Source organism: Toxotes jaculatrix, chromosome 15, assembly GCF_017976425.1.
Source record: "Toxotes jaculatrix isolate fToxJac2 chromosome 15, fToxJac2.pri, whole genome shotgun sequence".
In the NCBI taxonomy this organism is placed as follows: Eukaryota; Metazoa; Chordata; class Actinopteri; family Toxotidae; genus Toxotes; species Toxotes jaculatrix.
In genome coordinates this window covers 6,523,106-7,097,512 of record NC_054408.1, presented here as the reverse complement: position 1 = coordinate 7,097,512, position 574,407 = coordinate 6,523,106, and the positions used below count along the sequence as shown (strand labels likewise).

Here is a 574,407-nt window from a genome sequence, read left to right as displayed (position 1 = left end):
ACTTATGATGTGAGAGTTGATACGAAAATGTTGCATTTTTCAAATTATTGTTTTGTTTATTTTTTTCCAAATGTGACATTGTTACCGTGGCACTTCATACAGATTTCCTCCTCTCTTGTAATGATCATTTGTAGTGACTGTTCTGACTGTAGTGACTGTCCTGACATAATTTATTTTGCTCTCAAGACACAGCAGTTATCCACAGGGATCATTTCAGAACAACTGTAACAGGTACAGCTCTTAAAACACATAAAGAACATGAAATCGACATTGAGAGACAAATTTCTCTCGTAAGCAGTTCTGAGTGAAATGTGTTGACACAGCATGCTTGGCCCATTCCCATTTTGCATGCTTTTTAATGCGTGGCCATAACATAGCCACAGAGATGAATAATTGACTGATTGCTGCATAATTCAATGCTGCATTGTAAAAATTCAAGGCCTGAAATATTTCAAGCTTTTCTTCTTTTTATTAAAAATGAGGTTAAAGTTTCAATCAACCTTGAAGGAACAATATGACACACAATGGGCAATCAATCATCAAACCGTGCTCCTCGTTGAGTTCGGACTCGCACTGACTGTCTCAGCTCCTCTCGAAACTTAAGCTCACTCTGGAGTGAAAGAAACTCCGACATCACGTCCACTTTATCCATGTAATGACTCAATCGTTCCTCCTTTTTACTGCAGTGAAAGATTCGCTCTCCTCCAATGAGCTTGTGAGACGTGGGCTGTTCACAGCCATTACTCAGATATTCTGTTTATTTCTCTATCTGATGCCTATTTTTCCTGCACTGGCATCTGAGAGAAAAAGGCCCTGGAGCTACATGTTTCATATCACTGCACATTTTGTAATAAATTCAATTCAGTACAAATATGACCATGAGGCACAAAGACTTTAAATACCAAATGTGCATTATAGCTGTGTTGTTGCGTTTCACTTCACTGTAGTGTGGAAAGCACAGTGCTGATTGCATATTCAAAGCATTGAAAGCCATGTGAGCTGTGTGCTTTATTTACTTGGCTTGACATGGAGATGTGTTCATGAAGACATCATCCAGACATGATTATTCCACATGATCCCGTCTCTTCTTTCACTGTTTGCCTAATGTCACATTGTGCAATTTGTTGTTTTTGTTTTTTTTTATTTGCTTGACCAGCTGAAGAAAAGTGTTTATTCTGACACTTGACAGATTTATTTTTACGCTTTAAGGATAAAAATAAAAGTTTCACTCGAGAGAGATGAAGTTGTATTTATGCTCCAGCATAGTCTCGACTTCAGTGTTAACCCTGACCGAGCTAATTCTTTGCTCATCATCACGAACCAGGAGATGGCCATTTAGTGAAAGCAGTAATTTCGCATGTCTCTTGATAACTCAGTGGTGCCCTGAGTCTGTGGAGAGACATTAGAAAGGTGCAGGCTGATTGTCTGAAAGATAGGACTAATGTCACCTAATCAGATAGACCATTATGTATTAGCGAAACTACAAAACAGTTTTATCTGACAAGGGCCAGGACACATTACCTAAATTAACATTTTGCAAGCGTGAACATGAAAGACCACAGAGGCAAGGGGAGGGCTATAGGACTGCGGCCTGCGCTTAGACATTCGGCAGTAATTATTAATTTATGATTGTCTCTGGTCTTAATGAAAATGAAAGCCAGGAAAGAGAACAGGGAGGGATAATGTGGCGTGAAATTGAGTTTCATTTGTACAGGGGCCACCTTTTAACTCTGCGCTTCTTAGGCGGAAATGGAGCCGAGCGCTTCCCTCTCTCTCTCTAGAGAATGTATCTCAGTGTTTTGTTTTTCTTTTTTTTTTCCTTTTTTTTTATCATGTTCTTTCTGCTTTCAGTCTTTCAGTCAAAGCGTGTTCATATCCTCTCATCCTTTTGTGATATTTGGGGCCAACACGCCCTTTAACATCTCCATTACTTGTGTAAGGCCTTTTCAAAATGACACAAGGCTCTTTGATGTCTGATAACTATGTCAACAAGTTTCTTGAATGGAAATGTCTCAGCACAGTGCTTCTTTAATGTCAACAAGACACCACAGAAAGGTCTCAGACCAGGTTGGCGTGAGAGTGGCCAGAAGAAAGGTAGATTACATTACACAAGATTGTATGGACTTTAATACCCTGTTGACACAATATGAGGCAGAATTAAGTTTTAAGTGATTAGTTTTTTGTTTTGTTTTTTCTTTTTAATGGAGGCATATGCTGGTAGTGCTGATCCCTGTGGAGGGCGACATGCTAGTTCAAGGCTTACACTTACACTAAAGCGATAATGGTTTAACAGCAGGAGTGATGGAGGTGATAAGGGTCTTTGCACAAACATATGCATTCATAATAGGTATTAAGAGTAATTTATGCATTATTTTGTAATTATTTAAACAACATCCTAAATATTGTAAAATCACTGCACAGGAACAGCTACTGAAGTCCAGCTTGTTTAACTCATGACACACTGCTTCTGTTATTTATTTACTTACTTATTTATTTATTTATTCATTCATTCATTCATTCATTCATTCATTTATTTAAATATGTCACTCTACTATGCTGGATAATCACTTATGGCTACAAGCAATAGCAATGTGCATAGTGTTAAAATAGCATTAGTAGTGTTTTTTGGGCCACTTGGGGGCAGCAAAAACAACATTAACACAGTACTATCAGCTTTGAAGATGATACTGAAAATGTACTACCAAGCTGTTGGATATTTACGCATCCAATAGGAGCAGAGTTAAATTAACACTGAATTTCAGTTGTGTTTCTGGCTTCCTGTCAAATACGTCTTTTAGCTCTGAATTTGGTCTCTACCATCTACCGAGGAAAATATCTGGCTCTCAAGTTGCTAAATGCTCCACTGTGTTCACCAGCAGCTGTACAGCAGTGTACAGTGGGTTTTTAGAGGTCTTTTGCTGAAAATACCTCCCTGCTACAGCTGAAAATGATGCTGTGAGAGCGGTGAGAATGAACCATAACAGTAACATTGCAGGCCATAAAACCCAAACACTGAGTGGAAGATGTTCTCATCTTTGTCAGCAGAACTGAGGGGAGGTGCCAAGTCAGATGATGGCTCAGTGTGAGTTCATTACTACAAGATGGTAGTACCAGTCGTCTTATGCTCCATTGTTAATAGAAAAATTGATTAAAGCTGCTTTAAATAGTTCCTTTCATCCATAACAATATTCATTTTGTAAAATTACCATTCGTTTGAATAATATCCGTATCACAATAAACATCAGAAAAGGGAGTAAATTCACAGAATAAATCCCAACAAAAGTTATTGTTTCAATTACTGACATTACTCTTGCAATATTTTTTCTGTCATTTTTTTTTTTTAAATGAGCTGCAACCACAAAACTTACTTTACAATTTTTAATTATAATGTCATGTTACATCAGTACAATATTAGACTTTGAAGCTGCTTCAAATATGAAGTGGCATCTGCAAGCTTTCGCAAAATTACCCACAGCCAGAATATCCAAATCACCAGGGTTGGTAATATTAAGTCAATTACATTTTTACAATTGTGAGCGAGGGATGGTTAATTTAGTTTGACCCAAGAGCCCCCGACACTCCCCCAGATAGCAGATGGATGAGACGAGTGACCACAGGTGTGAGGGAGTGTGTGCGTCTGACTGTGTGTGTGAGCCCACTGGATTAGTCTTCATTTGGTGCCTCTGTTATAAGGGAGGGGAGGGCTGAACACTGTGTGGCAGAGCAAAGAAAACACACAGGGTCAGGCAAACACACACAAACACAAGCGCGCGCTATTAAGCCCCCCCACCCCAACCCCAGCTCATCAACTTTATTTTGCAATCTTCCCTCAGAACCATTAGAATACCCTGAAGAAATGACTTTCCAATTAAAGGGGATCTAGAAGAAGGAGAAGGTTTTTTGTCTTTTTTCTTCTTTTTTTTTTATCTCTGACTCCTGGAGTTCTTTATTCCAATAATTTAAATTGGAATTGATTTTTCAATTTACCCGCTGACTGCTATGGACACAGAGCACAGGGCCAAATAGAGCTACGTTCCTAGAATATTTGTCATGACAGCGCGCTACATGTAAATTTGCGCAGGACTCTTAAACAGTGATATGTTTCATCCTGTGAGAACAATCAGGCAGGACAACAAATTTAGTCCTTGTGTTTATACAGTGATTGTATAGCTGCATCAGTTATTTATCTCTCACTTTGTGTGGCGTTACTGATCTTCCCTTAATAGGTCTGCACTAATTATACAAAGGAACCATTTTTTTTCCATTTTTGGGAGCAAACAAACATAAACAAACCTGATCTATCAGATTAAAAAGTTCAGATGTATAATCTTAGCAGTTTGTTCAATAGACACACTACTTGTAGATTTAGTGTTTATGAGGTTCTCTGCTCTCAAAGCCATCAGTCAGGCCAAACTTTATTACTATTACGCAGCATTTCCCACATGTTCTAAGGAAGGAGGAAACAGTAGTCTGTCCCAGGCAGGGAGGTAGAGCCTCACATGCTTAAGTTTGACAAACTGTACCTATGAACTCCGCAACAACAGCAGTTCCAGCTGCGTTCTAATGAGCATTTATTGCGTCTCTACTACAGCGAGTGCTTTGCAGAGCCTGCTTCAAAGCCAACCGGATTCTACTCGGGCTGTTTTACAGATGCGTCTAGAAATCCGAGGCCGTTCTTCTGTGGACGAATGGTTCTGTCTTTTGCTCCTGACAGCTGTGCAGGCTTGTTGTTCGCTCTCTCCTGAGTTGTTTTAATAAAGTTGTGCTGCAGGAGTAGTGAGAGAAGATTAATGGACGCACAGGAAGTGTGGCAGTTGTGAGAGGATGCAGGACAGAGCGGGCCAGCAGCCATCTGTTCCCTCTCCTTTACAGCTCTCTTAATGGAGAAGCAAACCAAACAACATGGATCTGAGCCCTGCAGACAGACACACACACACAGACACACACACGCACGCACACCTCAGTTGCACACAGCTAAACACAAAACATCACTTTATGTGACAGAGATGAGAGCTAGGCTTTTGTCATTGTATTCCCCCTTGTTGGATGTGTGTGTGCTGGTGTGTGTGTGCATGTGCGTGCGTGTGTGTGTGTGTGTGTGTGTGTGTGTGCGTGTGTGCTTTTTTCTACCTTTCAGCGAAATAAAGTTGGGTGTGAGCCACGGCTGTGAGATTTAGATGAAAGACACAGCCTGGATGGAACGTGATTAAGAGATATGTTCTTGAGGCAAAACAGGACTTGGCATTTGCTGAGACAAAACCTAATCAAATTAAAGCAAAACATGGCCATTGTTGTGGAGTGTGTTCTCTGCTTGTGTCACGTTTGAAATGAAACACTGTAAAATAGATATGGGCTTGTGTCTGCACAGCATCACCAACACAGTTGTTTTATTCAGATTTACACACAGACACTGACTAATGATGGTTGTGCTCAATGATGCCTAAAGCACTTTATAGAGCTGTCTGGGTTATAAAAAATGTTTACTATGATAGAGCTGAATGGCTCACTGAAAGAGTAGTATTGTTTACAAGTTATTGTTTTAGATTAATTCACTCAGCAGAATTATTACATTCTCTATCCAACAGTCATGGCCACTACCAGTTCATTCTTCTGTCAGTAAGGATTTGCCGTGAGTTCCCACTCTTTGCTGGTGCTCCATATTTATTATTAGCCTATAATGAAATCTATAGTCCAACTGTTTCTCATTTTGTTTGTTTTGAATGAACGCAGACCATGTCACGTTAAATGACAAGATGCATCGTCTCCCTCTTTCTCCCAGTGAAGACATCTGTACGACATGATGAAGTTTCCTCTCTGAGTATCAATCCTGTAATTGAGCTCAGGGAGAGGAGACGTGATGTGCACACAGAGGACGTGAAAGGCCTCTCTCTCGCTCTTCCCTCCGTCCCTCCCTCTCTCAGTCTTTCCCTCCCGTCTTCCCTCCCTGTCTCTCCTGCACACAGACTAACGCGGTGCCCTCCTTTTTTTCCCCCCATCCACACACAACTCTTCCGCTCTTCCCCTCTACCTGCTTTTACATTAAATTTGTCAGTCAGCTCTCTTTAGATGCACATCAGCTGAAATGAGTGCATTAGCATTAGCTGCCATAACATTACTACAGCCCAGGCCTCAGCAGAGAAGAGAGACACAAGTGGAATCTCATAATAGTGTCTTCACAAGCTTTTCACAGCACTACATCCTGAGTGAGACAGCGGCCTGGAGCTACAATGTCTTTACTCATGTCTCTTTATCTGTCTTGTAATGTTGCTTTCTTATTCTGCTCTTACGATACTGTGGATCATGAGGAACCTGAAGTGAGACCGGATTAAATATTAACACAACCTGACACAGTCCCCACCAGAGCTCCTATTCCACTTCACATGATACAATTAAAAACATTCCCACATGCATTGAGCGGAGCACTTGTCAAGAACATACTGCTTTACAGACTTAAAATAAATCTTATACTAATCTATGGAGAACCTGACAAGGAGGAGGCCAAGGTTTCCATGCAGCCACTTAGCTGAGTAGAGAGTTGGAAAGAAAAAAAAAAAAGGGGGAGAAAGATGAGGGCCTTACATTATTTATATGCGCTAATGGTGGCTGGCTGTGTGTGTGTGAATCAGCAACAGGACAATCTGCTAAAATAGACACACAGCTGTAATCAAGGCCATACATTTCCTCTCCTTCTCCTGTTCTCTGCTAACTGCAGGGTCAATTGGAGCCAGTTTAGTAGCATTTGAAACTCTTGCAGTAGATTATCTCCTTTTAATGGAGACGAAAGACAAAGCAGGAGTAGATTGCCATTGCCAAAGGAAAAGATTACCTCTGTAAAGCTATCCTGGCTAAATATGTGTACAAAGGGAATACCCCACACAGTTCCTACTGTACATAAGATATCATTGTACATCTACCACAGATAAGAACAATAGCTCATGTGCTTAATCTAGTTTTGTCCACAAAAGGAATCCATTAGTCTCATTGTGCAGCCCTAAAGCTCAGCATCACAGGGGGGAACCCACTGCTACATCCACGCACATGTGCCTCTCATTTCCTATGGCAGTCCAGGAGTATCCTTCAACATCCTATTGTAAAGTTTACCAGGGGAGAGGTTCAGTGTATTAAAGTGCCCAGAGAGAAACGCTAAATGATGTAAATGCAGGCAGCTGCTTGTTGCTAATGCCGTACAGTAGAAGAGGCCCAGGCGAGGCTGGATGTGTACAGTGTCTATATAACATTATAGGCTCTCTTTCATGTCCTCGTGCTCTCTAATGGGAACAATATGAAGAGTAACGGTATAGTAAAAGCGCAGGGAACTTTCCTACAAACCAAACTGAGACATTTTCTCCGTCTGCTTTTGTGTCAAACACAACAACACATTTGGGCGGCAGAAACTGCTTCAGGTGTGTGTTTACGAGGTTACAGAATAAACGTGTGGACCATCTATCTATCTATCTATCTGTCTGTCTGTCTGTCTGTCTGTGTATCTATCATAGAAATATGTGTGTATGTGTGTATATTACATATTCGGAGGGGTAATTTGTCCCGTGTTTATAACAACATGAAACATAAATGATAACATACGAAACAAACTCTTAAGGAACACTTTTAATCATGATAAAGATAAATAGTGCAACAAAACACTATTTAGAAAAACAAATACAGCAACACTGTCTCTGATCATCATTTGATACTGTGCTGACATGCAAACTCTATTAAGCTGTCTCAAATATGCAAAAATGATATGATTTTACAATGATTACATATTCACTTCCCCAGCTGGCTGGCTCCAAGCGTCTCCATTTGTCATCGACTATTGTGTCCAATTATATGATTAGCTTTGAACACTCCAGCACTTCGAGAGCTCTCGTGTGTTCTGCCGTGCAGAGTGATTCACAAACAAAGTCATTACAACATGTATTCACACATATCAAATAACAAAACAGATGGCCACTGCGCTCACCGCCTGATTTGTTTTCCACACGAGTGGTAGAAAAAAAAAAGTATTTTGTGTGAGCTGTGTTTAATGCTGACTGTTTTTATTCCCAAAGAAGAGCAGCTGGCTGTCGCGCTGTTAGATCAGCTCCTATGAAAGACAATCTTGTTTTCATTAATTTCTCTACAACAAAGGCACTTGTTGGGAAGATTTAGAATTACAGCCGGTAAAGCTTCCGGATAATTCATCACAGGGACTTGACAGGAAACTTAATTGTTTTAAATGCCAGTTGCTGTGAGCAGCGTGCCTGGTTTTTCTTTGATGTCTAACAGGTGGGACAGATAGATGACCCTCTGATGTTTCATTTGACCTTTGACCTCTTGGTTATAAATCCGCTTGTAGTCCACCGGCCAATAAAGCTATCATCATGTGATGAACTGCAGTTCCCAGAGTTCCATGTGAGATGGAAATCTTGTAGTCTGCCTTCCCTTATTAAACACAGTGTAAATCTACCTCTTCTATTTGTCAGTCTGGCCATTTCTTGACTGTGTGCATTGCACAAACCAACCAAGAACCATATGGACTCTTGGTGCAGTTTATCCTTTTACTACTGCGGTACACTAACTTGACTCACTGGGAATTTGACTGGACTTGCTTGACTAAAACCAGAATCTCTTTAAAGAATCAAAGTGTATTTAGCCGTATTTTCATTGATCTGTCATACGATAACCATTCCAAGAATAACTATGGTAGATGTTGTCACACCACAGGGCGCATTGCCTGTCTAATTGTATGAGGCACTACACAGTTACTCTGCTACACTGACTCACTGTCTAATCCAGTTAAGACTGTGTTGGCGTGACAGACACACTAACTTGATTATTTTAGCAACTGGTACCATCAAATCAATTCTTAGCTTTAGTGACGTTTGTGCAGGACACCTATCAAAACCGTCACATTCAAATCTGTTTTTTTTCCCCCCTTCATTTAAATTAAACAGTCTCTTCGCAGAGATAGAACTGTCACACGTTCTGTACCTTCTTACTCATCACTTGTCTGTCATAAATTGTGGATAAATTGCGGGGTCTCGCAACACAGTGCTTATAGTCGCAGCAGAGACCTAAAGGTTTTCTCTTTTAAGGTTAAGGTTGCTTTAAATCTAGTAAATAGCCTCCCTGACGTCTCTTGAGGATGTTACTGTAAATGCACTTCAAGTGACTGAATCATTTAATGTCTAATCAATATGATTCGCATTGCACCATAAACACACTTCAGTCTCGTTCCTGGTTGAGAAAGCTGTTATGATTGTAGTTCACAACTTCTCTGTGAGGTGAAATGGTTATTTCACAGAATAAAAAATTGGAATATTTGCTTTTATATAGCCAGTTGAAATGTAATAATAAGCAGGGAAAAAAAGGAACTTCACAAGAGAGGAACAAAAATTCAGCACTTTCCACTCGAAAAGTAAAGAAAGCTCTGTTTTGTCTTGCTCTGGCAGGTGGATGTGATCTAGCTGTGCCATGCTGCCATCACCTGGTCAGTAAATTTTCAGCAACTGCTATGATGTTTATGGTGTGTGTGTGTGTAATTATATATTTTATGTATTATTTACTTAGTTGTGATGCTGCACTGAGCTGCTGCAGAGGCAAGGTATTATGTAGCGATCAAACTAATTTAACATCCTTTAAGAACCCACCATCATTTCCTGTTGGCTTCCCCACATGGTGGCTGTCGGGCTTTTTATAGTTGCTGGGTGGCGTCGTGAGAAAGCTGAGAAGAGTTTCAATATTTATACATAATAACAGACCAAACACTGAGATACCGTGGGCTACGTTTTAAATTATTATCAGTTCTATTTTCGCCTGCGTGTATTACACCTGAGCCACAGACACCCTTGCTACGTCTGCCAGAGCAAAGATGCACAGAAAACATCTCAAGTCTCATGGGTGAGTCAATCAGCTCTGAACACAGATGTTTTTGCCACAACAGCAGCACTCCCATACTGTGAGTGTAAATTACACCTTGGAAATTAATTGCAAGTTTTGATCCTTTTGATAATGAACCATGTACACACTGATGCATTCAGTGTTACATTGTGCCGAAAGCGTGCACAGTACATACAGGTGTGAAGTTTGACATGAAAGTTTGATGGGTGTATCATATCATTGCACTGGTCAGGTTGCTCATCGATCGAACGCTGCCCGTGTGCGTGTGCCTGCTCTTTCGCCTTACACTTCGCAGGTAGTTCCTGTACAGAATCACACTGATCACCCTGTCCTGGAACTGTTTGGAAACTATGTAGTACAGAATAATGTCTAACACTGTGCTCATGTTCATCAGGAATGTGGTAAAGACTGCCCATGTGCTAAACCCCCTATCTTTCCCCAGCAAACGGAGCACTAGACACACATGAAAAGGCACAAAACACACCAAGACTTGGATAATGAGTGTGATGATAATCCGGATAGACTTCTGCTTCACTTTAGGTTTGAGTTTCGAGGTGCGGCCGTGGATCAGATTATCCACTATGACGACATAGCAGCCAATCATTATACATATGGGAACCAGGAAAAAGAAGATGAGGCGCACAAAGTTGACAAGGTTGTCATAGCGCAAGTAGATGATATCTTGCATCTTGATGCAAGTGGTGAAATTGGAGATGCGATCGGGGTCATGTTCAGAGAAGAGCAGGGGTACAGTGCTGCCCATAGTCATGATCCACACCCCAAAACTCGCCACCACGGCCTTGGGCACATTCCTAAGCTCCTTGCCATGCTTTGGCTGGACAATAGCCATGTAGCGGTCAGCACTGATCAGTGCAAACAGCCACAGAGCTATGCAGGGATAGAAAATGGTGAGAGCACCACTGATCCGGCAGAATAGGTCTCCAAAGGGCCAGTAGTCCTGGTGGTGGTAAGCCATCCTGAAGGGAAGCAGCAAGATGAAGGTAAGGTCTACCACTGCCACGTTTATCATGTAGACAGTGACTGAGTTCCTCTTCTTGGTGGTGAGAGCAAACACCCACAGAGCGGTGACATTGACTATGACTCCTACGATGAAGACGAAGCAGTAGAAGATCAGGCCTGCCATGCGGTACTCCACTGGTCCCTGCTCTGGCCTGACAGTGCTGGACTCCACAGACATGTTGGAGTTGTTCAGATCCAGTCTCATACTGAAACTTGGAGAATTCAGCAGGAAGAACATTGTTTAGTGAATTAAATTGTAAAAAGACACTGCTGTTTGTATCCATGGAACCATTTTTTAAATTTCAATTTCTGCTTCCTAAAGGCCATTTGATTTCCCATTTCCCTTTTGATAGGTTAAAGGCTTGTCAGTTCACTTATGTGAAGAGGTCATGTACTTCTGGTAAGGTTTTAGAAAGAAAAAGGGGTATTTGGTTTGCGGTGTCTCTCTGGAAGACAAATAATAAAACCTGAGTGGAGCAATTCTGTATCTTAATATCAGCTGCAAAAACAGTCCCGAAAAGTTTAAAATTTCTTCTTGGATTAGATTTCGAATGAAATAGCTTTTAAGACTTCAACTTTCAAGTTCAAGATGATCTAACGAGCAAGACAAGGCAATGTAACTTACTTTTAAACATTATGTGAAATAATCCCTCATTAGTCCATGCGAGTTTCAAATCTTAGAAAAAACAAACAACAAAAAATATGAAACAAAGTGATTTTCTTTTCAGCAAAAGTACTATGCAAGCACAGCTCTGTGCTTCTGGGTTTCCAGAAGTTACACTGGAGTTGAAATAGCCAGAGGCTGCTTCTAAATATGGACATGTCTGTGTTTTACAGTTTGCAGAACCTGCTGCTTGATAATTTGAATAATTATTTTTAAAAGCTGTGCAGCTGCATAGTGAAAAACAGAGGAAGACAAATAGTGTGTGTCTATGTGTCATTCTCTTATAAGCAAATGTGTAACTATTTATATATAAACATTCAGATATAAATATATAGGTAGATATATGTATTCAAAAATTTACACATTTGTATATGCGTATATATGACAATGTAAAAATTAAATTAATTAAAAAATAATTTTATCTCTTGTGGGGATAAACAGGTGGAAGTGAGAGTGTTATTCCTGATGAAAATGATGCTGTCTTGATGAGAAATCATGTGACCTCTGTGCTTCACACTTCTGACTTCTTTTTTTTTCTTTAGTACTGTACTGTCTGTGCTTTCTATTGTATATAATGTCATTTGTGGATGATCATTAAGATAAAGAAACATAATTACTGTGAAGCTGAGGACGAGCGGAGGAAATGACGAAAAAAGAGATTTAAATCAGCTTGTCTGAAAACACAGCACCAATATACACATACAGCAAGAAGCTATAATACAACAGCCAAAATTACTTTTTGTTTCCATCTTAAAGGTCAAACTGATCAGGTAGACATGGACATTAAAAGACTGCACTTACCACAGAATTCAAACAACCATCTTGTCAAGCTTGCACCAACAGGTTTATGAAGCGGCACAGCGATTTATCTGAGCACTTTGCTCAAACGGCCAAAACAAGGAAGTGAATGCTTTCTCAAAGGGCAATGCGGTGGAAATGGTGGCGAGAATGAACATGGTGTAAAGCCCCCATCACTTCCTGTGTCGACCGTGGGCTGCAGTTTCTGTACTTTAGATTCCTTTACAGTATCTGCGTAGTTGGAACACAAAGGGCTACAGCTTTCCACAGTCTGCAATTACACCCCCTTAAAGAAAATGATGTGCCATTAGAAGTGGGAGTGTGTTTGGCAGGCAGAGAGATGGCAGATTTAGGGCGAGTTATTGATTGGAAAAGTGGGGTCTGTCACAGCACATTAGTTCTCAGGGGAGTAATCCACAGCAGGTTGCTGTGAGAAGCATCTGCTGCTGGAGAGAAGTAATTAAAAACAGGATGTTGAGGCAGTTGCCATATAAACAGGAAATAAGATGGTGGTAATAGACACTTCACGCTGATGCTGTGAGATGGTTTTACACCACGTCGACTTAATGGATGCAAAGCGCATACCTCAGGTGAAATGCTCAAGGTCAGTCTGGACCTGGATTGAATACAGATGAATATGTGTGATTAATGTGTGTGTGAGCTGGTAACAACTATGAATTAGGACATTTGGCTCAAAGAACATAGTGCAATCAAAACTTCTTCCCCTGCTCTCTTAAGTTGAGGTTTTCATTCCCATAATACATCATATGAAAGAAGAAGTAAATCATACTTTCCCACGACGTACAGCATTTCCCCTTTGCGCCTTCTGACCACTTGCCACTGTCTGTTTGACAGTGGCATAAAAGGTTTCATCCATGTGTCACATATTTGTCACGTATTTTGTTTTGAGGATGCAGATTTGCCGTTTGCTCAGTTCTGATGCTGAACCTTTTTCCATGGTCGCTGCATTATTTTTACCCCTGTATTTTCAGCACAGTGAAGCTGCTCGTTCAGTCGAAATTCTTATTCCTGGGAAATAATTATCTATCGGCTTGTCCTCTCGATGTGTCTTAAAAATCTCATAACAGATGGTACTTTGTGTTCATCGCAATATGTTGTTATGACAACAGTCTGTGTGATGTTTTCCTCTCCTTGATACTTGTCATGTGGTTGCCTCAGTAAGTTCCCTGCTCCATATTAAATTCTTTATTATTCACTTGCATTATGAAGAATATAAGACCAATTTTACCTACAGATATGTAGATAACACCGGGTTGCTGGGTTGTCTCTTCCCTTAAAACATTTATTTTATACTCTGCCATTTTTGGTTAATGTCAAACAGACAAAAGAACAGTTTCAACAAAAGGATTTATTGATCCTCTATTGTCAGGTCTGTCAATATTGAGATTAGGTCGATGAAGACTGTGAGAAACCCATTTACTTCCTTCCCCGTCACCTCTTTACCCTGTTTTACACTGTCCTCTAGAGGTTGAAACTAAGTACTACAAAACTCAGTGCCCACTACCCGCTTTTGTCTTTGGAATAATGAATTTCTTGTTTCTGCATATAATACTAGGATAATATAAACCTTTGAATTTATTGCATAACATTTTATCTAGTTGTATCTAGTAGTAGCTGCTGCAGAAAAATAACAGGCTTGTAAGCTGCAAAGTCTTACTGGGGTCATTTCACATTTAAGGCTTTTCCAAACTCAGTTTACAGATTTGGAAAATAGAATAGCATAGAATCATATTGTTAGATTAAAAGTTAAAGATTCCCTCCTGATTTAAGGTACATAAAAATGTGCTTTGAATAATAAACAGTGTCTGATATGTGTTCACAAGGAGGTTCAATTACCTATTTTAAAATTCTTAAACTTACATCTTTTCCCTCCTCCTAATTAAAAAATACAGAATATATGAAATTGCAAAAATTGTTCATTTCAGCAGTTGTACACAAGCTCTGAACTGGACACAAGATCTCCCACCTTACTGAAATCCTGTGCTGTGTGAATACATTGTGTTGAACTCTTTCATGCTTCCAGCCCATCCCTTTAAAACAAGCACTTTTCTTTAATTCACCAAGAAATTGGGTGATGGAAGCAATGTCATGATAAAGCAGATGACAATTATGTGTGTGTGAAATACAGTGTTCATAGCAATATAAGTGACTGGACCCTCAGCAAGGGACATGTTTCAGTGAAATAAAATGGAAACAATATGGTCGAGATGCTAATAAACATCTAATAATAGCTTGTGGTGAGTTATTCTTGAGTGCTGAATAGTACATCTCAGTGAAAGCTGCATTAATTTGCCACCTGGGCCAAAAAAGATATCGAAGGTTTAAAAGAGAGTGAGACTGTGTGTGGTTATATGGAGATATTTCTGATGTCATGGATCAGACTTACAGAAACAAATTCAAATTCAATTTTCAATTTATCTGTTGTGTATATAAATGGTATGGTATGGTAAAATGGAAAATGACAAACAGCTGACTCACTGTCAAAGAGCTGACGGTAGATGATCAACTGAATAGTTTCAGCTCAAATTCCCAGTATTTATACGCTTTTGCTACAGTTGTTTTACTTCTGTTCTAATATTTCCACAAATGTCATATCAACAAAGTTGAGGACTTACATTAATCTTGATTAATAACCCTCTTATCACAAGATTGTTATGTAACAAAAAACCCCCCAATAAGCATTGAGAAAAATAACTATTGTCACTGTGAGCATGTTTTTCTCAAGTCTTGGCAGTGGTTATGCTGATGAACTTTGTAACACAATGAAATGAATGCTGATGAACTTTTCTCCAGTGCTTTGTCTGGCTGCCTTGTACCTTCAGTTGTATCTTATTTCTGTGCCATCTATTACTGACGCCTGCCCGATGTGTGAAGGAGATAATGCGTGAGGACTGGTTAAAAGTACTATTGTTTGTATTTTGCTTGCCAATGCAAGTAATTTTTTTTCTTACAAGGGCTTCTCAAATAAATAAATAAATAAATAAATACATTACTGAATTCCTCAGACAAACAAACATAATATCAAGACATAATATCAGGAGGACTCACCACATGCACCACCCAAATGTAAAGACCGATGTCAAAAATAAAAATGTACAGATTATTTCTGCAGGCAGTCAGACTTTATAGGCAGTTCTGTTCATACTGGATGATTCTGCAGAGCACAGTTTACATCTGGTGCCAGTATTCAATGACAGTGTTCTAAGCGGTGTGTCCTTTCTTAACAAAGTAAATAAAGTTGTGGAGTTTGGGGTGGTGATTGGATGGATGTGACATGTCTTGCTATCATGACAGGCATTGAAGTTTGCACTCTGCCACTGAAAAACATGCCTTGTTTTTTAAACCATAACCACATACATCCGCTAACCTCAAACCGAGTTTTTGGTTTCTGTAACCATGCCTAAACTAGTTTTCACAAGCTTAACTGTGGCTATGGCTGCATTGCTATATTGCCTTAAAAATTGTTGGAAGCATCCAATGTTCTGTCTGCCAATAGTTTTGTTTGTTCTTTTATATTATGTATCTAATGTGGACCAGTAGTGTGTTTTCATTAACGTTATGCATTAAAATTTCTGCTGGCATAGCTGATGGTGTCATATTACCAAACTTTATTTGTGCAAAAGGTGCACCCAGTGTAATAAAAACCAGGCCTAGAAATTGGATAAACTCAAAGCCTAAAGTTAAGAAATTCAGCTAAATTACCTATCTTAAATCTTAAATCTTAAATCTTAAGATTTTGCGGAAGTATGTTGCTGAAGTTTGTTTCCCTCTTTTCTCTCACTTTTTTTCTTTACAGTGTATATCATTAGTGTCTGAGGGTAAAGTAAAAAAAACAAGTGGCTGTTTTCTTTGTTTTTTTATTTCAGACATTTTTAAAATGTGTTCAAATTGTAGGGAATGAGGAAGCAAAACTCTTTTTTCAATAATCACTGCATCATTCAAATGTGGACAAAACAAATTTACAGTTTCACTTACAGTGTCCATTAATGTTTAGACATTTAGAATATATTTAATTCTTTAACTTCTGTACAAACAGAAACTATTAAATATGTCAAGAGATCCAGCATTTTTTCACAAATGAAATGGCGCCTAATTTTAATATGTCAATCTGTAAGCTAATAAATAAAGGTATAATATTACTCATGTCCAGTTTTGACATGAGTAAATGAATGCTAAAGCGGCTGAGATAGTGAGTGTACAGCTTAGCAGTTTTCCTAAGATATTACAACTGTGTGCTAAACTGAAAGTTAAGATTGTGAGTCTTATTTCATTTTGGAATGAAACTTATCCATCTACTTCCACCTTAACATCTCAGTTCCTGATTGTAACACTGTGAGACCTGGATCAGTTGTGAACTCACTTTCTGACAGCTGGTATTCAGTTGCAGGCTTCCAAAAATGTTTTTTGTTTTCAGATGAGTATATTGCTTTAAGGATTTAACTCTTCGCGTGTCAAGCAGCAGATGCTCATCGATGTCAGCTCTTTATCAGTTGACTGTTCTCTTCCAACATGCTCTGCTTTGAGGTCTGCCTCATCCGTTCACTGACAGGTCCCTTGCATGCTATGCTGAAAAAAGTATCCTCCTTTCTTTTGTTAGCTGCAATCGTTTCAGCTTTTCTGACCAATTCAAACAATAAGAAGAGCATATGTAAACAGAAGAGGTACTGTGTTTTTCTTATTAAAATTTTGTTGAAGTTCTTCTCTTATGTAAACTAATCCGCTCCAACACTTCTGGATTCCTACGGATCCAGATGTTGAGAAGCTGCTCGGAGTCAATGATGACACGACTGAGTCTGTCTCCATGTTCAGATCAGTTTGTCTGAGACATTGTCCTGATTGAAGTACACCCACTGAGACATGAGAGATGCTCATAACTTAGGCGACTCTTGGTGCCTCAGCTCTTCACCTCACTCACACCTGTTTGATCTCTTTTCTGTGAGTCTATCATTGGTTCCGCCTACAGTAGTACTGTTTAGTGGGATCCTGTTGCCATCGATAATATCCTTGGAGGAGCCTTCAGGTGACGTCCTCACTGCGCTGGAGAAGGACATGCTGACATGCATCTTCAGCAGCTTCCTAAGTTTCCTTTTGTAACCCTTGCAGGCAAAGAAGTAGATGAATGGATCCAAGCAGGCGTTGAAGTTCATCAGGCACACCGTGATGTGCAGCGACACCTGAAAGGCTGTGAGATCAGTGCAGTCAGGGCTTGACACCAGCTTGCGGATCATGTACTGTAGAAGGTCAATGTGATAGGGGCTATAACAGACAACAAACACCAGGGACACACAGCAGATCACACCGATGGCCTTACGGCTGCGACCGGATTTCTCTGTCAAATGGTTGCTCTTGGCTGTTAAGTGGAGTTTGGAGCATAAGACAGAGTAGCACACCAGGATGGTGATCACAGGGAAGACAAAACCCAGTGTAACAGCCCCAATCAATATAGGGGCAATATGGTCGACCTTCTCAAAGTTTGGGTATTCCATACAGGTGGTGTAGTTATCTTTTTCCTTGTGGACCATAGTCATGTTGAGGAGGGGGAGAGTCTGTGCCAGGACCAGCATCCAAACACCCACACAAATGTAGCGCACGTTACTGACCTTCCTGAGTCGGGCAAAGCGCAGAGGCAAGACCACAGCAATGAAACGGTCTACACTGAGGCAGGTCATGAAATTGACCCCTGCATAAGTGTTGATATAGAAGATGAGGCCGGAAACCTTACACAGCGACTCGCCCAGAGGCCAGTGGAAGCCCAGAGCATAGTAGACAATCCTCACGGGCAGAGACAGGGTGAAGAGGATGTCAGAAATGACCAGGTTGAGAGAGTACAGGGTGGTGGAGTTGATCTTCTTCAGATTGGGACGGATTACATGGAGGGCGAGGCAGTTACCAAGCAGCCCCACAACAAACACAGTACAATAGAAAATAGGCATGAGGACCCTGGCATAGACCCGGTGGTCATATAGGGTGTCACAGGTTGAGTCATTGTTGGCGGTTGAGTTGGTCACAGGCACAGTGGAAGAAGCCATCTTGATATATCAGGAACCAGTTACTACAAAAAGGAAAATAAATAAAGAGTGTCAATGTATTGGTCAGACTTTTTTTTGTATGCATCATGTTAAAGGGAACAGAAATCAGACATGTTTTGATGCAAAAAAAAAAAAATATATATATATACTGAATCTGTGCCTATGTTGAAATGAAACTTTTGTCCATTACAACCCTGGCACAGGAGCACAGGCAGGTTTACAACTTTGCTTTCAAAAAGGAAGTAAAAGAAGTTGCAGTATTTCTCATTATTTCCTTCAAGGCAACTTGTAATATTAAACTGAAATCATTTACTGTGCTCCTGTGCACTCAAGTTTGACAGTTTAATAATTAAAAAAAGACAAACATTATGAACATGATTTTTAAAACAAACAAACAAACAAATAAAAACATAATTGTGATGCCTTTACCATATATCAAAACCTCTGATAAAAGATGAAGAATGCAGTTGGTGTTATTTAACTTGTTTTACCCTCAGTTAAGCAAAACTAGCCTGTGTTTCAAGCAGGTGAACTCTGAGTTAATTTGTGATGAGTACTGTGACACAGCCTATCCTATCGAACTTAAGTTGCTTTTGTGGTGCATAGTGCCACCCTGTGGTTGTCTGTGAGCAAAGCCCAGCAGAGACCAAACTCCGTCTTCATCTTTGCCTTTATTTCACTATCCAAAGTTTACAGACTCAAGCTTTATGATTTCAGAGAAACAAATATTAAAGTGAAGTTTAAAAATCATCTGAGTTGGACTGCTGCCTGACTGCAGCTGTATTAACTCATCCCTGGGCAATACGACCTAGCTCTTTTCGTTCTGTAGTTTGACGTATGAAGACAGAGAACATCATAGTACAATGATCATGATTTTAATCACTTTGAGTAAATATCCAACTTGACTACACATGAAGATAAAATAAAGAGTTGACGTGTTTGGGAAAATAGAGTCACCCTCAACCAAAATTTACAAACTATTAGCATTCATTAACCCACTCATACATATACGACTCACAGGACTTAGATGTTTTTTCATGTTCTTTCATTTTTTTTCTTAAATGATGTGTACACCTAAAAGTAAATGGAGGAAGTCTGTGAACAATGCCATAGCTTTGCTGTGATTCTGAATGCAGCTGCAACACTCTCACACTTGTACATAAAAAAAAAAACTTGGTGTTGAGAGAAGGCCTTGCAAATGAGGAAGTCTGCTTCCCCAGGGTACTCTGCCTGAGAATGGTAGGCAGTTGGAAAGTCATATTGTTTGAGCCAAAATTATAACCTGCTCCTGCTCCGGCTATCTCCTCATGGAGTGGAGAAACACATTTCCTGGCTCACTGACACAAGCGAAGGGGGAATTTGGGGAAAACATGCAACAACACTATTTTCTCATATGCCTCTCTTGTTAAAAAGCTGTTACATACATACATTTAGTTATTTGAAAACAAATATCAGATTTATATATCAATGATATCCTATGTAGTTTTTTTTAATGAGATTTAAACAGTTGTCGATTGTGGTTTCCATCAAACTGTAGGTGTCATAACTGTGATTGATTGCTTTCACTCTTGTATAAAGTTTTAGCACTGACAGTACCTTGTAAAACAGCATTGTTACTTGATAATACAGTCTTCATTATTTTGAAATTACAGATAAGATAGTTTGTGAAGGGATGATGGTAGTTTAGACATAGTTTAAATTTAACAGTTTTTTGCAAGGGTTTCAGAAGTTTGAACGTAGTAGATCTTTGACATTACAAGCTAAACTAGAAAATTTAACCGTTCTCTTCTTGTTACGAGTCAAAGAACACACACATGTATACATATATTCATTATCCAAACACATTTTCCAAGTGATATCTTGCGATACAGTTTGGAAGAGAAACTTACCTCACAGATGGACAATGTTTTTCCTCAGATTTACTGAAGCGGCATTGATCCAGAAGGCATGAAACGTCTTGTGCAAAGTTTATCTCAGTTGTGAGCGCTGTCCTGATAGCACTACAACCACACAGAGCTGAGTGAGAACAGCATGACACACAGAAATCAAGATCCGTATCTGCTGCCAGTAACCATGGTGACAAAATATCCTGTTGTAGCTCTCTCTCTCTCTCTCTTTCTTACACGTTCTCTTTCTTTCTCTCAGCCCATGTATGTGTTTGAGTCTCTCTGCCTCTCTCGCTTTTGCTAAACCTTTCAAACACTCTGTCTATCACCATTCAATTTTGAAACACTTACTGGTTACACTCAAAAAGTGGAGGCAGTACTGTGACATCAAACTGAGGTATCTAATATTTCATGTGGCCTTTTGTGATTGATAAAACTGTGGGGGTTGGGTCTGTGACATATTTCAGGACAGGAAGTTCTAGGTTTCATACAACCGTGCCATGCCATGTCATGCCATGTGCGTACCAATGGGAGGGTGTAACTTCAGCTGACACCTAACACACAATTGCTCCTTTTTACACAGCAATCATATCCCTATTTCTCACAGACAATCCCCGTCTCCAATTCTTCCCTTTTTCATTTTCAGAAATTTCCCCTCAGACCAGGCAAATGATTGACAGACGAGGACAAAATGAGGAACTCCCCCTTTGCTCCAGAATTACCATTGTTTTGAGCTCAGGCTGACTTTCAGAGAACCAGAGCCACAGTTATGACTAATTTTTCTCCAAAGATTTGTTTTTTTTTTTTTTCTTTTGGTAATTTATTCTCATATTCTGAGTGTTATGTATGTCACAGCTGTATCAGGAGTGACTACAGGTGTGATAAGTTTTGTCTACCCAAAATCACCAATGACTTCCTGTGGTAAGAGTATCAAAGTCAAAAAGCCTCAGTAAGCATACAGTATATGGGCAATGGTTTAAACTGTAGGAGTGGAAAAACACAAATATACTTTGGAGTGAGAGATCAGAGACAAGATGAAAAGTAAAATGTGGTCAAGCCATGATATTACATGCAAGAAAAAGAAAAAGGCAATGTGATTGCAAAAGTGACTAGTTACACTCATTCATGTTTCATCATATTAAGTAAAAAAAAAAGCAACAAAAAAAAGCAACAAAAAAAAAAGCAACAAAAAAAAAAAAAAGCAGCCTGTGTACCCAAAAGCAGCTTGTTCATAACATTGAATCAGGGGTTGCTATTCACATACAAACATAGAGTGCACTAACTGCTATCCTGTGGTTTTCACACCTTATCATCACTCCCGCCCTTTTGAGTGCTGTTCTCTACTCTCTCAGCTATGGGATATACACTATAATAACACATGCATGATGGTATGTATAAACATTTACCTGCATATTTTGTGTTTCCAGCCAATCTACTGATTTATCTAAAGTAATGTATATGCTCAGTACTGACAGCTTTTTTTCTCTTTTCAGGTGCATGCGCAGAACATAAAATGCCGCTCAATTCAAATGAAATATTTCTACAAGAATCATATTCAGTTTTTTTTTTAATTATTTTCACAACCCTCCTTTGTTCAAAACAAGCAGAGGAAGCGGTGTAACTTCCCCATGGCTGGCCATGTGGGTCTGACTCACTGGGCTTCAGAAGCCAGATCACACCCGTCGCTGACAGACAACAGGCATGGTACTCTGCCTTGGCTATTCATAGAACACAATGGGGCTGAATACCAAAGAAAAGACACTGTCTTTACACTGTACTCTTCTAGTTTTAAGCAGGGACGTGAAGCAATCAAAACAAAAATAACAATAATGATAAGCACAGTAATGTTAATAATAATAATAACAAAGATGATTGCATAAACTGAAGATCATGGGTTGGACTGTGAGACACCTGCATTTCTCAGCAAAACATTTGTTACTTATCAGTGTCTTGTACATCCTGTACATAGATGTTCTGAGAGAGAAACTTCAAAGAGGAAATCCTCTTTAACTGTTTCTGTTGAAATTAAGTATTAGGCTATTGTAGCCTTTAACGGATGATGACATTTATGTGTTGCTTGACAGGAGTTTATATAGAGGCTGGATGAATGTAAGAGATCAGGTCTGATGTGCTGTTGTAGTAGTGGTTTTATATAGCTCTAATGTGTCATACTCTGCTTTTATTTTCAGTGTTTTTACAAGTTCCATCATATGATTTTACAGCTGTAATATGTATTCCCAGTTTGATCACTGTGTCACGCTCTATCTGGCTTGAGTGAATGAATCTCAGCAATGTCACTGCAGACTCCTTGACATAAAATGAAAACAGTGATATTATTTACAGTATGATATTTTTTCAAGTCAAAAAACACAAAACCAGCTCTAGTCTCACAGTCTGTCAGCTATATTTCATGAATGCAGTTTAACAGTTTCTGTAGCCACAGTGTACCACAAGTACCAAACATGGTACAAAATACTGAGTCGTGTGAGGAGATGAAAAAATAGATAGCAGTCCCTTCCAGTGTTTTTCAACATGTGGTTAAGATAAGATTGCAACAGTGGCACAGGAAACTTCTGTGGCTCTTCTTCTAACAAAAAAAAAAAAAAAATGTTGGGTAACAAGCTGCACTTCAGACTGCTGGCTTACAGACTTACAATACTTGATTTTTTTGAATATGAAAGTAGAATTTGGAACTAACAGGAGTCAATTATAGACTCGGACTCTTTTTTTTTTTAAATTAAGGATTGTTTTCACAAAAAAAATCTAACAGGAAACCAATCAATTGTCACCTCTTTCACACATTCACTCGAATACTTGAATACTACTCTACTACTACTGTAATGTTTTTTTATGTTTCCTGTTTATATTTTACTTCATTTTTCAATTTCAGCATTGTAAGCAGCAGGTTTAGACCATTCTGATGCATTCTGATGATGATTGTTTGTATAATGCACAGCGTCAGAATGTATAGCACAGTGATGTGTTTTTGTTGTGCTGCCTCTGCAGCACTTGCAACATGTGCACCACTTTTTATTAAAAAAAAAAGTCTTTATGCAAAGAGGTCACCCAAGGGTTAAAATAGCTATGAAATTCACCACTGACACGCTGAGGGTGTTCACCCAAAATTGATGTGAAATCTAAAAACCTTTATGAGTTAAAGTCAGCTCTGTAACCCCACTGATGATGGGTTATTGACTTAATGTAACTACCTTATGTTTGGTGGGAACCGGCTCCACTTACGACAGAGAATGTGTTGTAACGATTATGTAGCCATTATTCCACTCATTGCAGCTCTGTCATGACACACGAATTTGGTTTTCACAATCATATATAATTTCTTATAATAAGCCCCCCAGCAGTTTTAAGGATGTAACATGGAGTGCCTTTAAAGCATTACATTTCCAAAAATGTTCCTTTTTCCTCTGTTCACTATGCACAGCATTTTAAGTCATTAACCTCTGAAACCATGTACCTCTTCTCAGATGAACAGTTCTCTCTTCTGGCAAAAAAGGGTACTGCAGCTGTTGTTGAGAACAGTACAGAGGTTTGCTTTTTTCACCTGTTTACAGTACACACATAAAAAAAAGTTGTGTTGTAACTTAAGAAAGTCACAGGATGGCAGCAATGTCTTAACTGCACTGTCTGAGGCAAATTCTCCTCTGAAAACATTCAGAATATTGTTGCAGACAAAAGTTAAAGCTTGGCAGATTTTCTGTTACTGCTACACAGCTATAACTATTGCCAGCTACATGTAACTCAATCAGATACTACAGATTGCAAGTCCCTTGTTATCATCTGAAATAAAATTTACATGATTTGAAATCATAGCAAATATGTAAATCTAATCTAAAACGTTTAACTTCTTCTTACGAAACTGTAGATATAAGAAAAAGAAAGAACAGAACAGTGTATTGTATGTATAGTAGTGTGTGTGCAACTGCCTGGCAAAGACTCTGTGCGGCAGCTACGCTGTTTGCCTCACAGAGTCTTTTGGTTAGCTTGGTTTATTAAACGTAAGTGACAAACCAAAACCCACAAAAAGGAGTACTCTTCATGCTCTTTTCATCCATACATCAGTGCCTTCTGTTCTGTGCACCACTTAATGGAAACATTTTCCACAATCTCCTTCTCCGGTAACTAGTCTAAAATCCAGTGTAGAAAGAGAAACCGTAGGACAGAATGAACCCACACAAACATGGCCCTTCTTTGAACAAGAACATTGTCCCTGCCCCACCACAACACCCCTGTCCCAGTCGACACTTGTATTCGGTCTCACCGTCAACCAGCCACCTAAGAAGAGATCTGTTTTGCGCTGGGTTTATTTATCTTGTACTTTTAACACCATCCTTGATTGAAAAAAACAAAAATGACAAAATCTCTAATGTTTCATGAATACATTATGTCAAAGGTTAAATGTGGTTGCTTAATAAATGTCAGACATTCTGTTTCCTGTTGGAAACCAAATTACTTTTCTCTGAACAAAGTACAAATAAAATAATCAATGTGTTTCTCAACCACACAGTTAAAGTAGGTTTAGATAGTCTTACCAATGTGTACCCTGTCGTTGATGTCATGTTTCTACCCTTTCAAGGGGAGTTTTTCTTTGCCACTGTTGCCAAGTTGGTCTCTGTAAGTAATATTATAAAGAGTACTATGAAAACAGTGCTATGAAAACAAAATTGATTTGGCTTGACCAGATATGCGGTTATTGAAAAGTGAGTAAATTAAAAATTGTTGGCATTAAGCAATAAAAAACATTGACACTGATATTTGGGGTCATTAGGGTTAGTGCAGAAAAGTAGAGGAGGATTTGGCCAGGAAATGCAAAGACCATAATGCAGCTGATTGTCAGCATGAACAAGGAGGTCATAAGTGAATAACAAAATGAGAGTCCACAAACTGACTCTGTCCACTTTGAGGAAGTGTAAATGTAGCAGTCAAACAAGACAACCTATGATCATGCATCTACAACAGAGTTGATCCTTATCAAAAGGGCATTGACAAGAGACGGCAGTCACAGTTAAATGCTCTGTCTAATCAAACAGAACGTCTCTGGAGTGAACTTTGATGTCTTGCACAGACGTTTCGTCTATGTAAAGGAAACAATTCATTTGTGGCTGTTTGTTTGATTTAACTGATACTATTTGAGGTTGGGGTTGTTTTGCACCATTTTACTTGTAATGGAAAAACGTGCTGTTTCCCCAGCAGCTTGCCCATTTGAGAAGATGAAATTTCACCATTCTGAACTGCCCCACTCTGTAAGGTATTAAAGGAAAACCATCACTTTTCAATGTCTTAACTTTTCTGATCCAGGGACCAGGACTGAATCAGGTTAATATACTTGTATATGTACAAGTATCTCTAGATGTGATACGCCAGGACTGGGGCTAAATACAACAATGTTACTCAATGTGAAAACACGTTAGTATCATCTATGTCTGTTCAGTTATGAACTCTATAAGGTGACTATACACTCAGTTGGCAGTTTATCAGGTACACCTGCCTAATATATGGTACACTTCAACTTTACCACAAGCTCCACTCTCCTCTTGAAAAAATTGTGCAGTCCAACCTAATATTAATTCTCACTGAAGACAGTGAAGGAAACGCTATTTGGAGATTTTATCAGGCAGAGCAAAGTGCCATCTCAAACTGTTAAAATCTCTACACTTTGTCAGCGGTTTTCCACTTGTGACGCCATTTGATCCACATCTCAGGCAGATCATTTATTAAACCAATATTTATTGTATGTGACGTAAATCAGTGGTTCCAGCATCAACTCTTCCAAGCCGCTCTGCATGTTCAGATGAGACGATGCCCTTCTTTTTCTCCTTTTGGTTTTACCCTTGTCATCTGATGCATATTGTTTCTATTATCTTTCAATAACTGACTTTTCAATGACCCTGCATAATTCATTTAAGTTGTTGTGTTTACTTGTTTTTCTAGTCTTTTGTAAGTCTTGACAATGAAATAAATTGCACAAGGATATGTCATTTCAGCTCTTCATGACACAATTTGTGCACATTGCTTTCTATGCAAACCTCACAGGGCAGGTTTTCCAAAAACCCAGGAAATGTTAAAGGTTAAATTTAAATATGGGACTCTGTGCTATAAACAGACAAGTGCACCTGCTCAGATGTGTAAGACACACACACACACAGCAGCTCTACCACAAGATGTGGGACCCAAGAGGAATGAGGCCTGTGAGGGGGAGCAGGAAAGGTGGGTGAGGAAGTGGTGTTGGTATTTTTCTACGCACTCCCACACAGAAGACAGATGTGGGTATGAAAGGAAGATGCGTGACATGTTTTCAATTTGGCAAAGTTCTTGCAAAATGTAAAATGTGTAAAACTGTTGTCATCTTAAGAGTAATGTCTCTCTGTGATAGTAGGAGAGTAGACCACAGCTTCTATTAGTAATAGTTCAATATAATAGTTCAATATTAAACTATTTGCATTCACCTATACATTCAGTTTAACATTTTTGCCACATGACTTGATCCACATGTTTCTCGACATGAAGGAAGTGAAAGTTGTGCTGCATTAAAAAACTACACCATTTTTTACAGAGAGAAAAATCAAACTTGTCTTATTTAGGGTAGGACATTTAGAATAAGAAAGGCAATAAGATGCAACACTGTGGAAAAAGAAAAATATAATAGAGATGGACAGTTTATACAGTGTTCTCTAACAAATATCAGTATGCACAACATTTTAAAATGGTTAAGAGTTAATTGTCAATAATTTTAGTGAAAGAAACAAAAACAGGGCTTTTCGAGTACAGAATAACAAAGTAGATTAGATCCTCACAGAATAGTTGTTGGCATAACTATTGTGAGCTCAGCTGTGGTTTCTTTCAGGTGTTGCTGCTACTGTTCTCAGCTGTCATTTTGGAGGAGGCACCAGAAGTATACAGATAGTCCTTAAAGAGGCTCATCACACGTTTCTTGTAGGTTTTAATGGCAAAGAAGTAGATGACTGGATCCAAGCAGCAGTTGAAGTTCATTAGTGAAACTGTAATCTGCAGGGAGAGGATGGATTATGAAAAGGAAAACTGAAGGAGAATGTTTGAAATCAGAGTAAAAACTACAGATCCTACCTGCAAGGACATCTTAAAGGCCCTCAGTTCCTCACAGGATGGCTGGTGGTGTATCTTTCTGGACATAAACTGCATAACGTTGAGGTGGTAAGGGCTGAAGCATACCATAAAGGTGAGGAGGATGAGGAGGATAATGGTGTTGGCCCTGTGATTCCTCCTTGATCGGCCAGTCACAGAGTTCTGCTTGGCTGCAGCTCGCAGCTTCAGGTTGATTTTGGCATAGCAGCCTATGATGATGATGAGCGGACAGCAGAAGGAGATGGCACAGGCCAAAATCAGGAGATAAGGGGTGAAGCTGGAGCCCTCAAAGTTGAAGTACTCCATACAGGTTCGTCTTTCCTGGTTCTCATGCAGCATGCTGCGAAACAGGAGGGGAGCTATCTGCAGAGATACGAGAGCCCAGACCAGGCAGCAGACTCTGCGAACAACCCTTGCACTCCTTAAACACTGCAGCTGGTGTGGATGCACCATGGCGAGATATCTGTCCAAGCTGATACAGGTCATGAACCCAATACCTGGTGGAAATATAATGGATATGATGCACAGTTTATGCTTAACACATGTAAAACAGACTGAAAAGACAAACAAATAATTTCACAGATAACAACAATAAAGGTGAAGATCATGACTTTAAGCCAAATGGACCAGAAGAAGGTTTATTCACCATCCCAGTCCCATTCTAATACTCTGAAAATTTCTGGTCTACAAACTTTTGGTATTTAATTTGCTAATAAATAATTGTATGTATAACATAGTTTTGATACAAGTTTATACAAACTCTTAAGCTTATTTCTGTTCTCTTTTCCTCAAAATGGAAAAATTAAGTTGTCTGAACTTGATGTATAGAGTGTATTGACAACAAAAGCACTGATATTACCTGCATAGGTATTTGCAAAGAAGAGAAGCGTGGTCAGTCTGCAGAGAAAGTCACCAAAGGGCCAGTCAAAGTGGCGGATGTAGTACGTAATTCTGCCTGGCAATGCCAATGTGAACAGGGTGTCAGACAGTGCAAGGTTGACCAGATAGATGGAGGTGGAGTTGAACTTCTGCTTCCTCTGGCAGATCACGTAGAGAACCAAGCTGTTGCCACAAGCACTGATTATGAAAACCAGAGAGTAGAAAATAGGGAAAAGGACCACTGCAGCTCTTTGGTAGACAAACACATCACAGCTGCTCTGGTTTGGAGAATTTTCAGCTGAGTCCAGGGTGACGTTATTCACAGCCATCCCACCTGTCAAACTGCGAAAAAGACCACACTGAAAATCATTGAATCATTACAGACATGAAAGAAGTGGGCACAAGCAAGGAAACAAGAGCCCAGTGAGCTATAGACAAGGATCATTATAGTATAGAGTACTTACAATTAGAGATTCAATAGCCAAGTTAATTTACTGTTACTGCTACTGAGTCTTCTGGTTGTGATTGTAAACTGAGCTGTGATACTTGAAATCCCTCTGAAAAAGTTGTATGCAGTGCTGAAATCCCACCTCTCCTTTTTGACATCATATTTCAGAAAGGAGCCACGGGTGTTGAACTGTAACCTTAGTAGTTGCACTGAGCCCAGTAGGCTCTTCTTGAACTTTTACCATTGACAATTTTGAAACATATGTGATTTATAGCCCCCTCAATAGTTTATGGTATATCATGTTTCATGAAATAGTATTAGGTATTGTTTTATTGTCTTTTTTCTGTTTTACTCTTTTTATTGTTTCACTTTTATCACTTTAACATTTTAATCTTACATCTCTCTGTATCATCTCTTTGCTCTGTCTTATTATTAGCTTTTCAGTCACTTGTAAAGTTCAATGAATTGCACTAACCTGCATGAAAGCTCCTGTACAAACTGTTTTGCACAGTTTCATTATATGTCCACATTGTGTACATTTACATGCTGACAACTTCTTTGCAATAAGAACAACTGACTCACACACACACACACACACACACACACACACACACACACACACACACACACACACACACACACACACACACACACACACACACACACACACACTCTGACCTACTGTTTTTATTACTTGGGAGGACACTGGACAACACTAACCACGACTCAGACACGAAACCATGCCTTTATACCAAATATTAATGGTTAATCTTCTGGGGACCAACTCCTTATTTCCACAAATTTTATTTCCTAAGATGTGACTGTCAGAACAAACTCTTGTTCCAACAATGTGGTTATTACAAGACCTCTAGAGAGTGCTTGTGTTTGAGTGTGTGGGAGGGTGCTGGACTGTGATTGAGTTTCTTTTCTGCATTCACGAAGAATCCATTTCAGTGGGCTTGCTGTCTACCACATGCCCATGCATGGTGATATCTGACTATTAACGATGTGACATCTAACTATTGCTCCTATAGAGGCTGAATGCGTGTGTACGTAAATGCAAGTTGCTTTTGACAAAAGCATTTGTATTGTTGTATTACAGTAGGTACAGTTCAATAAAATAGTACATGTATTTGCACTGCTGCTTGTAGTGGGTGCAGCATGTTCTTGTGAAAGGTTAGATGGTGTGATAGGCTGTGAGGTTTTATATTATGTTCCTGCCTCTGAGGTTTCTCAAGTTTGTGCTCTATGTAGCTGAGGTGAAGGCAGGCAGGCCTGAGGTGGAGCTGATGGAAGATATAGGAGGAAGCTGAAGTATTGCTGGCGCTTGTAAAGAAAAAAAACTGTCATAATGCTGTGATGTGTGGATGAATCACTAACAGTCTGATGAGTGTCACTTCTACATACATCTCAACCACTAAAAAAGATCCAAAACGAGTTGAGAGCAATCTCAACTGAAAAAAACAGATGGTGTCAAATTCTGAGAATAGTCATGGTGGTAAAACTGTGGCAACATAAATCTGCTTCAAGCAAAGGAACCTACTTTCACTTCAGCAAATAAAACAAACTCAATTTGAGTTGCATTTTGCAAAAATGCTTTAGATGACAGCCTGCAAATTACAGTGAATATAACTACCAGGTACCAGGTAAAGTATTAACTGGATACTCTCTGGTGGGACAAGGACAAGGACAGAAAAACATGGAGTGAGGGCATAACAGATATGTGTTTAGGGGGGGACCTGAAAATGAAACATTCTGTAAATATTCTCTTACATGTGCATGTTAAATAATTACAGGGTACATTCGGGGGACCAACAGGATGCTTTCATAATACGTACTTCATAACGAAGGAAATCAACTTCATGTGGCACATTCACTTAGTAAAACAAACTAGTGACTGGCAGAATTTCAGTACTGATACTGTGTGCATGAAGGAATTAGTCCATAAGTTCAAGTGATATGAAATAAAAGCATGTTTATGTCTTTCCCTGGCAAGAGTTTTTTTTTTTTTTTTTTTTTTAGATTTTAGATTGTAAATACGCTATTTTCTGCACATTTTTTGTACTTGAATTGTATCCATACTTACACTGTAATGTTTTGGGCTCTAATCTAAAGCATCACAGTTCTCACCGCTTATTTGTTATTTTGATGATAGCCACCGTGGACAAAGAAACAACTCAAGAGTTCAAGACAATAAAAAAGGATAACCGTACAGTAGAAGTGCACTGGCAACAGTATCTCATCTTTATTACCCACCAAAGCCCTCCAGGTTGGTGTAATTGAAATGGATGGCTGCTGGATAGGCAAAAGGTCACTAATTGTCACCAGTCAAATGCGGTTATAATACAACTCGCTTAGGTCACAATAAGGGGTTCATGTAGACAATGTCACCTGCAGGTTAGGAGCCTGCTGCACTTCAGGCCTACATTTCATGCTCCATTAATTTTGTGCACAGAGTTAAACATCTCGTACCATCTGAACGGTGTGCGGGAAAAGGAAAAGACAGTCGTTTTTTGAGTGCTCACTGGGTGTCCTGAGGGTCTCTCGGTGTTAAATACTGCAGGAGCACGGGAGGACATGGAAAGAAGGAGATGATCACTTCTGCTCATGCATGCCCACTACTAGCCCCCCCCTCCCAAATCTGCTTCAGCAGCATCCACCCGTGTAGTGATTGTACTTCTAGGATTCGTGAAAGGATTCAAGATACGTGAAAGAGCTACATCATTGACCTTCACTTTTCTATTGACCTCAAACATAAAACATGTATCTGTTTGGTATTTTGCACTCTGCCTTAAACAAGTCTAAACAATAGCTAAACAATTTTTAAAAATCTTTTACAGTATTCTAGTTCATTTATTGTACCAGCACCATGAAAAGATGGCGCACATGGTAGTGTGTAGTAGTGTGTTTGTAGTTTTCTGGGTTGATGGGTGTGTGACATGAAAGGTCTTAGGAAATTGAAAGTGACGACCCAGCATGGAACATGCATGGAAGTCACTTCTCAGAAATGTGACCTTTTTCTGGTTGTTAAGTCAGGGGTGGGCTAAAAAAGGGGGGAGGAGGGGGGAACAAACTGATTTGAAGAGAATTATACAATCGTCAATGGTGCAACTGCAGCCCATAAAAGAACACCCCAGAAGGCATATCGTTTTAAAGGCACCCTCATGGTGGAGGGGGACCAGTGGTGTGTTGGTGAGGCAAACTGGGAATGACTTCTGGTGTCCACAACATGTGTGGAATAACCAGCATGGTTCCATGAATGGTGCCTAACCAAATTTGGGATGTTTTTTGCTGCCAAAGTGAATTGTGTATGAAACTTCTCCCACACAGTTTAAATCTAAGTCTGGTTTATCAAGCCAACTTCACTGTGTTGCTGACGACCCATTCAGCACCTAAACAAAAGCATTGATGGTGTGCACTGATGTGCCATGACCTTTTAGTGATATTTTTACAAATACATAGATAAAAAATAGATAAATAAACAAAAAAAGTATATGCATGTATATAGTTGCAATGCAGGCTCACAGAGTTAGTTGCTATAAAACATGACACCACAAGAGGGTGTACAATCATTACAAATCAGGAACAGAAAATAATCCAGTAGTGATAATAGTAAAATACAAAATTTATTTGAGCAAACTGTTTCAGGGTTTAAACAGTTTTTCATTATAATTTTACATTTATTTGTTATATTTTTAGCATCATACTATTTTTATTAAGTCGGTGTAGCAGTGTTAAAATTGCGTGCTTGTGTGCACGCATGTGTTCATGCATCTTTATGTGTGTGTCCGTGTGTGTGTAGGTGTGTGTGTGTGTGTAAAAGTAGACTGCTGGACATACCGCAGGGGACTCCTGCATTGTCAGGGGGCCTCATGTGGCTCGTGTCTGTTCTCATCATCACCATCTCCCACCATGCATCAGCCGCTGCCTGCCCTGCTCAGGGCCTGTCCCTTGCTCCACCACGCTCGCGTGAAGACTGTTGGTTCACACTTTGCTTCACGCTTGTCACCTTTATTACTGATGAGCTACTTGTTGTTTTTCAGCTAACACCTTTAAACCCTTTGCTGCACAGAGGTCAGTATACTGCTCCACCCTGCATGCCTCATTTGGTATATGAAAGTACAAAACGAGAGCAACGAGATGAAGAAAGGAAGTGCTGTTGCACCGACTGAGGCTGTATGAGTGTGAAGAACCATCATTATATGCTGTCATAGCTTCCTATGGACAGTGCACACTCCCTTTCATTTCATAGTGAGGCTTTCTTAATATAGCATGTCTAATGTAGCTGGTTGTGAAAACCACACACCAGCTGACCGGGCCTGGTGTCCTTTTGAACTATTCTTGACTTCACACCCATCACCATGCTGTCCCATCCTTCACCTACATTTAAGAAAGTCTCATGGCACAAAAAGCTGTGATTGATCTGTGTTTTCCTGATTGCTAAAACTTAAAATTAATTGTGTTCAGTGACTCTTAGTAGTCCGATCACTGGTACCAGAGACATCATTTTTAGTATCTCAGAAGATGCTCCTGGGTTTGGGGAATTTTGTCAAAAACACTGGGACAGAAAAAGCTTTGTTGTAACTTCAGACAAAAAAAACCATGCAGCACAATGAAACACACATCAAGATTTGATGCTCCCAATTCTTAACAGAAAGCATTTAAGGTTACACCTCTGCAAAACCAAAACATGGTGTTGCTGTCATTAAACAATAAAGCGCTGCAGCAAAAAAAAAGAGCTTTAAAGTACAATGAAACCATAAACAGCAGCATATATCAAAAACAGTGCTTCTTAAAGCCTTCAGTACTGCTTTTACAAATTGTGCCATTTTCTTATGTAAGTGTTGTGCCTCTGAAAAATAATTTTGCTTTTGCTTTCCAAGGAATTTGCGAGTAGGTGTACTGAAATTTATCGAAAAGGAAAAAGATTAATCCAAGGGTTGCTTCAACACAACAAAACGTGGGCCATACCGTTTTAAATCAGACATTTCTCATGACCTAATATTCAAAAACACCACTCTTGTTTTTGAACTCTACTACTTTAGGTGAAGTGTAAGCTAAGAACTTTTACTTGATTTACATAACACCCACAGTGCTACAGTAACTGGGATTTTTTGGGTGAAACAAAAATGTTCATTTTACAAAACAAAATAATTGTAATCCTACATGCACAGTTCATTTACAGTGTTTGCTAAACAAATGAACAAATATGATCCCATGCATATTCAGCACTGCATTTTGATTTGCTGAGTGCTGAATAATGAATATGGGGTTGAAATTGTACACAACACAAACAAGTCCTGGTAGTCATAATCATACGGAGAACAAAACACATACTGCAGATGCAGCCATGTGACTGTTTGTAGTGTGATCAACTTCATCAGTTTTAGATTGCTTTGTTATTAAAAATAACATGATAAATTATTGATCATCCTGTCAACTTCGCCCCCAGCCCTCCATAGGTGAATCAAAGATCAGAGGTCAGTACAGCACCCCTGGAGCTGTTAGTGGCTCTTTCAGGAACTTTAAAGCAGCATGAATACTTTGTTGTTACAGATTCTGAAACCAGTCCACAGGAGGTTTCACAAGACTGTCCTTTTGTTGTAGTTTGATTTTGGGTGTATACTTTTTCTGCTGAAACTGAATGAGGAAAAAATGAAAAATGCAAATCTGCATAAAAATAATCCTTTGTGTTCTGAGCTCTGACCTCTGGCCTTTTCTGCTTCTTTGTCTAAAAGAGACTTTTGTTTCAATGTTTGTATTGTCTTCAGTCTTTTTGTTAATAAATGTTTCACTGTATAGATATGAACTGGAATTGTTTTTATGCTTTTCTGCTTTCTGCTTTGAACTGGTGTTCAAGGCAATGTGTTTGACTTCAAAAAAGATATGGCAGATGTTTCAGTCTGTTTTCAGATTTATTGAAGCCTGATGTACAAGCTTAAAATGCAGCAAATTCCTAACACGTTGCTTTGTGACCACAGTGTGTAAAGATCAAAACTCACGAACATAAGGTCAAACAAAAAATGTCCCAACAACTGCTGTGTTTGGTCACTGTTCCTCTTCACTGATATTACTCCAATATGTACATACTACACTTAAACAAAGCTTGTATTCATCTGTGGCCAGTGACTCAGGCTGCGTTTGAAGATGTGGCCTTGTTCCACAGTCCGTGCCATGGCAGGTTTTCAGGTCATCTGAGGCGACGTGCATATTTTGAATGTCATCTCTGCTGTTGCATTATTGTTTTATTCACAGAGCATGGACTAATTATTTCAACAGCTCTCTTCATTGGGGAGTAGACTGACAGTTGCCATCATTGGAGTGATCAGTCTGTTTCTTGGACTCGGCTGAGGCTATTTGATGTATATTAACAATAATTGGTGCCACCGCCACAATGATGTTTAGTAAACCTTTGTGCTATTTTCCAGGAGGGTGCCCATGAGGAATTTATGCTCGGTCTAAAGAGACGCCCTCCGAGTCAGGACAGATGGGAGAACTGCTGTCCTCTGCAGATCAGAGACACCACGACCTAATCATCATTATCACCTTAAAGGACATACAGTCTTTCTCAATGTCTTGTTGTCTCTTCTGATCAACAGAAAGGCTAACTATCCACCTCATACACTCCATTTTCATTACTGTAACATTCCATCTATTCAATTACCCACGGTGAGTCAAAAACAGTGTGGCATTTGTTATCATAAACAAATGTAAGAAACCTACAGGATGTAATTTGAGTTAGAATTTGAGAAGAAGACGCATTGTGTAATTGTGACACGTAAGACAGTCATATTCATCAACATGTTAGATTTAATGACAATGATGATGATTATAAAAAAATTATGAATTAAAAAAACTATGTAGGGAAGTAGGGTGTTTAAGAGATGACATTTGTGGATTTGTTTGCAAATACAAGCAAACACGTCAGTAAATGCAAGTAAAATGCTTTAGAAAACAGAGAATTTTTGAATAACTTATTAGCAGCAATTTCAAAAGGAGTTTTCATTTTGTTAACAAACAAAATATTAAAATATGATTTTTTTAAAAATGCTGTTGTTCCTTAGTCATTCAAATTGTTTGTCATGCTTTGTCATTGTAAGCGGATGACAAGTCATGACTCACAATTTGTGTGTCTTTGTGGTTATGCTTGTTTCTGTGGTTAAGGAACAAGTTAGTTTGTTAGCTTTCTTGTAATCTGGCAACCAGGGCTGATGCAGTGAGGTGGTGGTGTCTCGAGTTCCAGCATCTAGCAGTGACTCCAGCAGGTTTTGAGTCTGCCAGATTCTACAAGTGAATGAGAGGCAGATGTGTGGTGACAGCACTACGCTCATTAGGCCGAATCAGTGTCACACTGTGACAACTGGCCAACTTGAGGCTTCTCTCGTCACTCAGTACTCAGTACTTGTGCCATTCAGCCAAGACCAGCTAGGACTCTCCCAGACCTCATTTGAAACTACTAATTGTTCTGGCTTCTCTCTTTTGCCTAAAACAGGACCTTTTAGGTTAGGTTAGGTTTCCTCTAACCTGATAAACTAATTATCTTGTTTTCCTTGAATACACTGTCTCCAGCCACAACAGTGCTTTAAATCTTTAACCAACTTTTCCCACACACCTATCTCCAGTCCCAGTGGTATCCCTAACTCTGACCACTGGTCAGTCCCTGCTCTTCAATCCCAGCTGTGTCAGCTGGGTCAGCTCTGGGTCAGCTCTGGGTCAGCTCTGGCCCTTCAGGGCCTCCGTCCCTGGGCTGAAGTTGTGATATCTATTTCAGTCCACTAGAGACCAGACAGCCGCCACTGTGGCTCCAGAGAATTCCCTGTCCAGCGATTACTGATGGTAGCACTCCGTTCATATGCTTTAGCATCTCCTGTGTCCAAACTGCTTAGCATCTGATGGGTCGCTCTAAGCCATTAAGGCCAGTTCGCAATTATAGATGTGTGGCTGCTGGACACAGAAACAGATGTGCTTTGATCTATTTACGGTAGGGTGGATAGGGGGCTCATAACAGCTTACTTTCATGCGTGGGTCAAATCACGCACCTCTGACATCCCTTGTCTTTCAGTTCACTTGACATGCACTTGTGTTTTTCAATCAGCAAAAAGTTTAGTGATGAATAGGCATGAAGAGAGAACAGAGGTTGCAGCTGCTAAGTGTGTGTACATGTACGTGTCAACACACACACACACAATCAAACATATGTGAAAGCTCTGCGTGGTTGTTTATGCCTTTAATCTGCATGTGCCAACCACCACCAACCATGTGTGGAGGTGAGAGCTTGTTGAATGGAAATTTGGACAATTCTGTTGCACTAAATAAAAGGGAACTAATTCAAGCCCCATCTGTTTAAGCAGCAAAATTCACCAAGGGGCAAAATAGTTAGTGTTGCAGTACATTTTTAACGCCTTGTCTCCTTTTTTCCCCCTCAGCTTGAAGTGCTTTGGGTGGTGAAAAATGGAAAACAAATGTTCTGTTGACAGCTTTCTTATGCCCAGGGTGTGTGAGTATTTATATCATAAAGGTGCCAACACATCCTGGTTTTACAGGCTGACCATCGCTGGGGGGAGAAAAGAGGGGGACAAAGGGGGGTTATCCTGTAGCTCATTCTGGTAATTACTAGATCAGTGATGAATAGGCCTTGATAAGCCTGTGACAAATTAGCTTACAACTACGTCTGCTGCGGTGTGAAATTCTTATTCACTGTAAAAGAGTTTAGCTTCATAATCAATGTAGGACATCTACAAATGGAGCCTGCTGATTGCATGTTGTGTCCTCCTGAGACAACAGCATACTTTGGACCTGGACTGCATTAAGGCTGAGGGCACAGCTGGATATACTGTAGCGCCTGTACAGCTTAAGACTCAATAATGACAGGACTCGATCCAAAGTTTTAAGCAGAGCATGCCTCAGTAACAGTCTGTTGCAAAGTCATTTTTCTTCCTTGTCACTTGCCTTATTGTCACCACTTTGCTTGTATTAAAAATTCACGGGTCACTTGTATGGCATTTAGTGCTTGTCTCCAGTGTACTGCATGCCAGTGCTAACTATTCAGTTGTGACCACTTTTCACAGCAGCAGCAATGCCTTGGGCGAACTGTGATTTCATAATGTTTATGGTGTCAGTGGCAAGCCTGATGGGGAAATGGTAATAACTCCACAACCAATATGAATAATGAATGAACTCGCATCATTTCATAAATCGGATGGGATGTACAACATATGGAAATAAGCAGGCACACTCTTGCTACAAAGCTTCAGTGTTGAAAACACTAGATTTTAAACAGCTTTTGCTGCTATAATACTGTATCCTGAATGACACAGCCTGCAGCATGCTATGAGAACACTGTCTGCTGTACCATCACAGAGGTGAATTCGACAGAGTGCACAGGGGGAGTCCACCATTGACATTGTGCTGTAAGCGGGTCTGTCCTGAGGTGAACCATGTGTACACAGCTTTAGGTCCTCTCTGATGTAGGTGTTTCTCGGTCTGCCAGAGTTGTGTTACGAGGCCACTTTCCCACTGTGTCTGTTCCGCGTCAGTGTGCTGAGAGGAGTTCCAAGGGAGAATTCATTCATAAACTTACATCCAGTAAACCACTCACACTGGATTCATAGATCTTGGAAATTAAAGTAATAGTGGTGTGTTGAGACGCTGAAGTCTTTGAGAGTGACATTCGTTTAAATGTAACCAAAGTAAACATGTTTATTTATTGTAAAAATTTCCCTTGATCACTGAACAACAAAAGCTAGGTCCCTCAAGAAAACAACAGATGCCCAAGATGTTAATATTCTGAGGGTCTGGCTGGACCTGCTCATTAATTCAGTTAAATGAAGTGAGAGAGGGGAATCAGAGTGAACCGAACGGGAAAAAAGCCCTTAAAACCATTTCCTGTGATTTGGGTAACATGCAGAAAAGTCAGGGGCTGAGTATTTGTCTTTTCTTTTCTTATTTCCTAGCTTTTCTCACATTATAAATGCATTTTTCTTACTTTGGTTTTCCCAAGCATATTTCTTTCCTTTATGGCCTTGCTGCTTTCCTTTCTCTTCCTCTGTTTCTCTCATGATTGCTGGGTCAGTAACTTGGCGGTGGATTGGGTCAGGGGGCACAGTCAGGTTTTGTCCACCAGCTTCAGGCTGTAAAGGCTAATGCCTCCTGACACTCTCAGCTCCATCAGTCCCGGACGCATCATTCTAGTAATGCAGAAGTCATCAGGGCCTGGGATTGCGTGAGGGCTCTCATCTGGAAACCCAAACAACCTTAACCTCATTGAATTCCTGTTGAAGAATGCAAAAATTAATTAATGGATTTAGTTGCTACTTTGTCTCATTGGATTACACCTTAATGTCTGGGACTGATGTGTTGTTGAAGAAATCTATCAAAAATGTTTTCGTTGCAGTGATGTGGTATAGCAAATGAGACAGAGAATATCTGAAAAAATGTGCTCATGTTAAAGTCCTTTAATAGACACTAGTGATCCAGTTGAGGGGATGTTGTAATTTCTATTCAAAGGCCAAAGTTTAATCTGGATTGTGTGGCCTCTTTAGCTGGTGTGCTGGTCTTTTCCAACCATACTCCACTTCCTTTACAGGCACTCAACTGAATTGTTGCTTAACCTGCGCAGTGACCCTGCCACATGCCATCTACATCCCTCTACCCCAGATCCACCACTGCACTATTCCCCTTGTGGGCACGGGTTTTGCTATGAGTCAACCAGAGCCACAGACTTGCGAAGAGAAATCCATAAACCCTGTGTTAGGGCAGAGAAAAAAAGTCAGCACCAGTGCTTACTCATCTGTTAAAAACGGAGTGATCTGCAAAGTTTGTATGAGAGGGTTTTTGACGGTGCCCTGCTGCTTTGTCAGTGCAGCACATGCTGCAGGCACTGGCATCCCCTATTGCCTTCCAGGTCATTGGCCAGGCTCAGCAGGAGGTGGGCTTCTAGCCCCATGACACGTCCCTGATTCACAGCTGGATCCGTAACAAGGTATCATAGCAAATGAGTCGGTAAAACATCACTGGTTTGAAGAGCGTGAAAAATTGTCATGATATCATTTGTAATTCCTGATCTGGACTGCCGTTGGTAGGAGAAAGAGAGATAGAGAGTGAGAGAGAGATCTGGTAATGAAGGGGTTTTATTCCTCTTCACCATCTCCACCAGTCTTGGCCCCCTCTCTTCCCCACCACCACATAACCTTACCCCCAAACTGATGCCTGAGGGGGGAGAGCCAAGCTAGAGCCAAGCTAATGTAAGGAGGCAATAATTAAACATCTCGTGATTCTCAGCCAAGTGGCTTATAGGTGTTGCACTCTTAACATGAGGGCTTTATGACACATTGTCCTGTTCTTGAATGTGGCTTTTGCTCCTCATTACACATGACTCATGAGTGGTTGTGACTTGTCAGATTGGGCCTGTCCTGGGGTGTTGTGGTGATAGTAATGATGTTTGGGGAGGTAATACAGGGTAAGTAAGGAGTTAGTCAAATGTTGTCAAGTTTCAGTATTATCACACTTGTGGTGACACAGGTGCTGAGCATGAAATAAAAAGCGGGATACTTTTAACAATTACAACAAAATAAGAGCCAAAATGTCAACATACAGTAAACTACATTAATTTTAATCTCATTATAAAAGGCAATATTTTTGCTTATATGCTGTACAAAAAACTGGTCATAATCTTTAGCTATTTTAACAATAAATTGCTTTAAAAGAAAAACTAAAACTAAAATAACTGTAGGTCAGTAGAAACATTTAATAAAATCAGTTGTTTTATTGCCAGTTGTTTTAACTGCTTATTTGTGTACAGTGCATTCATCATATTTCGGATTAAAGAAAAAAGTTAATAAATAATTAAAACATCAGATATTGTGTAATATTTTTCAAGAAATAAAATTAATTTGTGATCAAAAAATGTATACACACCACATTATGTATTACGCAATAAAATTAGATAGATAAACCCTTATGATCTTTAACCTTTCTCCGCTGAGAGTACAGTTAGCTGTGAGGTTGTGTGCAGGTTTGATGGATGCAAAGAATGGACAAACATCAGCTCCCTCTAAAACCACAATGGAGACCTTGGATCTAAATGTCATGGTTTCATAACGGATACACTGACATTTGTGTGATGGGATTTAGCCATGGGTTAATATAGCCATTGCTGGCACACTGCATTGATGTCCATCTCACTCGGGCTGTGAAGTCTATCTCACCATTTTTTTTTTTTTTTGGTGGCCTCATAGAAGTTTCTTTCAAAGGGATGAATTGGATTCTATGCTGGTTAAAGCCAATTATTTTATCAGAAAAAAACTGTTTGATATGTAGGTTTGTTTTATATGATGTTAATGTGCCTCAGGAGCTGTTCAGATCATTCTTTTTTGGTGAGTGTTGGGTTGGGGGTGGGGGCTGTTGAGGAAGGCAGGCGATCAGCATTAAAATCAGAGCCATGTAAATCTAATCAATTATACAGTTTTTCAGATAAAATGTTGGTAAATCAAAACACATTTTCCAAAAGTCACAGTATAATGAGAAATTTAAATTGGAAACAGAAACCATTTGTTTATTATAAATGCCAGGGTGAGGTGGTGACTTGCCATCCATAAATTTCGTTATCCTTTCATATTCCTTTTATCTATGACTACAGCTTTGGCACTCGTTCAAGATTTTAATGAACCCAGACTTCTGAGGCATCAAGGCCTAGTGATGCATTGTCCATTTGGATCAGGGAGTACAGAGGGGGGGACAAAGGCAAACAGCTTTTGGCTTTGACATAATATTTTATATTCTATTGCCTTACAGGGGGGTCATTAGGTGACTGCAACATTTAACAACATAACAGGTTGACAAGAATAAACACATATTCAGCATACATCTGGAATTAACAACCAGACTGATGATCTTGTATGTGTGCATGTTTGTGTGCGTGTGTGTGTGTGTGAGTGTGTGTGTGCATGTGGCAAGGGGCGACTTGAATCAAAAAATAATTTTCTGTGCTTTATGAGGACACAGAGAACCCCCCTGCTCTGGCGCGACCTGGTGTCGGCTGCTTTCTTGGGCTCAGAGGTTCCTAGGGGAGACCAGAATGGAAGTTGAGCATCTTGCTGTGATCCAAAGAAAGTGTGCCAAATGCTATCAAAACTGGATTAGTAGACAACAATTGTGTTCGATGAACGGAAGGGGGAGGGAAAGAAGTAGTTTCCAAGTAACCCATGGATGGAATTTTCCAACTCCATTGCATTTTTATCCCATGTAGGAATAGATGTACACATAAGCCCCCTTTGTTTAGGCGGAATATCTATATTTAAAACATCACAACAACTTTTTTCAAGTTTTCTTACCTGATCATGGATGTACCTGAGAAGCAGCAAGCTCACTGAGATGTGTTTCAGATCTATTGTCTAAAAACCAGTGACTGGTCATTTTTCTCCTTTTGCTTTGATATAATCTGTGATGTCAAAGCAGGAAGCTTCCTACTGAAGCATGAGCAAGAGGTGATAATCATGGACTTAACACTTTCCCTCTTTTTTATTCAAGGTCTGCCACCAAATACATTTGGCTCCGCAACCTTCATAAAGTACAGTAAGTCCAGCAGCACATTCACATTTAAATACACCCGCAGCCCAATGGCTGTCCTCTGAATGCTGACATTTGGAGCAAATCCCCTGCTGACTTAATCATGGCAAATATTGCGTGTCATTTGTGCACCACACTTGGACCTGGCTGATGGTAGTGGTAGTAATTCACCACTGCTGTGAGAGAGAACTCCTGGGGTGGCGTGCCTTGTGCTTAAATCTCTCCTCTCTCCTTTCCTTTTATTCCTCCCGTTTCTCTCCGTTGCAAGCTTCAGACTGCCTCTGTCCCTTCTGTCTCCTAGAGCAGAAGGACACCAGAGTCGTTGTAGACAGAGACCATCTGTGACGTAAAAAAAAAAAAGAAAAAGAAAATCAAGCGTATAAAGACATGACTTAAAGCAATCACACAGAATATAAGTGATAAATGTTTCCCAGCTGTATTTTTTCTTCTAAATCATTTAGATTACTTCTTTAGAATTAGCTTTTGAAATAACTGACTCTCTAATTCCCCTCTCAGAAAGTGTTTCACCACTTGCCGTCCCTCCACTCTCTACAGTAGTACCGCCCCACTACTTGCTCTCTGTTTACCTTCTCATGTGCTTTGCAGTCTTCTAGAGCCCGCCCCTCTCCATGATGTGGCCAATGACAGGAGTCGGCCTGCAAGCGGGAACTACTAATGCAGCCAATCGCTGCTCGCTCTTGTCGCGCGTCATCGGAGGAAACATGGCGGCGCACATAACCAGAGCGTTGAGACGACCTGTTCCACAGTAAGTCAGTTTATATTTCTTGTTTCTCCTTCTCTTAAACGCGGTATGTGTCTCGTAGAGGCACTCAGCTTGTGAAAATCATCGACGTGGCCCTCCATACCACGTTTGCAGCTGCTGGTCAAATGGTGGCGTGTTTTGTAGGCCGAGGAGAAGTAGCTACAGCAGTTGGCAGCGGTGTTGCCGGCATAATTTCTGTTTGCTTTCTCCACTTTATTTCCTAAATTGAGAAAGAATGTACTTTTTGTTAGAATTGATTTGTCTCTTAATTCTTGAATGAGTTTAAAAACCCTTAAAATGTGGAGGAAATAAACACTGCTGTGGTCCAATGTGCTTCAGTGGCTCTGAATTAGGCTGTGGCGGTATCAACATTTCATCGTGGTATAGACCACAAATCACTTGTACTCGCAAATACTCACTCTTCTTTTGACTAAGTTTCCTTTTCTAAACTAATTTGGTTTTCAGTTTTCGTTTTTCCGTTAATAAGAAATACCTGAAACTTTAATGTTTCGCATACCTTTTACCAAACCATACTCTGAGTTTTCAGTGCCGAACTCATGAAACAGAAATAATATCAGTCAAGTCAAGTCGAGATGATTTATTTTTAGAGCCCATTAATATAAGTAGTAAACTTGTCAGCTGCTTAGACCTATGATACCCTCTTTATAAAAAACAACAGTGCACACAAAATTTGAGATTTGGCAGAACAAGATAATATACAAGAGTATGTCTTTATTTTCACTGAATGTGTTTGGCATTGGGTATTTGTAACCAGTGTTCTGCAATAAAGTTTTGTGAAACAAGTTTCAAGTATTCCTTTACTGATGGAAAATTGAAAATGAAATTAATTTGTTACAGCACTGAACTCTGCCAATAGAAAAATAATTTGGAGTTAGAAATGAACAGTGATCTGGTCATTTTGTACTGTTATGAGCGTTTAACTTTATTCACAGACCTACAACATAATATAGTGCAGCAAGACTTGTGCAAGTAATTGGTATGAGACAGAACCGTAGTCTACTAAAACGGACGATCTGTGACAAGGAGGTCTTCTTTAGAAACTAATTAATTGTTTTTTGTTTTTTTTTTAACTAGTATCGTCATGTACCGTATAGCCCAGTAAACTGTTTCGAAAACGTTAAGGTAAGAAAAAATAGATACTGCCCAACCCTAATGGCAGTTTGTGGTTTTAGCGGTTTGTATTCTGTAACTATTTCCTTTCCATCTGCTCAGTACCTCTGGGCAGAGCATCTCTGGCTGTGGTTCTGGTTGCCTGGCAACCTCACTGTGATGGCAAGAGTTCAGGAAGACGCCGCACTCGGCTGTACTTTATTATATTTTCTGACTGCATGATTGCGATATCACGGAAGAAACTGGCGACACCTCATGGTAGCCTGTTACTCATTACAAGCATTTTCATAAGTTTTCAGTGTCTCAGAAACCTCTGTTGACTTCTGTATGACTTGCATCATGTCAGGGTCATAACGTTCAGTTTCGGTTGTGTATTCAACTTCATGGCCATTTTGGGGGTTGTAGTGTTGTATTGCTTTATGCTACTTTAAGTGATGTTTCTAACATTTAATCTACCCTCACTGATATAAATGGAGTGGTTCTCTTATTCTGAAGAATTGTACTGTGTTGACCTAGCCTCGGATAGCCTCAGTTAATTGGTATCTGTATCAGCTGTGAATTGGTTTAAACTGTACTTCAGAAAGTATTGTCAGTCTCTTATGGCAGCCATTTAGTACAGCCACAGGTTCTTTGCTCTGCTGGCTGCTCTTGTCAGTCAAGTCAGTCAAAGCAGTCAAGACCTCTTTTTCTACTATAGATCGCTTCTCATTCATTCTACACTCTATAAATTTCCAGCCATCTAAATTGGGAACATTGAAGTCACAACCTATCCTATCAACAGTATCTAAAGTTTGTGTAACTACGGCCCCCAAGGGACTTTTTAAATTACCAATTGTTCAAACTCTTAATGGAATCATGATAATGATAAGGTTATTAGTGCTGCTTACATCTGTGGGTTAAGCCCAAGCCAAGAGTAAGCCAAATGAAACAAACATATGTCCATTACATAAGTGAAATCTGTAATTTGAAGCAAAGGTCAGTCTACTTAACTGGAAAGTCAGGATTTAACCTTTGCTGTTGACCGTTCTTTTCAAAATCTGTTTCAGGTCCTCCAACTTGATGTAATGGCAATACTAAATTACAGGAGTTCTCATTTTAAGTGTACAAAGAAACAGAAATACTTTCATGCATATTTATCTTGTGTGCATTTCTTGAAGTTTAGGTCACAAGATTTAGTGTCAGTTGTCAGATCAAAGTTACTCTTCTACCTTGTGTCTGCTGTCTTGCAACTCTCATAGGTAGTATAATAAGAATCTTCAGATAGTCTGAATGCCACTTAAATGGCTTTAATATTCCTGTAATGTGTCTATAGTGGTCAACAACATTGTGACATGTGGCTCTAATTCAAGGCACATGAATTTCCAGAGGCACAAAGCTGATGATCCTGCCAAATTAGAGTGTGAAGTGCCTGTCACGCCAGTGTGTGAGTGCGTGTCTTTGTCTATTTGTGCTTGGGGTGATAGCCCAAACAGATTAGAAGCAAACTCTTTTCCCACCCTCAATAATCCCTCTTTCAATTTAGCATCTTACATTTTTCTTGTAGTATTTTAAATTGATTTTATAATATTTGGAAAAGATTTTTATGAAGTGTTATGTGTAGACTTGCACAGCATAGGAATATAAAAAGTCTACATTTTATACATTTTATTTGACTGGTGTTTCTGGGCAGCAGTACCTACATGGTTAAATGCAGCCCTCTCAGATGGCTGGAAGACGGAGAGGAATGTGTGAGCTTGTTTTATGGACAGCCTAGAGCCCTCGCCCTGGCATTGGCGGCAGACTGCTCTTTGTCACAAACACCCTCGTGTCAAAGATGCAACAGCATCCTGGAGGAAGCATTGACTGCTGCTATGAAGTCGACAAGTGATGAAAGTAGCCTAGAGGTTGTCAATTAAGACAGCCAAGGCCTGGACCTTATAAGTTAATGGGCAGTTTCCCCTCTCAGGGCCTGCTAGGGCTTTATAGCACAGCTTATAAAACCCCCAAGTGTAATGCACCCCTATAACGTTTTCAATTAAGAGAAAGGGCATAAAGCAGTGCAGACACTTGGCAGTCAAGCTAGAATGTTTATAAAGTGGCATTTGGCATAAATTGGCAGGGGAAATTTCGATTGCTCCAGTTGTTTTAAAGCAGCAGCTACTGTGCAGAATTTTATTTTGATGGCACTTCATGCTGACTGGAAGCATTACAGACTTCCTGGTGTCTTTCCATTACTAGTTCCTTTAGCTTGATCATATGGATGCACTGCCTGAAGTTTAAAAGCCCTGTCTTCTCAGTTGTAAAAGAGATTAGAACCAAGACAAGACAGAATTGTATTATACACTTATGCTGTCTTAATATTAGTACAAAGTGTCATTATAAATTCATTTGTCATTTCACAATAAATTGGCCAATTTTCATATCAAACTGTCCTATGGTACCAGGGGAATTTACATGCAGTGCAGTTAAAGAAAATGAAATAAACCTGAACAGATTATTATTTGTCAACATAATTGGCTCTTGTACGTCACAAATTACTTGTTTGTAATGCTGCTAGAAATAGGCGATGCTTAAAGAAAATCCCTTCATTCATCTGGTGTCTTCTGTGGTTGAACTGGCTTTGGCTTCTGGTAGAAAAATAAATGAGTGTTGAATAAACACCAGTGTGTTGACACCTCATTTCCTCATTGATTGGTGGTGGAAGCTGATCTTGAGGTGTGTGGCCATAATCCAATCAAGCAAAAAAACAATCATGGGGACTGTGTAACCAAATTCTGCCGCTATGGGAGGGCGAACTGGTTGGCCAAGTAACCTGAAACCCTAAGTTCTATGCCTTTCTTGAGCTACTGAACTAATGATTTATCTAATCCTTACTGGACACATTTTTGGCCATTGCCTTACAGTACCAAAGTTTTGAATTTATTTATGTATTTATTTATTTTTTGATACTTTCAGAAAAATATGTGAATCACTTCAAAAAATCTATCTTCCATTTTTTTCTATTATGTATGGGACATCTAGTCTCACAGACAACCAGGAGAAAATTTGGTTTGAGTAAAGTTCAGTCTACACCACAACATCGCTGTGGCGATGTTTACAAGTGCCTACTGAGGTCCTTTTTCTTTTTTTCCAAATTGCCTTTTTCTTTTTTTTTTTTTTTTTAGCCAATGAATCAATAAATTGCTCTATTACCTGTTGTTGACCCAGCTAATCTTGCCTTTGAAATCTGTTACAGAGCATTAAGTTAACACATGTTGCTGTGTGAAAACAAAACTCTGTGGTAACTGCCGTGGAGACCAGCTGAGTAAACGTGGTTGAGGGAGCAATGTGGGGTGGTTGAGAGGGGAGGCCTACACTTGTCCCAGTGCTGACCGAGGTGGATCCATACGGTCAGCAGATGGATATGTTACCCTGTATCCCCATAGAAGAAAAAACAACCAAAACAAGTGTCTCCGCTCTAGCACCGAATCCTTTGATCAACAGCAAGTCTTCAGCTTCAGAGTAGGACTTCTTAGGAACCCAGAGCGCACATGGAATCGCATCTGTATAAACACGGCCTGGGAGGAATGTGTGAACAATGCAACAAAAGAATTTTGTTCTAGAAACGTGGGGTGGACTTGGCTAATGGGTGGTTTATGTGGTTTAGAGTTTGAGCGTGGTGGTCGTATTGAATGAGAAGCTGGGGAAATATTCTCTGTTTTTAATGATAACACAAGTGGGAAACTTTCTGTTTTTTGCAGATGTAAGCCAATACAAGTGCTGTGATGAAATGATCCTTTTTGAGGCTAATGCATTGTGTTCAGACAAATTTGTCATTACAGTGCTTGGTAACTATAGATATTTTTGTTATAACCTTTGAAACTGCATTTTAATCAAAAGGCTATCTGCTGTTTTTTTTTTTTTAATGATCATAATCTATTTGGTCGATGAATCAGATTTTTTTAAATGTTACACACAGACGTCTCTAGAGACCACCCAGTATTCTCTTGGTTGCACAGGTTGTGTGTGGATCTATTTATTAAATTGTATTAGAGCATTTACTGTAAGAATAACTAACAATTTCTAATAAATAAAGAGTGTGTTGGTCTGGTACAGTTTAGCCCATGTAGCATTAATTAGGTAGCAGTCAGAGTTGTGTGTGTGGGCAGGATATTGCTTCCAGGTTTGGAGTCAGCACCTCTGTCAAAAGGCCAAAGGGGCTCTTTTGTTTGTAAAACATATATAGATTTAGGTTCAGTTTACGCCTTGGAAACCTGTAGGAGCACATCTGCATTACTGACATTGGACCAATTTTTTATCAGTTCTTAGGAGAAACTGTGTTGTCCTGTTCCCTTTTCCTCTGCCATGATGGTGCTTTGGTCTTCTCACGGCATTGAGGTTGGCTCATTGCCATGGTGATGGTCGGCTAGTTCCAGGGCGATGAGGTGTAATTTACCCAGCATTTCCTGTCTGATACACAGCATCCTAATGAGTAAGAGACCTGCTTTTATAGCAGAGTGTTTGTTAACCAGACACAGCAGGGATCTGTGTGTGTGTATGTGTGTGTGTGCGTGTGTGTATATGTATGTGTGTGTGTGTGTGTGTGTGTGATTCAACATGTTTGTTTTAAGTATATGTGCACCTATAGGTGGGACTATGTGCTGTATAATAGTACATGGGTCCATGCTGTGGCCACGTGGCTGCAGTTCTTGGTTTAACCCCTCGGTGTCAGTGTTTACAGTGTCCCTTGTGATGAGGTCTTTGAGAGCAGCTTAAGGAAAGGATGCTTTTTCTAATACCAGCTGAAGCTTCATCTTATGAATTTTCCTCATTGAATAGTTCCACACTGACACTTAGTGCCTGTCCAATAAACTTGGTTTGGAATATCAACAACTGTGTCTGCATAATGAAGTTGTGTTGCCCAGTGTTGCCCTGTTAATTAAATGTCTGAGTTAACTGCTGTGTAAGCAAGCAGTTATAAGACACAGACACTGTTAGTTTGACATTTTAATTACTTAATTATCAATATGTAAATTAGTATTCTTTAGCTTTAGCCCTTATCGGCTTAAGCTTAACTCAATAGATGCAAAGAACATTTTGTATCTTGTAATTATATAATTGCCACTGCTAAAAAAAGGGTTGAGGTTTGATGTATTTTACATACCCCTGAAGACCCTTTTTGTGTTTGTGTATGTGTGTGTTGGTTTATCAGCCCTGAGGATAAATCACTATAATATTCCTATAGTTTTATAGTGTAATTGATCTTGGCATTATATGTCTCCACTGACTTTGATTTGGAGCTCCTGTACAGTCAGAAAACTGGTCTCATTGACCAGTCCACTTTGGACAGCTAGATGACAATTAACACACAAAATCCTCCACTGAAAACAGGACAACTGTGATGTGACTTCTCTCTGAAAATCTAAAAATAAAGACAAATCATCGTTCTAATTTATCCAGGCTCGCAGTGAAGAGTTGGCTGGCTGCTTTTGGTGTTTTGCCATATTTGGAAGTGGCTTATAACTTCTCATCACATCACTGGCACAAGTTGCAGACAGGCAGCCTCCTGTTAGCGCTGCACTTCATTAGAACCAGGTTTCAGTAGTACCACACACATTCAAACAGCAGGGCCATCTCCCTAGCATCAAAGGAGATTTTATACAAAGGGTTGTCTCTGTGTCTGTCTTCTCATCAGTGTCTGCTAATGATGCATGCTGCACACGTTTGTAACATTGACACCCTCCTCTCCCTATCACTCATTCACACTCTCAATCACTGCTCGCTCTCTCTCTCCCTCTCCCTCTCTCTCTCTCCCTCCCTCTCTCTCTCACTCGCTCTCCCCTTCAGCCTTTCGTGGTGTTTGTTTGGCTGCTGGGTTTTGTTTGTTTATTGTTTCCAGATGGCAGATGCAGACTTCATTTGTGTGGCTTTCAAGTTCCCAGAGAGCTTTTTACTGCCTTGGCTCAAGCGCTTATCCTGTTTCCTCCAGCCAGGCTTTATGATGGGCCCTTTATACGTAGCAACTGGAAACAACTGTCACTACCAGTCTGCGTCGGGAAGAACAGGAGAAAGACTAGAGAACGTGTCTTTTTGTTTTTTGTCTGTGTCCATCTGAACATGTTCATTAGTGACAAAGCAGTCAATCCACATATAAGAACAATGTGTTTTTTTTCCCAAGGGTGAACTTTACTGGCTTCATAGAATAAGAGGGAATACCCTTGATCTTGTTCACTATTCTGCAGTTCAACTACATCATCAGCAATCCCACAGAGAAATGGGATGAAATGTGCAAAACTAATTCTTTGTTGACATGACGGTTAGGCAGCGTGCTCACAGTAGTGATGAAGCTGGTAGTATGTTGTTTTCAGGACCTTGCTGAGTCTAGTCTGGGCATCATTAAGCGCTGTGACATCACTTATTTACAGGAACCCAGGAGGGCGACTCACCCAGTAAATGTGGGGGAGGACCAGTGCATGTCTTTACTCATCGGATGCGGTTTTAAGACGGAGCAGTAATCAAAGCTCTCAGCTATATAAAACCCACCCCTTCTCCTTAAGGAGGCCTTTTCTTCTGGCTGCTGCTGAATGAGTGATTACCCTGGAATTCCAACCTGCCTAATCCCATTTCTACCACTGATTTAACACAGAAAAGCAGTGGCCAAGGCACTGCATTCACTGACCTATCCCAAATAACTAGTCATTGGAAGGAAGTGTCAACCTGTTTCGTGTCATATTTCACATATTAACAAAGAAGGCCCAAGCATACACATTTTCTTAGTTTAAAGCAATTTGGAGGATTCGGGGAAGCCAGCTGTGTCACTGTTCCATTCTTCGTGCACTGAACGTTATTGCATGTGTCTCAGATGACGTCAGTTGTAATCGCAGCATGCTTATTTGTTTGTTTACTATCTGTCAGGGTCCGTGGCTTGTGCCAAGATGGCGGTAGTACTGCCATATAAGTTGGGGATGGCGGCATAGTCATTACACTAACCCGATCTTGACCCTGCACAAGGGGATCCGAGCAGAAGTGTGAGGGGATCTGACTTTAATGTTCACGTAATCACTGGTGTTTGTGTTTTACCACCACTGAGCGACTGGCTGGCCAGCTAATCTCATCAGGGTTTGGGCTGTGGTGCTGGGGTGAGCGAGAGGACAGCCTAGAATGACCCATATCTCCATGCCAGGATGGCTACAACACTCCGGCTCTGCTGTGCAGTTCCATCAGAGTTTTACTACGAGGCCCTTTGCCAGGGTGTTTACTACTGAACTGTCTGGCACAACAAGATAAAGCCTGTACTAATGCCCTCTAAGGACATAGCCACTCTCACTATTGGAGAGCCTGCTCTTTTTCATCATACCAGACATTTTGCAACTATATAATAATATTGTGGTGCAAAAATGGGAAAATTGACTGGGTCTACATAGTAACAGCTGTCCTTCATGTTAATAGATAGTAATTTTTCCCCTAATGTATCTACATGGGTTGGACAAAATAAGTACTGTCATTTAACAAATGTTATTTGTATAGCTTTCCTCAAGACAGATGTTGCCATGTACTTTATAGGAAAGGAAAGAAGCAGGAGAAGGACTTCTGGTTGCTTGTGAACCAATCAGATAAAATATTTGGATTTTCTTACGTTTCATTCAGAAAATGGTGGATTTGTTTACTCAACATTACTCAGCTCTTTAGAAAGCCTCGCTGCCCTTGGAATTCTGTAAAAACTTTTGCCTGTTTGTGTAGTCATTTTCACAATAGCTTTTTACTATTTTGCCTTTTTCACTGAACAGCTATGTGCAGTGCAGTGACATCACTTGCATGCCCTACATATAACGCAGTTCAGTGCAAGAGTAACAGGAGCAAAGGGGCAGGTTAGGTGGCGTAGTGTATATAGTGTTTCTTGTGTGAAACTCGGTAAACATTTTTTTATCTATGACCATTCTACAACCCTGACTGTGGGTTTATTATTGCGACAATGACGATGGTCCTCTAACTTTAAGGAAGTAATTTTTTTTTTTTAACCTAAACCATTTCCTTTCCCTAAACTTAACCTAATTGTTTTTATGCCTAAACCTAACCACACCATTATGTTTCATAAGCTTAACCATGTGTTTATTATTGTAACTATGACAACAAAGCTCACTCCACGTGTTTAATATGGTAACCAGGATGACGAAGGTCTGTTACGACTGCCATAGGGGTGCTATTTCAGGAGACACTCACATGGGTTGGAGACCAGGGGCAAACAACTGCTTTCTTTTCTTTTTTTTTTTTTTTTTTTTAGGTTGGAGAACATGTTTGGTGTCTTATATATTACTGTTACACCTGAGTAAGTTAAATTTACCATTATCAGGCTGTATAAAAGGCTTGTTTGTGGTTCTCCATTTTGCAATACCCACTGCTTCACACATTGTTGTTTTAGTGAGCTGACACTGTGGCACTCACTCTGCTGCACCCATGGGAGGTCAGAGACCTGCTCAGTCCTCACACACACATATTCACAAGTCTAATTTAAACCAGTGGATATTTTTGAGCCATTTCAGTTCCCTGACGTCTGTGCGTGTGTGCATGTGCGGACACAGGGGCATAATAAAGGAAGTTCCATGCGAGGGATGGATAGTTTTCCTATTTTGCTGTTAAGATGTAATTCTAAATATTTAGTTTTCCATTTTATAACAAGGCTAGTCATTGATATGGATGCCAGGAATGACTGCACCACCCTTTTCTGAGTGCCTCTTGAGTAACAATTCACATTTACTAATGTTTCATCAGCCTTGATGGGCTCCAAGTAAAGCAAACAGTGAATATCTATTCACTCTAAAACTGGGATCCACCACAGTCATTAAACATAAAAGAATGTGTGTGCACCAGCCTATGACCTCTTACAATTCACCTTATGTTAATAAAATATGGTAACACATGTTCTGTAGATGGCAGATTAAGATGTGTCTGTAAGTACACCTTCCAAGTGCTATGCAGCATTAGTGTTTAGTCGGTGGTGTGGGGAAGTGCATAGTGAAGAATCAGATCCAGTTTTGCAAATGTTTGGTTGGCCTTTAATTTGAAAAAATAATGAATGCAGGATACATCCATCTGGGAACGTGTTCAGATCAAAGAGACCATTTGAAAGAGTTCAAATTCTCGCCTAGGCCTAATTATCACCTAATAACTGATTTGGCAACAAATGACTAATTATTATCTGTTTTGCTTCTATTAGCCTGGCCCATGTGTATGCTAATAAAGGGTTTGTGTTGATGAAAATTAGCACTGGGTGCTAAATTTTTGTAGACTTAATTTAGGTTTTAACTGGATCCTTCCTAACTTTAGAATTTTTGTCACTTGCTGTATTTTCTTTCCCATATTCACCACATTTGTGCCAGTGTTTGTTCGTGCAGTGCTTCAAATAAGAAATAATTAGAGAAAGAATTTGTGTTCATAAAAATGCGTCCGTTGCAGAGAAATGTGTACTTCACAGAGAGGAAGGCTATCCTCTGCACTGTAAATTTCATTAGCCATATTCCAAACAAATAAGGGGCAGCATACTACCAGGAAGTTGGGGGCTGAACTCACTGGCCACTCAAAACCATGTTTCAACCCTCACATTTACGAACTAATGTTAGTTTGAATAAATCCCCCCTCTAACCTCTGCATGGATTGGGAAATAATATTTCCCACACAGGTTTACCTTACAGTCTGTTTACGTATCTGGTAGGTTGTTGCTCTTCGTTTATCGTTAGACTGATGGTGACTATTTCAGTCACAGAGGACGAGCTACAAGAGGTTAAGGGAGAGAAGCTAGAGTGGCAGCATCAATAGCTGAGCTTGAGGAAAGAGTGGAGGAATGTTTCTGAGAAAGGATGGCTGCAACACAGGATTTTAGCCCTTTTGCAGTTACTACTCCTCACATACACTCATGTTGGACTGAGGGCAGACTGGACTGTGCAGGGACTCATTATTGCCTCTTGAGGTACAAAGTGGTATTAGGAGATCTCACAGGCTGGGGTTAGCTGGGTATGCTAATGAGTAGATATCTCTGCAACACAATATATAGACATCTTTGACGCTACATCAGAGCTGTTATTTCTTCACATTTTGTGAATAAAATTTAATACTTTTTGAATGTTTAAAACTAAAATACTTACCTAATGCGCCTTTAAATCAGTAGATTAAAAATATGCCTTACTGTGATGTTAAAGACTGGAATACAGACACAGACAGACACACAAACACAAGCAGCATGGTAAAGTTAGCTTATCTTTGATGTACACCGATTGACAAAGAGACTCCCAGCTATCAAAGGATTACAAATAAACTCCATTGAAAATACTGGTGCACAAAAGGCGGCCTGTGTTCTCTCTGTTTGTGTTTGTTTTTAAATAAAGAATGTTATGAATAAGTAGTTTATGTTTCTCCTTTTGATCTAAATGTACAACATGATGCCTGGTCCTTTTATAGTGGTATTTGTTTAAAGATGTCCTTCCAGTTTAAGCTCACATTACAAGGATAGTGTTTGCTCTTGGGCCATATTCACCATGAAAAGTGGACTATGCACCAAATCAGATGGTAGTATAGGCCAGACTACAACCAAACTGCCATGCCTTTTAGTCCCGTCTTCGATGATGCGGTACTTCCTCAGGCTTTTGTCTCCAGTTTGGGGCACAGCTGTCAGGCTAGGTGCTATCCACGCTCCCCTCCCAAAAACCTCAGGCCACGCGCCGCTGCACCCCAAACACTAAATAGGAGCATTAGACACACCATGTTAAGGGCTGCTGGTGTTTGAGCTGTGGCTGTGGGTGCGTGTCTTGTCCCATGGCCAGAGACATGCGTATTATCACACACACACACACACACACACACTCGCAGCTGCACATCACACTGCAAAAGGTATCCTCTTCTCCGCACACTTCTATAAGACAACAGATTTATTCTTTTGTGTTAAGTGTCCCATTGTCCTATTGCTGACTTCTATTTTGTCTGTTGGCCATTGACCCCTCTCTCTGCTTTTAATTCCCCCCACCCAGCTACAGATCTTAACTGTGAAAATACCCACAAGGCCTATCTTCCCATATGTAGTGTTGCAGATTTTGATTATGCACCACTGGCATCACACCTCAGCAGGGTATATCCAAACATGAAAATTAATTCACAGCTAAATGCTGCTATATGCAGTCCGAGAGGGAAAGGAGAGGAGAAATCAAACACAGGTTTACACTAGTGAACAGCCCCAGCATTAAGAAAGAGAGCCTAAAGGCAGGCAGAGAAGGCAGTGCTCATTAATGTGCAAAGTAAATGGAATAGTTACCCCACCCTGCCCCCACCCACACACACACACGCGCGCAGTGGTCATCTCAGTGCCCTTTGATTGTGGGGAATTTCAATGGGCAAACAAAATTGACCTAAATAAAATAGATGTAAAATATTCCTGGAGCTGCTTAAAAAACAAGTTAATGAAAAAGAAGAATAAAATCAGCATAATGAGTCGAAACTGTAAACAGAGCTGAGCACTCGACGGATAGTCACATTGATCAGTCTGAAATGAGAAAGTCTGGCCAAACTGCACGCCATGTCTGTAAATCAAACTTGTTACCTTAAGGCTATGAAATGTTCTCTACCAACTTACCTCAAAACTCTCAGATTTTCAGGTTCTCTAAGCATTTTTACCTCATGACATTTATAAAGGAAAAAAAAAACACCTTTTTCTCAGTTTGATATAATTTATCTGAGTATATTCTATAGTTGTGACTTTTTAGCTGTAGCTATAGTTTCCTTTTAGACTGTCTGCTATGAACTTTAGCATGAAAGTACTTGGGCATGACTTTGTCTCATAGCAATGCAAATGGAATTGCCCCCTGATGGTTTGGAATGCACCCAGCTGGCCTTTAAAAGGTGATAATTGGAAAATACAGGATGAAGCTGCAGTCAAAGTTGGGACCCTGTGTTAGACTAAGTTAGCAAAGATGGAGGAGAGAGAACAGCAGTGATGGAGAAGAAGAATCCAATAGATGAATCTAAAATGATTTTTATTTTATCTTTTCTCTTTGTATTTTGATTCCATTGTTTGCAATATGCAGAACAGAACAGAATCCAAGACATGTAAATACTATTTAGAGTTTCTAAATAACCCTAATAATGCTTCTTTGCCAAAGAGTCTAGTGTGGAAGTATTTCAGACAAACTGATGAAAAGGTTGAAAGCAGACTGTCCTGTTATAGGTGTCTACACAAGAAGTGTAACAGTAAGAAATAAGAGCTTAACATTTAAGTGGCATTGTCATAGTATGCATAAATGCTTCACGTGGCGGTTTTGCCTTATAGAATAACACTCAGGTTTGAAGTTCAGGTTTATTTATGTGACTCTTTAAGGACAAAACAAGTCTTTAGAGCGCCATGTCCTTGCTCTGCACTGGCAAAGATATTCAGTTTACTATGCGGTCAAATAAAGCAGCAAAGTCTCATATATGAGAACCTGTAACTATCATATTTTTGGGCTTTTTGACTGAAACAATTAATCGATTAACAAAATAGTTGCCAATTAATTTTTAGCCAGTTGACTTCTCAATGAACCGACCAATCATTGCAGGCCAAAAAATAAAATGTATAAAAACAGAATTCAGCATGGGAAAGCAGATGTGCCAGTTAAAATGAAAACTACCAGTTTTAACAAAACCACAACTGAATTATTATTGCTGATAAATGCTGACCTTAGATTGAGTTTAATATATTCTCTATTTTACAGACTATAACTTTAACTAACCTTAACTTCATGTATTACTTGTTTTCGATATCATGAAGCTAAAATGCACGTCCCTACTAATTTATAAAACCTGACACAGCATTCCTTTACTTCTTGGGAAGGAAGTGGAGTGGGAAGGTCAGGAGGCCTATATGGGAGCTCTTCCCTTTACAAGGCTACACTCAAAGCAATTCTCCACTCCTCTCCTTGTGTTAGTCTAACCTAGTGTAAGCCTGTGCATCCGGTCTCCATTACTGTGTTCTCTTTTAAGAAAATGTGACGGTGATAAGGTTCTTTTGAAGTCCAGCTTTACTACAGGCCCTCTGCAGAGGGACAAAGCCAGCGGCCAGCTGCTAGAGTGAAGAGACAACTTGCCAAGCTTTACTTCTCTGAGTTCCAAGTTTGAGTTTTAAGTGATCCACAATTCACAAATTTCTAGATATGTTCTGGAAATCCTTTCCACATGATTCAGAATCTCCTCCTCTGTGGTCAGTCTTATTTATAAAATAAAAATATATTTGTGCGGATTAAAAATTTCCATATCATAACATTTCATAAACACTTTGGTCATTAGGCTGCACTCCAGTCAAAACAGTCTGCAGCATGCCAACTGTAAGCCTGTGTCAATCAGCAGACGTTTCCACCAACAATATGCCAACACCCATTCTGCATTCTGTTCAGGAAGCCCCTTACTAACTGCAAATGGAATCTTCATAATGACTTCCTGTACCTGATGCTTGCTGTTGCTATCTGCATTTCAGCGATGGGCCAGTTTTGACTGTACTCCTGACTTTTGACCAACATTGCATTTCTGTTGCGTTCATGACCCCTGAGAATAATGTCAATGCCAGTGCTCAGGTCAGCTCAGTGCCTTGTGCATATTATGGGTGAGTGAACCCCCATTCAACTCACATTTGATTCTGCATACAACCAGCCACCTACCCAAGTTCGCTGTATGGTTTCTTTAATGATGACCATACAGCAAGCTTGGGTAGATGGCTGGTTGGGCCATAAGTTGATCCACATGCAGTCAGGTACAGGGTGCTAATGTACTGTAATTTATGTCTTTACTTTCATTTGGACTCAAAATGCGATCGCTTGAAATGGATTATGTAAAATATAAGTTTATATGGAAAGCTTTAGGAGTCTTGTGGTTACCTAGATGTACGTTCTTTTGCTGGAGTCATGTTTCACAAATCTCTACAACAGAGGTTGCGAATGCAAAGTTAACATGACCCATTAGTCTGAAAGGGCCACAATTATGAAAAAATCTGTATCTACCTGTGACCAGACCTGAGCTCAACAACCCAGGTAAAGGAATTTACACAGGTTTAACTGCTGTAGCATGTTCAGTAACATACAGTAGTTTGTTGCTGAATTTTTGTTTTTTTTTTCTTTACTCTTAAACCTCTTGATTGGCAGGCTAGATGCAATATATTGCAATTTTTAATAAATTATCTCAGGCTGGTCCTGAAATGAGCTGGTGCCTGATAAGTTGAAAATGTGACACAGAGTTTAGTTTCCATCATCCTCCCAGAAAGGGAAGGAAGGGGCAGTGGTCATTGCCCACCCCACCTCCACCACACCCAATATAGGCCAAGGTAGGGTCCTGCTCTTTCCCTGTCACTTTCCACCATGTGTCTGTGTCTGTGTTTATGTTTCGGCATGTTTAATCTACTAACACACCATCATTAGGTTTGCTGCATCAGCTGTTACAGCCAATATGACAGTTCTCTATTAGACCAACATTTGACAACCTGTGTCTAAATCTTGAACTGTCATACAGTAGTGCATGGAATTCAACTGTCACTGTCTGATGTGTAGAAACTTGAATAGCAAATTTGTTGCTATAGTTTATATATACTAAAGTGTTATTGGAGTAATTCTATGGTTGCTTTCACCGACTGACCCAGGAAAGAAACATGCTGTCTGTTGATATAAATGGGTCAAGACACTTTATTTGACCTCACTCCTCCCCTTGCACATGTCCAAGCATATGGAAATTTTAGACAAAATTTGCATCCACTTGGCATTCTGGCTATTTCTTAAAATCAGATATTGACAAAGAGGCAGGTGCCAGTGGTCCAACAAATCATTTTTTCAGCTTACAATAAGATTTCACTTAAACTTTTTTTCATCTACTAAGAAAATGAGTCACACATACTGGTTTTTATTTTGCGTACTGTATTTTTAGCATTGTATTAACATTCTTAAATGGTTCTGGTCCAGGGGAATCCTGGAACACCATGAAGCGGAGACTGTTTGTGAAGCTCTTGCACTTTCATGGGGCTCACTGACTCATCAGTGGCTGTGTTGCGGTGAAAGCTGGTACAAGAATTCTCTCCATGTGGTGCACAACACCCGCAGCACACAGAGCTCTGACAATCTGACAATCCCAGCTTCCTATTTGCATCACTGCTTTTGCTACAGGAAATGTGTTGTTGATTTAATGATGTGGTGTGTCTGCCTGTTGTTGTGGAGACGTTTTGCTGTATTTTTTTCCCAACATTTTTGACTTGACATAGCCATGCCAAAGTTTGATGTGAGCTGTGAAACTTAGATACAACTAACTTCACATGACTTTATTAATTTAATTACTTTCTTTTGGCCATTTTGTGGCGTAGGCTAAGTGCAAGCATAAAGTACTGACATTTTTTTCTGTCTTTTGTCAAAATGCAAATAGTAATTGCAAATAAATTCTGATAATTTATGTAGACAAGAGACTAGCCCGGTATAGTAGTTAGGGGTTAATGCAGAATGTGTAGGCATATTTCAGTCATGTAAGGTCCTGTAGACTGACTAGAAGGGCTTTCAGCTTACAGTCTTTTTTTTATGTGGGGTACGGGTAGGGGCTGTGGACTGCTAAGGGGGGTTGTGGCCTATATAATACTTCCATGGTCAGATATTCAAGAAACTTCCTGGTGTGTCAGGATCAATCGGGCCTAAGCCAGTCTTAATTAAAGGCTTGGGGCTGGGCAGAAGTCGAGGGCAAAAGGCATCCCTGTTGGTTAGAAGAATGAAGCATCTGTCATTAAAACACTATAGGGAGCTTTGGCTTTATTATTTAAAATTCCTCTTTAATAACTCCTATGATGTCACACACAAATGTCTTTGGTTTTCCCCAGTAGAAATTAAGAGGAAAAAGCTGCAAAAGTCACCTCATATCCTGATTTGTTTATGTGGTATGCCAGAATTGACAAAACAGAGGAACATCTGTAAACAGAAGAAAAATATATGCTGTAATATTATTAGCCTACCTATATATCACTCTGCCATATTGTAACTCACTAAAATTGACAGAGTTGATTTTTATGCCTTCTGGAGTATCTGTATATACACATATTGTGAGGAGGCTCGGCTGATCTCACCATGAGCAATGCTCTCCTCTGTGAAAAATCTCCATTTAGTTCTATTTGCAGTATTTTTTAAGTATACTCAAGTTTGTTATGTAAATATATTTGAGACCCAGAAGGATTTTGCTGCATATCATCTTGAAGCCTTCCCTCGTTTATAGTCACGTCTTCTCTGTGCTTCTTAAATTGTAGAATTGTAGAAGAGTGTTAGAAGCTTAAGCTTAAAAGTAAATTTTGCAGTAAATGAGTGAGTTTCCAATGGCCTTGGCTACTGAAGCACAGTTGTTTCACAAGTTTTAAACAGATGCATTTGTAAAACAGATGCAGTTATCATGTTCAGCCACTTGGGGGCACAGGCAACTTACAGGGAAGAGATCAGGAGCTATGAGCCAGGGTGTGAATGTTGTGTGTGGGGGGTTCATTAATTAAATGGAATATGATCCAAAAGACTCTGTGCTCACTCATGACACATCATGTCCCACAAGAGAGGAAATAAGACAAATGCCACAGATGTCCCTTTTTTCTCTGTCCTGTTTTTCTCTTGTTGTAGTTTTCCTCCAAATCCAAACGTTGGACAGACAGCGCCTTAGTATGTTTTGGTCTCCTGAGTGGATCTTTCCAGTACACCCATCTGTCAGACTTTTTTCTGAGATCCGAGGAGGGGTACAGGGCGTGTTTATGTCTGGGCCCGGGTGGGTGGGTGGATGGGTGGGGGCAGGAGACCAGACGCAGTACATATCACATCGTAGGCCAAAAAATCCTAATAGTCTGATCTACCGACTGATCTACTGTTCCAGTCACATCCATATCCAGGGCGCATTCAGACACACCCCAGCCCAGATTGTCCCATGTAGTGGATGTTATGAGACCTTTTTTTTTTTTTTTTGGCTTGCCTGTACAACCGCGCCTTTCCATTCCTTGTTTGCTTTGTTTTTTTTTTCCTACCCAAACTTAACCAGGGCTTTATCCTTTCTCACCCCCCCCCCCTTATTATGCTCCACCCCCTCTTTCCATTCATTTTATTTTCCCCATGAGAGGACCCTTGACACCTGTAGTGTCAATTATACGTCATCTCCTGCACTTCAACTCCAAATGGGCAAATATTTATTTTTGTGCATTCTGTTAAGATACTCTTCCTCGACAGTCAGTCAGCTTTGAGGGTATATCAGCAGTTGTTTTACGTCAGATAATTAACTTAGTGGAAGTTGGTTTGACATCCCGCAGCAACATCATCTATTATGTAAATGCAAGGCAGTATCATTTCTGAGCCGTGAGAAGTGTTCTCACCTGCAGAACTAATGCTGTTAATGCATTCATATCATGGAGGGTTATGTAACTGTGCTAACTGAGATGGAAAGTGCAGCCACCTTGCCAGTCTTAATGCATTCAGGCTCCACAGTGTCAGATGGCCCCAGTGATCCAGGGGGCTCAAGATGGCAATGCTGTTTTACAGTCCGGATATGTGTGTCTGTGTGCAGGCCAGAATATGTATGTGCGTGCTGCAGTGTTTGTTAGATTAGGTTTGGATGTGTGTATCCATATGGTTCGGTGGCGACACATTTGAATCCTTCTGGCCTTTTGCCAGTTGTGTGTAATGGATATTTTGTGTGTGTGTGTGTGAATGTCAGTGTCTTTACACTGAACGCTTCTCAACCTTGTATTTGTTTTTGATGTGGCATTTTTATCCAAGTAGGTCTGTTTCAACCATATGACCCGTGTATGACCAGAGTTTGTATCACCAGCCATAAAAGGAGGGGTGTTGATTAGTTAACCCATGACTGACTGTCAAGGGAAGATAGTCCCAGTACCTGCTGGTCTCTTTGCCTTGTCACTGGTTGAGAGACTGCTTAAAAGTAAACACCCATCAATTCTCTTTGGCTCCCTGTCTCTCTTCCTCTCTTTCTCCCTCTGCTGCCATTACAGACAGACCCAGTGACATGAGTTGTGGAGAAGGCTCCCCACCTCTCCTCCGCCTCTTTTCTCCCGTGCACTGTAATCCTGACACCAAAAACCGCCCCTCAGAGAACAAGTGTCAACCTCAGAATAGAGCTTGCAGTCAGCTCCCCCCTTTCCCCCCTCTGGTAAGCATGTTAGAGAGTGCTAATGTTGATGGAGGTGACAATTAACTATACAATGATCACAGTGATGGCGCTTGTACCGCTGCCTCACAGCCTTGCTAAAGAGATAAGTGACTGATCTCTCCATGACTGGAACTGGGCATATGACAGATAAGCACATAAAGGGACAGTTACTTTGGTGAACATAGTGGAAGCTTGCTTGCCAGATGTTCTGCAAGCTTTATGCTGCATATTTGACTTGCTAATATCGGAGCCTATTTATAGTTTTTGTTGAAGCTTTGAACCTTAATGGAGCCCTAGTCATTTTTTATGTAGGATAATAATTGCTCATAATATATGTACATAAGATGATTCTCTATGTTAAATGTTGCTCTTTGAAGACAACATTTAAGCTGTTACCGTGGGAAAGAGCGGAATTTCCATTTGATGAAAGTCCGTGGGGAAATACCATGAGTTGTGTTGGAAGGATAGGGACTTGCCTTATTTGTGCCACGGACTGGTAAGCACACAAGTGCTCACATTCGCTGCTGCTGCTGCTGCGTCTGCTGCTGCTGACTTCTTTGCCAGGCACCCGTGGCTGACTCTGAAAAACAGGGGAAATGTTTTGGAGACACAACCTGAGATAATGACCACCTTGCAGCCCCCACTGTCAGGTTGTGAAACGGCCCAAAGATATTTGCATGAAATAAAGGAGAATCTTTCTCACGTCCGGCCCTGCGTCGGCCAAAGGTTTACTGTCGCAGATGCATGCTCCATCTGGCCCTGCTCTCCTCATTTTTTTAACTGTTCGGATACACCATCACAGTTTGTTCTTGATTATGGATGATATTTGTTAGTGGGCTCAAATTTTAATCTTTTAACTTTAGCGTCTTGTGTTAAGTGTAGGAGGGCATAGATTCAAAGTCATTAGGGAGTTACAGAATGTCACATTACACTGAGCTGTCACAGTATCTCCAAAGTAAGTCATACCTCTTTGTCCTGCTTGGGATTTCGGGGAATAGAGGGTTGAAGGGGGTCAAGTGGTCCTCTATCCTGAGCAAACATGGACATGGTGACAGCCGCTGGGACAACAAACCTCCACGAGAACCAGGCTGTCCTGCCAACATTCTCCCCGCCTCTCCACTACCAGCACAACCCCCCTCACCCCTCAGCCCAGGGCTGTGATCCTGCATAGCCGGTATAATGAAGCCATATAAGCCTGTTATTTGCTGCTTTACGGCTTGTTTTATGAAGGTGAGCTGACAAGCAGCTCCCAGAATGGTTCCTGTCACTTTAACAGACAGCATTACCAAGAGAAAAGGAGCGTTGGGGAGGGAGGGCAGGGCAGGCTGGAGAATGGGCCGGGGCCTTTATGTTAGTCCTGCCAGGGCTTTGATGGGTAGAGGTCTGGCTGCAGGCTATCACTGGTACATTTTACGTCTTCCACCTTTTGTCAGGAGGACATTATTGACGTTTGACCTATGTTCTTATTCCCACCTCTTCTTCACTAATCAATTACCACATCGATCCATTAATCAGACAGGGTGATGGCCAGTGAAAGGGCCCGTGGGTATGTGTGAAGAATTGTGGGATCGGCCTCAGGCTATCGAGGAGGAGGGCCTTTACCTGTGGAGTGCACTGTTCAGCATGTAGCTTAACAACTATTCCTTGTCCTTACTTTAAAGGCATCTCAATGTTAATTATTCACGAGAAAAGATATTTTTTTCTTCTTCATATGAAATCCATGACATTTGTGTGAAAAATGATTTAGTAATGTAAGCAAAATAAAGCTGTTTTCTTAAATTGGGGTCTTTTCACACAAATTCCTCTCCTGGGTGCACTTAGCATTATGGATGGATTTAGTATTAAGACTAACCATTGATTTAAGGTATCACACTCACACACCCACATCGCTGTGTATGTGCTCCCTCATATTAAAAAATATCTTTATTTCCTACAATGGGAAATCAGAAACACACAGTTGTTCTCAGCCTAGAAGCCTACAGGGTGAAAACCGGCAGGAAGCGTTCTTATTAACGAAGCTTTATTTAGTATGACTTCTGAAACATTGGCTGAAATATCAGCAGCCATTACACTGTGTCACTAAAAACAAGGATGCTTTTTGAATGAGGGCAAACATGTTTTTGTTCGTCTGACTGTTTCCATGGAGGTTATGCAGTAGCATAATTGTGTTTAGGGCACAAACAGAAACAGATCAGACACACAGACAGCCAACAGATCAAAACGGAAGCTGCAGGAGCGGAACCCACCATGCTTTGATTAGGTTTGGTTTTGGTTTGGTGTGTGCAGACTAAAGCCATCACCCCAGTCCGTCTTTGCCCTTGCCAAGTTGTTTGCCAAAACAGGGAAAGATCTGGGAAAGAAAGTAAGAGGGAGAAAAGCTGTGGACTGTTATTGTCCACCCGCCTGAGGCTGACCAGGGTCCAGCCGACAGTCACCCAGTTCTTGTGGGTTTAGTGAATTGAGAAGACACTTCTTGTGTGGATTTTTCAATTCTTCAACATGTCATTTGGCCGGGAGTGCTATTGTCCCCTGCCCCTTTTCTCCCTGCTCCTTCTGCCGAGACGAGTCGTGTCATCCCCTCGTGATCAGCACTTTTGTTGCCTTTGTTTTTGGCCCTACCTCAGAAGTCCATCTTGTCTTTTATGTCCCTGCCTTTCATGCATAAGGGAACAGTTGTGGCCTGTTGTGGGGCTGTTCCACTGCATTTCCACCAGTGGGGTTTCCTTTCATTCTCTTCAAAGTACTACAATGGGGCTCTGAAGGCCTGAATGGCCAATGCAGAGTGCACAATCCTACAGAGCCCGCTCATTTTGTTTTGCCAGAGTCAATAAAAATGCTAAGTTAAAAGCTAACCCCCTTATGCCCTCCTCGAATAGAGTGACTTGTTTGAACTTTCTGTGTTCCCCTCTCAATTAACTTTTAAAGATAAATTGATTGACTTCATTTTTTAAGATGTCATGTAAATTATATAATTCTGCAAACATTTAACTTTCCATTCTGTCCTTCATTTATTTATTTCAAATTCATTTAGCCTGTACTGTATATACAGTGCAAGCTACACAAAAGTCAGGACTGACTTGAATGAATTTATCTCGTTTTCTGTGATAGAGAGAGGGAGAGAGCTGGAGTGACAACTGCCAGTCATCAAAACCAGCTTGTGATTTTTGCAAATCATAGCGCTTATGTCCTTTACATCCTTACTTCTCCCTGTCCTGAAACCTAGATAAAGACATCTCCATTCTTCTAAGAAGGAGTGGGATTTAACTAGTTTTATGTGAAGGGATGAGGGATGGGGAAAAAAAAGGAAAAAAAGAAAAAAGTCGTGCTGTCGTCTCTGGGCATTACGGCAGAGGCCTTGCATGAAGGCATTGTGTGCCGATTTGTGAGCTGGGAGAAAGCCGGGGACTTTGAAAAGGATTACAGGTAGACAGACATTGGCTGCTGAAGATAACCGCCATGACTTCATCCTCATTGTGTAGATTAAGGCATAAAACCCAAACTAATGAGACCAGAAAGGGGGAAAAGACATGGATGGGAGGATGAGTAAGGGGTTTTGTTGATGGTGAGAGACGCTGCCTCTGGAATTAGCTTTTTAAAACTAGTAAAGGAAGATGTAGGGTCAGTGGTGATATAATCTGGGGAAGTAAGTTAAAAAAAATTCCTGTGCCAAACATGAAATGCAAAATTTAGCAAAATGGCTGAAGAAAATCAATCAAATCAATCTTTTCTACATGTGGGAGCAGTCTATTGCATTATGATAAAGGAACACATGAACAACATGTGTTGCTACTGAGGTTAACAGGGTGTTGCTTTCTTAACTTCTCAGAGCAAATTGAATGAGCAGTCTTGGTTCTTTATATCAATTATTTTTTTGGCAACACAGTACAGTCAGTACAGTTATCATCAACAAAATGTTAGCAGGTCCAGTATGATATTGTCTGTCCTGTTCCTCATAGTAAAAGAGAGGCCAACCCGTAGTAAACTCTGCAGCCCCCTCTTGATCTAATCTGGAGGGGAACGGATTGCTCATCCCAAGCTACACTTTGCTGGAGGGCAACAATGAAAGCAGGGGTCAGAAAAGAGAAAAAGTAGAAAAAAAAGTCTTTGAATCTTTCCTTTCGCTGTCTTGGGTGTCTCTGCTTAATTTTTCAGCATTTCTCTGCCATCCAATTGTGTCCTCAGACCGGAGGCAGTGTGGAAAAAAAAAACATGCACATACAGGATCATGCTGTGAGGAAGACCGTGTGTGGGGAATGCTTCAGCTCTCTTTTTCATTCTAAAAAAAAAAACAAGAAGTGTCAGACAGGCAGGTGGACATGAAGCTAGGTAAATATTGATGACTTTTTGACCATTTTATTTCCCACCCGCAGACAACTTTTTGCAGACAAAGGACCTGCCAATACTTCAGAAATATTGATTTCCTCCCTACTCTTTATTCATCTTTATTTTCACCAAATTTAATCTGGAATCTTAAGCACCACAGACCTCAGAGTGTAGTTTGCATATTAAGAAGTAGCTGATTATAGTGGGGTAGAAACACAGATCTTTAATTTTGTGCATTTTAGACACAGCTTCTGCCTGCACCACCATGCCGGAGATAATTGTGGAAATCTACATATTGAGAGGGAGGCTGTTGTTAGGGCCTGTTATGGAGTGGGCCACTTGTTATCTACTGTAATTCATGTGGTAGGATGAATATTACCACCTGAATTAGGCTATTATGCTGCCAGGTGGAGGCCAGTAGAGTTACAGGAAATAGTGATCATCATTTCATGATAATGAAGCAATTACTACAGGCTATTTGTAATACAGTATTTACTGCCACACCGCAATCACTCATCTTAGTTATCAAAATTTAATATATTGTATGCTGCAGCTGAGGAGGCCTAGTCTTTTGCATTTGGTTTGGTTGTTAGTAATGTTGCTTATTGTGTCATTCACATACAAGCGCCCACCACTTAGGGACACTATTGACTTCATATAATGCCAAAAATACAGCCGCAGTGGTGAAACATAATATAACACTGAAAATAAAAAATTGAAAACAATGGGTTTATCTTCCAAACCAAGTTTGACAACTGAAAACACAACTCGTTTTTTTAGTATAATCATTTGATCATAATAATCCAGCTGCAGGAACATTTTAAGGACAAGTCTGTGTCTAAGTCAGGATCATCTCACATTTTTGTCTGGTTTGAAGGTACCATATCCCTTCGGATGGCCATAACTGGTGTAAACAACTCTATGATTAACTTATTTAACTTGCTTACAAAACCCCCAAGTGCGAGAAGCATAATCCCAAACAGGACACACACAAGTGTAAAGTTTTGTGCACATCTGTGGAATCCCAGATCTCTTTCATAGTTTGACATTTCTCAGTGACATGCTATTACCTGTTACCTTGAGAAATATTGGTGACCCTTTCTGGATTACATGACAGGGTATTTCAGAGATAAGGAGATGAAACTTGGGGAAAACAGGAGCTGAATATGGCAAAAAGTGTACATCAGTCACATGAGAGTGGTGAAGATAAGATGTGAAGTTCAAGGATATGTGGTTCAAGGTAGACTTATTGTAGTTAGGCACTACAGAGACACTGACAGAGAGTGTCAGATCATCAGAGGCTATTCTGTTGAATTGAAGATCAGTTGATAGTTCTATACCAGTGAACTTCTTTGTCCAAGACACTCTCTGGTGTTGGAGGAAGACAGACACAAATCTGCATGTAAAATGCTTCTCAGCCAGCACGGAGAAGTGCTGCACAGTTCGTGTGTTTTTTTTTTTTTTGGCTGTTCTCAATAATTACTTGTTAGACAGCATGTCTAAATTTGCCACACTGTACTGTTGGGTCTGAAAAACTAATGTACATGGCTCAGGAAGGCCCATGTCTAGTCTAACACAGCCAGAGCTCACCACATTAACCCCCCCGCCCACTGCCACTAGACCTGGGTCTGCTGCTGCCTCTTTGCTAATGAGAACCAGTCCCATCCAGCACCATATAAACCCCACTAACACACACTTACCTCTGATCTCAGACCAGTAAATGTTGTCACTGTGGCTAGGTCCCACCACTTTACAGCTGCTAATATAGCCACATAACCCTGTGTTATCATAACCTTTCATGTAAAAAAGAAAAAAAAAAGTGGAGAGGAGAGGAAAAGAAATAGGTAATGTAGGCGAATATGGTACTTTGGGGACTGTTAAATAGATGTAACACAAATATATTGTGATTTAATCATGGGAAAACGTCAACCAGATGTGGGAAGGTGTAAATAAAAATATCCAGATTGCATGTAGTAAATGGAAGTGATGTGTGCATTTGATGATGATCACGAGATCCACACTGGATTATGTTTATGGCTACCTGACCATACAAGCAGTTCTTTTGGGTTTTTATGAGAAAATTATTTTTTTAATACATCCACCAGATTAATCCATTTAAAAATAAACCAGTCAAAAAATGTCTTGTAGATGTGATCACTCTTGTGTAGTACTGACCAGACATATAGACCATCACTATAAAACTTTTTATTGTACTAATAGACTGTGATTTTTAAATAAAGTGTAACAATAATGGAAATCACTCACCAATCAAAATATAGTGTTGATAATTTTGGTACTCACTATTTACCATACTGTAAGTAATCCCTTTTTTCTTTCTTGTCCACACAATCAACTGTGAACAGGAAATATTGGAGTTTTTTCATGCTTCCTAGCTTTTTGCAACATTGGAATTTAGTGATTGCTGCTTTCATATCATTGTAGATGCAAATGGAAAAAATGAATTGCAGTGGAGCATTTAACGTTTTTATTTACTGGAGAATGAGAAAGATGTAGAGTAACTTTGATCTAATAACAGAGTCTACGCTCTTGTGGCTCTGTTTCTCGTTCATAGTTGTTGTTACTAATAATGTCAGTACCATTGACAGGCACAATTTTATTGTGGCTTTTGCTTCCTACTATTTCACATTTGGCTTACATGTAAAGCACCACAATGAAGCATTACATTCAGCAGACTATGTATCTGTAATGTATGGGGCTCAGTAAGCCTTGCTACTGCTTCCTGTAGATTGCCTACATATCATCATTTTAGATATGGTTTTATTTTTAAAGAGAATAGTGCATGTTTTTATTAGACTGTTGCCCCTTGTAGTTATTTCAATGCCAGGATGAGAAAAAATGCAACCCACAGGGCTTGACAGTGCAAGCGTTTCACTCGCATTTGCAACTGAAAGGAGATGTATGTGAACTGGAAAATGTGTTAAGCAGCATGTGTGTGTGTGAATAATTTTGTGAATACAAAATTCAACCCAAGCAGCATCTATTTTTTTTTTTTTTTTTTTTGATTGATAACACAACAGCAATGATGATGACACGGTCACTGTTTTCAGTCAATGTTGTCTGAAAAAGATCACGTGATCCTCTCATTAGGGCAAAGGGTCCTTTAGGTACCAGTTTTCCTGTCTAAACAGACTGAGCAGACTTTTTTGGCATTTAGAACTAAGAAGAACTAGTTTATTATAGAGGTGTTCATACTGTTTATACAGCTCAAAGATATTTAAAGTATAAACAATTACGTAATTGTTAAATGAACGCAGTTTGAAGCAAAAAAAGTTTAAACCTTTTGTACCTTTGTATTTAAATAAATCATCGTGCTTGTGTATGTTTCCTCATATCCCTTCACAAAGGAAAAACACAATATTTGATACATTTTCATTGCACCTCTTGATTTTGGCCACAGTTATTGACCTCTGCTTCTAGTGTACTTTCTCTAGCCAACATCAAAGCACCTTTACTCCCTCTCTCTGTTTCAGTTTTTTTTTCCTCTATGAAGGAAGCTACTATTAAATTACAGCCACCATCTTTTTGTACTTCAGTTATATTACATTGTATTTGCCTTTTAAGTGGGCACTTAGTATGGCTTTTTAACATTTTCCCATGAGCAGTATGCACAGAATAGACTGATGCCATTTAGATCTCAACAGCCTCCTCTTGCCCCCTACCAGACAGCACTCCTACTTCCATCCTTTTACCCTCTGTTTTCCTTTCTAATTTTTTTTGTTTGCTTTTTTTCACCTTTTCTCCATCAATTTAGACTGTGTAGCTTTTTGTCCCTATAATGACTGCAAGCTCTACCTACTTCCACTGGTCCAGAATTTGCATGGGGGTGTGCCGTAGTCCTCCCTCCGACCTTTGCCCGTATTTTCTCCATAAGCCTTTTGTGAATTCTGTCCTCAGCTTGAATAGACTCTGTGTACCTGGAAACACTAAAATGCTGGAAGCAACCTGAATTGGTTTTAACTGCCTGCTCCAACTGCAAAACATCTCAGTTTAGATTAGGCCTTATTGGGACTGGAGGGCATGTGGAAGCGTAGTTGACAGGATTAAGTGGCTATTGAAGTGACTTTAGCTCCTTTTAGAGAGCAAAAGACAAGAAAAGAGAATAATTAATAGAAGGAATACCCCCCTCTACCTTTCTTTCACTTGCCAATATGGTCCCCCGAAGGGCTTCTAATGCCCAGCGAGGGTTAGAGGTGGGAGAAGCTGTTTCTCGTTGTAATTACATATATCTGATCCTAAACATTCAGCTATTCATTAGGGCCAATTGTTTCAGAAGCCAGATTGATGGAACAAATAATTAAGACGCGTGTGCAATGATTGTGATTATTGGTGTGCACACTTGTGTGGGTGTGGATGGGAGGGGGTACACAGGCCAACATAGCTGCGTGTTTGTGATCTTGTGTGTGAACCTTAAACACATTTGAGTGTGCACATAGAGGTGGGAGCTGTGATGATGAGCGTGTCAAGTATTAGTCAGTGTGATATTTCAGAGTGTGGTAAATAACTTACATTTTTAGGTTGTTAAGGTGGAACAACTCTATGCGCATTTTTGCCTTCATTTTGCTTCAGCACGTAGAAGGTCAGTCAGTGTTGCATGAAAAATGAAGTGTTTCTAAAAATAAAATAGCCACCAAAAACAGTTTGTTGCAAGTTTTTCCAAACTTGTAAGAAGCATAATCTGAAGAGGAAAGATAGACACTACAGAAAAGCATTTAAAATGACAAATTATTGTGCATGCTCTTAAGTTATATAGTTAGGTATTGTTTTAACACATAAAAAATATTAGATAGCCCTCTTAATGAAATATGTTGGTAATCTCTTCTTGTTTAAAAACTACATTTACAAGGTTGTACTGTATTTACCCTTGAATATTTCAGTTTATTGCATGTGACTGGAAACTGTGAGTAACTTATTTACCTTTTGAACTGAAATCTAGTAAAACAGCTCTTAAATCAGCTCTTAAAATCTGAAGCCAATAATAAATGATTACCATTTTACTCATGTATGTACTCAAACATTACAATGCAGCATTTTGTTACTGGCATTTCAGATCACTATTACCATCTTAAATTGCCTGTATCTTTGATATATGTTTATCCATTTGGTAATTATGTATCTATAAGAGAATAACTGTCTATAAAGTAGTTTCTTTTAAAGTAACTGCAGTAACTCAGCTACACAGTCTTTCCCAAATTCTTCCATGACTCAGCTCCAACCATTCCTGACACCCCTACTCATTCACTTTCTACCCTGCCCAGATATTCAGCAGAGTGGCTACATTAGCATATGAGTGGCTCAGTGTTTGGGTGAGTTTGTTCTCACCAAAGAGTGCCAAAGCACAGGTCAACGTCTCTCATCCACTTCAATGAACAGCTGAAGGGCAAACAAAATGAAATGTTTCCAGACTTTCACTCTAGTCTGGAGGATGTGGCCTCCTCCTCCTCCTCCTGGATCGTCAGTAATATAAACACTGTTTATATTATGAAGATGAATGCAGCAGCAACCCTTAATTACTCGTTGCCCTTACTATTGATGTATATTGTATTTATGTGTAATGTGTGCACTACAGACATGTACATTCATGCTACTCCTGCCTGAATGCATATTTGTGTGGTGTACACAATCACATGTATGTGTCTGTGTGCCACCATGTACTTATGTGTGTATATGTTTGTGTTGACAGGGAGAGCGGTTGGCTCCTGCCCATAGCCTGGCAGTTGTATACCAAAGCATGGCGTCATCACCATCACTCTGCAGGCCCCTCGCTGCGCTACATACCCCGCAGGGCGGTTCTCTACTGCCCTGGCAACGATGAGCGAAAATTGAGGAAACTAGCCTCGCTGGATGTCGACTGTGCTGTCTTGGACTGCGAGGATGGTGTAGCCCTCAGCAAAAAGGTACATAAATACACAGATACACGTGTATAAGTGAAATGCGGCTTGGTTTAGACAGGTCAGCAAGGAGCACACAATCACACACACAGCTGTGTGATCCTGAATGATTTTAATTCCATCTCCCTCCTTCAGACAGGTGCTCGGTCTTAATTACTGCAAGGAAAACTACCTAAGTGACACGGTTAAAACAAGCACATTTCACCCCATTATGATGGTATAAAGGCAGTGGTTCCCCCCCTATCAGTCCTTTAAAACAAGGTGACCATGTCCCACTGGGCAAGCAGCGGGAAAGCACCAGATGCAGCAGGTTAAAAGCATTCTCCTCCCGCCCACACGACCTCCCCATTGGCCCTCCGGAACTGCCCATGAAATCGTGATTGGAGAGTGGGATAAAGAAGGGGCCTGGGTAAAAAGTTAACTAACAAAGGTTTTAAGTCATGATAATAAAGATGATTGATATGGCTGGAGGCTGTTCCTGTAGTAGACAAAGACAATAAGATGATCCCTGTGTGACTGACAGGCTGAAACTGTGACCCCGCAATGGAGTTGGTGGATGTCAGAGCTTCTGTCTTTATTACATTTTAGAGTGGAAATGTGGAGAGGAATGCAGCACTGAAGAAGCCATTCAGGCTTGAGGAGAATTCAGACGCCAGACTCTTGAGCTGTCAGCATGTGACAGGTTCATGTCTCTATCTTATTTCAACAAAAGCATTCTGCTCCAATCCACTTTTTTTTGTTCACCAACCCACTCATTTCACTTAAATCGTAAGACATTATTTCCAACTCTGAGTTTGCGATAAACAATTTAAAAATGTGAATATGATTTTTTTTTCTTTATCCTTTCCAAAAGCCTTTTATCTGCTAGCTATCTACCTTTATGTTAGCTAATGATAGCATTAGGCCTTGCATGTGCTATTAACAAGAAAGGATACATTAACATTAACTACAGGGCAGTTCAGTTTCCCGTAACATGCTGAATTATTCCCCTCAGCTGGCTCCCAATTTAAATCAAAATACCAACATTAAATTCTGGAAAACAGCGCTGTACCTCAACAGTTTCCTGCCTTAGAATCCTATTACTTTCTTCTTCTGTGAGCCAGCTACATCAATACTACACGCTACAAATCTTGGCATCACCTCGGATTTCGGCCGTTCACTGCCACCATAGAGTCTGACACAGTGTGCAAAAATCCTGTAACCTATTATGTGTTTGCTAGGCCAAACTGTGTAATATAAAAATTAGTTATTTACTCAGTAGCAAAATTCACCTTTCCTACCGGCATCCTCTCTTCACTTCCCACACTCTCAGCTTCTTCCTCCACTGTGGCAATTGGAAATCCATGGGGGTTGTTGTGTAGTTATACCTTGCCTTAAGATGATTTTTTTTTTTCCAGTTGGATAAACAGTACTTCTAGTGTGTGTGTGTGTGTGTGTGTGTGTGTGTGTGTGTGAGTGTGTGAGTGTGTGAGTGTGTGAGTGTGTGAGTGTGTGAGAGAGAGAGAGAGAGAGAGAGAGAGAGAGAGAGAGAGAGAGAGAGAGAGAGAGAGAGAATACCACCACCACAAGACATTTGTTTTACACATATTTGAAATCAATGTGGCATAATAATTGTTGTATAATCAAATATGTGTTTGTCTTATTTAGTACATACACAGGGGGTATTTACTAAGGATATGTGATATGTAGTTGTGATGAAGAATATTTCAACATATATATCATAGTATCATCTGCATATGATTGAACTTGATAATGAGAAAGAATCATGGTAGATCATTAATAAGAGCAGAACAAGTGACTCCAAAGTAGAACCATGAGGCACACCTTGTTGCTGAGTTAGCAAATCTGATTTACACACTTGTACAACAACACATTGCTTTTTATCATTAAGATACAAATTAAACCACAATGCATGTTGTGGAAAGCTAACAACATGGTACTTATCTTAAAGGAGATTGTAATCCACATGGTCAAAAGCTTCAGTGAGATCAGTAAATATGGCTCCTATGAGATTACCACAGTCAGATGCAGAGAAAACACCAATGCTGAATTTTAAGAGAATGGTCGTTGTGGAAAACTGCAGTTTTTATATTACAGTTTGTTTCACCGACAATTTCTACTCTGTATACAGTAGCTGCGATCATATTCACCATGACAACTGCACAGTTGGCCAAACCTCAACAATGGACTCTTAATGTATGTCTGATGCTTTCTAGGGAGAGGTAATGGTAGCAAAGCAGAGACTGAGCTTGCTAAAATGCCACCCTGAACCACTGTTTTGGTGGAGGTAACAATAGGTTAGGTGAAACGCGAGATTAGTTACTGGGTATGCATTAATAGGCCTTAAATAGGGCTACTGCCTAAAACCACCCTCCTGTTATGTGTTCATTAATGTATTCTTTTCATTATCTTTCACCTTCACCTTAAAACAGAGAAGGATATTCATGACAAAAAGGTATGTGATGAAGGTCAGTCCACCCCCCCCTCTTGAAAATTGAAATCCGGGAGTGCCCGCTTTAATTGCCTGCCGCTTTGACTCCAAAAATGTCTATGCTCCATCTTGGCAGTAATGCTGGCTGCTTAAGAGGCAGGGAGATGAGAAAGGGAGTAAAGGGTAGGAGCCACCCAGAGCTTGCTAACTGTCACCATGGACCCAGAGGGGAGAGAAGGAGGAGGAGAGAGGGGAGGGAAGACAAGGCTGACTGCTCTAACACTCTTACACATATCATCATATCTGTATGATCAGTGGGGTGGAGGAAGAGGGGAGGGCAGGTTGAAACCCCGGAGCGGAACTGACGGCTACACCTGTCCTCTCTCCTCCTCTCTCCCTCGCCGTCTTGTTCTTTCATTGTCCCTCTCTCTCGCTCGTCTCCCCTCTCCAGGGTCCTCAGGGTTAAGATTGTTTATCTCTCTCTCTCTCTCTCTCATGTTCTCTCTCTGTCTCTTGCTGCCCTGTGGTCCAGTATTCCTCCTGGCATTTCAGTCTCTCGCTCTCTTTTCCCCACATGGGTCCCTCCATCCTCCCTGACTCCCCCCTGCCTCCCTGCCGTAGAGATTCTCTCCTAATCCCTGGAAGTTTGGAACTAATGAACTAACTGCTGAGCCACTGCCACGGAGCTTGGTCCCAAACTATACTGTACTTCACACTCGATTTCCTCTCCAGATGGCATGGTGGCGCGGCCGACACGACGGGGAGCACCTTTCGCACACCAGCACGCGCCTGCAAATGCACACAAGACATGCAGAACACAAACATGCACACACCCTTAAGTGTGCACATGTAGACACATATGGGAAAAACATTCACACACGCACATAAGCAAGCAAGCACATACACAACAGTCGATAGCCTTTCCGTACATCACTCAAGTATGACACACCAGTGTCCTGGGTTCACTCTCAGTACATTACAGGGCCAATTGTTAGTGCTTAAAATAAGTTAATTCACTATTTGTTCATCTGAAGGTATAAACCATGTAAAATAAGCTTTGTTGACACTGATCAAAGCCCTCAGAAGCTTTTACTGGGCCCATGTAGAAACCAGTTACTTCTGGATTTGTACAGTTACACAGAGTATGTGGTTGTGATTACAACAACCCAACATACTTGATTTTGCCAGGTTTTACTGACAGAATTTGTGGAAAATTACCTTGTCTTATGTTTTGTTGTAGCACAAAAAACCGAAATAAGAGGACTGAATGACTGGTGTGAATTTCACTTGTATTTTTTTAATGTACTTTAACATTAATCCACTTTTGTATAGCTGGTACCTACAACAATAAGTATCCTGCGAGTCACAGAAGCTACTGAATGTACTAAATTACTAATTACAAAAATACCAATAATTACCCATATTGTACATAAAGCAGCACAATAAGAGCATACCACACAATAAATACAGAATGATCCAATACAGTAATACAAACTTAAGTCTTAAAAAATTAGCATAAAGCTGAGTTGACATCATTCTGTCAGGATATAGATAAACCTTAAAAAACTTCACAAAGGTAGTATTTATTGTCAGAACGTTGCATCGGGGTGGATTATAAGGTACAGGTATCGTGTATCTCCTGTAGTTTAACAGTAACTGTAAACTCTTATTCAAGAAAAGCTGATCATACACCAAAACCACATCTGGTCTATTGAGTTGACCATTTCACATAGTTAATATTACAACAGTTGAGTGAAAGTCTTGGGAGTAGTCAAATTCTGTCTGTTTTAATCAGTGACTCTGAAACTGTTTGTGACTTGTATATGTAGTAGTGGTTAATTCATAAACTAAACTGTTGTTTTTTTTTTCCTTTTCATGAGATTGTGCCCTGATAAAAATTTCTTACACTATTAGCCACTGGTCCAGAGATATACCTTTCTGGTTGCAGTGAGAGCAGCTGAGGCAAGAATAGAGGACTCATTGTAAAGTCGATGACATTACGGTCAATTACCTTTATTTGGATGTAGCGCAGTCAATATATGAGCTATGGTCTATGCATGAACTGTGTCTGACACCAGAGATTTTCAATTTAACATAAATTATGCAGCCAACTGTCAACTGATACACGACCTCAGTTCAATGCTCACTGTGTTATTCCAGAGGACACTGAAAGATCTTCTCTCCATTTAAGTGGATTCAAATGACTAAACTCTTGACAGAATGAACTCCTGGGAAATAATGTTAGCCAGTTGAATTATGAATACTGAACATTTGTATTTAGTGTGAGTCCGTATGTGCGTGTATTTACATCCCTGTATATATGTGCGTGTGTGTGTGTGTACTTGTGTGTGTACTTGTGTGCTCAACACCTCAGAGGACCCAGGAGAGTTGAGAGAAACTCCCAGTCAGACTGCCAAGACTCACAAATGGGATGTGAGCTGCTCAGCCAGAAAATAGACCCTGTTCCAGCCAGATCAGAAAGACCTTCCATTTCAGACTCTACTGTCTGTCACTGTTTGTGTGTGTGTGTGTGTGTGTGTTTAAGCAAGACTGTGTAACTTGAGCTATGCTGAGCAGCAGCAATAGCGGCCTCTGTGGTTGGTGCGTTAGATTCTGTTGGGCTGTGAGTCTCAGCGGTTTAGGGTACTGGAAGCAGCGTACCAATAGAAGCTAATAGCTCATGTGCAGAAAACAAAACCGCTCAGGCAACAAATACAACATCATCACCTTAGTACAAACCAGCATGGACACTGTCCACTCATGTCGAGTCAGTCTAGCTTCTCATAGCTAGCTGAATGCCCATAGTTAGTGGTGTGAGGTGTTATGCACTTCATGCGGGACATCGCATCCACTGAACCCAAGTTACATCGCACAAGAACAGGTATTCGGGGCACGATGTGGGAATGAAAGAGGCGCCATTCTCCTTATAATAAGTCAGTGTACCATCAAAATGATTTTGAAGCAGTTTCTCTGAGGTAAAATAGTTGCATAATGTTGCTTTAAGTGTCATGTGTCAGGTATCAATTGGAATCCTTCGGGAGGGTACCATAGGCAAACGAGAGGTCAGGGTGCACAGGAGAGTGATGACAGCACTGTGATTAGCATTCATTGCTTAGGAATGAAGAGGTCTTGTCTGGAGTTGGTGCACATAGAGACTGGAGGGATTTAAAGGAGTGAAAGTTTTGGAAAATATTTCTTGTGTGTGTCTTTTTAGATTCAATGTAAGTCATAGGTTTCACAGATTATATTTCAGCTTTCTCAGGTCTTTTGATTGTCTTTTGAAACGCACACTCTTGCAGCAGCTCCAGATACCGTGGGTTAAGGGTGAGGAATGAGGCCGAGTGAGGGATCAGAAAATGCTGAGACACAGAGAACAGAAGGGTCCTCTCTCCCTCTCTCATTATCCTGTTACACTTTTGTGTTTTCACTGGCAGAGGTGCAGCCCGCACTGCTCTGTGCTACGTGGGCTGCACATCGCACCCAACACTTGGAGAGTAACCCCAGTAGGAGGAGTGATGATGGAGAAGGCGACAAGGAGAGGAAAACATGAAAGAATGGGAGGAGGAGGAGAGGAATGGAGCAGATGTGGGTGCATGAAGGGGGGAATGTATTCGAAATGTATTCGATTTAAATTTTCTGTGTAAATGGCAGGGCATGTCAAGAAAACCAAACCCCAGCTAGCAGTCTGAAACCATTTTCAAATTATTTTCTACTACTAATACTAAATCATTATTTTAAAAAAACATATGAGTATGGAGAAGAGGGAAATTAAAAACAGAAAGTACCACATTTGGCATCGATTCAAACAGTGTATGCAGAGTTTTGGGATGTAAGCCAGATATTCTGCTAGTCTCGGTGCAGCATAAATTGGACAGAATTTGTTGGTGGAAAAAGCTGAGAATGACAGAAATTACAGACAGAAATGAAACAGAAATTGTTAGGGAAAAAAACCCTCAGCAAATAATGTTGATTATGCAGAGAATAGATGTTATGTATTGTAAAGATACTGAATGATGAGCCTTACCTCCTCATTTACCAGCAGAATGGATACAAAGCCTTGGGAATTTATTTCCTCAAAACATTGCAATGCAGCTTGTAATGAACTGTAACTAAAGAGCTCTAATGAGCTCTTTTCATGGCTAATTAAAGTGTATAAGTAGTGTGTAATAACTAGCTGTTTTTCCAGCTCAGACTGTCAGTTTTGACCAACTATGACAAGCAGGTTTCATGATTTACAAATTCTTCCTTTTCTGTGCTGCTAGTTATGTCTTGTTGTCTGCCCTGACAGGATAGCGGATTACACAGTGTGCTTCCAACTGACACAGTGAATGCCTGAATCTCCTTCTGCTACATCTCAGTTATCAGCATAGCCTGAATTAGTCAGTCATCTCACTCCAGCTTTCTGCAGTGCAGCGTGTCACTTGTCAAAACCCATCCACAATGACTTGAAGCTCGCTAACACACGCACATCCCGCCACACACACATACTGACAAAAACAGATGAACAAATGCATACACAGTCACACTTCAGGCAGGCAGCCTTCACCTGCGATAGTCTGCAGCTCATTTTAAATGGCATCGCAAGCTGCACAGCAGGGTGCAAAATGCCAGCTCTCAAAAGGTAAAAAAGAAAAGAAGGAAAAACAACTACGCTCATTCTGACTCATGATCTCCCACTCTTTACTCAAAACCATACGTGTGTGTACATTTGTATTTATGTACATACCCACATTTTGTTTTTTACTAGAAAAAAATTAATCTTTGCCATTTTTATGCCCTTTCAATAACACATCATGTCATGCACCCTTTTTTGTCTTCATTTCTATCCAGTATATACAGTAACTGCCACTTCACTGAGATATAATTCAAACTGAATGAAGGGACAGAGAGTGTGAGTCTACACCCAGAGTCTGTCCAGAGGCGATGTTTGACGTTGCTTGTTTCAAGCGGCATGACGGCCGGGCTGGACATCCATGATCTGATCGTGGAGAGCAAGGAGGTCCCGCTGTGGCCTGTACACACATCAGTTTGGACGCTGCAGTCTGATGTGGTGTCTACAAGGCAGTACACATGCTGGGTCACATATACACAGCACTCTGTAGGATCCTGAGCGTCACGTCTCAGGCTGTGTGTTAAGGAGCTGCCCTCACTCTCCTGGAAGGTCAGCCTCTCTGCACTTGAAAAGCTTCATGTGTGCATCTATGCGTTCAACGATCCTGCCTGCTTGGCCAACTGCTCGCCCGCCTGCCTGCCTGTGTGTCAGCCTCTAATGATGAGGATGATGCAGGGAATCAAAGAAGAGATGGAGCTGACGTTGGGGCGAGCTCTCCATGGGACACCAGGTGATTGGGGAGGGAGCTTTGAAGCAACTTGTTGGATGGCTGTCCATTAATGTAAAATATCTCCTTTTCAAAGGGCTTTATTCAAGCTCGGAGTAGCGGAGCCCATAGGGGTCAAGGTGTCTGGCAGAATAATCTCTCTCTCACTTTAGAGAGAAGGAGAGATAAAAGAAAGCATAGTGCATAGTGACCTGGCCATATCCTTAGCCATTCCTGGTGTCATGGTTTCAGAAATACCGTCGCAAAAGGAGAAAAGTGCAGGAGACAATCTTTGCAATGAGCGGTCTCTGGTTACATTAAAAGAATTTTATACATGCAGGCTGCCTATATATCTGGCTGAGTTTGGAGCCGGAGACTCAGCCCTCTGCAGTCTATTTGATCTGTGAATGTTAGAAACCATGCTTTTTGATCATTTGGATCACTATTTATTTAGTTTGGTCAGGGATCAATGTGACTCCTTGCACATGAAGCGGCCAGCAGTTCTCACATATCAATTTTCTCCAGTCACCATGAACTGCAGAGGGACAGACAGAATTTTATCCACCAAGTAGCAGGTTTATGAATAGTGAATTATGGCTGTGTAAATTGCTCCGTCCGTTTTAAGTTACCACGATACAGTTACGGGCCTGTCTTGGCTTATGAAAGCGACAGTAAGAGTGAGCAGCAGAGAGGTTACAGCAAAACTCGAGAAAGAGTCAGAGATCACAGTGCACTCATCATATGGTGTGACAATCCCTCTTGTCTCATTCAGTGAGGGAAATGGGAGACATAGATGACACACAGCAGTCCAGCCCGATCATGACCCCTATTAAATCCGGGCAAATCTCTGATATGTACTTTGATACCATATTTTATTGATACTGAAGGTGTGTTCATAATATCAAGTACAGTTCTGCATTCCAGGAGATCAGAGCGGCGGCTGTTTTGTCTCAAGCTGTCCCGTGACCTTTGAAGGGTCCCCATAAGATCTAATACAACTGAACCTAGGTCGACTCTCTCTAGGCCACTTTAGTTTTTACAAGAGATTGTGATGTATGGGCTCCCTATGTCATATCTGTCTACAGTTTCTCTCACATACACACACACACATATTACTCTGGTGATCACAATAATAATGATCAGTTAGCTTGGAAACCCGACTCAGATGTTGTTGGGAAACAAATGTACTTAAGTTCCCACCTAGCATGACGTTCCATTGCATGATCTCCCATTTGCCACCATCAGGTGCTGCAGCATTTTAACTAACCATGTTTCATTTTATGAATAAGCATCTTAGAAACCTTTGTGGTGCGCACAGTAACCGGTGTCAGTTAAAGAGTGTTTTTCCTTTCAAGATAACTGTTTAGTAGTATGAATGGGATCAGGAGAAAACTCCCAATCTGAGCATCTCCAAACTCACATATAAGCACTCAAAGGCTCCAGCTTCTGATCTGACCTGACAACTCCTAAGCTACCCATTTCCTCATGCTGCTTAACTCAGACCACATTTCTTCCAGAGAGCCCCTCTCCTCTCGCTTGCTAGACTCCTCTCCCCATTCCGTTCCCCTTTCTCTCCATTCCTGTAGCCCAGCATCTGGTTTGAATATGCCGGCGTGTGCTACTGTGTTACTGATAGAAGTTGGGAGTGTAGGCTTCTCTTTGATTTTTTTTCATCCTCATCGTCTCTCTTCCTGCTCAGCTCATACAATGCTTGCGTTGAGAGTACAAAGTTGAGTGTGGAGCCTCTGTTTTTTCTGATTTTTGGCATACTGTGGATAGATGGACTGCAGTCTAGAGAGACTGCAGTGTGCTGACTTATTTTGTACCTTTTTAATATGTTAATGTTTCATCTTGATGTTGTTTATTTCAGATTGATGTATGCTTTTTCAATTTCCCACTTTGATCACATAGTGTTTGTGTCTGTAGTGCAGTGTTTATTTTGCATTTATTGCATTTATGTAAAGACACTTCCTGAAAGGAAATGGCATTCTTTACCAATTTTTTTTTGTAAATGTACACACATAACACAAAGCATCAGCAGTGTATAGCCCCTCATGGTAGTTGTTTTGTCGCTATTAAACATTTTATGTAGTATATTCTGACTTAAGTAGTCACATGCTCTGACAGTAACTACACTTGCTTTTAAAATATACAGTTTTAGTCTTACAGCTTCACACATTTTGAAGTATTTTTCTTAATTATTTCAATATGAAATCTGACTAAATGTGGATATCTGTTTATGTTTTATGCTTCTGTGTTGCAGACAGAGGCCAGAGAGACCATTCCCAGGATGTTAGTGGAACTGGATCTGGGCCGGACAGAGAAGTGTGTGAGGGTGAACTCAGTGTCCAGTGGCTTAGCTGAAGCTGACCTGCAGGTCATCCTGCAGGCTGAGGTTCTCCCTCCTGCCATCATGTTACCCAAAGTAGAAGACACACAGGAGGTGCTATGGGTAAGGTGCTAGTCTTGGCTAAGTCAAAGTAGGCTGAATGGAGTAATTTAAAAGTGCATTTTTCAGGACCACATTTAACAGAAGAATAACAATGCAAAACAAAACAAAACAATGTTGGAATACTTTCTAAAGGACTAGAAATACCCAAGACATTTCTCTCTTTCACCACTGGATAAAAACACAGTGGTGCTCTTATACAAACTCATGAAGTAAGAGGAAACCACGGGAATCTTCAAAGAAATCATAACAAACTTTTCCATATATTTCCCAGTAAAAGTGGGAATCGATCCCTGTGGCAGGACTCAGGGACAGACAAAGTGTTTTTCTTGGCTGCGGCTCAAGAAACGGATGACATTTCTTCGGATTAGCTTCAGAAGCCTGATAGCTTTCTGTAACAACACAAAGGTGCCTTTTGCCACTGCTGAACTTTCTGGAGACTGCCTTGAACAGTGTCATGTTGTGGCTAAGAATTAATTTAATCAAAGTAGTCGGCCAGACAGGTATATTGAACAAATATGTGCTGCAAACATGCATGACATTCCATTCTTTATGCATTTCAACTGTCCACACCTTTTGGAAGTCAGTCAGTCATCTTACCAGTTACTGAGATTCTGCTGTATGACAAAGATCACAGATCTATCACAAACTGTATTGTTGCAGCAGTTATTGCTAACTGTATGCATGTATTAGCTGTTAAAGAAATGCGTTTGAAATGATTTCCTACTCATAGTCTTCCCATTTTTTGCTCTTATTAATTGCGGTTTGCAATTTGTCCATACTACCTCGGCCTGTGCCTGAGTTAAGAGGTGTTTTCTGGGCTTGGCCGTCCCTCTGGCTTTCAATAAAGGGGCGCTGTACGGATGTCAGGTCCTGAAAGGTCAGGAGACAGTGACATTATTAATGCAGGCCTTTCTGATCAGCTCCATATGGTTCACTTACCAAGAGGAACCAGGTTGCTGTCTGCCTCCTCTACTGTTTGTGTCTGAATACAGTTTTTGCTGATTAAACACAAGGAGAAATTAAGGTTTGTTTAGAGGTCAGAAGAGAGTGAGAGAAGATATCACTGGTGAGGGGAGGGTGTCTAGTGTAATCACACAAACAGACATATTTGTACACGTATACACATACACACATACATATATAAATTTATATATATATACATATACATATACACATATATACATATACACACACACCCACAAAACATGGTCTAGGGCAGGAGCAGGAAGTTTTTAACTAGTGGTTTTAATTAGAACATGTCTATTTCCTGCTGCCCTTTCTTTCTTCCAACTATAATTGGTGACAGGTGTTCACTAATTCTCTCCCTTAGCTCAGTCTTTTCTTCTTTTGCTGCTTTTCCTCACTTAAAAAAAGAACTTCTGTTGTGCATGAAATAAGCTTGGATACCACCTATTATTATTATTATTATTATTATTATTATTATTATTATTATTATTATTATACTGAAAATCACAGCAAGCACGTTTAGAGATCTAATATGTGTATTGGCTTATGTTTCTTTAAGTCAGCTCCTCATGTTGGTGCATTTCAGGAGAAATGCCTGTAAGTGCACTGTGCACTGTTTTCGCATTAGATTTAATGTGTGTTTTGCAGTGTATTTCTGCATTAGCAGGTGCATGTGTGCTGCTGAAACAAAGTCAAGTTTAGAGCTCTGGATGGGACCTTGATTCTTTCATGTATGCCCATTTAATCTTACCTTTGTCCCTCTCAGCTTTTGCTGTGTCTGCTTTGCACATGCTTTTCTTTGTGCATGTGTGTGTGTATTCATGTGTCAGTGTTGTAAGCATGTGTCTGATTTTTTTTTTTCCCCCCACACTAAGGCAGTGTAGTAAATCCCTGACTTGTTTATTTTTCTCCCTTTTTATTGATATTAGCACAGGAACCTCCAGACTGATTTGTCGCTAAAAGATGGACTTGCTTGTTTCCCTTTGTGCGGAAATCTTTAGCTCTGCCTTTCTCCTCTCCCCCAGCCCTTGTGTGACTGACAGGCCTTATTGGGCTATAACAGGCGTAACTCCCTCCTTTGTCTGAGGACAATTCTCACACAGATTCGGAGCCATGTGCATTCTTTGCCCACCACACTATTTGGTGTGCACTGGGACCAAAAGAATCGCACCCTGTCCTGCTCCTCCTCCTCTACTCCTCCTCCTGTCCCCTCCCCTCATCCCTTTCTCCGCTTCCCCTCTGTGAAATGAACACTTCAGCAGGCCGGAAACATTTAATCTGGCCCCCTTTTGAAGAAAATTAATTGAAACTTGTCCCACTATAGCCTCCTTTCACTAGCTCCATCTCTCCCTCCTTCTCTTTTCATGATTGGGTGGTGAAATTGTCAGAAGGCTTGTTTGTAGCGTGGCTTTGAATGGCAAGAAGAGGTGTTATTTCTTCTTTTTTCTTTTCCTTTTTTCAGTTCAGTAGTGAATAACATCTTAAAGGGTCCTAGTTTTGAGAGCCATTGACAGCTAATGGTTGCCGTATGCACCAGAAGAACAGTGACCAAGGACTGTAGTGCCTCTTATGCAGTGTAAATCAGGTCCTCAAAGTGTATAATAGCTGAAGAGGAGAATACAGCAGAAGGACAGAAACATGTAATCAAAGAACCTTGGAAGCTTTTTAGCCAGTGGTGGCGCATTGAGCTGTCATTTGTTTTCCTTTAGCAGAATCTAAACAGCCGACTGGCGGCAGCCTTGTTAGGGTTTGCGTGGCACAGTGTAGTAGTGGTAATCTCCGTGTGTAATATCAGCTAGGTTTCCCCGCAATGGGCCATATCTAGCTAGTTTCCTCTGTCACAGAAATAGGTTTATCTACACCCTCTTTTCACACTCCTTCTCGGACACCCCCCCCCCCCCCCTTCCTGTGTTTGCAAAGGAGGGGGGGATATTATGCTAAGCCCCCAGCGTTAGTTTTTATGTTGCCATAGCAGCCTTGCTCCCACAGGGTTGTGACCTCAGATGATTACAGTACAAAGCCTATTGGGTCTTGAAAACCTCTTTGAAGATGAAAAGTCTTTGATGGTTTGTATTTATGCAAATCTCTCAGATATGATTTATCCAACTGAGATTGAATGGAGAGATGATTAAAATTGCCCCTATTTTTGAAATCCTTCAATGGAGGCCCACTCTTTCAGTTTTGAGAACAAGAGTGGTGAGTACGAGCATGGGGGTTATTTTGCTCTTCATTTAGAAAAATAGCAGTGCTGTACCTGAGGTTATTTATATCTGTCTTTTTCCTGGTGTGTCAAAGAGGGAGCGAGAAAAAGGAGAAGAAGGGGGGGGGCATGGAGTTAGACATTTCTACTCTGAGCTTTTTTTAACACCTTTTTTTTTTTGGACTGGCTTTGAAAGGAAATATCTGACGAAGGGGGCTTTTGTGTGTTTCCAGATGATAGATTTAGGAATTTGGGCTACCCCACTGGCAGTCCAGGGCTAGCTGTGAACTGGTCTGTTGGAAAAAATTGGAATGCTTTGGTCTTCAAAGAATTAAACTTGGTTTTAAAGCCCTACTTAGGTGAGCTTGCATATTAGCAGGAGTCATGCAGAATAAAGGCCTCAGCAAAGTGTCACATCACACTCTGATTGTTGCTCCAGTCTCCCTGTTCCCTACCATGGAGGGGGGATGCAAAACAGAATAATGTAGGAGTAAAACACACTCACAGACATTCCAAATCTTGTTTCTTCTCCCCTTTTTGGTTTTTTGTTTCTTCTTTGGTTTTGGTGTGTGTATGCATGTGCTCATGCGTGCAAGTGCACATTTACATGTGTGCACACACTCTCAGGGGAGCACATGCTGTAGTTGTGCAGAGCCTCTGAAAGAAGGTAGAGCAGAAGACTTCAGACGATGGGGGAACCCTGGTGATAATGTAAAATATTTCATTTCACTCGCTTTTGTTGCTGCTCTCCTGTGCTCGCTTTTTCTGCTATTTGAACCCCCATAGATGTGTCTCTGAATAAGGAGTGCAATGGGAACAGTGTAGGTAATAAAGGTGTCAAGATTCTTATCAAAAGTGAGTTTTTGAACAATAAGATTTCTTTTTTCTCCGCTCTGTCTGTCTTACCCCACAGTGAATTTTGAAAGATGTGTCATATCGTTACTGCTGAACATTTTTTCTTCCAGTTTTAAATTCACTTTGACACAATAGCTCAGTATCTGAGTATGAGTTTCCAGTTTTTCTCATTCATATAAGTAATAAAGTGCTGATTAGGTCCACAGAGGGAGGCACCGACACTTAACCATTACAGAAGAGCAGGAACTTGAACAGAAATACAGTCCTCCAAGACATCATGTTTTCTTGAAGAACATTATCAACACTACTACAAATGGATTCAAGCTGATCATACGTCTGGCTAACTATTTTTGTAACAGCAAATGCCACAGAGAATATATGTGCTCCAACAACACACAAACATCTGATCAATGCAATGACAATGATTGTACTGAGTAGTAAGAACAAATTAATTCATTGTGATTATTTGGAGGTTTATTGTTTTCTATTCACAGAAACAGTGGGTGTTGTTAATGAGCTGCTCATGAGATTGTCCTTGTGTGTTAAGTTTGTTGACAGGTTTCAGCACAACTTGAAAGGACAGCCACTGACAGAACCCATTCGCCTGATCACCTTTGTGGAAACCGCTGTGGGCCTGCTCAATTTTAAGGTAAATTACAAACAAACCCCCCAAAAACTGCCTGCGTAAGACATTTTGCTGTTTCTCCATTGTTCATTTTAGATTAAAGACTGCATCAGCGAGTGGAGCACTCCACGTGTCCAAAATGAAAGGGATTCAAAGCTTTCGGACAGTCTCTCAAAATGAGCCTTTTGAGCCTTTTTTGCTTTTTTTTTGTTTCCTTTCTCTCTTTCTCTCTCTCTCGCTCTGTGTGTGTGTGTGTGTGTGTGTGTGGGTGTGTGTGTGTGTGTGTGTGTGTGTGTGTGTGTGTGTGTGTCTCTATCCCTTTCCAGACATGCTGACATTTTTTAATTAGAACTGTTTTAATATCATCATAGTGGAAAAGTTCTTAATGATATTTTGGCAAGCATCAAAGCAGTTCCTGTTATAGTACAGCACGACCTTCAGCTACATGGGGAAAAGGGCATGGTTTTGGGCATTTGGGGAGAAACAAGCTGTCCTTCTTTCTTTTGATATGTCTTTTAGTCCTCTACTCCAATTCTGTGACTGTGTTTGTGGTTGTGAGTGTGTGTTTTGATGACAGGGGGTGCCTCTGTGTGCTTTCTTGAGAACACCCTGTATCTTTGCCCAGACTGAACCCCAGGTTACAAGCATGAAAAAAATCGCTGTGGCACAGCTAGTGGTGAAATTAATTTGGAGGCCAACAAAAGCAGGAGACGTGTTCTTATTGTTTCACAGTCTTCACTACAGACTGTCACATTCCAGATTTATTTTTTTTATTTTTATTTTTTCTTCGACTTTGCTTATTTGATATTAACGGTGGCCAGTAGCTTATCTTAGCAATAAGACCTGTTATTGTTTAACATATTTCAGTACAAGGTAATACCAATACCAAACTTATATTTCTCTATCTGTTTATTGGCATATTTATTGAACAGAATTTAGTGTGATGATGGATGTTTTTCTGACTTCAGAGGAAACACAGAAGCGTATGCAGTTTGAACTACTGTAGGAATATTGTAGTATAATTAGATTTATTCAGCAGTATGTAAGCCAAGATGTCCAACATTTCTTCTTTCTCTCTTTGTGTCTGTGTCACTTTAGTCACCCTGTATTATGCTAATATACTTATATTCTCTCCAGGCGGTGTGTGAGGAAATCCGTCGCCTTGCTCCCAGGGTTGGCCTTCACCATGACGGTGTGGTGTTTGGCTCTGATGACTTCTGTGCCAGCATAGGTAGCTGTTACACTGTCTGATTAACATTCCCTCCCTTTGGTGGCTAGAACTGTGCTATTCTCTTTTTTTTGTCCCATGGGACTTAGAGCACTTTAAATACATGTGTCTCACAGATCACTCACTCTTTCCATACTTAGAATAAATTATTATAGACTTACAGGAAATGTGGTTACAAATACAGAATTTCTATATATGTGATGATTTCTGGATGTGAGAGATAGTACAAAATGAGATGTCCTGATACAAAAATAATAAAGGTGCATTTCCCCTACCAAGTCCATTATTTTCTATTTCAGTACACACTTACACTGATTACATGTAGCATGCAGTATGTAGTATTTCCTATTGTCCTGACATACAGTCAGCAGGATTTATCAGCAGAATCTAAAGATTTTTACTGATGGTCAGGAAGGTTTGCAAGTTTTCTGATAAAAGAAGAAATATTCAAATGCCAGACTTGACTATGTACTTTGACATGAAAAGAAGAGAGACTGACACACTGTTTATCACTGTAATTGCTGTTCTGGCTTCTCTCATTCTTTCATTCATCTGTTCATCACCTGTCAACATTTCACCTCTTCTGAACCTCTTATTTCCTTGAACATCACCTTGCGTCTTTGAGATCTTGACTGATGTGACCTATGCACATGCTGTGTGTAACTCCATACTTCTTCTTGAGGTGCCACACGGACTAAGGATGCCAGGGAGCTCCTCTACGCCAGGCAGAAGGTGGTTGTGACCACCAAAGCATTTGGACTGCAGGCTATTGACCTGGTCTACATTGACTACAAAGACGTGGAGGGGTTGAGGAGGCAGGCCAGAGAGGGAGCTCTCATGGGCTTTACAGGTAAAGTTCCTGCTCTGTGCATCTCAAATAGGCCCCTGTTCCATTAAGTAATGTCCCTTCAAGTCCTGATCTCAACACATCTGTCCTCCCCAGATACCTGTCATTTCTTCAGCTGCTTCACATCATTCCCATTTGTTGTTCTTTAATTGCATCCCATATATTCTTAACTTCTCCCTATGGCACAATGACAGACTTCCTTCAGCTTTCTGTTGCAAGCGTCACTCAGGCAATCCAACAGTTTTCATTCCTCCTTTCCTCTGTTACCACGTCTTGCTTAAAATGAGAACAGGAAATGCTTTAGTTAGATCAATTTTAAATGTTTTAAAATGTTGCTTAAAAAATGGGAAGATGAAGAACATCTCTTGGCTTTTCATTTGATATTTATATATTTGTATTGCACATTGTAATGAATATCTGACATTGTGCCTGTGATTTTAAAACTGGCTGCTTGCCTTTGCCTTTTTATCACTTTCAGTGCTGCTGAAGTGAATTGTGAACAGCACTACAGTCCTGACTTGACATTTCCGTTCTGCCTGCCATGAATAGTTTTGAGTCTGTATGAGCGCACTCAGGTGCATACCTGCACACAAAAAAAAAGTACGATTAAAGAGAGTTACAAGCAAAGTGTGGTGGTATCTACCAGGCATCGACCAATACGGTTTTACTGGGGCCCATACCAATTATTTGTAAACAAGGAGACTGATAACTGATATAAAGTAGCATTAGAAAAATCTTGGTATCAAAACTGAGATAACACAAAACGTTGATGAAATGCCCTTCAAGCATATGTTTAATTAAAGGAGTACTTTTCAACGTTACCTTTAAACCAAAAGTGCAGGGAGTTTCCAGCAGCATTTCTTTAAGTTGACTGAAAATTTTAATGAATAAATAAATATACACAATAGCTTTATGAATTGCAGACTGCCTTCCCTGGTGCTCTTTTGAGTGTAATGCTCCCATACTGCACTTTTGACCTTTTCTTTAATGCACTCATCTGCCGTGAGGGTTTAGAGAGAGAGAGTGATAGGGTTAAAAGTGGGGACGCAGGCTGACATATACTAAACGCACGATTATGGTTCGTTTATTGCAGCAAAACAGCTTTGGAAAGCCTTTAGTTGGTTTTAGTTATTTAAATGTTATACATTAACATGTGATAGGAGAGAACATGTCATTCAAAAGAAGGCTAATCATCACTTACAGCTGTACACCATATATGTTGTCCATGTATGGAATAACACAGGCCTCAGATGCAGTTCCATTACATCTAAAGTCTATGACAACAATATCCTGCACTTCCATAGAAGAAAAGGAGTCTGAGTGCTTCAGGACACACTTCAGTAATGTCACTAATGCCTGTGGGTTGAGACTAAGAGAGTGACTGGCCCTGGTAAGAGACGTGTAAGACAGAACTTTATAGCCCATATCATTTTTTTTGCTACTCAGCTGACTAAATAATTGATCAACAAGTGAACTTGTTGATATTCGCTATCGCATTCAAGTTAGCTCAATAAGACTCAACGTAAGTTTACGTTACTATGACCACTGTCTACCTATCATGTGTAAAAATAAAAAAAAAGTTCCTGTTGCACTGGCACCAACGTTACTGAAAGACTTAGCTATCACTAGATCTTGGTATAGTTAATTGTATACCACTGCAACAAAGTGCATTATTTGGTTATTTTAAGGGTAACTGGGAAACTGAAGATGTTTAGATGTGTCATCACAGAAATAGACCATAAGATTGTGATGGTTATTGCAATATCTGCTACCTTCCCTTCGAAACACATCTCCACTTGCAGAGATGCTTCAGTCTGTAAATACTTTCCTCTGTGCCTGTCTGTGGCACAGTAGCCTTCGTTGTTGATAGGTTGATACTTGCTATGTGGAACCAATCAGATAACGCTGTAGGCAGGACATTGCTCGAGACCCCAGAGTTGTGACTACAGATGGCAAGAGGCATTTTTAAATTCATTTATTTTATCTTCAATCGAGAAAAAAATTCCGATGATCGTAAAAATGCTGCATATCGGATCCAATAATCGGCCAGGCCGATAATCTGTCGACCCCTAGCGCCTACTTTAACAGCACTCTGCGTGTGTCTGTAGCCAGGCAACGCTTTCAGAATGTGTCTGTGTGTCTTTGCCCTGCACACTGCATGTAACAGACCACAGAAGGCAGGACAGCCTGTTCCAAAGTGGATATTTTTGTCATTTCTTCCTTCAGTGCAGAATATTTGTTGTATTTGTATTTTCATCCCTTGAAGACTGATTAATTCAAAATGAGACATACTGTAGAGTAAAATCACTTAAATTGTGAAAACAAATCATAAAATATTGTTTTGTTCACTGTGCTATAATCTTTAGATTTTCTTGTCTTCCATTGTGGGATTATTGAATTAACAGAACAGGGTCAGGCATTAGTCAGCTTCCAGACACGAAAGAAAAAGAGGCACCTGAAAATCCCAGAACACACTCTCCATGTTGCACTGGCCTAGACATACATTACCTGCACTTCACATCATCAAATCATCTTGGAGGTGAGCTTCTTGCTGTCTCATACAGAAGCTGATTTTCCAGGTGACCTCATTTGCCACCTCTGTTCTCTGGCGCTGCAGGCTTGCGTGAGTGTTTGTGTGATTATGTGCATTTCTGTGTGTTTATATCAGAATTGCTCACCTCTCGTCATGCAATTTAACATTTGTCTTTGTGCACTTATAATGATATACCTAAATAAATGCAATAGTTTGCGTACTCTTTATGAGTTCCTAAAATGTATGCAGATATTGCGTTCTGTTAATATTCGTTTGAATCAGAATGACTTGTACAAATAAATTCATTGAAGAAAGTGCAAGGTGTTGTTTACATGTGGTAAAAGGCATAAAAGCTCATCAACTGAAGCAGCCACTTGATGAAATAAATGGTGGAATATGGAAAGCACATTTGAAAGCACTGGATTAGTGGCTTACAAGCCATGGGCACTCTGTACAGTATAATCTTAGTAGCTATTACTGGCCCGAGTGTGCTTAAGCAATAATAAGGTGCAGCCAAAGGCTTCTACCTGTGCAGTAATTGACCTTGGCCCTACCTAAGCCGTACACAACACCCATTAGTTCTGAGTACAGAGCACACAGGTGAACCGCAAACATCCAGTGCTCCTTACTGGTAAACAGGAAAGTGTGAAGGCAAAATCCTTCAAAACCTTGACATCAAATCTGTGGAGGAGGAATGTAATTAATCAGAGGATTTAATAATGCAGCATCTTCACTTTATAAGCAATTTGTTTTATGAACTATGAACTTTTTTTGTTATGACTTAATGATCCTAGTAAATATGTTTACCTCCCAGAAATATAAAACGGTTCCACAAAATTCTCTGCTTTCAAGGACCACATTTCACTTCCATCCCCGGGACCCTGCCCATCATCCGCCTGAGAGCACTTTGCTAAATAGCAGTCCTCCAATGAGATGCCAGCACCACATGGCAGGCCAGGATTGGCTGGAGGGCATGAATGATGCATTTTAAGAGAACCAATGGGTTGTAACTGAGGGCACCTGAATCACCCTGTCTGTTTCTTCGCTCTGTCATTCTTCTGTTGTCCTACACAGACACACGCACACAACCCCACACACACACACACCTACACATACACATACACACAAAGAGACCTTCTTACAGTATTTTTAAGCCTGCCAATTTCTGTGTGGAAACATGCTCCTGTCCTCGGCCCAGAAGCAAAACAGGTGGCAGAGGAGGGAAGGCACACTCATCTTTCCTCTTTTCCATGCATGCAGTAGACACACACTTACACATGCACGCACACACTCGGGTTGTTGCACTGAAACAGATTCACAATATTCACACAGAAAAAGTAGGAGAACCAAAATAGTCTTGTTATTTAAATACTGCAGGCAAGGTGATGCACAGGCACGCTCACAAACACACATGCACTCACACTCATACACATCTCCAGTGTGGCCCTGGGGAGTCCTCAGGCTGTTTGTCCATCAGGAAATGTGCAGTTACAGTCTGGCTGCTTTGCACAAACAAATACACATCAGCAGCCATGCATTCACAATGACACACAAACACAAAATGGCTTTTGAACATATTTTGTAGTACGCACACGTCGCTTAAAGGTGTCTGTTTATGATAAATTGCACTTTATAAATGATGTTCTCTCGTCAGTAATTGCTCAAGCATTTAACTGCAGCGTGTTGATTGTGTAGCTGTGGTGAGTGTTTTTCTGAGGTTAACTGGGGTGAGCGGAGCTGGATGAAGGGTGTCAATTCTCTCCTCCCCTTTCCTCTCCTGTTACCCCCTCAAACACTCCTGTTCTCCTCCTCTCCCCTCCTCGCCTCGCCTCTCCTCCTCCTCTCCCCTCCTCGCCTCTCCTCTTCTCCTCTCTCCTGGGCTAAATTTTTTGCTCGTGCAGCCCGCCTGCTCAGCCACCTTGAAGGATTTGTTGTCAGCGACAGAGCTAAGCCCTAAAGTGTCGAGCCCCTGCTGGCTGCTGCTGAGCCGTCGTTCTCACCAGACGTTTCATAACCTTAACTTATCACTACAAGTTTGATCTGCAAATGTACATGGGATTATGTCTGTGGCGTTCGCCCACATTTAACTGAGAGGGAGTGGGAGCAGGAGGGTGGGGGTGGGGGGAGGGGGTGAAGATTGTGTCACAGCCTTAACTCTATGTTGAGCTTCTGTTTCAGTTGGATACAAGATGTAATTTCTGAAACTGTCAGAGTAAAGGTGTGCTTCTATTGAAAGATATATATTTTAAATGTAGGCCAACACAGAAATTGATTTATAGAAAACACAATGATTTCCTTCATATTTACTAGTTTAATTTTGGAATATTTTAGCAAAGATGCTTCAGAATAGTTTTTTCTTTTTTGAACATGTTATAAATATTACTTGAATCACTGGTTTTGTGTTATCTCCTTGGCTTTTTTTAATTATTTAACTCAACTGCTTGTGTGTATCTGTTTAGGTTCAGCCACACTTGCATAGGCTATTCTTTTCATCATCGCTGTGCTGTTCTAGTCGACTTCTGTCAAATATCGAAGTCTAACTAAGCGTTTTCAGCAAAGTGTCTCCTTGACAGCAGGGCTGCAAGGAGAGAGGAGACACTTGATATCCTTCACGATGTCACGATGTACCTCAGACTCACTTCAGTGGCACTGATCACACTGACACATACACACACACACACATATGGTTTAGGCTTTTGCATTTCCTGTTTCTCCTATCTCGTTCCTCTGTGTGTTGTCATTGCCCTCTCTCACAAGAAATGTACCAGCAGCAGTCCCTCCCAGTTCTCAGACTTTTTTTTTTCGTCCAGTTTTGTGCGGCAGTTTGCATAACTGTTGTCATAAAAAAGATTTTTTGTTAAAATAAGGGAGGCTCAATGGCACAAAGTGTGTTATTAATAGCTTGGTGCCAACAATTAAGAACATTGTTTTCTTAGGGCAAATGGCATTTGTATCTAATTTTATTTGAATTTTTCTTTGTGTGTGTGCATGCAGGTAAGCAGGTTATCCACCCAGGGCAAATCCAGGCTGTACAGGAAGAGTTCTCCCCCAGTCAGGAGAGGGTCCAGTGGGCCAAAGAACTCATTGCTGCTTTTGACCATCATCAGAAGGAAGGCAAGGTAATGTGAACATCTTCTGCCAAAAGTAAAATCATCTTATTTTATAATTTAAAAAATAATAATTTTAGTCTCTCTTTTATAGTTGTGTTTTGTACACAATAGCTGCCCATTTGCTCACTGCCGAGACAATTTATAAACAAACTAGACAATACAATGCAATAATACAAGAATTCTTTCCTAAAAAGGAGTTATTTATCAACATGTATACTTGAAATGTGAAAGAAGGTTGTATTATTTGCCTTTAATATAATTTTGGATGCAAATGCAGAATGTACAGATAACTAAAAAAAAACGACATACACCTGAACTGCTGTTGCTCGTTGTAGTTCATAATCGGTTGTTTGCTGGATATTTACTATATTTTAACCTGGGTTACAAACTGGTTTAAACATCACTTTAATTCTTAAACAGAACAGTGAATTTCTCCAAAATCACATAGAAGATATTCTGACTTCACAAAACATGTTTCTAAATCCTTTCACAAATCAAGGAGAGGAGAGAGATCCTGAATATGTATATATGTATACAGAACTTTCACAAATGTATTTCTCTGGCATTATACAATATCTGTGCTGTGAGTGTGTGTTGAGATGACAGGGGTCTCTCTCTCACTCTCTCTGCTCTGAGACTCAGACCGATCCTTTGTGTATCCTCTCACACACCTCTGTAGTTCCAGAGAATACATACTGTACACCCCTGGGTGACTCTCAGACACATCATAGGAGATAGGGGGGAGTTGGGCAAATTAAGTGTACAATATTATTGTTCCTAATTTAGTGCATGGTTGGATCCTGTGTGTTGAGCTCTGTGGGCTATCTGCTGAGGTAATACACAATCTGCCCACACCTCTCTCCCTGCCAGGGCTGCTCCTACTAAGCATCGCCCGAGGGATTCATATCCTACCCATCCCTCTGCCGCAGTTTGTTTGTGTGTGTGTGTGTGTGTGTGTGTGTGTGTGTGTGTGTGTGTGTGTGTGTGTGTGTGTGTGTGTGTGTGTGTGTGTGTGTGTGTGTGTGTGTGTGTGTGTGTGTGTGTGTGTGTGTGTGTGTGTGTGTAATTGTTTGAAGAGTGAGCAGGGTCAGTCTCTTTGTCTTACAGCACGACAGGTGCTTGCTTTTCATAATTCTCACTTCCAGCCATTGACTACATTTTTGACTTGAGGTTTCTGGTGATTCTTTTGTTTGTTTGTTGTGTATTGTTTTGTGTTTTTGCAAAACAAATAGATGCACTCATGGCACTGTCAAGTGACACTTAGCTTGATGTCTCGAAGTAGTATTTTATTCCAGAAGCTGTTATAATTCAAACATTTTCTTCTGCAGCATCCTGTTTGCTGTGACTAATGGCTTTGTTTTGTATAATTTATTACAAATGAAAAACAGTATTAATAGTCTGAAATTCATAAATTTTATGTGACATCCCCCTACACACAAAGTATGTATTCAGATTTTTCTGCCGTGTTGTGTTTTTTGCACAGTAATCTACTTCCTGTCTCTGCAAACATTCTCCTTAATCTGAGACCATTTAAAGTGCATTTACTGTCAGTGTCTGGTCTAATCTTTCTCTTTCTTCTCTCGGTTGTGTTGCAAACCTGTTCAGGGTGCATTCACCTTCCGCGGCAGCATGATTGACATGCCCTCACTGAAGCAGGCACAGAACATCTTAACACTCTCCACCGCGGTGCCAGAGAAATAACACGAATCAGGAGACAAAACGGGAGGAACCACGTGACAAAGGGAACTGAAAATGTTGCAGGTCTCATGACAAAAAGTAGGACTTCAAACTTCAAATTAACTTTTCTGCCTGACATAAGAGAACGGAGGAAATTTTGGTTTTAATTCAAGCTTTTAGTAATTGTCAAAGTGTTTTCATTAAATGCATTTTCATTATGGCAGTTTTACTTTTGCTGCTGAGGGCCAGTTTACATTATGACTGTACCCTGGGATGTGTTCAGCAACACAAACTGTGCACATAGTGAGTAACAGCAAACCTTTGGAGCCGGATGTCGAGGATTATTGGCCTGTGTGGGCACTTTCTTGGCACTCTCTGCAGTGTGTGTGCCATCGTGTCACTCTCCAGTGTGTCTGCCCATGCCTCCCATCTCTCCTAGGTCATGATGAATGCTCTCGCATCTCCACGGTCCAGGCAGCTGGGCGAAAGGGTAAACAAACACAACAAGCCACTGTTGTGGATCTATTCATTGGGCCCCAGTCTTCCAGTCAGGCCTCAGCCCCCTGCCCAGGGCCTGACTCACAAACATCAAAGTCCCGCTTGCTGAAAAAAAAAAAAACCCACAGATGGAAGTGCGTAAACTCACGATTTAGCTTTTTTGTGTGGGTTTCCTTAGTAAAGACACGCAGCTCACTCTGTGGCAGCTGTGAGCCTGTGGTCTTGACGGAGAAGGCGTGTGGCATCAGGCACACCATGACCTGTACAAAAAATAAACACTACATACATACACATGCTGCAGCAGTGTTCTTCACCTGATCTCTCATTTAACACGCAGAGTTTAACTTGGATTTTCAGCTGTTATTTCCAGACGAGTTCACCTGTTTTATGTCTGCATGTTCACAAGCAGCTCCGTTTTGTCGACAATGATAAATAGTCACATTTATAATAACGACCTCCCTTAACGAGTTCAGTAAAGTAGTTTGTTGTACTGTCACAAATTAAAGTACAATGGGGCTTTTGCACATCTGACTCCCAGAGACAGTGAAGTGGGTGTGATGTTCGAGTGAGACAGATTAGAGGCCATGTTGCTCCAGCAGACCAGGACAGAGGCTTTGTCTCTCTGACTGTGTATGGGAGGATAATTGGGGGGGTGTTGAATGGTTAATAGTGCCATTGGTGACCATGGTAATGAAAGGCACCATACCTCCCTTACCCACCTCATCCACTCATCTCTCTCTCTCTCTCCCTCTCTCTCCTACTGTATGATCTATTGTGTCTGGGGCAGGACTGTGGTCTGTGCCAGGCCAGGCCAGACAAAAAGATCGAAACCACTCCTGCACCCAGCCAAAGACCCGAACAGTAAGCTGCCTCTTTGGCATTTGGCCACATATTTCTCTCACCCCTGGCTCACTTTTTCTGTCATGAATTCACATTCGGCTTGTTTGTTTGTTTTCACCCAGTCTACTATTATACCCTGAGGTTGGTGGACAAAACTGCTATTATGTATGACTTCCATTAAATGAATCCACAAACATTATTTGGGTAGAGCCATTTTGTGAGGCTCTGCAGGTCTGCAGAATAGATTAGGACATGCTATGTCTTGATCATGGATGACTTCAATGGTAAAATATTTAAAAGATGTTCCTTCTAGTTGTCTCTTACAGAATTTGTAGATTGTGTGTAGTCCGTGCTGATGGCTTAAATCATAATATATATTGTTTTTTGTTTGTCATTAAACAAAGCTATGAAGATTTGGATTAAACTTGACTGTGGCGTTTTAAAATTCATCTATCATTTGTTGCAGCTACATCTTTTCGCAGTTCAATCTGAGATTAACAAAGAACAAGTTTCAGAATAAAAATCCACTTAAATTCTTGTGTAAATAACTTAAAGTACTGTCAGATTTGTATTTGATCAAACAAATATGAAATTAGAGCTATTCCTAAGTGAATGCATTTTAAAATTAAGGCAAAATTGCTGGTGCCTTAATGTTTTTTCATTATTTACTTTTATTTTTCTGATAAATTGCTACAGTTAATACGTTGGCATGATGTGATTTGTATTTTTAAAAGTCTGAACCTTGAAATGTTTAACAAAACAATTCTGACAGACCTTGTTGAGTCAGAGTACAGCAGAACGGGATTAAGGGCTGCAGAAAGTCACCGGTTTCACATGGTTGGGAACTTCCAGCACTCAAGAGTTCAACAGAGGCTCACCAGGTGACTATAGTGGGGAAAGGAGACCGTTCTGATGGGACAACTTGGCTTTTCCAAGCTGCTCTGTACCAACAGGTGCCCCCCCCCCCCCCCCCCCCCCCCCCCCCTCTCTCATACAGGAAGGAAGATCTCAAAGCAGAGGAAGCAGCTCAGGGCATCCTGCAGAGACCAAGCAAAAAGGACATCTCTTCTGAGGATGATTAGGAAATCATTTTGGCAAGTTTATATTTTAACACAACACAACATCCTGTGCGTGTTTATTTGCCGCTTACCTTATCATTTTTTTTTCGTTCCACCCAATAATCTTGCTCTTATTTGATATTTCCACTTACATCCACGCCTTTTTACCCCTACCCCTCTCTGGATAAAGGTGAAACAAACTATGTCCTTTGGTCTTCATAAAGCTCGTTTTGCTCAGCTTTCGTTGCACCTCGACGCTTTGCAATCCAGGAACATTTGGGAATTAAGAAAAAAAAGTAAAAGATTTCTGTGACATCTCTGTAGATTAGAGGAATGCATCCCTGTCTGCCTCCGCTGTGTAATTCTACATGACATTTCTATTATGTGTGGAACTGATATAATCTTCTCAGTCCGCTCGGCGGTTTTATTTAAATACTTCTCTCCGGTATTCCCTGAGAGAGTAAATTACAATTAACACGATTATAACCTCACAAAATTGTGACGGGAATCAATTAGGCTGCGAGCAGTACTTCATAGCCCGGTAATGTGTTGGTCGAGATTGCTTTCATAAATTATGAGGGACAGCGCAGGCGGAGAAAATGCATGTATGCAAAACACTGTCAGAGGAAAATTAAAACGAAATGTTTTACATATTTTTCCATTAATCTAAATGGGACCCGTGTGGCAAAGATGGTTTTATTCTAATTCCCCGCCCGGGGATTCCCAAATAATGACTTGATGTTTTAATAGACTTCTAATGACAATATATGATAAACTAATTGCAGCAAAAGATTATTCTAAAGCAATAATATACCTCGTTATTGTGGCTGCAGCACAGTTTGAGAAGTGTAAAGCTATTAGCAAAATGGCTTAAAATACAATGTGTGCTGAGCTGATCAACATAAAAGATTTAGTTTAATCTAATTAACTCTGTTTCAATGTTTAGGAATATTGTTTAAATAAATTAAAACATTTTCAGAGTGGCTAAAATAGGCTGTCTTCTGAGGAATAGTGTCAGAACTACAATAATCAGTTCTTAATTTTCCCTCAGGCATACAACCAAATGCTTTCTGCTTTATCAGTTATTGCTTTCGAAAATACACAATAAAGGCTTTACATTAAAAAGAAAAAATAGTTTGTTTATTTTCTTCAAAGATAAGTATTCTTCAGCTTCTGAATTTGAAGATAAATTTGAAATAATTTAGATACAATAAAACTGAAGGAACTTCTTCTAAAAATGTGATCTGAGAGTAAATTGTTCCATAAAAGATGGATTGATTTAAAAGCGTTATCTGCTCATAGAAATATTCTGCCTTTACTTTTATTCATAGATTTTACATAGATCAGCGGCAGGCGAGCGTTCACCTTTTTTATTCTGAGTGTGAACGCATGTCAGAGGAATATTTCTCTGATGTTTTCCTCAGAAACAACAGCGAGTCGTTTTTAACTCGGAGCCTTTTTATTTACCCGATGATGACAAGCGCATGTCCAGCCCTTCTTTTTTTTTTCAGTTCGTTTGCATGATATGAAATTCACCGCGGCCTGTCTGTACTGCATGAGTGATCTGGCACATGTGGACCATTACTAACTTCATTTGAGGAGACCTTTTGTCTGAGTGTCTCCGTCAGCAAAAGGCAGTCCGAAGGGACAGAGCTGCGTGGCGTGAATCGGGATCAGAGATCTTAAACCCCAACTTTTTCCCCCCACCTTTATATCCTGACATGAGTTTTTTTTTTTTTTTTTTTTTTTTTTTTTTTGTTTTGTGTGTTTTGATGCCGTACGTCTAACAACACTTGTGCTGGTCTGTGATCATAATGTAAAGCTAAATAACACTTTTCTGGACAAAATCCAATTTCTACAATTTTGTTCATATTGATGGATTCTGTTTTGTTTTGTTTTTTTCTTGGCCACTGCGATTTGGACAATATTTCATTCACAACACCAAACAGATTATACAAATACTGTAATGCAGTAGCTGCAGCCCACCTGCCATAGGCCTGTCCTATAAAGGTGGGAGGGGGAAGTGTCTGTCTGAATTTATTTTAAGATATGCTCCAAATTTCTTCAAGTTTCTATATTTGAAGGGTCTTGTGCTTCTTGCGCAGTTAAATTCTTGGAGGTCCGTGTCCCTCGAAGTCCAGTTGAGGGTGTGTTTAGTACCTGCCGGATTAATATGATGATCTGTAGTAGGTGCAGAAAAATTATGTAGCGCGTTAACGGGAATGAAACAGACTGACTGTTGGCTTGCAACATCTCACCCTCAGAGTTGCTTAGTTGTCGCCTGTTTGCAAATTAAGAATTATACTGTCTCATAAAAAGGGATGGCTAGTCACATTCATAGTCAGAGAATTTAGAAAAAAGTTGTATGTAAAATATTTTTAGGTGACTTTACCTTTCTCCACAGCCCTCCTCTTGGTCTGACTCCCCCCAGACTCCCTTCTCCTTAACGGGCCCAGATCAAAGGCTCACCGGCCCCGGCGGAGACCACTAAAACCCGCCCGCTTTGTCTGCTGTTGGCAGGAGTGAGGAAGGGTGTCGGGGGAGGTGGTGGGGGGGAGGGGTGGCATGATAATGAGACTCGTTACACAGCGACAAAAAGTCTCTGCAACTTTTTTTTTTTTTTTTTTTTTTTATCTCAAGTGTCCATCTGTCGTCAGACCTGACTCTTTTAAAGTTCCCCCTTTTCCACTTCACTGCAGCCCAAGTTTATTATTATATTTCAAGTCCACTTTCTAGTTTTACACCCAGCCCTTTGCATTTTATGGTCAGTATATAAACCATAATCATGTGTTTTTTTTTTTTTTCTTATCCACAGCTTCAGTGATATAAATGGTAGGTCTGAATCTCTGTCATATCTGTCATAATTACCGCAAACATTTGGCAGCATCCCACTTTAATTAAATGATGGACCTGTATCTACCGACACTGAAAAGCTCGGGTCTTATTTGTTTGTCCTTTGACGTCCCTGGACGCACCAGACAAGACAGACCGATAGAAAGTTTACGCGGCGGACACAGACAGTTTAAGGGAGAGGGGGAAAAAAAGTAACAGCACCTCGTAAAATGAACAGGTCTGCGGAGGTCTGCGGCCATACAGACGATGAACGGAGATCAAATCACACCTGCCTCAAGCAGCTAATTAGGCAGTAAAATGTAAATCCAGCGCCAAACGAATGGGCTGCATATTTTTCTTCTGTTGTAAATGTGATTACACATTCTGTGAAACAAATTCTCATACAGCAAGATATATTCGACTGAGTGAGGCTGTAACTTTTCAGGCAAATATTTGAAATGAATGTGTGTGTGTGTGTGTGTGTGTGTGTGTGTGTGTGTGTGTGTGTGTGTGTGTGTGTGTGTGTGTTTGTGCGTGTGCGTGTGTGCGCGCGCACTCATGCCCGTGTGCCCCCTTGATCCTGCTCTACTCCCTCCTCTCTTTGTTCTGCCATGTTTACCTGGATGGCATCAATATCTGAGCATCCTCTATAAACGCGTCCACAGTCGCATCGACCGTCAAAGTTTTCTGATTCATAGATGATGGTTTTGAGCAAAATTGCGCACAAAAAAAAACTCCAAATGACTTTGTTGGTGCATTCAGAACTTTTGATACAGCCCATTAACAGGGTGTGTCAACTTAAGGTTTCAGAATTCAAAGCTTAAAATCAAATATTAAATTTATGCCGTTCCTCTTAAACTTAAAACTCGCATCAACGTTTGACCTGTACTATATTTGATTCGATAAAAGCTGTCAACCTCCTTTTGTAAATTTAAAAACTGAACGACGCAGCGACGTGAATTCGGTGATAATTTCCCATTTCAGTGCACAATCGAAAACCAGGCTTTTGATGTGCACCGGCCTCCTTCTCTCTCTCTCTCTCTCTCTCTCTCTCTCTCTCTCTCTCTCTCTCTCTCTCTCTCTCTCTCTCTTCCTCCCCTTCCTCCCCCTTTCCCTCTCCCTCTCTGTGCCGTTGAGCAGGTGGAGGCCGCGCACCTGCACACACAGCTGCGCGCACCTTGTTATTGTTGCCGCTGCTGGACGCACAGATCAGCGCAGCACACAGCCAACAACACAATCCCGAAAACATAAACCTCTAAAGTACCACAGTTGTCAGGCTGAGCGTGTTTCACTTCTTTTTACGGAGGGACACCAAGACGTTAACCATTTCCATGAATGAGATATTGCCCCATCTCTATGAATGAGATATAAAAACAAATTTCTATCAACATTTTAAAAAAGAAAGAAAGAGAACAAAATACTGTTTAATATTTTGTTTCATGAAATCTTTTAGTTGGCTAAGGATGTATTTATCCTGCCTTGCCTTCTATCTCTTGTTTGTCATGCTCCGGACTTCAACATGACACCATCTAATCCAATTAAACACGATAACCCTGGACTCACGTATTATTCTCTTCCTTTTTCCTTCAAGTTGCTGACAAGCACTCTTGGTTTTTGTGTGAAAGAGAGAGTCAAGAGCCCTCTCTTAATCCCGGGCACGACTAAAAGTGATTGAAAAGTGAAAGAAACCCCTCATTGGTCCTCGAGCTGGATGGTGTTTTCTTTGTCCGGTGCTCTGGCTTTTTGTTTAGTACGGTCATCGTGCATAGAAGTCCATTAATTTAGGTCTTTGAAGAGGAATCACCTTTACTGAGCCGGTGACAGTTATTAGTTTGTGTTGGCAAGAAGACCTTATTGAAACAACATAAATAAACGGCATCTAGGCGTCTATTCATTATTTTGTTAAATAGTTAAAACTTCTTGTAATCCAAGAAGCAGCCTTGAATCCAGCCTTGAATCCAGCAGCCTGCTAAATGGGATTTGGGAAACAATTATACACAATTTTTGGACAGTTAAAGTGCGCCTAATTAGTCGTTTGTTTAAATGGTTTAAGCAGATTAGGCCCGCGCCCTTTATTAATAATGACAGATAACATTCTGTCCTCAGTTTTCCTCACCTCTTACCCCTCGCCCCTTATCCCCATTTTGTGACGGCACACCGCATTTCGAGAAGAAATTTTGTAGAAGTAGAAAACAGTTAAACAAAATCAACAATCATCCAGAAAATGCAACCGCACCTAAAGTTTTTTTTTTCTTTTCTTACAATACCCGAAAGTTCGGAATTGAAATAAAAATTTAAAAAATTCTCTTTTGAATCCGAGCCGACATAACATATTGTAGGTGTTGTAAAATGACAGGTAATTGACATTAATCCGCTCTCTCTGAGACTCGGGGGGGATCAAAAGTAAATGGGGATACGGTTAATGAAGCACCACTTGCCCTTTGAATCTCGGTCACAGTGTGCAGCGTGGAAGTTTGGAGAAACTTCATTGTTTAACATACTTTTCAGGCATTCATTATAAAATATGACGAGGGGATATGTAGCCAAGATGGTGTTAGAAAGGATTAAATGAGGAGAATCTGGGATTTTTTAAAACTCTTGTTGGAGCGGATTATGTTACAGTTGAACGGGGGAAAAAAAGCTCAGAGACGGATTAGACTTGTTTATTGTATAGCTTACTTTTAAAGTGATGACTCAGTTTATTGCACTCAGTGTAGCTGTGTGACATCTCAGAGGCGTTGGGAAATTGATGCTTGCCTATTTGGTTCTAATAATGCGCCATTTCCAATACCCTTTCAGTTTTTCAGCAACCACGGGGTTTGTTATTATGCTTATTATAATTCATATTGGGGGTCTTCCCTATAGCAGCTGTGACAGACAGTCGACAGAGGCCAGGTGGGAGAGGTAGACTTTGAGCGTGAGGAGTCGCACCTCTCCTCTCCATGCGCACGCCGCTCGGTGCTACAGGGGCCTGCGTAATGAGGGCACCTATGGGGCCCTCCTGGATGGAGAAGTGTCCTAACCTCGCCACGGCCGGTCAGAATTGAAGCACAGACACCTGCGCGTCACCCCTCCTCTTCCCTGACTCCCCCGCGGGCAGCGCCTGCCACAGCTCCCATCACCCAGAGTTCATACTCCACGCACAACTTTTGACAACGATAATGATGTGCATGGTGATGCTGAAAATCTAAGGAGGGGGCTGTAGTAGGGAAATAAGGAGTCTCCATGTCTGTTCCGGAGGTGGGGCCCTTGCATTGCTCCTCAGGACCAATTCACTTCTGTTAGAAAAGCACCACTCTGCAGCCTCCCACTGAAGTGATGAATACTTAATCTCCTGGCTGGCCTTCTCACAGTCCAGATGCTTACAGCTTACATTCAAATACCTGCTATAAAATATAAAATCAGACTTAAATAAAATAAGTAATTTTCCTGAAACTAAGAAAATTAGCCTATGTAAATAGCAGACATTTATAATGTCCGCACATTAGGTGATAAATACGCCTCTCTTGAGAGTTACAGCTTGTATTTTAGATTTTTGGTGAACTATCAGTCATGTTAATAAAATATGGCCATCTCTCAAGGTTTTAATGTCACTAAGATGGATAAGCTTTGATAGTTTGTGAGATATACTGTCATTTACCATGGCAAGTGTCTGCAAAGGGCCAAAAGGTGCCCGTCCCCAATGGAGCTGGCCTAATTATACAATTAGTCTTGTGATTGGGACAGTCCAGAGCTAAGTGTCCTGTGGGACAACCAGACACATTATGGCTGTCATCAGTATCTTCACAGCAAGTAAAAGAGCTCGGCTGCTTATGTCCTTAGGTGAAGTGGAGAGGTTGGGATTTCTTTGATTCAACACTTTTCATGTTATTGTTTCTTAAATATAATTTCATCAACACTAGGACCAAACACCTACTCTGTAGTACGAAGCAAAGTAAGGACTGGAAAAAGGGGATGAAGTGGTGTGTCCTGGACATTATTGATACCATAGGTCATCTTAGTATTCAATCATTTATGTCTTAAGCCTCATCTGGGGCCTCAGCAGACCAAAGCCACATCTCTTTGAAGCCATCGGTCAGATGGAGACCCCATATCTCAATCTCATTGCCTATCCAGCCATATTTCCTTTCTGGCTTATCCCTGGTCAGTTGGAAACATCAAGACACCACATTTTCTTCTGCTCATCCAGAGCCGTATCTGTCATTGCCAAACCCAAGTCTTGTTAAAGAGAATGGGTGTGAGGCTTGTGATGTTTGGGATCCACGCAGGCACCTCCATGAAGTCAGAGGGAGGTCTTGGCTCTACATGGTTGAGGAGGCAGTGGTGCCTCCACACTGGATACTTTGCTGCTAGTGCACTGGTTTATCACATTGGATTAGAGCTCCTACAGGGAGACTGGAAGCTGAGGATGATTGGTAACCAACTTCACCAGTTTGCTCATGATGAACGTACAGTGGCTCAGCTATGTGAATCCAGTCAGATGTTCATAGGCAGAGCAAGAGTAGCACCCTTATCTGCTGCTGGCACAGATGGCCCCTTGTCTTTCTTTTATTAACAAGACTGAATCTTGAGTTCACTCCGCTCGTGTTCCCTCTCTCCTTACCTGGACACAGCCCTCTTCCTTTTCTTCCACTTTCTTTTCCAAGGATGCCCCCTTCTCCCCAGCTGTGATAGAATGATTTCCCCCCACACTAAATGCTGACCTTTTCTGCAATAAAACCAGATGCATTCAGGGTCAGCCTTCTGATGTTGCAGACGCGATAGTTCTGCGCAAATCTGGTACTGATACAAATCTCTGGCCACAATGGAGAGAGTTATGGTAAGAAAGAAGAAGCAGAGTAGGGGTGGATTAGAATGGTGGACTGGCACTATGCTTTTGAAATCATTTTGATCAATCATAGATAGGTTTTTCAGATATGTTAGGTTGAAAAGGAAGGAGATACATGGATTTAAATTTAATCACCCAGGATTATGTTGGTGAAAGTAATCCCTTATATACAAAGAAATCAACAAAGGCCTCAATCTGGTATTTTGTCCCAGGGTAGTTTATAAGTATCACCCTATTTTCAATAACAACATGTGAAAGCTAGACTGTATTATGGAGCTGATATGTCTACTTATCATGAGAAATGCAATGCAGTATTTGGATCTCTGCCCATATACTTGAAAACAGCCTTTTACAAAACAACATGCTTATTTTAAACTACCTGAAACAGATTTAAAGTCATACAGGATGATCTTTGTGTGCCAGAGATGAAGCTGTTTCTTTTAGTTCAGTCTAAAGTACCTTGTAAGCAGAATCATCCCTGGCACAAGTCAAAATATCCTACACTACAAAGTCCATCTGGTCCCCTTCGATAGAGTATATAGTTCACCATTTCCCTCCACCCGCTCAGCCCCAGTTTCCAAGTACGCTGAAGCCTACATCCTGCATTTAGAGGCTTTTAGGAAAGCCCTGTCATTCAATAAGAGACTACTGGGGCAGCTTGCTCACGCTTATCTGCACTTTAGTTTCTACTTTCTAGCCGGTGGGCTATACGAGGGCCAGGTAGTAGGGCCTGGCTCATGCGGTTGTCCGTGGACGACCTTGCTCTCCTCACCTACTGCCTTGGAGTGGCTCCCAGTCCTGGGATGGGGCTTTGGATCGGCACCAAGTCTCTACCCCCACAGATGTTACTGAGCCACCAGATATTATGTCAGTTTCTGAGTGATGTATCATGCTCTTCTGAGTAGCTGTGCGTGGCTGTAAAGTAGCCGTGATACACGTGACAAGTTAGAAAATCAGTTAAGTAACCTGATCCCTAAATGATTTAGTTTGAATTTTGTAATTATGACTCTCTGGTGTTACACTAACCTGTCATGTCAGAGATCATCAACACATTATGGGACAATGTAAATAACAAAGTGCTTATTATGACAGTGAGGACCAATATAAAATAACAGATTACTATTCTATTGACGTGTTGAAAATATAAAATATATAATTCAAGTTGGCACATGAAATATTTTTTTAGTGCTAATATTGTAAATATGGACACATTTGTTGTCTTTAACAGAGACATACCTGTTGGCACCTTTATTGTAATTTTCCATAGCCTATTTTTCTTTAATCTCTTTCTCTTTATGAAGGTATTTTCTGTACTTCTACCTTTATTTTATTATTTTTATTTTTACATGAAAAACACTAATTCAAAGGATGCCAAATGAGTTCAAATGTTTTTGAAGATATTTTGAAGAAAAATATTTTAATCATGCCTTGGCTCATGTGAAACGCTCTAATATTGATTTTTATTAAATTTAATCAAATAAATTAAAGCAACACGTTTTGAATTTTCATACAGAAGGACGATGGTAAGCTGTGCTGACTGCTGGAATTCTATCTTACTGCCACTTAACTTTAGATAGAAAGTTAGAAAGGACACAGTGTAAATGTCAGAGCAAGAATAAACCATTTTTCTCCACAATAGACAGTGCTAGGCGGGTTATGATTACATTTAATTGTAGAAGCGCCTGAACCTGCAAGACACCATCATGTCCAAAGGCTGCTCGAATGGGCGAAACGTAAGAAGGAAAAACATATCTGAGTTATGAAAATACAAAAATCATGATGTGCTCACTGGGTAATTGATTTAATGAAGCTCCTATGAAACTAAACCCAAGTACAGGTCAGCCGAGTAACCCCACGGCGTGCCCATTGTCAGATGTTTAACTCCCGCACTCCTTTGGGAAAGACATCGGGGCTAATAGGTGAAACCACAGCTGCTGAAGTTGCGCTGGAGAGGAGCGACATTCCCCCTGCAGACGTCCGACAGCCCGAGTGTAAAACCGGACAAAGAATTTACAGTTCCCCAATCCCCTCAGCTTTCACCATCCGCGATACGGGGGGGTCGTTCTTCTCCTCGAAATACAGAAGTTTTGAGCCGCTCCTTTAACTTTCTGCTAAATTGTTCCCTGCGGGCTGGAGTACATGTAGTCTACTGCAAATCTGTGCTGCCTGTTCGCAGAGCAGAATAAAGTTCAGTCTATGCGCTTTGCTTGAAAGAAAAATCAGCTCCGAAGGCAGTCTTGGAGTTGAGAGTCTCGAGTTAACCGGGAGAGGTACAGCAGCAACTGGACCGCGTTGTTTTCCTGACTTGATCATGAAACTTAAGATTGTAGCCAGGTAGGGAGCTCGGAAAGGGTTGGCATAATGCCTGGATGGCAAATATGTGGCCGTTAAACTGGTGTGTTTGTAAGAAAAGGAGAATCTGAACAACGGAGCCTTCACACTGTGAGAAAGTTTAGACTTGGGCAGACAAACAGGTGTGTGCCCCTGTGGCAAAGACACGCTTTAATGTTAAACGTATTAGCAGTAATTATTTGGAATCAGCTCAGATCACTGTTTGGTTTCACGGTACAAGTTTGACAGTGTACAAATAATTTAGAGTCATTTTACCCAAACCGTGTTTTCTTAACTTGTCCATTATTCAGTGGATTCGGGGGGTAAAGTGAAAAGTAGCAGCAAAATCTTGACCAACATGGCAACATTAAAAAAACCAAGGAAACAGTTTCCCCCTTAAAAATGGGCCCCTGCTTGAGAACGGTGTTGATCATATCCTGCTGTAACTTCACTAGATGAGAATAAATTTGCTAAATATATTCTACTCTTCTCTAAAACACCAGCTGAACTAAAATATTTATTTACCCACACTTCGTGTTCTTATTTCTAAGAATCAGTCGATTCTTAGTTTTCGCGTGTCCTGTTTAGGAGGTTTGATTTAATGTTGCGACTGAGCGAAAAAGAGCCAAAGCTGTCACAAGGTGCTGCTGTTCTGCTGTACTTGATATCTGGGTGTGGGTGGGGGGGTGGGGGTCCGGTTGCTCCTCCACAACTGCTTTATTGTTCACAAAAATTAAAACTAAAGTTAAATAAAAAATACAAGATATGACCCCCCCCCTTTCCCCTATTCTTCCTATAACTGAACACCTCTCTGTTGGTGTCAAGGTGAGCCAAGCACGCTGCCATCTGAGGCGCAGGTGCTTGGATCAAACGATGCGCATTTTTAACAGAGACTCTTAACTTTTGTGACCGAAATGATCACTTCACGAGCCATTTTCGTGCGCATTGTGCCAACAGCATTCAGGAGATGGATAATGCTTGTAAAGTCTGACAAGACGGCATTTGTTTTGGTTCTACGCTCGTCTGAGAAATTATCATTCAACCCCTTTAAAGGGCGCAATTGAGAGGCAGCGGCGTTTTCACTGCGACTTTTTGCTTTGTCCTCTCCAAAGTGGCGTCTGCATGTCTGACTCTGCCAGTTACTGATTTGCAGGCAGTATGTTAAGGTGGCCCATGTAAGTGATTTCCACGGGCATCCCACTAAAGGAGAACAAATCGCTGACAAAGGAGTGCCTTTCCCATTCAGCAGCGTCGTTAGGACAACCAAAAAGTATTTCTCAGATAATAAGTTCTACTTCAAAGCGTTTCTCACTGAAGGGTGACTGCTTCACTCCTTTTATTAAGTCCCCCTCCTTTTAATGCCGAAGGAACTGTCTCTGGTTATTTTTCATCGTGTTTATTTTGCAACATTCATTGAGCACTTGTTTCCAAACAGGACCTACAAGAGCAGGCTACTCTTAAGGCCCTTTCTCCTATAAAAGTCCACGCACAAAATGAGAGGAGGACCGCACGTTCTCATACTTTGAATGAAGCAGCAGATTAAGTGGTTTTTGTTTTTTTTGTTTGTTTGTTTGTTTGTTTGTTTGTGTTTGTTTTTGTTTTGTTTTTTTTTTTGTTTTTTTAGAAATCCTTAGAAGGAGCTATAAAATTGATAAGTGCCCTATGTCAGAGTTGGACTTTTTTATTAAGTGAAGTGGTTCTTTTCTTAGGTTGTTAAATCTGGTTAATATTTGAGATTGTTTTCACTCCAGTGCTGATTAAGTGTGTGCGTTTTATAGCCACAATCCCAGCATCCTCCTGTTTGACCTGAGTCAAGTGTGTCTTAATTGATGCAGCGTGGAAGCTCAGAATAATCAGTGTGTGTTTTAGATTTTGTTACAAGGCATCAATTTGCAAAAACTTCCCCTTTTTTGTTTTTCTTTCTTTCTTTTTTTTTTTTCTCCAGTTCTCACTGGGCAAATGCAACTAGACTGTCTACAGCTTGTGTGTCATCTACCTGCCAAAAGGTGTATTTGTGGTAACACACATTTTCTGGAGAGGGTGCACCCTGTGCTTTGATTGTAGTTCATTTAGTGGCAGTTAGTGTTTTTCAACCAGACATATTCTGATGTGAGCGTCTCACTACCCAATTGCCATAGAAATCCTAACGCACCATGAAGACTGTCAAAGCGCCCAGCCTTCCTAGCAGAAGCTGCAGCCTTTGAAGTGGTGCAGGACTCGCGTTGGTCAATTTTAATTCTATAGACTGGACAGGCAACTCTTTGAAAGTGAGATTGTGCGTTTTAATGGAGGAAATAAGAGGGGGAACTTGTTTTATACACTCTATACAAGGCCTCGCTTATTGTCAGATATCTTTTATCTTTTATTTTTCCCATGAATGATTCATGCCTCGGCTGCTTTGTGCTGTCGCGCCTTTCAGAGGTAGCGCCATCAGGGGGCTATAAGTTTTCCCATTAGCTCAGTGATTAGTTTATACCAGCCTCCTTGGCCCGTTAGGCCCAATTCTGAGATAACAGTGGTTATTTTATAGAATTGTCGGGATAAGAAGTGAACAGAGCTACTTCTACTTTTTCATTTGAGGTGACACTGATATTGTTTTGTTCACTCTTATTTACAGTTCACATAAAAAAACGTAATCGTTTAACAGGCAAGGTACAGCTTCCTAAAATACATTTTACAAAAAGTAGTAGAGTCCAGCTGAATGTATGTATTAACAATCCATTTATATCTTGTAAAATTTTCTGATGTTCAAAACCCTCGTTAATCAAATTCAGTCACAGTCCATGATGATTTGACACTTGTCAATTATATACTGTATATGTCCTGATATTTTTTTAATTATTTTTTAGCAAGATGTTTATATTGTAAATATAATTTATAATTAAACATCAAGGGTCTGCACAATCATAGCTGATTCATCTATTTTTTTTTTATCCATCATGTCCAACGGCACCATGCACCTCAAAAAGACAGATCACTACAAAAGGCATGCGAGAAAAGGACTTTTCACATTACACAGCCTATTCAAGTAATTTTTTTTCTTCTTTTACAGAACACAATTATTAAAAACTGAAAAAAGTTGAACCAAAGTTTTCAAACTTCAAAAAAAAAACATCAGCAGGGTACTACACATCACCAAAACTGATATTATTATTCTTTGGTGTTTCTGTAATTCCAGTACAACATTGATACCAGCAAATAAATTACAATGTACAAAACAACATTTTTTTTTTTGTAATTAAAACTACACAACATTCACAAGCATCAGCACAGTTACATATATACAAATCCTACAGGGTCAAAGCCTGTCAGTGTAGACATTTAGGGTCTCAAGGGACTTACTCATACTCTTCAACGAGCATAACACTTGTATTTTGTGCATAAAATATAGTCTTAAATAGTTCTTAAATATTACAAAATTCCATCCAAACACATGTATTGTATAAATCTGAAAAGGTAAATGAGAACCCTTAAGACACCCAGATGTTTGCCTCTTCTTTTTTTCCTTATTGGTTTATCAAAGTTTGTACCACACCTTAGAGAAATCACGTGAAATAAAAAAGCCTCAACCCTAGCCACTACATTTAGTCCATTAGCTATTTGTTGCTGTTTATGGTGTTAGAAGCTGTACCATTTATTTACCTTGAATGTCTAGAATATGACAGTGATTGATAGCAGCCCAGTTATTAAACTGCAAGGGGATGATGGGAGGTCACATGAAAGATGTCACTTCAGGGCACCAGTTGAGTCTTTAGACATGCAGTTAATTAAACCCTGCATATTAGTTTTGTCAAAGAAAAAAAGAAAGAAAAAAGATTCATTGTAAAAAGTTCTGATCAGAAACTGGTTCACTTTAAAATTTTTGGTCCTCTCAACAAAGAAGCAGGGATTTTTAAATTTTAATTTCAGTTCTCATTGTTATAGTTGGATGTTTTATTTAGTCAATTATGATATACATTTTAGGAAAGAGAAAGGTCAAGGGTCATGTCACAGGCATTTCTTCCTCCTGTACTTAGCCCTGCGTTGCATCCACCATAAATGTGTATTAACTGCGTTTAGCGCAGTCGTTTAATAATACTACAGTGAAAATAATTGATCGATATCCCAAACGCACGGGCCAGCATGGATCTACGCACTTTAATGGGTCAACTAGATGACGAGTTTGACAGTCACGTGGTTGTAAACGGGGCATCAGAGCATTGTCCTCGGATCTGAATTTCTGAAAGAGTCCTCATCGTCTGAATCAGACGTTGGCACATCGCTGGAGGGGGTGTGGAGGTGGTTGGGTCCTCCGCTCCCCTGGCACACATACCACTCGTTGAGGTTGGTCACCTGAGGGGAGAGGTTCGCAGAGCGGTTCCTGTGCGGCTCGGAGTTGGGCGAAAGAGGGTCTCCAAGTGGGTTTGTGGAGGAAATGTAGGTGACGTTGGTGGAAGGGGGCGGCGGGGACTTGCAGTGCACTTTCATGTGCTTCCGCAGCGAGCTCGGATGTGTGTAGGATTTGTCACAGCCACGGACTTTGCAGTAGTAAGGCTTGTCACTGGTGTGGACGTGAGAGTGCTTCTTCCGGTCGCTGCTGTTGGCGAATTTTCTGTCACAACCGTCAAACTCGCACTTAAAAGGTTTCTCTCCTTGGGGAAAAAAAAGAAACAGATATTGTCAGTGCCATGTGCAATAATGTCACAGCCTCACCCACTGTTATGGAAAAGTCTCTACAATGGGATTTTACATTTTTACACACATCAGAAGATTAGAACTGAGAATTCATTTTCCATTTGGGTATACAGCCTCTTTACAGTCATGCCATATAACTTAATGAGCCACAGCTTCTCAGCATATCACCTTAAATAAATACATCATGAAGGCAATTTCTCATTAACTGCTCTGTGTAGCAGCCTGTGCTTTTCCTCTGGGGCTTTCTCTTCAGCACAGCTTTTTCACTAAGCATCTACTATAGAGACACAACTCCACACCCACTTGTCCAAAGCATTTTCCTGTGTGAACACGTGTAACATGCCTTTAGGCCTTCTGGTTACATGTATGTGTGTATGTGGGGGGTGGGGGGCACTCAGGAGACCACCAGGAGCCGTTTATGTACTATGCTGGACTCTGCTATAACTCATCACACGCACGCGGGCGCGCGCGGGCGCACACACACACACACACACACACAAATGAAAAACATGCTTCTTCAGATTTATAGCCTACCATGTGCATACATGTAAAAATTTTGGATTGGAGTGCAGTGTGCATTGTCAAAATCATAAACAGTAAGAAGGTGTAACCTGGACTCTCTGCTGACTTATGTTTTTGGTAGATTACTTATTTATTTCCCTCGGGATTTAACGTTATTCATTAAGGTGTAGAGGCCTATCTCTGCTGGTGGCACGAAGCCAAAATTAGGCGCTTTTTTTTTTGCCAAAACAGGACTCCTAGCCGGAATAAAAACACCAAAAAAAAGGGTCATTTTAACGTAGTGGAACGTTTTTCTATCCACTGTCTCACAGACTCACTATCTTGAATTTTAAGGTCTCTGTAACTCTGTCCCAACACTTCACCATGACGCAGTTGTTTTGTTTGGACAATATTCTCGGATAGGTTATATTTCTCTACTGACAGCAGCTCAGAGGTTGTAGCCTGTGGCTCATACTCCTGATGGTTAACGGAAAACCAGTGTTTAAACTCAACAAATCCGGCATATGTTAAGATATCGTGGACCATGTGCATAGACTGGTCGATATATAAACTAGGCTTCTGCGTAAACGTCCTACGCCTGAAGATAATTACATTTACGCGAGTTGTCCTGCATGTACGTAAGCACGTTTTACAAATCATATGCCCTAATCCTCTCACGCCTACTGCAGGCGTCTCGGTGAGTAAAAAAGTTTATATTTAAGACAGGAAATGAAACACATTTACTCACTATACAAATAAATCACTGAATAAATGTACCTTTTCTCGCTTGTGCGCGCAATTACGCACCATCGCACTGTCCATCCGTTTAGGATCTGAATAGTAAAACAAGGTCGCCACGGAGAGACGATCATGCTCTGCGATCAAGTGACATTTTTCAGATCGCCGAATGCAAGTTCTACACAATTACAATTACTGACCTGTGTGAGTCCTCTTGTGAATCTTTAAATTCTCCGATCGAGCGAACACTTTTCCACAACCCGGGAAAGGACACGGGAAGGGCTTTTCTCCCGTATGAACTCGGATGTGATTTATCAGTTTGTACTTCGCTTTGAAAGCCTTTCCTTCCCGTGGACATTCTTCCCAAAAACAGACGTGGGTGCTCTGCTCCGGTCCCCCGACATGCTCCACGGTGACGTGGTTGACCAGTTCGTGCATGGTGCTGTAAGTTTTAGAGCAGGGCTTTTTTTGACTTTGCTCCTGGTCAATCCATTTGCAGATTAGCTCTTGCTTTATGGGCTGCCGCATGTATCTTAAAAACGCCCCCGTCGCTCCGTGAGGAGCAGAAGCGATGTTCACATTGAGGTTCATGGAGTTGTAGCTGTGGAGAGAAGAGGGTCCATAGTGCTCTGGCCTGTGCCCGAAGTGCTCTGGCCTGCCGTAAATGTCCCCCGGTATACCCAGGCGCATCTGCCCATTGAGGGCATGGTGGTGGGCACCTGGGGACGCCTGGTCGTGAAGTCCAGTAAAAAGTGAATGGGCCCCACTTTCCGTGTGCCCATAAGCACCTGTTGGGGAGATGAACATGCCATGGTGATGAGGGGAGGAGGCGGAACTATGCTGGTCGCCAAGTGCATGCATAGCAGAGGCTGAGAGTTCTCTCCTGAGGATGAAGTCCCTGCTGCTTGAGTAGCCTGAGTGGGGGTGAGCCACGGGGAAACCAACTGTGGTCTGAGCAGAAGTGAAAGATGCCGCGGTCTGGGCTTCGGGATGGCTCTGAATGTGCTGAGATGGGCTAAGTTTGAGAGCATTTGTCTGTGCCATGTGCTCTGGTCCAAATGGAGTGAGTGCCACTCCGGGGTCGTTGCCCAGCTCCCCAGGGTGGAGGTGGGCATGTTGGGAGAGAGGGTGATGCCCCCCTAGCCCCGGGAAGCCTGTCATATTCTGATGAGGAAGGGGTTGAGTCGCTGCCAAATCCGCTAATCTTATCGCTGGATTCCTCTTGCTTAAAGGGGGTTCCATAACTACACTGACAAGTCCATCCGCACTCACCGCAATTGTTTTTCACCACACCACGCTCTCTAAAACATTAGGAAAATATGTATATAAGGGGTCTATAAGTTCTTTTGTCCGGCTTCTAACTCTGCTTGCTCCTTTTCCCACTCTGTCCTCAAGCGATTGGCAGAACATACAACAGTTGGAGGACACAGTGGGGAATACAGTTTAGAAATCGCACTGCGGGTATTGGACGGATTTCGGTGACTGGCAGTTAGGAGAACGAAGCGATTGGCTGTCGTTCAGCGCAGGGGCTCAGCAGGGTTCCGCCCCCTCACTCTCTTTATCGCTGTTGACTCCAAAAAGTTGTACTCACGGAGTTACCAGCAGTTCTGTTTGCGCGGCTTTCTGTTTACTGGTGCCGGCGCATGTGGTTGACCGAAATGTCAGTTTATGTGATAAGCGCAGCCTAGTTTATCCCTGGTTTGGTCTGTCCAAGTGTCTTATCACTGATTTCATGTCGCCATAGATGGAAAAAAAAATAAAGAAAGTAAAGCACGAGTCTAGTGCGTGGTTGTCTGTGACTTGTGTAAAGCATGTGACCACGTATAGATGTTTAATATAGACATCGTTGATCAGTCAAACTTTATGTATTTGGTATTTGGACATTCTGTAGTTACCGATGAGCATTTGGACAACATGCAGCTCCTAAGACATAACATGATTTGTCAGGAAACTGCAAGATGGCAAGGGCGCACCTGTGGAAAGGCATTGAATTGCTAAATTATGCAAAATATTTTACTGAAAAAATGTAATACAGTAACAAATAAATAAAACCAAGATAGCAACCGAGGAATAGCTCTACAGTTTTTTTAAGGTGTTTCTTTCTCTATTCTCCCGGTAGCGGTTATTAATCATCATTAGTATTATATGGATATGATTCATTCTCTTCGTATGTTGAATTGTATAGCCTAACATTACGTCTGCACTTGAATTAAAAAAAAAAAAAAGCTTTAAATGGGGTTTTGGGTTGTGCGGGCTGTCATCCCAATCATAATATAATGCTGAAGTTAGGAAAACCAATAAAATGTCTTACATGTTTACTTCTTCAGACATTTTTCATAAAGCCCCAATAAAAATTCCCATTAAAATAATTTGAATCGTGCTGACAGTCATTACAATTTAAGGCAGATCTTTGCGAGAGTTAAGAACCTTCAATAGTAAACTAAGACAAGAGTATTACAGCGTAATCTATCGTTTTATTTGAGTGAGTTCCTTGGCAGGTCCTGCAAAAGCTGTCATACATTTTTTTCAGCAAATAAACGAAACATTATTTATCAATGTTTGTGATCTTTGGTTATAATGAGTTTGGGACACACTTGTTAAACTCTGTTTAAGTTCACGTAATATGAGTAGTCCCTGTTGACAGCAGGACGTGTATCTGTCATTGATATGTCTTAATTCGGACACCTTTCCAATCGATGTTATAGCTAGACTCAAACTTCAAACCATCAGGTCATCTTGTAGTGCAAAGTTTTAGTAACTTGAACAGGAGCTGGACTTTAAAGAAAAAAAACTATATATATATATATATATATATATATATATATATATATATATATATATATATATATATATATATATATATATATATATATATATATATATATATATAATGGATTTGCATTGTGTAAGAGAGAGAGGGGGAGTTTACATGTTATGGGCCTGTTGCACGTGCTCCTCTGATGAAACTGATTTATGAACTTTTTTATGTCAGAAACTTCTAAATTTGACATATAAGACAACGTGGTCTCATAAAAAAAAAATATTTTAAAAAGAGTTGACAGTCAAACGAGATCGTTTCATTCGTCTTTCTGCACTGGTGTTGAGAGTATTTCTGCCTGCTCCTCTATTAATTAACAGCTGCTCATTTTTATTTATTTTTTTTTTAATTTACCTGCCCGACCGACATACCCGTGTCTTATTTGTATTTTTATCAGAATTTGAAATTTACTTAAAAAAAAAAATCACCACCCGTGACCGTATGTGTGTCCTGTCCCGTTGCCTTACAGATTTATTAAATTTTTATTTTTATTTTTTTTAATTTATTTTTTAATATAAATAAAATATGCCCTGCTCCAGTGAGAGCTTCTGGAAACCCATAAAACACAGAGGAGCAGTGGGTGCATTGTTTATGATTTGTTTAAAGGGCCCTGTTCCATTAAATGGGACCTAATCTATAAACCGACAAAATCAACAAGAATAACACGTTTGATGATATTTTTTCCTTCATTTTTCATGTTTTGAAATGTCATAAGCTTTGAAATGGATTTAAATTACATGCAATCTTAAAAATATCTAAAGTAAGAAAGAGAAACTCAAACTATGGACTTATGGTTTCCAAATTACCTAAAGCTGTCGTTGCCTGAGACAAAAGGGGGGGACGTCTTAAACCTCTCTCTCTCTCTCTCTCTCTCTCTCTCTCTCTCTCTCTCTCTCTCTCTCTCTCTCTCTCGCTCTCTCTAAAACAAAGACGCTTTGTCATAAACAGGGTTATTTTACCAAAAGGAGTCAAGAGGGCAGCATATGTGGTCTTAACGGGTCATAGGTCAAACATCCATGAAACACAAGGTCACGGAAGCCACACAAGTAACCTTCCAGTGTGTCAACATATTGATATTGTCAGATAACAGAGAGGAGAAATATGCCTTTGGCCCCCATTGTAATACACAGGCACAGCACCCTTATGTGATCATGAGTATTGACTTCATTGATAACCTTTGCTACATTTCCAGCGTACAAAAAAAAAAAAAAAAAAAAAAAAAAAACAGTTGGCTACTTGTCAGCTCTAACTTCAGATCACATTCTGAGTAATAATTCATGTGATTTATATTTTACATCTGTAGGACATGTTTCAGTGAGTATTGCTGCTCCTAAAACCTGTTGAAATACTGGTCTTTGGGGGATTTTCAATAGGCTAGACCCCCTTTCTTCTCCAAACAGAAGGGAATACCCGCAGCCATGTGCCTCTACCCGATTGATTTTTTTTTTCTTCTTTTTAATTCTCTTTTGCTTTTTTCCCTATCTGGGGAAGGTTTTGTGGTTTTCCCGAGAAATAAAGAACTTCTTATAGGGGTCGGCAGACGTGACTTTGAACTTGGATCAGCTCCTGCGTTTCCTGTGGTGCGGGTCGAAATAGACTTGGAAGAATGGCACACAACGCTCAGCCTGTCCCACTCTGAGCTAAGAGACACACAATTTCAAAAAGTTTTAAAACGTTTCCCTCGCCTTCATCATTATTTGTCGTTTACTGAGCTCCGGAGAGCTGAGAGAGGCAGAGAATTGTGTTGTGTATTGGAACCGGGGAGCTTGTGGGATTTTAGATTTAAAATGTAAGTAAACTTCCTTTGACTTGTACTTGAATGAGCAGCTGTGGTGTATGGCCTGTATATCCCCATTTGAACGCAGATTCAGTGCATGCTTGTAATGGAAAGTTGCCAGTAAATGAAGCGAATCCTTGTTTTTTTTTTTTTTTTTTTTTTTTTTTAAATAGACTTCCCTCCTTCAGTTATATTTGTGCTTGTATGGGAACCAAAAGAAGATATTCCCATGAAGAATATAAAGAAAATGTTAGTTAACATTGTAAATACAATACAAAACAAAACAAAAAAACTGTATGGATGTAGCCTATTGTTTACTTGAGGACATCGTTTTGGGTAATTAAACAAAACATTACACAGACCCACGCTCACAAAGAGCGCCATAACATCCTAACTCAATAGCAACTGAAGACATGACTTTTATTGCTAAAACTTTATTATTGTGAGTTCAGAAAAGGCTCGACCTTATAGGTCACTAGTGGTTTACTTGGATCTAAGCGCAGTTCACCACCATAACATGTAACTTAATTGGTGTGGTGAATGTGAGAACCACCGAGCAAGCAGAACCAGCAACATATGGAACCATTAAAAGAACCAACAACCACTGGTGGTTGCCAGTGTGAGCACTGGAGCACCACTAAAGGCCCAGTTGTGGTTCCACAACCAGTGAAAAACCACTGGACTCCATATGGAGCCACACATGCTTTTTCAGCTGTGAAGAATTAAGTGGCTCAAGAGCTTCGTCAGATTTGAATGATATAAGAAAAATCTTAATTCTTTAACAGATTATTATGATATGACAACATTTAAGATCTACGTGGCTTCAGATTTATGAATTTATTGTGATTTGTATTCATGTGTAAAACGGAGGTTTTGCTTGTTTCACTGAGTGTCTAAAAATAACCAAAAAAAAAATGTTTAGCTTTATTATATTCATCCAGTAACTGTTTACTATGCGTTTTTACCACAGAGATTTGATGCGCCCTCGGTGGACTTTTAAGTAAATAAATTAATTTAATATCCAAGCAGGGTATGATGCTTTATAGATGCAAGGATGCCTGCACATAATTAGAATCTTTTTCTGCAGTTATGCTGACATGCGTACTGAACATTTTGCCTTAGCAGATAGTGTAATTATAGTTATGATGGTGGTTAATTGTTGTATACTTAATAGTTTGGCTCCATGTAGGTTATAGTACGACAGCATGATGATTTCCATCATGCTGTCGTACTTTGTTTCCAAATCTAGAATAGATTAAGCTGTTGCGCTATATTTAGATGAAGTATCCTAAATAATAACAAATTATCATTTTCATAATCTATTATATATTTTTCCCTCCTGATCTAAATAGCTCTCTCTCTCTCCAATCTTATTTTGTCTCATCAAATGCCATATTTTAAAAATCTTTTATACATATTACAACTTGGCACCTACGAAACATAAACAACAAAACCATGTTCGCTCCTCTCTCTTGTCGCTTTCCTTTCGCCTGTACACCCCCCAAATGTTCTCCTAAAAGTAGGCGGTAATTATTAGCGGAAAATGGCGTTGCACTATTAAGTCGCCAAAGCGCTACCTGCTATTGGAGGGGCACCTGGGATTGATGAGGAGCAGTGGCCAATGAGGCTGCGAGGAATGAATGAACGGGCTCCAGTTAAAGGGGGCGGAAGAGGAGGTAGAGCCAGTCCACGGAGAAACAGGGACCCTCCGCGATAAACACAGGCAAGCCAGAGAAATAAATACAAACCCAATCGGAACAGCGATTTTTGAGATGCTCCAACTACTCTCGCTCTGTGTACGCAGAGGACACCTAGTAAGATAATTATTTAATTCTTCGAGTGCATTTTCACGCAACCAACTGTCGCATTCAAGAGGAGAGGACACGAGGAAACTCTTCACTTCGTCACGTTTGGATTTTTCAGTCCCAAGTTAACTAGAAGTAAATTCAGTGCTCGATAAGCCAAGCTGAATTTTTTTTCCCTCATGAACGGAGCAGCGTTTTGAATCACACCTGATATGGTGTTTTCAAGGTTGGAAGTTGAATCGTTGCGTGCCAGCATTAACATTTAATTTTTTTTTTTTTTCTTTAACTTATTCGCTGTAACTCTGAGTCCCGCGCTGATTTAAACAAAAAGAAATTTGTTTTCTGAAATAATGTTACTGGATGCTGGTCACCAGTTCCCCGGACTGGGAGTGGGCTCATTTGCTAGACATCACTCAGCGAGCGAGATGCAGGAGAGAGACTTGAGTTTGGCACAAAATAGCTTTGTAGACTCCGCACACATGGGTGCGTTTAAGCTGAACCATGATCTCTCTCCGGGACAGAGCTCTGCCTTCACCACCCAGGCGCCGGGCTACCCCGCTGCGGCTCTGGGGGCTCACGCCGCCCATGTCACATCGTATGCAAGCTCTCCTTTCAACTCCACCAGGGACTTTCTCTTTCGTAGTCGTGGCTTCGGAGAATCCTCTCCGGCGAGCAGCCAACATACTATTTTTGGCCCCACGGCGGGATCCCTTCATCACTCCCACACAGACACTCAGGGCCACATTCTGTTCCCCGGGATCCACGACCAACATGGGTCCCACGGATCCCCGAATGTCCTTAACGGACAAATGAGGCTCGGCCTACCCGGAGAAGTTTTCGGACGCTCCGACCAGTACCACCAGGTTTCCAGCCCGAGGACCGACCCGTACTCGGCCGCGCAGCTCCACAACCAGTACGGCTCCATGAATATGAACATGGGGATGAACATGGCAGCCCATCACCACCCCGGTGCCTTTTTCCGCTACATGAGGCAGCAGTGCATCAAACAGGAGCTCATCTGCAAGTGGATCGACCCCGAGCAGCTCAGCAACCCAAAAAAGTGTTGCAACAAAACTTTTAGCACCATGCATGAGTTGGTCACACACGTCTCGGTAGAGCATGTCGGTGGACCGGAGCAGACCAACCACGTCTGTTTCTGGGAGGATTGCTCCCGGGAGAGCAAACCGTTCAAGGCGAAATACAAACTGGTTAACCACATTCGGGTGCACACCGGGGAGAAGCCTTTTCCATGTCCCTTCCCCGGCTGTGGAAAGGTCTTCGCACGGTCGGAAAACTTGAAGATACACAAGAGAACACATACAGGTAATTATCACAACACAGTGAAATCTGTTTTTCTGATTTTATATATATATATATATAAATCTACATAGCTAGGTTAGTGTTACTAAGCGTTACTGTTGTTGTTAAGGGTGCATGTGTATTTATTTTGCTGTTGTAGATGTGTGCCTTTCCAAGACAAATTAAAATCTGATTATCAGCTGCTATTTTCGGCTGCTAAAGTAGATAGTAAGAGAGTAGAAACAGATTGAGTAGATTTAGGAGCACATCCAGGGGAAAGGAAATGAGTTTAGAATAGTGGTATAATTCCTTTCCTCAGTACACGGCTACACTGGGCATATTCAGTTCTTCTGGTGTAAAGCATTTTCCAAACGTGTAGAAAACAATTTAACTCTGTCAGTGTTTTATTGTTTGGAGGTAAACTTTAAAATGGGTCAAAGGGGAGTGTGGGAGCGCGTTGCGTGCATCGTAGAGCTGCACGGCTGATAGTAAATCAGATCAGTTGGTTTAATGTAGCCTGCTCACGATACTGCGCTTTATGGCTCACATCGCTTCCCTTTTCATATAGATTTTTTCTCACTGTGGCAATAGAGAAAATATTCCTGGTTAATTGTGATTTGTACTTGATGTGGTGTAGGAGTTGTGCATTGTGGTGGTGTAGATTTAGCCGAGCGCAGCAGCACCAGCACTACTGTTTATGTGCGAGGATTGCCTTTTGTTTTCTCATGCGCCCCTTTGACAGGAGCTAAGGTGCTAGACAGGGCCATTACCAGCCTTTCACATTTGGAGTTATTTTCTTGGGAAATACATGATGGTGCCGTGCCATGGAATTGGTCAGGTGCTAATTAGATTTTTATTGTCTCCCAGCAAATGGTACGCCTTCTGTGGGCCTACTGAGGACGGCCTTGTCCCCCTCTCCCACCCCCTCCAAATCACTATGCGCATTATTTAGGCTAAATAAGATGTAGCAACCCCCCCACCTCATTTAAAAAATCTAGTCTTCAAACTTTGAATATCACATTTGGTTGAGTTGTTTTAAAATTTGGATTGCTGAGATTTTAGGGAACACATTCAACTCTACACTCAACTTTTGCATTTGAATTTTACGCATTGAATGCTCAGCACAACTTTGGTTACACACTCGGCCCGAGGCTTTTCTTATCTGACTGTGTCTTCTTGTTTCTTGGTTTTTCCTGCAGGAGAGAAGCCGTTCCAGTGTGAGTTTGAAGGTTGCGACAGAAGGTTTGCAAACAGCAGCGACCGAAAGAAACACATGCATGTTCACACGTCGGACAAGCCTTATCTCTGCAAAATGTGTGACAAGTCCTATACACATCCCAGCTCCCTAAGAAAACACATGAAGGTAAATACCTCGTGTCAGGAAACATGATGTGCTGAATACCTATGTCTGAGACAGGCCTTCATAATGTTTGTTATTAACACATAAGTACAAATATGAATGGTTGTGGATTTGAAATAATTGATTCACATCTAAATTTACAAGCTTTTATATTTGTTACAAGTATATATTAGATTTTAAATACTAATTTGTATTTTTTTCCTCAGGTCCACGAATCCTCTCCATCAGCCTCAGACTCATCACCAGCAGCCAGCTCTGGGTATGAATCTTCCACACCTCCAGGTCTGGTGTCTCCCACCACTGAGACCCAAAGCAACACTACCCTGTCCCCAGCCTCAGCTGTCCACAACACCACCAGTCACAGTGGCCTATCCTCCAATTTCAGTGAATGGTATGTTTAGGACTAAGATGAAATGAAGCAACACACACTCATTTCACAGCACTGGAACATCCAGCAGGAGATTGGGACACGTGCACACAAGAGGCACACAAACATTTGTTTATTTTTTATTTTGCTATTTTTGATTCACCAGGGAAGATGACGATTACCAACAGAGGAAAATATGTATAATAGTCGAGGTGTATTTCATATTGTAAATAATTACTAAAAGCCCACTTTCCCATTGGTTGTGATAGTTTGTCAGTCTTTGGTGTATAGATGTTCCTTCAATGGTAGCTATTTCTCTAACTGGACTTTTAGTGCACATATTACGCTAAAATTGTACTATAATGTTGAATATTGTGATCTTAAGGCAAATTGATTGTACTATACTAAACACCTATAAACTGGAAAGAGTGCCAAAGTTAACATTTAACTCAAACAGACCACAATATTATGCTTGTGAATGTATATTTTAGTTTGCTGGGCTTAACTTGTGATGTTTTGTGCTTTGCAAGTTTGAATTGTGAAATACTATCTGGAAGATTGTGAGGAAAATAAACGTTGTGCCGTTCGATTTTCTGTAACTACACCCATCCTTTTGTAAATATCAACTGCCATATTTATCCATTTGTAATTAAATTATGGTATTTACTTGCTACAGATGAAACAGTATTTATAAAGAATGTTTCTTTACTATAAATATGTACAATTACGAGCTAAACATGGGCAGTTGTTTCGTTACGTGCTTTTGTTCAAAGTTTTAAGAGGTGTTTTCTTCCTTATTGTGATAAGAATTTTACTGCATACAAATATAATAAAAGGTGTTGCAAGTGCTAAATATTTTCTTTGCTTTTTGTTGCCGGTAGACTTTAGTAGAATTTAGTTTGTTTTGAAATTAGTCCAATACTCTCAGGAAAAAATTATTACATCTCAAACTTTATAACATAGTCGTCAACTCTTGATCTAAATGCTCATAATTATTCTCCTTAGCCTTCAGAACATTGTGGTGTTTTACCTCAAGCTTTGCAAAGCATGTTTACAGGCCCTTAACAATGTGGCTGTTGTGGTGCTGGAAGTAGACAAGAGGGTTGTGAATTTATTTGACCTGTGTGCACACAGTCAGAAGTTTATTAAAAAATAAACCATAAGAAGGACTTAAATTCTTAGCAGTCATAATCTGCTGTTTGGTTTTATTCATTCATTTATTTTGAAATCTGAATGAATAAACCCAAGCAAACTAGGCATTTTCACTTTGCACACTCAGCACACTCAGTGCTTGTGCGCATACCGGTATGTTCATAAAGGGAAAACAGCAAACAGGTTTTCCCTTCCATAAATCATATCTTGTCACTTTATATTTTCCCAGATCAGTTACTGAGTTTATTTGAAAACACTGCCCGTAAATGTAACCCCTCCCCTCGAGCTGGACACTTTACTGCACAGGAGTGGGTGCAGAAACAGCCGTGATCTTGAACTTGACTTGGCTCAGTCCTGTGGTCTATGAGAGTTTCTTCGTGCTCTGGTTGTATCCTGTTATGGGAGATGGCCATATGTTCCCGTAGTCCTGCTATTAATTTAGGTGGTTTGAATAACGCTTCAGATGTGTTTGTTTTACTTTGGCGTTTCGTGGTGCTGTGAGTAAAAGATAATGGCGTGGATTACTGTCAGTGAACTTTTATAGCACTTACAGATCTGAGGCTCTTTGAAGACTAAACATCACAGTCCGAGTGGGCCTGAATTAAGGCTGCAGCCTTTTAGATGTATTAAATAAGGTAGAGAAAAAATAACTTAAATGTTTGTCAGCTGGTTGTTTGTTGTTTTGTGAGACTCCGACCTCTCCTAACTGCGCATGCTTCTCTGTGAATAAGTTGCTGTCATTATTGTTCTATGAGTCATGCTTCATGGATGTTCAGAAACATAGCAAACACGTAGTGGGGACTTGTTAGTGATGAGGGATATCGCTGCAGGCCGACTCTCCGCTGCAGCAGCAAGTGGCTCTCTGTCCGTCTTATGGAGCTGCTGTCTCCTGTTGTACATGCTGCTCACATTACTTGGCTCACAGAATTATGAAGTAAATAAAAAGCTGGTAGGATCTCCAACGAAGCGATGCTGATTACAACCAGGCAGTGAGAACAATTAAAACCAGTCAGAATCCACTAAAATTATGTTTTTTTCCCTCTCTCCTTAAAAATACTTGAGTTTTGTTGATCTCCTCTCCCGTGGTAAACTTCACATATTTACATCATCAGCCAATTAAAAGAGGGTAAACTCTTTTTTTGGCAAAGGAAAAAAGAGTTTTTTGCTGAGACGAGTTTATCTCTGTCCCAGAAGTCGATGCGAAAAAAAATATTGGTTTATATGCAGCTTATTTAGCACTTGAAATCACCTCCTAATGGCCCCTTCAGTGGCTGGCCCGGTGACCTCTCCGGCGGAGGAAGGTATGACCTGTGGGAAGTGGGAAAGGTCAGCTCCACACAGTGTGTCGATGCCGGTTCCTGTTCGGCTCCTGCTGCGCTGATATTGATCCGCGGAGAAGGAAGCGCTCTTTTTTCTTCTCACAGCTCGTTGTACATTGTTGACTGTACTGTAAAGATACAGTGCTGTAAGAACACAGAACTCAACCTGTTTCACTGGGCCTGTAGTTTATTGGCGGTGTTTTGGGGGGTTTTTTTGTTGTTGTTTTTTTGTTTGTTTTTAGGTGTTATCTTTGAACTCAGGTCAAAGTTCAGAAGAAAATCTTTGAAACCTGCCTGTCCACATTTTTATTTGCGGAAAAAATAATTGGACGCCCATTTGAGGTTGATGTTTAATTTATGTCGTGTTCAGACTGGTACCTATGGAGTCAGGGCCTCTTTTTGCACAGTCCACTTTTGACTTGCCAGATCTTTGTCACTTTTTGTCTAACATCTAATCTCTTCAGCCGGTTGATTCAATTCATTTTCAAGTAAAAACTATTTTGTTGTTTTTGCTTGTACCTGAATTCACGTAGGCTACGTCTAACAACAACTTCTTGCAGCAAGGCTTGAATGACAAATATTTACTTGAATTACCCAGTGGATGTGTCATTGCAGACAACGTTATTTACCTCTACGTCAGTGAGGATGAATGTTACGCACCCGTTGGTGTGTGTGTGTGTGTGTGTGTGTGTGTGTGTGTGTGTGTGTGTGTGTGTGTGTGTGTGACAGAGACAGCAGGGTGGGCTGCCATAGGCCGTATTTGGGGACACATTTATGATCAACACCAGTTGACAGGGGCAACATGTCGATATTTGGGACAACATTGTTTAAATTTAGCTTCACTGCAGTTGCAGTTCACCATGTGAGCTGAAACGGTTTCTGTGTTAATTGGGGTTAGGTTAAAGTTTGAGTGAGAGGGTGAAGCGAGGAGCGGTTATGATTGCAGGCCTCCAGGGAATGAAATCAAGTCAGTGCGTTCAAGTGATGCCCTACAGCGCGCGCCTGAGTGTTTGCGTGTCCTAGGCTGTACTTGTTGGTGTGCAACCACAACAACATATCAGACCTGTCAGTCACTTCAGGTGAATTTATCTGCTGCTTTGGCATACTCACGCTCTCTCTCTCTCTCTCTCTCTCTCTCTCTCTCTCTCTCTCTCTTTCTCTATCACTCACACACAAAATCTACACTAATTGGACACCGTTAACTACTTGATTTTTTTTCTTTTTTTGCTCGTAACGAAAAGAAATCTGTGATGATGTGTTATTGAAATAAACTGTTTTGTTTTTTTTGTTTTTTGTAGCATTAATATCCCACATTTCAACGTAAGAGTTGGAAAAATAAAGCTGAAGCACCTGAAGAGCCTCGATTATTGGTCTTAGTTTTTCACAATGTAATTCATAAAATATAGCAGCGTATATATATATTTTGTCCACGTATTTGTTAAACACATTAAAGGGAAGCTTTTTTTTTTTTCTTATCAATAAAACCCATTGAAAGACCAACACCCATTTTACCTTTTCCTGATTGGACGGCCACATCAAGTCAAGTACAATTGACTTGATTTTCTTTAAGATATGAAGCCTCATAATGCAAAGTATGAAGGTCATAATAATTTCCGGCATTTAAGGATTATATACCCGGCTCTCTGGTCTTGTAAATGACCAACAGCTTTAATAGATCAACAGAGAGTTGTGTAAAATAAAAAAAAATACTTTAAATCAATTAACAAATAAATAAATAAATAAATGACCAACCGGTCCCATTGCATCATAACAGCAGTGCGCTGTGGTTATTATAATCATTTTGTCCCCTATTTTAAGCGAATGCAAGTCTATAATAGACAAAAAAATCTTTCCGAGTCAACAACAAATTTACTAAATAAATAAATAATAATAATAATATTGGAATAATTAAATGTAAACGTTTGCCTTGTTCTTCTGAACGCGCTTATGTTATTTATAGTTACACAAGTGACACTTCAAACAGCGGGCCTGCTTCCCCCACACCCGCCCCCCTCCCAAAAAAAAAAAAAAAAAACCTAAATTGTTGTAGGCACAATGCAGATTAATTTATTCATGTATTGGCAATACAATTTTCAAAGAAAATTTTTTATGGTCTGATTAGAATTAAAGTCGACAGAAATATTTGAATGTAATGCTTATGCCACTTGTTCATGCATGCCATGATATAAAAATAACTACTTTAGACTACCATAGACCTTTCATGGTGGTCCCTCATGGTGTCCCTTAATAGAGAGGTCAGTCCTTTATGCAGACCAGTGTTGCCCATATTATTAAGTGCAAAATATACATATTCTCAAACTAATTCTAACTCTTTGCTTTCTTTCTTTCTTTCTTTCTTTCTTTCTGTCCTCCCTTATCTCTTTCAGAATCTCTCTCCCTCTGTCTGTCTGTCTGTCTGTGACATGGCTTATGTTGTGTTTGTACTGAAGTCGATGTACAGTCTGCCTTCCTGTGCAACGCAGCCCCCATGGCCTTTCATCTGAGTTCAGCGGCCGCCTTTCTCACACAGATGAATGTGTTTCTGTGAAAGAGCCGGAATGGCTGTCACTTCTCCTGGCACGGCGGAGAAACAAACAAAACCCCCTACTCCTTTAAGGAAGCTGGCGCAGGCACCTCCCATCGGACACAAACACTACAGAGTCAGAAGCACAAATAGCCTCAAAAGCTAAACACTCTCCCTTTCATGCAGAACGCTTGGCATGACTGGTCCTCTCATGCACACAGAGAAACACAAAGTGGAGAGGTACAGAGTAAATGACATACTTGAGCTTAACTGAGGTGTTCTTATTGTTGTGGTCTCCCCCCAAAAAGTGTTAGAATTCAACTAATCCCTAACAAACTCAGCATTCTCCCCTGCTGTTGCCTTTGCAGTGAGGTTCTCAATATGGCTCCCACACAACACCTTGCCAGTTCTGTTTATTTGCCACAAGGGGTAATGTGCTGTTAATATGAAGCGTTTTCAGGTAACTCTTTTCTGCTGCAGCCGAGGCAGGAGCAGCTGTACCATCAAAGGCCAATTATCTGCAAGCAGAATACAAAACCAAGGCACACAGTGGCTAATATCCACCCCTCCCCACCACCCCCACACTTTTTTTTATGTGTTCACAGTTTATTCACATCTTTGGTTTATACATAGTGGATGTGGAATATGTAACAGGTTGACACAAGAGATCAGATGGTGAATTTTTTTTTTTTAAAAACTCATATAAGAAAACAGACTGTCATGACTCCCCCTCACACAGGCACCAACACACACATATGATTGTAGACTTCCTTTTCCATTCAAAACCACACTCGGCCAAGGAAATTTTCAATTTCCCAACACCTGTAAACATGCTGTTTTACCTCAGCTCCTTTGATCTTCAAACAGACCAGAGCTGTGCCCTGGGGGACACTGTGTAGAAAGGTGACTGGGTGGTGTGTGTTTTCTGTTTTATGGGAACGCCGGCAAGTAATGGAACATACCTTGTGGCCATTTTGCATTTCATATTTTAAGCTCATAATGGAAAAGTCTGCCATGCGTTCTTCCTCATTAAGACCACCTCAGATGAAGCTGAAACAAGACCACTGTCAGGCCCAGCTCATGGTCACATTTATCAACATGGACCAAACTAACACAGTTTAAAGTGGACAGTCAGTGAAAAATAAATTACAAAGAGCAGCTTTAGCTCCAAATCCATTATTTCACCATCAGAGGACAATTAGAAATTCCACTAAAAGACTAACAAGATCATAAAAATATATTTGATATATCAAAGTTTTGATTGCATAATTGTTTCTAGTGTTTCAAGTAGAAAAAGCAAAGTTTCAAAGCAAGAAAAGACTGAAACAAAAGTATGAGTCAGCGTGTGAGTGCAGGTTCTTTGTTTTGACACCAAATTGGCTCATTCTGTGTTGTGTGAAAATATGATCATGGTCACCAGCCTAACTTGATCATCTATGGACTGTGTTTGTTTAAAAAGACAGCACACATAGCTCATAAAATTAGCAAAGTTGTGATTTTTATTGCCCAAGTTGCAGCATTTGATTTGCTTTTACTGACAACAACAACAAACAGGTCATCGCTAAAAATGTATGAAGATGTTTGACATGTAATCTGTGAGTGATTATAAATCAGCTCGTTTTGTTGATCATTCTTTCTGAACATTCATTGTGACACATTAGAAATGTTTCTGAGGGACCAGTTTTTTTGTTGGAAAACAACTCATGGCAGTGAACCTGGCGCTGTGTTCGAGCCCCTTGCCGCTGTCACTCATGTTCGATTCAAGAGTGATCAGAATACGAACAAAAGTCATAGCTCATATTCAAACAGATTTATATGACATGACACAGGAATGAGTTGAATATGCCCCCTACTACTCCCCCGCCAACACACACACACTAGCCTCCCATCTGTCGCCTGCTCTGCTTTCTCTTCTTTTCAGGTATTTTGTGTGTGTGTGTGTGTTTTTCTTCTCAAATCTTACAAGACAACCCTTGACATGAGCTTAATCCAAAGGAAACAGTGAAGAGGTTTTTTTTTTTGGTAAATTCCCCTTCACTTTGAGATGATTTAATTTATGATGTGTTGTGACATGACTGTGTTGAATGTTTAATGTCTTAAAACACATCGGTGGTAAAAGGCTGTCAGGTTTATCTAATGAGACAGAAATGAAAGAGGACAGGGATCAAACCAGTTGCAGTCCCCATGATGCAGACTCTTATTCACTAAGTCATTATCACTCTGATCTTAACAGCATTTTCACTGTCTGCTTCTCTCCAGAGGGTTCCATTCACCAGAGGAGACAAACAAATAACACACTGGTGTTGGCTTTGTCACATGCAAATCAGCAGTTTTATTTTTCAGCATTTCAATCAAAACCAGCATTTGGCCACTAGACTGATATGTGCTATCGATTGTATTTTTTAAAATATATTTTCCTAAATATTCTATTCTATTTTATTGTATTCTATTTATAAATCTAAAGAACTTAGGCAATTCCTCAAGGTTTATCAGTGCTAGCCTTTCTCTGCAGGGTGCCGCTCAGTTTGCACCCCACAGACATTGTCAGTTCTCTCAGAAGAGGCTCTGGTTGCTTACCTCCAGTTCTTGAGTTTAGTGGGTTGGAAGGAGCTAATTTGATTGACTTTCACTTCCACTTTTTTCCCCCCTCTTTCCCTTATACCTCACAGTCCCTTGACAGTAAGAGACCTTTCTGGTCAGTGAGTGTATTGACAGGCAGTCAGTTAGCACTTGACATGTCAATGCCCAGTCTACTCTGGTCCTGTTACATTCTGGGTGTTTTTGTACATTTCTCATTGACAGGATTGATTTATTTGCCAGCAATCTAACAGATTGTGACTGTGTAATACACAGTGTAACGGTCTGCAAGATAGTATCCTTGTATAACTATACTAGGGGATAAATGTACTGTTTGTAGTTTTGTTTGTAGTTTGTAGGTTTTGTTCTCTTAGTTTTAATGCTTTCAACATGCATTTCTTTAAACGTATATCACAACAAAGTGCAGCAGGTTACATTACAAATGAGAACGCATGAAAGCATTTTGTTGAATTTCTCTACTCCTGCAACTGATTGCATATTCTTATGCAGAGCTGTTACTTTTCCTTCACCCACCTCCAATTGAATCCCCGTCATTTGGTCCTGAGATGTAAAACCAACCAAAGTTGGTCGACCACCTCTGGACCCTAAGGGGTAAACAGGGTCAGGTTGATAAAAGTTGTCTTATTCTTTCATTTTTTCTTAGAGGACTTTTAAAAATGTAATGTAACAAGTAATATTTTTCATGTACTCCTTTGTCTTTAGGAAGATGTTGTTAGGAAGTGAGTTTAAGCAAGTAACTTCAGTAACAGTATAAGTTGTGATTCTCAGTTTAGTTTTCAAACCTAGTAAATGTTCCGAGAGAAAGGGCCAATGGGCCAAAAAAATGAATGGCATCATACTGATGGATAGTGGTGTGTGTTGTGCTGTGTCTGCCTGCATGTTTGTGCAGAAGTGATAAGAAGTGTAAAAAGTGTCAGGGCACCACATGTTTGTCAGTGTGCTTTTACTCTTCTCAATGTCAGGTTTGCGCATATATTTTTGAAGAATCCACATTTGTCTTGCAGAACATGAATATAAACATGATTCCAAGAAATGCCTCACGTGCTGCTCTTTTCAGCGCTTCGCTGCAAACTGACATCCCCTCCTGTCTTCTGTTTTTCTCCCCTCACCTGCAAAGGAGGTGATGGGTGTACGGTGCCCTGTTTCCGGAGTATTTGCTAAGTTTACTTCCCACCTAGCGTCTCCCGAGCTGGGGGAACTGAGGCTTTGCCTGCCCCTCTGGAACTTCCTCCTTCTTGGTCCAGGAGTGCCATGCGGGAGCCCCTGTCCCACCAACACATGAGAAATAAATCAGACACACTGTTGACAGCAGCTTACACTGAAGCAGGAGGATGGGGAATTACATGAAAAGAGTGGCATTTATGACAGATATTTTCACGGCTGGTGGAAAAAAAAACAAAAACATAAGATTTGGAGGGGGGGGCTTTTTTTTTTTTTTTTTTTTAAGGGTAAACAGTTTGCAGTTTAAACGCACTCAGATTGAATGAGAAATTCCCCCAAGTGTTAAATATTTGGAAAGTGTCAGTGCTGGCTGTTGATAAAAGACAATCCTATGCTGCATCAGGGAGCACTGTAGATGACACACTGAGAAGCATCCTTGTTTTTGTCAGATGCACAAAGAGTTTCACTGAGAATAACAACCCCTCTCCCCTCCTTGTGCTTTCACACATGCCTTGCACGCGTGCATTTAACAGCGCCTAAGATATGACATATTTAATGGAAAAGCTATAGACAGGGTGGTGTGAAGCTAAGGGTGGAATTACTAAAGCTTTAACACTGATACCTTTGGGACTTAGACCCTAATCAGGTGACTAGGTGGCAGAGCACAGGGCAAGAGTAGAATTATGACGATTATGGCATGTTAGCACATGTCTGAGGGTGGAGTGGACAGACAGACAGATGAGTTCATCAGTGGCAGGATTAGATAGCTCCCATGCTGATCAGTAACTACCACCCGGCCCTCACTATGTCCTCATGCACAGTGGCCTCTCATTAACAGCGAGGGGAGAGTAATGGTCTATGTACATATAGGTTTTCTTGCAGAATAATTTTAAAGGCACTGAGGAGTGGTTAGTGAATGGTACATGACTATCACTGTTTTTCTTAAACTGACGTGAAGGATGTCATACACACGGAACTACAAACGTTCCAGAAAATAGGTAAGCATGTTATACTGTCATTTAAGGTCAAACGTCACAAGCGCGTAGTGAATAAAAATGCCTTTTCCACAATTTGATTTTGACTTTGTAACATGACTTTGTTATTAAAAAGCATATTACTATCAGATAACCTTTGGTGAGGGAGGCTCTTTAACATTGAGCATTTCACTTGTCTTTCAACATGTGTGTGAAAACATTTCATGCTTTCTGACTGTGTGTGACCCTGCATTGTCAGAGAAAAATGCACTGTAAGCTGGTAGGCATGTCAAGCCACAGTATGGGGTCCTTACTTGTGCTATAATCCCAGCCACGGCCTTTTAACCCTCTATGGCTCACCATTCTCTCCACTGCTCTCTCCTCTCTCTGCACCTGACAGTAGAACACGGAAAAACAAATGGAGACCTTGAAAACCATAAGGCACTGCTTGTTTGCCCTCTAAGTTCTGCTTTTTTTGTAGCCAGGTAGCTTCACAGTCTGTTTTTTTTTTTTTTTTTTTTGTAGATTTACTTGTGTTTTGTTCAGAAATATAATATCTTTGGTGGAGTTAGCCCTTCTAAATTCACATGCAGCCTGGGGATCATATTGATTTGCTGTTACAGAGTCTGTCTCATCTCTGATACAAGGGCTGCAGGTTTTATTCAGGTGAATGTTTTCCCTCCCGTCAGAAAGTCTGTGCATGATGAGATCCTGCGTCACATTAAAGTAAGTCTTTAGATACAGACTTGTCTTTTACAGTTTTATCTGACTTCTCTGAAAGATACCTCAGAGCTTATGTGTAAAATTTCTCCAAAAATCACAGTGAATGTGTTGGCGTGGGTGCCGTGTTATTAATTATGTTTTATTTTCTTATTTAAAGGTTGTATAAATTTATTCATTATTGATTATAAACTGGAAATTACTTAACCACCTGTCAGTTCACATTTGACACTGATATAATAATCAATTTTAGGATTGAGGTTTGTCATCACACTTTGTTGCCCTCCTACATAACAACTACAACTACAGTGTGAACTTGATTTCACTTTTTTCTCTTACCTCCCACCATCCCCCCTACTTTTACTAATAAAGCCACGTTCCCTGCTGATGGAAAATTGTCGGTTTACCTCGAGCTGCAGGGGGCCTGGCAATCAGTCCTTAGAAAAGCAGTGCCAGGTTAACCTGCTGTGATAGTGGACTCTAGGGACAGTGCCCCACCTCTGCTTGACATGCAGGGGCTCTGTTCACCAATAAGAGGCATGCCTAACGCACAATAGAGTTGTTCTGAGTCTCTTCAGTTTAACGTTATAAACAACAACCTTCTGGTCAGACCTGTGCATGCTTAAAATGGTTTCATTATTTTTCATACGCTGTCTGATTGAATTTCTGGTTTTGATTGTGATAAGGGTGATGCATTTGCTTCTTTTATCAAAGCTTTTTCTTCTACTTCCTAATTTCATGTGAATGGCTGATTGTTTTGATTGCCTTGCTGCCTTCTAGCTAAGCTTACAATGGTGCCATACATTAAAAACACAAAGGAAACCTTTTGAGAGTCAATCTCGCCCATCTCCTAGAGGAACTGTTAATGGGACACTTACAGTATGGGGGTTCACAAGTCTAGGAAGGAGATGCGCAATTGCAGGTCACATTTCTACACCTTTCTATTGAACTATAGGGCCAGGTTGAACATAGGGACTTGCGTGACTTAAACAATAGACAGTAACCCAGAAGTGCTTCAAGTGTTTCCTAACCTGAGCACGCCAAAGCATTTCTAATGCAGATGCTTTCAGAATCACGAGCTATGCAAAACTGTAAGAGCACTGGAATTGGACAATTTACTTGTTGTTGGATTTAGATTCATGTCTATGCAAAAGAGTATTTACATCACAATACAAAGGCATCATGGAGCCCACGTGCAAATGTATTTTCTTGTAGGGCATGGGGCATTAGAGTAGAGAAGGGGTCATTATCAATCAGACTCCAGAACATACTGCACTTTTGGGTCATTTTATCCAGCTATAGCTACTGTGAGGTTGAAGTCTGTACTTGGCATGGTATCAGGGATCGAGGTACCATCTGAAAGCTAATCACATTTTTCATGCGAATCCCTTCGTATTGACTTTACCACATTTGATTTAATGAAGTGAATTAATTAGGCTGAATTGAATTTAGGAACTCTTCAGATAGCAAAGAATTAGTGTGGAAGCCAGTTTGTTTTTGTCACATTAGAATTTGCTTCATGTTTCTGTCTTTGTCCCTCTCAACTGTAGCCTACTTTTCTATGCTACTGGCATTGATAAGTATGCTTATGCTACTAGCATACTTATCAATAGCCACTGGGTGGCATTTTTATCTTGCACTGATGTCAAAAGGGGTCAGTGAGGAATTTATTTCAAATCATTTCTATATTATATTTTCATTGAATGTTTATTTAAATTATAAAATGTAAATATCAATAATATATACTAAAGCAAGCTAATTCTAACTCAGGTGATCCAATCACAAGTGTACACTGAAAGTACCGACGTGAATGTACCCAAGATGCACTGAGGACACATTTGAGATCTGATCACTCAGACCACATTCAGCCTGGGCCTGGGTTGCTTATGATGTGATGTACATGTTTATCAGCATATAGAGAGGGAAAGTGAGCTCCAATCACAAGTGGTCACTGGAGATGTGGAGACGTATTCTAATGTCGGGTGTCAACTGACGTGCTTAGAGCTGTCCACTTGTGATCGGATCACTCAATACGCATGTTGATGCAAGGTTTAAACTGGGCCTAAGATGACAGCTAAACATCAACGTGTTAATAGTCATTTTAAGCATGACTAGGACCACCAGAAAGGCTGTAGATGCTTAGTCCAACCCTGCCTCCTAGACATCACATTCATATACTACTAAATTGCAGCATATTTGCTGGAGATAAACAAATACATTATCTGTGAACATTCTACTGATTTGTTCACTGTCACAATGTCTGTGACTTGCCGAATATGTATATTAACAACACATCCTCATTACATTCACCCTCCTGTTTAGGCTTATTGAGAAATAACGCTTATTTCTGAAAAATGAAGTTACATTTGTGGGTACAGTAAGTATTTAAAAAAGTAGTCTTCCTGACACCACTTACAAAGACAGCTGGCTGCACAGATTGATGATTAACTGAGGGATAGTAAATAACCATCATATTTTACACAGATCATTTTAGCCAAGACTGCCTGTTGTATTGCTTCCTTATCTGTATCTACAAGGACAACTTCATGTTTTAGTGCCTTATCCAAAGTAAATATGGAGTTAATGAAGAAGTACTTTTTTTTTTTTTTTAACATTATAGCACTTGGTGAAAAGACAAGTTGACAAGAAGTGGCTTATAAAGCTCCTATACTATATGCCGCTGCTGTTCTGGTGCAGTTGGTGATAGGATTCCCAGAATATGCCTCCCCTGTGTGTTGTTGTCTGTCACTTAATTAGCTTCCAGTTTTACCACCACATGCTCCTCAGGTATATTTGTTTGTGTTTGTGTGCATATGCAGTGGAGTATGCTGAGTATGCAGGTGTTGCTTCTTTTGTAAATTATAATAGTTGTGTTTATGTTTGTTTATGTAAAGCTTGGCATGTGAGAAAAGAGAGACTACAGAACATTGGTTACATGTTTCATCTTATTTAACCACACATATTGCGGTTGAATAAATACATTCATGTGTAAATTACTCTGAAAAAGATATTTTATGTCAAGAACATTGTGAAACATAGCAGATGCATATTTTGAGCTTAAATTGGAACAAAGACACAGGAGGCATGTTGTTGTCTGACAAACAAATCAAATCAAGTTATTCCATACCATACAAGAATAGACTATCATTAATGAAACATAGGCCAAGTCCTGAATGAATTCCTCTGCCTCCCCACTTCAGATAAACTCATGTTTGCCTTCTTTGGCCTCTGGCTTTAATTTGTGAGCAAGACTGACCTGACACTGTGTTGGGATATTTATCGCATCCCTTTTAGTCAATTCATTTAATTATACCATTCGGCCCAGGGTGCCAGCACAGAGCAGCATTTGAATGTTGCTTCTTCAATCTGCATGTATAAACAATGTTAGCAGCCAGGAGGAGCTAAGATGACCAACAGACACTTTCAGGCACATTAGATATACTTGCAGGGGTGTTTGTTAGACTCCATGGAAAAGCAGCCAAGTTTCTTGGAGAACTAAGTTGATCCATGTGTGGAGTAAATGTCAAGAGGCCTCCTCTGCACCACAAACTCTGTTAATTGGGAGGAAACAGCAGTTGAGATTAGTGTGGAGAGGAGATGAGTGTGTAACCATTAAAAGGCTCCCCTAGTTCTTTCTAGATGTAGTAAAACACATTGCTTTCACACTTATCAGCGACAAGAGTTTTTTTTATTCTCGTGTTAGCATCTTTTGTGACATATGTGATATCATACGGTCCTCCTCCTCTCTAGACTGTGTTGCACATCTGTGTGGTCCCGCTGTTCAGTTCAGTTCACACGTGTTCATGCTTACACCAAATTAAATTCCATGGAAAAAAAAAAAAAAAAAACATCAAATAGGTAATAAGTCATGACAGTAATTTTCAAACAGGTAACAGCAACCAGAATGCTTAATGTGGAGCAAGGTGGTTAAGTGAGTGAAAATGAGTGAGTTCAAGAGATCTTTTGCTTTTCACTTAAAAGCTGTTCTTTTTCTGCTCAGAAGTTCAGATCATGAACTGTGGTGAAACAAAGTTCTTGCCAAGTAGCGCGTCAATGTCAGCGTAGCCCTCTTCAGACACGGAATACGTTAACATTGCTGGCACCATCCACCTGTTAAAGTGATGGCTTTTTGTCATTCAGACATGGGTGACTTTTCCTTAGGCTTTATTCAGACATGACAGCACATTTACGGAAAGAGTTGCATGCTTGAACAAGTTTTGGCACCTAGTGCATGAGGGGAAGCAGGGAGCAGAGAGAGAGAACAGCGGGGAGTTAAAAATGTTTCGATAGGAAGGAGGAAGACTCTTCTCAGTTTTTACAAACTGCATCACTGATGAATTTTAAAACTTGTTTTGCTGTTGAGGCCTTGGTCAATGACCATTGTGAGGTTGAGGGGCACTTGCCCCCTCTACTCGCAGTGAATCTTCTTGAAGCTTTGTATCAATTGCACATATCTGTAAAATGTTCACAGAAACGTATTTATTTTCTACCAAAATATCTGCTTTTGTTGTACAATGTCAAATTTGTAGTGACTATAGCATTATTACTGTTATACGGTTATGTTTAGGCAATCGCTACACTTGGTTAAGGTTCAGGAAAGATTGGGGTCTGGCTTAGTATAGAAAAAAGTTCTCAGTCCTGTGTCCCGCAGACACAACATGTTTATTCACATTTAACCAAAACCACAGTCTTTCCCTAACCAAAGTTTTTTTTTTTTAGCCTACTCTTAACCACAGACAAGACTTTGGATGTGAACCCTGGTGTCTGGTGTGACAGCTGTGCACTTTCCCTAGCTAACATCCATTCCATGCACTTCATTCATTCAAAATACTGCATTGCTTCTGAACAACAACCAGCCAGCAATTACATTTCCTGCAAAACACATTTTCTGTGTATATGATTTCTGCAGAGATCAAGCATTGAACAAGAGGCTATGTTAATCTGACAGTGGTAATTTCAGATTTGCTCAGTGTGGAAAGTGATACGGAAATGTTGCTTGGTCCAATAGTGAAATTGCTGCCTTGATTTTTACTTGAAAATGACCAGGACCCTTATTCAGACAGGTGACCGACATGTTAAACTGTGATCAGTCTGACATAAATAGGTGCATGTTTGAAAAGGGTTTATCTGTGTATTGTCAGCAGTGTTGATATTAAACTGCCATGGAACTTTTTTGGCAGGGATTGATAAAATACTGGCCATCTTCCTCAACTAAAAGATGGATTACCTAAATATTACTCATGCAGAGATCAGATTATCTGTGCTGAAAACTACACAAGTAAAAGTACAATAGCTCTTGTGAGGACTAAACAGAATAACGTTTGATGTTATATACAATGTGGTCGACATGAAATGGTTTTGTAGCAAGATGACTAATCTTTTTTTTTACGCTTGCGAAGCCCTTGAAAAACGTGAATTAAATATATCTGATTATTTCAGCAGTATTGTTTCAAAAATATATGACAATGGACTCTCCAAAGATTCCTGATTACAGTAGGAAGTCAAAAATCAACTTAAGTGAAAACAGAACAATATGAATAACTGAAATGCATTAAAAAATATGGCAAGAATAGAGTTTTTATTTTACACCTATGCTGGCAGCTGTTTGCAACAGCTGCAGGTTTGGCAGTCAAAATTCAAAACAAGAGGTATCCACTTTTAGAGTTGCAATGGAAGTCAATATTTGAGAGACGAACATAATGTACGATGCACATTATGATCAGCGGTTAGGAAAATGGCGGCAATGGTTGCTCGGATTGGCCCACTCCCAAAAGCCTCTTGTTGCTGCCACAACATGGAAGCTGAGGAGAAGTAGGAGGCGGTGGGAGGAGGACGAGGCGAAGGAGGAGGTGGAGGAGGAGTATAGAGGCGAGCACAAGCTGTGAGTCTGAAAGAGGCCAGATTCAGCTCTCGGCCCGGGCAGCGGCTTAGACATACCCCAAACTCAAAACCCTGGAAACAGTCGAGAAACATGGCCGTGGCAAAAAAGGGAACAGTAGGGAAAGAGAAGGAGCACTGGAGTGACATGGGTGCATTTGCCTGTTGGAAGAAAAGTGGGCAGGGTTTTCTGCAGAAGGTGACAGAGTCACTATAATGCACGTTTTGATAACACAAGAGAAAAGGAGGATATGTGGGATAGGGGAGAGATATGATGAAGAACAGCAGATGGATTTGGTTGTGTAAGTTGTCCAGTGTGATTTAAGTGGGGCCAACAAATAGTGATGACTCAGAGGACCCATGTAGATCATGATCCATGTCACTGAATTCATTTTATTAAAAATCATGCTTCAATACTGACCACAGAACCTCGCATTAAGCGTACCACTGCCACCTACTCATTACAAAAGACTTATGAGCACATTTGCCGTCAGTCTTCTGCATGCAAAAAGGTATATATTGTGAGTGAGTGAATTTTAAAGGCAGAATAAATTATTTAACAAAACATGGGGAGATGGTGGGGGTACAACAAAACCACTGCGGGTGGTAATTCAAAGCAAAAGAGAACTGAGACCGGCTTGTATTAACTGAGATTATGCTCCGTGGCTGAAATACAGTGCAAAAATTCCACTGTCTCTGGCTTTCATATCGAGGATGAAAATGAGATGTGTTGAACCAAGACTTGCAGTGGTAACATGGTGATAAACAAACAAAACGCCACATGAATACCCAATTAGTGCTTTGAGTGAAAGCTTAATAGCATGTTTGGGTAGTTGGAGAAACCAAAACCAATGGTTGGCCCATCACAGTTCATCATACACTGTGGCTCCTGCACTGAAGAGATTCAACACCGCTCTACCATGATGAATGCTTCACGTGGAATTTTTTGCAAAGACAATTTTCATTTTCACAAGCTGTAAGATGTGTGTTTTGTCTAATGTGAGAAGTGAGATGAAAGAGCGTTCTCCCTCTGAGGAGGACATATTTGAATTGGTGGATTTGGGCTGTGTGTATTCTTTGGCTTTGTGAATATCTTTGTTGTGCTGAAATGGTCCCTAAGCTCTTTTTCCGGTCTGCAGTTTCCTGGTGATGACTCTGAGGAGCAAGTTATGTGTGTGGCTATGTTTGTGTGTGAGCGAGTGTTCTTAATTCTGCAGCTGATTTTGAGCCAAAATTGTAATAGGGGTCAGACATCTTTATTTATTTAATTTTTTTACTTGAGTAATTTGAATTTTGGAGTGCTCCATATACAGCTGCAGACCTCTTGTATTTCTGTGTATCTCTGTTGCACGTGCACAGCAACATCTTTTAAGAGAAAATGGAAAGAGGAACAAATAAGAAAGAATGAAAAATAATTAAGAATGCATTTCTGTTTATTGGTAGGCAAGCTCCTCATTGCTTCCCCTCTCATTTAGTCAGTGGTACATGTCAAGCTAGTGCCATCTCTGTTGTCATTGTCAGAAATGGGGAGATTCTTGTCAAATTGTTCGTCTTGCTTCTGTGATGATAACCTGTCTCTCCAGAGGTGTTCTAAAATGGCAGATGGTACTAATTATCAAGGGTCACACACATGCACACACACACACACACAAAGTGTTTAAGGATATTCATGGAGTGACAATACCTCTTAATATAGCTTCTAATATATTTTGTGAAAATCTTGAGTATTCCAGAGTTCACACGTAACAGAGGATGAAATTAGTTGATGATGCTATGGAAAGCATGCAAGCTAGAGAGTCTTTTTAATTTTACCGAACTGGAGAATTTTCCTCATCTACTTGCTCTTCATAGATTTAGCGTAGTTCTATTTCCGTGCAAAGGCTGTCAAGTTTCATTATGTTGCAATATCGGCGACTCTGCTTCTTGCACCTCCAATGGAAAATGAAGTGAATTTTTCTCTTTTTGAAATTTTCACCTTCTCTTCCATCTCTGATCTCACTCATATACTTGTACACATGCACACGCTCACACACTCACACACACAGACACACACACTCACACACACATTCACAGTGTGGGGCATATTCTCGGCTGTGTATAAATGTCCTCCACTTAACAGTGGCTGCAGTTCCTGGTTCTCTGCATTAACCTTTGCAGTGGTATTTAATTAAAGGTCCACACCTGTACCACCACCTTCTCAACCCCCATTCTTTGCCTCCTCCTCTTCTGCAGAGCCAGGGCTAACTGAAGGCATGCTATACATCCATGGCAATTAGCATGACCTTAAAAACACCATGAGAGCCTTGGCACTCACCCCCCGCACATTCCCCTTTGCCCTCTGGACCACTAGTTCTGCCTGTCCTTCTTTCTGACCCTGGTGTGCTGTGGCTATGCTCACACTCAGTGGGGTCCAACCGATTATTGTGGGTCTTCTGCTCCATGGGGCCCTGGAGGACCACATCAGGACACAAGTAGAGGTCACAGGTTCCCTAGGTTCCTTAAGGGAGTTTCCTTGCATCCTAACCCCAAATCATCATTACTCAAATGGGGAGCACAGGAAGTGACTGCTGTTTGATTCAAATTGTTCCCCTTAAGGGTGGTCCACTTTGAGGCATGCTAAGACATTTTGAATTTTATTTTCCCCAGCACCAAAGGGGTTCCTACAGCCCGATCCAATGTCCCTGAAATTACTTCTTAGCAATGAATGTATGCATCTTGCCTTACACCTTGCCTTTAGTACAGAAATAACAGTAATCTCATGTAACAGAATAATTTAAACTCAAGGCTCTGAAAAGATAAGTAGATCTTTGAGCTTGGATTATTTTTTTACACACAGTTTCCAAAGGTCAGGACAATGTGTTATTAATTTGTAAAAGCAAAGGAATCGTAAGAAACATAATGCCATCTGTATAACATTGCCATAATGACGACAAATTGTTAATTTACCAATCTCAAATCAGAAGTCAGAAAATGTTGATACTAAACATATTAGTGAATGTCCATTGACAGCATACATCTGCTCTTGCAATACAATATCAGGTAGCAGGAGCTAAAGCATGATAAAACTTTTTTTTATTGTTTTGTATGTGGCACCCACAGCGCTTGGTTGGAGAAAGATCATGGTCTTGGCTGAATATTTAAAAAAGTGACTTAAGAAAGTGACCTACTTTTAAAGAAAGTTCTTTTGCACCCAAATGTAGAACCTTATACACTAGTAAACCTTCATAAGTGACCACAGTCCAGGCAGCATCCTCACCTAAAACTGACAAAACCAATCATTGGTATATAAATGTAATTTATAGGAGACATAGCTGAACTTCTGTGCTCAAACGCTAGTCTCCTAAGTACTTGCAAAATCATGTGATCGTTGGATATAAATATATATACAAATAAACATGCCTGAAGCAGTCGTGACAATTGAGAAATCATTATAGTCTCCTCATATTATGCTACAGGCAGAAGTTGATAAGTGGTCATTCCTCCTGGAGTAAATCTATATTAGAGCCTTTTCAGAATTGCTTATAGTCCAGTGCAAGGGCTGCAATAACAGTGATAGTACTTATTGACCAGATAAATGTCTTGAATAGAGTCACAAGCCCACACATGATTAGCCACTCATATGGGCACCCATGCACATATGAATGTACGCATGTGTCCACACACATACATACACCTCTCTAGCCTCTGTGGACCCCCTGTGAGGTCAGGAGCACCAGTACCCCTGTGGTTTTCTGCCCTATGGTATCATGCTGGGCAGATATTTCTGTCTGCTTGGATGACTCCTTGACATGGTGTTTATTTGGATTGGCAACTTGTTTTCATTTGAATCGATATGTAGCGCAGAGGAAAGAATAGGTTGACTGAGGAGGGGAGTGGCCATCAGCAGCGAGTGCCGATCTGGCCCAACAAGAAAAACTTAGGGAAGGAGGGAGGAAAGTGCATTTGCTCACATCATGGGTGTCTTCATTTTAGAATGAAAATGAAAAAAAAGAGAACCATCGCTGCCATTAATGAATGAAAATGCTGTCCTGTAGATCCATTCCATTATTACTTGGAATTGTGTTTGCTTCCAACCAGTCACAAAAACACATGAAGTGAAAAACCAAAACTAACCAGGACAGAAGATTTGTTTGTTTTGTATTCACAATTTTTTTTTTTTTTTTTTTTTTTTTTTGTATTTGGATAGAATGAACAGTAGAAGTAATCTGTTTTCTGTGGATCGCTTACCCGCCAGCACTGCCAAGGGAAGGCTAATAAAATGTCATCAGAGTGAAATGAGAGTTAAGTGGAGGGGAAAAAGCTGAATATTCACACTCATTTGGCTGACACCTGGGGGACTGCAGTCACTCATGGCTGCATTGATATGCATTGTATTATGTGCTCCTCACCCGTTCAGATTGACAATCAACAGCTTTAACACCTTTGCTTTAATTTAATTAAAGCTGTGATTGTCAGGGTGAAAACTTGATTTGCACACATACATGCATTCGCGTGTGTGCTTGCCCACGCATATGCACAAAACACTAGGGTCATTGTACATGGAGGAGGGCCAATTATTTCTGTATGGATAATTAGACAACTTAAATGATTCTACAAGTGGAGCAGATACGGAGAGAAAAGTGGCAGGCCAACACATTTACCACTGAATCACAGACATTTTCCACATTAAAATTTTGAAAGTGCCCCTTTTCCTCAGGTTGACACCCTCAGGCTTTCTTTCCAAGTATGAACAGAAGCTGCCACGAGGCTCGTCGCTTGGATCAACATTTCTTTTTCCAAGTCCCTGTGGTGGGAAGATGAAAACTAAACCTATGTATATTCGTGTTGAGAGTCAGAACATTTTCCCATCCCATCCAGTGCCTCTGTGGATCAGTGTTAGTAGTGAGAGTGAATGGAGAAGGTGAATGGGTTTTACAGTGGAAATGTAGGATGAGAAAAAAAAAACAACAAACAAAAAAAACAAGGAGTAAATGCAGTAATACAAGTTTTCAATGGGTCAATACAAATTCCAAAAAAATGAAAATGCCAGTTTATCAAGACATGGAAAAAAAATTTTTTTGTATTTAAATTCAACCATGAACACAACATTTTTAACATTATAGTCTGTTTTCTTCCAGCCAAGTGAGAGCTCACATACTGAGCCCTATAAACAGATGCAAAACAAATAGAACAAAGCATCCAGCATTTCAAAAATCCTTGGTCATCTTTTAATCTTCGCTTAAATGATGGTCTTGGTGGCATTTGTGGAACATTCAAAGACCTGAAAAAGAAAAAGGCAGCGAGGTGATGAAAGTGTAGTCAGGTTTTTCTGAGCGAGTGGGATCACTAAGCTAGTTTCTTCACCCTCTTTCATTACAGACTGGTCTTCTTAATGACCACAGTGTTTTAAATGCTGATCTCTTGTCAGTTCACTACATGTCCATGTAGCTCAACTTAATTCAAACGAACAAATAAATCTCACAGGACCAGCTTTGCATTCATGATGCGATACTTCCACTTTCAAAATGCCCAGTCGAATGAGAGGTCGAAGGTGAAGTTATGTGGAAGTACAAGGGAAAACTTAAGCTTCATTTATTCTTCCGTGTTAAGGGTTACGCCACAGTGGCCATGTGTGTAGGCCTTGTATTATGTCGTAGCAGATATGTGTCTCCTCAAAAATGTAACTACAGGCGGCTATTTGGATACCATGTGGGGGATCACAAGCACTGTGACTGATCAGCATGGGTGGTTTCTGTTTTGTGTCCTAAAAGTTTCTGATGCCAGTTTAGATTGTTGAGAATAAAGACAACACAAAGCAAGTTGAAAAAAGGCACACTTGTCTTCTTCTTTAACCTTTAACCCTTAACCCAATCAACAGTATTTTACCTTATTTGACCTTAACCAGTGCTTTTGTTGCAAAGTGCAACTATAGGTGACCAAAGGATGTGTAACCCTTGTCTCTTTTTAAAAAAAAAAGGGGGGGGGAAATAAATTATATATATATATATATATATATATATATATATATATATATATATATATATATATATATATATATATACATACATACATACATACATACACACACACACACACACACACACACACACACCGAAAATTTTCGGCCGAAAATGGCCCAAAAGTTCATTTTCGGTTTTCGGCCGAAAGACTTTTATCACCGAAACAACATGGCCGAAACAGGATGTTGTGATGACGCAAGCGACAACCGCGGCCAGTACGAGCTTGTTTGGAAAGGCCAACATGTCCGCGGTGTGGACGGATTTCAGTAAATATGAGAAAGACACACGGAGGGGGCGCATCTGCAAAGAATTTCTCCACGTCGGGTTTAATTTACACCTGAAATCCAAACATCTCGATCGCTGTGCTGAATATGAGAGGAATGCAGCGCAGAAAAGGAAAATCCCTCCGAGCACGCCCACTCCGTCTGTGGCGGAGGGTTTTTTTTAAAGGCAAGGAAGTTTAAAACTTAACGTAAAGCGCTGCAAAACTTGGTGCATTTGTTGCTGTTAAAGGTCTACGGTTAACACATGGGCTATGGCAATCTTTGTTTTGATACACTATTATGTTGTAGGCCTACAGCGAAAATTTTAAAACGCACTTGACTTATATGCACTTTGTGTTTTTATGAGAGAACATTTAATTTTACAATCTTGTTTAAATTGATTTATTCCTATGAAACATTCATATTAATTTATGTAACCGCAGTGCCTTGCAATTTTAATGAGGTTAGTACACAGTCATAGCCATAAATGCAATGGTACTAATAATTGGCAAAATAATTTCTTTCGGTGTTTTGGTTTTCGGTTTTCGGCTTTGGTTTCCTCATTTTCTGTTTTCGGTTTTGGCCAAGAATTTTCATTTCGGCGCATCCCTAATATATACATGTTATTGTGTGTGTGCGTGTGTGTGTACGTGTCTACGTATGTATAAACACACACTCGCACACACATTCCCCAGGGAAGCCTTCCCTTCGCTTCCCAATTCTCACCTACTTCTGCTTTCTGTCATGTGTGTCTCATTTGTCACAACATTCACATGTTACACTTTACTTCAATTTGATGTGTGAGATGCAGTCAAACCTGCACACCAAACAAGCCCCCCCAAAAGCCAAAACCATCGTAAACATCTCCCCCACTGTACATTTCACCTCCCCCTCAAACTGATAGCCATTCTATAAGGAGAAAACAAACTCAAATAAGAGCTTTGTGTCTTGCTTTCGGCTCTCATCCCACGAGTTTCCTACTGGCAGCTTAATGATTACCTTTATGGAAATGGCAGGTTAATCTAAACGTTTTTTTTCTTTCTTTTCTCCTCCTCAGTCTCCTCCTCTTCCTTTCTCCTCCCTTCCCCTCCACACCAGGTGAGCAGTGCCCTTTGCCTACATCTTCTTATTGTAAGCATTAATCCCTTTTTAAAACTCTGTTCATCTCAGAAGACTGTGTAGTAGGTTTGAAAAAGCAGAGAGGTGTGCATGGAGTGAGGAACAATCCCTCTTCCTTCATGGCCTTCTGTACCCCCTGAAGGAGCCTTATCTTTGGGATTGTAATGTAATGAGTGGCCCCTTGAAACAAAAGACCTGACAGCTCTAGCAGCTCTGTGGCTCCCCGGGACCACAGCATTGTTATTAGAATCCCCAGGAGTGTTTGTGCACAGGCACACTCTACCCTTCTGCATCTTTGTGTCGACAAGATCTTACTAAAATAATACATCCATCAAATATCACCAAATATTGGCCAGAAATGCCATCAAAGTGTGTCTTTTAAAAGTCTTGTAAAATGCCATTACAGGAAGCATTTTTACGAGTGCAAAGTCAGTCTGAAGAGCAGTTTTACACATGGGCACATAAGTGAATTCATCATTTCCTGGGGAGCTGTTGCCCTATTTTAATGTGCCATTGCTGATGGATGACACAAGTCATATGGCTTAAACTTTAGCAGCAGACATCCCAGTGTTGACCTCTCATCTCCCATCCCATCTCCCCCTCATATTGTCCTTGTCCCTGGTGACAATAGGCCACCAGCGGCTCTGACATTCATCACCTGTTTGCTCCACTCATTCATATGAATATGCCACTCAGTTCTGTTCTCTGGCCTGCAGGATGATTTCAGGGCAGGGGGGGGGGGGGTGGTGGTTCAAGACAATGGTGGCATGTCAAGAAAAACATCCTCTGAGAAGCATTTGTATGAGATAACAAACCACATCCACGTGTTAGGATCAGTTAAAAACTGAAAGCGTTTTGTGATGTGCCAGTAAATCCCCACCAAAAAACCGCAAAGTGAATTTATTTGAAAGTACAGAGTTGTAGAGTAGATGGGAAAACAAAGATTTAAAATAAAAATTAAATGGTTCCTTGAAAACAAGTTGCCATAGATATCATTTTATAATGACTTTATCATAAAATAACAATTACAGACAGATATCAAAGATATTTTATAATTAGGAAAATGAAATGTAAAAATAGAAGGTCAGGGGCAACAAGACCTGCACCAAACTCAGCCAAACCAAACAAATAAAAAGCTCAGTCCATGCTATATGGCCATGCAGTTATTTTTATTCTTGTTTTCCCTGGTTTGGATAAACCAGGCTCTTACATTTAAGCCGAATGACTTTCTACCAAGGATGCAGTACTTCGTAGTTTAAAGAGGTAAAGGGGGGCACCGCATCTGGAAAGAGATGTTGCCTTTAACAAATGATTATTTAAATGCAATTTTCTGTTGTTTGACAACTGCAATAGGATGAAAAAACAATGACCTCTTCAATTGTGGATGGCAAGTATACAGAAACTGATCTGAAATCACTTGCATGGCTTGAACACAGTTTAACACAAACATGTTCACAGCTCCCTATTTTTGAGGACATGGCCATGAAACAGTGGTGAAGAAAGAAATCAGTTGTTTAAAGCTGTATGTCATGTGGTAAATATTTTATCTCTACAAGCCTCTATGTTTTGTGAGTGACATTCTTTATGAGCTACTGAGTCACTCACCAATTTGATTGTGTGTGTGTGTGTGTGTGCGTGTTAGGCCAGTATGTGTGTTGAGGGCTGCTTTGTTTTGCTAGCTGACAGCTCCCCTCCCCATGTTGGCCCTGGCAGATGTAGAGGTGTCACCATGTTGATTAATTGTTTACGGTCACCTGTCTGCGTTGCTGCCTGTCTGCCATGTCGCCGTGTGCTAGGGGGATTTAGGGTTGTGGGGTCGAAGTGAAAAGGGGGGAGGCATCAGAAAAGGTGAGGGAAGGGGAGATAACAGAGGGACGGTGTGCAGGACCTTGTGCTTGTGTAAATGATGCCGTGCTATCAACCCGGCGTCTTCAGCTGTGTCTGTCTAAACAGCAGTGTCGTCATGTCGAACACGAATCACAGCTAGCGGCGGCCTGGCAGGGCCCTGCGTTCTTATGCAGTTTCCTGCAGTTCATGGTGCTGCTCTCTGCAGAGGGAAAAGAGGAGAGGAGCAAAATCATAGAAAGAAAGGAAGAGAATGAGAGAGATGTAGAAGTTTTGGGGAGTTTGTCTTTTCAAATAGATGGTATTTAGCACAACTTCTCCTGCTGGGTAAATTAAAACCCCTGATGATTGTGTGTTTATCCAAAAAGAACTGGGGCCTCTCAAGTGTTGTGAAGAAATTTGTACTTAAGATTTTAAAAAGCCAAACAAAATAGCCAGCAGTCATTGCAGCTATCTAATAACTTATAGTAGTGACGTGAGCTCTGTGATACTTGCATTGGTTAACAGTTTGTGCAAAGAGGTTTAGTTCACTTAAATGAGATTGAGATTCATTCAGCAAAGATTTTTGATCTTTTTGATTTTCTCTTTTGCTGTTCTGTCTCTATTCTATGCTTTTTAGTTGGAGGATATTAGAGAGATGACATGAGGAGGCTTGACAGTGCTGTTCAGTACCAGGGTTTGCTGTGCCCTCATGTAGAGAGAAAGACGCACTGGACCTCTGCATCATTGAGAACGCATATCCTATTCAGTTTGAATGCCTTTTGATTTAGCCCATATTATCCATTACTTACTTATTCATAGGCCACTAGGTTTTCTTCCCTTCCATCCATTCAAATCAATATTGCACAACCCAGTTGTGAGTGTGGGTTGGGGTTTTCTTCAAAGTGGCAATTCTTCCAACCATCTGCGCCTCTCTCTCCCTCTCTCTCTCTCTCTCTCTGCACGTTTTAAACCCGCCCTTAGTAACAAGCCACGGAGCACCAATCTGTGCCGTGATTCGGCCAAGCCCTGCCTGCCGACTGGGAAGGAACATCATCAAAACTATTCTGTGTTGCCATGGAAATAGAGACCTCAATAAGTTCATCTTTTTCATGTGTGTTTTTTCGGGGCTTGCTTGGCATTTGGTTGGTTGGTTGGTTGGTTGGTTGGATGAGTGGCAGAGCTGCAAGCTGTTCCCCCAAAGTCTTTTCTCATCCCGCTTCTGCATGTAGTGTGTGTTTATTTATTTAGTCATCAAACATCAAGAATGATCATTTTTCCATCCTCACTCTTGTCGTATACCACCAAGATGTGTGCCAGTACGTGTGCATTTGTGTAGAGAATATACGTAAAGGTGTGCACATTACAGTGTGTGTATTGCTGCAGTGAAATATTTAGAAGCAGGTATATCAAACCGGCTGCTATTATGGGGCTCCTGCTAGTGAATGTGAATAAGAAGAGTAAAAATGCTCAGCCGGATGAATGGAAAGAAAATGGGTCAGCAGAATACATTTACTACAAACAATTTGTGTGATAGATGTTTCAACATATAGGTTATATTGCTCAATTTTGCCTGTACTGTGTGCATTTGAGTGCACCATGGCAGCAGCACTTGCATTCAGCATTGATGTCTTATCATTGTTGTATCAGTGAGTAGTAGTAGTAGTAGTAGTGGAAATGGGTCCTTTGAAGTAACTGGATCTCCCCCGTACACTAGGAGAATACCAATGTATGTTAGGTGTGTCAGTGTATACAGTGTGTGTGTGTGTGTGTGTGTGTGTGTGTGTGTGTAGGAGCGAAAGATGAGAGGAAAAAGAAAGAGAGGAGGGATGTGTTATAGGCATGTCACAGCAATGTATGATACAGCTTGATCAGATGAGTTCCAAGAAATTCTCTTTGATGTTAATATTATTCATGTGAACTCTGTGAGGTAGTGAACGCCAGCTCTCAGAGGGGGAAATGTGAGCAATGTCTCCCGTTCAAGCCTTAATTCACAGAAGAAAAAAAAAATCGCTGCAACAACCAAACTGATCTTTCGAAAAAACAGAATTTGGGGAGGAGTACCTAGTTCAGGGTGGGCTGGAATAACTATATTCCATGTAATTGGACAATTTAAGTGATATCTTGGCATCTCCTTCTGCCTGCTCTGAGGCAGAGACATGAGAGCTTCTAATGTATTCTGACCTTCATCTTGATACGACAGAGGAAAATAATGCTATGTAACTCTACGTGCCTGTGTGTGAGTTTACAGTATCTGTGTGTGGTAAAGCGAGTGTGTTTTACTGCCTCTGTGCTACTTAGCTCTGTTAATGTAATTCAGTTAGAGATGACAATCAGTGACGGGGTTCTGTGGGTTATTGCTGCAAAGAAATAGAGAGTGGCAGTGGTCAATTAGATTCTGTGGCATGTTGCACTCAAGATTTTTTATTTTTTTTAATTTTTTTGAATCCATGACACAAGGATACAGTACCGCTGCTTATTTATTTACTGGCTTGTTAAGATTATCAGATTAACAGAGCTTCAATTAAGATTTCACTTTTAGATGAAGTTTTGATTAAGATGCAATTAGTGACAATATGTCATTTCTTATCTTTCAGGTGCTGTTAATTAAAGGAAAGAGACACATCAGAATAAAAACCATGTTCAGCATCACTTTTAATCTGATCTGATGCACAATCCAGTCAAGGTGGAGTGAGGCTGGTGGGCTGCTTGTGAGTGTGTGTGTGTGTGTGTTCTTGCTTATCTGCTTGTAATCAGGAATCTACTTCCATTTCCAAAGCTGACCCTAACTAGATGTGGCTGATAAGGCGGGCTGCTCGATGCATCTGTATGCTAGGCCTATTGTACTGCAGAGGAGAAGGGATGAGAGGGGAAAAGAGAGAGGGTAGGCGAGAGGAGGGAGAGGGGTGAGTTTGCTTGAATCTCTGAGGGCTGGCTAACCCCCTGCTCCTTTCCTGAAATGGAGATGTTATTACATTAGCAGCTAAAAGGGTTTATTCACAGTTAGTGCAGTTTAGGCATGCAAATGGAGGATTTCAGTGTGCTGTGTTGCCTGGAGGTATAGGACAGAAAGCACAGGAGATTTGCAAGGATTAGTTCCACAGGTTCCTTTTATTATGGAAAGAACCCTTCCTGAATGAAAGGGGGAGGAAAGGTGAGTTGAGGAGAAAGCATAGAAGAGCGGCAGTGAGGGAATTTAGGAGGGATGTTTTTTTTTTCTTCACCACATTAGCCCAGTTGTGAGGTACGTGAAGGATTTTTGACATCTTGACTCTCACATGTTCTGAGGTTATGCACACAGAGCTGTTTTTTTTTCTGCCTCCGGCTGCCATAACAGTTGGTAAACAGTATGCAACCCCTTGCCTGCCCTCGTTGAAGGGTGTGTGTTTCAGTGCAAGCATGTGTACTGTGATATGTCTCACTAAACCCAATCCTGAAAGCCCACTCTGAAATAAGCGATGGTTATGATGATGAGGCCTTTTGGCAGATTTTACAGTGCACACTGCTCAGTGCACATGAAATGGAGGGTGGCGACCCATTCAGATCACTCATGTTGTGGGCGCGTGTCTGAGAGACTGTGGTGCTGCAATCTGATATGCTTGAGTTGTAAAGTTAAAGCCTTCATTATCTCGGCACGAGGCATAAGGTGTCACCTTCACTGGACCTGACACATGCACGCTCCCCTAGCCATGGGAGACTGCACATACACACACAAGCGTACACAAGTCAAACCATGGGAGACAATGTTGAGAGATGAAGGCTTTGAGGAAAAGATAGACAGAAAGACTCAGAATTAATCGTTGATGGAAAAGCCAAGGTCAGCCTGGTTTGGTTTGCTGTAGTGGACAAGGTGATGGGTCCTGTTGGAGGTAAAAGGACACACACATACAGAGGGCCAGTGGCAAATGACTCAGGTCTGTTGTGCAGCAGGGAGGAGAGAGCGATGGTAAAAATGAAAGAGGAGATTGATGGGACTATGTGTGTTTCAGTCTGACTCTATGTGATGTCATCTGCCATCTATTCTTCACTCTGATTATTTTCTCTTAACTTTTTTCCTCTCTGGTGTGTTCCACCTTCAACAAGTGTGGACAGTGAAAGTGGATACTTAATGAAGGGGAATGGAGGTCTTTTATTTTGAAAAATCCTGCCTACTCAAAAGATATTCTTTAAAAAAACAAAATTACAGAAAACACTCTATATACCTTTTCAAGCTGTAAAAATGTCTGACAGTGGCTGCATGTGTGTGTGTCTCTTTGTGTCCAAATGTATATGTGTGTCTTTAGTAAGCTGAGCAACAGCCCTTGAGGTGAAGTGGCCTGTTAAACTCTATTTTCAGCCCGAGACATTGCATAAGAAAAGAAAGTGTGAGCCATTGAATAAAAGCTCTCTCTTCTCTGTACCAATAGCAGTCATCCGTCTTTTCTGGCAGAGCAGCTCTTTAATTGTCCACATTTGGATGCTTTAACACTTGTGCTGTTAACAGCCATTAACCATGAGTGTCCTCACACAACTGTGAAGGAGATACAAAGACTACAAGCACACAAACCTGTGATGGTTGTGTGAGACACACACACATACGCAAACAGGAATTAGCGTAATCAAACACAGTAGATATCTTTCACAGGGCGTCTGTTAACAACACAAAGAGACACACAATGGGCAAAGTTGTCTTGTAGAAACATGGTGTTCGATCTCTAAATACGTCCAGTTTTCCATTCTTTTCCTATTCGGATCCTGTTTGAATATCTGTTTGATATTGTTCTGCAGAACAGTGCATAAGTTATTAAAAGATTGTTTTACCTGAATTACAGAACAACTTACCCCTAATCAAATCATTTTAATTTCATTTGACCAGGTTTAGAAATATCTGCCTTAGAATTTTCTGCTTCTGCTACTTTTTTTGATGGTGCTCACAGCATTAAAAAGTTTCTACTAAAATTCACCAGCAACACATCTTCTCATTACTCAAGTTTTTTTTTTGGAAATTCTGTCAGTGAGTGATTCCATTCATCAAAAAGGGTAATGCTAGTGTTATTTTATTTTATTTTATTATATTTATTTTATAATTATCAAAGAAATAAAATTAAAAGACAGATGAAGTTATCATCCTGACCAATATTGTCAGTGTTAGCAAAGCTGGATATATACACTTTAATGTATGTTTTGAATTTATGCTTTCATACCAAAGAACTACACTGTTGTCAAGAGGCCATTGTAAACACATAAAAGAGGCATGCAGTTGCACTGGGTGACATATTTCTTCACTACAATAATCAAAGCCAGTGTAGTTTATTCCTCTCAACACTGTAAACACACAACTGCATCCCTGAGCATGCTCAGTGACATCTGCCCAACAAGTAAGTACTCTCGAGATTAAAAAAAAAAAAAAAATGCAGTCACAGAGTAATTCAGAATAAATTACACTGGCCATGTTCATTGTAATGGAGAAATAAAGTGTTTTTAACCATTTTGGATTACTGTGGAGTTCTGTAGCACAAAAGCTGCTGCTGGACAGCAAATACTCGATTTCTGGATAACATCATTGTTGGTTTTGGTCTTTATTGTGAACATAAAAAGATAGAATCCTGCTAGCCTTATCCTTTATGGCATGCTTTCATTTATATACAATTTACAGTCCCTCTCTCAACCACTTGCAGTATGTCATTTGAGTTTAACAAGCACACCTTTTACCTCTTCTAGAAATCACAATCCAAGAAAAAGGCCCTTCTAGGTTTCAATTTTTTACGCTTCTATGTTCTCCTTTTACCCAAATTTCAGGTGCTATAAAAAGTGACAGTGAAGGACACTCAAGGAAACAGGATCTGTCAGTCACTGTGTAGTGTGTTAGTATTTTATTCTCATACCCATCTCTCCTTTCTACCCTTGAACATGCATGCACATAATTACAAGAACATCTACCCCTTCACAAACACAAGCAGTTTTTGAACACACACTCCCCAGCCCAGTGCCCTGGGTATGGATCCAGTCAGAACAATAGTGGAGCTGCTCCCCCTGCTGCTACTAGATGGAAACTGCCTCTGGGCCTCATATCATTCTCTGAGCTCTGTGTGTGCCTCTACATGTAAGGGGAGAGTTTGCGTGCTTGTTTGCATGTGGCAGCAAGCACGCACATGTTACCCAGCTCTCCATCCCATCACATTACACAGTAGGTCTATTCGGCTGCATCCTGCCACAAATATGTATGTGACCTCACCTTCCATTCTCTCACCCCTGTGCCGTTCTGTAACAACAGCTCCAGCATCTGCTAGCGATTGTTTGTGGTGGCTGACTGTTACTCTGTCTCCCTTCTTTCTTGTCAGCCCATCCCGCTATAAAAGTCTAATGATCTTGTGTTTTTTTGAGTGTGAGTATTGTTTGTGTGTTTGCCCACACTACACTGCACTTCTCAGGATGGTTTCCACAATTCACATAACTGGATGAGAATAGAAACAGATTATGAAGCAAAAACATTTTCACTACATAAAAAATAATCCCATTAACACTAAGGGCATGGAAAATCCAGCACTGAATGAAATGCTTTTATTAAAAGTCCTTTTCTTTTCCATTTCTTGTCGCAGTATACTTACAGAGAGTTTTAAGCACTGATTGTCATTTACATTTTATCAGCCATATGGTCACCTGTCATGTTCACATGACCAAGTGATCAAAGGCATGTCTTTGGTTTAATTGTTCCCCACTGTTAGGCCTCAGCCAGAAAGGACTCTCTCCATCTCTACTTCAGCAGGTGGCATGTACGTGTGTGTGTGTGTGTGCACACATGAGTGTGTGTTTGAAAGCATGCTTGCCAGTGCATAATTCTACAGTGCAGCCTGTAAATATTGGTACAGTATTGTTTGACTCTGTACTCCAGCACACTGGATCTGAAATGAGACCATGAGCGTTGAGAGTTTTCTTTTAGCTTTATTGGAAGCTGTTTACATCCACTTCAGACTAACAGCGTAGTAATGTAGCCTTTCTTTTAAATGCATTCCCCTGAAGGCAAAAAAAATGCCAATGAATGTGTTCACCCAATATCGATGTAAATATCCTCAAAGCTGAAAGCTTTATATTCATATGTTTTATTTTAAATTGCAAGAGCAGAACCCAGTGAACACAGTGAAAAAATCACTGACTGCACAGTACAGTATGATGCAGTGGTTGCAAAAAAAAAAAGGTTTTCCAGCCAGCCTCTTTACACATCCCAACACTGTCAATAAATACTAAATAAAACCTTTAAATGATTATAATCAGGTTAGTTTTTGCATGTTATTTTTCAGGGATTAATGCCCACTGTGTTGTAATTCTGAGCTGAGTCTGCTGTGGATACTTTGACTGGTGTGGGGTAGAGAAATAGAGGCCAGTGCCTAAAGTCAGTGCTCTGTGACAGTGCTGGGTGAGTGTGGGTCAGGGGGAGGGTGCGCAGGGCACTGGATTGGGTATCTGCGCTGGGGGTGGGGGTGACATCGAGGCTGACTGGAGAGGGTGATGAGGAGGGGGCTTGGGGAAAAGGCTTTAGTTGGAAAGGGGCTTTGACCGGGGCCAGAGAGAGATTCACATTGATTGGGTTTTAATTTGGTGAAGGGCCCCTTCAAAACCTGCACCAAGCTCCACCCATCCCCCCATCCATCCAAATCCCCTCACCCCCACCAACTGCCCTCCTCCCCTTCCTGTCCCGATATGAGAGTGAGGAGTGGAGGAGTTGGGGTGGTCTGCGTGGTTGGTCAGAGCCAGCTGATAGGAGTAAACTAAACTCAGCAGGCCTGTTGTTTGTGTTTACTCTGTGTGTGCGTCTGTGCGTGTGTGTTTTTCAGCTGAACAGAACAACCCCTATGTTGCTTCACACATTCAGGCACCTTTAAAGGGTTTCTATAAAAACACAATCAATCATGGTTTAATTTCACAGGTGGTCTAATCACATCATTCTCTTTGTGACCCCGCTTCTCTTTCCCCCCTCAAACTGTTGTTTTACATTTACCTTCACTCTTAATACTTCATCACATTTACCTGCTCTCCCTTCAGTGTATTTGGGGACTGTGAAAATTTGGTGTTGAAAGAGCACTACACAATTTAAGGGCATTTAAAGATGAAGTCTCCTCTCTAGTGTTTGTTTTAGCAATCTAATCTCAACCCTAATCTCTGACAAGTTTTCTTTTTCTTTTCTTAATTTCCAGGCTCAAAGAGGACAGAGGTAGAGGTCTAGTCTTAATTAGGTTAGTTATCTCTGCACCAAAAGGATAAAGTTCTCTCACCAGGACTGTTTCAAATTAACCTAATTGGATTTTTAGCAGAAACTCGGCAAATAGTCAGGGTTAAATAAAGAGTGGGACATAAAGGAGGGAATTCGCGTGAACTGTGTTGCGTGAACCGAGAATAAAAGCCCTTTGGAGGGTCATGTTCAAGGTGCTCCTTTCTACTTTCTCTCAACAAACAGCAAAGAAATGCTTCAGGCTTGCTTCAAGGACAGCTGGTCTGGGCAGGGGCACGGGAAGCCTGGGCTGGGGCCCCAGCTCAGGCTGAGCTAACAACAGGAGAGGGAGTAGACAGAGGGCTGAGGCCACACAGTTTAGAACATCCACACATATTTTTATATCATAAAAAAAAAAAAAGTCAGTCCATACTGAAATGCTGCAACAGTACAAAACCAGCTGAATGTCTTTTTCTACCTCTTCAGTTGCTTAGCAAACAACAAATCTGTGCATTACAGCTCTAATCTTGAAAGGTGTGGTTGCTCCGCTTGGTCCGCAGGTTAAACCTCTTGCCTGTAGCAAGCCAATCAAATTAGTGACTTTTGGTGTCCATTAAACAGACAATGCGTAAAGGTGTGGCATAGGCACACAGGTTAATTTGAGCATTCTGTTTATATATATATATATTTGAAAAAAAGATGTCCGTCAGTGCCTCTGTGGTTTTCAGCTAACTTATGTAAAATAACATGTTTACACTGAAAAGTCGAACAACAGGTAAACAGCTCAAAATATTTTTCTTTGTCTTTTTTCAGTTGGCACAGAAAATTAAGCCTGCATTCTGCAAAATCAGTTTTTTTTGTTTGTTTATTTTTTTACGTACAACAATTAAATGTTCTTCCATGCAAATGTTCAACAATTACACTTTTAATTGGTGGCAAACAAACAAAAACTGTATGTGAATAACCCTGCTGGAATTCAGATTTTTTTTCCTATATCAAAAGTCACAGGAATTATTAATAAGCTTTTTTCCCCTTTGATATTCGAATGTTATCAAATTAGCACTTCCTAAAGAAGCAGGGGCTGCATTAAGAATCCCAAGTTCCCCACCATACTGAAGTGTGAAAATATTCCAGGGGGCAGTTTGATTATTACTAGGGCTAGAGGATAAAACTATTCCCTTGTTCAAGCCTCTCAGGGTGAATTAATTAGGAAGAGGAGCAGAGACATGTGCAGCGATCTACAAGCCTGGTTAACATTAATCACAGGTGAAATGTATATCATTTACACCACACCTTCTACAAGATGAGTTGCAATTTGAAAAGAAGGAATATGAAATGAATCGTAATCAGTCTGATGAAATTGATAATGGCATAGACAGAGTATGAGCTGGAAATAAACATTATTTCTTCAAAATAGCACATGGAATGAATGTAACAAAAGTGAAAATAGTTAATTTTCCTGACTGGCTGAGTCCATTGTGTGCTGTGGTGATGTATAGATGAGTTAATCAAGACTATTGATTGCTGCAGCTATGATGCAGAGTGTAGATTTTTAATTAGCGCATGCTTGAGTGTGTTAAAACTCCTGCGCTCTGTCTGAGTGGAACCAAGTGGAACTGAGCACGTCAGCTGAGAACACAGCTCAATGTCCCCCCAACACGGCTCTCACCAGCACCATGGCTGCCTCCATTCCTTTTACAAACCATGGATTATCTCCCCATCTTCCACTCTCCGCCTCGAAAACTAGGCCGCCATTTTAGGCCTGCCTAGTCCCTCCTACCCTTCATTTTGAATTGGAATTGGGCCCACTGTAACCCACTGTGTTAAAGCGGTTGTCCTTCCCAGAAGGTCCCTTTAAAGGGAGCTCCTTCGGGCCCCCACAGATACTCATTCTCAGAGCTCATTTCATGTATCACATCTCTTCATAAATATTTCACAGTTCTGTGATCAAAGCCCACCTCTGTGAACCCCTGTTTGGCTAATTGCTTTGGCTGATATACAGTGTATTTTAGGCTTTGTGTGTCCTCTACTACAATAACCTAGCTCTGCCCAGAAATTATATTACAAAAAAAGTGGTTCTAATGCATTTGACCATTTCAGAACCAGAAGGTGCAATTGTGTGTTTATCTTAACAGAATTATAGCTTTTGTGTATTCTTTGGTAGGACTTAACTTAGACTTAAGGGCTTTTATCAAAAAGAGCAATTCTTTTCAGCAACGTGAAAAGGGTCTACCTCACAATCGTATATTTTGATAACGCTGCTAGTTCATTTCTGTGTGTGTTTCTGGTTCATATGCTGTCCACCTGTCTCAATAGTCCATTTGTCCAGCTGCAGATAGCAGACGACGGCTGTCGAACCACTGCTTATTTTCCCTCTTAGAGGCCCACCCTGGTCTGCATGGGATGGCCTGGAATTAACTAGAGTGCTCTGTCACACAAATCATCTTTGCTCCACAGGATAACAAGACCTGCATCACAGTAAATACTGTGGTGATGATCTGAAGACACAGGAGGAGGATCAGGGTAATGATATTGACGATGAAGATGTTGAGGACGATGCAGTGCAAAAAAAGTTTCAATTTTCACATGATGATTCTTCTCTCTCCTTTCTTCTTCTTCGCGGTTCTCCCTCTTCTCTCTGTGTGTGTCAGATAGTCAGCCGTCCAGGAATGCCCTCTCTCCCTGCTCCCATTGATTCCTCAGCCGGCAGAGCAATGAAACAGCCAGACCACCTCGCCAGGGCTTTGCTGCTTTTCATGTTCCCTAAGTGCTTGGCTCTGTTCACTAAACTCCCCAGCTCTGTTTATTTAGAATCACTCATCAATCCAGTCAGGCTTTGTAGTGAAAAAAAAATCCCCCTTTTATCAATCACTCAATCCTCCCTTTTATTTTTGCATATTTGGGTGTGTATGTGAAAAGTCCAGATTCTTGCCAATGTTTGCCCTGCCCTTTTGGCTCTGCAACTCTTCTGTCTCCATCTTCCCACAGTATCTTCCACCAGTGGATCCCTGTAGTCCAAAGACAGTCATTCCTCCTGATCAGGCCTTGTGTCAGTTTAACCATCCTTATCGGTGCAAATTTTCATTATGTAGATGAGGGAGGGCCAGTAGAGCATCACACACTAGGAGAGGGTTCATGCTGCTGTTGTGTACCACTCTGTTTGGCACCCTTGCAGCTCTCCACACACGCCACCTTCCCCGACACACATTTCCTCACTGCAGTCTGTCACTTTTTTTTGCTACAGAGGACACATGCATGATGAGATCACACACCAGGCCCCGGGGCCAGTGTTTATTATGTATGAGTGGGTTTATCCTCTAGGTGCCTGGTGTCCAGGTTGGGGAAACCATAGAACCAGGGAGAGGCCCAGCGTTTGTCAGCGGCTGACCGAGGGGTGGAAGTGGTAGGCGGGGCTGGGAGCTTCACTGCGCAGCAGAGCCCTGGTTCAGGCCTGGTTCATGTGCTCTGTGGGCTCCCAGGCTGGTATGCTAGCTCTCAATCTGGCTCTGCTTCAGACAAGCCTCCTGTGGAGGTCAGCTGTGCCTACAGTGAAACAGAGCAGAGAGGGGAGAAACGTGTTGAACAGCACACCTGTCCTCACCACTGAGCAGGCCCCTACAACACACCTATGGATAATGTGCTAGCTAGCTATTATCTTTTCTTTCTTTCTTTCTTTCTTTCTTTCTTTCTGTTGCTTGGTTTAAGACATCTGTTTTACATGCGTTTTCTATTTCAGTTTGCAGAGGAAAGATGAGTTTTGAGAGGCTGAGAATATAGCTGTGGTCAAATAAAATGTCTGTCTCCACAGAGTAGACAGCTGAAGCCCTGGTTTGAGCTGGTCTTTGCTCCCCTGCTGGGTGTATTGATAAGCAGCACTGAACCCTGCGGTCAGTGTTTAATTGCATTATTTGGAGTCCTCTAGTCACTCTCCTCTTTCCTCCTTGATGGAAGGGGAGAACAAGTGTTTACTGATACAGAGAACTAAGGATCAAAAAGATATGCTGAGGCAGGGAGAGCAGGCTAACACTTGGGAACTCTAAGTATGATGTTGATGGACAAGTGAAAGCTTCAAACCTATTGCGCCGGCTAATCTCGTAGCTGTCGCACTCATGTTATTACAACCGAGGGAAGGCGGATGGTCAGAGCATGATGGGGGCCTCAGCTTCATTCAGGTCTGACTTCACCGACCTCCCAGAAAATCTGTGGAAATCTATGACATCATTGTTCAAGCTGGCTTTTATCTCGTTGTGGCTTATCGTGCCCACTGTTCCAGACATTCACACATGCACACACATAAGCACGCCTACAGAGGAGACTTCCAGCAGAGTGGATTAAAACAGCCTGCACACTTTGACAGACCTCGATGGGCCCCAGCGTCTGTTCTGAGCTCTGATTAGAGACCTTGTTGCTTCTCTGGTAGGTGACACACATAAAGCAGAGCAACAACACCAAAACATCACAGTTTGAGCATCATGTGATTATCAGAAAAGATCAACAACCATGGAATCAATCAGAACTGTAAAAATTGCTGCTTTACAATTACTATATGTTGATGTTTCATTTACATCCAAAGCAGAATAGTGCATTGTGACTGAAACCCTCTTCACCCCCTGAGAGTCTTGTCTGTGTCCCATTGAGTGGGTGATGGGGCGAGACTGTTCCACACATAAAAAAGGAGGTTTGAACAAGTTGCCATGGTTGAGCAACGTTGTAAACCCCTTTCTCCTTCACCTCTGTACCCTTCCTCTCAAACTGATGATGTGTTTTTGTGGTGGCATCTGAAAGTTGCTTTGTCCACTCATTATGCCCTCCCACGCCCCCGGACCCTCCATCTATACACACACACAAATGTGCAGGCACTTACACCCCCCCCCCCCAACGCACAGGGGTCAGAGGGAAGACTATTCATTCAAGTCTAGCCAGCTGCACCCTCTTTCACCTGGTGCCCAATCATGAATGGTCCCTGGATCCAGGCATGGAACCTAAGCAAGGACCCAACCCAAGCATGACACACACTCAGACACACGGACACACACCAATCCACTTCTCAAAAATGCCTCCAGTGTTTGCAGCAGTTGCCTACCACACCTGTTCAAATTGTCAGATTGTGCGTTTGTGTGATGGCGTGGAAGAGTTCCTCATTATGGCGGTCATTGTGCATGTGCCTCCTTTCGGAGGAGCTGGGCTGGAAAGCCTGCTCACTGTGGCATAGAATAGGGTGGCCATCAAGTTCATTGTACAGTCTCCAGCGAATCTGAGGGCATAGTGTGCTCACACATGCACACATTCACACTCAAATGCTGCACATGACATGAAGCATGTCCCCACTTCCTGGGACCTGACATTTCAAGGATATCAGGGCTAATTACATCATCATTAACTCAAGCTGCATGTGTTTGCATGTGTGCCTATCTGCTCAGTATGACACGCACACATCTGTGTGTGTGTGTCTGACAAGTTTTAATGAGGCTCCTTAGACAGGGCTCATTGAACCTTTGGTCCACCACTGAACGCTTCACAGTTCTGACGAAGGCCAGTGTTGGTCACCCACGAGAGCCACACTGGGACCATAGACTGTATAGGGACAAACACTGCTTATCAGACGACAGGGACAGATGAACTCGCCTTCAAATAGATCAGAAACTGAAGACACAAAGTGATGAGCATTGATCCCAAATGATCTTGAAAGTGGCGTGCATGTGGTGTTTGGTTTGTGCCCATATCACTGTTTGTCCCTGTCGATCTTAGATGGTACGTATATTTGAGCAGATGTGTACGTGTCTATTATGTGTGTGTCTGTGCATGTAACTGTGTGTGTGAGAGAGAGAGAGAGAGCAAGAGAGTTGTGGGGTCAGCGAGGAGTTCAGTGTGTCAGAGGTCTCGGAGCCATGGCTCTTTGATTCCACTCCCTAGCGGCTCGGAGAATTTCCTCTCCAGTTTCCCAGTGCTGAGCCCATGCTGGGCAAGGAGAGCCGCGCCAGGAAAATTTATGTTGATGTCAGCAATGAAAACACCACCACCCCTCCACCACGTCTCACAATATTTGTCAAACAGCAGTCTGTCCATTCTTTCTCTCTCTCCCTTCGTTCTCTTCTTTCGCTCTGAATATTTCCATTCTTACTGATGTGCGTTTCTGAAATCTTAAATCCATGTTGGCGAGGGGTTTCACACTTCACATGGCTTGTTGTCTCTGCGGGGACTTCGGTAACACAGCTCTCTATTGGTCTCCTCAGGGGCTGGGCCAGTTTGGGGGTGTCTTTTAAGGTGTAATCCACACATAAGGCTCCCTAAGGCTCTGTGCATGGAAAGCAAAAACAAAATCACAAAAGAATTACAAATACAGTATTGTGTCTCCTCCATTTTTCAATAGCTTCACGTGCCTTGCCAGGTTAAAAATTTGCCCTTTAAGATAGATGCCTATGTTTTCTCATTGGAAGTGTTTTTCAGTTATGAATTTCTGACAAGTTTCTGAGAAGAGTTGCTGAATGCAACATTGTTCAGGAACAGACTCACATCACTGGAGCCTCCCAGACATTTTGGGAATTTTCAGTTCACTCTACATTGCTACAGATAATGTCAACAGCAGTGACAGCAGACGTAATGTTTACTGTGATCTCTCTATGCTGATTCTCATACCACTGATGGTAAAATCAATGGCTGCATGGGAGTTAGAAAAAGTCTGAGATCTAAAATAAAAAGAAATACCACACCTGAACATGGTTTCTCTATTCTGCAAGAAAATCATTAGATGTAAACTGATCTTCCAATAGGTTACATGATTTCATTTTGAGGCATCATATGTGTTTTTTTTTATCATCTATTTCTTTTACATAGTTTACACATGATCATTCACTTGAGAGCTAATTTTTCTACTAGCTGCTGTACGGGATCGCATACTGCTGGGTGGTTACTGTGTTTCACTGAATTTCCATGTGGTTGAAATGTGGAAAATCGTTACTGCATTTGTGCTGAATGGTTTTATTGCACCCAAGCTGATGTGGTATTCATCATGCTGTGTCCCATTTATGTTTATAGTTTCTTTGGTTACATCTGCAGAGTGCAGATCGCTGAACTGAAGTGTAAGAGGCAAATTGTTTCAGCAGGTGATTGAGTTTTATGATGATAAGCAGCCTCATATTTACAATATATGGATTACGTTGCATAACATATTTGCAAAACAACAGAACACATTCTCTACGTTTGTCACTCCTGTTAATGTGTTTGTGTGGTTGTGTTATTGTGTATCGTATGGGTATGGGAGCAAGAACAGTGTTTCTCTGGCATTTGAGATAATATAGTGCAGGTGCTCCCGCCCATGCAGAGACAGATTTGTAGACATGACACTCTCTTCAATGTGCTTTAAACACCTTCTTTCTCTGGTGTATTGTGTGTAACTTTCTCTGGAAGAAAGGTAAATCTTTTATCTTAGCTGAACTGTCAACTTAAGCAAAATGAAGGCAGTCAAAGGTACAGCACCCCCTTCCAAGCTCAGGAGTCTGGCTGTCAACCTACAAACCTACACACACACACACACACACACTCGCAGCTTGTCCAGTCAGTGTGGGTTTTTTAAAGTCCCATTGCCTGAGGGTCAGTGATAACACTCAGTGCTGATTCTTATTGGCTGAGAGATTGACAGCCTCTCATGACACAGAAAAGACAAGCAACATGTGGTGATCTGTGCATTCTTGTGTGTGTATGTATTCAATCGGGTTTAAAGTATTAGTGGCAAAGCTGGATGAAATATTTCCATGGGCTGTTGTGGTTGACCTTCTAGGTGCTGGCCCGTTGCTTTATGGGGGATCAGCATTTTTAGGCATGCAGAATCTTCCATCTTGGAGAAAAGAAGCTCAGTAGGAAAGAGGAGACAGGTGATGCTGAGAGATGTGTGTACGTGTGGGCACATGTGTGTTTTGGTCCAACATATACAGGATGGATTCAGTCCAGCAAGGCCCCTGCCTTGCTTCTCCCCATCTCTTCTGTTCCACACCAACACACACACACATACACACAACATTTCTTCGTAGTTGTTTACGCTGGGCCAGATTTGGACCTGGGCCATGCCTTCAGGCAGCCTCAGTCCCTTGATTCCCAGTCCTGTCCCAATGGCCCTCAACCCAGCCCCAGCCTCCCTCTACTGGGAGGCAGGCAAAATGGCTTGAGCTGTTATCTGGAGCTAAATCACCAGATTGCAGTCGCTTTTGCTGCTTCTGTATTGTTACTGTTACTGATGGAATGTAGAATTAGGTGGTTTGCATATTTCACATATAAAGGCACAAATAGGCTCCAAAGTTGTACCATCAATGACTGAATCTGTGTTTTTATCTGATGTATTTTGCATTTCTACATGCTTTGACTTTGAAGCTCCTTCTGTGCATGTTTCCTATCCATAATTCATGTCATCTGCAATCTTAAATCTGTAATCTGCACTGTTTTCTTTTGTAATCTTCAGAGTAGCCCCTGTGTTTGTCCTGTTTTTATAGATTAAAATATTATTGCCCCGCTTCTTAAAAATTTTATTATTATTCTAGCAATCATGAAAGCATAAATACATCTCTTTGCAGGAAAGCTGCTTGTTGCAGCTATGTGAAGATGCAATTTTTCCTTGACAGTAGACATAACAAGTGGGCATTCTAGTCACGTTTTCTCTTCACCTCCTGCATGGCATCTATCCATCATCTCATTGGTTGGCATGCCTGGCTCCTGCCATCATCACCATGGCAATGTGAGTGTCCTCCCGGTAGCCATCACCATGGCAATGGGAGTGTCCCCCAGCAACCATCAGCATGGGCCGAATGTAAGCCTCTTAACCAGGATCACCATGGCAATGTGTGCCTGCTGAAACACTGGGCCACGGTGTGTCTGTGGGCATGTATGCGTTAAAAAGAGAAAAAAAAAATTCAGTGATATGAGCTGTATCATCAGGCACTGGTGATGGATTTTTTTTTCTCTCGCCTCAGCCACTCTCTACCATGCATTCTTCCTCTGTCATTATCTTTCTCTGACACAATTTTTCGCATCTCACTGCATCAGCGTGGTGGGTGCTAGCTGTGATATGGCCCATGTCCTAAGTGGAGCCAGGCAGGAGGCTTACATGGCACCAGTGGAGCTGTAGTCCATCCTATCCCATTGCTGAATACTCTGGGCCCCTCTGGGAGTTCACCGGCCGCCCTGTCTGCTTGGGACATCATCTAGTGTCGGTGTCCTGACACACAATAGTGAAAGCTGACAAAACCACAGGGAGTAAATTTAGGAGGGGGCCTGTTGGAGAGAGGAGCATGCCACTGCCCTAGCAAGGACATGGATGCATGATACACACAGTGACACCCTCGTAAACAAACACTATCTCACACATACACACGTTTATACAGTGCACACACACTCATGTGCAAAATGTGCCGTTACACTTCTGTAAAGACATGCACACATGCACACACACAGACAGAGTTAATTGTGCATATTCATGAGCGTACATACAGGGTGTTCCGTTTCGCAAGGCTGACTTTTATTGTTTCCCTGGTGTGTACAGTGTATGTGTGTGCACTGACGCACATGGGCATGTTTATATAAGAGTGTATGTGCATGTGTGAGAGCGCATGTCTCTGCGTGTGTGTGTGTGTGTGCATTTAGCTAAAGAGCCTGGTGGGTATCAAGAAGCATAGCTTTAAGGTATGATATGTTAATAAAATGTGTCAAGATGTCTGGAACCCTTTCTCTCTTTATAAACAAACTTACAGCCTGAGCGCTGCTAATTAGCAAGCCCATCTGTTCAGTTTAGCAAAGTTGTTGAGATTTACCATGGAAACTGTAAAAAGATAAGCTCACTTCGACATGGCAGATGACAAGTGTTAGAAAAACCAAATTCAATTCCCCAGCCTGCACTCTTGTTTGGTCTCTTATTCAATTACTTGTCCATTAATATTTTTATTTATTTATTTATTTATTTGAAATTGAATGAATTTTTCTTATGTTAAAATAACCGCACTGGCACACTCACACGGTCCAGCAGGACCGCAGTGTTCGCTGAGGCACAGCATATGAAGATACAGGGTAACATTCCCCTAACTGCATCATCCAAAGCTGTGGCAATTTGCTGGGAGAACATTAATTGCTGTGGCTGGGGCCCAGGTTTTGCATGCTAAGCACTCTGCAGCTAAGTCGGCAATATGTGTGTATGAGTGTGTGTGTTTATGAGTGAGAGAGTTTGCATTTGCTTGTGTGCTTGCTTATGTCTGTGTGTGTCAGAGTGTGTGTGTCAGAGTGTGCTAGTGTGCTAGTGTTGGGTGGAGGGAAGGTGGGGGGCACAGGGGGTCCATCTGCTCTCTTCTGCTCCTCTGCACTGATATAAGATTACGTTAATCTGGGTACTTGTCAGGACAGGTTAGTGAAAGCAGACGACTGGGTGGGACTCATGCTAAACAGGTTGGCTAGAAAACGGCTGTTTTTGCCCTCAGACTGTGCGGTGTGGGTTTTGGCACAAGGTGGTGGATGGTGAGCAAATAGTCCCATAACTGCAGTGGATTTTCTGTGCTGCAGATTTACAGACGTTGCTATAATCTCTAGAAAATTATGAATTTATACAGCCCAACCTCTTCAGGTAATTGTGGGAAGTCAAAGTATTTGCAAAAGCCCCCTTTCCATATTCACATGGCTTTATTAATCATGCCAGATTTGGTGGTCTGTGTGTGATTAATACAGCTGTCCTGTTACTCTGTTTTGTGTGTGTGTGTGTGTGTGTGTGTGTGTGTGTGTGTGTGTGTGTGTGTGTGTGTGTGTGTGTGTGTGTGTGTGTGTGTGATTGTGTGTTTGTGTATCAGACATACTGGGGTCAGCCCTGTGGAGTCAGGCCCTCAGTTTGTGTCCCTGCCCTCCCCTTGCATCACCACTGTCTGTTGTGTTTAGCCCCTCTTCCCACCTCACCAAACATTTTTATTCAATTAAATAGCCCTCCTAAATCCCATCCTGCATCCTGTGCTCTTCTGATGTTGTTTTCTCTGTAAGCACTTTAAGGCCGTAATGATTTTGTAACTTGTTATGCTAATTAGAGTAGCCTTCTCAGACTGTGTAGCACCGAGAAGGATTTATTGCCCGTTTGCTTGGAGCTGAAGAAAAGAAAGAGAAGTTAGAGTAATTAATCCCGTTAACCAAGGATAATTGGGCAAAAAATAGCCCCTGCCACTGGCACTGACTGGGAGGAGTTGCAGTTAACCCTGTTTCCTGTGTTTTATTTCAAACTTAATGTTTCCTCTTGTTTAAACTTCCTCTCAGGATTCCTGCTAATCCGCTTGCCTGCGCCCCATTGGTGGATTGAGGCAGCATTGGGGGCCAGAGAGAGGAGGTGCCTGAATTCAATCAAACATCAGTAAGGATTTGCTTTCCTGTCCAGTGTGCCCACAGTCAGGGTTTAGTTTTCTTAGAGCAAATAAAATTTTAAAAAAGCTTTTGATAGAAGATACTGATAACTCATTAATTTAAAAATCTATTTCATTTTTTAGATTTCATGTTTTTTCTAAAGCTCACTTGTAAATTTCAAATTAAATCTGTTTTTTAGTGTATTTAGAAAAAATCTATTATTTTTCTAAGAAGCATGTTTAGAAATGCATTACATTAATTAACACACTGCGGACAATTAAATGTCCCTATTTTACAACCTTATTAACTGTGGTTAAGTTTAGTCTTTCACCTAACTGTTTTGCATTAACATGTTTTTATTGGAACAAACATTTTCCAGTTTTTACAGTGGAATTCCCATGCACATAGCCTTTTATGATCAGCTGCAATAACAGGCAGTGCTAACTGGTTCCATACCCACAATCCTCTCCCTCAGGAGAAACACTCATCTGTTTTTGTCAGTACCATGCCGGGACTGTAACCGGAATAGGCAGATCCTAATTTCATCCACTTTCAAGGAATTTACAGGCTTAAACAAGACCTCCTTGAAGACATATTTATGTTAGAATAGAAAAAAAAAGTAAAAGTAAAGGGGAAATACTGTTTCTGTTCTTCAAAATGGTTTGGTCAGTGTTAGAAAGTTATTCAGAGAATGTGGGAAGATAAGAATCTATATTCAAACATGACCTTTGATGTGATATTTTTATTTAATTCTTTTGTCAAAATCTAATTTTATTGCAAATGATAAAGGATTTTGCTCCTTTACTTTAAAGCCTTTACAGCTTATATATATATATTTTTTTTCTTTCTTCATTTCTTTCTTTCCTTGTGGGATTCCTGAGCTGTAAAACCAGCAATGCTCTTTGAATATGTCGTGTTCACATGCAGCAGATAATTTTGCTGCATTAATTTGAGAATTCATCATTTCGGGACTGTTCATGCTAATTGCTGTTTTGATTGTTTTCAAGTTTGGTTATTAGCCACATTAGGTCAGATTAAGGACAAGCATGCCGAGACAAAGCCAGGTAATTAAGAGAGGATATGGAAGCTGGAGTCAGCCCTGTCCAGTTACACTTGACTTCATTAATACGGCTAACTTAAATCAACCGTCACAATGCTAGCAGGAAGGCTATGTTTTTCTCAATGTGAACTTGTAGTTCTGCCTCCCAGACTTCACAATAGGCTGTTTAGCATCCACAGTATGGCTATTGTCACTGTCAGCCATGGGATAGGAGGCAAGGGCACGGCAGAGGAGAGGCTACCAGGAAGAGAAGTTAGTTAGAGGGACCGGGGGAGAGCACTTGACATACCCTCTTGGAAGCAAAACCCGTCATTAATTACACCCTAAAGATAATTATTTTCTTGATTTGTTTGCTCTCTGTGGCCGCATTTCCTATTGCGTTGCCTGTATTTCAGTCTCCTCTTATTTATTTACTTATTTATCTATTTTTGTGTTTACCCCCCTGCCTGCTTACACCATATGGTTGCAGATCAAATAATGTCAAACATTTTGCCCTTGCAAGTTTTTGCAATTTGCAGTTTCCAAATGTGAGACCTGTTGAAAGCAGGAGTGATAATGGACATGCTCTACCCCCCGTCGTTTTTGTCCCACCATATCTCTCTTCAATTAATGCTACAGCGGGAGTTTCATGTAATAACACTTGCACTTCTGAGCTGTCCGCATGAGAGAGAGAGAGAGAGAGGAGAAGGAGACAGGAGAACAGAGGAGGGAACATAGGGAGGAGGATGAGGCTGGGAAGAAAAGAAGAGGGAGAGAGAAACAATTAAAACTGGGCTGGGATGCCATGACGGGCCTGTGTTGTGTGGCCATGTGAATGTTGCATGTCAGCAAAATGGAGCAGAGAGGGGCATGATTGGCGGTGGGTAGAGTGCATGCTAAGCTTGTCTATCATTGTTGCCGAGCGCAATCAAACTGGTGCCAGCAGGATGGAGGATGTGTTGACAGCTGTAATTACCCATCGCCATGGTGATCACTTTTGGCCTGCAGTGGATGGCCGGCAGAGGCCCCTCCTCCAGTCAGCCTTTAATCAGATTGGGCTGTCAGTTGTCAGGTAGACATGGGTGGGCCGGACACTCTGTATGTGTACTGTCTTGGGTCCCTAAGTATTTTTAATTAGGTATTTCTAGCCAAACAGAAGTGACACTAAGAGGCCAAAAATACAGCACATACCTCACAGTTACATGATGAAGAGGAGCCACTCAAACGCTTGTCCACTTGTCTGTGTTTACAGAACTGGAGCGTAGGTGTTTTTGTATATGTGGTCATTTATAGGACATATTATTACAGCACACAGGATATGTCTTTGTGGCTCTTTATAGCATCTCTTTGAATCTCCATATAATAGCAAACATAATCATTGTCTCAGTGCTACCATGTTTGTTTTTGTCTTATCTATACTTTGTAGTTATATGTTTATTATGTAATTTAAGGTGTATAAACTTAAATCCAGGTGCGCAACTAAAAATGAAAATGATACACTCAAAGTTCCAATTAAATTTTATTAAGATCTTTTAATTATTGCCATATTTGGTTCACTTCCATGGTTTTAAATAGATTACTTCAATAGAGTCCTACATTACAATGTTTATAAAGCTGTGCTAAAGCCTCTACAATGAAAAGCTGTACAATAAAAGCCTATGAAAACCTATGAAAAGCAGAGAAAGTGAAAGTATGAACTTCATTTCTTTTAACTCGAGCAAACTCCTACTCCCCATCATGCTTATATACTCAGACCGCACATAGCTCATTGTCCTTTAATGTGATGCAATCGGAGAAGCCCATAATGGTGCAGTGCTTAAGGTAACGGAGAACGCCAGGTACAGCCTGATAATGTCAGTGTGATAATTAGTGCAGAGAGGCTTAAACCAGCAGCCCACAGGGAGACAGCCCCTGGTGTGGAGAGATGGCACGCAGCTGGATCATACTTAATTAACTAATTGAATATCATTTTGCCAGTTATCTGGGAATTAGCTCGAAATTAAAACATGGACAATCACGACACTGAATGGACATTATAAAATTAATTTGAGAGAATGCCTTTTTCTTGCAAAAGCTCATGCTCTGATGGTGAGAGTTGATTTTATTCCATTGTGCATAATGAATGTTCTTCATTGCCTGATGCTCATTTGTCATCTAAGCCACTGGTAAGTTTTAAGAGGCATCACTGTTTATTTCATTACCTGCCATCACTCCCATTTCTAGATTGTATAGTATTTGTGTGTGTGTGTACTGTATGTGTAAGTATGACTTTCATTAGTCCCATATGAGATAGCCAGAGTGAGCCTCTCGCTGTGAGGAAGGAGGAATATGGCTTAAGAAAGTACAAAAATATCTCTGGATGTAAAAAAAAAAAGGAGGTCAAGCTCATCCTGGGTGACACTGGGACCCAGATTATGCTCCACACTGATTTAGTAGGATTTATCTGCAATCCAACATTCTCTTCCACACATCTTCCTCATTTGAGAGTATTTTCTTATCACATAATTACATCTTTTATCATATCAAGACCAATACGAGTGTTTTGTATTGAAGCTGTAAATAAAATTGTTTTGTCTGTTTCTAAAATAGGATAACTCACCTCAGGGAATATTCTGCATACATAAGGTCATTAAAGTCATCTGACACATGCAGGTATTTTCACTTATTTGGCTGATAATACTTCTTCTTATCTTTCTTAATGAATAAAATAAAATAAACTTCATTGCCCCCTTGCGTAAATTTGTCTTGGGATCTGCACTGCAGTTTCAAATTTGATAGATATAAATTATACTACAAAAGACATTAACCCTAATGCTGTTCTCTTTAAGACATCAAAACATAATACTTAACATAGTTTTATCAGCTTGATACATCATTGCTTTTCCTAATTTATGTGAAGTGCCTGCTGACCTGTTTAAATAAGAAGAGATGAAAAATATTTGATGGAAAAATGTTGCAGACATCATTATTATTTGTGCACATTTGACAGTGGTCTCCATGGGGACTCCAAACTATGAGAAAGTAAAATCAATGTCAACAAGACATAAAAGTTAAAAAGTTAGAGAAAAAGCCGACAGTATGAAACATAGCCATATATATCTATTTTTGCACAAACTCTACAGGCCAACAGCACCTTGGACCTTCACTTTGAAGTACCTTCACACTTAGGTACTTAAGAGTGCGTTCAAAGTTCTGTCCAAATTCAACATTAACTTTGTGCGTAAATGGCATTTGAAATTGTCTGATGCAACCTTTTTTTTTTTTTTTTGGCAGCTATACACACAGTGAGAATTTTAAAATTGTGTTAGTATGTGTTTTATTGATGTGTGATCCGCAGCAATTCTAAAGCCATTGTGTGTGTTTAAATTAATTAGGTGCCCTTTTCCTACACTGAGACATTTTAGATTCAGGCATTCCAATGCTATACACTGTATATCACAGCAGATTCAGTCATCTTAATATAGAGATCAGCATGACACATTAGAAACCACAGGAGGGACCCACTCACTATTATATCCTGTTTGTTGTGCCACTGCTTCCCTAGTTGCTTTCCATACAGTTTAAAAATAAATAAATAAAGTGGGAGAAATTAATCCCTACGGTGCCATTGTGGGCATTTCACGTCACCCACCACCGTGCTCCCCAGCTGTTTCTGTGTGCACGTGTGTGTGAGAGAGCACATAAATTTAGGGGTGTGTGTTTATGCAGTGGCCTGCATGTGACACAAGGCCCATACTGGGAGAAGATGAGCCGACGATGTGTGTGTGATGAGTGGCTGAGCAGAGGTTGGTAAATAATATCGATATAAGAAAACTAACCTTTGATGAAGAGAGAAGTGCACATATTTACTTAACTACAATGACCAAGAACAACCTAAAAATATCTGTAACATTTAGAATATATTTTCTTTCACTCAGTGTGTGGATTGACTGACAACAACAGATCATCATGTCTGTAATTAGCTATAGTTTCTGTGTATTGATTTACACTTAGACAACACGCCTAAACACAATTACTGTAAATCTACATCTTCAGTGGCAAGGTAGTGAAATTTGTGTAAAACCATTGTGTGTCCGTGTTTTCCTTCCAGTCAATCACCCAGTCATACAATTCCAATAAATACAATGATTGCAAAGTATGAATTCATCTCAGTCACTCAAAGAGCAAATTGCTTGAACAGCTAAATGACCTCACATGGTGATATGTTTCAGGATGGCTGTGTTCGCCCAACGGTAAAGCCGACCACAGAGAATTTTTTCTTCCTCAGATCTTAACACACCCACACACAATAGGAGTTTAGTATGTGTGGGTCAGCACAACAAAGGGGCTTATGGCTTGTTGTTTCCTAATTAAGAATGTAAAAGGGGATTAGGCTTCAAACAGCACAGTTTTTGTAGTTTCCCTCTTCCCCCAGCCGTTGAGGTAGGCCTATGGGTTACCCCTAATGGCGGCATTAGCCCATTAACATTCTCTTGTGTTATTTTTCTGAGCACAGTTGTGGCTCTTCCTGTCCTCCTCACTGTCTACATCTTTCTCACATCCCTCTGTTTTTCATCCCCCCTCCTTTCCCTAGCGGCCAAAGTAGCACAAAATGTACCACTGGAACCCCCCCATGCCTCCGCAACTACCCCCCCACCCCCTTTCTGTTTCTCTGAAATAAGCAGTATTCTCTGGCCGTGTTTGATCCTTTGACTATGCAGGGGCTTCATGTCTGGCCAGTGTTTTTGGATCAGCAGGTAGTCGCAGGCAAGCTGTTAAAGGGGTCATCATTCTTCTCTTTCTCTGCTCCTCTCTGCTCCTCACACACAGATGGGGACCTGCTGAACTCTGCCAAAGGTCAGTGCTAAATTACATATTTTATGAATTCTTGCTTTAGTTCAGGCTTTTGAGAGGGGACACAGAATAATGAAACGCCGTGAGAAAAACAATTATCTGACATTTTCATTAATCACACTGATGACATTATTACATTGTTTTAGCTTAAGTATCTGTTAAGAATTTTTTTTGAAATGTTTCTTTAAATTTCCAGCCTCTTAACTCTTATTTCATGCTCATAAGAAATTGAATTATCTCCTATGTTTTTTTTTTTTCTCTCTGTGAATTCGGCCTTCCCGCCACCCTGTGGAAGTTGAAAGGGCCGTCTGAAATGTGTGATGTTTGGAGAGGAGACATTTTGGCTGGCATCCAGCTCATTGTACGCCAGTCTGGACTGGGCTGCCGTGGCAGCTTTAACTCGCTGTACACCAGACAGATGACAACTGCCGGCACGCCATTCAAGACCTCAGAAACAACATCTCCCCACCATGTCTGATGCATTAGGAATGGAAATCAGTGTTTCTGTTGGTTCTACTGCCCATCTTCTTTGTTGTAAAAGGATGGATTTGCCTTTGCTTGTTTCCATGCATGCAGAATTGGGTTTGAAATTTATTCAGTTTTTTGTTTAAAAGCTGTTTGGACAGTTTAATTTTAAAATGATGCTGAGGACGTGTGTGTGTGTTTGAGTGTGTACCAGTGAGCATATGTGCCTGCATGCACATGGACACCTGGATCTGTGTGTGTGTGTGTGTGTGTGTGTGTGTGTCTGTGTCTGTGTGTATGTGTATGCATTACTATGTGTGCACATACGCTGAGTTAGTTAGAGGTAATGGTTTGGTGTGTTTGGATAATTCAGTTGCCATCAGACTGCAGCATCTGCCATCAGGTGTGTTCTCAACGGGGATCCCGAATGGTGCTGGAGATGCGAGTATATCTGCTTTCACACTACTGAACATGACATTTGAACGTGCATGTACACGCAAAAAGGAAAAAAGGAAAACCTCTGAATGCACGCACGTACACAATCACACACACACACACACACTTCACAGAGGCTGTGTGAGAGCCAGAATGCAGAGCCTGAGGGCTGTTGTGTCTGTGATGTTTGTATTGTTTACTCTGTTGTCCCAGCGCATGTAGGAGATTGTTGCACACTTAGGCCTCACTCTAGCCTTGTATTATTTACTATGACTGGTGTGGACAGCAGGCTACTGTCCAGGAGAGCTGAAAGGCCAAGCAAAGAGAGGGGGGAAAAAAGGAGGCAGAGATCGAAGGAGACAGAGAGAGATCATTGACTATTTCTTTTCCCCTTATATTTGTTCACATACTGCTTCTCTCTCCTTTTCAGTTTGCCTTTGATCCCGTCTCCTCAAACCTCTGCCCCCATGGGTCACCAGCTGTCAGACAGCCAGAGGAGGGTGCCGCCTCTCTTCTTATCCTCTCTTCTCTCACTTTTTGCCGTTTGGGATACACACCGTTTTGCACCCGGGGAATCATTTGGGAACCCCAGGTAAGTGAACCGAAGCCACACAGATGTTAATCTCCCCTTGGCCCCCCTCAGACATGCACCACACTCCTCCACCTACTTCTAGGTCTCTTCCTTCCTTTTTTCACCCTTCTTGCCCTAAGTCTTTGAAATCTCATTGAAGACAGCAAAGTGGGAATAGAAGTCTCTTGATTAGGTTTCTTTTTTAATAGAAGAGGAGAGAGAAGGGGTGTCAGACAGGGGAGATGGATGTATCTCGCGGCTGGGAGTAAGGGCCTCACTTTGGGCACGCAGGCAGGTGAGCTGGTCCTCACCTCACTCTGCTCCCTCCTCCTCTAACAATCCGGTTATCTGTGTCTATTACAGAAGGGTGGCTGACGGCCTGGATAAATCCTCACTCTTCCAGACATGTTCTGGGGCCCTATCAGCTGGGGACAGCACCTTGAGCCCTGATGAGAAAACTGGTCCAGGGAAATTGAATTAGCTATTGTGTCTGGGACTTCATTGATTGCTATTAGAGTTGGCCTGGAGCTGGGTGAAGGAGCAACAAGGAGAATTAAGCCTGTCTGAGCAGGCTGCCCCAGTTGGGCTTTAGAAGGAGGACTTCACTTATATCAGATTCAAACACTTGTCATGTTACTCTCAAACCACAGTATCTAATCAACAGCAGTGGAAATAAGAAATGCAGGAATATCAAAGAAAATGGCAGAGCTTGAAAACATCGGCACAGGAGAAGGAGTTTATCATGGCGATGTTCATACTGCCATGAGCAATGGCGTGAGTCAGTCATGTTGGAAGTGGATAACAATGAGAGTCAAAAGTCTATAAATGTGACTGGTCTTTTGGCTGGAGATGATGGATGGAGTCTGTGATGCAGACACTTCCTGTTTCTCTGGGTGCAGAGCCGCAGATGAAAGAGCTGCGGTGTGTTTTCAAACTGAGGAAGAACAATAGGTCAGAGGAAGAAAGAGTTCCCCTGACCTGACCCCCCCTTCTGTTGAGGCTGGGGCCTGATAGTTCTGACACCACTGATCTCTGGCTGACTCACACAAAGAAAGAGACAGGAGATACCTGTGGGCATTGTGTGCTGCTGCTGCTGCATAGGCACCTGCCTCATTTAGGAATTTTGTTGGAATTTTAGCTTATTATGCATTTAAGAAATGCAGATCAGAGAAATGTGGTACCTCATGGCTATGTATAATCATGAGACTTTCCCTCCAATCTGAAATTATTACAATAATTTATGACAGTGATTAATATTTTTCTTATCATTATTAGTATAGCCACCATTGGGCTCAAGCCTACACTTCTACATTGTGTATTTTAAGTATGCTGGGGTGACATTTAATCCAACAACAAGTAAACATTTGAAGAATAAAAGACTTTGAACATTTGAGCCATTCGGTATTTAAAGGTACACAGCGTTATTTTGAAGTAGTGTGTATTACCATCTTATACATATAAATCGGGGAGTTTACATTCAGTGCTTGTGTCTAGGCGTCATCCTTGAGGTTTAAAATGATTGTTAATATTAAATTTAAAGTGACATTCCACCCAGTTTCACAGAAGACTAGACCATAACATGTTTATGTTTAAGTTTATATAGCCGTAATTTGGCATATTTGATTTAATCTGTTTTATTTAATTTTTGTTCAACCAGATAAATCCCACTGAGGTTAGCGAACCTCTTTCCCAAGGGAGACCTGGACAAGGCAGCAGCATCAGAAAGGACATGTCAACTACAGGCACATGAACAAACAATACTGAAAACCAGGTAAGAAAGTACAAACACTCAAACAGGCTAAGAACAAAACAATTGTCAATATTAAGAAAGCTAAAATAAGCTAAAAACACAGAGAGTTAGTAATGGAATCATTAGCCATAGAGTTTATAGTACCCTTGAATTTAGTCTGGAATACCAAGTTCTTTAAAATAATTTCCCTCTGCAAACTGTTCCAAGTTGCTGGAACATGAAAGCTATTTTTCCCATCTCTGTCTGCACGCCAGGGACAGACAGCAGATATGTGTCTTGTGATCTAAGATTACAAGTCTGGAAGATGAGCTCTGTGAAATAAGTTTGCAAAGATATGAGGTAAGTTTGTCCAGAATGGTTTTATGAATAAAAATATACCAACGACTCAAACGGGGCATAGAAATATTTGGCCAGCCAACATTTATTTCCTTCTCCAGAGCTGTCGCAATATCAACATTGTTTTAACAGGAATTAGAACATTTTGAAGATACTGATGGACAGTGGAGAGGTGTATTATGCTACAGGAGTGACCTGAAGTGTCCTTTCACATTTTGCTTGTGAAACTGTTTCATCATCAGAATCCATTGTAGCTGACATGAATCCAAGCTGACCGCAGCAACAATTCTCTGTCATGGAGCAAAGTATAATATATGCATTATACAGTAACATGTTCAACAGTATCATGCCAAGCTCTATACAGATCCGCTGGGGTGTTTGTGACAGCCACCTGTGCGAGTGTGTGCTTGCCATGTCTACAACACCACCCGATGTCGCTTCCTTCAGGAAACCAGCAGAAATGATTGCTTCATTGTTTTGTTCTCTGCTCTCATATTATGATTTTGATAACATTTTTAATTAACTGGTTTCATTGTAAAGACTTAATAGAAGTGTTTGGCTTGGATGATTTTGTTGCAGTCTAAGGCTAATTAGCCTAATATTATACACAATTGCACTATTATATAGCCGTGTTAAATCAGTGTTGAAATACCTACCGCCTTTACGAATTGAGAAAGCAGGTTATGAAATTTTAAAAATGCTGTTTCAAAATATGGAGACTGGAGGAAAAAGCAGTTTTTGTCTCAATAGCGAGACCATCAGCATATAGTGTCTGCAAACAGATGACATGCAAATTTGTGAAGATTCCTTGTTAGTAGTCTCTGATAAATGAAAATTCATGGCACACAGGAAGATTTGTTCCATGTATTGTCTGGATGCAGTGGATGACCCTTGTTCTCATTAGCATTTGTTGCTTGCAGTGGTGGCAATTAAAGAAAGGAAGCTTTTTCAGTTGTTGCACTTAATCCCTAAATGTCTAAAATGTAAATGAAAAACTGCATCACTGTGTTTTCGCTACAGAAAAATGTTAAAATAAAATAAAAGGTAAAGCAAATACCTTTATTAACTATCTGTGCAGCAGATTAATTATGAACTCACAAACCCAGCCTCTCAGTTCTCCAGTGGGTAACCTCAATTCACCCTACACATTCAGCAGCGGCTTTACACCCTCCATAGGTGTGGGCCCAGAAACATCCCACATGGTAGCTCACACTGTGATAGCCTCCAGCTCTTCGTATGAGGTATTCTGTGTCTGTGCACGCATCTGGTAGTGTGCGTGTATGTGTACACTGGCAGCCTTACTCTTTTATTCAGGGATAGCTCTTTCATCCTCTGTAAGAGGGCCGCAGGGTCTTGCCCTCTGAGCCCCAGAGATGAAGTCTAGTGTTTATGTGCGTTAGATTTCCATCCCACAGAGCAGGCCCTCCCCTTCTACTCACATTAAAGAGGAGATGTGGACAACAGACTAGTGGTTTACATTTTTGTAGTTGTCAGTTTCTAGAGGCAGAAAGGACTTAGGATAAATAGCTGCTGGTAGACTTATTACTAAACTATTGTTACCATTTCTGTTGTAATAGAGCAATATTCTTCATATCTATTTGAATTTTTTGCCTGTTTTAAAAGAAACTGATAGAATGGAGTGGGGGTTTTTTTTCAACTTGGTGTTTTGCCATATTCACCTATTTATAGCAGGGAAAAAAATATAACAAAATCCATGAATGTGGGAAAAAAAGTGAATGCACATCCACAAAAGCAAACATGCATACACACAAAATCACACTAATGTACATTCATGCTTTTATTCAGTTCTATTCATACACCCAAACGCAGGCGTGCATGTGTGCACACTGTAATACACACATGGTTGGCGGGTATGCACACACAGCCTGTGAGAGTGGTGGATCAGATCGGAAGCAGAGGCCGTAGCTGACCTCTAGTGAGTGTGTAGATTTATTCTAATCAGTACTCTGCTTGTGACAGGTTAACTGCTGCCCTCTGACCCGAGGAGCTCTCTGGGTGTCATCGTCCTTGTGTTCCCTGTCCGCTTTTATCGGCAGCAAAAAGAAAATGTAAATTAAATGCAGCATAAAATAGATGATGGGAGCTTGTTCCTCTCATCCTTTTATTCACCCCATCGTATCTCTCCCTCCTTCCTCCATTGCTTTTTTTTACAGCTACATGCTCAAAATGTAATGGAGGAAGTGTGGCTCACTATTTTTTTTTATATCTTGCAGTTGCACTCAACACATATACAGCTGGCATAATAAAAAGAGTGGCGGGGTGGTGAGCAGGTAGTTTTCTTGACAGGTGATGATCACTAGCGGAGTTATTTATTGGTGAAGGTTTTCTGCAAACATTAAGATGTAAAAAAAAACATTTATCGGTACATCACACAGGAGAAGAATAGAAAAAAACCCACCTCGATCTCACTTTGTGTCTTTCTGTACAACTGACTTTAGTGGTTGAACAATGTAGTGTTGCATCTGTTGTTGTGCCTTTTCAGAGCAGTAGAGAGGGCAGTCGAATTAGACAGCATTGTTATGCCTCCATCAGAGCAATTTTCCAGCAATGCCTCTAAAAGCCCTCACACACTTCATCAGTATTATTGTAATTCTTTAGCTCTAGGTTATTTGGCAGCTGCTGTGCCCCACTGGCAAATCCCATTCGTGATGCCGTCCCTTTCACCACAGCCGGAGATCCATTGATTTTTCTTTTCTCTCCTAGCCTCGCCCAATTCATTTCGTATTGCTCGATATGAAACATTTTAATTTCTGCTCGCACCTCCACTTGGACAACACTCAGAGGTTTCCCTTTTCTTTCTCTTTGTTGTTGAACATCTCTTTTTCCAGCTCTTTAACCAGTCAAGAGAGTAAATTGATTTACATCTTTCTTTTCAGTTTCCTATTTTTAAAATTTCATTGATTTAAATAAGTTTTCAAGCAGTGCAAGCTACTTTAATGTGAAGTGCAAGTGACAGATGTAAGAAAATGTTTTCTTTTTTCTTGTATACAGTGATGTATGTTTTGTATGTCATATGTCTTTCTTTATCCCGTGTTTCTAATGCATTGAACATGTTGATGACATAAGAATTTTCCTTTAGGATTAGTAAAGTTCTTTCTTATCTTAAAGTGCAGATTTTAAAGCTGGATCATTTTAGCATTGCATGCGTTTAAATGTGTGCATATGTGCAGGTGTGTAATCAGCAGTATTCCCTCTATGATTGGGCATGGATGTGCCATTATAGAAGCTATGTGCAGTCTAATGGAACCTATTGATGTCTGAGTACAGAGGCCCTACTTAATTAGTCCATCACACCCACTGCTTTGGTCTCTATAGGATCCCCGTAAGTGGTGCTCCTTTGCATATGCCATGCGATTTCATAGGCAAGCTTCTTTTTTTCCTTTTAAAATGATGGGAAGAAAAACAAACATTATATACGTCACAGGGGATAGGACTGTCTGGCTCAGTCAGAGCGTCTGTTTGACTGACTGTCTTCCTCTCTGTGTACGCCTAGCAGTATCGTTTCACGTGTGTCTGACAAAATTTGTGCCACTCGGCATTTTGCACACTAACCTGAGAACCTTGCACTTGGCAAGGCAGACATTTTGGACTGTGTCATTGATTTGGAATCGAGCGCTGCACTCCTTGTCCTTCACTTAGTGTTGAAATCAATGATGCCTGCTTCTGACCATGCATTAAAATCTACACACACACACACACACACACACACACACACACAAACTCCTCCACCCTTCCTCCCCAGGACTTTGACTCCTGCTTCTAATCTGCTCTGCAACCTGTGTTTCTCCTTCAGCACTGGACTTGGAAAAGTGCCATCCATGAATATTCAGATAAGATGTTGCTATAATATTGAATATTACCTGCCATATCATAACCAAGAGCAAGACTTCTGCACAAACAGGTGAAGGAGTGGATGGAAGAAAGGATTAAAATCTCTCTTTTCTTTGTTTTCCATTGATTGACTTCCTGACTGGTAGACACCAGCAGTCTGAGACAGCACCCTACTGCTCAAAAGGCGTGTGTGTGCGTCTTTGTGTGATGCCTGCGCAGTTGCATGTAATGTGGGTTTACATTATAGTGTATGCAAGCATGATATTTGAAGCCAAGTGTCCTGTCACCTTACCTGTCCCCTGCAGGTTGACCTTTAACCTCTTGAATTCTTGCACAAGGTTTGGGCTTTTCCCTGGTAACCACCTGGAGAGCAACTGGCCCCAAACCTCCATCTATTTTCCAACATCATCCATCACTTTGGAGCCTACTTGAATGGGTTGAGCCTCTTAGGTTGGCTGTCCTTACCATGGATATGTCATTTTTGTAAAATGTGCCATTTTTTACTTCTCTCCCTCAGTTTATAATTGTATTTTTAGAGACAGATATTAAAGATATTGCTGATATTTGTATCATAACAAAAATAAGTAACACAAAAACTTCTTCACTGTGTGACAAAAAAAAGAAAAGGACCAAACCAGGGCTGAGTGAAGAGAATACAAGTAAAAGAACTTAAAGAATAAGTGAAAAGTGAAAGAGATGTTTTGTTGTAAGTTATCACTATGATGATACAATGTGGCTCTGAAAGTCATGTCTCTCTACTGTCCCCTGTAGAGAGACATGTTTTCGCTGCCTTCTTGAAGAACTGCACCACAAGTGTCTTCAGCAAGAATCGCATAGTTTGTTTTGCTTTTGCACGTGTTGATCCTATTCTCTGTTCACTGACGATTTAGTTTGGGGCTTTTGAGGGTACAGTTACCAAGAAGAAAGCGCATTGGAAGAGACTACAGTTTATTTTGAAAGGCAGCTATTATTGCCAACGTATACTAGCAACCCAACATACAGAGAGAGGGTGACAATAGGTGGAAAAAAGCTCGAAGAGGTGAAATAGAGCAGTTAGACAGGCAGGTGGATGGAGACGGAGCAGGAACACATAAATGAAGAGGGCATCTCATGTGCGGCTCCCCTACGGTGCCCAGTTGAATAGAACCAGAACAGATGTCAAAGGAGAGGCCTCTCAGCCACATTGTGCACCTATCTGTCACCACACCACCCTGACAATAGGGTATCCCCTGTTGACAACTAGGTAAATATTGTGGATGGTAGGGGGTTAGAGGTGTATGCTGGACCTGTAAGACTTAAGTGAAAATCAATGCTGGTGAGCTGTTGAGGGACACTGATGTCTGTGGAGGGATCTGTGTGTGTGTCAGTAGTACAGTGTGTTCACTTGGAGTGTTTGCAGTAATGGCAGGCTATCATAATCACAGGACACTTAGAAAGGTCAGCGTGTTTCAATCTAAGTGAGCACTGTCCCCTCCTGTATAGATAAGAATAATACACACATTCACACACACAAACATACACAATGGTGTCTTCATAGTATTCATAAGAGGCTGCTTCTATTTTTCCCACTGTTTATGCTTTTTTCTTTCCTTCTTCTTGCTTTTGGGGTAACGTTGATGCACTAAGAAAACGAAACAAAAAACAAAATAAAACATTTTTGAGCTCATTGTATTCTATCAATTTTACACAGTTTCTTTTACATGTACATGTTATACAATATGACTGATGGTGATTCTAAATATTCTAAATGTTTAAAGTCCATCCTCTACCTTTTGATTTGATTTTTCTGACCGAGAAACACAAAATCTGATTAATCAAAATCCAGAAAACCCATTTTCTGAGGCATACCTCTTCGCTCCCTTCGTCGACCAAGCAGAACAGCTTTTGCTCAGTCACTCAGTAATGAGACCCTGAGCAGGGCAGACGGGCCTTTGGGCAAACATGCACGCACACACCCTCACGCAGACAGACCTCAGAGAGTTGCTTCAGAGGGGTTAATAAACACAGCTCAAATGTTGAGTTGAGACTGGAACACAGGCCCAGAATCAAGCTGTTTTGGGTTTCATCGCCATCCTAAATCTAATTCCATGTTCTAGAAGTAGAGTGGTTAACTGCTACTGCCGCAATGCTATGGTCATGTCATCTGAAAGAAATCCAAGCGTATGATTAGGCCTCGCCAGGTTTGGGTGAGGCCGAGGGGAGACTGTGGGTGGGATAGGCAGGTTGGTGCAGGGGGACTTTCTAATAGGCATTCAGTTGGTGAGAGCTCCCCCCTTCCACACACGCACTCAAACACACACCACACACACATACACACACACACACACACAGTATTTCCACACTGTTATTGCTCTTTCTCCTTCTTTCTCTCTCACTCATTTGGTGATCTCATGGAGTGAGCCTTTTCCATGGAGGACAATAGCAGTGGAAATGGATTATGATTATAAAGGATAGGTAGTGGGTTGGCAGCGTACCTACACTGTGCAGCATTAATATGGTGAAGCTCACCCCAGGAGGCTCTCTGTCCTTTCTGCCTTAACTGTAGCCTTGGTAATTTTCTTTATGCCTTTTTTCTGTACATACTATACTGTGCATGTGCCCTACACCTCATACCTTATTTGTGCCTCTATTCAAAGCCTTCAATAAGCCTCTGCTATGCAACTGAGAACCTCTGGCTTTTTTCCCTTATGAGGGAACTCGAGTGTGAAGGTTTGATATGGTCAAATAATCAGCATTAATTTGATGGAATCACAAAAGCGATACCTTTTTTTTTTTCTTCTGTCTTCCACGTCAAATAATTAGTTGCACATTTTAGATATTTCATAGCAGTTTGGCCATTAATAATTCATGCTCGCTAAATTCATAAAACATCATCTTGTCCCTAGCAAGTAACATTTGATATTACATCTAAGGCCCAGAGCAGAAATGTTTGCCAGAATCCCATCAAATGAAATTTCTAAAAATACTGACTAGCATGTTCTTCCTCAAAGGCTCTCAGTGGCCCTTTAAGAACGACTGGAGGAGGAGAGAAGTCCCCTGCTATCTATTTTCTTTGGCACCACAGCTCTTTTCTGAACGTCTTCCATTTGATTCCCTGCTTCTCTTTTTTTCCCTTCCCACTCCCTCTCTTCCAGCCCCGTCTCATGATGTCAATTTAATTCAATCTAAAGGATTTAAAGCAACCAGTATCGTTTAATGTCTGTTGGAAAGGCACTTGTAACACATCAAATTTACTCTCACCTTTCTGCTGGGATTTTGAGGGGGGAAATAAAGATCAATTATTTGCCAAATCTGAAGTTTCATTAAAACCACTTTTCTCTCTCTGTGTCCTTGCATCGTTTTAAGTGGGCCATCTGTCTAAACATCTCTCAGGGTTCTTTTCCCTTTTTTTCTGATCATTTCCTCGCCTTATTCATGAACCCTAGGAGTCCAGCTTTGTAGTAGTGTTGGAGCTGGAGCAGCCTACCCCCACTGAATACAGCTTTGGGCCTCAGCCTGCACAAGACTCCCCCTCTCTATCCTGTTACCTCTCCCCCAACTCTCCCAAATAGCCTTCCCCTCCCCTTTACCTCCCTCCACCTCTTCCTGACAAGGACCCACAGAATCTCTGAACTTGCTACACAGAAATGACCCGCCTTATTGAGATCAGTTATCCTCACCCTCTTTCTCTCTCTCTCTCTCTTCCACTCTCAAACCCACCCACTGTTTGAGACCCCCCCTGCCTAGTCCCCGGCCTTCCCTCCTTCCCCACGTCTCCTCCTTATTGCGGATTTGTATGCAGGCTGTGACCTGGGTGGCTACAAAGCACCGCACATTATTCTTGATCATTCCTCTGCCCCCCGCGAAGCCAGTTATGAGGAAAGATCCCTTAATGATGCTCTGACTATTAACAGTGTTTTATGTCCAAATGTCTCCCTCGTTCTTGTAACCAACTGGTCAAATATAGATACAAGAAACCAGGAAATCTATGCTGACAAGATTTCGGTAAAATATACATAAGCCTGTTTGATTATGACAATAATTGCCAAATAAAGGGTCCAGCAACATTGGCTTCCATTATTACTGAAGGGAGTTTTGACTGTGGCTGATTTTCTGACGACCTTCATATAGTGGACGTTTGGTCATTTTTCTTTCAAACAAATTCAGTGTTAGCATTTGCATTGCTCTTGCACATACTTACTGAACATGTCATGTTTTGCATGAATAACCTATTTAAGTTTTACTCCTCAAATCACTTGATGCTGTTCAAAATCATAATTCTTGCATGTCAAAAGCTCAGTTATTGAGGCATGCACAGTATGCAAAATTATGCTATAAAACATTTGTTAATGTTTTGGGTTATTGAACAGTACTTATATATATTATATATGTTTTTGTGGAAAGCATACAATTAACAGCTATATAGAATGTAGCGTCCATAAATATTGACTATTTATGAGTGTGCATATGAGTGTGTTTTATTTGGGAGTGTGAGATTAGTCTTGATCGGTGTCTGTTGTCACAGTGCCAGTATTGTGTCTGCAGCCAGTCCATCCAGGCCCCCACATCTCCCATCCTGTCCCAGGCTCATCCCTCTGTCTGTGGGAAGACAAGTCACAGCGCCAGCCTGGCTCAGAGCCAGTGTGGAAGCTCTGGTTAAGTCCCTCTGCCAAGCCTGGATTACACTGAGATGTTAATCATTGGAGAGAATATTAAAAACACTATCATATACTTTCAGGTTCCAAACTGGATCCACATTTCAATGATGGCAAATCTGCCACCTGCGAGCACTTTTGGATCTTTGCCTTTTACACATCTACAGTAAAACATGTCAAAATCTATGTCTTCTTGAGAATCTGTGGCGTTGTTTTGGATGGAGTTTGGTAAAAGGAATGCCCTTTAAATTCCTGTCTCTTTTGTTGCTTCATTGTTGCAGCTTATTGTGTCATAAGTAATTCTAGCTGACTTCAAAGGAGGTTGGGGCGCAACTGTAGGGTTGTGGGAAGCACTGTGAATGTCGAACAACGCAAACGACCTCTCTCAGATGGGAACGATACAGCTTGCCTCTTGTGAAAACAGTTTGTTTCTCATTTCTGTCTTCCTTCAGATTGATATGTGACCTAAATTTGCCAAATAGAAACTTATAAAGCAGGAACCTGATGCCAAACCTGACCTCCCTGAAGTTTCTGCATGTTTTTTGTTTTTTTGTGCAAGATGTGTGTAGATGTCTGTCTGTATGCATGCAGGTGTGTGTGTTTATGTACAAGGTTCATGTTTAATGGGTTTTGTAGAAGTGAGTGGGAGCTACCAAAATGGCAAAGGGAGCAACACAGAAATAGATCATATTTCTGGTTTCTGTGTTTTTTCCTAATGAACCAAAGCAATATATCAGAATTACGCATAATCAGGGCTTTTCAATATTGGCTAAGTTGATTTGTGTGAGATGCGTGTAGGAGCCAAGAGGCCTGTAACCAATTCACTTAGGGAGTATGTATGCATTTGTGCCCCTATAGTGAAGCAGACACATTCAAATTGGAATGATGAATTATTGTGATCTACTAAATCTATCTAGTCTGACTTTGGCAACAGATTTTTAGGAGACCTGTCACTCATCCAGTTTCTCCACTGGTTAATCCTGTTTGAGTTGCAGGAGGCTGGACCCATTTCTTCCACATGTACCTTATGTGGACAGAAGGGAAATACAGGTTGCCAGCCCTTGACAGAGCTGTCACTAAGTTTCTACTAATCTGTACATGTGTACATGTATGACTAAGAGAGTGAAAATAGCCATGTGTAAGAGAAAGACAGAAACATAGCAAGAGAGAGACAGACGCCAAGAGAAAGAGAGTGTGAGCATGGAGAATTAAGGCATTGTTTAGCAGAGTCGCCGGTAATCAGCAGGAGTTGGACATGTAGAGATTGTTGGCGGGGCTAGAGATCGGGGGTCCATACTATCACTGTCTGTGCCACTGGAGAGATCTCCACAGGGGGGAAAGAGTGCCCCCTGGCCCCCTACACTCCCAGCACATCCATCCACAGCCCTCACACCTCCTCACGCACATTCCTCACATACCCTCACTATTGGCCTGTCCATCTCCCTCTCAATCCGTCTCCATTTCAATCCTTCTTAAGATGATATCTTACTTAACATCACAGAAAAGGTCTGCATGCGCCTCTGTTTGCTGCTGTGTAGTGAATGTCATGGAAACATGTTGATAAGCACGGGGGGAAAAAATGCGAATGTGTTTGGCTGTTTGGACAAACACAACATACATAAAAGTAAACAGGAGTTCCACTGTCTGGCTTTTTCAGCAGTGCGATCATGCAGATTTGCATCTCTGCATGTTTCTGTCGAATTTACAGTATGGTGCAGTGTATGGGAGGATTTTTCTCTCCCATCAGCCGTGAAAGCATCTCACTGCTAGTGGTAACTGAAAGAAGTTACACCTGCACACTTGCAGCTGTCAAAACTTCCTGCTGATGCTCACATAAGGTTTTTAGAGAACACACACATACACTTACACATACAATGTGTCGCTCCAACAGAAGGAATATTCTTGGTACATGGTCACACTTAAACACACACACAGCATGTTTGTTGCTTCAGCTCTGCTCCAAATTTAGCACACATACACCGTCAGCTTTTGCACTGAACTTTTGCGCTCACACAGATTTAGCACATAACCTTTCAAAAAGGTGACAGATATTAGGCCTCGTTCTCAGAAGTCTCTATTTCTTTACCCGTGGAGGTCACTTTGTATCATAGCTTTAAAGTGTTGTGACATGGCATCTATATGTGTGTGTTATGTATTGATAACCTGTCTAAAACAAGCAGACATAGCACCAATGAGCTTTCATTGGTGGAGGTTTTGTTGTTCTTTTCTTTCAGGCAAGGAAGTTTCAGCTCAACAGTCATGTCCCTCAGTCTTAATGAACCCATCAGTCAATAACAGTCAATGACAGCAGTTTCCCGTGTTATCAGTATTCACGTGGGAAATCGTCAGCTTTCTAATTAAGTGGATTAGAATTAATCAAGCAGCTATTCACTGTGGCTGTGTGTCAAAGGAGGAAGCAAATATCACCCGACGAACACAAACTGCTGTCAAACACAGTTACACACAAACACACACGCACACACACATAATTAAAGCACATAGAGATATTCAACCTTGCAACAGCATCTATTTTACACAACTCATTATAAAATTCATTAAAACTTAGTTAATTAGTAAAAGCTATAATTGTACATTTTGTTTTCTTATAAGAACATCCCAGGTCATCTTGACTAAAGGCTTTTTTTTTGTCTCCACCATCTTAGATTAACCTTCTATGTGACTTCTTTACACTGATGGGAATCTAACTTTGTCTGCATCTGAAACTGTTTGGCATTTAAACTATGGTCTTGCTGATTTTTGGATTTCACTAACCTTTTGGAGGCGAGTCTGTGCGTCTTTGGTATTTGAACACGTGTTTGGGTACCTGTTCTGTGAGAGACAGACGGTGAGCACTGTGTGTGTGCGTGTGCGTGTGCCGTCGCTTACATGCACAGTATGTATGCATCTACCTACAGTATGCATGCTTGTGCTTGCGTTAAAAAAAAGACAAAGACAGACGATCTCTGTGTATTTGTGCATTTGTGCTTTTAATATTGTTGCTGCTCAGATGCCCTCTTCATCTTAAGCCACAGATTCAGCACGGTGCCCTCCCCCAGCTGACCTTTTAATGTAAACTGCTTGTTTTAAGATGCCATGTTGCATCAGAGCAGAGGGGCTGCTGAGACACGACTCCAGTGTTGCAGGGAATGAGGGAGACAATTCAGAGGTGGGGAGAATCCATCTAAGTGACCTCTCGATCCTTTGACCTTTTAATGAAGCTTTTATTACTGACATCCACGTTCACTTTGTTTTGTTTTGGACTTAACCCTCATTGAACCCTGGAGTTGATGTTCTTCCTTTGTGCCCTCCCTTTCACTTCTTCCTGCCTTCCTGTTTGTGACTTTTTTCTCTTCCCTCTCTTCATTGCTTTTTTTCTGTCTTCTTTCTTTGTCATTCTTTTCAACAACATGATGAAAGATGATTTTTTTTTTCCCTGGATCCCAAACTGCAGACAAGGGTTAGAAATGAACTGTAGGCCTGAATTGTTAAATGCATACAATAAATACATTCACAGAGCACTTTATTAGGAACATCAAACAATAAATACTGCGTAGCTCCTCCCTTTGCTCTCAAAACAGCCTCAGTTCTTTCTAACATGGATTCCACAAATTGTTTGAAACTTTCCTTTGAGATTCTGCTCCACGTTGACATGACTGCATCATATAATTTCTGTTTTTCTGGATTCAGATGTAGTGGCTGGGGAGGCCACTAAAGGACACTAAACTCATTGTCATGTTCATGAAACCATGTTGCTTTGTAACATGACACATTATACTGACACACTACTGTATTATACTGGAAGTAGCCTTTAAAAGATGGGTCTGGCCGTAAAGGGATGCACATGGTCAGAAGCAATGGCTGTGGAGTTCAAATGACAACTGATTGGTATTAATGGGCCCAAAGTGTGTCAAGAAAGCAATTCCCACGTCACAACACCACCACCAGCCTGGACTTTTAACACAAGACAGGTTGGGTCCATGGATTCATGCTGTTGATGCCAAAGTCTGACCCTACCATCTGCATGCATCAGCAAAAATTAAGATTTCATCAGGCCAGGCTACGTTTTTTTCAGTCTTTGGTGAGCCTGTATCCACTGCAGCCTTATATTTCTGTTCTTGGTTGGCAGGAATGGAACCTGATGGGGGTCTTCTGCTGTTGCACCCATCTGCCTCAAGGTTGAATGTGTTGTACATTGTGTGATGCTTTCTTGCTCACCACAGTTGTAAAGAGTGGTTATCTGAGTCACTGTAGCCTTTCTCTCAGCTCCAACCAGATAGGCCTTTCTACTCTGACCTTTCTTATCAACAAGGCATTTCCGTCTGCAGAACCTCCCCTCCCTGAATGTTTTTTTTTTGTTTTTTACACCATTCTGAGTTAAACTCTAGAGACTGTTGTGCGTGAAAATCTGAGGAGATCAGTAGTTTCAGAAATACTCAAACCAGCCCGTCTGGCACCAACAACCACGCCACAGTCAAAGTCACTCAGGTCACATTTTTACTTCATTGTGACATGTAAACGTTAACTGAAGCTCCTAACCTGTATCTGCACGATTTTATGTATTGCAATGCTGACATATGATTCGCACAGGCAGACATGGGTGACAGACTCACAAGGTGAAAAAAACACCAGCCACTCTTTCAAGGCTGGTAATAACTCTATTCATTTAGTATTCATTTAGAACAACTGTCGTAGAGGACAGATGGGAATTTGTATATTACATAATATTTATAACCTTTTCATTAAATGTATGTTCTTCTGCTTCATCTTTCATTTTTCAGAGGTTTATTTTTCGCCCATGGGTATCTTACTTATCTAGTGGGTAATATAATACCTGTCTGTGCACCATTCAGAAAGTGCACAATTGCTGTGACAGGCCTTTTGACATTGAGTTATGTTTTTTTGTGTGTGTTTTTTTTCTGTTCCCTTGAGCTCCAGTAGTTAGTAGATTGAGCAGAAAATAGCAATGAAACCCTCCATTTCCCCCTTTACCAGTGCTGTTCTCTCTACTGTCCCACAGTGCACTTTCACTATGAGCTGTCTGCTTAGCCTGTGGCAGTCTGGCACACTGACCCCCTTCAGAGGCCACATTGTGTGTGTGCATGCAAGTGTTTGTAAGACTGTGTTTGTTTGTAAGTGTGTGTGTGCCACAGCTCCTCTACCCTGACATCAACTCATGTCCTAGCTGTTATAAATAATTCATTGGCCATTTGAGGCCCCCAGTGCAGAAGAGCACTTGTGCGAGCCTTTAGTGACGGCCTTTAGTCCCTCCTTACAAACACACACTTAAACACTCCTCACACACAAGAATACACTCCTCTCATATCGCACTAAAGTAGCCACTTAAACTGTCACAGCAGATCAATAGGAAGTCCAAACTCAACATTATCCTCTTCTGCCAAAGATGAGATGATGAAGAAGATTTTTTTCCACCTGACAATGCTCAGAGCAAATAGATATGTTCTTTTTCCTGAGCATTCTTTTATCATGTGTCTCGTACTAGTATCTGTATCCAGAAACTCCAGTTAGGGTCAGGGTTGGTGTCCAGAGGGAGGAGGCAGACGTGGAGAAGGAGGGTGATGTGGGGTGGGGGTAAAGCACCTGGGTTTGTAGCTCCAATCTGCTATCTGCCTCTGGTTTGTGTATTTGATGTGGTGTGTGAGTGAAAGAATGGGGCACTGGGGAGAGAGCTAATCGAGAGAGGTGAGGGAGACATGGCATGAGCGAGACAGGGAGGAAGAGACGGACGATGAGGCGTTGGGAGGTCAGAGTTGCATCTCGACTCCCGAGGAGAGGAAGGGAAGTGTCCAGTAGCACCTGCCTCATTACCGTCCGCCCCCCCTCCGCCTGACGTAACCTCGCTAACCCTGAAGAATATACATTAGCTGCGGGCCATACCTATGGGCCATGCAAACACATTTGTACAAGTTTTTGTCGATTAACTAATTCAGAAGTGAGCTTCATTATTCCACTGCCCTTAATTGAGATAACAATGCAAATTCCCTTCATTAACTGTGACATGGACAATTTCTCCCGGGCTCCACAGGGACACCATTATATTCAGAGCCCATGGAGCAGGTTGCAAGGTGTCATCAGATATTCAAATGGCATGCTTGTTTAATTGCAGTAAATGTAGCATGTCCGGACGGGTTGGCGGAGGACATTTGGAGTGCGTGCCTGGCTTTTTTTGTGTCAGTATGCAAGTGTGTGTGTGTGTGTGAATGTTTGGTAATAGAGGCATTTGGACGGTAGTTAAGGTAGGAGTCAGTTCAAGGTGTGAGTGTGTGTGTCCATGCGTGAGTGTGCAGGGCCAATGGGCCCCCCCAGGCAGCTGTTTGCAGGCCTCTGTGCGATCCCGTGAGGCTCCTGAGGGAGTGTGTTGTTGGACTCTTGTCTTTTATGGCAGCAGCAGTAAACATGACAGGCTGTTTGGAGACCATCTGTTTCCAATGGCTGCCGCATGGTAACAGGGAGCTCAACCTGAGATCTGCTTGGTGTCTGTCTCAGAGGTAACAGTCCTGTCTCCTGGCTTCTACAAGGGGATTCTGACGGGGAGAGAGACGGGAGGCACATGAGAGAGAGGGGGAGAAAACAAGGGAGTCCAATGAGTTGAACTTGGCATCTGCAGGTGCTACCCAGCATCAAACAGCACCCTAAGGACCCACAGGTACACCCTCATCACCATATACAAACACACAGCAAACAGATACACGCACATGCTCACACAATTAGAAAAAGATAAATGTACACTCTCTTCAACACACGGTGCAGCCATACACACACCCCGGACCGTTAAGCTAAAGCAGTATTAAGAGAGGCGGTCCCAGAGCACAACAGATTGAGTCAAGTTCTTCTAACACTCTCTGGCTGCCGACATGGCACTATGTCAAAAGCCTGTTTCCCTCAACACCCTCTCTTGCCAAATTGAGCTGAAGAAAAGAAGAGACTGTCACACTCTTCTTAACACCTAAGTCATTAATATGTCTCTGATGCACTCATTTGTTCACCTCACTCATTAATTTGAGTCCTTTCTCGCGTAAACGGCATTTGAATCAAAACAGTGTGGATAGCTTTGAGGTGTGACTCGGACTGATTTGCAGGTCTTTTACCTTTGAGGCCATCTTGTTGTCATTACAGTATCAGAGATGCCTTTTTTTCCTCTGTTGTCCTTTGTTGAAATCAGAGTTTAGAAAACCACCAGTCACCCATGTCCTCCTAATGGTAGTAATGGCCTTCTTCTTATCTTGCCCTAATTATTCTTTTAAAGTCGTTTACTTTCCCATCATTACCCTGCTTAAACACCCCCATCCTGAAAGGCCTTGAACCCCTCTCTCTCTCTGTCTCTCTGTTTCTGCCTTGTCATTTCACTCTCCCTGGACATACTCACCCATTAAAGCTAATGCTGCAGTCCGCCACTCATTATTGCTCAGTACATTTACATTGAATAGGTCATTGGGACCCAACTAAGTGGAACTAATGTGGGGCAGAATAGTGGAGGGTTTGAGTTCAGTGTTACACAAACCCTCTGCTCTGTAATAAGGAATCTCTGATTGCTGTTAAGTAGGAGGGAGAGTGCCTCACTGAACCAAATCATGATTGAAAGAAATCTGGGGTTTGTTTGTTGTTTGGTTTACGGTTGCCTGTTGTGTTTTTTTTTTCTTTTCTTTATCATAATGGGCACAGAGCAGGTCCATTCAAATTATCAAACCATAATGGAAAGCTCATCCATGTTTAGGACATGCTCTTTTGAAGGTTCTACTGTTTTTTGTTTCTTGTTTTGTTTGTTTGTTTGTGTGTGTGTGTGTGTGTGTGTGTGTGTGTGCGTGCGTGCTTCAGTTGAATTGTTGCCCTGCATACAGTATTGGTTTTGTGATTATGCAGGGACAAGGATGCAGAAGGCTAGGCCATATGGTAGATGTCTCCTCCCCATCCTGACGAAGTGAAGACTTGGGAACGGGCCGCAGGGTCACTCTTTGACACTGACTACCGTGCACCATAAAGAGACAGCAATTATATACACACAGCCAGTCAACAGAAGACTGCAAACTGTATGATAGCATTGCACGCTTTCAGGATTTGGTCTGCTGTATTGTGAAACATCTGTTATGTTTATGGAAATACAGCCCCAGTTTTTTTTTTTTTCATGCTGACAACAAAGTCTATCTTCCTACACAACATGTGTCAGGTCTCCAGTTGAAGTAAACAGGCAGTAATTCTGTATCTTGTTTCTATTTCGTAGGCTCGTCAGTGGGTGCAGGCAGGGAGGAGATGAGAGTTGATACTTACACCTCTGGCTTAACGTGGTGGGTGGGAGCACAGCAGCTGGTTGACTTTTATTAAGACATAGCAATGTGTGTGTGAGTGAGAGAGAGATAGAGAGAGAGCTTATGTGCACGAGCGCAGCATGGATTTCAACCTGTTTACATATCCATCTAAGTGTATGATTCTATGTACTGTGTGTTGAGGCAGGCTCAATTGACTGTTCTATCAATTAACACTAATTTCAGCTCCATGTTTCATGGCAAAGAGTGATTTTCTGTAGTCAGTTAGATGGTCATTTTGTTGAACATGAGTGAGGGCAAGAAAGAGGAGGAAGAACTAGAAGAAGAGAGGGAGTACCCTGACTAGGTGAATCCACTTCAACTGGATTTAGCTGTATGAAGTGAGATAGATCAAATATTGAGTAAGTGAAGGAAGGGCATCACCACATCAAAGGCATGGACTGGGAGGCACAGGGAGAGATTAAAGGCAGCCTTGAAGAAGTGGGTGAAGGAGACCAAACTGTGGTAGTTGTAGCCATACTGGATGGGGCAGTCGATAACTCACCCACTGCACTTCTCCTACAAGTCGCTGCTATCTGAGCACATAGCTGCTTTTTCCTTTCTCGGGCTGCCAGATCTTAAGGACTCACACAATGACCTTGATGAGGAAAGGGTCATGAGAGCACAGGGAAGAATAATATCAGCAGGAAGGGGAAGGTACTTAGCAGTGAAATTATTCAAAGGATGAACACCTTCGAAATCCTCTGAAAAAAGTTCTCAGAGATCCTTCACCAACCCTTCTTCTTTCATCCTCCTCTTCCCTCTATGTCCACCCACCTTACACCCATTACATAAAGGTTGCAGGATTTGAGCTTTCATTTACATCTGTGATATTAATTTCTCAAAAATTTGCATATTTCTCCAGACAGGCAAATAACTGAAGCGGCAATGAAAGGAGAGGACACAATAGTATGTAAACAAAGTTGAGTGGAGACCCAAACCCCTGCCGATTCTGGCCCAATCAGCCTGCCCTGTTCTGGCCCAGCTTGTGTGCCTGCATGCCTGCCTGAGCTTGGCTGGGTTTGAAAAGTCAGGCTTGTGGGTGGATGCTACTCATAAATATGTATTTGGCTTAAGCCGTGTAGTCCCACTGCTCTCTGCTCTGCCTTGCTTGCCCAAACCTTATGCTCCTCTCACTCTCAGTCCTTCATAAGTTAGGGAAGCAACTTCCTGGGGTATATTCATTACACACTGGAGAGAGTCATGATTGATGCTAGAATTTCTGTTACAGGTTGCTGTTACGCTAGACTGACAGCAGGATGATTAAGCTTTGCAGAGATATAATCCAGGTAAATGCCATCATTGTGACAGAATATTCTGCCAAATAATACAGTGAAAGAGTCCAGTAGATCTCACCAGGGTTGATGCACTATTTCATTAGCAGTGAAGCAACACATGAATATCTAAGGGATTAAAAGACTTATGACAAGACTGTGAACCCTTGGGAGAATCTGGACCTTTCTGGGAAGAATGCCATTAGTGTTAAAGATGTAGCCCATAAACTCTATCCATGCATCCATCTAAACAAAGTATTACAGTAACCACACCTGCTAATGATAAAAGTATGTATAAGTCAGAGAGAAAATGTGCACCAGTCCAGTTGGTATGGAGTCCATCTGTCTTATAGAACTCACTACAGTTCCAAATGAGGACGAACTTGTCAATGAAATGGATTCCAGTGACTGTTCACTCTGCCTTGAGCCAGCTGTGGAGAGACGGGTTTGGTGAAGTGACTGTAGCCAATGCCAAAAGTTGGAATGGGACCAGAAATCAGGATCCCTTTACCTGTTCACAGGAGTGTTGCCAGGAGATGTCTGAAATCCTCCTTTAACATCTCTGACTGCTGTTTCCTGGTGTCATTCGATTAAACGTGCAATGATCCTGGTGCACTCTGGGAGGTGTTTTAGAGCTGTGGGTAACTGTTCAAGGATGTCTGACAGGGTTCAGGGAAGCATTAGGTATGGCCCTTTCTCACAATACCAACCCTCACAATGGAGCTCCTTAGGACAATGGTTGATGGTGGAGGTTGTTCCGGCTGAGATGAAGCAGGTGGGTTGAGGGATCTGGATCTGCTGTAGTGCGTGTGCCAGGATGTGGTTGTGTATGGCCTAGATGTAGCCACAGCTGGAGAAGCAGATGACAGGGGCTGCATTAGTAGGGCTGAGAGCAGCTGAGGCATCAGGAAAACCATCATGAGGTGCAGGTGTGGTGGGCTGGGGTATGTGTGACTGTTTTAGAACATGAAATCTATTGCTGATGTGAGGGACAATTATAGGAGCGAGAGACAATGACTGTTTACCTTTCCATTGTCCTCGTGAAGTGGTGTCCATGGCCCCAAAGTAACTTGCAGAAAATTGTAGGTCACAAGTTAATTAGTGAGGTGAATGGGTGCCATTAGTTAATGTGTCAGAGTTTTTGCATATCATTAGTTAACTAGCAAGACTTCCATGGTTACTAGCTCAGTCCAAAGGGCCATCGGTGCATCAAAAAACTGACTAGTTTGGACTTTGGTGCTACTTGTAAGGTGTCTGGATGAAGCAGTTACACAAAAGAGCCAGTATTTGCTGAAAAAGAGTGACTGGTATGAGTTTTTGTTCAAACTAACAGGACAAAATGGCAAGCTAGTGCAACCACATGTCTAACTAGTGCTGACAAAGAGTGAACTAGTGGAGGAAACTGACGTCTGACAACAAGAATATGGAATAAATGCTCAGTCGGCTTTCCATACACCACTCTGATTCGGTTCAAAGCTCACTAGTAAGGGAAGCTTCAAAGGAACCCCATTGGAATAAGTCCTTAAATATTACTTAAATCAGCCCTGAAGAAGATTTTTTTGCACATTCAAAATTGAGATATGTCCGACTGAGCACATAATCCTGATCCTGAATTTTGATTTGGGCTGCAGCTAGTGTTTGTGAGGGTGCACTCTTTCTGTATGCGCTTCAAGTCAAAAAGCACAGAAGCTAAGACCTAAGATCTCTGCATGTACAATCTGCTGGGAATCTGTCTTGTGACGATCTCTTTTTATCTACACAGTTGGTGTGTGTGTGTGTGTGTGTGTGTGTATGTGTGTTGGAGTGGGAGTAAGCGTTCATGTGTATGCACGTGTATGTGAGTTTCTGTGCATGTGTGTGTATCAGTGGTAACCTCATATAAGCAGTGAATCACCATCTCTCTCTCTCTCTCTCTCTCTCCTATCTTTGTGTTTCCTAGGTCGCAGGTTTGCAGTCAGCTTAGCAAAGACCTGCACATCCATATTCTGCAGTTAAAATCACATTAATCCTCATGATAACTGATTTTCTCTTAGATTTTACAACTGTATTTGAAGCAGTGTCTTAATCAGAAGCTCTGTCTTGTCATACCGTGTGCTGCTCCTTGCTTCCTTGCCTTTATTTATGCTTGTGACAGTTCCTGCCCTTTTTTCTAATAAAACTATTATTAGGAAACCTCAGACAGAGCAAGTGCTTATGTTCTCTGACAATTCTCAGAAACCTGAAAGCTCCCCCAGCAAACAAGAATTAATGCCTCCCTGAAAAAACATAGCTTTGGGTCTTGATCGAGGAAGCTTTGCTGTTCGCATTTTTAAATGCAAAGTGCAGCTGTTGGCATAGTTAGTTATTGAAAGATCAAAGGGCACAAAGATGGTTTCATCATTGTTGCTTCTAAGCAACTATAGTTCGTCTTATCTAACCTAAAATAATGACAGGATAACAGAATTTCTATTTCCCCTCTTGTTCTTATGTGAAGGGCTAGGAATCCCATTCAGGGAATGTAGCTTGGATATGCTGCTTATTTCCCTGCAGGGCTCAACATTTTTTCATTGTTTGATATTAAAGCAATGTGCAACCCAGCAAAAGATGAGACATTTTCAAATTGTAGTGAAAAGAAGAGTGTCTCCAACACAAAAGCAATTCTTACCACACAATCATGGTCTTTGTATGTATGGTCATCAAGATGTTCCGTTTTTATTACGTTTGTTATTATTTCCTCTGTTACTCAGTGCATGCATCCCTTGATTAAAAAATCACTTTAAAATCATCATTTTATGTGTGTGTGTGCTCTGCGCACATATGTGCTCAGTTCAAAGGCCAACAGCTAGAAAGGGAATCATCATCCACATGACAGAGAGACTTGGGAAGATGCAGTTATTGTTCTTATTTTTGGCTTGTCACCCATGTCCCACTTTTGAAACAAATGTATTATAATGTTCTATGCCTTTTTTTTCAATGAGGAATGATTCTCAAGCTGAGCCAAATTATTAAATATAAATGGGATGTCAACTATCTGTCAAAACACAACAAAAACATAATGCAACATGGAATTTTTGCTTTGAATGTGTGAGTAAGGGTTCCTTATGAAGGCTTGTCAGAGGAGAAGTAAAAGTAAAAGTAGTCTGCCTCTTATCTGAATTGTTGTAGAGGGGATAGAAGAATGACAGTCTCCCGGCTGCCGGCCAAACCGAACCTTTCAATCTTTGCTCTGCAGGGACTGACCGCTCAACTCCGCCAGCCAAGTACTATACACCAAATGCTGCAGTAACCTTGACAGGAGCTGACCTCTGCAATTATAATCCCTATTTTCTGATGTATTGGAGTAGTTGTTTTTTTTTCACTTCACTTGCATGCTGTAAAGTGAAAAACTAAACCAGCTTAAAGGAAGTTTCAAGACCAGGCTTCACATTCCCTTTTCACATGCTCAACCCTGCTCCTATCCTTAGCATTATGATAAGCCCTATCTTCTCTTCTGGTCCTGCCTTTGTAGTCATATTAACCCCTATCCACATCCCAAACTATATCCCTTCTCTACAGATATTACCATTCCCTCTTCCATCCTTACCCCAAGGCCCATCCTCTCCAGGCCCAACCCAGTGTAAACTCTTGCGTACAGTAGCCTGTCCACCCTATGCCCTGGCTGTCAGCTTTCCAGGCAGGCTGCGTTGACAAGGGGAGGCCACTAGGGCTGTCTGTCATGGGGTTATTCTCGGGGCGGAGACGGTTCAGCTGATTCGCTGACACCGGCTGGTGTGTGAGGGGGCTGGAAGGGCAGGCATTTGGCGGGGATTTACAACGTGTGTGTGTGTGTGAATGTGTACGTGTGTGCATTTGGCGGGGAGCTACCAGGGGTTAGCCTTGCCAGATGACAGGTATGAGGGAGGCGGGGAGAGAAACTTGTGAGGCAAAACGAAAGAAACACACCTAAACACACACATAGATGTGCTCACGCATACAGGTGAAGCCAGATGAAGGACAATGAATAGGGTTCCAGAACTCAGCAACACAAATGGGAATAAATGCCCTTAAGAGAAGTATGTTTTGCACTTTAAATTTACTTTTCTATAAGCTGTGATTCCGACAGCACCAGTTAACACTATAATCTCATTATTTCAGTTGCTTTGTAACTTCTCTGTCACAAGTCACAAGTAGTCCCTGCTGTTATTATTTGCTGCACCACATAGAGAGCACTCACACATCCTTTTCTCCAGATTTTGTATTAATGATTAGTGAGTCTTTGTAGGTTTCTCTTTATTCTGTGTTTGTTCAGATATGATAGCTGTTTCTGGTCATGCCATAACCAGCTACTCTTCTTTATAGTCCAGTGCATTCAGTAAATTCAGCTAATTGGCTTTGCTGCTTCTACAGTCAAAACATAAAACACAAGCAAACAAACTTAAGACATTTCATGTTTCATTGTACTGTAAATTTCTCACAATGTATGTGCCTGCCACTGTTATTTCACATATATTGAGATGGCAGCAAAACCTTGCAACACAAAACTTTTACTATCTTCTACTATACCTTTAGATACCACTAGAGGTACAGTAATTCCATTGTCCAGCAACAATGTTGATCCATGTGGAGAAGGCTGACAGAATCTGATATTTTAACAGATGTGATAAGAATGCAAGAATACATTTTCATTAACTTTATCTGTGATTAAAAAAAAAAAAAAAGTCACACACACACACTACAGTATGTGTGTATTTTGTGCACCTCTGTTGGTCTCTACGATCTGAATACTATCCCTTCAGAAAGACTGTACCTTACCCCCTGCTGTAGTTTTGTCTGGGGTCTGGGGATCTTCATGATATTTTAGCTATACTGTGTTTGTGCTGTCTTAGAGGGTCCCAGGCTCTGGCATCATCGCCTGCTTCTTAAGGAACCTGATGCCCCTGCTCAGATTGCTCTACTTTGGGGTCTGTTTGACTTGATGGTACAACAGGATGATAAGGTGCTATCAGGAGCACTGTGCCTGATCAACATACAAAAGTATGTATTGGTACATTTCAGTCTCTGTACTGGGGTACATATGAGTATAACTATAATGAATGTGAAGTGTGTGTGTTTGCATGTATGTGTGTGTGTGTGAGAGAGAGAGATTTGGATAATCCCTTGATCTCCATCAGAAGGTCTCAACGACATGCCAATGCTGACTTTGGCCACAGGAGCCAGGACAGCCGAGGCGCCAAGGCAGCCCCATTCCACTCATGTGGTGCCAGCGCTATGGGCCTTAAACAAACAGGGTCAGTTTACAAAGAAAAAGGAGGTGACATGGATCCACTGGACTCTCAGTCAAGTCCTCAGTCCTCTGTTCATAAATCTGTCATTCTCCCTGCACGTAGGCATATTCACAGCAGCTGGGGTGGGGTGGAGGGGATGGGTTATGATCCAAGCAGAAATGTGTAATGTATTCTGTTTATCTAAGCAATAACAATGCTTTGTTCGCTTTTTACAGCTGAGACGTGGCTCCAAGTCTCTTTCTTGTGATCACTTCTTGTTATACACACACACAAGACTGGTTGTCTTTGAAAGTGCATTATGCTTATGGAATTTATTTTGGCAAGATGTTAATTGGTACATATGTGGATATATACATACATACATACAAACACATATATATATGTATGTATGTATACACACACACATGCATAACATAAAACAATTACTGAGAAAGAGCTCAGATGATAACATCTACTCTGCTCATACCTTGGACCTCAATTATCATCTTGAGAGTTTCTAAATCCTACATTAGATAAATGGCAATTGACTCTTTTCTATTTCCTATTATAGAAGCAGCATCCTGACACTGCAAATGAGATGGAGTTCAGACATTAGTATTCTGTTAATTTGACCCTAGGCGCCTCTATGCAATCAGATCTGAAGCCAAAGCACTTAGCCTATGCTAAGGATTAATGACGGCCATCTAAAACAATTTGGGAGCCAATCAGTTGAACTGAGGAGGGTAAATCTAATATGATAATTTATCTACATCAATGCGACTCGCCTGGCAGGGAGGAGTATGCTAATTGCGCGACCCTTACCTAGTGACTGGATGCACACAGCTGGGTGTGCTTGCTCTAGCTCTGCTATTAGGGAACTTTGAGGGACTTTGGAGTTTGCTGAAGCGAGTTCTCCTTGGAGGGTGATGGGAAGTGAACCTCGCCGCTTCACACTGAGCTTAGTCCTGCTCCCCTCAACCCCTCCGTTTCAATTTCCATAATGTGCCCGCCTCCAATGACATGACAGCAAGGCGCAAATAAGTGTCTATATTGGTATCAGATGGAGATGTAGAGGATAGGGTTTTTAATATGGTTGGAAGACCTCCCCAAGGGACCATTTTTGCCACCACAGAACATCAGTTACACAGTTACAACAATAGTCTCCTAATTGATTCGTTTAATTAGCCAGAGATGGAGTTTGCGCTACAGCCTGTCATCCTGTATCATAGGGGGTCTCCTCAGCAGCCTGCATGGCCAGCCTCTTACCCTACACTAGTCAGACTTCCATTAAAGTGTAATTATATCTAAATGAAAACTACACAAAACCCTTTCTCATCTTGACCATTGAAACAATCCTGGCTTTCAGTGCCTCGATTTTTCCTTTCTTTTTTTACTTATGAAAAAGAGAGAAAAAGGCATTTTGAAAACACAGCAGCCAGACATTTTTATACTTTACATGGACACATTTGAAATCTTATGCCCTACTTAAGAAAGACAAGCAGTTAATCAGTGCTTTTGATGGAGAGGTAACTCTGTAAATCAGCTGCCAGCTTTGTATTGTAGAGAGTGAGTGCACTTGGGTGAGTTGGGGGTTGTAAAGGAGGGTGGGGATCAGGGGGCCTGTATGGGGGTATGTAAGAGTTTCTATTTAAACTGATGCCTCTCAACAAAAACAGCCACCCTTCCAAATCCTATACACCCACTCCCCCTCCTTTCGACTTGTTGTTTACTACAGGCCCAACTTCACAAGCCTTCTTGGTATGAAGTTAGAGCCACAGAGCTAAGAGCAGGGGAGTGATTACAACTTCCTTCAGTGTGAATGGTGCAGATGTCGGCCTGGCCTCAGTGAAGCAGAACAATGCCCTCAAAGGCGTCTGGACACAATGGGTCTTTCTCCTCTGCCGGAGATGTCTCTCTATAGCAGCTTGCAGCGCGGGGATGCTAAGCAGGTGGCGCACAGAGAGACAGAGACAGCCCCAGCCCTTTTAAGTTCCCTGAGCTGAAAAGCATCAGTGGGTACATGTGTGGAGGAGTCGCAGCGGATTGCTTCTGTGGTCAGTCTGGGCATTAGTGTCTGGAGGTGTCATTTAGCTGTGGATTAGCCAGGCTGCCTGTTCACTGGGGATTTTCTCCCATTGATGGGCCACTGAGAGAAGCTGGGATTGATGCTCTCTGGCGTCTTTTTCTCTGATCTGCCACGGCTTGGCTGAAGATTGAGAGCTCTTTCGCTCTTATATGAGGAAGTTACAAAGTACCCACCCTTTACTCTCCCTCTCTCTCATTCTTTCCTTTCTTTCAATATTCCTATATTTCTGACACTGCTTTTCTGTTTTTATATCTCAAAGATTTATTACTATTTATGCTGTTCTTTTAAACATCATAAGACTCACAGCATAAGAAGAAACAAAACAAAATCAGAAATAATATTTACCAGAAAGTGTATGTAATAAAACCAAATTTTGATTGATTGAATTTTTTTTAAGAATCTCATAAAGCAAAACTTGAGTCTTATGTCTCAGATGACATAATATGCTGGTATGTACAGTGTGCATGTTTGCATGTGCACTTGTAATATACTATATATAATGTTCAGTATATTATACATACTTATGTTTGTGTGTGGTTTTCAAATGTATTTACAGTGCTTGTTCAGGTCCTCTGCTTGATTGTGTTTACCACACCACACGTTTGTGTACTAAAATGGAAGCACCCTGGTCTTATGGATTTGCAGATTTAATTATGACAGCATGAGTGTCCCACCATGTGTTTACCACAGAGTCCCTGTCTACGGAGCTGAATAATTTGCTCTCCACTTCCCCAACTGTGTGGCATTACTGTGATTTTCCTGGGCCGAGTAGAGAGCAGTGGGGACCAAATGAAGAAGAGTCACCTGGAATCTCCTTCCAAGGTCTTGCAGAGTTAACATGTAATGAATAAATTAATATCTAATGAAGGAGAGGGCCACTATTACACTCACCCTGCACTCATGCCATCAGGGAACATAGAGGTTGAAGACACTAAATACTGCAGTGGATGCTGTGAATTGACAAACAACATCAAAAGACAGAAAGAATGGTGCTAAATACTTTGTGCTCTCCTACTGTGCTCATTTGAGCAGAAGTTAATGTCATCTGTACTTTCGTTCTTTTGTCTTATTTGTGTTTTCATCTAGTGGGGTTCACACTGGAGCCGGGCTTTCATCACAGTGAGGGCTGATTAAAGATTTTTGACTCTTGTAACTCTTGTAAGTAGTCCTTTTTTTTTTCTTTTTTTTTTTTTAATAATTGTTTTAAAATAGTGAGCAATATTTTCCTTCACTTTAATGGTTGTGGTTTGTGTTTCTCACACAGCAAAGAGTGATACCGAGGCCTGCTTCTAAAGCATGAACACATAATTTTCCACTTAATGTGTCTTTCTTGCTCTTTCCCACTCTATGCAATTACTAACCACCTCAACATCCCTCTGTGTTACTGGCGTGTGTACAGTATGGTGTCTGGTGTATGATGGTGACAAAACAATATGGCTACAGATTTACCTTTCTTGTATCTTTTGTCATTGAGGGATTTAATGCGTCATTGGCACACGTGCAAGCTGAGTCCTGCTGGGCTGTTGCTAATGTCGAGGCCCCCTTGTGCGAGTACATTATCTCTGAGCCTTCCTATTATTCTGGAACAGTCTTTGACTTCTAATGTGCCTATCTACACGTCCCCGGATATCTAGCGTCATTATGAAGCAAACTAACAATCCATTATCTTCATCTCTTGTCATTACTGCAAGCAATACTCCATTAGCTTAAGTTCTGTTGTTTAGTTCTCTTAATTTACATGAATGACAATTTTCTGTCCAACAAGTACTGACACAAAATGCATCTGCACAAAAGCTACGAGTCACATGATTACAGATTTTCTTCATTGTTCAGATGCATTGTTAGGAAAACAAAAAAGATCCAGTTTTGAGGACAAACACCAAAACTGTGCTTCAGTTTGCAGAACAGGAAATGAATTCCTCAAATTGTGATGTGTTCTCAAAAGTTACACATACATCACATACAATCACCACATAATGGTGTATAAAGAAGACAATGCTGTGACAGAAAAACAAAACAAAACAAAACAAACAAAAAACTCTTTATTCAAGACAGTTAAAACAGGAATACTTTTCAGTCAGATGCATAATTTTCATCAAATTATAAGTTCACATAAATAAACTAAATTGAACAGCTTTTTAAGGCAGTGTTTAGTGTTCCATTTTGTCTGACATTTACATCAGAACATAGATTTCCATGCACATGGCATGTAACCGTATTATTCTCGGTGGCAGAAACCTTGGATAAAAAAAGATTTCTGTTAAAAAAAAAAAAGAAAAAAGTGAAGAAGTGTTACTGTTATATGGTGAAAGACTGACTATTGCTATTCTTAGATGGACTATAACCTTCCTTGAACTGCAGTGGTACAGTATGACAGAACATACAGTATCATTGTCCAACGGGACACTGTGCGAAGTTGGGAAACTTTCCTACCTTACAATGATTCTACACAAAGCAGTTGCATTTCCTTCTCTCCTTCTTTACTTTAATGTTTTTATGTTGTTGTTTTTTTCCACAAACACCAGATACTCATCTTTTGGGATTAGACTGAGAACACTGTGAGCACAAAACTCTCAGGTAAAATCTTGTGTTTCCTCAAACTGTGTTTCTTATGTGATAGATATGAGGGGAAAAAACAGAAATTATTGAAAACTGAATGCATTTGATGTTTTGATTATTGTTTGAATGCATTTTGCAAGTGAACACTGTTCATAAACGTGCACTTGAACAATGGAGAAAACCTGGAGTAGTTTATATGAGTGGAAGGAGCTTTACAATTGAAGCAAGGGAAACTAATCAAATAGACCAATCAGTGTCTCTGTTGAATGTAAACAACACAGCTGCTAGAGGTGAGACATATTAACCTCTACCCTGAATCTAATATAATATTTTTGGCTCAAGTGAGCACTTTGATCCAGTGCCCATGCATAGAGAGAATCAGTGCTGACCTGCACGTTAGCTGACTCCTCAGAGGAAATACCAGAGCTTTCTCTGGCCATAGTGTACAACAATAAATGTAGAAAGATAAAGAGAGGAGGAGAGAGGATGAGGGCAATGCCTTGTGTAGTGGATCATTTTTAAGTGGCTACAATAATAAGTGAACGGTGACTGAAACCTCACTGCATAAAAAAACATTAACTGGATAAATTTAAATCAACAGTTAATGTGTCCACACTGTGCCGTACCGGGGACACAGATGTTAGTATTTGAGCCTTACAAAATTTCACAATTCATTGTTTGTTTAGAGCTCCCAAAATAATTTTCGTTATTCAGTGTCACTCACACGTCTTTAGTTGTGTTTGGGATCTGGTCTGAAGCTTCGGAGAGCAGAATCAGCTAATGATCAAAAAGTGAGAAACCAGCCTCTTTCTTATACGTCGTTATAATGTCAGCACAATAAAATCAAAAACAGAAGGACGAGAAAACTGACTAAGATAATTAGACTGGGAAACGGCTAAAACAGCATGTGACTGATTAACACAGCCTGACTGTTAAAATATGCAAATGTAAATTCTGATAATAAAAGAATATTAACACAAAACAAATAGTAGCGGTCAATGCTGTGAACTGGGAGAAACATAATGAATAAAAGTGGAAGTTGACTAAAACATAATTATATCAATTTTATCATGTTTTTACACAATTTTCAGTTTATCTAAAATCTTCCATTTCTGGGTTATGCTGTACATTCTGACCTCTCACAGGCAGTAAATCAGATTGTATATCATACTGCTGATGATGTATTTCTGAGCCTCTGAAATGGTGCCTGTAATGAGCCGGATAGGGCTGTGATATGACACTATTTGCCATAGACTTGTTCCAGAGACACAAGCCTAAAGGAGCGATTTGTAAGTGCAATTAGGTTCCCTGATATTGAGTGTTAAAGTGAGCTCTCCTCCTCCACAGGAGCCAGGGGTGGCACATGTACTGTACCTCTATCTTAGATTACACAGATAATACTCAATTCCAATCATATTGGCAGCCGAGGTGAAAACATTTTTCTTGATACATATATATATCATATTTTTGTAAAGCATGCAGCATCACCTCTACTATCTTCCCAAGCAGTATGGCATAGCTTAGTGGAGTGTAATAAAAGAAACACTTTATTTATATGTTTTTACATTTTAGGGCATATTCTAACAGGCAGTAAATCCAATATGTTGCCTCAGAGCCATGAATTATTTATGGAGTATTGCTTAAATTCAGGCATGATATTTTTATTTCACAATTACTTCCAAAAGTCTGAAAGTAATGCCTGTTTTTTTTTTCTTTGCACAGAGTGGCAGGTGCACGTTCCCTCACCATAAATCTGTAGTATTTCACGAGCAAAACCATCAGCAACACACCAAAAACAACAAAATATGTCACTGTTTTCCCTATTCTTGTGACATGTTTGTGCAATGACATCACTGACCACTGACTGATTAATTACTCTAATGGTCCATTCTTAGGCACGAGGGCATTGTAAGGTCACAACCTTGAGGATGGAGGAAATGGTTGCAATATGCGGGGGGTCATCCTTCTGCAGATTTTGCAGGGATAATCACCCCTGCATCACCTGTGACTAACTTACTGTCCTCCTTCACCAACAGGAGAACAGCAAGAGGTCCTCTCCCCTTGTGCTCCCCAAGACAACAGTTTGGCTCAGGAGAACAATAAAACAGTGTCAGTTTCTACAGGGAAACAGAGGCAAAGTGAAAGAGGAAACAATTCGTCCACAACAGGACACACGGCCGTGGAGGATAACCTGCCTTCAAAGATGCCGGGGTGATGTATCAGAATAGTTTAGAGGTGGCGCACTTCAAAAGGCTCGGTGCAGCTCCCATACCGAGTCGTTTTTCCTGCTATTCTTGTGGGTTGGTTTTGGGTTGCTATAAGTAGCCTGCATCCTGTCCCTCTGTGGTCTCAGGTGGATAGGTTTTGTTTTTGTAGCTGGGGCCAGGCCTTTAATGGCTCTCTGTGCTTCCACTGCTTCTGTTGGCAGGGCTGATTGGCTTGTTAGCAACGTACATATGCATCTTACAACAAAACTCCTGTGTAACCCACAGTGGTGGAGTGGCAGCAGCATAGTTCTAATTAGGGCAGGTCATTTTGTTATGTTACAGTACATCAGTGTTTTTGATGGCCAAAGTTAGACAGTCTGGCAAAGCAGCATTTTCGAGACAAAAAATATGCTACTGAACAGCTGATTGGCATCTCTACAAGCCATAACATGACATTATAATGTATGATTTAGATATTAGCAGTTAGCAGTGCAGTCACAACTTTCATATTCGATGATAAAGGTAGTCTTATTTAAGGCTGTCCAAAACGACAAAGAACTAGCCTTGATTTACTATTGAAATGCATTTCTTAAGTTTTACTTTATATATTTCTATATATCATTGAAATACAATACAGTGATGTGAGCAGTAACAGCAAATGAAAGTGAAAGGCCAACAACATTTTTATAAAGTGGATATCTGAGACTTGTGGTTTGTTAATGTCTTCAAATCCTCTTTGTCCTTGTGTGAGAAAGCATCTGTTCTGCGCTTGTCCTAAGTGTCACTGTATCCGCCTTTATCCTCTAGAACCTCCTGGATAAATACAGGTCTGCAGACGTGCCAGTCTGCAACTTCAGTGGACCCTTCCCCGTCCGTCTGTCTGCCTCTGGCCTCTCCTCATGTTCTTCCTTTTTCAGAGCTTTTGTGTCCTTTTGAAACATCTCGTCCATGTTGATCAGTGGTGGTCTGCTGGTTACCCCTGCTCCTCCCACAACATTCAGAGGCACACATGGTCCATTGTTTGGAGCACCAAGCCTGATTAGTGTGCACGCACCAACGGCACTGGTAGACGAGCCACTTAGTGAAGTAAATGACCTCTATGGTGTAATTACGTACAGTCTGTGGTAACCTGGTGGTCTAAATTCTGGCCAGAGTGCACCTCTGCTCCTCCTGGCACACCTGCACCTTTGTTAGCCACTCAGGGAGGACTGGGTGGCCAGCATAGTTCCCCATCCTTGTGTCTCTCTCTCTTCCCCTCAAACTCCCTTTCCTTTTAATGGCTTTCAACTTTGTCTGGCTGTCCTCTCCACTGCCCTGAACCATGGGTCAGCCTCCCAATTAATTACAGCTTCTGGTGATTACGGGGTGAGAGGGAAAGTGGCGGAGTTTGCCTACTGTGTGGCGGGTCTAACCAGGCTAGCTCAACTGTTTATTTAACCATGCTAGTATCTCAGGTTAAGAATGTTTATGCCATTGTTTCCTCATGACCCATGACCTCTGCTGCCTGAAATTAATCAAGCTATTCAGGTCTAAGAGTTCAAGGTATTTTTAGAGAGTTTTACTTTACAGTTTTTACATGTAACAGTACCTAGTTTTTATACTCATTGTTTTTCATGTAAGAGCCAAGCAGTCCCTAACCCAGAAAAGGGGGGAGGGAAGCACACCAGCAAACTCACAGATGCTAACGGGTGCAATCACAGTCTCATATCCTGATTGTGCAGTTGGTAGTGTGGACAATGAGGGCGGAGAGAGGGAAATGTGCACGGCAGCTTTCCATTATGAGATAGTGTGTATTACTGTAATCCAGAGGGCCTCCTGCTCGCTGTGGCGTGTGCCAGACTCCTGGGTGGGCAATCTCAGAGACAGTGGGGAGGCCCAGCTTATTTCTGGGCACATTTGGCATGGCCTATATGGCTGTTACAAGAACTAGAAGTGGAACAGAAGTCATAAAAAGACGTTCTGATATTTTGGGTGAAACTTTTTAAGTGCTAGAGGTTAAAGGTGTGCTTCATCTATTTTTTTTGCTTTAAATTTTTCCATAAATGTGGAAAACAGGAAGGTGGTTAAAACTCTAAAAATCTAAAATACATATAATCATCAGAATATGGTTTACACATTCTTCAGCAAATTAAGGTTGTCACTATGTTTATTGTACACCATACAATACTGGCTACCATCTCCCTCTCACTAAATGGTACTCTTGCTGTCATAAAAAGAAGGATCATGCCACACTTTGACCGTACAAAATACAAGACACTGGGAAAATTTTAAAGCTGCGTATACAACAAAGTTAATGTAGCTTTTGATACAGTTTGTAATTGGTCCTTGGGTCCTGTCACTTACTTTCTTGTGGTTCAGTTGGCAGAGACCCTCACAGTATGACACCTCATGCTGCCCTGAAGACCACTTGTTGGAAACCTGCTGATCCTCTCAAGGTCTGGAATGGCCTCAGGAGACTCTGAAAGCCTGTCGATGTTCTGTCAGAAAGCTTATCCCTGTGCTGATGGCACCAGGCTGGCACTGGAGCATTGCTCTCTGCTGAGATAGAAAGAGATGGTTGGTGTCCCACTGGAAATGTGTCTCATGCCTGTTAAGGTGTCTGCAGGAACACTGGCACAAAGCTTTTTGAAGGCGCTGCAGTGAATACCCCCCAGAACATAACATATTCAAACACACACACACATAACACACAAAATGCAAATGTGTGTGTGTTCAAATAATTACATATCCAGATAAGTAAAAACTAAGTTTGCATTATCTCTGGTGATGAGTTACTTGAAGAGATGATAATAAATGATTTACATTCTCAAAGGGAAATTAATCACTACAAACTGAATATATGTTTCTAAAGAGTATATATATCAAGATCTATATAAAGAGTGACATCCTCTCTGTCTGTGTGTAGCAGAGGGTGTGAATCTCAGATTAGTGAAGTGCTTGATTGCCATAGTAACTGAAACAACAATGATGATTGTCCAAAGGTCATAACCTTGTATGACCTGAGTTCAGGGGGAGGCTGTCTGGGGTTTCCTGAGCATAATAAGTGGGAAATCTTCACTTCCCAGACCTCCCAGTAACCCTACAAAGCGGGAGATTTATGAGGCCCGACGAGGACTCCCCTGATTGCCTTTATGACAGGACTTCCACTCTCTTCTCTACTACTGTCTTTAGGGGGTCCTCAGCTCTAAACTTAGACTGTTCTGGAAGGTGTAATGCTCAGAGAGTGGTTTGATACAGAGGTCTGGGAGTATTGGCACTGAATTGCTGCGAGGCTCAATTAGTTTGGGAACATAGTGCAGTATGCTGTACATTGTTAGTGTGGCCTGTAGCACTGTGCACATGCTGCTACTCCGTTGTGTACTGATTTACAGTTGCCTTCAAAACTTGTAAACTGAAATATACTATGCTCGCATGGATGACTAGCTGACTTTCACTCTGATAGACACATACACAGTCACAGGCATGCACAGGCACTAGTGGAGACATACATGGGTCACCTGTCAGGTCATGCCCCCCCACTGGTCAGCCCTGCTGTATGACTGCATTGATTATGTGCTTGTCTGCAAGCATGCACTCAAGCATGTTCATTTTAGCATCTGTACATACTCTCTATGAGCTCATGTTTAAAGATCTGTGTGTGTGTGTGTTGTGTTGTACTTGTATGTCCATGGACCAAAGTTATTCTATCAACATTTTCAGGAAAATTAGCAGGACAGTTTGACAGGATTATCTTGAAGAGGTAAGGCAGCTTTTGTTTTGCTGTTAGCTTAAGTATTAGACCTGCCTTTGTGAGGAAATAATCAGTCAGTTGTACGCACAGTATTTCTGAACCAAGACTGTCATAGGGAGACAAAGGAAGCTTTCTAGCCAACCATTTTTATGCCACTGTGAACCTCATTAACAGTCTCCTCATGCTTGGAATACAAATTAAGAACATGTCTGCGAAAAAGTTGCAACATGAACTGCAACATTTTGCTATGCTATGTTTTGCGCTGGTGTTGTCAACTCATTGTCTGTTACTTCTGCTGGTAAAAAGAAATGTTTGACGCAAAAAAAAGTAAGGGAAAACCACAGTAAAAAAAGTGAAATAATTAATTTTCTATAAGCTAAGGTCAAAGAGCTTTCTCACCGACTAGAGTCCAGCACAAATCAACTGAACGGAGGCTGAGAAGATCTGATTAGTGCCAAGGTTGTTGGACACACCACAAAAACTGCAGGGCCATGGACACTCAAGGCCAGGTTACCAGGATATTTCCTATCAGTGTCTTAAGGCCCACTCTGGACTTACAGAGAGAAAGAAAAAAGAGAGAGACAACTGTAATACATTCTGTGAAAGCCAGAGCTGCACCAAACATAAATGAATGTTCTTTGTGTTATGATGGCCTTTCAGATCTCATCTCATTTGTTACTTATCTCATTTGTTTTTACAGTGCGGGCCACAAGTGACCCACAAGTGCTTTAAATGAATATGGTCTGCTAATGGCTGTGAGAAGACACCCTGGGAGCAACCATGAAATATGTGCAAGGACCCATGACCACTGAGATAATAACCCCTGCCCAGACCGTGGACTCTCTCTCCCTCCTGTTTCCTCCCCTTCTTTCCCACCCAGGTTTGGAGTTGCTCACGTCTGGGACAGATGGTAAGATGAGGCCCATGTATCTCATGGCACAGCAGAGGGAAGTATGCTGTCTCATGGGTGATATAAGGAAGCATAAAATTTGTCATCCCTCCAGTTTAATTGTAGCTTCTTAGGATTATACTTGTGTGCATGCAAGTGTACCAGTGTGTCTATATATGAGCATATATTGGTTCATGTAATGTCAGTAAGGTGGAATTTAATGATTTGTGTCTGGTCATTTTTATTTATGGTACAAGAAACAAACCCCTTCTTGACCACAAAGGTTCATAGTGAAGACACAAAATACAAACTCCAATAGGCAAGTGTTGGCTGTTTCCTAGCAGGGAGTTTTGTGTGTAGGAGCTTTTTGTGTTCATGTGTCGAACCACATCCAGGGCAAGAAAGAAGAGAAGATGGGGGCAGCTCTAATTAAAGCCAAAGGAAGAGTGTCATCTGCTGTGAACTCGCGACTAGGGGCCACAGCAAATCAATGGACAGCCAGAACTGTCATCATCATCAACAGCTCCCGATCAGAGCAATTGGAGGGGAACAAAAAGGAATAAGAAAGACTCTACCAGGAAGCTCCTACCACCTGTGCAGAGCAAGAGAAAGCGGGGGAGAAGGAGAGACACACAGAGAGAACAAGATAGTGACGCCACGGTTTTAGCTATTGTGAGACGCTGGAGATTTATCGCCTCTTAGTTTAGGACAGACAATTTTGTCATCATCACCAAGGACATCTATTTTGATAAACAAGGGTGCAATTGTATTAACATTGGCTGTGATCAGAATGATCTAATGACCCTTTAAAAAATATAGATTTTTTGGCCTTTTGCTAGAAGATGAAACCGCTGTATCTGGTGAGTTCCAGTAGTAAATGTTCCTGGCAATATAACAAGTGTTCCCCCAGAGCAGATTTAGACCGCTGAACCCTGTAAGTGGTATCAGTGCTCCCCTGTCTATGTGAACTGCGCCTTTTGGCCAGCAAGCCAAGGGAGCGCTGGATCAGATTCTTACGCAAACACAAGCACATAAACGGCATGTTCTCATGGCATTAGCATTCCAAATGTTTTTCAAGACGAATGTGAATGCGACTATTTTTGTCTCATAACCCGCTCTCTCAGATAACTCCCTTTGAATAAATGAATTCTGACAAGGGGAATCTGCATACAAAAACACAGCGGGTTTAGAGGCAGCGGCTGGTCCACTGGTGAGGGCCTCTGAAGCTCTCTCTGAATCTCTTCATTCACTGCCTGCTCCTTATGGACTTATGGTTCTTTAAATGGCTGCCTCTGTTTATCCCCTGTTCACATTGGACGCTAGTAAGGCAATGAGGCATACATTAAATCCTCTGTGCTTCTTGCTGGCACCTGCACATCCTGTTTCCTGCAAAATCTCAGGCAGAAACTTTGGAAATTCTTGAATTTTGAAGATGTTCTGGAAAGGTTGCAGTCCAGATGAGTGAAGAAAGAGAAAAACAAGCACTTTTAGTGGGATCAAATTTAACGTGTTCATGATTCTACTAGAGTAATCTGCTAATGTGACATCCTCAACTTGGAAAGTAAAAAGTTTTTGATCGTTCTGTGCAGGGGAGTAGCACAGAAATCCCTGTGCATGCACATAAACAGTGCCCCCCTGTTGTGATTATTAGAGTAATTTGTAATAAACAATTAGTAAACAATAAAATATTTGTTAATATTTCTCAAAATTATTTATCACAGATATACTGAATTGGCTTTAGTCTGCATAGTTTGAAATCTCAATATTTTACAATGCAGTATATTACTATGAACATCAGAGAACGTTGTAGACTATTTCCCTCATGTTTTTTTAGGTCTTTATTATGCCTTAATGGTGATAATGGGGATGGTGACCTGCTTCTGATCCTCTCGCTGTAGCTGTTTCTGAAAATGAGGCCAAAGCTGCTTAATTTAACAAGCTACAGTTAGTACATGCCAATATCAAGCTATTCTAAAATAGTACAAGCAAATTGTGTTTTTTGATGGAGTGATTTTTTTTCTTTTCAAAAGATATTTTCCTTTTTTCACTCATCTTTAGAATTGAAAAAAAGGCTACATACATTTTTCTGTCATTATATATCATGTATTGTGTACATCATATACTTGACATCCCGTGATGAAAATACAACCTCAACAGTCCCATTTGAAGGCAGAATTGTATATTACATTGTTGCTCACTGGAGAATATTTTGCAGGATGGTAGTTATGTGTATTGTGCTCACCTGTTCAAAAGGGCACATGAGCACAGACTGTGTCTGTAATTCCATCCTCTAACATGATGAAGATCTAGCATATATTTTATAGTGTAAATTCAGTAATGGCAAGGTCAAGATTATCATGCTATAAAAGTCTCTCTGTTTACAGTAATTGATTGTCTTCTGCTAAACACACAGACAAGCCTACCAACATGCTTTGTTTCATTCTGCATAAATCTTGCATTAGGAGATTGTGCTGCTATTGGCACTCCACTCATCATCCCATGTGCTGCTGGTGGGCATATAGAGCAGACTTTCAAAGCAGTGCCATCTCCATATGTTTACTACGATAATCTTTTATCTGCCATCCCTGACTCTGGTTCACTCCCTTCCTCGCCTGTGGCAACAATTTTATTTCTGCATCAATTAGCACAGTGATTAATACAACAAGCAAACAGTTTAGAGGTAATGGCACACAATTAACATCTTTCCCCATCATAAAGGGTATGCTAAACACTCACACCACCGTTTTCTCTGCCTGGAATAGAGAGAAGTGTTTATTCCCTAATTCATATGCTCTGGGATGGAAGTGGAGTGGGCCTGGCTTTGTGCTATGCCATCACCACATTAATCTAATTATAGATAACTGAAAATGAGTCTTGCAAATCAGGACTGTGTGTGACACCCCCCCCACACACACACACACTCAAACACACACACACTGAAATTGTCCCCTAAATAGGAGAGTGAAAGAGAATGCCTTTGCTTTTCAATGCACTGCCACCATGCAAGTGCCAACCCACTCTTCAAATGCCAACATCGCTGGTGAAAAGGCACCATTCATTTGCTTTGTATCCAAACTTGTTACTCACTTACTTTTACCACCTACCCCCCGACTCTTTTCTCTTTTCCTGTTTTCTAATTACAAACCCATTGGCACCAGGAGGGTGTGCATGGGTAAATAGAGCTGTAGGGGCCTGTCATGTGTGTAGTAGTGGAGAGAAGTCCTCGCAGCGCTAAGGGATGAGATGATTTGTTGTGATTGACAGCTACCTTGAGACTGGCCTGATGGAGTTGTCAAAGCTGTATGCTAACAGCCTGTTTCCATGCTACTGCAGATGTACTCTGCTCCGCTGTACTGCACACACTCACACACACACACGCGCACACACACTCACACACGCAAACACATGCAGAGTGTTTTCTAGCATTAGGCACATCATGGGAACTCAAATATTTATTAGGACAATGGTTTTAAATGCAATATGAGACGAGACTGTCAGATTTCGAATCGAATTTTGCTTTAGGGGTTATTCTAGTATAAACAAGCATTTTGTACTGACAGCTTCACACTGCCACCTCTTCCATATCACAGTCTTGTTTTTTCTGCAAAGCCAAGACAGAGCTGTATTTGAGGGTGCCGTCTTGGGCTAACACCGGGTGTGTGAATACAATGGCAATCCTACATCTGGGAACTCAGTGGGAAAACTATCCCATTTCTCACTTGTGCTGTTAGAAGAGGGTGTTCATTTTTACAAGGTGGATAGTGTTACTACGAAATGAAGTTGTGCAAAATTCCCTGTGAAAATCTGTTTATGAGCGTTAGCTCATGATTTTGACTGGTACTATTCATCACATGGGTCCACAGAGAGTCAGCAGAGCAAGTTTGTTTATGGTGGGCAGAATCCCTTCCCACCCTTAGTAATGTAACGGGAGAGTTAGAAAATTATGTCATTAAAGACAATTAAAGCTTAAAAAAACTAACCAAACTTATTTGCTGTTTGTACAAATTTATTTTAATGTAGTCTATTTCTTTTTGTGAATGTACACAGTGAGCACTAGAATTTGATTGCGATATATCTTTACCTTAGAGGCAAAATGGGCATAAGTGCTCTGCTATGTCTTGATGTGGTGTGCAGGCATTGTGATGTAGTGTGAGTGTAAGTTTGTCAGTGGCTTCAAGGAATTGCAGCAAAGGGAAAGGTGTGTCACGGCTCAGAGACTCTTGTTCTGTATTATGGGCCCAGCAGGGAATAAAATGACCAACCTCACTCTGCACTTGGTCACCGGATTTCTCCTCTGGCCCCAAGTCTTTTTTTTCCTTCTCTATCTCGTTTTCCCTTGCACCCTGTTCTTCTTGCAGTTATTCATCTAAGGAACAAAAGCTAAGTGTTTTGCTGTGAGCCAGATCAAGGGCCTGCTTCTTCCTCCCAGGAAAAGGTGGAAAAACAAATATGGCCGACGTTGAAATCAGCCATACCTTCTGTTGGCTCCAGACTCCCACATCTGTGCCGCACCTCTCTCTGTCTCCCACACAGCTGCTGCCGAGGCTGGGGAGGCTTCAGCCCAGTGCCTCTCGGCTCCCATTGCATGGGAGTCCCTGGGGAAGCAGCTGACTGGCACCCAGACTGCCAGCCAGATGATGGATCCTACCAGGAGAATCAGACGTGACAGGGGGAGGTGAGGCTGCAGGAGTGGCCACCACTGAACCTGAGGACGAGGGGCAGATGTGGTCAGCTGCCTCAGCTCTGTGTGTGTATGTTTGTGTTTGTATGTGTGTGTGTGTGTGTGTGTGTGTGTGTGTGTGTGTGTGTGTGTGATTGTGTGTGTGTGTGTGATTGTGTGTCAGTCTTTGCATGCAGATATGTTATATTTTAGCATCAGTGTAAGTACATGCATTTCAATGCCCATGTCTGTGGGTGGTTACTTTGGCACATGTAGTCAAGTCTTTTTTTTTTTCCTCCTTTTTTTTCCACTTCAGTCACATTCTCCATCTGGACCTCAAGTATTTCGTTAGCTGTAGAATGTTACGTTTTATTTTGAAAGTTTTGAAAGCTGACAAAATATCAGCAGTGTTAGATTTTTAATGTTTGTCATGTCTGCTGTTGGACCTTCCCAAATCTGCGACAGATGCCAAACAGCACATGTTGAGGTTGAGCACACCAAATCAAGTTGAAAAGAAACAATTTAAATGAACAGAACAGAATTTTCACAGGTGATGTATCAGATTCTGAGATTAGATTCTTAATCTCTTTTCACATAACTGGTAACCAGTATAACTGGTAACCACAACGGAGTCGATTATAGCTCTAATTTGTAAGTTTCAATTATTAAACGAGAAATGAAAACAAGAAAAAAAAACATGTTTAAAACATTTGACTGTGCTCAGCATATTGTTTTGTCATTTCTGGCATGACCAGCTTGATCTTGTGATACCAGCTGGATGAAAGCTTCATTCTTGCCCTGCGGCGTCCTGCTGTGCCATTGCCTCAACCAGACACTGTGATGGTAAGTGACTGCTGTAATTGTTCTGCTCCCAGCTCTTACACTTCAGCCATCCAACTGGCTCCTTCCTCTTGGTCGTGCCACATTGCCCTCATGGGCCGTCTTGGCATGGACCCACGGCCCCCCAGCACAGAGATTTAATACGACTGTACAGTTTGATGTTGATGTGGAATTTCTCTCAGACGAATGCCTTTCGATGACTGTAGCACAGAGCACAGAACTCTCATCCCCCTATCAATACTATCAAGAAGCAAGAAATTCAAAAAGAAATCTGTACTTGCTGATGTGTTTGATGTTGTAAATAGATTCCAGTATTTTTGGCTTTCCAAAAATTTTGTGTAAAAAATTAAATTAATGATTCTATTCACTTACATAAAAAACATATTTTCACAATTACGTCTTGTGATATGTAACCATGCAGATTAAGATTTCTGCAGGCACACCAATACAATGAATGTAAATAGAATTTTTATTTTTGGTGCTCAAAGCATTGATTTTTTTTTAAAGCCTTGTTCCAGATACAATGTCCCCATTTTGATTTTTTTTTCCCCTTTTTACCCTACAAGAAATTGTTCAAGTGAAAGCCGTTGATGATAGAAGTCTATGCAGTGGATATTGTAAACCCTGGGCAGATAAAAACAAAACCACATAGACAGATAAAAGATGACATTTGGAAAATATGTTTGTTTTAAAGTGAAGTGATCCTTTAAAAAAAATTTTTCATGATCACTGTAGAAATATTTTTATAGAACTAAAAAAGAAAAGGCAGAGAAATAAATAAATAATGTTGGCAGCCATCATACATACAGTAAGTATGTATATCACTATATCAAAGTGTTCACTTAGCAGCCAGTATGTTTTCTTCATCGTCATCTCTCTCTGTGAGATTATGCATGCACTCAAATGCTCTCGTTGCCTCATGTAGCCTCGCTGACTATGCCAGCACACACACAGAAAGAAAACAGACAGAGGAGAGGGGTGAAAAAGATGAGGGGAGGGTTGCTCACTGTACTGTACATCAAATATTAAATTGTTTACCATGGCAAATAGACTCATCTTAGCCCAGTCTGTTTGAAGTGACAGTCATTGCTGTGAGTAGTGGGTAAAGTGGATCAGCCCTTGTCGTATAGTGGGGACCTACTACTGTAACTAAGGACTCACTTACCATTCACACTGTTGTGTCTCTTCTTCACACACTCTGGCTGGAAAGGCACCCGCTATGCGTTAGTCAGGACTGATGTTGTATCTTGGGTGTTAACGTTGGAACCCTGTAGTGGTCTCTGTCTGTTTGCTTATGTAATAAACGTCCTACAGTGAAGAGGAGGAGGAGGAGGAGAGGAAGAGAAAAAGAAAATCAGAGAGGAATAGTAAACTGTTCTTTAGAACTAAGGCTGTTTAAAAAACCTGCAGCTACAACATGTCCATTCATTACCAGTCAATCTCCCTTTACGGACAGGGTATGAATACACACAAAGACACACAAACTCGTACAGCACACACTCAAACCCAACCATCGAGATTTGTGTGTCTGGCTTTTATCTTGCCTAACCACCAGTAGTCAAGTCAGGAACCTAGTGAATAATTCACTATATTTACCTGCTCCTCTCTTCAGGACTTATAATGTTTGTATTGCAGAGCAAGTAAATGAACAAATAAATAAATAAATGAAGCACTAGGTGAACATGTGAATGCATAAATAACTAAAGGAGCAGCGAGGCAGGCCAGTGTCTCAGCCAGAGGTATGTTGCCATCTTCTGGTTTTGGAGTCAAACTTCAGGGGAAGAAACATTTTTGCACCTGACACCTTCAGTGCTCCATCTTTCATATTTGTGATTAGATGAAATTTGTCGCTTCATTGGCAGCACTGTCCCAGCTAAATGAAGCTTAAAAAGGTTTGTGGCACTGTTTACATTTTTTTATTTTAGAAAAAATCTGTTGACAGACTTGTCCCTTGTTACCACTGGTTTGGTTCACCGAGGGTTAACTTTCAAGGTCTTCATTCCTCATATTTGAATTTTGTCTACATGTACGTCATATCAACAGATCATAAATAAATGTTACCAATGAGATTATGGTAATCTTGTTATGCAAGAATATACATTTTGGATAGGTGATTCAAGGCTCTACTTTGAGGTGTTGTCATGAGTTGTTGCCAGAATTTAGATGCCTTTCTTGTTCATCTAATTTGCATGTATGATTATCCACATATGCCCTCCTGTTCCACTACTGCTCTGAATATGATCTGTGCTGTGGCAGGGTGTTAATTGGCTTGGCCCTGCAGTGTGTATGTGCACTGGTGTGTGTCTGTGTGCATGTCTGTACCGCCACACAAATGTTTGCGTATGTATATGTCAGCATGTTGACAGCGTGAGCAGTGTCGGAGTCTCTCTCCGCGGCCCGGCACATGTGGCTCTCCTCCAGTCCGAGTGGCTCTTTCCTCTGTTCCTAACATGCGCTTTGTGCCTCCCCATCCCTGTCCAGCCCTGCTTGGCTCTGTGAGGATCTGCCTGTAACGAACAGGGCCTTATCAGGGGGCCAGCAGTTTACTGTGGCTGTGATTCTAGATTAGATCTGTGGACATTCAAGTAGAGCTGTAGAGTGGTCTTTAGACAATATTATTTATTTATTTATTGTTAGTGGAACTGAATTGCGAGGATACGATTGAGTTATTGTTTTGTGAAATAGTGTTATCAAAATTATTTATTTCAAGCCATATAATGATATACTCTATATCTGTATTTAAAATTTTTTTAGTGATGCAGTGATACTTCCTTCTGATATATTGCTCAGCTATGGATGAAACATAAAAGCATTAAAATACAGCGGGGTTTGTTGTGTTAATTTCTTTTCCATTTATCTTTTTCTAAAATATCTGCAAACAAAAGTGTATCTACCTTAAATTAACATCTGACAGAGTATTTTAATCTTTGTACAGTTCAGTATATATACGCCTTGTTTCCCAGACTTTCTCTGCCAGGTCTTGTGGCATTTCTGCTCAATCCATTGTTTTGGGCAAGGATGTCCCATGGGATATTTGTGTGTCTTCCATTATGGCAGCTATATTTCACCATGTTGCTGTGTGGTGTTCAGGGCCAGTCCCTGTATTTGTGTGCCTTGGCGTTACCTGCCAAGTGTTCAAGTGAGTGTGTTTGCGTGCTCTATGTGGTGCGATGGTCAGCAACGTGAGGGGTGCTGTTTCCTTCTGTGTAACAAACGTTTGTGTGACTTTACTTTGTGTGGAGTTTTTCGTGGGGTCAGCGTGGGTTGCTGAAGAAGAGGAATGCCACGCTGAGTGGGCACATGCCCCAAAAAGTGCCAGAGGACGATCAACACTGCCACCAAACACACACACACACAAATACAATCGCTCACCCTCCCTCTCTCTCTTTCTCCATTTTCCTAGCTGTATCTTTTCCCACTATCCTTCCTTGTTCCTTTTTGCCTGCAGCAAGACAGCTGTGTCCATCAGGCCGTGAGGTCCATGACATGGGTCACACGCTAAGAACCCAGTAAGATCATGGCAGCAGAGCAGCTCTTCTAGCTGTTTGTGCAAGGAGGAGATGTGCAGAAACTCCCTCATACAAACAATGAAAAAGAAATCAGTTTTTCTCATTGATTAAAAAAAAAGAGAGAAATACACTTTCTAACTCCTTCAGTCATCATTTGTAATATAGTTCCAATATTTACAATGTTCAAAGTTTATTCAGATTGCACACATTGATTCGTACCACATCAAAAATATTTTGGCTACATAACAGATGAAAGACTTGTTTTCTCTGAAAAGGTCCAAGAGACACTTATTGGGACTGACACGGTGCATAATGTATTAATTTGAAAAGAGATAACAGATTGGTTAAAAAAAAAAAAAAACATTTAAGGATTAAAATGTAGAGCAGCAGTGAACTGTAATTATAATTAGACAGATAATTCAGTCAACAAAAAGACTGATAAAAGATTTCATTCGTTTTCAGTTTGCAGGCCTCACTTCACTCTATTAAAGCCTTTAATGTGGTGCTGGCAGCAATAGAAGTACCAATGTTTTGAATGGTTCCACAATAATGAGTGGACCTTCACAGTGGCCTCTGAATGAGATCCATTATGATTTCATGGCTAGTTGGGCAGATTTTTAACTGCGTGTTCTTTAAAAGGTGCTGTCGCTTCACTTAGAATTACCTGAATCTTTTGTTTTATTTTACTCATGATGAATGCTGAAAGAAGGAATTGCAGAAAAGATAAATCCATCATCTAATGTTACATCCAACTGTTTTTTTTTTTTCATGATAGGCAAAGATAAAAGAATTTTATGTCTTACTGATGCAAGTCAAATTGGTATTAATAAAATCATGGACTTCAAAGCTGGCAGAAAACTGAACATTTATTAATAAACATATAAATGAAGATTCAAGTTTTACAAAAAAAATAATAATGATATGAAAAAGAACAAAGCATAACTGATTTAAAGAGATCTGTATCTAAAATGTGTTACCATAACAGAATGGGCACTGCCACTGATTTGATTTAAATTTAATTTTGAATGTAGAAAATGAATCACTTATAAACTCAGTTGAATCTTATTGAAAATTCTCATTTCACATTCATAGGGTTATAGGAGTAAAAGCTCCAAGCAGAGACATCTTTCTCCAAAGCTGTAAAACATAAGTTGACTTTTTAGGCATGAAAAATTATGTTTCTGAATTAACAGTGTAGCTCTGTAACAGTACCACAGTGCACTGATAAACAGTGGGGCACTATTCACTGTAGGGCTTGAAAACATATATTTTTACTGAAGATTGTCACAGATTGGTGCTTGTCTGCTTGAACCTGTAATCAGTAATTAATGCATTGGATTACTTGGTATTTCAGATAGACTATTTTCTGAACCATTAAAAGACTCAATAATGGTAATTCATGTTACATTATTATATTTAATAACATTAATTGTTTTATAATCTTGTCTGCTTTTAAATTTTAAAAGGATATGTTTGTCATCTGTCTTTCTCAGTGTAACAATTTCTCTTCCTTTTTTTCCCAGAATGTTACTGTGAATTTTTCTTTCTCAATTAATGCATCTGGATTTTGTTTTTATTGCCGTCCCATTGCCATGTGGTGCTGTATTTAGAGAAAAAATATTGTCACACATTGCCACAGCTGCTCAAATTCACTTAATGTCGGGCTTTGAGGAGCAGCTAAAAGCTTTGCTCTAACAGCTCTGTGTCTTTGATGTCAGGGAACTGGATATCCCCCCAGATCTGGAACACAGTCCCAGAATAAACACTGCGGTCTGGAGGTTAACTTGCAGAGCACTATATAGCCTGAATGCTGAAATCCATACGGCTTCAATGAAGGTGCCTCTCTCACTCTTCTCCCCACCTCACCCTTCATTCATTCACTGCTTTCTTTCTCTCACCCTCTCTCTCTCTCTCTCTCTCTCTCTCTCACTCCAGCAGCTTTTGTAACTTTGTGTAGTGTGGCAGCGTGTGCTCTCTCTCCCTTTATCTTCTCCTCTTCCCTCATCTGTCTTTCTCTGGTCCTCTTTCTCTGTCCCTTTTCACTTGTGGAGATCCATTTGAACAGAGGAGCTGTGCTCTCTTTGACCTGTGCTTGTCAGTGTTAATTGTATGGGTTTAATTACAAAAACACATTTAGCACGTTGAAAGGGGTTTAAGTTAAATCCTTCCTCTTCAGACCAAACCTCTAGGATTTAGATGTGGCAGGGCTGTATCAGCTATCCGAGTCAGATTAGATGTTGCCTCTTATCTTACCACAGCCTGTCTTTTGAGCCGTCTTTTATTCAGCTGTCTGTCTGAGGCTTTTGCAGGCTGCTTAGATGCTCTTAGCAAGGCAGCTTGATTTGTATGATGCTCCCACTCACTGCCTCCTTAAAGAATGATTTAGAGCTCCGTTTTGCTCATTACTTATCAAATCACTGTAAAAACAAACCAAGAAGTTGCAAAAGTGGTCCTAATATTAAAAAAAAGAACAATAATTTCAAAATAAAACTAAAGGGATGCTGAAAGGATATCTGATATTTTATTAAACAGTATTTAGAGATTTTAATTTTGCCCAAATACAACAACAAATTCATTTTACTTTATTTCAATTTGCTTGTTTGTTCTTAGGCTTGTGCACACATAGCAGTTCTGTGAAACTCTACATTTGCATAAAGTATCCAAAAATTAAAAAAAAAAAAAGAAATTACACTCATACAAATGCAAACTAAGATTCTAACAAATTTTAAAATCTTGAAATAAAGATTTTATACTTCAATTTTTAATCTCCACATTGTACAAATAGCACAGGATATAGAAGTGTCTTTAAAAAAAAACATCATGACATAATTCTATGGCACAGACATGTCCAAACTTAATTCATTTGATTCCAGTCCATTGTGAAGCAGCCAGTGAAGCCCTGTTTAATCAGAAGGATTTGTCATGTGATTGACGGACTGTTGACAGCAGTATTGGGGCAGTATTTAGCAAGGTCTCAGGACCCCCGTGGCTAAAGTGAATTTTATGGAGACACTGGTGGGTCGCTGGCATAACAAGAAGTCAGGCAGTTTTTAAAGCTGATGCAAATGAAGGTATTTCATGTTGACATCTCACCGTCTGGGGTGTGATAGTTGATCACTTTGTGCATGGTGGGAAAACAAAAGTGCATGCAAAGCCAACCCTACAGCATAGTCTGTCTGTGTGTGTGTGTGTGTGTGTGTGTGTGTGTGTGTGTGTGTGTGTGTGTGTGTGTGTGTGTGTGTGTGTGTGTGTGTGTGTGTGTGAGTGTGTGTGAGCGTGAGTGTGTGGTTACACCCACCATTGTCCCTCTCTGAGTCTGGGAGCAGAGTAGAGTACATTAACAGACCTAATTTACAATGTATGGACTCTGCGGACTGGAACATTTGGAGTTATGAGATAGTTATGCGCTTGGTTAACAATGCTTGGATTGAAAATGGGGCCAATGGCTGGTGGTGATTTTGTGTCTCTAATTACAAGTTATTATCAAGAAGCTTTTTAAAAACTGTGAGAAAAACACTTACATGGCCTGAAAAAAAATTTAGGAAAATAATTAAAGGTAAGATTGTGATGAGCAATTATTAGTATGCACATAATGTAATTTTAAATACTGTAATGTGACAGAATGTTACATGAATTAGATTGTTTTGACGTTCTTAACCTCTGTCTGTTTATTTATTTAGTTTTAAATTGTTCTCTATTTTTAATTTTAGGTTTAGATTTTAATATGCGTACCTGGCTGTGATTTATCACTCAATACTGAGAGCACATATTATTTTCAATAATTAGCAATATTTAAGATTCACTCTTGTGTGCCCCTGTGTTTCACTTGTTTTTGTTTTGTTTTGTTTGTTTGTTTGCTTGCTTGCTTGCTTGTTTGTTTTGTCTCAACAAATTCCAGGAGAAAAAAAATTACCCCTAATAAATATAATTAATTCCTCTTTGATGCAGAAGCCCTTAGGATTTCTGTGATTAGTTTTCACAATTACAATATAGCAAGTAAACCTTTCAGGTTTCCCCAGGATTATAGGTTCTATAAAATATTTACTCAAATTGCATGTTTAAAGAAATTATTTCATTAGTTTGAAAGAGGGGAAACTTAAAGTTTTAAGTTGTTATTAGTTTGACAGTCCTCTAAAATATTGTATTTATTTACTAATTGTTTAATTTTTAGGTTTTTGTTTGAGTTTTTGTTGGTGTTTTATTTTTTTTTTTGTTCTTATTGTTTGTTTTTTCACAGATGATCTGGGATCATAATATACACCTATATAATACATTCATGGCAGGTCTTAAAACATGAACTGCAATGATGGCTCAGTCACTCACGCCATCAGAAACTGTTTTTCAGAAAAACTGTTACTTAGAGAGGTTGTACTTTCATAGAATCCATATCACTTGCTTTGATGTTTGATCTTTCACATCTAACCTGCTCACTGACAGGTACATACTTTCCCTTTACAGCCAAAATGAAAAATGTTTTTATAAATATTACACGCCTTGAATATATATATATATATATATATATATATATATATATATATATATATATATATATATTTATTTATTTATTTATTTTTTTTTGATTTACTTTCACTGAGGTCCTGAGGTGGTTTTGTGGGCAGCGCTGCCTCTAGATGTAACATTGAGAACTACAGTCCTAACACAATTTGTGTTATACTTTTTAAAGGTAAGGCTTATTTGTGAGAAATAATCTCCTTCAAATTATCACAGCTGCCCCTGTGATAATTTAGTGAAGAATCTTAATATTTTTGTAATTTCACTATTTTTCCATTTTTCTAAATATGTTACAGCGTCTTTTAAGCTGACAACTGGTATCCAAAAAAAAAACAAAAAAACATAAGTCTTGTCTCACATAAGTGATTTCAAATTTATCTCTTTCCAGTGAAAGGATAAAAATAAGAATGAATGAATTGCAGCTCTGAGGTTTAATTGCTTTTTCATGATCCAGCAATCCTGCAGGAAAATGCAGCGTAAAAAAGCCCAATTAGAGTCTTTTCACTTTGTGCTGGAGACAGCAGGGTTCAGGCTGATTGTCTTTCTCTGCTAGTTGCTCTGCTCCAGAAGGTGATACTGGGTTGGACCCCTGTTACCCTCCGAGCCTTCTGTTAAATTTGGCAGAAAAAACACCGGGGCTCAAGGAAGAACAAAGGCGCGCCAGTTTCACCATAGAACCAGAAAAAGAATCCCTGAAGAATGGATTAATTTGGTCTAATCGAGGAGACCCATTCCATGCTTACTCTAGCAATGAGAGCTATTGGACCAAGCAGGAAGCAGCTCTCCTTATTAAATTGCTTAAAATGGCTCGGAAGTTCTTTAGCATGCTCCCTCTATACAGCAGATGCTCTGCATTAATTGGTCTATGAAGGCCTGACCCAGGGTTCTGTGCAAGGGGTTTAAGAAGCATATTTATTATTTGCCATAACCTGGCGTACATGATGTGTGCTCACAAGGGTCGTATTTCATGATATTATACAGATCTTAATGTTGTGTGTGCTCCTGGGAGCTGGTGTTTGGGAGGTAATGTTTTAACAGCAGGTAAGTCCTAAACACCATTCATCAGAGGCCTGCTCTCTCCCCTCATCCGGCCACAGCCATGACTGATGGGCCTGTCTTTTGTATGAATGTTTAGCACAGTGGAAAGCCATATGCCACTGGCACCAACTCCTGCCCACCACCTCCTACTGTAGCAGTAGTGGAGAGAAGAAGGAGAAGAAGAAAGTCAGAGAGATAGCATTCAAAAGCAAGAAGACAAGAGAGAAGAAAATAAGCATAGAAAGAAAAAAAATGAAAAGAGAAATCTAACACAGTAGTCTTGCCCTGAAGTGGTCCTGTACCTACATGAACAAAAATTTAACGCAGTTTGTAAACACCTTCTCAGTTACTGTAACACTCACACACAACAAAAGTGCACATATACATACACTTTGCTTTACACATTAATAGCGGTAGAGATGTATTTTTAATAAGAGAAGCGGCGGTGGGAGGTGAGAGGGGAGGTGGTGCTGGGCTGGTCCATCTGTCCCAAGCAGCCTCTCTCCCAGTGCTGCTGCCGCCCCCTCGTGAGAGAAGCACAGCTGTTACTGGAAAGCCCTACTGTCCAGAAAGGGGCCTGCACTCCTCCCCTCCGTCCTCCATCCCTCTGTCCCTCCAGCCCTCCACCTCTCTGCCCAAACACCCCCGCAAGAGGATGAAACGAACCAGCAAGCCCAGCCACTGTGCAGTCAGCCTTCGCGTCTGCAATTTCAAACCTCTTTAGATCATTTTTCATGCTCACCAGAAATGAATAATGCACACATTAACTGGTGCCAGTTAATAAATTTCCGTCTCACTGCACTATATTTTTCAATAAGGGTCTAGCTGCTTCGTTTTGTTTTGCCAAACAGCCTCAGAGGGCTCCTGCTGCAAATCATCCCAAACGCCCCCCCCCCCCCCCCCCCCAAACCCACCCCCCTTCACAGGATGCCTTTCCTTTACTTAAGAAATGATACAATGATCATAAATCAGCTTAAATTTTCACTGTTGCATGCAAATGTCAATGAGTATATTTGCCATTATGTTATATCCATGATCATTCATAGCACTTTTCTCAGCTGAAGATAATACACGAAAACATTTTTCACAAGAGTACATCCTCAACATTCAGCCCCCAGGGCACTGCTACATAGAAAAAGAATCAATCTTGGGGAACTTCCAGCCTTTGTAAGGCAGCCAAATTGGCACACTAGGTCCATTATATCAGTTCAGCAAAGCCGTGGCTAGCATCTGGCCACGCTGGACATTTTATAGCCCATCTCTAACTATTAATCATTGGCCACGACGTCGTGGACTCTCAAGAGGGTGGCTGGATGCTCCGTTACAGAGAATACCACTGAAAATGCCAGGGCATGTAGACACGACGGTCCCAATACCCACTGACAGTAGCCCTCCTTAAAATGACAGAGTGCATCCAAGCCAGACAGACAGAGTGATGTGAGAGAAGCGCAGTGACAGGCGAGGGGACCCCTCTGAAAATGCCACCGTGCCCCAGTGGCCTACAGTGTTGTAGTGCACTGGTAGTATCTGTTCTGAGGTCGTGTCATGTAATATGATCTAGATGAAGAGGACAGAGTGGGTCCCTCTCCGGGATGCGGATGGAGTGTCAGACAAGCTGCTCCTCTAATAAGGACTGCCATTCTAATGATCACTCAGTCAGCCTAACCTCTGACCCCTACTGTTATAAGAAACAGAGGGAGGGGCAGGCTGGGATGGTGGGAAGAAATGTGGGTTCAAATGCACAGTATTTACATCAATTAGACAAGCAAGATGGAGGTGCCCATCAGAGCCCATTAGGATTGTTGTGGTTGGGGGGGTGAGGGGGAGGGACAGTGAGGGTCCTACAGAGGCCCAGCAGACACAGGACTGCCCTTGATCACATCCTGTCACATTGATGAGAACTCTGTCAAAGCTACTCGTACAGATGTACAGTATGTCCGTCACTGTGTGTTTGTGAGACCAAATACCACAAAATACAATATAACTATTCATGATGGATAAATCGATTTTGATTTTGAAGCCTTACTATACTATGGCGTTTTTTATTACATTTTGAAGCCATACTAAAGTATGACTTTTCGTGGCTGATTTTGAAACCTTACTATACTATGACGTTTTTTATGACATTTTGAGGGCTTACAAAAATTTGACTTTTTTGGCCGATTTTGACGCCTTACTATACTATGATGTTTTTTATGACATTTTGAGGTCAAAAAAAATTTTGACTTTTTTTGGCCGAAAAATACGCCTTACTATACTATGACGTTTTTTATGACATTTTGAGGTCAAAAAATGTTTTGACTTTTTTTGTCCGATTTTGACGCCTTACTATACTATGACGTTTTTTATGACATTTTGAGGTAAAAAAAAATGTTGACTTTTTTTGGCCGAAAAAAACGCCTTACTATGCTATGACGTTTTTTATGACATTTTGAGGTCAAAAATTTTTTTTAATTTTTTTGGCCGATTTTGACGCCTTACTATACTATGACGTTTTTTATGACATTTTGAGGTCAAAAAAAATTTTGACTTTTTTTGGCCAAAAAAAACGGCTTACTATAATATGATGTTTTTTATGACATTTTGAGACCGTTAAAAAAAATGACTTTTTTTAGCCGATTTTGACGCCTTACTATACTATGACGTTTTTTATGACATTTTGATGTCAAAAAAATTTTGACTTTTTTTGGCCGATTTTGATGCCTTACTATACTATGACGTTTTTTATGACATTTTGAGGTCAAAAAAAATTTTGAATTTTTTTGGCCGATTTTGACGCCTTACTATACTATGACGTTTTTTATGACATTTTGAGGTCAAAAAAAATTTTGACTTTTTTTGGCGGATTTTGACACCTTACTATACTATGACGTTTTTTATGACATTTTGAGGTCAAAAAAAATGTTGACTTTTTTTGGCCGATTTTGACGCCTTACTATATTATGACGTTTTTTATGACATTTTGAGGTCAAAAAAATTTTTGACTTTTTTTGCCTGAAAAAAACGCCTTACTATACTATGACGTTTTTTATGACATTTTGAGGTCAAAAGAAATTTTGACTTTTTTTGGCCGATTTTGACGCCTTACTATACTATGACGTTTTTTATGACATTTTGAGGCCAAAAAAAATTTTGACTTTTTTTGGCCGAAAAATAGGCCTTACTATACTATGACGTTTTTATGACATTTTGAGGTCAAAAAAAATTTTGACTTTTTTTGGCCGATTTTGATGCCTTACTATACTATGACGTTTTTTATGACATTTTGAGGTAAAAAAAAATGTTGACTTTTTTTGGCCGAAAAAAACGCCTTACTATACTATGACGTTTTTTATGACATTTTGAGGTCAAAAAATGTTTTGACTTTTTTTGGCTGAAAAAAAACGCCTTACTATACTATGACGTTTTTTATGACATTTTGAGGTCAAAAAAAATTTTGAATTTTTTTGGCCGATTTTGACACCTTACTATACTATGACATTTTTTATGACATTTTGAGGTCAAAAAAAATTTTGACTTTTTTTGGCCGATTTTGACGCCTTACTATACCATGACGTTTTTTATGACATTTTGAGACCGTTAAAAAAAATGACTTTTTTTGGCCGATTTTGATGCCTTACTATACTATGACGTTTTTTATGACATTTTGAGGCCAAAAAAAATGTTGACTTTTTTTGGCTGAAAAAAACGCCTTACTATACTATGACGTTTTTTATGACATTTTGAGATCAAAAAAAATTTTGACTTTTTTTGGCCGATTTTGATGCCTTACTATACTATGACGTTTTTTATGACATTTTGAGGTCAAAAAAATTTTTGACTTTTTTTGGCTGAAAAAAACGGCTTACTATACTATGATGTTTTTTATGACATTTTGAGGTAAAAAAAAAATTTGAATTTTTTTGGCCGATTTTGATGCCTTACTATACTATGACGTTTTTTATGACATTTTGAGGTAAAAAAAATTTTTGAATTTTTTTGGCCGATTTTGACACCTTACTATACTATGACGTTTTTTATGACATTTTGAGGTCAAAAAAAATGTTGACTTTTTTTGGCCGAAAAAAACGCCTTACTATACTATGACATTTTTTATGACATTTTGAGGTCAAAAATTTTTTTGACTTTTTTTGGCTGAAAAAAACGCCTTACTATACTATGACGTTTTTTATGACATTTTGAGGTCAAAAAAAATTTTGAATTTTTTTGGCCGATTTTGACACCTTACTATACTATGACGTTTTTTATGACATTTTGAGGTCAAAAAAAATTTTGACTTTTTTTTGGCCGATTTTGACGCCTTACTATACCATGACGTTTTTTATGACATTTTGAGACCGTTAAAAAAAATGACTTTTTTTGGCCGATTTTGATGCCTTACTATACTATGACGTTTTTTATGACATTTTGAGGCCAAAAAAAATTTTGACTTTTTTTGGCTGAAAAAAACGCCTTACTATACTATGACGTTTTTTATGACATTTTGAGGTCAAAAAAAATTTTGACTTTTTTTGGCCGAAAAAAACGCCTTACTATACTATGACGTTTTTTAAGACATTTTGAGGTCAAAAAAAATTTTGACTTTTTTTGGCCGATTTTGACGCCTTACTATACTATGACGTTTTTTATGACATTTTGAGACCGTAAAAAAAAATGACTTTTTTTGGCCGATTTTGACGCCTTACTATACTATGACGTTTTTTATGACATTTGGAGGTCAAAAAAAATGTTGACTTTTTTTGGCCGATTTTGACGCCTTACTATACTATGACGTTTTTTATGACATTTTGAGGTCAAAAAAAATTGTGAATTTTTTTGGCCGATTTTGACGCCTTACTATAATATGATGTTTTCTATGACATTTTGAGGTCAAAAAAAATTTTGACTTTTTTTGGCCGATTTTGACGCCTTACTATACTATGATGTTTTTTATGACATTTTGAGGTCAAAAAAAATTTTGACTTTTTTTGGCCGAAAAAACGCCTTACTATACTATGACGTTTTTTATGACATTTTGAGGTCAAAAATTTTTTTTAATTTTTTTGGCCGATTTTGACGCCTTACTATACTATGACGTTTTTTATGACATTTTGAGGTCAAAAAAAATTTTGACTTTTTTTGGCCAAAAAAAACGGCTTACTATAATATGATGTTTTTTATGACATTTTGAGACCGTTAAAAAAAATGACTTTTTTTAGCCGATTTTGACGCCTTACTATACTATGACGTTTTTTATGACATTTTGATGTCAAAAAAATTTTGACTTTTTTTGGCCGATTTTGACGCCTTACTATACTATGACGTTTTTTATGACATTTTGAGGTCAAAAAAAATTTTGACTTTTTTTGGCCGATTTTGACGCCTTACTATACTATGACGTTTTTTATGACATTTTGAGGTCAAAAAAAATTTTGACTTTTTTTGGCGGATTTTGACACCTTACTATACTATGACGTTTTTTATGACATTTTGAGGTCCAAAAAAATTTTGACTTTTTTTGGCCGATTTTGACGCCTTACTATACTATGACGTTTTTTATGACATTTTGAGGTCAAAAAAAATTTTGACTTTTTTTGGCGGATTTTGACACCTTACTATACTATGACGTTTTTTATGACATTTTGAGGTCAAAAAAAATTTTGACTTTTTTTGGCCGATTTTGACGCCTTACTATACTATGACGTTTTTTATGACATTTTGAGGTCCAAAAAAATTTTGACTTTTTTTGGCCGATTTTGATGCCTTACTATACTATGACGTTTTTTATGACATTTTGAGGTCAAAAAAATTTTTGACTTTTTTTGGCTGAAAAAAACGGCTTACTATACTATGATGTTTTTTATGACATTTTGAGGTAAAAAAAAAATTTGAATTTTTTTGGCCGATTTTGATGCCTTACTATACTATGACGTTTTTTATGACATTTTGAGGTAAAAAAAATTTTTGAATTTTTTTGGCCGATTTTGACACCTTACTATACTATGACGTTTTTTATGACATTTTGAGGTCAAAAAAAATGTTGACTTTTTTTGGCCGAAAAAAACGCCTTACTATACTATGACGTTTTTTATGACATTTTGAGGTCAAAAATTTTTTTGACTTTTTTTGGCTGAAAAAAACGCCTTACTATACTATGACGTTTTTTATGACATTTTGAGGTCAAAAAAAATTTTGAATTTTTTTGGCCGATTTTGACACCTTACTATACTATGACGTTTTTTATGACATTTTGAGGTCAAAAAAAATTTTGACTTTTTTTTGGCCGATTTTGACGCCTTACTATACCATGACGTTTTTTATGACATTTTGAGACCGTTAAAAAAAATGACTTTTTTTGGCCGATTTTGATGCCTTACTATACTATGACGTTTTTTATGACATTTTGAGGCCAAAAAAAATTTTGACTTTTTTTGGCTGAAAAAAACGCCTTACTATACTATGACGTTTTTTATGACATTTTGAGGTCAAAAAAAATTTTGACTTTTTTTGGCCGAAAAAAACGCCTTACTATACTATGACGTTTTTTAAGACATTTTGAGGTCAAAAAATTTTTTGACTTTTTTTGGCCGATTTTGACGCCTTACTATACTATGACGTTTTTTATGACATTTTGAGACCGTAAAAAAAAATGACTTTTTTTGGCCGATTTTGACGCCTTACTATACTATGACGTTTTTTATGACATTTGGAGGTCAAAAAAAATGTTGACTTTTTTTGGCCGATTTTGACGCCTTACTATACTATGACGTTTTTTATGACATTTTGAGGTCAAAAAAAATTGTGAATTTTTTTGGCCGATTTTGACGCCTTACTATAATATGATGTTTTCTATGACATTTTGAGGTCAAAAAAATTTTTGACTTTTTTTGGCCGATTTTGACGCCTTACTATACTATGATGTTTTTTATGACATTTTGAGGTCAAAAAAAATGTTGACTTTTTTTGGCCGAAAAAACGCCTTACTATACTATGACGTTTTTTATGACATTTTGAGGTCAAAAATTTTTTTGACTTTTTTTGTCCGATTTTGACGCCTTACTATACTATGACGTTTTTTTATGACATTTTGAGGTCAAAAAAAATGTTGACTTTTTTTGGCCGAAAAAAACGCCTTACTATACTATGACGTTTTTTATGACATTTTGAGGTCAAAAATTTTTTTTAATTTTTTTGGCCGATTTTGACGCCTTACTATACTATGACGTTTTTTATGACATTTTGAGGTCAAAAAAAATTTTGACTTTTTTTGGCCAAAAAAAACGGCTTACTATAATATGATGTTTTTTATGACATTTTGAGACCGTTAAAAAAAATGACTTTTTTTAGCCGATTTTGACGCCTTACTATACTATGACGTTTTTTATGACATTTTGATGTCAAAAAAATTTTGACTTTTTTTGGCCGATTTTGACGCCTTACTATACTATGACGTTTTTTATGACATTTTGAGGTCAAAAAAAATTTTGACTTTTTTTGGCCGATTTTGACGATACTATGACGTTTTTTATGACATTTTGAGGTCAAAAAAAATTTTGACTTTTTTTGGCGGATTTTGACACCTTACTATACTATGACGTTTTTTATGACATTTTGAGGTCCAAAAAAATTTTGACTTTTTTTGGCCGATTTTGACGCCTTACTATACTATGACGTTTTTTATGACATTTTGAGGTCAAAAAAAATTTTGACTTTTTTTGGCGGATTTTGACACCTTACTATACTATGACGTTTTTTATGACATTTTGAGGTCAAAAAAAATTTTGACTTTTTTTGGCCGATTTTGACGCCTTACTATACTATGACGTTTTTTATGACATTTTGAGGTCCAAAAAAATTTTGACTTTTTTTGGCCGATTTTGACGCCTTACTATACTATGACGTTTTTTATGACATTTTGAGGTCAAAAAAATTTTTGACTTATTTTGGCCGAAAAAAACGCCTTACTATACTATGACGTTTTTTATGACATTTTGAGGTCAAAAAAAATTTTGACTTTTTTTGGCCGAAAAAAACGCCTTACTATACTATGACGTTTTTTATGACATTTTGAGGTCAAAAAAAATTTTGACTTTTTTTGGCCGATTTTGACGCCTTACTATACTATGACGTTTTTTATGACATTTTGAGGTCAAAAAAATTTTTGACTTTTTTTGTCCGATTTTGACGCCTTACTATACTATGACGTTTTTTATGACATTGTGAGACCGTAAAAAAAAAAGACTTTTTTTGGCCGATTTTGACGCCTTACTATACTATGACGTTTTTTATGACATTTTGAGACCGTTAAAAAAAATGACTTTTTTTAGCCGAAAAAAACGCCTTACTATACTATGACGTTTTTTTATGACATTTTGAGGTCAAAAAAAATTTTGACTTTTTTTGGCCGATTTTGACGCCGTACTATACTATGACGTTTTTTATGACATTTTGAGGTCAAAAAATTTTTTGACTTTTTTTGTCCGATTTTGACGCCTTACTATACTATGACGTTTTTTATGACATTTTGAGGTCAAAAAAAATTTTGACTTTTTTTGGCCGAAAAAAACGCCTTACTATACTATGACGTTTTTTATGACATTTTGAGGTCCAAAAAAATTTTGACTTTTTTTGGCCGAAAAAAACGCCTTACTATACTATGACGTTTTTTAAGACATTTTGAGGTCAAAAAAAATTTTGACTTTTTTTGGCCGATTTTGACGCCTTACTATACTATGACGTTTTTCATGACCTTTTGAGGTCAAAAAAATTTTTGACTTTTTTTGGCCGAAAAAAACGCCTTACTATACTATGACGTTTTTTATGACATTTTGAGGTCAAAAAAATTTTTGACTAATTTTGGCGGAAAAAAACGCCTTACTATACTATGACGTTTTTTATGACATTTTGAGGTCAAAAAAAATTTTGACTTATTTTGGCCGAAAAAAACGCCTTACTATACTATGACGTTTTTTATGACATTTTGAGACCGTTAAAAAAAATGACTTTTTTTGGCCGATTTTGACGCCTTACTATACTATGACGTTTTTTATGACATTTTGAGACCGTTAAAAAAAATGACTTTTTTTAGCCGAAAAAAACGCCTTACTATACTATGACGTTTTTTATGACATTTTGAGGTCAAAAAAAATTTTGACTTTTTTTGTCCGATTTTGACGCCTTACTATACTATGACGTTTTTTATGACATTTTGAGGTCAAAAAAAATGTTGACTTTTTTTGTCCGATTTTGACGCCTTACTATACTATGACGTTTTTTATGACATTTTGAGGTCAAAAAATTTTTTGACTTTTTTTGGCTGAAAAAAACACCTTACTATACTATGACGTTTTTTATGACATTTTGAGGTCAAAAAATTTTTTGACTTTTTTGGCCGATTTTGACGCCTTACTATACTATGACGTTTTTTAAGACATTTTGAGGTCAAAAAAGTTTTTGACTTTTTTTGGCTGAAAAAAAGGCCTTACTATACTATGACGTTTTTTATGACATTTTGAGGTCAAAAAAAATTTTGACTTTTTTTGGCCGATTTTGACGCCGTACTATACTATGACGTTTTTTATGACATTTTGAGGTCCAAAAAAATTTTTGACTTTTTTTGTCCGATTTTGACGCCTTACTATACTATGACGTTTTTTATGACATTTTGAGGTCCAAAAAAATTTTGACTTTTTTTGTCCGATTTTGACGCCTTACTATACTATGACGTTTTTTATGACATTTTGAGGTCAAAAAAATTTTTGACTTTTTTTGGCCGAAAAAAACGCCTTACTATACTATGACATTTTTTATGACATTTTGAGGTCAAAAAAAATTGTGACTTTTTTTGGACGATTTTGACGCCTTACTATACTATGACGTTTTTTATGACATTTTGAGGTCAAAAAAAATTTTGACTTTTTTTGGCTGAAAAAAACGCCTTACTATACTATGACGTTTTTTATGACATTTTGAGGTCAAAAAAATTTTTGAATTTTTTTGGCCGATTTTGACGCCTTACTATACTATGACGTTTTTTATGACATTTTGAGGTCAAAAAAAATTTTGACTTTTTTTGGCCGAAAAAAACGCCTTACTATACTATGACGTTTTTTATGACATTTTGAGGTCAAAAAAAATTTTGACTTTTTTTGGCCGATTTTGACGCCTTACTATACTATGACATTTTTTATGACAATTTGAGGTCAAAAAAAATTTTGACTTTTTTTGGCCGATTTTGATGCCTTACTATACCTTACTATACTGTTGATACTATACTATCAACCTGAGCCTAAAGCTGAGGATGGTACCACAGCTATGGAAGACCTCCTGTGTGGTTCCAGTGCCTAAAACACCGCATGCTAGGGATCCTAGCAGCTTCAGGCCGGTTGCCCTCACATCACATCTGATGAAGACACTGGAGAGACTGGTCCTGGGTCACCTCCGGGCTGAGGTGAGCTCAGCGATGGACCCACTGCAGTTCGCCTACCGACCCGGGATCGGAGCGGAGGACGCTGTGATCTTCCTGCTGCACCGTGCTCTGACTCATCTGGAGAAACCTGGCAGCGCTGTGAGGATTCTATTCTTTGATTTCTCCAGCGCATTCAACACCATTCAGCCTGTGCTTCTGAGGGACAAGCTGGTGCAGTCTGGAGTGGACTCACAGCTGGCAGAGTGGGTCCTGGACTACTACTGCAGAGCAGCTCCACCCTCGGTGTGTGAAGGAGAGATTTTGAAGATCTTTCCTTCCTGCTGCTGTCAGACTCTATGATGAGCATTGACACACGAACATGATAACAATTCCGGGCAATTATCAGTGAAATATCAGTGCAATATCAATGTGCAAATTCAATTATTAGTGCAATATCAATGTGCAACATTAATCTTCATCTCATAACTATGCCCATCTCATATTTATGTATGTACATACTACAGATCTTTCTTAGTTTAGTTCTTAGTTATTCTGTTATTGGAATAGTGCCTATTTAATCTTGTTCCGGCCAAATTGGCCTCTTAAATTTACTTACTGTACTGTACCCCTGCTGTTGCTGAATGCAATTTCCCCACTGAGGGACTAATAAAGGATTTCTTATCTTATCTTTCTTATCTTACTATGACATTTTTATGACATTTTGAGGTCAAAAAAAATTTTGACTATTTTTGGCCGATTTTGACGCCTTACGATACTATGACGTTTTATATGACATTTTGAGGTCAAAAAAAATTTTGACTTATTTTGTCCGATTTTGACGCCTTACTATACTATGACGTTTTTTAAGACATTTTGAGGTCAAAAATTTTTTTGACTTTTTTTGGCCGATTTTGACGGCTTACTATACTATGACGTTTTTTATGACATTTTGAGGTCAAAAAAAATTTTGACTATTTTTGGCCGATTTTGACACCTTACTATACTATGACGTTTTTTATGACATTTTGAGGTCAAAAAAAATTTTGACTTATTTTGGCCGAAAAAAGGCCTTACTATACTATGACGTTTTTTAAGACATTTTGAGGTCAAAAAATTTTTTGACTTTTTTTGGCCGATTTTGACGCCTTACTATACTATGACGTTTTTTATGACATTTTGAGGTCAAAAAAAATTGTGACTTTTTTTGGCGGATTTTGACGCCTTACTATACTATGACGTTTTTTATGACATTTTGAGGTCCAAAAAAATTTTGACTTTTTTTGTCCGATTTTGACGCCTTACTATACTATGACGTTTTTTATGACATTTGGAGGTCAAAAAAAATGTTGACTTTTTTTGGCCGATTTTGACGCCTTACTATACTATGACGTTTTTTATGACATTTTGAGGTCAAAAAAAATTGTGAATTTTTTTGGCCGATTTTGACGCCTTACTATACTATGACGTTTTCTATGACATTTTGAGGTCAAAAAAAATTTTGACTTTTTTTGGCCGATTTTGACGCCTTACTATACTATGACGTTTTTTAAGACATTTTGAGGTCAAAAAAGTTTTTGACTTTTTTTGGCTGAAAAAAAGGCCTTACTATACTATGACGTTTTTTATGACATTTTGAGGTCAAAAAAAATTTTGACTTTTTTTGGCCGATTTTGACGCCGTACTATACTATGACGTTTTTTATGACATTTTGAGGTCCAAAAAAATTTTTGACTTTTTTTGTCCGATTTTGACGCCTTACTATACTATGACGTTTTTTATGACATTTTGAGGTCAAAAAAAATTTTGACTTATTTTGGCCGAAAAAAACGCCTTACTATACTATGACGTTTTTTATGACATTTTGAGGTCAAAAAAAATGTTGACTTTTTTTGGCCGATTTTGACGCCTTACTATACTATGACGTTTTTTATGACATTTTGAGGTCCAAAAAAATTTTGACTTTTTTTTGCCGAAAAAAACGCCTTACTATACTATGACGTTTTTTATGACATTTTGAGGTCCAAAAAAATTTTGACTTTTTTTGCCGAAAAAAACGCCTTACTATACTATGACGTTTTTTATGACATTTTGAGGTCCAAAAAAATTTTGACTTTTTTTGGCCGATTTTGACGCCTTACTATACTATGACGTTTTTTATGACATTTTGAGGTCAAAAAAAATGTTGACTTATTTTGGCCGAAAAAAACGCCTTACTATACTATGACGTTTTTTATGACATTTTGAGGTCAAAAAAAATTTGGACTTTTTTTGGCCGAAAAAAACGCCTTACTATACTATGACGTTTTTTATGACATTTTGAGGTCAAAAAAAATTTTTGACTTTTTTTGTCCGATTTTGACGCCTTACTATACTATGACGTTTTTTATGACATTTTGAGGTCAAAAAAATTTTTGACTTTTTTTGTCCGATTTTGACGCCTTACTATACTATGACGTTTTTTATGACATTTTGAGACGGTAAAAAAAAAAGACTTTTTTTGGCCGATTTTGACGCCTTACTATACTATGACGTTTTTTATGACATTTTGAGGTCCAAAAAAATTTTGACTTTTTTTCGCCGAAAAAAACGCCTTACTATACTATGACGTTTTTTATGACATTTTGAGGTCAAAAAAAGTTTTTGATTTTTTTTGGCCGATTTTGACGCCTTACTATACTATGACGTTTTTTATGACATTTTGAGACCGTTAAAAAAAATGACTTTTTTTAGCCGAAAAAAACGCCTTACTATACTATGACGTTTTTTATGACATTTTGAGGTCAAAAAAAATTTTGACTTTTTTTGGCCGATTTTGACGCCTTACTATACTATGACGTTTTTTATGACATTTTGAGGTCCAAAAAAATTTTGACTTTTTTTTGCCGAAAAAAACGCCTTACTATACTATGACGTTTTTTAAGACATTTTGAGGTCAAAAAATTTTTTGACTTTTTTTGGCTGAAAAAAACGCCTTACTATACTATGACGTTTTTTATGACATTTTGAGGTCAAAAAAAATTTTTGACTTTTTTTGGCCGATTTTGATGCCTTACTATACTATGACGTTTTTTATGACATTTTGAGGTCAAAAAAAATTTTGACTCATTTTGGCCGAAAAAAACGCCTTACTATACTATGACGTTTTTTATGACATTTTGAGGTCAAAAAAAATTTTGACTTATTTTGGCCGAAAAAAACGCCTTACTATACTATGACGTTTTTTATGACATTTTGAGGTCAAAAAAAATGTTGACTTTTTTTGGCCGATTTTGACGCCTTACTATACTATGACGTTTTTTATGACATTTTGAGGTCCAAAAAAATTTTAATTTTTTTTGGCCGATTTTGACGCCTTACTATACTATGACGTTTTTTATGACATTTTGAGGTCAAAAAAAATGTTGACTTATTTTGGCCGAAAAAAACGCCTTACTATACTATGACGTTTTTTAAGACATTTTGAGGTCAAAAAATTTTTTGACTTTTTTTGGCTGAAAAAAACGCCTTACTATACTATGACGTTTTTTATGACATTTTGAGGTAAAAAAAAATTTTGACTTTTTTTGGCCGATTTTGACGCCTTACTATACTATGACGTTTTTTATGACATTTTGAGGTCAAAAAAAATTTTGACTTATTTTGGCCGAAAAAAACGCCTTACTATACTATGACGTTTTTTATGACATTTTGAGGTCAAAAAAAATTTTGACTTTTTTTGGCCGAAAAAAACGCCTTACTATACTATGACGTTTTTTATGACATTTTGAGGTCAAAAAAAATTTTGACTTTTTTGGGCCGATTTTGACGCCTTACTATACTATGACGTTTTTTATGACATTTTGAGGTCAAAAAATTTTTTGACTTTTTGTCCGATTTTGACGCCTTACTATACTATGACGTTTTTTATGACATTTTGAGACCGTAAAAAAAAATGACTTTTTTTGGCCGATTTTGACGCCTTACTATACTATGACGTTTTTTATGACATTTTGAGGTCAAAAAAAATTTTGACTTTTTTTGGCCGAAAAAAACGCCTTACTATACTATGACGTTTTTTATGACATTTTGAGGTCAAAAAAAGTTTTTAATTTTTTTTTGCCGATTTTGACGCCTTACTATACTATGACGTTTTTTATGACATTTTGAGACCGTTAAAAAAAATGACTTTTTTTAGCCGAAAAAAACGCCTTACTATACTATGACGTTTTTTTATGACATTTTGAGGTCAAAAAAAATTTTGACTTTTTTTGGCCGATTTTGACGCCGTACTATACTATGACGTTTTTTATGACATTTTGAGGTCAAAAAATTTTTTGACTTTTTTTGTCCGATTTTGACGCCTTACTATACTATGACGTTTTTTATGACATTTTGAGGTCAAAAAAAATTTGGACTTTTTTTGGCCGAAAAAAACGCCTTACTATACTATGACGTTTTTTATGACATTTTGAGGTCCAAAAAAATTTTGACTTTTTTTGGCCGAAAAAAACGCCTTACTATACTATGACGTTTTTTAAGACATTTTGAGGTCAAAAAATTTTTTGACTTTTTTTGGCTGAAAAAAACGCCTTACTATACTATGACGTTTTTTATGACATTTTGAGGTCAAAAAAAGTTTTTAATTTTTTTTTGCCGATTTTCACGCCTTACTATACTATGACGTTTTTTATGACATTTTGAGACCGTTAAAAAAAATGACTTTTTTTAGCCGAAAAAAACGCCTTACTATACTATGACGTTTTTTTATGACATTTTGAGGTCAAAAAAAATTTTGACTTTTTTTGGCCGATTTTGACGCCGTACTATACTATGACGTTTTTTATGACATTTTGAGGTACAAAAATTTTTTGACTTTTTTTGTCCGATTTTGACGCCTTACTATACTATGACGTTTTTTATGACATTTTGAGGTCAAAAAAAATTTTGACTTTTTTTGGCCGAAAAAAACGCCTTACTATACTATGACGTTTTTTATGACATTTTGAGGTCCAAAAAAATTTTGACTTTTTTTGGCCGAAAAAAACGCCTTACTATACTATGACGTTTTTTAAGACATTTTGAGGTCAAAAAATTTTTTGACTTTTTTTGGCTGAAAAAAACGCCTTACTATACTATGACGTTTTTTATGACATTTTGAGGTCAAAAAAAATTTTGACTTTTTTTGGCCGAAAAAAACGCCTTACTATACTATGACGTTTTTTAAGACATTTTGAGGTCAAAAATTTTTTTAACTTTTCTTGGCTGAAAAAAACGCCTTACTATACTATGACGTTTTTTATGACATTTTGAGGTCAAAAAAAATTTTGACTTTTTTTGGACGATTTTGACGCCTTACTATACTATGACGTTTTTTATGACATTTTGAGGTCAAAAAATTTTTTGACTTTTTTTGGCCGATTTTGACGCCTTACTATACTATGACGTTTTTTAAGACATTTTGAGGTCAAAAAATTTTTTGACTTTTTTTGGCTGAAAAAAACGCCTTACTATACTATGACGTTTTTTATGACATTTTGAGGTCAAAAAAAATTTTGACTTTTTTTGGCCGAAAAAAACGCCTTACTATACTATGACGTTTTTTAAGACATTTTGAGGTCAAAAATTTTTTTGACTTTTTTTGGCTGAAAAAAACGCCTTACTATACTATGACGTTTTTTATGACATTTTGAGGTCAAAAAAAATTTTGACTTTTTTTGTCCGATTTTGACGCCTTACTATACTATGACGTTTTTTATGACATTTTGAGGTCAAAAAATTTTTTGACTTTTTTTGGCCGATTTTGACGCCTTACTATACTATGACGTTTTTTATGACATTTTGAGGTCAAAAAAAATTTTGACTTTTTTTGGCCGATTTTGACGCCTTACTATACTATGACGTTTTTTATGACATTTTGAGGTCAAAAAAATTTTTGACTTTTTTTGGCCGATTTTGACGCCTTACTATAGTATGACCATTTTTATGACATTTTGAGGTGAAAAATTTTTTTGACTTTTTTGGGCCGATTTTGACACCTTACTGTACTATGACGTTTTTTATGACATTTTGAGGTCAAAAAAAATTTCGACTTTTTTTGGCCGATTTTGACGCCTTACTATACTATGACGTTTTTTATGACATTTTGAGACCATTAAAAAAAATGACTTTTTTTAGCTGAAAAAAACGCCTTACTATACTATGACATTTTTTATGACATTTTGAGGTCAAAAAAATTTAGACTTTTTTTGGCCGAAAAAAACACCTTACTATACTATGACGTTTTCTATGACATTTTGAGGTCAAAAATTTTTTTGACTTTTTTTGGCCGATTTTGACGCCTTACTATAGTATGACCATTTTTATGACATTTTGAGGTGAAAAAATTTTTTGACTTTTTTTATCCGATTTTGACACCTTATTGTACTATGACGTTTTTTATGACGTTTTGAGGTCAAAAATTTTTTTGACTTTTTCTGGCCGATTTTGACGCCTTATTATACTATGACGTTTTTTATGACATTTTGAGGTCAAAAAAAATTTTGACTTTTTTTGGCCGATTTTGACGCCTTACTATACTATGACGTTTTTTATGACATTTTGAGGTCAAAAAAATTTTTGACTTTTTTTGGCCGATTTTGACGCCTTACTATAGTATGACCATTTTTATGACATTTTGAGGTGAAAAAATTTTTTGACTTTTTTTGGCCGATTTTGACACCTTACTATACTATGACGTTTTTTATGACATTTTGAGGTAAAAAAAAATGTTGACTTATTTTGGCCGAAAAAAACGCCTTACTATACTATGACGTTTTTTAAGACATTTTGAGGTCAAAAAATTTTTTGACTTTTTTTGGCTGAAAAAAACGCCTTACTATACTATGACGTTTTTTATGACATTTTGAGGTAAAAAAAAATTTTGACTTTTTTTGGCCGATTTTGACGCCTTACTATACTATGACGTTTTTTATGACATTTTGAGGTCAAAAAAAATTTTGACTTATTTTGGCCGAAAAAAACGCCTTACTATACTATGACGTTTTTTATGACATTTTGAGGTCAAAAAAATTTTTGACTTTTTTTGGCCGAAAAAAACGCCTTACTATACTATGACGTTTTTTATGACATTTTGAGGTCAAAAAAATTTTTGACTTTTTTGGGCCGATTTTGACGCCTTACTATACTATGACGTTTTTTATGACATTTTGAGGTCAAAAAATTTTTTGACTTTTTGTCCGATTTTGACGCCTTACTATACTATGACGTTTTTTATGACATTTTGAGGTCAAAAAAAATTTTGACTTTTTTTGGCCGAAAAAAACGCCTTACTATACTATGACGTTTTTTATGACATTTTGAGGTCAAAAAAAGTTTTTAATTTTTTTTTTGCCGATTTTGATGCCTTACTATACTATGACGTTTTTTATGACATTTTGAGACCGTTAAAAAAAATGACTTTTTTTAGCCGAAAAAAACGCCTTACTATACTATGACGTTTTTTATGACATTTTGAGGTCCAAAAAAATTTTGACTTTTTTTTGCCGAAAAAAACGCCTTACTATACTATGACGTTTTTTAAGACATTTTGAGGTCAAAAAATTTTTTGACTTTTTTTGGCTGAAAAAAACGCCTTACTATACTATGACGTTTTTTATGACATTTTGAGGTCAAAAAAAATTTTGACTTTTTTTGGCCGAAAAAAACGCCTTACTATACTATGACGTTTTTTAAGACATTTTGAGGTCAAAAATTTTTTTGACTTTTTTTGGCTGAAAAAAACGCCTTACTATACTATGACGTTTTTTATGACATTTTGAGGTCAAAAAAAATTTTGACTTTTTTTGTCCGATTTTGACGCCTTACTATACTATGACGTTTTTTATGACATTTTGAGGTCAAAAAATTTTTTGACTTTTTTTGGCCGATTTTGACGCCTTACTATACTATGACGTTTTTTATGACATTTTGAGGTCAAAAAAAATTTTGACTTTTTTTGGCCGATTTTGACGCCTTACTATACTATGACGTTTTTTATGACATTTTGAGGTCAAAAAAATTTTTGACTTTTTTTGGCCGATTTTGACGCCTTACTATAGTATGACCATTTTTATGACATTTTGAGGTGAAAAATTTTTTTGACTTTTTTTGGCCGATTTTGACACCTTACTGTACTATGACGTTTTTTATGACATTTTGAGGTCAAAAAAAATTTCGACTTTTTTTGGCCGATTTTGACGCCTTACTATACTATGACATTTTTTATGACATTTTGAGGTCAAAAAAAATTTTGACTTTTTTTGGCCGAAAAAAACGCCTTACTATACTATGACGTTATTTATGACATTTTGAGACCGTTAAAAAAAATGACTTTTTTTAGCCGAAAAAAAAAAAACGCCTTACTATACTATGACGTTTTTTAAGACATTTTGAGGTCAAAAAAATTTTTGACTTTTTTTAGCCGAAAAAAACGCCTTACTATACTATGACGTTTTTTATGACATTTTGAGGTCAAAAATTTTTTTTGATTTTTTTTGGCCGATATTGACGCCTTACTATACTATGACGTTTTTTATGACATTTTGAGACCATTAAAAAAAATGACTTTTTTTAGCCGAAAAAAACGCCTTACTATACTATGACGTTTTTTAAGACATTTTCGGGTCAAAAAAATTTTTGAATTTTTTTAGCCGAAAAAAACGCCTTACTATACTATGACGTTTTTTATGACATTTTGAGGTCAAAAATTTTTTTTGATTTTTTTTGGCCGATTTTGACGCCTTACTATACTATGACGTTTTTTATGACATTTTGAGACCATTAAAAAAAATGACTTTTTAGCCGAAAAAAACGCCTTACTATACTATGACATTTTTTATGACATTTTGAGGTCAAAAAAATTTAGAGTTTTTTTGGCCGAAAAAAACACCTTACTATACTATGACGTTTTCTATGACATTTTGAGGTCAAAAATTTTTTTGACTTTTTTTGGCCGATTTTGACGCCTTACTATAGTATGACCATTTTTATGACATTTTGAGGTGAAAAATTTTTTTGACTTTTTTTATCCGATTTTGACACCTTATTGTACTATGACGTTTTTTATGACGTTTTGAGGTCAAAAAATTTTTTGACTTTTTCTGGCCGATTTTGACGCCTTATTATACTATGACGTTTTTTATGACATTTTGAGGTCAAAAAAAATTTTGACTTTTTTTGGCCGAAAAAAACGCCTTACTGTACTATGACGTTTTTTATGACATTTTGAGGTCAAAAATTTTTTTTGACTTTTTTTGGCCGATTTTGACGCCTTACTATACTATGACGTTTTTTATGACATTTTGAGGTAAAAAAAAATTTTGACTTTTCTTGGCTGAAAAAAACGCCTTACTGTACTATGACGTTTTTTATGACATTTTGAGGTCAAAAAAAATTTTGACTTTTCTTGGCTGAAAAAAACGCCTTACTGTACTATGACGTTTTTTATGACATTTTGAGGTCAAAAAATTTTTTGACTTTTTTTGGCCGATTTTGACGCCTTACTATACTATGACGTTTTTTATGACATTTTGAGGTGAAAAAATTTTTTGAATTTTTTTGGCCGATTTTGACGCCTTACTATACTATGACGTTTTTTATGAGATTTTGAGGTCCAAAAAAAGTTTGACTTTTTTTTGCCGAAAAAAACGCCTTACTATACTATGACGTTTTTTAAGACATTTTGAGGTCAAAAAAAATTTTGACTCATTTTGGCCGAAAAAAACGCCTTACTATACTATGACGTTTTTTATGACATTTTGAGGTCAAAAAAATTTTTGAATTTTTTTGGCCGATTTTGACGCCTTACTATACTATGACGTTTTTTATGACATTTTGAGGTCAAAAAAAATTTTGACTTTTTTTGGCCGAAAAAAACGCCTTACTATACTATGACGTTTTTTATGACATTTTGAGGTCAAAAAAAATTTTGACTTTTTTGGGCCGATTTTGACGCCTTACTATACTATGACGTTTTTTATGACATTTTGAGGTCAAAAAATTTTTTGACTTTTTGTCCGATTTTGACGCCTTACTATACTATGACGTTTTTTATGACATTTTGAGACCGTAAAAAAAAATGACTTTTTTTGGCCGATTTTGACGCCTTACTATACTATGACGTTTTTTATGACATTTTGAGGTCAAAAAAAATTTTGACTTTTTTTGGCCGAAAAAAACGCCTTACTATACTATGACGTTTTTTATGACATTTTGAGGTCAAAAAAAGTTTTTAATTTTTTTTTGCCGATTTTGACGCCTTACTATACTATGACGTTTTTTATGACATTTTGAGACCGTAAAAAAAAATGACTTTTTTTGGCCGATTTTGACGCCTTACTATACTATGACGTTTTTTATGACATTTTGAGGTCCAAAAAAATTTTGACTTTTTTTTGCCGAAAAAAACGCCTTACTATACTATGACGTTTTTTAAGACATTTTGAGGTCAAAAAATTTTTTGACTTTTTTTGGCTGAAAAAAACGCCTTACTATACTATGACGTTTTTTATGACATTTTGAGGTCAAAAAAAATTTTGACTTTTTTTGGCCGAAAAAAACGCCTTACTATACTATGACGTTTTTTAAGACATTTTGAGGTCAAAAATTTTTTTGACTTTTTTTGGCTGAAAAAAACGCCTTACTATACTATGACGTTTTTTATGACATTTTGAGGTCAAAAAAAATTTTGACTTTTTTTGTCCGATTTTGACGCCTTACTATACTATGACGTTTTTTATGACATTTTGAGGTCAAAAAATTTTTTGACTTTTTTTGGCCGATTTTGACGCCTTACTATACTATGACGTTTTTTATGACATTTTGAGGTCAAAAAAAATTTTGACTTTTTTTGGCCGATTTTGACGCCTTACTATACTATGACGTTTTTTATGACATTTTGAGGTCAAAAAAATTTTTGACTTTTTTTGGCCGATTTTGACGCCTTACTATAGTATGACCATTTTTATGACATTTTGAGGTGAAAAATTTTTTTGACTTTTTTTGGCCGATTTTGACACCTTACTGTACTATGACGTTTTTTATGACATTTTGAGGTCAAAAAAAATTTCGACTTTTTTTGGCCGATTTTGACGCCTTACTATACTATGACGTTTTTTATGACATTTTGAGGTCAAAAAAAATTTTGACTTTTTTTGGCCGAAAAAGACGCCTTACTATACTATGACGTTATTTATGACATTTTGAGACCGTTAAAAAAAATGACTTTTTTTAGCCGAAAAAAAAACGCCTTACTATACTATGACGTTTTTTATGACATTTTGAGGTGAAAAAAATTTTTGAATTTTTTTGGCCGATTTTGACGCCTTACTATACTATGACGTTTTTTATGACATTTTGAGGTCAAAAATTTTTTTGACTTTTTTTGGCCGATTTTGACGCCTTACTATACTATGACGTTTTTTATGACATTTTGAGGTCAAAAAAATTTTTGACTTTTTTTGGCCGATTTTGACGCCTTACTATACTATGACGTTTTTTATGACATTTTGAGGTCAAAAAAAATTTCGACTTTTTTTGGCCGATTTTGACGCCTTACTATACTATGACGTTTTTTATGACATTTTGAGGTCAAAAAATTTTTTGACTTTTTTTGGCCGATTTTGACGCCTTACTATACTATGACGTTTTTATGACATTTTGAGGTCAAAAAAATTTTTGACTTTTTTTGGCCGATTTTGACGCCTTACTATACTATGACGTTTTTTATGACATTTTGAGGTAAAAAAAATTTTTGACTTTTTTTGGCTGATTTTGACGCTTTACTGTACTATGACGTTTTTTATGACATTTTGAGGCCGTTTTAAAAAAGTCCACCAGCTCGTGCTGCTACCACATGCGCGCTCTGACATCACTGAGGGTAATAGAGCCACCTGATTGGTTGGCAATGGCAAACAACGCCTCAATCAGTCCATTTTTTTTTTCATGCAAGATTTTGAGGAAATTATGTTCATAACATGTAACGAGTAATGGCATAAATTGTAGAAAGTACAGATAATTGCTGCAAAATGTAATGGAGTAAAATCAAAAGCATGCATTATTATTTTTACTTAAGTACAGATACGTAAAAAAAAATACTTAAGTACAAATACTTGGCTGTTTTTATTTTGTCTCATCAAACCAAACCTCAACACTTATTACATTTTTCCACACATTTTCCACAATAATTTCACATTATTGCTTCCTAGAAAGTATATCTACAAACAACACACTTCACATGTGCTGTTATTTAGCTAAACATTAACAGAACAGAACCATGTCTGTACTCACTAGTGGAGTACAGACATGGTTCATGGATTGGAAATCTCCGCAGGTTGCATCGGAAATTTCCGATCCGTGAATTATGTTGGTATCAGAACCCGATACCGATACTGGATACTCGGATTGGCCCCATCCCTAGTCTCAGGACATTTCCATGTAGCAGTTTTTATAAGACCTGTGTTTCACTGTTTGGGGGGTTGGTGCTTATCAGATGCAAAATAGCACACCTGTTTCTTGTTCTTCTATTGAATGTTCTGCTGCAACAAAAGGATGACAGCATTTTTTTAAAGCCTTTTTTCCCCCACAACGGGTTCTGTGGCAATCAAAACGCCTTGTTGAATTTAGTATTACAGAATTTTGAGTGGTTTTGGCTGTGAACAATCAGGCATGATGCTCCTGAATCCATTGATTACACTGATCAAAACTCATCAGTGTGATTAATAGAACACAATAAAAGAACCCCACCTGGGAGCTGATTTCATTATCATTGTGATGGAGCATTCAAGCAGGTAAAAGTTGTACAGTGAAAACCCAGAGAACAAGGGAAGGACTTCATAAGGCAGTAGTATCCCATCTTTTATTAATGTCACTCCCTAGGACAGCAGGTTTTTGTCAGTCAGAATGGATAATGAAGATGTTGGCAGGGCCGGTGAATCCATTCCTTTAATACTCACATATTTTATGATAATGAAAGGTACTCAAAGAATGATTATGATAAAAGTGGACTCCCCCACTGATGTGCCAGCACAGCTGTGCAGCTAGACAGTCAGCTGCAGGCACTGAATAAAGGGATCCATAAGTACATAAAGCAAATAGCTGATGGTATTGCAGCCAACCCTACATCGGCAGCACTGCATGTTACACTGCATGACGAGAAATAATATGAAGCAAAAGCTTTCAGTCTTGAATGTCACTATGAAAACCTTTTTGATCTTATTCTGTCTGCATTCGCTCCATAGCATGAAGCCCTTTCACCATACTGACCTTTACATAAGTCTTGTTGAAACAGGTTTTCATCTTTGGCTAAACAATCCTTGCAGTCTGCAGTGTATACAGGCTATTTGTTTTGGTTTCAGATATATCTACCACAGAGTCTTTACATCAAAGCAGCAAAAATAAAAACTGAGCAGAGTAACAAGGAAATCTCATCATGTGATATTAGCTGCATATTTAGGAGGTCATATACAGAGGACACTGATGGTCGTGTGTACTGTGGCACCCCTGATGTGCATATCAGTAACATCTTCAGAGCATCAAAGCATCAACTGGTGTATTGTACTGTATGTGTAAATAAACTTAGCGGCCCCTAAAGCAAAGCCATACCAGCCCACCAGAGCTTCAAAAGTTTCCTGCAAGCTGTAGGAAGCAGGTGAAAAAATAGAAGTGCGATGAACTTTGACCTCAGGCGCACACTTGTTGACTGATGTTTCACACTGGGGTCACCTTTTCCCTCAGCAGCGTTCTTCAAGAGGAGCAGGCCTGTGTGTGAGTATATATGTGTGTGCATGCATGCACAGTCCCCGGGGAGATCATCCCCATCTCCCTTTGAAGGCTCTGTGCTATAGAGCTGTTTTCATACAGCACCGGCCATGGGCTTCCTGTCTCAGCTGACCCCTCGTCTGCTTTTGGACACTTCAGAAAAACTTCTCAGCACAAACACCTTTCTCCCATTAACTACAGAGGCTACAGGGGGAGAGGGAAGGCATGGGGGGGGGGGAGTTTGAACCTCAGAGTGCCATCCCACTCAGGAACAAAGACATGGGTATTAAAAAACAACCATGATAACCACATCAGCCCACCAGTGGCCAACACTTACCAGCTGATGTCTCTCACGGACAGTCAGCGTGCTGTGCTTTTCCTCTTTGAGTAAAGACTGTGCTGTCGGCCTGTGAGGACTAACGCAGCTTTTGCGTAAAGGAACATTTGGGACTCCTGACTGAAGGCCAACCCAAATAAATTTTACAACAGATTCTCTGGATCCACACATGCATGGTGCTCTGTCCAGCTGACACAACACAGGGTCAGAGATGAAAAGAGGACGGGGTTCACTGAGGATCAGTTCCACATGGCCTTCAAATGGGGCAACAAAACAGCACAGTGCAGATGACCATGTAACCAGCACAGGCATCCAGCACACCTGCCTCAGACACATCTGGCACCTATGAATCAAATTAGATTAGATTTGATACACAAGCAGTCTCATGCATAAAAAAGTCTTTAAAACAAGTTTAAACTACACAAGCACAATTTGCAACTGTGCAACATATTGTTTTTCCCTTTTGTTTTCTCGTTTTAAGCAGTGGAGGAGGCTTTTTTTTCATCCAAAGAATAAAACTAGAGCCTGATTCACAGATCGTGGTCTTTATTTCCAAATGGTACAAAGCCAGAATTAGTGAGATAAAATCATACCAAGTGGAACAATGGAAAAAATGTTGTTTTACAGCAGGCAAGGGTCCCAGTAGGCTCCCTCAGGGTGTGCTGCGTTTAAGCTGGTCCAGTTTGCGTCGCAGCATGTTGTAGTTGTCTCTGGTCCCTGGCGCCTCTGGGTCCAACTTTAGAGACAGCTCATAGTGTTTCTTTGCCAGCTCCAGCTTTCCCCAGCGATGATACAGCACAGCTGAAGAAAAACAGAAATGCTCTTCAAGCTGAGAAGCAGCAACAATTCAAATTCTCTTCATTTTGTGCATTCAGTTAGGTAGGCTGCACAATATTGCTTCTTAAGTTAACAAGCACAATTTTTCTTTAAGCTCTTCACTGCTTAGAATCTCTCATCAACTGTGTAAAATATGTGATATAACCAAACTTACAGTAGCCTTACCTAAATTGCCATGGCAACTAGCAGCATTTGGGTTGATTCGAAGTGCGTGAAGGAAGAAGCCCTCTGACTCCTGAGGAAATAAACAAAGCAAAATAAACAAAACAAAACACACTGAATAATCCTACTGGTCAAAGAAATTTTTGCCACTCCTGACTTACAGCAGAGATGGACTTTGTAAGGAATAAAATCACCAACATGCACAATAAATAATATTCTGAATTCAAATGTTTATACTGTGCTGACTGGCCTTGTATTTCTGTAATTTCCCCAGGACGTTAGCCAATGAAAACATGATCGTGTGGTCGTTGGGGAGGAGCTTCAGAGCCTCTCGGCCGATCAACTCTGCTTGACCCAAGTTACCTCGAAAACAGAAAAGTACAAAAAAAAATCACTCATATTATTCACGTATAATTTTTTTGTAATCTACACAGGATGGTAACAAATATGTATGATACTAGAAGTGTACATTCAAACTCAGACAAAAACTCAAACCCAGAGATATACTGGCAATAACAGCTGGTATACTGAGAATCTGACTGCTTGCTTTATTTGTCAGCCGTGTCTAGAGCAGAGTTTTTCCTTCTCCACACATGGAGGAGCGGTTTAGTCTCCTAATTAAGGTTGAACACAAGGCCCACTGGGTTATTGATCTCTGTCACAGACACGTCTGATGTCTGGCCAGAAATGGAGAAAGGAAAAGAGAGACAGACATTCAGACAGTCAGACAGACAGACTATGACAGTCATGTCCTGAGTCATGGCCTGTGCCCTTCAGACACAGCTTGTCAACATGCGACTACATGTGTGACTGTGTCTGAGCGCATCTGCTTGAATCTACACTGATTCTGCCTTTTGTTTGTGTAATGATCAAAACAAAGAGGGGGGCTGAACTCCAAAGAGAAAAGAATATTCCCATTTCCTTGCTATTTGAAAATGACACCTATTGTTCTTCTTTTCTCTCTTTTTTTTTGTTTGGTAGGGAGCTGGGGAGAGGAGTAGAATTATTTCTGTCAGATTTGGGGAACAAATGCAGTGGGGGGACTCTGAGGGGGCGCTGTTCTGGCTGTGTTTGCCCACGTTTGATCAGGAACATACTGGGCTCTGATTGGACAGTTCCAGTGCCCTCCTGGGAGACTCCGCCCCCGCGGGAGCGGCTTCTGACAAAACGGCTCGAGCGTTTGGAAATCAGAGCATTCTCCACACGGCAGGGAAGAGTGCCTTCAAAACTCACAACACAAAGCTTTAATACATAAATTTCAAGCATTGCTGATTCCTGCTCTTCCGGTCTAATCTTGTTGGCCATTTAGATTTCCTGCCTTTCCAAAATAACAACGCTGTGTTTCTTGGCTGTTAATGCTGAAACAAACAGGACCCAGGACAGAGAGTTCTTTGAAAGTAAAAAGATTCATAAAGATCACATTAATTCAGGGCATTCTCCTTCCTCATATTCTTTTTCTTCTTCTTCTTCTTATTGTTCGAAACATTTATGATGTAAACAACCCTTTAACAGCATGAGAAAATATTAAATGAGTTCTTTAGTGTAGTCTGTATATTAAAAGTCAGGCAACTTAAGAGTGATTTCAGGTTCCAATCTTGAGGTGTGATTCCACACACCCAAAAATTACAAGTACTTCATTTTCTGTACAGTATTTACAGTGTGTGTGTGTGTGTATTTTGTTGCTACCAGTGTTGTCCAGCAGAATGACCATGTTGTTCCAAGCCAGGCTGTGGTCAGGTTTCAGCACTGTTGCGTTCCTCCATGCGTTCAGGGCATCCACGTGTCTATTCTGGTCAGCATACTATCATGAAAAGAGAGAATAATAAAGAACAACCCCCCTCAGATAGTATTTCTCCTTTGTCTGTATATGGCAAAAATTCATCATTATACAATGTTTTTTTTCCCAATGTTAATTTTGTTCAGATTCATAGTATCCAGGTTATGGAGAATGACCTTGCAAAACTGACCATAAGCCTTATTTGCACACTGCCTCTTTGTTCTTTAAAAACAGTCCATGCTAAACAGAGTTTACACCCTGAAGTCTCACCAAGCGTCCTAGGTTATAGTAGCAGTCTGGGTATTTTTTCCGGAAGCGGATGGCGTTCCAGTAGCTCTGCTCTGCTTCCTCAAATTTCTGCAGGCTATTCTGCACTATTCCCAGATTCATCCAAGCAGCAGCAAAGTCAGGCCTGCACACATCAAAACATACAATGCAATCAGTAGGAGCTTTTTTTTCAAGTTATTCAGCGTTGGAACCAGTCAAATGAAACGATCGTCTGTGTTTTACAGATACTGTGTTCCTTTGTGTTGGGCTACATACTGAATAGAAACAGCTTTAGACAAAAGCTGCTCTGCCTCGATCAGTTCATTCCTCTCCTTCAGGATATTCCCCAGGTTGTTCATGGCATGGACATAAGTAGGATGCAGCCTGAAAGCCACAGAAAACATGAAACACAAGATCAACTTTGTGCTCATTTGGTAGTAGCTCACAGGATTGCCAATGGTTGTTCGGCGACATACCTGACTGCCTCTCTGTAATATCTGATAGCTGCAGTGGTGTTTCCTCTGTCAGCCAGGTTCTTACCTACATTGTAATGCACCTGAGGAATCAGTCATAAAAACATAAGGCATCAGAGTGTGACTTCAAATGTTTGGCTGGAATTTATTTTCAGATACAGACTACAAGACTTTACTGACACATTCTGTAAATCGGCAGGCAAACACACAAAATATGGATCTTTACCTTGGCATTGAGTGGACATACAGACAGGGCACTGGTGAAGAGGCTTTGCTCTGACCGCCACTGATGACTGCGGAGAGCGCAGCGAGCTACATACACGCACAACAGTACAAGCACCGACACACACAGCAGCTTCTGTAATGTGGAAGGAAGAAAAAAGAAGACATCTAACAACCATGTACTGTAAGTCATTATAACCCTTAAAAATAAATCCTCTGTGACTCAGAGTAAATAGCCTGTTAATGTATCCATGTAACACGTGGACACCACCTGCTGTTATCATCCCTTTATAGGTGAGTCATTAGTCATTTCTCATGTCTGTCCCTACTCTGCATCACTGAGCTACTGAAGCATCAAAGCTGAATAAACAGGTGGTTAAATAAAAGAGTTTAAAACCAGGACAGCGTGACCAACTGGCTGCAGAAACAGAAAGGTCACCGGGTCGCATCTTTGCGGGGAACTGAGTGCTCATCAAGGTTTATCAGGACCATGTTGCAGCTCTTATTTTGGTGTGATCTTTTTGGTATGATTTAGCCCTACCCTATATTTGGTCCAGCGACAGCAGCACTGTCCCAGGGAGTAGGCCAGCAGCAGGCAGTAGCCAGCCGAAGACAGGTAGAGCACTCTCTCAGCAATGACGAAGCCAACCCTGAAAAAGATGTTACAGGCTGGAAGAAAAGGGACGACCAGCAGCACCAGACCCAAGGTCAGTACCCTGGCAAGGAGAGGAAAAGGTCACAGAAAACAAAAGGTTTATATACAGGCACATGACACTCAAAAATTCAAGCCTGACATTGTATGGAGAAGAAATTTAGGCTTAGGAAATGTCCAATAAAGGCTTAAAATACACCCCAAAAAACGCCCTGTGCCAAGGAAATGTTCTTTAAGAACCACACACACACACAGGCTGCCTCTAAACCAGCAGAGAATTTAAAAACTCCTCTAACAGCAATCGAGATGTGGAACTCTGGTCACACTGCAGTGGATATGATACAATTTTAATAATCAAGTGTAGGTCTAGAGAGGCCAAAATGTACTTCATCTCATCTACAGTGAGTGTGAGATGGCTGTGCTCGCTTACCTCCTTCTCTGTCTGTCCTGTGAGCATAAGGCTTGGCTTATCAAGCCTATCAGGACGCACCAGAGCAGCAGCAGCCACACCATCCTCCAATCGGTGGCTGACTTAATGAGAGGCACACAGCCCATGGACCAATCAAAACACAGCCACCAGGGACACAGCAGCAGCCAGGCATTCAGAGAGTAGTAGTAATTATAGTTCACTATCTGCCAATCAAAGAGGAACAGGAGGGGTGCAGAATGGAAGAGAGCAGGGAAAGACGTGGGAAGTACAGCATTTCAAATTCAGAATCAAAGTCAATTACTGAGTTTAAAAATGATAAAGATTACTCTGGTCAAACACAATATTAGATGTTTAATTAAACATATAGAAATGAAATGTATTTAAATTTATAGTAGCACAGATCCCAACATGATGATGATTATTATTAAAGACTCAAGAAAATAAAGATAAATTTTGCATCTAATCTCATATAGTTTTAGTGAGTGATTGAATATTGTGTCTAGGATTAAACAAACTCCCTAAAGAAATCTTACTTACTCTTAGAAATATATTTTCTGCAAAAGAGGCAGGGTTGTCTACTTCAGTGAATGCTGGTGGTCCTGTTCCCATGATCCTCCAGCGTGCATAGAGCATTGAGATTCCTCCAAAACCCATGAGGGCCAATCGTGTAAGCAGTCCCGTTCGTAACATCTCACTTACCTGTCAGGGAAATATTGCAACTTGTCACTGACAAATAAAAATCCAGGCTTGCTGGTTACTTTCAAGCACGGTTTCATCATCACAATGTACGGAAATCCATACTGCTTTACTTAAACAATATATGTGATGTGACATTAATCATACAAGGGAGTGAATAATTTATGACAGAAAAGAGGGGGAGGGTGTATGAACTGTAACTCACATCGAGTGGATTCTTCCTAAGGAGTAGCCTCTGGCTGAGTTCATACACATTAACATTACAGATCAGGAGGACATCAAAGGCTGCATTCACACCCTGAAGGAAAATACACAGAGAAGGAAGGAGAAATGGCATTTAAAATTTATATAGGTCAGCAACAAAATGAATCTTCAGCTCCTATCATACATTTAAAAACCTGAGATTTTTAGGTTTTTCACATAAGCGATTACATGCAATAAAAATCAATGGGTGTGTCTTTATAATGTGTGAAACACATGAGTATTTATCATGTATCACTGATGAGGTTTCACTGAAACATAGTTACAACTGGATGAGATGAAATCATTAACTCACTGCAAAATGGCTTCACAAAAAGACTTCATACCAAGACTGTGATGCCTTGTTCTTTACACAGCATTGCTGCAGCACACAGCAAGAGGCTGACCACAACCCACTGGACAGAAAACCTGTCATCTCTGTCACTCCCTGAGAACACAAAGCCAAGAGCAAGTTAGTTATGGACACTTAAGACTTGAAATATAAGTGTTCAAACAGAAACAGGGGCATTTTAAAAAGAAGCAGCTCTACCATGTCTGAAGCTGCCACTATATTTATCAGCGCATATGGATAGTCCTTTGTACCGTACAGTACTGCACATAAAGAGTAATACTTACAATTGCATTAATTACATACCTGCGTTGAAAGCTTTGCAGTAGGTGAGGAAAGAGAGCTGGAAGAAGAGAGCACATAAAAGGTCTGCTCGACCCACTATACCAGCCACCTTATTGAGATGGAGAGAGAGAAAGAGCAAGAGAATAAAAGATTTGATATGTGATTCAGAAAAAAAAGTGGCAGAAAAAGTTAAACTACCACATATACATAGACAAGACAGCACTTTGATGTGCCTCCTTTCATAAATGATTGCATTTTGAATCACATCTTCCACATCATATTCTGTTTTGCATAGTGCATCCAGTTACACATGGACTTATTATGGAATGGCTTATTAACAGAGGTAGGAAGAATCACACACTACCAGCATGGCCTGCTGGTGTGTGTGTTCTATACAATGTGTGGGTACTGTATGGTTGGCATCCTGGGGTTGTCTGCTTTGATACATACAGCAGGCCTAAGCCAACAGTCTGCCTGCCTCTCACCCCCCAGGTCTCACCCAGTCCTTGCCCTGCATGATTAAAGAGAATGGAGAGGGGGGATTGCTGCCTTCCAGACAGGCTTTGCAGCAAACACACATATGCCGGCAGGTCAATAAACAACCCAACACGGATAATAGTCAGGCCATGCCAGCACACGTGCCTTGGCCCTGCACTCCCAGCTGAGACAGGGCTTTTGTTCTTGGCATAGAACCATTGCCTGTTTGGTATTAAAACCTCTGGGCTGATATGTCAAGATGCCATGATGTACTGCATTAGAGAAGCCACGTTGTCAGGAAAGGTTTATTCTTAGCCAGTATCACTAGTACCATTAATCTCTCATTTCAATGGGTTGCACAGACCCACAACAGCATCTGTGCCGAACCCAGCCCAAGTACAAAGCAAGAACAGGAGCTGACTGGGGCATCAGGCTATAGGAGGAAACAAAAAAGCTGCTTGGCCAACCAAGAGTTGGGTGGAAAATGTAAGAATAATTAGTTTTTTTTCATAGTTCAGAGTCTATGGAACTGTGTAAAACCAAAAAGTCATACAGTGGCCACAGCTTTAGATGCATTCACTGAAGGATTTTGTGTTCTCTTCCTTTGCATTTACATTTCACACAAATATCACATAGAGAGCATTGTTTTTACCATAAGTGCTGGCACTGAGTGCAGATTTCACCTATAACCTTGCTTACAATGTTCTTAAGTGTTTTAACAATCAGAAATCTGTTTCAGCTGTGTCATCTCATTCACCATGTGAACATGCAGAAGTACAACATGTTTGACTTCATAATCTGTATGAAGTCACAGGTAAAAGGACACTTCAGCTTGGTCTCCCACTGTGTCAAAAAATATGTAGTATATGAGTATGAAATGCAACTCTGAGAGAACGGTATATGTGAGTTTAAGAAAGGAAAACTTCTCGGGGAAAAAAACTACCAGTGTCATTTTTCTGTCATAGTGTACTGCAACGAGAAAAAGTGTTTCAGTTGAGTTTCCAAACCAAGCCCATCCAAACTATCCACATTTTATCTTTCACCATACTCATCATTACTCACTGAAAAGTGGAATTTTTTCAGCAAGGTCACACTCACTGAAGTCATGCCATATCACAAAGAAATTTTTTAACCAAAGTTTTTTTTGTTTTCACCATTAAGAAATGCAGACGTGGCCTGTGATTGGTCTGTCAACAGCCTTTTATAAGGTTATTGTATTGACTGTCAACATTCATGTCCACAGTTCTGTACACTAACAATTTTGTACATCCTGTCACACTGCCTGTTTTGTGTTATGTTACTGGGAGAGTAAAACATGTAAGCATTGTGTTGTATTTGTCAGAACTGAAAAGTAAACTTTCTTGAACTTAATTTTGAACTGTGCTTACACTTTCTGTGTGGACTGGGTGTGCAGCAAAGAAGAGGGCGGCAAGCAGAGAAGTCTTGGGAGCCTGGTTCAATATCCTATCTTTCTCATCAAAGGCTAGTCCACCAATCAGTATAGCAAACACATCAATCATAAGAGCGGATATGACGGCATGGAGGATGATGTTCAGCACGTGGAAGCCAACAGGGTGCAGGCCTCCTGCCAAGAGGTAGTTCAGCCTGCAAAGACAAGAGGGGGGAAATAACTGACGGTAAGTGAATGAAAGGTGAGGGAAAATGCCCAGATGCAAGTTCTATGAGTATGGTTACATGCATTTAACACTGTAGTTAGAGTGTCAGAGAGTTTTTTCAGCAAGTGGGAGTCTGTACCTAAATGTAAGAACAGTGAGAGGTCGGTAGGATTTGTGACTAGAGTTGCTACTCAAGTTGCTTCCCCAGAAGTCATTGGTCCAGATGTTGTTCAGGGGTGTTGCTGGTTTCAAGTCCTGCAACAGCAACGCAAAATTAGACTGATGCCAGCAACACTGTCCACGCCAATCTTTTTTAATGCGGCAAAAGCAAGATCATCAAATTTTGCAACACAGAGGGACATATCATGCACCTGTTTGTGTGTGGGGTTCATAAATAAATTACATTACCTTGTTGTTGACAATTGCTTCCGAATCGTCAAACACAAACTCCCCGTCATAACTGTTAATGAAGCACAGGAGTGCCACCAGGGCAACCGTGACCTTGGCCTGGACTGGAGTGAACTTTGGCAGGGGTATTTGGTGTTCCCAATAAACTTCAGACAATGCCATGATGCACCGGGTCTTTGGTCATTCTGTGTCACCAGGTGAAGGAGGATGGGTGCAGGCAGACCGTCATGCTGTCGAAATCATGGGCTGTAAATAACTGCAGTAAAACAGTATACAGCTATCTCAGCAATAAAAGCACAGTCTTTATTCGCTGTGTGGATTCATACCTTATCTTTTGAGACACATGCTGCGAAAGGTCACCCTGTCTTGTGTAGCTCCCATGTTAGCTTCTGTGCCAGCAGGCTAACTAACAAAGGTAAACGTTAACTCGCTGAAAGAGGCGAGGATCGTAGCTGCAAACCAAAGCGGAGATTAGCTTTGCACTTTGTAATAGTGAGGTGAAATAATCACACTGTCACAGACGATTACCTGACGGGGCAACTGAAAATTAGCCAGCTAATAAAGCGTGGCTTTAGCATGTCTTGTTAGCGGGTGCTAATTCCCATTATTATACGGCATTAACATGACGGACGCACGGGAGTGACTGTGCTGGTGATTTGCGCTATATGTTTCAAATATTTTTGCCGAAAACTGGGAAGATTTTAATTCGCACGAAGCTGTCCCGGCGTGGTACAGGCGGACTACTCGCGGCTGTAAACAAATACGCACGCTCAGGTCTCCAGCACTTCCTGTCCCGCGTCACTATCACATGTTCATTTTCAGCCAATGGTTGACGTGATGCTGAGTGTAAAGTGTAGTGAGTGGCATTGATGGTGAGAGGGTCCAGAGCCCAGAAACATCCCAAAGTCAGATACAGAGACACACATGATGCAGTTCGCGTTTGTTTTTACAGCACTTCATCCTCCAGGAATAATTTGTATCTAATGACACAGGAATAATTTGATTCCTGCATTCAAACATCTCCATACTGTAGGTTGTATAAAACGTGTGAACGGTTAATGGCATGAAGAAAAGCTAATTGGAGTCAGGAGTATCGTACAGGATAATGTCAGGGTGGCTGCCCACCGGCTGAAGCTTAGTAGAAGCTGGGTGATGCAGCAGAACAGTGATGCTAAATATCAAGGTACATCTTCTACAGAATTACTTAAAACAAAGAAAATATTTCAGAGTGGCCCAGTGCAGAGCCTGGACCTTAACCCAGTAGAGATGCTGTGGAATGACCTCAAGAGAGCCGTTCAAACCAGAAATCCTGAGAGCATGGCTGAGCTGAAGCAGTTCTTGCAAGGAAGAATTCCTCCTCCTTCTCCTACCGGAAACAATTGTTTGACGCTACTGCAGCCAAAGGAGGTTCAGTCAGCAAGTAAATCCAAGGTTTTTCACCAGCACTGTGAACATTCAATGTGTTTTGTCTGTAAGAATTAGAGTTGCTGAGGTTGTGGAGAGGCCCATGGCAGGCCTTTGGATTTTGTGCTCCATTTCACCTGTCATTGCTCAGGGATGACAAGGAATCTCCCTAATGGTCAGAGCCAGGGGCCCAAGATGACGTGGGGCGGGGGGGACAATTGTCAAGGGCACATTCTCAGACCTTTAAAATGGGTCTCAAGGTTGGTTAGAGAAGTAGACACTTATTCAGCAAGAAAGCACACATAATTAAGGCCATGCTTCAAAACATCACTCTTGGTATCCGGTAACAGTCAAATACAGTTTTTATGGGCGCTACCCATTTGGTTAAGCTTCAAGTTTTGAAGAAAACATCCAGACTGGCGAAAAGAATAACAGCTTATATTACCATTGTCGCTGGTATATTCTCTACTAAAAATGTTCAGATTTCAAAAAAGCACTCCAACAATTCTTAATTTTCTCAGTTTTAACATCTGGCTTTGATTTTTTTCAGCTCTCAGCAGAATTTTTCCAGTCTCACCAGAAACATGACTATTTCTGCAGAAACATTTAGTACCCTAGTATCACCAAAATCTCCTAATTACCACCCCATGCAAAATGCATGAAGTATGGATTTCATCTCCTGGTTCTTCACCCATGTCAGTCAGTTGGAATTCATGTTATTAGCATCACTTCCAGTGGGCTGGGCAGGGTGGAGGAGATAATGAGGGAGGACGTTCCCGTATCACCAGTGGAAGATGTGCTGCCTCAAATGCAGGGAGACAGGGCTGCCAGTGGAGACCCTGTCAGGGAGGGTCCACTGTTTTCGTGATCACACAGAAGGGGACAGACATTGATTGTGTGCAGCCTGACACAGACTCACAGCAGATAGGAAAGGTCAGGGTCAAATGGCGTGAAAGTGAAGAAATGGCTAAGCATCACGCAATGTCCTGAGATGAGCGATGCAGCCTGCATGTGTTTTTCATCATTTGCTGTCGATCATAGATGGCAATTCTTTTTTTCAGATTAGAGTGGGGCATATACAGTGATATTCTCCAAAGTCTTGTTGATTAAGGAAAATTACTTCTCCGGCAAAAAAAATGGATGGACTAGAACTACTTTTACATAATAAAATAAAATAAATATATATGAATTATAATAATAATTCCGAAGGGATGTTTTCCCAAAGGACATCAAGTCGAAGATAACATATTCAGAAGCCTGACAGCCTGACCAAAGAGGTCAAATTCAGGTCTGAAGCGGTTAGTTTAACTATTGCCTTTAATGGGAGTTGCATAATTATGATATCTTTTGTATGTAGATGTGTTATATGATGTATTGCAGGTGTGGTGTGTTGGAACATGGCCTTGGTGAGAGTCAGACAGAATCCAAGTGCCCTGCAGCATACCAACTCTGTCATACTGTCACAAGCCCTTTCTCTGGTGATCGAAACTTGCATGCTTTTCCCAGTGCCATGGCCATAGAAACTGCTGTGATGGCAAACTACAAGGACAGTCACATATGGTCAGTCAGCCGCTCACAGGCATACAATCACAGAGATTCTTTATCTAATTCTATTGTGCTGTGATCTGTTCCTTATTCTGCTTGCTAAAACCTCAGTAGCTTTTTCAAGAAGCTAGAACCATTCCTTTTGTACAACTTTCCCCCATTAAAGTCACTGTTCTTGAAAAACATTTCTATTTTTGTCTGGATGCCAGAGGTGGAACAGACATCTTCAACAAAGGTGAGTGAGATATAACTGACTGTAAACCAGGTACTGAGTCATCACTTGTCACACGCCCTGTCTGAACCTGTTTAAAAGGAGCTCTTCACTCATTATTTGGATAAAGCTTTAAGCCTCACCTTTTCTGATCAAAAGTTTCTTAATATCACACTCCCCAAACTTATCCTTAAAGACAGTATTGTATCATTACATGTGTTTCATCTCCTCTAAAGTTCTTGTAAGCGACTATTGATGCGGTGGAGCTGAACCGTCTGCTTTTGCAATGCTCCCTTCAAAGGTGCTGAATCAAAATCTCTACACAATTGAGCTGACCCACGGGGACTTCAAGAGGAAAATCAAACGCTGTTTCAAGCACTCCCAAGGTCTTCATCAGCAGCTGCTGATGTTCAAGGCTCTTCTAAAGCTCTCCCTGCCAACCTGCATGTAAGAACTGCTAATTTGCTCACCTTTTGTCACCCACTTACATATGCAGCCCATGAAATCCACACACACACATAAGCATGAGCAGAATCACACAAACTTACAATCAGATACATGCCCAAAACTGTCATTAAGCAAGGAACCTATTTTTACGCATCACTTCTCTATATCCCTGAGTGTTCATTTCTCAGCTGAGGGTACTCAGTTTCTCTTCAGCTCAGTCTCTCATTCCCTTCTGTTCAGCAGCTTGGAAAAATGCGGCATGTTCTCACAGACAGTGGAAATTCATTTATATAACAAGCTCACTGAAGGATTTCAAAAAACAACTTCCAGCCAAATGAAATCTTGTGGGGTCCGATAAAGCGTACATTCGGGTATTGGGATTTGGAGAGAATGACTGTCAGTCTGTAGTTTAAAAATATGTTGCTACTCTCAGTCTCAAATTTAATAAAATGCATTTTATCTGGTTGTATAGGGTGCACATTCAACCCCAAATCTACAAAGGAAAAGTAGAGGTAGCCCTCATCATATTGAAACTGCACTGATGCAATGTTTTGACCTTCAAAGTCCAAAGTTCAGGCAAATATAATGTTTGAGTAGAAAACTGAGAAACTCAACCCTGAGTGCAGTAGAATTACAATCCTGATTATAATCTTCATATAGAGTAATAATCATATTAGCATTATAATTCAGGTTCTGCAGCTCTGTAGCACTCTACAGCTGGGTTGAAAACAGCTGGACTCTGTCTGACAGATGCAACTGGAAGACTACCTGAGAAATATCCTCAAAAGCACCATGTACAGGATCCATCCAGCGACCCTATGTGCAGCTACTTACAGTCAAAGTCTTGTCTTGTAAAAGAATGACATCAATACAGTCAACTCCACTGAAGGTGAGCCATCTACACTTTAATTAGGTGTGAAAGCTAACAGTAATTTCATCCTTGTCAGAGTTCTGTGGCCTGTATGAGGAGAGTCCCTTCACAGAGGATGGTGATGGAGAATAGCTTGCATTAATGAGGGGAAACACAGCAGGCAAGAGCAAAGAAACTATCACTTAAAGAGCTAAGATGGTGGCTAATATCCATTGCCTACAGAAAAAAAGGGATGAGATGAGATGACACATTATAATAATGATGCCTAAGTGCAAAGTAAGCATCTTACGGTAAAACAAAGTCAATTTGTTCTTAAAGAATATATGCGACAAACTGTAAGAGAAGTATTATTTTATGCTGAAAAAAAGTTTGCCGCTTCATTAGGCAGCCAATGTGTCAGAGATAACTTCAGTCTTTTCAAAGGCTGGAAAAAGAAATTGGTCGTTGCAGTTTCTTTTATTCTAAACAGATTCCTTTTAGCAGGAAAATAAGATTTATATATCTGGTAAGGTCTGAGCATTGCTGTCTGTGTGTTTTGCCTGGAGTTTTTGGATGTCAGTCCAATCTTCATTATAAGAAATGTGAGAACATTGTGAGAGTTTCCTTTCCTTTCCTGCTGTATACGGTGGATGTATACACAGATTTGATTACATTTATTATTTGAATCATAAATACACATGTTCTTTACACTTTTACACTTTATTTTTCTTCCTTTTCCACTGAGAACCTCTTTGTGCATGATTGTTTTTTTTTTGTTTTTTTTTAAGTGTCAGCCCTGAAGCAACTGGCGAAAAATACAATTCCAGTGTGTTATCTGTGCTGATCCAATGGTGTGTGGTACTTCTGATCTAAAAGATAAGACAAAGCATGGCTGTACACCGATCTATGTCCACGTACATTCATAGCTCACTAAATGGCCATAAAAATCATATCTCATGCAGCCCCCATTTAATCACCTCTGTCATTCCTTATATCTGGGCTAAAGCAGATTCTGCTTTCTACACTGAATTCAACCACTGTGTGTGTGTGTGTGTGTTTGGGGGGGGCGGGGGGTGCATATGTGTGTGTGTGAGCGCTGTTCTCTGCACTTTTTTAGATGCCTGGTGGTGAAGGACTCTTTTGTTCTCTACATGAGGCCGAAGGAATGGTGATCCTCTATGATAAAGCTTTCACATCAAGATGAGCACCCAGGAGACTGGCGTCCATCACATAGTCACCATGGAGAACCTCTGCAGGCAGGCGTCTGTTCTTATCATATTTACATTTTGCTGTGATGGCATAGCTACACATGTGCCTACTGTACTCCTTCACAGATTACTTGTGTGGGCTGTCCTATATCACTGTACATGCCACAAATGTCACAACCATATTATTTGGGGACAAAGCATGCTGTTTCCATCAGCTGTATTCATAAAAATGTTCTGGACTAAAAATCTGTGTTGCAACATGTTGTTGTGTATACTGTATGAATGATCTCTTGCTTTCCTCATATGTAATGAAACCTGTATAGAAATTTTAGGATGTTCTGCTTTTGTCTTCTCTAAGGCCACTACCACTGAAGTGTTTCACTTCTTAGCAGCATGATTTTATTCATTTCATTTTTAATAAAGAAAACACTGGTAAGGTATGAATATGGTATCAGTGCTGAAGCTCATCAACATATTCATAATCAGGAAAAATGTCCTCTAAACTGTTAAAACAAGCGAGAAATTGACTTAATATTAACTCAACTCCAAACATTCAACAGCTTACACAATTCTTCAACACCTGCAGCCGTCAACAGTCCTCCCAGACAGACGCAGAGATTAAGTCCTGTCCAATTCCATCAGCTTTACCGGGTGCCTCCACAGGTGTCTGTGGCCCTGCCTTCCAGAGTGACGGAGCCATCATAACACATCACAGCTCAGAGTGGAAGAGTGGCAGCACCCAGCTAGCCTACTGTACAGTGTGGGGCCCTTGGGCACAGAGATAGGATGGATACTCAGGTCATCCACTAGATGCCAAGGTTGACTCTCTTAGGGCACAGCAGAACATTTTGTCTGCATCTGACCCCCACTGGGTTCTTTCTTACAAGGGTCAGGATTTAGACCAGGAGAATGGTTGGATGAACTGAGTGGCCAGGGGGGGATTGCAGAAAAAAAGAAGGGATGTGTGAGACCTGGCAGTGGTTAAGTTGATTTGTTCTGTACTGCAGCCCCTGCTGTTGCCTTCTCCCTGGTGTTGCTCACAAAAGTGTTCCGCCAAAAACCCTCTTGTCGCCATGGCACCCCAGGCCCCGGCATGATTGACACCCTGTCACATTATCTTATGACAGCGCTGGTGGAGAGAGAGTGCCGAGGAGTGATACTGGGAAGTGGCTGGGGACTTGCACACAGGCACAGAGAGACACACACACACATGAAAGCACATACACACACATGCCCGCACAAACGCATGCACGCACACACATATACAGTAGACACGCAGCCTAAAGACACCCTAAGGAGCTGCAACACACACCAGCTGGGTAATGGAAATACATCTTGGCCTTGGTGTGTGTTTGTGTGCATACTCATGCTCCAGAGGCAGAACTCACCAAACACTAGGGAAGGTTCATAGAGGGGCGCAGATGTTTTACACATCGTGTACATCGTGCTCCAGAGACGCACTATTTTAGGCAGCAGGGTGTATGGAACAGTCCGCTGATTCCTTTATGAGATGAACATCAGTTTCTATAGCTGGAGGTAGCTCCGGGCTTTTATTTATGGCATTCTATACCCAAGAGATGCTCTATTGTGGCTATGTCAACATCTCTAGAATATGTTCAGAGGAATGGTAAATCATCAAAGGCCTAAAAGAGGCCTAAAAATAGATGAAAGTCAAGGAAAGAGAGTTAAATGTTGATCTCATCTCTGTTCTAAAGTTAATTTGATGTGAGACCCTATGAAAGCAGTTGCTCTGGTGACACTGTGACACAATTTTATAAAAGATTTGACAAAGAACAGCAGTGTGGTGCTGAGGAAAGCCTTTTCAAAGTGGAGTTCAAGTAACATTACAGACCATTAATGTCTGTCTTGGAACAGTAGATGACCTGAAACCCTGAAAATCTTATTGCTCCTTATTCAAATCATTGGAAAGCTCTAAAAAAATGTTGCGTTGTCATTGTTACAGTGTTACAGAACACATCATAAACGTCATTAGGCTACATCACATCCTTATCTCACAATTCACCCTAACTCACTTGATGAGCTCACATAAATTAATGAAATGGGTTAGTCTGTCTCTCACAACAGTTTCTCCATTATTGGAGTGATGGATGGCAGGCAGACTCTAAGATTGTTGTTGTAATTTGCCTTCATTGTAGTCAAAGTGGAGACTGATGACTCACAGAGGTAAGTGGTAGGACAGTGGAGCAATATTAGCTTGGCCTTGGCAGTGAGTTCAGGTTACTCATGTAAAAGGGAGGGCCAAAAATCTACAGGAGGCACCTGCTGGAATTGGGCCTTCAATGTGCTATCACAAGATAAGTCCAACAGCTTTTTTTCTGTCTTACCAGTAAGGCCTCTTGTAGCAGCTGGAACAAAGGGATCCTGCCCCCAGGCCATGGTGTTCACATCGAATAACTATGAGGTGAAGTACCCGCTCAGTGCGGAGAGGTGAGAGGTAGCTACTTCTCTCACTACAGCCAAAGACAGATTGCTTGTGTGGAGAACATGCTGGGGGAACATGTCTGTTACTCATCCATAGCCCTGTTTTGTTCGTGAAGGCCGTGATTTTGCCGCAGACTTCTGTGACAGATGCATAGTTTCCTTGGACAGACATTTTTCCCAGTTCAGTCAGAATATTTCCTCCCCTGTTGTGCTGCCAGGCACCTCCTTTCAGAACAGAGAGTTCTCCAAAACGTTCCCATCCCATGGATCGCAAACCAAAACAATCATCAGAGCCGAACTGGCAATGTCTGTTGATTAATTCAACTGAATAGAAAACTGCTCACAGGAACGCAATCTATCCAGTAGCTGTGACCAAATGTCAGCCAAGGAGCAGTTCTCCTCCTCACTGTGTCATTTGAGAGAGGAACAGCTTCCAATTTATTAGCTGCCTCTGTCCCAAGTACAACTTCACACATTTCAACCGCCACTGAAAGTAGGAGTTCTTGTGCGATTCTATGTGGCTTCTTACTTGTAGCAATCAGTTGAGCCACCAAATAAGAAGCCTTCTGTGCTTTCTCTGAAGTTGTGGCCAGGTTCACCATCTGTGTTTTCTGGCGGGTGTATTAACTCACTCTTTCGAAGGAAAATTTCTTATGTTTTGCCCTTGTGTTTTGTTATCAGATGTCACTTTAACTTGGCTGGCTTCAAGGCTGCGTTTAGGATTTACAGCAAAGTATTTTGCAGATCCCCTGATGATGGGATTCGGACCCTCTACATTATTACAACTGGCCATTTTCCACTGGAGTACATTTTCCAGGAGCCATTTTAGGAACCAAGGGACTCTACTTCCATTTGAGCACAGAAACCTAGTTCTGGTTTGGTTCATATCCCCTAAAAAGTTGTTTCTGTTAAGGTATTGCTTCCCAGTGGCCCAGGAAATCAGGATGGAGTTTTGAACTTAACACTTCTGAGAGCCTTGACACTGTGTTAGCCATTCACCAGAATGCAAGCTCTAGTTCTTGCTAATATCAGTATTACAACAATGAAAATTTATTTTAATATTATATTTCACAGCTCCTGGGACGGTTTGGGAAGTCAAGCCTACACTTCTCTATACATCTTGTATTGTAATATATTCAACCCTCAGGCCCAGCGTGTACTGACAAGGCCATCACATGTCAATATCCCATTAAGTTTTGCTACTCTTCAACAACTTTTGAAAGTAGACCTGAACATCTGCCACACAGTTTTCAAAAACTTACTTATTTTAACACTTATTTACTACGAAACCTCACAGTTTGACTCTATTCTAAAATACACTAAAAATATGATATGTTACAGGGTTCAGTCTTCGTCACTGGTTGTTAAGGGTAGGGTGATGTTCCCAGGTCTCTAAGTAGAACAGACAGTAGTAACCCCTTCTGTAAATGGGACTCGCAGGGGGCCATTGCCAGCAGTGGGCCACCAATGTTTGTCCACATGGGTATGACCCTTTTGAGGGCCAGGTCAGGGCAGGCATGCCAGTAACAGCTGGGTGAGGATGATGGGTGTCAGACCACAGCACATGTCAAAGTCCAGACATGCATCTGACAGCTGGATGACATTGAACTGGGCGTTAAGGAGAATGTTCCTGTTGAGTTCCTCTTGTTTATGTTTTACGTATGTTTGTCTGAGATGCATCTTCATGCACATGAAATTTCATTCGAAAAATTTAATTTAATTAAATTCAGTACTTTTCATGTTTGTATTAGTGATAAATAATGTTTAGTTTATAAATACACACTACCGGTAAGATCAAACCAGTCTTTGGCAGAGAATGTGGGCATTGATCTTTAGAGTATTCCCATCAATTATTTGGCAGGTGTATTGAGCACAGTCAGGCCAATACGAAGTCCCCATTAGCATGTGAGGCCCACTTTAAGGGTTGATATTCATCCACCTCCGTCTCTCACACCAAGAGGTGGAGGCTATTCTCTCAGGGTACCCCCTAACCCCCCATTGCCTGTCTTTCCATTTCCTACCCCCCTTCTCTCTTCCCTCCTTTCCCCTCTGGAGGCCTGCATTAAACATAAAGACTCTGCATGGATGAGTGAGTCAACAAATTACCACACCCAATAAATGGGAAAAAATGATCTGCCCCTCTATATGCCACCAGTCTCTTATTTTCTCTCTCCTTCCCTTTCTCTCCTTCTCTCTCCTCTTTGCTGTTTACCCCCACATCCACCTCCCCTTACCTTACTGTCCCCCATTAGGTTATTGTCCCAGGCTTTTAAATAAACATGATCTTAGCCTGAGCTTCTCCTTATTGCATTTAGATACAGCATCCCTCCTCATGCTTGACTGGTTGTGTCCATCAACTCAGGGGAGCCTGACTTGCTGCAAAATCCCAGCTAATACACATGAAACTGCTACAGCTGTTGGTCTAACCTTTGAGTGTCTCCTAAGGAGCACAGTGATATTTGCACTTAATAAAATTATGCCTACCAGGAGAATATGCCGCTGACATTTGCCATTTGTCAAGTTGAGGTGGCAGTGAGCCTTTATGAGTCATTAGTGTTCAGAACAGTTGAGAATTGTTTGGCCTGCAGTCATCTGTTACTGTACAAGGGAGCAATCTTTGTTAAGATCATATGCAACTGCCATATTACATGAAAGGAGTCTTTTCACCCTTGTACTTTCATGACACTGATTCTGTTTTTTTTCCCACTTTTCAAACAGCATGAAGGAAGTCATTTCTTTGTTGTAATGCAGGGTCAAATTTATTCGTAAGTGTCAAAGTAAACCTTGATCTGAAAAGTAGTAATTTTGTCTTCTGTGGCAACTCTTTGCTCATGCTTCAGGTGCAATCTATGCAATCTAGCATCGCAATCGAAGAAGAGGAAAACTCTGAAGTCATAGATTTTGAAAGAAAAACTAGGGATCAATGAGAACTTGAGAATCAGGGGCACGGTTAGCAACTTTCGCCCATGCAGAGTGATAGATGCTGCAGATGTCGTGCCCTTGCCTGATAGTCATGCTGCGTAGGTATGGGTCCTCCTGTTGTTGTAGGACAAGGGGAAAGGACAGAAGAAAAAGTCTGCCCAGCATTATTTTAGACGGGTCACTTTCATATTTGCTATGTTTAACACAAAATTAGCTTTGAACTGTATATCTTTTTTACAGTTCATTTTTTGTATCATATCTGTGAAACTGTGGTGAAACACATCCTACAATGTATGTGTTTATCATCACGTCACAGCCATTATTGTAATTATGATGAATTTGGCCTAGATTAAACATAAAGTGTATCATAATGTTGCCTGTTTGGTGGTTTAATCATCAGGGGAGCTGGAGCCTATCCACGCTGACTACAGGCGAGAGGCAGGGTACACTCTGGACTCGTCGCCAGGGCCAACACACACAGACACACAGACACACAGACACAGACACACAGACACACACACACACACACAGACACAGACACACACACACAGACACACACACACACACACACACACACACACACACACACACACACACACACACACACATGCCAGCTATGTTGATTGTTCTGTGGTTGGATCACTTTTTTTTGTATTTGAACTTTTTGAGAAGCTTTTCTTGTTGTTCATGATACCTACTTTTTGTATTGTTATCATGGTTTTTCTGACCTCCCTTTTAGTTGCTGCTTGCATGGAATGTGGTATCGCTCTTTAGTCATTTTCTGACTTCATAACGAAAAACCCCAACAAATCCTTAGCTATCTCAGTATTCACAGTGCTGTCCCCAAATTATTTTTCTATAATGTTTTATTCAAGAAGCAGTGCAGTAACACTGGAAAAGTGACAAAACAATGTATTTTTCATTGCATGCAGATTAAGATAATGTGGAAGATGTAGACTGATAATGAGTGAACTGTATATGTAATTGTTTTCTGTGTGAGAGCTGCTGTAGCTCAGAAAATCACAACCACAGCTATAAAACAGGTCTGGTAATAGCGATATTTTTGTATTGTTTGTATCTTATCCACATCTTTTACTTCTGTGCTCTGTGAAATACAAAACAACAAACACAACAGATTCTAATCAATCAACTTTTCACCTTTTTGATTCAGGCGGGATTTGACTCACGTTTCGATAGTCTCACACAACACCAGCATCAAGTCACTACCACAATCACTGAGCTATATTTACTGCTGATTACCCTCCTGCAGCCGGAGAGAGTTGGAGTTCCAGCATTTAACTGGTCTTTAAAAAAAAAAAAAAAGATAAAGAAAAAAACAGCAACAAATCCATGCCCCCCTCTTAACATGTGCTTCCAGCCTAATCTTACAAAGCTAAAACTGCCAGGAGGTGTCATTGTGAAGAATGTTTCATTTTAATTCATTTCATTCTTGATTTGTTGATTTCCTCTTTTGGCCTAATAGTTTTATTGTGACCAGTGACACCCTCTGGTATTTAACACAAAATTCTAACTTAACACAAATAATAAATAAAACACTGGGACTCTGGTAGCTCGGGACCCTTTGGTAGATTAACACTTGTTAAAGAAATGGAGTCAAAAGCAAGATGCTGCACTACTGTGTGTATTTGTAAGCACGGAGAGGGGTAGAAATGGAGGCAGCCTGAACTTCACTAACCCAGAGACTGGTGACAACAAACAGCTGTGTCTGTGATCCAGTGAGTCTGGATCCCTTGGTGTACATTACTCTTTAAGTCATGTATTTACAGATTACACTAATTTAGCAAATTTACACAATATTCTGGTAATCCCACAAATGTGGTAGCTTCTGTGCTTGTGTGTCCACACGTGTGTGACTGCAGAGACAGACTCCCTGTGGAGCCACATCAGTAATAATGAATTGTGTGGACACTGGAGAGGCAGGGGTGAAGACTATACTAACTTCATCCTCAAGGATCTGGTCAAGCTCTACAAATCATTTGATGGCACACTTACTGACTTCTTAACTGTTTCCAGTGCTAAGGACAAAACCTTGTCTTGAACATGCACATACTACACTTCTGTTTAAAATGCAAAAAATGCTGATGACTACATATATCATGCAAATAAACTGGGAAAGATTCTGTTTGCTTGAGTAATTAAAGTAAGTAAAACAAATTTATCCCAATAATCTTCTGACCAGCCATTTAGGTGTTCTCATTTCTTGGCAAGTCCTGTCCCCAGTGTGAAATTAATTGCTGTGAAGTTGTCATGCCAAATATCAAAATCTTATTTTCAGTTCAGATCTACACTGTCTTAAAAATCAGAGCTGTGCCAAGCCACGCAGAAAATAATCTGTAATATCACACAATCCATGAAGGACACTGATTTTCACTTTGATACTGTTTGATGTTGTTTGATTTTGTTTGTTTCCTCGTGAGCATGTATCCACATGTGAGGCTATGTGTATGTGTGTGCCTGTGTGTGTGTGTGCATGAGCGTACCCCTTACATGAGTTAGAATTTTTGGAATCTGAAAAATAGAGAGTGACTGCAGAACAGCGAAAGGTTACATTTGGAAAACAAACTATATGACAACAGCGTTCTCCTTTGATATCGTGATTGGCAATCTTCAAATGTAGCCAAACAAAGAGGAAGAAAAAGAGAAAAACAAAGGGAAAGCAAAATTGAAGTTGTCAGTTTGTACCTGAGTTGTCCCAAACTATCCCATTCTGCAGCCAGTGGGGGTTTCTGTCAGTCGGCAGCAGACTTCTATATTTCTCTGCCTCTGTCATCGCCATTCAATTTCTCTCTCTGGGCTTTTATACATCTCTAGGTCTGGGGCTTGAAATGACTAGGTTGGACACAGTGGGAGGAGGGGGGCAGACGACAAATACATATATTAAAATCATTCACAATTTCCAGAGGAAGGGGAAGGTAATGTAAGCAGGTGGGGGCTGACTGAAATTAAGGGCAGTCTTTGATCTCAGAAGAATAAGAACCTACGTATGCATTCTTTTTGAGCTGAGAAGGAAGCATGTTGTTCTTTTGTGTGAATGCACAATGTTCCAGCGCACGGCTCAGATGGAGTCTGAGAACCAGACTTGTTCAGCTTGACCTACTGTAGCATGTGATGTTGTATTGCTATTTGTTTGTTTGCTCCGAAGACTTTTACAGGCAGATACAAAACTCCCACAATGCTCTGACTTGATATTGGAATAGAAATATCAGTAGAAATACAAAACTAGGCAGTGAGGGATGCATCCAAGCATTTGTTCAGAGTTGAAAGTTTACAAAGGCATAGAAAAATTGATCTCAACTGCAGCCCCGTATTTCTTGTAGGACATCTTGTGATAGACTGCTCTAATGTGGAATCTTCTTTTCCTACACAATGCTGCGTTTTAAATCATTTGTGCATTACAATGGTATTTTCTAACTCACACAGCAGTCTGAATGGTTTGCCTCTTCATAATGTCACATCCATTTTCTGCTCCCTTGCTCGCAAACACCATATTCATGCACAATTTGACATAATAGCAGAGTTAAAAACATGAAATTATAAGGTAATGTCTCACCAAGGGCTATAGTCACATTAAAAAATGCTTTCTCAGTGATCTGTAAGATTGCTCGCCGCAGTGAAATTTAATAGTTTGAGCATAGCACCCCCTGCAGGTAGGCATTATTCCTTGCTAATAATACCGTCAGTGCTTGGACTGAAGTGGAGGTTCTCATTGTTACCCTTTCACTGCAATTACAGGCCTTTCTACTTTGATTGGTGGGTAATTGAATTGGTTTGAGCCTGTATGATTTCCTTCTGAATTTGCCACTCATATTCCAATCTTGGCTCCAGATCAGACAAAGCCTGTCTCCCAGTAATTAAAGACGCCAAAGCCAGGTGTAGAACTGGGGAACTAGGGAACCATAGCCAGATGAATGGGACTGATTAGGTGTTTAGTGAAAATGAGATTTTCTGGCTCAAAGACAAAGTACAGCCTCTCACTTGGTGCTCACTGTTCAGTGGGGTGGCAATTGACTGCTGTTGATGAGGTACATGAGGTAAAGGCCTGAAAATGACTTCCTGCATTCATCATATTTACAAAGGAGCTGCAGAGTCAAAGTCTAAGTCTAAATCTGAGAGATACATTTCAAGCATGAAACAGGCTTTTAAAGTGAACTTTTATGGGGAAAAAAAGAAGATTTTTGTTCTAATTAGGCAGAAAAGAGCCTGTCCCAGATCAGTTGCTGAGATTGTGAAACACAGGGAAAACCAGCGAAATGACAGCTTTGAAATTTCTGAGACCGAACTTGAATTTGAGTTTAAACAGAGTTGATTTGTTTTTTACTCCTAAATTCCTATGTGGAGACAAAAGAGCCTGAATTGTAACCAAAAACAAACAAATCAGCAAAAAAGACTGGGACTTTTTACAGCGGACTTATACCAATGGCAAAACAATGTGGTAAAAGAATCTTATATTGGCCCTAAGTGAACAGCAGCTGTGGTCAGATCAAGGTCAGCGTACTTCGAGCAGTGGATGTATGCCAGCTGACTGAGTGGAAAATGAGAGTTTCCTTCTCCCTTCATTGAAACTGGAATGGATTTTAATCAACACATTATGCCAGTTGTTAATTGCTTTTGCCGCCTGCTGCTAAAATAATTTGCTACTTTTTTATTGTAGTAGTAGCCATCTGTTTCAAAACACAGGGACAGGATCAGGCCTAGACCTGGGGTGGATGTTGACATGAGATACAGGCGGCTAATTTGCACTGCCGCCACCTTATTTCTGAGGCTAAAAATGCGCAGAGAGGAGGGAAAGATTCACAACAAGTACCTAAAATGAGGAGCATGATAGAGTGAAATTACAAAAACACAATATTAATCTTAAGGAAAAACACATATAAGAAGCTACATTATTCAAAAGCTACATCACTCTTCGTTATATAGTCATCTGCCAAAAAGGATAAATGACTAATCACTATTGTGCAAATGTACATGCCATATTATCCTGTGCTTCTTCTCAGACAGATGTCATTTTGGCCTTGAAGAACAATGGCTTCCTTATGAGACTCACCCTGCTTCAACTCTGCTTCTGTGTTCCTTTAATTGCTCAAGGCTGCAGACAGACACTCTCAGTAATGTCTAGAAGGGACAATAGCCATGAAGACCTCAGTGAGAGAAAGCTTTTACCCTGCTTCACCTCATATTTACTCTAATCAGTCTCACTGTTGAGGTGCACATCACTGGTTGTATGGTTGGAGCCTATAATGCTTCTGCTCTTCTCTGTGGTCTGGTCTCAGTGTGTTTTATGGTTTATAGACAAGCTTTTGTTTGAGCGAAGGAGTGAACGTATGATTTGGCTCTCCTTTGTGTTTTGTTTTATGTGCAGCTAGCGAACATTTTTCAGGTGCAGTGTGCCAGTGTGCCAGTGTTTTCTCTGTTGCTATAGTGCTGTCATACCAACAAAGGAAACACGCAATGAAACAAAAATTCAGGTAAAAAGAAGATGGACAGTAGCTGCAGCCAAGATGGTAAAAGTGAATCAGGCACTGAAGATCTTTCTTTGCTTTGCTTTGTGTCGAGGACTCGTACACCAATGATGAATCGGATCAAAAGGTTCATGAGAAATCGAACCACTTACGTCTCTGCCATTTGAAGCAGCAAGTATTTACATATTCAAGTGCAGTCACACCTCGTTTCTGGTTAATAATCAGACTGGTCTCTGTGTGAAGCCTCAGAGTTATAAATTCAGACTTTCTGGAGGAGGGTGACAAGTGTGCTCTAAGTTATATCTACTTTCCAGAACTTCCTCCTCCACAACCAGTTTTTAATTGGCTATGTGGAGAGCCATCAACAACTGCACTGGAGATGTACAGTATGTGTGTGTCTTTTCATATATGAAGGCTTTCTCTGTCTGTCATGCACGCAGCATTTTGCATGCATCCAGTATTTGTGTGCGTGGTGGGCTTGCACTGTAGTATTCGCAGAGAAGGCATTTTCTAGTCCATGTGATGCTACAGGTGTTGCCAGGGTTTGAACGCGACATTTCAACAGGAGGGGACCGAGCCATCAAAGCCATCATGTACTTTAATTGCAGGTAATCTTGCCTCACAGACACTCTCCCACTCCCTCTGTTCTTAAGAACTTCCTCCTCAATTACCAAAGTGCCTCAATTAGGCCCTAAATAAGCAGTGGGTATGCATAAGGGAGAGATGGGCAAATTACAATAGAGAGGGTAAAAACAACAGGCCCTGTAAGAGCCAGTGTGATGCAGAGGCAATTAAAAGACAAAAAAGTGGTCTACCACACGGGGCGAAAATGAGAAAAAAGAGAAAAAGCCCTTTGATGAGCTAGTTCTGAGCTAAGTGGAGCTTAAGAGGCAATAGCTGAGGAGAAGAAAGAGCGAGGAAAGATAAATTAAAGACAGTTGATTGGCAAGAGGGCTGATGTCACACTGTTTCCCTACAGGACCATATGTTGGGGAGAGCACTCAGTCATCGAGAGACTGGAATGTGTGAGTAAGTCATGATTTCTATAGAGCAAGTAGGCGTCCCACAGGATTCTCTACACTCTCTCTGCTTTCCCCCCACAGTCATTATCCAGCAAACCCCATACACACTCCATCAACTGTGAAACTTACTGGGCGTTTGAATGGACAAATGAAGACCTTGTCTCGTTTAATGGGCTAATTCTGTGTCTAACAAGGGCCCTTGTTAAGGGAAAATGCTTTAGCTGCAGCCGGCGGTATGAATGTGAGTGCAATAGTCAATTAGCTCAAACCTGACCCAGAGCAACTGTCTGATGAATTAACTAGAAAGAAATACATCATCAAGGAACACAAGAGATAAAATGAGACACTAATATACACACCTTTGTGTTTGTGTGTGAGTGTTGGTGTGTGTGCCATACTCACAGAGCGTGCCTACTGGATCGACGACATTTCATTCTGTGGACGGCCGACTCACGCTGACCTGGATGGCTGGTTGGAAACTGAGCTCATCTAGATCCACAGCAAGCTGCTCATAGCAGATGACAGGACTGTCATCATCGGTCATCGCTGTGAAATGGAGACAGTGCTGGGCACCAGAGTAAGCAATGACTCAATAGGAGAGTATGTTAAGGAGGAAGAAAGAAAACAAAAAAAGTAGAATATAAAGTATCCCTACAGGACAGTGACACACCCCAACCCCAGGAACTACCAAAATTGAGTTGCTTCTCCTCCTAGTTGCACATCATATATAGTAAAAAAAAAATGTAAAGAACAAAGTTTGGACCACATGGTGAGGAAAATCTTGAGTCGCTCATCATGGCAGCTCAGCATGCATCCAGGAGAGGGCAGCAGTCTTATCCAGAGAAGGGGTGGGGATTGCACAGTGTTTGATCTGAGCAGATGTGTACGAGAAGAATCATTAAACAACATCTGTCCACTCAATTACCCCCTTCGTTAGTCCAATCCCATATTTTCTTTTACTCATAGAGGAGTAATTAAATTTCCCGTAAACTGATTATAATTGCTGGATAAAACAAGTCATAAACATGGGAGAGGCGTGTTTTCAAGGGGAATAATGGAATGGCCAAAACAGGAAACACTCAGGTAATACAGGTTGCACATCGTGGGGTATAATTAGCATTTAAAAGATAAAGGGAGCTGAACAGGGCCAGAGATTTTTATGCTACTGTGGAAAATTCCAACTGGAAATAATTTAAACCACATATTTAGGGCTTTAGGATTTTAAACTGTATTCACTTTGCCTATATGCACTTCACTTATACCTAACAAAATGCTCCAAATGTTTGTGATCATAAATGTTCCTAAATGTTTTGTGCAAATTCCAAAATGTCCAACATTATAAAAGTTTGGTTATTTGTGATAATTAATTAGCTTGCCACATTTATGCAGCTCTGTCCTGTGAAACTGGACAAGGAAGATATATTACATTATAAATCACATTTTATAATGTAAAATATATTTAAGGAAAATGCTCTTGTGGATGTTAAATTCCCTTACTGTCACATCTGACAAACGTGTTTGCTGAAACTATGTAATGTAATGTAAAAGAAATGAGATCTAACAATTCTTTTGCTCATAAATGCCTAAGCAGTGTAGGCCTTTATTGGAATAACTGAATACTCAATAAAGCTTAGGATTTATAATAATTTACAAAATATTTCATTTTTTAACTCCAGACAATAAATAAGATAGATTTAACTTGTAATTACATTCACAGTCATAGATCTAAAAGTTACTTTAACTTGCTTGTTCTACCAACAAGAACAAGTGTCCTGGTTTAGGTATAAAGTGAGTATAAGAAAATCAATTAAGAAACACAGACTAAAACAGACGAACAGAGACGAAGCATCGATGTGAAAGGACATCACAAATTATTGTAGCTGCATCAGAACAATTACTACAGGTTTCAAACACTGACTTGAAACAGCAGAACAGAGTAAACGTACACAGCAGCAGCTTCTTGGTTCGTTTCATAAATCCAACACGTCCTTTTCTGTCATAGTCTGCTTTAACAACATATGAGCCTGCATAGAAAACCTCAGCAATGATAATGCATGAAAAACACAGAGGAAAAATAATGCCTGTCCCAGAGGTATGAAATCGTCACTGCATGTCAAAATGGCTCCTGCAACAAATGTCTCACAGACATCCTGCACGCACAGCCAACATTTATATATATATATATAAAATTATATATATATACAGATTAGAAAAACCTTTGTTTTCATTGATTGGAGAAAGAAGGGGAAATGAAACAAGTTGAGTCAGCCAGCAAGACTTCCAGCTCTTCTATAAAAAAAACTGCAGGATGCACTGCAACTCATCTCTAAATGTCGATGAGGTCGTCGCCGCTCTCATCGCTCTCCACAGTCAGCTGACGGGTCCACCACTTCTTCACCTCTGACCCTGAGGAAGCCTCATCGTTGACAGGGTTCATCTTACACACTATGGACTTGACACTTGTGCGACCTGACACAACACACACACACAGAGTTTACCTCAGTATTTTTGTCCTCATTTTTCCAATTCTCCAACAGTAGGGGCCACTACTGTAAATAAGAGTTTCTTTAAATATGCTACTTTTCTGAACTATAAGGTCACATAAACTCAGATTTTCCACGGTAGAGGCATACCTGCTTTTTTCCAATTCACTTTAGAAGAACAACCTCAGCAAAACTGTACAACTTGCAACAGACGGCACACATAAGCGATCACACCTGCAGGAAGCCGCCACTGTCCCAGCTTCCTCTGTGGTCTCCCTAGGTCTGAAGAGTCCTGCCTGTAGCCTCCTCTGTCTGACAACGTGGGGCTGAGTAACTGCTGGAGACCACTCATCTAAACAGAGAGGATATATCCTTTGTTTCACCATTGCAAGCACACACCTGCACACTATATGATGTGCTTGCTATATATCAAGCTGTGAGCATGTGTGAGTGTGTATGCAGTCGTGGCACATATGTGGGGCTTTACCTCAGGCTGTGAGGGGTTGTCTGGGTTGTTAGTATTGTGGTCTTCACTTGGCACGGTGGTCTCTATGCTGGGGGGGTTGAGGAAGCGGCTCAACTCCTGCTGCTGGCTCTCTCTCAAGCTGTGAATGATGCTGCACGATTGTTGCTGCTTCTGTAAGTGCACATAGACATAACTCTTCAGTGTGTGTGGAGACATGCTGTATGCATGTATGTAGACTATTATAGGAAAAGCTAAACGTGTTTATGTGTTTTCTGTTGAGACACCAACCGCCCGGATACGTTTGAGGCATTTCTTGAGCCACATTCGTATGGTCTGCTTGGCAACCTCTTCTTCAATGGTGTACTCCAGCTGTTCCCTGGCCAACAGCTCCTCCAGCTGGAGAGACTTTCTAATGTCCACTGAACGATATGACAGCATGCTGTATGATCAAACACACACACAAACAAACAGAAAGAATCCAGAAATTATGATTTATGATGTGACTGACTCTGCAAATTATTCCAAATCCAAATAATAATTCCAAATTATCTGTTTAATACTAATACACTGTAGAAGAGCATGTGTGAGCTGTATATGCTGTCCCACGATCACCTGAGCACATCGTGGAAGGTCACATCTCCTCCACTGTGAAGTCGCTCCATCTCATAGCACATGTGTTTAAACAGCAACTTGTCCTTGTCCAGGTCCACCTCCAGCCTGCCTCTGAGCAGGCGAAGCAGGAACTTCACCCTAGATGTCGGAATCACACCCTGGGGATACAGTCGGAGAAATCACAGGTTGACCGGCTGACTCAAGTCTATGATCAGACACTTGAATCAGAATTTCAAATCCTTCAGATTTTTGTTAAACTGTACATGAGAGTGAAGATCACATGAGATCTGACTGTTCATAGCTCAGTTTCAATGAGAAACATTATCACCTGTGTTGTTATTGTTGTAAATTGTTGTAAATCTTCTTTTCAATCAGAGTCCTGTTTATGAGCTTAATATTTAACAAGTTATAACTTTTTCCTCATTATTTTCTTGAGGAATCTGATCGTGGTTGGAATCTGGATTGGGACCAAATATGTATTATTGGCTCCTGCTAATATACTTGTTCTGTGTGTTATAATTGCACATGCTTGCACAAAGAATTGAAAAATGCCTATATCCGGATGGCATCATGGATAAATAGGAGGGGGTCTACATTTTCAATCCAGCACCCACTGTTCTAATTACATTCTCCCCTATTATTCAATGCCAAAGTCCATTCCCTTCAGCTCTTCTCATTAGCTTTTGTGCAGCTTTTATCTTCTCTATATTATCCTTTGCTCATAGCCATATGATCGTCACCGTCTACCCTCTGCTGTGTCCTCATCCTCTTTCCTATTGCTAATTTCTCACCTCCCGTTTGTCATCCACCATGTTCCAGATGATCTGGAAGTGCCTCAGGTCATTATAGCTCAGCAGCTGGTCCTCCTCGGTGGAGTAGAACAGTGAGAAGTTCTCCACAATGATGGCTGCAATGATAGAAAGGGATATTAACACTCAAAGATGCAAATATTCCATAGTAGTAGTATCTATTTAGTTCTCATTGTGAGATGCATCAATCATCTGAATTTGTGTAACAATGAATGCAAGTTGTTCTGGTGCCCTTTAGAACTGTAGACATCTATTTATGTTATGATCCCATGAGATTAGAGCCCAGGCTTCTGGGAGACTGAATGAATCATTATATCATCATGACAATGGGTTGATTGAAACCCGAGCTGTTGTTATAATGAACCTCGAAACACAGACACAAGCAAGAAAGACAGACTTTATTTTTTCCACTTGTTTTTCTAGTTTACTTTTCATACAAAGACAAATCTTGTTTTTCTTGCTTTATCATGCATTGTTTCATTTGTGTGTGGTTTTGAGGGACGTGTTCATAAAGACAGTTGCTTACAAAAGGTCAGTTCTACACACGCCTTAATTTATGGCCTTTGACATGAGGGAGACTATAACGATTTCTGGATGAAGGGATGTGATCATTATGCTGATGTAATAGACTAAAATCTTTTCTCAGGAGGGAGTCCTTGTGTCTTTGGAGCGCAACATGTAAATGTGCTTTCAGAGTTCTGCAGTCTTGCATAACATAAAGCAGAAAATGAAACAAAGCCCGTTGGTGCACAGAAGGCATAAGCTTTTTGAATGGCTTCCATGCATGCACACATGCACACGCGTTTGGTTTGATCGCTTAGGACTCCGCCTTCACTTTAATTCAGTCCCCAGAAACTTAGCACAACCAACCCATAAAGGTTTACTGTGTAGTTTTGACTGCATAATGTGACTGTGAACGGATTTTTGTCCCTACAATGTCACTCATACAAGTACATACACACACTTACCTACAAGTAGGTTGAGCATGATGTAAGCTATAATGACATAGAAAGAGCAGAAGTATATAAGTGCTCCAGCATAGTTGCCACAGTCAGTCTCCCAGTAGCGATGTTTATCTGGGGTGCAGAATGGTGGCTGAACCTTGGGAAAGAAATATATCACAATATAATTCACATTAACAAATGGGGAAATAAAACTTTTTTTTTTACATAGTGATATCTAGCCATGCAGACTGCCACTTTAAGAGTTAATTTTGCTGTGAGCACAACAAACAAAAATCCATTCACCTCCACTGTATTGGGAGGGCAGCAGAAAATTGATGTGAAGCAACCCTTTCAACACAAAATATAAAGCAAATAACAAACAGTATTTTGCCAGATTGGGAATAGATGGTCTGTTCCTTTGTTTATGGGAATGTGAACTGGACCTGCAGCCCATCTTACCATGCAATCATGCATGATTTTATTCCAATCTTCCCCTGTGACAATTCGGAAGAGAACGGTGATAGCCTTGCCCGCTGTGGAGAAGTTGGCATGCCTGCGATTAGGGGAGAGAGACAGATTCAGATAGCTCTATGGCGATGTGTTTTACTGGATCTACTCCATACAACCTGCAGAGCTCATCAGCAAAAACAAGCTGCATAATGAAGGAGATGCAATGCTTACCGGTTTATGTTCTCTCCATATTTGACAGTTCCAAAGAGAACGACGCCAGCAAATGCGTAGCAGAGGAGAAGGAGAAACATGCCTACGATGATGAAGAAGCTCTTGTACATGCTGACTACCACAGTCAGCAGTAGCATCTTCAGCGTCACCTTAATACACGAAACACACACATAGACAACATTCAGAACCATATTTCATTACTACAATAGACATTACTTTTTTGGGAAAATATGTTTTTTGCTCAGAAAACATACTCACATGCTTCCCACATATTGTGAAGAATCTGAAGACAATCACACATGTGCCCATCATGTAGGTATAAGCATTCTAGAGGGGAAAATTATACAATCATTTTCATAATATTTGCTAAAATACTTAACATTAGAATTCCTAAAATTTTCGCATAATGAAACAGTGATTTTTATTTTTTTTTACCAGCAAGGAAAAGTGCAGAACTATCCAGATGACACCCAGTGATGTGACCAGCAGGTCATAGCGATTTCGCCTGCTCTGCCAGTAACCCGCTGGAGACATGGCTATCAGCTTCATGGTCACCTGGGGAACAACACCAACACTTCAATGCATCGGACAGATTTCTATACCCAGAGAAAGCAATCAAGTTAAAACCTTAAAAAGTGATGGATGCGTAGGATGGCAAGCTCACCTCCAGTACAAATATAAAGGTGAAGACTACTGACATGGTGGCAAGGGGAAATGTTACTTGATCGTCTACATCCCACTGGAAAAGAGAGTCACACACAACACATATATATTTTTCTGTACAGCACATTCCAATACAAACCACCTCACTTTGCACGGAAGAAATGTTCATAGTAGATAAAGTAAAACAAGAAGCATACATATATATGTGATATAAGGCTTTACCTTGACTGAGAGCAACACTGACTGTGCCAACACCAGCACAGCAATGCCCCGTTTGAAGAAGGGATGTTGCGTAATGTCATACATCTTGGCCCGGAAGCCACCATTCTCTGTGCGTCAGATAAGAAACAACATGTTTACTGAAAGGTATGGAGCAATTGGAAAAAAAACAAACAAACCTCTAGGTGGAGATTGTTTGCGTTAATGTTTTCAGTTAGGGCAGAACCTAAGATCATCGTCACGTCAGTGATCAGATCTGAATATCTGAAGCTGTGGCAGTGGTCTGTGTATGCCTACTATACTTGAATTTGTGGTAGTATACCTTAGTACCCTGCAGATGGCACTCATGGACTGTTTGGATGTTACTAGCACTGTGATAGTGCTGCAGATTTTATACACATTTATTCATGTAGAGGCATCTGTGTCAAGATAAGGTTAAAATGCCAACAATGCAAAGAGAAAGGTCGTCTTCACAAAGGTACAAAAGGAACCTAGCCTCTGCTTTAAAAAGGGATGAGTAGCTGATGTGATTGGCCATTGCAAAAGCACCTACCCACCCTAACTGAACCCTTGGATTCAAAAATTAATTGGTTCCATTTACACAACACTTGCAGTTCAAATCTGTGCTTGTTTCATCTGTCAGCATTTCAGCTTTAAATTTGTTGTAATACTTTATTCTTGTCACAACAAATCCTTGTTAGAAGAGATATTGAGTTCAAGTCCTTGTTATAACGGTCCCTAGTGTCCCCTTCAAAGCAGGGAGTTTAATATCCAGTGAATGTAAAACAGAGATCTAACAACAGAACTTCCAGAGTCAGGCGCTCTGATTACATATGACTGCTGACCACTGAGACAATTTTTGCAAGTACTTTGAGAAGGACCAGTGAGTAAAGGCTGGCTCGGGTGCCGTAATGATCTGCCAGTAGTGAGTGAGTGGCGCCAATGCCGAGGGCCTTTGGATGTGGATCAAAGTCAGGTTGATACTGCTGGTGGCAGCGGCGGTGCTGACTAAAACTGAAGCCATTGATTTTCTGTTAGTTCTCAGCCTCAGCTCTACCAACAGGCGATTTCCCACACAGCCTCCAACCATTCTCACGACTCTAATCACACAAGGAAGAGCAACAGTGTAAATGTACAATATTCCCATGTTGAATTGTAATCAATAGCATTAGACTGTGTGTAAAATTTAAGTAGACTCAGTATAAGGCACTTATCCGGTTAGTACGTTCTATAAATGTGAATTTAGTGTAGATAAAGATTGTAGTTTACTTCAACAGAGGCGTGTAAATGTGATAAATTCAGTAAAATAAATTTCATGTGGGAGGCTGAGACAGGCATGATTCAGTGTCTGGGCCTTTCGCATTATCTGTCTTCATATTCAGTTTTTTCATTACTGCTGCTAGTCATCATTTGGGTGTCATGATGAATCCCTCAAGGGATCAATCCTCAATGAAAAACAAGGACTATTAAATATGGATTAATCATGCAGGTGGCTGCTTAACAATGCACAGGCACACACACACATCACACGATCAATCAAGAGACTGCCATGATGCCGAGCTTGATACTCTATCTCTGTATTGTATTACAGAACAATTTCCAAAGCATTCATCATATGTGATTGTCTTTCAATATGCATGTTTGTACCTGGGCGAGGGGGCAGGTGGAGAGGTTGAGCTATTTTCAGTCGACTCTTCAGATCCTCCCATCTTCTCTGGTCCACTGTTAGCAGGGCAGTACCCTGGTGGTGGAGACACAACACATCAAAATCCAAGAGGTGCTGTATTTGCCAGCCTAGAATGAACACTGTGTACCATGTGCAACAGCACCAACTTTGTTCTTTCCTGTCTGCTTCTCTATTCTTTCTGCTGCCAAATAATCCCCAATAATCTTGAAATAATCTTGAAAAAGGAGGAAGCCATATCTATATGTGTGGCTCTTACCTTGTTCTCATTGAAATTTGCAATGACAACTCCTACAAACAGAGTGAGTCCAATCATACAGCCCAGAAAAACAAAGACATGGATGTAGATGCCATGGATCTGCAGGCACAGAGAAATATAAACTGAGCTGAGTAACGGTTCTGTTAGATTAAAGAAAAAAAAACACAATGATGAAAGGCATTGGGAAGGTAAGTTCAGGTTTAGTACCGGTCCGACGCGGTGAATAATGACATCTCGGACTTCCACCCAGCCTTTGAGCGACAGCACTTCAAACAGAGCCAACATGGCATTTCCTACATTGTCAAAGTTAAAATTACGAGGGTTGGCCCTGGAGAGGGAATGAATGGATACATCAGTCACTGGCTGAATTAAAACATCTTAAATCAAGTAGCACATAAACAACAAGCTGTCATACCAGACTCTTGGTACCCAGAAACCTGGTTTCTTCTCCCCAGGCCTCAGTTTCAAGTTGAGGTTTTTGGAAACACTGACATTTATTCGGAAGATACCATGACAGTCCTCCTGTAACCAACCACACATTTCACAGCACCACACAGAATTTAGACACAACCATTAGAAGAGCAAGTAAAACAGGAAAGTTGTTACTTAAGTTGTTTTACTATGTTGTACTAACTTAATACAATAAAAGTCCTTATATTAACATTAATAATTAACATGTGTTGCTCCTCGCTGATATGTAAATAATGCATAATAGTAATGCAGAATTATCAACAGCACATTCCCAGATCTCACCAAATAACTTGGTGACTATGATGTTTTTATTATCATTAGGCCAAAATTCCAAAAATTAGACCAAAACTGTTACAAAATGAAATTCTTCTTTGAGTACCTGTTTCAGGATTATACCATAAAACCAAGTGTAAAGGGTTTTTATGTATAATAACAGATCTACTATAGCACAAGCTGAAAGAAGTAAAATGACTGCGGTTAGGAAAGTGGGATAAAAGGAAGCACTGGATTATTGATTTGAAGGAGGGAAACCCCTTATACTTATTCAGCTTGTGGTTCTTTGCAGGAAGTGTGGTGTGGGAGGGGCGGTTTAGTGAGGAGATTATGCTTCTTGCTGTACCCGTTTAAGGATATGGGGGTCATTGCACTTGGCAAGCTTTCCAGCGAACAGTTGAACTCCAAAGCTTGCAAACACCAGCATTAGTGTGAGTAGCAGAATGGAAACCTGCAGAAGAATCAATCAAGAGTTTAAGGAAGACAGTTCAACATAATCCGAGCCTGAGAGATTAAAGAGCAAGCTAAGGATGTCTGACAACTGTGGATGTAGGACCTCAGCTAGGAAAATCCATGTCAGACCCAGTGAGAATCAGTAACTATTGTACATTTCTGATAATATAATAAAATCCTTGGTAAGAAAGCGAAAGGTAAGCAAAGCCCAGAGATGGTTAAGATTATAATAATAACAAGAGCACAATTCAATAAAGCTTAATAAGATGCATTAGTGTACAAATCCCAGTTGAATTTGTGTATGTTTTGAGTCATATGCTATAAAGCATGAACAATTTACTGCCAAAATTTCATAAATCAGTGGTAAAGTACCTCAAAGCACCTCGATATCTGATGTAGAAATATCTTAAGTACTTAAGGCTGAAGTGCACACAAATGGAAATTGTACATGGCCACTAACCAGGAAGATCTCCTTAAATCCTTTGAGAACCTCCCGCACCACCTTCCTCATCTGGGGTACCAGCTTGAAGATCCTGAGCGGACGCAGGCAGCGCAGCATCATCAGCAGCTGAGCCCCAGACTCAGGAGGGACGTCAGGAGGCAGCCAGCACAGAAAGATCAGACTCACCTACAGTAGCCACACAGCAGGGAAGCGATGAATGGTTAAGGGAGGAGAAATCCGAAAATAACGAGAAAATTTGTTGCTGCTTCAGTGCTATTCTAGCCTTTAGAAACAGCCTTTAGATCAGTTGATATTTCTCACAAGATAGATAAAGATGTCCATGACTCCTCCAAAGTCTCTGATGACAGCTGTGGGGGTGAAGAACAGACCATCGGCCATGATCTTCAGGTTGAGCTCGATGCTCATAAAAATCACAAACACATACTCCCCAATCTGAAACAGACACAATGGTTTTAACAAAATCTGTGCATTTATGTAGTTCACTCTTGCCTTTTTACATAGCAATCCATTCGTGCGATTTTAATACCTGCAATGTGGGGACGTGCATGACTCTGGTGAAAGGTGATTCAAACATCATGGAGATGCAGGAGCAGATGGTTACTACAATCATCACCCAGTCCAAATAGGTGACCAGTCCCAGAAGATCGCTACAAGGACATGCACAAACACACACACACACACACAAATAATGTTACAGAAAAACACAGGAACTTTAGATTTTGAGAATTTACAAACAGGAAAACAATGTAAGTAGGTCAAGAAAGATATTTGGTTTGCAAACCAGCAAATAATCATAATTCAAGAGAACTAGATGAGGGACAGAAAAAAGAGAGGGAGGATCTGTGAGGAGAGACATCAGAAAGTGAGAGTGAACAAATGTTTGTGTGTGCATGTGTGAGCGGCCCAAACTGTTGTACAGCAGGATGTCAGTAAAAATCCCCTGGCACCAACGGTATCCAATACAAAGGACTGCCTCTCACTTTAATAATCAAAATCTGTGCTTGGCTGAATTACTATCAGGCTGCATAGTGGGTAAAATCTATTTCACAGCTCTTCATTTGAGAATTTTCATTCCTTACCACAGTTTTAGGGAAGCACAACAGGCAGGTAATAAGATACAGATTTAATAAGTATTCCACTGCTGTAGAATGAACAGATCAATAGAGAGTGAAGAAATCAATAATTCATCACACTTACTACAGTTGGTGGTACTTGGTGTTCTTCACTGCTCCTGTTATGGGGTCAGTTTTGGATCTAGATATGAATTCATACACATAAAATAAATTGTCAGCATTTTGACAAAAAGACACCACATTTTTCTGGAGTTGCACAAAATGAAATTAATCTGTCTTATGAGCCAGACTCACAAGGGTATTTACCCAAAGATATGCTGCAATTTAGCTCTTTTTTCCCAACCAAAAATTTTGTGTGGGTATAAACATATATACAAATTGAGAGGAGAAGTTCTAACTTAACTAAATACAAAGCTTTAAAGTTTAAATGTAAGACTGATCTTACGCATTAAAGCGAGCTCGAACAATCATCCTGCAGAAGTTCCTGAAGCGGTGTTCCCGACCCACAATGAAGAGAGGCTTATCGAAGTAAGGGTGATTTTCTCTCAGTTCCTCCTCCTGGACTTTTCTACATAGACACACAAGCAGAGATACAGGACAAACGCCAGTTACTGTATGATATAACAATGGCCAAATTGTGACTACAAACTATGGTTAACTGAACTGAATACCTTTTCATCTCTGCTTGTTCTTTCTTTTCTTGGATCATCTTGATCTCACTGTCCTCTCTCTGGGCGTTGCGGTAGCGTACAGTACTGGAATGCTGGGTAACAGAAGAGACAATTTCTCTATTCACACTTTCTACTGACGTCTTAATACTTCTTACTTATTTTGAGTAATGTTGGAGGAAATCATGAACCACAGCCATGTTCGAGAACAGCTTTTTTCAGGGAAGACACAAGCACACAGTACAATAAATTTGTCAGTGTGCATGTGTGCATGCTCACATCTTGGGTGAGAGTCTCCAACGACTTCCCTCGGCTGATCCTCTGGCTTGTAGAACCATGTCTCAGTGATCTGCACATAAAAAAAAGGAGACTATGAGAGAAAATGCAGAGAGGTATCAAATAGTACAGCAAATGTATATAAGATTGCGCTTGTCTGCATTTCTGTATGTGTTTGTGTGTTTCCGTGTGTGCTGACAGACCTGCGCTCTTGCCGTATGTGATGCTGGACACTGAGTATGGAGCGTTCTTTGGCTGGCTGGCCCTCAAAAGATCCACTTAGCATACGCTGTCTGGTACAAGCCCTGGAAAACACAAACACAAAAATATTTTTTCTCTCCTCGTGATCAATAATGACGATTAAAAAATATCAGCGTGTAATCAGCTGGCAATAAAAACACAGCTGGATCTGATCCATATTCCTGTCTAACAAGCTAGCTCCTGCCTACGTCAGTCTGGACTCATCTGAGCAGTGATCCAGGCATTTATTTTGAAAGGTTCCAATCATTCCATTATTCAGTGTGTGTGTCTGTTTGCGTGTGTATGTGACTCCACGCAGTAATGCCTGTTCTGGCTAACAGCAGAGTCATGTACCAGAACAGAGCTAACGACACCGTGGGCACCATCAGCCTGTGTACTTTAATCATTTATCAAGACTCTGAGCAATTACTTGTTTATTGCCAACAAGTATGAATGAGTGCCTGCTTATGCTGGACTGTGTCTGTTTGCCTATGTTGGTGCGACTGTGAGCCTAATTGTGTGTTTGCGTGGAAGATGGCAGGCCAGACAGAACGTGTTATGATTACTGATATGCTGTCTATCTTTCAGACTGACAGAATAAGGTGGGTGAGGGGGGAGGGAGAGCGATCCAGATTGGACACAGTGGCAGCGAGCTAATCTACACTTAGCGCCAGCTCTGCCATGCTGAACAGCAAATTATCCATTTACTTCATCGCGAGAGTAAATGAGTCTGAAGTGGATCTGCGTGCGTGTGTGCAAGAAAGAAAGAGGCATTAACAATACCAGAGTACTACTGCAACAGAGCTACATCAAATATGTATATGCATTACTGATTTTACCCACACAAAGACTGGAATGTATTTCGTGACAGTGGACGATGCATACTAAACATATCTAGTTGGTGAAAATATAGCCACTGAAATATTGTTGAAAAAACAGCTTTATTCAAAACTAGCAACGCCACACTTAGTGGGGAGGTAAAGATGTGTCTTACCGCAGGATTTTATTGATAGTAGTTTCTTTTTCTAGGAGGTTACGAGCTCGGATACTAAATATTGATCTGCGAAGCTGAAAGAGGACATAGAGAGAGTACATTAGCTGGGAGTTTGTTAAATTCAGTGCATCATCCAAAAACACACCATTTACACACAACAGTAAATTTGAAGTAGAATTTTCTAGTGCTATAGCTATGGTTTATCTACTGTGTGTTTAGCCACAGAAGTTGAGTTATCACCCTGGTCTCCACCTTCTGTGGGTGTGTGTGTGTGTGTATAAAAGAGAGCGAAAGAGTAAGTGAGTAAGAGACCGAGTGTGTGGAAGTACCTTTTGGTCGATATACTTGTTGTCTTCAATGGCTGAGCGTTTGGAGTGGTCACAGGAGGAGGATGAAGCGGAGGGAAGACGCCGGAACAAACAACTGGTGTCCTGCTGCTGTCGATCAATGAACTGCTTCATAAAACTCTCCCTGGAGTACGCAACAAACAACACATACACACAAATGTGATCAATTTTAATGCTTGGCTTCCAACTGAGGAAGTCCATGTGCTTAAAGGTACAGGAATAGTCATAGTGGTACAGTATAACTCAACCATTCTGGTCAAAATTCAGCTGCAAAATATGTCATTGGAAGTACTTGCTGCAGCAGCCTGGCAGATGGGTCGCAGAGGGGGATTTCTGGGAGAGCAAAGGACCCAGCTGTGCACTAATCAGTAACTAAATGATAAAACTGATTATGGGGTCCGCGGTGTTGGACACAGTTCAGCTCTCCTGCTAAAAACTCCTCTCTGCTAAACACTGCATAAGATACAAAAGGCCTTCTTGCAGAATATTAGTTGTTGCTACCTACTAGGAATAGTAGAACATTCAAAGGTTTAACATTTTCAGTGCTCGTTGTTGTGATGTTTGTTGTAATGAACTTAGTGGAACTCACTACTCAATAAAGCATTGTTTTTTTTTCCTTGGCTTTTCCTTGAGCTAATGTAGGTCTGTTTAGGCATGATGGATATTGTTACCCTTTCTAATGACTCAATTCTTCTTCTCCTTAGGACATAAAATAACTGTTATTTGTGTTTGAAATATAAGATACATCACTTAATGAACATTTTTGACAAGACAGCTGGTTTTCTGAACAACAATCTGTTTTCATAAAATGGTTGTAGGATAAATTTATATTAAAGCACATTCTCAGCAGTAAAACAGACATTTAGGTTTATAAATATATCCCAAAAAAAAAAACATGCGAGTCTGCTTGTAATGGTGTACCTGATCCTGGGCACAGTGAAATCAGAAGGGAGCTTGGAGATCTTCACCATCTGGGGCCTGTTGGGGAACTTTTCAAAGATCCTGAGTCGTAGAGGGAGCTTCTCTTTGGTGTCAGCATTGGCTTCACTTTGCTTTAGCTAACAGAGGGAAGGAGAGAGCCAGTTCATGTAGAGAACAGAAGAACAAGACAAGATACTGTAAAAAGGTAAGGCAGCCACGTGGTGAAAATGAAGAAAAGAGGGATTGAAAAAAGGGAAAAGAGGGACACAGTTAACTTGAGTTTTGGGTGTGGGAAAGTTTGGGATTTTGAGGACTGCATGAGGTTACCCTTGATATTTATGGAGAAAAAACATGAGACTAAGCCTGGCAGTGCCAGAGAAAAACAACAAATACAGAGGTTCTAACTTGGCTTTAAGAGTGCAGCTTTATGTGTCTGCCTGATGATGGCAGCAACACACTTACCTACAACACACACACCACATAGAGCACAGACAACCACATTTAGGATGAGATTCCACTTACTTTTAGAAAAGAATGGAGAAAGCAACAAAAGAAAAAAGAAAGATTACTTTGGAGTGGTTAATGGAGAAAAGAAAAGGTAGCGACAGTTAGAATGATGTGCATGTGTGCAGGCCTAAGCACTGTGGCACGGGGCTACAGAAATAAAAAAAATGACAAAGGAAAGAAACCAATTATTTCCATTTAATTACATATGGCGGAGGCTGATTGAAATTCCCTTGCAGGTATTCTCTGTCTGGGTGCCTGGAGATAACCCCTGATGCATTGCAGATTAGGCCTGGAAGTGAACTGCATTTGGTGAGATGGTGAATGGCAGCTTATCATTCATAGCAGACAAGCGTTGTGAAATACACTGACTGGGCTTGGTGAATATTTTTCCTGTCCGTCATCCCGTTTGGCTGTCTGTCTACCAATGAAAACGTCCCTCCATTCTGTTCATGTGTATTGGTATTTCTTTCTGCAGTCGTCTGACTGAGAGTGACCGAACGACTAGAACAGCCTCTCGTTTTTGAGGGATAACAGCCGGGGGAAGGAGAGACCTGACAAAGGAGGGAATGGAAATCTGTCTATCCATTTTCTTTTTCTAGCAGACTAAAGTGTGGGAGTTTCTTTTTTGCCCTGAGTGGGTGAGTGGTGAGTGGCATACTGTGAAGATGAAATTATGCGCAGCATTTGCTTGCCTAGGCTTTCTGTCTACATTCTGACTCCCAGGACAGAAAGATAGGATAGAAAGAGGCAGAGATCGAGACAAAAATAAGAAAGGGAAAACTCAAAGAAGGAAATGTATGGGAAAATAATACTGACACAAAACAGAAGGGATGATTAGAAATAGAAAAATGGGTTCTCTTAAAAATGGTATCTGCATCCATATAGAGTAGAAAATAAAAATGTGTTAAGCAAAATTGTGAGCTTCTCTCTTGTGCTGCAGTTCTCTGGGTAAAACTTGTGGAAAGTGCTGCAGTCATCTCAAATAGTACCTATACATTTGGATGCTGAAGCAAAAACACACACAAACAGAAATTCTCAAACAAGCATGCACACACGTATACACACACACACACACACACACACGCGAAACAAACATACTGTGCAGAATTAATATGGACCTTACTGTTCCCAAAGGTCCTAATCAATTGGGCCAACTCAGCGAGATCCAGTTTATCCAAGGCTCTACACCCTTATCTGCAGCAGTATCCCATTACAGCAAAACTTTGTCTGCCATCTATTGTCCTTTTGTTGCTCTCTTTGTTCATCTCCCATCCTCCAGCTCTTGAAGAATTTGTTCTTCTCCATCAAAGTGAGCATCTATCCACATCTCTTTATACAAGACTGCCCCAGTATCAGGATCTTAGATTCAGCCTCAGATTCTGTTCACTGCCTCCATTCCTCACTGATCTCATATTTTTCCTTCCACTCTGTTTTCCCAAAAGCGGAAAAAGAAGAGTGGCAGGAACAGAATTAGACATTCAAAAAGAACTGTTATTAAAATCTTTTTCATTTATTTATATGGTGAATTTGAAGGTGGCACAGTGGTACAGTGGCTAGTGCTGTTGCCTCACAGCAAAAACATTCAGGGTTTGAACCTGCCTACCAGCTGGCTGGTGCCTTTCTGTGCGCAGTTTGCATATTGTCCCCATGCCTGCATGGGATTCCTGTAGAAGCATACTGTGCACCTCGCTCAATGTCAGCTGAGATTGGCTCCAGCCCCCCAACTCCCAAACCCCGTGACCCTCAAAGGATAGCAGTGTAGCTAATGGATGCATGGATGCTGCATCTGGGGATCCTCCTGCTGCGGAATTAGCAAAAATGCACTAAATGTATTTCACTGTAGAGTTTACTGTACCATGCATCATTTAGAAGCTTTTGTCTGGGGAAGTGTTATCACCCTTCATGGCAATTAATGTCCAGGAGGCCTATGTAAGAAGAAGCATTTGCTGTACTACCAAAACAAATAGTTTCCTTAATTACTAACACAATGTAAGGCTGTTCCATAAAAGGTCCACCTTGTGAGTCGGTACACCAATAATCTGCCATAGATCACTATTAACTGTACGTACTAACACATTGGGCCTTGAGCCTGGTCAATACATAGGATCAATAAAGCACACACCAGCTCAGGGACAGACCACTTACCAGTGAAATCTGTTCTCTACTGATTACTGGTTCTATGGGTTACTGTGTCAGGCAGGAGGAAGTGCTTCCACCTGTATCAAAGTGCACACATGACAATAATGTCATCCATGAATCACATGACTACTTGTGGCCTATGTGAAAGGCATCACTAATAGTGGGAGTGGCCAAGTTAAGAGTGCGGCTTTGGACTTTGGACCACCGGAAATCGGAGGGTTGCCGGTTCGATTACTTGGCAAGCACAATGGATTTATTGTCCCACATTGTGGGACAATAAAGGATTAAAATTAAGACCAAAAAAAAAAAAATAGTAATGAACCCAGGAAGAGCTATATCACCTTATTATAGCTCCTCTCAGCTTTACAGTGTGTTTCAGCCCCATTGCTTGGGTTTCACAGCTTGCAGCTTTACTGCTTTGGTTGACTCTCAAGTGTCTGTTTGCGGCGACAAGGCTCTAGAAACTCATTGTAAGTTACCCACCCAGCAACAAACAGAGATTAAACTGCAGAAGCAGCCACAGAGCCAAATATTTCTCTCATGAAACCAAAACGACTAAAAGGAGAGTATACCTGGATTTGCCTTGTGAACACAAACTTGAATCAAATGCTAATATTGCTCTCTATCTGCTAAAAGTGTCAATAGACAAGTCTTTGCTAACAAGTCATCCATATCAGTTTTATAAGTGTGACGGATAATATATCAGTTCTGTGTTCACAGCTTGTGTTATAGCTGCCCCAAAATCATTTTTTTCCAGGTGTAAGTGTTAAAGGATAAGCATTATTTCTAAGTGTGTGTGCATGAGACAATCATGTGTAGTATATGCTTTCCACCTGTATGTCTGTAGGTGTGTGTGAAGGAAAAAAAATGTCTCTGTTTCCCTTTGTGTCACAGTCAGTGGTTGATAAATCAAAACTACTGCTTCGCTTGCCGCAGATGAGATTTAGTGTATAGTGGTGTAACAGTGGAGCCGAGACTAATATGTTTTGCCTTGAGACCCATTCAGGTGACCTGCCACTGCTTCCCCCTCCATTCAAGCCAATTTCAGGCTCGGCTGAGCCAGGGAGCTTTCCGGCCGGGATTTCCACAGCTTTCCTGACCTAGGCTGAGAGGAAGAAAAACCAATGCTGTCCATAGTAGCATTAGACCAAATTCAGTCATAGCTATAGTTCAGACAAGGGGTTGAAGAGTCTTACACAGTATGGGGTGAAAACCAGCTGGGAGTAAAAGTACTTAGAATGAGTGTAAAAGCTCTTCTTCTGCAGGGGCAAAGAAGTAAAACCCTGCATGATTCGTTTTAATACTTGCATATAATACTTCCATATAATTTATATGATTACATTCAGAATACTCATGCTGTCATGACAGCTTTATTTCACACTATCAGCTCAGTGCTTACAGCCAGTTAACAACTTATAGCCCTTCGAACAACTGATCCTTCAACTGCGTGCTACCACTTGGAAATCACTGATATAGCAGTACAAAAAAAATAACAGTCAAAATCTTTCACCTCTTTCAAGCATTCTGGTCATTTGAGCATTTTAGCATAAGACCTCATAAAAATCAAAAGCACTTGTATCGACTCTGAAAGGCATGTGGATACTCATTTTCCCCACTGTGCAATCCCTAAACGCTCTGATCAGTCCTGTGAAAGTGCCTCAGAGGCATGCAAATGTAGAGTATGAATATCTGTGAGAGTAGCCAGCGGAACAATAGGCAACTGATGAACAGCCGCCTACAAAACTGCTGCCCACACACACTCACCGAGTGCCTGCGAGGATGTAAGTAAAGTCGTCCACATTTTACCATTCAGACATCAGAGCCTGCCATTCACCAGCAACACCAGACAACAGCTGTGTATGTGAGAGAACGTGTGTATGTGTCATCATGGAATAGTATTAATACAAGTCAACCTTACTTTTCGCATAATCCATCGTTCAACATGGTAATAAGTCATCAAAAGACTGTATGCATGTTCTTCTGTCTCTTTATAACCCTGCACTTCTTCAATGGTCATACTGTACATAGAAATCTCAAAACATGGGTGGTCTATGTCATACATACTAACCTGTTTGCACTCCACATTCCATTAAGTCTTGGTCGGGTTCCCCTGGCCTTGGGCCAATCCAGCTGTAATACCCAGGGGTGCAAGAACTGAGAGCGAGTTAGCAGGGTCACCCTCTTCTCTCATTAGCTGGGTAATGAGCCATGCTGTGGAGCTGTTGTAAAGCCACACAGCTCATAAACCTTGAATAGCTACCTCCAGCACCCAAAGCAAGTACTGTTAATATCATTATCTCAATATCCAAAACTATATAGCGCCCAACTGTGTGCATTTGGGTGCAGGTCTAATGTTGATGAGGCATCGTGGTAGTCTAGTGGTTAAGACTCAGGCCATGTAATCACAACATCCCTGGCTTGGAACCTTTGTTTCATGTCACTCTCATCCCTCTCCCCATATTTCATGTCTGTGTTTACAACACTCTATTAATAAGGTCTAAAGTGCCAAATAAAGTCATCTTAAAAGTAAGGATGTTTGTACTGTTAACAAATGTTTGGTTTAAACAAAAATAATGTATTTTTAATGCTAAAAACAGCAACAAAAATTATTTGAGCAGAAAATCTGTTGTTTTACTAGAGTACACAACTCAAGAAAATACTAATCAGCACTAATCTAAGTGCAGCAAAGTGCAAACGTAAAAATAAAAACAAAAAAGACAAAAGGATTTAAAGCTAAAGCTAATTTCGTACACAGGTGATGTTTCTACATCTGAGTGCCTGTGCAGTTTTAGTGTGTGTGTGTGTGTGTGTGTGTGTGTGTGTGTGTGTGTGTGTGTGTGTGTGTGTGTGTGTGTGTGTGAGAGAGAGAGAGAGAGAGAGAGATCAGGCTAGTTTTGGAACATAGTAGGGGCAGAGTGCCTAGAGTGTCTTCCAACAGAAAACTGAAGGTGACATTCAAAAGATAAGAACACATTGTATTGGGATTCTCCAAGGGGTATGCTCTTTTCTTCTCTGCACCCTCTGTCTTCCTCGCCTTTCTTCTCCTTCACTAAATCCCCAAAAGTCCTTGGTCCATTAAATCACATAAATGGAGGACAGGCTTTTAGTTTAATTCATAAATAATGAAATCCTTGGTGGGAAGCCATAATACAATCACTCCACAACACATTTGATCAAACTAAATTCCCCTTAACAAAATGTATATCCAGTGCTAAGTGCCTTTTGAAATATGGTGACAGGAGCACAGAGCAGACAGCAGACAGAATGCACACGTACAAACACAGCACTCCATATGTACACACATGCACATATCAATATTGAAAAGAATCAGGTGTTATTTGGAGAGAAGAGCCCTTATCATCTCTGTTGCCACGGTGACACTGTATGTTCCTGTCACAGCTGTGCAACAGTGACCGCTCATCTTAAACCTCATTTATACCCAAAGCAAACATCCCTCTTCCCTCTCCTCCTGTCCTCCTTCCTTTTCTTCCCCTCCCATGTGTTTATCTCTTCCTCCACCTCTGTCACTCACTCCACCTCCCTCACCCACCTCCTCCTCCTCCTGTTTGATCTCTCAAAGTCTATGCCAGATCGTACTCTGTTCAGTTGACAAATGTGGAACAAGAAAACAGACACAACTCAACTGACAACCACACACTGTCACTGCCAATGCTTCTCTCCACGGCAACTTTGACAAGCCTGACACACTGGGGGCAGCAATCTGATTACCTCTGTGCCACATCACACCCTCTGCCTGTGGCCTGTGGAACTCCCCACAGTGTTTCTTTAAGGATGTACATATGGTGGTGAGCCCTCCCACACAACTGTGTCTGTTAAACTGTTAACATGTTTGAATATGAGAGGATAGTCATCCATCATCATGCATCACACCACAACTGATGCCAACATAGACCTCTATGGAACAAAGAGACACACACTTTTCACCACTCTCTGGTGGACAGACAATGTCATTTTACTGTCTGTAAAATATCTGGTTTTTCTGTGCTCCAAGTTCTTGCCACTCATCATTTTATCCAAAGGCTTGTGCCTGCAATATATGCAATAACCTAATATAGGCTAATATGCTGGCCTGGCCAATTTATCAGTTAAGCTCTATTTCATAAACATGACATGACCTAAAGAATTACAAAGAAACACCAGTACTGAAATGAGGACAGAAGGACAAAAAAATCACAGACAGGAAAATCATTACTGTTCTCAGAGAGCATATACAACACTGTATGTCCTCTACAGGCTGAACACTCACACAGCTACACCCTCTCCTCTCTGGTACACTTTAAAAGAGAAAAGAGAAAATGTCAAAGGGAAGCGTGAGAGGTCTCAAAGCTCAATGCGCCAAGGATTAAAATGTCTGTTAGTCCGCAAGCATTATGTAAACAAACTGTAGATGAAGGAAAGGTAGCTTTTAGCTTTTCTAGCTCTGTTCCTACTTGCTCCTGCTCAACAATTTCCCAAATGTTTTCCTCATGTACCCGGCCCGAGGACCTGTTTGATTGCCAGACATTTCTACTTCCACGCAAACACACACAGAAATGCAAAAATTTATGTATACACGCAGATTTATCACCACTGACAATTCATACCCCTACACACACGGAGACACACACAAAAACACATTATCATCATCATCATCCCTGCCCTTAGGGGTAAACACCTTTTTCTATTTAGCTGATATCAACTGGCACAGGATAAACATCTTCCCCTTTCCCTGCACCTCCCCCTGGTCCTGCAGACATTGCTCTGTGGGCAGGAATGAAGTTTCGGATGCGGATGGGCCATCAGTCTCTCCCATCACAAAGCCCACCGAGCTGTGACACCACAGACGAAGGCAGAGCAATAACGGGCAGCATCAACATCCAATAGATAAAGTCATATTTCAAATCACATGCAGCTATTGGCCCACTGTTTTTGTTTTCCTCTGATTGAAAAAGGTGTGTCTGGGAAGCACTTTGACATTTTAGATGTATGTCTCTGGCTTGATTATTGCCAAAAAAGGTTACATTGCTACTTAATACAAAAATTTGCCTCTGCCAACAGATGAAGGTAGCCCAAATGCAGTCATACTTAAAGTTAGGAAAATTACAAATGTTTTAATATGATATTCCATGAACAGAGCAAAGCTCTTGCAAGTATCACATCAGCTATGCACAGAAACACACCTGAGAGGCTGCATGGTGTGTGTGTGTGTGGTGTGTGGTGTGTGTATGTGTGTGTGTGAGACGCACCGGGAGGATGGGGGTTGGGGGGGGGTCTACTTCCGCCCTTCAGTTCTGTTTTTCTCTGCTGTCTACCTTTCTCCTGTCCCAGCCTTCATTTCATTAAAAACGTCTAGCAAACCTAATTTCACGCAATAAATGCATTATCCTAATCAACACTGATGAGCAGAGCATACACTGGCGCATGCGCACGTGTGTGTGTCCCATTCAGAAATTCCTGAGACTTCTGTGCTCCTGGCCCCACCAGTGTGGTGGAATAAACCAGTTGTTCATTAGCTGCAGCCAGGCTCACTCTCCCTTCACTAATTAATAATATTTGCTCTGTGTGCTTGCATGTGCGTGTGTGAGTGTGTATGCACATGCATGTCTGTGTGAAAGGGTATGTGTATGTGCTGAAAGCAAATAATAAATTCCTGCTCTCAGGCTGGGATTACAGTGTAAATATTCAAGACTGTTTCACTTGCCGACATCTCACATCACACAACATTAAACCAATCAGATATTAAAGCACAGCAAGCTAACACTGATCTGCTTGATCACATTGTGACTACCCACAAGGCCCTGTGCTTCTCCTGACGTTTAAAGCTTGAAACGCTGAAAAACCCAAATCGAGACAAATGGTGTGTCGAGGTTGACAGATGCAAGTCATTCCCCTGAAAGGCTGGGCTGCGGACAGTATATAAACGATGACAGATGTTTGTACCTGCATGATGCCATCATCAAATCAGCAAAATCGGCAGACATGGTAGTTCTGCTGCCTCACACAAACATTTACATCTGGTAATGGCAACAGTCAAACAGAAGCACCCTATACACATGGAATGACAGGCGGAAATGCAAACCTCCCCTGCTGACGACGCGATGACGACCAAAAAGTGTTGCCCGGTAACTTGCCATCCATACTGATCTGCTTCATTAATGCACCACATGAGGTAAGACATATAATGAGCACATGTATAGGCAGTAATGGAGCAGATTATAGCAAATGGGTGGGAGTTATAGCGAAGTTTTATGTTTATGTTGTAGTCTGTCACAGTTGCTGTTGTTAACAACATGAGTTCTATACTCAGCTCTAAGTCATAAGGTAATTCTGTACGTACCAGCAGCCAAACAGACTATTTGGCCTCTAAGGTGTATATTTGGTTGTACGTAATGACTCACAGGACTGTTTTAAACAGGATGCTGCTGACCTGTTATGCTTGAAAGTAAAATTAAATCCCAAGATGGGTCAGTCAAACTTTTGGCTGACTGAACAACAATGCTTATGTACATAGGGAACGGTACTTAAGAAAGGAAACTAGAAAGCCAGCGCTCACAGTTAACAATCGGGAGAACTGTGAACTACTGTATATGAAGCTCATCAAGACGTCTTAGTTCTATGCACTACATCAGTAAATTCACCAAATCACACTAAATGAATGAATTCAATATATATTGACCCTGACTTTTTTATGCTGAAGTCCGACAGCACTCAATAACAAGAACATAACAGACGTGACACAGAACATGACATTGGCATTCACTTTCCAACATAGTGCATATAGAAAATAATTTGAAGAATGGTGCACTATCATCATGCATAATTGTGCTGTGCAGGTGGGCCTTATCGCTCAAAGCTTGACTGCACATGCCAATTTTCAATTCAGTGTGACACGTACACACCAAAGACGCACATAAAGACACCACAGGCACACCTGCAACCACACACGTTCTGTATGGCTGAAGTCTTTCACGGGTGGAAGCAAAATACAATGGCATCTGAGGGCAGCTGACATGTTTGCCTGGTTTTATAATGATTTTTTGACACACGTGGAGCATGATGGGGAATAGGATGTTAGGGCAAGATATACTATCACCACCCATTTCAAAAACATCCTTTGCTCCACAGTAGCTACAAATTCAACGTTGAGAATTTGAACAGTAAATTCAACTGTGATTTGCTCACTTAGCCAATCAATGTGACTTAGAACTGTTTGCTGTGTTGTTAACATGTGTACAGCATCTGTCCACTTTCCATCAAAAACACATCCATGATTTGACTTCAAATAATAGCAAGACAAAAATCTCTTATTTGAATGAACTCACTCTTTGAATAGCTTATTCTCCTTCAATTTGTTGTTCCATTATTTCCAAATAACTTCAGCATAGCAATTGTCTCTGTGCTCGACCCTCGGTGAGGAAGAAAGGCTGGGAAGTCCCAGGGAAGAGAATACACATGTAGCCTTTGTGTGCGAAACTCTCACTCTAAATATAGATTGATATCCATTCTATACCCATTGAAACAGTAAGCTTTTTAAGCTGAAAAGAAATGTATTAGTTAACACTCTTTTCTGTGCATGGTCATTTTTTTTTCCTTTTTTAAAAGAGCTTGCCATGGACAAGTCACATTAATGACAAATAACAAACATTATCAATTCAATGAAGTCATTCATCTTAACAGCAGGCAAAATGATTCATCACATACACAGTAATTGGTTTCTCATCTCTCACAGCCCACGTGTGTATTTCTTATAGAAAGGTTGGACATGTCATTGGGCTTTTGCCATGTTTAGAGAAGCCTTCTCTTGTGGGAGGGTGATCGCCATCTATGGTCTATTTATAGTCAGTCTCTGTATCCGTGATTGAAGCACCTGTAAAATAGGCAATTTTACAGTCACTGCGCCTAATCACTCAGCTGTGGATGGGAAATAACCTGTCCAGGAAAGCTGAGACCTGCCAGCCGGCTATGAGAGCACACAATATACAGCGTTTATGTAAGCGTGTGTGTGATGAAAAGCTGTACATGTTGGTGAGCTTACAGATTAGTTAATGTATGAAACAGGATTGTATGGATACAAAAAGAAACAGAAACTGACCAGGGTCATATTTTTAAGCATTTCTCTGTCTGTGATCATTCAAAAAGCAATTTTCCCATTAGAATTTTTTTCTGCAGCAACACTTCATTTGCATTTGATGACAGAAGCTGCTTATTAAAGTTCACCCGTTGAGCAGTGACAAGCACCAAGGCCTTGTGTGTATTTGTGTGTGAAAGTGCCAGCTTTTTCACACAACAGGGTTTTGCTTTTTTAAAGTTAATTGCCCACTTACTCAACCCTCTAGAGAAGAACACCAAAAAGGTGAGAATGAAGAAATTAGTCAGAGCCCTGCCCACATGTGGGTGCATAATTCAACCCTGCTACTCTTCCCAGGGTAGCAACAGAAAGTGTTCGACATTTAAATAAAGAGCAGACAAAACGGTCAGATCACGGGGAGAGAAAATGTCATTTTTTAAAATGTGTTGCATATGTACATTCACATTTTGCTCTTCCACTACTATTATTCTGACTATTTACTTGTGCAATAAATGAATATACATAATAGAATATTTACTGTCTGTGCTACTTTGGTTAATGAAAGGGGGAATTACTTAAATCTAAGTAATTTCAACTTTCCAGATTTTAAAAGAATTTACGCACTGGATGTCCATGCTTTGTTAAGCAACCTTTGTTGCTTAACAAAGGTTATTTGAATTACACAAACTACCCATCTGAAAAAGGTCAGATAATAAAAAGAATTCAAATAACAGCTGAGAACAGTGCATGATGGAAAGAGACTCATACTGCTCACAGCAACACATTGAAACAATTGCTGTCCTCAAACAGAGCTCTTACTTTTGGCATTTTTATTTCAACATCATGTTTAGGAGCAAGAAATGACCAGACAACAACAAACTAAAAAAACCCCCACAAATTTCACGAGCTTCATAAAATCAAAACAGAACAACTGTCCTACACAACACATCACGTGACTGTCATTAGTCTGGAGCATTCTTAATGCTTTATGATTTTCAGACATTAAACCTCTAGAAACCTTCTTAAATCTCTCCTAAACTTTCCAACAAAGTTACTCCCTTAGGTAAAAATTTAGGCCTTGCAGTTGCAGAATCGTGTTTTACATTATATCAGCAACACCTAGTTTTAATAATTGTTAGGAAGGCTTGTGGGCTTAGTGAGGCACTGAGTTGCCCTGCAGCACAAGGTAACCACTAACTCAAAGATTCAACTCAAATCTACCAGATATTCGTAACGTTGCAGATACTTCACTTTGTTTCTTCATGCTGTATATGCAAATAAATGAAAAGCAATCCCAGATAACGATTGCTATTATAAATCTGAACATGAACTTGTTAGTCTGTGCACATAATTTACATAAACATCTTACCTGTTTGAGCTTCTTCAGGTCTTCATCCAGCTCCAGATTGTCCAAGATAACAGCAACAAAAAGACTGAGCAGAATCTAAAATGCAACAAGAGGTAGTGCATAAGAACATATTGCTGTGTGTGAGCACACTACAACATGTTAATGTCATTATTACCATCAAAATAAATCATAAAAATAAGACTTTTTCCAAAGTACCAAGTCTGCTCAGTAATTGTATTTGTTGCTTGTTCTGTCCTGGAAGACATCCTGTCTGTCTGGGTTGAGGTGTGAGTCATCCAGAGACTGACTATGCTGTCTGATGGCTCCCCATATCAGAAGGCCAAACACTGAAATGTCAGCACTTCTTACGCCTGCAAGTCTGATTAACTGTGATTAGATGTACCACTTGAGAGAACACTGAAGGGGTGGGGGCACTAATTGAATGCATTAAGAAAGCAATTCATCTATCCTTTTGCCACTTATTTTCTCTTCCAAAATAATAGAATATGAGATTGAAAAAAATACTGCAGCAAATATATAATGTAGTAAAAGCAACCATAACAAAAAAAAAAAAAAAAAAAAAAAAAAAAAATCAACAGTCTCTTCAACTTGTCTGACTTCTACATTTGAAACAGCACAGTAAGTTCCTCACCAGGGTAGCAAACAGATGGTAGAGGATGAAGTAAATGGCTACCACCGGAGCCCACATATGACCTACAGCTACCAGAGTCTGGTCCATGACATCTACCCAGCCCTCCTGGGTTAAGATCTGGAACATGGACATGAATGCCTACAGGGAGAATAGCACAAGATATGAGAAAGTGAGAGAGGGATAAGGCTAGAGAGGGCAGCTGAGTACACAAGTGGAAGCAGCGAAGAGAGGGAAACAGAAAGAGAGAAATTACACAGCAAAATAGATTTGATATTTGAAACATGCTTTTTCACAGGAGAGTAAATATCACACAGCTGATACACGTATCCCCTTCTGACCATCTTGTTCTTGCTTGCAATGGTGAGATTTTTAAACATAAACCAGGGAGAAAAGAGGAGAAGCAAGTAGACAGCTCTCTTTTTTTCTACTCTGCTCTGCTGCCCTCATTTACTTGGTAGAGGTCAGATGAAGGTGTAAGGGACAGCCAGCTGCGACACGGTGGCCCCTGGAGTCAAACGGCACGCGTGCGTTTCCCCTTTGAATCTCACTTCCAGACAGCAGCCCCCTCCCTCCCAGCCCCTCCCACCTGCCACCATGTCCATGTCACTGCAGATAAAGATAAACCCAGCAACAGGTCTGCCCATAGGGAAGACCGCCAAACATCATTAACTGTGATGAGTGAGTGTCTGGGTGCATACATGTGCAAGGCACAAGCATTACGGAAATGGAGAAAGAAAATGAGAGAGAAGGGTAACACAGCATACAAGTGGCATCTGTTTATGAGCAACCCTTCATGTCCTGCTGTGCCTGGGATCAGTAAAATGTTGGAAGGGAGGAAAAAAAATGTGGAGGGAAAGATGTGGCTAATGAGAGAGAAAGAAGCTCATGAGCACTTAGAAATCAAAGGAGGTTCTACATCTGTCGACCCATCATGCAACCCCTCATGAACATCTGGAAGCCTCCCCTTTGCCTGTCTGACGTGTCCCTTTAGAACCGCTGATATGAATTTCTAATTTTTTTATTTGGTGTGTTTTATATACTACATGCATCTCACAATTTAAATTACATTTCATGTTTTCCTCATAACAAATCATTTAAGCATTAAGGCAGTTTCACACCAGGTGTGTTTGGATCGGTTTATTCGAAGATAAAAACAAAACTATTTAAAAGCTATTCCCTGAAGATTATGGCTTAATCCACTGCAAATGAACTGCACTACCTTCAGGGGTAAAAATGCAATCCAAACTGAATAAAGTAAGAATAAAAATACTCCAAACTGCATCATTTGAGAGGTATAAGGAAGTATATATTGATATCTGATAGCCAGCAGTCTGTCACAAGAATACAATGAAAAGAAGGCCAATCAAGGTCTGGACTGGTTACCTGGTGCTAGGTAGCTGCTCCTACCTGCTATTAGCATACTGAAGCTAATTACAGTAAAAGATAAGGCCATCATGCTCAGCAAAAGCTGACCAGGTAAAAACAGAGTTTGTTTAGATGGAGATTACCAAAAATCTGTTCAACAAATCAACCGTTTGTGATTAATGATATGAGGTTTTTGGGTTTTTTTTTTTTAAAGATGCAACTCTTGTGAAAATTTTACCTAAAAAAAACAAAAAAATGTGTAACCTAAGCTAAAAAAAATAAACTAAATCCATGATTATACCCAAAGTAGCTTTCTTGCACAGACCACTTTCATTTTTCTTCATGAGATTGTATCTTGGTCACAGGGCAAGTGTGAGAGGTCGCTTACCCTGGGGAATGTGGTGAATCGGTCCAGCTCCTCCACAAAGCAGAACATCTGCAGGCTGATAGCAGACATGACGATGAGAAGGCTAGCTGTGAACACCACCAGACTGCCTAATTTTTTACCTGGACCAAATATCTTATACACAAAGTCCTCCAGCGCTGGGGAAATCTTAATCAAACGTACCACACGTAGAACCTGAGGGCGAGAAAAAACATACACCTCTACTGTAAGGTTGTGTGTTGTGTTTGTGTGACCATTGTTATATAGCTCATATTTTGGTCTTTGTAGCAGTAGTGCAATTCACACCAAAGAAAGAAAGAGGTGGAACTTTAAAGATCGCTTAAAATAAATATCATAGATATAAAAGCAAAAATAGAAGCACATTGATTACATATTGATTTTAAAAAAGAGAAAATTGATCATGACCCATTGGTAAAGGTGCAGTGACACTGTGCTCTGTCAACAGGCTTAGTCCCTAAATTGCTTGTGGTGACAACAACCCCCAAAAGGTAATGCATCTTGGTCAGGCCTTGATTGGGGATCCAGAGAGTGGCTATTGATCGGGTTTCGCACTGCGATGCCCCTGGCCAAAGATTTTTCTTAAGAATCCAGCTCTAAGCCAAATGAATGGCTACTTCTCGTTCCCCAGATATACAGCAAACATAGGAGACAAACGTGGGATGCTGGTCTAAAAGGGAAACTACAGTAAACAAATACAGTAATAACACTCACAGCATGATGACAGATGGGATGGGAAGACACTACCTTCTACTCCTGACAGACCATGATGACCACTATCCATTTTACTGTATAACAGATGCAAGCTCTGAGGCTAAGAGCAAACCATAACAAGGTAAGTTTACTGGGGACACAAGACCGTAACAGCAAAACTAATTGTTTGCTTATCTTCCTTTTTGTCCCCAGTCTAAGACCAATAAAGCACTGAGGAACTGAAACAGCTACCGTTGATGTGATGTGCGTGTATTACTTTTAGATTTCCCCCCAACCACAGTTCAGGCTCAGGACCAGATGTGCAGAAGGAAATAATAAATGACAGAATGTTGTTGTATGGCTTAATAAAAACCTTGTTTTGATTATATTATATTGTGTATCCGCTACCAATGATTAACTATAAATGACACTCAGAAAATGGCTTTCTTGCTGTGCTTCTGGTTCCAGCCTCTTGCACGACAAAGCAATGCTTAACACAAAATTGAATTGAATAATGAGTCACATTGTCACAGTCACAGATATCCAATCCAGCATTTTAAACTTGGCCAGATACCAATAACCAGAATCGGATCAGTACATCCCTATCAGAAATGTCCAAAAATTATACAATTTGCTGGCTCTCTGAATGAATAAATTGACTGAACTGTTAAATCATGCTGCTACTGAAGTCATTGCAATTCTGAACACACAAAGAGAGAAGTGTCAAGGTGGGTTCCATTGGCTGATTAAAAATCGTTCTGCCAAGTGTGTGTCAAAACTCTAGGGCTCTAAGTAGGGCTCTTAAGCATGTGACATTTTGTCCAAACTGAAACACACTTGGTAAGGCTAACCTTTAGCAGTGGCTGGATGTAACTACATAAAAAAACAATCAATGATTGCTTAGCCTAGTCTCTTCTCCTATGGCTAAGACACAATTCTGATTCCAGTAAAGGGTCTTAAGGTTAATCACTTGTGACTAAATGTCACCTTTTAAAAGTGACCTACATGGAAAAATATCAGCAGGGAGAGAGAGTGAGAAATACTGTCCCACAAATGAGGCGAGAGGAAGACTCCAATTTCTCATAAAAAGTGCTCATTAGCTAAAAGCAGAAAACTGATTGGATTTTGAAGAAATGATACGAATATGTGAAATATCGTAAGCGGGCCCTTGCAAAAAAAAAAAAAAATCTAAGGACAAAGTTTAGCTGTTTAGTTTATCTGTACATTTTAGCTTCTTCCCCGCTTGTTTTTGTTTTGTTGTCTTCCACCTAATAATAATAATAATAACATATATTGATATAATAGAAAATGAGGGTCTCACAAGCACACGAAGGCCTCATAAGTCAGATATACATAAACTTTCAAAGCTGCATTATAGTGCAAAAATAAGGTATTAGAAACTGAAAAGAAGGCATTAAGATATAGGCCTTTTCACAGGAGCAGATAACCTAGCTGAAGCATGTTTCATTAATAAAGAAGCATCAAGAAATTTTAAAAATGATCTAAGAACAGGAAGTCAATCTGGACTGCTGCTACAGTATATGCGTTTGCTTGAATGTAAGCCTCGCACTTGTGTGGATGACAGCTGCCAAGAGAGTCAGACAGGATCAGGGCAGCTTGTATCGTCAAGGCTCATTAAAAGAAGCCCTTTTCGACTGTCCACAGAGCTTTTCATCAGCTACATTATATTACCATCAGAAAGGTCACAGGGCTCAGTTTTTAACATAGTGAAACACTCAGATGCTCTGTCTGTGAATGACAATGTTACAAGGCACCACTGCCACATGGGTCATAATATACACAGTTGATTTATAATTCTGTCATGAGAACTGGAAAAACTGTCTAGAAACAAGAAAGGAAAAACAAAACGGCTGACAACACTTTGAAGGATGTTAGATCACACACATGCAAATTTGTAGGCAACAGAATTTGCACACAAAAATAATGTAGTCCCTCACTACTAGTTACATGTCTAGTGAGGCCAAAGGAGTCACTACCGCACACTCATGCTCAGGTTTATGATTAATATCATTAAAATAAAACCAGTACAACACTTTTCACTGAATACATCAAGTATACACATCTGCCAAAAAATGTGTAATGATTTAAAAATGCTACAGTTACACGAGGAAACTCAATTTAACTGAATTTCTGTTATACATCTGTGCTGACAGTACATTCCAATCATTCTGAATAAAAGAGGAGAGGTTTTTAACCCAGAAGAGTGATATGATTGATCTGTACTCATTAATGCATGGTCACAGGAAAGAAATGTCACAAAATGATTCACAGCTGCTGTTCTTCAAGTGTGCCAGTCCATAAAAATGAGTATGTGTGTGTATACATACCTGAAAGTAGGTAAACTGGGAGTGGTAGAGGTCAGGGTAGATGTGCAGCGTGGTGCCCACCACCAGCAGAGATTCAAACTTGTGCAGAGAGGAGCTGATGTAGCCAGTGAAACCGAGACACCAGATCTTCAAAAGAGCCTCCAGGTCAAATAAGACAGTAAAAGCAACCTGGGGTGGAACGAAGAAAAACAGACATGAAGGTTGGCATGTACTTCCTGTCAACAAAGATCTCTCAGCACAAAGGTATATTATTCTATGAATCAGCTAATCTGTTCCTTTAATGTAAAGATTATTCATATGCAGTAAACTATGTTTGATTACATTTTCTTTTTATTTCAGTGGCACAAGTCAACAGTAGCTCATCAAAAAACTGCCTACATATATTCATTGCTACATTCTAATGGCTTCTACCATGATAACACACCATGTCACAAACCAAAAGTTGTCCCACATTGGTTTCAAGAACGTGACAGTGAGTTCAGTGAACTTCAGTGTCCTCCCCAGTCACAAGATCTCAATCCAGTGGAACACCACTGGGATGTGGCAGAACGCGAGATTGGCAGCATGAATGTGCAGCTGACAAAACTGCATAAATTATGTCATATGCATGTCAACATGGAGCAGAATCTCAAAGGAATGTTCCCAACAGTTTGTATAATCCATGCCGCAAAGAACTCAGGCTGCTGTGAGAGCAAAGTGAAGAACTACCTAGTATTGGTAGCTGTCTCCCAACTTTGAGTACCGTACGTCCACTGTCCTCAGTAGGGGAGATACGGTAAGAAGGAGAGTATAAGCAATAAAATGTATATTTCTCCATTTAACTCTAAACCCAGTGCCTCCATTCCCTATTTTTCCCTCACAGCCTTCACACAGATTGGAACAAATCTGCAGATTGATGGCTGTATGATACGGGTGGAGGATGTGAGCGAGGGTAATACTGTGTGTAGTATTCCCTTTTCTTATCTCCTCCATTCAGCTGTGTGTGAGTGAGAGGTATGTAGGGGACGGGGAAGGTGGGCACACTCCACGCTGTCTTTGTTGGCATTTTACTACCTGCAGGCTGATGACATCAAACAAACATGACACACACAGTGTCTCGTCTGTGTATTTATGTTAATACATATACTAAAATTGATGCTGATGAATCAACAAATACAAATATAGCATCTATCAAATATAGCACCCACTGAACAAGAATACATATACTGTACAGCTGTATGGATTATAAACTGGTAGAATTAAAAAATCACAAGCTGCATCGTGGCTCATGGGAAATATCGTTCAGATTTTGCAGGATTCAAATTTAATAACAGACTATAACATTATCAAAAAGGACATTCCCAATAAATTTAATGAGCGTTTTACTTCTATAAACATAAGATGCAATCAAAAACATGACTGCATACTGTTGTGTGAAGTGGGTGGACATTTGGAATTGTGAAAAAACAAAAGAACTCTCACCTCTGCCAGGTAAAACTCATCATAGTGCCTGCGGTGGTTTTCGCCTTTATAATAGTTGCTAGCAGCAACAATGACGTCTACGGCGACCATGCTCAAGATGAACATGTGGAACACAGAGGACCGCATCAGTTGCTGTGGAAACAGGGAACTGTTCAATTGCAATCAATGTCAATTGCACACAACAAGCAAAGAGGAAGTGCATGCAAAGTAAAAGGCCATTTTCGTGTTTCCCATTGAACTTGATCAAACTCCAGTTTGGATAGGAGCCAGTAATGCCATGTTAATAAATTATTGTATTGTCTGAGATCATTTTCAGTCTGATTTAAGGTTATGACTCAGACAGACAAGACAGACAGGTACAATATATTATACCACTGAGTAGGAATTATTCTAAAAGAAAGATAAGGAAGCAGGCTGATGAGATCCTTAAGAGGAAATTTGCTCTCCCCATCTAGAGAGGTCTTCAAATAGGCCCTTCCATGTACACCAAACAACAGCAAAAAGTCCACGGCCATAATTAAAAGACTAAAAATGTTTTTACATTGCATTTGTGTCAAGATCTGTACCCCTTAACTGATTTAGAAATGGCTGCACCATTGTATTTCGTACTAGCTATTAAAAACACTTTGCAATACAGTTTGTGGTGATTATGTTCTCAAAAGGCTCCAGATAAGCAAACTGAAAAAAACACTCCACACCCAAAACTAAACATTTACAGATATTTATCCACATTTACAGTCAAAATAAAAGTACCAGGCAGGGGGACAGATGACGGACTGCCAGATGTTCAAAGACAGAGAAATACACATGTGGTGCCACAGGCGTGGGTTCTTTCTTATTGGGGGTGCCAACGATAGACTGTATTGTATATTAAGAGGTGGAAACAAGCAAAGAGGGCAAGCAACTAAACAGCAGGAAATTCAAAGCAATCAGGAGCCTTTCATTGGTTGCTGGGAGAAACATCCACCCAGACAGCAGAATCAGCGTGCATTCAGACAGCTGGAAACAAGAAGGGAAAAGGGGGAATAAATGTGTGTTATTTCCTGTGGGAATAGCAGTGGCACTGAACGCCTACAACAACATCACATGATGGAAACAATCATGACTTTAAAGAATGAACAGAAGAAACTGCTCCAAAAAAACAAGAGTCGTACCAAACATGCACTCCTCATTTAGACAAGCACCATAACTGTGCATTCCTTTGGAGACAATATGACAGATGTGATCAGAGCCTTGAACTGCTTGTATGTGGCAGAACGAACAGCTTGTGAGTGGGTAGAATCACTCACCCTAAAAAAAGACTTGCATGTGAGACTGGCAATAGGAAGGACTGAAAAAAGTGAAAAATGAAAGGAAGACTTTAAGTCAGATGAAGAGTTTTTTTGTTTTTTTTACAGCATTGCTGGAAAGATCAAATTCGCCCCAGGAAAACGGGACCACTGCCATCCACCCTCCTACACACAAATACACTTACTGTGCAAACTCCTTAAAGTCTAAAATGCCTGATCTGCTATTGTGTTTGGTGTTTTGAAAACAAGTGATGTTGGAATTCATAGTTAAAATTATCTGACTGAACTTTTGGGTAAATTATATGATGTATTGTTGTTTCAAGAAACTAAAAAAAGGGTTAAAAAAATAAAAAAGTGTGAAAAGGGAAAAAAGGATCATACTAAGTGACAAGCAGAGAGACAAGAGTTTTAGAGAGACTGTCCTCACCAGAAAGATGACCTATGCTTACATGTACCTGACAAGGGATTCTTATGGTCATCAAAATAACTGACTTTTAACTTTCTATTTTACTGACCAACCACAGTAAAACATAGTCCACAGGATCTGGCTGGTGTGTTGCTAAATATACTTCAGACAACTGTTTGGTATTTTTCATTTTCCTGATGGTCTTAACACAGTTTTAGATTTTTCTAAAGCCTGCAATTAATAAGACTCAGTAGATAATTTATTTTTAATATTTAATAATGGCCTAAAATATGTTCAAGCTTTAAAAAGTAATATAACACCAGACTTGGTTGAAAGTTTCTGTCTATGGTCAGAAGTCTGCTCTGCTGAACCTGTAACCACACCCAACAGTGATAACAATGAGCTGACACACAGTGGAGTACACTTCTATGCTGGTGCAGGAAGGCAAGAAGTTAAATCACATGATGAGAGCACAAATAGATTTATCTTGCCTTTTAAAATAATACATCAAGAATATACGTCAAGCCCTCTACAAAGCTATGAAACCTGCCTGAGCATCACAGGCTAGTTAAATCTGTAGCATTTTAGAAGCTACTCTTTTATAACTTTGTTTTCATGTTTTACAATTTAACTTTATGTTCTTATTTTGTCTTGTCCAGCTGTCTCATTATCTTATCAGTATCATTATCTCACCTTAGCTTTTACTGTTAAACACCACATTACTTATCTCACAAATGTAAATTCATGCCATTTCTTTAAGCCCAGCTGAGAGCTCAGGCCAATAGAACTTGTAGCCTTGGGGTTGGGTGTTTTTGCAGAGCATACACACATGCCCACTCTCCACACACAGCGGTTAGGCTCCCTGACTGAGATTGGACGTGACAAAGCAGTTTGACATTTCCAGCAACCAGACGCTCTCCCCCTTGGGTGTTTTGGCTGAACAGAGTTGTGTGTGAGTGATAGTGTGTGTGAAGGAGAGAGCGAGAACGACAGAGGCAGACTGACAGAAAACAGAAAGTACATGCTTGTGAGTATGAATTGGCTGATTTTCTCAAGGTCCTGACTTTGCCCATATTCTCTGTCAGCTGTTAGGAATCACACTACTGAGAAAAGCTGGAGAGCTAAATGGAGAGCAGTGTGTATCTGTAACCTCTGTCATATGGAGATATAGTCTGCCCGTCTTGCTCTGCCACAGAATAACTTTTAATCTTTACCTCACATTCCCTTAATAAAATGGCTAAAGATGTGGTGCACTGCACCAGATAACATGCTCCACATCGTTCCCAGGCAAAATGGCCTAGTTTGCCCAATGCAGCTGATGGCACTGGTACACTATATAGGTCCTCAAGATGTCAGAATCAATTTAACAGCATCAGTTGTGGGACAAGATGGCTCTCCCCTGCCGTTTGATGTTTCTTAGCTTGTGTGTCTCTGAAATCCTTTCCCACTTGTTTGATGGATGCTATTTATTTGTGTTGCCTCTGGCTGGGTCTTTGAAATACCAGGTGCTCACTGAGCACAGTCACAAGCACGCACACACACACACAGGTTGAAGTTAAGTTGTGTAAGCAGAATCCACCCAATACGCTGTGGTATTGCCATTTAGCAGGGAGAACTGGCATCATTCTGTCTGATAATAAAGCAAAAAATAATTTCTAATATATAATACAGAACAATCTGCAAAATACAAAATGTACCTAGCTCTTATTTTCTTGACTGCAACACTGTGTACATGAAATTATGTATGCAAACAGTGTTGTAAAGACAAAAAGACACCATTTTAAGTGCCATGTAAATTGGTATTTGGGAAAAAAAAAAAAAAAAAACACAAAAAAACATGAAAAATAAGAGAAAATATCTCTTTTCATCAAGCCTTCTGGCCTCTTGTCTGAAAACCTGTGTTCTTTATCACCAAATTTATGCCCAGTCAATTGAAACAGTGCAGCAAAGTCTCACTCTCTAAAGGCTGTCTGGTCAGTGAGACATAGACTGCACTCTCACAGAAGAGGTGACACAACATTCAGCTTTGCCCATAAAACATGTCCCAGCATGATCCGCTGTCAATAAGCATACTGATCATCTGGTGAATGAGGATATATGCATCATACCTGGAGCCTTTCCAGTGGCTGCAACTGTAACACAACCAAGACAGAGAGGCAGACTGACAGACAAATGACTGCTTCCTCATGCTCCGTCTGTTCACACAGACTGCCAAGGAGGACAAATGCTCTTTCCACTGGTACATGAGACGAGTGCAGCTCATGCGCACATAGCTGGCAGGAAATAACAGTATTCACACAGGAATTGTCACCAACATACTGGGCCATGTTCTGGCACAAACTCCTGCCACAATTTCCTCTCTCCTGTTTACTGAGATTAAGAAGAAACTGAGTGGGATTACACACTCCTTCACTTGACTTATCTCTTCAGTCTCTGCGCTGGCATTTGTTGACAACCGATAAACAAATGATGATAATCAGAGTTCCAAGATGAAGATGTTGAACAGGCATGCTAATCCCAAAAGCTACTGTCAAACTGGGAGCAGTTAACTCGGTGAGCAGTTAATCTAAAGCTTTTGGCTGAAGGAGTGGGTGTGTAAAATCATGCTGGGTTGGGGATCTAGCAAAGCAGGAGCCCCTTCACTTATTATGGCCCTGACTGGAGCAGGCTGACTCATGTCTCTAGCTGGATAACAGGTCTTAATAAAACATGATGGTCTGCCTGTCTGCACACTCCTACTCTTAATAATATCTGCTGTGCTTTGCCACCCCTGCATCCATTTCCTGTCTGGCTCTTCCTTCGAGACTTTTGGTCTATTTCATATCACTATATGTACATCTGGCAGATTGCTGTCTAGACTGAATAAACAATCTGATCCAGTTGATCTCACAGGACTGCTCACATCTCGTGCACTCTCCTCTTGTAGGTGATTTTGTTTTGTATTAGTTCATGTATATCTACAGTTTTTTTTATTCTTACTCTGATTTTTTTGCTCCTCTCCTGTTTTTTTCTCTGCAGACAATTTTGCCTTTTCTCCTTCTCTATCCACACAGAGACAAACTGACCTCAACCTTGACACATTGTGCGTGTGTGTGAGTGTGTGAAATCTTAAAATGATACAAGGGGTGTCACTGAGAAGATCCAGAGGGCAAACCTTGGTGGCAGGGCAGAAAAGGAGGGTTCCAAGGAATCAATAACCTCAGGCTTGGGAGGGAGAGGTCAAAAAGGTGTTCCATTCATTGGACCTCAGTACTCCCCAGTGAGCCACTGGGTTATCCATCACTCTGTATTTAGCTGAGGGGATAGAGGGCAGACACAGAGGGAGTAAGCAGCATTAGCTGCTCATTGCCAAAGAGGCTATGCTAAATTAATCACATGATCCTCCTGGATTACTAGAAGTAGGTAGCATTTATCATGGCTTTCCTACTGTTTCTTAGAGGTCATTTTTAAGTTGTTTTGATTTTTCATGATTTTTGTGTGAGTTTAGTCTATATAGCAGTTTAAACACTTGATTTTTTTCTTATTCCAGCTGGGTACACCTGTATAAAGTGCCAGCCTCTATTTTCGCTTGTAGCAGCCAAAGCTCCAATCTGCAGTGTAATTATGGCATGGTGGAGCACCAGGGGCTAATTAGTAGACCAGGTCTGTGGGGAAAGAAACAGGATGCTTCATTAACCTCTACTGGTCTATACTGCCACCATGAAAGCAACACTGAGAAACCCAGGAAAGCACTAAAGAACCTGTACTGTGTCTGTATTGTGAACAGATACAGAGCAATCAATGGAACATGGAATCCTGGCTTTAAAGCAACAGCAATATTATTATTCACTTTCTTGCCAAGAGTTAGAGAAGAAGGCTGATGCCAGTCTCATTAAGTATCTCTATTAAATATGACGCAGGAGCCAGGAAATGGTTAAATTGGCTTTGCATAAAGAATGGAAACAGTGGCGGAAACAGGTAGCCTGGGTCTGTCCAAAGGTACTGTCCATGGACCAAATTAACACATTATTCAATTAAAAGAACATCACCTACAAAAAAATAAAATCAAATAAAGTTGTCAGTACTGGCCACACTTACTGACAAGTAATTTCAGGGAAATGGCTTAGGATGACAGATGTTGTCAAAATCAAAATGAAGACTATGTTGGGGATTATCACTGTAAGATGAATACAAACGCTGAAAAACAACGGTTAGAGTGGGAGAGGAAAGCAGAAGTGCTCCCTGATTTGAGGGCTATTTTGGTTTGTAGCCCCTCTGGAGAGGAAGCTTTCCTCTCTGGCTCCAAAAAGAGCAGGTGGTTAATCAATTATGTGTTATCTCCAACTGCTGCAGCCCGCTGGACCCAGACAGACCCACACGGACACGAGCGCACATGCGCAAATGGACAGACGTCACCTGGCAGATCGACAGGCTGACAGTGAGACACACAAAGGCCTGACCAGACACATACAGGTGGTTTTGAAAGACAGTCTGACAAGCGCGCGTGAGCTATCGGCAGACAAACAGGAGGACACACACAGGCCGCCTGTCTGTAGATAGCGCCCACCTGCCAGCCCTGAAACATTTTAATCATTTGACGGCCAATTACTCTGGAGCCAGGCAGAGCAGAACAGAAACTCACACTTCACTTCCCCAGCACTCGCAGATGGCCCTGCAGGCTGGATCTCCACTGCCTGTCTTCACTCTACCTGTCTACTCAGCTAGCACTGCTCCCTTCTGATATGGGTGAAAAAGCAATGAAATAGGGTGTTTGGCGAGGCTTTACAGAAAGAGAGCAGGGGATATCCATCATTTATCAAAAATGAAACCACCAAAACATGACATGCCCTATCACACTATATATATGATAACATAAAAGAACACAAAGTGCTGTAAGAAATTTCAATATAACCCATTCTCTCCTTTACTCCTAAACACATACACAGACAAACAGGTGTGCAGAACTCTCCACAACATGTATCTATGTATGCAGTGTCCTTATAGTAAAACAAGTGGTTTCACAGTGACCAAATGGTATTTTTTACATTTTTTTTTTTTTTCAAAATTTGGAGAAAAAAATACTAGTACCATAAATTTTTCATTATTTTTATTTTTAAAATTAATTTTAAAATGTTTTTTTTTTTGTTTATTTAGAAATTTACAACATCAAAACATTACAAAAATGCAAAAAATATGTGGGAAAATCAGATTATAAAACTTCTCTGTGATCTGTGGTCTGGCCTTTGTGGTTTGGTTTGAACAGCAGGATGAGATCTGTCAGTTTCCTGACACCAGTGTAAATTCTAAACATTTTCAAAGTGGTTTGATGGCTTGACATGCCACAAAATGCTGTCAGTGTGTGACTGACAAGTGAAAACAATAGATAACTTTTGAAATCAAGCACTGTGTGATGCATGTCAAAGTCACCCTCAGTACTATTCAACTTTTACACTACTTGATTATTATTTGTCTCCCGCTTGACACTTTAAATGCTCAAGTAGGCAGAAATTTAAATAACAACAAAAGTACTTTAAAGTGACACTTCAAACTAAATCTGGATTTTAAATAGTTTTTTTTTTTTTTCAAATACTCATCCAGCATAAGCCTGAAAGGTGGCTGTTAAAAGTTTTTCCTTAAGGATTTTTTTCCTTAACAGAGACCAGATGTTGTAATCAGCTTTTGAATTATGGATTCCAAAAATTTATAATGTACAAAAAAATTGGAAAAATATTGAAAACCTCTGCTGTAAATGGACTGCATTATCAACCACTCAAAGTACTTTACACTACAAGCCACATTCACCCATTCATGCAAACATTCATACAGCGCTTTTCTATCTCACACACACACACACAGATAGTACATTGAGAGCAATTTGGGGTTCAGCGTCTTTAGCTTGAACTTCAACTTGCAGACTGGAGGAGCCAGGGATCGAACCACTGACCTTCCCATTAGTGGAAGGCTCACCACTATAGTCAAAGTTGCTCCACAAGCTCAACTACTAACAAATCATGTAGTTTTTCAGACATGAAAATATCTTTGGAAGTAACTGTAACTGATGTACGCAAGCTGACAACAGAAGCTATTGTGTGTGATGAACTTCAACGGACCAAGACCTTCAACTTTGTAGAGCAACATTTTAAATCTCTAAAGGTTAAGTATTTACAACAGAAAGTAAATAAATTTTACTACAAGAGGAATCTTGTGGAATATTACTTTAAATTTGCGACATCTTTCATATAATCAAGCCACTGTGCTAATTCCTCATTGTGTCATATAATCAATACAATCACTCTGACACTTTTTAAAAAGATATTAATCTTGGCTTGTGGTGGACAATGAACAACATTAGTGATATATGATAAACAATTTAAGTGATCTTCAACATAATTAATGTAACAGCAGAGGAAAAAAATCTGCATTATAATGGGAATAAATCATACTTATAGATCTTTGGCTTGTGAAACCTATCATCACTAGCAGGGCATTGTTATGAATGTCGTCACACAACCGTGGTAAAAGGGACGCTTCTACAGAATCATCTCATGACATTGCTCCTGTCACTGAGTGAACTGTTAGAATCAAATCAATGAAAACAATGAATATCACTGTACATTCATTTGACATATCTCCACGCTCCAAGTAACGAGTTAAATTACTTGGATCCTTTTTTTTGATGGTAAAAAGTGCACACAAAGCATGTTGAAGAACCAAACAAGATGATGTCGTCTTGGTGCAAAAGTTAAGCCAGGTTCGACTTCTGCGCCAGACATCCTTGCCGCGTTTTGCCCGGAGTCCTCTGCATTGGGATCTCCACTTTGGCAATGCAACTGTTTCACTGAATAGGAAACTGTGTTTTTTGAAACAGTGTCCTTGTTGGTCTCAACCTAGCCTACTGCCCCTCTCAGTTACTCTGTTAACCCTTCATTTGACTGGTCCTATTGTCAAAGGAAGACAACAATAGCTATTTTGGTTTGAGCGAATGAGGCAGATGAAGCAGTCTTTGGGTGTTCCATGTAATGGAGCACGGGGCTCAGAGGGAAGTCAGCCGTGTTTATCCCTCAGGTTATCCCTCTATCTAAATCTTTCCTCCAACTGATGATGAGGCTCTGGGGGACATGCTGCTTTAATGGGAATACTGCATATTTTACGTTCTCTCTTTTCTCTCTCATTTCTTCCCTTCTTCTCTACCCCATTTCTCTATTTTTATGTGTGCTCTCTTCCTCCCTCTGTTTGTGTGTGTGTGCCTCCATCAAGCCTAACTCTGCAACAGTATTTTCTCCATGAGTGTTTGTTGACAGCTATCCTCCCTCTCATAGCTTTAGACTCTATTGGCAGTCTCTCACAGCAAGGGCCCAGCCTTTTACACCACAACGCTATCAACAGCAGGCCAGCTGTTAGCAATGCCCGCTGCTTTCAGCTTATCTTTAAAGCCCAACCATTTGGATCACACCGACCATGAAGCAACAGCGGCGTCCATCATGTAGACGTCATTTAAAACTCATCTATCACTGGAGCAACATCATTAGTGCACCTCTACACATCAAACATGAGCCTCCCCTCATTTAAAATCCCATCACTTAGTCGTTTGACACAGCCATTGAAGAACAGACAAATGTGAAAACAATGAGGTGATACCGCGTGCATATGTGGCATTTGTTAAATGGATAAGGTTTAGTGATTCTCTACTAATACAATGCATTTCAACATCAAGAGGGACATTTGAATGAAAATTAAACAAGTCACACACACTAGTGCATGCGCACGCACACACAGCTCAGCCCTTATAGTTCAGATAAGATTAAAATTATGTATGTTCAGATGGCACCTTTCACATAAGCTGAACATATTTCACAGAATTATGCATGTGTGTGTGTGTGTGTGTGTGTGTGTGTGTGTGAGAGAGAGGCAGAAAAAAAGAAACAACCAACAGCACCAGCAGCATATTAATTATGTGGTGTGTTTACCTGGAGGCAGGCAGGCGCCCGGCCATGTGGTTTGTTGACGTCCACAGCTACAAGCTGCCATCCCCCAGCAGCGTCTTCATGGAACATCTGTGGCACAAGGACAGCACATGAGGGGCAGAACACACACACAAAAAAAACTTGCACACCATTCAAAGTACTGGACGAAACTCAAACACACACATCTACCCTTTGGCTACATCTTCATAAAACATCTGTGGCCACAAAAAAAGCTGAAGGCATACACACAGCTTCATACCCCCACAAAAACAGCAAGACAGTTACTAAATACAGTATGTAGGCCTAAGGACCTAACATTAGAAATAAAAAACAAACCAATATCAGCAGAGAGTTTCAAACTCACAAGGCAGCTGGTTCACTCATGAATATCTATAATTCTTCAAAAAAAAAAAAAAAAAAGGCAAAAAATAGTCATAAGCACTATCATGACAAGTGATCCCAAAATGCAAAGTCATTCAGACAGAAGAGTTAACTTGAAGTTTGAAGCCAATTTGCAAGTGTCATGAAACACAAACTACAGCTGAGGCTGACGGTGGCACAAGAAGAAAAGTCAGAGGATCACCAAATGGCATAAATGTTATAGCAATCCACCCAACAGCTGCTGGGACATTTCACTAAAAACAACATTGTTGGCATTAGAATTAAAGTCAGGAGATGATCCAAGTCATTCTAATTCATCATCTGGGAATGAACTTTGACCTGCTGGTGGAGGTGCTGCTGCCACGGGAAAAGTCAGGGGATTGTCAAAGTCTGCATCTTTAACTGTGACTGTGTGATGCTGAGAATGACATTCGATGCACCTTTGACAACCAAGTGGAATTTTAAGATTGTTGAGCTTTCTTAAAATTTTAAAACTTACAGTTCCATCACACAGCCAATACAAAAAGCTGCTGCTTGCTTCATCTTATACCTGTCACATCAGGGTCACATTTTATCACATACTAGCAAGACCGTGGCGCCCAATCCATAGCAAAGAGAATACTACCTCCAACCTGGATGTCAGACACACAGGGATGATATCATTCAACTTCAGACAAACCAAAGTAATGTAACTCTTAAACAACTTCACGTTCAGCCCTTAATTACAACTGAACCCATCAAAACTTGGAAGAAAAAGCCTGATCCTATGAAACAAAAGTGGATTAATCCATTGTCATTTTATCAACACAGTTAGGCTTTACAGCCTAATCTCTATTAAAAGCCTCAATAATCTGGAGACAGCATGGCAAAGTCAAAGAAAAGGGAGTGTGGCATGGGTTGTGTCTCCAAGGGCCACCTTATACCAGATTCCCTCTCTAGGGAACACAAAGAAGGGAGCATATTTTTTCAGCCTCAGTGACTGACAGTTAAGTGTTACACCACAGCTAATTAGTTTTTCCTCCTCTAAGATAAAGATTGGGGCATGACGATGTCATTACAATTAATTTTGACAATGGCAAGAAAGGCTTATTGTTTTCAAGGTCAGAGCAATATATGAAGTCTGTTTTCCATCAGGACTGAACTATCACAGGTATTAGTTCCATGAATTTCCAAGAAGTATCATTTTAAATACAGAGGAAATAATAGCACTGGAAACAGTGGAGTTCTTCACAAATTAAATTCAAACATACAACTACAGATATGACACAGTAACAGGCCAAAGATAGCTGCTCTTTCCAATCAACAAAATCAAAATGCAGATCCATGCATATTTATTGTTATATTTATTTTAGTTTTAGGTTACTGACATATATACAACACCTTATGCAGAGTTATTTATTTTCTGTGAATTCTACAGCCACCTTTGGTTTTCTGCCTCCTTTTCATCCCAGTTTTAAGCTGTAATGTAATCATAAATCATACATTTTGCGAAATAATTTCTCTGTCTCTCTCCTGATTTCTGCTGCTTCAAAACCACTTCCCAACCCTCTTTGTCAGTCCAGATGAGTCTACTGTAAATGTGGAAAAGGCGATCAAATGCATGTCACATCAAGAGAAAAATAAGCATTAATCAAGCCCAGAGTAACAACTCCTTTCACCTAAATACCTAAAAGGACATTTGTAAGACAGCTCAATAACTAAACCAGAAAAATTTCCAGCCAGTGCTAATCACTAACATAAATGGATGCAGTCTGGACTGAATTCTGGTGACAAATCTACAGGCATTTATAGAATAAACCTTATTATTGTTCTAATCATTTCTTTATGAGACTGAATGTCTTTTTAGGCCATAAAGTGTCAATATTCCTCATTATCTCACTCCAGTGAATGCTCTACGGCCTCATCTCATGAGAATTTACAAGTAGTGATAGTAAACACTGGATTTATAGATGCCTTTTATTGTCATTGTATTCAAGACACAACGAAATTGCAGATACTCATTCACAGTGGTGAACATACATACACTCAATTACACTACACTCATAAAAAAAAAAACCAATCATTCTACTAACAAGGAAACTAAAACAAAGCACAGAGCACCTTTTGAGGTAACATTCTTGTAATTTGCTTTTCAACAGCCATATTTCCCAAAATCTGTGAAATGCAAGTTGTTAAGTGGCCAATTTTGATGACTATGCACTGTTGCAATCGTTAAGAAAACAATTCCTTTGATTATCCTAAATCCACGCAACTCTGATGACCTGAACTTTGATAAATGCACAGATTTTTGCACTTTCTACCGAAGTGAACAGCTTTAAAGAAAGTCACCGCTCAGTCAGGTCAGATTTAGGCCCCATATAAAGTTGTTCACCAACCTGTGTTGTAGCAGTGGATGTGGTACTGCTCCTAGACCCCCACATCTGCTGAAACTGCACTCTGATTTCAGCAAATGTCTCAATGATGACTGCAATGAACACATTCTGTAAAAGAGAAAAAAAAGACAGTAAAACAGAGACAGTGAGAGAGAAAAAGTGTTGTGACAGTTAAAAACAAATGGCCAGCTGAAGGTCCATCACTGTGACGTGACATTCATTCTCTCATTAGCCAGAGAACATTCTACTAACAAGGGGAAGTCGTTATGTCTGTCGGTGAAAGATTAGGTTATGTCCATTAACCAACTACCCCCCGCTGCCATGCCATAGGAGCTGAAAGCATTATGAAAAGTGCAACAGAGAGAGACTGTCTCTAACCTTGACAAGCCACGCCAAGAAGAAAATGAGAGTTATAAAGTAGAAGTAAGAGCGCCAGCGAGGGAAACTGTCAATGGCCCTGTACATGAGGAACACCCAACCCTCCTGTGACGCAGCCTCATATACAGTAAAGATACTCGTTCCTAAACAAAGAGAGACAATAGAATCAGAGACATGTACAATCAGATGAAAAGCAGAGATTTGTTATTGCAACAAGTGTCAGCATTGGTCTTTTGCACTGGTCTAAGTCTTTCAAAAAGACAACATAGTACCCTTCTATGTAACGACAAGGCTTAGAATTATAACCGTTTGGCAGACTCATTAATGATGAACTGTTTTTAAATGCATGTCTTTGTCACTGTCATTGACAAATTTGGGTAGATGAAGCTAATAAAAGTAAAGTCTTCGAGCGGGCCAAATTAAACTCTTGGCTGTTTTCAGGTTAACGGACATTGAGTAAATTGGGTGAAATGAATTGAGTGCATATTTTAACAATCAGCCAAAGATTATTTCATTCAGAAAGAAACATCATTCAATTTTAATTTTATGTTTGAAAAGAATGAGAATGGACTCTGTCCTTTTGCCATTCAAAAAAAAGACCAACAGATTAATGAGTCCTTCTGTACATAAACAAGCTCCCTGATTGCATGATTGCATGTTTGTGAATGCTTATCTTTACGTGTATGTATTTGAATGCATCACTGAACTTGTATGTGTAGTTTATACCTAGTTCGTTGAAGCCACTGTAACCAAGTTCCTGTCGGCTGAGGCCCAGCTCTTCTAGGTCCATGCATTTGAAGCCATGAGGACACTGATAACCCTCTCCATCAGGGGAACAATGGGTGTCTGGGATGGCCAAGTTGTTCCATGTGACATTACTGACCAAAAGAAAGAAAAAGTAATTATTAAATTCCATGTTTGGAAAAAGAACAGAAAAATGTACACTGTAATGCGTGAATGCAGATCCTAACAGTAAAATGAAGACAGAGCTTGTGCAAGACACAACACACAATTTTTCTACAAGAAGCAAGTAAATGTAAAGATCCCAAGTTTTAAAAATCAGAGCAGTAAGGATTCAAACACATTCAGAGTACACAGACAGATTGCCCTGACTCTACTTCTCCCTGTCTCTTAGCCACAGGTGTTATTGCAGGAGCTGCTTGATTTCTTTAATGAAAATTAATGTCTTCAAATTGCCTGCCCAGACATTCATCCAAATTGTTTATTAAGGGGTACAGGATCAGAAGGGATAATTTATTGTACTATCACAAAGGGCAATCAGAGGCATAGCGGTGAATCCCAATAAAGCTAATTATACTCGGCTGAATAATATCATTGTGTCTTATCAAAGAAATCACTTTTCTTGATGGCAAAGAATGAATTCTCAAATGAGAGACCAAATAAACGGTAATAACATGAAAATGTCATTCTGTTTACATTAATTGGTCCAAAACATCTAATAACTTTAAAAATATTCAATAATGAGCTCATATAAATGTCATATATTTAAAAAAGAATATATATAATGTCATAAGAGGACTTTTTGATTTAGAATAACCCTGAAACACACAAACAATAACCATCACAATGTAGCTGTAAAGAAGTGTACAAAACACAAATGTCATCCAAATTCAGTTCAGTAGATCTAATTCCTCCTGCACACATCTGTGCATGTTATTCAGCCCCATGGGAGAAAAACAGCTAAGGTCAACTGCAGAAATCCTGACATCCAGAAGAGGAGGCCCTACGTTGTTCACAAATCCAAAACCTTTTTCATCTAATATCCATATCAGAAAATATCTCCCCTGCTATTTTTTTCCCAATTTCCATCAAATCCCTTGCGTGTGAAAAGCTAGGGAGCTTTGACATTGTGCCAAGGACATATGGCAGATACAGATTAGACACATCAGTCCCTGAGTGACATATTTCAAAAATACCCTATTTATATATACACATACATACACATACACACACACACACACACACACACACATATATATATATATATTTACACACACACACTTCTTAACAATTTTTTTAGACCACCACCACCAGTATGTTGTTTTAATGCTAAAATATTATTATTTTTATCCATTAATTTTCAGTTTTACTGTTGTACCAAAAAACTGAAAAAAATAGTAAAGCACATTATTAGTTCTTGATTGAGATGTCAAATTATAGTGATTTACTTGCATTCCTGAACAGAAAAATTTGTTTTAGTGGTTGAATGTCATGCTTGATTTTTCGGAGGGGGGTTCAGTTATTTAGTTGTTTCTATTTGTTATTTTCCAAATAAATAACAACATTTTTTAGTTTTAAACAAGTTTTTGAAAGATTTCTAAAATATTTATGTTTTCTCGCTTTTATGACAGGTGGTCTAATAAATTTGTTAAGCACTGTATATGAAAAGGAGCACACCAGCAGAGAAAAGCACAGCCTTCAAGCCGTCATGCAGATTGTTGTTACAGAGGGACATCAGAGCTATTAATGTGATAACGTCCTGTGCTATCTTTCCTGCTCCTAATGGTCAATATATGCAATAAATGCACCCCCTCGGGTGCTTAGGCACAAATCAGTATGGAGAGATGGATGGAGTAGCTGTTGAGCAGGAATGAGCTTAATACAAAGACTGGACAATGCTGGAAATTTTAATTATTATAATTAGTGTTAGCTCTCCCTACAGCCCGGGGCTTTAACAATGATGGCTGCTTCCCACAGCTTTTGTCTCCACAAGGATTCCTATTCTCTGCATCATATTATCATCGTCCTCAACTGAATAATTAAATTCAAAAATCTTCACAAATGTGTTTAAATACATTGCGCAGCAACATGTGCACAGACTGTAACACACCCCCAATACTGCTTCTCTGCCTGCCCACAAGTTTCCTGTTTTCCTGTATCCTGCTGCAAAAATATGCTGACCACCAATAATTTAAGCAAACAGTGTATTCTAGTAGTGAGCTCCTGCCTGTGAACCTGCTGAATTAATGTAATTAAAAAAGGAAAACAGGCCAAACTCACACCAAAATGGTTCCTAGAACTGGACATAGAATCAAGGTATAACATCCAATGCTTTACTTAAATAGTAGAAATGTGTAATTACTCTTTCTGGGTATCGTTAGTAACACAGTGATGGTTGAAGGTTCCAAACATTTGAACACCCAGAATTCCATAGAGCAGAAGAAAAAACAGCAGGAAGATAGACACACTCCAGATCTGTTCCCCCGATCGCCTGTGAAGCAGAAGAGTGACGAAAGTCATATGTCAGTGCCATATTTATACATGAACAACCATCCATTAACTGTGAAGACCATATATGAGAGAAGAGCTCATGACAGTATAGTACTTCAGAATGTTGGTGATGCGGGAGCGAGGAAGCTCAAAGCGGAAGTAGATCCTGAAGGCCCGGATCATAATGAGTGCTCGGGGGATTCTCAACATTCCCCATGGAGACATCTGATCCACAAGCTCTGCTATTTCAAACACCTAAAACACAGTGAAATAGAATTGTTATGAAGTAAAAACCAGATACTACAAGTAATTGTCTTATGTCAGGCTCTGCAAGCTCTTGCAGGAAAGAAAATGGCACTAAAATAAAAAAAAAGAAATGTTGCAATATACCTGCAGCACCAGGGACACCCAGATGAAAAACACCATGAATCCATCAAACATACACCAGCGATCTTTCACATAGGAGTTATCCCCCTGTGGAGAGGAGCAGAAAAGGAGACACCAAACGGTGTGAGAAAAAAAAGATTTTGAAGAGCAGGAAATGAGAACATGAATAACTAACTGAATATGAACATCATCATAATCCAGGGCCATTTTGTTCATGAAAGCTGATGCATTCTGCCAATTAAAAAAACATCCTGTGATGTTTTAAGGCTTTAATAACACTAGTTCTAAAAATCGCCCATATGGAGTGCCAAACGGTTACCTTCTGAAAATTTGACAGAAGGAGCTTTTTATTGTGACAGAAAGCCTTTGTGTGAAAAAGTAATCACATACCAATATTGAAGAAAAACAAGCAGAATCTGAAATTGCAGCGCCCATTCGACAGACTGACCGCAATATCCAAACAGCCATGTTTTCAACATTAGGCAAAAAATGATTAAGCCTCTGATGTGTGAACAAACTGAAATGTCATGAGGCCAGCAAAAATGGGCATACTTAATTACCACTTACAGAAACAGAGAGAGTCTGTAAGAAGCTCTTAAGGGGTCAGTCTTCCACGGGAAGAAAGGCTGCAAATAGGAGGGTGTGTTCTGAAACACTCTACAGATGTTTGATTACACACACTGACAAGCACAAAAGCATGCAATTACTCTGCATACCCCGCCATGCGGATCATTTGTTTTGTGCACGAACTTTAAACAACTAGCTACAAAATTCTTCCAAGTGTCGATCATACAGCTATGTCTACTCTGGCACACTGTAAAACACAAATTACTTAAAACTTAGAAACCAAAAAATTCATGTGTCACATGTGTGCCATTCACAGAAGCTGAATTTTACCTGATATACACAGAAAATCTACAGAAAAACACCTTCCCATTTTACAGACAAAGAAGTGCTTTATCTGCCTTCAAGAACTAAACAAAACACTGAGAGAAAGTAGATGAAATGTTCCAGTTTGTATGCTTTTTCTTTCTTGCATTGGTGATTCTAATTCTGTGTCCTCCACTGCCTCCCTGCTTGTTATCCTTGATTTGCCAATTAAGCTGTCCACACTTTTTATGGCAGTAATTATGGGCCTTTCATCTGCCAGCTGTCTGTTCCTGGATGCTTCTATAGAACATTATCTGTCTACCTTGGATATGAATTGTGTTGATTCATCTAAATTTACAGCTCAACTGCTAACGTTGACTTTAAAATGTGAACAAAATCTGAAGTGGCGCAAAAAGGCCGTACTGAATATTATTGACTTTGATTATGGATGAACATGTGGTCAATATGGTCTCTAATATTTCAGGGCTTCCCTTCAACCACTTACTATATTTAGCAGACCCTTGCTAAGTGGCTATGTTAAAACTGAAAATTAACTCTTCAGTGTCTCCATGTAGTTTGCCTGTATCAGTAATGTAGGGTTTGCCTCCACTGTCATCTGCGGATGTGCACATGAACTTCAATTTGTGTTATATGAATTAGTTTAGTGTGAAAGCCATGCCAGTGTCTCATCCCATTTAGGCTAAACAGTTATATGCTCCATGTCTTTTGTGTTTAGTTTCATCCAAATTCATTCCCAACTATTGGAAATATCCCGCTGACACAAAAATGGAATGCCATTTAGCCGCTGAAATTCATGAAATGTCTTCAGAGCATTTCTTCTGTAACAGCAGCTCCCAAGTCACAATGAAACAGTATTTTCATTCCTTAGTTTGATCTTTTGTTGCACATTTCCTTCCTGGTATTTTACTGTTAAAAGTTTCAGTATTGTGCCATGGAAAGTTGGCAAACAATGTGAATCAATATTTTTTTTAATCTTGCTGTAACTTTATTTTGGTAATGTGCTTCATGCGACAATCTGTCTTCTTCATGATTCTGACAGCAGGTACCTTGATGATTCCTCTGATGTGCATCTTGGCGATCATCTCGGCGGTGTAGAGGAACATGAGCAGTGTGTCCAGCGTGAACGTCACATACTGCAATGGAGGGTAATGCTCAAATGTCTTGGGGGTGTTCATACACACGGAGATGACACTGATGATAGCACAGGCCCGCAGCAAGGAGTGGACCCACTGCAGGAAGAAGGCAAAACAAGAACAAATGACATACTGCACTATAACATTTTGTTAGATTCTTTGTTGTTCAGATTTTTTGATATTCTTGCCCTATTTTAAAAAGACAACATTTCAAGAGAAACACATTTGCAAATGTGACTTCAAAATATTTAAAATATCTGGCATGAATGGAACAGAGATGACTGCACAGGATTTTATTGTGGTAAGCTCCGTCAGACACAATGTGTACAGTAAGTACACTCACTGGTTTATTGATCCAGAAGATGTCAGCACTGTCTGCGAGGGTTTCATCCGGCCCAAAGTCAGTCATGGGCTGGGCCTCGACCCGTGAGCTCTGTTTCCTCTTCAGCATGCTGGGGCTGGCCGTGCTATACAGAGAGTGGATCTGACAGAGAGAGGGAAGTGGACCACACAGTGACCAAAGCTAAATGAGGAACAGGGGAAAACTCTGGCTACATCCAAGTCTGGGCAGTGGCAGTACCACTTTTTGTCCAATCATGTGGACAATAAACTATATAAACAAATTTAATATATCTTTATCGCAGCTCAGAGGCGAAGCCGTTAACATGCCATATGTGGCCATGTTAACAGTGATGTTTTTAAAAAAATATCAGTGCACTTCTTAAAAAAATTAAGAACTGTATAAAGATTAGGTTAAACAATATATAGATACACTATTAAAGTATTAAATAAGCTGTGTATCAATAGTGGCTTCTGGATGTGATTACATGTAGCATTAAGCTTTAGTATTCTGTGACGTGTATTCTGTAAAGTTAACTACCCTGACTTGAATTGCCAGAACAGAGGTGTGTACTTTAAAATTAAACATGTGTTGCATTGTTGAATGGCCACCGTGATACACAACGCAGCACACATGGAACACAGGACAAGTGTACTCACACTGGAACAGCTCCAGTAACTTACCATTGGAAAAGATCATACATGATCTTCATCATATTGAACACCAAAGCGCCAGTAGATTAAGCTGTGTAACCTACTGTACAGTGTGAGCTGGTGTTAACCTGTGAATGTCCCTGATTGTGTGTATGTTTATGCGCATGTTTGTATGCAGAAAAAGAAAACTGTACAGGCCGTTTCAACTTAAGAACACAAGAAGAAATGACACTCTGAATGGAGACAAAGCGCACATACCAAAGGGAAAAGTAAAGCTGAAATTGCTCCAGCACTGCACATAACATGCGATCAGGCATACCCTGTAAATAACACACAACAGTTAGTCAACATTATGGCTTATATGATGTACAGTACACTACCCACATCTACAGTACGCTCATAGAGACAGGAATGCCCACCACGTCTGACATCAAGGCATATATGCGACACACTCTGTGAGTGAGTGACTGACTGAGGTGTTGTGGAAGAAGAGGATGAGGTGGAGCAGGGCCAGGTGACTCACTGTGAGGCTCCTCATTGGTGCGTTCATCCCCAGGTCACAGAGGGGTGGAGAGACCAACCAGAGAGAGAGACTAGAGATGCAAAAAGGAGAATGTCCTAAAGGCCTGGAGGTCCTGCGGCAGCAGTCAGTGAATAGTAGCAGTCATAAGAGCAGTAAAGAGGGGTGAGAGAACATATTCACAAGTGCTGCAAGGTGCAGCTTCAGATCATATCTATGGAATTCATTTGGTCCACCCAGCTTACATAAATACTTATTTCTCTTTTACCTCCACTGGTATGTAGCCATGAAGATAGTTCTGGTTATACTTGTCCACTTGTCAGGTTATACTTGAGATAGCTGTATCTGAGATCCCTGATGCTATCCCAATACATAGCAGTGAATGAAAATTTGTCTGTGGTGTTCTCACCACATTTGAAAAACATTTTCTTCTAAAAACAATGCCACTTTTATTCTAGATAGTTAAGATATCACTCTGACAAAGAGTTGTTTCAGTGACATCTGTTAAGGCTAGAGTTCTTACCCAGGGTACCAAAGAGATGTTTCTGTTAATTAATAAATAAATTAATAAATTAATTAATTTTTCAATGCTCTGAGCACCACAAGCAAATATCCATTCACCTTCATAATTCTGGGATAGAAAAAAATAATCTCAGAGACAAATACCATAGCAGATACACCTAAAGCCATCTCCATGAATAGAGAGGTATGTAAGAAATTGTGTGTTATGTAATTTGGGTAAACCAATCCTTCAAGAAAAACAGCAATGAAATGTAATTCAATAACGCAAGACAGTAGAGCTAAATCACTGGAAAAATTAAACTACTAAACAGAAAATCTGGAAAAGGTTTGTGTTTTAATTTTATGAGTTTCCATCAATGAAATGTGCTAATTTCACAAAGTGAAATCCAATAAAAGTGTCAAAAAGACTTTTATCTAAACTTACAATGAATAGTCCTTGTTGAGAACAGGCATGCTAAATGAAATCAGCATTTAGTCACTTTTACATTTTTCTTCTCTTTTCTTTTTTAACTGTTGAACAATAAGAAAATGAAAGGGTAGCTGCTGTCCCAATCAAAATGTTAAACAGAATAAATGACTGCAATAAATTAGATCTGAACCGTGAATGTTCTGAATTGAATGGAATTTAACAACACAAAGGGATTTTTTAAGTGACATCTTTCCAAAACCTGAATGATACAAAACTTTGTACACCTTTTTAAAAGCAGAAAAAAAGACTAAAAACACTTAGTTAGGATGGGAATGCAGACAGAACAATGTAACTGTATCACCCTTGTTTCTTTTTATGCTCTTACCAAGAAAAGAAACTGTCCATCCTATAAACCCCATGTAGTTAGAAGCAATTTCCCAGTGTAATTGCTACACTTAACATATGCAGATGGAGACATGAGGAAGAGTGAAAACAAAATTACAGGGTCTAAGTGCTATTATGTGGGAGTATAGGTGGCAAAGACTGCAATTACTTTCCCATTTGGAGAAAGGACATGTTCCTCACGGGCAGGATGTGATCACTGGGCAGATTAATTGTAACTGTGAGTATTTGTTGGAGGCTGCAAACTTTCTTTGCCGAAGTTGTATTCTTAAACAGTGTGCTGTGGCAGTATCGTCTTAATTACAACAGACAAGAGAAAGTTTAGTAGATGTGGGCAACACATTTGTGCAGTTCTTTAATTCTCCACCATAGCCTAGAGTAAGATTTAAGTTCAGATTCATACAAAGTGCTACAGAAAAGTATCAAGACATTTCCAAGGTAAATATGCACTCAAGGTAGGTGTACAGTGGTCACATTAACATTGATCCCTCTTTTCATTTCCAAATTTTGTTTTAAAGCATCCGTTAATTCCGTTATCTCCACTAATTTTACATGAAAAATAGATGTGTAAGGTGCCACAAGTAGTAACAAACAGTTATCATCCTCCTCTAGCTATTTTACAGAGCTTTTTAGTGTCTTTTTGTGCACTGTTTTGGTTTCACGCCCCACAAATCCAGCAACAGCAGGCAGATTGTTTAGCAGCATTCAGCAGCTAAAGAACGAGCTAGCCAGATATTTCCTTTAGGACTTGGTGGAGACCAAGACAGAACTAAAATTAGGGTAAATATTAGGTTTATATTGGGTAAATTGGGTTTGTAAAGGGGCCAGAGGCACAACTCTAAATGAATGTTAATGTTGCTCCATGTATAATGTGCAAACAGGCAAGTCTTTGCAAACACATTTAGCACATATAGGGTCACTACTTGAACAAACCTGCTGTCTCTGCTGTTTGGTGCTGGGCAGGTAGTGGGTTTAGCAGAGCTTTACCACTTAAAGCAGCTGCCTACTGCATCTGAAATTGACCATTATGAAACCAGTGAGAATAAACCAAAACAGTAAAGCTTCAGGCCTGTAAAACTAAAACAATGAAGTGAAAGATACTAAAATGCTACATAGAGCTGAGGGACAATGCAGAGTCAGGTAATGATACTATGAGTCACACTTTTCAAATCACATATAGTAATTCGACCTGTTGTTAAAATAAAAATATTGACAGTCTGACTTTTGATGGTATCAATATCATCCAGCCCTATTTTCTGTATAAGAAAAAGAAATCAACCCGATCTTTATAAACAACAAATGCTGTTAATTATTATTATCATTAAGCAGTGATGTTTAATTTGCATGTTAGAATGTTGTCTAACAGCTTTCAGCATTATTTCAAATCTGCAGCATTTCAAAGCATTGCCAGCTGCAGTGTTGTAAGCATATTTCAAAATGATTAAATCAATATAACGATCAGACAATACCTGCAGCAGATGGGATCACTGAAGGCCCTACTATGGCTGACCCACTGTGGCCTCGCAGGCTTCAGTGGGTCAGTGTAATCCTAAAACCATTTCGGGAAACTTATCACCCTCGTTAACATATATATGTAAAGATGCACACACCCGGACGTTAATCTGCAAATACATATTAATGTACCTGAATGAATGACATCGACCGAGCCAAGGTTACTATGGAAACGGAAGAGAGCTAAGGCGCTAAATTGGGCAAAAACAAGCTACACGCGGGACGTATACAAAAAAATGTGAGCAGCTACAGGTCCCAAACGAAGCTAATAGGTGAGGTGACAACCTGGCCACATGATTCCGTGGCAAATACACGACGTTATTTTATCAAGGCCTACTCCGGAGGATGAAAACCTCTCCACTTCCTGGAGAGTCAACATGCTAGCGTGCAGCAGCAGCACCAAGCGTCGGTCGCATCCGTAAAGCACAACAACTGGATGTTCAGTTGCGTACACGCCGCGTGTAACAGCTGAATAAGAAAACATACTGAATCACTTACGAGACGAGGATTTCCCTTATCCGCCGTGTCTCGTCCTGTCCATGACATCAGCTGTTTTCCGGGTGCGTTGGGATTGTGTGGGAGAAGGCGGGAGCGCGCAGGTTGAAATCACATCCACAGCACCGGCGCATGCAGCGGAGGCGCGCAGCCGTCTCCATGGTAACAGCTCAATGCTCCCCCCCCCCCCCCCCCCCCCCAAGTTGCTGCATCACAAGTCTCCCAAATACGTTTATTTAACGCGATTGTTTTCACTTGGTTTCGTATTGTGATGATATATTTTTTGTTATAATCAAATTAATCCACAGCATTTTCAGATAAAAAATATAATTTATTCTTCTTTTTTCTCCTCAAATTGCAGTTCTTCTATGTCATTAATCACAAGTTGAATGTAAATCTGTATATTTTTTTAATTTAATTTTTGATACAGTCTTTTTTCTGTTTCCAGGAAACAAAGCTAAGCAAAACAAACTTTTTATGAATGCCTGTGGCTGACATCTCCATAAATTATTGATCTGAGTACGGTGCTGTCAGGTCAATTCAGGGCAGTCAAGTATGTTAAAAAGATGACTAATCCAAAAAAAAAAAAGTTTTAATCGTGTGAGGAGAGCTGATTTGCATTTATTAGTATTTTATGGAACTGGTACGGGAAAAAAATGTATTTCAAGACAAGCAATCTATAGAAAAATATTGCTTGGTGAAATATACTATTCTCCTTGGTATGTAAGTGTAAAAAAACCTGACTATTGTTGTTGTTGTGACACATAGGCCTTTTGCACAGCAGACATTTTGACTTGTCATGGTAGGAAAAACACAGATGTTTCTAATAACGCTAACTCAGAGTGACAGAGAGCAATCATGAATAGCGAAGGAGCCTTAACACAAAGTGGCCAAATGGACTTCAGCCATCATATTCACACCTGTGCTTTTCCCATTATGTCATGTCAACATGTTTTCTGAGGAAAAAAACACCCAGCAGAGGCAGGGATTGATTTTGGCTCTCATGTATTATTAACAGCATCAAAAGGAAATACAGAAACAAAAGTACAGCACCATAGAGAGATCATCTGGAAAATGAAAGGGAAAAAAGAGAAGAAAAAAAAAACAGTCTGCTTCTAATTACATCTCAAACTGGTGACTTAACTTTTCATTTTGGCAGTTTTCCCCACTCCAGCTCCTGCCCAGGACTGTGCCTGAGAGTCAAGACTAATCAAAGGCACTTGTATGGAGAGGATTGCTGGCCTCTGAAGGGATTGAGCCAGTTCAGGCCAGCCTGCTGCTCTTTCTCTCCTTCTCTCCTTTTCTTTTCCCTCTCACTCTCTCTTCCTGTCCTGTCTGTTTAAGGAGAGAAAGATTGGGAAATTCCTTCAAGCTACTTTACTTCAGGTTTCTGTGGGATTTAAACATGCACACAGAGGTTTTGGTACAGTCCAGGTTAGTGCCATTGTTTCTGATTCTGCTCTCTACCGTGGAGGACACTTTGTTACAATCGGTGAGGTGAGTTTCCGCACAGCTTTGTTTTTTTTTTCTATTTATTTTTGGGGTAGTCTGGAGAGCAAGAAGGAAGAGGGAGGTGCAGAGTTTTGCTGACAAAGATAACATTTTGGAGAGCACAATGTGGAAAAGTTTAGAAGTGCCTATATATATGGTTTGCACTTTTGAGTTTTTTTGCGCAGTTTCTTTATATTGTTTTACCTGCCAAATGTCATAATGCTGCATGCCAAGTCATAGGGTAAAAGTCTGCTTCTTCATTTTTATTATTCAACATTGCACAGCACTTTTTTAAAACTTAAGGGCATTCGTTTATTTTTATTTGGATACTCAGCTGGCATGAAGTACTATAACCATGTTATGACAGCTTTCGTGGTCATGAGTTTGGTACAGAAGTATGTACAGTGACATTTTGGCTGGAGCAAGGGTTAGGCATTCCAAAAGCTTTTACTGAGCAATTATTTGTTGCCACAAACAAAATCAAAATAAGGAGGAAAATGCAAAAACCTCATTTATGTGAAAAACCTGTTACTGCAAATGGCGACCTTTCGCTTGTTTTTTTTTTTTTTTTTGCTTTCTAAAGTCAAGAATATTTAACTTGAGCCCTTAATACTGTAAAACCTTAGATTAAAAAAAATGTTACACTCAATCGGAATCAAGTTTGAAAATGGAAAGAATGATTTGAGTCAGTCACTGGAAAAAGTTAAAATGTGAATGTGAAATATTTGTCTCTGTTTATCTTGACCTTTTACAGTGGAGTCCCTGTAGGCAGAATTGTAAATACTGCCATGTGATTTAAACTTAACTCAGCTGCAGAGGGGGTGTTGACTCCAAGCAGGTGCACCATGCTTGTGTAATGATCATATTGTAAATGTCCTACAGTGCATAGTATTTATAGGACAGCAATGGCAAACCCACCTTTTTCCACAGAAAGCAGTAGTTCCTGTGAATCGTGGTGATCACAATGTTTTCTTCTGTTTTATCCAAATAACATTTCCCTTGCTTGTTTACCAGGTATGTCATCACAACAACTTGACAGTGTGAAAAACCGTAGGTGTGAAACAGTCAGTAATGAAGGCTCTGCTTTGTAAACTCAGTTCTATGAGCGCAAGAGAGAAGTGCTATGAAATGTCCATGTAATGCTTAGCCCACACAACATCCACAAAGTAAACAATTTCTTAGAGCATATGGATTAGGTTGGAGGGTTCCACGTGTACTCATAAAACTAGAGTAACAACATATCAGCTTTATTCTTTTTAACACATACTAGGCCCTCAAGCGAACCCTATGGTTCAGGGTACAAAAAAAGCTCCCAGGAACAAGACAAGGTGATGCATATTGAAGCTGGAGGTCACATGATGTTCTTGGGGTCCAGAGACTTTTTCCCACACACCACCATTACAAAACTCATACATATACAAATAACCTGTTTTGATTTTTCTGTTAAATCACCCACAGAACAGTACCAGGAAAAAAAAGGCTCATTTAATACCATTTAAAGGAATAATCTGAATTGGGCCCCTGCTTCTCTCACATTTTGTGCCATTTTAATAGTACCACTTTAAAGCAAAGTAATATATTACAGTGGCAATTGCAACTTTTAATTTGGCATGTTCTCATTTTGCACTTCAAGCATTTGAAAGGTTATTTAGTTAGATTCATTGGTGTGAAAATGTTTTTGCTAGCTTTCTTTGTTTTTCCCATGATGTTTTGTGGCTAAGAAACATCCCATGCAGTTGTAGAAACAAAGGTCAGATGGGCAGTAGTGTTGCTCTAGCTGTATGTGTAGCTAGGCTAACAGGGTAGCTCTTTTTCATATTACCTTGGTTTTGCAAGTTTTTTCTTTCTTTTTTCTATATTTGTATTTTTCCAACATTTGGTGATTTTACACAAGGTGAACAGCTTCTTCCATGTGTCCTTCTACCACTTGGAAAATATTCACAAAGCACAGTGAAAAAAAAAAAAGAATACTTTTACAGGACAGGGTAAGCCCACTAATAACAGCCTCTCATATTTCCATACTTTCTCACCCAGTGATAATGATGATTATGATGATGATGCTTTCACTCCACCTCCACCAACAAAGCTGCCTCATTGGACAGTAGATTGAGGGAATCTCCTCAGTGGGCTATAATGGCTTCTCTGACACAGTGTTTCCCTGACACACCCAGATCTGGTTTAGGCCATAGTGTTGTGGTGCAGCCATTACTTATCTGAAGAAAACCAATTTGTTTGGAACAAGTGATAAAAAGAGATGGTCAAGCAGCTGTCTCTTTAGTCATACAACTTGTGTGGAACACATCCATTAAAATTCAGTTGAACTCGCCACAAAAATGTAAATTTGCTCCCTGATGCTGTCAGCATCGACAGTTAATCAGGCCTTCAGCAATTAGCATGCCCCACTTTCTTAGCATAACTAAGAAAAAAGCTGCAGTTACACAGGGCTCCCGGTGCCAAAATCATTTGAGATTCTTGGTTTCCTGTGTGGAAGAAAGGAGATCATCACACTCACTGTATCCAGGTTGGGGCATGGAGTCGTGAAGCCTGAATTGATAGATTCTCACCATCACAGTCCTCCTTACCATCTTCTGGATTACATTACCCATGTTGCTGAGGCTGAATCATCCTGCAGACCAAACAACCCCAACAGCAGCAGTACAAGCTCACAGCAGACTTAGCAATCCTAATGAAGATCAGCTGGAGCAGAGTAAAATAGTGGAAGGGAGGGACATGGTCATGCTTGAGATTAAGAAGCCGTCATGTTGTACTATAGGGCTCCTCCTGATTAGCAGATATATTCAAAATTCAGTGTGCTGCTTGACCGAGAAGTTTGGCCAAGCCTAAAAAGGCCATCAGTGGGTGAAACCTCTGTGAAATAGAACTTGTATAACCTCTCCACGGCACATGGAACACACACATTCTGTGGTTGATTTTGATGGGAGTGTCAGGAACACTTTATCTGTTGATTATTTGAAATGTGTCTACTGTTCCCAATTTGGACAGCTGGCCAATATCAAGGCAGGGCAGGGACAGAAAAAGAATGTCAGACAGCATCCAAATGAAACAAATCTCACTGAGAGACCCCATGGAGTAAAAACAGAGCTCAACAACAGCTCCTAAAGTGTCACCCATGAAAGTTGAAGCTGTTTCTGTGCAGTTTGATTTATTAGCTTCATCTTTCACACTCTGTTTTGTATGTGTGTGTTTCCAAGGTGTTTGTTATTTTCTTGATATTGACCCAAACAAGACTATCCCAATTACATTTGACTGCTAGGCAACCTCTAGCGGCTGAAGTTATCATGACAGAAGCAGCGGAAGAAGTGAGGTGGTATACTATATAAGTCTGTGTCAGGAGGAGGTTGGGGTGAATGGTTGGGTAGAAAAACACTGGAGATTCACACAGGAGTCTGCTGTACATTTCCCCTGTGAAACCAGTGTTGTTTCTTTTATCAGTAACCCTCCCACAAACTTAACCGCATGTATATTATTGTAACTACAATGATGAAGGACTGGTATGCTAGCCACTGATACACTCCTCTGGGTCATATCCGAGGGTAGGGATAAACAACCTATATGGTCTATTTGAAATTCAATTGCTTTGTATACAATTCTCAAATTTGTTTCTAAATGAAAATTAAACAGTGAACCAATGAAATTGGCTTCACCTTGCAGCTAAACATTCTTAAAATGTTCACAAGAAAAAAAAACATGATGGGTTTCTAAAATATTTGTATTCATATTATAAATGCTGTACATAGCAAACATCTTAAATAGGTCCTTTTTGATATATGAGGGAAGACATTCCTGCCACATCCGAGTAAAGGAATTTTTCCCACATCTGTGCAAAAATACTTTCACTCAGGTTTGGTATTTTGTATTTCAAGCAGAAACAGGTGGTAGCACACTTGATCCTTGACCTCAGAAGTTTCCAAAGCTGCAGTACAACTGACCTTTCTTTCTTTTTCCCAGCCAGGTGGGTGGTGTGTGTAAACTGTCCACAGAGTCATCCCTGCGCCGCTGCCGGACACCTGATGGCAAGATCTGCAGTGGGAGGGGCAAATGTGACTGCGGCGTCTGCATATGCGATGCCACTGGTCCAGGGAAGTTCTATGGGCCTCGCTGCGAGTGCCACGACTGGGTCTGTGCAGCACATAATGGAAAAGCATGCAACGGTATGGTTTTTAAAAAAGTCTATCATGTAACTGCAGTTGTGTGCAAGCACACATGCACATATTTTAAACTACTTGGGCATGGTTGTTGGTGATGGGTCAGTAAGTGATGCAGCAGATCTATTCACATCAGAGAAGACTGGAAAATGGACTCACCCAGATGATGTTTAGCGTCTCTCTCTGCCAGGTGCTAGTAAGAATGTAAAGCTTAAGGGAGTAATCCAAAAACCTACTAAATTTATTTAGTTTTAAATAAAAAAGAAGTATTGAGGAATCAGAGGGGTGCAGCATTGTATCTCTGAGAACACACATCACCTTGGCAGTACTTCAAAGGCTTTTATTGGTAATAGACAGCTGGTTGGGTCACATACGTTACCAAGGTATTAGCTTTAGCTGGGAGGTACAGCTTTGAACTTTGCCCGTTGTCTGAAATTTTACAAGTTCTCTTGAATACTTGAGAGGGCATCCACATTCATCAACATGTTGCCTCATGAGATAGTCTCTGCTTTCCACAGTAACTTTCCAAAAACAAATTAACAGACTCACATGTTACAACAAAGACTATTTCTACAAAGAGAATGAGGAACTTGGTTGTTCGATTGCTATGCTTAACTCTACAAAGCTTATGGAGCAGGCTGGACATAATCAGATAAGCTAATATACAGCATAATCAAAAGGGAAAAGTGAAATTGATTTTACACTCAGTACCTTATTTATCAGGTATACCTTGCTTAAACTAATGCAGTCTAAAACAACAGTCCCACAGAAAATCTTTTCTTCATCCAGGTTACAATGTTCAGTTTTTGTTGAAACAGTTTTAGTTGTAGATTTTACTTCATGGTCAATTTGGCGGCTGCAGTTTGTGATGTTGTTTTTGTTAAGGCTGTTATAATCATCAGTGAGGTACTTACCCTGGAAGCCGTTAGGGAGGTTGATTCCTGTATGTTGATGTAAGGAAAAAGAATCCTCATCTTTGTGTCCTCTGTTGTCACTGGGCTGAGTGTCAGGGTTTAATGTCTGTGTGAGTTATGTGTGCGTGTGTGTGTGTGTGTGTGTGTGTGTCTGTGTGTGTGTGTGTGCACGTGAGGGGTAGAGTGATTTATTTGGATAGACAAGTTGGCTGCTGTGAGGAGCTCATTATGGTTCAGCAGTCTGCAGTGAAAAGGCCCTGCTTCAGCCTGATAATGGGGTTTCACTCACTGGTAAGCAGTCTGCAAATGGAACCTAGATGCATCAGAAGAGGAATGGATTTTCACACCCAGGCACACACTGTACACACACACACACACACACACAGGATCAGGCTCATTCTCACAGTCTTAACACTCGTGCACACACAAATATACACAAACAGCCACATACTCATACAGTCATATGCCCATGTGCATATAGGGTCCAATAATTATACTCAAAGCATATTGAGAAGAATAAGGCCCCTCCCCCCATCACTCAATGGCCCATGCAGCATGCATGGTCTACTGTCTGAGATCGGCAGCCAATTTCTCTCCCTGCGGCTCCCTTATCTCTGCTTCTCACAACTGCCCACTGATAAGATCCAATAGATTTTTCTCCTTAGGGATAAACTGGGTGTTTTTCCTTTCCAAAAACATTAGCTTTCCTGGCATTGAGTTGTTCTTTTACCTTGGATGGCATTCACCAGACAAACACGGGCTAATTCAGAGCTTCTCAGTTACAGCAACAAGTCAAAATTTAACAAAGTGTTGTTGTTAGTGTTGTTTGGTCTTTTGTCATGTTGAGGAAAGGCCAGGTGAAATAATTCGTGGTTCAATTTGTTTTGTTTGTATTTTGCATGGTCTTTGCTTTTGTTGCATGGGTTTCTTATGGATGCAATCAATAGACATGCAAGTCAATTGAACTGGAAACTCTATACATGTTTATACACACACACACACACACACAGAGGCATTATAGAAGCATATGGGAGCAAATACTAAAATGTTCCTGGTCTCTTTGGGAATAATTGCAGGAAAATTGCTGCTGTAGGGATACACCTTCATTAAACATTGTTTCTTTTTGTCCCGGTACATGTGAAGTGTCTCAGTTTATAAAATGATCAGTACCGCTGATAACCTATGGCAGAAATGATTTAATTTAATATTTAATAAATAATTTAATTTTCTACACTGAGGATATCAAATTTTGAAATGGGTATTTACAGTGATAAATGATACTTCTTAGGGGGCAAAGTCATGCTTTGAATAAACTGGGTAGCAGGGTGGCAAAAAACATTATGTCATGTTAATTTTTTTATGCTGTGGCCAGTACAATGGTACACTACTTGATCTTTGTGTAGAAAGATTGCCAGTAGTATTCCGAATTACACATGGCTACATGGTTACAGAGATAAATACCAGACAGTCCATTAAAAATAACAGACAGTAGTGTAATAGACCTCCAAAGACTATCCAGCACCATTTTTGTTGAATAGGTGTTGATTTTGTAGGATTCACACATGGCACTGATGCTGTCACATGTGTTTCCTCTCTCTGGCACATCCCATATTGTTGCACAGCAATGGGTTGATGACCTGGACTAACATCTGTTCACCAACTGTGCAAAACCTTCCCATCATTTCAGTCTGCTGTTTGTTTTTTTGCTGTGTTTAAACCTCCCTGTCCTGTTTCCTCTGACCTATTTTGAAAATAAGCCACAGTACATGAAAAACAGAACCTTTGGTAAGTTCTGAAGTTTTCAAGTTGCATATTTAACCTTGTTTTTGATTGTTTGAAGGAATATTAAAATCAAGTTTTTGAGGCTGTTTTGTGTTTCAGTTATAACTCCCCTGTTTTCATAAACGAAGGTCAGCACGACAATGTTCCCATTCTCTTTTTCACAGCCTTCCCTCTGTTCTTCCCTCATTGAACGAGCCACGTGAGATCTCTCTCCCCTTTCTTGTGCTTTCTCTGTCTCTCTCACTTTGTCTCTCCGCTTGTGCTGAACTGAGCAAAGTGTTTTCCTCTGGTGTGCGCTCAGACAGGCTGTGCTTCTCTGTGATTTACTGTATGGTCTTTTTCCATTGTCAGAAACACAGAGGGTGGCCCAGGACGCTGATGGCTTGCATTGTCTTAGTCACAAAACACTGTATAATCAACATGTTAGTAATTACTGTTGCAATAGCGAGTGGAATTAGAGCATTATATCAAGACTGAACCCCTTAGTGGGCAATCATCTTTGAGTTCAGTCTTATTTGGAATAAAATGAATCATTTATGTTAATTTGTCTTCATCCAAGACTCTTGATACAGCAACACTTACTGTTATGGTACACAAAATGTTTGATCAAACACAGGTCTGTGGTTCTCTCTGCATTTCTGGTAACAGCTACCATGTCCCCAGCCACTGATGTGGATTGAGGCAGTGAGCCAAGCAAGTGTGCAGTCCAGAACAATCTGTAACTTTATGATTCTTAGCGATTAGGATTCCGACTTTATCGTATGTGTGTCCTTCTCGCCCTGTCTCAAAGGAGCAGTTGAAATTGGGAAGTGCAAGCACAAGAGTGAAAACCCTTTCCTCCCGATGGATGGTTGTTTTGGGGTTCTGTCAGAACACATTTTAGCCTCTCTACCTCTTTCTCTCCCCCCTTCCCCCTCCCTCTCTCTCTCTCTCTCGCTCTGTCTCTGAGGCTGTGGGTTTTCAGAGCCTCTGCTCTTTCCCTGGCTCAGCCCCTTGCCTTTGTGCCCCCTGCCACAGCCAAAGAAGATCCCATCCATGGGGGTTTTATGTCAGAAGCCAGTTTGGCCAGTGCTGTTCCAAATCAAACTCCTTCAGATGCACTTTCCCTCAATATTACATAAGCTTATGATGTTGCTTCCAATAAGGACACTATAGACAGATGATATAAACTAATCATGGGAGAACAACTCACTAATGGCAGTCTGTTCAAAGTGACTAATAGGTTTAATGCATAATTTCTGTTGATTTCCCAAAGAGAGAGAGAAAAAACAGCAAATAAGGACCCACAGTGGAATGCAGTCCTTGAGCCATTACAACCCATTAAATTGTTCATCTCTGTAATTTTTTTTTTCTTTTTTTTTTTTTCTAGCACATAGTTTGATGTGCTCTCACTTAGATATTCTGAGCTTTGCTAGGCAGTGTGCCTGTGTGGTGAGTCACCTAATGATTCCAGTGTGGGCTGCAAGGAGAAAAAGCCACTCAAGTCTGTTTGAGCCTAGTAGTAAAAGGCAATTTTGACCCAAAACTTGAAAACAGTTATGTTTTTTTTTTTACATTGTTGTGATCAGTAATTCTTTTGTATACTGTATGTTGTACATATTGATTCTTGCTAAATTACAGTGTAATTTTTTACAGTACATACTAATACACATATACTGGTAAATGGGACCAAGATTTGAAGTTAGGGAATAATAACAATTTCGGAAAAAATATACTGTAGGATGGGCTTTTTTTTAAACTAACTTTGCGCACGACATAAAAGGTCATTCACCATCGATGTTTGCTGGTGAAGTGAGTGGCAGCTAAGACTGTTGAGCTGTTGTTAAAGGCTACAAGCACAGTTGCTTAACCACCTCATGCTTCTGAAGTCCCCTGGAAGTACATGCTGTACCCTTACAGTAGACCTACTTTACAACATGCCCAGTAAATATAGTTTATAGACCTACAGTGTGTTCCTGACGGTAGTCTTTTTCCTCTTGGTACAATTTCAACAAATCACATCAGATTTATAAAGTGCTACAGTACTCTGTGAACCACCTTTCCCCCAACTTCCAACGTTGTTGCTCAATAGGTCAAACTGTACCATACCATTCAGTACAATAATAATATAATTGTTAAAAAAAATACCTACAGTATCAACTCTTTTTAAGTTTTGAGCTTGTTGGCATCTTATTCCCTTACTTCACATGCGTGTTCGGTTTATGTTTGCAGTGTAATTGAGAAAAATTACACTGCACGTTGCACAGTGACATCTAAAGCATAAACTTATGATCCTGGCCAGAGTGGGTTAAAAAAAATCTTTTGAGGTTATGAAGTTATGAATTCACCAGAGTTGACAAATGAATGCCTGGGTGGAGAATTGTAGGAACTGGAAGGATGAAAGCAGGTTCCCCATACTGAGGACTGCATACAGAGAATGAGTTATTACCTGAGACAGGTGTCTCCTAGATCTTTTCCACAGAACACGAGCTGACGTGCTGTCGTTTCACGCTCCACAACCCACAGGGAGAGGAAAGCAAGTAGGAATAATTACTCACTGAAATGAGTATCATGTTAGAGAATATGATCCAAACAGAGTAAGTGGGGAAATGTCATTTGGAGAGGAAATATCAAGTGCTAGTAATAAATGAGCACAGTCTCAGGGAGTTTTTGGATTTGCAATATGTAATGTATGTTTTGCATTATAGGTTTGCTTATAATTGAAACTGCAATCTCAGAATAGCCCCAAGATTGACTCAAATGTTAGTGATGTGAGTGTTTTCCATTAACAGAGAGTAAATTACTTTGGGCACATAGACTTAACCAGTAATCACTGAAGAGCGCTGAATTATTATGTTCCATACAAACCTATTTCCTTGTATATCTTCCTGCCAATATTATACCTTGTTAATCATTAAGCAGGAAAAGTGAAATTCAAATCCAAAATTAGCTTGCTGCATGAGTCACCTCCTCTCCTTGTCAGAAGTTAATCACGGTAACACTACATCACCTGTTATTACTGCCATTGATACACTGATATGCAGAATGCACCCTCTCTCTCCTACCCCCATTGGAAGTATCTGTTTATTGGTCGGGGACCTGATTGGCTGCTTGCGTGTGTCTGTCTGAGGAGTGTAGGATGGACCCCGACACCCCCAAGCCACAGAGAATTACTGCTCTGGAAGCATCAGGAAAGACAAACAGCCAACAGACAGCCACCTTCCCACACATATAAACTTTCGCCTACCAGACAAAGAGGGGCCGTTTTATATGTCATAGTGATTGTCAAGAGGAGATTAATGGGGGCTAGTGGGTGGCAGTGACTTTGTAATAGTCTGCCGAATTAAATTGGAGAGACTTTAATCTAATTCTGTTTTACACCAATCAGCCACAACATTAAAACTGGTTCTAATGTTGTGGCTGAATGGTCTATAGCTATTAGTGGTAGTTCCCATCTGTAAAACCTAAATGATAAATTAAAAAAAGGAATGTTTTATTCTTATTCAGACTGTCTCTATAGGTCTGTGCTGAGTGTAAATAAATATGACATATCAAATAATAAGCACACAGGAATAGAACAGGAACAAATGTGCAGTCATTGTGGTCCACAGTAGATTTTGTTTGATGCAACAGTCATTGAAGAATCACTAATTACTGGAAAACAACTTTGTTTTTGACTGTTTTTGCACTTTAGTATGCATTTTGACAGCTTCATCACCCACAGGGATACGGTGAGTCTGGATGAGAAAACACATCCAGTGTAGAGAGCAAGTGAGAGAATGTAGTTTAGCCACCTCTTTACAAGACCGGCAACACTGTCATAACAAATCAAATTAATTTTGAACTTAATGCGATCTGTTGAACTCTCTTTATATTTGTATATACTGGTATATGAAGCTCCTAGTGTCACAGTAGGATTTATAATGTAATTCTATACAGCCAGCAGAAAGTACAGTCTACTTAGAGCCTCTCAGTTTTAACAATTTGTATGACAGGAACAGCACTGTATGGAAGTTTGAAATTGTTTTAATCAGTTTATTTTGCTCAGAATTGTATTGTCTCTGTGGTGCAGCTTTCCTTGAAGTGCACTTTCCATATTCTTATTTTCCACATAACTGTTCCAAAGTGTCCCCTGAGACGTATCGATAATGAGAAGAGACATGGGACTTCCCTGTTGTTAATGACTGATGGATAGCCCTTGAAAAGGACACCACATTTACATGATGAACGAGTCAGAAGAATGATTGAGTGTGACATACAAGGCCCCTTGCTACTGAATGCAGTGGGAGCAGCATTTATAATAACTTGTCAACAGCTCTCATTTGCATCATATGATTCCTCCAGTTTTTCATATTGCTCACCGTGACCATCAGAATGAGAAATAGTGACGGCAAACTGCCTGTGCAAGTCCCCTGAACTCTAAACAAGGTATTTCTCTCATTGAGTGCTTGATGGGGAAGCCGATCTGTCATCGTGAAACTCTGTAAGAAAAAGGTTTGTATTGCAAATGTGACTTAAAAATGTAACAGAAACATGGTACTGCCTGCCTGCTTGCTTACTGTATGTACATTTATGCATCTCAAGGGAAGTGTACGATATTTCACATCCATTAAAAAGAGTCACTTGGGAATAAAAAAGATCTAGTAGAATAATTAAAAGTCAAAGGGCAAATGAATCCTACAGCTGTGGCTCCTATACTCTCCTGGGAGCGAAATGCCATCATTTTCATTTAAGAAAACACTGTGTGTTCTTCTGTTTGTAGGATGATTTGAATTACTTGCATGCTTTTCAGCATTGATAAACAGCATGTGGTGTGTTATGTTTCCCTTTTAGACCGTGGCTACTGTGACTGTGGGATGTGTGAGTGTGATGAAGGCTGGTTCGGAGATGCCTGCCAGTTCCAGGAAGAGTGCAACCTACCCAGCAAGAAGAGCAAAGAGCTCTGCAAAAACCAACAGGGGGTGGTTTGCTCCAACAGAGGTAATGCGACCACACACATACAAACAACGAGTCTTAGTGCACAGTTGCAAGATAATACACTCAAGCATTAAGAAAAAACTGCATCACAGCCAGCCTCGTATACAATATTCTGGGCCTACAATATAAACACAACAGTTTCATAAAGTAGAATTTTCAGTATTTTGCTTTTGGTCAGACTTTCCAGTAATACATTCCTTGACCAGCTCTGACCAATAGCTTGAACCAATGGTGTTTATAAATGTATTTAGGTTGCCAGGCTGCAAAACTACTGACTTTAATAACTAAAGGTGTGATTTCTGATTGCAAGGTCTTTTTTTTTCATAATGTCTTACTCATTTTCTAATAAACTGTCAACTGTCAACACCATAGTTCACAAGTTTGTATTGTATTGAGTTTGACCTTGTTGATAGCTTATTACTGACCAGAACTTAATTTCTTTCAGTGCCTCCAGCTAAATGAAGGATAAACATGTATTTGTGTGTCTGCATGTGAGCTTGAGTGTGTCTGTGAAAGCATGCACTGTACAGTGTGCGGCCTGTTTGAGCGTGTGGAAATGCAAATTTATTCCCGGCATGTAGCTGTATAGTCTTCTGTCCCTATAGCGCATCATTTGCAAAACTCCAGTATACACACAAAGACACACAAATGCACACCCCACCACCTTCAGCAGTGCTCAGTCACCAGTCTAGATCTGTTGGCACATGATGCACAGACGGTGCCACCAGTACACAACTGCAAATGAGTTGGGTTATCGGTCTTAAAGTGCACTGCATCAAAACTTACACACATCCATCCATCCACAACACCTACAACCTTAACCTTATCCAACAAATAAGCTTGAACAGTGTCTAAAGCTGGGATCTTCCATAGGCACCTGCCACTGTGGGAGCTGCATGTGTGACAATGAGGACAACAAGGGTCTGGTGACGGGACGTTTCTGTGAGTGTGACGACAACGAGTGTCTCGATGAGGACACAGGAGAAGTGTGTGGAGGTATGCCTCGCAGCCCCTGTCTCACACTCACTCTTCCCCAGTGCAGCCACCTTCATTTAGCTTATGGGTACCCAAGGACTGTCGCTTCATGTGTTATTTGCTGTCATACCAACTGAAGTTGTTCTATGTTTGAATGAACACTTAAAGGAATACTGCCACAATTTGATGATTTGCTATCTGAAAGTTAGACAACATTGACGTCAATTCACTGTGTGGCTAACCATCTACTGAACAGCAATTCAATCATAGCTCAGCAACCGTAACTAGGCACAGCAGGCCTGTCAAGTTCTGAACATGCTAAGGGAACCATATAAGAGCTTAGGTTAACATTAGGGTAACTGTCTGACTCTTATGTGGATTTAATTGGAAAGATATTGCTTGAAAAAAGTAACAGTAAATCATATATCTAGCTTTTAAGTCTGAACCGAGGGTTAACTGGCCAAAGCTGCTGTGTCTTTTTCATGGACATGTTTACTTCAGCCCTCAGCTTTTTTGCATCTTTACATGGCACTGACTTAATGTGACATCATGTACGTAGCCATCAAATACATATTTAGAATACTTTGCCAGAGTTTTCACTTTCAAACAAGTCAGCTGGAAACATTAAAAGTCTGCTAGAGACGAGTTGCCTGACTCGAAATCAACAAGGTGCCCTTTATGCAATTTGAAATAAGAAAAGACATCAGTCTCACATGCCCATGAAGGTTAATTGGAAGTTAAGCATAGTTTGACCTGTCAAGTCATTGCATTTGATGGTGTTTTATTCCTCTCTGCTTTCCCCACAGGTTTTCCTGTGGCTGTTTGTCTGTGTTAATTTGCCATTCACAATCTAATTTTGAAAAACAAATTATTGAGTTTGCTTATCAGGCCTTTGCGAGAAATACAGTAGTTGTTTTAATTTGTCACTTTTGTCAAGCAAGACAAATAAATGAATGTAAACAGATAATAAAATCTCGAATGCATTGCTATTTGTAAAATGTGACATGAAAATTTGATTAAAGACATAAACAAGGAGAGGGCACCTTCTCTGGCTTTGGTTAGAAAAAAAAATCAGCGTCAAATTTTGTGATATTTCTAGACTCATTTAAAAGTACTAAAACCTGTACATTTAAATTAGTAATCTGTTTAAGCGACAGTTGATCTGCACCACTGACAGAGGTGAACTGATCAATTGTTGCATGTGTGTTCTGATCTGCTTCCAGGCCATGGCCAGTGTTACTGTGGAAACTGTTACTGTGCTGCTGGTTGGCATGGAGACAAATGTGAATTCCAGTGTGATATCAGCCCATGGGAAAGCAAACGGAGATGCACATCTCCAGATGGCAAAATCTGCAGCAACAGAGGTCTGTTTACCTGCTTCGAACAAGTACACAGCCCCAGTAGTCTGGGATCCAATTTAAAAATTATTATTTTATGATTAAATTATTTTAATTATTTTATTTTAATTTTAAATGTGATACTATCAAAGTATATTAATGAAATATATACAAAGTAAAACAAATATAGAAAAACTATATATATATATATATATATTTTTTTTTTTGCTACAGTCATTATGTGGATGCAAATGTTTATTACCACAGATTCACAAAGCAATAAAATAATGGACTGATAAGTACGGCCAATAAATTCTGTATTTTTATGTTTGTCAGTACAGCCTCAAAACTCATTACAATCCACCTCATGACAATAACAATGTCATTGGAATTATGTTGCCTGGAAACAGGAAACAACAAACAATTCTCAGTAGGGTCAAGTTCATTTCCCGTCTTTTATCTAAGACCATTAACAGGAGGAAAGACACTGTCCTGGAAGTTATGAGACACTGACAAAGAAATAAATGGAACTGATACTCAATCATCCTTTTTTCTTCTTCTTTTGATCTGTTGTAGTTTTCAACATTGTGTTACCTCCTAGAAAACGCTATACTAATAATGGTTATTTTGAAGATCCTGTATCCTGTTGTCTCCAGGGGTTGCTCTTTTTAAATGCTTGTGCTATAAAACTCAGATATCCTCCTTTCATTATGTCAGTCATATGTACATGAGTACAGCAATGGCAAATAAACATTTAAAAACACATCCAGAATATTAGTTAAATAAGAACTGACAATCACAAAATAAAGAATAGTCTGTTAGCACAGGATGTAGTCAGAGGGTCTAGCTATCATAGACAAACTCTATATTAATTTCATTGTAAGGCTGAACAGAGGTGGGACGTGGTTTCTTACCCAGTTGTGAAATATTATTTTAGATGTGGAGCTGGGCTATCGAGGTTATTTCAGAAGTCAGAATATATATGACAGGAGAACCCCAGAGTTTTCTGCTATCTGGCTACCACAGATGAGAAAGAGTCACCTTTGGCATCCACTTTCGAGGCTGAGCATGACGACAGAGCTGGAGACAAAAACAGATTTAGAACTACAGAGAAAAAGAGAACACAGAGGATAGACTGATTTAAAAAATCCTCATGTAAATTCTGCCGAAAGCCAGCACAGCTTGGTGGACAGGCAGTCAGTGAAATAGCTTCTCTAACCTAGCTCAAGCGATCCTGTGGGATTTCAGTAAAGCTCTCTAAAATTAATTACAGTGGACTGGCTGAGGGCTGGCTAAGTGGTAGGGCTAAATGGTAGGCTGCATGGACAGAGCCCCATCGCAGAGCTGCAATTTATGGTTTAGTGCACAGCTGACGCAGCATGAACAACCATCGACTGTGTTCGTGGTTTAATATCCCATTGTACTCCTCTTTAGTATAGAAAAGGGCAGGCAAAGGCCTGACAATCCCAAGAGTTACCAGAGAAAAGAAATATGCCTGCAATTAAAAAAGGAATCCATATCAGTTTGCAAACATGTATTGTTACTGGTTTTAGTTAAAATCAACCTAATCACATTTTTTCTTCCTGATTGATAGTGTTTTCCGATTCTTTTAAAATTACTTGTTGTCAATCTAATTCTTTATTGACTTCTTTATAGATTATTTTTTCACTGTTAGATGATGAAAAAAACTGTTCATTCAGGTTTTATAGCATTAATTTAGTTTCTCTATTCTGTCTGTTCAGCTTAAACAATGCTGTTATATTGAAAAGACAAACATTACAGCATATACAGGAAATCTTTAAATTTAAAAACATTTACTTTACAATTTCATATTTGTGAGTAAACCACCAGAGATCTGGAACCACTAGTTATAGCCTGAATCAGCCTGAATCATCAGCCTGAACAGTATTTAAAATTGATGAGGGAAAAAAAAAAATCTTATGCTTAGGAAATATTCTTTCTTTTTTTTTTTTTTTTACATACATATGTAATGTAAACTGTCAAAAATATGCAGTGCGTGGTCAAAAAACGTTAAAGTACAAAGTAAATATTGTGATCATTACTTTAAAGGCATTAAGCACATTTTACCTTTGCTCCCAGTTATGTAAAATACCCCAAAATGCTCATTTTCATTCTGCCCCGTTCGAGTGCTAAACAACACCCGCAAGTCAGACAATTTGGTACTGATTATAATGAGAACAATTCCCAGTTCCCATCCCTATGTGACATGCAGCCATTTTGCTCTGAATTAATCCTCCTTTAAAGCATTGTGAAGATAATTCCTGGTGATTATAGGCAATGGATCAAGGAAGATGATTACATAATAGTGGGATGATTTGATTTCATCATCCTGTATAGATGTAAACATATGAAATGCTTTGTATGAGACTGTAAAATGTCTTCCTCTTTCCTTTACTTTGCTCAGCAGTAACCTTTATCACCTGCTCCTGCTCAGTGAGTGAATGATTTGACTGACAGTGCCCAACAGATAACTCTGTTTCATTCTAGCAAACTGTCAAGCCCCTCCATCTGTTAGGTTCACCTAGCCTCCTCAGTTGAGCTAATAATACACTAACTGGCATTCTGTCAAAACGATAACAGCCGCTAGAGGCTAAATATGTGCATCTATATATGATTTCTTGATCAAAACAATTTTACTCAGAGACAATATGGTTGCATGAGGCACACAGAGAGGAGAGTGGAGAGGGAGGTTGCTTTTCACTGAAAAGCAGGAATATGGTTGAGGGAAAAAAAGCATTTTCTAATGGCCTCCTGATTGTACAGAGCATAAACATAACGTTTTTGAACAGTAACTAGTGCAGGTGCTATAATCTGCTCTGGCGAAGCTCAGCTGCAACATTTGTGACAGACATAAAAGTGCATGGCTCTAAAAATCCAGGGCTCCAGGGTTATGAGGTGGTGAGGGAGACTGAACCCAGTGCCAGGGGCCAGACACGTGCCAGCCACAGCCCACAGGCTTGCCAGCTGGCCTGGCTCCCCTGGGGTTCCCCATGCTCTGTCACTGCTGATAAGAGAAAATGGGATTTCCGCTGGCTGCTGCTCAGCTGATGCCCTGGCTAAGATGTTCGACAAATGAGAAAGAGAGAGACAGACAGACAGACAGATACATAGATAAAGGAAGAAAAAAATGAGACGGAAGGCAAAAGAGTATTATCCTCCTAGCTGCTTTGCTAAAGCAGAAAAACATATATTTACAGTATGTGTGTTTGTTGTGGTTGTGTGAGGGACCTGTGTGTGTGGGGAGTGTAACTGTTATGATGTAGATCCCTCTGGCGACTGGGGAGATATTCATGGAGACACCTGCGAGTGCGATGAGAGGAACTGTCATGCAACCTATGACAGATACACCGATGACTTCTGCTCAGGTCAGAATTCTGTTATTGTATGAAAACAGCACAGTTAAATACCTGTATATGATACATTTATGGTAATCCTAAATCCTGTTCTACTGGATTCAGATCTTGTTACTGGGGAAGGTCACTGAAGTACAATGAACTCATTCTCGTGTACATGAAGCCAGTTTGAGACAACTTTTGCTTTGTGACATGGCATATTATCATGCTGGAAGTAGCCATTAAAAGATGGGTATGACCATAAAGAGATGCAGATGGTCAGCAACAGTACTCAGGCTGTGGCATTCAAATGATGACTGATTGGTATTAAGGGGCCAAAATGTTCTAATAAAGCATTCCCCAAACCATTATACCACCATCAACAGCCTGACAAAAGGCAGGTTGGGTTCATGGATTCATGCTGTTGATGCGTTGAAGCCAGCAATTCTTCAATGCACACCTTCATGTAAATTGTCCACAGTGTGAGAGAATGCACAAGCAATTCACATTTTAATGTTCTAAATCTCATCTTTCTCTATCAGTTTCTGTCTCTCTCTCGCTCTATATATATATATATATACAGTATATTTCCCTGTCCAGACCAGGTAAAATCAATGCAGGTCATCCATGTTCTAAGGACACCAAATTCACCTTTGGCATGTCCTTCCCCTGGTAATTTTACTACCTCCCTTGCTCCTCTCTTTCTCTCCCTCCCTCTTTCACACCAGCTCCCATTTGATCTCTTTTCCGCTCCATAACCTATGCACTTCTCCACCCTGCATGGTGTGTCCACTTCCCTTAATGCTGCCCCCCCCTTCTCAGGACGGTCATTTGAAATTTCCCTGTGCAAAGCCACCACCTTGTTTCACCTCTCTGCTTCCTCCACCTCTTATTCTTTCTTGTTGGCAGGTCATGGTCAGTGTAATTGTGGCAGGTGTGACTGCAAGGAAGGATGGGCAGGGAAGAAGTGTGAGCATCCTATGTCCTGCTCCTTGTCTCTGGAGAGCAGTCTGAAGAAGTGTCGAGGAACGTCCAATTTGCCCTGCTTCGGACGAGGTACCCGATCTTCCCATTTGATCCAGTTGCCATGGTTACTGAGGCAGACCTGTACTCTGCTCTCACCTCTTGGTATCAAATAGGCGATTTCCAGGCCATCTCTTAACGCAGCCTTAAAGACATGAGGGTGCCAAGCAATCACATGTGATAGTATCTTTAACTAAGCCATGAGCTGAACAGCAGCCACTCATTGCATTTGTGTCATACCAATCATACTCATTAATGTACTTTTTGTGTGTCCATTTGTACAACTGCTTTTTGGTTTTGTGTTTAATGATTAGCACTTGTGCTCATATGTGAGTATATGCACATATGTTCATGTGCGTGTGTGAGTTTAAGGGGCACTGTTTGCCAACAACAATGTGAGCCACGGCTGGGGCAGCTCTCTCAAGCTGTGGGTCGATATGTCCAGATTTATTACAGTGTACTGAATGCTTCATTAGAGGTCTTTCTGAACAGAGAAGGCTTGTTTTCTTTGCCTACAAATGTTAGGCATCGTACTGATATTTGATTCAAATACTGAGTCAACACTGGAACCTGTGCTAACAAAACAAAGGTCCAGCTTGTGCTTGTCCCAGCCATGCACCCTTGAGCCTGTTGATTGATGACAGTGAGGTGAAAGTGGGAGCATAGTATAACATTTTAGATCTAGAAGACCAATAATCTATAGAAGCTGTTAGCGTGTTACTCTTCTTTCCCACTTCTGCTGTATCAGCCTGTTATGAGTTCATGAGTGCAGGTTGTGTATTGCCATTTAAATTCTAAACAATTTTTACATTTAAAACTTGGTTTTACATCTTGAGTTTTTATCTATAAAATTCAATATTCATGACTAAATAACTAACAATCAAGTTAGAGGAGGAAAACATTCTTAGGTGATAATTATCACGATGTAAACACTCAAAAACTTTACTAACCTGCTTCATCAGGTCTGTGTGAGAATGTGGTCTGATCAGATTTGATTGCCAGCACTGGTGACACAAGCAAACCACCCCACAAGTGTCATCTGATTCTGGTACTGATTGGTGCACAGAAGTACATGACATCCTCTTCTCCCACTCACTTTACACCAGTGGGCAGAGCTCAGACAATGCAGCACACAGACAGAAATCCTCTAAATTGAGGAGACCAAAACAATTTTAACTTTGATTTGAGTGAGCCCTCATGAAATGACGAAAGTTCCAAGTTTGTTCATCTATAGACACGCCAGACAAGAAGAAGCAAAGCCAAAATAATGGTACAGCTTTGCCAGATGCATACTGTGCCTTCATCCAGAGTTAACAATGCACAATGGTCATGTGACCTTTGTCCTTAAAATGACTGACAACCTGCATTGTTCCAAAATACGCTCTGGCCATTTGTTTATATGATAAATTGTCTTGTAGCTCTCCAGTGCACAATGTGGAATCTTCTGAGGTTTCTCTTGTACCTGTATTTTACACTGATGCAGCAGGCTTAATCAATCAGCTTTGCAGTGCAGGACCATTGTTCAGTGTAACTCTGCTCCAGTCATTTTGTAGTTTTCTGTACTTCAGAATGAGAGGGCAACTAGAAAAGGTACAGTAAAGCCTGCAGTACTCTGTAGGTCTCAAAATGATCCAGCTTTATAATGTAGCTGGCGGTGGGCGATACTACAAGGACACAAGCTGCTTGGTCTCAGGGCTCTGCGGTTTTATCAGGGGTTAATGTGAAGCTTTGATTTCCTGAGGAAATCTCTGGGGAGTCCACAGCCTTTCAACCGCTGCTTTGTTCCAAACAAAAAGAGAGGATATGTGGACTGTAGCCTACTGTCTGTTACTATATCAGCCATGGATATCCCTCACACCCGTAGCTGAGAAAGCTGCTGATTAGATTGGGCACCTGAAACCACATAGGGCAGGGCTGCTACCATGGAGACAATTACATTACCAAGTCAACATCACCAATGGCCAACAATGGAACAATGCAAGTGCACTCTCAAAATAGAACCAATTTGGTGTCCTTTGAATACATCAACTATTCATTACATATTGTGTCTGTACCATAACAGACTTTGGCCTTGACGGCCTCAAACCAATTCCACAGCAACAGGGTTGAGCAAGCATGGTGCTTCCCCTCACATAATGAAACAGCAAAGATTAACTTGTGCTGGGAGAGTTAATTAGCTTTAATTCTTCCAGCAGTACCTTTAAATTATCTCCAATTGTTGCAACAAAATGGAACTTTAAATTACCCTTTGCAATAGAACAATTAATGGATTCATAAATTCTTCCTCTTATAAATTGCATTTTTTTTTCACCCATGCCTGTCCATCGAGGACCAGTTAAAGGTGTATATTTACACCACAAAGTATTGAATAAGTCTTTTCCTGTGCACACCTAAAGGAATCAGTTCTGATTAGGATTTCTAGTGTTAAATATGTGAAACTGGGAGACACTTTTTCCATTAATCAGAATTTGTAATGCTGGCTGAGGCCAATAATTTATATCTATTACATGTTCACAGCATTGTCTATATGTCCTAAATTCACACTGTCAGCTCAGCTCCACCTGCTCCTCCTCTGTAATTAGTCATAAATAGCTGAAAGCACTGCCTCTGTTCAGATAGACAGAGGAGGGAAGCTGTCATGGTAGCAATAAAGGGGAAGGGACTGTGTGTGCATGTATACCTGAGTGTTTAGGAAAGTGTGTGTGTGCATGTGTGGCTTTATTTACTTAACTTTCTTTTCCAGAGGATGCCCATTTGATTAAGTGTTTGGAAGATCACAGTAGTAGGAAACAAACAACTGTAACAGAGTTTGTTGCAAGGCTTTGATGAATGAGAATAGATGTGAAGGGTTAGAAAAGGGAGTAAGAGAGAGAGAGAGTGTGTGAGAGAGAGAGGAGGTCTGTGGGAAATACAATGAAGGGAGACAGGAAGCAGGGTGGGAGAGTAAGAGAGAGAAACTGAAGGAGACAGACGTAGAAAATCACTTAGGCATGGATGAATGCTGCTGGTACAGATGGCAGCTTGAGCGGAAAAGCCTTGAAATTTGAAACAGCAGCTTCAGAGTTTTTCTTCCTGAGAGGTGGAGGCAAGACGCTTGTGGATAGCACATTCTTTATACTGTGGTATTTCCTCAAGGAAACACCTGCTTTCAACATCTTTCTGCTGATTCTTGGGATTCCTTTCTCTGCTTTCAGGAGAGTGGCCTGTAATAGACATTAACTGTGTGATTGTTAATATTTAAAAGCACATACCTTTTGCATTACCTTACTCCAGTGTCTAACATTTAAGGGATAGACCAGAGATTTATTATTGTACTACCAACTTCGAAATATTTAAACAGTTTAAGAACATGATCACCGGGACAGCAGAGGGCCAGATATTCTGATTTTTGTCCCTCGTTTGGATTGAAGACCAAGTGAAAAGGGAGTCTGAATGTCTTTAGCTTCAATAATGTAACATATTATTGAGTGAAATGTTAAAAAAGAGGCTGAGGTGTCATTTTCATCCTCTAGCACTTGCTGCAGGAATGCTTTGCTTTCATTCACACCACATGATGAGACACAGCACTAACTGCTGCTGCCACAGAACACAAAGTGGTTTTAAAACTGCCAATCCATGGTGTTAGGTTGGAAAATCCTTTGGAAAAGTTATTTCCAAGATCCTGGTTTCATCTCGGTCATTTGGTGTTTTAGGTAGTGCAGTGGATAAAAGTGAACAGATTTCGATTTTACACTACAAATGTGTTTTGTTCAGTCAAAGAGCTTTGTTTTTGTCCAGAGATGGCTGAAGCGCAAACGTAAGTGAAATGCAAGAGCAATTTTTGCACTTTTGTCTGTGTGTCAGTTTCGCAGCATCTCTGCGGTGAGAGGAGTGTCACAGCTGTGGTTGTGTTTATGCAGATCAACGCATAAGGCACAATGTTGGTACTGATTCTGGCATGAAAATGGGCATGCATTTTCACTGGGTTCTCACTACTTCACTGATAATGTGACAAATGTGACACAGTCTAGATAGAAGAGTCACACACAAAGATATGTCCAAAATTCACATAAATGCCCATCAAAACAGCATTTCAGTGTCTTTGAAACAAGTCCCATTAATGGTTGCTCTAATACTACTGCAGAACGTATGAGAGCTTTCCCTTAAAGGTGATTAATTCCCTGTAGCCATGTTCTATCTGCATTCTTTAATTTGAATTTGAAGCCCTGTGAAATTGTGCATGAATTTAAACAGGGTGGAAACTTGAATTAAAACCTCAGACATGTCACCTGGCTGTAAAATATTAAGTACACAGTCTTATGTACTTTTGAGCATAGACTCCAAGCTATGCTACAGAGAGATATTCAGAGCCCTATCAATGCTTTTAGAACAAGCAAAACCCCAAACATCTTGAAAATCTATAGTAGTTTTTATGTAAATGGAAATATCATGAACACTGTTAGTTTATGTAGCTATGTAAGTACTTTAAACAATACATTCAAGTCCCTGAATCTCACTGTCTTCTAAAAATAATTTTGTGCTCAATGTTAAAGAAAGAAATTGTGAGAGGAATTTCCCGAAATGAGAATTCGACTTAGAAGCAGACATTGTTATTATGTTTGGGGGGGGGGTGCATTGGGACTCTGTGTCTCTTGAAAAAGAGCAGTTTTCCCTTGGGAGAAACTGGCTTGGACTCTCCTCCCAGCCCCTGAGGAAACTGTCTGCTGCTTTTTAAAGGAATGAGAGAAGCTGACATGGTTATTCAAGCCTACCCCACCACTTGCTGATTAAGTATTCATCCATTTAACAGCGCATTCAACCTGCTCTAGCCCCTTTCCAGCTAGGCTGTGCTGCAACATGACTAAGCTTGCACATCTGCTCACTAAAACTGCAAAAATTAGTTTGCCACACCCTCACCTGTCCTGTGTTTGTACATGCACGTCTTTCCATCCTTAGACAGGACAGAAAAATTATACACCAACACACACAAACACACAGAAACACGCTGGTGTGGATGGTTTGACGACCACAGAGATAATCAATAAGGCAGGGTGTTATGACATCACTGGTTGCTAGGGTAACTGAGTCCCCAGAGTAGTTGGTGGTATGCTATATGTGAAGCAGGAAGAGAGGTTGCTACACTGTGTGTGTGTGTGTGTGTGTGTGTGTGTGTGTGTGTGTGTGTGTGTGTGTGTGTGTGTGTGTGTGTGTGTGTGTGTGTGTGTGTGTGTGTGTGGTCATAAGAAATGACAGTGATGTGACACGGACATGAGGTGAAGCAGTCTGTCAAGTGGCTGTCCTGTAAATTCCTGTTGGGCACTATAAATTGCTCCTAGCTCCACTCAGTGAGTCATCAAAAGATAAAAGCATGTACATACACATTATGGTTATGTTTTAGGGGTGATTTAGTGGCACTAAACACAAAATGTACCCTGCAGGGCTACAAACAGGGGAAAACACTCAGAGTGAATAATGATTTTGCAAAAAGGACAAACCCAGCTCAATAAAAACAGGAGGGAAAAGAGAGGGGGCACTCGGTGTGCTGTGTTTTAACCGTCTGCCTTCACTGAGCTGGGAAATTCCTTTTGTGCAATTATTTTTCATGGTGGGCAGCTTACCTGTTTGTAGCCCTTCTGGGTGTCTTTTGTCTGTGGCATCAGTGAATAGGAACATTTAAAAGATGTCCAACTGTGTGTGTCTTTCTCCTTTGTCAGACAAATGCACCTATCACAGTAATGCCTGATTGCATGCAATGTTATTCTTAAGCTCTATTAAAGGTAATATTAAAATAAAAAAGCCACTCTGTACTGTTGAACTGGAACACAATTCACACCTCAGTAATGTATTATTATAGTTACATCCTTAAAGAGGAACAAATTACTCAGTTACAGTATATTTTTAAAAACAACTAAGTGCAGCAACATCAACAATTTAGTTTGTAAAACAATCTGCAATAGAAGGCAGTGATTAGCGTCTTAGAAGACATTTCTCTCTCTAACCTTCCAAATTTCTGTGTTTGGCCTACACTACACACAAAGTTAACATTACTCAGAGCAGCCTGGTTAAATGGATCAATGAGCAGGTATGCTGTACACCTCCAAAGACAGTTCAGAACAGATTATGTTTTTCTAATGAGGCTCACCATTAGCCAGCGTGCTCTCTCAGCAAGTTTCCCTGTGGCCCTCTTCACTGGCAGCTCGCTGATTGAAGAGGGATAGCAACATCTCGAGGTGTGTGTGTGGGTGGGTGGGTGAGTATGTATAGCCCATGTGAGTGTTTATTAGAGTGAGTGATTTACATACAAAATTTCACTGTGTGCCTGGAAGGAGTCAGGCAGGTTAGGTCTTGTTTAAAATCAGTTATTGAACTCGTCTGCTGTGGGCATGCAAATCACTCTCCTGTCTTACAGGTTGAATGGTAAAAGTAAAAACTCAGGATGACATGAAGCTAAAGAAAAGGCCAGATTATTCCACTGAACAGCTTTTAAAAACACAACTCTGCTGTGAAACACCGCTCAGATGCGAGAAAACGTCTCTGTCTTTGTAGGTCAGTGCCAGTGTGGACAGTGTATTTGCCACCCACCTGGGGACAGTCGTGTTCATGGCAAAAACTGTGAGTGTGACGACCGTCAGTGCGAGGACATCTTTGGAGAGGTCTGTGGAGGTAAGAGCACACACATTCACACACATACATACACACAAACAACAAAATCTCTGTGTCCTTTAAGGACTGTGCATGTAGTGTGAGGAACAGAAGGAACCGACAGAACATTAGGGATTTAGAGTTTTGTTCGGAAGTGGAATTTACGAGTGATTTGAGTGATTTGTCGCATTCTCCAATTTTCTAATACTTGAATACTAATAGTTATTATGTATGAATAAAATTCACAAGTGGTCCAGTCCTGTCATATAAGCCATGTACAGATGGTGTGCCTTTCTCCACTGGGTGAAAAACACTCATTTGACTTAATAATTAAGTGGCACTGACACTGCTAAATTTGTAATCGCCTGCTGATTTCAGGCAGCAGGACTTGAAGTACTGTGTTGTGAAATTCTCAGTGGGTGACATTTTGGTGATTGACACTTGTCAAGAAACAGATCCGAACAGGTAGATGTGCACTACAATTTCTGGACATACAGAAGATCATGTAAATCATGAATTCTTACAGAAACAATTCATCTGACTTAAAACGCTCATAAAACCAAGATTCATGTGAAAAAAAACATGACAGGGTTAGGATCAGAATAACTGAATGTTCTTGCATGAGGGCCAGTTCGAGGTGAGGAACAGTTGGAGCACCCCCACCCACCCACCTGTTCCCAAATGCCTAATCAATTCCTAGTATACATACTGGCCCATTTCCACTGATTATCTTCTACATTGTCTATTGTGCCTTCCACTCTGTAGCTATCTATCCTTGCTTATCTGTTTGCCCAATTTTCCTACCTGCCTGTTGCCAACCACTGCTCCATGTCCTGACTTCACCTACAGCTTGTCCTCGCCTGCTTGTGTCAGCCTAAATAAAAGTGAACTGTTTTGAACATTTGTTGGTGTCTCAGAGGGTTGCCTTTGATTCCTCCCGATCCTGAGCCGTGGCACAAAATACCTGCCAATTCACCCACCTCACCTCTCCAATTCAGAACAAAAACATGAGATTTACATCTCCTGACCTACTGGATGTGGTTATACACTTACCACTCCTCTTCTAATCACTGCACAGAAAACTGCACACATTATGTACAGCGTGCGCACACATACACTCACCCACTTTGAAACTGTGCCAGGAGCAGACGCTGAATTTGAAGATCAATACAGTATGATCCTATCTGCTCTCTTTGATATCCACAGGCAAAAGCCTCTAAACCCTTGAGCTGAATTTGAGAGAAATCGCCTTTGAAGCTTCTGTTTGAGGTCTTTGGAAGTTTATGCTCTTAATTTGAGCAATTTAGGCACAACCACTGTTATGGATAGATCGCACTAAAACATTAGAGGCTCAACTGAAATTGCCATTTCCCTTTGCAGCTGCTGTCGTGGGAAAGCAAGATAGAGAATAGAGGAAGTCAGATGAACAAAACATGCAATTGAGGATTGTGGTGCTCCCAAAGGAAAGCAGAAAAAATTGAGAAAATTTCCATTCTTCCACAGCAAAACCAATAGGCAATTGGGAAAACTGACAAAATGTCTGATTCACATGGTCAAACATGATTCTTGATGTTGAGGGCTTTCTTTTATTTAATTCAACACTCCTTTTTTATGTTGGTATTACTTATTGCTTATTGGTTCTTCTGTTTAATCTGAGAGGACACAGAGTACCGTGTCTTTTGGACACATACTCCACTCAGATACATGCTTGTCTGTCTTTGTTTGCTACATTTCAAGTGCTGGAGAAGTGATCCAACATTACACATGCACAGTTTTCCATGGAGTAAACACACACAGCGCAGATTTTCTCATACACCTGTATCAAGCAGGGGAGGGACATTGTTAAACTCCCTTCAGTGTCCAATCTATTGTCTGTTTCACTCTGAGACATTCATTGTCACATGTAAGTTAGCAAACTATTTTTACGTTTATTCTTGAACTGGCATATAATCTGTCTACTCCTTTCACCCAGCAGCTGGGCCTCCCTCTGAGTGGGCCTTTTTAATGTTGTTTTGTGGGGCTGTGCCATTTTGTATCATTTGTGCATTGCAGCATCTGAGGGAAATTTTCTCCTTTAAACGGGGATGCAGTATTTATGTGAACAGATTACTGGGGCTCATTGTGCGTTGGGCCGTCCAGAGACAATTCTTCATGAGGCTACCAGGGAGAGCCTGTCTGAGCACCAAACACCAACACAGTCACACACACACAAACACATACACACAGACATGCTGTCAGGCCGACAATTAAGTCTGTATTCTCAGAGGCCTGTGGAAGGTATTGAGTATTTAGAGAAACTGAGTGAGACTCCAAAGCAGGTACCCAGAGTGAGGAGTGGGGATTAAGCAGAAAGTAAAACTTCACAGTGAGAGAGCTGTAAGAAACTTCCAAATCCAGGTTACAGTGCTGTGAGTGCCCCTGGATGTTTGAGCCTCACTGCAGACAACAGAGAGGAGAGAAATGATGAATGACACATGCTCCTTGCATATAACTGAGTCCTTCAGTGTTAACCAGCTTGTATTTTTCACACACAAAAAACAAGGGGATCCATATGCACAGCCATTCCATAGAGTAAACAAAAACAGCAATGCCCAGAACCTGTTCGGTCACCTTTTGTGCACTCAAGCTGAATTCATATCATATGGGGGAGACAGTAGAGATGAAAACAATGCCTGTCTTTAAGAATTGTTAGTTTTCATGTCATTGGACAACTCTACAGACAGTGTCTGCAGAGTTGGCAATGTGAAGTTTTAAAAATACTGTGCATTGACAGCCTAGCACAACATCCATTACATTTGGGTTTACTTACCTTGAACAATGGACTTTGGCTGACATCGGCATCTGTATTTGTTTGCCTTTTAAGGCACTTGCATGGAATTAAGTGCCAAGTCTGATGTACAGTTTCAGAGATTTCATTAATATACAGAATTTCCCAGTCATAATTATGACTTGTTGACATGAGCAGTATTTAAAAGTCTGAAACCAGTTATTATGCGAACCCTCATAGGACATGAGTGGTGTTTAGCCAGACTGCTGACTGTGGGTATCAAGGCTCTTTCTCCAGGACCTGATTTGACTTGTCACAGCAGAAGAAGCACAGGTCCAACCAATAATATTCATAATGGCTTTTATCATAATTACTTGCCCCACTAAGAAATGCAACTGTCACACCACGTTTGATACCAGGGCCCTGGAACCAGGACACCTAAATGCAATGTAATGTTATTAATGTCACCTGTGCTTTTTCTGCGATGACATTTCTAAATGTCTGCTGTGAAAGGTCGACTGACTGGCCACCATGCCTAGCTCACACTCATGAGTAAATGGATACAGTTGGATACCTGGCTTGACCAGGCGAGAAGATCCATCACAGTAGGTAGCTGTCGACCTTTGAAGGATGTGGGTCCAGGCTGACCCTGCTCCTCCTCCCCAAATGAAATAGTCTAAATTAAATTTACATTATTCCTCAAGTTAATCTATCTTCCTCGCTTTTGCTTGTTTCAAAATATACTCTCATTTCTAGAAAAATCTTGGAACAGACTGATTTCTCTTGAAACAGGATGAAATATTTTTCTTTAAAAAAATACAGTTATCAGGACTCAGACATAAAAAATATGACTTGATGAGGTGCATTTTTTTCATAGCAGTGTTTACATAGAGAAGAGCTTAGATCATTCTCTCTCACATTACTCACTCAGCTCCATTCTTTCTCTGTGGCAATGAACTCTTAACTCCTGACAGACTCTCCCTGCATACAATACAGATCTTTGCTGGTTTAAATACCTGATTTACCAATTCCTCATCTACACAGTCCATGTCTACGACACAATACGTGCTTGTGTGAAAGGCAGGTGCAGACTAATTGAATAAAGCCTAGGTTGCCTTTCCTCCAAAGCAATTAATAGCCTTCCTGGCTGGCTGATTGAGGCAGCCATGCATGGCCTGACATAGCTGCCACTCCACTCCATTTAAGTCAGAAGCTAGCTAACTTTCATTTATAACCTCCCACCACAACATCCTCCATACGCCATCACCGACCTCCACCTCTGATTGATAGAAATTCAGACAGCACCAGGAAGCGAAGTGAGGCAGAAATCGAGAGATAGCGAGGAAAGAGCCAATATTGATATATTATCTGTAGCAGTAGAGTGATTCATTGCTGGTATTAGCAATATGCTGCAGTGTCTGTGTCCCTAAAGATACTGACGGTTTGATTTCTGTCGCCCATTCTCCCATCTTCTATTTCTTCCACCCAAAGAAATTGATTAAAACTTCCGTTTCAAACTCAGGGTTTAAAGGAATAGTTCAACATTTGTTTTCTTACTGATAGTTATATGAGAGTACTGAATTTGACACACTTTGAATTAGTGCCTCAAAAAGCTTTAAATCAATTAGAAAATTTTACAGTTTATTTGTATTAATGCGTGTATTTAAGTCCTGGGCTGAACGAGTGACTTTAAGAGGCATTGAATCTCAGCTGAAAGAATCAAAATTGAGTCGAACGGCTGCTTGATTGGATCAATACACCCGTACATCAAACAATTTCCAGCAGCACAGTATGGATTTACGGTGATGAAAATGATGGAAAAATGCTCTGCTCATTACCACCTCTTCAACCTGGCATCTCTTACCAGATGTGAACAAAAAGGAATCAATCAATGACGCGACTACCTCTACATGATATGATTTTTACTGGAAGAAGCACATCGTGATTGATCTAAGGCTCCGGTTGGAGATGAAGGAGGGCATAAGTGTTACAGTGCTTGTTAAAACCACAGTGATGCTGTCAGCTATTAAGGCACCCCAGTATCCAAACACCTCTTTCAACCAATTAAACGTCCCTGGTTTCTTGTGTGGGTGCGTATGTGTTTGTTTTTGTCTGCCATTGCATCTCTTTGTTTTTCATCTCTCTCTGAAGTGCTGGAGATTTATTAAGGACAGGACAAGACCAGTGATGACAGTTCCTTTCATGTCCTCAGGGGAAATACAATTAGCCTGCTGCGTCTCTCTCGTCTTCCTGCAGCTCTGTCTCCTTGTACTGCCTATTAGTGTCAAGGTTCAATGTCTGCGCTGTCAGCTCTATGTGTTTATGTGCTTTAGTGCTATCTTTTTGCTCTCCAGTTGCATCTCCCTTGGCTTTTCACTGTATCTGTGAATGCTTTATTTATTTATTTTTCTTCTATCTGTGCTATTTTCTCATGGGCCTGCTCCATATTCTGTCTCCTTTAAATGAAGGCCGTTCTGCCCTCCACCGCCAGGTCACGGTTACTGTTCCTGTGGACGGTGCATCTGCGAGGAGGGTTGGTTCGGGAAGCTTTGCCAGTTCCCCAGGTCTTGTGATATGAGCGATGCCCAGAGCAAGGAGCTTTGTGAGAGCTCAGACGGAGTCATGTGCAGTGGAAAAGGTGAGCATCATCGTCTTATCAAATGCTTCTTAGGAAAGGTTTTCATAAAAGCCACCATTTGGGTGTCAAGATTGATGTCAAATAATATATACATACATATAGCACATAAACACAAAACTGATATTTATAATTGCAAAGAACTCAAACTGGAAATATGCGCAGATGCAATTATCCAAGTTTTAACCCTTGGAATCCCCACACGACTCTGTTTTATCATGAAATAGAGACACTATAAAAACATATATAAAAATATATATATAAAAGTCATCCATCCAAATGTCCTGCATGAATTGTGACAATCAGAAACTGTTATAGCAGCAGAAACATCTCTTTTGAAAGATGAATTCAAGCGTCTCAATCAATTGGCCAATTCTTAGAGGAGAAAATCTGTAATAAAAGATCATTCTTGTGGTTGCCCATTTACTGTCTCCTATATGTCAATAATGTGAAGTTTTCCATGCTGTCACTACATCGAACATATCATTACATGACAAATGACACCACACGACCACTGTTGCCTAGCCGTGAATCCACAGAAACAGACGATTGGAGTGGGTCCAGCTCCGCAGAGCAGAGGCAAGCAGGGTGTGAAAATGAAAATGAGCGTGTTCATTCTCCACGCTCCACTACATTCAGACACCAGAACAATCTTCCCTCTGCTCCTCCCCTTGTCTCACCTCTCTCTTATCTGTTTTACTTGCTCTCCTGCTCCTCACTCTGTCTGTCTCTTGCTGCCTGCCTCCACCTCTCATAGTGGGTTCTTGTAACCCGGTGTGTGTTGGTAGAAATTGGGGAGATTGAAAACATAGTTGCTGGACCTCAGGGTGTGAGCTTTTGGGGGGAAAAAAAATGAAAGAAACAGCAGTAGATTTGTTTTCCCTCTACCAATCCTTAATACCTTATTATCCTGCTGCTGCCCTTGAGAGACAGAGGAACAGACACTGATGGGTAAGAGAGGAAGTTTAAAGTGTGGGTGGATTGCTTTCCTGGTGGCAAACGTAATATTAGTAGCTGTTTCCCCAGGGAAGATTTCATATCCACTCTGCCCCAACACTATTAATCTTTTGTGTAAAATAGAGAATTTACAGGAAATAATACAAACAGCATTTATTAAATAAATAAAATAAATAAAAAAATAAAAAAATAATAAAAACACAAGTGTGTGTGTGTGTGTGTGTTGCAGGTTCCTGTCACTGTGGCCGATGTATCTGCTCTCCCCAAGAGTGGTGGGTGTCTGGAGAGTACTGTGAGTGCGATGACCGCGAGTGTGACAAACACGACGGCCTCATCTGCACAGGTACTGTAAGAACCGCACACACACACTAGAGGTCTTCAGGTTGCAGCTGTTGGATCCAATATGAAATGGACCCATGAATCCATTTTCAGAAAAAGAAGGACCCAATCCAAATAAACCCCATGGCTATTTAGACCTGATACAAAATGTGGTTGACCTGAGCAGACCAGTTACTTTTCAAATTAAAATTTTACATATAAAACCTGTGATTTTGGGTATCAAATATATTTCCGTTGGCCTACTTGCGTCACACCTGTGTCTTTACTGACACAGACAAAATCCTACTGAACCCAATAATGACGCATACGATTTGGTGCTGGTCTGACTCAGGCCCCAGACTGGCTCTTAGTTTCTCAGAACTGAAAGAATCTGCGAAGCTCTCTCACACACACACACCAATCCCACTAATGTGAACATCTATGGTTGAGTCAGAAGACAGACAAATTAATCAAGACAAAACACACACACACACACACACTCCTCTATATAGCCGTTCATCGACAGGAGCCGTTTTCTCCCCACTGATAATGGAAATCTCAGTACATGTTTATAATTATTTTTGCCCCGGGGCCTGTCAAAATCTGGACAGCTGTTCAGAAGTGTTTCTCATCATGACTTCACGACTCTAAATGTCAGCCTTAATGTCATTCAAATGCGCATCAGTGGCTCCAGATGCAGACAAACGTTGCTTAAAAATTGTGGAGAACTGGGAGAAAACGAAGAAAATGTATGGAGATGTCTGTTAAATGTTCCTGATTACCATATTACTGACTGGAGTGTATATGTGAAAATTACCATATGCATGAGAATTATTATAATATAATGGTGTCTTACATAAAAAGGCAATTCCATAGAGGGGGTTTAATGTGAAGATAAAAGTCACGGCTTCTATTCTCCAGGTAGCCATGATGGAATCTCTTTTTCTTTCCATGCTAATGATACAAAAATTTGTGTGGCAACTTTTCCAATATATTACTCTGCATCCAGAGATTTCATGGGCCCTTCAAAGCTGTAGATTCTCATTACACATACGACTGATGAGTGATGTGGAAAATTCAGCGTATTAGGAATGCTTGCTGGTTAATTTCATGCACTGAATACGATAATTTCAGCAACCATTCAGAAAAGAGACAAAAAGGTCTATACAGGTGTGTGCAACACAGGTAAGAGTATGAAAACAAAGAAATTACAACATTTTGTCACCGTGCAACACTGTGTTCACTGGATTTATGTTCACCAATTTGTAGAAATCACTCATCAGGACTATTACAATCACCTAACAGGTCTATGTATCAAGAGCACAATTTCTAATGAAACCAAGCATTTATTCTCCAAATGCTGAACTTTACACACAGGAGACCATGAACCATAAGCACAGACTCACTTTCCCACTCCAGTGAGAATATGACTGCTCCTAATGACCTTCTTTTTCTTAATGTCTTGATGTCAAGTGTTCTTTGGGAAGCCAAAGCCAAAGCCTATTTCTCTGTACCATACAGATCCGTTGTAAAGCACAAAATGTGTCTTAATCCGCAGCTGAAAAGTCAAATGCACTGTTTACTCCTGTTTGAGTTATGTTTACTAAAGACCACAGTGGTTTTAGGACATAATTTCTATTTAATATATTTTTATTTATAATATATTTTTGGCCTTTTTTCAACAATTATTTCTTCAGTGGGAACAAACTGGCTTGTGGCTGAGTGCAGAGTTTTGGTCTTCTCAGGGGATTTATCGACAATAAGGAGAATATTGAGTAAGGCCAGCCTTATTGTTTAATGAGAGGAAGCTCTGTCTAGTCTGCTCTCTGGATTCAGCAGCCAGCTCAACTATTTCCGAGAGAACTCATGTGTTTACTCCTCCAGCCCAGTCCCTTTCTCCGACATCCTCCTTTCCTATCTCAAGCTCGTTGTGTGTTTTCTCGCCTACTTACCCATCTCTACTGCCTTCTGTTTTTTCATCTCACTTTCATTGTTTTACCCTCGTCATCATCCATCACCCCTTTTCCCTCCTCAGACTCCTCCCTCGTCTCCCACAGAGATATTTGGCAGTAGATATGTCTTTTCAACTGTGTGACAGAAGGCCAGCGGGAGTCTTCCTCCTAACCCCAGCATCTCTGACAGCTCAGGGAGCTGGCAGAGAGTTTGAGGGTACTGGATTATAACAGAAAGCTGCTCAGAGTAGGATGTACCACTGCGAGTGTCTTCATACCTAAATAAAAAATAACCTCATTCCTTAAGACAATAAGTCGTTTCATCCCATATCAACCACTGTGATTGACCTAGTATCTGGCTTTCCTGTTGCCTGAACAAAGACATGTCATCAGTACTTTTTCCAAGCTGAGGCCACTTAAACTAATTAGTAAAAGTTAGGGAAAGATTACAGAAGACTGAACCTGAACTCCAGTCTCTTGTATGTTAGTACGATGCACTATGTTCCTACATTGACCACAAATTCCTACCTGAGATTTTGGCCAGCAATATTTCTTCCTTTGTTATTAAGCACAAAATAATCACGGATAGTTATGAACCATTTTTCTAGAAAGTACAGTCTCAATTTATTTGATCACCACCACAATAAGGAGGAAGGAAGGAAGGAAGGAAGACAGGTCAAACTTTGAGAATATCTGAGCTTTGTAACAATGTGGTGAATAAATATATATATATAGCCTAAAGGTTTTTCCACTCTTAATTAAACCAGAGTTTTTTCCTCTACTGTGTGGGCAAAAGCTGTGGAAAACCACAAACTGTCCTCAGCAATGTAGTTCGGCTCAATCAGAGTTTGACCACCAGAGAGCTGCACCCAGGGATGCAGGGTGTGAAAAGAGGAACCTTGTTAAAGGTCAGGCATGATGGCACAGCTCTTTTAATTCACAGCTTTTCTTCTCACATCTTCTCACAGGGAATGGGTTGTGCAATTGCGGCAACTGTGAGTGCTGGGAGGGCTGGACAGGGAACGCTTGCGAAATCTGGGTGGGAGCGGAGTACTGAGGAGAACGGGACACTAAGGTTAGAGACAAGAGGCCTGGCTGCCCGGAGCGACCAGGAGCACCACCAACCGTCACGACCAGGCTGGAAAAACACCACGGGAGGAGGGAGAAGACGCTCACAAACTTGGATATAATTCTGCATATCACTAACAGCATTCATTCTTTTATTGTACCGGTTACAAATGATCCTTATTAAATCTGGATTTTGTAGATGAAAAAGAAACAACCATATTTTTTTCTGTTTTAAACATATTACAATGTAAACATTTATGTTTCCAAAACAGCTTCATGTATGATTTTTTTTTTTAAATTAATGTAGGAACGCTTACACATTCCAGATGGCTGCACATAATAGGATGCAGGCACATGACAAATCCAAATGTTGGAAAGAGAAGAACATGTTCTTTTATTAATGTGACATTTTTGGAATACGTGGGATACTGCGGGGGATAATGGGGGTCTGTTTTTAATTGGTACACAGTTAGGTGTTGTTCCCAAATTGGACTGAAAGTTCACTTGAAAGCTCAAGGCAGAAGTTACTGTTTGAGGTTTTTATTTCTTTTTAATAATAAAACATTAAATGTGCCGCATGACACAACATTTTGCATGGAAAACGATGCGAAGACCTTAATCATACATGGTTACAAATTTGTTATAACATGACATAACTCCAATGGGCATACTTGCAATGGTATATATATATTTTTGAAAATAAATAATTTTAATAGTGCCTATTCTTCTCCACCGGGAAATCAAACCAAACTGTCTGCCATGAAACCCACACTGTACTGAAGGTACGTAATGGACATTTCTCACTCAACTCATACTAGTGATAAGGTTAAATTCTAAGTGGAGGAAACAAAGAGAAGGGCATACATAGTTCAGTTGTGGCATGCTGGATGTCACTTCAAAAGGTGGCATCAGGGGATGAGAGCTGCATTGACACAAGAGCTCAGTCACCACTTGAAAAGAGGACCGATAAGAAGTCACAAAGAAAATTTAATGTAAATTCTACTTTGGCCTTTTTCATGCTTAAACTAGCCAACCCCTCTGTTTTCTTTGTCCCATCAAAAATGACAGGTGCAATAATATACTGCACACTATATTGCATTAAGTACGTTACTGACATTACAGTACACCTTTATATAAATATTTTATTCAATATGTTGTATATGTGTATACAACAAACACAAACTGTATAGTGTAGACAAACTCGTTGCATATATGTATGTAAAATTAGCGGTACATACCAACAGTTCTTGATAGACATAGCCTACTACATGCAGTTCATCGATGCCATCCTCTCCCCATGCAACAGATGGGACAACGTACAAAATAAGAGGTTGAAAACAGAAGAAATAAAAAAAACTAAGTTTGCTAGAATAGTCTCGTAACACATCTGAAGAGAGAGGGAACAAAGCAAAAGTGACCAGGATTAGGAGACGACATCACACACGACCCGTATACAAGAGAAAATGATTACCAAAAAACAAACAAACAAACTAAACTGTGGCTACAGAGATCCAAACAGAGATGTACATTTACACACTGGTCATTTACAAAAATAAAGTCAGCCTTGGAGGAGCCAGTTAACTGGACTGCAGGGCTGGAGCAGCAACCAGCCCAGCATGTAGAGTTTGTAAGAGTGGAGGATGATTGGCTGTAATGAGGACAGAACATCAGCCTCAAGTACAACTACAATAGTTTGCAGCTCCTGTGTGTGTGCATGTATAGTACGCCACTTGTGTTATAACATTAACAGCTTTGTACAGACAAATATTGAAGTCTAGCTAATGTGCTTCGATGTGCTGTAATAAGAAATGGTCATGTGTAATCCCAATAAACTCTGAAAATTATATTTACCAAATCAATTTCTAAATATAGTTGCAGGTTTAGCAGCATACAGCAGCAACAATCTACTTCATATTCTAAATCTTATCTAACAAAACTATTCGGAAAAAATCATTAAAGCAAGACGTTATAAATTGATTGATCAGATAGAGCTTTGATAAACTGCTAACAGTCATGATGAAAATGCAAAACAGAAAGTGCAGTGGGTTACCTTCAGATTAGGTGTGAGTGTGCCGTAGCCTACAACATGCCCATTCAAATCCCACACCGAACGTCAGTGCTCTTCAGCTTAAACAGAGTGAAGAACGATACCCATACCTTGTTCCTTATAAAAAATACATGCACGTGATTAATTCAAGGTATACGTAATTCTCCAAAATGACATCAGTCGAGACCTCTGCGGGTCTAAGCAGAGTTGATTCTGTCGGACAGAACAAATGCTATCACAGTGAAAGCTTAATGAATTGAATCAGAGAGAGAATCAGATTTGTTTTCTGTTGTTTTATTTTATTTTTATTTTTTTTTAAAGAGTTAAAGAGTTTGGTTCTTCTTGGGATGAAAAAGACTTTGGTCATTTCAGAATGAATACATCTGAGTGTGGTTTTCTCAATGGATAATGCTACGTGTCCTCTACATGGATGTATCGGGTGGGTGAGGCACCTTTGGCCCAGTGGGGACTGGGAACCTGTTTTTGCATGCCGGGAATCAAGGTCCAAACAGGCACGTGACAGGCCAAGATGATCAGTACTGGACTCTGCATGCTGAGCTAGGAGACAAATCCTCTCATAATAATAATTATAATAATATCTAGTCATTTAAAAAGTTAGGATTTTTAATAGTCATTTTCCCTAAGTTTTATACAGTGAAAATGTTACAATATAAGCCATCTCTTGTATAACTGCTGCAAGAAGAGAGAACACAATATTAACCTTGCCCATGCTTTAGTTTGCTGAACCAAATAGGGATGCAGCCAGTATAAATGTCGTCTACTGGTTTTCAGCCATGTTGTTTTCTGGCTTTAAGTAGACGCTGCCATAAGATGGCTGCCAGTGCTGCAGTTATAGACCATCTGGGTCAAAGCCACAAGCCTTGCCTTATAGTCCAAAGAAGTCAGTGAGTGAGGGACAGAGGCCTACAAGGCCTAGAGATATTCCTAGAGCCCACGCTCTGAAATAAGATTAAAGAAAAATAGACTTCAGGTTTTCTTTTTACCAGAGAAGGCGGACTGAACCGCTGGTGGGACTTAGATAGTGATATGTATACACCATTCCTTCCAGCGCTCTCCCACCCACACGCACATCTGTTTATAAATGTGTGTGTGTGTGTGTGTGTGTATGTGTGTAGGGAGCTCCTTGCATTGATTGCAGTGGTGGTAATTAGCACTTCATCATCTATGATTGCAGGAGCTATCTGCCAGCCTCCAGTGTGTTTTTATCGGCTGTAAAAAAGCAACATCTCTGATTTTCCCCACAAACTTTGTGTGTCTGTAAGTGTGTGTGTGTGCATGTTGTAGGCAAGAATAAAATTTGGATAGGTTTTTTTTTTTTTTTATATATGTGTTTGTTTTTATGTATATCTGTGTGAATGTGTTTCTTAGAAAATCACACAATTCCCTTGCAAAATGTTTTTATCTTTTCAAGGTTACTTGACAAAGAGAAAAGTGTGTGACTAGAGATAGAAAGAAAGGGAGGGGAACATACTCGTAAAAAATAGAGGACGACAGTCCAAATATTTACTCTATCTATACAGTCTCTATCCCAGAACATAGCTGGTGAACTGTGGTATAGAAAATAGATCTGAAGGTACACACACTCTGCTCCAGCAGGGCATTATAGAGAGGGGGAAGGTTTCTTGGATGAACCGTCAGCAAGCAAAGTACCACGAGCGTGGTTGTGAAACACACGTTATTCACATGAATTCTCACAGTTTCAGAGGAATCTAAAGGCATTCCATGATCAGAGGTCCTCTTCCCTCCCGTGCTGGAGAAACTCAGCCACCTCAGGATCCGTCCGCCCATGCTGAGACAGCTGGAGGAAAGGAGGACAAGGCGGAGAAAGAGGAGGAGGAGCAAGAGAAGAAAGGAAGGAAGGTTCGCCTGGATCTGATCCACAGGAGAAAGAGGGGCTGGAGTCTAGTCGGGAAAAGCCCTGCCTCCGTCACGCCCCCCCAACCCCGCCACCCCCCCCCCTCCACACACACACTCACACACAGGGCACTGGTCAGGTGTGGCTATGTGGTGGGCTTGTCGGGCTTGCTGACAGGTTTACCTCCGTTCATCACCGCCGGCTCACTTGTGCTTTTACTGGGAGGTACTGCCGCCTTGGGAACTGTCTCTCCAACATCATGCAACGATGGCTCTCTGTACATGGCAACTGGACGAGCATTAAGGAAAGAAAGGAGGAAGACAAGGAAAAAGCTGTTAGCAATAACCTTTTTCCTGCACTTTTGAGTTTACTTTTCTAAAACTTGTTGTTGAGGGATTTTATACAGACAAAAATCCCTCAAACCTGCACTGAGGATACCCTGCAATTTACAGATGGAAAAAAAAAAGCTGATACATTTTTTTTTTTGCCAATGGGCTTCTTGCTATGTTTCCATCAGGCCTGATTCTGAATCTAAGCACATGCCTTTTCGACAAAACAGCAAAAAAGTGTCTCATTATCTGCCACTTTACAGCCGTCACACTACAGCTGGATTACTGTCTTGACAAGACAGTTCAACTTGATTCCATGTTTAAAAGATGGGAAGCAATCAGGCTGGTGGCTGACAAGACTGATGGTGGCACCTGCTGGACTATCAACATTTCATACTGAACTTACAGAGCTGTCCAGCATCCTACACTGTATGCTTACAACAGCAAAATAGAGCATCAGTAAATAAATACAAGCATATGTCAAATATAGATATTTCACATACAGTAGTTGCACGGTTACCAAGTGCAGAATCATGCCATGCTCATCGTTTTCACTTTTCACACTGTAGATTTCATTAAAAACACCCACATTTATTTATGTCTCCACCTAAAAGCTGCTGCAAAAAAAGATGCCATAGTTTACAGTAACAAGGTTTCTCTCACAGCTAAAAAACTACTTCAGGTAACAGAGTGAGGAGGCAATGTTGGGGGAATGCTAATGAGCTCCTGATTATGCCCCTGGAGTCTCTCCAGGTGAGCTGAAAACATAAAAGACACAAAACTACATGGTGTTTAGTTGTATTTTTATAATGAAAGTCATCTCACCCAAAACACTGACTTTCTGGGGAAAAAATGGGCGTGCAGGTAGCTTTAGTTTTATTTAGTTTTGAGATATCCATCACTGAGACCTTTGTTTCCACCCTGATGTGTGCACAGCTTTCAGACGTAGACAGCGGAAAACCTCTGCACTATAAAACTGAAATTAAGAAAATATTATTCTTTGATTTGGATCATCTGACTTTGTAAGGGATGGTGATATTCTATAGTTTTCGTATTGTCAACAAATTCCATTGAAAGACCAAAACGAACAATGTGCTAGTCTGTTTATATGCTTTCCAATTTCCCCAGCTTGTCTTTCCTACCTAGTACAAACATTCTGTTTACACTGCTGAGCATTTACTAGTGCAGGACAATGTATGAAGGATTTAAATAAGCTACAGTGCGTGTATTCATCATAATAAAGGAACATGTCAACGACTGCAACACTGTTGTTTATGTGTTTTTAACAGATTTTGGATGACAGTGGAGGTCTAGTGCACAGAATAAGTTGCACCAGGATTTTAGTATTTCCATGAGATTTGTTGACAATAAGAAAAAACAGAAGGATATACCCACAGCTACGTACAAAATAAGAGGTTGAAAACAGAAGAAATAAAGAAACTAAGTTTGCTAGAATATTCTCGTAACACATCTGAAGAGAGAGGGAACAAAGCAAAAGTGACCAGGATTAGGAGACAACATCACACACGACCCGTATACAAGAGAAAATGATTACCAAAAAACAAACAAACAAATAAGAAAAAAGAAGGATATACCCACAGCTAAAATAAGAAATAATTAAAATAAGAAATGATAAATTAAATTTTTAATACCAGTTTCTTTTTTTAAATTTATTTGAAAAATATAATCCAGTAATGAGCTCTAGGGGTTGGGTATATAAAACCACAGTGCGGTTTTAATATGTTATTATTAAATCTCACACTGAGTTCTTATTACATACCTTCTAATGGCTTGGGCAGGAAGTGAGCAGCTGGTTTTGTTTTTTTCACTCGGTTCCCCTTCATGGCTTGGCCCTCTTTATTGAGTCCTAGGAACCAGGCTCTCCCCGACTCCTGTTGTCTATACAACATGGATGAGTAGATCACATAGTAGTTCTCAAACACCGACTCTTTGAACTTGCACTCTGCCGTAAAGAGTTCCTGCAAAGACACAAACAAGCACCAGGCACATATTAATCTTTTTTTTTTTTTTTTTTTTTAATAAATAAAACCAAAAACACCACATAAAAGATTTCATTTCCCCATCATATACTTCATTTGGGAGAAAGATTCAGTGGACTCACATTAATACTTTAGTTCATATTATGTAAGAATGATTCATAGATTATATTTGAACTTGTATGAAGGTCACAGGGACACATGCCACCTTTATGTCACCCTCACAATGTATAGAACGATGTTACTGCAGGCTCAGAAACTGCCTCGCCAGGTAAAATGGACTCCATACTTCCACCTGTCGTGAAAAGGATGAGCGCTGCAGAGTCTATCTCACTATAATCATGTCTGATTCAAGCCAAGTCTAATGACCTGCTCTGATGAAATGCAACTCTCATTCTCTCCTTGGCCTTAACCTTGACATCAGATGTAAGAGCACTCGTTTAGTCAATTAGCTCGTGTTCCCAGCAGAAAGTATATATTGTTGGGCTCTGACCCCAGCACTCCAGCACTGGAAAAGTCAGCACTCCCCCCCGTCCCCGCCCAGATATCTAGTCAGACACTCCTGACTTGTTCCTCAAATTTTTTTAATTGGTAAAACCCAAAGGGGATCATTCTCCCCAAATACTATGTCTTCTGTTAGCCATTTGTCTATGACTGCCTTCTGAACTTTGTACGAGTAATGATAGAACTAATCAAGTGATTCTTCCATCCTTTATACCTCAATTTGGCAATGACGAATGAACACTGAGGCACCACATCTCTCTCTGCTGTTGCCCATTCATCTCCAACCAGAAGGGTAATAAAAAGCATTTCCACATTGTCCGCCCTGCCAGGCTAAAAATAAAGGCATTCATCGGGGCGTATTAATCAAAGCACACTCATCACAATGGAGGGTTTCACCACATCTGTTGTAAGTAAATCACACTGAGTCGGCTCACAGAACTAGTTACAGGATATGTAAAAAATCCTCTGATATATCCTGTATCACAGGGCTTCTCAATATGAGGGTCATTGAGAAGATTCCTTAGGGATACAAAATAAGAATTACTTTAATTTCTTTGCATCAACAAGTAAACTGGAGCTCGTGTAGGACACACAATACAAATTAATCTCTGTGCTAAATTAGGACAAATAAAAATACAAATTAGCTAACTAGCATTAAACACAAAGACAGAGGCTGATGGGAGTGTTATTAATTTTGCAGGTGGTTGGTCATAAACCGAAGTGAAATTTTGACCTGGTGCTTGGTGAAAACCAAAGTTAGAGAATCTCCAATCTCCACTGGGACCATTATTTTCTGAAACTAATTTCATGGCAATGCATCTAAACAGGTGTCATTAAATGTGATTAAATGAGTCAAGTCTGGTGTGCTGCTGCTTGGTTGGAACAAAAACCTGCAGCCACGTGGCCCTTTGTGGAACAGGTTTGAGACCTCTGTGCTGGAGGATGAGCCAGGGATCACCAAAGTCCAAAGAAGCTTCATCATCTGGGAACAATGAATGTCTATAACAAATTTAATGGCAATCCAGCTAATGGTTGCTGAGATATTACAGTATGGATCAAATGCTGAATATTGAACACAGGGCACACCATACCATGATTATGATATAATTAGCCCTTTGGTGAATTACTCCTGTCAGAGCTTATCCTCCAGACAGTATTCCTGCTGAAAGCAGAGCCGAGCCAGTAGCGGCAGAGAGACACTTGGGATGACCATAATGATCCTGACAAGCACCCGGCTGTATTCTGAGTGTCCTCTCTGTCCTTGATTGAGGACTCCTGGGCATTTCTGAGAGGAAGGCACAAATGTACAATGCACAACAACAGCATCAGCTGAGGTGTCAAAAAACTGCGGAAGAGGCGCTATGATTCCTCACATTGCAATTACAGTGAGAAACGATCAGAACTGTCAGTGCAGGCATTGAGAGGTCAGAGTGGTGATCTGTCATGAGAGACACGTGATGGGAAATCCAGCATTCTGACTTTGCTCTGTCTCGCCAGCAATTACATTACACAAGAGAATTAACTTCAGATGATTCCAGTGGCAAATTAGGATTAGGATCAGAACTATTAATGCCCCTTCCGTGGCAGACCACAGAGGCCGAGCAGAACAATCTATTGATAGACAGACGCACAGCAGGCTGAAGCAATAAAAACGGAGCCCCGCACAATAAAACCCAGAGCACGAGGACACCTAGCATGTTTCACAGCAAATAAATGAGCGTTCTCTCGGGGCGATGCACAGGCTTGACCCATCGTTATTCATTTTGTTGTTGTCATTAGGATTTATTGCGCGTCAGCAGCAAGCAGCAGTTTATCAAATGGCTGTTTATTATGTCCAAGTTGTCAGAAAGGCTGGACTGCGTCCTATCTGCCAGGACAGGCAGGTGACAGAGTAGGCTGTTACAGAGTGTACACAACACATACAACTTAATAGCACCCAAATTTTATTTTACCTCAAGGCAGGGCTGTGATTTGAATTTAAAATAAACTTGTTTGGGTGATCTTTAGCCAACAACCAGAACAAATGTCTTCATTGTACTGTTTCATTTGTAAAACCAAACAACCTTTGTTCCCTGAAAGAATGTTTAAACACACTCTTTTCATGCTGAAGCAAACTCTGTTGCTGAGCCGATTAGAAGGCAAAACAGTTTTACCTTCATGGTTCCCTGCTTCAATTAGGTAATTAATTCTGCTTTTTTCCTCGTCAGGTGAGCTACACCGCAGGTTTGTTGGCTGCTGTAATTAGACACATCATTTTGATGCCGGTCCAGGTTTAGCCCGGCACTGATTACTTATACGGCACCTACAAAACAGCCTTGAGTCAAAGTAATCATACAAGCTGGTGCCAAGGCCATAATTGTGGCTAATCAAACGCCTTCACATAGATGCAGAATAAGTCCTTCTTTGTTTACAGAGGCAGAGGAAGTGGGGGTGGTTTGTTTGTGGAATTATGCTTGATGGTGAACAAAAATTTAACACTGTCAGTCACCATAATCAGTTTCAGAGGATCAGAGCTGTGAAGGCAGCTGATGTCAGACACAATGTTTGCTGACTGCATTTTAAGTGTGTCAGATGTGAAGGACAAGCCAAAGACTTTTTTACCATGTTCAATCTCTGTCTTGCCACAAAACAAGACAGAGACTTTCCTTCAGTCACTTTCCCTCAGATGTGAGAAATTCCTGCTCATGACAACATGGCAGCAAAAGATTTTGGACGTAAATGTTTTATCATAGGATAGGATAGGGGTTTCTGAACTGTAACCCTATTCTAATATCCCTCTCTATGTAATTGTCGACAGACTGTTCTTGCTGACATAATCTGATCAAGTCCTGCATTGACAGTCTCAGTCACCTGAGGAACAGCCTCCCCTCTAGGTATCGCACTAATTTGTGCACTGTCAACCACAATTTCTGACCCTATTTACTGACGCCTTTCTCATAGACCTAAATGCGGATGTCGCTGTTGTAGTGACTGTTACTATTGAAACGCCGCTCAGTCGAACTGTCCTTTTGACTGAAACTCCCACCATCCGTGCCCCAGCAGTGAGGTCTCTTTCAAAGTCTGTTTGATCTCTTGCCATCCTGATACAAAATCAGAATCATCTGGGCCTGCTCAGTATTTTTATACATGCCACAAAGCATGACTGGATGTTTACAGCTTAATTGTACAATGCAGAGCAACTGTGTGGAAGTATAACATTTATTTGGGTTTTTCCTTTCATTTGTCACCTGCTTGTGTTTGCTTGTAGGAAGTGTTTTAGCCTCACTGAACTCACTGTTTTGGTTTTGCAGCCCACAACTTACAGTTGTGGTTCAGTGTCACTGCACTCCAGATCAATGCTAATGTTGTTTCATGACACCTGGATGTGTTAAAAAAAAACAAAAAAAAAACAAAACCAACAGTTTACTAACACATTTTCCTGCTTGTTCTACTGCCTCCAAGTGACCAAAAAAAAAACATATGCAGCACAAAAAGTACAAAAAAGTGTGAAGCCAGGTGCCTCAACAATGGTGATCATGTAGCATATACTGTATCGCAAGTTACATTTAATGTCAATCTTTCTGTACATTTTTTTAAATCAATATATAAAATATTTGACAAATCAATTATTTTGCAGGTGGAAGAGGCGTCTAATGTAAGAGCAGGACTGTGCCTCAAGGGGCCCTCAGCTAAGCGAACGTTCCAGTGGGACTGACACTTTGATTGGCAGCTTCTGAACTTTATGAAGGTGAAACAACCTCTGTTCCTTACCTCTACACCCTACTGTGCTTTTCTTGAAAAAAAAAACCCTCTTTTCTCTACCTGTTTATTTTTGCTGTTTGTTTTTTTTGTTTTGTTTTTTTTTTTTATTATTTTTCCTGCAGACCAGAACATGACAAACAGATTTTCTCTCAGGTTTCCATGGCAACGCAGAGGCACTATAAGACAATACAGCGCTGGTCTGGGGGACTGGGCATCCCCATCGAGTCCATTCATACATCAACACACTCACAGGACGCACACAAAATTTACAGCTGAATTACTGCAAAAACAAAAACTGTCCTTTTTTAACGTCCTTCAACATTAATTAACCCTCAAGTTTTATACTGTTGTACATCAAATAACAAAAAAAAAACTGTTATTAACATCACACACAGAATGACCCTGAGCTTTTCAAATGATAATTTCAAAGTAGCAGTCAAATCAGAGACACTATTACCTTGTCTACTGTATAATTCTACCCAGCATCAAACTAATGTTTTAGAAAAATGTGGGTGACATTGAAGAAGGAGAAGGAGACTCAGACACAGCGCACACTTTCACACCAGTGGCAAATCGAATCATTTTTGAGGCACCAAACGGTTGATTTTCTTCCCGCTCGATCTCCCCGCCTGGCGCTCCACATCAGTGACTCCCTGGCCCATGATTGGCCATGCTCTGAATGGGAAGGCTGTAATTGACCTTGGCCACAGACAGCGTGAGGGGCAAAACTGCTCAGCCCCACATAATCAGTCCCAGTAACCAACGCAAAAAGACGGGGACTAAAATAAAGGAGAGATGAACAGTCCGAGCAATAAAAGGCAGACAGTCACTAAGAGAGAAAAGGGAGTGTGGTTGAGGGGAAGGGGGAAATCCAGGGAGGAGCACAATTTCTATGGAAAAATAACCAATAAAGAAAAGAGGCAAATGGATACAGACAGATGGACAGAGTGGGAATTTAGAATAAAAACAGTGAATAAGAATTTTAGAGAGAAAAAAAACTAACTCTGTAACAAATATCCTTTGGCAAAAAACAAAACAAAACAAAAAAAAAAAATCACAAAACGGGTCGTGATTCCCGAGCATGAGCCCCTAAAAGTAGGTGAGAGGAGGCTCATACGGGGAGGAGGACGCACATTAATATGCAGAGTGACTGCTCACTACCCTACTGTGGAAACGAAGAAATTGTTTATTAATGCTGCCAGCATAAAACCTATTAATCCATGGAAAAAGGTCAACCTCCAGAAAGCTGAGCTGCATTCACAATGCTAAGCTGCTCTCATATGTATAAGAGTCACGTCGACAGTGTGTGCAGACAATGGGGGCTTCAGCAGGCCTGTCTGATTATCAAACCCAGAGGAGGAAGAGGAGACAGGGACCAAATGAGGAGAGACGCTGGTAAACAGCTGGATGAATTGTGTACATAGACGGAGTACAGTATGTTTTCCTTTTCTTTTTTTTTCTTGAATGATCTGAAGACATGACTAGAAGCGTGTGGGCTGATAAGATGGTCAGATTATCACATGAGAAAATTGACATGGAAAAATTTCACTTGTGGTTACAGGTACATGGGAGCAACTTAAGGTCTCAGAACATTTACAATCAGGCGCTAATTAAAAAACTGAAATTAAAGGCAGAGTCTGGTATCTAAAAAGTGAGAGTATGTTTTAATGAAAAAGATGAAGCTTTGAGATCCCGCAGATCTGAGTGTGACAGAACAAAAACATAAGACAGAAGTCACAGCGAGATCAAGGTGACGTGCTGGCTGAGCCTCAGAGTCACAATGTCAAAGGAATATTTGCTTTGACTTTGCTCTTTGTCTTCACAGATCCTCGGATGTTCAGACAGAAAAAGTGCGTGCTGTCATGCTTTGCAACACTGACTCAAATGCTGTTTGGGATTTGAGCTGTTAGAAATTATTAGCTACAACTGATGAAGACATCTGCATTTGCATCGGCAATGCAAATAATACCACGTCTCATGAACGACTTGGAGAAAAGCAGATCTAAATGAAGGTTATGAATCATCATGTCTATTTGATATTACAAGAATTTTAAACACAACTTCCAAATTAATTGCTGCTGTTAGTGCTGACAAAACAGGCAGCAATATTATACAATTATTCAACAAAAATATGCAAAATGTAGCAATCAACTCAATTCATTATTCTATTCTTTTCTTTTTTTTTTTACTATTGCACAATCTTTGCAATTAAATTAAGTTTTGAACTGTTTGAACTGTATTTTGCATCATGTTATCTCAATACAGACGTTGAGTTTTCATTCACCCCCTGTACTCTGTAGATATAGAGACATTTTACTTACATATTCACTGAAGCAGATAAATAATTTACAATGTCAACCTCTGCAGCCATAAAACTGTAAGCCAACAGAGTGCACACTAAAGCCTTAAAGCCAATTTACTGAGTGAAATACATCTGTTTTTTACAGCCATTACTATCAGACTATTTATGCTGTCAGTTCAACGTGATTTTGCAAATCTTCATTTTTATCCAAACTGAGCAAAAATGTGTATTTCACAACACTACAGTATCTACTATTTACTGAAAGGATGACAAAAAAGCAGTGACACCTTTAAAGTGCTGGGCCACCAGAAGCACTTAAGTGTTCACTAAAGTTTCCCTGAAGGCAAAAACCCTTTAACACTGGCACAGTACAGCTCCCTCGGCTCATTCCACACACACACAAACAGGAAAAAAAAAAAAAAAAAAAGGTTGCACAGAATTGTTGCTATTCTCACTGGGAGTCAAACCTGTGGCATGCAACATCCAGTAAAGCTTCAGGTCATGATCTGGGTTTAAAACATGTGTTAAGGGTATTTTTAATTGGTGTGAAGTCTTCTAGTGGTCAAATAAAGGACTCTACAAATGAAAATGTATTCAGTGATGTTCTAAAAAACCAGTCAAAGGGCAACTTATTGTTGCACTAAAAAGTAATGTTGTGATATAATATAATGCAAAATGTAGCTTAGGCACAGCTTATTTAGGCTGAGCAGCAAAAAAAAAAGAAAAGAGACAGAAACAATATTTCTGGTTACCATCAAGTGAAACGTGTCAAATTATTCACAGTTTTTGCTACTGAAAAACTGAAATGAGGTGTTTCTTTATTGTCCTTGGGGTGAGATTTAATGGGTTTTGAAGCTGCAGTGAAAAAAGGTAAGCAAGCATCAGCTGAAACTGGTTGAAAATATCGGACATTTTAATCAAACCCCAGTTCTATTTGGGTCAGTTTGGATAAACACACTGAAAGAAAGCCATGTCTGGAAAGTGGCAAACATTGCACAAAAAATGCACACACACACACAACATTTTAGGAGAGCCTGTTAGTGAACAAACACAAACACAGCACAGCCACCCACACCAAGATCAGTGGGGTTTCAAGTGCATGTGTGTGTGTGTTTGTCCACTCTGCTGCTGTTGATCCATAAATTGGTGCCAGACTGGTGTCAAGGCAGCCAGATTTTTGCTAGATTGGCTAGTCATCTCTTGTCAGGCGAGCCAGCAGTCTGCCCTGTGCAAAAAGCTGACAAGCATATCTCAGATATATCACACACACACAAGTGCTAATTTCTACATGCACACACTTCCTGTATCCTGAAGTCCGAGCTCACGGGGAAAGAATAAATAGGTACATACTGCAAGGCAGAGTTACAGTGTACATGCAGAGAGAAGAGTGTGAGAGGTGTGTCTGCAGGTATAGCACAGAGCTGTTTCTCCTCTCTGAGTGTGTGTGTGTGTGTTTCTGTCTCTGCTCTGTTTGTGTTGTTTACACCCTCAGGAACAGTGTCCCAGTTTTTTTTAAAGAGGAAGAGTGTGTATCTCCTTGTAGATTTACTTGTCGGTGACTCTCTCTCTCTTGCTGCTTTACACTTAACCATCTACCTCATTTTAGCTCTCAACTCTAGTGAGCATTCATTTATATGAACAGACTGCAGTGTGTGAGGAGAGAGAGCAATGCAGCCTTTCTGTTAACTCATATTAAAGTGTAACACCTAAGCCATGAGGGTGTTAGTGTTGTATTTGTTAATCATTAGATGAGTTGGTCTCCTTAATGATGTTTGTAACAGTGTTATACTTCTAGTGGCAGTGGCGTCATTGCAGCTGTTTTTGTTGTTAGTTGAGCTTCCGGGGATACTTTATTTTATTTTACTTTTATACTGTTGTTGTTGTTAATGGAAAAATCCAAGGCCTTCTCCATTTTATTGACCAGCCTATTGCAGCTGAAGGCTTTAACCAACCAGCCAACACTTAACAAAGTCATTGCTAAGACTTAAAGGATAAGGCTGGAGATATTCTCTAGCTTTCTTATTGTCAATAAAGAGAGGCTTCACTGGTGTGTGAACTATCTGCAAAGCCAAATTAAAAGCACATACACAAACATGTATAATGTGACGTAACCAGGACGATCACTGTGGGCTTATAAATGACCCCTGCTTTCAAAGATAACCCCACATCTCATCACAGCACCATCTCACAGGCCAGGGGTGTCCTCCTCTCCTGAACTGTGAAATCTTTTCCCATACTTGTCTTAAGGGTTTTTAGCATATTCTACTTGTTAAATTTCCCTATAGGAAAGAGCTGAAATGTACTTTGCAACAAATTTTTAGCAATTTAACTATAAATAAGTCACTCATCTGGCTGATGGAAAAAGGGCTCTATTTTCATAAAAGCAGAGACAGAGCAAATGCAGGTGCAATGCCTTTTTTGTCAAGCACACCTGCATGTTTTGTCTTTCTGGCAATTTTGTAGCTCTAAACTGACACCTTGTACTGTGTGGGTGGATCGGCACAGCAGAGGTTGTGGTTGTGCTGATAAAATGCAGTGCAGAGCAATTTTGGTACCGGTTTGGCATGAAATTGTGCCTCAGCACCACCTCTTATCAAAAATATGAGCACACAAATTTTCATGGTGTACAGGGCTCCAGACTACGAACCAAGTCACATATGCGACCATATTTTGAGAGTGTGCGAGTTCAAATTTGCATTTGTGCAATTGCATGATGAGTTGGCCTTGGAACATTATAATGTAAACGCTGCTGTTGAGGTAACAATGGTTTATGAAGTCCTGTAGTTTGTAATTTGAATGCACACACAATGATAATAATATCAGTGATTTGTATGCAGATTTGATGCTCACTGTGAGAGATTACACAACACAAGGAAGTTTTAAGCATTAGCTAACTGATTTTCACTGATTGCAGAGCTTAACAGCTAGATTTGAAGAGCTAGTTTAAAGCTTATGATTTCCTCAAAGTGGATGGTCTAATATATAATAGGACTGAGAGAAATGGTTACACGTATTCCTGCTTTCCTTTTGATATTTTTGAAATCTGACTGTAGATGGGCCATTTCACAGTGTCCGTCTCTCCTGAAACCTTGTTGACAAGCAGCCAGAGCACTCAACCTGAGCGTCTGTGCATGAGCGGAAGACAGTAGAGGATTCCCCAACAGTCTGTCTCTCTCTGAGGATCAAATGTGGCATGGCTACAGCTGGAAGGCTGAGTGATTCAACCAGTCAGCCAGAAAGGAACCACGAAACCAACGGGGCTGCCTATCAGCTGTTCAACCACAAGCCAAATCCTGTCAATCAGGCAGTCAGCGAGTTTGTTTTTCAGATGCCACATGCAGAATTTAAACTCTGCAAAGATTCTCATTAAAGCTGTTGATAAATTGTTGGTGGGCTCAATGGGGTTGGGTGGGACTGCCATATTTGAGCTGGCGGTTTTCACCTGCAGATCCAAATGTAACGCGTAATCTGTCTCAATATCAAAAGGACCAAGAACAGTTTGAGGGGACGAACCGTAATCAGTAAATTGGCAATATCATCTCAGGATCATAGCTATCTATTCACAGTCTCAATTAATTTGTCATTTTCTCATCACATATCGGAAATTCTTAATGGTTCACTGAGCAGCACTGTCAGTTCCGTACAGGTGATATCACTTTTTAATCAATTTGTTAAAATTGGCTAGTGCTGAACTATCATTCAACATTTAATGACATAACCAGGGTTACCCTTTCCACCACTGTAATATTGCTGGAGAGCACATTCCAAAGCTTGGCTTACCGTACGTGTCTTCCTACTACCCAGATTTGTATAGTTTCATATGTTTTTTGCTCTGTTAAAGACAAGCCATTCAATATGGCTCCAGTTTGTTAAAAAAAAAAAAAAAAAGTAAAAAAAAGATAATCTACAAGAAAAACAAATTTCAATAAGAAATACCACTCAGGTTCAGATCAGGCAGGATGTTCCTTCCAATCCTCGCTTGCATATTTCTTGGGGCTTATGTCCTCCTGCAGATATGTATTCCCAGTTCCCAGGTGGTGCTCTTTCAACAACCCCAAATACAGACTCCAATAAGACTAGATTTCTCAGAGCTGCTCTTTGCTGCAAAGGCATAAACAACACATAACGAGCAGATGAATGAAGGCAAAGCCTCTTGTTTCACTGGGGAAAAGTGTAACACAACCTGACAGGTGCCTCTAAGCCTGGGCATCACTGGAAAAAGGAGGACTGCAGACCCAATCCAGGAGCTTGGTACCACAGCCCACGCCAGTACTTGATATCACTCTAGTCCCCATAAAGTATATCATTTTAATGCTTTTCGTCAGAGACAAATGTTGTCTGTCCACATAGAGTGGCAAGAGAAGTTTTCACTGGACATGTGGTATTTACACAAGAGGAAATTGTGTGTGATGAGTTTGAAAGTGCAGATGTTGAACTGCTGCTTGTGTTTTTATTTGAGCGCCATACAAGTGTGAGCTTCCTTTTCCTGTGTGCATGTTTTCTAGTATGAATAGCTTTCTAGTAGAATAATGTGTGTGGGTGTATCACACAATAACTTCCTCTGACCTGCTGGCCTCCGCAGTGAGGCTGTGGTTTAAGTAGCCTAACCACAAGATGGAAAAAAACAAACCAAACAAAGGTAATATTTCCATACAGGATGAATGCCATCTCACACACAGATGTCTGATTAATAAATGTATCACCGTTTTGTATGATGTATGACACTAATGAATAGGGCAACTCAACAATGTGTACGTGTAACGTTCGTACTGTACACACACTATTGTCGCTGAATTTGCTGTTTCTCGTGCTCCTGCAGTAGATGTTGTGTTGACTGGCTCACAGCGTGAAGAGCTACACAGCCACAGTGGCGAGAGGCTTAGCTCAGATTTAAGAGAATGAATTTTCATGATTTACAACCCTTCTGTAAGAGCTCTCACTGTATTGATTTTTATAACTCTAGGGGTGAAGCTTGATAAAATGTTACTTTCATTTCATGGGTGGAAGTAGAAAAGACAGAAGGATTCTTGTGGAGGAAAAGAGGAGACTACAGCTATTACACCTGCGGGGAGGCTGAGCACTGAGGGCTTTTCTGTCGCAGCAAACCACACACACCACCCCCACACTTTGATCCAGCTACTCAGATCAAGACTTGAACCTGCAACCCCAAGTCCTTCTGTGGTTTGAACCATGATAAAACTGCCATAACTCTGAACAATTTCCCTTTATGAATCATTCCTTGATGCTAAATAGCATCAAGAATAAGCTGAAATAATGCTCTATATACTATGACTTACTGTAAGATAGTTTTGTGTAGCAATGTAAGACAAAAATGTCACACACACACTGAAAAATAAAGATGACCCTTTTCTCCTTGATGCCAAATCTGTCTCAATGGAGGCACCGTCATGTAGGTGCCAGGTCTTCACTGAAAACCGAAGCAAATTGGATAAATTTTCCACCCAGAATTCATGTTCCCACAGATCTAAACGTTGTGGAATGTCCTGTGGCAAAAAATGACAAAGACAGCCCAGAGTATTCAACTTTTCAGTAATTTCAGTAAATAAAAAGTGAGGACAAAAACTGGAAGAAAATACAAATGAGCTACTGATAATGCAGTGGGGTATTTTTTTAAACAAACTGTGGTATTTTTCTTCTGATAATTGCTAATTTTACTTCTTTAAAATAATATTTTTAAAAAGTCCTTAAAATGTCTTTTGAAAAAGAAGAAAAAAAAACTCAGAGTAGTGCAGTCTCATCTGATGCTACGTGTGTTACCCTGAGTGACACCAATCCACAAGACTAAACTCCCACATGGAAAGAACAAGCTCATCTAGACGGCTGAGTACATACACACCTAAACTGTGATAACATAACAGTCACAAATTAGCTAGCCAATAGACCTGTTAATGCACGGTCGGCATGAGCTTGCCGGTGACACACTTCCTGTTTATGTTTGGATACCGAGTTCTTGAGGACTACTTGTTGCTTTATGAGCCCTCATCCCTCCACTGCTCATTTGCACTGCTCTTGAGGCAACAAGCACAAGTATGCCATTTCTATTTGCACGGTGCTTGACATTTACACACTGGGAAAGCAATTAGGCCAGAACTAGGGTCATTAATACTGTGAACAGGCTCGACGTGTTTGGTTTGCTCTGAGAGCTACTGCAATATGTATTCACAGAGAGATGACAATGATGCCATCTGCATTTTTACATGATAACATATCCTCTGTGGATCTCACAGAGGAACAAAGATGAAAATGTGAATTCCCAGTTCGTTGTGCCTACTCCGCCTCTGTTTCTCTTTTATTCTGCTGCTCGGTGGTATAAACGGGCAGGCGCCAATGAAAACACGCTCAATAAAAATGTGACTTTGTTTATCACTAGTGGCCCGAATCTGAGTAATATAAAGGCCCACTCTATGAGCATGCATTTTTTTCAAGCTGTTTCAAAGGAAAACAAGAGAATACAGGCAACAGCACTGGAATCAAGGAGGTTCATAGCACTTCTCATGAATAAATGTTGCTGGTGGCTGAAGCCAATTCAAGGTAAAAGAGGCAGGTAGGACTTCTTAAGAACTTCTTAAAATTATTTAACTATTAGACGCGTGAACTGAAAGGGCCAGGTTGCTGAAGTTATGGGAAACCTAATAAAACAAAACAAATACACATGGCAGTGCATGTGTTTGCTGGGCAACAGTGGCACTGGGGTGCATGGTGGTTACTGCTTACTGTGGAAGAACATCAGACGTAGTACCTAACAAATCATGACTGCTACCAAAAATTGTGTTTAGTTGTCAGCATCATAGTTTCTCCGGATTACTTACATATGTGTAAGAAAGCAAACGTGAGCATCTCCAGAAGTGTCATCATGGTGAATTATCTGCACACCTGCTCACTTATTGTTGTTGCCGTTTCATAAAATAATCAGATGGTCTTTCATTTGTAGCCACAGACTTAAGTAACAGTCCTCTGCATTTGATATAAGGCTTTCATTGTCTGTTTTGTTGGATGATGTGGTTTTGTGTTGCTCAAAATGGTGCATGCTTTTAGCAGAAGGAGCAACAGACAAATGGGGGCAACAAGCAGCAGTTGTCTGCATGCAACACTGATTATATTGACCACAGCAGGGCTTTCCCTGCCAAACACACCTCAGAGTTTCCTCTCTGCTTTTTTTCTCTCCAAACTGCTCTTCTCCCAACCGGTCGAAGCACTATTTATATTCTTTCCAGTCTCCTGTGTTCTCATTATCTGTCAACAGCACATAATTTATAGCCATCTCTGCAACATCCTTGCCATGCCAACTAACCACTGTCTCTGTGTTTTTGACCACTCCATTTTAATAGAGATGTAAGGATTATCCCAGATGGATGAGGGAGATTCAGCGTAAGCTCTAGCTGGCAGATCGATAGTTGGCTGATGGCCACCATGGTAGAAAGTCAGCCCACTCCGGGAGGAGAAATACAGCTGAAACATTCTACTATAAAGACACATATAAACAACTTCAAAGATGCTGAAAAACCATTTCCGGGACGCTCACAGAGCCTCGTGCAGGCTCCCAGAGCAACCTGCGTGCACATTTGTGTAACTATGGGTTGTACAGTAAAACCCTGGCCGGTTGAGGAAAGGACACTGTGAAGCACTGGGGTGGGGAAAGAATCCAATGGGAAAAGCTATGTGAAATGGAGCCGTTTAACATGCAGATCAGATTCATCGATACAAAGCATGTACGGCAGCAACAGTTTCTACTATCCCATGAAATTTGGCTGGAAAGGCTCTGCCAATACTGTAACAAGGGATCAAAGTAAAAACATCTGATTTAAATTTAAAAGCCTCCCAGGTTAATGGTGATTATTTGGTCCAAGAGTGTTAAAAGACCTTCTTGATCCATTATATATTTCCTGATATTCCTCCCATCATATGCAGTCACTGCTCTACAATACTGCATATCATAAATACAGTTTGTGTCTTGCAAATCAGTGAAACAGCTGCACTTGACAACTCTTCATTGCTTTAAATAAACAGGTGAATAAGAGAGTGATTGAGGAACATGGGGCGATGTGACAGTAATAGACCCTAAGCCGCTGACCTGGCAAGAAACAGAGGACAAATCAGCTGTGTTGTGTATTTATGAGTAACTGTTAAGAGAGGCATCATCCTCACAGGTAAAGCCAGACACACAATTGGGGTGGGGCTCTGTGTTTTATGGTGGGTAACTCACTGCTGTGATGCAAAACTCGTTTTTCCCCTGGCAAAACCCGAAAACACCCATACTGAACTGACATAATTCTGCAAAGGAGGATGGTGGCTAAATAAAAACATTAAGCCAATGTACGTTTTCTGACCTGTAAGATTCTATAACAAGTCAAGAGTGCACATCCATTAGAAAGCCATTAATATCATTATTAAATGGCTGAAGGACTGGTCAGTCTATTCTTAGCTCCTCTTGGCCCCGACCAGCAGTTCACCAGTTCGGCTTTGACGCCTACCTCCGACCTTGTTGTTCATTAGTGCATGAAGCTGCTCTCCTTCCAGCCCTTGTGACCGCCACCCTTCCTGACACTGACACTGCATTAAAGGCAGAAGCTTTGGAAATAATGAGGCTCCCTCCACCTCAACTCTGAGCTTGAAACTCCTCTTGAGGCAAAATCATCTCAGTAATTACCATGGGCACCAGAAATCTGTGGGAATGTGAAAATATTCTAGTCAGCACCCTGCTCTGCTATTTTCCTGTTAGACCACTGAGCTTTTTATGTGTGTCAGTAGATTTGCTCAAGTAAAGACATAAATGGGAACTTTTTTTACAAGCTTAGTTTATGACCAGTTAATATTTATGTATGTTTTAATCTCTAAACAATGACGCAAGAGACTTTCTCAAAACTTCCAAGCAAACAGTGACTCTTCCTCACATTTGTGACAAGTCTGCAATTAACATAACGTTGACTGACCTGTCACTTATGCCTGATTTCCCACCAGTCATGCTGCTGTGGTATGTCAAGGTGATGAAAAAGGAATCGCTTTCCCTGTCAAAGTAGTTATTGCATTTTTTTTTAATTGAATTATGTGAGTTTTATCTAAATTATCAAAGTGAGACTATGTAAGTGTTTCACATCTAAATGCCAGAGGATTCCTTTGCATTAAAAGAACATGGGACGCCCCTCACGCCCCACCTTCATTGTTTATCCTTCCATAAAACAACACTGTGAGAGAGAGAGAGAGAGATCATTTTCATTCATGGCAGGTTTCCAATCAGCACCAATAAAACATGTTCTCACGGAGCCATCTGTTGGGCACTGACGCTGCATGTAGCATAAACACACATCTACACACACTCACATACACACATGTGCTTGTATGCACATGGTGTCTTGTAAAAAGGTGTTACAGTTCTGCTGATCTTCATGTATTTATAATTATGCCCTTCATATGTACATATGATATGTATACATATGTACGTATTGTAAACACATAACTAGAATAGCTCTTGTCATCATTTGTTCTGTTCTCTTTCTTTCAGTCTTGACGGTGAAGAACAATGCAGTGATTACATTGAAATAAAGTGCTTTTTACATTTATGCTGTCACAGGCCTACGCTTTCAGCAGTGTCAAATATTCGACCTGCAGCATTTAGTCGGTTAACTGATCTTTGGATTTGTCACTGTTGGTCAGACAAAAGAAGACATCTGAAGACATCCCCTAGGGCCATGGGACTTTATAACAGCCATTTTTTTTGTACTATTTTCTGACATTGTACGGACAAAATGAAATTAATGTAGATATGCACATATGTCAAATTAATCTTTTTTTTTTTAAATATCCTAATCCTATGATCTCACACTGAAAGGTTGTTTTAACATCAGGTGGAACTGAACTCTCAATCAATGAAATGCCATGCCTTTGCAAGACACATGAAGATGAAGGCAAGGCAGCAAAGGGCATCCATGGGAGGGTGTTCCTAATAGGGAGAACACACGACGGCAGATTTAGAAAACTGGCCTAAGAGGTTGGAAGATGAATAAGAATGTTGGCAGGAAAATCTCAAATATCCAAACACGAGGGACTCCTGGCCTGAGCGTTCTCAAAGGATTCTCTTGGTTTCACACCACCGACTCCTGAATAAGCTGCTCCTCTGTATTCTTTCCTACACATAGCAGCCCTCCACTTTGATTTTCATACTGATGCAAACTGAGAGAGCCTTCACATCAAGTTCCTTAGAGCTTTTGTACATTCGGAATTGGGTATTACAGGAAACAGATGCCCTCAGTCTCGGGTGTTCGTACGGCTGATGATGCAGCCTCTAACAAGTGAGGCTAAAGCCACTGCACTGCTCCAGATTGGCCCTCTCAAGGATTTCATTTCTAAAAGGACCAATCAAGTGATATGGCAAGTCAATTTGACAATCATGAAAGGTAGCACTAACAAGTGCAGGCTCCTGATAAAGAAAGCCTGCAGTGAGAGACTCCAGTGAAGTGAGGGAATGGCGAACTAGCTCCAAAGAAAACCAGCCAACCATGAAATGCCCAACCTTTACACTTGAGAGATGGTAGGAGACTGTATTAGCAGAACAGAGAAACGACAACAAACTCAGCACGAGGAAGTTGCATTCCATTTCATCATGTGGAACAAAACTATACAATCCAAGACTTCCTTGTTTGCTTTTAGGGATTTAATATCATAGTCCCTGCAGAATAATTAAGGTTTTCATGTTTCATCTCGTTTGAAATAGTCTGTTTTTTGTATAAAGGGTTCTATTACAGTTATCTAGAGACTACCATAAGTCGTGTTGTTGCTAGCTTCTACAACAAGCTGGGAGAATTCCTCTCCTCTTATTACATTTCACAAGAAATGCCTGATGCAGGGACCAGCCCGGAGGAGAAATTAGCCGGGAGTTTATTGGCTCAGATACAAAAGGAGCAGATTGAAAAGGGGTGAGATGATTGAACTCTCCTTTATTCCATGGTGTGTCCTTTGTGCCAGGCTGCACAGTCACTTTGATGCTATCTCTGTCATTTGAGCCGCACGCTGCGCCTTGGGTGCCTCACACAAAAGAATATGATGCACTACCAGAGACCCTGAATGGGCTTTCCATCTATTTTCTGAAAGAGTGGGACTCTCCTTTTGATTCACCTCATCTGTTATAAAATTGAGTGTCAGTCATTATCAAAGTACGTCATCACAGTAAAAGCCTCTGTAATATATTTAATATTGTGAAAGAATACAACTGACCAAGTGAATTCCAGTTAATAAAAAATTATCTGGCTTTTGGGAAACAATTCTATGTTGAAGAAGAGTATTCTTTTATGAAGAAAAAAAACAGGTTGTTTTTTGCAGAATTTCCGTATACTCTGATTTGATATAACCTTCAAAGTAGATTCTGAAAATGTGAGTGCGCTATAATCAAATACCATTAATGGGTAGAAAAGGTTGACTGTCAGATCCTCACTTGCAAAGGAACAGAGTGATAATGGGAGGATTGGTTGTACCTTGCTTGCAGAGGAGCATATCAAGAGGCAAGAGGAAGGGGGTGGAGGAGATGGAGGAGGATGAAGAACATCTTACAAGGCCGCCATTATGGGAGTAATTCACACACTAAGGAGCAAAAAGAGACCTTTGAGTGGGCGGCTGGATAGTTGAGGTTTGATCAGAACCTCCATTAGCACAGAAATAAGCTGCAAATGGAGCAGGGAAGCTGTGTGAAGAGCGGAGCAAGGCAAACTGTGCTGAAAGAACACGGTGCTCCGACCGGGCTCAGTGAGACCCACTTCACAGTACTTCCGCATGGACTAAACATGACCAGAGGCTAGTGGAAAAATAACATAAACACTTGATGATAAAAGACTCTGATGTAACGTAATCACAGTTACAAACACCGCTGCAGAAGGGGTTTAGCTTGAATGCCAATTAGCAGCATTTATCAGCTATAAAGCAGGTCTGGCAATCAACACTTAGATGCAAGTTTTCACAGTAGCAATTGTCAGCTTACTACGGAGACGGCAAATCATCGGTGATCAGCTTGCAGGCGTCAAAAACACCACAATTACTGAATGTGACAAGTGGAGTAGCATGGAAAATCATGAGAGCATATGACAAACACAGACAAATCTGTGTGGACAAAAAAGAACAACAATCACACGTTCAACAGATATAGACGCAACAGAGATATGAAAGGTCAGCAACAGGCAGTGGGGTTGATAAACACCGCTAATTGGTGTGTAACATAATTTAACTTAGCTGTGTGCTAGTTTTTTTAAAATACTAAGTCAGTTACCTACTTATTGTGAAATTATTATTTTCTCTACCCCCTACAACATTTTTGTACAATGCACACAGTAAATTATAGTTTAATCTGAGATTTATGTGGACAGATTTATGATTTATACACTTTACACATTAAGATATGTACTGAGCAATGATAATAATACAGACATCAGTTCTGCATTAGTTCTGTGAAGGAAGCACTGAAACACAAACAGATTTTCTATGTCATGTATATGTATTATAAACTATATTACTCTATATTCTTCTGCTTTTTTTGGTCTTTCTAAATTTTATCCTTATTCTGTATTTGCAGTTTTGTAAGTTTGAATGTTTGTCTAAATGTTGGATTTCTGTTTTTGCTTTTATGGTCCTGTGTACACTAGGCACCAATGCAAAGGAGAGTTAAGTGTTCTCATTGGATGACTCTGTATTAATAAAGGTCGAATTAATTGAATGAATAAATAAATAAATATCTTCTTGATAACAGTATCTCTATATATAAAAGTTGGCAATTACGAATGAAAATCAACTTAACACAGTGCTACATTTCTGAAACCAGATGTGTTGGAGTGTGTAGCTGCAAAGGAAAAAGGATTGTGTGTATTCAAATTGTACAATTACGTCTTGTGTGTTATGCAGAATAGTGTACCCATAGTATATATTAATTCATAATCCCCACGATGCAATTCTTTCACAAAATCCATAGGATTCTAGGTCAATCTTCCTTGACTGAGTATAATTTCATGGCTTAAGTCAAGCAGTGATTAAGTATTAGAGAATTCCACTGGAATACCGGTGCATTGTACAGTAGGAAAAGCAGGCACTCTAAACCTCCAAGGTAATGAATGAAGAATAAGATGGCAATTCCTGCTCTGCACTCTGAGGATTAGGAACATGAGGACAGCAGAGGGAAGAAGAGACAGTGATTCTGATGGATACTCCTGTCTGGGAGAGGAACACTACTCCCAATGTTCTCCCTGCTGATTGATCTGAATGACTGGGAGAGGACAGCGAGGGGGAGTGAGACTAGGAGCACTATCTGTGCTTGGAGAGGTCTTATCACCCCCTTGGCTGTCTGGCCTGCAGAAGCCTAGTTTATTTTGAAGAGATGTAGTCAATAACAGTGGGTGATTGCATATTGTGGTGAAAAAGAATGGCTGCTCCTTAGATGCTCTAACTCTGATCAAAAACAGCTCTGCATTTCACTTACTTTCAGGTTAGGGTTTACATTATGCACACATGTGTCATAGCATCACATCACTTATGTGCTGACAGCACACATCTAATTCACTTTTACTGACTGAACAGACCAAAAGATTTATACTTTGTAATAGACTCTGTAATAGCACAGCAGCAGATCCCCTGTGAGAGAGCAAAATGTGTGTTCATATGGAATGAACACTCTGGGAGCATTTTACCCTGATGAATACAAATCTGTATGCATGAATTTCTGCTTTCTGGGATCCCTGTCATTCACTGAAATGCAACTATCCTCAACTAACACGTTCAGGTTCAGGTTCAGGTATTTGAAGTGTCTCTCTTGATGTGAAAACTGATCAGTTAACCACATGTATCTACATCTATATATCTGAATTGCTCCCTTTATAAAGAAAAATCATTTTTACACATAGTGCAGATATAAAACATATTTGGTATAATGATTTATAGTTGTGTAATATAGGTCTTTGTATGCACAGCGGCACAGAAATGTCCTCTTCTTTTAAACATAATCAAGTACATTTCCAAGACATGCTCAGATATTCTCACAACAGCATGAAGCGGTGTGCTTACTGATGTGTACAGGTGGCCTTCCCCGTTCATGGCGATGTATAACCCCGTCTTCACAGACTGAATGGCGACAACTCTGAGGCCCACAGGAATAAGGTTGAACAAAGCTGAAAAACACACATTTGAACAGGCAAACACACATACATAAAAACAATCAAGCATCGTTATCACGACAGACCTAACCATTAAGTGAGCATTAAATACACTGAAAATAACACTATGGTGTAATTCATCATCCAAATGCAAGCTGCCTATCATTAATGCTTCACAAAGCATAGATAATACAATTGCTAGCTGTTGCATTTAGGTAATCTCTGAAGATGAATTGCGGCATGGCTGGTGAACGTGACTAGCCTAGCATAGCCTGGGCCACCCAGAGCTACCTCAGAAGTGGCTGTAATTGGGGCCACCACTGGTGCATGGCAGATTTAATAGCCCTTTTGTTGTTGTAGCAGACTCCTTGGGTCTGGTAGGTAATGGCTATCATTTGTACCAGTGAGAAACAACAGGACTGGCCTGGCTGTGAGATTAAGTTTATGTTTATGGACAACTTAAATGGAATGTAATGACCTCTGCTGACCCTCTAAGTAATCTGTATTGGCAGGTTTGGAGCCTGGGGAAAGGCTAAGAGAAATATTTTATGACTATTGTTTTTTTGGTAGCTTCAGACCAGTTTCAAAAGTGTAAAATTTAATGTGGAGACATCTTTAAGTTTTAAATGATATGATATATCCTTTGTGCACACTACATGTAATCCCACTGTTTCAATAAATCCCTTAAGCCTATCAGATGCGACATGTGCCACGTCTCCTCACACTGACAGGACTAAAGTGACACAATGTAGAGTGTCAGACCAGCGTTAGCACCAAGCACAGGAATCAAATTAACCACCTAGCCTGAAGCACTAGAGGAGCAGTGCCAGAACAAGCTAATAATACCTTTTTCTCCCTGTTAAGCCTTCTGTTTCCTGGTCCACTTTCCCTCTCAGTGTGGAGGACAAATCTGTGTGATTCTATAGCTGCAATTTAAGAAGACATTTTTGCCCCAGACGATGAAAAATGAGGGGAAGCATTGGCCTTAAGATTAGAGAAACTGACTGCAGAGTTGCTGGTTCATTTCCTGCACCTGAAGAATAAATCTAGACCAGGACGTGAGCAAAACACTAAACCTTTCCAACTGTTACAGTGGATTATGTGTGTGTGTGTGTGTGTGTTTGTGAAGCAATATATAACTGGAAAAAACCCCCCACAAACTTTGTGCTCAAGTAACCTGTATAATTATGTTTTTAAATAATAAGAGTTTGAAATTCTTATATCCTCAACAGAAGGTCAACAGAAGCTGCCAGGATACTCACAGGAATTACTGCTGTCATCCTTGGTCCCATCAAGAGAGCCATCGGGATTCATTTGCAAGTAGTATCCCTGCCTGCAATATAACCTGGTCACTATACCCTTGAGCTGGGGATCTGTAGGAGAGAGAAAGAGAGAGAGAGCAGAGGGGAACGTTAGAGATTTACAAAATGATGAAACGCTTGTTACAAGCCTTGCTGCAGCAAACTAAATAACTTTCAAGAAAGCAAGCATATGATTAAATATAGCAGGTATATTATAAAGTAATATGTTGTTTTCTAGTTCAGCTCTGTTTCTCAAAACAGTACTGAACTATTTTAAAGTACTTTCTGACTCCTGTGTATGTTCACAGGCAAATCCCACAGCCAACTTCCTGGGCACATAAGCCCTGCCATGCTCAGAGATAGGCCATCCAATAATAGGCAGCAGAATTAATCTGCGCTCGCCTGACTCCCATAATGAACCCAACAGCACCCTCTCTGGGTTCTTAGTGTGTAGGATGTGAGAGTGTCTGTGCTCAGTCCCGTCTAGCTGACCCAACAGGGGAATTAGCCACATATCTACTGTAAATAAATCACTGCTGCGGTTAAATTGCCCAGCGCCACTACAGCTCAACCAGTCATGCTGCAATTTAATTGGCACTTTGTGGGTTTGTAATAACGGGAGGAAAAGTGAGAGTGAAAATGCAAAAAGTAAAGGAGCAGGAGACTGAAAAGGATATATTTTAATAAACCTGCATGCAATGGCACATTGGGATGTCTCTGGAAAAATATTGCTTGTGCTCAAGCCGTGCAACAATATTTCTTCATATGGGAGCATGTGTGCGTGGACAACCACTGGGGTCATATACCATCAACATTAGTCTTATCGTGGAGACAGCTATCACACCAGATTTCATTCTAAGAAAGCCCTGGGGAGGTGAACAATCAACTTCACCTGAGCCTAAACTGTGCTCCTTGAAAATGTGTGTGTGTGTCAAAGACAGAGAGAGAGGGAGAGGGAGAGAGAGAGAGAGAGAAACAGAAAAAGAAGGAGAGAGAGGAGATAGAGAGAGAGCATGCCCACAGAGGAAAACTCAAGAGGTCTTGCTGAGGGCAGAGAGAGGGTTTTTTTTTTCTATTGGTGTATTGCTCTAGGCAGTCCCTTCTGAAATGGCTCTGTTAGGTGATGGCATTAGGTAGCTCTGAGACCTTTCCCTGCTGCCTGAAAAGAGGGAGAAAACGCCTCTCTCCTGGTGTATCCGAACAATACCTCCATAACAGCATTCAGCAGCACTGCTTTGTTGTCTCACCAGAACAATGAAAAGGTGGCCAAAGCAGAATCTGACTGTTAAGAGTGCCTCAGCTACTCATCGAGCAGGCAGGACAGGATGGTGACAGTATCTGTCTGGTTTACAGTAATACTCAGCACAGTCAAAACTGTTGCAGCTATTCAGCAAGAGACAGATATCACCGTGTAGACATCGCCCTTTCTCTGTTTGCTGGGTTTGATATGTGACAAACCTATGCTGGAAATAACTTCCTAACTATCAAATGAACACTTTACTTTGTGAACATAATACAACAGGCATCCTTTTAATGTCCTGACTTACAATTGTATGTTGTATGGAAAGCACAGTTCTGTCAGTAAAAAAAAAAAAAAAAAGATGAAATGTTAGTCATGAAAAAAAATCTCATGAAAAGTCAAAATCTTGACATGATCGTGATGATGATTATCTTTTCATCAATCTTTTTCTTTAACAGGTGAAAATTGGTTTCCATTGTTGAGTCAATAAAATGCCTGAAAACAGTGAAAAATGCCCATCACAAGTTTCCTGAGCCTAATCTGCCAACTTCAAATGTCTTGTTTTAGTCAAACTGACGCCCAAAAGATATTCAGTTTAGAATGGCATAAAACAAAGACGTGAGCAGGTTTCACATTAGAGAAGCTGGAACCAATAACTGATAAATGGCTTGAACTGTTGGCAATTAACCAGCCTGTTTGCAACACTGAAACACTTCTGGAAAAATTCTGCTTGTGCTTCAACCGCACAATTTTTTCTTAATTTTTCTTTGGTTGATTAATCGATCAATCTACTAATTGTTTCAGCACTTCTGTACTTCTTACATTAGACACACAGACACTGTGCTGCATCGAAGACACAGTTCAAACGCACTGCAGCCTGTATTGTATAACTGTAGCACTCTCAACCTCTTTCTTTTCATTATTACTTTGTGTTCCAGTCACTGCCACTGCAAACAGCACCACAATATCATAACAATGGATACGGCTGATTTCATTCACTAATTATACTTTCAAAAAAAAAAAAAAAAACACACGCGCCCATAAGCATCCAGTGATCAGACACCATACAGTATAACCTCCACACCACACCCATATTACCTACAATCTAGTGACGGTGGAGATGGGTGGGTTTTCATACAGCAGCGAGACACACTCACAAAGTCAAAAAAAACGCCCATGCGTACAAACACAAGCATTGCACGCGCATTTTTCATATGGATTTTTAATGAGTGCACAATTCCCTTGAGCAAATACTGTTGTGTGGACGCACAAAGTCGGCTAACCTGCGATCGATTAATGACTTTGATCAGCAGCATTTAAACAATGTGGGGGAGTGAGATTGATTCTGAAGACAGATCAGTGGGAGGCAATCTGTAATAATTAAAACTGCATAACTGGTTGCTGGCTATGTGAATGCTCTGTCTTTGTGTGTGTGTTTGTGTGGAGGTGAACTTGGCTCCTCCATTGTGCTATAAATCATGTGATGTTGGCTGTGTTCCCTTGGGCGAGCCAGCCACTATATCTCACACACACACACACACACACACACACACACACACACACACACACGGATTTCCCCTCCAGTTTCAAGCTTCAGTATTTCTGAGCTGCAGCCACAGTGAGATGAAAATCTGTAGAATTTCAGCTAATTTCTCAAAATTGGAAAAAAAAAATCATAAAGCAATGGGAAAATGTGTGAGATTAGTCCGTATAATTTACGATCGTTGACGTATAATCCTATCCTGAGGTGTGTCTGGATAAATATGTCTAGAATTCAATCACATTCTTAAACACCAGGGGCATTATTTATGACTGACAGTTTAACATCAGACAGTCATGTATGCCAGTGCATACATTATTTTGACATAACGGGTTTTGCAATTTTTACAAACCTGGCAACCCTTAAATACAACACATGCTGAAGGTCAAACTTGGTCAGTAGATGAAACGTCTCAGACTGATGTAATTTCTTCTCTTACAACACAAGTAAGTGAGGAAATTTATAAAATCAGAATGAGAACTGGAGAAAGACAATGAGAAAGGCAGCACAGAAATGTTGTATGCAAAGATATAGAGGAAAGGCTCTGTGTTTCTTTAGAATGACACAGCATTTTCAGTTCTGTGAGACAAGCCTGATATGGTGAATGGTCTCTTTAAAATCCAGAACTGCTTTGAAACGGTCTCTGTGGAATTCCCTAAGTTGAGTAGGTCTTTGACTCGTCTTTCTTTTGTTACTCTTTGTCTTTTAGTCTCTCTGCTCTCCCTTTCTTTCTCCTTGTTTATCTGAATATTCTCCTTTCATACACACAGTGAAACAACAGTGCTGTTTATCACCGAGGAGTATCCAGCCTCCACTGCAGTTGGACTTTCCCAGTCGCACTGGTATTAGTTTTTACAACAGAGGCACTGTATGTTTCTACATGCCACTTCTTTGTTTCTAGGGAAACAGAGTGGTGGTTTGGCAGCAGCAGGGGGTTTCCTTGGGAAACAATAAGAATCAGATCCGTAAGATCTCAAAACATGTTGTTCAGCAGCCGAAGTCCTCTCTGCATATAAATTGAACTGTCAAAAAAAAAAGAGTTTTTTTTTCTTCTTTTAAAGCGGCCCTAAAGCTCCCTCATTCCCTTCCTGTCTTATTTTCTGTTGTGCCATTCCTCTGTCTGTGTGTGTGTGTGCATAAGACACATGTTCTGCTCAGTGCAAAGCAAACAGAGCACAGAGGACACACACGGGCACAGCTGCAGCAGCAGTTGTAGACTGCTGTCAGCCCTGCCCTGCTTGACCCACTTTGGATGTTTCTGGAATGGGAGAAGGGCTTTTCCTGCCTGCAAAGGAAAAACCCCTGTAAGGTGTTTCTGTTGTCATGGAAAAGCAGATCAAGCAAAGGAAACCTACAGCACCCACACCTCTTCCCCCATTTCTCTTACATCAACAACATCTCTGACATGTCAACAATAACTCATCTGATATAGACAGCTCTGAAAGCTGACTGATGGTGCACTGCTGTGTCCTGTCAACGTGCTCTTGAATAAACAGCTGCGGCGCAGCTAAGCTCAAATGGGTTTCTAGATCATGTACGCTAATCTAGTGGGCTGATCTATGTAACATGATCTAATGATCTATGGATCTAACCAAGATAATTAGAGCCACGGCAGTGAGATTGTGGGCTGGCCCAAGCTGGTTGTGCCCCCAGCTCACTTACTGGTTTTGAGTGTAATAGGATTTACAACTCACATCTAATCCCTTAAAAAAAAAAAAAAAGAAAGAAATCAGTGTGATCACTTGCTCTGGATCTGCTATCAAAACGCGTGGATGATTTAAAATTAAAGATATGACAGAGTAAACACAAAGTGTTCCCAGCATATTCCCTCAAGTGTTGGAGGAGGACAGGAAACCACATCTGTGCCACAGCAGACGACACTTCCAAATTCTGAGTTGTTTATCTAGGTCTATGGACTCTCTGTTTTTTTTTATTTTTTTTTATTAGCCTGTTATAATAACATCACCTCGGAAATAAAATGAGATAGAATGAAGATGGGGGTTGTTAGTATTGACTGGTGATAGTTATGGTAACTGTTTGAATTTGACCCAAATCCTCTGGCTGAAAAACACAATTTATGTCAGTGTCAATCAATGCAGACCATAAGAATAGCTAATCTAGAGCCTCGCTCAGAAGATCGATACTCAAAGCCAAAGGGAATACTGGTGTTAGAGTACATTTCAGACACCTGCACTCCCTCATCCTGACAGATCTCAGTGGGAATCTGAATGTGACTTCAATATATAATCATAGTCATGTTGGTTAGAAAGCAGCTCGGCCCTCTGCAGGCTCAGCTGTCACAGGGAAGCCCAACGTCTTTCTTGCCTGGGAAAAATGAAGACAACTGTGGACGTCTGCCTGCGTAGCATATATGACCGTTTGGGCATTCTGTGTTATGTATTCAAAAACATATATGGATATATAATTGTATATATACACATAAGCCCTTCTGGGGTCCAGTATTAAATTAAGCTGCATGCTCTTGTGATAATACAGTGAATAAGGGAGTAAGAGAGAGAAAAGTGTGTGATAGACGGAGGAGGGAAACAGTGGTATGTGCAGTATTTCCCAAGCACCCCCCTGACAGCAAAGTCTGATATCACTTGGTAAAGATTTTCCTAACTCTCACGTGAGGCTGACAGTAATGAAGTATATTCCCATCAGGCCTTTAATCACAAATAGCTCAGTGAAATGGCCGTTGTAGGTGTGATGCTGTCAAGTCATTTCAGGGTTGCCAGTGCAGGCGGACGTGACCTCCACTTGACTGTCTGACTACCGGATTTATCTGTGCCATATCATATGCTTTTACATCCAAGGAATACTAAAAATAAATAAATAAATAAATAAAAATAAAAAACCCATTCTATTTACATGTTCAGACATTAATTCCCTGACCAAATGACAACATCATCTGTCCACATCTCTGATCTGCGGGAGGCTTCTTGACTCTAGCGATTTCAAATGAAAAGATAAATATGCCACAAGGCAACTCAGAGGTGACAGAGGAGGACAGACAATTAGACACACAAACACTGGGACAGCCACAAACACACACACAGTTCTGAACACATGCACACAGTGGGCAGAAACAGAAACAACAGCCTGGGGGACAGCCGATTTTAACCTGCCATTCTGATGCACCCTGACCCTTGTCCAGATGTGTCCTCCGTGTGCTATTATATAGATCCTGTTTTATCAAAGCCATTTTAATCCATGTAATCACTGAGGGCTGGTGAAGGGGACATTTCATAGTGGTTTTCCTGTTGCAATATGAACACAGACAGAGGATGAGAGAGACTCAGTGATCAAAATGGCTCTCTTTGTGAACAAGATGAAAGACTAAAAACACTGTTTCTAAGTACTTTGCTAAAACACAGGATGTTTGTAATCTTAGTTTCCCATAAAACTATTAATACTTAAGGGTGTTTAATCAGCTGGAGTTTTGGTAGTCCTGATGCAACAGGTCTGATACCTGATGATTCCAAGAGGAGCATACAGCCACCTTCACTATTCGCTAACGAGAGGAAATAATTAAAGTAATTTCTTCCTAAATTAATTATCCTACTTCATTTTTGTAAGAAAAATTATGCGTGCACGAAATAATTGTTGACAGTGCTCTTTGCCAATCCCAGGTTGTCACAGAGTTAAAAAAAAATGTTCATGACATTTCCATAAGTGGAACGAATATCAGCTGGAGCAATAGGAGGCCGGTGGTGGCCCCCGAATTCGTAAAAAAAAATTATCCGAGAAAACATTATGTTTGAAAGACGTAACCTCCATTCCGCGGGAGCTGTTGACCTTTTTTGCTTGCATATCAATGTGTTTCATTTCTGGTGCTTTTAAATAGCGAGTACTTCAGCGAATCGTGTATGTGCTTCATAACGATCAGGCCCTTTTCAGAATCGCCGAGGTGACAGCTCGGTAAACCTGTCTAAACCACTTGGTACAACTCGTCAGGAGCCTGTCAGATACCTGGGACTGCATGTAAATCAGAGGCAGGTTTGTTATTTTCCAAATACCTGGCTAATAAAAAAAAAAAAAAAAAAAAAAAAAAAAAAAACACAACAGAATGCAAACTCCCACTCATTTTAACTTTTTATAGGCAGAGAAGAAATTAGGAAACTGTAATCAGTAATAAAGAGTATCACTCTTTTCATTATTACCTTGTGTCCTTTAACCACATAGGTGGAAATGTAATTATGATACTTAAAGGCCTGATTAAGCTATCAACCAGTGGCTGACTGTATGCACATGTTTACACTGAATGCCCAGTGCTCAACGCCTACAAAGGCGGCACCTTGCACACTAAAGTTCCCAGACCTTGTCTCCGTAGTCTCCGCTTCCTGAGGCCGAAGATGCGCACTTTAGAGAAGATGTCGACCAGGTTCCCATTGCAGAGCCCCTTGTTCTTGTTGGGGCTCTTTCTCCGTCGGTTGGTCGAGGGCCGGTCTAAGTGCTGCTCCCGTGCCTGTCTCTTCTGTCTGATCAGCCCACTCGCGATAGCAGCAGCCATGGCTCAAAATGTCACAACTGCTCAGGTCCAGTCTGCACACGGAGCACAGACTACACAAACAGCCGCCTCTCAGAGCTCGCAGCCCGGGTCACAGTCCCATTGTGGCGGCTAAGTGATCCGTTCCGTGATGTCAAATGTCAATTTTTTAAAAAAAATATATATTTTCTTTTTTAGCAGCTGGCTTTCTTGTCTGTCCAAACACTACATGATAATTGTGATATGAAAAGAGCTGTCATCGTTACTCGAAAAATTCTTGTACATGATGGAAAAATTAGATCAGTTCATGCGTAATTCCATACATGCATCAATAACCATAGTCCCGATGAGGAGCTACGCCAAACTCACGCGGACCGAGCATTCAGAGGATTACTCATACCTGCACAGTGATGTTTTTGTTCATTGTGTGTGACATGTTCAGTAGCATCGTCTCCTTAAATGTCCAACACCGGCTGCGGCGTCCTCGCAGCACATTCACCCACTCTTTCCTGCTTTCACCCTGCGTTTTCTCCTCCTTCCTCTGCCAGACGAGGTGGCTCTGTCAGAAGTCGCTGTTTGGGTAGCGGCGGTGGACGCCTGTGCATGTGCGCCGCCAGCAGTCAAGCAAATACGGGCACCTCCTACAGAGATCACCACCCGAGTGAAGGCAGAGCAGCCCGGGCGAAACGAACTCCAAGTTTGCAAGAAGCAATCCGCGTCAGGGGAGCCTGCGATGACTGATCACCAGCCACACGTTTGCAGATGCAAAGAAATACGCAGCCGTGTATTTAGAAATGGATTCAGCAGCCTAAATTAACACGAAGTTGCACTCAAACTACCTGCCGATCCGCCGGATAATGTTCTCAAAACATGTTTTCTTCTCTGTATTCCACAATCACAACACAGGCGGGTGGGCGCGATGGGAACCAGGGAGAAAAAAAACATAACCAAAGCTGTTCTGAGTCCTGTGGAGATGACGTCTGCATTGTGTGACAAGCTGCATACAAATATATAAACTTAACCCCCCGCGGCGATCAGCACACAGTTCGATCCAGTGGATTTTCAGCTGCGGGGCGTATGGCGGATCAGTGCGTAAAGGGCTGAAGGAAAGAGAGAGTAACGGCACTGATACACAGCCGATGGGAAGTGATGGTCACTCGCTTCAGTCTATATACCCCAGATCAACATATCCTCCCCATCAACAAGTCCTAACCGCTCGTTAGTGCACGCCTGAGTGAAGAGGATGCCCCCCTCCACCCACACCCCCACTCCCTCCCACTCGACCACCAAGCCCTTGCTTGAAGGGGAACGAGGAGCAGCTCTGAATGCTGCCATTAGATGAGTAGATTTGATTCTTAAAAGCTTCAGTTTGGGCTCTACGGTACATTTAATGTAAGATTAGACAGCTTAATAACTGGAGTCCACAACAGAAATGATAAATACGAACCTCAGCTGACAGAATGGCATTCGTATAACTGTATTTTCACCTCACTTTCATAATCAAACTTGTACAGTACACAAAAAATAAATTCCGGCACATTATTATAACGCTATGCTCCGTCTCCCCCCAGACGAGAAATACTAGCTGCTGTACATGCTGTGTGCTAAAGACGCACATTCATATTGTTTTAATTGCGAGCCCCTGAGGTTGCGCGCTCCATTTGGCTCTGCGCGCTTTCAGCACCGCGGACAGCGCCGGACAACGATGGCGGGAAATGTGTCGTTCAGTCTCGACATCATCACCTTTGCTTGACAGCCCGCCACAGACTGCAGGGTGTCTTACGTGAACCACGCAGAACTGGAGATCCACTTCATGCTCCCCCCCCCCTCCGCCCGGCACCTTGTTGGCCAATTTAGATGCTGAATTGGACGCGTCGGCACCACACAGTAAGCACCACTGTAAAACAAAAATATTTGGTTCGTTCCCTCGCTCTGGGGGGGGCTGAATATCATCTAAGTCTCAATCACAGGCACAGAAATTAAAACTCAAGAGAGCCATCTGCTGTTTGTGGCTGTAATTAAACATTTGGGATCATCGGGGAGCGCAGCGTTGTATTGCATTACACTGCTCTGATGCTCTGCACGCCAGACGCACCTGTTGACATCCAGCTGCACTGATGTACAAATATAGGATGAGTAGAACTGGCACATGGACAGCAATAAGTATTCATCCGGCATCCATTACAGCAGCGAGCGTGTGAGAACTGATGTCCTTTAAAACCAGAAGAAAAGTAAAATGAACGGCGGCTGAAGAAATACTGTCTATAGAATTAAACTGTACATAGAACATCTTAACAATGACTTGTTAAGAAAATTGTATGTGGGTGGGGTAGATCGGTGGTTAGACGCCTCGTTCTTCGCTCCACTGACTCGTGTTCGTGCCGTGGATGAATACAGAGTTTATGTCCATTAAGGCTGTTCAGAAGCCTCCTGCTCCGCGCTGCTGTAGGAGGCACTGCAGTTAACGCTCCAGCCAGCAGCGGACACTGTCAGCTCAACAATGGTCCCTCACCCACGACCACTCTGAGAGCAGCGCTGTCACAGCCACGGCTCTGAATCGGAGAGGGTTTCTATTTAGCTCACACAGATAATGGCTCTACTTCAATTATGATCACGCAGATTTGGGGATCCTGCATTGCTAGAATGTGCAAGCGCAGCTCACAGGAAACTAAGAGATGATGGAATATTATCCTGCAGGTTTGGCAAATCTAATGTCAGACTTTAAGGGCACATTACACTTTTACAAATTTAACTGTATTTACTAGATAATGATGATATTTAAGCATTCCCAGCATAAAACAGTAAACTAGAAATCATTCATAAAAATCAAAGTTTGGAAAAAGAAAATGACAAGAAAGGAGCAAGAACGAGACCCAATGTGAAAGCCGCTGAAAGCAAAATGTTGTGAAGTTGTATGCAGTGTTATGATCTCATATGCTTTGTTTTCAACCAAGGCATGATTTGGTGCTGGTGTGCTTGATTAGTATGAGTAACCCCATAAATTCTACAAATGGGGCAATACAGCAAAGAACAAACAAAAACTCTGGGCTGGATCCAAGATAGGGATAATACTGGAGAGGAGAGGAGAGGCTTTCCACTGTGGCTTTTACCTTTTCATTCACACTGCATGAGGCTGAATGCATGGACAGTCAGATAATCTTTCTACATATTACACAGACATGCACGAGCAAAAACCTTATCGCAGCATACACTGGAGGAGCAAACAATAATCCAGTCTAATCCACGAGCATGCCTTCCTATCAAACTAAATATAACGCAGGGTGTCAAAAAGCCCATCAAAACCCTGCGAAATATTCATTCATGAAGCAAGACGAGGGCGCAACATACCTACATCTTTTTTCCTCCCACATGTGAACTTATGAGAGTCCATGGCAGTCCCATTCCAAAGCGCTCTAAGCCAAGACCTTTTCCTGTGACTTCTAATGCCCAATTTATACTGCCCCTTCTAGGATCTAACATGGTTATGGTGAACTGACAGTCTGCCCCAAGCTGTTCATTTTAATTTGTGCGCGAATGCTTTAAACACTTCATTCATTCTTTAATTTGGGTCACAGAAACAGGCAGTTAGATGAACCCGTTTGGACGTTTCATCTGAGGCTGGCCACAAATGAAACAGGGGCTAAATGTTGCCTTAGGACACAATTTGGGCGAAATCAGCCAAGAAGATGCATGTGAAATACTGTACATGTCAGCTTGTACCCCTCTACTATCGATACATTCTTTACACAGAATACCAGACACTATAATATCATGCACACCTGACCTATATAAAAAAAACATGGAAACCAAAATGCACGAAGATTTGGTAAAGCGTTTGATGCCACAGCCTCACCCGGCCAGAACATTTTAATCCAATCTCCTCTGAGGAAATTACATTACTGAAAGTTAGATGCCCTGCTGCCGAGGCAAAGCAAATGTCACCCAATGGAACTAGGATAAACAACCCATTTGATTATTGCTATTACTTTGCCTCAGGGCCATGTTCTTTTATCACCCATCCTGATAGGAAAAACAGTCAGTGGGACTCAGCACTTCTCCGGCCCAGTTAAATGAAAGAAGCTTAACTTGCTGGAATCAAATTACACTGCATTATCAAAGACATAGAATTAATTTAATTTGAGATGAGTAATGATTTTTGCTTAGCAGGGATTTATGTCATTTTCTTTTCTCCCTTGTCTTTCTCTTCCGCCCCATGCGTTAGCTGTTTAAGCTTTTATTGCTTCAGTAGATGGACTCATGATATTCGGTGATTAGAGAGCCCGCTCATGGACTGTGTACGGGTCTCATTTGTTTTGATGAGTCTAATAGTCCTAATCAGAGAGCTAAGAAAGATGAGTGCACATCAAGAGCTTGGAAGGGGAGTGAAAATGGAGAGCTTTTGTTAAGTGGGTCCCCCACTAAAGAGTGCATGCTGAGGCCCTGGAGGTGGACGAGGGCCAGGAAGATTAGGGGCCTATAAGATTCCTGTTCTGGGAGCGAACTAAAAATATCTGAGGCAAACCCTGTATTCATTAATAACTGTGTTGTACTGGGCTTTCAGAATACTAGAAAGCCCAATACAACACCACCACTAACCATCACCTCACTGCTGAAACACATAATTGAATTAACACCTCTCTGACGTAAAAAAAAAAACTGCATTAACATTAGCAGTTGTGCTGGATTGCATTAGACTGTACAAATGTAAAATGTGGTGAATAATGAATAAACGAATGATTTCAGATACAGCCTGCGTGACATGAAGACGTAGCATCGGCCTCTCTTGTGCCTATTGCTCCTCATTTGTGAGGGTTTCCTCTGGCTATTTCCTGCCGCAGTTTTGATAACATGCGAGTGAAGGAGTGGATGATTGGGCTTCCCGGAGTGATCACAAGTTAAGCAATCTTCAAGTTTTGCTTTATTGCCAAAAGGATCACTCATGCAACACTGTCAATGAATAATAGATTTGAAAAGGTTAGTAAACAACCCCAGAGAGATTTAGTTCCAAACGAGTGGTGAAGGAGCTGATACATTAAATCTCTGCTCACACACCTTTAAATAGCTGGTTCATCATCTCATGCAGCGCGTCATAAAATCATTTAAATGTACATCACATAATTGCCGCTAGGTGTACTAAATATGTCACCAGAGAATATGTATAGCCATATCACAATATGTCTCTCTGTTGTGAGCGTGATGGAGTGTTGTCCCTCCCTGAGGGATTACATTAGACTAGGCCGGAGGTGTGGAGCCCTCCGACAGAGACATTAATGAAACACAGTGGCTTCATACTGTGAGCACCACTCACAAATAGCTTAGTCCAAGATTAAAAAAAAAAAAAAAAAACTTAGTTAAAGCTTATGTTGCTGAACTCCACACACAGTAAAACAAAATCAACTGCCATGCATGGCCCGTACCCCTGCAAGTCAACAAATCAGCGAAGTGGAGTTGGAGGACGGACCTGTGGGGAGGAATGATTGAAAATAACTGGGGGCCTCATAAAGACATCTTGATTGGACTGCAAGATTCTATGGCGAGAGGGTAATGGAGCAACCTAATTAGGTCTTCTTGACAACTACAACATTAGAAAGAAAGGTCAAGTGGTTAAAAAAAAAAAATTATATATATATATTTTTACATGTCCTTCAACTTATGCACATTTAAATAAAACCTGATTACAGCAAATGGAAGGAGAACAATTGGGCACAAGTGCCTGTGATTTAACACAGCCCTGCGGCTCCTCATCAGAAGTGATTGGATAACTACAGAATAATAGGCCGCATCACAAACAGCTCAGTTATATGATGCGTTATTTGCGGTGAAGCAAACTAAGGGTATTTAAGAACACTAATGAGAGCAAGGAGACAAATATAAAGAGAGAGATACAAATAAAGATGAAAATTACAAGACGGGGGCAGCAAAAGCCAGACATGCAGCAGAGGCACAACACTGTCACAAAAAGAGTCAACATGCTGGTCACACACATCCCCCTCTGCTCTCCCGCTTTCTCTCTTTTTCTATCTGTCACTCTCTCTTTCTCACTCACACACTCACACACACACAGCTCCATCCTTTGATCCTATTTTAAGTCTGCAGCAGTGATGGAATGTGCCTTGTCAGCAGCACTGCAGAGTGAGGTTCCTTGGAGAAGCCCGGGGCAGTGTGGGAGAATATCAATTAGTCCAAACCCCTCTAGAAAGACCTGCTTCCGGAGCTGAAGGCTGACACAGAGTGTGTATAGGTGTGTGAGAGTATGATTTACTGTTTGCTTCTCAGTGAGCGAACGCGTTGGTCCACGGTTGTGTAGGTAAGCAAACACAATATGTGTGCCCACTTGGAAATGCATAGGGTGTATAGCTGTGCACATTAATATTAATAATTTTCTGATGCAGGTGGAAGACCTGGGTGTATTTCGGTGCCGAAAGGCTTAATAGAATGGTAATGAGGGTGATGTCAGGTCAGGCCGAGTTCCAACGGTGAATTCAAAGATGTGATATGGATAGAATCAGGTCAAAAAAATGCTTCTGTGAATGCAAAAAGAATCCATCAGATTATGTCTGCAACACAACCTTGCAGTAGTCAGAGTCAGTACAAGTAAAATTCAAAAGGATGCACATTTGAAGACGATATTCCTGCTAAGCAAAGGGATTTTCTTGTCTCTTCAAATACATAAATGGAGCAGCCACTGACCTTCAGATGTGGTCAGTGCCTTTTTTATCCAATCTGGCTCCCTGTCAAGCTGCAGTCCACAGATGATACCTGATGTTAATGCAGGCATAAGAAGCCCACAGGTCTATCAGAATCCCTGCCTACCTCTGATAGCATTACCACTAATGACAGCTTCTATAGTCAAATTACACACATAATATACACATATACACTAACAGGTCTTCTCCACAGAACAAGCCCAAATCAAATAGCACAAAAGAGGAAGAGAACTTTGGACAGGCCACATAAAGTAGATCTTTCAGAGGAAATATATCCTCATACTTGCAAACACAAACACATGCACAACTATATTTATAGGCAGTAGGAGTTATCTTATCCCTAAACTTTAAGCTTAGTCCATAATACAGACATTATAAAAAAAAAAAAAAAAAAACAATAATGGTTTAAGTTCAGACCTTAAAAGGAATAATTTAAGATTTTGGGAACTAATTTTTTTCTCTTTCTTGCCAAGAGTTAGATTCATACCACTCTAATTTTCTGAGCGGTACATAATTAATGGATATTATGTGTTGAACTGCTTTTTAGCCAGGACTAGTAACCTCCTGGAGTCTGCCAGCAAAGAAATCGTTCAGCACATAGCTCCAGTAAAACTGCAAATTTGCATTTTTACACTCGTGTTTTTGTATGGTTTAAACACACGAGATATAATGTGGTATTTTGTGAAGTTTAGGGGTGTTGAGAGGTGGTTTTCATTCCCTTTCAACAGAACCATGCTGGCTATTTCCCCAGGTTTCCAGACTACATGCTAAGTTAAGCAGATCAGCCAGACATGATAGTAGTATCAATCCTCTCACCAAATTCTTGCCCTATAAAGCAAATAACCATTTCCCAAATCTATTCCTCTGATCCATGATTTCCTAATTATGTCTGATTTAACACAATCAAAATTGATCATTTTAGCAAAACCATCTTCAATATTAATATAATGATTTGTTACTGTTGCATAGACATTTGATTCAGGGAAATGGCCTAAGTGTAGTTCTGAGGTTTAACTGGTAATTTAGGTAGAGCACAAAGACCAAAGTTAAAAGCAACTTAAATGTGCAAAGAGGTGCAAAATTTAATGCTGTTCTGTTATTAACATTAGCAGTTCACCTTTCACATTACATGAAGGGAGTATATTTGATCCAGTGTTCAAAAATCTTGTTTAATGGAGCTTTACAGGTAAGAATCAATGTGCTGGAAAAAAAAGTGAACTACACAAACATGCTTTGCATATGAATTCTAAACTTTCTTTATGGCAACATGACAAAGGTCAGCTTGTTAATCAAAGTGTCTAATAAGTGTGTTTCATTTTACTCCTGTTTTAGTGTTTCCTTCACAGAGATCTATTAAGGCGTGTCCATATGATATGCACCACAGACCTCCAATGAGACAGTGGGCGAACGGGACCTCAGCCACCTCTGATTGAGAACAGCAATAAAAATTTCCCCAAGAGACTATGAAAGACTAATGATGTCTGTAATGGCCAAAGTTATGATGCTTATCGTCATTAGCCAGGGCTGCACTTGGCTCTTGGCCCTGAGAATAAACTAAGAAAAAACAGCTGATACCCTGCCACTACAGAAATAATGTGCACGAGTGCGAGTGTTTGACTGTCAGCTGATGGAGGTGACGGTGAGACAAGGAGTGCAGTGATTAGTCTGAAGTGACAGGGGTTAATACTCCAGTATGACTGATGTCATTAACTGGCAGACGCGCACGCACTCAGACGCCCATTACCACTGTCACAGATCAAATGTTACCACAGCTCCAAATACATCAAATACTTCTCGTATCCCTCGATCCACTCAGTCTTATCAGAGGTGTCGGTGATCCTTGGCGTGAAACTAACACATAAGATTAAGTTCAACTCCATCCAAATTACACACGAACATGTCCATGTATTTTTCCATAAGCTTTCCATTTAGAAATCAGGTTTAGGACTTTCAGTGCAGCAGTAACAGTTTTATTTAAAAGTTTTTCATTTTAAGTTTTATCTTATTTAGCACTGTGCTGTAATCCATCCATCTTTACCACATATTAGTGACTACAGTATCAGATGAAATAATATGTTTAATTATACGTGATATGGTTAGCATTTGCTTTAGTTAAGACATTGGACACCACGCGCACACACAGACACATGATCCCCAACACAAGAACTACACATACATTTACATATTTTCATCCAGTGAAATTTTGTTCACCGGCTAAGGGCATATCCTCAAGTTACTCATTTGCTTTTTCCAAATTAATCAACAACACTTGGCTTGTAGCCAGTGTGAATAACAAAATTAACTGATTTTATAACAAATTCAACTGAAAAAACTGTATTTGATGGCTGCTTTTTGTTGACACAGGACACTACAGGATAAGACAGCTGATGCCACTGTAGTCTGAGGTAATGCAGCTCACTTGTATCATACAGATGGATTTATGCTCAATGTCAAAAGCAGTGAGAGAGCGAAAGTGAGGCACTTAGGGGAAAAGAAACATCTTACTGTCTCTCAAAAGAAAAGTTATATTTAGACAATACATGTGAGTTGAATAAAAGTTTAGACTGCAAATTGAACCAAACTACCTCGTTTTGTTTTTATAGTGGTAAAGAATCATCATTACTGTGCAGTGTAAGAAACATCACAAAAACAAGAAGAACAACCACGCTACAGTAAAACAATTACCTTAAACACACAGAGATAAATGATTATGTCAGTTTCAATATAGAATCTTTTTGCAAATACATGTAAATGGAATCTTTCACAAAGGGCCTCTGGGGTAATCTCATTGTTATACTATATTATTATGGGAGTGTGCGTTCCCCATTGTCTTTGTATCAATCTCAAGCCTTAAGTTCTGTTATATGAAGTTCTTTTCTTTCAGTACAAGTTTTTCCAAGAGGAAATTAATCTTTAAACATTTCTTGGACAACAGCAGGTTGATGGTGAAATTGAACATAATGTGTATTTTTCAGTTAATTTCCCAGTCCGCCATATTAACTAATTGGAATTTAGTGACATTGTGACACGCAATTGTAAAGCAGCTGCCATGGTTGAAAATGCTTTACTGCTTTTCAGCCACTAGAGAGCAGTGCAGAGCTCAGCAGGAAACTGCTGCAGAATTACAGTGTTGATTAAGGCACTGCTCTGCACAGAGAACATGTTCGTTGCCTCTATTTTAAAGAAGTTTTTTTTCTCTCTAAAACAAAGGGTACAAGTCTTGTGATGGATTCTACAGTGACAAAAAAAAAAAGAGTTCCCACTAAATGGAGCTCCATCAGCTTCAGTTTGCAATTGGGCAACACATGGTGTGAAAAGATCCAGTGAATTAAACATAGGAGTTGATTTCTGGGAAAGTCTGTCATGTCTGTCATGTTGGTGCTTTGTCTTGACTGCTATATTTAGCTTTGAATTTTCCACTTCATTTAGACAACCAGCTGTCGAAGCACTAAACTGAACTAAAACTGGAGCCCTTTACAAGAATAAAAACACTTTTTTTTTTCTTTAGACAACCAAGATGCCCTCAAGTGGCCAAAACAGGCTACATCACAGATACTGTGTGAAGACATGTGTTTCTGATAATGACAACCCGTGTCCAGCTCGCAGTCAGCTTATCAAATGGTTCTACCAATCAATCAATTAACCCATAAAGAATATGACAACATGATGAAGGCAGCGGTGAACTCAGTGTCGAGTTATGACCTAACTAGAGGAAGTGAGGCTGTGTTGTGAGCAGTAACTAATATTGGAGTCTGTAGCGATAAGCCATAATCTGATTGTGTCTCTGGGTGCTGTAAAACACCCATTGATTCCCTGTTGTTGTTCCCCATTTGCTACCTATGGATGTGTATTGTAAAGAATATCAGATTTGTGTGCGTGCATGTGAATGAGAGAGAGGAAAATAGAGACTGACAAAAACAAAGAAAAACAGAAGAAAAAAAATAAAAGGGGCGTTTGTTTTTATTTCCGTATGTTATGCAATAGAGGCACAGAGGGCTCTGTGATATATAGATCACAGCCTAAGGACACACAGTTTCCAATAGCAGTCAGTGGTGCAGTGCTGTAGGATCACACTGAAAACACACACACACATACACACACAGCTGGTCACTGTTAATGTGAACATGGGGAGCACACAGCTGACATTGTGTTTATGTGTTCTTGATTTAATGTAAAAAGCAGACATTAGCCTTTCCCAATCAATCACTGACTCTCCAACTGGACTGGCTCATAACAAATCACGGATTATTAATAGCACAGACTAAATTACATAAATGTGAATAATCACATAATCAGTGTTGTGAAGACCCTCTTAGACCTCATTAGCTCAGCTCTTCTCTCTTTGGCTTGGTGCCACAGGTTAAAGACCTAGGTAGAGAACTAAGTTGTGTGTGTCAGTGGTCAGTGGTTATATGACAAAGTAGCCTCACATGAAAAGAAGGTAGAGCAGAAAACCATAGAGCAAAGACTCAGCACACCAGGAAGAACAATACCAAAATCAAAGTCTAAACGCCGTGCTTTCTATTTATGCCCCAAAGGCCTAATTAACATTTATGCAAATCAGGATAATGAAATAATAATGATAGAAATGTTAAAATGGAGGGATGAGTACTTTACTCTGTGTCAAACTGAGAGATATAAAAGAGCGGAGGAAAAGATAAAAAAGCCCTCTGTCAAATAGAGTGTTTCATTTGCATGTCTGCTGTTAAGGCCTAATGAGAAATGACACATTTGTAATTACAGTGGACTATAATTAGCTGGTGTGTAAGTGAGATGCCAGAACCCAGGTCTTTATGACTGGGCTACACATGGAGGGATGGAAACGTTAACCCATTTTAAATATAAGCAGAGAATCACTTAAAGTTAATGCAAAAAGCTTTACAACTGTAATTTTCTTTCCATACGAAACAGACTGTCGCGGTGGGACTTGATTTGAGAACTCAGAAATTGGCAGGACAAAGCCTGCAATGTGGACACGGATGTTGGCCTTCGCTGTGCTGCTGGAGCTCACTCACCTCCTCCATCACGCCTACTTGCAGAGGAGGTGGAGGAGGGCGAAGAGGAGGAGACGTGTTTTTATCGTGGGCCTCAGGATATATAAGATGGAGGTTTTTGGCAGAAGACTGCAGATGATGCTGATGATAGTGTTGAAACTTGACACATCTCTGACCTCATATGATTACTTCTGCTGTCCATTAGTTTAGAGTGATACTCCACCCCAAATCATGATTGTAAAAAAAATTAGTAGTTTAATTTTCTTTTCTTTTTTTTTTCCGATTTTGAAAGAAAGTGGCTTCCTTGAATTCTTGCTTGAATTCATGCTGGTTACAGAGGATTCCAATGGTAACAAGTTTGCACTTTGAAGTACTAGCACTTTGAATATTTTCATTTTATACTTGTTAATCCCTGTACTCCAACACATTCCAGTAGAAAATATAGTTTAAACCACAGCATTTCTATAACAGCTGTTATTATTGACTTCACCGATTCAAAACATAACGTCAGCATATGAAATATGTAGTATTGCTTTAGATTAAACAACCCAGGAGTATGTATAATAATATAACCCTCTTAAAGAGGACATTCTGCATCTTTAGTACTTTCATGCTTTAAGTAAATTTAGCAAATACTTCTGTACCTCTGAGGATTGATACCACTGGTCTTAGGCTTAGTATGGTCAAAATAGAGCTAAATACATATCATCTCTTTGATCTTCTAATAGCGCCTGTAATTCAACTTCAACGCAGCTTCTACTCTTCATGAGGAATTAAACTACAAACCCTCCACAGGCAGCATTCAGGGCGATACGGGTCCAGCATTTGATGGTCTTAAGAAAGATTTTGAGTAAAGTATCATTTTTAGGACAAAGGCTGATGAGCAAGTTTTATACACACATCACGTCCTGAAAAATCTCTCATCAGATTTATTGAGGACTATTTTTATTTATTCCCCAGAGAGCAAATGGGTTAATTTAAAAGGAAGACAAAAAGCATTTTCCTGACATATCATTTTCTAAAGTCTTTGGAATAGAGTGTATTAAGGCTCAATGATGACTCCAGACAATGAAAGCTGATTAATGTGAATTTTACAAGGTTTTAAGAACACCGCTCTAATACAGGTCACCATGTATAGCAGTCAATTTACTGGATAAACCATCAGTCACAATAAGATCACACTGTGTCATCATGGCGATACATTGTTTGGGGTGATGAAAAGCATTCAGCAGGTGACTCTGACAAAGTGGCGTCTATTTCCCAGAGGATGCATGTGTTCTGTTAAACCGTTGTTTCAGTGTTTTTCCAGCCGACAGAGGAGCTGACCTTTCGACATAGCTCTAAAAATAGCAACACTCAAATAAAGGGGAGCTCTGGGATAAGATGCTTGTGAAGTACAGGTGCACACAAATGTCTGCACTCGCGAAAGCTGATACACACATGCAGGGATATTAGCATGCACACATATACACACAGACAGACAGACACACACACACACACACACACCACATTGTCCTCTCCATCAGCCCCCCTGACACCTGGTCAATTTCTGCTCAGGGAAAAGTGCTCCTTTCCTATCAACGAGCTTGAATTAGATCGGTTTAACTTATCTGTCTTTTAGGGAGGTCAGAGTCTTGTCTCTTCACAGGCTAACAGCAAACACGCTGGTTTTTGCCGAGGAACAATTCTAGCTGTTAGTATGTATAAATGCATTCATTCGCAGGACAAGACCGTGTTGTCCTAACAGCAGCTTTTGGTGCTAAGGTTCTCTCTCTTTCAGCCTAGCAAGAACAGAGAATATATATAATATTTTTTAGCTTTTGCTTTGGTTTAACAGGTGTTTTCACCATAAAAGCCCTGATTAACACAAGGTGTACTACCTGCCCGGCACCCAGATTAGCAAATAGCAGGCGAAAACACAGGGGCGCATTTAACAGCTAACGAGGCAGGTATTTCCCTCAGGAGTGAGAGGAGACTAAAAACAGAGCTAGAAGGACAGAACTAGAGGAGTGGCTAGGCCAACTAACTGAGCACAACTAACAGCACAAAACAGGGCAGAGTTTAACTATAGAAGTTACATATGTACACCAAAGGCCCAAATGTTTAAATAAATCTAATCGAACAGCAAGTGCTATGTTAATTTTTGCACCTAAGTTTTGACTCGGCTTTGACTTGTCAATAAAGAGGTGTTGGGGACAGACACCAGGTATGCATTCAGCTGCTACGCCAGGTGAACCTACTCCCCAGAGTCAAGCTATTCCATCAGCTCGCCTGACACATCTGTTGATTCACCACACAGAGGAGTCAATTCTGCCCCCCTCTCTCTCTCACTCCGACTCTGTTGCGGTCTCTTCCTCTGTTTGTATACACACTGAAATGCATTCACAGAGGGACAAAGGGAGAGATGGTGTTCCTTAAGAAAACTGAAACACGCTCTGCAGTGCAAGCACACCGTTGCTAAGTAACACACAGGAAGCTCCCCGAAGTACACTCACACAGTAAGTTCAGTGGCTTGTCACAAGCCTACACATGATGCACAGGTAAACATACTGAGTCAAGTTTGCACGTCTCCCTGCACTCTGAGCACACTCCGAGTGTACTTTAAACCTGGCAGGTAGGTTGAGCAGCTAACATCCTTAGGCATATTGCATCTTAAAACATGCTGAGAAAATAAAATTTGATGACATTTAGAGTGTAACAGATAAGCAAGAGAGAGAGAGAGAGAGAGAGAGAGAGAGAGAGAGAGAGAGAGAGAGAGAGAGAGAGAGAGAGAGAGAGAGAAATGTGAAAGAGTGTGAGTGATGTGAGTGAGAAATGAAAAATGAAGGCGTATGAGAATGAGTGAAGGAAGGGAGAGAAAGGGAGGGAGAAAGGGAACGGCACTGTGCTGCAGAGGCAGAAAAGCCGGGCCATGTAATTTATGGGAGCCCATACTCATAAAACATGAATCTTGTCCATGAAGTGCTGAATCATTTGGTGTGCACACCCACCAGTCCGCCTCCCGCTCCCACATATATGCATGTGTGTATACAAGCAAATATGCACAGTAGCAGACACACACCGACACACATACACACAGCATCCACCCACACCAAGTCATCTCTTATTCACACACTCCGCTGTGATCCCGCTTTAAATGAAGCATGTTCACCTTATACCCAAACCTGTACGACATATTTTATGATGGCAATTTATGATATAAACATACACACACACATCCCATACAAACACTTCCAGCTTTAAGTTCCGTCTATCTGACTCCTTCTAATACCCCCACCCCCTGCAGCACCAAGACCACCCACCCACTCCTTCCTCCCACTGCAGTTGATGTGCTAGATAGCGCATTCCCAATAAAACTATTTTATTATAAGCCCTCTCCCTTTGGGTTGGACGGTGTAAGTGGCTGAGTTCAGCTCTTCAGGGCGGCAGACGCTCAATATGAGCGTTAGCATGACTTCATCAGGGTAAGTCAACCTGGCGCAGCATTAGCTGATTAAATACAATCAAATCTTCACTCATGTTAAATGAGTTGGGGAAACAATGTCCACCTGGCTCAACCACACGCTCTCATGTTAATGAGGTACTTGTGATTAAATGTGATTTTGATCTGAAGCACAGGGCACCTTTGATGACTACGATATATGTAGATATAGCATTCCTATTGCATTCTATTATTTCCAGAGTTCAAAGTAAATGATTGGAGGGGTACCAAATTGGAATTAAATTATTTGTTCTACAGTGTCACAGTCAAAGTCTGCTGCCAATTAGAGAATGAGTACAAACTCTTAAACTCAATATTTATTTGGCATGCTGCAGAGGGGGAGTTGTTTCACTCTGGAGCTGTCCAAATGTTTAATTTTCAGCTTATTCATGGTGAGCATTTTAGCACAAGCATCGTGTACAAGGGGCAGCATTTCCACTGCGAGACAGAGCCAAACAGTGAGCGCAGGAGATCCTGGAAGAGCGTAGAAAAGATGGGAACGTTTTCCCTCTCTGAGACAGCTCTATGGTCTCTCCCTCTTACTTCACTCACTATGTCTACAGTTCTCTGCCTTTATCTTTCTATTTCACATAACTGCAGTGCTGTAAAGTATCTATGTGCAATACTAGCAATGGCTGGTACAGTAACAGAGAGATTAGTGAGTGCGTTCACATGCAGAGGGCACACATTGATCTTTGCTGCATAGTAATAAACAGTGGACACTTTGTTGAATATTCATGACCCTCCGTGCTCCAAGGTGATGCATCTGGAGGTGGACACGGGGGGGAAAACCTGACATTGAGAGCAGACTGGAGCATCATGGAGGACTGTGAATCCCGTGGCTGGCTCCACTCTGCTCACCCTCTAGCCTCCCTGCGCTCCTTCATTTCAAAAGCACTGCGAGGCAAACAGCATCATTCCAATATGTTGATCTAAGTGAGGTCACTAATACACAATGCAGGAAAATACACATTTATGAGGTCAGAGTAAAGATGAGAATGTTTTATACATGAGAGACGCTCACATGAAGTGGGTGATATGGGGAGAGAGAAAAACAGGGCTCACATGAGGGCAAAACGCTTCTTCAAATTTATAATAACATGTCGTGGTAGGCTTGTTTTCAGATTTTTGATGCATTAACCTTCTCCGCTCAAGTACAGCAAAGCTACCCTGGATAATTAGCGGATCTCTCCTCTGCCTGTCACTGACACTGGCTCGTATATTTTATATAAACACCTCTGATCTCTTTAATTCAGCTAGGTGCTGCAATATTGCCACCCCTCCCTGTCACCACTTATCCTCTGCTCAGAGTGAGAAAAGCACAGGCATTGTTTTCTGTGTGTGACTGCTGTCCTGGCATTGTGAGAGTTTGACAGCAGCACTTTGACGCGTGTTATCTCATAACCACCAGGTAATTCATCATGTATACATCCCCAACAGAGGCCCAGTCCTTTGTGTTAAAAGCCTCTAGAAGACCTACGCTACACAGTGGTGTAAATCACCAAGACAGAATCAGGGCTGTTACAACTAGCCTTGGCTTTCAGAACGCTCCTATCTGTTTTAAAATATCCTCTGGCCTTCTATAATAAACCTCCCTCAATTACAAACAGCCTACTTTGAGAGGCACCTAGCTAAACAGTCCAGCACAGTTCATACTGAGCTCCAAGCTGTGGACAGTAGAGATTGGTACCTTAAAGGGACTGCTGACATCCTTGAGTTTACTCCAAAGTAAAAGTTTGAGAAAGTAGAACACATGCAGATGATGGAACTTTCGCTGATCTGTGTAAATCTGAGATTTTCCCGCAGTGGGACACATAAGCAAGTGCACGTGTAACAATGTGCTTCTTAGTTATTCCCAGCTCAGCAGTGGTAAAGTTCACGCTTACCCCTGACTAAAAATCAATAAATCAATTAAGAAAGTAAAGAAAAATCAATCAGTGTCATTTCCCTTCCCCTGATGGACCCATAAACATGTTAGCTGAGCTCTAAACTGAGAGCATATCCATGACTAAGAGGAGGACAGACACTCGACATACACACAAAACATATCACCACGCAAGCATATATCAGTGGAAGATTGAATCAGCAGAAGGTGATGTCAATAATTTTAGACTTTGTTTTACCATCAGAAAGGTCCTGCGTATGAAATCAGGCTGCAAATGTATTCTGTATCCATTAGTGATTGATTAAGTCGTTCTTCATTGATTATTCCTTTGGAAAATAGCCCCTGCCATTGATAGATACAGACGGGTAAAAATTCAATACAAACCGATGGAGGTAATGGAGCAGGTGTAGTTTTCATGCTTTTTACTTACTACTTAAATTATTACTGACACTCTTGTGTAAAAGACACTACAACCTGAACATTAATATACCGTAAACCAGCTAAAGTGACAACTTTTCACTTCATCTTATCTGTAAAATCTTAAAATGCAAAACATTAGAGCAACCAAATGAGTGTGCGGGAAAGGTTGCTGGTGGATGGGGGAGGGGGGGGTCTCTAAGCCAAGACTGCTCCTGTGATATATGAGCATCCTATATCCAGAAGCATATGTCCTCCACGTGGGAACAGGTTTACTGACAAAGTGCTCTATCGACGCATGTAGGGCTGTTGATCACGGAGGAGAATTTTCCAAACACATTAGGACACTGTACAGTACAACACTCACTGTATCCTGTAACCTGAATAAGAGGTCTGAGTTAAGCATTTAAACACACGGAAGAGACATTTTTGTGAATCAGAAGTCAGCGTATCTGCGTTTACATGTGCGGAGTGAGGGCTCTGGGTTAACTCAGCATGTGACGAAGTACACGGTGGCTGCGGATGTGGACTGTTAAAGCCACCTCGAATTCAATAAGAAAGTCTTTAATCAAAGACTTTGCGCTAACCTGTAATTAAATGAATAAAGAGGCTCTTCAGCTTCTCCAAGAGCCTCACTTAACCTGCAGGCAAGCTCCCAAGAGGCCTGCATACCTCCTACTCATGATGTACTCTCTCAGGGTGCACTCTGTCTCTCTTTTCATCAGTATCGCTTTATCTATCTATCTATCTATCTATGCACTGATACAGATTAACTATGATTATTTGAGACAACATACGATCACTGTAGACAAATAGCACATGAGTAGACAAATCCAGCTCCACCCACTGATGTGGTGAGGACAAGAAAACATTTAAAATTTGCATGTTCAAGGCTTACAACATGTGTCCATTTCAATCAAATTGTCCCTTATGGGGGCTTGGTGATGCGCTGAGTCTTCAGTGTGTCTTGCAGTGATTCATGAGTAACAGCCTTTTAACAGTTCTATGGCAGCTATCTCTACCTCATCCCTTGGAGTATATGACACATACTCATAATAGAAAGCCGCCAATGTGCGCACAAACAAATAAACATAATGCTGGATGTCTAAGGCTCAGTGTCATCCAGGCTTTGAGATATTTCATGGTTGTAAATCAGAGCAAAGTGGACCGGCTGTGCACCCTGTGAAACTGATGAGTCTGACAAGTGGTGGAAAGAGCATAAGACTACATAGCAACTGAAGTAGTATTTGGTTTAATACTTCCAGATATAAAATACAGAGAATTCCTCATGCACTGTAACTCATTGTCAAAGTAACTTTTTCTACAGAACAAAGTTTTCTCTGACTGCTGTGCTCTCATGGGAGGAAAGCAGAGTGCGGCACATGGAAATGACAGTGGTGATAACTGGCCATCTAACCGTCTCTTCAGCTGGGCTCAGAGTGGTGTAATGAAGCATGGATCTGTTGATTTCAAATGCTAATCAAGACAGGCTTGGTAAATGACAACTAGACAAAACAACATCTCTCTCCCTCTTTCCAACAGTCTCTTTGTGTGCCTCCCTCTCTCTAAGACTCAGCTATTAGAATCAGGAAACGGGAAAATGTATCTGTAAAATGAATAAACTCTGAAAAGATTGCCTTTGATGGAAATATAACATGACAAAGCCAGAAATCTATAAATAATTCACCGGAAGGCATTTTAAGCTACTCTTGACATTCTTCAAACAGGGCACAAATTACAAAGCAAAAGTCTGCAATAAAGGCAAGGAACATACAAAACACAAATATAATATTATTATGTTTAAATAAAAAAAAAAAAAAACTGAAGTTTGGAACCATGTACGGCACAACCACCATCCACTACCGTGAGAGAAGAGCTTCTATCAGCAAATAGAAAATGGTAAAATTACTGCAGTTACAGCACACAGCGCTTTTCAAGCTAAGCAAGACAAAGCATTTTAGAATACACACACACTCACACTCACGCACTGCAGAGATGCCGTGCAAGGTGCTGGCTGGATGATATTCTGATATACAAACTGCAAGCAATCTGAACGGGGAAGACTACAGACAAAGAGTTTATCTTAGGATCCACAACTCAAGATTTTTAATAGACAGCACAGCAATAGCAAAGTAGGCGATTTTCATCACAGCTCAGTACGGTGCATGCAGTTTTGGACTGCTACTAAAGTGCTGAATTTGCACACCATCAAGCAAATGATCAAGACAAACAACCATCCTTACACTGAGTGTGGCTCACAGCAGTGACAGTCATCCAAATGCTGGTTGCTTCATCCTACTCAGAAGCAACAGATCCATGAAACAATTACAAACACTCAAATGTATACACGCACTTTTAAATCCACTATTTAGATTTAATATACAGTGAATATGTAAAGCTAAAAGTACCTTTACTTAAATGAGAATGAGATCATTTACAATGCAGTGTTTAAATTATAGTAAGTTTCAGGGTTATTATGTGTGCTACTGTACTGTATCCTAGGACAAACTCTAACCAGTTATAGTGCAAAGTTTGTGAAGTGATGAATGTGTGTCACAGTTTGATAGTCATTATCACAAAGGAAGAGTTTTCATGTCACAGGGAGGCCAGACACACTTAAGGTAGTTCCAGGTGCTCTTGTTATTCCACTCTCCAAACAGCTCTTTTACTGCAGCATTAAGTAAAAAGAAAAAAAAAAACACCACCACCACCACCTTAATCTCAAACACCTGAAAACACACTTGAATGTGTATGCAACCATGTACCCCACTCTGTGACTGGGCAAAGTGTATTTGGTGCCGACTGAAGGGTTCACAAGACCAGTCAGTAATGGCAGCAGTGCCCTTCATCAGTCACTCTGACTACACACTGGCCACGGGGAGCGATTGAGCTGTGACACCCACAGGACACTCAGAACTCACCACAAGGGGTGGCAGGGAGGGAGGGAGGGAGGGACAGATACAGTTGTGACGTCAATGATGCAGGAGCGGAGCAAATGGAATCTCTGACAACCAGAGAACTGAGAGTAAGTGACGAGGAGAGGAGCTGTGACATCCTTTTGGTTTTTTTTTTTTTCCAGATCACAAAGGAATCAAAAAAAAAAAAAACAACAGAGCCAATGACAGAACTGCCTTGTGTTCAGCACTTAAAGAGGACAAGTCAGACTGTTAATGCAAATACAGTAAGAGGGATAAAATATTCATACATATGAGGGGGGATACATGTGGAATACATGATAAACTGTGCAACCTAACAGTATGTTGCATCATACACCTGCATGGGAACACACACACACACACACACACACACACTCACACTCACACACACTTGAATTGCGGGCAGTGTACAATAGCCAGAAGGGTTAAAGTGAAGCAGGGAGTTGTAAAGGATTCGGTCTTGACCCATATTTTGACCATACAATCCAGGACAACCTGCTTAGCTTCATCCAACTGTTCTCTTATTAAACTGTAAGTGGGTCTTGCCTTTGCACACACAAATGCTCCTCAGTGCTGCTCAACACCCAACAGATACTCAACCCTAATATGCACAAACCTCGTCTCTCATTCACACACTCCAAACTGACACAGCCATCATTCATACACACTCAGCTTCACATTATACTGAGTGCAATGAAGGGAAAAAGGAAATACAAAAACCAAATTTCAAATGCCCGCATCGCTGGAAATGAAGGTGACGTAATTAATGATGACTAATAAAAAAAATATTTTAATTTCTACCACTACATTATTGGTCATTCAGCTGTGTTATCAGGATTGTAAAAAAAATACGAACAACCTCATTTAACAGAAAAAAAACACATAATATCAGGCAATAATAACTGGAAATAAAATATTTAGTGACAACACATCAGTGTCCCCCCCCCCCATTTTTGTAAATCAAGATGTGAATCAAGACACCCAGTGAAGTCCCCTCTGTGTAACACAGAGTACTTTTGGTAGTTTTGTTGTAACTGTGCTAAACTATTTAGGGACTATTTGGAAAGTTCCTGTCTTCTTGTTGATGTCAACATGCAAATAAGAAATGAGCTGACAAGTCTAAAGCCCCAATAAATTGAAATGACTTTGTCTAGACCTTAAGTGTAGTACAAACCCGATGTGGTCTGACACCTCCTCCCTTCTCTCTGGAGCACCACCTTGTGTTGACTCTACACAACAGATGGGCATGAATATGTCAAGAGCTTCTTAAATGCTCAAAGATTGTACTGAAGCACCACATGTGTAAGTATATTCATCTCTCTCTCTCTCTCTCTCTCTCTCTCTCTCTCTCTCTCTCTCTCTCTCTCTCTCTCTCTCTCTCTCTCTCTCTCTCTCTCTCTCTCTCTCTCTCTCTCTCTCTCTCTCTCTCTCTCTCTCTCCAAGACATGCAGTTAACAACAAACTGACCGCCTAACGAAACATAAATCACCTCTGCAGTGAGCTCTGTGCTAAAAGATTTAAACTTTAAAAGTCATAATTTGCTGAGTAGTTCACCTATCAAGAACAGGAAGGGAAGGAAGAAGGTTCCTTCCTAACTCAGTCACTAAAAGAAACAAATGTCAGCACAGTGACCTGGCTGCCCATTAAATGGGAGCTTTGCTTGTTAAATTGCAGCTTTCTACACATTTAAAATAACAGCAGCAGTGTCAAATACAACAATAATCTAAGTAATACTCTAATTATGGTTTATATATTTGCTCAAGAGGGAAACATGGGCCAAAATGGGAGAGGTTTGTCTACAGAGGCACTTTTAGTCCATGTGTGCATGTCCCTACCTATATTATAATGTTTGTGTGTGAGGTTTCTAGTTCCATCCCAACAGCCTACATCTGACAGGAAAGCAGGAGCCATATAAGAACAAAAAAAAACAAAAAAAAAAACCTAGAACATGATGAATGTTTTGCACAGACAAACACATACCTAATACATAAAAACATATACGGCAAACGGCAGCAATTTGTATCAGTTGCATTCAACCTGGATCGACACCTGTTGTTCGGTGGCACCATTACTTCCTCTGGGTATGTCAAAATTTAAGGAGGACCATGAGGATCAAAAGCCTAGCTGTCAAACGGGCGGCAGCCTCAGCCTTTCCTTACCTCCGCTCAGCACTTACAGAACATTAAAAATATATCACAGCTACAAGATCTTCTGACAACACTATCTGTTCTCTGTTGGCCATGATGACGGCAAAACAGGTTAATGGTTAATTTACTGCTTTTGCATGACAGTCAGACCCTTCCTGAACACACAGTGAACTTAGCCACCGGTAATTCAGAGTCAGTGAATCATCTACTGTGGCGTCGCAGTCTGACAGAGACATCCGGGGCGCCACTTTCTGTCAGCGAATGAGGTATTTAGGTGAGGCGATTGCAACTGTTGTGTCTGTAACCCTGTGAAGGCTTCTCACCTCCTGGAACACGATGATAGCTGACTCACAGGCTGGGAAAATGGCACCTGATAGCAATCTGTAAATTTATCACTTACAGAAAAGGGAATTTGAGATGTTAAGTTGTGTAACTACAAAAAAAATGGTCTTACTGTTGGACAGCAGATCTATTTAGGCTTCCTCCAGCTACATTTCCAAATTAAAATACACACCCAGTTTAGTCCAATGAGGTTACTAATGTCACATACATTAAACTTACATCTCTTAGACTGTGACCAGTGTATATCATCACTATAACTTGGCTGATCTATCATGTTTGATAAAGAATTTGTATGCATGTCTAGAGCTCTGCACATTCATGCACCTACAGTGTACAGTATCTGCAGGGGTGAGGGATTTCCAGCTATTTGCACCGCAGATCCACATCCACAGCAGGAGTGAGTGTTCAGGATCAGAGGGCTAATGAGTTAACACTGCAAGGAAGGGAGAATTCTAGCATACCTGACATTTACCAGCTCAAAGCTGTAGTGGCAAAAAGACGTCAGATACATGAAAGCAGGGTTAAGGTGCGAGGGGTTAAGAGGAGTAAAAGGCAGGGAGGTTTCAAAGATCAGTATAACTGATTGTTAAATGGCAAAAAAAAAATGGAAACAACTGACAAGAGATGAGTATGTAAGCAAAATGAAAAAGAGGGAGAGATGTACTGTGGTACATCAAGCTAACATAAGACAAAGAGGGTTCATGGAAAAGACAGCGATCTGTGGGAAGACTTCTTAACAGGAGATGGCCCTCCATCCTCTGATAGCACAACCAGCACTGTTCACTGGTGCTACCATTCTCATCTCTTCCATGTAAAGATGGCTTACTGTGGCTTAGCACAATTGCCCTTTGGGACACAGGAGAAATACCCCCAAAAATGTTTCTGATATTAAAGGAGGGCAAAAGTGTGAAACACCTCCTTGATCTGCTCATCAGAGCTCGTTTACTTTTGCCTCATCGACAGCCCTTAAGCTATAGTAAAAGAAAGGGTGTGCAACACCTTGTTTAGGATAGGCCCCCTGGTTCCAATTAAGTGTCCAACTTCAAAATTTGTGGCAGCAATTTCTTGAAGAACCTGCCCTCTTTCAGTCTCTCAGCGCTGTGCAAAGGTTGAGGTAGTTTTCTGAGAAGGAACTGGTCTGCACATACAGTCAGTCCAGTCTTGAACTGGAACACTAACTATGAGATTGGCCTTACCACCCAACATCGGTGTTGAAGCTCACTAACTGTGACTGAATGCGAGCAAAACCCTGCTGCCAGGTTCCAAAATAATGTTCACCCAGCAGAGTAGAGCAGTGGAGCCCGCTATTAAAATCAAATTTTACAAACATCTCTTCGAAAGCAGCTTTAATTGCATAAACAGTTTTCGCTCACAAACTGAATTCTGCGGTTAACTGTTTTTAGTGTACCAGCTTTTATAATGAATCATGTAAGTAATATGTAATTAAACTGTGATAATTACATCATCTCAGTTTCATTATATTATTTCATTACATCTCTAGGAAAAAAATCCAGACTCATGACAAATTCTACAACATTCTAATCAGGATAACTCATTTATCCATGAATGAAAAAGAAGGCCCAGCTCTTTGATTAAAAATGTTACCCCTAATAGCCTAAAACAACCAGTGACATGGCCAGTCAAATGCACACTCATGCAGGGGCTTTCCACTACTCTGATTAGACCTCTAGTCAGACTGAAGCTGGGTGTGGAGCTGAACTGGGAATTACATAATGTCCCAAAACTCTATGTACCAATAAGAATGATAACAGGTGCAACCAAACTAGCAGGGGACTGAGGGAGACGTTAGTTGAGCCCAGTTTGCACAGGCTCACACAGTCCTGGGAAGATATCTATTCAAGTTTCCTCCACATTCTACAAAACTCTGTTATGAACACTGTATATATCATTTATATATGCTGTGCAATGAGGAATGGCTCTAAGATAGTGGCTCAGTTTCAGTTCATAAATTTTTCTTTGTGTATGTTTGATGTATGTGGCAACATGCCTAAGCGTCATTTTAAACTGCTATATATACACAGCAGGTCAACCCATTATGTCTGGGCATTTTATTTCAACAAACACTTGTATCTGCCAGAGTTACTTGGTAAGATTATGTAAGCCAAAAACAAATGAGCAAGGAATACTGCCTATTTAAACAACAACATACATTGCATTATTAAAGGCGGAGGGAAACAGGCTGCCTCCCACTCCACCCCTTCCCCAAAATGAAGCTTCTTTCCTCCAGATCGAGGCAGAAACATGCTTGTTTTCCCCAATGCAGTTTCCTTGTACAGTCAACATGAATAAAGCATGTGGGGTGTACGACAAGGCCTATCCTCTGTGTCCAGTCACTTATCATTAGGGAGAGTGACACACACTAACTGCACTGTGTCATAATTAGACAACACTCACTTCACTTGGAATCTGGAGGAATAACACATATGACAAGTTTCTACCGCGGGGTAAAACACAAGCAACGGCTGCTGCACTGCTCTCTGCCACTGCAACGGTAAAAGGACTCTTAACTACAGTAGTGTTTTCTAAAAACAGAAGCTGTTGTTTCCGGAACATGTTTTAATTCCTGTGTGTTTTCAGAGTGTGCCAACAAGCTTTTACTACTTGTTAACTAGACGCTGGATGATGGGCAGCAAGGAAACACAGAACACATAGCTTTGGCATCTGGAAGGGCTGCAACAACTATTTTTCTCATCAGTTAATCTGTGGGGGGTTTTTTGATAAATGATCTGTGGGGGTTTTTTTTTTTTTTGATAAAACAAATAGACAAATAATGTCATAAAATGATAAACACCAACAGTTCAAAACTCAAAGATATGCAACTTAAAACAGAGAAAAGCAACAAATAATGCATTTATTGCAAAACATGATAAAATTTATTTTTCTGTTTTTAACTGATAGATTTAACTGATAAATAAAGAAATTATTTCAGCATTAAGAAAAAGACATCTCTTATCATTTTCGGTGTCACATTCCCATTGTCATACACAGTACAGCTGCCGCGGCCTATACCGGAAAAAAAGGCAGCTTACTTTGGCTCAGGCTGCCAGTTTCCTCAATCCCCAGATGTGGCAGAGCCTTTTAATGGAGAAGGAAAGTGGCCGGGGACCCCTGATAATAACAGGTCTAGACAGACTTTGCATGGCTATAACAGCAACACCTCATCCAGAAAGTAACACTGGGAATACACATATGAATGTCACATCAGTGTAAGATTTGTACATGAATGTAAACTTCCATAGATTCCATAGATATCACTAAGCACACACAATACACAGGAGGCGACCAAGTCTAACCATGGACTATAACATTCAGCAGAATAAGTGCAAAAAGAGTATATTAGAAGTACAGCATAGTCCAACACTTGGAGAGATATGGGGCATTTATATGTTAAAAACCACAAACTACAACCTCTAAACTGACCAGAAAGATGCAAAACAGTTCCAATAAAAACTGAATGTTATAGCGTTCATGAAAGTGCAAGGTGTCACCTCATAAACTGACAAATGGGTGTAAATGTCTGCATGAAGTTTCTTATTCTATTTGCATACTACGCTCTTGCCTTTCCCTTGAAAACTGCAGAGAGTGCAGCAAAGGCTCCTGACCAGACTTAAACCAGGGATGTCATGGTGGCAGGTGATGCCATTTATACCACTGTTTTTTGTTTTTTTTTTTCCCCCCGTCACCCCCATCTCACACATCATCATGTGCCAGTCAGGATAACACGCATCACCATCAAGTGTGGATGTCTCATTTTGGAGTAAAACTCCACTTATATTGTAAAAAGCACACTAAAATGAGATCATGCTTTTTTTTCAACAGGCATAGGAATTATTATATTTGTCCAAGTCTGAGTCTCTTCCTTCCAGGAAAGCTTAAGATTAACTATGACTCAAATACCGTCTTTTGAAAATTTTGGGCTGGATTATGAGCACAAAGAATGCAAACTGTCTCTTTCTCCCTCTGCTTCTCCATCCTCCCTTTTCCTCTTAGACTGAATAGCACGCAGGCAGAGTACACAGTGTTTTCCACTGAATAAACCACATGTGTCATCACAGAAGATCCAGTGTGTGATCAGTGGAGGGAGGCGAGAGGCACAGGAAAAACGTGGAAAGGTTAAGTGTACACAAAGATATTGACGTGTGACTCAGGGAGACGAAAGAGGAGTGGAAAACAGTCGGATTGTGAGGCATGACTAAACAGTGGGAGACACGAAAGACGGAAAAGAGAAAAGAAGCAGGTATGCAGAGAGGGGCAGAGGATGAGACAAAAGAGGGTCAAAGGGAGAGGTAACCAGTAGAGAGAGAGAGAGAGAGAGAGTGAGAGAGGGGGTACAGCTGTGTGTTCCCTGTCCCCCTCCCGTCTAGCTGCACTAATCAGTAACACAGTGTCCCCCTGGGTGACTTAAGCTCCCGCAGAACAGGAGTCTGGATGTCAACAATCCACTGATCCCCTTGCTTCCTGGTGGGAGAGACACGCACACACAGATGTGCAGGCACTTGAGCAGTGACCAACTTGCTCATTTTGCAGCATACACTCCCACACAGGGTAGAACAGGGCAGTGTAGGGCTGGCATCAATACGGCATTATCAGGCCCATCAGGTGACAGGGCTATTCTTAGAGTTTCCATATGCACCAAAGAGGGGGGGGGGGGCAGAGAGGGGCTAGAGAGGGAAAAGAGAGCGGGTATGAGTGTGTTTGTGTGTAAGAGATAAGAGTGACAGAGGAGCTATGGGAAGGAAAGAGAGGAAAGTATACAGTATAGTGGATAAAGAGGATTGGAATGCACTGAATCCACCAGGGCCCTTTTTGCTAAACCACTGAATTAAAGGGGAGGCTCCACTTTTTTCAAGTCTATCCACTATTCTAATTCTCAAATGTCAACAACCTAGAACTCAGCAACATCTATCAACATTCAGTGTGTGGGTATTGTACTAAGATGACCAGATGAGCAGCTACTAAAATACTTTCACCAAAGTTAATCACCTATGTAAAAAACTAAAAAAAAAAAAGAAAGCCCAGGTATGTGTGAATGACAAAAACATTTTTTTCAGCTATGCATTAATGCTGCATGGGACAAAAAATAAAAATAGTTTATAAAATTGTTTATGAAATTGGTGCCAATAATACAGAAAACTGTACTGAGACCACATCACTGCTCCCTGCATCATTCTGTGAAACTGGGATCCTACTGAACTGAACTGCACATATGCAAACAAGTAAAAATGATGCCTCTCCTGCATTATCACATACAGACGTACAAGACAGATACACATAAGCACATTCATACAGAAAACACACACACACGGTCATAGAAAGAGAAGAGATTAATGCAATATGCTTCAGCAGACAGTGGTTCAGTGGCTTTGCTGTGGGGTGAATCTGCACTGAAAGAGATTCATCAGAGCCACAGTGCTCCAGCCTGGATGGGTGCCATTTGTATCTGAAGGCAGAACTTCCCCACTACTATAACTCAGCAAGCATGCACCCACATAAATACTGAAATGAAACGTGCTCTCTCAGACAAACTGCATGGCTACTACACTTTGATGTGGGACACGAGCGAACAAGCACGCCGAGTTGCACCACAATACGCACAGATACTCGAGTTATATTTTGTACAAACACATATGCGCACCAGCACACACACACACACACACACACACACATAGAGGATATGCACGCAAAACCAGTAATGGAAAAACACTTTCTCTTTTCCTTGCCTGCTCTCTCCTGGTCTCTGAGACATACATATATGGTAGCTGCTGTCAGAATGAAGCACCTTTACTGGCATGTGCTGTTATTCTGGTGCCCCCCATGTACTGTTGTGTTATTGGTAGAGAGCCCTCAGCTTATACACATAACACTGTGCATAGCCGCACTACTCCACAACATGCCACTTTACAACACTTAGAGTCAGCAGTCTTTACTGCTGCTTGTTTTATCCAGCAATAACACAATGGCAACACACAAGCTGAAAACACATACAGGACATGAAAATGAGCGAGCTTCAAGTACAGAAAACACAAGCATCTAGAAACACTGCAAGTCATCCAGAACAAAACAGAACTTGATTACAACACACACAAACTTTAAAACTGATAAACATGTTCACACAGATGATTTGGTGTTAGAAATTCAGCTAACAATGTTTATTTTACTTTTAACATTGAGCATGATTCTGATATTACTATAGATTCTGCTATACAACACTGGCTATACACATTGACTTTTAATGAATTACTAGTTTCTTCTTTTGGGTTATAACTTTATCCTGTTTTGTCTATGACTTGCAGAATGATCAAGTAAGCTTTGAAAATCAAGGAGACAAGTGCCTCCCCCTCCTACAGCGGCTTTACAGAAAGTTTGATGGCTGCTGAACAGTCCACCCATCAGTCCATCAGTTGACAGGAAATAAAAACCACAAGCCTTAAAAACACGTATATGCAAAAAGTGTGTTTATTTGTACTGACACTGCTGCTATTATTGTGTATGCCACCATATTTGAACATGCTTTCAGCACTTTGCTAAGGCAAATTTACTGCAGTGTAGTTCAACAACTGGAAACTGTCTCCCTGTAAGGTCACGAAACACAGAGATTGGCTGCTTTGTCTTATGATCTAAATAGAAATTGGGACGGCCTGTTTAAACGTCCGCACACAGGACATGTACACCAAACTGTCCGAGGACTCACCGTCTCTTTTCTTCCCCCCTCACACACAAACACATTCAATCTTTTGTACAACTTTCCCAAATTAATAAATCAACAACTGGCTTCAGTTTTTCATCTTTTACCTCCCACTTTCCTCCTCATGCATTTCAGTCTCAGCCATCACACATCATTTCTTCACCCCCATACCTTATCTTCCGGTATATTTAGAAAGATTCTGTTGAACTACAGTATATGTTAGCAGTGGATGAGGATAAGATGAGTATTGGCCAAAGTGATATACTTGGACTAATGGCAGCCTCAGTACATTTTCTAGTCAGTGGTGATAAATCAGATGTCTGAGCCAAACACCCCTCCCCCCTTCTGCTGTGATGGATGGCAGGGAGACCAAGTTGTTCTGAGTTCATGACAAACCAGCCATAAAAAAACAATTAGCGATAATTAATTCAGTATTTTTTCCTAACTCAAATAAAAACATAAATAGGGCACAATAAAGGAGTCTGCAAATAACAGGAAGGAGTAGGAGACATTTGGTGTGCATATAGTAATAGTTTACTGTACAAGCATGCAAAAAAAAAAAAAAAAAAAAAAAAGGTGATGTTAAAACAATTTCCTAATTTCAGCATCCTCGAAAGCCAAAAACTCAAACTGAATAAGAGCCCCAACCTGCACACATACTATTTTTCCTACACTGGTTTCTCCAGCATTCGTCACTGACTCCCCTTCTCTCTCACCTTTTGACATCCTTCATCAAATCTGCTAGTTTGTTGTTCTTAACACCTGTGCACTACACTATACTTGGTCTCAAATAGTCAAAGGTAATTCTACCCATGTTACGCACAGTTGGTTAAAAACCCAGAGCTCATGCTGAGTCCATTTTTCTCTGTCAATATCACGTCATCATTTTTCGCACATGTAAGGCATTTCATGGTAACATAATGTTTTACAGCTCTGCTGAATTCATTTTACTATCTTGCAAAAGCAGGAAACAAGAACCGGGTTTGTACATGTGTGTCTGTACATAAGTGTGAACAGGTGCATGTGCGTTGACAAAAGTCCCCGTTGCTGAGTTTCAGCACTCCTGCTGTGTACATCTCATTTTATGCTGCTGTAATCACTGTAACCTCTCAGTGAGCAAACACAGTGAGTGTTCGCTGCCTCTGTCAAGACAGTAAGAGGATATATTAGTAATAGTAATCAAATCTATATGCGTGATGCTCAGGCTGGATGAATAAGGCTTTTATTTGTCTATCGACTAGGAAACAGTTTCTGAGGCACACGAGACGTGCTCACAGCTCAGGAGGCCACTGAAGTGAATGTGGTTCAGGTTTAAAAAAAATTATCCCGTTTTGGATAAAGTAGTCTTTAGATTGTAGCGTCTCTTTCATGTTGTAATTTCACACAGACCTTGGTGCTCAAACTAAATTGAGGTTAATTATTCAAAGCTCAACTGGTCACAGTGAATCTCTGCTGGTTTTTTATTTGAACTCTATAGAGGAACATAATCAGGTGGGACAGAAACCCACCAGGACCAGGATTTAAACACCACATGGTGTATACAGCTTTAGAACAGTTTTACTGTCTGCGGAGTTCTGTCTATTCCTATTACATGTCAACAGGCCAGTCTAATCTAATCAAATGTAGTTTATATACATAAACCCATATTCCACTATTTTTAAATTGCAAAAATGTTGTGATTGCATGACTAAAGATGACTTCATTTACGATATGATTTTGACAATAAGCAGATGTTGTTTCATTCTATTTGAATTTTCAGAAATGTTCCCTCCATGTCAATGTGTTGATGTGCAAATGAATATGAATAGAAAGTAAGTAAAGCTTGTGTAGTGTACCTTCCTCCACATCTTGCAGAAGAGACCGTGGCACTGAAAAGTTTCTTTATCACACACACACATACACAAAAAAGAATAATCACTGCTCTGCTTGCTACTGTACTGTAAAGTCATCATATTAAATAATGGTTTGACTGGAACAGCACAAAACACAGGATGCACACGCTTCTAGCTTAGAGGAGGCCCATCACTTCCTCACTGTTACTTAAGAGCCTGCTCTATCATGCGTCCATTCCCACAACAAGCAGCAAAAGTGCTTCGTGCTCCATGTTCTAAAGAGGGAGGGGGTTAAACCCATTATAAATTCAACAGCAACAGCTGCTGTACTGTATTCAACTGTACCAAGACACAGCACACCCCACCATACACACACACACACACGCATGCACATGCATACATGTAATCACTCTAACAAACCTGCTGCGAGTGCTTTATTACAAAGGTTGCTTTATATTTGATGTGTATTTTCAATGCACAGAAGGAGATTATTTTTAAGTGCTTGCTGAAGACAGCAGTTCCTTATGGAATAGAGGTAAAGGCATTGAGAGAAACAGGCAACGACACAAAGCTCCATTCAGACTTAAAGGCAGTAGATGTGGGATGAGTGGGCAGGGAACATGCAGATAAAACTATGAAAATAAATTTCAGAATTTTGTCTGTGAGTCGTACCAAGATACAGAAACACACAGAGCACATAAACAATTACTAATCCAGAGTCAATTAAAACTTATTTTACCATATTTCCTCAAAAAGTGACCAGGGCCTTTTTTTTTACCTCAGCTGCAGAAGGTAACAAGCCTTTATTTGAAAAAGGCTTGTATTAGATGCAGGCCTTGATTTCTAATTCCCTCTGTTTGATAAGCATAATTAGTCTGTTTGTGGACACACACAGTCACCCAAAGTCACTAAAATAGGAAAAGAATTCTTTAAATGAGTAGTCCAGAACAACAGTGTTAAATAAAGCATAATTATATTGTTGAATTTATTAAACTAAAAACAGTAGGCATGTATTTTTACGGCCCTGGCCTGTTTTTGGGAGCCAGCTTTTATTTATTCAACCACGACACTGGCCATTATCCGAGACCCGGGTTTTAACTGACTACAGGTTCTTATTCTTAGAAATATGGTATTTCCCCAGTTACAAACAAGTTTAGACTTGGCACCAGGTGGGAACTGATGGTACTCCAATTAGAAGTGAAAAGCACAGCAGTGGGTTTGTGTGTGTACATGCACAAACATGTGCGAGTGTGTGTGAGTAATATGTCGTGGGAGAGGTTTTTTTGCCCATGTATGGGTCAAAAGCAACAAGGTGTTGAATGAATCCCAGGGGAACGCAGGTGGTTGGTTCACGGCACAGAATTCAAAGGAGGAAGGGAAAACGACTTCTTGGACACAAGACCACACACACACACACACTCGCCCAAACAAACCTGCATGCACAGCCACGGTACTATAAGCACAAAGATTTCACAGGTCTCAGTGGAACACCCTAAACAGTTTGACTTCCTGCTTGTCAGCAGTTTTTCTGTACTCCAGTCACATACACACATATAACACCTGCTATACCTGTGGCAGCCTTTTGCTGTGACAGCAGTAGTGAATTCATTCATTGAGATAACCATACAGGGGATTGACTCAGCTAGTGGGAACACAGCAAAATGCAGGGAAAAAAAATCAAAAAGTAGTGTTCTGAGAATAATAGATAGAAAAAGAAAAACACTGTACAGCCTCCCCGCTTGCATCTGTGTGTGATGACAGGTGGGACTTCCTAGTCTGGGCATGCTGTTCAGTTATCAACAACATAGGTCATGTCTCCCCAGGCTGACTACAAACAAACAGCTTTTAACAACTGCAACATCGCTGATAGCAAAAAAAAAAAAAGAAAAAAGCAAGCTAGCACTGGCTTTTAAACAGTAGCTGTGGCCGGGCTACTGTAAGGAGAATGTAGGACAGGGGAGAGTGGTGAGAAACAAGGCCAGGGCAGCTAAAACGTTCCATAGGTTCAGCAGAACCCGGCTGTTTTGTAAGCATGTTTGTCCACACAGAACCCCTCCCCAATTTCCATCAAATGCACTGCATCAATAAATAAGACATTTCTGAGCCATGACAATTCCATTATGAATATTTAAATGTACTGTTTTTTTTTAAACATTACACACTGCTGAATTGTTAATGCTTTTCCAGCCTTAACCTAGGCCTCCGCACAAAAAGCCATTTAACTCCAAACAACATCTAGAGCTGAGATTGAAGTGGCAAGTCATCACTTGGCCCTCAACACAAGTTCACATGGTGTATATGGGGTTGGTTTTATAATCTTTATGCAACCACTGTGCCTCCTTTGCTCTTGGGACCCATGACCTTGTTTTCTAAAAGGACTCGCAAGAGATTAAAAGCAATCTTCACAACTGTGAGAACTGATATTTTAAGTCCCTGTCAGACTGTGTTCAGGGCAGAAATAATGGAACCATCACAGAAATTTTGTGTTATTTCTTTTTATGTTTAAGGGTATTCTAAGTCTTTCGTTGGTCTTTCCTAAAACATGTTCTTACAGTGGTTAAGAAGCATATTTTGTTTCTCACAAAGATTAATGAAAGAAAATCCCAATGAGAAAACCTACTGAGTTACAGAAGTTAGTGGAGCAGAGGTTGGGTTAAAGGGAGGGCAGGACTTCAGCTCTCTCTTGCTACTCTGGTTGCTGATAACTCCTATTGCTCCTGCTAACTGCATCTTCAATGGCCTGTGCTGACGCAGATCTGAGCCCTGCCAACGAACTTTAAGAGACACACACACCCTCCTGTTGCCGCACCATTCATAGTATCAAACAGAAGAGCACACAAGGAAAGTCTCTACACACCACCACATCAAACCCTGGGAATGTGCTACAGCTAGCAGTGCCTCCAGCTGAGTTGTGAGTTCGAATGAACACAGCTGTGTTGGTGGGCATGAAGCCAGCAAGGGTTTTTCCTTCTTGTCACTGCACAACTTTTTTACTGTACCATTTACTTACATTAACACATAGAAGAATGACAACTGGCACCGGCATTAAAAGAGAAGTTTCCTCACATAAATTTGAACCTTTTTATGTCAGTTAACATTCATTAAATTAGTAATGCAGTCACACTGAAACCTTGGAAGGAGCAGACTCTGCTATGTGATTTATAGCCATGCTAGCAGTATGACTTTAGGGACAGAAATGTCAGCCCGTCAGTCCATCACTTTGATCCAAAACGAAACATCCCGACTACTGAATGGACAGTCATGATATTTTTGGTCTCCAGAGGATTGATCCTACTGACTCTGTTGATCCCCTGACTTTTCCTCTAGCAGCACAGGCAGGTCCAAGTTTTTGTCTAATAATTTGTTTTATGACCAAATACCCACAAAACTAATGATATTCCCATCAGCCTCAGTTGTACTTTGTGTTTAGTTTATATCTGCCAAATCAGCATGTTAGCATGTTGACATTGGCCTTAATTTTATTTGCAGTGATAGTCAAATATGATAGTAATTTGACAAAACATTCATCATTCTAGGGGATGAAGAACAGCAACAAGACCACAAAACTTCCTTTAACCCTAACGGCCTTCAGAGGAGCCTGTAGAATTCTTCACATTGTGAAGCTGAAAGTAATGGCCGTATATAACACATCGAATCTCATGACATATATGCTCTATAAATCATGTCGTACCACAGGCCCATAAGACTGGGCCAGGACATATGGGCCTCTATCTTCTGTGTGATATAATGAACCATAAAAGAGCCATGATCCTTCTCTCACAATGACATAATGTGTATAAACCCGCAAGCATGAGACCCCAGACCGTACACACAACATATATAAGTCACATTCATATTTACTGGCTCACAAATACCTTGTGTTATGTCGCTGCATTAAACCAAGGGACAGCTTCAATTTGTCAGCTCACTTGTGAACATGATTTGACAGCAGTTGACAAATTTACGACAGAGGGCAGTGCCGTGATAGACCACTGAAATCACTAAAAAGACAATAAAAATTCTGTTCAACATCCATTTTTATGGTTTCTATTTTGCAGCAGATAAATTTCATCATACACACGCTCACATTAAAAAAATAAATAAAGAGAATCTGCATGTTAACTGACAACATGCATATGTGGCACCTCACTACACTGATGGCTTTTTTTTGCTTATGTTGTACTTTTACAACAATACCATTAACCCTCAGGTGTCCTGTCGCTCACTTTCTCCTTTATAAATACATACGATACATAATAGCGTTCAGTGGTTGGTTCCTCAATCTATTTTTATCCCAGCACCTCTAATAAGATCAGCTCAAAACACATATTAATATAGAGAGTCTGAGGAGGCAGTTTTCTCAAGAGCTCAGCAGCAAGGAGTGACATGGTGCAGGGTGTATATGGCACAAAGACCTTGATGCTTCACTGAGTGTCCTTGTCAGTTGCTCTTACCTTTCCTCACCATCAACATTGCTGCCAACATCTCACATCAATGGGGTAATCAAATATGGACCGGTGCGAATCAGTAAATCTGACAACTGGATTTAGCCAGGACCCCTGTGCATGAGTGTGCCACAAACACAGCAGCACTCGCACGTTTGTAATGACAAGCACTCTGCACATGATCTATGCTGTGAGGGTTTTCATGATGAAAAATCAAACCTTTAATATCACACTGCAGAACTGCAGTTGACTCCGTGCTCATTTTAGATTGTTACCGACTGATATTTTGCTTCAGCTATTGCAGCAGAAGGGAAATAAGAAAGGAAAGGAAAACATTGCTCACGATGAAAAAGCCAGCCTGGTAAAAAGTATTACTCCAGTAACATTAACTTAACAAAATTAGATTCAACTTGATTAATGGTAATGACTCATAGTCTCAACTGTACAGCCGGCACACAGTGTATCTGATGAACTTGATAAACCTGCATGTTCCTTAGTCATTTTAAGACCATACACCACTCAAGCTGCTAGACTGTCTAATTTCATAACTAACAGTTTAATCACTCTTGAAACAAGTCTTTCCTGCACTGTACAAACAGGAATGAAAAATAAAGCACAGATTATTTGCCTTGTATGAAACTTTTCCCCTTTATCAACAGTCTGTCTGTCTGTCTGTCTGTCTGTCTGTCTGTCTGTCTGTCTGTCTGTCTGTCTGGGACAAAACGTGATGACTTTCCATTTTTTATGATCGAGAAGGTTCAACAGTGGCCGGGGCTCAGCTTCCCTGTCAATGCTCATTCTATTATAAAGTCTCAGATCTGACATATTTTGCTCTTGCTCGCATTGATCCATGATTGTCGCACATCCCTATTCCAGCTCTTTTCTCAGTGCCCAAAAAGACTGCTGATTTGGTTAGCGAGAAATGCATGCACACTTCTACTGTCGCAAGCTTCTTTGCCAGTGTCAACAGAATCTAGAGTTACCGTGGAGATATTAGGAGACCTTTTCTTGCTGCCGTGTTGAGTTGGAGGGCAACGGGAGGACATTTGGCCCCCATCAACAAGACTTTGGCATGCAAAAGACCAGTCCTGCTCAGTCTGAAAGGATCAGATTTTACTGACAGGTCATTTTGGAACAGGTCGAGGGGAGCCAATGTTGCCCTTGCAGGGAAAAGTGATACAGCAGAGGAGGAGGAAAAGGAAATAAAGTGCACCACAAACAGATAAGAGGGAGATAAGGACCCCACCGCAGAGGCTGCAGAGGATTAGACTGTTGGCTTAAAAAGGCAAGGAAACATCTTAAGGTAGAATTCAAATACCCAAGGCTACAGTCCACAGCAAATACATACCATATCAGAGCAAGGAAACCGGAGAAAGTAAGTTTAATGGTTGACTTCAACTACAATGTGTCTGTGTATGCTAACATATGACCTAGTAAAAATAAAAAAATACAGTTTATACTGCACCATTATATGGCATAAACCAAGCATGTAGACACTCTACAGCCCTGCTCTTTTAGGTTTTATAGCAACAGAAAGACAAGTGGACAATGAACATGCTGAAAGCCCTGCGGAGACAGATACAGAGGTCAGATCAATCAATCACAGGAGTTGGTTAGAGAAAATAAAATGCCAGTAAAGCGTACAAGTACACAAATACAAGTACAAAACGCATAAAAGTAAAATACACTCAGTGTGACAAGGAAAACAGAAAGCTCAATACAATTCATGCTGCCAAAACCACATTATCTGGATCATGTTTCCATATAATTGCATTAATTATGGCCCTTTCACACAGAAAGCCCACGCAGGAAGCGCTTAACTGAACACACATTCAACCGGGGGCTGACCTATTCATGAGACTGATGCCACAGGTTAATCCCTCTGCTTCAACGTCATCTTATCTTTAAAGGTATAGATCAACATTTGAAGATATACACCTATATGCTGGAAAACGTGAGCCAGAATGTCCTTATGCTAGCTTATCCCAGCATTAAGACTGGAAACATGGGGAAACAGCTAGACTAGCCCCCTCCTCAGTGGAAAAACTGTGCCTACCGACGTCTCTAACGCTCATCTCAGTATCTTCTTTGTTTATTGTTTTCACAATCAGAAATGAAAAACAACAATTTGTAGATCTAGGTGGAGTGAAGTGCACAAGTAAGTGGGTTAAAGACCACTTTCTACAGTAAGTCAATTTCTTAAATGTCACGTAAACAAGAAACCCATTCAAACCCGTTCACTGTAAGTATCTGCCATTAGAAAGGTATGGGGGTGGGGGTGTAAGCTGGTACACGTAAATGAACACTAGCTTTGTGCCTGTACAGAACCCTCTACTAAAGACACTGCACGGAAGTACTCAGTGGACGAACGAATGGAAAAGAAGCTTTTTTTTTCCCAAAATGTTCATGGAAGCATGAACTGTTCCTTTAAGATTCTTCATGCAGTTGGTCGCATACAGTAATTGTCATTTACAAATTAACATTAAAGGAAATTCTCATCGAAGCTGAGCATCAGTCGACCGGCATTCAACCCTGGTTAGGGGGGAGGTTAACGTGTTGACCCCTTCAGATCATCTAAAAACATGGATTTAACCCACACTGGTGAGCCGAAATGAAAGGAGTGACAATAACAAATGACCATGCTGTGTCATGCGATACAAAGCAAAGCACTGCAATTATTATCTGGAGCACAGAGTATTTCAGAGTATTTTAACCTCAAGGAACCATCCTGCGACAACTTTAATTTACCCACGGAGCAATTCATATTCTGCGACATTTCACGACTGATCACTTCTCTCCACAGCGTATCCATCACTGTTTAACGCCAGTGGTTTCGGAGGATCTTCCACATCATTATGAAGGGGTATGAACAGCACACAGGTGATTGCGGCTTTTGCCCTCATCTATATCAACAAGTTAATTTAAACAGTTTTACTCTACCACCGGGGCAGTGGCCTTCATCTCAGTTCACTGTCAGTTCACTGTCAGCGGACCATACATTATTCCATGAATGAAATATTCAGTATGAGGTAACTTTATCTCACAAATCAGTACATCTAGTGTAGAATATTATAGTGTTCCCCACTGTGAGTGCTTGAATGGCTGCTTCCCTATTGATCTCTTGGAAATAGTGAGCAGGTTATATCTCAAAGATGAATAGCATGGGGAGGTCAGACAATTAGGTCAGTACGGTAATGTTATATTGTGTTTCCCTCAGTACTTCCCTCAGAGTCTGAAACAGGCCACAAAATAGTCACTACTGACAATGACTATAAGGAGAAATGCTAAGAGGAATTTTTTTTCTCTGTTCCTCTGTCCTCTATTCCAACAACAGAAATACGCATACTAAATGGAATGGTAAAATGGTAAATATATTAACCAACTCTAACAATAAAGAACAGCGGGATTGTTCAGTTTCTCCAGGACTGTACTATTCATCCTACTAATTCAGACTCTGACAAATTCATGGAGGACGTTTTTATGTCTACCTGTGGTTTGAAGTCACGCTGACCTCAGCTGGAGTCATGAATGCGTCTTTATTTAATGTCTCCTGTCTAGGCTGTTATAACTAAGTACTTGTTATCATTCACAAGGCTGTAAAGAGTGCAAATTTAACTAAGAAGGAAATGAGTTTCTATCAGACTTTCTATCACATTTGATTGGTGGAGCTTGATGCCTGCCTGAAATGCAGATGCTGGATGTTGGTAGAAAGTACTAAACGCTCAGTGTAGGAGAATGTGCATTAACCTACCCTTTAGTGGGTTTGCACATTGATCCTATAGAAATTTGAGTCAGGCTAGGCTCAAAAATCGAACCCTTCAAGAAAAAAAACACCAGCTTAGGTTTATGTAGAAATATGGCAAATTACATGACAGAAGCTCGCAGTGGCATTTATATAATCACAAACTGCTCACCTGTCCCTCCCTACATTGATGGTCCCTGCTGCAAATCCATATTGTCCTTCTTTTCCCTGATATCTTTAAAAATAGATACAACTGTTGAGTCACAGACTGGTCACACTGGTAATGAATCATTAATTTGTCATGCAACACAATTTAGCAATACTGTGCTAAACACAGGATCCTGTAATGGAGCAGGTAAGTTCAGATCTGAAAGTTTGTCAGAGAGAATAATTACTCTCTGAAAGGTCATTTCACTTTAACACAGCTTGAGGGATTTTGGTTTTTGCCTGAGTGAGGTACTGTGAAACACCTTGGCCAGACCTTCTCTTTCCCTCTCTCACTGTGCGGCACATACTGTCTTATAACACACTCCCACATTCACACTGCAAAACTGTCCTCACATAGGGAGGTTGCTACAGGCTCAGTAACCATCATTAAAACACGGTGTAAACCCATAATGATGCAGGAGAGAAAAACATCCATTGCACATCCACAAAAGCACTTTGGACAAGATTTATTTGGAAAATGGCGCAGATTTCTAATTTATGAAAACAAAACCACAACATTCCATCTCCTATTTGTTTACAGACATGATTAATCCTCTCCTATAGTGAGAGCTGTTTTAGGTTATGTTCTGTTTTTAGTTAAATATACAGTACAGTTCAGATATGTTTGTAGTGTGCTCACTCTAAGCTGCGATTAAGGTTTCCTTACAATAAAGGATAGTTCACATTTCATCTCCTATCTGTCTCCTTCACGGCATGTGCAAATCCCATCTGAACTATTTTTTCACTTGATCTTGAGAGGCGGAGAAATTTCCATATACGACTGACCATCACAAATTGCATGACCTTAGAAAATCTCAGGGAACACACAGCCAGCCTCCATTAACATACCTACCCCTATTATTTTCACAATTCTCTCTAAAATACATATACAATAAGCAGAGAGGTGCATCTAGCATGAACTAGCACAAATGCCACACAAACACACAGGGATGCTACACTTGTGTTGCCCACAGCTACTAAACCATCTTGACTATTCTTTTTTTTATTTTTTTTACTTTTTCCTTCTTCTTTACTTCTTTCAGCTTTCATAGCACTTACATGCCTGCAAGACACAAGGGAGAGTGATGGATAGCAGTCACAGGCTTATTCCCAAGTCTCCCCTACCTTGGCATCATGGTTGGAGGATGTTGTAGAATTTGTCACATTTTCAAAATAAAGAGTAAATATTGTCATTTTTGAACAAAGTAAGTGTTCAGAAGAGGAGAACCAATGGCACGGGATATTGACGGGAAAATGTTGGCAATTTTAGGTGACAAACTTCCCACTTGTCTGCAAACACCAGAGGTAGTAATCTGCCTTCACGTCTCATCTGGTGATTCTCTCTCTTCTGAATACAGTATGCTTTCATTTGTTAATATCCTGAGGTAAGGTGTTTCAACACTGGTTTTGAACTATTATATAACTCCTCTACCACTAAGAAGAGCTGATTCTATTGAGAACATCAGAAAAGACAGCCATGATGTTCGGCCTTGGAGCAGGTCTGCCAAAGCGACTACATTCTAATCCAAGAACGATTCTTATATCACATACACATATCACATGTTATCACATGATAGCTATGTGGGTCTGTCAGGTTTTCGAGATGCTGGGTGTCTCTCGGGTAAATGTCCTCATGTCAATCTGCGTATAAACATGTGAGGACAAGCTGACAAACACGTACTTCAGACTATAACTCACTGGAATGTAACTTGAGAAGATTTTGATTTTACTGTAGATCCACAGCCTTGCATCAATCTACTTGGCTTCCTATTTTGGCCTCAAAAAAGACTCATATTTTATGCAGAACAAATAATGTGATATAAACTCCAGAAGCATTGCATACATAATAAAAGAACCTCCTCCTCTTTGGCATGCTGCTGCATAAAGAAATAATTGGTAACCACACACACACACACACACACAGACATGAAAACATGCTCACACACGCACGCACGCACGCTACAAAGTGTGACCTTCAGGTTTGATCATCTGCAATGCAGTGATTAGTTTTATTGGTGTGGAAGCAGACTGCATTGATAAGACACTTCCCCTGCTCATATGGAGTTCACATCACCTCCGTGTCTACTGTCATGGCACGTGGAACTCAATATCATTTTTATAAGGACAACAAATATAATTATTGTGTTCTTATGTTCAGACTCTTATCCAATAGCTCACCAAGCTCTCTGCTGGGACTCACCACGCTCTCCTTCAGCCTTTAATGCCTTGCGTACCTGCCGCTCCACAATCTTAGCAAAAGATCCTGCCTCCATATCTGGCCACAGAAGTCTACACCGGATCTCGCTCGTGTTTTCTTAGTTCTTAAACAATAGATTTAATTGAATTTCTAATAAATATATCCTTTCCAGTGCTGCTCAACTTTTCACACCCCTGACGCAATGTCCCACAGAGCTTGACACAACCTTTTAACCTGTTCGCACAAGCATGGCCACCTTCTCACACATATATATACACACACGCATACCTTGTATGTCACCCACTTGTTAAGACCCCGCCACCATCTCCAAACCAGAACCTTCCAACATGCAGATAACCATATCCCCCAGATAGCACTGACACTTTCTCAGCTGGCTGGAGGTAACCTACCAGAAATGTCAAGGGCTGTCATGTCATAGCTAAATGGTGTTGGTGAAATGGGAACTTATAAATTGCCTGTATGGTATGCGACTGCAAGTGAGACTGTGCAATGCACTGAGTCCGCAAACAAAAATGTCTCCAAAAAAATATTGCGTGGCTGGTGACACTACGTGTTGGTTGTACAAAAGTGTTTCCACTTCCACTCTGTCCCCTGGTGATGTTTCTGCCTGGTCTCTGACATGCTGTACCTGAGTGCTTCACCGTCTCTAGCCTAGTGTGTATAACCGAAAACAACTGGCCTTTCTGCGCAGAGAGCCGAGCACTCACCACCACAAACAGGTTACTTAGTCACTGCCTACCCCATCAGGCCCCCCCCACACACACACACACACACACACACACACACACACACACACACACACACACACACACACACACAGGCAGACCAGTCTAAAGCGGTGGGAATTGAACTTAAAGACACAGATGCGCAAGAGGTGAAAACCAGAACCAACATGAGAACTTCTGAAAGGTCATCAGAAAAATGTTGACAAAGCGGTGTAAGTGCCCAGGAAAAAAAAAAAAAGGGAAGGCAACAAAGTGCTGGGCTTGCCAGGTGTGATGAATGAGATGGGAAGCTCTGGGGCTACTGCCATTTTATTTATTTATTTTTTTTTTTTTTTACAGCAAAACTGTCTGGAAGTGTTCCACTGCTCCCAAACAATGTACACAAAAATGAATGCATACAGAGAGAGAGAGAGAGAGAGAAAGACGGAGAGAGAGGGAGCAGGGGAAAGACAGAGGCAGCAGCAGCACAATACTGCCTGCTGCACTGCAGCAAAAATCTACACAGCATACCGTAGCCACCACACAACCTCCAGCACTGCACAGAACAGACCCCTGTATGGAGGGAGGAGTGATACAGACACACGGAGGTAGACAATGTCTGGGAAATACAAGATGACTGAATGACAGAAGAGAAAGCAAAATGTTATCTTGTGTTTAATATATCCCCTTTCTAAAATATTCAACAAATGACACAAATCCTTTAGAATTACGTCATTTTCCACTTTTAATTGGGTTTAAAGAGAAGAGCAACACAATTCTATGAACACCTGTAAGCCAGCGAGTCCCAGCTCCTACTGTTGAAAAGCTTTGTGTTGACAAGAGGATGGAGAGAATTCCCCCTCAGCCAGGGGGAGCAGCTGCCCTCAGGTGGCCTTCAGAGAGAAAAGAGAAGAAAAAAATGCAAAGCGGTGGCATCTGCAGGCGTGCGTGTGTGTGTGTGGGGGGGGGGGGATTTATACCAGCAATGTATGCCAGGCCACATGACGTTGCACTGTGGACTGGCAAAAGTTGAGTTAGGGTCTTTTTTTCTTTTCTTTTTTTTGCCAGAAAACCTGCGACACACATGCTAAAGGTACCCATGTGCAAATTAAACAGTATACAGCCTTAGCAGAGACTTCATAATACGCCAACCAGCCAAATTATAGCCAAAGAAAACTAAAATTACATCAACTATTGGACATCTGTCACACAAACTCAAAGTGAACTTGAGAACAATTTATCACTGAACAGACAATGCCAAGTGGCAGATCATCTCAGCACCATGAGCGGGGAGAAACACAAAAACTGACGGACTGAGTGACCAAAACCTGGAAAACCTGGCAACCCAGACAAAACAGAATCCATTCTGCCAACAAGACGTAGAGACAAAGCAACACTGCACCCTGTATTAAAAAATAAGAACCACCTTCTCTCCCAAAAATAAAAACTTAAATATATAGAACTCAACACACTCCAAAACCAAAAGAAAATTCAATATTTATCTGGGGGAAAAAAAAAATACAGTAGGTCAGAGCAGATCACAGTCCGAGAGAGTCCAGAGTTTTCTCTTTTTACATATTTTCTTTTAGGGTTCTCACCATTTTAAGACCACAAACTTTTTTTCCTTTCATTTTTTTACACTGTTAAAGTAATATGCAACCCATTTATTGTCTTTTTGAATTATTACATCAACTTTTACTGAACTTTATTTTGGTTCATGCCAATAAAGCAAATCTGAATTTGAGAAAAAAGAGAGAGACAGAGTGAGTGAGTGAGTGAGTGAGAGAAGAGAAAGAAGAAAGAGCGAGCATCCTGCTCAGCATATTCCGTCAGCGGGGAGCGCAGTCTGATGATGGACAACGGTAATAAATGAGCTACAAGCCAACAGTGAGTCATGAAATCATATCAGCAATCAATCATAATCAAATCATTGAAATGTACTTCCAGCACAGGACCGAAGCAGACCCAGCTGACCTCGCTCTGTGTTTCCCTCCAACCATCCACGCTGCTCTAAAACCGTAGAGCAGCGAGCCATCACTTTAGCTGTGTGCCTCTGGCTGTATGATTTGTAGTAACACGTAATGTGGCTCAATAACAAACACACAAACACACACCTACCAGTATGTTCAGCCTGGTGTGTTTGATAAAGGTTAGAGACGCTACATTCCTGCCATCAGAGCCACAGGGAACATGACCCAACCTTCCAGCCGTATAGCATCACCAACATGCTAATGTGACTGCATCATTTCCCACTCCTACATGATGGCCTGGAAACAATATTACAAATAAACCATGGGCTCACTCAACACACTCTGTCAGTCCTTTGACCCTTTAGCTGCTTGGTCTCAGAGCAAAGTATTTTCTTACAGCAGGAAAAATATCAACAGGTTCCATTAACATTTAAAAAAAAGTGCAGCAAAATCTTTTGGTCTGTATCAAAATTATTAATGACTTCCATTAATATTTTGATGAATATTAATGATTTCCATGAATGTTGATTCCTTATTATACTACTGTTGTGTTTTGCCATTATCTGGTTCCTATAATCCACTTCAGCGGTTTGTCAGCAGCATGTTCTGCAGTACCTGTTTATTTTCTCTTGGATTTATTTCATCTCATCTGCATCAGTGTTTTTTGCACTTCCTTTTATTTTGTATTTCCATCAAGCCTGATCAAGCACGAAGCTGTGCAGACTGTCCTCATCCTGTGTACCTGCAGTGCATCATGCTCACAGAATCAGGTATTCTGTTTATGATTCCGTCCTCAAAGAGAATAATTCAGAACCACTTTGGATTACTTTTTTGCCTCTTGATTGAGTATCATCTTCAGATTTAAGGAGGTTACAACGGGCCAACTTCTGTCACATGCAAATATTAAGTCTGCTCATTCCCGTCTACACAAAAAACTCAAATCAAATGGTTACTGAGCCAGAATTTTGTTCACATTAGGATTTTGCCTTTTCCCTGTTTCTGTACGCAGTGTGAATGTTATGGATGTTCTTCTGTCACACACAGTTTTAAACAAAGACAAATGCCTTGTCCAACCAAAAACACTTAATATTTACATAAATATATGACTAATTTTATAATTCCATTAATATTCAGACATATGTAGTGCATTACATACACATACATCCACAGTGAACAGCCATCAGAATATGTGTATTTTAGCAAAAGTAAAGCAACTGTTTACAATTTTAGTTTATGTTACAGTATGTATTTTAAAAATATGTGCGTCTGTCTATTACAATTAGTTCGGGGTTTTTTTCATTATTTAAAAAAATAAAAGGGAGAAATGCCATTTTCATGTTATTAGTAATAAGAGCATAACAACATCTACTCTGGAAAAATCATCTATCTGCCCAGTGAAATGACTTTTTTTTAACTTTTATTTATATATTTATTTATTTTTATTTACAACAACATTCCTGGATATAGGCACTTGTATCACCTGCATATAAGCATGGTAGCATGTTGGCAGGTAGGCAACGTAGGTAGGTTACGTTGGCATGTAACCAGCTTAGATGACACTGTGATAAGACCCTCTTCTAGGAAGAAAGATTAGCATGTTACTCTTGACATGGCTCAAAATAAATCTATGATTGCTACCTGGAGGGTTCTCCATTAACTTTCAGACCATCTACTATGGTGTGATTGTCCATCCATTAGATCCATTACAACTACATCTAGTACTGGAACTGTTCCAAGGGCTTTGGTGAGCTACTGGTCACAGGAAACAAAACTGAAATAGCTACACTTGTATTCAACACAAGCGTAAATCAATGTGGCTGTGTTATAGTAATACACATATCTCTGTAAGTTATAAAACCACAACATTACTTTGGGTTGGATCCAGATATGGGATAACATGGGGGTGTAGGGGAGGGGGAGGGAAGGAGAGGAGAGGACCACAGGTTGCACCGTGATTATTGGAATAGAAGCAAAGAAACAAAAAAAACTGTGTGAGAGAGTGTACGTATTCAAGAAGGTCTTAGAACCACTTTTGTCCCCTCATACAAAGAACACTGTGTTAAATACTCCCTGTAAGCGGAGTATTAAAAACACCTCCACTATCATAATGTCAGCTTTCAATCTAAAGAGGAAATGTCACTGGGTGAGAGGATTACTTACGTTGTTACCACAGGGTGAAAGGTGTTGCCACTGAATGGAGGGGAAGGGTTACAGCCACAGTACACGAGGACTATGCTAAAGAGAAGAGTAAAAATCCCTCACTTTTACTAAAAAAAGGCTTTTAAATTTAAGAGAGCTCCAGAGATCTCTGAAGCTGGTTAAGAGCAGATCCTAGATGACAGTAGTCCAGAAATAAGAATCAAGCTGTTAATCTACTGTGCTGTGTCAAGTTTCTGAGCTTTGGCTTTTTATACTGCAGACAAACTGCTACTGATAATGGCAGAACATTACTATACCTCCTCACTACTAAAAAATACAGTTTCAGTTTCACCAAACTCTTTCATATGCACTGCCTCTTTTATGTTCACATAAAAGTAATTCCAAGTAAATCCCAAAGATTTCAGTTTCTTAAGGTAACTACTGTAGTGGATAGTAACTTGTCTGGTACAGAGAGCTGAAGTTAAGTCCTTCCCTCTGTTTTATGAGCCTTTCTTTCATCAGTTTTTCATAAATAAATAAATGAAGGAAGTATGTTTACTTTCTACATTCTAAAAGAAATCAGTATCCAAATCGGCTTTGTGATTTCAACAAAGAAAAGCAATTACTCTGGGAGCAAACAGAAAATACTACAGCTCCCATAAAGATACACTTCTAACTTCCAGACTGTTTGCTCCTCTGTGTCCTCCTGTTATCACAGATCACAGCGAACAGGCCACGACCCCTTAATTCACCTATACACTCATCTCTTTTGTCAACCTGGGACGTTTAACTCTCAGTGGTCTACGCCTTAAGGGATATGCTGTTTGCTAAAGGACACTAAAAAGGGAAATTCTAAATAAACAATGATTTTAGTAATTAGTACCATCCTCATCTACACACGTGTGGTGAGCCACTCAAGGCTGGATTTACACTTATCTACATCATTAATGTCAATGGAATTTTCCATGACTATTCAGGGCACTGACCTGATCTAATGTCACAATATCAGCTTTGACAGTACTCTCCATACCACAGCAGCAACACATGGCACATTGGCTGCAGAGGCATCATATTATCTGCAGTTGACAATGTTGACTACATCACATTGGACTGCCACAGTTATCATTTCATACCCCGAACCCGGAGATGAAACCTCTCTCTGGAGACAAAAGCCCTTCACAGACCCATTAAAACTGTTCTCATCCACTTTCACACGGTTAACATCCATTGTACACAGAGGCATTTCTGACCCCTCAACATGCATTTTTAGGTAATGATGACAAACTTCAAAACGAGCATGTATCCATCAACTCTGCTGTGCAACTCTTCAAACTGCTGATACGGTAAATAAAGGACCTCATGGCCTAACTGCATTATTCTCTCTTGCTCTTCATCTCTCTTTCTCATCGTTTATTGTGAATCAGCTCACAGTGCCTAAGCCCAGCACAGGAGCCCGGCAGCAGCCCCAGGAAAAATCACAGTGGCTTCACAGCAGCTATCATGTGCCCAATCCTCTGGGATCCGTTAAGATATGTCATACGTTAGAGAGAACCTGTATACAGTTCTGTTACACCCCTGCTCCTCACACAGCGCTACATCTTCACTCACAGAAGTGGGGGATATGTCACACAGCTCCTACTATTAAGGGCAGAGGATGAGCCAAATTACAAGATGATTTATGGAGCCTCCATAAGACGCAGGGCAGAAAACCAAGTGGGGAAAAGCACAGGCTATACTATCCTGCTGTGATGACTATTTTGAGATGTACCTCAATTTCCCAGTGTTCCTGGAAAAGAATAGAGCTATCAGAACTGTGCATGCCCTCAGTAAATCCAGTTATAAACTACTGAGGTCAGTGAAATTAGGAAGTCCTTGACATCAATCTGCTATATGGTCGTTAAAAAAAAAGAAGGGGTTTAAACTTGCACCTGTGTCTTCAGTATTACATGCAGGCTGAGTGATTTAGGATTACATTAAATAAGTGCAGTGATCAAGGTAAAAAGTGGAAGAAGACCTGTCTGTGTGTGCAAATATATGTATACATGTTTGTTCATTGAACAAATTGACCTGTTCCTAAACCACTCATGCGGGGATTTTCCAATCCGAGCTCAGCAACTACGATTAGGCACAGCAGGCATCAGTTGGAACACTGGTGTCTTTTCAGAGCACAACCAAGAACAATCTACTGGCCAACAAAAACGCACAGCTAAGCACAGCTCTACACTTTCTGTATAAAAAGCATGGTCCAAAAATTGTGTTTAAAGTCATTTTACTGTAATTTGTTTTGTCTTGAGATAAGAAATTGATCTCCGTGTCACATTTAAGGGTTATGGTGAACATATCACTCATAACCTAACTAGAAATTCCGCTGACCTTAAATGACTCAGAATGACTGAGGACAACAAAGTGAATAAAACTGACAACTGGGAGACAATTTATTACTCTATCTGAAGTGGTTCCCTCAAACCTGACAAGACCGAGTCCATACCCATTCACAAATGGCCAATTTAACCACTCTGTCAAACATAACTCAAAACAGCTGCAGAAACAAAGCTGCCATCAGAAACTGAAGAAAAGGAAAGAAAAGGAAAAGGTCTGAAATGATTTTGAGCATTTGTTACCAGAGGTTTCTCAATGGGACTGATTTGATTGTACTTTGTGTATGTCATGTGTACAGCCTAATAAAAAAAAAAACATAAAGCAATTCCTCACAAAGCTGTCTAATTTTGTTAAATCAGCGTCATTCACCGTAATCACATTGTAATTCTCATTCAGCCGCATGATGTTCCTCACAACAGTGTTTCACACCACAGGTAGCAAACTGTATCTATGACTCAAATCGCAAAGCAATCAACTAATCGTCACCCATCACTTACATTCTACCTGCAGCTCGTATCTGTTTGGCCTTTAACAAGGTTGCAAAAACACATCATTCAGTGTACATAATAAAATTGCTAGTGTTGTTGTACACCAACAAACAGAAATGGCATCTTTTTAGCTTGAGATGTGTTTATACATTTTTGGGGGAAAGGAGAGGTGCATTAGATGGTCTACCAAAGAAAGATATAACCTTTAAAAGTGGTTACCAGGGCTACCACAGATTATTCAAAACAATAATATTATCTCTAATGTCTTCAGTCTACTAAGTGCAAGTCATAGCGAAGGTAGCCTTCTTGCACCATTAGCTAGAAACACAAATCCATCATCTGTGCTTTACCTCAATTTGAAAAGACTGACAATTTCACTGTTCACTATTATGATCTAATACTGACAGAAAATGGATAGGCTTAGACAAGCTGGCTTTAAAGAACAGACAGGTCATGTTAAAAACAAGCTCCGAAATGACAGTGTTCAGTGTTGCTCTGCTGAAATTCACCAGTTTACTTTGCACTTTGTTTAAACCTGCATTCACAGATTATTTTGGCCATAGAGCTGAGAGGGACAGCAGAGTCAGACAATCATTATGTGTGGGTTCGTCATTATGAGCGACACTTCTGTAATATAATAATATTGATTGCAACAGCCTGACTACAACGGAACATAAAGGCAATGTTTGCATGGCGTGACCCAGTGATGTCAGTTTCATAACATTTTCATTTTTGCAGGCACAACTACACTAATAAGCCTCTAACATTATAAATGTTAAACATCACAGATAAACAAAAAAATGTATCCATCCTTAAGAGAACCGATTCATCTCACGGTGTTCCCCCCATTGAGTGAACTCCCCTTAGGCCTAACCTCGAAGGAACTGACAGCAGCTCCTTGCACAGCCTGTGAAACCGTCCACCTGCAGGTCCAGTGACCAGAGTCACCCTTTGGGGCACCCAGCCAGGACCACATGCCCCATCATTCCTCTTATCACTGCAAACAGGAATATCTGGGAAATATATAAGGGATTCTGGGAGGTGCTTCATGTTAATTCAGATTCTCTTTTAATACAAATCACTCTATCCTCATAAAGTCTCTCCTTCCCCTCACCTGCTTTTTCTTTCTGTCTCTATATGAACACTGTATATACATTTGCTCTCTCGTCTGAGCTGATTTGCATGTAAACTTGATTGTCTCACAAAAGGAGGTAGAATGGCAGCCAGAAATTTAAATCTCATCGCCCCTGCAGGTCAAATTTCTCAAGAGCAGGACTGAGACGGCCCAAATTAATTCACTGTGGAAACTGATGATGCCGCTGCCATTATCACATTCAAAAAGACGAGAGTGAAGCGATGTTTCTTGTTGACCTGTGACATAACCACTGCAGTGACATGCAACTTCATACCACTTTCCAAATGATTGCAAAACCAGGAATCGCACCATTTCCGAGTTCTTATGCTGCCACGAGAAGAGAATCAGTCCTTGACAACCTCAAAGTGTAAAATAATTTTTGCTTCAAATTAATGGTGCACTTTTATCCTCTCTCTGTCTGTATTAAATTGCATAGCAGGGATGTGTGCACTGTCAGCTATTTTTAGAAAGAAGAGTGAGACACATAGTATGAGGACGTACTGTTTTAGAATGGTCCTTGATAAACGTATGAACTCCTGCTAGATTTGTTAACTGTAAAGCCTGTTTTTTTTTCATCTTGGCTGTAATACGCCAGGGTCTGCATGACCCATGTGTATTAGCAGAAACGCGACTGCAGTTTGGCCATTTACAAACTTACTGCAATGTTTCTGTATGAAACCTAGCAACATGCCACAGTGGTTGGAGGAGGATATTTTTAGCCAACCCTGCTGTTATTCTAATTGTAGGAGTTTGTGTTTGAATCTTACCCATCCTCCTTAATTACACTGCTGTTTCTTTGTTACCATAAATTAAACTAGCGTGGGCATGTTTCACAAATTAATCAAGAATTTTTTAACTGTACAGGAGATCCTGGCTCCTTTTTCTAAATTCTGAAACCAGCATGATTTTGGAAAAAGCTGAATTTGAGATATACTGCTCTTGCTCTGAGGTAAAACTTGCATGGCGAAAAGACATCAGCAGCAGAATCCGGTTATTAAAATGCACATGTACTTTCAGATTAGACTGTAGAACTCTCTGCTCAGCAAAGAACAGTGCACAGTAAAAATAATACTTTACACTGACAGATTCATAAACATGATATGACAGCAAACAGCATCTAGACACATGAACGTGCACTTTATCAAGGAGTCATTTACTATGTTGACACAAAGGCAGTCACTGTTCTTTACAAGGTATTAACAGCCTACTCATGAACCTGTCAATTACAGTTTATAGTCATATACCTGAGGCACAAATTTCCATCCACATATTTATGTTTAATGCAATAATTGCACTCCAATCAAAACATTTTAATTTTCAGAGTGTCTCGCATCAGAACTGGCCACTCCTGAGACAACTTCATGGGTGTTAAGTCAAGCTATAGCTGAGGTTATAGCTGAGGTTATAGCTAAGCTCCAGTGTACCAAACGACCAAAGGAGAGCAACAGCATTGCAGTGCTGTAGCTTCAGTTCGGCCGCCTGGTTCTGTCACACACCATAGAGTTGAGTTTCACATGACATGCTATGAACCACCATCACGTGGATGCCTGGGTTTTCTCTGACCTGTGCTGTCACTTTGCTGTCAAAGAGCCGCTGCTGTGCTACTCTGAGGAAGCCACCTACTGACTTCACACATCCACTGCAATTCTGCCCTTTCAGCAACCAAGCTGTTTGCCTTCCACACTTACAGCATTCAAGGCTTTTCAAAACTACAAAGCCCAAGATATGTCAGTGAGCACCAATCAAATGTCTGCCTTTATTATATATGGTGGACCATGACATAACTTTCTTCTCTAGCATGTACCCACCAAATGCCCTCATTAAATCACTGTCATTCATTGTGGCTGTATGCATCATTCAATGACATCCTCAAAGTTTTACTGTGGCAACTATGTGGTCATTTTCACAATCCTCACTGCTACACAGGCTGCAGGGTGAAACATACTGTATCCCCATCCATACTACTCAGCTGGTTCGTTACTTAATTGACTTAATGAAGAACATTCACTCAAAGACATGTACCCAGGCTGAGACACCAGAGTGCACATTAAGGGTAGGTCAGCAATTCCAGACCACCAACCCTAAGGACGATCTACCACAGATGAAACAACTTGCCGGAAAACAGTGATGCAGCTTGAAGAATATGAACAGGTCAGTGACTATAAAGGCTTAGCGAGACTTTAAAGAGAGACCGAAGGCAATTTTGAAAAAGGGCTTAAAGGGGACATGTAGTCTTTACATGATGGCAAATTGCCATGCATCCACCAAGAAAGTGAGTCATTCTGCTGTGTGCTACACAGCCAACATTTGACCCAACATTTCACCTGCATCAGAATGCAGCATCTCTTGGTGGTTTATCTTATGCTCAGTCTCATCGTTGAGGATGCAATGCAATACTCATTAAGCTGCACAAAAACACTGAACTTACACTGTATCTGGTTTCCACATAATCTATTTCAAGAAATACTCCATACATATCTACCGTATTTGTGCATCAAACCAGCTGAGACTAATGCATTAGTACTTAGAAACACCAGAGTGAATATTTACTTCCTCTCCTTCCTGTTGACTGACTGACAGGGACATACAAATGGATGCAGAGACACTTTATCTACCATGATCCATGTGGACAGAAAATATCAAAATATCTCCGCCCTACTTCACCCCAATGGGCAAATATTAACCCACAATAGGCTAAAAGCATGCACCATCTGCTGGAGGAGGGCATTTAAGGAATCAGCATTCCTACTTTTAAACTCTTCAGATGTAGTGGTAATGTCAAAAAAAGTTTCTGAGTGTGGACAGAGATACAGATAACAATCACTTAATTATGAAGACAGACATATGTTGACAAAGGGTGACAGTCTTATTGATACAGCCTGGTTGGCTTAGTGTATCTCTGTGTTCTCTCAGTTATATTGTGTTACTAAAAATACAGCCAAAGAGCTGGAGCACTATAACTAGGCCTTTGCAGCTCAAGCCTGGCGAGCACTATACTGGAATCACCTGCCTCTGCTGACAGAGGGCCACACAGAGGATTCTCTGTCCTACTACAACAAAGGTGCCAGAAAATCCTCTGAGGTTTTTTAAGGCGCCTCTGCATCTGAAGAAAATCTGCTATGTGATTTGTTTGACAGTGTAGGTTCAAAAAGTTAGCAGCTTTTAGTCATGAGGCACAGGACAGCACCCCACTGACACAGTCTGCATCTTGGCCTAGTTCATTTCCCACTAAACTACTACCTCTACCTGCTGCTTCAGCACAAACTCTGATGATTGTGCTAACACCATCAGTTTATGATAATTCAATAACGAGCCTCCATAAGGTAAATGTGGGCTACTTCCATTTTGAAAGGCACATGGCTTCAAATTTCAGACACCTGACAATGCGTTTCAGTTTTGATCGACTGGCTGCACAGTGTTGAGCATGAGCTAGGGAAGTTAGTGCCTTGCTGCAGCTTTTCATTTATCCCCGCAGAGCCCACAGTGGCTTTTTCCCAAATTGTGCCTTTCATGTAATCAATATTTTTCCGTGTGAAAGCTTTGCACTGATACATTCACGTTGCTAAATCATCCATTTGTTCTTGCAAAGATAAATGCAAGCCAAGCTTTGAAGAAACTCACAGGCTGTGTGACAACACTTACCACTGGTTCGGAGATATTTCCAGATCTTTTAAAGTCCTTTAAACATCACGAACAAACAATATTCAGTTTGCTAAACAGCAACTCCACCGGAGACGGCCATAGACTGCATGCCGTACTAACGCGCTAACAAAAATGGCAGCCGGAAGTGACATAGCTCCTTCCCATGATAAATATGCCTGAAAACAATTTATATTAAATTATAAAATACATAAAAATTAATATTAACTTATAAATGTGGTATAGGGTGATTATAAATGTGTACAAATCAGATAGTATATTCTTCTTTTTTGATCACCTGTTAAGATGTTGGTTTGTTTGCTAACAGTTAATTGGTTTGTTTGCTAACAGTTAACCTTAAACCTGCAACGTACGCAACTTTTACTGTCTAGCCCTCTCCATAGTTTTTCCCTGGTGTGTGGAAGAGTCTTGGAAGAATACAGAAATGTCTCTGAATGTGTGGTAAGTGTTTTCAAACGACCTCCGAAGTTTAACTTGCACTGGTCCTTGAGAAAAAACGGCTATTTAGCATTAGCACTGCGAGTTCATCCATGCAGAAGACTTAAATGGGAAAATGATGGCTGCTACGTGAAAGGCACAAAGTGGAGATAACTGTGTTTTGACTGTCGTCTCAAGTGTACGCCAACACCAAACCAGGTTAATTTGCTGGTGAAACACCACGGTATATATGAAAAAGACTATTTTTCGATGATAGTTGACAATGTTTTTGTCGTTGCTCCTGCAGTGTCAGCATGGCAAAACAGTCCCGCTCCAGTGTGATGATAAATCTACTATACTGCAGTTGCAGTGTCGAGGAACTGTACTGCTGCTGAGCACATCATCTTCAAACCGACGACCTGAGGTAACAAGTAGCCCGCACTACACTGTCCACCTAGGGCTTTTCCTTCATTCCTACAACAGCCTGTTGAAATAAACATCACTTGCTCACTGAGGTGATCGGGTACAAAATCTTAACAAATAACTGCTGGTGTGGTACTGAAGACGGGGCTTATGTATTCCTTTTTCTCACAAAAAAAAAAAAGTCGGGAATCTGAATCGAAAAGATGTCGACCGTTCAAGTGCAGGATTTGCATTAGTGCAGTGGAGCCCGGTTCCCTTCTACATGCCCTATTCGCACCTCAGCTGTCCTGGCTTCGTCAACACCAAATCAACTCAAGTGCTCATATAAAATCATGTTTCCCCAGGCCCGCATGATGTAAATTGGCCTGCAACAGCCGAGAGATAGACATAAAAGAATAGTCTGTCTCCTCCGGCTGGCTTGCTGAAAACATAGGGAGAAGCCCATTTAATCGAGAAGTGGTGTTGCTGAGGGGGAATGCTGCGGCAGTAAACCCGAGGATGGAATAATCTGGTTAGGGGTAATCACGTTGGGCAGAATAGCTGTGCGTGGATTTGATCCACTGAAATAACATCTAGTCCCGCTGTGAGAGTGTGTGTGTTAGAGCGCTATTTAAAAAGTTAGGAGATCATGGTGCCGTGGTGATGCAGGGGGGCTTTTTTGTGTGTCTGTGCGCTGCGCGTCCCCAAACCTGGGCTCGGCGATAGTAGCTGCACAGAATAAGTTGTTCCCCCCTCCCAGCGCCTCTGCATGATCCACTCGCTGCATAAATATGATTGCAGATCTATCACCATTACAACAAACAAACGAATAACGCAGATCCACACACACACGTCTCACACCACACACACTCACGCATAACGCCGGTTCACAGCGAAACGGAGGAGTAGGCATAATGGTGATGAGCTTACCACTTGGATTCTTGTTTTTCTTAAGACTCTTGCCACAAAGACACTGCAGCATATGCGTTCCTTTGCTGAAAATGTTCCAAAGAAACCACATTGATTTGGGCGAAGAGCAATCCAGTGGCTTAAACACCCAGATATAGATGAGATCCTTGCGGTTGCATAATAACACAATTGGATCAGTTCTCCAGGACAGGGCTACCAATTGTATCATAGAAAAATAGGTATATCCAAGTCCTATGCGCTTTCATTCACGTGGCAAAATATTCAGTATCTGGCAGACTTCGGAATAATGGTGTGTTTTCTTCTTCTGGCGTATAAAGAATGCCTCCTCAACTAGTCGATAATAGAAAATATACTCTATAAATTGCATGTGTCGCACCTGGAGGAGACGGGCCGCCAGTAAACAAACACAACTAACGTGAAAACAGTAAAACACGGTGGATTTCCGAGGAGAAAATCATTGCCTATTAGTTCATCACTCTGAGGAGAGGAGGGTGGATCTGCACAGCATCAAAAGCCAAGGGAGGATGCATCCTATGCACAGACTGCTGCAATGATAGCCCCAACAAAACACCACATTGCCGGATCAAGTCCAATTCGTTTCTCCTATAAACCAGCTTGTTTGGCGAAGTCAGATAACACCAACCTCAGCTTTCATTTCTTATAGCCCCACACTGCAACGTTTCTGTTAAAGCCAGGCTTGGGTTCCTGGTGTGTGTCCGTGATTCCTGGAGTGTGCGTTTCTTCCCTTTGTGGGGTATTTTCCTCAAGCCTTTTCAGCACCACGCCACTGGCATCTCCAAAAGTACCTGTGCCTGTATAAAAACATTTGCATGAATTTCCTTTAGCGTCGGACTTCTGTTAGAAATAGACGGGGAGGAGGGGTTAAACTGAAAGATTGGCTTTCCATTACGTAAACACGTGGTTTCTGCGCCGTCATATCAGTGATGCTCTCGGAAATTTTTATGATCCGACTGAGACTATTGTCCCAAACTGCTTCAGCTCGAATTCTTGAAAATGACAGCGTCTATGAAGTAGATTTTCTGCATGTGTGTGTACCGCATGTCAGAGTCCACATTTACATCAGTCAGTTTCATACATTTTATCCTCGGCGTGTCATGTGTTTGCTCTCAGTTCTTTAAGTTGAGCAGCGCTGTGCATCGGGGTGGGTGTTAATCGAGATATTGTGCATGAAAACTCTAAAGTCACAGCTGTCAAGACTCACCTGTAGTAGGTTGGAGGCTATGCTTGAGTGTACCCGTGTCAACTAATCTGAGCCTTGTTGAAGCATGGCTGCAGAGTACAGAGGAGTCTATAGGGCACTGCAACAGATCACCAATACTCCAGCAAGCTGAATGAATCGAATTCAGCATTAGCTGCAGTAAAATTAAATGTATCTCATGATAACAGTTAAAACAGAAGAGGTCTGGATAACAGCATAAAACATCTCATGAAAGGATTTGGTCCACTGCTAAATATATAATAATGATAATTTCAGAGTTCTATCATTTCTTTGACAAAACATTCAGATGTAAAATTGTATGTTTATGTTTCCTAGCTCTGTTTTGTTCATTTATCCCTGAGGACAAGGGGGTTGTTAGTGTTGCTCATGACGACTGTTTCCACTGTATGACTACTTTTCTCCAAGGATTAAAAGATTTTCCATCACAAACTAAGGGAGAAGAAAATATTGTTTTCCCTTGACTATGCCTGACCTTACCCGGCCGAGGTTATGGAAAGAGAAAGTGTGTGTCAGGAAGCAAAGTTCAGTTTTTCTGCCAAAGAAATTTTAAATTTGATTTGGCACCAGCGGTGTTTTTTGCTGTTTGATGTTTCTCTATTGAATGTGTTTTCCATACTTCAGATCTCAGATTGAATAACTCTTAGATCTGTCAGCGTTACTCCCTCCCAGCACAAATGGCAGAAGTCAGTCTGTCTGCCAGTATTTGGAAGTGGACCCATTAGTTGCTCAGTATAGTGTTGACCCCACTCACAGGTGTTAGACACTGTTTGCCAGTAAGCCATCTTCGTTAAGCTGCAGTACAAGGAAGTACAAATGACTGACATTATGGCCTCAGCAAGAGCAAATGACCTATTTGTAAAGTGTAGTTTTTTTCCTTCTTTCCTGTAATTTTGAATCTATTAGTGATGGATGAGTATCGAATGCTTGCTTATTTGGTGATTTGCATTAAACATGAATGTAAGGAAAAAGGTTGATTCAGATTTATAAGGCAACAGGGTTGCATTAGATCACTACATGGATCTTTCCGATCCCTAAACTAGAATGTAACATGTATCACTTTGGCATGTAATACTGTTCTGTTATGTGTTTGTAACATGTATCACCAAACATTTTAATCCATATTCATAATCATCTCCTTTAATGGTCAATTAATGACAAGTTGCAGTCGAAGTCTGCATGGAAGAGCTATTATCAAAAGCTTCTTTAATCCGATGTAACTTCGAGTGAGCAGAGCAGAAAAAAAGCAGAGGTTTGTGTAAACAATATTAACCACAGCACAGGAAGCTTGATGAGAGACTGGAGGAGTTCATTAGTGGGGTTGTCTTGTGTGTTCATCTCTGAATTACAGCATTAATCCACTTTAATGACCTAGTTTTGTGGCGCCCAGGTCTTGTCAGTTGTCTGTGATAACTGGTTCCTCAGGGATGTGGGCCACTTTGAAACAAAATGTTTCCTGATTGACTTTCTTTACACGGCATTACAATTTTGCTGTGTCACTGTTTAAAGGCAGTGAAGAATTTCTTATTAATTTTAAGAGCCATCAAATTTTCAATTACCCATAGACTTTGGACATGTTGTGTACCTGCTAACACACTTATCAGGCTCACGCACGCACAGAGCTACAGAGCCGCCACACGTGTTCTCCACTACAGCACCCCAGATAAAGGGTGAATGCAGTTATTTAAGCAGTTTACACATGTGGGGGTCAAATGGACCCATTGTGGAATCAGCACAAGACAGAGCAGTGCACTGCAGGCTCTCTAGTTTTCTCCCTCTGCAGAGGCCTCTCATGTCATCCTCCCTATCGATCCGTCCACTGTAATGTAAAGTATCATCGCACCCTGGAGGATATCGTCTGACAATTTTGTCAGGGATCATTAGAATACTTCTTTTTGATTGCCCGGGCTGCGGTCGGCAGGAAGTGGCTCCCTTGTGAGTTTTTAACAGTCTGTTTTCTCCTGATGGGGAAAAATAACTTGATTTAAGATGCACAGAGATAAATGGACTGGCAGTTTAACTCATGGTCTCTGTGGTTTTTACCGTACACATTTAAAAGGCTCACACGTGGGGGAGTGTGAAGATTGCATGAATGAGTGTTATCATTTGGAGACTGGTATATATGGAGGGATTCATATCACATTATCTAATGTGAAAAATATGAGAATATTTAGAGAGGTGATTGATCACACTGAAACCAACCACAAACCGTTACATATTCTGATTGCAAAGTAAACCTGTGCAAAACATTATTCCCCAGTTCGTACAGGTGTACCTTGAATAACAGGTACACAGAGAGGTCTGGCAAAAGACAATCCATAGGCCCACAGATGTGGCAGTCCGATGGCCAGTCTGAGACAGACTATGACTGTTTGGAGTATGACTTTGAGAGTTGGCCAGTTATTACACATTGCCCTTTTAAATTAAGAACTTGCACTCCTGCAAGAGTCAGGGCTAATGCTTTCAGGCAATGTTACGCTGGGACCACATGTATGTCCATGTTCAGTATCAGTGTTAAAACCATCTGCTAACCCTGACCCGGCATGCCCGCAGCCAAGATGTTGACCAATCAGAGAAGGAGAGTGATCTGTGTTTGGCACTGCTTGGAGCAAGTGTTCGCTAGAAAATTAACAGCTGCTGAAAAATGAACACACACACCCGCTGCCATATACATAAACAAAAACCTCAGCATGTCAGCATGTTCTTTTCCCAGTGAATGCCCTTCTTCAAGTTGTTCTTCATGTACAGTACAGTTGCTTATATCCATGGACAAAGTTGGCCAGAGCTACATTTCTTGCAACACTGGGTGCAAATTAGACCCTACCCCTAAAACCACCAGGCAACGCACTGGATTACACTGATAAAGTTGTTAGCTATATCAGCGTGAGTAGATCTACTTTATGTATGTATACATACATGTATACTTTATGTATACAGCTTATGAAATAAAAACTATGGTCATGCTGGACCGGTGATATGTAAAATACATATTAGCATCCAGATTTGATTTATTGTCAGTTCCTGCTCACAGGTACTTGGCTTAAATGCATCACCATATGTGATGTTTAGACATCAGCTCTAAAACCTCTCCAGTGCACCCACATTGTGACTAATAGGGCAAAGACCAATAGAACTAATTGAGGAATCCCACACACATAATAACCAACTCCACTTTAAAATCCATTGTGACCAACAATATTCATTATTGCAGAGAGATAAGGTCAATGACACTGGCCCAGTGCAGATTTAGACACCCTCCACTGTATAAGCAAGCCAGCCCACATTCAGGGAGTATAGAGTTCTACTAATAGAGTCTAATTCTGTCCACCAAGATATACATCACAACATCATGGCTCTAATATGATGCTCGGAGGCCTGTGTGTTTACTGTCTTTACTATACAATATAATGTCCCCTTTCACCCATGTTACATGTCAGTTTCATAGTATATAGTTTAACAAAGTATAAATGGTCCAAAAATAAAGGTCTTTTAAAATGTGCATGGGACATTTTTTTTAAGTAAATGATAAACAAATCAAAACTTCAATTTAACCTCAGGGTCCATTTCATAGATGTTCAATAAACCCTGTCAGGTTTCAGAAATAGAGCAGTTGGAGATGTAATCAACTTTGCATCGATATCAAGTGTTAAATTAATTTAATGGTGTTGGTTTCGATACGGGGACTGGCATTCTCTGTTCCTCTGGCAAGTGATTTTTTTTTCCTCTATTAAAAACCAAAAAAGCTGTAAGATCATCTGTGGCTTCAAGTCTTAGAGTATTGTCTATATTTGGAGACATCTGTCACAAAGGCATGTGGCTGAAATATAGATGAAGATAGATGTTCTCAGTTTTGCTTTGGGGCGAAGGAAGTGCCTTCACTGAGTAGTCACCCAAAGCATGAAGAAGAGCCCACAGTCAAATGGAGCAGCGAATAAGTCAGTTGGTATTAGTTATGAATACTACAGTGGTCACTCTCATGCCAAGCATCGTTCAGCCCTGGCGCTGCCCTTTCTCTCCACGCCCTCATCTAAACTTTGCCCAGAAGTGATACATACACACACACTCATGTCTTAATGATGCACACGGCCTAAAATAAAGCCCACTCTCAAATCATGTCCTTTTATAATCATCTCTCGCAGAGTTTCCTGTCCAGTGAGAATTGTCGTAATCAGCATATTCGTTTCCTCATCATGAAAACACACATTTTTCTCTGAGCTCTTTTCTATTCCTTTACACTTTAGCTTGATCCTTTGGTGTTTTTAACAACTTTGTTTCTGAAGTTATTGTCCATGGTTTCTTTTTAATGTGTTTCGGTCAGTGAGATGCATTGCTCTACGCTATATGGTTGTGTAGTTACATAGTCATGCTTATGAAGCCAGAGCCTACCCGAATGTACAGCCATGTGCGGTCATGCGATTGATTGGTTCCTGCAGTGTCAACAAGATAATCAATATTTCAGCTATTTCACCCCCTCTTTAGCCACTGATCTGTCATGTAGTGAACCAGTCTGTTCTGTTCTATACACTATCTTTATCCTGCTCCTGCTGTAGAGATAGTACAAGTCAGTGTAACAGCAAGGATAAAAGATTATCTTGTACTACTTCTACAAGAAAAAAATGCCTGAATGCAACACGCTAACAGTAGACTTTAATTCAGTCCACACTTTCAGCTACATTAACACGCAATAACTTTCAAGTTTCAAGTCTCTTAGTTTTCATACTAGGCTGAACACATATTCAGCTAGAACTTGAACATTGTTCAGACTTGGCTTTCTTCAGTTTCATTTCTTTAATCTTTGTTTTATTTATTACTCTGTGTTTATATTTTATGTCTTCCTTTTGTCTTCTGCTGTGAAGCACTTTGTGATGTCTGGTCGAAAAAGTTGGTATTTATATATAAACTTTGGTAAGTTACATAATTGTATGCCATGAAAAATGAGAGCCAGTCGTTGAAAAGAACATGTAATTTGTAGAGTTAAAACAGGCCATGCGAACCAATACATGCAACTGGTTCTTAATGTTCTTCATCTTTGACTTTGACATGGAGGATGTCTCTGTATGGGACCATACTGTATTCATTACCATACAGTATGGTGCCATACACATGTTCTCTATTTAACAGGGTTAAGCATATGACCTCATGAGAGTGTATGTCACCATCAGCCTGAACATGATTTTAATCAGGAAGGATTACCCTGTCAGGTACATAGTAATTGAGAGGAATTGTTTGCTTTTTGCAGGTTGTAAACCAAGATACAAGGAAGAGGGACCTTGCCAGAAACCAAGAAGCTGAAATATTCAGAAAAGGTGAAGTTGCCAAGGGAAACAGGAGAACATTTATAGTTGTGAACAAAACTGAGGTTACATTTAAAAGACAAATCTAAGCATAAATCTGCGTTTGTGTCGGCTTACTGCAGTCGATTAGTCCAGCATGTTACTGTAGTTGGCCTCGCTCTGGCTAATTTGTTATCCTCATAACTCATTCCACTGTTATGTAACAGCACTGTGGGTCTTTTTTAACTTGTAAAGACTGCATCTTTCATTATTTATACCCTTTCATAGCACAGATCTATCTGGGATATAGGCCTGTATGGGTTTGAATATTAAAATGGAGCAAACTTCCTGCATTCGGGAGGAAGTGCAGCATGTATGCGCCAAACTGTCATCAAAATAGCCACTTTTAGAGGGATAAAGCCCATTTCTGAGTCAAAGCATCCGTTCCTCTGTAGCTCAGCATCATTAATGGAGCAGCAGGGCTGAGAGTATAGTGCCTTAGAGTCGTTACTTATTCTACCATCCATTAACTGAAAATTGTGTTGGCTCTAAAGCTACTGTCTATATATCAAGTAAGAAGGGTTTTCGGAAGAGTTAAGGTTTTGTCACCGTTAACCAGAGAAACTGTGTGGGAATTAGTTTGGTTTGGGTTTTTGTACAAAGGAAAAGTGCAGATGAGGCAGTAAATACAACTTGGGCACATGACGCTGCTACGTAATACTCAAACACGGAATGCTGACAGTGTGTTTTCTGCATTTTCTGATATGATCAAAGACTGTGCACAGTCTACGCTGTCTTACTAGATATTGGCAGAACAGGGTCAACTCCGAAAGAAGTCCGTTGTGTGCCTAGAGATGTCTCTAATGTCTGTTTCTATTTTTAAAAAGGTCAAGACAATGTTTGTAATGCCTCATCAACAAGTGTAGAGGAGACACCTTCTGTTGGCAAAAGCTTCCTGGTCCATTCACAGTTCATTACTTTTGAAGCCAACTTGATACATTTGAGCAAATTAACTACATAAATATGCAGAGAAAATGAAGCTGTAATTGTTCCAAAGCCAGCAAAACCTTATTCGACCTTAATAGCTTAATAGAACTCCTTGATTGCAGGTGACTGTTCAGTAATCCTAACAAGCAGACTGGGAGCCACCTCTAAACAGGATCTTCTCATGGGACCTGTTACCATAGTCCCTTTCCATCACACAGAAAAAAAACTTGATCCTGACCTTGGGGAAATGCTCAGACTCCTCCTGCTGATCTGACTGTGGTTCTGGCCACAGGCATAGACTAGAAAAATATGAGCTCTAAGGGAACTTGTGGTATTTGTCTCAATCAGTGGAGACAGTGTTTCTGTTCAGTGGCTGTAGTGTGATGAACAGACCAGCAAATGTATGAAAAGTACTGAACGTTTCCTTAAATTATTGGTTTGGATTACACATCAAATCAAAGTAGTGTACTATTTTCTTATTTTTACAAACAGCTATATACCTGTACTACCATACATAACATAAACAAATAGGAATTACTACTTTTGCCACAGATGTTGGTTTTTATTCTCTTGTCATTATGAGATTAATAACATAATTACCCTCAGCCATATTTGATCACATTTTAAGTGTATTGCAGTAGCAAAAGTTTTCATTTCTCCTTATTTTTCTACGATTGTTACACAGTGTATACATTACAATCATTTTCATTGCATATATATGCCTCTTGGCTTTAAGATTAAAACTGGTTTCATCATCATTACACACATGTATACACATACACACACATACATTTCTATTGTGTTGATGTGTGTATGCAATCTTACTGTACTTAGCACTTATTCCCACAACAGTGCAATGAAAATCACCAGTGGGACTTCCCTGGAACTGGTAGAATCCCCTGCCATTCTGAACAGGACATGAAAACAAGCTTCATTATCTTAAATGCAGCATTATATCCCTTCTTAATGATAATACTCTCAGAGCCTACAAAAAATATTAGATTTTTCTTTCTTTCCTTTTTTAACTACATTGAAACAAATGGATATAAACAGGGTTTCTGATGGTGATCGACAAAAAAAATTAACTAAGTGAAACAAATCTCTACTTATTGGCCTCTACATATTTATTACAATTTTAAGACACAAAATAATTAAATGTGTTAATATTTGCCTTCCTTATTAGAGCACACATAAATCAAAGCTGTGAATGTGAGTGTGGATGGTTTTACCCTACCTCTTGTCCAGTGTGTGCTGGGAAAGGCCTCAACAACCCCTGTCAAATCTGTACAGCACCTATAGCACCTAGCGTTTGCTAGAATGCAGAGGTGAAGTTGAAGTAGGTTCTATGGTCGGATTAGACTAAAGTTGAACTTTTTTGTCATCCTCTCAATATCTATTTGGTGTAAACCCTGCACATCAGCAGAAAATAACACACCATTCCCATCACATGGGAAGGTTAAGGGTCAAAAGAAGCCTGTAGACTTCAAGAGAAATAGCAACAGCAAGACAACAACCTCAAACATAAAGCCAAACGCGCACAGGAACATCTTCAAAACAACAGTGTTAATGTCCTGGAGTGGCCAGACCTCACTCCAGTCCAGAATTTGTGGTAGAAAATTGGCATTCACTCACAATCCCCAACCAACAAAGTTTGACCAGTTTCACAAGGAAGAATGGGTGAAATCTACAGTGTCCACATGGGCAAAGCTGATACAAACCTTTCCACATAGACTCAGACTTAGGGATGTTGCTAGAGTTACCTCTATTTAATATTGACTTGTTTTATATTTGTAATTCATTCAGGTCAGCTCATAGAGGTTCTTATTTACTTTAAAGATGAAAGATTTATTATGGTGTCAAACATATTTTGATTATAGTACATCCAGTGTGATTTACTGTGAGGAAAAGTAAACCTAAAATGTCAGATGGCAAGTAGTTTATAGGTACTGTACACAGAGTTTACAGAATAGCTTTATGATTCCATCTTATTACACATAATAGCAGCATATAAAACCCCTGCATCAATTTCACAAGCACAGTGAATATGATTTTTTTGCAGCACCCCCATTTAAGCCTTAAAAAACAAGATTTTTTTCTTTTTGAAATGTGATAGACAAAGGAAACACCAACAGAAAAAGGAAGAGAGAGCTCTGGAGGCACCTAACTCCCAGATTCTGTTTTTTGCCATCCTGGTATACGCCATCTGTCAACATGTAACAACAAAACAACAAATTGAACTGGAAACATTTTATTTCCTATAATTCATTCATGAGGGCTCTTCCTACGCACTGGGACGTGACTTCACTTGGGGGAACAATTAATTGGCCCACGAGGGCACCAGTGAAGAAATGTCATACATGAAAAATCGCCCTTTGCCAGGGCACCCTTACAACAGCTAATATAACCTTACACAAGAATATTATTGTCTAATATATTTATAAAAGCTATAATTGTGGAATTACTTGCTTATATGCCTGTTGGTTACACAGGTTTAACATAATTGATGGTGAACATTGATGTTGAGGTTATTTTTGTTGAGATCGAGTACACTAAAGCTTGTTGCACCTAACACTTAATCCACAGTTTATCATGGTGCATGAAAAAGAGGGTGATATAATCATCTATTAGAGTTTGATCTATTTCAGTTTCATGAGTGATTTGGCTGTTCATTCTGGCGTAAGATTTGAATTATTAACAGCAGTGATCTCAGTTGCACCGAAAATGGTCATAGCCAGCTCCAGTCAGTAGGGGGGAGCATTGTAATGTAGATGTTCATTCATGAAGTCACCTCAATGGGATTCATTCAACAAATCTTTGACAGTAACACTCTGTTGTGTTTTATAATCCACACAATACAGGGTATAGATACGGGGTACTTAACATACATACTTTAATATAATTCAACATGATGCCTCAGAATAATATACGATGTTATGTGTTTTGTGTACTGAATTTAATCAAACATTTTTATTTTTTAACTTTAAATAAACCAAATTTTCTGTAAAATTCTGTAATTTTTCCTGAAGGTTAGGCATCAGCTTACAGTTTGGTCAATGACAGCTGTCAGCTGACAGCTTTCTGTTGGTGTCTTGTGTACAAACTGTTTGCACTAAGTATGTTAGTTGAAGTTGCTCTGATATAAGTTTCCAGGTAACTGTTACCAAGGATGTAATTGTCTGTATGCGGCTAGCAGGAAAACACAATAACCTACTTTCCCTCGACCTCAGGGATTAATTACTGCCATTTATTACTATTAATTGTTGTAATTCAACATTTGATTTCTTTATTTCACAATCAGCCTGTTTAATAGATCAGTAGAACTGTGACTCTAACATCAGTATTCATGAGTATCATTTTTTTCTTTTTCCTTATACGCATGAATAACAGCTTAAAATAGACACATTTTGAAAATTCAGTTTCTATTCCGTTCATTTTCAACTTTTAACTGTAAGTACCAGTGTCTTCACAGAGCAGCTCATTTTACAGTCACTCTCTCCACAGTCTCCTCACTAATTAGCCTATCTCTATGCCCGTATGCGTTTCTCTGTGTGGAACTTGCTAAACAAGCACAGCGTTTGAAACCATTCAATCATCTCCGTTTTCCCCAGCTGCTGTCATGGCAACCATGTATGACTGGCATAAAACAGACTGCCGTCTCTGAGCTCCAGTCAACCTGGACGGCTGAGAGCACAAACACACTCTTGGGCAGATGAGGAGTTGTGATATTGACACCAGGGCAGCCACAGACTGTGAGGTGAGTCAGAGATGCATGGGGACAGGGTTAGCAAGCATACTGTTTATGTGATTAATGCTGGACCGCAACACTGAAGCTGAATGATACATAATTGAATTCTGTGTGCTTATTTTTTGAGTGGGGCTGGGGGGCTTCCAGTATTGCGACTCTGTTTAATGTTTTTTTTTTTTGTTTGTTTGTTTGTTTGTTTTACAGAATAACAATGCAGCATCTGGCGTATCAACCCCTGCTTCCCACCGGAAACAAATATCTTCAGCAGAAATGGGACAAGGCTTCATATGATTTACACAGGAGGAAGGTTAGGAGCAACATATACTTTGATTTTTGCTTATCACCCTTATTTGTCCCTTTTATCCCAGATTCAAAATGTCAGCTTTCTAATCAAATTAACCTTTTTTCCCCCACCCAGTTAGTGTATGTTGAAATTTGTATTATAACTGTTCCATGCCTGAGACAAAGCTGAGTTTAGTTTTTTTTTTTTAAGGTCGAGTCAGCTAAACCAACAATAAACATGACTCCACCAAAGACCTATGGTCACCTGGTTCTAAAGCTGAAGAAACAAAAGGTTGTTCTTTATCTCTTATGTTTTCAACTCAACTCACTTCATGTCCATAGGGTGGCAGCAGATGTCTCATTGCTGAAAACATCCAATAAAGCCTAAAGCTAAAAAAAAAAAGAGAAATGATTACCAAATCAAATTAGAAAGTACCACAGTAAATATGCAATTGTTTTTAACCTCAGTTGAATAGAGAACATACCTTAAGTGATAAAATTAAATTACAAAAAACTTTGAACTTTTTTTCCCAGGTTTCTTATTAAAACTATCAGATCTTCCCTCTATTTTAAACACATTGTTTCTCTTTTAAATAATTTTTTATGATGTTAAGCTTGAAGAGGAGTGGACAATGAAGATTCAGAGGGAAAACAATATGCTTATGGAAAAAATATCACACATCATGAGGACAACTGGAGGGGTTGACAACAAGAATTACTGTGACAGGAAAAGGTTGGTTAAGGTTTGGGCTTCGTATTCACACTGGCAGAACCATCAGTGTTGTGAAAAACACATATTTAAAGTTAGGCAACAAGTTGTACTGCTAAGAAATATGTTGGCCCTTGAAACTAAAAACCCAGTTGCACAGCCTGTCTTTACTCTTCATTGTAGCCTTGGCAAGGAGAAGCGACAGCTGGAGTTGCTCCGTATTACCAAGGAGAATCAAATGATCCTGTTTCGCCTGAGCCAGTGCAGGCCTCACTACAGTGTGAGGAGCTGGCATGAGGACTGGCTCAAAACTCTTAAAGTGATGGACAGCATTGCACGTTACCCAAGAGGAAGAGCAAAACAGCAAACGGTTATTTTCATTTACTAAGCAAAATTCATAAATTATACACTGTATACTGTGTACTGTAACAGTAATCAGAGTTAGAACAACTTCCTAGACTATATTGTGGTCTTTTATTTTATATCATAATAAAGATTTCATTTTATGTGTCAATACCAGGAACAAGACAAACCCAATAAGCAGATAAGTGGTTGTGAGAAAGAACAAAAGATAAGCACAGATGCAACCACACACAGTCCTGCAAGCAGCAAGACAAATGGCAAAACAGGATCTGAAAAAAATGAAAAGAAGAAAGAAACCGGCAAGAAACAAGATACAGCAACAGAGATACAACAGGACACAGATACACACCCTGTTCCCTGAACCAGATGTACCTGAGAAATTCATCTCATCAGATACACCTGGTCCTTCTGACACAATTCAAATTACAACATATAACACAATTACAACACCCTCACTCTGTTGAACTGTCCTTGGCATCTGATGGATCTAAAATGTCCCACACCCCTCACACACCTAACAGGAAACAGGAAACCACAAACACAGAGGAAGGATAACCTGCCTTGTTGTTTTACCTGAGTTATATACGTTGTTCTGCACAGTAAAGAGACTCTACTATTAGCAATTTGGACGAAGACATTCTCAACTCCAGAACTCAACCCAGATATTGTATGAGCTTTTGTACTGATTTAGTTTAAAACAGATCGGCAGTAGTACTTTGTATAGGTTCTGTACTGAGACAATATCATAAACACAATACTACTGTGGATTATCTAATAGTCACAAACAGAAAGTGAAATAAGCATTTGTAATTTGTTTCTTTAGTATCAATAAATAAAAGAATAAAGAAAGAAAGAAATCGAACAATGTGTGTACATATTTTTTTTTATAGTTTTTTGTTTTTTGTTTTTTTTTTTTACAGGTAGGCATGTTGCGAAAGTGAAACAGCCCAGAGTTTATGTGGAACCTTTCATCGAGTATGAGTTTCCTTACGGCACAATTTGACAGAACACTCGCTGCAGAAAGAAGCCGCGGATTTGATTTTTACGCAGCTAGCAAGCTAGCACGTACTACTGTTGAGACAGCAGTTTGACACACTGTTTTTCTCTAAGAATGACACACTTTTGATAGTCAAATCATCACCTTTAAAAAAAATCAATATGAATCTGGACAGACTTCGAAAGCGAGTGCGGCAGTACATTGACCAGGTGAGAATTATGATTTCTTAATGAATTTCTGTGTTGCCAGCTAATGCTAGCTTGAGAGCAAACCCAACAAACCCTCAGAGTTTTCCTGTCTGGTTATCGTTAAAGCTGTCACCCGGACAGCCACACACAACAAAAGCTGTTCACTCGAGTGACTGTTTACCTTTCTTTGTTTGTGTGTTACAGCAACAGTATCAAAGTGCTCTGTTTTGGGCCGACAAGATAGCATCCCTTTCCCATGGTGAGTGACGTTAATGCTGTTTATAACTAGCCGGTAATGATAGCTACTTATCACCCTGTCCCCTACAATTATAAAGCTAAGGTTGGTAGGACTGATGTTTTAAAGGGAGAGTAGACATGTTTTGTTCCTGTTCAGCGCATTGTTGTGAAATACCATCACAGCTGAAAATAAACTTTTTAACCAGTGGCGATGGCGGAACTTGCCAGCAGTTGCAGTGTTGATGTGTGGCTGGCCCGAGATGTTTCTCTAACGTCAAAAATTGATGGTCCTACCTCTTTGTTTGGCATTCAGAGGATCCGCAGGATATCTACTGGCTAGCTCAGTGCCTTTACTTGACCTCACAGTACCACAGAGCCTCCCATGCCCTCCGTTCACGAAAACTTGACAAGGTAATTACAAGCTACGTTTGAGTTATTGATATGTGCAAAGCTGTGTGCTTGGAGATCAGTGATAATATGACAGATTATAAAATTAAACCAATCATCTCTTTTCTCACACAGTTGTATGGAGCTTGTCAGTACCTTGCTGCTAGGTGCCATGTAAGTAAATGAAAAATGCAGCTACTGTGCCACTTATAAAGCCTCTCCTACATGTTTATTAACTGCAGAATATCATCAAGAGAAGCCTGCCAGATTCCGTTCATGCTTTAAACATATTCTTTATTCTTATTTGTTTCTTTTCTTTAGTACGCTGCCAAAGAGTTCCAGCAGGCCTTGGATATTCTGGATGCAGAGGAGCCAGCTTGTAAGAAGTTGCTGGACAGGAGTGGAAAAGAAGACAATGGGACTCCAGAGTCAACTAAGGATTGGGACATGTCCCCTGCCTCTGTAAGTCTGGGCCGCTACTGGTAGAAATAATATACACAATTCACAATTTTTATCCCTTATTTTATGTTTTATTTTAGGGATTATATAAGCTTCTCAGACTAATTTGCCCAGGGTTACCTAAAGTTCTGCATACAGCTTTATGCACCTGTGTGTCAATTAATGTTGCCATAAAATATTCTTTGTGTCAGGACATGAGAGTTCTTTCAAATTGCCACCTAAGTCTTGTTAATGTTATGGAGAATTAACACTAAATGAATTTGTGAGAAATATTGTGAACATTTACCAGAGACTCTGACCTCTGCCCTCTTCTGTTCTTTCCCCTCTCTGAAATATTTCAGATCAGCAGCTCCATCTGCCTCCTGCGGGGTAAGATCTATGATGCCATGGACAACAGACCACTGGCCACCTCCAGCTACAAAGAGGCCTTGAAACTGGATGTGTACTGCTTTGAAGCCTTTGACCTTTTAACGTCCCACCACATGTTGACTGCACAGGAAGGTGAGGCTGATCTGTGGCAATGATTCACACTGATTTTCTTAGTTTTCTACAGATATGTGCCATGTTTTAACATTTCTGTAAGTTTAAAGTATAAATTTCTGCAACTTGTACAACAGCAGTCTCTGCAAAAAGTGTTATTCATTTTCAGAGAAAGACTTCCTTGATTCGCTTCCTCTGAGTCAACAGTGCACTGAAGAAGAAGAGGAGCTGTTACACTTCCTTTTTGAGAACAAGCTAAAGAAGGTAGGGGAGCTCCTCATTTGGCCTTGCTCATCAGTTTCAGTATTAGACTGGTGATATTTTATCTAACAGCGATCAACCAGCAAGGAATGTGTATGTGCATTAATGTGTATTGTCTGTGTAGTCAAAGTCTGCCATATTGTATTCTTCTGTGCCTTAGACACATTATTGTTCCATTGGTTGTTGTTGGAGGACCATGGGCACATTTGTTTATTTTTAGTCAGTTCTTCATATATAGGCCTGCCTTATCCTTTAATTTGTAATCACTGTGAGAGAGAATGAGCAAGAGCCAAAGCCTAATTGGTGCTCTCCAGCGCTGTCGCGCTTCAGGGTTCATTTGTATACACTTAATATTAATTGAAATGCAAATGCCTATTAAGGATATTCTGGCCTGTTTTTCTCCTGCTGTCTTTTCATCTGTCACCTTTCTATGCCTTTTTTGTGACCTTGCTTTATCTGTTTTCCCACCTACTCACATTTAAACCCTGCGCCCACCTTTTACACTCGTGCATAAACACATACACACGCTCTCTCCCTCTCCTTCTTTCTGCAGTATAACAAGCCCAGTGATTTGGTGGTGCCAGAGATGGTCAATGGTCTTCAGGACAACTTGGATGTAGTGGTGTCTCTTGCTGAGAGGCATTATTATAACTGTGATTTCAAGATGTGTTACAAACTCACATCAATGTAGGTGTCTGCAGTTTTCCTTTGTTGTAATTTTCTAATAAAACTTAAGAAATAATGCACTTTGAACACAGTACCACTCAAAGTTTCAGACATTTCAGTTAAAATAGAACATTTATTTCTCACTCGGGTGCTTTCTTGTCTTATCTGGCAGCAGCCACTCCTGCCAATGTCCAAATCATTTGGAAGAACATGATTTTAAATGTAGTAATTTGAAAACTTTCATGTGGTTTTCACCAGTGAAACACCCACAATCAAGTCACTTGTGTAAATGAATTTAAAATCAGCCAGGAAATGTAGCAGATGTTGCTTTCTTTACTGTACTGTACTGTATTCACTGATTGTCTGTGAATTTAGATTTTATTACATTTTACTACTGATGGACTGGGAGATGATGAAGTTTATTAGAGGCTTATTTTATTTTCTAAGTTGCCTTTTTGTATTTACTCTGCATTGGGTATGATATGAAGAGAACTGGTTGTACTATGTGACTAGCAAAAAAGTATATGATTTAACTAAATATGAATTAATCTGAGGCTATGGGTATTTAAAAAACTGAACTGGATTACACACCATGAAAGTACAGGATTATTAAATGCAGCTCTGTTTGTGTTTCAGGGTGATGGTGAAAGACCCCTTTCATGCCAACTGTTTACCAGTTCATATAGGAACTCTGGTGGAACTCGGAAAAGCAAATGGTAAAATCAACCACTGATCCACATGTAAAAAATGTTTAGCTTGGTTGGTATCCATCAGTGTAACAATTAAATGGTTAGTTTTGCACAGTTGGAAGTTTTTATGTGTTGTTGTCTATTTTTTTCCCCCCTGCAGAGTTGTTTTACCTCTCGCACAAACTTGTAGACTTGTATCCCAACAACCCAGTAAGTGTTGCAATTATCTCACTTTATCTTGTTTACAAAATTTCCAGTATTTGATAACCAAATGAATACGTTTTTTCAGGTATCCTGGTTTGCTGTCGGGTGCTACTATCTCATGGTTGGCCATAAAAATGAACATGCTCGGCGATACCTTAGGTTTGTATTAGCAAGATATCTCTTCGAGGGCATATAACAGGCATACATTATGGCCCTGTTCATACATGCATTAGCATGTCTTGGGTGATCCGGTCACAAGTGGACAGCTTTAAGTACGCCAGTTCACACCTGACATTAGAATGCATTTCCACATGCATCTTATTCACGCACACACTGCTGAAAGAATGTGGCCTGACCTCCAAGTGTAGTCTGAGAGATCGGCTCTCAGTGCGTCCTTAGTGCGTCTTCAGTGCATTCACAGTTGTCCACTTACGATCAGATCACCCAAGACACATGCCAAGTAATGCCAGGAAAAGGGCCTTAGGTTCACTTACACATATTGACTACTGTGTATTTTCTTTAGCAAAGCCACCACCCTGGAGAGGACTTATGGTCCGGCATGGATTGCCTATGGTCATTCATTTGCAGTGGAGAGTGAGCATGACCAAGCCATGGCTGCCTACTTCACTGCTGCCCAGCTGATGAAAGGGTGGGTACTGACAAGTTCTGGAGTTCCCATCTCCATATACTTTTCTAAATGTGTGTCTTTTTAGAGCCGTCCTAGCCGAGCTTTATGTTTAAAATTTATCTGTCTAACCAGCCACATCAAAGGATGGAGCTTCAGTAGAGGACAGCTTACTTCTTGTAATAAAGTGCTGTGGCTGAGTTGTTTTATGCTGAGACAGAGATTGTGGAGGCACAGGTTATCAGTCAGTAAAACTCCACATTGCCACAAATAATGGCACACAAATTGTTCTTTGACAGATTCATTTTTTGCCCGTCGTTTGTACACATTAAATGATGACAGGCAAAAGTATAAAGCCATTATTATTTTATGATTGAAAAGCACTGTCCGCCAGAAATGTCCCCCAGCCTAATGCTCATCTAACCAATGGTGCTGCTCGTAGTTTACAGCTAAAACAAAATGTTGCTAACTCTGAGAATGTTTTTTAGTTTGTCAGTTTGTCTTTCCAGTTCAAGTGTCTGGATTTGAATTTTTTTTCTTTTTCATTTTTGATAACGTGACATTTTTTCCTTTACACTAGTTTTTTTTCAGAGAAACAGTATGAAAACATGCAAACCTGTGATAAAAGCAGGCATAAGTACTGGCTCTTTCTGTTTCCTGAATGTTTCTAGTCGTTTGGGAAACTTCGAAACAAAGTCATTGTTGCTTTCAGTTATTAATGGCTGTCAAACATAATTTAGCTTGGGTCGTGATGTCTCCTGCACTTTCTCATTCAGGTGTCACCTACCCATGCTCTACATCGGCCTGGAGTACGGTCTGACCAACAACTCCAAGCTGGCTGAACGTTTCTTCAGCCAGGCTCTTAGCATCGCTCCAGAGGACCCATTCGTCATACACGAGGTGGCAGTGGTTGCATTTCAGAATGGAGAGTGAGTCATGCAGTAACAGACACGCATTAATACGGTCGCCTCTAGCTTGTCAGAGGTAGTGTAATGTTATTGGCAGCGCAAACGGATGTTGGCACACAGCAGTGATATTTGTTAAAAAGTGGATTTAATTGGATAAGAAGTCTATTTTAAAATGTGGCCTGGATGCACCGTACATTTACCAAATGAAATCACTGAATTAACAGTAACTTGTTTGACAAAGTGAGGAGCAGCTATTTTGCATTCAGTTAAAGCCATTTTGGATTAAAATGTTTCTGTTACTGCAGCCCTGTATGCTGCTGTTCATTTTGTCTGTCAGTATAACAGCTGACTGGGAAATTTACATGAAATGACTTCTGTTTAGAAAACTCTGAGCAGCGCATTGACTTAACAACCCATGATTATATTGTGTCAATATAAGAGATCTAAACTATCCCTTATAGGGTCGCTTCACTTAGTTTATAAAAAGATATATTTTCTGATATCGTAGCTTTTCTCGTATAACCCCAGATATATCAAGCCATGCAGATAATTTTATATTGATTTATGTGGGTTTTGACACGTGGATAGTAACAGTAGCTATAGTCAGGCTTAAACAGCAGTTACACATTGAGGTTAGACAAATTACACAGTAAAAACTGGTTTATTATATAGAGTATTTAGACTCGCTTTAGGAAAGTTTTTCTACTGTTTCAGCTGGAAGAACGCAGAGAGGCTCTTTCTTGAGGCAATGGAGAAGATCAAAGCCATAGGGAATGAGGTAACTGCTAATTTAATTAACTGTTAAAGATCATTGTGATGCGTGTTTTAAAAGCATGACCACGTCTCTGTAAGATGTACTTAAAGTACGCCTTTTGCTGTTTCCCTTTCAAATTTAAGGTCACTGTGGACAAATGGGAGCCTCTGCTAAACAACTTAGGTCATGTGTGTCGGAAACTGAAGTAAGTATCATGCCAGTTTTACTGTGCAGTTTTCTGTTTGAATAAATGGTCTTGAATAGCCCCGGCAGGAGAGCGGCTTGTTCTTGCAGCTCCGCCTGTTTTTCTAAATGATTTCATGGTCTGCTTTGAGTTAGCACTTATAGTACTTGTAAATTATGGGTAACTTAGTTTTTCCTGTTTGAATGATAAAAGATTATCTGGAATGCCCTCTCCTCTTTGTTCATTCACCCTTTTATCTATCTGCTACAAACTATTCTCAGAGATATGCTCACTTGTTCTTTGGCAATCATTCTGCCTAGGTAGGGTCCTCATTAAGAATTCATGCAGAGACCCTTTAATGAATTATGCATCGCCACCACTCAATAGATATAAGGGGCTCGCAGAATGTGAGCTTCACAAGTGGCTGTTTTGAAAGGTTTGGATAGTTTTTTGTTGTTGTTTTTTTATGTGAAAGGAGGGCTTCATTCATACAAAATGAATACTTCATGAAGCTTGTTGGTGCGTCACTGATACACTGATGAAAGAAAGATAGTTTGAAATATAAAGGTAAATATTCCAATGTGTGTTTTTCAAAATGATTTTAAGTGAAATAGTTCATCATCCTCTGTTAGGAAACTTTCCCTTTGTATGAATCTACCTTTGATTTCTTCTCCATCTGCAGTCAGAAATGTGTATTTAAAGGCACATTGCCATTTTTGAGATGTAGAGCACAGGGGAACTCTTTCTACTTTTAATTTTTGTTTCTGCAGTATTACAAACCACAGCTGTAGCATACACATATCTAATATTTAGTCATGACACCTTCATGAAATTGGTTTGCACTATCAGCAGACAGGTGTCTATGAGGAAAACCTGTCTGGTGATTGTCAGACTAGATCGACACAAAAGTACAAAGCTTCAACAAAGCAATGGCAGCAACAGTTTACAGATCTGCTAAAGTGGGCATGTTGATGTCGCCACCTACAGGCAATGGGTGTTGCAGTACTACAAATTGACTCACACTGAGCAGAAAATGTTCTCTGTTTAGCAAAACTTTTACATTTTTGGGTTTGAAATTCAAACACACCGCAGCTATCAACATATTAAAAAACTGCCCTTTTGCCTTTCATTGCCTACAAAACTGCAGATGCTTTTACATTTATTACATTGTTTGTTTGTATAGAAAGTATGACCAGGCTCTGGAGTACCACCGCCAAGCTCTGGTGTTAATCCCTCAACACGCCTCCACCTACGCCGCCATAGGATATGTGCACAGCCTCATGGGCGACTTCGAGAGCGCTATCGACTACTTTCATACGGTAAGGCCCCTTTCCTTCAAAGGATTAAATGGGTTTTATCTCCTGTTTGACATCATTTGGGTGGTGAGCATCCACAAAGGTCAGTTCATTATGCAGCAAGCTGTCACTTAAACAAAGATCACAAACATAAAATCCAGTGTAATGAAAATGAGGAATGGATAGAAAATGTGAACATTTTGTGTTTTGTTCACTGTTTTTTTGTTGTTGTTTGTTTTAGACTAAACACATTAAAGTTTAGAAAATGGCCTGTGATTGGTTCATATTCTTCATGTCAACAAATATCGGCTTTTCTTTTTATGAGAAAATTTGAAGTTGTATTTTTTTTTTCTTTCTGTGATAGGCACTTGGACTGAAAAGGGACGACACCTTCTCTGTGACGATGCTTGGCCACTGTATAGAAATGTACATTGGTGACACCGATGCCTATATAGGTATGATACGGATACACTGCACGTTCACAGTAGTTATTTCTGCGAAAAAAGTTGTAGCATTTTATATCTTGGCTTTCTTAAAGGGTGACATGAAAATTTGAAATTAATTTGATTGTCACAAATTTTAAAGTCAGAATTCATCTGTATTAGTATTTGTAATACTGCTAATACTCCATATGACATTTCTTTATAGCATGTGTTTATGTGGATTAACTGGGACAGTGTCTTTGGGAAAATTTTATCACCATGGTTGTGACAAATAGATATCTCAGATAAACTCAGCAGACAAATCCAAGACTGTCTTCAAGGCTAGATACCACAAAAGGCAAATTACATTACTTGTGTCAGGCAAAATTTTCTTCTCTCTGTTCTGAATCACCAGATGTTCAGACCAGCTCTTTGGTCTCAATACCAAAGACAGTAATGTGTTGTCACTTGTTTCCATTAAGGCACAGACATTAATGACAAAGTGCGAAGCAGTTTGAACACTCCAGCCCTGATGAAGATGCTGAACACATCAGAGCCTGGTGACCTTCCCGCCACACCGAGATTGGAAGACACAAGCATCGCGTCTTTGGAAACACCACTGTCAAATCAGGACAAGATGATGCTGGAGACGCCTCTTCGACTCTCTTTAACCCTGGAGTGTGACATGTACGAGAGTGACGTCATGTTAGACACCTTGTCAGACACCAGCACGTGATCTCATCCCGTCAGGAGGTGGAACTGTCACAGTAACAGGTTGTCACAGGTACACATATCCAAGCCCAGGGACAAGAGTCAAACTAGAACTTTGGCACCCGTCCTCCACCAAAGGTTTCCTGTGGATTCCCCCTCTTGTGCATTAGATGTGGTTGTTTCTGTAAAGTGACAAAACATAGAACATGCCATTGTGAACGTAATGAACGTGAGTAAAAGTGAGGGTGAATTTCTATACAGCAGTTTCTGTACATCATATTCATGTTGCAAGAACGCACTTTAAAAGGGGAATTAGCACGTGCCTTGGTTAAGGTGTTGAGTACTTGGTTTAGCATTGGACCTTGGGTTAAGCCCGAAGACAATGGGAACATGTGATCCTCTGACACTTGGTTTAACAGAGCAAACAGCCACACACCTCACATCACAACTAAAAGACTATAGTCACTTATTAGTGCCTATGGCAGGATCCTCCTTGTTGCTTAACCTGTGGATTTTCACCTTGAATAAAGAGCCAGCTAAGTACAATTGTTTTGGTGAAAACAATTCTTGGTAATTCCTACAATAAACCGTTCATTTATCTTTCCGATTTTTTAGCATACCTGTGTTTTGTGTTAATCAGAATGAAGTAGTCCTAATTGAGATATTGCATGTTATATTTTTGGTGTCTAATGGATGAGTTATGTTTAACCTGAAACCTGTTGCAGCATGACATCTTGCTTACTTACGAAACATACTGAACAAACAAGACTATCATTACAGGGATTCTGTTTCCTGATTCTTGATATTTGCCCATATAGTTAGTAGTAGTTACAGAACTAAACCAAATTTCACCAGCAAAATTAGTGAAGTTAAAATGGTAAAGATTTTGAAGAGAACGTTGTTATTTTAACATAATATGCAAAACTGTAACTTATAGTATGGATGGGAAGCATCCAGCCCTAACTGCATGTTTTAAAGCAATGAATCCACTGTAGATGGGAAGCTATAACATTGCAGGTCAGAGAATTAACCACTTCATCCCAACCCCTGCAAAGTAAAACAGGCCATGTGATGTACATGTAGTGTGAAACGTTCTGGGGCTCAGACCTTCCTCTCAAGTGCCATGTTCCGGTTTAGGGGAGGAGTGAGGTCTTCCGACCTCAAATGAAAACACCGCTTCTCTCCATCCCCTCTCTGACATCCATATGCCTGTTCCAGTATTTCTTCGTTAACCTCCGGGACCTTTTTTTTTCCCCCATCCAATGGATAACGAATGTAGTAACCCCAGGAGAGATGGGCTGCACTCCGTCTAAGTCGGCCGTCATTTACACCCAGGACAAGGTCTGTCGGGACCTGGACACCTGCTCCACTTTTGTGCCCAGCCTTAAGAGCTCCGTGTCCACGCCAGAGAGACCTCGGCTGTGCTTGGAGACCAGCAGTGGCAGGCAAACTTTCCTCAGTGGTGAGTTTACAGAGCGTTCATGAACGTGTTTACTAAGCCGTCTTACAAAGCAGATTTATGGATGTTTATACTGTACATGCTCGGAAAAAAAAATAAAGGGTCTTCCTTATTGTACAAAGTGCAACTGGATCCATGTCCATTTTATTCCATCATGGACATAAAGCAGTGCAGCAAAGACAGTCCTCATCGTCCAATGTTTCCAAATGAAATGCTAGATTAGATTATTATAATTTTACATCCCCCAGTTCCCTGCAGAGATGTCCACGGGCGGTCAGTGAGCCAGTCCTCCTACCCTGAATCGTGGAGCTCTGCGGGCAGCGTCTCTCCAGGCAGCTGTGCGGATCAGTGCAGCATGAAGCCCCGCAGCCCGACTCCCGATCTGCACGGTGACACCGACGGCTGCGGGAATACTTAACCGACTCCAATCTGCAGTAACAGAGACTCTGGGACAAACACTGGTACGCACAGAAGCGGGAGTCGGCTTATTTTCGCTCCACGTACTTGTTTGGTGCAAAAACTGTTTCTTAACCTGCAACTCTCATACAGTGATGTAGTGGAGAATACAATGATCTTTGGTGAAAAGGAACCAGCAGGTGAAGCTATGCGATGGATGCGATTTTAACGAAATAAATGCGTTTCTGATCTAAAGTGTCTGACGACTTGTTTGATAATGGTTGCGATCATGACATCTGAAAACCAAATTCGCTCAATACTGCGCTTAAGTACAGCGTTGAGGTACTTGTACTTTACTTGAGTATTTCCATTGCCTGCTACTTAATACTTTTTTCCAATACGTGTTTGATGTACACTCAGGGAATGAATCAACGCAGGATAAGACTTTATTGAACCCAGGGGGGGAATTCACAAGCTACCCAACAGTAAATAAAGTATTTAAAATTATACCCACAAACAGCATAAGACAGCTAAAACCTTTCTTTTCATTGTTCCAGTGGTTTGATAGTTAGATGTCCACAGACACAGCTCGGGGTAGCCTGTCCTATTCTCTCTCCACTCACGTTATCACCGTACTCTCGCGAGCACACAGCGACTTAACACGGTGCTCGGAGAGGGAGATGGAGAGAGATGAGGTCTGAAAAGGACCAGATGACCGTGGGCAAGGAGAAAAGCGTCGTGGAGATACAGTTCAGGGACATCCCGAGAGAGCAAGAAAGCACTCCCGGTAACCCCAAGCAGAAAGAAGAGAAGAAAGAGGTTTTCACAAAGGTAGGGAGCCGAGCGTTTGCGATGTGTGTCGCATTGCTTATTTCAGTGAGGAAAACAGACATGGAGGAGGCATGGAGGGAGGCGGGATCATTTCAGCACCGCGGACAGCGATAGCGGACGCATGACCCGCTATCAGATTCATTTTCCCGTTTCTCCCTCTGACTGTATTTGACGTACCGATTGATTTAGTTTGTAAGTGTCTTTGACATTTGCAGATAGTGTTCAAAGCAATGCAGTAGACCGTGACAGCAAAAGACTGTCACAATACTACGTCCGATCCTGTCCATAAAACTCGCTCTGTCAACATCTGACGCCCTGCGACCCTGGTTTTATACCTCCAGTTCCTCATTTCCTCCATTTTATAATGCCTTTTCAAAGTGATACTGAGCGACGCTGCGCCCAATAATAATTTTCAATATTAATTAAACCATTTTTTTTTCTTCTATGGGAGTAATCTTTCAATGTGTAAAATCTCAAAAATATTGCAGGACCCAGAGCCCAGAAGTATGACTGTAAAAATCTTATTTGGTCTCTATACAGTTGCATATTTGTGTTCTGTTTAAGACCTAAAACTATTTTCCCCTTATATTTTCCCTTAAGCAGCTTTAAGGTTAAAAAAAAAAGATTTATTCCTCACTGTCAGCTTGTTCCAGCCCAGATTTCATCCATTCCATTAATATTTATTATTAATAGTATTTTAGATGCTTGTTGCATAAAATTTACACACCATTCTCTAAAATTCAGCCTGGCATATTTGGTGCCTTTGGAAACTTTGAGGTCTCCGCAACAGGAAATAAAGTTCAGATGGTTTGGACACGTTTTTCTTCACAGTTTGCAGTGACTGACCCACTGGCCGAACTGCATAATCCTCAGGCACTCTCTTAAAACTTTAAAGTCTGAAGCCTTTTTTTTTTGGGCGAGGGTGGGTGGGGGGTGTACATAATTACCAGCAGCACCTGCTGAAAAGGAGAAAAATATTTAAACAAGTTATTGCAGGTGGTGATTCGAAGGCTCCCACCTAACCTGTCAAAGGACCAGCTAGAAGAACAGCTCAGTCCTCTGCCATCCTTCGACTACTTTGAGTTCTTCCCAGCAGATCAAAGGTATGAAAATTGTTTGAACCTTATGATGCAAAATCTTGTTACTTTTTCCCTGTTTGTGAAAATGTTTATGACTTCTTCTTTCTCTTTCTCTCAATTTCTCTCTCCCCACAGTCTCTATCCTCACCTGTTCTCCAGAGCATATATCAATTTTAAAAACCCGGAAGACATCCTGCTGTTCAGAGACCGATTTGACGGCTATGTCTTCATTGACAACAAGGGTATGTCTTGGTTTTGTTTAAACTCAGTTTTACTTTGTTGCCTGTATGGTACCATGAAGGTGGATAAACAATGTGACCCATTTGGTTTGCATTTAATATAGCAGATAGTAAATCCAAACAAAAACACGCCTGTTTTACAGCAGGTGGATTTTATGGAGATAAAGGTGGCTTTCGTTGCCATGGTCACTATTTGATAGCTGGTCTGTTAAATTATGAGTTGCCTTTTATTTCAATATGTCCTCAGGTCAGGAGTATCCTGCAGTGGTAGAATTTGCCCCCTTCCAGAAAATTTCCAAGAAGAAGCTAAAAAAGAAAGATGCCAAAGCCGGGAGTATTGAAGAAGGTACTAAAATACAGAGCTTCAGTCTATCATTGCGATCTCTCCTGGTGTACAGTACATATGATATTGAGCTTATAAATGTCATGTTCCCTCATGAAAGTAAGATGTACACAAAGTCAGTATTTTGCACTACTGATGTTGAGACATATTTTGCTATGATTTATAATCACCTCTGCCCTGAAACCCCCTCAGATCCCGAATATAAGCGGTTCTTGGAGAATTACTCCTGTGATGAGGAGAAGTCTATGGCCAATCCTGAGACTCTGCTGGGAGAGATAGAGGCCAAGACCAGAGAGCTCATAGGTACAGTACCATATGCACACATTACTGTCATTTTCCAGTGAATCATTACAATAAGTTTCAAGAGTCAGATGTATAGAAGTTATTCATCGTTTGTTTACTTTGCTCCCTTTTTTTGGTTTTAGCCAAGCGGACAACACCCCTGTTGGAGTACATCAAAAATAAGAAAATCGAGAAACAGGTAAGAACAAAAAAAGGAAGTAAATGAAAAGAAATGACCCACAATTTGCTTTGGTAAATCTGAAATCTGTGCTGCATTGCCGCATCTTTCCTTACAGAGAATAAGAGAGGAGAAGAGAGAAGAGAGGAGGAGAAGAGAGCTTGAAAAGAAGCGGCAAAGGGAAGAGGAGAAGAAGAAACGACGAGAAGAGGAGAGACGCAAACGAAAAGAGGCAGAGAAGCAGAAGAAATTGTCTGATAAAGACATCAAAATCAAGGTGACCCAGCTCTAAAAATAATTTTCATACTTGCTTGTTTATACAAGCTGTTTGAATGGCGCAGTGGTATAGAGTTATGAATCTTTCCTGTATTATCTGCTCATTCAGCTCCTGAAGAAGAGTGACAGAGATGATGATGTGGATTCAGACCGAATGAAAGACAAAAGTGACATTGGGGAGACAGACAGGGGCAAATGGGAGAAAGCTGGAGGACAAATGAAGTCAAAGGACCCCAAAGAAAAGTAAGGATTGTGAAACTCAGCAGGATTGGAATCTGCTAAACAATTCCTCTCAGATAACTGCCATGCATCATATTGAATGTAATAATACTAAATAACAATAACAAAAGCTGAGTAAGCTATGTTTTTATTGTTATTAAAATCTTGTTTTATAAACAAATGGGAAAACAGTCCTTTTTTTCAATTATGACATTAATTCTCATAATAATTGCGTCTTTGTAATAATCATGCAATCTCCGCTCTGACCACTAGAGGTCAGCCTGAGAGTGACAAGGAGCAGAGAGAGCAGCACGGACGCCGACAGAGAGACAAGGATCACAGAGGGAAAGACGAAGAAAGGAAAAGACAGCGACACCATTATGAGTTTGATAAGTTTATGCGCCGAAAAGATGAGACCAAGTGGGGGAAGGGCTACTGCCAGGACCGAGCCAAGAAAGAGGGGCACCACCATGGCTTTTCTTACTGTCCTGACAGTGGGGAAAAACTAGGAAAGGAGGACAGGGAGGACCTGGGTAATCGGAAGGAACGCCTCCGAAACAAGGTGAGCGAGAAGGTGAGCATGAGATGGAGGTGGGGTTACAAGTTGGGGGGACGCAGATAGTGATTCAGAAGTTCATCGATGCATATGTTCCAGTTTACAGATGATAATTTGCGTTTAGCCATGAATTAAGAAACTGAATGAGCATGGATATATGAACTTGCCTATTCAAATTGTGTGCTGCTTGTCTCTCCCATGTCCCCGCTCTCTTGTGTCCCTGCAGGACCGTCCAGCCATGCAGCTCTATCAGCCAGGCGCACGCAACCGCAAGCGCATGAGTTCAGCGGGCAAAGGCTACGACTGCATCCCTGTGGGCCCCTCACCTGAACCGGGGACAGAGCATTGTTACGAGATTGTCACTATGGCAACGGGGCTGGAGAAGGGGTTTGAAAAAAGCAAAGATGAACAGTGAGCAGTCTGGATGTTCAGAGGAAATACAAATAAATTATTCAGCTTCCCAGCATAAGTTGGTGGTGACAGGTTTGACTGGTTGTGTTGAACTTATAAGGCTAATATACCACACGGAGGGAGAAAGCACTTCAAAAGCAAACAGGCTTTTTAGAAAGTTTCATCCATGTTAGGTGTAATAAAACTCTGAGCTTTAAATGTTGGTCAAGGTTTTTGTTTTACTGAAGCATGAACTTTTTTTTAGGACATGCTGACTATTTTAGGTGTTTCACTGATTAATATTAAAAATAACTGTTAAAATATACCGTTAGGTTGTATCTTTGGAATAAACAGTTTGAAAAATACTCTGAAGAGGTGCAAACAATAGCAGTTACCTTTGTGATAGCACAACATTTAACTTTATTTCTCACAGTTGTTGGCAGATTTCACGCACTATCTTGGTGCAGATGCACAGATTGATATTTTTTTAAAATCGCTCCTGCTAGCTCGTTTTCAGTGTCCTCAAAGGTTTGGCACATGAGCCAGTACAGTGTCATTCCTTGTGGTCATCATGTTCTTTAAGTGTTTCCCTGTAAGAGGCAGCTCACGTGTGGTGTCCATCAACAGTTTGCTGGTGAATCCATGATCTCATCCTCTGCAACAGAACTAAACCTTTGTAGAGTCCACTGAAACTGGATGTTTTTAATGATCCTATAGATTTTATTAAAACAAAATATAATGTAAGTGGCACACAGAATGGATGTAAAAAACGTAACAGTGGAAATTCTGCGTGTATTTTTTGTGTGTAAAGGTGAGCAACTGAGAGGAAGAATTATTATTGATTGAGAGGGCAATGTCAACATGTTTTACTGCTTTTTCCTTTTTTTATGTGTCTTTTTACATTTGATCCATTTTATGTTAAGTTGTTGTGCAAATGAGACAAGAGAGACAAGATTTTTTTTTGTGTGAGTAAAGCTTTGTACATGATCACCCATGAGCCAGGAAGAACACATTCTCTACATTTCTATTAAGCATTTCCTAGAAACAAAATAAAAGATTGCAAAGTATGACGCAAACCAGTGAAGATGATTAATTTTTTTTTTGCTGTTTGCATGTTTTTTTATTAATTCTGTCAATTAAATGCAATGGAAAAGCCACAAATATTGATAATGTAATGTAGTCTGCTCAACAAGCCTTATATTATTTTTGCATATGCCCTAACATTTGTCCGTTATACCTCTTGTATCTTTTTTTTTTCTCCTCAAGTTGTGAGAAATTAAAGCTCTTCTACCGTTATGAGAGACTAAACAGTGCAACAGTCACTGTACGAGTTCTCTGACAGTTTGGGTGAGGCAGCATTTTTCTGCAGCATTTCCCATAGTACACATTTACAAATGGCAGATATGAGTCAGTTGCAGTTAGTAGTTTATGAATTCATGGGCATTAGAGGATGCAGACATGTTTTGCTAGTCATACTGAAAACAGATTATCAAAGACTAAAAAAAACCTTCAGCCTTTCTTCTCTAAATTTAGCTGACATCACAGAGCTACCTCAGTGTGAAGTTCAGTGGTATGTTGGTCTTGGTTTTTAGTTGCTGAGCACGATGACATTGTTTTTTAAAATTCCTTATTTTCTGTGGTATTAATCAGAATAATCTCACAGGCAGCTTCACTGTCACGCTGTCACCCACATAAAGCAGAAGTGTCATAATCAACAGGAAACTCCTAAGAACACATCTTGTGAATCTCATGAATAACAAGCCGAAGATTTCTCGCTTCACGATTTCACTTCAAAACAACACTCTCATAAAGCACACGCGTGTGTGTGTAACTGTGTGAGTCTGTGTGTTGTAGAAGATATAGGGTACATACTGTGTGGATCTTTTAACGTTGGCATTTTCTTTGTCACGTTCTAACAGGAAATCACAGCTGTGCTATAATCGATAAGTACAAGTGAAAATAACAAGCACTGATGTTTCAGTCATTTCAAACGCTTTCAGTGGCACAAACATGTTACTTTCATTGTTTTCCTACACAGGTTTCCTATAAGCCCTTTTACATTTCACACAGCTACATGTACACCTGGGTAGAGATTGTACAGATAATTCATGGACCACGTGCTGAGGAATTAGAAAGCCATGATGGTATCTCAACCACGCGTATGTTGTAAGAGTCATTCCAAGACTGAATCTAATGTGTCGCTGTTACTCCAGTTGGTAGGATGAAGGCTGTCACATGGTCTGTTTCCTCTCTCTCTCTCTCTCTTGTTCTGGTTCTCTAACAAGGTCAAACCCCATTTCCTCAGCAGTCACAATATCTGTACCCCCATCTGTAACTGGCGCTCACATGCTTACCTGCGTCCCGTCTTGTTCGCCTTTGTGTTCATATCGGTGAGTTGTCAACTGACTTTTACTGAGGTTTATCTGGAGAGCTACAAATCTTGTATATTTATGGTGTTAAAGTTGGATTGAATTGGGCCTAAGCTACACCACGTCAGTTACTCAATACTTAATTTTTTTAAAGAGTTATTTTCTTGTATTTATGTGTACTTTAACAACAAAGACATTTCGGTCAACATTTGATGTTTCAGCTGACTTAATATCATAAGTCAAAAGAGAAAGTAAAATATTGCCATGTTTTTTGACAGTGTTTTTATTCTGCTTTTTAACATGAGTTAGATCCAAGGTAGAACATTAGGATAAATGACATAGCACATTATTTGCCTGAAGAAGTAACTTCTCATATAAATATGTAATAAGTATATCTGTAAAAACTAGCATAAATTTATATAGACTATAAAAACATTTGGTCCCATTACAGTGGTACAACATACAATTATCTGGAGAGAAAGAAGAAATAATAAAAAATAAAAAAAATTGTAATTTTTCAGGGGAACAAAGCAATTAAATATCCACACTGCTAATTGCTAATTTTCATTATACATTAAGTTTTTTTTTCTGATGTTACCAAAATAGTGTATTTAGGGTGATGATTGTCCTAATACTGCCCCGATTGTTGTTGTATTGTAATCGTGTACTTTCCATTGCTTAACTTCCCTTGAAAATGATTATGTCTACATGATGATTTCACCTCTGTTGGTTTTGTGGTAATCCCCTACCACTACCACCATGTTCACCATGCGTAAGTGAAAGTGTTGTATTCCTTGCTTGTGATGTTAACACGTGTTAACCATCTCATGGTGCTGAGATAAAATTCGGCTCTCCCTCGCCTCTTAATTTAAACCATTACTAATATAGTCATAGGCTGCCATGAGTCTACTCTCTACACACTTTTGCGCTTTGATTATACACAAGCTACAGAGAGCGACAGTTGGCACTCTGCCGTAAATCAAGCGTGTCCTTTTCCTGTGTGAAAACTCCACCCAACTTCTTGCACGCAAACATCAACACAATGTAACCTGAAATGAATGTGCCAGTATCTGTTTCACACCTTGACATCAATCAGTTTTGCACAGTTTTGCAAGTTTTCATTCAAAGGCATGCATCTCTATGTTTAAGGTCTAGAGTACTTTTTTCTCGATATTCTATTATATATGATATTATAAATTTTCTTTTAAATACTACACAATTACATGACCTGCATAAACTAAAATGTACAGCATATTGCTTCATGCCCACCAGTTTGTTGTACAAAAAGTGAACACTCCTCCACAAGTCTCACAAGCTTTTGTTAATCTCTGCCACACAGGTGATTAGAGCCCATTCCCATCCAGTCATGACGGGAAATATCAGCAAGATAGACAACGCCACCCTGTCCCTGTTTCAGAATACAAACACCAGCATCATCATTTCTGTTATCTACATAATCGTCACTGCCATTAACCTGGTGGGAAATGGTCTTTCTATGTGGCTGCTCCTCTTCCGTACCTCACCCAAGACTCCCTCCATCATCTTCATGATTAACCTCACCCTCACCGACTTGGCCCTCGGCTCTGCCCTGCCCTTTCAGATTGCCTACCAGCTACAAGGATACCACTGGAAACTGGGTCCCAGTATGTGCAGGTATTCTTTATGAATGCAGGATAATGTTGCCTAACGGATAGAGGGTATCCTTCAACAGAAATCCACAGTGTATGTGCAAAAGTCAAACTACTTCAGCCCACCAGCTGAAATAGTTTGGGTTTTTGGGAAATACTTGTATCTGCTTGCTTGCTTTGCTCTTGCCGAGAGTTAGATGAGAAGATCAATTCCACTCTTGTATCTGTATGTTCAACACATAAACCACTTGCTCTGTCCACAAGTAAAAAAAAAAATCTGCCTACCAAAACCTAGTTCACAAATTAACATTTTATATCTTGTTTGTTATTGGGAGTGGGGCTTCTGCCCTCTGTGAGGCAGATTTTGCCACCTGTGGACAGAGCCAGGCCACTTACCAGCCTTTACCCTAAGCTAAGGTAGCCATCTACTAGCTGTAGATTAATACAGACCAGAAATGAGTGTGGTATCCATGTTCCCATCTAACTTTTAGCAAGATAAAAGAGAAAAATTAGCACATTTCTCAAAATGTCAAACTATTTCTCAAATATTCATTTTGCTATAACCAGTGATTAAAAATAATCATCAATTTACTTTTTCTGCATATCCACCTACAGTTTAATGACCCTCATCTTCTACACCAATATGTACTGTTCCATCCTGACCATGATGGCCATTGGTATTGACCGCTACCTGGGCATCATCAGACCCATGATGTTCAGACAGACCAGGGAGAAAAAGTCCATCGCTGTCATCAGCTGCCTCCTCATGTGGGGTTTAGTCCTGAGTGTTCTGTACCCGCTGATGACCACAGACCTGACCTATGACATTCCTGAACTTGGGATTACCACATGCTTTGATATGCTGAAGAAAGACATGCTCCCTTCTCTGTCGGCCTGGGCAACCTTCCTCTTCAGCATGGTGTTCGTCCTCTTCCTCTTGCCTTTCTGTGTCACAACATTCTGCTATGTCAGTGTCATACGCAAACTGGCTAGAGATTCCAAGACTGTCCAGAAAGGGAGAGCAATACGTTTGGCCTTCATTGTTCTCTTGGTCTTCACCCTTTGCTTTGCACCCAACAACATCCTCCTTTTGATTCACAGTGTGCTGAGACTCTTCTACAATAAGTCTCTCTACATGGCCTACAAACTGTCTCTCTGTTTCAGCTGCCTGAATAGCTGCCTCGATCCGTTCATTTACTACTTTGCTTCCAAGGATTTCAGACAAAAGCTGAGACAGATAATCAATCTGCAGAGCCTGAGTAGTGTGGACTCGATGAGGATGGAGCACAAAGAAAGGTTGTACTCAGCAGAGTGTACCACAGCATAGAGAAAGGGAATGTGAGACAAGAGTGCGAAAGGAAGTGAAAGTAAAGCAGAATGTGTTAAGGGTTGCCCTGAGTGCGTCAGGCTCTTACAACGACATTTCAACTGTTAAGTTTCAAAATCATTTTACTTCAGTTTTTATGTGCACCGTAGAACAAATGAAAATAGACAGCAGCTAAGTCTCACTGCCTGAAAGAATCTTTATTTATTACCATATGGATGTTTTTTGTTGTTGTTGTTGTTGTTGTTTTAAGTGAGAAACCATTCATTATCTGTATATTTTAAAATCTGCTGCACGCATCGTAACTACTTTTCTGCCAAAACATGTAGCATGCACACATAACATGTTTATATTACATTAGTCTTCACTGCCTGAACATAGCTCATCTTTTAGCATTTTTAACATTACCTCTGTACATGTCTCAGAGAACGTCTGTACTGTGAATCTGTGAATGGCGATAGTTTCCTATTCACCTTCTTCACTTGTTTCCTGTTCCTGTTTTTTATTTTCATGTGCTTTGTTTACCTCCTCGACAGAATGAAAAAATAAATAAATACATTATAACTATTATCATCATTTTGTTGTTGTTGGTTGTAGTAATTGGCACTTGCTTCCCACACACTTCTTCTAACAAGCGTGTGATTGGTGGATCCGCCGACGTCGGTGGCGTCATCACGTACGCGCTGTCACGTTGGTCGTCAGTGGCAAGTCGTTATCAGTCAGGCTTCCCTAACTTGAGCAGGTAAGTGCTAAACTGCATATCTTCTGTACTATAACGCTGTACCCGTGAAACAAGTTCTTCTTTTTGTTTGTAATAATTATTATGCAGGCGTGTCTTCTTTTAGGGGGTGAATTCGTTAACCAAACCCCACAGTAACGTTGCGTTAACAAGCCAAGTTAGCTGCTACGAACTGATATAGCTACTAGCTATATCAGCTATTAGCTAGCACCTAGTGAACATAAAGTTTGTTTGTTTGTTTTAACAGGACTGACAGCTGCGCAGTTTCTCTTGGACTGCATTATTGCATTACATGTTGGGCCGTAACTTTTTTTTTCATTGTAGATTAATCAATTAATCGTTCAGTTCAATCAAATCTCAGACAATAGTCTAAAAGATGTCCAAAGTAATCTCCCATAGTCTAAAGGGAGTCCTTTAAATTGTTAGCTTTGTGGAACCAAATGTCTGAAACACAAAAGGTATATAATTAACAATGATATAAATCATGGGAAAGCAGCAAATCCTCACATTGCATGTAAAACACATTGAATGTTTAGCATTGTTTCTTGTATAAATGACATAAATGATTAATTTCCTCCTTTCACCCAGCCCGGCCATCGGCAGGAGGGTCCCCCATCTGAGCCAGGTTCTGCTCAAGGTTTCTTCCTGTTTAAAGGGAGTTTTTCCTTGCCACTGTCGCCTTAAGTGCTTGCTCTGGGGTCAGGCTCTGGGTCTCTGTAAAGCGCTTTGAGACAATTTTGACTGTGGAAGGCGCTATATAAATAAAATTGAATTGAATTAAATTAATCTCATATCAAATTAGCTGTTTTTGTTTATTAATTGCACAACTGAACAGTTACATTATTCTCTGCAAGTCCTCTTTTTTGGGTTCACTGGGCCACATCTGTAATGTTTAACTCTGTTTATCACCTTAAGGGCAGTTAGACAAGAGGGCCACCATGGTGCTGAACCCTGTCATTTCCAAGCTCTCCGGTAAACTGGTTGTGCTGGCAAGTGCCTCTCCAAGGAGACTGGAGATTCTCCGCAATGCGGTATGTTTCCTTCTGGTTTAACTCAAAGGAACAACTGCTACACATTTGATTTCTCCAGTAAAACATTAAATTGTACTTGTTAAATTGAACAAGAAAGAGGTTCTGTTTAGTGACCCAAAACTCATATTTCAGGTCCCAAAAATCTTACTCACCCCAGCAGTTAGAGAGTTGTGAAGTTATTGTGTGACATTCTTTTTTTTCTTATTGAAACGGTATTAGTATGTATATCTGTACAGTAAATCTTTCATGACTCAGTGGTTTTATCAGATGAAGTCAGATCAGTTCAACTCATTACGCAGCACACTCTCGTAATTTAAAGGATTGTACATAACAGTAACAATATATGGTGATAGGACTAAGGTCAAGAAACTCTGGGCTGAATGAATGATTGATTAGTGATGTGGTACATCTTCTTTGATTTTCTTACCTGATAATAGTGATTTAAGTTAACAATTAAGTTGACAATAAAGACATTGAATATATTATTGCTGCATTTTGCTCTCAGGGCTTACGCTTTGAGGTGGTACCATCCTGGTTTAAAGAAACACTTGACAAGGGGCTTTTCAAAGAGCCTTATGAGTATGCGGTTGAGACAGCCAAACAGAAAGCCCTGGAGGTAGCCAGGAGGATGCCCTTTGTGAGTTAAGCTCCTTTTCTTATAACAATGTACAGTAAATTTGTCCTACACATTCATATACTATTCATCAACATATTGTCTCTTAATTTGGTTTAGAAACACTTGAAAACTCCAGACATTGTAATTGGAGCAGACACTATTGTGGTAAGAGGAAGAAATTATTTACAATATTTTATCTGATTAGTAGCTGCAATATAAATTTGTGTGTTTTTGTTATTCACTCTGGTCATTGTTTTTCATTTTCCAAAGACTGTGGATGGCATGATTCTGGAGAAGCCAGTGGACAAGCATGATGCTTACAGGATGCTGTCAAGGTCTTTATTGTTTACAAGGTTTCTGTCTGATTTAACATTAGAAACTGAAAATTGTCCTTTGCAATTTCTCTCTTTTGTCTCTCTTTTTTTCTTCTTCTAGCTTGAGCGGTAAAGAGCACAGTGTCTTCACTGGTGTAGCAGTTGTCCTCTGTCATGAGAAAGAAAGTGAGTCTCAGCTGAGTAATGCTTAAACGTTCAGTTCACTTTCTGTAGACAATGAAGCAAATCTGTTACAGCAGTTAAGCCTAATGGATGATTTCATGCTATATTCCTAAATGTATATGTGAAGGCTTTACTGGCCAAATGCAATGGTTCCATCAGTAGACAAGTTTTTTTCTAAACTTCCTGACATGCAGACGAAGAAGTGGATTACCAGTTGTTTGACTTCTACGAAGAAACAAAGGTGAAGTTTGCTGATCTCTCAGAAGATATGCTCTGGGAGTACATCAATAGTGGTGAACCCATGTGAGTGTGAACTTTCACATATGTAATAGCTATTGATTTCACTTAGTGTGTAGTAACTTCACTAAGCATTCTGAAGGTCATTTAACTGGATGTTCATGAACTTGTTGCTTTTTGGACTTTGGTGCTTGAGTTTTGTTCCAGTTGTGTTTGCCTTGTCCTATTGGGACTATTGTCCACAAAAAATTAGATGTTGCTTCAGGTCATTGAGAGCATGTTGTTGGATGTTCTACATTTACATACACATATAATTAGACTTATAACCCTTTTGTGTATGTGTGCAAGTATTTTTGTGACATTCTTAGTGTATATGTTTCTTTGTAAGTAAAGTGTGTGTGTGTGTGTGTGTGTGTGTGTGTGTGTGTGTGTGTGTGTGTGTGTGTGTGTGTGTTAGGGACAAGGCTGGCGGATACGGTATACAGGCTCTCGGTGGCATGCTGGTGGAGTACGTCCATGGTGATTTCCTCAATGTCGTAGGTTTCCCCCTCAACCACTTCTGCAAACAGCTGGACCTTATTAACCGCTGTACTTCCTCTTTGGACCAGGAAAGTGCGTCTGTGCGTCTGAACCACAGCGGCATTCACACCACCTCTGTACTCACTGAGCTTCCACCCCACCTGTCAGCTCAGTCCAGCCACAGTCCCAGCTCTTCAGCCAAACACAACTCCTCACCCAGCCCCAGGCCGAGCAACCCCTCCAGTCAAACACAACACCTCCACGTCAGCCCTTCATTCAGTCCGGTCCATAAGGTTAGTTTTTCTCACGCTGTGGGCACAATGCATTGCCTGTTTCTCTCAGTTTATTTATTTATTTCTCTTTTACAAGAAACAATCTGCTCTTATAGGTGAAAAGGAAGGGCACTGAAAGTGGAGTGGGTGAGAGTTCTTGGATGTTGGTCAACAGCTTGTCTAAACATACCAAAGACAGAGAGGGAGACTCTGAGAACACAGCGCTACCACTGATAACCAACAGAGGGCAGGCGATTGAGCTCAATGTGACAGAGCATGAGGACAGTGAACCCAAAAATGAAGACTTGCAGCGAATCATTGAACTTATGGATGGATTCAAAGCCTCGAAGGTAATTGGTATAAACTGTATATATTTACCTTTAAGCTGTACGTGATGGCTTTTTCATGGTGATTATCTTTTAATGTTTGCCATTGTTGTAGTTGACTCCTAGAGTATGCAAAGAACTATTTAGCTCAGCTTGAAGGAGCAGGGTTAGGGTTTGACATTTTGGGAAATATACTTATTCTCTCTTTCTTGATAAGAGTTAGATGAGAACATTGATACTGTGCTCATATCTGTCCGTTAAATATGAAGCTACAACATAAAGTCCTAGCATACAGACTGGAAACAAGGGGAAACAGCTAAACTTTCCTCTCAAAGGAAGACCAACCTGATTGCGAGGACCTAAAGCTCACTAATTAACATGTCATATTGTGTTTGTTTAATCCGTACAAAAAACAGACGCGCACAAAGATGTGGTTTTACAAGGGGGTTAAGCGCTGCACTATCTCTGGTTCAGGTGCAGCGGCATCCTGTAGTCTCTGCTCGTTGCCTGGCAACCACAAGGTGACCACAAGCCTCCAGGGTACAGATCGAACAAACAAGATAATATGTGCTAATTGTGAGGTTTAGAGGTGCTGGTTCATGTTCAGTGGCCAGAGTGGTGTTGATCTTCTTACCTAACTCTCGAGGAAAGAAAGAAGTAAGAGTATTTCCCAAACTGTTGAACTGTTCTTTTAAGACTTTTAAAAGTGGCCTTTTTTGATGTGCAATACACTGGTTAGTGCACCACTTTGGAGATGTAGTGGAACACAAGAAAATTTGCTTTTTTTTTTGGTTTTAATGAATAGAAATGAAACATGCATGCGTTTCTCAATCTTCCACAATGTGCAAGCACCAGACAGCACATTGTCTGACATCACGTGTCACATCCACGTAAATAAAAGTGTGTTTTTCCTCTGTATCCATTCTGCCTTTCCAAAAATGTTCCAGGCGCTGTTTACGGCATCCAAGCTGTGTGTGTTTGACCTGCTACAGAGGAGACCAGGGCTGGATACAGCACAGGTGGCCCAGGAGATCAAAGCCTCTGTGAAGGGAACTGAGTGCCTGCTGGAGGCTTGTGTGTCTCTGGGACTGTTGAAGAGCAAAGAGAGAAGTTAGTCAGCGCTCAGCTCTGTTGATAATTACATGACAATCACTTTAAGAAGCATTTAATACACTTAAAATAAACCTCTCTCTTGTTTTATTATTATCTTTGTTTTACTCCCAGCATGCCAAAAGCCTGTGTATGAGAACGCAGATCTGGCGGTGCGTTTTTTGTTGTCAGATGCACCTTTTTCGCTGCATGGATACATCCAGCACTGTAACAACACAGTGTGGCCTCTTTTCACGCACCTTGAGAGTGCTGTGCGGGACGGCACCAACCAACATGAGAAGGTCTTTGGCAAGAAATCTAAGGATGTATTTCAGGTGATTATCTTCAAGGTCAGCCTCAGATTTAAATGATGCAAATGATGCATCATGTTAAAAAATGTGTTACAGATGCTATTTCTTATTCATCTCTTTCATATTTCTCTGTTCAAAGGACACATACTACAACAGTGAGGAAGTGAAACTGAGATTCATGAATGCAATGCACAGTATTGCTAAAGTTACAGGAAAAGCTGTGGCAACTGCTTTTGACCTCTCCGGTTTTAAAACAGCCTGTGACCTTGGAGGTAAGTTCAAAAGCTTAAAAATGTGTGCTTGAATAATAAAAACCAATTCTTCTCATCTTTTTTTTTTTTTTTTTTAATTTCAAGGATGCACTGGTGCCATGGCGTATGAGTTTACTAAAGTCCACCCTGGGTTGTCTGTGACGGTGTTTGACTTGCCTTCTGTTGTTGAGATGAGTGAACATTTCCATCCGCTACACACAGACAACAGGGTATCATTTTTAGCAGGTCTGTTTGTTTATCCGCACTAAAAATACCATCTTGATCAGTAATGTGTAATGGTTAAACACAGATGTAGTGTAATTAACTTATTTTGTTGGTCTGAGTGACCAAAGTGACAAATATAAATGGACACTTTCTCACTCTCTGATCAAAAATTGTGGCTTTTTCTGCACTTTATCAACAGGAGACTTCTTTAAAGACGAGTTGCCTAAAGCAGACTTGTACATCCTGGCACGAATTCTTCATGACTGGTCTGATGAGAAGGTGCATATTCTTCTGAGGAAAATCGCGGATGCATGCACACCAGGTAAAATTAGCTTTCTGACTATATGTTTTACTGATCAGTTAATGCTGACATAGGACGGTGTTTTCAGTCGTGCCAGTGAAACTGGCAGTTTTTCATTCCTACTGTAAGACTGTAGCAACTGATTTTACTCATTAATGTCCACACTGGTAAAATCATGCGTAAAATTAGCTGGAAATGTTTGTATTGTTGCACTTTAAAAGAAGCCAAGCGAAGCCAAGCTTTGAAGGTAGTTCAGTTTTTTTCCTCAGCCTTGAGATTTATTCTTTGCCTAAAAAAATTATGTAAGTAGATGAGGGGATACAAAACCACCACTATTGTTACATCTGCGTACATATCATGCGCTTGCCCCATGCTGCCAGGCTGCGGAGTCCTGCTAAGTGAGATCTTCCTGGAAGAAGACAGAAGAGGCCCACGTTGTGGGTTGCTGCAGGCCCTCAGCATGGGTGAGGGGAAGCAGAGGAGCGCAACCGAATATAGCCTGCTTTTGAAGAACCACGGTTTCATTACAGCGCATTTCAGATGTACAGACAACTTCCTGGATGCTATGCTCTGCATCAAAGTGTGACTTATTTGACTCAGAATAACTTTGTAGAGAAGGCCACTTTCTGTTGTTGCCAAAAACAAGTTAATCAAAGACTAGCCGTGTGAAACAAGAATGTTATAAAGAGGTGTGAGTATGTAAAGCAACCTCTGCAAATCGAAATAAGATGTCTTTGTTTTTAAATGTACTTTTTTGTGTTATCTAAAGATAGATTAAATGAAAAAACTTGAACAGTCTCTTGTGTTGGGTCTTAGGATGTGCTGTGCTCATAGCTGAGACCATGTTGGACGGACAGACGCCCTACTCTGCTCTGCAGTCTCTAAACATGCTTGTCCAGACTGAGGGCAGCGAGAGAACAGAGAGCAAGTACGCAGACATGCTGAGCAAACATGGATTTGGGAACACTTGTGTGGTTCACACGATGAATTTCTTAGATGCTTTAATTGCCATTAAAATGTAGCAAGTGAATTATGCACACAAATCCTCAGGTTTTTCATTCATTTTTGTTATAACACAAGGCCTTTGATCAGTCGTGGAAAAGAAATACTAAGATCTTTCAATAAAGTAATTGCATGTTGAAAAACTACTCACAAGTCAAAATCTTATCTTCAAAATTTTCCTTAAAAGTACAAGTATCAACAAAACCTTAAACATCAAATGTTTAATTAGTCATAATACAGAATAGCCCCATTTATAGTGTGTTATGCATGTATTATTGGATCATTACTAAAGATTCATATAGATGTAAAGAGCAGCGTATCTGGTTGAGGTGGGGCTAATTTCGACTGTTATATAAACTGGCTTGTCTTATATATGATAATGATACTAAATGAGGAGTTTTTGTTGTGTGGTCCTCCATCAGAAGTAAAAATTTTAATTCACTTGACTGATAAGTCCCCCATCGGCGCTACTGCGTATGAACAGTTGGACACCTGCTGCAGTAGTTATGTTTAGCGAGTTTTTGATACTCGTACAGTTCAGCGAGAAATCTTGATGAAAATTGATAAGCTATCTTGCTAATTGTAATATCCTGCCTGTGGTGAAGTTGTTGTTTCAGCATCTGTCATATGTTGGGTAGATTAGCTAGATTTTATTTTACCCAGGGGAAAATTCTTTTTCACAGCACTGTACAGTTAGACACATCATCACACGACAGGCAGAAATGATGGCAACTATGCATTCAAAGGCGTATAATTTGTTTGTCAATATAATGACGCCAGGTTCACTGTGATCCTTTGTAAAATCACTTTGGAGCTTGCCTTCTGTATTCTTTGCTGTGATTTAGAAGGCCTGTTATCTGAATCTCTCCTCACTGTCCTCACTGTGATGACCATTAGATGAAGCATGCCAGCTAACCGAGCTGACGAACAGTACAGGGGCATGCTAAAACAGCAAGCAGATGCTTTTGGTGTGGAAGTACTGCCAATTTTATCCACATGCTTCCCCCACCCAAGCACTCAGCTTTGCTTTTCAAAGTACAGATCCTCTTAAAAGGGAGTGGATAAGCCCACAATATTGAGGCACTACTTTTCTTGTAACTTGCCCTGTGGTGTTGCTGCTGGAGTCACATTGCTGGATCCTTACAACCCACTGGATTTTAATGTTGGCAGGGCAGCAGCTGTGCAAGAAGTCGGATGTGATAAGCAGCCTGTACCGATCCAGGGCATCTTAGTTTTTGTACAGGGGATTCATCATTTACGCGATGGCCAACTTTAAAGGTAGAAAAGCATTTATGTCTTACTGTCATACCTTGAATACCAGTTTTAAATAGACGACTATCACCAAATGGGAGATTTGCTACGTGAATAGTCTGTCTAATGATGCATTAGAAACCAAGCTGTCTGGGATTGTTTGATGTGTAAGTTGCTCATTCCAAAAACCACTCGCTGCGGTCAGCTGGATGACGGCTGTTGCTGGAGCGTGTGCGTCCTGCCTCTTAAACACTCTGAACTGTCATGTTAGAATGATGCAATCTGGATGCAATGGGGCTAAGATGATTAAAGAAGAGATAATAACATCTAAGTAATGTTATGGTCTAAATAGGATGTCATTTTTGTACACTGATGTATTTTGCCCTGGCTGACATGACTTCATGTTTACTTCAACTTTATAGCGTGCTGGATGATGAGGGAGGGAACCAGGCAAAGCCTTCTTCATGGGGGCTGCGTCAGACATGCTCTGAGGCATGGGTGGAGCCTTCGTCTTGATCTTGTGTGATGGGTTCAGTACATTTTGCACAGCTGACCCTCATTCTCCCACCATTACAACCTGACACAACCCTCATAGCCCTACAAGCAGTGTCCAAGCTTTAACCTCCTCCTGTGCTCACAAAGCAGTGTTACTCACTTAAGTCACACTAGCCCACAGACAAATGCTTCAAAGCATTTTCTAGTTGAACACATCATATAGAATTCCCTTCTTTGATCTGTTTGACCAGACTCTCACTTCTTCTCCTCCGATGTTGGTCCGTCCCAAATTAAAGCTGCAGAGCAAATACTGTGCTTGTCACTGTTCTGCTTACAGTACATGCTGCTCACCTCCTAAGTGACATCTGATATTTGGGGAATGTAGAAGTTGAAGGACTTGAACAGTGCTTCACTTTCTTGCTATGACAGGAAATCACCTCAAGATGGCATCACAAACCTGCAGATCTCTTCAGAAACCTCGGAGAGATGCAGCGTTCCTGTTTTGTTAAACTGTCTAATTCTTTCCAGTGGCAGCTACTTGTGTGTTACAGAGATTTGAACATTTGAGCATTGAGTGACAGTGTGCTATCAGAATTAAGGTTTATGTTGCCAAGTTTGGTAGTTAATCTGTGCTTTGTGTGCATGGTTGGGTGATTTAGTTTCGTAATGCAGAGACACCACCCTTTAATTCTTCACAGATAAACCTCTTGGATTTGAATTTTGAAGCAGCAGGTAGAGCAGCCAAACAGCTGATGAGAATGTGGGAATATCTCTGGCCAGGATTGATAGCTCTTATTTTTTGTGACACTGAAAGTGTATCTGGATTACTCTTCATTTTGGATCACTCTCTTAAGTATTTTCCTAGGAGGGTAATAGGGGTGGTCATGTTATTCATGGCTATTTTCTTGTCAGTCTGGGCTCAGGCTCTTTGTGACATCTAACTGATTTCCATTACTCACATTTTGTTCTTATGATTGGGAGAGACAGAGGGGGGTTATACCAAAGTTCAAATACAACAGTGAGTGTAAATCACATAAGGTTTGTGTTACTGTGAACACACACTGAAGGCATCAAAACACCATACTTTGCAATACTTTCCCGCCACACTGATTGTGAAAGCCTGTATTGATTCAATACTTCATGCACATTGGATTACCGATCGGTTCTTTTCAAAGACAGCTAAGTGACGCCAAATGGTTGTGTCAGGCCTGTTAAATACAGATGAGCATCACAAATCAAATAGCACAGTTTATGTTCCCTTTAAACATGATGAAGAATTTCGTGGAGGGATTTGCATATCCTTTCACTTCCAGTGTCCCAGCTGCACCCACTCACCCTCAAATGCCTCGATTTTTGTGTACAAGCATCAACAGCAAAGACTCTGCAAGGCTTTCTAATGAAAACCATTCAAGTCAATCAAGTTTACCAGAGACCAAAGGCCAGTGTAATTTGGGAAAATTGCTGAAACTCCAAAGTAATCTTCTGTAATGTGATCTTGCCTATTGAACACTGGCTGTACTGTACGTGTCGGATAAGAGCTCAGTCATTTTCTTCAAATGCAGTCTTGACAAGCAGCATGGATATCCACCTGCAAGTAATCATCATTCTAGTGTTAAGTGCTTTGATATTAAAATGACTGATTTAAGACCATTTGCTGCTAGTAGATAGCGATTTAAAAACACTTCCATATGTTGATAGGGAGGATAAGCTGAGTTTGTGAACTGGGAAAACTGCGTGCCGTGTTTACTGTTGTAGAACAGCCAGTGAAAACACACTGTGGTATTGTCATGACTTCAGTTTTTCAGTTGAGAAAGCAACCTATACATTTCACAAGAATAATCACGGCCCCTTAAATAACAATGAATGCAAAGTTTCATAAAACTTAGAAAGTTAACTGCTTTGTAAGAAAAACTTAAGTGAAATTTCATGCAACTTCCGCTATAACCACTTGGGGGCACCGTTGACTAAAGAAATCGTCAATGCAGGGGCCGATATTATCAAGTTTTATTGTTTGTTGACACTTTTATCAAAGTGACAGGAGAGGACAGACGATTTCACTGCTGCGATATCTGAAATTTTGCAAATATCCATGTCAGACTTTTGCCTTATCTTAGCTGAAAAATAAACAGTATCGTTGTTTATATCAAAAGCCTCTTTGTGACTTTGGGGAGGATATACAGAATCCAAATGGTTGCATGCAGAATAACAAACACTCTCTAATCAGTCAGCTTTCTGAATTGCCTCTCAAAACTGAACTCATGCTTGGGCACCTGTTTCAAAGAACAGTCTTGTTTATCAAAGTCCTCCTCTGTCAACAAACAGAATAAGCGCGATGATGGCTGGCTCCTCAACCCACATCTGATTTCAGCAAATGTGCAATTGTTCAAAGTGAGTTGTGCTTCATTGATTTGTTTCAAGGCAGAGGAAAAATAACCTCAGGGCTTCTACCAGTTAGAAATAACAATGGAGTCCTTCTCTTCTGTTTGTAGTTTTTTTTTTTTTTTTTTTTTTTTTTTTGGCCTGACATCAGTAGTAGAACATGGAGGGATTTTCACTGTGGATTTAACTGCTGGTTGGGACTGTGTAAGACTGTGCTTCTCATTGGAGATGGGGCTTTATGTCTGTGTAACAGAATAACAAAGATTATAAAGACATTGTACTTTATTATTACAGTCATTCTGCTGAGATTTTTAATTGATTTATATCTATTTTTTTTTCTTCAGCGACTCATATGATTTATACTAAGCAATAGAAATTAACTTATGGGTCTTTTCTTGGTCTTTTCTTCCTGAGAGTTTGACAGTTTGAGGAGAGGGTCTTTACCATTCTCATGTCCGTGCCCTAAGAATGGAGCTGGTTCAAAGAGGCTATTAGCTTACCACAATGCCTGAAAGCAGGGGGAAACAGCAAACCTGGCTCGGACCAGAGTCACCCCTGGTCACCTGGCATGTACAGAGTGACGACAAGACTATAGGAGGTACAGCAGGTAGCTCTCCATAAAAACCACAGCTTGTGGAGTTTACAAACTAGATGTAACATAGTGAGAGCTTTAGAGGTTGGTCATTTTTGGAGGTCATTTTGAACTTTAGAAAGAGCCAGGCTAGTTGTTTCCCCTTGTTTCCAGTCTTTATGCTAAGCTATGCTAATCCCCTCCTGGCTTTACCTGCATATGTAGTGTATAGACATGAGAGTGGTATCCATCCTCTCATCGGACTTTTGGCAAGGCAGCAAATAAACTTATTTCCCAAATTAGTCAGACTAGTTCTTTAAAAAACTGGAATTGGAAGAAGTGTTTGCAATGTGATATTCATCTGATCACTTGTAACTCTCAACTTTCACTTCCACTAGACCCTGGGATTTGAGAACATCAGCAGTGAAATGGCAAACCCACCACCACTGAGCCCAGAATCAGAGCCCATTTGGCACCTGCTAAAAGCCAACAACAGTCTCATTAACATATGGAAATATTTGTTGCGGTCAAATACGAGAGTCTGTTTCCCCTTCCTGTCTCCATGTGATGTGTGAGGTGTCACTCAGAGATACAGTAGGGGAGGAGACTCTCTGTGTTGAAATGGTTGGTGACAGGGCTTTCATCCGACCCACTGAGGGCTCTTTGTTGTTATTTTGGGATCTCTCATGGGTGCAGTCTGAGAGAGCAGCAGACAGACTGGGTCTCATCACTGCACGAACACACAAACACACACAAACACAGATATGCACATGCACACACAAACAGACACCTGCATTTACAAAAAAAAAAAAAAGTAATGACATGTTCACTGCCATGTCAATCAAATTGGCTGGTTTTCTAGAGGTATGTGCGCATATGTGAAAGCTATTAATTCTTGGTAATTAAAACAAGTAGAATATTTCAAAATAATTTGTTCCACTTGCTGTAACATAATTTGTGTGCAGCTTCTCATCACAAGTCAAAATGATCAGATAATAAGTCAGCATTTTACCAAATATCACAAAAAATTTGACTTAGTAAGTGAAACCTTTTATTGATCATGAGCATTTTAGTTTTTATCATGTCTAACTTTTCATCTTTTTTCCCCCCTTGTTCCTGGTGGAAATGAGCTTGCATACATCTGAGCCTGATTTTTTTTATCCTTTGCAACTGTGAAAGTCTTTAATTTAGAGACTTAAGTGAATCCTGATGTGTGTTGCTTAGATGTGAGCTATTTTACTGTGTGCAAGCTCTTCAGCACCAGTGTGACTGAGGTCTCAGAGTCAGTTAAAGGCTCATTTAACCCAAATAATAATTACATTTTTTTCTTTATTTAACAGGGACCATACAGATGAACACTGTTATATGCAGATAAGCAGTGCAACAGATGTGATGTATAAAGGTGCCTATCTGAAGCTAATTGACAGCTCCTGTTGGTTAGACTTTTAAATCTGAGTTAAAGGTTATCCTTAGTATTGCCTCTTTCAGTTTTGTTTTGTTTTTTTGTTTTTTGAATTATGCCCTAATTGTGATCAGTTTTCATTGTGCTCTATGTAATTCCATTATACTGGAGAGGCACATTGGTTTCCTTTCCCTTCCTTTCTTTTTTTTTGTTTTAATATTTTGAGGACAACAAAATTTGATTCGCCTTCGTTTTACTGGGGTAGTGGCAGATGTTTCATAGGAAGATCTTTTTAATTTGTGGTGCACAAAATAATCTACATGGCTAGAAACAGCAAGGATAATTAACAAATTATGTATTTTGTAATTTAGGTGAAGTGACGCTTAAAAAACCCCAAAAACAAACAGCGTAGACCTTGCCACGGTGTTGCTGCAATATTCTTCAATTGAAAATTACGCTGCATGAATGAAAATGAAAGTCTCCAGTTAACAGCTTAAGTGTATTTGATTTCACATTTAAACAGTAACAATGATCATAACCTCTGACAGAGTAAGATGCAAAACAAATGTTTAGCCTATCAGTGGTTTGTGCTGATAAGATATTCACGGGGTTGACAAAGTTGTCTTTGTGTCTGTCTTGTTGTCTGTTATCACGAGTTGAAGGTGCTTCTGCAGTGGCCTCTGACACAGATCACAGGCGGCTGCTGTTTAAAACAAGGGAGAAGATATATTCCTCTCACTGTGCGATGATGACCCTTGCTCTTAACCCCCTCCAGCAGCAGTTCATTCTCCAAACAATAACAATCAATTCCCTCCACATCTGACAGAGCCGAAGAACAACTTATAAATGATATGCATCTCCTGCTGGTCCCATGGCAACCGCCTTGACTTTATTGTTGCGTTTCTTTGATCCCGCCAAGCTTTGATTCATTTCTCTTTCACCCTTTTAGCTAAACATATCATGTGAATTTGGAGCTTTGTTCCTGACAGGCCCCGTCTTACCTCGCTCTCTCCACAGGCTCCTGACGCCTCCCAGAGGAGCCGCGGAGGAGGAGAGGAATTCCACTGGATTCAAAGACTTCTCCGGGTTTCTTTTGACTCTTCCGTCTGCCTTGCCTTCCCTTGCTCTTCATGTTGACCTGTTCCTCGTGATCCCCTGCCAAACCATCTTCCTGGCCGTCGGGCCTGTGCCAATATGCGCACAGGCATACACATTACATGGGTGGATGGAGGTGTTACAGGCTTTTGTTCAAGGCAAGTTCCAGTAGTAGGTTCCCCTGCATGTCCAGGCCTTTGATTCAGTGAATGAGGAGAATGAACTTTGCCCAGTTCATTGGCCGTTTTTCATCAGGGCCCATAAGTTTGTTGACAGAGCTGTAGATACGTTTCCAGGTTCCTCACAAACTGCAGTCTTGAGTATATTCTTATGGATTCCATTGGCATATTCATTGCAGCTAGTTTGACATGATTTTAAGACTCGTCTTCAAAAGAGTGGGACATTACATCCTAGGGATTTTCACCGAATGAGAACCTAATGAAAAATGAAAAGTGTATGTTTTCTCAGTACCATCTGGTTTCAATCATGGCAATATCCTAAACATGACCAGTTTCTTGAATCAGCTACCCTCCGCTTGCCTCCCAGACGTTAGGCACTCATTATTCTAGTCAGGCCTCCGCGACTGCTACACAAATCTAACGTTTTCACCAGTAAAGCCCAAGTAGAAGTCAGCTTTTCTCTCATTCACTTCATAATCACTTTACAATAGCTGTTTTAACTGTTATAATGGACTTCATAATGGTCCGACTTTTATAGTAGCTCATGCTTTATAATGGAGAAAAGTTTTATTTTAGGTGTTGATCAACACTGTCAGAAAAAGATATTACAGTTTTAGTTACTCACCTCGATTCATGCATATTTATAATCTTACTGTTAGTCTACTCCTCACACTAAAAACTGGGCATAATTCAGCTGTTGAGCTCATTGCTCCACTATTTTTGAGTCTGTATTTGGTGAGTTGGCAGAAGATGCACAGAACATGACACAGAGTGAGAATATCAAGAATCTACCTGAAGTCTGGACAGTTATAATGTAGGCGGTGAAGTGTCTGTGCTGTATAGTATTTCAAGTTATGCTTTTGTTTGCCAGATGAGCTGACTTCTCTTCCATGTGAATGCACGTCTTTGTATTGACAAGCAGTGGACAGAGGGGAGGAGAGGTGTCCGCTAAAGGCATTAAACACATTACATGACCTCCAGGCTCCATCCCATTTAAAGTAAATATAGCATTTTAAACATAAATATATAACTTTACTAAATTGTGTGGTATAATAACCACTGACAAACCACTGTATGGTCTATATGACTGTCTCCCTTTGTCTCATGCCAGATGAACTGTTAAATCAGTAGCACATTTCCGATATGTTGCTCTAGTCCAAAGCTATTTAGACAAATCCTTTCAGAAAGCCACTCTACATACATATATACATACTGAAATAACAGTACAAGGAGTAACTGCACCCTGGTATCACAGCTCACCTACATTCAGCAACTTTTTTTTATTTTTTTTTTTTAACCAACTACACATCTTTCTCAGGCAAAATGGCAAGTCTGTCCCAACTATATCTCTCTGTATGCAAGTTTTCTACAGAGGATATGGAGAGAGATATCTGTTGAGCAATCAAGCTAAACAGCTCAGTCCTCTGAGGAGATGTGCCCTCAAAACAAGAATCATCCATTTAACAGAATCACTGAATCACTTTCTGAATGCACTGATCTTGCTGTGTAGTGTTATGGGAAACACCCACATGATGCACTGCAGTAACTCTTATACCACAGCTACCACATAAGTCAAAGGAGCATTTGTGACACTGATGGGGACTTATTAGGAAAATACTGCTTTCCTAATACTCCATGGACCATACAGCATATAAATATAGTTTAGTATTTTCTTTAGTAAGTCCCTTTGCTTCAGCTTTTTAAAAGAAGACATACTAAAGATGAAACAGAGAAGATAAATAGGTAACCACTTTTCCTCTGTTCTCTTCTTTTCCCCTCACTATTCATAGAACATACTAAGTAAACTGATGATGATGATGATACCAACATGTTAACATTCTGACACGAGTATATAAATCAAAAAAAGATTTAAATCACCTTTACATTTTCTGTTTGTGTAATTTAACATAACAATGTATTGTATTTGACAACAGAATATATACATATATAGGTTTGTTGTTTTTTTTTAAACCAGCAAATATTTTCATGAATACCAACATTGTAAATCGTCTGTCTCTTCCCTCCATATCCTAATATCTGGCACACTTTAACGAGTGGCTCGCTTTTTCTTTGTCCACCTTCCTTAAAGTTAGAGCAGTATGACCAGGAATATATTGCTCATTACAGCTCCTTACCCTCAATGATAACCATATGTGTAATGCAACAAGTGTGATACAGTAATTGTTTTTCCAATTATTGTAGGATAGAAGAATAGAGCTAACAGTACTTGAATTAATTGAAAATGTTGTTTCGGTGATGACTACATGCAGCTATGTGTAGTGTAATACTCGTGTGCCTAATGGTTTGCACAAAACCACAGACATGCTGCTCTAGAAACTTAAATTCTTAAATTGGTTAATAATTTGCAACAGAACTTTGATATGATGCCCACCTCTGAAGTTGTCTAATGCACAGTGAACTTGTCATTAGCTTAGACTGTGAGATTGGATGGAAAGGAGGAGTACAGGGAAAGAAAACAGCACAGATGAGGTGAAGACAGCAGAAAACCTCGGACAGATTGAAGAGCCAAAACAGAAAAACAATCACATCCCAATACGTTGACAGTTATTTTTAACAGATATAAACCAGCTATGTTACTGTAGTCTGATAAATAACTTGTTGGAAGTTGGGCTTTGTAATGAATTACTGCTCTTCAGAAAAGCAAGCAACATCAAACTGAAGTCTTTCACCATCGTCAATAAATTCATCACACTTGATTCTAACAGCCCTGAACGCTATTAGTCAAATTGGAATGTCAATACTGACTTCACCCTCAGCACTGTTGTTGTAATATATGTTTTAGCCAATGGAGGGCAGTATGACTATTATGACAAACATCATCACAAAGGCTAAAGCCCAAATAAGCTCTGTTCAGCACCTTAAGATGCTGGTGTTTGGGGATGTAGTGCATGATATACACACACCACATGGTGAATTTTGTGTCTCCTGCCATTTAGATGTGACACATTAATTTAATCCCTGTGATTACAACTGATGAATGAAGTAAGAGGGAAAATGTTAGATTGTTGAGTCGAAAAAAGAGTGAAAGCAGTTTGATTTATTGCCACAGCATGTTGCAGTCAGCTCCACCACTGAACCAAAGACCATTGGCTTTAAAGCTGTCTCCCTTTACACAGCACAATTATCTATTAAGGTAAATCCAGAGTAACAGATGTTCATGGATACATGATAATTTTGTATTTATAATGCTGATGGATCAACAGCATTCAATCGGGGTAATGTTTTCACATTTTAAAATCAGAAAATTTTTGAATGGCTCATTTTTCTTTCTTACCTCTTGTAAGACTATTCTGCCTCTGGAAATAAACAACTACCAATGTTTTCTTGGTAATCAATGTTTAATCTTTTTTTTTTTCCGTTCAACCACATTTTGTTTTCAAGCAGCCTTTGAAGAGCAGCGGTGGAGCCTGGGGATGGTTGGGGGTGAACTAAGCCTGGACGGCAGACAGCACCTGAGAGCGAACCTCAAACCTGGAGGTAAGACCCACAACATGACCTCTGCAGTCAGAGCAAAGACACAAAGAAACATAGACTTTTGCAGAGATTACTACGACACAAAGGGGAACTTGTCTGGCCCCCTCTGTGCGCCATTGTGGTGGAGTAATTTTCTCAATCTTGTTTCATGTAGTCAGCAATTTAAAATGGGTTTTGACTGTATTAATTCTTGTTGTCAGCTCCATTCCTAGCTGTCCAGTGATTTTTACATCCTTATAAAGGTTTTGTTTAATCAGCGCACATATCATTTTTCATTTCCAACAAAGTTCTTATTTCGTTTTTTTCGTTCTCATTTATTTTCGTAAAATAGTGACATAACTTCCGTCCTTGTGTACACTCGTACTGTTATTACTGTACCTCTTCTTCTGCATTTCTCTGAAGAGCTTCAGCAAACAGCTGCCTGATTAATAAGTTAAGTCCTCTAAATATGGCTCAGAGTCATGTATCTTTAAAAACTACTTAATAATGGTAATCAAGATTATCAACAACATACCAATTACATCTTTACACTTTCCTCTCTTAATTATGTATAGTTCTCCTTCACCGTGCATAAAAGGGCTCCTTTCTCGGTCTCAGGTGGATTGTTCATCTTAAGTGTTTATGATGGTGTATTTGTATCACAGCTAAGCTACGCTCCCTTAAAGTGGCAGTGAGCTAAAAGAGGCCTGCGCCTCTTCCGTGTGTGAATCAACCACAATGGAGAGGTTCCTATGTTTTATTTATTGATATGTTTTAGTGGGGGAAGACCTAACGTTCATTATCATAAAGGCCTCTAGACATCAAGTCACACACAAAAGACCCAGCCATTTCACAGTCTCACACACACACAGATCAACACAAGAAGAGGAGGCCGCTTTGCTGTAGCGACTCCTCGCCAACAACCATTGGTAGCTTCAGTGACAGAAGCTGACAATGTCAAAGTATCTTTGTCTCTTGCACATAAACTGTCCCTGAAGCTGTCGTTGTGAGAGAGATGTAAAACACAGGCCTTTTTTTTTTCTTCACGGGGGAAGTTGTTTTCATCCCCCCCCACCCTTCTAGTTTTTTTTTTAAATATGTCATATCTCTTCTGTCAGGGCCCCGGGGCTCCTGGTGGTGCTTGTGCTAGAGGAGGAGTAGTGTAAGCATCTGCGAACCCAGTGGAGTCTGACCATGTTGTACCTGCGCTCGTCTTCATCTCGCTTATTTTGTCAAAAGCTCAAAGCCATGAATTTCAGACAGCCGCGTTGTCATCTGATCTGTGTGAGTGTGAATCTGTGTGTGTGTGTGAATCTGTGTGTGTGTGTGTGTGTGTGTGTGTGTGTGTGTGTGTGTGTGTGTGTGTGTGTGTGTGTGTGTGTGTGTGTGTAGAGGAAGACAGCCAGTAGGAACAGATGTGGGGAAAGTCAGTAAAAACTCAATATGAACCCTGCAGAGGCCTTCCTCTCTCTGTTCAATTATTTAGAGTCAAAGAAAAGAGGCAAGAGTAACATATTTCCTCAGAAGCCACTGTGTTCGGCAGGAATGAATAACATATTTATCTAGTCTCATCTTTGCCAAATAGCCGGAAATGGAAACAAATACCTTCAATTGGATTCTTGGCTCTGGTGTTTTCCTTGAGCTGCTGCAATGTGTACTCATGCAGTCGTATTGAAAAATTCCTCAGGACCAAAAATTACGGAAGTGCTGACAAGCAGAATTTTTCATGGTATCTGGATGTACACTTGGCAGTTTCAGGCAAAGCTTATCCGCTCCCTTCTCATGTGATGGGAGCGAGAGAGAAAGAGAGAGCCAGAGAGCAAGAGCGGGAAAAAGTGCCCACCTATTTAATTTGATTAGAGATTAGAAGAGGAAAAGAGTCACATTTCCTCCCCAGCACGTCTCTACTTGGCGCACTCTGACACCTGATTTTATAAAGAGATGTCACAGCCAAGCACCATGGTAATGCCTGTAATTACTCTGAACTCAAATAAATAAATAAATTTGCTTTTCTTTGTGAAAGTCTGACAGGTTTTCCAACATCCTTGACTGGAAAAATTGCACTGTGTGTGCATGTAGGTGTGTACTTTTTTTTTTTTTTTGTAGCTGTGTATTTGGATGTGTGTCTTTGTGTGGGTGTGTGCTTGTGTTTACATATAGTGAGGCACTTGTAAAGGAGAAATTCAGACAGGATGAAATCTTGACAGCTACAGTATAGCTTGTTTTCCCCTCTCTTCTTTTTATGACTGTGATAATCTCTGCTCAGCCGTGCGCGCTGAAGGCAGACCTCCGTTTGAGACTGATAAGGTTCGAGGTGCAGCTTTGTAAATAATAAGGTTAGAGTTTCTACACAGTTGCTAGTGCCGCGGCTGATCTCGCTCCTATTAGTGACAATTGGCTGTGACCTCACCTGCTCACCCATGCTGTCATCACTGAGGGTGTATCTACAGCAGCAGCAGCAGGCGATTAGATCATCCACTCTGGTCATAGAAGGAGACATCCAGACAAACGTTGCTCTGCTGAACCAAAGGAGGTCTGATGCATGTTGTCATGAAGGCTGGCTCCTTGACTTTTGATATTGTTCAACTGCAAGAACAGTTTCATATTTTTATCTTTTAGGGTAAAAAAGAAAAAAAAAAGAAAAAGAAAACCCAGGCTCTCAAAAGCTCACAATGCAACCATCTTGTTAACACGTAGAGTACAGGTGTGTTATGCCTTTGTGACGCCTGTCATCAGAGACATACTGCCCTTCAAGGGATAGCAATCACAAGCAGTTCTAACAAAGCACAGCATATTGAAAGGTGTTTCAGTATAGCCCCATTTAAATACATGACACACACACACACACCAGTTTTCTCAGATGAACTCAACTCTTCATCAGCACCACCCGTCATGTTCCATTTAAATTGATTATACTGGATTGATTATACTGTGATGCGATGCTATTATTTACGTAAAAGTGGATATTGTTACAGTTAGTTTCTCATATAGTTGAACTGTCAATATTTTTGTTAGTTTGATCAAGTTTACATTTATATTAACTACTTGGGTTGGCAGAGCATGATTAAACCACTTATCCACTACTTTTAAGGCTCAGTTTCAACTGTTAAGCTACTACTACTACTTCAGCCATTTAGCCATTACCTTTATGCTAGCTTTCTGTTTCAGACGTAAATGCATTTAGCATTTTCTATTACCTTTAGCTATAAGTTTCAACAGTTTATCCATTACTTTTGTGTTGGCCAACTGTTTCAGCTGTAAAAATATTACTCTCAGCTAACTGTTTATGCCATTTATCCATCACTTTTAGCTTTGAACTGTATGTTCATTATACTTGTTAGTGTTTCAGTTTCTCTGTTTGCTAACTAATGCTAATTTTCATGCACCCTCACTTACATCCATGGTGTTTAGGTGTAACAGCTATCCCAATAATAATCACTGCTGAGTCTCCCTACAAAAATCGGATCTTTAAAGAAGTCATGTCACAATAACACCCCTGTAGCTTAAAGTAGGAAAAAAAAAAAAGAATAAATTTGCTTGAAGATGTAAAAAGAAAAATTACTGCGGCTTTCCTGCGGTGCCCGTTGTTAGGGCTAATGATGGGATAATTCAACGGGAAGAAAGCAGAATTTTGAAAGGATCAGTTCTGTAAAGGGGATGTAGTCAGAATGGAGAGCAGATAATTACAGAAACATTTTAAACTGCATCGCAGTCCTTCTCTCTCCCTCACCCTCCTATCACACCCTCTCTCCCCTTCTCTGAGTGAGGGTCGTGCTGATATTCAAGGCCTTTCCAAACCTCTATACTCCTGTTTATCTGGTCAGTGATTGTCAATCAGCAGTTTCTCATACAGCCTGGCAACAAATATCCTCACACTCACAATGCCTCTATATCCCATGAGTCCCTCTGTGCATCACAGCAGTGTCAAGCAGTCACACCTCTCCGGCAAAGCAGATGTTCAGGATGCTCTTTACCATCATGCTCAGGGATTCACATTGTACAAACTGAAACTAGCCCTGTTTCCCTGACGAAGCCCTACCATATAAATTATAGATGGTGAAACAATCTTTTAACATGTTCATTAAAGACAACGCTTTCTTTAAAAAAAAATCAGCTCATAAATATTTCTTTCAAGCAAATTTCAATACAACTCCCCCCACCGTTCCCTTGTCTGAATTCTCTTTTACCAGTCAACTGGTACGTGTGAGGGGAAAGAGAGAGACAGTGCCTCAGCAACCTTGACTGGAGACAAGCAGGAGTCACTTGCGTGACTGGATTGACTTCGCCTGTGATGGCTGTTAGCTAGTTTTCCTCCAGAAGCCGAGCCGCCTGCCTGCCTGCTGATGTGCTATTACTCGCTCTGGAAGAGATGCTTGTGTGGAGGATGACACATTATTATCCTTTAATCTCGGTCTCAGCTTGTTGAGCATCAAATTGAAATATCCTGAACAGATGTAAAAACACATGTGAGCCTGGGCGCACAAGCTGTGCTGCGCTTTGTTTCATCTATCCGTGATGTGAGCCTTAAGGAGAAGCTTTTTAAAATTTCATCACTATTCAAAAGGATAATTAATACGTACCCCCAGGCTTTGATTATGCGATACCCAGTGTGTAGTGCTGGTGTTGCCATAATGAGCCACTCATCAGTGCTCTGCCTGTACCTCCCCAACAAACATACAGTTTGCATAAGGTACTTAAGATTCTGCTAAGGTACCATCCTGCTAGTGTGTGTGTGTACGTGTACTTATAAGTGTATGCACCTGCCTGTGTTTATGTGTAGCTGCTTGTGTGCCTGTATGCATGGGAGGTGTGAATACCTTTCTAATTTGCAGTACAATGCTATAGGTTAGATCACACTGGTTGTTGCAGTTTGTTTACAAGCGGACCCCTGTCAGATTGTCAGCAGATAGCTGGGCTCTTTCTATAAAGCCTGCCACTGCCTACACCTACACACCCCTCCCTCACATACACACTCCCTTTCTCCAGCTCATTCTGAGCCTAAAAGCCGGTGAGGAGATGGTGGTTGTCAGTGAGTGGGTGCTGAGGTGTTGCAGCAGCAAGATGGACAGGCAGGTGGAGACTGACAGGCCACGGAATACGAAGGGGAATATTGGGAGTTCACACATAATGAGACCTGTCAATTTGAATGCCTCAAGGCTAAGCAGTGAAGAGGCCGTGGCTGACGACTGAGGCAGCCATATCTTCTCAGGGAAAATATTTCAGGGTAATCTCTCACCCTTGACCCTGACCAGTCTCTAAACAACGCTGTTACCACAGCAATTACTCTGTCATTGTATGGATGTAACCACCACTCTCTGAATGGTAAAACACACCAAACTGAGGCCACAGAGACAACAAAGCTCCCTGTTCTTAAGGACGACCTGCTTATTTTAAGGGTTCGTATCAGTATCACAATCAGTCGATGTCAGCTAAAAATTTTTCTTCCGTTGTATATGTCCCAGTCAAACCTTAAGAGTGCTATTGTCTCGTGCATCTGTCTGACAGATAACAGGACATCACTGTCACATGGTCAGGATCTCCACTGAATTCCTATTCCCTATACAATGTGCTGCTTCTGCTTAGAGATATTCGGTGATCCAGGTCCAAAGTAGTGAGGTATATGGGGAATAGAGAGTGTCATCAGAGATTTGCCCAGGGCCTCAGATAACCTGTGATGGTGCTTTACCCTGTTAGGAATTTAGCATGTTCACCCAGTGCTGAAGTGACACGCGAGAGGGGCACTGGGACCTGCTGACAGCAGACGGACCTGCGCAACTTCTCTGTCCTTAAATCCAATTCTATGCTTGACACCGAGCGGAATTAGCTTTGGACAGGTGAGTGATAAGTTCCCTGGGTGCTTTCGTCAAATAGATCTAAGCCATCTTACAGAGCAGTGGAGCCACTGGTTTCAGATATTAAGTTGTTCTTGCAGAGGCAAATTGAGCTATAGAATATATGGTAATCACAATCATTACTAAGGATCTCTTTGATAAAGCAGACAGGCATCTGTGTCTATTTAAAGAAATGGTCTCATCAGTTACTAATCAATAGTTCTCCAACAGTTTAAAGCGGATAAAATATACATTTTCCCCTGTAGAGAATAGTGCTGAGAAAATCATTACATTTGGCCGTGCTGCTTGTTTTCAGGGTTACTGCTTTATTGACTTGTGTAAATGATCATTCACCAGGGAGAAGGTTGGATTTTGAAAGGATAAATAATGAAAAAGGAAACCATCATAAAAGGAACAGGATAATTGAACTACCGCATAACCATGATTATCACGGTTATTTTTCCCCTCTTCCTCTCCTTTTCTCTGCTTTTTCCCTTCACCTTCCCATCACTCCCACTCTCCTCCACTTTATATCTTTGAGTGACAATCATGGCGATACTCAAGGCCTTCTAAACCCCTCTCCCTCTCTCCCTCCATCCCCTGGTCTCTCTGGTCAATGGGTGTCAATCAGAGCTTGGCCCTCACGCAGATTGGCAACAAGTATCCTCGTGCTCACGAAACAATTATGACTGGGCTGCAGTGAAAATGGATTCCCGCGTTGACTCTCCACACTGCGCTCCTCTTCTCCCGGCCGACGGGGTCCTGCCATGGGAAGCAATTATCGCTAGATGCCAGCTGACAGCCCGATTCCATTGCCAGCGTGATCAGCCCTCATCCTCAGGCTTTCTCTAGGCAAATAGCATCCTCAACACTCAAATCAAACCTCTTACCAAACATTGGCTTCTATCAGAGAAATAGATGGTTCCCTTTGTTCCTCTGGACAATGCAGTGGGAATAAGGAGGATACAGAGGCGGACAATAAAGAGGTGTTTTGATTTTGCAAGGACTCTACTCAAACTGCTCCATCTCCCCAGTGTCCAACCCTCAGAGAAGCCTTTGCAAGGGTGGTGAAAAAGACAGGGGTGGGTGGTGGGGGTAGTGGACGCTTACCTGTGTTACAGACTTAGCGATCAAGAAGAGAAAGGAGAGGCCCAATGAAACCAAGACAACCAAGTTTAATGAGTGCGCGTCAAACTAATGGAGTAGCACAGGCTGCCCTCTGGAAGTGCTGTTGCATTTAATTTTATCGGCACCATTATACTTGTGTAATGTTTTCCAACTTTAAATAAAATCAGATAAATCATTTTGAGACATGGTGATGGACTCACCCAAATAATGTAAGGCATGTTTTTTTTTTATGACTTTGTGGAGGCAATTTACAGTTTATGTTCTGTGCTATCACAATAGTTTGGCACCAGTGACATTTCCTGCCAAGTAATAATATCAGGAAATTAAAAAGGCAAAGATTGAATTTTAAAACATTTGATCCATGGTAACTCAGTAAAAAAACAAATTATATGTATTGAGAATTCTGAAGGCTCACTGTGATCACAAACACAAAGTGACTGCTATTTTGGTGTAAAAATCTCTATACTAATCATAAGTGAGTTTGTTTTGAAACTGAAGACAGGAGATTCTCTGCAAAATGGGATAAGATTGATGTGATGGCTTAAGAGGATGTGTGTAAGATGAATGAGCCTAAATTAACGAAAACGGTACAATTAATCGTTATAAAAGTCAAACAGTCATCTGCCACTTTGCTTATTAATTGAATAAACACATCAAGGCAAAGTTCAGTCAATCCTTTAATGACTTTAATTAATGCACATTGTTCTATTTTCCTCTCCCTCTCTTTCTCTAGCTCACTCTTTCCCTCTCCCTGTGTACCTATATTTGTGAAATAATAAATAAATTAGAATACACACAGCCACCAACTAATTATCATGCAAATAAAGCAACAACAAAGCATATTGGGACTGTTAATCTGTGCCAGAACGTGGGTGAAATTCCCCAATGTGCTCAGAGATGTCCACCGTGCAATTAGAGAGAAGAGTGACTTGGGACGGGGCATGAGAGAAAAGAAAGAGCAGCACTAAAGGATGGGAATGGCTGTCACTTATTCACTGTCAAATTAATTCTGTCCTCTCTCCATTTTGCCTTTGTCTGTGGCAAAGTGGCTGCAGTGTCTCCCTGTTATTTTGTCTTCATCTCCTTCTGTGTCTCTCTCCATGTCTGTGGAAACGCTGTGCAAACAGCCTCACTAGTGCCCCATAAAGGCTGCTGTGTTCAGTGCATTTCGCAATGCAAAAGTATTTAATAAAGGAACAAAATAGTGACAATTTTGCTGTTCTAGGGTGTTAAATCAAGTAACAGAGAGAAAAATATCAATTTTGTCCCAAGGTTTGCTCTTGAGGAAAAGCCATTACAATCAAATGAGTTGATCCCGTGGGAGCATTAATGAGCTTAGCAAATCTCATGGCAGTCAGCCTGATAGATTATGGAACATCACCAAAGAAATTATTTGCTGCTTATGCTAACATGCATATTGTGAGGCAATGCCTTCTCTCTGTTCGCTGAGTATATAAAATGCACTGTTTACTCTTGTTTATTTGACGTTTGTTAAAAATATAAGGTCCAACTGTATCTTCTCTCGCTGATTTTACTGTTCATTTAGCATTTAACAAGCTCCAACTCTACCCAAGCATCCACCTGTAGGCTCTCCAGACTTGGCGTATGCGTGCAGGGATTGACAAGGTCAGAGCCTAGATGCCAAATATCAACTCTGCATGCTTTTGACTTGCATAGCAAATCTGTTCCACATGAGTTGGCTGACTGAACTGTTCAAATGCGTACTCTGTAATCCCATTGCCAAACAGTTTAAACTGGACAAAGCAATCCAAAGAGTGATTTGTAGCTGATAGTTGTGTAGTACAAGCACTGCAACACAGTATTCTTTATTTGTTCATGAAGCCCCTCATAGATTAAACACACAGAGACACGTAAACCAAATGCATCACCTGCTGTGTCAAATCAGTTGCACTCTCGGAGAGTGTCTTCAACTTTCAGACGTTAAACTACTTTGGAAAACTTAAATTCTCACAGGTAATTGCTTCCATAGACTAGCCTCACACAAAGACAGTGATAATCCTATAAAATAAGCTGCAAAGGGGACCTTGTTTAAAAATTCAGATCCCCTCTTGATTCATCCCTGGTGAATTGAAAGCATACATCAAGGGTGCTCTGCTCAGAGAAATAAAATCAAAGAAAAGAACCAATCAGATCCTCCCTTTTTTTTCCTCAGTGGCAATGTAGGGTAAATATGCCACAAAATAAGAAAACAAACAAGGGCAAAAGTGCCTTATTATCAGCAGCCACATTATCATAACGACCTGATTTGCCTAAATCATGTCCTTATTAGGCCCAAAAGTCTCTCTGTCCCCTGTGGGTAATGAGAGGCCAGGCTGGAATTCTTCTCCGAGCTCTGACATGTCTTTTATTACTCTTACACTAAATGGAGGCAATGATGAACATTTCAGTCGTGTGATTACTTGCTGTGTACCCTTGATGTCAGAGGGGAAGAGTGGTGTGCCCTCTTTTAATATTTGATTGTTTTTTTCTATGTAATTTGGTCCAATTCATCATTTGAGCCTTTCATTTGCTTGCTCTGTGACATTTGTCTAATGTGGATGTCCTGATTACTGGACTCTGATATTGTGTTAGCCTTTGATGTCCAATTTCTTTTTCTTCTTGTCCCAATTTTGGCCACAGCGAGTGCAGAAAACTTTCCCCTCACTCCATTCCAACTTTTGCAAATTTTGCAGAGAGCATATTTGCAGTGCCCTGCAAATGACATAGCTAAATTATTCACAAATTATTCACAAAAAAAAAGATAAGGGCATAGCTAAATAATCAAAATATTTGTTTTTAGCATGTTTAGATTAGTGCATGTTTTAGAAACAGCTGAAATACTTGGGAATTTGTGCTTGAAAAACACATGAGCTATGCAAGCTTGGCTGGGCAGCAGAAGCTGTAAGCGGGCCATGCTCTCAGAGGAATCTGAAAGGACAGTATTGCACAAAAACATGTATCACAATAATTAGTGTCATCTGGAGGATTGAGCCTGGGATGTGAACTGTCCATGAAATAATAAGCCGCTTGTCAAGCTCCCCATGTTTGACGTATCAGTGGCTGTTTGGAAGAGCAAAACATCAGCCTTGTTATAAACGCTGAAAACAGAACAAATTGGTGTGCAAACAGCTACAAAATGCCAAGGAAATAATCTTTCCACATTGAAAAGGAAGAGGGATCAAAATCTTCAAATTATTCACTCTCTGTGTCTATATCCATCTGTTTTATTATTTCCTCCGCAAAAAAATATCAATTATAAGTTAGAAATGTGAGGGAATAACATTCATTATTTTCATTACACGCACCCACCAAATTGCATCAAGCTTATGAAATATTTCTTCCTCCTGTTCAAAGGCTTGTTAGAGCTTGTATTCAATTACAGCTGTGGCTGTAACATGCTGTCAGGTCTCTTTAGCCAATCATTAGTCAGGGACTATTCCTCACCACACAGTCGGCCTGGCAGAGTCAAGCCAGCGAGCGAACGACAGGCCTAATTGTTGTTTGGTGGCTAAAGGTCGACTAATGAACCAGGGGGCTGACGGAGGCTGCTGGTGTGAGGGTGGCAGGGTGGGGTGAGGCTAACGGCTGCTCTCAACACACAAAATTTATAAAACTTTCCTCAGATCAAAGTGGGGGAAGAAATGGGCCATTTTAGGAATGCAGAGAAGAAAGAAAATGTGTGCGTGCATGTGAATAAATCTATTTCCTGTTAATCTATTATTATTCATGACTGTATATTCTGTTACAGCAAACTGAAAATAATTTGTCCAATTAACACTGATCGATTTCTCTTTAGGAGGAACAGTCACTGATGATGTCCAACCTCCAGCTAAGTTTGGTGTTGGGAGGGTGAACAGCAATATTTATCAAAGACCAAAGCCAAAACAGTAAGTATTTACCTTTTTTTTCTTTCTGGGCAAATTACTTTATCACTTTAAATGTTTCGTACAGGTGAGCTTTCTCTGTCGCTCTCTCTTTTTCATACCTTCGTACAACAGTGCTACTCTGACCGAAGCATTTTATTCTGTATGACAGGGCAATGACGTGAGAATGGGCTTGAGTAACATGCGACTACCTTATGAGCCCTATTTTGGCAAAGAAACAAAGGGAGGCTTAAGTTAGCCGAGACAGTCACAATGCTGTTGATTCCCTTTAGGCTTTAGAGGACGGGTAGCATGTTGTGAGAACCTGCCGTAGTTGTTTAAAACTGATGAGGCAGAACTACTGTACAGTACCTACAGCATCAACACACAGTTAGGGGAAGTCAATAGATGGGAGAAGTCCTCATTTAAACTAATGACGGTAGGAACACCCTGTTAAGGATTCTGTGATTCTGCCAATGTGTAAAGGCATAAAAAGTTTGGCCCCCAGTTTTTAATACACCAGTACACCTACTTTCCTTTTAATACACTCATTCTCTAGTGTAAAAATAACTGAGTCAAAATTTAATCAAGTCAAATTTTAAAATTGCAAATAAGAACAACCTTTTAATTTCAGGCTTCTCGAGGGCCTTTCCCATATTGAGGCTCAGGAGGCGATTGCGCCAGCTGTTTATCTATCAGTTCAAACTTTGCCTAGCTATGTTGTAAATGTGTGCTTAAGTGGAGACATACTAAATAAAAACAAACACACACAGACTAGTACTTGTGTAGAGATTAGTTGTTGCCATAGATTTATGCCTGGTAACTGTAAGGTTGTTATCTGTTGCACATGCACATTGTTATCTGTTGATCATGCTTTTCTACTGTGTTTCCTGGATTACCAGTGAGCAGAACGGGGGCGTTTTCTTTTAAAAGAAATGGTTACTAATGGTTACCAAGGGCCACAACCATGTCCTTTGCAAGTCACTCTTTGCGAAACTGATATAAAAATTGTCAGTATCAATCCAGTCTGCTGACAGCTCCTTTAAGCTTGTAGGCAAATGCTCACTGTGCTACACAAATATACATCCAAATGTGCATCTTTGTGAGATCTATATGTTTCTCCATTTACCCACAGAATAGCCCAAATAGCAGGCCTCCTTGTGAGTTTGACTATGTCACTGCATTTCATCAGAATACCCCAGACTCACCATCAGTCTGAACCAGTTCAAACAGCTCAGCTCAATCTCTCAGCAGCCAATGCAGAGGCATGAGGCCTAATAAGCACATGCTAAATGTGATAAGCTGCTTTGTAGCTGCGTTTTGCCTGTTTTTTTTTTTTTTTTTTCACCATTCTTTTCTTCCACTCTGGTGATTTACTCACTCCAGGCGATGTGTGCTTTGTGTTCAGCATAGACATATACACACCACAGAGCAGTGCAAATAGATTTCTGTCTCAATTGGTCCCTCGGTGTCACAGTGGAAAGATACTTGGACAGAAGACAGGGTGAAAAGGGATTCTTATGTTAGAAATATTCAAGTGCTAATTCACAGTGTGCACTCTGAGGAGGCTGAGTTTAGTATTTTTAAGAGGCCCCTGTAGGAAACTGTGACTGGAGGCTGAATCCAAAGCGCAGCGCAGCTCAGCACCACTCATGAAAATTCATTCGCAAGTACCTGTGCAGAGGTCAAACCAAAGTTTGGGAAATGTTGCCAAAACATCTCCCACATGAAAGCCATTTCAGTCATAGGCGAAAGAGATAGATGCCATTTGGTTTGAGTTACATTCTTCAGAGCAGACATAAATGGAAAAATGTATCTCCTGACAGTTAAAAAAAATTCTTATATTTATATATATCTGTATGTGTGTGCGTGTGTGTGTGTGTGTGTGTGTATATTATTTATGCAAGTGCTCACGTCTCACTCACTTGCACTTCTGAGCATATGAAGACAATGAGCCACTTATGAGTACAGCACTCTGGCGTCTCTGTCCTTACCAAGGGGCACTTTGACCAGCTGGTGGATTGCACAGCCAAAGAGATGAAAAGCAACTCTCTGCAACTCGCCGGAGTGGTACTGATGGAACCTTTTAAGAGCAGAATTGCTCCAGTGAGTGAAAACATGGCCAACACTCCGGCTGATGTCATATCCCAGCTGTTACCTCAATCAGAACAGGTCCCACCACGACTAAGTGAGTCTCAGTGCGACGCATTCCGCGTAACACTCAGTTGCTCGATAAAGCGCGGGGAGCTTTTTGAAGCGCCGTGTCTCCGCTGGTACTCTTGTGACCCCGCTGCCAACTACCAGGTCTCCAAAGGCCTGCTGGTTAAAAAGAGCCAGGCTCAATCAGCACATGCTTAGACTGGTGATGACTTCCCTCCCCTTGTTGCTGTTAGTTTATCAGTGTTCCCTTGTATTGCCCTCCATTTTCCATCCTCCAAAACAGACGGCACTCCCATGCAGCTGTTGAGACGTTTTCCCCGATGTCATCTTAATAGTGCCCTGCCCCCTCTGTTTAGCAACCATCTTTCAGCATGCATACCTAAGCATTTTTGTTTGATGACATCTTCTTTGTGGTTTTCACAGTTCAGGCCGCTGATTGACCTCCTCCTTTCTACTAGCGCTGCAATGTGGAATGTTGATGGTGTAGTGTATTGTGCTATAATGGCACAGGGGACTGAGAGTCCACGTCGGAGCAGTGAGTTTTCTGTTTTCTTATGTCAACAGCCATTTTAGCCTTCTTCTCACCGAGAAGGGCACCACATGGCCAGAGCACACATGGAAAGGACAAGCAGTTATTCAGTTTTGACAACCAGTGCCAGCGAGACCTCAGCCTGACTGTCAGTGTGTGTGTGTTTGCCAAGGTGTGTGTGTTTGTGTGTTCGTGAAAGTCTATGAATGTTATTGTCTGAGGTTTCCAGAGAGACTACCAGAGCAGAATGGCCAAACACCAGGTATACTCTCTTTCTTTCTCGCCCAGGGCAAGGTAAGACATGTTAGCATTCATAGACACAAAGCACTGGAGGCCAACTAGCTGAAAACAGGAAGGAGAAGTGGACAAATGACATGCACAGCACAGTGAACTTCATTCGGGGTAAGGGCAGAGGGACAAGGAGGTGGAAGACTGGGGAATATGGATGAGTAAAGCAGAGTAACATTTGTTTGTGAATATGTCTCAGTGTGCATTGTGCGGCGCAGAGCTTGTTGTTTTGCTGTTCAAATGAGTGGCATTGTTGTTTTTCTGTGTCATCAAGTATTCAGCACTAACACTCAATGGAGTGTCACGTCAGAGATAGAAGTAAGAGAAAAAAAAGAAGAAGAAGAAAACACAGAGAAAGGCAGTGCGAGAGAACTCCTGTCAGTGGTGGCTTGATTAGGTATCACAATCTAACAAAGCAGAGTTTACTTATTTACACTAACACTCCTCGACAGTCCCTGCAAATTCCTCCAACGTTGCCAAATGCAACTGCGAGAAAATATCTGAACCCCCCAAACAAGAAGAGACTCTATTATTATTTTAATTATGCTCTTTTTGTTTCATTTTCCCCAGCTGAAAGTCAGTGGAGGAGTGTGCGAGTGCGAGAACAAGCGTGTGCCTAGTGTTAGGAAGCACCCTAGTGATTCTTCAGCAGGTACAAAAGTTGGCATGTAGGAAATAGCTGTTATTAAAGTCAATACATATACATATTCCTGATGCATAATTTATGGCCACTTCTGTAGCATTAGAGCAAGCACTGGAGAATTGCTTCACTCACTACTACAGTTTGGGATTTTTCAAAGAGTTTGGAAAAGGTGCACAAAATATGCCAAATTCAGGGTGAGAATAAAAATGTTGTGTGTTTACGAAAAGCATTAATACTGTTCAGCTGCACAGGTCACTGCAACACTATTTAAATTACGAGATAGTGTATTTACTGCGCGTGGTTATGTTACTATAAACCACAAAGCTTTCTTCAGGTATAACATTTTTAATGTGATATAACTAACTACATTTTTGACTTCAAGTGTAAAATAACAGTCAAAAACCTTTACAGAGGAGAACAAACGTAAGACTGTTTCCATTTTAGTATAAAGTAAAAACATCTCGTTCCCAACTCACGTGTCCACTGTGTCAGACAACAGGTTAATGGGGCAAAACAACTCAATTAAATAAGTCAACAGTTTGTGGTTCCCATCATTAGTGGTGCAGCCAAGCAGGCCAGAATATTGCACATTCCAGACTAAAGCAGGCCATCTGGTCCCCAAGTGCACAAAACATCTCTTTCATATTAAGTGTTTATTGTTTTGTTAGATTGATGCCGTTAATATCAGCCTTTCAGAATGACAGATTAGCATCACCTCCTAATCAGCGCTTTTAGGAGATAAATATCAGTAATTTAATCACTACAGCAATTTCTTTTACAATAATAAGATTTACGAATGTAAGTGATTAAGTAATTAGCTTACATCTCTGAAGATTACAATCCCCTGGACTTTGGTGCATCTGGTTTTCTGAAGATTACACGGTTCCACTTCAGTCAGCTGCCCTCATTTTTTTGTGAATGAGATTTGTGCTTGACCAAAGCGTAAAGCAGTTTGTAAATGACCCCCAAAATCCCTTCGAGTGATTTTCTTTTCTTAAGTGCATCATTTTTTGAGTGGACATGCAGCACACAAGTACTGCACACAAGGGAGATGAATGCTTTGCATTTATTTCAATTGAAAAATTATATACACTTGATAAAATAAAGTCAGGCTGTGGGATGACATATCATAACAGTTATCAAGGATTTCTTTGTTGCTGGGAGAACACTGGCCCTTGGGCTAGTCCTGGTTTCAACATTCTAAAGCTCTACCTTTTTTATTTACAAAGTAATTTGTCGGTTAGTGTTAATTTCCTAAATGCAACATAAAAGGAGTGCTATGCGGTGAGAAAAAAATTAAAGGGGAAAATCATAAAAACAGCAAAGAATCAGGCAAATTGCTTCCATGTGTCTGTGGCTGCCAGAACTAAAGGAAGCAGAGCGCTGCCTAAATGCCCCTGACCCGCCGAGACTGGGCCAATTCAGTTTGAAAGACCCAGCTCTCTAATGAAGGCCTAATTTTTATTGCCACTCCATTGACTTCAAAGCAGTTCAGGTTGCCAAACATAATTTCACTGGAGGTATTTTCAGGTGCACTGCAAATAGTTCATAAATAATTTCCCCATTAGTCCAGGCGATGCACTTTTTGGGTGAATGTTTCGTCTGTTAGGTCCCTACCACACCACTCCACCCTCCTCCTGGCCTCAGCACCACCACTACCAGCAGAACACCGACCAACAGGCCTGCATCCTTCCTCTCTCCCCGCGCCCCCGTCAGCTCCTAACCTTAGTCCTCTAGGAGCTTAAGGAGTCAAATGCCGCTTAGTGGCTCTGTGAGTTTTCTGCTGAAGCAAAGAGACAGGCTGGCCATGGCTCTGTGCTGTCAATCCCCAAATAAGGAGCCCCACAACCAGGGAGACACGGCTCCACCATTACAGGATTAGTGAATTAAAATAAATCCAACCCAAAGAGGCACAGTCACCAATGGCTTATTGATTGTGAAATGCTGCCACTTTGAGTGGCTACCTGCTTTTGTGCACACGAGATGCAATATTGCCACAACTTGCTGGGCTGACCAGGGAGTGTCCAACACTGGAGGCTTTTCATAAAATCTGTCTGAAGTTGCTCTAACCATCTGAGTCACAGACAAAATGATTTGTGTCAATTTTAACGAATTACAAAATTTAACTAGGACTTGTCCTGTGACCCAGGGCAGAATAAATGACTCAGTAAATAAATGGAGGAAACTTTTTTTTAGTGCGCCAGTGCAAGTTCAAGTCCAGCTTTGGCATGTATCTACACCAGAAATGGGCACTCAAAGTTGTACCTAGGTTACACAAAAATCACGTAACAGTAGAAACAATAGAGCTTTTAAGAGATCGCTAAAGCTCTGTGAACATTTAACAGGAAGAAAAAAAAATTAGAGACAATGGTTTCAACATTTATCAAGATGCTAAAGAAAACACATCCAGAAAGGTCTATGTGTTAGCTGTTTGCTAAAAATCACAGCTTTTCTTTCCTTATTGTTAAAATGTGTTCTAAGTACGGATTTTTAAATTACATCTAAGAAAAGGCTTAATCGTTTGTTTGATTTTACCATTTGGTAAACAATGTTATGGCAAAGTAATTCCTCTGACAGACTGAACTTTGTGAGGCTATAAAACGCTTTATGAGCCAGATTAGCTATAGCTGCTACTGTCACCTGTCCAACTTACTTCAGTTGAGACTGATCACACTGCCCTGACCCACCAGTAAAACCACAGGAAAAAGGAGAATTCCCCCATAAACATCAATATAGTATCACATTACTTTGGTCTGAACATTGTTAACAATAGCTTGCCTCTTAAGGTGTGCACAGGCACCTATCCAAAATGTGGTGTATTACATCAAATCAGCATTTTAATGGATAGTGAAAGCCTCCCAGGATTCTGCAATCACAAGCCTAATTCAAAACAAACTAATAATAAAAAGAATCGACGCCATCAAAGCACATATGTTTCCCATTTCCAGACGTTCTCAGAGAAGTTGTGGAATCTTGTGGGGCCGGGCCTCGACTTAGCAAGCTATTAAACTAGTTTTTCCCTTTGTCCAATGCTCTGTGAAGAACTTCATAAAAAACTATGAACCTTTTGATAGGTAATAACACACAGGAAGCTGCATGAGCTGAGCCGAGTTGGAGAGCTCTGGAATCAACTGGGCACCAAATTTAAATCTCGCAGACAGGAATACCAAGCTGAGTGCCCATTAAGCAGCCCCCCTCCCCCGACAACAACCCACGTTTCTCCTCCTTTTTTACATTTAGATGTTATTATTGTTCTATAATTACGTTTCCTTCCCTGCAGCAGACCAGATTCTTTGAAGAGGGAAAAATGGAACACTTCTTTATTGTAAGCAGGCAGGTATTTTGCAATAAACTGGGGCGTTGTCATTGTGCACATAACATGTTTAACGTGAAAACGGGCCATAAATCACAGCAGTGATAACTGATTACTCTCAACTCCTTCTCTCTCTCTCTCTCTCTCTCTCTCTCTCTCTCTCTCTCTCTCTTGCATCTGTTTTCTCTCTCTGTTTTTGAGTTTATCCATCTGAGACCCTCCATCCCCCACCCACCAGTCCTGAATCAGTGTACTTTGTTGTGGTGGTGCACAAATGTGACAGTGCAGGCATGTGTTTGTGCCCACTGAAAGTATGACATGGGAGGAGATTGGGTGAGTACAGAGTTGTCTTTCAAAGGTCTTTAGGTCAATGTTGACTGCGTGGACGGCGCTCAGGAAAACCGGTGTAGTATTAAGACGGATGGATTTTGCCTTTAGGATCATAGCAGTGTTTTTGGATGTTTTAGCAGATGGTTTTAGCCCAATAATAAAGTTAATACCTGGTTAATACATGGTATTAACATGCTTTATTTTCCTAAGAAAATTAAATCCAAAACCACAAACATTTAATTTTACCCTTATTAATTTCTTTTTATATGTAGTCACACCACACACTCACAAAAGAAATGAGCAAATGAATAATAATAATCTAAAGAATGATGTGGTTATCAGAAAAAATGTTGTTAATAAGCTGCTGCTCAGCATATTCATGTCTTGATGTCAAAGAAGCCATAAATACAACAACAAGGAACACTTTCAAAACAGTCTCTGCTTACTACTGTGTTACAGTTAGTATTAATGTTTGTATATATGCATGTTTTGAGAAAATTAAAAGGATAATAGTTGCACTTAGTTGTTATTAGGGACCTGTTTTTAAAGACTTACATCTTCAGGAGGAATGAATGGGCTGGGCGGGTGAGTAGAGCAGATGGACTAACAAAATTTTGGTTTGGGTCTTTTCATGGGATTTGTTGACAATAAAAACATATAGGACATTGCCGACCTTGCTATTTATGGTGTGTTTTGAAAAATGTTTGGCTTGGCAGTGTGTGAAGTGTGCTTCTTGAGGTAAATGGGCTAAAATGTAAAATCACACGAGCATTAATAAACTAATTCAAAAGGGTATTAGAAAATGCGTTATGTAGCTTTTCAGCATAATAGCCATTCAAAAGTCATTCACGAAAAGCATCTGGACAAATGGACATACATATATAAACAGCTGTTGTTCTTCCTGCTTCTCACATTACGGCTCTGTTTATCTCTGTCAGTCTGCTGTTTGGGATCTGATCAATAACACAAGACTGATGTGTCTCATGATTCATGACTACAGCCACTCTAATTCCCTTACACACACAAACCTTCATTAATGAGTTGTTATTGGAAGAAAGAGAGCCCTTGGTATCTGTTAAACACACATGGGTCCTCTTAATGAGCTCTCTCTCAACACACAGAGTCGTCTCTCTGTCAGCTCTTGGGCACAGTCCTACCCCGAGGTTCAAACTAACCCACACTCCTAAAACATGGTGGACGAGTGCCATTGTTCCACTGTTTGTGGTGAAAATGTTCTCACAGCTGAAACCATTACCTTAACCGTACCCTTGTCTCAACTGCAGCGCTCATGTTCCTTGAAGAAAAATAAAAAGCACCTGCTTTGGCCGCAGAGACATTGTTCCCCTCTGCTTGTTGGGATTGAATGGGTCCTTGAGTCGGTTTGATTTTTGATGGATGGAGATGTGTCCAGACTGGCTCTCTGTGCTCTATCAGGCCCTAATCCGGGCCCCAAGAGGCCCAGAGCCGTGTCCTTTATCCAATTCCACCGACTCCCAACAGGAAATGAGGGCTTCAGGGGGCACTGGTAAGGAGACGGGAGGCTGAGTCACATGTAGGGTGCAGACACTCACCCAGCACACCCAGAGCAGATGTGAAAAGAAATAATCCAATGATAATATTCAGTGGATCAGTGGTAGAAAACAGGGCAGTTGCCAAGAAATTCATTTTCTTTGTCTTTCTTGCCATTTCTTTAATTCTTTGACATAAATCAGTTTGTCTGAGCCCAACATGCAGCCCAGAATTTACACCCAGGAATTATTCAGTTCTCTAAAAACCATTTCAGTTCAAAGAACGCTTAAAAAGTTTGGGGGCTTTTGTCTTTCCGAGAGGCAACCCCTCCCAAGCAGAGGCAGCCATTAGAAGTTCCGGACATAATTAATCAGTGAGAGCGGCACGACGCTGATCCGCATCAAACACTCCCCATTTCCAGATATCTCCTCCAGATTTTCCACTAACACTTTCTAATCATAAATAATCACACACAAAAAAAGACGCTCAATTAGATTAGTCTCCAAAGTCCTGGCATTATGGGGGGAAAAAAGACATTCCTCTGGTCCTTTGCTAACTATCAAGCTAAAGCGTAATTGCTCTCTGGTGACTTCATACCAGTTGCAAGCTTGGGGTTTAACTTGCCTTATTAGGGGATTTTCAGAGTGGCGTAGGTTGACTGTATTGAATTTAGACTGACTAGTATGAAAGAAAAGATTGGAATCATAGACAGTATATGGAGATTAGATTGGCCCTTGTTTTGATTATTGTGCGACATGTTGTGAAGTTATCGTCTGCAACATAATGATGTCTGTAATTTGTGCCCGAAGTTTTTCCATTAGTTAGTCAGGTTTTCAGGGAGAAAAGGCTCCAGTGAATAACAGCAAGTCTTCAGATGCCTACTGCGAGATTTTATGATACTTTAGCTGGATTTTAGTCAGCTTGGACGTTTTAACCATATGACTAACCAATATGGTGGCTGCCTTGTGTGTCTCTTCCATATATTAGAATTTGCTAGTTGTAACTACGACGGAGAGACTGAGGTGTCAGATCAGAAAACTTTTGTGAGTCTTTTGACATATTTTGTTTTTTAATTTGCAGGACTTGACAGTTACCTAAAAAGGTAGAGGGGAAAGTCATAAATTATATTCATAAATTATATTTCAAAATATGCAAATTATTCTCCCCAAAAAATCTAAACCAACATAATTTAATAATTGGAAATTAAAGTAAATCTAATGTCTGCAGTGTTCTGAGCCCTCATATACCCACAAATTAGCAACGAGAAACAATGAAGCACACTGTAATTTTATATTTTCTGAATCTACATTAAAGTCTGTTTTTCCTGCATTAGGTGATGATGCATTATCTTTTTCTAATTTATTGTCAGTATGCCATTTGAGATGCTTCTCCCAGGGAGAGCATGAACACGTATGGGCTGTACAACATCATGTCACCAGATCCAATCAGCGATAATAGGAGTGATTGGAGCGGGTTTGGAAGGGGTGTGGGCTTGTTATTGGCTGGTAAGGGAATCAAGGAATCACTGCACTGAAAGGAATTCCTTTCCCCAAACCCCAGATTTTTGTTTCTTCCTGTGCCAACTGAGATTACTGCATAAGGGTTTTTCTCCCTGCCTCGTCCTCCCGGTGAAAGAAATTGCATTGACCTCTTCTATCTATTGCTTCCATATGCGAGCAGTTATCTCTCTTGCAAATGGAAATGAGACCCAAAATTGCAACAAATGGGGCCATGCCACTGAATGCAGATGTTCTCTGCTCCTCGCCCAGAGTACACATGCCCGATCAAATTAACTTTAACCCCTCCGCCGACAGAATAGACGTCTCTTTTACGAACCCCCCGCTCCAGCAATTTGTTTTGAGTCGAGGCCTGAGGAACAACTGTATATCCACACGTGGTAAATAAGAAGTGATAGTATCAAACACCTGGATCAGGCAGGGTTCAGTGTTACCCCACTGAAGGGGCCCCAAATCCAGGACTCTAAGTCTTCCCCTTCCCATGCATGGGCCCAGTTTGGCCTCTTGGTCTTTTGCCTTTCTTTGGGTTTCTTCCTCTCCGCTGGCTTTTAGGGGAGTCTGCTGTTTGACAGAGAACACCTGGTTGTGGGGTGATTCTATGGGGTCGAGGCTAAGAAGCTACAGTGACAGAGGAAAGAGGGATGAAAGAACAGCGAGAGAGAGAGGGGTAGAGGGGGAAGATCATGAGAGGCTAACAGGTGCTTCCTCTATGGGACTCTGGCAAAGGCAAAGCCCTGGTAATGTATGTAAATGGGAACAGGGTCTTCATGCCCACATCCCTTCATCAAGCCTCTCTATCTCGCTCTCTCTTTTTCCACTCCCCCTCCTTCTGAATAATAAGAAAGCCCTATAAAAGTGGCCTCACAGATAATTTACCAAATTGGTTAAATGTTGCTGAGAGCCTGGAGTGTTAATATGCTTCCATTCAGAGCAGGCCGAGGTCAGAGGAGTCACTGGTTAGCAGGAACCAGACAGAAACAACAGCGCTCTGATGATCCCATCCCACACAATGCCCTTTAGGGTTGTTCTGTAATGACCAGCGTGTCTGAGCACATTTAGCACTACATACATCCACATTGGATATAAACAATGTTTTGTTTACCAACACGCACACTCACCTGAATGGTCTCGATACTATTGTTGATAACTGTATTCTTTTTCTTTGGGTCATGTTGTGTGTGTACATTTAAATGTGCACTGAACAAATTCTTATTTTCTTTCCTCCCTGCCACCATCTGCTCTCCTTTAGGGACCCTGATTATGGCTAATGAGTGTTTCCAAGCCCAGTCCCTCATCTATCTCCACAGACCCAAAACATAGAACATGTCCCTGCTATTTCTCCACCCGTGGCCCTTTTGCTTCCACACATCCATCTCTCTTCATCTCACTCCCAACACACAGCAGCGGCATCACCATGGCTAAATCTGTCCCATCACTTATAGGGCTGTCAGCTTTATACACACACAAATATTACATACGTGTAGAAGGCATGCAGAATTGGAACATACAGGTGCTAACTTATTTGGCTGGGTCTGTTCCTGGTCCAGACTAATGAGGAGCAGGTGAGTGGCTGTTGCTTTAATCAAGTGGAGAGTGGGCCGCGCACAGATTTGCAGCTTGTTGAAAGGCCAGGCGTACACATGGGCTTCATTATGGGGTTAGGGGAAAATCAGTCAGGAACAATTGTTTTCCCACTCCTGCTGCTAAACTGGAATAGTTTTCTCTCTTTATGTCTTTCTCCCTCTCACACACACACAAACACACACACAGGCACACACAATTGCATGTGCACACACGTACTCAGAAAGATGATAGACTCAAACTTGTCTGCTTTGGAGAAGAAAAAAAAATCCTGCAGCTCTCTCTGTCTTCTCTAAATACCAAACACAGGTATGAGTCAGTGTGACATTAGTGAGGACAGAATATTTTTAACTTTGCCAGATAACAAAGTGCGAGTGAAGTTAAGCATAATGTGTTGCCAGATAATTATTCTTTAATTTTAGATTTTATGCTTCATCTGAGCTCTCTTACATTTTAGCATTTAAACAAGGTCGTACTAAACAGCTGTTTTTATACTCATTTTAACAGCCCAGTTATTTCATATAAATGTGTGATACATCGCAGTTTGTCATGTTTGTCAATTGTCATGTCGTTTATTTAATATTAACTTCTGAGTTATACCATTGAAGCAAAAAGTGAGCAAATTTTTAGTTTCTTCTTACCACACTACCAAATGCACAATTAATTCATCTCAGCATATAACTCTTGAGTTAGTATTGACAGCATTATGCCTAGCATAATGCTGTAAAACAGCTGTACAGAGATGCTTTTCCATTTTTCTGCTTCATGCATTTCCTCTTTAATTCCCAGCAAACTGTGAAGAACTGACTGACAGAGCAGAAGTTTCAATCAAAGAAGACAGCCTTGAAATCGTACAGATGGTAAGTATTTTTTTTTTGCCATGTTTTCGATTGCGTAGTGTGTCAACACTTTATGAACAGCATAGATTTCTTGGTGTTATGGTAAATCTGTATATTTCAGGAAAAAAAAAACAATGAAAAATGAGAATATTTAGCCCAGTTTTTAGTTTTGTTTTGGTAAGAAAGGTAGCAGACCTTTGTTGTTTGTTGCTCTGTGCTGGGTTAGGTAGCTAACATGGTCATACCGTAAATTATTTCTTGCTCACCCAGCAGCAGGCATACACACACACACACACATTAAGTGCTTAGTGGAATCAATTATTTTCTGAATGGTTATTGCTGTAGAGCACAGTATATGAGGTAGAACTGGATGTTTCCTTTGCGTAGTGTATTCATCTACAGTTTGCATGGGTGGATGAAGGTTAGACCTGTCCATGGGAAAGACAAAATGAAATATGATCATGGGTCTCAGGTCATCACCAAAGTCATCATATTTCAAATCTGACTGCTGGTAACTTTGAGCGAGGAGTTTCAAAAGAAATTTACTGCACAAAATATATTCCAACTGATCACATGACAAATTCTGCAAGCAAGATTTGTCTCACTATGAATCAAGCTTTGAGTGACTTAAGTGGGATAAACAAAAGGAAACAAATTATGTTGGTGGGCCACAAAGAGCTGTTTGTGATTTATGGACCACTGGGGAGGTATAAAAGCACATTCACACAAATTATTCTAACAATTCAGACAAATGAGCAAATAACTTCATGTTAGTCTTGACGGGAATATATGACTGTCGTGGAGAGTTACAGCATGGAGCCCCCTCATTTCCAGTTTAAATGGAGTGATTCTAAAGAATTATGACGTTAAGGGACTACCATGAAACTGAGGAGGCCTGTGTTTAGAAAGTTAACATCTGCATTTGATGAATAGGTACAAATATGCCATAACTATGTCATAGCTGGAAGAAAGTAGTTACTTTAGTATTTGACCAATCAACATTTGATTCCCTAATTTGTTTGCAAATTTATTAGATGCAGCCCCCGTTTTATATTGCCTCATAAATACAGTAATTCAGCTTAATCTGAGATTTAAAATTGTAAAAAATGTTGCTCTGTCAAATCATTTTATTTCTGAGAAACATATTGTTTGTTATGTTCCCTTGACAGAGACACTAGCTGAATATTTAATGCTTTAGTTTTGTTTATTTTTTCAAAGTAAATACACAAAATATATATGAAATCCACAGTGGCAAAATCCATCCTCATCCATCCTCTTTCTTTTCTCCTCCTGTTGGCTCCTCAAAGATTTTTTCATCATCCCAACTCCCACAGCCTTAGCAAGGCCACAGAGCTTTTACCCGAAGCTTTTACTCATGCAAACCAAATCACTTTTCTGTTTACCTTAACAAACTCACTTTGCATTCAGTGTTTTTAAGTATTTGTATTCACAAGAGGGATGTGTAAAGCAGTGTTGGCTTTCTGAGTCCAAACTTTAATGACTACTCAGTACTTAAAAATCATGTGCCTTTTCCCATGTAGTTGAACTTTTTCTGGGGTGAAATTTAGAGGAAGTGTATGCGTAGGAGAGCGTATGTGTGTTTATAACTCTGCATGCATACATGCATGCCCGTGTGTGTTAAACTCTACATTCTCTGCATCCCAAAGTCGAAAAATTAAACTTGACCTAGCTCTGCCTCTGCAAGACGTCTGGCGAACTTTGGAAGGTCATCAGCAAGTAAAACGCAAGGCCCGGTTTTGCATAAAACTCTACGGCTGATCTATGACAAAGCTGTTTAATGCGTCACTGCACTGACAGGTTCCTATCAGTCCTCATTAAGTCCAGCCATGTCAGGGGTGTCAGCTGGAGTCTCTCACCATACACCAACACCCCTGCCATATGAAAGCAGGTGACAGGAGGAGTTACTGTCATAGAGGAGGGACTGTGAACTTGCACCAACCCCTCTGTCAGCCGTTATGACTGAAAAAATACTGTGCAAAGATACAATAACAAGGAGTGTTTTGGCCTGTGATTGGCGCAGAGCAGGGAACAATTAGGAGTGTATTTTTTTTCTCACAGAGGTCTCTCCTTGGAGGCAGGAGGCCGTTAAGTTGTTTCAGAGACGCCCTGCACCTGTAGTGCTGCCCTGTGAAGCAGGGGCAGGCGTGGGAGTGTGAAAAGAACTTCTCTTTAACCTTTGAACCCTGACCTTCACACTGTTTCAAAGTGTAAAATGGGTGGCAGAGGAAGACATGCCTTTGCGTTTGATGAAGAAAGAGTGTGAAAATTAAGCAAAAGCAGCAATTTAGCTGATGCCTGTTACTGGCACTTGAGGAAATGTGATAGCTGTGTGACACCTGAAGCTTTACATGTCAGAAAGGTGCTATTTTATTTGGATTTTTAAGGTTGTTTTAACATGCACAAGGGAGAATTACTTGAAAACGAAAACAGTTGACATTTATGATCTCCATAGCGTTGCATTACTTTAACATTTATGGCTTTGTTGCGTAGTCACCTTTGGGCGAATATCATTCAGTAGGTGAAAAGCAGAGAGATAGTGCTGCACTCAGAATGTGCCTCTCAGTTGCCAGTAGGTGCAGCTGTAGTTCAAGCCAGCAAAAGAGTGAATGAGACAGGGAAGGCGGGGGTTGGGGGGTGATGTATGGTCTGAGTTAAGTTGGAGCTAATTGAGGGATGATATTAACAGACCATGAAAATTTTTGGAGAGCTGTTTTGGAGCTGAACCTTCTGTACCATGAGGAACTGGACCACTTGGCAACAGACATGTTAAGGGGGACACTGGGAAACATTTTCTCTGGTCTCCCATTGAGCCCGATCAGCTTTCCAAGTACTGAGAGAGAAAACAGACGCTGTTTGATTAGTCAGAGTGAGCATCCGACAGAGTTTTTTCGCTCACCGAGGAGAGCAGACAAATCCTGACTGAAGGAAAATGAGTTCTTATCATATTTAGCTGTTTTCACAACGTGATTATTTAACTGCAGGATTTAAAATGTCAGAGATAAACATAGAAAACCTAAATATGGTGCATACATGTGTGTCAGGTGGATTTCTTTGAGACCTTTGAACCTCCCCAGAGGAGGAAGTTCCACCAGCAAGGTCTGCTAGTCATCTGAGCTGGTCCACTTCCTGTGGGTACAACCGCGTTTCCTGTTTGACTGGTGGCCCTCTTGGTAAAGCCCTATATGATGTATAACGGTCTGAGCAGCAGAGTGTCTGTATATGCTCCTACATTTGAGTGTGCCTGCCCTGCAGACCATAAAGCTGTCTTAACTTAAGCAGTGATTAATACACCCATCACTTTCTAAATGCTGCCTGCCTGTTCTCCAGCCTCAACCTCCACAGAGCAGGCCAATGTTTGCCTTTCCCAAAGAGCCCTCCCCTTACGACAGCACAGGGTCAGAGGGAGAAAAGAAGCATTCTTTAATTTGATAATTAGTCTGTGGACTCTTTGGGGTTAAAGAAAAGGATTGGCCTCATTAGCTGTAATTGTCTAATTGCCTTTCATCAAAATAGAGCGCAATTTTCACTTCATGGATTATACAAATACCATAAATGCACCTCTGTGTTATTTGTGTATCTTGCAACTCACCTCTGAGCAAAAAAGCAAATTCTGCTGTCAGGGCCTGCTGAAGTGAGAGATGAGAGTGTTTAAATAGCAAGACGGGTGGAAGGATTGGAAAATGGACTGAAGGGGGTACAGTGACAAGTACGGCTGAATCCAAGAGTTGATCTGCCAATAGAGTTGTGAAGTGGGAGGAGACACTAGTTCTGGAATTGCTTTTCTTCCTTCAGGAGTTTCAATTTTTTCTTCTAATGATCAGCTACAGTTTGGCATGGCGCTTCGGTGTAACTACTACAGTACCCATGATCCTCAACGAATTTACTAAAATAAAGACCCAAGAGCAAAATTAGAGTGGTTACAGGTTATGTTAGAAGCAGCCCAGTCCAGGACTGGAACACCCTGGATAGAAGCTGGTATGAAAATACTGACATTATATCATAAATCAGTACAAGAACAATGCTAGTTATTTATTTACATCTTTGACATGTATCAGAAACTGGTGAGGTTACTATTTTTTTCCTGGGACCTGTTAGCTTTAGACTTTTTCACATCATTACTCTGAATTAGTGTGATGTTGTGTGTGTAGCCATTAAATACACATTTAAGACCCTTTAACAGAGTTCTGATTTTCAGAAAAGTCAGCTTGGAGGCATTTAAAAGCCAACTGGAGTTGGATTTTTTTAAAATCACAGAGTCAATGCTAACTCATCAGTGACTGTTGTCATTTCAGCCAGGACAACAAACTGTCACCAACAAAAAAAAAATCAGAGCCCAGCTGCTTTTGTTTATCTTTTGTTTGAAAAGAAAGAATTATTGTTTCAAAAGTCACCAGGATTTTCAAGTGATAAATTCATCATTCATTTATTTTATTTTATTGTTATGATGAGTGTTTTTTTAAGCTTTATTTAATAAGAGAGAAGTGTGTGTGTGTGTGTGTGTGTGTGTGTGTGTGTGTGTGTGTGTGTGTGTGTGTGTGTGTGTGTGTGTGTGTGTGTGTGTGTGCGCGCAGAAGGCTGGGGTTTGGAGTGGGGGTTACTTATGCATTAGCACAGACATAAACAGATCAGCATGTCTACAGTATACTGCCTCACTTGTGTGTTACGCCCACAGGAGACATCATCCTTCAGAAGAGAAACAGGCGCTGTAAGTGAGCAGCCTTTCCTTCATTCACACCCCCGCCTCTCCCAAAAACAGAAAACACACTTATCTATGCTGGGGCCACCTGCCAGCGCAGGCCTGCCCTTTGTGTGGATGTCTGTATAAGCCTGGGATTCTGTTACCCTGTTCCCAGGGGAGGGCAGGCGCTGTGGTACAAGCTACTGGTAGACTGGATGCTTGAACAGGATGACATAGGCCTACAGGCTAGTCAGTGACAGGAGGAAGTACATCATTTATTACCTGTGCAGATATAGACAGCCTAGGTCCCTCAACTCTTCCAGGTTAGCCTTTGTTCCACAAGCTTTCACTGCTGACTGGATAATTCTGTCTACATTCTAATCTAAACAGTTATTACTGCTTTACTGGCTGTAATATTTGAAGTCCTTGTCATTTTACCAAAGACAAGAGACAAGGCGGTTATGATTTCACCTGTGTCTGTTTGTTGGTTTGTTTTGTTGTTTATTTTGTGAAGGGATGGGGCATGGCCCAGGGAAGAACCCATTAAATTCTGATTTATCAAATTTTTTGATTTTGATTTAGATCTGGTTACAGGGATGAATCCAGGAATTTTCAATCACTTTCGCTAACATTGTGAGATAGGGCATTGTGTGCTCTACTGAGTACCATTCTGGTTTTCTTAGAAATTTCCATAGCATCCAGCAAGGGATAGCAATTTACTACTGACATTAGTATAAATTCAAAATTTACATCTAAACAGCTGTCAGATTGACATGATTCATCAGATAAGCATGCCAATGTCAAAGAAGGAACATGTTATATATTTATGCACGCTCATTTGGTAACCATGGGAACATGAATGTATCAGCACATTTGTTACCATGGATATGAAGTAAAAAAGGGTTCAAACAGAAGTGTTGTGTTTGTGTCTGACTCTGTTAAAAATGTAGTAAAATGTAGAGAATACACACAGCAACTGCACCCTCTGGAAAAAGAAAAAAATAACATGTTATATGGTTTTGGACCATTTCAACGTAAATGCATTTGCAGTAGTAGAGCTAGTTGAAGACCTTTCTTCTTCTTCTTCTTCTTCTTAATAATAATAATAATAATAATAATAATAATAATAACTGTTGGTCAAGGATGTCACTGGTGTGTAGTCAGTGTCAGTGAATGCAGAGGAGAACCGTCCAGGTCTGAGCTGATATACCCTCAGCAGACCTGACTCATTCACTTTGGTAACAGATACCTATATTTGAAGAGACACTGGAGAGAAGAAGTTGGCTGAATGCTTCCCTTTAAGGACAGATGTATTTCTCCATCTTAGAGACATCTTGGGTCAGCAGGCCTAAAATTACGGCGAGTCATCAAGCGTGCTTTTGAAACGTCATGCGAAACAAGCTTTAAGGATCTTAGTCATAAACAAGAATGAATTATATATGGCACATGTCTGGACCTCATTAGTGGTTTGTGTTACTGGGTCGTTCTGTGATGTTGTGGTTAATTGTGTTTACACAGTTGTTGGAGTGCAGATTGATAAAGAACATTGATGTAACTCAGTCCTCTTTCAAAAGGCTGTAAGTCAATGTGCACGTACTTTAGCTCCAAAGATGGAGACAAAACATAATCTGAGGCTTCACCTTCTCGACCAACTGTCAAATGTGATTGTAGGAAAGTATTTGGGGAGCTATTTTCCTTAAATCAAATGGAATTATGAAATCAGTGTGGATCTCCAGCAGGAGTGTATACGTAAGAAGTATAATGACTTTTGCATGTCTGTGTTAAGGAGCTCTCAATCTCAGAGGTCTGAATGGGAAATACACCCCATCTGCTGAACAAGGCAGCGGGGATAGAGATGATTGCATCACAGGATCATCCATTAGTGCTGTCATCTGGAATTCACTGTGGGACCACAGTGCAGCGAGCTGCTCCACTCGGACCAGTTCATTTAGCAGCACACAGCGTTTGCAGCGGCAACAGTCTATCAGCAGGTCAGATGTGTGGGAGGTTGTCAGTCCTCTCTGAGCAGCACAGCCCTTATTTTCTAAATGAAGCATCTGTCACTTTATGATTAGAGATGAGCTATTCTTTTATCCATTACTGATTCTCATACCTAAACTGATAAAGAGTAGTAGTCTCATACCAACACACTTGGTTGGAATCAGACTTTTTATTATTTATTTATTATTCATAACATTTTTTATAATAACAATGCCAGAAAATCGTTACTTAACTACAAATGAGGACATTCATACATCAGCATACTTTTTAGGTCAGCGTTTTAACTATGTTTTTTGAGATTTGTAAAATTGCACTGATATTGTTTTGGAACACCAGCGACAAAGTAGCAGCATATAATGTGGAGAGGCCACATCTGGCTGATACTAATTCTTCTACTTCTTCTATTACTTAGATCAGACATGGATCCTCTGTATCAGTTTAAGGCTTTACTAATTATGATTAGCAAAATACAATTACAAGCACCACAACTGATTCTTATCTCTAAGAAAAAACATTGCACAAAACATTCTTAGTCCAAGCTTCCTGATATGTGTCACATTATATGTGTCATTTTTGAATTCCAACACTTCATGTATTCTGCATACTGGCAAAAAGCTGCACAAACTACATTTACTGCATTTCTTGCCAATGAATTTCACCCCTTTGTCAGCTAATGAGCAGTAAGCTGCTTGGCCTACTAACGAGGTTCTAGTGGCTGTTGACTTGAATAACAACATGTTAGTTACTGAGTGTAGAGAAGAACAAAGACCTTCTTCTTGTTACTGCTGGTGCCTGATTGTTCTCAGCCTTTCTCTGAAGACAGCGCGTAAAATCATCTCATAATCTGCCATCCTCTCCTCCAGATGCCCCCGCCACCACTCACTTTCAAGTCTGACTGTCGTTCAAAGCCTAATCATTAATGTGATTTATTTCTCGCTGTGTATTATTTTGTTCCTCTAATTTGTTTGGGTTTTTCAGCATGGGTGTAAATCAGAATCAAAGCGATTGCCACTGCTTTTCCCTGCCACCTCTGTTAATGGCCTGTCTACTGGAGGTTTGCGCTGAAAAGAAGCAGACCTGCTGTCTTCCTAAATCACCTTTCCATCCTCTCCCCTCACCATAAACACAAAGAGCCCATTGGCTACCAGCACAAACACCTTTTCTGACCGACCCCTCGCTATAAATCAGCAGCTCTGAGCAACTGCAGGGCCAAAAAGTGAAAATTGGCGATGGTGGAAAAAAAAATACCATCATTAATCATCATTAAGTTAGTGAAAGTTTTGATACCAAAGATATTATAGCTTGACACTTTTACCAACAATATGGTTTGACACTTTTTAAGATATAAATGGGAACAAAATCTCAGAAACACATGTATCCCAGAGATGAGGAGACTGAGTGAAACAATAGAGCGGGGATGATTGTCATCTGTCCATCATGTGAGGAAGGCGAGCGGCTTCTCAGGCGCCGTGATGTGTAATGTGATTGGACAGTGCTGTGACAGCGAGCTGTGACCTTCAGCTGCCTGCCTACTCTAGCCCCACCTTCCAGGGTTCTGGGAGGGATGTCAATGTTACTGATCAATGGGGGCAATGGCACTCATCATGTCAAATCCTCTCCACGTCCATTTCCCGTCTCTTTTGTCATCAGGCCTGCGCTTTCCTTCCACTAGTCAATCACTCAGAAATATGAACCGAGCTGCTCACACGTCAGAGAGAGAAGTGGCGATGTTGCATTAATTCACCCTCATTTTTTTTGGCTTACATGTAGTCTTTGGTTTTAAGGCTGCTGTTTTTCATCATCTCAAAGCACTCCACAAACTATACACACCACCATGCGGGTAGTACACACTCAGAAACACGGCCAGGAGAGAGTTATTCGTTGAGGCACATGGCCACAGCAACCCTAAATGAGAATTTCACCAAACAAACACAATCAGGACCCTATTACATTTCTCTTTCATGATGCTGAAAGGAAATGCAAACGAGATTAGATAACACAAAGGCCACAAGGCTCATTTCTCTCCTGTGTCTGGAGATGGCTAAATGCTCTAATTCCCCTCTCCACTCAGTTCCTCAGGCCAAGTCCCCCTTTTGTTGAACCCAAACCAACTACATTAATGTAATGTAAAATTGCCTCTCGCAGGAAAGTTTTTTTTTTTTTTTTTTTTTTTTTTCTGGCACTTTTTTCCCCATCCCCGATCCTCTTGTTTCTGTTAGACTGTAAATTAACTGAGCACAAACCACTCTGGCTTTAAGTGGGCATGGCATTGTTTTGAACCATGCAATTATGGAAAGATCTGTCTGTCTGCCAGAGGTTTTGATTCATGGTGCAGCCTTGGCAGTTAGAACAATCGGAGGCGTCTGAACAGGATCTAATGGATAAGTTTGGACTGAGAACAGGCAGCAAGAGAAAAGGGTGCTCAAGTGAGGGCCTTAACGTCACAGCTGCTTTCCGATTCACAACAGCAGCGATAAATGGCAGCTACATAACTTCCCTTAATCAGATTGGAGCAATCAACCTGAAAAAGTTTCCCATATGTCGTTGTAGCTGAGCTGGGAAGTTTTCGGGATGGAGGGGGAGCAAAAGAAAGAACAGGAGAGAACAGGAGTGGGCTAATTTAGAAAAGGCTGATAAAACAGCAAGAGAAAAGAGGAGCGAGCGTCTGAATTTGAGAAAGAGAAGTGCCAGGGTTACAGCCAGGACACAGGCCACAGAGAGGTTAGTGTGTCTGGCTACAATTAGCCAGTCGTAGGAGAGATTGAGATGATGCTTCGGGGAGCTATTGGTCCTCAGTCATTAGTGATTATTCAGTGAGAAATTAGAGACTCTGAAGGCAACGTGTGGCTGCGTCTGCTAGTTTACTAACACATGTTTCCTTCCTACACCAGCAGCCATTCAGCAAGATCCAAATCAGAAAATACTTCATACAGGAAGTGTTTTGATAGACATGTTTATGTGGTTTGGTTTTCCTCCCTTTTCAGATGCCAGTATTGATAGCCTGAAATGAAATCTGACATCAGTGACACTTTTTAAATTACCAAGTACACACATAAAATTTTACTTTGTAGCATAATTTGCTCCAGTTCTATCTCAGTTTGCCAAATGCCATCTTGAGAATGGCGATTTTCTAAAGCACGCCAACAGTCTGTGTTAATATGGGTTTGCTTAGGAAATCTTATTAACTTTGAGCACTTTATGAGATGTGGTTACGATTGTTTAATTAAATAAGCATTAGGGGGTGTTTTCAAACTCATAAAGAAGTTATTCCATTTCCTTTGCTTTCAACAATCCCTGAAGATTGTGTGGTAATTAAAACCCTGTAAGTGTTTCATAACACAGAGCACATCTAACGCCCGACACTTGCTCTCTTCTTGCACAAAAACATGCAGTTTATGGAGCATGTTACATCTTCATGTCTGCGGTAATTTTATTTGAATGTGTCCTCATGTTTGTGAAGTGACCAGAGTTAACTTTTTAAACTGCAAGTAAACTGACATTTGAGTGAGCACAGGAGGGAGGACACACATTATCATAAGCACAAATGCACTTACTTCATGAGACTTTTATTAATCTCTGTGCACATTATGACACTACAACAAACACAAAACAATGAGTATAACTTTTTTTTTTTAAACATAAAGCCACATCTTCTCTGTGTTGATTTTGTCAGCCCTTCAGTGAGCCACTGCCTATTTGTTTGTTATTTTTGCTGATGTGTAACATCTGCAACCTGGCCCAACACGCGAGGCTTTCAAAGTCTCAATCATGCTGTATCCAGGGATTAGGCACAAACACTCATATCCAGGCACACAGATGCACAAACACAAATGGCTCTGCCAGCACACATTTTGTAAGTCCCTGCAAATAGCTGGCAGAGTTGAATGCAACTGCTAATACTGATGATCTTTCTATAACCATAACAGTAATAATTGGGAATGATCATGTGGTTTGCTTGCCTCGTGTGTTCGCCTACAGCTCGCCTCAGCTCCACTCAACATCTGAAGGACCCGACCTGCAAACTTGGAGCTCCAGATGTGGCTACATTACTCACTCCTGCATGGTCTCCCACACCTGATTTATGTCCTGCTCTTATGGCACTGCAAATGTGAGTACACCCACACACGGTACATACACAAACGTACATATGTACGTACACATACGCTATATGATTGTATGCGTGCAGGGAATCCACTCACACGCGCTCCCACATTAGCACACACACACACACTCACAAGCACTCACAAATAAAAACAAGGAATCAATGTAACCTGTAATTTTTACAGGGCTGATTTGAGTGTGTGTGACAGGCCAAATCCAATAGCTGCAGCGGGGCTGACAGGCCTGACATGAGTCTTGCCTTGCCGGCCCCTCAATTATGCATGGCCCAATGTTTCCCTGGATCTTAATTGAATCACACTGTCTCAAACTTGTTATTTCTAATTTGTTGCATTTGATTTCTGACATCAGCGCTGCTGTGTCATGAATTATGCAAACAGGAGGACCTTTAATTGTGAGTGTTATTAAAACAAAACTAATTGCAGATGATTAAAATGTGACTAGGAAGCAGGATGTTGGGGGCTTCACCCTGACATGGTTTTGCTACTACTGCCAAATAATGATTAGGTCTCACCGCTGTCTGAGTTGTTGGTGTTTTGTGGTTGTGACTGTAACCTTGGGTGGAACATGTCGCATGGTTTAATGGAGGGACATGAGATTGTCTGTTAGTGGATTGCACGCTGCGCACAAGGCTCTGGTGATACAATACATGATGATGACACACTGCATACTCTCATTTAACAACACATACGTACATGCTGGAGTGTAGAAACACACACACTCACAGGAATATGCAGTATCCACACAATGGGAGAAAGTAGAATTGGTATAATTTATCATTCTAGTCGTATGATACAACTTCTCTCACTTTTATTGATTAAACCTCATGCATTTTGATTTGTTCTCCTTCAAGAAATTGTATGACTGTCCTCTAAATACATAGAAAATTGCTTTCAATATTGCCATCTTTGAGACTGACAATATACAGACACTGACATAAAATGAGAACCTCTTGGAATTCATTCTTTTTAAGCGAATTGTCAGGTAAAAGTAATAAGGCATTTTGATTAGATACATGAACGTGCAACAGAGAAAGCCACAGAAAAGTCCAATAAGTCAATATAGTGTATGCCTGTAACATTCCTAAATTATTACCAAATAATGAGAAACAAAGATGTAGAGAAACAAAGAATTTAAAACAGTATGTTACCTTCTCTAGGTTGAGTAAGAACCGCTTAGTTCCTCAATATAAAATCTTTTTCTTTTAGACCCTATTTATGCAACTACGAGCACTTAAGCAGAACACGATTACAAAATAAGATGCCGTGTAACATAATTGTGCAGTTATACCAATAAAGTCAAAAACATGCATGTGTGATTTTGTAAGTGGTAAGATGAACCCTCCTGCTCTACTCATAAGAGATTTAACAATTGAATTGTGCCTGCAGGGCAACAGCTCAGCACCTGACCGTAAGGTAGGGATCCTCACGGCTGTGTTCCACACGGGACGCTGGAGATGTCTGGAAGTCATTTCCACATGTGAGGAGGAGGGAGGGAGGGCACACTTTAGTTTCATGAATGTTCAATCAATTCAATAGGACAGCTTAACTTTCTCTTTCCCTCTCAGAGCACATTTATAGGCCCACAGGCATTTGCAGGCTGAATTCAAAGGCTGACTGTGCCTCATACAAAAGCGGGGTAATTTCACCTTTGGGGGGCAACAGCTGAAATCTGTAATAAAGGGGAAAAAAACAAAGGAAACAAAGCTGCAACAAAGGTGATCATACTTCATTCTGATATGTGTGATCCACGATGAAAGGTTTTATCTAAGGCTGTTTTAGGGATATCAGTGTCAGTCTGTCCAACACAATTTTGTACACACATTCATAATCCCCAGAGGATGAAGCCTACTGACTTCTCCTCTAGTGCCATGATGAGGTTGACATTTTCAGGTTTTAATGAAATGTCTTTTATTGAATGGATTGCCATGCAATTTGGTACAGAAATTTACTACAACCCCCCGCCACGGCATGAATTGTATTCACTTTGGCAATTTCCTGTATTTTTTAACTTGTCCAGTACTTTGGTTTGTGACCAGTTCCTGCAACGGCAATGACGTTCCCGCCAGCCCCGGCTCGAATTTCTTTTTGTTAGCAAATGTTAGCGTGCTTACTTGCTAAACTTAGCACATGACCACTGCAAAAACTACCTGCTTTGCATCGGGATATCATGATTGTGTTTTCTGGATATGTTGGCATGCCTATTTGACATTTTGCCATCAGCCTCAAACTAATGCTATTGAGCACTGAACATTTGGTAAAATGCTCTGCTCCCAGCTAACACAATCATCTATAACCAGCCCAGGTTTGGAAGATGAGGCAGGGAATATATACATTTCCTTGAACTCCCAAACCCTACCTGTCAGATGCTTGTGCTCAGCCAGGGCCTAAAAAGCTTTATTCTCATTATGTATGCATGCTAAGCAGTGGGTGACGTGACCTGCCAATTCAAAAAGTCTACCTTTGCATAAAAGTCTATGTCAATAAGCTGCCTTGGTGGTTGGGTTCTGTCTATATGATAAAGTAGCTAAGTATATTTTGCCCGTGCCTCCAGGATGGCTGCAGAACCTTGTCTGTGGAGATGACAATTAGAGTCACTTTCCACCCAGGTTAGGCCAGACAGGCCCTGTCAACCACCAGGTGAAGAGAATGGAGGGAGACAGAGAGTAATATGTGTACCACTCTGATTCTGCTTCACCTCGTGATCCTTGCACTGACCACCAAGGAGAGGGGAGGAGATTGAGGCTGGGAGGAGAGAGGAAAGTAAAGGAAAATAGAAGCAAATTCACCACAGCAGTTACTGCGGATCTATTTCTAGTTTTAAAATGGTTATGAGCTGTCAGTGAGTCATTCTTATATTTTTCAGTTACCATGTTTCTCATCTCAACTTTCATGGTCTCTCAATGTTCTCTGACCAATAAAAGCCCCACAGGAATCATCTCTGAGATTTTAAAGACCTATAATATGTGATACAATGGGAAACGATCTGGTGCAGTGCGTATGAGACACACTGAGCACACTACGATGCACACTGTGTAAATTAAACATCCAGTGGGTAAGAGAGCTTTTCTGTGTTTCATTGCCATGCAGTCCAGCCAAGCAACCATTACAGTTGATGTGCAAGAGACACGGCAATGATCTCAGATCAGCTTTTGAATCTGACTCACACTCAGCCCCAATGTCTTCTTAACAAATCTAAAGTAGAGCAGGCTGTCAAACGTTTTGGCACAGCAGTACAACTGTCAGGTTGGAGTGTGTAAGAGATGTGCTGCATGCCTCTGTGCTGCAACTTCCTCCTGAAAGGATTAATAATTTACATGGGATTACTCTAAAATTCCACCATTTGCCACAAACCTGTGTAACATTGATTTGTTGAACTGTCATAATAGCACATCACTCAAAGTAAACAATCATCGCCCTCGCGAAGAGCTGGAAGTAAATGTCTCTTTCTCAGAAAGTAAGACGGAGGAGGAGGGGAGGTTTTCATTCCTTTCTCGTGGTTTCCCATCGAGTGGCTCTCTCCTAGCTGAGAGAGAGGGGGAAAGAGAGAGAAAGAGAAAGCTGTAATTGCTGTCAGTCTCTCCTGAGCACAGCCTTAAAGGCAGCTGCTGTTTCGCAGCTGAGGAGTGAAAGGAGTTTGGGCTGTGTGGCTTCCCCTCCAGGCCTCTGGAGGATTTGGTGAGTTCTCTCCCCCTTCTTGTTTACCTCTCATTGTCAACAGCAGCACACAGTTTTTGGGTGCAGGGGAATCAGAAGGCTAAGAGCCTATCACACTCAGAAACAGAGAGACGGGTAATTGAAAAGATTATCCTCAACATGCCAGCTATGATTTGGGAGGTTTTCAAGTGGTGAAAGTTTCCTTCCAAAATATTGCACACAAATATCAAAACACAAAAGGCTCTCCCAAAAACATCAGTGCACACATTTTGACATGTCTGTGTTTACTCCAGATGCCTTGTCAACCACTTTGGCAGATATATATTCATCCAAGCGCCTCCACTTTCCCATAAAGCAGCTTCTAACCTGACAGGCTATATCGTCACTTTATGTGCATTTAGAACATGCCCCATATACAAGGACTTAGCTGTCCCAATCCCCCGACTGCACCCTGCTAAGAACAGTCACGTCTTCACTGAAGACCTGCCATAAATGCATGCTTTTATATGTATGTTTTTACCTGAAAATATATTTTTATATGTGTAATGCGCTTCTACATAACACACATTCCTCCATACATTCTAACATGCAGATGTTTACGGTTGTTAATTGCAAAAGAACACAATCCCATTTTCTCCTGCAGTTTCTGGCTGACTTAATCCCTCCTTATTGGCAAACATTAGAATTCACTTTAAGTGTCGCCCACAGAGGTCAAATCCCCTCTTAGGGTGAAAAGCTGCAGGAAATTGCCTGCATTAGGGAGATGTATTGGTGTGAAAAGATCCCATGACATGCTGCTGAACAGGTCAGCTCTCTGCTATTTGCTCCTCTCTGCATTCCCTTGCTTTATGTATGTGCAGAGTAATAATATGAATGTCTAATTAGTGTGTTTATATGAATCCAGTCTTTGTTAATTAAGGAACATTTACCAAGTTCCTGCAGGAGTCTGTCTCAGATTAGTAATTGAGTAGTTGACACTGTCATGTTCTTGGAGCTACCTGAAAGTGGATGGATCTATGGATTTATGTAGGTCACACAAACAGTCTGTCCTCAGTGTGTTACAGTGGATCACAGTTTGTCAGACTAAACTGTTTTCCAGTTTTGGTAATAGTTTAGCTTCATCATCTTGCCTCTATCTGACGTGAGTAAAGTTCAACATGATGCTGTGACTCTGTAGCTCAGTGCATCTAGCGCTCGACAAGTTATGCACGTAAAGATGCCCTCCTGCACACCACTGTTCCCCTCTGACTGCTCTCATCCACAGGACCTTTTCATCAGCAGCTGCACTGCTCACTGTTCAGTTGGTTGGTTAGTTTTTTTCTCTTTTCTTTTAGCACACCATTTATGGTAAGGGATTTTAACACTTAACAGAATGTTATTCGTTACATGTGCATTTCATCTTGAAATTACCCACTTACAATAGAACAGTGAAACATCAATATTGTATGTAAATATAATAACTATTATTTCCAGTGTCAAAATAGTATAAATACATTTTAAACGTGTACAATGAACACAATACGATCAGTGTTAATAACATTTTGAGTTTGACATTCATACTTCCTCATTCAATATTGTTCCAGACTACTCCTTAATTCGATATATTGAACAGCACATAGCTTTAGCCGATTTGCAAAACAACCCAAAAGAGATTGTTAATTAAAATCACATTTAAATCAGCTTTTCTAAACAGGGCAAAATGTAGACTTTAACGACAGTACGTCTGCAAATCCAAAAAAACACTGGCCCTAAAGAAAAAAAAAATCATCAGGAAAAAAACTCAAACTTTCAGATGTTAATAAACACGTTTGAATTAGTTTTGAAAGTTAATGAGTTTTTAAGCAGCCTCTGGGACTTCCCGTCAATAAACTACAAGCTAATTTTATTTTCTCTTTCAAATTCCCATAAAGAGAACTTCCCCTCCAATGCCGCAAAGCTTTACTTTGAAATGCCTTCACTTTGATAAGAAATGAATTAACGCTTTGGAGAAAGGCACAGTGGCAGCAGGATGTGATGGACGCTTCTGCTTCTATCTGATACATATTCTAATTGCTGAGTGCTGACCCCTACTCCCACTGATGAGCAGCCAGAGAGATTTTGACCTTGTGGTGTGTGTGAATCGATGGGAAGTTGATAAAGCCAAGTTCATTGCTGCCTAACATAAAACAAAGCTGATTTGTTTACCTAGCTAAGCCTGCGCGTGTCAATCCCATTACGGAATGATTTATAGACCAGCACCCAATGAAATTGTTTAAAGCAGATTAGGTAGAGCCAACAATCACCACTAATATGACAAGCTGATGTGCTGTGACAGGTAACCAAGCAAACAAGTTCCTGAAATTCAGATTGAATTAGAAATCTAATAATCCTACAGGGAGCACCAGATTTAATCAGGAGAGGAGGAGGAGGAAGAGGGAAGAAGAAAAGGGAAGGAGGAAAGAGAAGAGGGTTGTATGAAGGATGCTGGTTCTTCAGCCACATGGGGGAACACCACCTCTTTTGTGATTTACTTGTCAGGAAGCATCATTCAGTATGTGTGAAAGGGAGAGAGTGAGAAGAAAGCACAAGATATTAAGAGAGGGAGAGCTTCCTCCATACTAATATACCACCAGTAATTTCAAGGCTGCCATTGATAAATTAGAGATTATTTTCTGATAAGTATAACCCCCCCCCCAATCTTTCTACACACTCCTATATATCTATCTGTGTCTGTGACTGTGTTTCAGAAATTAATTCAGTTAAAAATTGTATTATAATATCAAATATCCCAAGAGAGAATATTTGTTTTTAGCATTATACAATATGCATGTGGTGTATTGTGTTACATATGAATGTGGTGCCATAAATAGAAATATTAATGTAATTTAATGTACAAAGACTGCACTAAAGGATACAAGGAGCCAATGTCCCTCTCAGAATGATAAAAGACTCCCTTAATGGTATGGATATTGTGTTCCAATAAAATCTTGTTTAAGGTCATAGTACAACTGGAACATCAAGTATTTAAAACTAGAAAAGTAATCAGAGGATGTAGTTTAAACCCCACTAATATCTCTGAGAGTTTCTACATATTCATCATTTGTCTCTTCAGCCCCTTTTCTCCACACACAGTGTCCTGTTTATTTGAAAATAATGAGAACAAAATGAGGAATAATACTTCTTTTCCTGGACACATTAAACTGATTGTATCTAAATGATGGTATTAATGTTTAACTAAGGTGTATTGTTTGGACATTTGAATATGCATGATAATCATTACATTTCGGGGACAGAAAATTTCCAGTTCTTGCTACACATACAGTATATATTATGCATGTTTAATACATCGTTTCTCGCAGAACACAATTAAAAACTTTTGATAGATATTATTCTCTCAGTTGAGTATTGGTTACTGCAATTTAACAAAATTAATCTGCCATATTTGTACATCTCGTGGATGAATCTGTGGATTTTAATCTGTGTATATACATGATGACCACAGAGTAAGAACAGGGAAGAATCAAATGAATGAAATTCTGTCGCTGAATTGTAGATGAACCTGTAAAACATACACACATTTGAAACAGACTTTTCCTACATCACAAAATCTTGACAAGACAAAAGCGACATTGCTTAATCTCTTTAGAATACTAAAGGGGTGCGTTTCCTTTGCATATACATATCACAGACACAAACTGTTATCAAAACTTTCCCTTGTATCCCTTCCACATACAGCTGATTAAACTTCCCTCCATGAATGTCAGCATTCTCTTTTTTCCTGTGATGAAGGGGACATGGAGCGGGAAGGGGGATGAGGGACGAGGGAAAGACAGAAAGTTTCAGATGGGGACCTAATTAGGGAGCACACAGCCCAGTTCTCTCCCCACTCCTAATGAGGGGTTTGTTATGGCGCGGGTGAGCGCTGTGTGTCACAGCGAGGCCGGAGAGGAAGAGGCGCGACCGACAAGTAGATCCCCTGCGCAGTGTGATTCTGCACCTGCAAATCCCCAACACATTGAAATCAGGCCTCGTTTGATGTGCTATTCTTTTCATGTTGAGAAACAGGAGGGACCGAGGAGCAGGGACCTAGTTGAAAAGAGGCAGGGGGCTTGGGAGGAGTGCCGGGGTCTATTAGACGTTTTAATAATGTTAATTAATGAATAATAGGGTTTGTAATGAGCTACCGGCTGCATTTTATTCATGTGATTATCTCACCCGCTCTCTAATTCTCTCTATGAGCACTGTCAAGGGAAGGCAGCGATCAAGCGAAACACAAACAGACACACATACTTAGTTTCGAACACATAAAGTTGCACATGAAACTGCTGGCACACCAAAGCGTTCACCAGAAGAAATCCACATTTTACCAGATGTACCACAGCAAAAGCTCTTTCACAGAAAGGTTTAGAGGTTTGGTAAAGATTAGGACGCAGTCAAACAGGCAGTGGTTTGGTCAAGTAGTGTTTGAAGCCCCAAAGGGACCCAGCAGGCCCCCAGTGACTTATGTATTTCCTCCACAGGAAATGAGAACATTATCAGCCACCAATTAGGCCAAGGGGATAATTTACACACACCAGTGCACACGTGCATGCACAGATACACACAAATACATGCAGATGCTCACAAAACCCACAGACATACACACATGATTTATAGGAGTCAAACAGGTGGGTCTGTCTTTTTCACTATTATCTCTCCTCCCTGTGGTGTGAGAGTTGTCCACGTTCAGAGTGAGGTGATAGGAGCATGGTGAGCATGTGGATCCACTCTCTCCATCCGTCTTCCTCTCAGTCTCTCAGTCTTTAATCTCTCTTTTCTCCTTGTGGCTGTTATCTGCTTTATCCCTCAGTCAGAGTGGCTGAAGAGGCAAGGAGCAACCACTAGTGGGCCCCAGGAAGACATCTATACTCCTCCCATTATCTCACCACCACATCCCACTAACTCCCCTCTCCCCGTGTCTCTCATCCTACGGTCTCAGCAACACACTCTCTTGGTGCTGGAAGGTGCAGAAGGGCCTGTTGCCAAAGACAATCCAATAAAAGCGCTGTGGATGACGGCCAGTAATTAGAAAGATTTTCAAAACATAACAATGGGTTTGGACTGAGTCAGTTTTTATTGATCTCAAAGTCTGAATGAATGAATCTGAGAAAATAAAAACATGTTGAGTTTTCAGAAACCAGTGAAAATTTCATTCTTGACAAAACACTGACAACGTCAGTGTCAGAGTTTTATGTGATCATAAAACTCTGACACTGACGTTTGACACACATTTGACACAATACATATGATACACACACACACCCGGAGTACCTGACACTTTCCTGGCCAGCCCAATTCCAAGCCATTTCCACTCCATCTCCCTTCACTTTCTATTGATTTTAAAATCAATAGCTGCTCCACCAGAGCTGTCTGTATGAAATAGTGTTACACAGAACCTGCTTTTTGGAGGAAAGAATCTCAGACTACAATTGGGGGCTGAATCTTCACACTTCAAGCTACGTAATGATGGAAATAAATTAATGAGGTCAGTCTGGCAACATTATCTGCAGTGACTAAGAAAAGAAATCAAGTGTGAACCAAAGGCAATCATGGAGCTCTTTCCTTCAGAGGGAGACCTGAAAGATTCCCAAAGCTGGCTCCATCTGTTTGCTCGTGGTTGTAATGAACTTATCAGTGGGTGTTGGACTTCTATAAACCCCCATCTAGGTCTGTAAAGATTCTCATTAAGCCCATCCTCATTGTCAGCTGGAACACAAAGTCGGCCAACATTGTTCCCGTCCTTTCTTCCTCTGCTACTCTTTCCCTCTCTCCTCTTTCTGGGAGCGGAAGAACAAAAGGCAGCCCGGGTCCCAATCAGTGCCTTGTGAAGGGGGATCCCACTCAGGTCTTAATCAGTGCTCTGCTTAATAGAGCAACACTTCCCAAATATTATTAACCTCATCTGTCTGCATTAGGCCCTAATGGCCTCCCTCTCTGCGTATTGTCTTTGCAGCAGCTGGTAATGTACATATATATTAATCCACTCTCTCTTCTCCTCCGCCGAGAGATTGCGCAGCGCTCTCAGAACAAACGGTGCCCTTCAGAGAGCGAGGCAGACACAGGTTAGGAAGCCACTAATTAAATGTCAGACTTGACAGATTAAAATTATGAAATTTAAAATCTGCAAGTGGCTCTTTGTCATTGTCAAATTAAGGGGTGCACTGTGTGATGAAGGGGAAGGGGACGGTGAGCTCTAATGGATTGAAAGGGAATGTGCTTTAGCAGCAAGCAGCTCTCAGTGAATAAAGATTTGCCGCTTCTGCCTTAGGTAGCATGGCTGCATGTTCAATTCCTCCATATTCTCCAAAGTCTAGAGGTTGAGAGGTCACTCTAATGCTGCCAAGCCCATCCTGACCACTCCATTTAGATTTTTCATTCCTCTGGCAACACAAATAACTGGCCGTGAAGCCAACGCTCCAGAAAAGCTATTCCACCTTTGGCTTCCCGTATCAGTGCGTTAAGCACAATGTATGGAGACGTCGGCAGTCATTGTTATCTCCTTCATGGCCCATCAGATCATTGAGTTTTGTGAGAAAGTGGCCAAGTGCAGCTGCATTTCTGAAAATGTGCTTTAAAAAGTAACGTGATTTCAAGCCAGGCTTTAGTGCGTTTTTTTGGCATTTATTCAGCACAGGCATGAAAAAATATTAACAAAATATTCGCTGACAATTATCTTTGAAATGCAACAGATTTGTTAAAATCATATAATATTGTAGATCCTTACTTTAAGTGTGTTTTAACCACCTACACACTGACAAAGTGCATCACACAAAGTCAACTGACAGAACATGCTCCTTTTTTTTTTTACCTCTTTTTTTACCTGCTTTGTATTAACCTGTTTTCGGCTCCTCCACAGTGAAACCAAGTGCAGGATCAGGGAACAGTATTTACGGATATTAACTAGAAATACTGATGAAACAGAAATAATAATCTAATGCCAAATTAGGGATGCTTCTTTACACTCCACCGATGATCAGGGTTCAAAGCATCTTCAGCTTTGACCAGTTCTAAATGTGTTTGGCCCCAGCGAGGCTGAGGCCACAGACTGTAATAAAGCTCGGTACGAAGCGGAGGCAGCAAACACTCAACAAGGATCAAAACACCGGCAGCATAAGAAGTGACAAGATCCAATTAAATTTAATTACTCGAGCTGTAGTTTCATTTTAAGTGACAATTTTGATTAAGGTAGCTACACACACTTAGAGCTAAAAGCAGAGGCCAAATTGTATCAGAGTAACAGTATTAGTGCGAGCACAACCTTGACTAACTAATTGGGTTTAATTAAAGCAGGGCCAAGAGGACTGTAACAAGTTCAATAAGACAGAAGAACAGGTCAGAGTCATGGCTCGGTTCTGGTTTTCGTTGCTGTGTGTGTCTGTGTATGTGCGCTTGCTGTACGTCTCCCTCAAAACCATAGTGAGTAGGTCTGAAGCCTATAGTACTATATATTGAAGCTATAGTACAGTATATCAAGCTAGTAACTTGATCAAGTAACTTGAACTTTAAATTTCGTTTTTTCTTTCTTCCTATCTGGTAATTAAAGATGATTGTTAACATTTAATCATGATTTTTGTTATGCGTTTTTGTCATAATTACAATCAATAAGTATATGCCTTTGATGTTTTCACCTTTTAAACATAAATATCAGTTAATGTTATTAAGAATTTGAAATGTTGCTGATGATTTTCTGTTTCCCTAAAATTAAGTGACCTTCACATTGCAGTTAATTGTGAGCTTTGTGTGTTTGTGCCCCCCCCCCCCCCCCCCCCCCCCCCCCTTCTTCTGAACAGAATCTTGAACTGAGATCAATCCAGATTGTGTACAGATCTAATTCTAACAGATTTCTGTTCAGAAGTCTGTATGCACCTCTGGTGCATCTCGAGTGAGCATTTGTGATCAGCTTTCCCTTCCCACTAATTAGATTTATTCTGTAGGGAAACTACGACCACAGCTAAACAGGAAAAATACACATTTGTGTTCTGCCACAGGCCAGAGAACAGGATTGTGGTGACTGTTTAGCATAGGTACCACATTTTCACTCTACAAGTATTATAACCATGTTTGCGTGTGGTAACATCTTGGTTGCATTCAAGTCTGTATTTAGAGCCGTTCACGTGGGAACCTCATTGTACTGATGACTGTGAGCAGAGCTGTCCAACACAAAGGAATCGCTGGGTGTGTAGAGACAACTTTGTGTTGTCAGGGAGGAGTTCTGCTGCACTTGCACTCCATGACTCTATGTGTTTGTTTTTGGGTTAGAGAATATTAAATGGCAATGGAGGGTATATTACTCACCAGTTACAGCCTTGGCTCTTCTGCTCTCTCCCTGCTATTAATAAAAGACAATAGGAGGAAAAAGTCTAACATGGGCAAAGGTTAGCCAAAACGTACCATAATATAAAAATAAACATGGTGGTGGAGTAGTATATTTATATATTTCTTTGCTGTGTTGTGTGTAAAGAGCTATATAATCTTACATTTATAAATGATGTTGGTTATAGTTCATTCCTTTTGTTATTATAGCAAGAACTGGTAGATTATACTGTGCAATATACTGTTGTTTTGGAGATTTTAGCCTTTTCAAGATTTCCTCCACCTCTCGCCTCAATGCAAATTACAGATCTACAGGGAAATTATTGATAGATATTTGCGCAAACTTTACGCACATTTAGCAAAACGTGGGGGATAAGGCCCAGCAGCTTGAATATAACCACAGTTTTACTCAATGTTAAACATGACAGTAGAAGAGTTCGTAAATATTATAAATCAGTATTATGATGTGTAGCTTATCATCGAGCTTCGCTGCATTATCCCACTGAATTACCCCCAAATGTGAGATGACACCTTTATGACTGGATGGTGTGTGTTCGAAAGGTTAGTGGGGAGCGTGAGTGGCAGGAACAGCAGTTAGCCTAAGGTGCTTCACTTTTACAGTCACATGCTCTGCTGTAAGCACAGACACACACTCTCACCTTTACACAAAGAGAGGCACATCTTCCTCAGGGATGAGGCTCATCTGCCTGCCCTCTGGTGCTATACACAATTTTCAAAGCACCTGCAGCATTTGTTTTCTCAGAGTGTCTGTCAATGAAAGATGCTCCAGCCTATTTGTCAACTTACTTGTGAGCAGGTTTGTTCTTCTTAAGAGTTTTCCTGTCATATAGCTTCCTATACAGAAAACAATGACTCTATTTGAGTGACGTTGCCCATACAAGGCTCTTATTCAAGGAAATGTTTAAATCAGATCTTCTTAAATGGTGGCTAAAGAATCTGCCAATAAGGCAATAAAATATTAACAGAAATTGATTTATTTCATGAATTTTGAATTCATTTTAGTACAGGGAAAATTCTGGGAGCTTTGTTTTGAAAATGAGATTTTTTTATTTCTTTTCATTGGCACAAGTGCTTCTTCTTTCATGAAAATGAAGTGTTTGAAGTTGATTTAAAAAAAAAAAAAAAGGTTAAAATATAAAATAAGACTGATGTTTGATGTTGGATGTGCCCCTGTGAGTGAATGCGTGCTTGCATGTGTGAATGTAAATGTTGTTAATCTATGTGTTAATCCCTTCCCATCTGTGCCAGCTCCACTGCTGCACTGTTGCAGTGGTGTGTGTGGTGTGTGTGTGTGTCTATGTGTATGTGTGCAGGGGGGGTCAGCCAGGTCAGGCCTGACACCATCTTTAACTGTTATTTACTGTGATTCCACGACAAGACAGATACCAGCTCCTACGACTCCACTGATGTATGTTAAGCGCGCTCCAAATTACCCGCCTGATGGATCTATTGATGGCCCATTCCAACCTGTCACCTAGTCTCCATCAGCCTCTCAGTTATCCCCCTGTTCCTCCTCCTCTCCACCCCTCTCCACCCCTCTCCCCCTTCTACCCCCCACCCTCCTCACCCTCCGTCCCTCTGGGTCTGAATAAGAAATGAGGAAGCAGGCAGATAGAGACCTTTGTAACCCACCGTGTGCTGCCTGCTACAAGACAATGGCCACCACTGATGCTGTTGCAAAAGTTAAGCAGGTCTGTGTGAGAGCACAGCTGGAGCACACGCACACATTCATGCATGCACAAAGACACACACACACGCTCTCGTCCCTGGAGAGACAAGAAGGGCAATGTAGACCATGACCGTGCCTGCTAACAGCCTAGTCTTATCACACCCTGTCATTTATTATTCTCTATTCAGGCTCCTGCTCCAGATAGTAGACCCTGTCATAGGGGAGATGAAGATCCCAGAGGTATCTGTTACAGGTCTTGTAATATGCTGTCACCTGTGTGCTACACTGATAATATCCTGTGAGCACTGATTGAGGGGAATCCAGGTTAACATGTTCATAAGATCACAAACTGAAATGATCCGGGGAGGAAAAATCAACTCTTAAAAGACTTGTTAGTGCTGCAAATCAACAGCTACTCAATTTCAAAACTCCCCACAGGCTTTAAAAAAAAAATACCTAACACTGTATTTTACAGTGGAGTTGATGATGGGCCCTGTGGTCCCATTAGCCGAAAGATAAGATGAAGATGGTCAATACAGTGCGTGTGTTCTGCTGTGTGTAGTTGCCGGGTCTGCTCTATCAGATAAATACTGCACTGAATCTAGTTGCGCTAATTGACTCTCGCAGGCATTACTGGGATTAAGTTAGCTAGCGTCCAAAGTTCATTACGCAGATAAATGCATCTCTTAGTCTGCTAAAGAGCCCTCACGCAAACTTAACTCCCACACAGTGCAAGCTACAAAGAAAAGGTTCCTGATGCACAGTGTGTTAGCACTACTGTGTACCCCCAAAACACCAGCTAGGGAAAGTGGCAAAGTACTTAAGGTACTAGTACTTTACTTGAATATTTCTATTTAAAAGAATGCCCCACTACATTCCAGGGAGAAATATGGTGCTTTACTCACTCCACTACATTTATTTGACCTTTACATAGTTTAGTTTGCTTATTATACTTATAATTACAATAATTATAACTGATAATTCTGTACTTCCACTGCTGAAAATCACATTAAATATCCACTTGTGCATTTTATACTGAAAAGTGGAAAAAAGAGGCTTTTGAGTGACAATATGCTGTGAAAAACTACAAATATGCATATTACACATGAATTATTACAGATCTGTCACACTGAGATAATTCCCCTTTACAGCTGTTGATAAATTTTTATGTCATTATAAATCCAAGACAAAAAGCTCTGCGATGACATCTGAGTTGATTATGGCAAAGCAACTTAACATGCGATCTTTGATAGTATTTGAAACACTTGCTCTTGCTCCCTCTTTCTCGCTCTCTGTATCTGCAGTGATGAGTGACACAACAGCAGGTGCTCAGAGAACCGTGGAGAGTGCTTTCATTTTGCCACTTATACGACAAATTACCCAGACAATGGACCTGGCAAGCCGGGACCCTAATTCAATTCCAACTGTTGACTCTGGGCATTCGCCTGCATGCATTGACCGGCCTTGGGAAAGGAGATTCCCCTCCACAAAAAGAAAGGAAGAAAAAAAAAAGATAATCTGAACACAGTCAAACAAAATGAAAGGTAATATTCTTTATCTGGCCAAAGATAGCAGCAGATGAACTGCCCTAATATGAGCACAAATATGATTTAGGGATTCCATGCTTCAGACGGCCTTCAACTCAAAGTGATTTGGATCAATAGTGTTTGCTAGGCACAGCAAAAACGGAGAGGGGAAAGAGTGAAGGAGAGAGAAAGGGAGAGAACGAAAGAAGGATAGAAAGAGAAGAAACATACATTTCACAATGGGGGAGCAAGAGAGCACGCCACCAGAGCTGTAGTCAAATTCTGCTGGTGTCAAATTAATTTCTGTGTTATCTGGAAATTCAATTAGAAAGGGCCCCCCCTCGCTCTCCTCCCTCCTCTCCTCCTTTGTGAGTACGAGAGTGTCGGACATCCCAGCGTGACAGATTACACTGCTCAGAGTGCATATCAGGCCGAAGTGTTGAGGCCCACTAATCCGCCCTCTAATTCTCAATTAGTGTAAAATGAGGCCATAAATCACGCAGACAGGCCGATCGATGGAAACGTTGTTTTAGGAGTGATTGGCAGCCTCCCCAAAGGTTACTGTTTAAGTTGGTTTAAGGTTACAGCTCTTTCCAGGCTGGAGGCAGGCTGGGTGTGTGTGTCTGTGTGAGTGTGTATGTGCGCGTGTTGGCTTGGCTTGTGGTTGGGAGGGCTGGGGGGGGTCGAACTCAATCTATATGATGCAGGGCCTTGGTCCTTTGGGGATACAGCAGAGGGACAGCACCAATTTTTAGCCCATCAGCCGTCCAATTTTTCTCCTTTTCATACCTGCTGTAGTAAATGAGAAACAAATTAAATTTCACCCCACTATCTCCACAGAAACCATTTAAATCCTTTATGGAAACCAAATTGTCCCCAGACAAATCGCCCCTGGTTCTGTGGAAATACACTATGGCGCTGCAACCGAAATAAATTTGTGTCACTCTGGATATGGCATTGTCTGTAATGCCATTCATTGGAAGATCCTGTTGAAAGAGAGAGGGGAATAAAATAAGGGGCACTTTTGGAGGAACAAAAAGGGTGAAAAAGACCCCAGCTCTGCATTCTCTTTCTTACTCGCCCCTCCATCTCTCTGTCTTTCCATCCCTCTCCCTTGCGCCCACTTTTCCCTTGCGTAGTGTTATTAATTTTCGGCCAGAGTTTTTGCATTCATGAGGTTGAGATTGAAATGGAAATGAGGGCTGGCTGAGTGAGCGAAGTGAGCAGCCTCAGCAGTGGCCACGGCCAAACGAGGCCCCCAGCGCGGCACGCCGCACTGCCGCTCAGCCGACACGTGTCAGAGACAGAGGGGACTCGGCGGCCACCATCCAGCCTCTCATTCCCCCAGATTACCAGCCCCTGACATCAATCACTGCATCAGGGAAACAATGCATAAAACGGCCCCAACAAGGGCGATGAAAAATCACTGACAGTGCAGGAGTGGAGCATGTGGAGTGGGGAGGGAGGGAAGGAGGGAGGGAAGAAGGAGACCTAGTGCCATTTTACCTTCACCAAGCTAGGCGATTAGTCACATTCACAAGAGAGGAAGGAAAGAAAGAGGTAGACAAGGAGAATGTGACAACAAAAAAGGACATTAAGCAATAATGAAAAGTGGAATGACAATAAGGAGAAGGAGGTTTCAAATTAAAGTCTAATAATGACAAGCTAACATTTGAAATTGCTCTAATGAGGTGACAGATATTTGTTCCTTGTTGATCTTATTTATGTAACAGAAGGAACCAAAAGGTAGGAATCAACATTTGAACACAGTCATGTTCAATATGTGTTATTGTTTTGTTTTTGTTTTTTTCTTACCATTTCACCTGCCAGGTAAATTTGCATATATAATTTTAGAGTGTGAGTTATTGATGAAAACTTATATTTTCTTTGTTAAACTTGCATGAACAGGTTTTTGGGCCACTTGGGGGCAGCAGAAGCAAACTGTAAACCCAAAACACCGCTTTAAAAAGTTGGTATGACAAACTTTTTAGGAAACAACAGTTGCATATTTACACACCAAAGACAATAACATAGAGTCACATTTCTGGCCACCCAACAATTGTAAGTCCAATATTTATCTCATTTTACCTCTGTTTTGGTCTCCACCTTCTCCTGAACCCAAGTGCTCCACTGGCCTCTAACTTTGTCTTTGCTCCATATGTGCATTGGTTTATGAGAGCTCTTTTCTGAAAACAGCCACCAGCTTTAGCAGCAAAGGATGTTGATGAGAGTGATGTGAAACTGAACCAAAACATAAAGCTTTGGGCCAGAAATCGAAACAATGATCTGAAAGACACTAAAATGCTTTAAAAAGCTGGCCAGTTGTTGTTTACAATATCAGAAAATATCACCAACTGAAAACTGTATTGAAAGATCATTCAATGGGGGCTAATAGCAGGGCCCATGTAATAATAATAATTAGAGGGGACCCATTTGTTTACATTTGGAACCTGGAATGTGTCTTTAAACAAATGTTTCAGGGTGACCTGTCACCTATGTTGACTTTATCCAGATAACTCTTTTCATTGCTTTTTTTGAAAGGCTGCGACTCTGGCTTTACCATGGGGGGTCACCTTTTATGACAGTGTCACCTCAGGTTCACGTCTAACCCAATCGGGGGCGTTATTGATGACATCATCACTTAGGGGGCCATTTTGGGGCCAGTGGAATTCCATTTCAGCAGTGCCAGACTGGTCTATTATTATGATCATTATTAACTGTGCGTTCTTTTTTTTCTTCTTTCTTCCCCCCACAGTTGCTCGGTGTGTCTGCTTTGTGTCCTCCGCAGCAAAAAGCTAATGTGCTGAAAGGCTGGTTCTTGTCTCCCTGAGCTTATTGAAATCATGTGAATGCCATTTGCGCTTAATCCTTCTGGGTGTGCCATAAAGAGAAGAGAGTCGGCAGCTCCTGAAGAGAGATGAGAGGACCTCAGGGGATTCACTTTGCTTCGCCTCGTCTGCTGAGAAAGAGAAGGAGAGAGGGAGACAGAGCGTTAGACAACTGACAGCCTAACCAAAATACGTCTCATAATTTGATTAGGTTACAATGACAATCTTTATTTATAGTCGTCTCAGATGCAGGGAGGGGGGTGGGTTTTTTTGTAGCGTCAGATTCATATTAACGGGTGCTGGTTTCATGCCTGGAATCTAAATAAAAACAAGCAATGCCCATGCAGCTGGAGGCTAATTACAGACAACAGCATGTCCATCTGATGCCTGGCCCCAACTGCTCCAGACACTCGTTTGCCTCATTAGGTTTGTGATCACTCATTTTATTTAGTGAGGGGTCGCCTTCTCCTCAAAACCAGGATATCAAGTCACTGGAACACCTTCCATATGCATGAGAATTACATCAGAGACAGAGCTGTTGTCGAAGCTTTTGAAATAATAATGCGGCAAATGATAACGCCTCGGGACGCTACAACACCTCATTACAGCTCAGAGTACTTCTTGTAAAGGAGAAAACAGGCTGGAATGAATAGGAAGCATGGCGGTGCTTGAACAACAGTGGTATTTATATTCATCCGTTTACATCAAATTGTTGCTTCCTCACAAAAGCCTGAAACAGCAGCAGTTTGAACTCAGGGTTAATGAAAAAGTCCCTGGCGTCAAGTTACCTGCTCGTCTGCAGGCGAACCCGTCTGTCGAAACAAACATTTCATTTGTGCGCCACATGTTTCTCAGACAAGACCCTAGTAAAAGTTGTTCAATAAATTTTACCGTCTGTTTTACAGACCTTCCCTTTCCCCCCGTGTCATTTTTTTAATTGAAAGTAGATTCTAACTCGGCTATAAACATCATTCCACCCAATCAGAGCTGGTTTAGATCAAATGGTTGTTTCAATGGGCCGCGTGCTTACAGATGCCTTCAACCTCGCCTTGTCTCCCAGGCTCTCGTACTGTTAAACACTCTGGCACTCTTTTAAGGCTGGGAGATGGCTGTCACTGTATTTTGTCAGCAAAGCATAATATTTCTTCAGGAGTTCTGAACCTGGCACTCAGCGGGGTAGAAATGAAAATAAGGCAGTACATAAACGGAGGGAGTCAGCCGTAAATCACCTAACACGCAGAGGAGGCAGCAGGTAGACGCGCTGCTGGCTGTCACAGCACTCCCCTGGAAAGCAGATTGGACACCAGCCATCATGCTTTAATCAAACTGCACATAATAGACATGTCCCTGCTCTTTATGACACACACATACAGTACAGCACACACACACACATGCACACAACACTCACCAAGGAAGCAAGCTTTCAGGTTTTTCCAACTTGTGCTATTTAAATGTGGCTTATGTTTATTTGTTTGGGTGTCAGAGGTTATTCTTTTGTGGTATCCTAAAAGCGATCTTTGAAGCTTTAAAATCAGCGGTTCACACACACACATACACACACAAAGACACACACATTCTTCAAAGGTCGGTTCTCTTTACTGTGATATGAAGCTGGCGTTTTTTTGACATGCTGCGTGTCAAACGATAATGTTATTGTTGGCAAGACTCTTTTATAGCGGTATAATTTTATTCTGACTTTTTCTTTTCTTTTTTTTTTTAATTAAACAGTAGATGTCTCGCATGGCTGTGGGTTTGCAGTTAAGTGCGGTTTGAAAGCTAACACCAAACAGATGGGGAAGTATTCATATTCTTATGAGAGCAGAATTATGCAGACCACTGAAACAACAGAGAACCTTATCATACCTCGAATGATAAATTGTCCTATTGAGCGGAGACACTGGGGTTGTGTGGACCAAGAAAGATGAAAGTCCACTGGACTCCATTCAGGTCATAATGTTGCTCTAAATTCTTTTTTAGTTACATGTTTCAAAACAGATTGGGTTTCGAAAACATCCTTCATGTGCAGTATTATTATGGAATCTGCTTTTCAGCTTACAAACCAGGGCTCATGTTCATCATTTTCTGCATATTCTACTGAATGTCACAGCGTTTTGTATGACAAGTCCCCTTGTAAACTCAAACTAGGTAATATCATTTTAGTCAAAAATAGGATTTAAAAAAAAACAAGCTCTGCAACACCTCCTGACTTGTTAGACTTCAACAAATCATGTAGGGTTGTGACTAATGATGCTCTTATTATGTGGGTGGTTCATTCTGAGGCACTCAAAGGTTGTCTAGCAAATGATTACTGTATTCCCTTCAAAAGCAGCGTTGATTGTGTAGAGGCTCTTCAAGAACAAGTGTCCTCAGGGGCCCTACAGGTCAAATCATCAAATTTGGCTTTGAATTGTCTTTTTTTTTGTTGTTGTTGATGTTGTTGTTTGTTTTAATCCTCCACCTGCCACCAATTTGCTCACGCACCCACTTGACTGTAAGAACTTAAAACCAGATTGAGAGGACATCACAATTTAAAAGGGAAGTGAAACAACAAAATACAATCAAGTAAACTAATCCTGCATTTGCTTTTCTGACGATCCATGTGTGCAGCTTGTTAATGAAGTGCTATTGTGATGTTGTACCACCTGAAAAGTGACAATGGCTCCACAGCAATACACTGGTCCCTGAGGGGAGGGAGACAGATGCAAGCCGATTTGAGAGCAGGCACCGGGGACGGTAAACGAAAGCCAATTGAGTTACAGCTTCATTACATAAAGCCAGCAAAGGTGGTTTAAACTATATGAATGATAACCCAATATATTGGACATTAGCAGCACAGATTGACATATGACAGAGGGAGCATGGTAAAGAAAGGAACAGATGGCTCACCCTCTCTCTCAGAGTCTCTGCTGTAACATGGTATATCTTGTCGAGTGGTGAGCTTTATTGATTGAATTCCTGCCCTCAGACATTGGTCCTATAGCTACATGTGTCAGTGCCTGCTACTGGCTGTCGGAAACCCAACACCAAAGCACAGGTTGTGCAGCAGGGTGGGGAGTGGCCTATTATGGTAGTCACACAGTCGGCCCCATCTGTCATCTGAAATGGTGCTTTCCTGTTGTCAGGGTTTTGCAGAATAGAGCCTCATTGTCACGTACAAATAAGAGTGGGGACATTAGCAAAAACACCTCCTTTAATTATCTTGTACATCTGAGTTTTTGAATTTTATTTTGTATCTTTCAACAAATTAGGCTACAACTGAGATTTTTATTCAGTATCTTAAAAAGAAAACAAGATTCAAAGCCTCATCCGGCAGAAGATGAAGAGGTTTTTTTTTGTTTTGTTTTTTTTTTAAAAGCCTTGGATGTGATCATGTTGTTTGTGTTTGTGTTTTGTTATCCTGTCAGAAGGGTAATTGCTGCGGTTGCAATAGATTAAGGTCTTGTGAGAAAACAGAAGTATTGAGTGGACGCAGTTATGCCTCTAACCACAGTTTAATCACAGAATGACCCCACTCCCGCAAACAGACCACTTAATTGCATACAGAAGGCAGCAAAAATGTTTCCCTTCAACAAACAGTTCATCATTTGGTGTAAACTATGAAATGATGTTATATAATGATAACCATCAACAGTGATCCAGTGCACCCAAAGACCTTTCTCATCAATTATCTGTTATTGGAGCCTCTGTATCCTGTGTATTGTGATATTCGTTTACGTTTGATGAATGTTGTGCTCGGCGGGTGTTTTGGTCCCCAGGATATCTTTCTCCCACTGATGTACTTATTAATAATAAATTGAGCGAGGAATGTGTGAGTTCTGCCTCCCTCCTCTGTGATTATAGAGACAAAAGAGCTTTTGAAGTATCCATCTTAATACAAAGACACTTTATTAGATAAAGCTAACTTGTCCAAGACAAATAGTGACGCCAAGACTCTGGAGTAACAGCAGTGCTCTCATTCTTTCTTTGCCTTTCCCTGTTTCTTTTTCTTTCTCTCACCTTTTTTTTTTTCAACAAATGCTTAATGTTTTACCCATGATTTCATCATAGAGTGATTGTTGTAAGAAGGACGAGATCTCTGCAGTGTCAGGTGAGGAGAGACCAGAAGGTAGGATGTGGTCTGAGGTGGGCTAAATACGTTTCTGGCTGTGTAAACCACCAGAAGTTGTCTGCAGAGTCATATGTCATTCATTCATATTACCACATTTGCCACCACCCGCCCCTAATTCCCCACCCCCCTGCCGTTCTAACACTAACAATACATAATCTTCATGTGTCAGACATTCGAATGAAAATACAGAGAGTGTTATTTATGCCCTCTTCGCACCTCTCGGATATGTGTTTTTCCCCCCCGCTCTATCAAAGAGCAGTCAGTCACCTTGGCCATATAAATCACCCTCAAGTTGCACTTTGTGAAAACATGCCGATTAAGTTTGTGCACCGTGGTCGGCCGGGAAGGCAGTAAATTTCCCTAGTAACAAAGTTAACATTGATTCAGATATAAGCACTTGTCCGCGTGTAACAACGATAACCTTTTAGTAGATTTGGAAAACATATTTGACACCCATTAAAATAACGAATGATTTTTCTCCTCCCCAGAGGAAGGCAGAGTAGGTGTGTTTGGACAGGAAGGGGGGGGTGGGGGGGCGGTTAACACACTGTGACTTCACGGGCAGTCCTGCATCCTGACTCCTACAGTTCTCCAGCTGCCTGGAATTAAAATGCCCAGAGCAAACCACCTATTAAATCAGTTGTGATTTTGTTTAACAACACTGGGAAACAATAAACTGGACAGCGTTAAACATCAAGTAAACAACCTCTTCTCAATTTCTGATTGAAATATTCAACATATAGTCAGTTCAATATTAGTTGCCTTTTTTCTGCTTTCACACACGTTTGTTAAAAGAACATTTCACAAAACTATGCATGGTACATACAGACACTCAAAGGTTAACAGAAGTATAAAGGATTTATAAAAGATTCATATAAAAAGTATTTTGGGCAAATTACTTGAAAAATATAATCAACTGCTCATTTCAAATCACTCACTAAAAAAGTAATTACATACCTTTATAAATCACTCAACATCAAAAGTAATTACATTACTGATTTTGCTTTCATTACTCAGCCCGGTTTCCTCAAAGGTGCATTTTACAGCTTCAAAGCTTACTCACACACACGTCACATCTTCTGTATTTAACACATCAAAACAAAAGATGTTGTGGCCTGGGTGATAACTTTAAGTTTACCAAGAGGTGCATTTCTTCTCTTCCACTTCACCAGGCAAACACATCATGTCAGACCTTCTGTGTGTGTGTACTGGCTGCACTGTCTGATTAGGACTTGATTGATCTTGATTATTGGACTGAGAACACCACTGTATAAGACCAGAGTAAAATACAGAGAATATACCAAATCTTCCAAGTCCATCACAATACACACAGAAACGGTGGTGCAACATCTCTGGTTTAGTGCAAAGAATTGGGAAAAGTCTCAACAAACCTGCGCCAAAGTT

General features: G+C 40.4%; 15 protein-coding genes and 1 long non-coding RNA gene across 32 annotated transcripts; 9 read left to right on the top strand and 7 right to left on the bottom strand.

The window, feature by feature from the left end:
- Positions 1–7,593: 7,593 nt before the first annotated feature.
- On the bottom strand, positions 7,594–12,490 carry gpr18 (G protein-coupled receptor 18). Of its 2 annotated transcripts, XM_041057702.1 has the most exons (3): positions 12,368–12,476; positions 11,528–11,578; positions 7,594–11,114 (listed from the first exon to the last, which is right to left on the bottom strand). In XM_041057702.1, exon 3 carries the CDS (start codon positions 11,105–11,107, stop codon positions 10,094–10,096), a length of 1,014 nt encoding a protein of 337 aa, XP_040913636.1. In that variant the 5' UTR covers positions 11,108–11,114; positions 11,528–11,578; positions 12,368–12,476; the 3' UTR covers positions 7,594–10,093. The 2 variants fall into 2 exon arrangements, with proteins under 2 accessions (XP_040913636.1, XP_040913637.1); XM_041057703.1 differs by lacking the exon at positions 11,528–11,578 and having other exon boundaries at positions 12,368–12,490.
- Positions 12,491–16,210: 3,720 nt separating this feature from the next.
- gpr183a (G protein-coupled receptor 183a) lies at positions 16,211–20,657 on the bottom strand. The gene is made up of 2 exons (XM_041058038.1): positions 20,304–20,657; positions 16,211–18,437 (listed from the first exon to the last, which is right to left on the bottom strand). The coding sequence occupies exon 2, from the start codon at positions 18,412–18,414 to the stop codon at positions 17,293–17,295; it is 1,122 nt and encodes a 373-aa protein (XP_040913972.1). The 5' UTR covers positions 18,415–18,437; positions 20,304–20,657; the 3' UTR covers positions 16,211–17,292.
- A 6,246-nt stretch (positions 20,658–26,903) lies between these two features.
- Positions 26,904–29,292, bottom strand: si:ch211-184m13.4 (uncharacterized protein LOC798560 homolog). 2 transcript variants are annotated; one of them, XM_041057652.1, is made up of 4 exons: positions 29,219–29,292; positions 28,276–28,637; positions 27,399–27,913; positions 26,904–27,320 (listed from the first exon to the last, which is right to left on the bottom strand). In XM_041057652.1, the coding sequence occupies exons 2-4, from the start codon at positions 28,622–28,624 to the stop codon at positions 27,156–27,158; spliced, it is 1,029 nt and encodes a 342-aa protein (XP_040913586.1). In that variant the 5' UTR covers positions 28,625–28,637; positions 29,219–29,292; the 3' UTR covers positions 26,904–27,155. The 2 variants fall into 2 exon arrangements, with proteins under 2 accessions (XP_040913586.1, XP_040913587.1); XM_041057653.1 differs by lacking the exon at positions 29,219–29,292 and adding an exon at positions 28,760–28,796.
- A 13,729-nt stretch (positions 29,293–43,021) lies between these two features.
- On the top strand, positions 43,022–97,521 carry clybl (citrate lyase beta like). The gene is made up of 8 exons (XM_041056338.1): positions 43,022–43,075; positions 72,348–72,561; positions 82,568–82,756; positions 87,325–87,426; positions 88,540–88,633; positions 89,313–89,480; positions 95,005–95,129; positions 96,726–97,521. The coding sequence occupies exons 1-8, from the start codon at positions 43,032–43,034 to the stop codon at positions 96,819–96,821; spliced, it is 1,032 nt and encodes a 343-aa protein (XP_040912272.1). The 5' UTR covers positions 43,022–43,031; the 3' UTR covers positions 96,822–97,521.
- Positions 97,522–113,375: 15,854 nt separating this feature from the next.
- On the bottom strand, positions 113,376–116,363 carry zic5 (zic family member 5 (odd-paired homolog, Drosophila)). The gene is made up of 2 exons (XM_041057392.1): positions 115,298–116,363; positions 113,376–113,815 (listed from the first exon to the last, which is right to left on the bottom strand). Exons 1-2 carry the CDS (start codon positions 116,337–116,339, stop codon positions 113,376–113,378), a joined length of 1,482 nt encoding a protein of 493 aa, XP_040913326.1. The 5' UTR covers positions 116,340–116,363.
- A 5,484-nt stretch (positions 116,364–121,847) lies between these two features.
- Positions 121,848–125,133, top strand: zic2a (zic family member 2 (odd-paired homolog, Drosophila), a). Its single transcript, XM_041057393.1, has 3 exons — positions 121,848–122,820; positions 123,996–124,159; positions 124,363–125,133. The coding sequence occupies exons 1-3, from the start codon at positions 121,848–121,850 to the stop codon at positions 124,555–124,557; spliced, it is 1,332 nt and encodes a 443-aa protein (XP_040913327.1). The 3' UTR covers positions 124,558–125,133.
- A 125,790-nt stretch (positions 125,134–250,923) lies between these two features.
- tmtc4 (transmembrane O-mannosyltransferase targeting cadherins 4) lies at positions 250,924–262,516 on the bottom strand. 3 transcript variants are annotated; one of them, XR_005895410.1, is made up of 19 exons: positions 262,064–262,516; positions 261,738–261,967; positions 261,469–261,584; positions 261,102–261,318; positions 259,258–259,345; positions 258,950–259,050; positions 258,568–258,660; positions 258,204–258,365; positions 257,667–257,869; positions 257,126–257,300; positions 256,589–256,720; positions 256,366–256,445; positions 256,166–256,273; positions 255,893–256,034; positions 255,532–255,646; positions 254,096–254,208; positions 253,849–253,918; positions 253,440–253,647; positions 250,924–253,189 (listed from the first exon to the last, which is right to left on the bottom strand). XR_005895410.1 is itself a non-coding variant. In XM_041057925.1 (19 exons), the coding sequence occupies exons 3-19, from the start codon at positions 261,897–261,899 to the stop codon at positions 253,499–253,501; spliced, it is 2,226 nt and encodes a 741-aa protein (XP_040913859.1). In that variant the 5' UTR covers positions 261,900–261,967; positions 262,064–262,189; positions 262,266–262,516; the 3' UTR covers positions 253,376–253,498. The 3 variants fall into 3 exon arrangements, 2 of the variants coding, with proteins under 2 accessions (XP_040913859.1, XP_040913858.1); XM_041057925.1 differs by lacking the exon at positions 250,924–253,189 and having other exon boundaries at positions 253,376–253,647; positions 262,064–262,189; positions 262,266–262,516; XM_041057924.1 differs by lacking the exon at positions 250,924–253,189 and having other exon boundaries at positions 253,376–253,647.
- An 18,353-nt stretch (positions 262,517–280,869) lies between these two features.
- nalcn (sodium leak channel, non-selective) lies at positions 280,870–336,600 on the bottom strand. Of its 2 annotated transcripts, XM_041057145.1 has the most exons (47): positions 336,519–336,600; positions 335,442–335,520; positions 333,179–333,248; positions 332,914–332,975; positions 332,006–332,146; positions 331,576–331,758; positions 329,642–329,725; positions 329,367–329,506; positions 329,124–329,252; positions 326,747–326,898; positions 326,021–326,163; positions 325,646–325,750; positions 322,893–322,979; positions 313,252–313,383; positions 311,791–311,958; positions 308,735–308,926; positions 306,982–307,119; positions 306,351–306,425; positions 294,268–294,404; positions 293,329–293,470; positions 293,000–293,073; positions 291,969–292,070; positions 291,769–291,838; positions 291,493–291,584; positions 291,267–291,389; positions 290,946–291,002; positions 290,275–290,395; positions 290,049–290,180; positions 289,746–289,913; positions 289,179–289,283; positions 288,504–288,610; positions 288,296–288,416; positions 288,089–288,187; positions 287,793–287,886; positions 286,149–286,255; positions 285,928–286,002; positions 285,699–285,818; positions 285,522–285,590; positions 285,264–285,412; positions 285,042–285,135; positions 284,607–284,739; positions 283,621–283,736; positions 282,830–282,987; positions 282,506–282,656; positions 282,239–282,388; positions 281,986–282,103; positions 280,870–281,737 (listed from the first exon to the last, which is right to left on the bottom strand). In XM_041057145.1, exons 4-47 carry the CDS (start codon positions 332,953–332,955, stop codon positions 281,595–281,597), a joined length of 5,238 nt encoding a protein of 1,745 aa, XP_040913079.1. In that variant the 5' UTR covers positions 332,956–332,975; positions 333,179–333,248; positions 335,442–335,520; positions 336,519–336,600; the 3' UTR covers positions 280,870–281,594. The 2 variants fall into 2 exon arrangements, with proteins under 2 accessions (XP_040913079.1, XP_040913078.1); XM_041057144.1 differs by lacking the exons at positions 289,179–289,283; positions 329,367–329,506; positions 329,642–329,725; ... (4 more) ...; positions 335,442–335,520; positions 336,519–336,600 and having other exon boundaries at positions 329,124–329,222.
- A 1,130-nt stretch (positions 336,601–337,730) lies between these two features.
- itgbl1 (integrin, beta-like 1) lies at positions 337,731–373,548 on the top strand. The gene is made up of 11 exons (XM_041057226.1): positions 337,731–338,012; positions 341,976–342,178; positions 349,681–349,827; positions 350,698–350,820; positions 352,023–352,163; positions 355,382–355,522; positions 356,399–356,545; positions 363,038–363,154; positions 368,392–368,538; positions 369,722–369,835; positions 372,731–373,548. Exons 1-11 carry the CDS (start codon positions 337,921–337,923, stop codon positions 372,817–372,819), a joined length of 1,461 nt encoding a protein of 486 aa, XP_040913160.1. The 5' UTR covers positions 337,731–337,920; the 3' UTR covers positions 372,820–373,548.
- Positions 373,549–373,605: 57 nt separating this feature from the next.
- On the bottom strand, positions 373,606–465,377 carry fgf14 (fibroblast growth factor 14). 4 transcript variants are annotated; one of them, XR_005895375.1, is made up of 6 exons: positions 464,621–465,377; positions 401,030–401,140; positions 399,679–399,782; positions 378,863–379,061; positions 374,069–377,041; positions 373,732–373,752 (listed from the first exon to the last, which is right to left on the bottom strand). XR_005895375.1 is itself a non-coding variant. In XM_041057227.1 (5 exons), exons 1-5 carry the CDS (start codon positions 464,826–464,828, stop codon positions 376,899–376,901), a joined length of 765 nt encoding a protein of 254 aa, XP_040913161.1. In that variant the 5' UTR covers positions 464,829–465,377; the 3' UTR covers positions 373,606–376,898. The 4 variants fall into 4 exon arrangements, 3 of the variants coding, with proteins under 3 accessions (XP_040913161.1, XP_040913163.1, XP_040913162.1); XM_041057227.1 differs by having other exon boundaries at positions 373,606–377,041; XM_041057229.1 differs by having other exon boundaries at positions 373,606–377,041; positions 465,264–465,375.
- A 10,373-nt stretch (positions 465,378–475,750) lies between these two features.
- Positions 475,751–478,230, top strand: cfap97d2 (CFAP97 domain containing 2). 3 transcript variants are annotated; one of them, XR_005895415.1, is made up of 7 exons: positions 475,751–475,871; positions 476,067–476,169; positions 476,356–476,436; positions 476,759–476,877; positions 477,037–477,223; positions 477,374–477,883; positions 478,137–478,230. XR_005895415.1 is itself a non-coding variant. In XM_041058062.1 (6 exons), exons 2-6 carry the CDS (start codon positions 476,074–476,076, stop codon positions 477,575–477,577), a joined length of 687 nt encoding a protein of 228 aa, XP_040913996.1. In that variant the 5' UTR covers positions 475,751–475,871; positions 476,067–476,073; the 3' UTR covers positions 477,578–477,979. The 3 variants fall into 3 exon arrangements, 2 of the variants coding, with proteins under 2 accessions (XP_040913996.1, XP_040913997.1); XM_041058062.1 differs by lacking the exon at positions 478,137–478,230 and having other exon boundaries at positions 477,374–477,979; XM_041058063.1 differs by lacking the exons at positions 476,356–476,436; positions 478,137–478,230 and having other exon boundaries at positions 477,374–477,979.
- Positions 478,231–478,233: 3 nt separating this feature from the next.
- On the top strand, positions 478,234–487,290 carry cdc16 (cell division cycle 16 homolog (S. cerevisiae)). Its single transcript, XM_041058060.1, has 18 exons — positions 478,234–478,422; positions 478,606–478,660; positions 478,952–479,049; positions 479,161–479,199; positions 479,347–479,487; positions 479,826–479,985; positions 480,134–480,228; positions 480,779–480,912; positions 481,528–481,607; positions 481,741–481,790; positions 481,870–481,943; positions 482,308–482,433; positions 483,186–483,338; positions 484,032–484,095; positions 484,215–484,276; positions 485,439–485,574; positions 485,915–486,005; positions 486,455–487,290. The coding sequence occupies exons 1-18, from the start codon at positions 478,375–478,377 to the stop codon at positions 486,706–486,708; spliced, it is 1,860 nt and encodes a 619-aa protein (XP_040913994.1). The 5' UTR covers positions 478,234–478,374; the 3' UTR covers positions 486,709–487,290.
- Positions 487,291–489,216: 1,926 nt separating this feature from the next.
- On the top strand, positions 489,217–493,933 carry upf3a (UPF3A regulator of nonsense mediated mRNA decay). Its single transcript, XM_041057483.1, has 10 exons — positions 489,217–489,369; positions 490,366–490,472; positions 490,584–490,690; positions 490,935–491,033; positions 491,223–491,333; positions 491,456–491,511; positions 491,609–491,767; positions 491,876–492,009; positions 492,259–492,559; positions 492,768–493,933. The coding sequence occupies exons 1-10, from the start codon at positions 489,229–489,231 to the stop codon at positions 492,954–492,956; spliced, it is 1,404 nt and encodes a 467-aa protein (XP_040913417.1). The 5' UTR covers positions 489,217–489,228; the 3' UTR covers positions 492,957–493,933.
- Positions 493,934–495,172: 1,239 nt separating this feature from the next.
- p2ry8 (P2Y receptor family member 8) lies at positions 495,173–498,811 on the top strand. The gene is made up of 3 exons (XM_041058074.1): positions 495,173–495,321; positions 496,640–496,953; positions 497,544–498,811. Exons 2-3 carry the CDS (start codon positions 496,667–496,669, stop codon positions 498,253–498,255), a joined length of 999 nt encoding a protein of 332 aa, XP_040914008.1. The 5' UTR covers positions 495,173–495,321; positions 496,640–496,666; the 3' UTR covers positions 498,256–498,811.
- Positions 498,812–498,908: 97 nt separating this feature from the next.
- On the top strand, positions 498,909–514,005 carry asmtl (acetylserotonin O-methyltransferase-like). 7 transcript variants are annotated; one of them, XM_041057327.1, is made up of 16 exons: positions 498,956–498,994; positions 499,580–499,616; positions 499,907–500,022; positions 500,528–500,659; positions 500,756–500,803; positions 500,909–500,973; positions 501,074–501,138; positions 501,330–501,438; positions 501,830–502,184; positions 502,280–502,513; positions 503,437–503,599; positions 503,714–503,913; positions 504,029–504,161; positions 504,246–504,386; positions 504,565–504,687; positions 505,483–505,814. In XM_041057327.1, exons 3-16 carry the CDS (start codon positions 499,930–499,932, stop codon positions 505,686–505,688), a joined length of 2,067 nt encoding a protein of 688 aa, XP_040913261.1. In that variant the 5' UTR covers positions 498,956–498,994; positions 499,580–499,616; positions 499,907–499,929; the 3' UTR covers positions 505,689–505,814. The 7 variants fall into 7 exon arrangements, with proteins under 7 accessions (XP_040913260.1, XP_040913261.1, XP_040913257.1 ...); XM_041057326.1 differs by lacking the exon at positions 499,580–499,616 and having other exon boundaries at positions 498,909–498,994; XM_041057323.1 differs by lacking the exons at positions 498,956–498,994; positions 505,483–505,814 and adding an exon at positions 505,047–505,464 and having other exon boundaries at positions 499,427–499,616; positions 499,912–500,022.
- A 2,438-nt stretch (positions 514,006–516,443) lies between these two features.
- LOC121194433 lies at positions 516,444–559,581 on the top strand. The gene is made up of 5 exons (XR_005895380.1): positions 516,444–516,538; positions 527,270–527,360; positions 539,996–540,066; positions 550,724–550,853; positions 559,349–559,581. It is a non-coding gene; the product is annotated as an uncharacterized LOC121194433 (long non-coding RNA).
- Positions 559,582–574,407: the final 14,826 nt, after the last annotated feature.

Excerpts from the sequence above, each read along its gene's own strand:
- itgbl1 (XM_041057226.1), top strand. The coding sequence starts at position 337,921 with ATGCACACAGAGGTTTTGGTACAGTCCAGGTTAGTGCCATTGTTTCTG. Across the intron at positions 342,179-349,680 it reads TAATGGAAAAGCATGCAACG|ACCGTGGCTACTGTGACTGT; the intron begins GTATGGTTTTTA and ends TTTCCCTTTTAG. Across the intron at positions 356,546-363,037 it reads TTTGCCCTGCTTCGGACGAG|GTCAGTGCCAGTGTGGACAG; the intron begins GTACCCGATCTT and ends CTGTCTTTGTAG.
- asmtl (XM_041057322.1), top strand. The coding sequence starts at position 499,554 with ATGATTAATTTCCTCCTTTCACCCAGCCCGGCCATCGGCAGGAGGGTC. Across the intron at positions 500,804-500,908 it reads TTGGAGCAGACACTATTGTG|ACTGTGGATGGCATGATTCT; the intron begins GTAAGAGGAAGA and ends CATTTTCCAAAG. Across the intron at positions 500,974-501,073 it reads GCTTACAGGATGCTGTCAAG|CTTGAGCGGTAAAGAGCACA; the intron begins GTCTTTATTGTT and ends TTCTTCTTCTAG.
- fgf14 (XM_041057227.1), bottom strand. The coding sequence starts at position 464,828 with ATGATACAATTGGTAGCCCTGTCCTGGAGAACTGATCCAATTGTGTTA. Across the intron at positions 401,141-464,620 it reads GAAAAACAAGAATCCAAGTG|ATCCCCAGCTCAAGGGTATA; the intron begins GTAAGCTCATCA and ends TCTCTCCTACAG. Across the intron at positions 399,783-401,029 it reads GGATGACAGCAGTAATTCCT|CTTTGTTCAACCTTATTCCT; the intron begins GTGAGTATCCTG and ends TGTGTTTTTCAG.
- tmtc4 (XM_041057924.1), bottom strand. The coding sequence starts at position 261,899 with ATGGCATTGTCTGAAGTTTATTGGGAACACCAAATACCCCTGCCAAAG. Across the intron at positions 255,647-255,892 it reads ACTATAACCTAGGACGCTTG|TATGCTGACCAGAATAGACA; the intron begins GTGAGACTTCAG and ends TTTTCATGATAG. Across the intron at positions 253,919-254,095 it reads GGAAATTACAGAAATACAAG|GAGTCAGAGGGCTTCTTCCT; the intron begins GCCAGTCAGCAC and ends TTATTTCCTCAG.
- cfap97d2 (XM_041058062.1), top strand. The coding sequence starts at position 476,074 with ATGCAGCATCTGGCGTATCAACCCCTGCTTCCCACCGGAAACAAATAT. Across the intron at positions 476,437-476,758 it reads TAAAGCTGAAGAAACAAAAG|CTTGAAGAGGAGTGGACAAT; the intron begins GTTGTTCTTTAT and ends TATGATGTTAAG. Across the intron at positions 476,878-477,036 it reads AATTACTGTGACAGGAAAAG|CCTTGGCAAGGAGAAGCGAC; the intron begins GTTGGTTAAGGT and ends TCTTCATTGTAG.
- gpr183a (XM_041058038.1), bottom strand. The coding sequence starts at position 18,414 with ATGGCTTCTTCCACTGTGCCTGTGACCAACTCAACCGCCAACAATGAC.
- si:ch211-184m13.4 (XM_041057652.1), bottom strand. The coding sequence starts at position 28,624 with ATGGCTGTGAATAACGTCACCCTGGACTCAGCTGAAAATTCTCCAAAC. Across the intron at positions 27,914-28,275 it reads CTTTGCAAATACCTATGCAG|GTATTGGGTTCATGACCTGT; the intron begins GTAATATCAGTG and ends TATTTCCACCAG. Across the intron at positions 27,321-27,398 it reads CCTTTAAGATGTCCTTGCAG|ATTACAGTTTCACTAATGAA; the intron begins GTAGGATCTGTA and ends CTCTCCCTGCAG.
- clybl (XM_041056338.1), top strand. The coding sequence starts at position 43,032 with ATGGCGGCGCACATAACCAGAGCGTTGAGACGACCTGTTCCACA. Across the intron at positions 87,427-88,539 it reads TGGGCCTGCTCAATTTTAAG|GCGGTGTGTGAGGAAATCCG; the intron begins GTAAATTACAAA and ends TATTCTCTCCAG. Across the intron at positions 88,634-89,312 it reads TGACTTCTGTGCCAGCATAG|GTGCCACACGGACTAAGGAT; the intron begins GTAGCTGTTACA and ends CTTCTTCTTGAG.
- cdc16 (XM_041058060.1), top strand. The coding sequence starts at position 478,375 with ATGAATCTGGACAGACTTCGAAAGCGAGTGCGGCAGTACATTGACCAG. Across the intron at positions 480,229-480,778 it reads TTGAGAACAAGCTAAAGAAG|TATAACAAGCCCAGTGATTT; the intron begins GTAGGGGAGCTC and ends TTCTTTCTGCAG. Across the intron at positions 481,944-482,307 it reads CATGCTCGGCGATACCTTAG|CAAAGCCACCACCCTGGAGA; the intron begins GTTTGTATTAGC and ends TATTTTCTTTAG.
- zic2a (XM_041057393.1), top strand. The coding sequence starts at position 121,848 with ATGTTACTGGATGCTGGTCACCAGTTCCCCGGACTGGGAGTGGGCTCA. Across the intron at positions 122,821-123,995 it reads ACACAAGAGAACACATACAG|GAGAGAAGCCGTTCCAGTGT; the intron begins GTAATTATCACA and ends TTTTTCCTGCAG. Across the intron at positions 124,160-124,362 it reads CCCTAAGAAAACACATGAAG|GTCCACGAATCCTCTCCATC; the intron begins GTAAATACCTCG and ends TTTTTTCCTCAG.
- upf3a (XM_041057483.1), top strand. The coding sequence starts at position 489,229 with ATGAGGTCTGAAAAGGACCAGATGACCGTGGGCAAGGAGAAAAGCGTC. Across the intron at positions 489,370-490,365 it reads AGAAAGAGGTTTTCACAAAG|GTGGTGATTCGAAGGCTCCC; the intron begins GTAGGGAGCCGA and ends AAGTTATTGCAG. Across the intron at positions 491,512-491,608 it reads ATAAGAAAATCGAGAAACAG|AGAATAAGAGAGGAGAAGAG; the intron begins GTAAGAACAAAA and ends CTTTCCTTACAG.
- zic5 (XM_041057392.1), bottom strand. The coding sequence starts at position 116,339 with ATGGAACCCCCTTTAAGCAAGAGGAATCCAGCGATAAGATTAGCGGAT. Across the intron at positions 113,816-115,297 it reads TCACAAGAGGACTCACACAG|GAGAGAAACCTTTTAAGTGC; the intron begins GTCAGTAATTGT and ends TTTTTCCCCAAG.
- p2ry8 (XM_041058074.1), top strand. The coding sequence starts at position 496,667 with ATGACGGGAAATATCAGCAAGATAGACAACGCCACCCTGTCCCTGTTT. Across the intron at positions 496,954-497,543 it reads CTGGGTCCCAGTATGTGCAG|TTTAATGACCCTCATCTTCT; the intron begins GTATTCTTTATG and ends ATCCACCTACAG.
- nalcn (XM_041057145.1), bottom strand. The coding sequence starts at position 332,955 with ATGTGCAGTGCTGGAGCAATTTCAGCTTTACTTTTCCCTTTG. Across the intron at positions 291,003-291,266 it reads GTTCGAGCTCGCTTTAATGC|ATCCAAAACTGACCCCATAA; the intron begins GTAAGATCAGTC and ends ATTCATATCTAG. Across the intron at positions 282,988-283,620 it reads TGGTGGATGACAAACGGGAG|GGTGTGATTCCGACATCTAG; the intron begins GTGAGAAATTAG and ends CTGTATCCCCAG.
- gpr18 (XM_041057703.1), bottom strand. The coding sequence starts at position 11,107 with ATGAGACTGGATCTGAACAACTCCAACATGTCTGTGGAGTCCAGCACT.